The 441,054-nt window shown below is 41.7% G+C and overlaps 5 protein-coding genes and 1 long non-coding RNA gene across 12 annotated transcripts; 4 read left to right on the plus strand and 2 right to left on the minus strand.

The window, feature by feature from the left end:
• Positions 1-12,470: 12,470 nt before the first annotated feature.
• Positions 12,471-237,950, plus strand: MOB3B (MOB kinase activator 3B). 5 transcript variants are annotated; one of them, XM_059924630.1, is made up of 5 exons: positions 12,471-12,685; positions 93,362-93,978; positions 192,094-192,296; positions 234,814-234,882; positions 237,835-237,950. In XM_059924630.1, exons 2-5 carry the CDS (start codon positions 93,561-93,563, stop codon positions 237,931-237,933), a joined length of 789 nt encoding a protein of 262 aa, XP_059780613.1. In that variant the 5' UTR covers positions 12,471-12,685; positions 93,362-93,560; the 3' UTR covers positions 237,934-237,950. The 5 variants fall into 5 exon arrangements, with proteins under 5 accessions (XP_059780613.1, XP_059780616.1, XP_059780617.1 ...); XM_059924633.1 differs by lacking the exon at positions 237,835-237,950 and adding an exon at positions 235,279-235,314; XM_059924631.1 differs by lacking the exon at positions 12,471-12,685 and adding an exon at positions 74,003-74,135.
• On the minus strand, positions 17,745-18,371 carry IFNK (interferon kappa). Its single transcript, XM_059926362.1, has one exon. It carries the CDS (start codon positions 18,369-18,371, stop codon positions 17,745-17,747), a length of 627 nt encoding a protein of 208 aa, XP_059782345.1.
• A 9-nt stretch (positions 237,951-237,959) lies between the features above and the next one.
• EQTN (equatorin) lies at positions 237,960-264,835 on the plus strand. Its single transcript, XM_059924635.1, is given in 7 exon segments — positions 237,960-238,063; positions 251,542-251,667; positions 254,841-254,927; positions 258,606-258,656; positions 259,923-259,982; positions 263,101-263,254; positions 263,731-264,835. Coding segments are annotated over 6 exon segments (753 nt in total). The 5' UTR covers positions 237,960-238,063; positions 251,542-251,549; the 3' UTR covers positions 264,014-264,835.
• Positions 264,836-265,504: 669 nt separating this feature from the next.
• LOC132368055 (uncharacterized) lies at positions 265,505-294,493 on the plus strand. The gene is made up of 7 exons (XM_059926666.1): positions 265,505-265,700; positions 268,822-269,987; positions 270,422-270,511; positions 272,663-272,867; positions 273,334-273,452; positions 288,722-288,818; positions 294,279-294,493. The coding sequence occupies exons 1-7, from the start codon at positions 265,520-265,522 to the stop codon at positions 294,491-294,493; spliced, it is 2,073 nt and encodes a 690-aa protein (XP_059782649.1). The 5' UTR covers positions 265,505-265,519.
• Positions 294,494-296,971: 2,478 nt separating this feature from the next.
• Positions 296,972-320,439, plus strand: LOC132367026 (uncharacterized). Its single transcript, XR_009503642.1, has 6 exons — positions 296,972-297,241; positions 299,319-299,434; positions 301,760-301,903; positions 304,555-304,675; positions 306,998-307,170; positions 319,517-320,439. It is a non-coding gene; the product is annotated as an uncharacterized LOC132367026 (long non-coding RNA).
• On the minus strand, positions 308,590-410,302 carry TEK (TEK receptor tyrosine kinase). 3 transcript variants are annotated; one of them, XM_059924626.1, is made up of 23 exons: positions 409,894-410,302; positions 367,733-368,044; positions 361,377-361,487; positions 360,343-360,495; positions 356,505-356,636; positions 355,890-356,030; positions 352,725-352,853; positions 349,486-349,637; positions 347,361-347,505; positions 342,446-342,607; positions 340,503-340,637; positions 336,523-336,810; positions 334,419-334,718; positions 326,205-326,359; positions 324,459-324,669; positions 321,999-322,109; positions 319,565-319,755; positions 318,898-319,011; positions 314,161-314,231; positions 313,140-313,180; positions 312,147-312,243; positions 310,483-310,582; positions 308,590-309,633 (listed from the first exon to the last, which is right to left on the minus strand). In XM_059924626.1, the coding sequence occupies exons 1-23, from the start codon at positions 409,943-409,945 to the stop codon at positions 309,559-309,561; spliced, it is 3,378 nt and encodes a 1,125-aa protein (XP_059780609.1). In that variant the 5' UTR covers positions 409,946-410,302; the 3' UTR covers positions 308,590-309,558. The 3 variants fall into 3 exon arrangements, with proteins under 3 accessions (XP_059780609.1, XP_059780610.1, XP_059780612.1); XM_059924627.1 differs by lacking the exon at positions 340,503-340,637; XM_059924629.1 differs by lacking the exons at positions 340,503-340,637; positions 342,446-342,607.
• Between the last annotated feature and the right edge of the window lie 30,752 nt (positions 410,303-441,054).

Consider the following 441,054-nt stretch of genomic DNA (forward strand, 5'->3'; position numbering starts at 1 on the left):
TAAAAACCAGTTGTGAAATAAAATGTTTGCAAGGAATCAAAACTACAATGTGTGTACTACCTCACACCGATCAGAATGGCCACCTTTTTCTTTTCTTTTCTTTTCTTTTTTTTTTTAAGTATTTGTTTATTTATTTATTTATTATTATGGCTGTGTTGGGTCTTCGTTTCTGTGCGAGGGCTTTCTCTAGTTGCGGCGAGCGGGGGCCACTCTTCATCACGGTGCGCGGGCCTCTCACTATCGCGGCCTCTCTTGTTGCGGAGCACAGGCTGCAGACGCGCAGGCTCAGTAATTGCGGCTCACGGGCCCAGTCGCTCCGCGGCATGTGGGATCTTCCCAGACCAGGGCTCGAACCCGTGTCCCCTGCATTGGCAGGCAGATTCTCAACCACTGCACCACCAGGGAAGCCCTTTTCTTTTTTTAATTTATTATTTAGGCTCTGCCGGGTCTTAGTTGCAGCATGCGGACATAGTTGTGGCCTGCATGTGGGATCTAGTTCCCCGACCAGGGAATGAACCTGGGCCCCCTGCACTGGGAGCGCAGAGTCTTACCCACTAGACCACCAGGAAAGTCCCCAGAATGGGCATCTTTAAAAAGTCTACAAATAACAAATTCTGGAAAGAGTGTGGAGGAAAATGGAACTCTCCTACACTGTTGGTGGGAATGTAAATTGGTGCAGCCACTATGGAAAACGGTATGGAGTTTCCTCAAAAAACTAAGAATAGAGTTGCCATATGATCCAGCAATTCATCTCCTGGCCATATATCTGGACAATACTATAACTCTAAAAGATACATGCACCCGTATGTTCATAGCAGCACTATTCACAATAGCCCCAAGACATGGAAACAACTTAACCATGCATCAAAAGATGAATGGATAAAGAAGATGTGGTATATATACATATATATATATACACACACACATATGAATATTACTCAGCCATAAGTAAGAATGAAAATACCATTTGCAGCAACATGGACGGACCTAGAGATTACCATATTAAGTGAAGTAAGTCAGAAAGAGACAAATACCATATGATATCACTTATATGTGGAATCTAAAATATGACACAAATGAACTGATCTATGAAAGAGAAACAGACTCACAGATACAGAGAACAGACTTGTGGTTGCCAAGGGGGAGGGATGGATTGGGAGTTTGGGGTTAGCAGATGCAAACTCTTATATACAGGATGGATAAACAACGAGGTCCTACTGTATAGCATGGGGAACTATATTCAATATCCTGTGATAAACCATAATGAAAAAATATGAAAAAGAATGTGTGTATTTATATATTACTGAATCGCTTTGCTGTACAGCAGAAATTAACAGAACATTGTAAATCAACTATACTTCAATAAATTTTTTTTAAAAAAAGGAAAGAAGGAAAGAAAAAGCATGCACGCACAAAAGATGTTTCCAAGGTAGTCTGATGAATAAGCCCATGTGGCGCGAGGAGGTAGAGGGCTTGTGTCTCTACAGCCCCACCGCCTCGAGCAGTCTCCCTGCTGCTGGACGGTGGAGGCTCCACCCGGCTGCAGCAGCTGTTTCTTGCCACGTGGATATCCACCTGAAAGCCCCCTCCCACACACCTGTAGGAGCAGTTTGAGACTCATTTGCAGGACCTTCTCAGTTCTGGAAGCATCAAGGATTTCAGCCCCGGGACCAGCACCACTCAGTATTTCAACCTAGCATTCAGGGAGGAGAGGCTTTTCTGTTCAAAGCTGAGAACCTCCCTTGATTCACTTTGGCTAGACATTTTCTCTGGCTTCCATCAATAGACTCGGTATTTTTTTCTGGCCTAGACCCACACAAACAAGAGACTAGAGCTTCTCTAATAAGCTAAGGAAAAAGCACATTTTAAAAATAACTTGAGCAAATGAATTCATTCTGGTTAAAGCAACCCAGCTACATAACATAAACTAGGGTTTCGCAACAGCAGGTCCTAAAAATATAAACAACCCCAGAGTCCACGTGAGCCAAGCCATTTGCTGAACAGAAAGAGTCCCTGGTCCAAATTCTTCCAGAATAAAAAATACCTTATAAAAGTAGGAGTCGATGGCCATGATGTGAAAAAAAAGAGGGGGGGGGAGGTGGGAGGGGGGGGAAAATGAGAAAGTCTCATGACTAGATACCCAAAATGCCGGCTTTCCAAACCAAAAGCTAGAATGATGAAGGATTGGGGGGCGGGGGGTGAGTACAGCCTGTGCCTCAGGCCCTTGCTCAGACCCTACCAGGACCCTGCCTTCCCTAGGGAAAGTCAGAGGCTATTCACTCTCATGAAGTCAGAGGAAGACCCTGCAGGTTTTACCATGTGTTCTGTTGACAAGATAATGGTTCCACTGAAACTGTAATAACATACTGGCCAAAGAAGCCCATACTTTTTTTTTTTTTTTAGCCCATCCTTTTATAGTAACTTCATACCCAGCCTGAGTTTTTCGAGCATCATAATAATATGTTCTTTCTAATGAGACCCGTACTGTTCTAATGAACTTATGCAGAGTTTCATCTCTGTTCTAGAACAATACTTGCTATAAATAATAAATACAGTGATCATCATTTTATATTTGAATAGCTCCCCTTCCAAAAAGAAAAAAAAAGTACTTTCTCATTTCTTAGTAGTAGTGAGGTCCTTTCTATGCTGGGAGCACAGTGCTAGAATCCACACCTTAGAACAGACAGAACTTGGAGAAATTCAGAGAAAGGGCACAGGAATCATTTTTAAAGACCAGAAAATGCAATTTATGGAAAAGGGTTAAAGAACTTGCTATTATTTGCAGTAAAACTTAATACTATATTTCAGGTATACAAAGGATCATGGTCAAATAAGCCACATTTATTGAGTAATGGCTACGTGCCAATTTCTCATTTAACCCTCACAACGACCTTGGAGATAGAGTATCCCCAAGGTCCACCGCAAGGACACTGAAACTTAGGTTAAATGATTGTCCAAATGTGATAGACATTTCTCACAAGTATTCTGCTTTTTTTTCTCTCTCTCTCTTTTTTCTCACCGAGAAGTTGGATAGTACTTTCCCCTTCCGTGGAACTCAGGCATGACCATCCGAATGGCCAATGAAATTTGAGCCAGAGACGTGTGTCGATTTCAGATGGAAGGTAAGAAAACCACTGTGAGCTTTGCCTCCTTTTCACTCTGTCACAGTGACCATTAACGTTCTGGAAATTCTCGGTCCTGCAGTGGGAGCCACGGGGGCAGAGCCCCCTCACCCACCCCCATCCACCCAACATGAGCATGGTGCATGGGCAAGACATTAACCTTACAGTTTTAAGCCACTGAATTTGGAAGATTGTTTCTGCAGCAACACCTGTTAGACTTTGTCGCCCAGCTGACGAGAATTTGACCTGCCTCTATTGCCCACAACTTATTTTAACTAACATGCTGTGCTACCTTCCAGGTAGAGAATGATGGTTGTGTCTTCTACCTGGTGTGAGGAGCAGGAAAAGAAGGTCATTATCTCCAATGATGGGAATTGAGATTCCCCAGGGCGCAGTCAAGACTGACAGATAAAGAGAAGTGAGGATAATCGGGGGAACTTCTATTGAAGATGTACTCAGAAGAGAAAAACAGTTAATGTTTTGATGTATTGTCTCCCAGGCATGTTGAATGAACACGTTGCATAGATTTTCACAAAGGAAGCTCTACTTAAGGGAAATTTTCCTAATAGAATTTCTGGCTTGGAATTGTTTACTCTGCTTCACGGTCTCTCTCTGGTTTAGCCTATTTTCTTACAGACCTCACAACGATAACCTTCTCCCTTACTAATCAGCACACAAGATGGTCTTCATTTCCAGTCTACCAGGAACCCAAGGATCTTGGTTGGATCTCCCCCAGATCAGAGCCTGAGACAAGGACTCGAGGGCAGTCAGTTTATTTGGGAGGTGATTGCAAGAAGCAAGAATGAGAGAGCAGGCTGACTGAGAGAAGAAAGAGGAAAAGCCAACATAAAGCTGACTCATACCTACCATCCAAGGTCATTGTGAGGGTAAGAGGAGCTAATATAACTGAATATGCCCAACACAGCTCCTAGCACATAATAGGCACTCAATAAATGTGAATCCCCTGCCCTCCATCTCCTGTGAAAGTTCTGGAGCTGTACTAGACACTGAGGCAAACCAGCTCTAAGGTCCTTCCAACTCTTCACTTGTGCTTTCCTTTGGGTTTCTGGTGAGGACTGTACCCCCAATCTGAGTAGCAATGAGGAACCACTTCAAGTGAAAACCTGATTTAGCATCTGCTGACATAAACAGAAAAGAACGCAGGAAAGCAAAAAGCCAAGGAAAGGGAATGAAAGTGTAATTCAATTTTATAAAAAAGGAGATTTGTTCGTCTGGAACGTTGGGTGGAAATCTTGCTGAGTGACCTAGCTGCCATAAATCCTCTCTGGAACAAAGTAACAAAGGAAGGAAGGGAAAGAAAGAAAGGAGGAAGGGAAGAGGGAGGGATAAGGGGGAAGGAAGTAGGAAAGAATAAATAAAAGAAAGAAGGAAGGAAATTATCCAGCAGGGACTCTGCTGAGAATTAGACCATAAGACTCAGGGACAGTTTAAAATGAAACTTTCCGGAAAACCTTTCAGAGAGATGTGTTTCCTCAGAAGAGCATCATCAGGGCTGTTCAATGCCCAGGGCAAGTCTCTTTCATATAATTGGACATGAAAACGATCACATTGGAAGTTGGCTGGAGGCCATTCAGAAATTAAATAATTATTCAACCCAAGGGGCTTTCCAAATGTTGATGTAGCTCCTTAGGAGGAAATTAATATTGAACAGTGTATCATATCTAATTGGAATCTTGAGGAAATAGGGTCCTGAGTAGGTAAAACATCTGGGGGCTAACGTAGGGCAGGATGAGTGAGGCCCTCACTTTTGTGTTTTGCCTTAATTATGATGTAAAAAGGAAAATCTTGTTTATTTTTTATGCCAGGAGGGCAGGGGTTGGTTGGGAGAGGTTCCTCCATGCACCTTCAGTTTGGCAGTAGAAAGGTTACTTCTTTCATTTGTTTGCACAGATATGCAAGGAGAGCTGAATAGTCACAAACGGCTTCTTGGTTTGCCATACAGGGCAGTTGGGAGCTAATGACTGACTTATCAACCGTGGTAGTGGGTAGGCACTGAACACAAAGGTACAGTAGTGTTTTCCCCCCTTCAACAGAAAGTCTATTTGAGACCCTTGCTATGTTCCTGTTTGGAAGAGGGAAGGGGGGTGTGATCAAGTTCGAAGCATCCATGACACAGCAGCCTCTTCTCTATCTTCCTATGCCCTTTTGTATGAATTACTGTGAGAGCACAACTTCCCAAATCCACTGAGCACACAACAGTCTGATTTTCCCACTTGAGAAAGGTACTCAAATCTAACTCTTAAATTGACTTTGGGGATCCAGACTATGTACGGTGTCTTCAGATAAGTCAACGTTAGATGCTGGTGCTCCTGGCAACTCTCCCTCCTTGGATCATATCTAAGCTGACCTGTTTAATGGTGAGACAGTTCCTCTCAATTACTCAAAGTGCTGAGGCCAACCACAAATGTACCACACCTGGCTTGTGTCAGGCCAGAGCAAAAAACATCAAGCTTATCTCCTGAGAAGAGTCCCTCACTCAAGATACAAATGATTTAAAAAACCCCAAACCCACAGTCTATTAGGAAGATCTGAAAGAGTATTGGGTCACTGTGAAAAGTACAAACAGATCTTAAAACCAGAAAGAAAGATCACAGTCTCCTTTCAATAAAATTGATCTTAAAACGACTTGGGAAAGGATACGCACTCTTTTCATATAGAGTTGCAGGTAATTGTCCGTTATGATTCCAAACTGCATCATTGCTTCAGCTGCACTGATGTAACTCTGAACAGTATCATAGGTTCTTCCCAGTCCTCAAACTATGACCTTCCTATGCCTCAGTCCCACTCCTATAAAATGGGGTTGGTCTAATGTGGATTTCACAGAAAATGACTATAGACATCTAGTGTCATTATAAAGATAACATGTGTAACATGGATTCTTGCCATGGTTTGAAATTGCTTGAAATATTGGGTTGGCCAAAAAAATTTGTTTGGGTTTGTCCATAAGATAGTATGGAAAAATCCGAATGAACTTTTTGGCCAACCCAATATATACATTGTTTGAATTACCATTATTTCAGTGCTTAGGAGGAGCCATGCACATTTATTTCTAGGACTCAAAGTTCATTAACATAAATGCTAGTATTACAGATCCCACAAAGTTCTGAGACAATCCCTCCAACCTTGTGACTAGTCAGAATTTTGAAAACAAAATCAAAGTAGGTAAGCCGGAAGTGCTCCTTACTTTTGATTTGTTACATAGACACTTAGATTTGCAAACTGTCATTGCTTGGGATGAAAAGAAAGACTCTGAGAACATCTACTGTTTGTTAGTAAGCTGCCTGTAATAATCGCAGATGGTGGCACAATGACACTGGGTAATCAGACTCAGCCAAAATGAATAGAATTTTCACAAAATTTTACCTCTCACCAGATCTAACTGGAGTAGCCCTTGAACTCTGAGTACTGCTCTCCAGAGCAACATGATTATGCGTCTAAGTTCATCAGTGACTAGGCAAACATGCTTTCTCCATTTTTACTCTATTGCAATCTGACTGTTATGACGTTGCTATGGTGACACCTTACCGATATCCCTTTGCTCTTTTGGTACCCTCTCAGAGGAAGCTGTGACGAAGTGGTTTGGCAACAGAATCTTTCTGGGACTTTCCTCACACGCGATTGAAAACCAGCAGGGCTTTCCTCTTACCAGGAATGTCTAAAGTGTGAACTGAAAATGAAAAATAAGTTGCACTGACTTGAGCAAGGAATGTGAATGTTATTCACCCTGTATCAACCTAACCAGAAATATTCTCTTTTTGTTCCCAATTCCAGGAGATGTCATCCCAAGGGACAGGGAGTCTTTTGGATTCAGTGTGGAATATAACACATGCTGGGTGCTGGGATCTCTTACCCTCGTGGGGGAGGGGCTACATGAGGGTGATGTGAGAACGACATGCTGGAAAGAAAAGAAGGTAGTGTTTTCGAGCACTTATCTGTCAGCACTTACAGTGACAGGCACTCTGCCAAGTACATTACATGCAACCCTTCACTGAGTCCATACGATTACTTATATTACTTACCCCGTTTTACAAAATGAAGTAGCTGACTCAGAGAGATTAGACACAGCTAATATGGATCTTTCAGACTCTGAAGACTATTCTCTTAACTACCATGCACCTTGTCTCTCTATAATTCATCCTTCAGATGATCCTGGCTTCTCTCTTTTTCCAAGAAAAGCTTGGAAGTGAGATTCATGAGTAGTCCCATCCAAATTCCTCAGTCTTGTCCCATAGGAACCTGGGGAGGAATATCTGAAACAGCCGAAAAGCTGACAACGTCATCTGGGACAAATGCACCCTTGTGGCCTTTTCCACTTAGGTATCAGGACACACAGAACACTAATGGTCATGAGACACAGAATCAATGTCCCAATTTTACTAGTTGTGTAATCTTGGGTGAGTCACTTAATCCTTCTAGCCTTCGTTACTTTATCTGTGAAATGCAAGTGGTGAAAACCATACTTGTCCGGAGGTCAGGAATGGCCGGTTGCTCTCATTATCCATTTTTGCCCTCTTTTAGAACCTTTTGAGTCTCAGATATTTGAGGCTGTGCCCTGGACTCAGATTTATAGGTCCATGTTTGCCCTTTTATAAGGCAGCAAACAGAATTAACAGTCTAATGAAAACATTATGCTCAACGGGAAGTTCATTTTTCTCTTCTACTTGTTGCCTTTTGAGTTACAGCTTCAGACATTACTTTGGAAGCTCCTTGAGGTAATTTTTCTTCATTAAGAACTGTTAACAGATATCATTAAATCCCTTTGCTCTCTAGCCTAGCTTTCGGGATCCCAGCCCTTATCCTCTAACTGCATGAAAACTAGATGTATCTTGGTTTCCAGAGCACACCTAGCATTTTCTCCCTTCTTGTGTCCTTACTGCTGTGGCTCCCTCTATCTGAAACAGCCTTTGCATCTGACTGCAGCAAGGTCCACCATCATAAGTGCAGCTCAAATGCCACATCCTCCCTGAAGCTCCCTACAATCAGCTCCACCCAGAATGAATCTATCCCATCTCTATGCTCCACAAAATCGTGTTGGCCTGTTTTACACTACCCACCCCCCCATAGTCTTTTTTTAGTGCTATTGCTATTTGTGTTTCTCTAGTCACTTTTACTAGATTGTAAGCATCTCGAGGGCAATAGCCAGGGTTGCCCATTGTCATGTGATAGTGGCAAGAGAGCGTGAGGGTTACGGCCATGGGCTTCGGTCACACTGCCCAGTCTAAAACCTGCCTACAGGGCTTCCCTGGTGGCGCAGTGGTTGAGAATCTGCCTGCCAATGCAGGGGACACGGGTTCGAGCCCTGGTCTGGGAAGATCCCACATGCCGCGGAGCAACTAGGCCCGTGAGCCACAACTACTGAGCCTGCGTGTCTGGAGCCTGTGCTCCGCAACAAGAGAGGCCGCGACAGTGAGAGGCCCGCGCACCGCGATGAAGAGTGGCCCCCGCTCGCCGCAACTAGAGAAAGCCCTCGCACAGACACGAAGACCCAACACAGCCAAAAATAAAAATAATAAATAAATAATAAATAAATTAAAAAAAAAAAAAAGAAGATAATCCTGGATTACCTGGATGGGTTCAGTGTCATTTCCCCATAAGTAGAAGAAAGGAAGCAGAAAGACGAGAGTGATGCCATATGAGAAGGATTTGACCTGCCCGTGCTGGTTTTGAAGATGGAGAAGGGAGACTATGAGCCAAGGAATGCGGGTGGCCTCTAGAAGCTAGTAAAAACAAGGATACTGATTTTCCCCTATAGATTTAAAAGAGGATTGCAGCCCTGCTGTCACCTTGATTTTAGCCCAATGAGACCTAAGTTTGGACTTCTAAGTTCCAGAACTGTAAGATAAATTTGTATTATTTTAAGCCACCAAGTTTGCGGTAATTAGTTACAGCAGCCATAGAAAATGAAAACAGGCAGTGTATATATTGTACATCACATGGCGATAAATTCTATGGAGAAAATTCGAGCGGGGAATGTGGAGAGGGAGTGTTGGGGGTGGCAGTTGATTGTAATTTTAAATAGAGCAGAAAGGGGGGCCCTCTGGTGACTTCTGGTCAAGACCTGAAGGAAGTGAGGTAGTAAGCCGTGAAGTTTCTGAGTAACGAGTGTTCCTGGAAGAAGGCACAGCAAGTATAAAGGTAGGAGCTTACCTGGCATTTGTGGGAATCAAAGAGGGCAGTGTGGATGGAGTGGAATTTGTGATGGGGAAGGTAATGGGAGACAAAGTCAGAGATAAAGGAGTGCTTCTTTGTGCTGCTTTTACTCTGAGTAAGAAAGGAAGGCCCAGGAGGATTTTGAGTAGCAGAGTGACGAAATGCAACATACATTTTAAGGGAATTACACTGGTGGCTGTATTGAGAATAAAACAAACACAGGGCAGGGAGGAAGCACGGGGACCAGGTAGGAAGCTATTGCAGTGTTCCAGGCTGCTTGCATTTGTGGCTGGACCAGGGTGGTAACTGTGGAGGTGGTGGACGGAGGTCTGCTTCTGGATATCTTTTTTTTTTTTAATTATTTATTTATTTTTGGCTGTGTTGGGTCTTAGTTGCTGCGCGTGGTGAGCGCAGCAACTAAGAGTAGGGGCTACTCTAGTTGTGGCGAGTAGGGGCTACTCTTCATTGCGGTGCACGGGCTTCTCATTGAGGTGGCTTCTCTTATTGTGGAGCATGGGCTCTAGGCGCTCGGGCTTCAGTAGTTGTGGCACGTGGGCTCAGTAGTTGTGGCTCACGGGCTCTAGAGCGCAGGCTCAGTAGTTGTGGTGCACGGGCTTAGCTGCTCTGCGGCATGTGGGATCTTCCCGGACCAGGGCTTGAACACATGCCCCCTGAATTGGCAGGCGGATTCTTAATCACTGCGCCACCAGGGAAGCCCCTGGATATCTTTTGAAGATAAAACCAATGAGTTTTTCTGATAGATTAGAGGTGGAATAGAAAAGGAGAAAAGTCAAAGAAGATTCCGTGGGGCCTTAAGCAACTGAAAGGTTGGACTGGCCCTTCCCTGAGTTGGGGGAAGACAGCAGTGTGAGCAAATCTGACAGGGAGGATCCATTCAGTGAGGGTGAACTTTTGATATCTGAATCCTCCCCCTCCCCCATTCTTTTCCGTCAGAGTACTTTTCCAAACAAGCAAAGACAAATACACATAAGGAATAATAGCCAGTGGGAAACAATATCTACTTCAAATCATGATGGGGCCAGTTTGCTGTACAATACAGAGCTCTGATAAAAGCCAGATTGGAGAAGAGGTGTAGCCCAAGATGCTATAGATTGAATGTTTGTGTCCCCCCAAACACAATTCATATGTTGAATTCTAACCCGCAAGGTGATGGTATTGGGAGGTGGGGCCTTTGGGAGGTGATTAGGTCACAAGGGCAGAGCCTTTATGAATGGGATTAGTGCCCTTATAAAAGAGGCCTGGGAAAGCTTCCTTGCCCCTTTCTGCCATGTGAAAACCCAGAGAAAAGATGTCTATGAGGAGACGGCCCATCATCAAACATTGAATCTGCCAGTGCCCTGATCTTGGACTTCCTAGCCTCTAGAACTGTGAGAAGTAATTTCTACTTATAAGCCACCCAGCCTATGGCATTTTGTTTCAGTAGCCTGAATAGACTAAGAAACAGGACCAAAGAAGGCTTGAATTTAAAATGCTGGCCCTTCAGAGCAGATTCTGAAAGTTGAGCCATCTTCTTCCAGCCACCAGGTCACAGGCAGGGAAGCCAGATCAAGGGTGGGTGAGAGATAGGATGTGATTCGTTAGATTGACCCCACTCACTGGTGAAAGTTATCGAGGAAATAATGAAGGCTTCCTCCCAACCACCAGGTTCACCATTTCTCCCCAGTGAAGGGGCCACTAAGGGGATGAAGTGGGATGAAAGTTCTCTTTTCCCTACAGGCAAGGCTGAAACCCAAAGAGAGAGGCGGAGACCCTTCCATTAATGCTTACTGATTAGAATCCAATGCCTTCTTTGCCCTGCACATGCCCTGCTCATCTGCGCGCTGGAGCTTGAACCCTATCTTCGAGGGCAGAAGTTGGATCTCAATGTTCTACTTTAATTTCTGAGACAGGAAGCCTTATTTTTCCTCTCTTCTTGACAGAACAGAAAAGACCACGTAATGAGAATTCTTGGGCAGGCAACAGCCTCTTCCCAATGAGGGACAAGTGAGTAAGAGAGAAGGACTATTAAAGGTAAACTAGAGTAATTAAGAGACACTTCTACCCTAATTGTTATGGACTATGGGGCCCAAGGACAAAAGGAACTTGAAAGCAGTGAATGGGGTTTGAGACAATTTGGAAACGAGACTGCATGACTCAACAATGAACAGAAACATTGCTTAGTGGCTGGGTTTTTGTATCTGACCATTTTTTCTTCTCTTGTTTGAGTTTTATATTCACAATATTCATTATCTTTGCATTGCCAAATGACACAGAATTAAATCATTTAATCCAGGGTTGATATCATTAGACCATGACTATTTATTAAATATTTCTTATAATATCAGAATTGACTTGATATTGCAAAGGATGAGTGTGGTTTTAGAGGGTCTCACTTGGTAGTTGTGGAAACAACTTTTGGGGGAGGGATGTTTTCTCTGTGTATTCTAGTTTCCACTCAATATATTTCCATACTTCTTTAAAGTGTGTAGTAAGAACTGTAAAATGCAATACCTAGTCATTTGGTACTTCTCAATCAATGTGCACTAAGATGCTATCGTACGGGGAACTAAAAGATGTGGAAGACTCATTCTTTTCCTCAGGAAGCTTATATTTAATGACTACTACAATGAACTAGGAATAATTTCTATGTTTAGTTTACCCTTTACTACCACCCTGCAAGGTAGATACTACAAGGTAGAGGTCATAGACCAAGATCACACAAATAGAAAGTGGCAGGCTGTGGGTTGGGCTTCAAAGTCCATGCTCTTTCCATTACTCCCAGCTTGCTCTAGCAAATTTGCTAGAATCTCAAAGTATTTTCCAATGATTAATGCTCTCCTCAGTCGGGCAGTCCACAGCATTTTTCAACAAGTCAGAAAATCCTGGAGAAGGTGAGCAATTTCCCCCTCTCTAGGTGTCTTGGATGTGGCCATGGTGGACCCAGAACGCATCCTTTCTGATCTGATATCCAATTCCCCGCCCTGGCCACAGGGTCAATGTCTTTTCCGCAAGGCTGGGAGCCCTGCTCAGACTGTCCATTCCCCAGCTCTTTCCGGAGGGAAGCTGACCCAAAGGTGACCTGACGTTGCTTTCCGACGGAGCTGCCATTCCGCGGGCGGCCGCCAGGGGGTCCCCGCACGCGCCTCCGCATGGTAGACGCGCGCCGGGTGCCGGTGGGGGCCGCTTTGGAGCGGCGGCGTCTGCAGCTGGAGTCCCGCGCTCGCTCGCCCGCGCGCTCGTTGAGACCGCGCGCGCTGGCCCGGGAGCCCCTCGCTGGATCCGCGAGCGTCGCCCCTCCTGCCCCGAGCTCATCCTCTTCCTCTCGCGCCGCCTGCAGCTGCCCCGGCGCGGGGAGCCGACAGGGCCCCGGGGCTGAAGGTAGAAACCCCACGGTGAGTGAGAGCTCGCGTCAAGCGGGGGGAGGTGGCGCAGCCCGCGGCCGCTCGCGCCGGGTCGCGCTCAGGAGGGTAGAGGTGCGGGGCGCACCTGGGGGCGGGTGCAACAGGAGGGCGGGAGGCGGCGGACCCCGTTTCCCCGCCCGCCCTTCGCTGGCTTCCGGGGCTGGAATCCGCGTCAGACCCCTGCCCGCGTCTTGGCTTCTGGCCGGCTCCTCCCGCGCCCTTCCCGGGTGTGAACGAGAGTCCACCCCGGGCTCCGGGGCCTTGATTTTAAAAGGTCTGTCGAAAATATCGATCTTCCTTCGGGGTACAAGTGTGTCCCCGAATCCATCCCGGGTTGCAGATGACTGCAGGGTCCGTGCTGGGCAGTGGGTGGCGGGAAGACAAACTTTTACAAAAGTGCGCCTGGGCAGGGGGACCACGTTTAGGGCGTCTTGATATTGAAGGAAGAGGCTCGGCTCGGGGCTGCGAAGGGGAACTCCGCTCCGTCGGCGAGGTCGCCCCGGGGACTGTGGATGCTTCTTGGAGGGAGAGGGTGTGAAAAGGACGTACAAATCCTGCCGAACCCCTGGGCCAACAACTGTCAAATATCTGGAATCCCAGCCCCTCCCTTTCCCTGCACTGAGGAAGAAGGTGGAAACCCTTCAACTTTCCTTTAATTGCCCCCTCCCTGCCTTTGGACCCCTCTGGAAGGGTAAAGGGCCGACTCCCGGCGCCTGGCAAGTAAGTACCAGAGACCCCAAACTCCTCAAGATCCCCCTTCACCCACCTTCCTGACCCCCTCCCAGACGTCCTCCCCTCAGGGACCACGCGACAGAGCCGATTGAGATCGTGGCGAATAGCCTTTTGTTTCTCCGCGTTTCCCCTATTGTTTGCCTCTCTCACATCTGGCGGGGCTCGGGAGACAAGGAAGCCCCTCGGGTCCTCCTCCCCCGGCCTCCACACCAGCTACCCGGCCAGCTCGCTCCCGGGAGCCCGCCTGGGGAAGGAGAGGAGCCCGACCCCAGCGGGGCCGCCCCACCCGGGCCTTGCGGTTAGAGGGCGGAGGGAAAGTTGTTCCTTCCCCGCCTCCTCGGGTGCCTGTGGCCCCGGGCGCATTTCTCAGGTCTTATCCCCAGCGCGCCGAAGAGCGCAGGTCGAGATGGGTGCCTCTTTCGGCAGAGAGTGGAAGCGAGGTTCCGCCCCAATCCGGGGTGTCCTTTGGTGGGTTCCAGGGGATTCCGATCTCCGCCTAAAGGCGTGTGGCCTGCCCGCTGCCAGGCGGCGGGACGGGATCAGGGCATGTCTGGTAGGCAGACAGCTCTAAGGCTCTGAGGTCTGCGAGTTTCCAGGGGTTGGAGGGCAGGCGAGTCGCCTTAAAGAGAATGGAGATATGCAAATAACCTAGGAAGCCTCGAGACTTTTTCTAGAAACAGGAGTGAAGTGGCTCCCTCCAGAATGAACCTGGAGTTCTGTCTTCGCATAGGGCTCCAAGTGTAAAGTCCCGACCCCCTCTCGGCATTTAGGAAAAACGGACCCGGAGGACCCAGCGCAGACGCTGCCAGGGCCGAGTTCAGGATACCCAGGCCCTGTGAATAGGTGTCTGGGGACAGAGTTTCCCTGTGAGTGCGCCTGTGAGATTATAGTGGCCCTGTTTCTCTGCCTTTCCTATCAAGTTGTTTGCTTACACATGGTGCTTATTCTTAGTGACTGTGGATTATTAAAGAACTAGGACTTAACACCTGAAACTAATATAATATTGTAAATCAACTATACCTCGGGGGCGGGGGGGAGGCGGGGGGGGGCGGGGGAAGAACTAGGGCCGAAACACAGTAGCCACTCTGAGAGGGCAGGGCCCCCAGCTGGTGCCCCTAGAGTCGCTTAGACTGAGAGGAGACTGTCTGTACACCTGTTGGAATCTATACCTGCACATAGTCTTACATATACTGGGGTTGTCAGCTTTTTCTGTGTGACTGACACCCAATCAGTCCCCTTCCAAGGAGACTCAACTACACTCTTTTTTTATTTTTTTATTTTTTATTTTATTTTATTTTTTTTAAAGAAAACTGACCTTTTTTTTAAAAAAATTATTTATTTATTTAATTTATTTATGGCTGTGTTGGGTCTTCGTTTCTGCGCGAGGGCCTTCTCCAGTTGCGGCAAGTGGGGGCCACTCTTCATCGCGGTGCGCGGGCCTCTCACTGTCGCGGCCTCTCTTGTTGCGGAGCACAGGCTCCAGACGCGCAGGCTCAGCAATTGTGGCTCACGGGCCCAGTTACTCCGCGGCACGTGGGATCTTCCCGGACCGGGGCTCGAACCCGTGTGCCCTGCATTGGCAGGCAGACTCTGAACCACTGCGCCACCAGGGAAGCCCTACACTCTTTTTTTATCCTCCACAATTTGATCTCTGCCCCAAGACAGGGGAGGGAGGAAGCTTCCATCTGAACACTCGTGACCGATGTACCCACTCAAGCATTTTAAGTAGAAACTGTGCACTGGCCTCTGCCCAGTTCCAGAAGTTTTCCCTTTACTGGACTTAGAACTTTTGAGCTTCCATTTAATAAAGAAGAACAAAGGAGACTAAGTCAGGAGGGTGGACACATAGAGCACTTTCTCCAGTGATTTCTGAATATTACCAGTGGGACCAACAAAAGAAAGAAAGCAAAATCTTTGAAGCACCGGAAGGCACTTTACAAAGATTTCATTACGAAAATGATCCCCAAGGAAGGATTCCTTTGAAATTAGCAGCAGCAGCAGCAGGAGAAAAACAAGAAGGACCTGAGTTGCTCAAGAAGTGTCTAAAGGCATCATTAACGAAGTGAAAGGGCAGTGTCTGTCCCAGTCTACTCCAGTAAGGAAAACAGGGTAATTGCAGTGAAAGATAAGCTTGTACAGTTTCTTTAATTTTAGAATTAAAAGAAAACCCTTCCCAGCATTGTAGAAAAAAACAGAAAATACAGAGAGGTGAAAATTAAAACAGGAAGGAGGGATATTATAAACAAGGCTCCATTAAACAGTCTTATCCAGGTATTTCCTTGGAATAAATTTCTGGAGATAGGATAGCCAGGTCTAAGGAGTTAATGTACTTTTTAAGGATATTTAAAATGCCATATTGTCCCGTAGGAAACTTGTGCCAGTTTAGCCTCTCCCCATCGATACATAGGAGTTTTTTTTTCCCCTATACCCCACTGAGAGTCTATATTATCACTCTTTTTTATCTCTGCCAGACTGGTGGGAGGGGAGTATCTTATTGTCTTCTTTTGAATTTCTTTAATCATAAATGAGATTAAACATTTTTTCACATTGCCTGTTAGTATTTCTTTGTGATGGTGCCAGTTTGTGTCCTTACCTATTTTTCAGTGAGAGTGTTCTCCTTTTTCTGACTAGTGGTGCTCTTAATAAAAACATCCTGTTCTGACTTCTGCCCCTGCCAGTACAATCAGACAATCTTTATTGACTTGAAGCGTCAATTCTCTTCCTTCTTGCATTGCAAACATTTAGCAAGACTGCAACCATCACTTGCTGAAGTCACTGACACGGTCCCAGTAGAGTTACAAGGGAGACCATGCAAAGGCATTATTAGAGAAATTCATGGAAAATATTAAGTGTGTACTTTCTGCTCAGTAGCTTGCATGCCCTAACTCCTTTATAGCTTGTAATGCTTTTTTAAAATTTAGAACTACTACTGATGAGTTTTTTTCTAAATGGATTATACTAACTCATTTTATTGTCTGATCCTTCCACTGATAACCCGTATACCATGATCCACAGCTAGTTCTTGTGCTGTTAAACATTTCTTCTAACTTCTGGACTGAATTTGCCTCAATTTTATCACAAGACTTTCTCAGTTTGACTACATTGTCGGAGCCCTGTACTTGGATGAATCTTGAATCTAAACAGTTTAGCAGCGTGCTGTTAAAGTAATAGCAGGAGAAGCCTTCCAAGAGCTGAACCGGGTACATTTCACCCTCTTTGATGCATTTGGGTAGCCGCAATCTCTGTGAATTCTTGCTTGAAGGTAGATGGTTCTGAAATGGGGTAGGGGAGAGAGAGGAAGAGAAGATTCATTTCAGCTAGAAGGTGAATTAATACAGATGAAGGACCACACAAGAAAAGTTAAGTAAATAAGCTGGGTAATCTAGGTACAAAATAACTTTCAAAAAGATAAAGTCTATTAAAGTGTCATGTATTATTAAATTTATTTAACAAATAGAAAGTGGCTTTCTAATTGGGAAAATCCAGTCTGAAATTCTTCCATAGTCTGACTGTAGGCATTTCATTTCAGGCACAAAACAAACAAACAAAAAACAATGAAAGGCAGATATTAAACTTTTCTGCAGCATTTTCAATGCCTTTAGATGTAAAAATCACACAGTATGCATTAGGAATGAACAGTGCTCTCTGCATTAAATCATAGGCATCTAATTCAACCATCCAATATCACCATGGATCTTCACTCTCTTAAAGTAATAAAATACCAAGCCACAAACTTTGTATCATTTTAACCAAACCAAGTTGAGAAGCAAATGGGCCAGAAATTTCATTTTTTTTTTTTTTTTTTTTTTTTACAGTAGGGAGACAGGAAGGGTTTTAACTCTATGGGAGCGTGTATAAGCTCTTTTAAACATGCTGAACTTTCCTAGAATAAACAACCTTGGCAACAAGAGGATTAAGTCATTGAGGTGTAACATTTTGCAATATTCTCTGATCCGTGTCCTCTAGCCATTGTTTTGGTGGAGTTCAAAGGTGAGAGATAGAGCAAAGCACGTACGAAAGAGAAAAGGGAAAGAGGAACAGAAAGTAGAAGTTGGAGGGGGAATCCTCCTTTAAAACTGTCTTCAGGACTTCCTAACAAGACTCTTGGTCACCCAGGAGGTGGTTGGCATCACTTTTCTTTAGAGAGGTGCATGTGGCTGCCAAACTTCAGAAACGGTGAACATTACCTAAACCACCACCAATCCAACAGAGGGGAGCCTTGGCGTAGCACAGTAATCCTTAAAACAGAAGATGAAGGAGGAAGAGAGGGAAAAGGAGATTTGGGAGAGAAATGGAATTTGAATTCTAAGATTATACCTCATTTCCTCCTGAGTAGTGCTGTGAATTTATGGAAGAAGTAGAAGCATCTCCTGATTTCCACTCGGACGATCTCCCAGGCACAGTGACTGTATTTCTTATCTTTGAGGAACCTGTCTATCCTGTTGAAATATCTCCTCAGCTCTAGGTTGCTCAGCTGGGGGACCGGAGCTCCTGACTGTGTCCACTCATCCTCTGCCATCTCTCTCATGTCTTCGTTTTCCTCCTCCTCTTCTTCCAAGCATTGTTCCAGGTATTGCAGCTGTTGATCAAGTCCGATTTGGACTTGTCTCAGGTGTTTCTCTTCCCAAGTGGATTTGAACGTGTCTTGAATGAAGATGTGGAAGGCCTGTCTGGACATTTCATAGAAGGCCTCCTTGATGTCCCTCGTCAGAGGCTGGGTGTGTGAGAGGATCTCTTGGGGCAACTCAAAAGCCTTGCTTTCCCTTAGACACTCTATAGGAAACGACTTGCTCATCCTGCTCAGAAGGCTCAGGTTTTGCCAGGTGACTCTCCTCAGGTGAACATCCAGCAAGCTACAGTCCAGAGAGAGGATGCCAGTGACGAACAGACCCACGAGGCACACTGGCCACGTGCACTTTCGAATCACATCAGGCTCGGCGCTCATTTTTTTTCCTCGCCCCCTTAGCTGAAAAATCCACAAGACTCAAGGTTGACAGTGAGTGAGGTTTTAGGTCTTAAGTATTACTTCGTGTGCCTTTTATACACCTGGGTATCTTCAGTGGGGAGGAGTTTTCTCATTCGTCATTTTATGGTACTCACGGTTTCGGCCCCTTTGCCTCTGAGGCTTTTTTGACTTTGGCTGACTACATTGACTTTGGGAATGCAATCTTGGTTTTTTTTTTTTTTTTTTTCAGAGAAGTGAGCAAAGCATTACCACTGTGTTATCTTAGGTGCCTGGATGATCCATCCCAGTACTATGGACTCATCGGAACAAGGCTGATGCAGACTGTTTCAGAAAGCACTGAAAACTGGGACTCTATACACCTGCTCACCTAAAACTATTACACAAGAGAGAGCAATCCTCCAAGGAAATATTTGTACCTGACCCTGTAGCCGAACATCTTCTCTCATTGAGTTAATCATAGACGTTGACAAAATAACTCTGATTATTTGATTGCAAGACCACTAGAACATAAAATAGGTTAGATTGTTTCCAATCTTGATAAATTAAGCTTTTTAAAAAATAATTCATTAATTAATTTTTATTTTTGGCCGTGTTGGATCTTCGTTGCAGTGCCTGGGCTTCTCCTTGCGGTGGCTTCTCTTGTTGCGGGGCACAGACTCTAGGCGCCTGGGCTTCAGTAGTTGGGGCACGTGGGCTCAGTAGTTGTGGCTCACGGGCTCTAGAGCACAGGCTCAGTAGTTGTGGCGCATGGGCTTAGTTGCTCCGCAGCATGTGGGATCTTCCTGGACCAGGGCTCGAACCCCTGTCCCCTGCATTGGCAGGCGGATTCTTATCCCCTGCGCTACCAGGGAAGTCCTTAAATTAAGCTTCAATGTTTGGATATTTTCTCTTTTTATTTGATTTTTCTGGGCCTCAAAAAAGATGAAAAACAGAGTGGGTCGTTGAGCATGGCACTTATCACAGAACAGACTAGGCCAGCTTAGTTTTCTGTTGCCATTAGGAAATGTTGAAACTCTCCAACTATCCTTTCCTTTAGTTAAACCTGAACCAGTGCTTACCACCCCCGCATAGCATTTTGTATGATCTGATCTCTTTCTTAGAAGTCCTCCAGAGGGTTGTATATCAGGGAATATTTTTCTGCCTCATTAACTTCTCTCTTGTAGTATCATGCATTTTTTTTTTAACTTTTAGATATGGTTTAGACAGTATTTTAAAACTTTAACTTAGCTGTCTTTCCTTCTTGTTTAGAGGTTCTGTGTGCTGTAAAGTTTTTTTTGTTTGTTCCTGTTTGTTTTTGAGGAGGTATTATGAGTAGGTGATCACCCATTTTAGCCAAGCTAATTCACACCTGGATCAGTATTACTGTGGTAATAATGGCTGTCCACCACTTATGGTTTTCACCCTGTTTGACCAGATAACCTTCTTCTGGTTTTGGTCAAAGAAAATTTCTTTCTCCAGGAATGTGAAATGGGATGTCATTAAATAAGGCTAGCTTTAGTTACCACCTTAAAAAAAGAAATTCATTAATTTTCAATAAAATCATTTTAGAATGGTAAGCAACCACTGTTCCATAAATATGGCAGACTTGGACTGCAAAATTGCTTAAAATGTTTGTGTCTAAATTAGCTGGCTACACCAAAGGCTAATTGTAGACAAGTGAGACATCTTAAAATCCTGGCTTTTTGGACTGGTTTACTATGAGAAGAAAACCTACTACATAATGTTACTCTATGTGCTCTCTCTGTATAAATTCTGATTTCACAGAGATATTTTGTGGGATGACTAACTTAGAAAAATAATTAGGAAAATGGGCCCTTTTACACAGGAATATAAATTGACACAAACTTCCTGGAGAGCAAGGTGGTGCTATGTATCAAAAGCCTTAAAAATGTACATAATCTTTGACTCAGCAATTCTCCCTCTAGGAGTTGATCTCCAAGAAATAATGATGGATGTCTTTTAAGGACTTAGCTGTCAGGAAGTTCATCACAGCAAAAAACTGAAAACAATTGAAATGTTCAGCAGTAGGTACTTGGTTGAGTAAACCATCCGTAGAAAACGTCTGTGCAAGCATTAAAAATTATGTTGTGGGAATATATTTGGTTACTTGGATGGATACACTTTGTAGCTTAAAAACAAGCTTACGTGGTACTATACAGAGTCTGATTTGTTAAATATAAACATATGCATATATGTACAGAAGAAATCTAGAAGTATATATGCTACAAATATTGAGTCATTATCTCTGACTAGAAAAATAATGGGTGATTTTTAGTTTTGTATTTTTATTTACCTAGATTTTTTAAGTTTTCTATAGGCAGCAAGTATTTCTTATTTAATAAGGCAAACTATTTTTCAAACAAAATATATTGAAAGGGGCTTCCCTGGTGGCGCAGTGGTTGAGAATCTGCCTGCCAATGCAGGGGACACGGGTTCGAGCCCTGGTCTGGGAAGATCCCACATGCCACGGAGCAACTAGGCCCGTGAGCCACAATTGCTGAGCTTGCGCGTCTGGAGCCTGTGCTCCGCAACAAGAGAGGCCGCGATGGTGAGAGGCCCGCGCACTGCGATGAAGAGTGGTCCCCACTTGCCGCAACTAGAGAAAGCCCTCACACAGAAACGAAGACTCAACACAGTCATAAATAAATAAATAAAAGAACGTGAATAAAAAAAAAAAAAAATATATATATATATATATATTGAAAAAAAGAGATATTATACATCTGCAATAGGATCAATACTACTTTATTTATGCAAACATTTCTGTTCTAGGGTACTTTAAAAAGGAGATGTGAATTTTCTCTGAGATTCAGTTCTAATTCAGTTGATATGAATAATACAGACTATGTGGGAGTTCAGTGTAGTATTGTTACAGCTTTGCATATAAAAAATATAGGTTTATGTATATATATATATATAAAATACATATATTTATTATTGCACATACGTACACACACAGAGTTTATAAAATGCAAATCTCTTCTGAGGGCCAGACCTTCTTACATACCTCACTTAACTTCTTATACCTAAAGCTTTTTGAATTGTCGCAGTTAGAACTGCTTGTTCCTCTTTGGGCTTCTACAGTGCTTTGTCCTCCTTAATTCTGGCTTTGTAAAGTAAATAATTGTGTAAGTGTTGATCTCCCAATTTTGTGTGCCCCCCATCTCCACCCACCCAGGGTGCTTAGCATAGTTTGTGCTTGAGACAGTTCAAACGTACTAACCAAGCTAAGAGATTGTTCAGTTGACCTTCTGTGCTAAGAGGTTCTGCCCGTGGGTGATGGAGGTGGCTGGAGATTTGGCTGTTGTCAACCGTCTTGAAGGTCCCTGTATTTTCTGCCATGTACAGTTTTGTCATCTTATCCCCCTCACCCCATATTCCCTCCCTCTATTGTCATTCTGTATTGTATCCTCATTTATTCAAAACTGTAGTTTTAGCATCTACCACATGCCAATCCCTGGGCTAGGCCTTGAAGAAGGAGGGATAAGGTATAGTCCATGATCTCAAGGAGTCTGCGGTTGAAGAAGTAGGTATGTTCTGAGTGTTTCAGGTACAGGAGTAATTCATAGGTCCTCCCTATAGCGTGTACCTCATTCCTCATGTACAATATTCATGACAAAAAAGGAAAGATGATTGACAGGCCTGCTGTCCCCTCTTCCACCATTAGAATTGCTTGATGTAGCAAACAACCATATGGAAGACCCATGCAGTATTTGGAATGCACCTATACTAAAAATCATTAATTTTTTAATCTAAAATTCCAATTTAATGGGGTGTCCCGTATTTTATCTGGCAACCGTATCCACCATGCCAGCTCCCATTGAGCTCTTAGAGCAGAACTCAGACATGAAGGCCTCTGCAGGAAGCTTTTCCTCTGCTAGCTGTCCGCCTTATGCAGAGGGGCATTCGATTGTGTTTCTCTGTGCTGGTTTGACTTGTGCACACATCCCTAACAACTGTGCACAGTCCGAAGACGGTACCTGCCACACTAAGACAGAATAGCACACACACGCACTCTCACACATAATTGCTGTGATCAGAAGCATTATTGCATGATCAGTATTGGTCATGCCTCTGTTCTGTAAAAGCCATGCCATCTGACTCTATCTCAAAATATAATTAGAAAGGTGAAAAGAATGGCAGTGTAAGGAATCGTTTTTATTCCAGAATTTGTCTGTCACAACTGCCCAGTCTGAAACTGTGGGCTGTATTTTCACATGCTAACATTGTTCCATGGTACCTGCTCTCATTTCTCTCGATCATTTCTATGTGGTCAGACTTTCCTCAGGGGGAAAGCGGATTAGCAGGGGCTGCCCTGTTGTCAATGGAACTGTGTGAATTTGACATGTGGATGACCTGGTTAACAGTAATGGGCAAGACACAATTTGTTTGACAAAATGGAGATGAGACATTTCAGTCTAGACAAGATAGCCGTGACTCAGCTCACAGGCATTTGGCATCGTATGGCTAAGATTGATAGCTCTCCGTGAAAAGGCAAGTTTTGAACCCGGGTGAGAGTAACATGTTGATCATCCATGTGACTCAGTGCATGAAAGTCAGTCATTCTGTTTGTGGGGTCAGAAGATGATTGAGCCCAGTAAGGAGCTCAGAGATGGGAAGCCTTGTGTCCATACCTGTCAGTGCTTTCCATATGGCGTGCAGACAGCGGTCACCACAAAGTCATGTGCAGCTCATTTAGCCCAGACCAACCCTGAAGCTCTAATAACTGGGTGTTTCACTTATTCCCACTGCCTCCCATATTGGGGTCCCCTCTCCCCTGGTCCTCTAGTCCCTTTCTTGGTTGTTCTTCTCTTAATGACGTAACTGACATAGAAATTTATAGTGACTACACAAGTAATACGTGGATATGTGTCCATATGGTAAAAATTTAAACATTTCAGATAAAGTGAAAGCTTTGCTTGCCAGCTCTGCCTCCTGTCATGCCTCTTTCCTCCCCTGCGGTAACTACAGTTATCAGTTTGGTATGTCCTTACTTGGTATCTGTCTCCCCACTAAACACTAAGTTCCGTGAGCGCATGTCCAACAACTGGCTTGTTCGCTGCTCATTCTTGAATGCCCACAGGGCTCACAGAGATGCAGAGACACCTGGACCACTTCCATGGGTGATACATGGCATGGGAGTAGGGGGACTTGTATGTATTTTTTTAAAATTGCCGAAACAGGTTTATAAAAATTGTGATATGCTTTGAAGTTCAAGCCTGGAAGTGTATTCCTGTGACTGTATATATGATATCATTTGGATATCATTTTTAAAATCTATGTTATAAACCCTTTGTGAATGTGAAGCCCAGGATAAATGGCTCATCAGACCTGGATCAGACAGATCCAGGTGCCTTTCACAGCACCCTGCACATAGTAGGTGCTCAATAATTATTTGTCGGATGATCAAGGGAAGATAATGAAGCCATGTCTCAGTGACAGGGAAGTTATTTGGTGGTTTAGTTCTTCTGGTGTAGAGATACGGGGAGGACAAATTCAGGTGCTAGGGAGACTTGAGAAGTTCACAGAGTGGTAGATGGCAGCTCAAGCATTCGTTCAGTGTCCCCTCCTACTTCCATTGCTTTTGTCTTTGGGATTCCCCGAGGCTGGTTAGGTCATGAGCACCATCGTACCTCTACTTTGGTGGTATCACATAGTTCTAGTTGGTTTTTTAAAAATATTTATTTATTTATTTATTTTGACTGTGCTGGGTCTTAGTTGCGGCACGCGGGATCTTTGTTGCGGCATGTTTAGTTGCGGCATGAGGACTTCTTGGTTATGGCATGCGTGTGGGATATAGTTCGCTGACCAGGGATCGAACCTGGGCCCCCTGCACTGGGAGCGTGGAGTCTTACCCACTGGACCGCCAGGGAAGTCCCAGTTCTGTGTTGTTTGGTTAACTCATACATCCTCTCCTCTAGACAAGAAGTGTGTCTTACTCAGTTTTGTATGCTTGGCACCTCTTACATAAAGACATCAAATGTTTGTTGAATAAAAGACGGCCATGTGATTTTTTTTATGGTTCTCAAGTTTGGGTATTAACCTGTGCTGAAAAAACTGAGAGCTTCCAAAATCATCCCTTCCCCCCCCTCCTCTGAATATTGCCACTTCTCTGTATTAATTGCTCCTGGTAACTGTCATTTTATATCACCCTTTTGGAGACTCAGTGGACAGACTTACCCCTGGTTCGCTTTTATGGCCCAGCTTCAGATTATGCACATAGTAACTTCCTACACAGGAATAATTTTAGCTTTTAGAAAATGACCCCAGATAAAAAGAGATTTAACGTGGTGGAATAAGTATGTAAGTAAATAAATATGCACCACCAGTAAAACCTACCCTCAGTTTGGGGTTTATCAGAACAGCTTCCATCTGAATCCTGTTCCACTGTTGTTTCTCTTGGTCCGTTTGAACCCTAGTGGGGCTTTCACTTCTGAGTTGGTGGTAAGCATTTCAGATGAGAGAGGTCACCTACCAGAATAACCCTCCCTTTTACCCACTGAGTAGATGTGGATTTCTTCCCAGGCCATATCTGAGTGTGCCTGTAGTCCGGAAGAACGAGAGTGGAGTGAGTGATGGACAGAGATGTCCTCTTGTCTTGGATAAATATTTTAAAAGGAATTGCTGTGGCAGAGATGAGGACAGTGGCTTCTTTTAATAACTATCAGTTTGAATATGGTCATAAGGTTTCCTGACATTTATGAAGAACAAAGAAAGGTATTATTATGGAAAAATTTAAGTGGGCTTTTCTTTTCTTTTTTAAATTTTTATTATTTATTTGGTTGCGCCGGGGCTTAGTTGCGGCAGGTGGGCTCCTTAGTTGCAGCTCACCAGCTCCTTAGTTGCAGCATGTGGGCTCCTTAGTTGCGGCATGCATGTGGGATGTAGTTCCCTGAACAGGGATCAAACCCAGGCCCTGCACTGGGAGTGCGGAGTCTTATCCACTGCGCCACCTGGGAAGTGCCGAGTGGGCTTTGCTTTGACTGACAGAAGATTCACATGCCCCAAATTTTAGGGTCTTTTTTTTTTGGTCTGAGAAATGCCTGGGTTTGAGGATAGTGTCTGGAATAATCTACTAGGGCTATGGGCAGTGGAGAGGGGCCTCTTTTCTTCCTGACAACACCCTTGCCCCTAGGTAGCCTGTGAAGTGCAGACTCTATATCATAGAATGTAGGGTTGGAAGGAAAATGAGAGATAGACTCTTGAGGTCAGAGGGGTAAAGTGACTTGCCCAAGGTCAGAGTGGTACTTGGGGGCAAAGTCAGGCTGAGACCCAGGTCCTCTGGCCTCAAGGCCAACACTGCAAGTCTTTCATCAGTAAGCAGAGAGCTCCCTTCGCTCTGCTTCCACTGAGAGGAGATGCCTGCCGGCAGCCATAAGAAAGGGGATTCTGGAGGCTTTCTCTGCTTTGAAGTCAGACAAGGATGCTCTAGCTCAAGCTCCTTCTGGTACTTCACAAGGGCTTTTCGGCTCTGTGAGGGAGGCATTAGTTAGCAAAGCAGGAAACCCTGAGTTGTCCGACACCCCTAATATTTCTACAAAGTTCCTTAGAATTCTACAAATAAAGACTGTTAGGCTTCCCAGATTCCTAGGTCAGCTCAGGACTAAAGTGGTTGCCCTAGAGAAACCTGGAATGGGTTTCCTGAGAGGTTTCCCCATGTCTGAAATTTATTTCTGGACTCATTTACTTATTTTCTTTGTTTTCCATCATATCTCCAGTGCTTAGCACATAGCATATGCTTAATAAATATTTATTGAACAATTAAGTATGTGTGTCACTATTTTATCTTATGAGTATACTGTATGAGATCGGTTCAATAACTCTACCTCTTGGTAGAACTGTGTAACTTTGAGCAAGTCATTTAAACTTCCTGAACTTCATATGTAAATAGGGATAGTAAGGGTACCTACCCCAAAGGGTGGTTGTGGAGATGTAAATTGCTAATAACAGTGCCTGGTACATAGTAAGCGGTCAGTATGATAGTTAACATCATTATCATCATCATCATCATTATCTGTTGCCTAGAGTGTAAAGACAATGCTAAATTCCAGGAGTACAGGAGTAGAAAAGACATATATAGTCCCTGTCCTTGCAGAGACTCCTGGAGGCAGTGATATCCGAGCTGAGTCTTTTTTAAAACTTATTTTATTGAACTATAGTTGATTTACAATGTTGTGTTAATTTCTACTGTACAGCAAAGTGCTTCAATTATACATATATATATATAGGCATTCTTTGTCATATTCTTTTCCATTATGGTTTATAATAGGATATTGAATATAGTTCCCTGTGCTATACAGGAGGACCTTGCTGTTCTGAGCTGAGTCTTGAAGGGCAAAAGCTGGTGGGAGTTTGAATTAGCATGGTGATAGTTGGTATGGAGAAGAAGAGAATTATCTAGGAGGTAAGATTGGCAGGTCTTGGTGATTGATTTGGAGTGGGAGGGTGAGAAAGAGGAAATAGACCAGGGTGGAGCCCCATTTTTTTAGCTAGGTATACAGTGGTACCACCAACTAAGAGGTAGCATATGGGAGAAAGAGCAGGCTTGGGGGGGAACAACTGGTGGGTTCTGTTATAGATGGGTTACTTTGAGTTGTCTATGGGATAGCCAAGTGGAGATGTCCATTCGGCAGTTGGATATATGGGTCTGGATGAGGGCTGGAGACTGATCCAGGTGGGAGAGAGAGATTTGAAAGTATCACTAGAAGCTGTGGGTGATAATTAAGACCATAAGAATCAATGGGTCTGTCTGTTTAAAGAGGACATGAGTGCAAAAAGAAGTGTGAGCCAATTTCAGAACCCTAAGAATAGCCTGCATTTAAAGAGTGGGCAGTGGAAGGAGAAACTGAAGAGGATGGTCACAGAGGCATGAGGAGAATGAGGATGGAGTATTTTGACTCTTTATCTGCTTCTCTGCCTAGATAACTCCTCATAATCCTTCTCAACACAGCTCTCTAAGACAGCCATTCTCAACTCAACTCTATTTGCCATCATTAATCTAGACCTAACCCCATCTTACAGATGAGATACTTGAAGCTCAGAGAAGGGAATTAATTCATTTAGGCCTAAAATCAAAGCCTCTCCCTCCCCCTTTCCCTCCTTTGTTCTTTTCTAGCATATGCCCCCATGGAACATGCCAGGTGTGTATCTGTAAGTTCTTGGCAGATGTCAACTGGATTGAAAGTTGGCTTGGTAATTTCACTTCTGCCATTTGGGGCTACAGGAGTTGGAGAATGTATTAGTTTCCTAGGACTGCTGTAGTAAATTTCCATGAACAACGTGGCTGGGACTTCCCTGGCAGTCCAGTGGTTAAGACTCCGCACTTCCACTGCAAGGGGCACGGGTTGGATCCCTGGTCAGGGAACTAAGATCCCACGTGCTGCGCGGCGTGGCCAAAAAATCCCCCCAAAACAAACAAACGAAACAACAACGTGGCTTACAACAACAGAAATTTATTCTCTAATAGTTCTGGAGTCTAGATGTCCAAGATCAAAGTGTCATCAGGGCCGGGTTCCCTCAAAACATTCTAGGGACAAATCTTTGCCTGCTTCTTCTAGCTTCTGGTTATTGCTGGAAATCCTTGGTGTTCCATGTCTTGGAGACGCATCACTCCAGTCTCTGCCTCCATAGTCCCATGACATTCGCCGTGTTTTTATCTGTCCCTGTGTCTTCCAGACGTTGCCTTTAGGTATTCCTTGGTAACAGTCTGCATAGTTATTAATAATAATAAAGGAAACTATTTATGTAGCAGTTACTAAGTACCAACTCTTTATATAAATTATCTTTAATTCTCATAGCCACTACACAATGTAGGTGTTATTACCCTTATTTTAAAGAGGAGGAAATGGAAGCTTGGAAGTATTAGATGACTTGCCTGAGATCACATATCTAGAAATCTACAGAATTAGGTTTCAAACCCAGGCCTGTCTGAGGCCACATTGTATTTTTACAAGGTCTAGGGTTGTAAAAGTTTTGGTGTAAAATCCACTGTGTGTATGTATTTCATTCCCACAAGGATTTGAAGCAGCTTATAAATATATATAATACAAGAGAATAAAAATGGTTAAAGAAATTAGAGTTGAGAGAAAACAAGATGAAGTCAGGGGTACAGTCTGAACATAAGCATGCTTGTCTAGTGTCATTATGGCAGAGAGTTGCAAATCTGTCCCTGGGCTTTCTAGAAGCAAAGGGGAAAGAAGACCTGTTAAAGTAACCACAGTATCCAAAAGATAAAACAAACTAGCAAAAAAGCTAAATCCTCAGTAGAAGCAAAGCTTTTCTTGGCACTGAGTCCTGGGGGGAAGTTGTCCTGCAGGCCTTCTGGAAGAGAGTGCTGTGGGACATCCTGGGCAAAGACCCCAGCAACTTCCTTACAGGAGTGACCATCACCACCATCACCACCACGTGTATTGCAGGGCTGAGTCTTGTAACCTCCCTCCGTGTAGGCAGATGTCACATTGCTAGGGCACAGTCCTTGCAGGCTTTCTACAGGGGCTTGTTGACTTTCCTCATGTTGAGCTACAGAAGGAGTTCATTAGTTCTGGATTGGGACAGTGTTTCTTCATCAGGGCTCAAAGGGGGGAAAAGGGTAGTCACACATGTTGGCATTCTCAGGGTGTTCAGTGTGGAGAGACTGCCCTGACATTTCCAGAGTCCCTGCCCAGATCCAATCCTGCGTTTCCTATTATATGTACAGAGGAACTTTGGGGAAAACTATTTGCAGGCCTGACTCTCCTCCATTTAGTCAGAACTGGGAAAACAAGCTATTTTGTCAGATTGACCCAGTGCCATAAACAAAAGTGAAGTGTGTGCTGGACTTCCACATGGTCGTGGGCTTGATTTGCTGTACTCCTCTAAGGGCGGTCGTCCTGGATATGGGAATCCAAGGACGACCGCATTTTACTCTGCATTGCGGGGACTTTTTTCTCTCCTGAAAGAGCTTCTTCGTAAGTTGGATAGCTTAAAATTCAAAGTGAAGACAGCCTTGTGTCCCCAAATATTATAGATAATTAAATGTTAAGACATCTTCTTGGGACTATTAATTTTGCAAACTCAAGCATTTTTTATTTAAGAAAAGAACTCACATATGGGTGGCCTCCGAGTTAAAACTTTGTATTTCCAGGAGTGATGCAGTTAAGAGAGCAGAAATTGGCATTGCCCTATACCCATCCCCATTGGGAGAGTGCAGTAACACTCATTGCCAAATGTGATAAAACAGTTTCTCATGAATGGTCCATGGGACAAAGAATGCTGTAATTATCTATTGCCTATAATTTCATCCATCCATCCATTCATCCACCCATCCATCTATTCATCTTTGAGAATATGATGCCTGAAACAAGACAGTAAAAAAGAAAAAGAGGTGAAGCAGTTCATGTCCTCATGGAGTGTCCAGATTTTCAGACAATAAAGAATAAAATTTCAGGGTGTTATAAGTGTTATGAAGGAAATAAACAGGGCAAGAGGGTAACTGGGGAGGTGATGGCTGAATTGAGACTTGAAGGGTGAGGAAAAATCAACAATGTAAAGAGCTGGTGGGGAGAGCATTTCAGGCAGTGAAAACAGGAGGTTCAAAAGCTCTCATGGGGAAGAGCTTGGGCTATTCAAGGAATACAAAGGAGACTGGTTGTGTTGGAGTGAAGGGAGTGGGGAGGTTGGTCCTAGGATATGTTGGGATTGGGTAGGGCATGGCAGGTCATGATGTAGTTCCAATTTTATTCTAAGACTAGTGAAGACACATGTCAGAATTTTAAGCAAGAGAGTGGTGTCATATGACTTGTGCTTTAAAGAGATCACTTTGGGGCCTCCTTGTTGGGAACAGTTTGGAGAAGGGGCAAGAATGGAAGCAGGGAACCCAGGTGGAGGGTGGATATTTTAGCAGGCTGGGTGAGAGTTGTGGTGGCCTAATAAAGGTAGAAGCAGTGGAGATGGAGAGAAAAGATGATTTGAGAGAAGCTGCTTATGATGTATTTGGGTCCAGGCTAACATCTGTGATCACCAAAGGCCATTTTCCAGAAACGCCATTATAAGGTCTTTACTGAAATAACACGGTAGTTTTTTGATAACCCGTAAGTAATCTCATTTGGCATTACATCTTTAACTGGATGGCCTTAAACTAGGGTAAGTCCCTTATACTTCGGACAACAAAATAAATAATTTACTTAATTAGACCTGGGTTGGGATTGAAGCTTGATTTTCGCAGGTTTAGCTTGAGGCTTAAGTTTCTGAGTGTCCCTTGATACACAAAACAGATACATATCCCTGTACGTTTTAACATTTTTAGATAAAATCATGTGTTTCATGATCAAGTTAAATCATGGATTACTATCTATAGTCAAATCATAATGGAATATAATCAATATAATCATACAATTCTGAAGTTAAGAAAGAGATTCTAATCTGTTATTTACTAAATATAGATGAAAGCCTGTAGCTAACAACTCCAATTCTCTCCAATTTGGTTTCTCTAAAAAGTCTCAGAAATGTCTAATTGTCAGAAATGCCAGTCCATACTAATGCTCTGACACAGACTATATTCCCATGAAACACAGGTGTTTGATAGGCTGGGTCAAGATGTTCTCATCACTAAAGTCAAGCAATGACAGATTTTTCTTGTGTCACAGAAACATTTTTTTAAGATTTATTATTTATTTATTTTTGGCTGCATCGGGTCTTAGTCGCGGCAGGCAGGGTCTTCATTGCAGCACGCGGGATCTTCGTTGCGGCATGAAGGATCTTTTGTTGCGGTGCTCGGGCTTCTGCCTAGTTGTGGCGTGCGGGTTTTCTCTTCTCTAGTTGAGGCACGCAGGCTCCAGGGCACGTGGGCTCTGCAGTTTGCCGCACGCGGGCTCTAGTTGAGGCGTGCGGGCTCAGTAGTTGTGGTGCGAGGGCTTAGTTGCCATGTGGCATGCGGGATCTTAGTTCCCTGACCAGGGATCAAACCTGCGTCCCCTGAATTGTAAGGCAGATTCTTTACCACTGGACCACCAGGGAAGTCCCTTTCAAGGTTTTCAACAACATTTTTCTTAAACTTTTGGCACCTCTGATGGCTAACCTGGAGTAGAAGCTAGGCTACAATGTTATCTTAGTTCTAGATTATTTAGTTATTTTATGAGCTAGTGTCTGATTTGGCACATAAGGATTAGATTCATTGTTTTACAAATAATTTGTCAGTATTTCATAATATTGCAAAAAATCCTAGGACTTCCAGATGCTCCAGAGACCAGCTACTGTAATAAACACATCCAAAAACATAGAATGGCTCAAACATGGTAGGAGTATTTCTCACTCACGTAAAGTTTGGAACAGAGGTACTTGAGCTGTGGTTGGCTTTTTTCCAAGCAGTGATCAGGCACCAGACACCTTCCATCTTGTGGATCTGCCATCTTCCATGTGGCTTCCAAGGTTTCAGAGCTTATCTTCATCAAGCTGGAGCAAAATGGCAAGAGCTGGAAGGATATGCATGGGAGCGTTGTATGGGTTAGGCTTGGAGAGGCATACATCACTTCCAGTCACATCCCATTGGCAGGAACTTAGTCACAGCTAAGTGCAAGGGATACCGGGAAATTCAGTCTAGCCGTGTGCCCAGGAAGAAGAGGGACTACTTTGATGAACAGCTCTCCCGTCTCTGCCATGCTCTTGATCCATTTGGAGAAAGTCTAGCAATCAGAATGTGTTGGCACTGGTATGAGTTGGCTTGGGGATTGGGCTGGTATGATGGGACACATTGTAGAGACCCAGGAAAGATTTTTTAAAAACCCATTTGAAGAGAATTGGAACTGTCAGCCACAGGCAGCTTTCTAGTGAGACTATTTATTTATTTTCTGAAGAGTAGAAGAAGAAGCACTGTTGAAATAGAAGATTTTCATTTTTTCCCCTAAGGCTTATACAAAGAGGAAAAAAAATGATTAATTTGTGTCTTTAAAAAAAGCATGCTTTCCTTACAAGAAATCTATTTTGGTAGAAAGATACTGTCATTTGCTTTTTTTGAAAAAAAAAACAGGGCTTCCCTGGTAGTGAGGTGGTTAAGAATCTGCCTGCCAATGCAGGGGACATGGGTTCGAGCCCTGGTCCAGGAAGATCCCACATGCCGCGGAGCAACTAAGCCTGTGTGCCACAACTACCGAGCCTGCACACCTAGAGCCCATGCTCTGCAACAAGAGAAGCCACTGCAATGAGAAGCCCATGCACCACAACGAAGAGTAGCCCCCGCTTGCCTCAACTAGAGAAAGCCCGCACACAGCAACGAAGACCCAATGCAGCCAAAACTAAAAAATAAAATAAAAAAAAAAGCAGATGGAGATTATTTCCCATGGGGGCCAACATGTAGAAGACAATCCTTCAGTACTATCCACAGCTAACACTACACTGGGCATTAACCATTCATCAAGCATAGTATTACCGAGTTTGCATACATTATTTCATTTTAACACCAAAAGAATCCAGCAGGATCCCATTTTATAGTTTTGAGGAACCCAGGCTGCAAAAAGTTACATAATTGGCAAGGGCCACACAAAACTAAGGTCTGCCTGATTTTCTGTTAGACTGTATTCAAGTGAAAATAAGTGTCTTGAGTATATCATGTTTTTCTTTCTTTCTTTCTTTTTTTAAATAGAGAAGAAAATTTGTCATAGCCTTAACGTCTCAAAGGCTTCTTTGAGAAAAGACTTTGCAAGGCTCCTGGCTTCTGACAAAATAAGCCGAACACACTCAGGTCCCTTTTCCTGCCTGTGGAGGGCAAGACCGTTTCCCTCTCCACGTGGTCAGTTTAGATTCTGGATGCTGTTTATGAGTCCCTGCAGCTTGACTGGACGTGGGAGACCAGGCAAATATGATTCTAGGGTGTGGCTGGAATGCACTTCTGGCTTCTGTGGCAGAGGGAGGGAAAAGCGCTGCTGGCCCTGTGAGAAGGGGCGAGAGCTGGGGCCCGCCAGGGTCTCCGCAGAGAAGCAGACTATGAGGAGCATCCTGGGGCTACACCAAGCAAGCTTGGCTCCCACCTCAAATCAGTTGGGGGGATCCTGATGCAGAGACAGGCTCTGCGTAGGCCCAGAGCATCCTGCTGTTAGAAGAGGGGCTAGAGCAATCTCAACACAGCATCTTCAGGTGCAGAAAGTACTCAAATCTGTTTTCCCAAAGTTGGTTCCATGAAACACTAATTTTGCAAGAAGTTCTGTGAAAGAAGCTTTTTGTGGTTCAAGAAATTTAGGAAACTTTGTATGTTCAATGTAGACTCACAGTGTACATTAGCATATTAAAAGCCTCTAAAATCTTACAGCAAGACACCTGTTAAGCTTGTTTAACCCATGGTATAACAAACTTATTTGACCACGTACTTAAAAAAAAAATATCACACTTATTAATATCCTGAGCAGCCAGTGTTTAGGGGAATGTACGTTGTGATCTAAATGGGGCCTAAAAAGAAGATAATACTAGAAAATATGTAAATCTAATGCCCAAATTCCAGTGGAACATCGTATTTGTGGAGGATTATAAGATTACTCTTTTATTAGGCAACATAGGCAGTGACAATGATCGCATCGTAACCCCAGTGGTTTCTTTGGTTTTAAACAGAAGAGGAGTATGAAAAACTCATATCTTTTATATTGTAAAATGCCTTTTGCCCCTCTTTTTTTGTTTTCTTTTCCCTTTTCTTTTTCTATTACTACATAAACTTCTTGCTGTCATCAAGTAAGTCACTTGAAATTGTCATGTTTATTCTTTTCAGAAGATGTGTTAAAATCCCATTGAAGGGAGGATAAAGGTATTAATAAAGTACATATTGTCACTAAAAGGTGTTTCATAAATTTATTGGGCTGATAATTTTATTTGATGTTTCTTTAAATTGGAGGAACTTGAAATGTATCCTCCCTTCCTTCCTGTCTGCCTGTCTGTATCAAATATATATTGATATTAAGGCTTGGCATTAGAACTACAAAACTCAGTATCTCTTAGTGTGCGTGTATATGTATTTTTAATTGGATGAATAAATGTATCTTTTATGTGAATAATGAACATTAAGAAAACTAAAGGGCTTCCCTGGTGGCGCAGTGGTTGGGAATCCGCCTGCCAATGCAGGGGACACGGGTTCGAACCCTGGTCCAGGAAGATCCCACATGTCGCGGAGCAACTAAGCCCGTGCGCCACAACTACTGAGCCTGCGCTCTAGAGCCTGCGAGCCACAACTACTGAGCCCGCGTGCCACAACTACTGAAGCCTGCACACCTAGAGCCTGTGCTCCGCAACAAGAGAAGCCACCGCAATGAGAAGCCCGTGCACCACAATGAAGAGTAGCCCCCGCTCACTGCAACCAGAGAAAAGCCCGCACAGAGCAACGAAGACCCAACACAGCCAAAAATAAAATAAATAAAAATTAAAAAAAAAAAAAAGAAAACTAAAGACATTTGTATTAGTCACTCGAAAGTTTTGATTGTGTAGACTTAGATTTTTTTTTTAATTTTTTAACTTTATTTTTTTATACAGCAGGTTCTTATTAGTTATCCATTTTATACATATATGTATATATGTCAATCCCAGTCTCCCGATTCATCCCACCACCACCACCGCCCCCGCCACTTTCCCCACCTTGGTGTCCATACGTTTATTCTGTGTAGATTTAGATTGTGTGACATGGTATACTGGAGAGATGCAGATAAGTACCATATGTACCACCACTCTTGTCATGATGCCATGGGAGACATCACTAACAGATCACAGCACTCATTCTTGCTAAGTCCAGACCTGACTTTCTTCACGTAACAGAGAGGCAGGCACTACAGAGCAACTGGGACTGGAGCTGTTTGCTTTCCTTCGAGTGGTGGATGCGTTAGAGTTTTAGGAGACCTTGGTTCTGTTCTAATGAGTTGTTTGACCTTGAGAAACAGTCTTGGTGGGCCCCATTTTCAATGTCCCTCATATATTTAGACCAGGTGGTTTACTATATAGGTTTTTAAAAGTTTTTTTTATATACATATATTTAATTAATTAATTAATTAATTTATGGCTGTGTTGGGTCTTTGTTGCTGCGCATTGGCTTTCTCTAGTTGTGGTGAGCAGGGGCTACTCTTCATTGAGGTGCGCGGGCTTCTCATTGTGGCGGCTTCTCTTGTTGCGGAGCATGGGCTCTAGGCGTGTGGGCTTCAGTAGTTGCAGCACGCCAGCTCAGTAGTTGTGGCTCGCAGGCTCTAGAGCGCAGGCTCAGTAGTGGCACACGGGCTTAGTTGCTCCGCGGCATGTGGGATCTTCCCGGACTAGGGCTCGAACCTGTGTCCCCTGCATTGGCAGGTGGATTCTTAACCACTGTGCCATACTGTATGGTTTTAAGATTTATATTAGTATTATTCCTCTGCCTACAAAGAACTATCCTGCTGGCAAATTCAATTTAAACTCAGCACAGTTTTCTGCCTGCTCATCTGAGACTCCATTTGATATCTTCTATGCATTTGTTAGGAGTATCTAATGCCTTATCTCTCTATTGTTTTCTGTATGTGTCAATAGTTTAATATATCTTTATTATTTATTTATTTTTAGAAAAATGGCCTTCAAGATGAAATAATAGAAGTTTTGATTTCCTGCACTTAGTGATGCAGGCCCCCTCTATGAATTTACTTTTCTAGACGTGTCTAGGCCATATTCCCAGGGAACGTACCCCTTTAGTCTCCCCCACAGTCCTGCTAAGGCTTCTTGGTCAATCCCTACGCTTGGATTCCTTAGCTTAATAGATGAAAAGGCTCAGTTTCTTTACCTGTAAAAGAGGAACCATAACTTCTACTCCTAGATGCGATAATAAAAATGTAAAGTGCTTGGCATTTCAGTGTCTGAAATACGGAGAACACTCGGTAAATAATATCAGTAAATACAGACACCCAGTAGATAAGTTTGGTGTGTTTGTTTGTCTACAGAGTAGCAGTATTACATCGTAGGACGGTGGTCAAGATGCAGTAGGATGACCCGGCACAGTGCGTACCATGCTGTAGGCATGTGGTAAATGTCTCCTGTCATTATTATGGAAAATGTGATAGATGAGAGAAGGCATCTCAGGCACATGGAGGAGGCACATAGCCTGGTCTGGGCTTGGCGAGTTACTCAGTCCTTTTGGACAGAAGATTTATTCAAGTGAGTAATGGTTGAAAGGTAGATGCTGGTTGTAAAATGTGTGACTTTTAAAGGAAGAGTCTCTTAATTAGAGCTATTAAAGGAAGATTCCAGGTTTCTGGGAGAAAATCAAATGGGTGATCGCCAAGTTTCCTTCTGACTCTCCTTCTGTGGTTCCCCCAAAAGTTCCAGTGATTCCTGAGACAGACCGCAGTGACTCAAACGGCCCAGGCAGTAGAGCTCCAGAACTACAGCCTGAAGCACACCAATAACAAGGCAATGACTACCCTTTTGTCGGCTTTGATGATAACAACCCATTTGCCAAGAGGAGAAAACATTGTAGTTTTCATGTGGCAATCTGCCGAAGTCTTTGATTTGACAGGTAACAGAGGGAAGCAAAGCTCATGAGTGTATTTGGTGACACGTTATTTCCTGGTTATTTTTCTTCCCTTCAGTTTTGAGAGCCAAGTCAAGGAGAGGGAAAAGAGAGGAAGGGAAAAAAAAAACACAACAACTCAGCTCTCCAGGAAATGAGTCTTCAGGCAGAACTGAGACACCTGAAGAATGTGTCCCTTCACAAACTTTGTACATGTGAGTCAGTAGACAGGTTCTAGGTTTGCCAACAGGCACCTGAGGACTGGTGCAAGGGAAGAGCCTCTCCCTCGTAGCTGGAGGGCTTCAGTGTTAGGTTCCTAAGAGAAGCTGGAGGGACGTGCAGACTCCCTGCAGAGCTGTTTCCCTGGCATTGACCTGGGCCGGAGGACAATCTAGTGCGTCATTCCCAAAGTGTTCGTGCAATGCTATGTGAAAACCAAATTGATAAAACTCATGGTTAAGCAAGTTAAAATTGTTTTTTTTTACTGTCGGGCTTCTCAAGACCTTTGATTATGCCAGTGTGAATTGTGAGCATCCGAGGAGGGAGAATATAAATGCAGTACTTCCAAAACTCCCTGGAAAGTGGTACCTTTTACTGAACTCTAGGTATGGACAACGACGTGCCTGAGTCTCAGAAACATTGTGCGCAGTCAAAGCAGTGAGACACAAAGAAATACATACTACATGAATCCATTTATATGAAGTTCTGGAACAGGCAAAAGCAGTCTGTATTTATAGAAAGCAGATCGGTGGTTGTCTGGGGCTTGGCATGGGATTAACAAAGGAATTTTTTAGGGTGGTGGAAATGTTCTATATCTTTTTTGTTGTTCTTCTTCTACAACTTGCTTTTTTATTCAACATTGTGCTTTCTAACCCCTTTCCATATTGATATGAGTGGATCTAGATCTTTATTTTAACTCTGGTTTAGAATTCCATTGTATGAGATATACCATAGTTTATTTATCCATTTCTCTATCCTTGAACATTTTTGTTGTTTCTAATTTTTTTTTTAATACCAACAATACTCCAGTATTCATCTATGCACCTAGAAGTAGAATTGCCCATTCATATAATTCACCTTTTTTGTGTTTTTTAAAAAATTTTATTTTTTTATACTTATTTGAGGGAGTTATTTAAATTTCTTAAGACAGTCTGGTTTTTTTTAATTAATTGATATTGGAGTATAGTTGCTTTACAATGTTGTATTAGTTTCTGCTGTACAGCAAAGTGAATCAGCTATACATATACATATATCCCCACTTTTTTAGTTTCCCTTCCCATCTACATTACCACAGAGCACTGAGTAGAGTTCCCCGTGCTATACAGTAAGTTCTCATTAGTTATCTATTTTATATGTAGTAGTGTATATATATCAATTCCAATCTCCCAATCCATCCTACCTGCCCCCCTTCTCCCCTTGGTAACCATAAGTTTGTTTTCTACATCTGTGACTATTTCTGCTTTGCAAATAAGTTCATCTGTACCATTTTTCTAGATTCCACATATAAGTGATATTTGTCTTTCTCTTTCTGACTTACTTCACTCTGTATGACAGTCTCTAGGTCCATCCATGTTGCTGCAAATGGCATTATTTCATTCTTTTTTACAGCTAAGTAATATCCCACTGTATATATGTACCACATCTTCTTTATCCATTCCTCTGTCGATGGACATTTAGGTTGCTTCCATGTCCTGGCTGTTGTAAATAGTGCTGCAGTGAACGTCGGGGTGCATGCATCCTTTCGAATTATGGTTTTCTCTGGATATATGCCCAGGAGTGGGATTGCTGGATCATATAGTAGCTCTGTTTTTAGTTTTTTAAGGAACCTCCATACTGTTCTCCATAGTGGCTCCACCAATTTACATTCCCACCAACAGTGTAGGAGGGTTCCCTTTTCTCCACACCTTCTCTAGCATTTATTATTTGTAGATTTTGTTTGATAATGGCCGTTCTGACCAGTGTGAGGTGATACCTCATTGTAGTTTTGACTTGTATTGCTCTAATAATTAGTGATGTTGAGCATCTTTTCATGTATTTTTTGGCCATCTGTATGTCTTCTTTGGAGAAATGTCTCTTTAGATCTTCTGCCCATTTTTTGGTTGGGTTGTTTGTTTTTTTGATATTGAGCTGCATGAGCTGTTTGTTTATTTTGGAGATTAGCCCTTGTTGGTTGCTTCTTTTGCAAATATTTTCTCCCATTCTGAGGGTTGTCTTTTTGTTTTGTTTATGGTTTTCTTTGCTGTGCAAAAGTTTAATTAGGTCCCATTTGTTTATTTTTGTTTTTATTTTCATTACTCTAGGTGGTGGATCAAAAAAGATCTTGCTGCAATTTATATCAAAGAGTGTTCTGCCTATGTTTTCCTCAGAGAGTTTTATAGTGTCCAGCTTTACATTTAGGTCTTTAATCCATTTTGAGTTTATTTTTGTGTATGGTGTTAGGGAGTGTTCTAATTTCATTCTTCTACATGAAGCTGTCCAGTTTTACCAGCACCACTTATTGAAGAGACTGTCTTTTCTCCATTGTATATTCTTGCCTCCTTTGTCATAGATTAGGTGGCCATAAGTGTGTGGGTTTATCTCCGGGCTTTCTATCCTGTTCCATTGATCTATATTTCTGTTTTTGTGCCAGTACCATACTGTTTGGATTACTGTAGCTTTGTAGTATAGTCTGAAGTCAGGGAGCCCTGATTCCTCCAGCTCTATTCTTCTTTCTCAAGATTGCTTTGGCTATTTGGGGTCTTTTGTGTTTCCATACAAATTATAAAATGAAATGTTCTATATCTTGATGTGGAATGACTACATGGTATCTATAATTGTCCAAATACCCTTAACTATGCATTCTGAATGAGTATATTTTAAATAAATTATACCTCAGGGAAAAAAAAGGGGAACCTTTTAATGTAGAAGGTATCTAGGGACTAGTGGCTTGAGCAGGTCTTTGAGCAAAGCTGATTCAGGACCAAAATACCAGGCTAAATCATTTCATTTTTCTTGCCCTCTCCCAGGGGGTCCAGCTCTAGACACAGATGTTTGCAGGCAGCTTTGCCCTTCCAGGAGCCAAATGGGGGTCACTGTTCATGAGAGCACCCACCATTTGGAAAAGCCTGATGGAGTGTGGTAGGCCACATAATGGCCCCCTAAGGTCTTTCACATTCTAATCCCTAGAACTGGTGAATATGTTACCTTACATGTCAGAAGGGACTCTGCACATGTGGTTAAGTTAAAGATATTGAGAAAGGCCATTATCCTGGATTTATCAGGATGGGCCCAAGGTAGTTACAGGGGGATTTATAAGAGGGATGCAGGTGGGTGAGAGTCTGAGGAGATTCAAGGACAGAATCAGAGGTCAGGGTGATGTGGAGCAATGAGTCAGGGAATGTGGGCAGTCTCTAGAAACTGGAAAAGACAAGGAAATGGATTCTCCCCTGGAGCCTCCGGAAGGAACACAGCCTTGCCACCCATTTTAGATTTCTGACCTCCAAATTATAATATAATAAATTTGTGTTGTCTTAAGCAACTAGGTTTGTGGAGATTTGTTATAGCAACAATAGGAAACTAATACTTGGGATTTGATATTGGTCCCACCCTTCCTGTGCTTGAAGGTGGATGGATTAACATACTGCATTACCCTTCTCAGACCTTCAGGACACTAACACTCAAGGGAGAGGCCTGTAAATAGCCACCATCTGGCCAGGGGGCCCTGCTTTCTTGCTGTCCTTCCTCCACCTCCCCAGCCCCCTGGGGCCAAACATCACTCCAGCTCTTGCTTGTCCTACTTAGATGTCCAGTGACCAATCACCAACAAGCTTTGGATGAAGTGATGTGATTGCTCACTGGTCATGATGTGCACCTGTTATTTACATTGTGATTTGTGGATGGAAAAGCAAGCAGCCCTCTCTGTCCTTAATGCAATTACTGCTATAAGATACTGTGGTAACTGAAATCTGAACTGGGGTATTGTGGGACTGGTATTATTTAACCAAACCATAGTCATTGAAATGCATGCGTATCAGAACTGTGCAAAAATGAGGACTGCATTTGTTACTATTATGGCACAAATTCTGCAGTGTAGCTGTTACAGCTGGACTGGTGGGCAGCCTGGCCCTGCCTTCATTCATCCACTGAATGTGGCTGATACAGGGTTAGGGCTGTCAGTAAACAATGTATGCATTTAAATTGCAGCAGAGGCTAGTGAGGTACTTTTCGTACCTCATTTCTGATGACCACAGGTCAGTTCTCCAGTAAACAGATTCTGAGACCTGCGATTTGCATGTAGGGGATTTATGGGGAACTGCTTATGACAACAACGCCTGGCAGAGAAGTGAGAACAGCAGATCTGGGCAGAGGGAGAGGTTGACTGTGAGGCACGTGGGCTCTGGAACTGGGATGCACTCAGGCAGGGGGCCAGGCCTTATGTCCCTCCATCAGCTAGGCACTGGATGTGCTCTGCTCAGACCCTAGCCAGCAACTCCCTCCAGCGAGGTGGCTCTAAGTACCTGTAATTCCTGAAGAGGCTGAGAGCTGGCAGCCTCCAGCACTCCCTGCAACTGTGGGAAAAATGCTCCCGCCCTAAAGGCATCTGGGCAGCACATTATAGGGTCCACTAAATGATTAGCCTACGATTCTGGTGCCACCAGACAGCCAAACTCTAGAGGGGTCTGATCACTATTTTTAGCAATGCTCAAGTTGGAATCTGGGGCAAAGTAATCAGGAAGAAGGGACCGAAGCACGGGAGAGCTCTCAGGTTGCTGAGACAGGACCCTCCTTTTCCCAGAGTGAAGGACAGCAGCCTGCTGGGCCCAGTCTGCCTCTGCTTGCATTTTCGTTTATGGTAACTTGCCAATTTGAGAGAAGTTGAAGTCTTGTTCTAGTCTTGTTTTGGCCTTTTAGGGCACTTGGACTCTGAATTGGAGCAGGTGGAGAAAAATGACAAAAACATGAAATAAAAAGTTGCTAGGTCTGACATTTTGTGGTCAGTTTTCCCTCTAGTAAAATGTAGGTGCCTTGTAAAGAAAAGTGAAATTCGTTCAACTCCCTGTTCCTCCCCCGCCCTCCTTTTTTCTTTTGATTCTTAGGCCGCACACATACATCAGGTTCTCTCTCCAGTTTAGTCACCCCTAGCTCTTTAGTCATAAACAATTAGATGCCTGGACTCTGGCTCCCACTTCCCTGAATTGGGAAACAGTGGGGTCAGCACCTCTCATTCTCTGAAATAACTGATCAGTTCACACTTAGGGGCTTTGAGACGCCCCACCCCCTCCGGAAAAAAAAAAAAAGGGTCGGCAGATCTCTGAGGGAGGTTGCTAAGAAATCAGCAGAGAGATGAACAGGATAATAGAGGACTTTATCACAAAGGGCTGTCAGCATGTTTTATAGTTGCTGATCTCAATGCTTAGGCTTAAATACTAGATTAAAAAAAGAAAAAGGGGCTTCCCTGGTGGTGCAGTGGTTAAGAATCTGCCTGCCAATGCAGGGGACACGGGTTCGATTCCTGGTCTGGGAAGATCCCACGTGCCACGGAACAACCAAGTCCGTGAGCCACAACTACGGGCTCGCCTAGAGCCCGTGCTCCGCAACAAGAGAAGCCACCACAATGAGAAGCCTGCGCACCGCGGCAAAGAGTAGCCCCCGCTCGCCTCAACTAGAGAAAAGCCCAAGTGCAGCAACAAAGACCCAGTGCAGCCAAAAATAAAATAAATAAAATAAGTTTTAAAAAACCAACACCATTCACTTTTAAAAAAAGAGAGAGAAAAAAAAGAAAAAGATCTGTGCTTACTTCCTTGTGATGTTCTCCTTAAAAGACTGAAGATGTTCCTGGCTGTAATAAGGATTTAGTTTTTGCATCCTGGTGGACTGAGGGTTTGGAGGCCACCTGACAAAGGCTTTTCATCCAGAGAACCAAGTCTGACCCATCAGGAGCAGTGGCCTGGAGATGCAGAGTTAGGGAAGATTCTGAAAGAGCCTGTCTGATTGGCTGATGGCTGCCCTGGCTGTGCACCAGGGGAGGTGTGTTTGACCATCTCTGGACTAGAGTTTCCACCAACAGCCCTCAGTTGACTGAAGGGTGGTTTTTGTTTGTTTGTTTGTTTTTTGTTTTTAAAACATATTCAATAGTTACCTTTAATCCAGTGGGATGTACTGAGTTATTCAGAGGTGAAATGCTGAATGTAGCATGGTAAGTTAAAGAGGTAATTGTTTGTCTAGACCCTATACTTCAGGAGGAAAATGAAGGACAGTTAAATCTCCAAACAAGCATATTCTTGAATGGGGAAGAGATGGTGGAATTAGAATGTGTAAATATTCTTTGGTTTTGATATTGTATAGGAGACACAGACCAGTAACTCCACCAAGGTACGTCTAGGTCCTATATGGCTAGACCTGCTGATATAAAGGTTGTTTTGGGTTTGAAGTGGAGAATTCTCTCATTACCTCATTTGACCTGATGGCAGGCAGTGAAGTATGAAAGAAGAGCTTACAACAAAATGCTTAGCAAATGATTGGAAACCAGAGATCTACCGACTTGGTAGGGGAGGGATGGTGTGTGTTTGGAAGAAACGAGAGCCGAACTGGTGGCAGAGGAGTAGAAGACAAACAGGGTTAGATTCCAGTCTTTGTCCTTTTGGTTGAGGGTGTGCATTTCCTGAAAGAGCCTTGGGGGCTGAAGGTAAAACTTGAACTGCAATCTTACAATTTCCTTTTGTCTAGCAGCATCTCTTTTTGTAAAGCAAAAAATGAAAGGCTGCCCTAAAACAATCAATTCTCTGACACTTTCCCTTGCTGTAAGTACATTACTTTGCTCAGTGTGGAGTCCTCATCTCATAAATAGTGCCTTTTCTTTATAAAAATAAATTTATTTATTTATTTATTTTTGGCTGCATTGGGTCTTTGTTGCTACATGCGGGCTTTCTCTAGTTGCGGCGAGCGGGGGCTACTCTTTGTTGCAGTGCGTGGGCTTCTCATTGTGGTGGCTTTCTTGTTGCAGAGCAGGGGCTCTAGGCACGTGGGTTTCAGTAATTGTGGCATGTGGGCTTAGTAGTTGTGGCTCGCGGGCTCTAGAACGCAGGCTCAGTAGCTGTGGGGCAGGGGCTTAGTTGCTCCGCGGCATGTGGGATCTTCCTGGACCAGGGCTTGAATCTGTGTCCCCTGCACTGGCAGGCGGATTCTTAACCACTGTGCCACCAGGGAAGTCCCAATAGTGCCTTTTTAATAAAAAGGTCCTATTGCTGTAATTGGAGTTTTAAATGAGGACTCTTTCCATGTGTTCAGTAAGACACCTGTTTGTGCTTTCCGTTATTTGAATTGCATAATAAGGCAGCTTTGCAGAGAACTTGGCATTCCTCGCAAGATACCTTATAGGTAAAAAGTCACAGTTTTGTTCCCAGTACAGAGAATTTGAGACACAGAAAGCAAGAAACTAAAGAAGGTGAACCAGACTCAGTTAAAGGGAATTGGCAACTCAGTTCTGGATGTCTGGTTTCTGGTATACTCCCTTTAATGGTGATTTTTCAATCATTGGAAGTTCTCCACAATCCTGAGGTCAGGTCAAGTATGCCACAGCATTTCAGAACAAGATGAAGTTAAGTTAGGTGTAAATAAACAGAAATCTAACATGAGACTGTCTTAAAAGCTTGATTTTCGATGAAAAATTCATCAACATTCAGTGATAGCTGTATGTTATGAATCACTTCAACATCAAACTTAAGGGCAAAATTATAATTCTGTCCAATATAAGATGGTTCTGAAAGTTGCAAACAATATTTAGAAAAAAATGATGCCCCAATGTTGAGATCGTTCAGTATTAGAATACACGGTTTTCCTGTACTGACACCAACACACACACAAAAAGCCAATCGTTTCCTGCTTCGACTTGTCCCTCAGAAGGTGGGATAGTGGCCCAGTATGACTCATTTCCCTCACAGACCGGACGTCGCCTTTCTAATGAGAAATGGCATGAGTGGAAAGCAAATTTGTAAATAATAATGTGTCTGTCCTAGGAAACTGAGAATGTTTATTAAATTGGACAGTGTTTGAGTTACTCATCTTAATATACACTTTGGATTAGATGTGATGAATATTCCAGTATTAAAGACAGATAAAAATGTCTTAACCTGACACATTTCCTTTCCATGTGTTTTAAGTAAGGACCTGAGTTTGTCTTGCCAAGACAATTAGAATAGTACTTGGTTGACATGACGACTTGCTTCATGAACCTAGAGGGTTAATAGGCTTGCTTTCTTACTCATCCCTTTAGAGAAGGTTCTTTTTTTTTTTTTTTTTAATTTTACTTTCTTTTTTTTTTAAATTTATTTTATTTTTGTATTTTTGTCTGCGTTGGGTCTTCTTTGCTGCATGTGGGCTTTCTCTAGTTGTGGCAAGCGGGGGCTACTCTTGGTTACGGTGTGCAGGCTTCTCATTGCGGTGGCTTCTCTCGTTGTGGAGCACGGGCTCTAGGCGTGCGGGCTTCAGTAGTTGTGGCATGCGGGCTCAGTAGTTGTGGCTCGTGGGCTCTAGAGCGCAGACTCAGTAGTTGTGGTGCACGGGCTTAGTTGCTCCGCGGCATGTGGGATCTTCCTTGACCAGGGCTCGAACCAGTGTCCCCTGCATTGGCAGGCAGATTCTTAACCACTGCGCCACCAGGGAAGCCCTAGAGAAGGTTCTTCATTGTTGAATTGTGAGGAGACAGAACTCCAGTCTCATCCCTTGGCTTCTATGTGATTTTCCTTTTTTCCTCCGTTTTTTTTTTTTTTTTTTTTTTTAAATACCCAAAAGAAATAAGTCATTAGTAGCTCTGAGGTGTAAAAATAAATGCATTTGCTCTTGTAAGTTCTCGGGTAAAATATTTGAATTGTAAAACCTTAGTACGTTACTCCTATTTTAATAAAAGGAGGGAAACACACACCAGAGTAATTTAGGAACTTGATTAGGGTAAGTTGGTCAGGCAGTTTAGAATTTAAGTTCATGATTTTTTTTTTTTTTTTATTTTCTTTTTTGGGCCGCACTGCGCAGCATGTGGGAGCTTAGTTCCTGACCAGGGATCAAACCTGTGTCCCCTGCATTGGAAGCACAAAGTCTTAACCCCTGGACCACCAGGGAAGTTCCCTCATGATTCTTTTCTAGTCTGTTCATTGGATGGTCATTTATACATATACAGAGAAATTTAGTAATATGCACTTTAAAAATCCTATGTTAAGATCTTGTTCTTTGGAATCAGAAATTGCAAACTGGCAGTCCACAGGCCTATTTTGGTCCTCAGAGATGTTTTGTCTGTGCTTAGAAAGCATTGATTTTTCTTTTTAGTTGTCAACCTGTAAAAATACACAGATTTTCCATAAACATTTGAATTTCCAGTTACTCTTGGAAAATCAGAAGATCCAGCAATTCTAGGTCTTTATCCCCACATTAGCAACTGCTGCTGGTACTGAGTCCCTGACCCCTTTTAAGTGGCACATGCGCCCTGACACTATTTGTCCTTTATCTACCTGACGGCTAAAAGCATTTGAGTATGAGACCCTGCTCCTACAAATCAGAGTTTTCTCTGTTGGCTTAGATGAGAAAATTCTGGCATTGAGAATAAATAATTTAAGCATTATTAAGTGGTATTTGTATTCAAAGAGATTGGGTACCAGAACAAAAACTTAGGGTACTGCTGCCTTCAACATTTTTTAGTAAGAAGCGAATTCTCCTAACTTCCTACTTTCTCTTAAGTTTGTCCAAAGGTGCGTTTGCAAATGGTTTCCCAAGACCGTGGCCTAACTAGCCCTCTCCTCCCCAACACACACATCACACACATCACACACTTATTCCTACAACTCCTCTAATTAATGGTCTAGCACAGCTCATAAGATTCCCGAAGCTAATTAAACAGGGCTCACCCTTGTACCTCCCAGTAGGTTGGGGAGTAGCTTGGCAAATGCTGTGATTGATATGAAAAGTAGCAAGGTATTCTTAAGCACTTTTAGCACTGTTGTTACTCTCTGAAGCACAAGCTTTCAACACTGTGGCCTTTTATCCTCTGTGCTTTTGGAGTGTGAGAACGCCACAAAGGCTACAAGCACCGCAGCGTACTTGTGGGCTGAGAATTAAGGCTGGGAGGAAAGGGTGGGCAGCACGGGAGTGACAGGCGGGGAGAGGGAGCTGGCAGCTGTCATCTGAATAGCATTTCCCTCCTCCCATTATCCTGTTGTCAGAAAGCTCCGTCCATTCATATTCATGGTTTCCACCCCTCTCCCTTCTGCCAAGGCCAGCTTCCTTTGCACATTTTATTTCCTTGACTGTCTTGGATTTATGAAGAATCCTTGAACTGCTTCAGAAAAAGGATGAGCTGTGAGAAATTGGAACTAGTTGGTAGAGAAGCTGCAGGGAGAAATTTATTTAAACATAAGAAGCGATACGTGTCTCTTTTTGAATTATGGTTTTCTCAGGGTATATGCCCAGTAGTGGGATTGCTGGGTCGTATGGTAGTTCTGTTTTTAGTTTTTTTAGGAACCTCCATACTGTTCTCCATAGTGGCTGTATCAGTTTACGTTCCCACCAACAGTGCAAGAGGGTTCCCTTTTCTCCACACCCTCTCCAGCATTTATTCTTTGTAGATTTTTTTGATGATGGCCATTCTGACTGGTGTGAGGTGATACCTCATTGCAGTTTTGATTTGCATTTCTCTAATGATTAGTGATGTCGAGCATCCTTTCATGTGTTTGTTGGCAATGCAGCACTATTTACAATCACCAGGACATGGAAGCAACCTAAGTGTCCATCGACAGATGAATGGATAAAGAAGATGTGGCACATATATACAGTGGAATATTACTCAGCCATAAAAAGAAACGAAATTGAGTTATTTGTAGTGAGGTGGATGGACCTAGAGTCTGTCATACAGAGTGAAGTAAGTCAGAAAGAGAAAAACAAATACTGTATGCTAACACATATATATGGAATCTAAAAAAAAAAAAAAAGATTCTGAAGAACCTAGGGGCAGGACAGGAATAAAGACACCGATGTAGAGAATGGACTTGAGGACATGGGGAGGGGGAAGGGTAAGGTGGGAGAAAGTGAGAGAGTGGCATGGACATATATACACTACCAAATGTAAAACAGATAGCTAGTGGGAAGCAGCTGCATAGCACAGGGAGATCAGCTCGGTGCTTTGTGACCACCTAGAGGGGTGGGATAGGGAGGGTGGGAGGGAGACACAAGAGGGAAGAGATATGGGGATATATGTATATGTATAGCTGATTCACTTTGTTATAAAGCAGAAACTAACACACCATTGTAAAGCAATTATACTCCAATAAAGATGTTAAAAAAATAAATATAAGAAGCGAATGCCAGATCTATATAGTACATTAACTTCATTTCACTGACTTTTATTTATTCCCGTTTATTTCCTACTAATCTAGTGATTAATTTATTTCACATGTATGAAGGCTATAGTCATGCTGATAAGAGAACAAAATGAGGAAAACATTTTATATTTTAATTACAAAAGTATTATACAATAATACATATTTAGTGTAAATGTTAAACTACAAAAATTCATGAAAATACAAAGAAATTTAAAATCACCCTACCTTACTATTTAATTATTGTTAACTTTTGCATTTATTTCTTTTCAGTCATATACATATGTATATTTTTTAGGAAATTGAAATAATTCTAGATATGCTATTTCATTATCTACTTGTTTATGTGTAATACTAAATTGTACATATTTTCATATCATATATTACATTAAAGCTTTTTAAAAGTCTTTACAGAATTACACTGTATGGATACCCTATGACTGATCTATTTTGGGAAAGATAGGTTTTTCCAAATTTAAGTGATAAACAGTGTTGTGATACAGACATTCATAAGCTTTCACATCCAAGCTCTCTGCACACCTATGATTTTTTCTGTGGAAAAATACCCAAAAGTGACTTGTGAGTCAAAGGGTATCGCTGGGCTTATGGTGACCTTCAGAAAGGTTGTAGGAATTTAATCTCCCAATGGCATTTTATGGGAGCCCTAAATAGGGAGCTTTTCTAAGGATGTCTTATGGGGAGGTTGCTCTGAATATTCTTTGACTGCTTTTACCTAGATATTTCTACCCCATGAAGAAGAATAACCACTTAGGTTTCTCGGTTTACAGGAAAAGGAAAGTGGAATGCTGCCAACTGTGAAAATGTTTGGAAGAAGTCTGGGCCCTCTTAACCATCATCCTATTTAGCATTTGTTTTATATTGTGCATGGGAAACCAACTCTTCTGTAAGAAAACATAAATGTCTGCTGGGGAGCATGTATTTGCTTTGAGAACTCTCGGGACCAAGAAAATCAAATGCTTAATAACAACAGCATAATGAGGTCACAGGGGTGCTGAAAGCATTAATTAGAGAATGATTTAAAAGTTCTCCAGTAAGCTTAGGGAGAGTGTGTGCCGTAGGCTTCCCAGGAGAAAGATTCAGTTTAGAATAGATGGATTCCTGTACTGACAAAAACTAGTACGTCTGACAACCTGGGGTGAATTGATTACATCAGAGCTAAATTTTAAAGATGCACGTGGGCTTCCCTGGTGGCGCAGTGGTTGAGAATCTGCCTGCCAATGCAGGGAACACGGGTTCGAGCCCTGGTCTGGGAAGATCCCACATGCCGCGGAGCAACTAGGCCCGTGAGCCACAACTACTGAGCCTGCGCATCTGGAGCCTGTGCTCCGCAACAAGAGAGGCTGCAATAGTGAGAGGCCCGCGCACCGCAATGAAGAGGGGCCCCCGCTCACCGCAACTAGAGAAAGCCCTCGCACAGAAACGAAGACCCAACACAGCCAAAAATAAATAAATTAATTAAAAAAAATAAAAAAATAAAAAAAAATAAAGATGCACGTAATTACAGTTTTCCCTATTGTAAATGTAATGTACCATATTTATAGAAATCCTATTATTCTATTGAGAAGATGAATCACAGCTTACCACACCCAATTTTTTGAACATTTTGGCTGTAGAACTAAAATTTTAAACATATCTGGAGACGTTTAGAAGTAGATATTGTACCGACTGTACACACACACACACACAATGTCCCAATTTGCAACAAGAGCCAAAGGAAGACAGGCCTGTGATGACCAATTGAATTAGAACTTGAGGCTCTGATCAAAAAAACCAAAAATCATGTTATATAAATACATCAAATTTGGACAAGTGTTTCCTAGTGTTGTCTAACGAAACTTAAATTTTTAGTGGTCCTTCTGGTTTAATGAGGTTTCTAACTCCTAGCAAGAAAACCAGATTTTACTACAGTAGTTTCCTTGGCAAATCTAATCTCCAGTTATCTGTGCAGTAAGATAAACCATGTAAAGACTACATGACTTGATTGTACAAGCTGATACTGATGTGAAGCCCCAGTTGGAAAACTTGTTGTATTTTGTAATAAGAGCAATGCAGGGTTTTTGTTTGTTTTTAGTGATCCTTAATTACTTAGAAAACCTATAACCTGGAGTAGTAGAGGTATAAAGCTATTACATGCATTAAAAGAGAATCTAGGCTCATTATAATAATGTGTTACCAGCATGATGGTTTTGTAAGAGATGTTGTCCCGTTGAGGTACTTGGAATTGTAGTTACTATTCCCTGAGGACAGGAGACTTCCCTTGAGAGAGGGGAGTTCTTGGTTTTTCTTTTCTACCATAAAGGGAACTCTTTAAACTTTATATTTCTAGGGTGAATGCCCAGGATTAATCTTACCTGGTGGTTCTTTTGCCTGACTATCAAACTAGATAAAGTACTTAATCGCAACAACGTTAATTTTAAGTGAAGTTAGCCCAGCAGTTAAGAAGTATGAAGTTCAGACTCATACAGACTTTTATATATTAACCAACAGCAATTTCCTTGAATTTCATTCATTCACCACATTCATGGATCCGTTCACTTATTGATGCATAACTGGATTGAATATCTGAATTGAGTGCAGCAATACTTGAGTCCGTAAGGATGGATGCTCTCGACCCATAGAGCAGACAGGAGAATTCCAATACTGTGCTCAGTGTGACCGTGGAAGTGTGCTCAATGTGTACAGGCACATGGATAGAGTAGCTAATACTGCCTCAAAGTCTATCCCATCTCCCTCAGCTTAATTTATTTTGTTTTCGTTTATAACTGCTTCACCCTAGAGCCTTGCTACTCCAATTGTGGTACCCAGACCAGCAGCATTCTCATCACTAGCAGTTTGTTAGAAATGCAGCATCTCAGACCCCATCCAGACCTATTGAATAGTAGTGGGTTGGCCAAAAAGTTCATTTGGGTTTTTCCATAAGATGTTATGGAAACACATAACATCTTATGGAAATGTTCCATAACATCTTATGGAAAAACCCAAATGAACTTTTTGGCCAACCCAATATTTTGCATTTTAACAAGATCTCCAGGATCCAAATTTTGTCACATGATTTAAACTCGTATGTGAATGGGGAAGGGGAACCATCACAAATGTATATTCTTAAAAGTCTGAGCAGAGAGAGCACACTCTAGATCAGTGAGTGATGGAATAATTTAGTAATACAGCTCCCTTTCTTTTGTGTCTATGGCTTGCCAGTGTGACTGTTAAGTGACTTAAGTATACGATCTTACTCACTTCTCTCTACAACCCACAAGAAAGGAATACTTATCCCTATTTTGCACATTAGAAACAGAAGCTCATGACGTCAAGGGATGTGTCCAAGGCCACGAAGCAAGTAGTAACTGAGCAAGAATGCAAACCAAGGACTGCTTGGTTCCAAAGGCTTGCTCCTTCCCCGGCAGGACCCACACAGGCTCCCCAGTACTGTAGACACCTCCCTGAAAGCTTGGGTTACACGTAGTGTTTTTAATCTGTCAGTTCAGTTTCATAATAGAAATTTGGTACACTTAACCCAAACAGTCTAAAACTGGAGTTAATACTCTTCCACTCCAAATACAATTAATAATTACTCTAAACGTGCAGTTCCCAAATGCAGTTTGGGTCAGTGGTTGAACCCCACTTGTCTGCTTACTTACGGGGCCAGATAGTAGATGAACTCTTTCTCCAAAAATCTTCTGGTACGCTCCACCCTGGGGGTCATTTGGGTGGTATTTGGCTGGCAGATTACCTGTCAGATACCTGGGCCTTAAGAGACTATTTGTTTGCTGTGGGATACATTTTACTCAGGGAATGCTTATTGAATCAACTTTTTAAAGACTTTTAAAAAAATTCGTGGGCTCTGTTTTTCTTTCCAGTTTTTTTCTATTCAATTAAAAGAAAAGTATGACATTTTACAACCATTGTAACAAGTGTGAACATTATGAGGATACAAGAAGAAAAGTTAATAATCTCTCCTCTAATTTTCTTTCCCACTTCCTTCCTCCCATTTCCTCCATGGACTGGCCCGAATTGTTTCACACCTTTCTCCTTCCTCATGCAAACATACACAAACAGATATGTGCCCATGCAGTGTTTTCAGTTTTACAAAAAAATACTCTGCAATTTGCCTTTGATAGGTCATGGGCTTCCCTTCCTCCACTGTCAAATCTCATTTGCAAAGTTCTTTTTTCTTCGCTACAAGGATTCTCAATTTGAGTCGGGGTGGTGAGGGGCAGGGGGATGAGAAGACTATATTCAGTTTAGGTATCTCAGACTGGAGTTTAAGGAGGCATGCCTATAAAAGTGATGACGTGAAATAAAAGGTACTTATAAAATATAAAAATGCTTCTATTGATCTTTAAGGAATTACCTTTCTAATCTGGTGTATAGAAAAAGAATGGTTGATCCTGATGCATGTCTTTTCCCCTACTCTCCAAAATTAAGCAGGTTGATGGGCAGTGACCTTTTTTTTTTTTTTTAAATTTTATTTATTTATTTTTGGCTGTGTTGGGTCTTTGTTTCTGTGCGAGGGCTTTCTCTAGTTGCGGCAAGCAGGTGCCACTCTTCATCGCGGTGCACGGGCCTCTCACTATCGTGGCCTCTCTTGTTGGGGAGCACAGGCTCCAGACGCGCAGGCTCAGTAGTTGTGGCGCACGGGCTCAGTTGCTCCGCGGCATGTGGGATCCTCCCAGACCAGGGCTCGAACCCGTGTCCCCTGCATTGGCAGGCAGATTCTCAACCACTGCACCACCAGGGAAGCCCCAACAGTGACTATTTTTAGAAAGAAAAAGTGCCTTACTCTGGCAAAATTATAGTGGGACCTAAAATGTCCTAAAAAGATGCTGCAGTTATTTTTCTGAGCCTGTTGCTGTGCTCTCTTGCACAACTTCATCATTTGAGAGGAAAACATTCTCTTCCTTAATAAACAGCATAAATACACTTCTATTTTCTGTTTTCCTAACCTTCTGGTTTACTTGGAGTTGGTGCCAGATCGCTCAGCATAAAGGTATCCGTTTTGTATTTTCACAGCAGTGACAGCCTCAAATGAACAGTTATAAATAATATATCTAATATATCTTCTTTTTATATGGACCACATATTAATTTTGTTCATACTATATAATGAGCTTATTCTTGTGATGAAATAATACAAGTAAAAGAGGATTTTAAAAGCATAAAGTACAAGGAATATTTGTTGCAATTATTATCATTATTATTATCATCTTCCTCTGCCCAGGTATTCTTAATTTTCTAAATTAAAAAAATATGTCTGGGGACTTCCCTGGTGGTGCAGTGGTTAAGAATCTGCCTGCCAATGCAGGGGACATGGGTTCGGGCCCTGGTTTGGGAAGATCCCACATGCAGTGGAGCAACTAAGCTCGTGCACAACTACTGAGCCTGCACTCTAGAGCCTGTGCGCCACAACTACTGAGCCTGTGCTCTAGAGCCCGTGCACCATAACTACTGAGCCCACGTGCCACAACTACTGAAGCCTGTGCGCCTAGATCCCGTGCTCCACAAAAAAGAGAAGCAACGGCAATGAGAAGCGTGTGCACCTAGCCCCTGCTGACGCAAATAGAGAAAACCCACGCGGAGCAACGAAGACCCAACACAGCCAAAAATAAATAAATAAATTTATTAAAAAAAAAAAAAAAGGCTGTATGACGTGCTATTTGGGGCTTCGATAAATAATCTTTTTGTTCTGGTTGTCGTCATCGTTGTTATAATCCTCCTCCTATTTCACTTTCCGTGCTTCCATCTGGCCTCCCCTTGAGCTTCCCATGGTGCCCACAGCATCTGATGGTATTTATTAAATATGATCGTAGTTTCAGATGGCTACATTTCATGGGCAGTAAAGGCCTCAAGGTCCAGTGAAAAGACCCCTAGAAGGAGAGTCAAGAAACCAGGTTAGGCTTCCCTGGTGGCGCAGTGGTTGAGAATCCGCCTGCTAATGCAGGGGACACGGGTTCGAGCCCTGGTCTGGGAGGATCCCACATGCCGCGGAGCAACTGGGCCCGTGAGCCACAACTACTGAGCCTGTGCCCCTGGAGCCTGTGCCCCGGAACGGGAGAGGCCGCGATAGTGAAAGGCCCGAGCACCGCGATGAAGAGTGGCCCCCGCTTGCCGCAACTACAGAAAGCCCTTGCACGAAACGAAGACCCAACACGGCCAAAAATAAATAAATAAATAAAGTAGCTATTAATTAAAAAAAAAAAAAAAAAGAAACCAGGTTAGGTGGGCCTTGGAGCTATTTTACTATGAAACCTTAGGACCATAATGTAATCTCTGTAAACCTCCTCTCCCACTCCTTACTGCCATCCGTTAAGTCCACTAGCTTCTCCCCCAGCAGATCAAGTGCTTTCACACTATGTCTTTGTATATATGCTTTTCCTTCTGCCCTGAATGCCGTTTCTTGTCTCCTGCCAAACTCCTACTCATCTTTAAATGACCAAGTTCAAATCTCATCTCCTTTGGGAAGCTTTTCTTGAGTCCTCTTAAATACTCTTAGTTGCTTCTTCCTCTTTGAGCAAACTCATAATTCTGCAAACACACAAGAGAATACTTTCAATATGTCATTGTGATTGTGATTGTGCATGTGTGTGTATGTGTTTGTGTTTAGACCACCCTCACTAAACCATGAGCATCTTCAGGGCAGGGATTGTGTGTCTCATTCATCCTGTCTCCCCCGGGCCTAGAACTTCTCCTGACACATAGTAGGTCTTCTTTACCTGTTTATTCACTAAGACATGGGCCTCAGTTTCGACATCTGCAGTAGGGGGATTGGACCAGATGGTGTCAAAGCAATGCCATGGAATTCTATGTTGGTCAAAGACCTTAAATAAGAGGACCCAGGTCTGCAGAGGCCCAGCCAGGTGATAATTTTTATGTACAGCACAGAGGGAAAGTGTGTCTGTGGCATAAGTTTGGCTGCATTGCTGTTTCATAATGGTGAGCACAAGAGACACATTCCCTCTTTTGAGCTTTAGCTGTGCTGTTGGTCCTGATGTCTTGTTACATTACTGTAAAGAATTAATAGAGTAATCACTGGGAGGTTATTATTATAATAAATTTGTAAAATGTTATCTTATTCTTTGCCCCAATGTCTACCAGTTTTGAATAGCCTTTGCTTTGAATAATCTTGTGATAGCTTTTAATCTGGCCTGCTAGATTTAATTAACTAAAACGTGATCATTTTGAGAAATCAAAAAATGGTTGAAAGATTTTCACTAAGATTTTTATGTTTGTCAGAAAATGAACTGATTATTGGGCCCTTTGACACTGGGTTGCAAGTGACTAGGAAAGCTAATTAGTCCCATTTCTAGATCCATTCATTCATCCAGTCACTCCTGCACTCTCCCACTCACCAACAAATATTTACGGACGATTCCTGGGTGCCAGGCATTACGCCATGTGCGAGGCATACAGAGGACAGCAAAATACAGTCCCTGTTGACGTGGAGCTCTCTCTCTAGTGGGAAAAGAGACCGCCAGGCAGTTGGCTTCCATTGTGATAAGAGTTATGGTTTGGGAAGTACAGAATAAAGATACCTAATTCAGATTTGGGGAGGCAGGGGTAGCTTCCCAGAAGTGGGTCTAATCTCAGAACCGAAGAGTGGGTGAGAGGGAGCCAAGGGCAGGGGTCAGGGAGTGCCAAAGGAGGACAGTGCTCAAGGCAGACAGAGGATGCTGCATGCTCAAATGCCCAGAAATCAGAGAATGGTGCTCTGGGGGCACCTGAGAAGTATATTCTGACTGGGGTATTGAGTTCAAAGTAATGGATATGGTGGCATTGAGTTCAAGGAGGGATGAGCAGGGTCCAGATCAGAAGAGGTGCTCTAGGCTGTGGCGACATGCTTTGGAAGGCAATAGAGAGCCCTTGAGGACCCTGAGCATGGGGTCCTGATCAGATTTGGGCTTTAGAAAGAGCACTCTGGGTACTCTGTGTGCAGGAGGGCTCAGACCATTCCTAAATAATTTTTTTTAAATAGATCTTTACTGGAGTATAATTGCTTCACAATGCTGTGTTATTTTCTGTTGTACAATGATGTGAATCAGCCATATGCATACATATGTCCCCATATCCCCTCCCTCTTGAGCTTCCCTCCCATCCTCCCTATCCCACCCATCTAGGTCATTGCAAAGCACCGAGCTGATCTCCCTGTGCTATGCTGCTGCTTCCCACTAGCTAACTGTTTTACATTCGGTAGTGTATATAGGTGGATGCTACTCTCATTTCGCCCCAGCTTCCCCCTCCCACCCCGTGTCTTCAAGTCCATTCTCTATGTCTACATCTTTATTTCTGACCTGCAACTAGGTTCATCAGTACCATTTTTTTCCTTTTTTTTTTGGATTCCATATGCATTAGCATAGCATACGGTATTTGTTTTTCTCTTTCTGACTTACTTCACTCTGTATGACAGACTCTAGTTTGTTTGTTTTTATGGCTGAGTAATATTCCATTGTATATATGTGCCACATCTTCTTTATCCATTCATCTTTCGATGGACATTTAGGTTGCTTCCATGTCCTGGCTATTGTAAATAGTGCAGCAGTGAACATTGTGGTACATGTCTCTTTTTGAATTATGTTTCTCAGGGTATATGCCCAGTAGTGGGATTGCTGGGTCATATGGTAGTTCTATTTTCAGTTTTTTAAGGAACCTCCATACTGTTCTCCATAGTGGTTGTATCAATTTACATTCCCACCAACAGTGCAGGAGGGTTCCCTTTTCACCACACCCTTTCCAGCATTTATTGTTTCTAGATTTTTTGATAATGGCCATTCTGACCTGTGTGAGGTGATACCTCATTGTAGTTTTGATTTGCATTTCTCTAATAATTAGTGATGTTGAGCATCTTTTCATGTGCCTATTGGCCATCCGTATGTCTTCCTTGGTGAAATGTCTATTTAGGTCTTCTGCCCATTTTTTAATTGGGTTGTTTGTTTTTTTGATATTGAGCTCCATAAAATAGACTTTAAAATAAAGCCTGTTACAAGAGATAAGGAGGGACACTACATAGTGATCAAAGGATCAATCCAAGAAGAAGATATAACAATTATAAGTGTTTATGCACCCGACATAGGAGCACCTCACTACATAAGGCAAATGCTAACAACCATGAAAGGAGAAACTGACAGTAACACAATAATACTAGGGGACTTGAACACCCCACTTACACCAATGGACAGATCATCCAAGCAGAAAATAAATAAGGAAACACAAGCTTTAAATGACACAAGAGACCAGATAGATTTAATTGATATTTATAGGACATTCCATCCAAAAACAGCAAATTACACTTTCTTCTCAAGTGCACATGGAACATCTCCAGGATAGATCACATCTTGGGTCACAAATTAAGCCTCGGTAAATTTAAGAAAATTGAAATTGTATCAAGCATCTTTTCTGACCACAATGCTATGAGATTGGAAATCAATTACAGGAAAAAAACTGTAAAAAACACAAATACATGGAGGCTAAACAGTGTGCTACTATATAACCAAGAGATCACTGAAGAAATCAAAGAAGAAGTAAAAAAAATACATAGAAACAAATGACAATGAAAACAGGACAACCCAAAACCTATGGGATGCAGCAAAAGCAGTTCTAAGAGGGAAGTTTATAGCAATTCAGTCTCACCTCAAGAAACAAGAAAAATCTCAAATAAACAATCTAACCCTACACTTAAAACAACTAGAGAAAGAACAAAGAAAACCCAAAGTCAGTAGAAGGAAAGAAATCTTAAAGATCAGAGCAGAAGTAAATGAAATAGAAATGAAGAAAACAATAGCAAAGATCAATAAAACTAAAAGCTGGTTCTTTGAGAAGATAAACAAAATTGGTAAACCCTTAGCCAGACTCATCAAGAAAAGATGGGAGAGGATGCAAATCAATAAAATTAGAAATGAAAATGGAGAAATCACAACTGACACTGCAGAAACACAAAGGATTATAAGAGACTGCTACAAACAACTACATGCCAATAAAATGGACAACCATGAAGAAATGGACAAATTCTTGGAAAGGTACAATTTTCCAAGACTGAACCAGGAAGAATTAGAAAATATAAACAGACCTATCACAAGTAATGAAATTGAAACCGTAGTTAAAAATCTTCCAACAGACAAAAGTCCACAACCAGATGGCTTCACAGGTGAATTCTATCAAACATTTAGAGAAGAGCTAACACCGATCCTTCTCAAACTCTTCCAAACAATTGCAGAGGGAGAAACACTCCCAAATTCATTCTATGAAGCCACCATCACCCTGATACCAAAACCAAAAAAAGAATCACAAAAAAAGAAAATTATAGGCCAATATCACCGATGAACATAGATGCAAAAATCCTGAACAAAATACTAGCAAACAGAATCCAACAACACATTAAAAGGATCATACACCATGATCAAGTGGAATTTATCCCAAGTATGCAAGGATTCTTCAATATATGCAAATCAATCAATGTGATACACCACATTAATAAATTAAGGAATAAAAATCATGTGATCATCTCAATAGAGGCAGAAAAAGCTTTTGACAAAATTCAACACCCATTTATGATAAAAACGCTCCATTTGTTTATTTTTGTTTTTATTTCCGTTACTCTAGGAGGTGGGTCAGAAAAGATCTTGCTGTGATTTATGTCAAAGAGTGTTTTTCCTATATTTTCCTGTAAGAGTTTTATAGTATCTGGTCTTACATTTAAGTCTTTAATCCATTTGGAGTTTATTTTTGTGTATGGTGTTAGGTAGTGTTCTAATTTCATTCTTCTACATGTAGCTGTCCAGTTTTCCCAGCACCACTTACTAAAGAGGCTGTCTTTTCTCCGTTGTATGTTCTTGCCTCCTTTGTCTTAAATTAGGTGCCCATATGTGCGTGGGTTTATCTCTGGGCATTCTATCCTGTACCATTGATCTATATTTCTGTTTTTGTTCCAGTACCATACCATTTTGATTACTGTAGCTTTGTGGTATAGTTTGAAGTCAGGGAGCCTGATTCCTCCAACTTTGTTTTTCTTTCTCAAGATTGCTTTGGCTATTCGGGGTCTTTTGTGTTTCCATACGAATTGTAAAATTTTTTGTTCTAATTCTGTGAAGAATGCCATTGGTAGTCTGATAGGGATTGCATTGAATCTGTAGATCCTAAATAATTTTTGAAACACATGTGTGCCTATTTCTGTCTTTTGTTCTCTATTACATTTCAGTGAATGTGATTTCATAACTTTCTCTATCAATCTCATCTTCCAGGGCTTAAGGGGAGGTGTGTAATTTGGGGAATGCCACTGTACAATCCCCGTTTCTCATGTTTTAATTATTTATGTCATGAAGTATTTCAAACACACAGAAATATACAGAAAATAATATGGTACACACCTAAATGCACACGGCCTACATCTACAGACGTAAACAGTTTGCTGCAAAAGCTTAGATCTCTCTTTTTATTAAAGAAATGAACCATTACAGATACATCTAAAGCTGCACCCCCATTCTTTATTACTCCTCTCCAGAGTAGCAACTCTTGCACTTGGTAAACATTGATCCCCTGCATTTTTTTTTTATTTTTACTTTTGCTGTATATACGAATGAGTCCATAAACAACATAAAATCAAGTTTTATAGTTTTTTTTTTAAATTTTCATGATTGTTTTAGAGATACATCTGTGTTGATAGTGTAGAGAATCTAGTTTGTGTATTCTTTTACAGATGGACATTACTCTTATAGTATTGAGCCTTAATGCCTTCATGGACAAAGGGGAAATAGATTCTCGTCTGGTGTGGCGTTGTTCCCTCTCCAGGGCCTGTTCCCAGCTAGGGAAATGTGTGCTTTTACCTGCAGCTCTGGCACCCTGCAAAGAACCCTCTAACTCCCACCCCACCCACACGTGCAGTTTGCATTTATCTGCTGATTAGGGAAATCCATGCCACCTCCAACGTAAGCAGTGTTCTGTACCAGTAGCATAGTCTTTCTCTCCTCCCGTGGTGAGAGAAATGAGCTTAGTGTTTTTGGAAAATTTCGAGGCAAGAGTGGCTTGAGTTCAAGATGAGAGAGTTAACCTCCAGCACACTTGGTTTTGACGGAAGTCCATTTTACTGCTTTTAAAAAAGAGTGAGAGCCCAGGATTAGCAGCTGCTGGGTATAGGTCTAAGGTCCAACCGAAGCCTCTGCAGGGGCACCTGTTGCTTTCAGAACTGCCTGGGAGGGAGGGAATTCCCCCCACACGAAAGGCTTCTGTTGGGTTTCTGTGCATAGCTGAGAAAGCTTAAGTGACAAGGGAGGTAAATCACAAGTGAAAGAGGAGGACAGACCAGGAGGAGTAAAAGGGAATGCTGTTGACAAAAGGCTGTGCTAGGGCAAAAAGATACATGTGAGTATGAAACAGCAGAGAAAAACTGAAAAACAAGCCCAAGATGGCTGGAAAAAAAACCTGGTGGCAGCATCTAAATTTTCCAAAATGAAGATGGGAATCAAAATTATCTAAAATCCCCACCAGACGTTTGAAACATCATGGCTCACCCCTTTAGTCTGTGCAAGTTACCATTCTTTCCAGAATAAGTAGGAATGATTTTGAGCCCCTGCCATAGGATGGCTACAACCCTAGGCCAGTCCTCCTCCATAACCCTGGTGCGAGATAAGCGGGCACAGGCAGCCTTGAAATGTACATTCTGTAAGCTGGGCTTCCCACGGTGTGCCCACCACGATGTCATGCAGTTCTGCTGGGTATGCAAAAGAGCGCCCTGTGTGATTAAGTCAGTGCCACTCAGTGGGTGTATTATGAACTCTCTGTAGATGTGACACCAGTCTTGAATCTCTGTGTAAAAAATCATGTTTGCACGGTACCCTGACAACTGCTGGGCTGAATGTTGAGCCGAGTTAGGTGGGACGGTTAGAGTTCTGAATCACCCTATTCTTGCTGCTGTTACAACAGCTGCCACCCTGTAAGAGCTAAATTCAGGAAGATTTTGTCTTTATTCTACCTGATGCTCTCCCTCCTCTCCTCCCATGTTTACAACATAATAGGAGACCAGTTGGTAAGGGACTTTGGGAAAGTCATTTGCAGACTTCCAGCCCCAGGGGCGATACAGAGCAGAGTAAAGGAGGGCAGTTGTGAGGCTGAAAGACAACAGATAAATAATCATCACCTGACTCAAGGGGAGCCAGTTTGCATATTAACAGACCTATGGACTGGCCTGGCTTGAAAATCTCTGTCCCGTCAGAGACAGGTTGGTGCAATAGGTTATTTTCCTCAGAAATCTGATATTGGAAATAAAGATTATCAGACAGCAGTGAAAGCTGAAAGGATGCACCTAAAAGGCCATAAGCAACCCAAATTAGAGAAGACAGAAACCGTGATTTGGCAGAAACCATGTTATAAGGCAGAGAAAAGATACACAGCATTGAGGTGAGAAAGATGTACCTGGAGAACCTGTGGAAATAGTTGAGTCATTAATAGCAAACACAAGAGTGGAGATCTTCAAACTCGTGCTCATAAGGGTCAAGTGACCAAGCAGTCCCTAAGGAGCAGGCTAGAGAGGGGAGCTACTAGATCACGAGCATCTAGGTAGTTTACGACTCGTGGTCCCTCAGGCAGTGTGAACTTCCTGTTCACATGAGTTCCCCTTGCCCCTCAAGTCCCATGGGGGTGATGTGGATGTGGGCCCAGGTGGGTGCTGTGCACACAGGGGCCTGTTCCCCAGCTCAGCAGCACTGAACTTAGGAAACCCCCAATTTTATAGGGGGACCCACCCATCCTCCCCTCCAGAGACAGTGCCATTATCTTTATTACCCTGGAGTGTAGGCAGATCTTCTCTGGGCTGGGGTTGTTCCCTGTCTTTACTCTGCTGATCAGGAAACAAACGTGCCCTCTGATCTGGAGCGGGACACTGTCTCTAGCTTCCTAGGTTGTTTGCTAAGGGGAACATTCCAGAAGAGATAGTCTGGGGATCAGACTTGCAGAAGCAACATGGAGAATTGTCTCCCTACGCTGAGGACTCTCAAGCTGCCTTGGCTCTCATTCCAATTCAAACAGACCAAGTCCTGCATTTTCCTTATTGCTGTTATATTCTTAAAAGCACCACTCTCCTCTTCCACTAGCCCAGATGGCTTTCTGCTCCTCGCCTTTAGAACCGCAGAACTGGCACAAAGCTGGAAAACTAGGTTGTAGTCAGAATGTGGGACCTTGAATGCCAGGTGAAAGGTATAATCAAACATGAAACCCGGATGCTTGGGTGCCCTGGAACTACCATCAATTATGCTTGATCCAGTTATGCTTCCGTTCATTTGGGACGTGACTGCCCGTGATACAGGAAATTACTTCTCTTCATTGCTTCCAGGATGCTCAGTGGAGCATTGACTTGGAAACCAGAGTTCTGGGCCCAGCATCTAAACTAGCCCTTGCCCCACTGTACTCTCTTGTAACACTTGCTCTGTTATTCTTAGCACACAGCACAAGTTGTAATTATATATCGTGGTGTGTGTGTGTGTGTGTGTTTAATGGCTTTTCCCTCACCAGATTATAAGCTCCATTGAGATAAGAATTATGTTTGTTTTGTTCACCCCAGCAAACCCAGCCTGATCTAGCAGGTGCTCAAGAAATACTGATGGGACAAATTTAGTGTAGGTTTTGGACCCTTTTATTGTAAAGAGGCTTGAATAACAGCTCAGGCAGTTTGTACTTTTTTTTTTTTTTTAATGAAATTGTTCTTTTTTTTTTAATTTTTTTTTTTTTATTTTTGGCTGTGTTGGGTCTTCGTTTCTGTGCGAGGGCTTTCTCCAGTTGCAGCAAGCGGGGGCCATTCTTCATCGCGGTGCGCGGGCCTCTCACTATCGCGGCCTCTCTTGCTGTGGAGCACAGGCTCCAGATGCGCAGGCTCAGTAGTTGCGGCTCACGGGCCCAGCTGCTCCGCGGCATGTGGGATCCTCCCAGACCAAGGCTCGAACCCGTGTCCCCTGCATTGGCAGGCGGATTCTCAGCCTCTGTGCCACCAGGGAAGCCCGGGAGTTTGTACTTTTATGGTTAACAATAGTTAATAATATAGAGTAAGTGATATATAGGAGTATTGACTATGGTCCTTATGGTTATTGACATGTTACCAACATGTGGACTGGATACCAACGAGACGTCCCGCTGAAACTGTCCACCTGGCAATGGAAAATGCCAGTCTAGAGCTTGGAAGAGTGGTCTGTTCAAAAACAGCGGCAAGGTTGACTTTCCAGGGTGGTTCATGTGCTGTTAAAGGCTGAGTCAAGTTTTCATGAACTGAGGTGTATGGTCACTGTCAGCGTATGTCTCAGAGTCCCAGGCTAGCCCTTCCAAGGGGGGCACCTGGCCCTGGCTGTGTGGATGTATTGATAGTTTACTGGCTGGTCCCCTCGTGAGCCCAATACCTGGATATGAGTGCCTGCAGACAAAGCCCCAGGATGCATGGGATCCTGAGTTCTGAGAGGGCAAGAGAAGAAATGTGTGGAGGGGGCATAGGGGTTGATTTGTGCAGGCATCGAGCCCACAGGGCAGGTGCAGGGCTCAGGAGGTGGGCAGGCCTGAAATGCAGCAGGAACAACCTCTGGACCAAACAGAAGGGAATCCTCCTGGGACTGCTGCAGGGGAGCCTGTAGGGTGGCCCTTTAATGTGGATGGGTTAGAGTGACTTCGAAGTTGGAGGCTGACAGCCAATAGTTTCCAAGTTCTTTATGTTTTTTATGTAAAGTAAAAATAAGCTCACAATAATGGACTTTAGTCTACTCTGTTTTCTGCTTCCCACCCATCAGCTTTGCACAGGGAGAAACATGCACTTCCTATGGTTTCCTGCCCCACCCAGGTGTTTTGTTCCACTTTGGTTTTAATATTGGTCCATTCTAACTGGAAACATGAAGACCGCCTCCTCAGCCCGCACCTGGTAGGCAGCAGGCCTCCGTGGAAACCCTGGGAGACCTTGTTGGATCAAGGGCTTCTGTGCTGTCTAGTCCCTCCGCCCTCTCTCTTCATTAGCTTGACTCTCTGAAGGTGAGCCCTTATGAAGGACGCCTGATCACTTTTATTTCCAATCTGTCTTTGGCACCAGACAATCTTGACTTGTTGCACTTTTTCAGAAGAGCATCCATCATGAAATGCAGGTAACATGTCTCATTGGAGCACTCCTGCCCCTCAAAGGCTTAGGGAGAACTTGGCCTGAACCCCAGTTCCTGGTGCTGTGAGTTCAACATGGCCCTTCACCCCTGCTCTGGCCCCCCATTTCCTTCTCTGCCCCCCTCACCCCTGCTCTGGCCCCCCTTTTCCTTCTCTGCCCCCCTCACCCCTGCTCTGGCCCCCCTTTTCCTTCTCTGCCCCCCTCACCCCTGCTCTGGCCCCCCTTTTCCTTCTCTGCCCCTGCTGCTGAATCATGCAGCCTTCTCACTTTTACTCAGAATCCGACCTGGATTCTGAGCCTTATCCTTGTTCCATTTCTGCAAGAAATCCAATGGAAATCAGCATTTTCCTGGGCCTGTAGTTTTATTAATGATTTCATGAGAGGTGGGGGGCAGAGGACGGGGCTCACCCCAGCCATGACCAGCCCTCTGCCATGCCCCCTGCACTGCTTCACGTCCCATCAGCCCTCCGCGTCTCCTCCAGCTGTGCACGGGACCAGGTCTTCACGGCCTTCTTTCTGAGGCCCTGGGTCCTCTTCTGCCCACACACATGCCGAACATTTCAACGTTCGCCCACAGCCCACGTTAAATGTAGTTTCTGCTGCAAGAAATGAAAAGCGTGCTTATCATTTGGCTTTTGAAACTGACTATAGTTAACTCATTCAATTCATGATTGCTCTGATTTCTCAGGAGTTACGCATTCACGTGTTCTTAAAAAGTGAGACAACGTAATTTACCATATAGAATAAAGTATCTTTGAATATTAGATTTAAAAATTAACAAGTAAGCATCGTATATTTATAGACATTTACTTAAGCATTTGTTAATTTGTATGCTTTTCTCTTTGTATTCTCTCTTTTTTTTTATTTAGGTCTTGGTGAATTTCTGTCTATCTATCTATCGATTTATTTATTTATTTTTGGCTGCGTTGGGTCTTCATTGCTGCGCGTGGGCTTTCTCTAGTTGCAGCGAGCGGGGGCTACTCTTCTTTGCGGTGCGCAGGCTCAGTAGTTGTGGCGCACGGGCTTAGTTGCTCTGTGGCACGTGGGATCTTCCCGGACCAGGGATCGAACCCGTGTCCCCTGCATTAGCAGGTGGATTCTTAACCAGTGCGCCACCAGGGAAGTCCTGTATTCTCTTTTAAGCCTTAGAATATTTAGGTACAGCCCGTAGAGATTAGACCGTAGGCACTGTAGCTCTGCTTTCCAGTTGGTGAGACAGCTTCAGCAGGAGGCCCGTCCACAGGCAAGAACCTCTGGGAAAAGAGTCCAGTCCCAACCATAGCTGCACCCCTTGCTGGCAGCAGCCCCGTCAGGCCAATCCATTTACCCTCAGGCCTTCTGGCATTATGATGAACACAATTGTCTTTGTCTCGTTACACATATTTTTGCAGAGCCCAACTAAGTTTAAAAATAGCCACGAGATGTATTCCTCATACAGGGATTTCATCAGGCACCTTAAGCAACCTTTAGAGAATGCTTCACTTGGGAGTGGGTTTGGTCTGCAGTGTGGACGGGGAGACTACAGGAATCCTGGCAGGGGCAGCAGCTTGGGCAGAGGTGTGGAGACAGGGGCTGCAATAAGCCGGGTCTGAAAGGCCTTGGAAGCCACGCTGAACATTTGGGACCTTACCTCACAGGCCATGGGGAAGAACTGACATTCCAGGAACTGGCTCAGATAACAGACTCAGAGTCACATAAGGTGAACATCCTTGATTCTTCTTTTCCCTTCTCTGCTTCCTCCTCCATCCTTTCAGGTATCTTTTAACATCACTATTTTTATTAACAGGTAGATGAGCCCAGGTATCCAGTAAGCCCCAGAGGAGACTTGGTGTGAGCAGAACTGATGGAATAAACATCCAGACATTATTTGGAGTTTTCAGTCACCACTGGTGCTCCGTGTACTTTATGTTTGGATTATTCAGTGTTTTTCCCATCCTTTAATGTTAGGTCTCTTCAGCCAAATGATAAGGTTGAACAGGGTGGAAATTACAGGGTGTGGATCACAGTGGGTGTTTAGTAGAAGCCATCACTTCCATTTGTGCTGCAAAGGCTTCCAGAGGTGGCTCTTTTTTTCTTTTGTTTTATGTCTTTGTTTCTTCATTTTATTTATTGTGCTTTTTCTTTGCTTGGTTGCTTGTTTCATTTTATTTCCTTTTCTTCCATTCACTGAGTTAATAGCATATTCTTTTTTTCTTTTCAAGAATTGCTTCTTTAAAAAACTAATAGCCTATGTTTAAAAATCAGATTTCCCATAAAACTCAGAATTTCCAGCTTTGTTTGAAAGTTGACATACATAGCACTGGGCTATATTCCCACATGGCAGCAATCCATGAGAACAGTCTTCTTCAGACAGATATTCTCTCACCAGTTTACCCCAGGCCCCACTATACTCTGTTGTCTCCCCTGCCCTGAGGAAGTATCAGTTACCCTTTCATTTGAGCTGTCGCTTTCCTGTACCTGCTGTTTACTCATTTATGTGACTTCGCCTGCCCCAGGAGTTGTTCAAATTTACCATTTTTTTAACTGGAAAATGTAATGACCTTGCATTTGTCATCGTTACTGATATATTTTAATTCATGTCTGCCAGAGTCTTTTGTGCTTTCTATTTGTCCCCCAAGTTCTATGTTTCTTTTCTCTTGTCTTCTTTTGGCTTGACTGAGTTTGTTGTCTCACTCCACTTTTTTTTTCTGTACCACTCTGAAAATTATACCATCTGTTTTTTATCCTTTTAGTGGTTAACCTAGTAATTATAGCTTGTATCTTTTACTTACCAAAATCTAAAGTGATCAATATCTTTACTTTACTCTGAACAACACCTTTCCCATGTCTGCCCCCTCGTATGCTAGTCATTTTGTATATTTTAAGTCTATATATTTCTTTTCTTTTAAAAATCCCACAAGGTATTGCTTCTTTTATTCTTCTATAGAGTCAATGCTTGTATTGATTTGCCTATATATTTACCACTTTCTGTCCTCTTAATTTTCTTATAGCTTGGGATCTTATATCTTGTATCTTCTTGTATCTGCTCAGTTCCTTCTTCTAGCTTCTTTTATATGTCTTTCATCTGTGATCAATTTCCTTGGCTTGAACTACAGTCTTTAAATTTCCTTTAATGAGGATCTGCCCATGGCAAATTCTTTCTGATTTTATTTATCTGTACACATCTTATATGAGTGTTCTTTTTTTTCCTTTTCCTCCCCACTTTTACTTTGGAAGTTATACATTACATTTCTTCTTCCCCATCCCCACTTTCATTTCCCCTAAAATTATAATATGCATGCTTAGCTTTAAAAACTTTTATTCTTCAAAATTGCTATTCTTCTACCAAACAACACAAGGACCTTAAAATACTTTAAGGTAATCATACTTCCATATTATTGCTATCTAATATTTTAGTTCCAAGTTGTTTATAACTTCTCCCCTCCATTAATCTTAAAAAAATTTAAATAGTATGGGTGTTTATAAATTTATTATTTTTATTATCTTCTTTGCTCATTGTTTATCTTACTTTGTTCTTAGTTTAATTTACTTTAAATTGAAATGTACTATTATTATTTAATATTTTTTTTCAGGGAGCCTCTGTGAATTGGATATTCTTTTTTTTTTTAACATCTTTATTGGAGTATAATTGCTTTACAATGGTGTGTTAGTTTCTGCTTTATAACAAAGTGAATCAGTTATACATATACATATGTTCCCATATCTCTTCCCTCTTGTGTCTCCCTCCCACCCTCCCTATCCCACCCCTCTAGGTGGTCACAAAGCACCGAGCTGATCTCCCTGTGCTATGCGGTTGCTTCCCACTAGCTATCTATTTTACGTTTGGTAGTGTATATATGTCCATGCCACTCTCTTGGATATTCTTTTCTTTGTATAGATATGTCTTTATTTCACCCCCATTTTTGAGCAGGAATTTAGTTATAGAATATTAGTTTGGCATTTATTTTCTTTTACCACTTTGAGTATGTTATTCCAGTATCTTCTTGCTTCTGTGTCATTGATGAAAACTCCTGTGCTGATCTAATTGCCATTATTAGGTTGGTAACCTCTTTTTCTATCTGGTTGCTTTCATGACTTTCTCTTTGGTTCTGAGGTGTGTGTGTGTGTTTCTTTTGAATCCTACCTGGGACTTGTGATGGTTCCAATGAACATCGCAGGTATTACTTTAATTCTGTTAAATTCTCAGCCATTATCTTTTTAATATTGCCTATCCTACTTCTTCCTCCTGGAACTCCAACTAAAAGGATATTTTATTTTCTCAAATAAAATACTCTCCATGTCTTATACTCTCCATGTCTTATTACCTCTCTTTCACATTTTTCTATTTCTTTTTTTTTCCTCTCTCTACTACATTATGAGTACTTTCCTCAGACCCATCTTCCATGATACTGGTTCTCTTTTTAGCTGTAGCTAGTATTCAACCTAGCACTGTATTTTTCATTTTAAAATTTCTATTTAGTTCTTTTTTTTTTCCCAAAGCTGTCCTTTCTTTTTTCATAGAGGCTGGTTCTTTCATTATAGTTTTTATTCCTTCTTTTACTTTAAAAATACCTTTAAACATATTTAGTTTCTAGTTCCATCAGATTATTCTATTACCATCAGTTCTTGCGGTGCTAATCATTCTGCTTGTTATGTATGTGGCCTCTCCCTCTGACTGATTTGTTTCTTTGTCTGGTTTGTTCAGCAGGACTTGTTTATTCTGAAGGAATCTTATGAGTCCTGAGTTATGAAAACATTTCTACAGGGCAATTTGAGTTTGCTTCTGCAAAGGTTTCTCTGGTCCTGGGAACATTTTTATCGTAATTTATCAGCTCAGGATTCTTGCACAATTTAAACAGTGTATATTTGGGTATCACACTTGTACACGGCACACGCTTGATGTTTTGTGTTTTCATGAGATACGTTTTTTTCACCCTGAGACTAGGGCAGAATACACACTTACTGGCCTCTTTCCTGAGTTACTAGGGAGTGGTGGTAGTTTTTCTGGTCCTACTTTCATGTAGAGGCAGGTTTTCAAGAATTCTGACTGTACGCAGTTATGTCGGCTCCAGTCCCCTACCTTGCTTGGGCCCAGGCCACATTACCTGTCCTCACCTGAGCATTAAAATTCCGCCCCAGGCTCCTATGCAGCTGTATCCAGATTCAGCCCCGCTCTGGGTGAGTGCAGCATTTGCTCTCATGCCTCCTGCTTTGGCTTTGGATTCTCTCTTCATTTATGGCCTGTGTTTTTAAAAAGTTATATTTTATAGGTCTGTGAGGTACATTCTCAAGATGGTCACACTAGGTTATGTTTTATATATGTTTGGAACTGAAAGAAGATCTAGGTGATTTTTATATGATTTTTAAAATATAATTTATCACAAACTATTTTTGGCTACCTATTACGAGCCTGGCTTTGTTATAGGTGCTGGGGTACAACACTAAACAAAACAAGTCTTTGTGTGGTTTACATTCTCAAGGGGAAGACAAAACAAACAATAAATAAAAAGATACAGTAAAATCAGAGGGAGCTATGAAGAAAATAAAAGCAGGATAATGAGAGAGAAAGAGAGACTGGGTTGGGTGGAGTTTGCTATATTTAGGACAGCAAAGGAAGCCTCTCTGAGGAGGTGACGTTTGAGCAGAGGCTTACATGAAGTGGTAAAGAGTCATGCTGATATCTGGGGTGTCAGTCTGGGTCCTCCAAGAAGTAGACACTAACGCAGGATTAGCCGTGCAAGAGATTTATTAAAGCAACCCCTGTGAACAAGACCAGTGTCCAGTACAAAGTGCAAATGTGAGTCTCCTTTTTCAAAAAATAACTTATTAAGGATTTCAAGTCAGGTACAGCAAAGAATTCAGTCCAGTTCAGGGCCTTTCTGAGTACTCTGTTCAGACTAGGAGGGAAGATGGGGAGAGACCTGGTGAGAACCTGGGAGTGCTGTCAGATTATGATGCAAGTCTGAGACCAGGTGAAGAGGAGAGGGGAGGACAGAAGGTTGAGGGGAAGCCTCCTAGAGTTCTATGCTGTTCTGAGAGAGTTTGGCAAGGCTGGGGGAGAGCCCTTGAGCCAAAGTCCCCTATCAGGTGAATTTTTCATCTCCCAGGAATAGGCTTGCCTTGGCAATATTGCCCTGCTCAGTCACTGACCAGGAGTAGATTGTGGACAGTATGACTTTATCACAAATGCAGAGATGGATTTCAGAGCACAGTAGCCATGACTCCTGGTCAGTTATGCTCCTTGTAAGTTGGATGGCTGTGAAGCACGTCCTCATGGCAACCACACTGGGTAAAGAGCTTTCCAGGAAAAGGGAACAGCCATTGCAAAGGCTCTTTGTTATGGGTTGAATTATATGCCCCCAAAACTCATATGTAGAAGTTCTAAGCCCCAGCACCTCAGAATGTGACCTACTTTGGAAATAAAGTCATTGCTGATACTTTAGTTAAGATGAGGTCATACTGGACTAGGGTGGGCCCCTACTACTTCATTAAGACTGGTGTCCTCATAAAAAGAGGAAATTTGGAGACAGACACGCCCATGACAAGAACACCATGTGAAGGTGAAGGCAGAGATCGGAGTGATGGTGTCTGCAAGCCATGGACCACCAAAGATTGCCAGCAAACCACAGAAGAAAGGAGAGAGGCATAGATGAGATCCTTCCCTAGTGCCTTCAAAAGGAGCATGGCCCTGCCAATGTCTGGATTTCAGACTTCTAGCCTCCAAACCCATGAGACAATAAATTTCTGTTATTTAAGCCATCCAGCTTGTGGTACTCTGTTATGGCAGCCCTGGCAAACTAATACAGCCCTGAAATGATAATAAACTTGGTGTGTTGTAGAAACATCAAGGATGCCAGTGTGGACACAGCAGATAAGTGAGAGGGAGACGTGTAGAGGAAGGAGAAATATCCAGGGCCCAGATCTGTAGATCATGACTTTGTGAACCAACATAGCAACTCTGGTTTTTACTTTGACTGTGATAGAGAACTTTACAGGCTTTAGAGAGGGGAGTGGCCTAGTGTCATTCATATTTTTTTAGTATCACTCTGGCTATTGTCTGGAAATAGATTGCAGAAGAGCAAGGGCAACAAGTCAGGTCCATTGCAGCTGCCCGAGAAAGAGAGGATGGTGGCTTGGATGGGAGAAGTCACTGTGGAGGTGGTGGGAAGTGTGGGAGGGGTGGAAATTTGAAGGTAAACTGTGTAATTTACTGATGGATTAGATGAGCAGTTAGAGGGAAATAGAAGAGTCAAGAATGCTCTCTCCTTTCTTTTTTGCTTTTGTTTGTTTGCCTATAGCGACTAGATAACTACAGTTGTTATTTTCTGAGATGGGAACACTGCATGAGGAGCTTGTCTGGAGATTACAGGAATCAAAATCTAGATCTCTGCTATGATTTAGAAGTCCCACGTTGTTTTGCAACTTGCTTTTTCCTTTTCGTGGACTTCTTTCCATCTCAATACAGATATATTGCCTCATTACATTTTGAGGGCTGCCCAGTAGTATTTCTTGTATGGATGTATCATTCTTGATTGAACTAGCTCCCTCAGAATGGACTTTTGGGTTGTTTCCCTTTTTTGTGTGTGATTGTAAACGATGATGCTTAAAAGTCATATTATTTATCTCTTGCCGCGTAACAAGTCACCCCATAACTTGGTGGCTTAAAAACAACTACGTATATTATCTCCCAGTATCTCTGGGTCAGGAGTCAGAGCACAGCTTAGCTGAGCTCTCCAGTTCAAGATCTCTCTCAAGGCTGTAGGCAAGGTGTAGGCTGGGGCTAGTCATCTCAAGGATACACTGGGGAACGATCTGCTTCTGAGCTGACTCAGTGGTTGTGGGGAGGATTCAGTTCCTGATGGAATGTTGGCCTGAGGGCCTTCATTCCTCACTGGCTATTGACTGGAAGCCACCCTCAGTTCCTTGCCGTGTGGTCCTCTCCAAAGGAGAGCTCACAGCATGGCAGCTGGCTTCATCAAGGTAAGCATGCAGAAGAGAGTGGAAGAATTTGCAAGCAAGACGGAAGTCACAATCTTTTATAACCTAATCTCAGCAGCATTCTCCATCCCTTTTGCTGTATTCTATTCACTAGAAGTAAGTCAGTAGGTCCCTCACTCAGGCAAAGAGGATTATTCAAGTGCCATGGATACCAGGAGGATTACTTAGATCGTTGGGGGCCATCTTAGAAGTCTGCCTACCACAAGAGCCCCCATATTTGTCTTTTGAAAGATTGTTAAAGGTGGGTTTGCTGAATGAAGAAGTATGCACATTTTAAAATTCCAAGTATAGGGAGTTCCCTGGTGACCTAGTGGTTAGGATTCCAGGCTTCCACTGCCGTGGCTGGGGTCGATCCCTGGTCGGGTAATGAGATTCCTGCAAGCCGCATGGTGTGGCCAATAATAATAATAAAATAAAATAAAATAAAATTCCGAGTATAACACTATAAGATTTCTTTTCAAAAGTGTTACTCCAGATTTCAAAGTTCATTTTGATGGGACTATTTGCTATTGCCTGAGAGGGACAGATTGTAAATCCTCAAAGAGCCTTTGCCAGATTTTGTCAGGAGTCTCTCTTCCCTTCCTGTCTTCCTTTTTCTTGCCCCTCCAAAATTTCCCACAACAGGAAATAGCTGTGTGTCTTGTCACAGAATTGATAGGAAGGTTCTAACCAGCAGGTACATGCCATTCCCATCATCATGGCAACTAGTCTAGGGTATGCTGACCTGGGTATGCTGCCATTGAAAAACGTCATTGCCTTCACTTGTTTGCTGGCTTGTGTGAGGTTTTTTCAGCCAGCCTTGGTGAGAGAGATGAAAAAGTGATAGACAAGGGGAGGGTAGATGGGGCCAGTGAGGACTACGGAAACTCCACTTGAATCATTTCTTCTACATCCTCTGTCCTCAGGAGTTTCTGGTAGGCCATGGAATGATGAGGTGTACATTTATTTCTTCATTAGTCCGAAAGCACCTTTACTTAAAAGGACCCTCTTATGTTTACTTGGATAGGTTGGGGGGAAAGCCAATATCAGGAGAATTGCTTTATCTCCTTCCCACACAATTTTAGGTGGCTTTATAAAATTAAGTACATTCTAAACTGAGACTATTATAAAGCCCAAACAAAGGTGTTCCAAGTGTAGATGGCTGCCATCAGGGCGGGTGCCCCCGTGGAAAGCTTAGGCTCTCTTGGCAGCTTCCCAAATGCATGCGGAGGTGCCTTCCTCCTGTGAGCAAGGTGGGCTGGGATGCGGAGCCGGGGGAAGTACCAGACCTCTGATGGTGTTAGGGGACATCTTGATGGGGCCATCATTGACCTTCCCTGTTTGTGGCTAGCCCCTTGGCTGGAGAAGGGACTGGAATTCCCCACGCTCCGGCCTGACTTCCCACTTTCAGGTCCCCACGAGCCACGAGGCCCTCTTTGGATGTAGAACAGTTTAGGGACCTAGCTCTCAGGGCAGCAACTCCATCTCTGCTTGTGCCGCCCGCTTGGAAAGCTTCTCATACTGGACAAACTGAGAGCCAAGGCCCTGCCTCCTTCCTGTCTGGGCCCTCCTGCGAGCCCGGTGCTGCATGAGCGAAGCTTAACAAACTTGCAGTGATTCCCCGTGCTGGGGCAACACTGCCCTGCCCCTCTGCCCTCCCCCCAGGCGCCTGCGCAGGATGTGATCACGTTTCACAAGGTCACTCCGCTAGATGAGAAAAACGTGTGGTTGACTCGGCACCGCGAGCTCAGTCCTGTGGATTGCACTCCCTGCAGAAACGAGAACCCGAGTGGAGCGGCCTTTCAAACTGAAGTAGATCAGGGCTCCTTGGCCATCCTTGCCCTGCTCTGTCAGGTTTTGTCTTTTTCTAGAAACCCCGCTGGGTTCAGGCAAATTAGGGGAGAGGAAATTAGGCCCGGCTCATTGCATAATCACTCTCAATTTCTAGGGTCTGGGACCAGCCATTTTGTGATTTAAAATATAAATACTTGCAAACGGTTTCTATCTTGATCAGTTATGTAAAAATCTGCGTTTAAGATGTGCTGAAGTGGCTATCAGATGTGTTTCCTTTTTTAATGTGACAGTCTTCTTTTTGTGGAACTCTGTTTTTCAGTCTTTAACTATATTAAGACTTTTATATATGTATATATTTAACATCTTTATTAGAGTATAATTGCTTTACAATGGTGTGTTAGTTTCTGCTTTATAACAAAGTGAATCAGATATACATATACATATATCCCCATATCTCTTCCCTCTTGTGTCTCCCTCCCACCCTCCCTATCCCACCCCTCTAGGTGGTCACAGAGCACCGAGCTGATCTCCCTGTGCTATGCAGCTGCTTCCCACTAGCTATCTGTTTTACATTTGGTAGTGTATATATGTCAGTGTTACTCTCTCACTTCATCCCAGCTTACCCTTCCCCCTCCCCGTGTCCTCAAGTCCATTCTCTACGTCTGTGTCTTTATTCCTGTCTTGCCCCTAGGTTCATCAAAACCTTTTTTTTTTTTTTTAGATTCCAGATATATGTGTTAGCATACGGCATTTGTTTTTCTGTTTCTGACTTACTTCACTCTGTATGACAGACTCTAGGTCCATCCATCTCACTACAAATAACTCAATTTCGTTTCTTTTTATGGCTGAGTGATATTCCATTGTATATATGTGCCACATCTTCTTTATCCATTCATCTGTCGATGGACAGATAGGTTGCTTCCATGTCCTGGCTACTGTAAATAGGGCTGCAGTGAACATTGTGGTACATGACTCTTTTTGAATTATGGTTTTCTCAGGGTATATGCCCAGTAGTGGGATTGCTGGGTCATATGGTAGTTCTATTTTTCATTTTCTGAGGAACCTCCATACTGTTCGCCATAGTGGCTGTATTAATTTACATTCCTACCAACAGTGCAAGAGGGTTCCCTTTTCTCCACATCCTCTCCAGCATTTATTGTTTCTAGATTTTTTGATGATGGCCATTCTGACCGGTGTGAGATGATACCTCATTGTAGTTTTGATTTGCATTTCTCTAATGATTAATGATGTTGAGCATTCTTTCATGTGTTTGTTGGCAATCTGTATATCTTCTTTGGAGAAATGTCTATTTAGGTCTTCTGCCCATTTTTGGATTGGGTTGTTTGTTTTTTTGGTGTTGAGCTGCATGAGCTGCTTGTAAATTTTGGAGATGAATCCTTTGTCAGTTGCTTTATTTGCAAATATTTTCTCCCATTCTGAGGGCTGTCTTTTCGTCTTGTTTTTGGTTTCCTTTGCTGTGCAAAAGCTTTTAAGTTTCATTAGGTCCCATTTGTTTATATTTGTTTTTATTTCCATTTCTCTAGCAGGTGGGTCAAAAAGGATCTTGCTGTGATTTATGTCACAGGGTGTTCTGCCTATGTTTTCCTCGAAGAGTTTTATAGTGTCTGGCTTTACATTTAGGTCTTTAATCCATTTTGAGTTTATTTTTGTGTATGGTGTTAGGGAGTGTTCTAATTTCATTCTTTTACATGTAGCTGTCCAGTTTTCCCAGCACCACTTATTGAAGAGGCTGCAAGACTTACTCTATATTTTTTAATTGACTAAAATTAGTGAGAGAAATGTTTGTGGTTATGCTTATCAGGGTTTTTATAGATTGCTACATCACCTTCTTCCAAAAGGAATTTGAGTCATTTAGCCCTTATGTAAAATCAAAAACTCTTTAAACTCAGGGAGTTGCTTTTGGCTGTTTTTTTTTCCTTAAGTATAAAACGCAGTTTAAAGAAAATAAAATGCAGTCTAAGGCAATAGGATCAAACACCTGTTTTGGTCTCTTGCTGGGCGGTAGGCGGGTGCTGTTTTTCTAGGAGTGGTGGCTGTGTTTCTGTTTTTCCTCTTCTTTCTTTGAACAAATAGAGGAAATCTCTAATGGAGGATTTCTCAACGAGACATACTGGTGAATGTAGAATCTTAAATGAAAAAGGAGTCAGTGGATGTGGCTTCTTGGCCTCTGTGCTTGGACCAGAAATAAAGCAAGTCCTCACCGCAGGCATTTGGCTCAAGGCCTTTGTTTTCCGCCGTTGGCCTGAGCAGCACACGTCTCCGAGCAAAAGTTCCCCACGCCTTTGGAGGTTTTTAAGGGCCTTTTTTTTTTTCTTTAAACCTGTGCTTTCATTGTTTTTAAGAAGAGTGGTGTCACCCTCACTTGTCATTAAAGAATAGTGTGGGAAAAATAAACAAACCTACCCAAAAAATAAAACAGGAAGAAGAAAAACCACTCCCCTAAATGAATGAAAAAGTTTATACCCGTCACCCTTTTGTGGGGTAACTGTTTCCATGCAAGTTGGTTTAGAAACTTCAAGAAGATTTTTTTCTTTTGATTTCTTTTTGGGTTGTCTTCTATTTTTATATTGTTGGCAAGTCTACACATTGTGGTTACATAAGAAAGTCAGAATTAAGATATTTGGTATTGAAACAGCACCCCTGGACTCAGGATGAGTTTTTCTGGTACTGCCCTGAGAGAGTTCGAATTCGTATCATAATAGGCATAAATGTCCAATCAACACAGGCTTTCTGACCGCCTTCTCCATGTGGTCCCTGGAGAAGCCTCCTAAACGGGGCTCCTGCCCTCCTGAAAGGCTCCTGTGCCTAGTGACTGGAAGGTGTCAGAGCATCAGACCTGAGGAGAAAGTTCCTGCTGTTCCTCGTTTCCAGAACTGGTCAAGGCGGGTCAGCCTTTTCAATAGCCACTGCCATTACTGAGTGCCTACAGTGTGCTAGACCCACTGCAGACATCTTTTCACCTCCTGTCTTATTCCATTACCACCACGATCCTTCGAGGTGTAATCTAGTAAGAGTGTGTTTATAAGAAGAAGGAAGGTGGAAAGCCTATGGAGTTTGCTGTCCAGAAGTGGGGACGCATGTCTATATGAATAAGGTCAAGAAAGTGTTATGTTAATGATAAGAATTAAAAGCTAGTGCTTATTACAAACTTACCTTGTGCCTGGTGCTGGGTCAAATGCTTTCTTTGGATAATATCGTTTAGCTCTCATAACAACACTAAGAGATAGATAATTTTATGAAACTAAAGTTTAGCAATGTTATATAATAAGCTCAAGAGCCCAAAGCTCTGAAAATGGTAGCCCTGGTAGTCTGATCTCAGACTCACTGACTTCACCACCAGTCTGTACCATACGGGGGCCCACAGACACAGAGCACAGGAGGTGGTGAATCTAACCAGGCTCGCCATCAGTGGTGTAGCTGGTGGACCAGTCAGGGGGAGAGCCGCGCTCTCTACGCTCAGTGTGATTTCAGCTAGCCCTCCTTTCCCCTAAGGACTTTTTCTGTCGTTCTTATTGCTGGACCTTCAGTGCTTCAGGTGACCACATTTCTGTCCTACCCATTCTCCTCAATAAATGGCTGTTGACCCATGTGGACTCCATGGTAAGCCAGGCCTAGTGTGTGAAACTCCCCAGCTCAGGGAGTTCTCAGACACTGAAGTGCATCAGTCAGTACATGCAAAGTGAGGAGTGGGACCCGAGGGTCTGCATTTTAAACAAGCACCCAGGGTTATCTTGGTCTTCCTGTTCATTTCGGAGGGTGCCCAGGAGGCCCAGGGAGAACTGAATAGTCAGTGGACAGACGGTTCTGGGCAAGTAGAGGTCATATTTATTTTCTTCTTCAGCAGTCACCCACCTCTACCAGAGTCCCCAGGGCTCAAGAGGGGAAAAATGAAAGAGAAAAAGAACAAACGGGAGGCAGTGCAGGGGAACAGTGGAGAACACAAGAAAAGCCAGTCAAATCCATAAACATTTGTTGAGAATCAAGTGTTCAAAATGAGCGCAAGGAAGGGGGAGGGGCAATATAGGGGAAGGGGAGTAAGAGGTACAAACTATTAGGTATAAAATAAGCTATAAGGATATATTGTACCACATGGGGAATATAGCCAATATTTTATAATAACTCTAAATGGAGTATAACCCTTAAAAATTGTGAATCACTATATTATACATCTGTAACTTATGTAATACTGTACAGCAACTGTACTTCAATAAAAAATAAATACATAAATAAAGGGAAAAAAATTCCCACAGCAAAAAAAAAAGGATGAGCAGAAACAAAAGTGAGATCTGGGAAGGGTCAGGCGAGGAGGCAGAGGGGTGGGCTGAGCCTTCCCCGACGCGTCAGCTTGGGTTTGAAACTTGTCTTGATGAACCTGCAGGGGCTGCCAGATGGGTGGGTGGGCCCTCATGGTAGATGGGCGGGGAGGTGGGGGTGAGGTGTGAGAATAACGAATGGTCCATACTGTTTGGCACAGAGGAACAGTTACACATTCAAAGCTTTGGGAGCAAAGGGGTAACAAGAGTCAGTTCTAACAGTATAGTCAGGAGAGGCTGCTTCGGGGTGGGGGTGACAGATATCTGGGTCTTGCAGGCTGAAGACTGACTGCAGGTGGGCAAGCCTAGGAGAGGACTGGGGCAGAAATTTAGTCCCTGACAAGTGCGGTGGGCATTAGGGGTCAGGTGAGTCATCTGATTCGTAGAGCCACACCTGAAGGTCCTTCAGGGCCTGTTGAGGGTGGGTAGACTAAGAGTGAGGGCCCTTTTGCCTGCTTCAACTGCAGAAGAGAGAATTTTTCTCTATTTTTATATAATTGTGTCCTGCATAAGACTTCATGTGGGGAGAAAAGTCTATGTTGCTTAAAAAAAAAAAAAAAGACTTAATAACTACCAGGGGAATTAAAAAAAGCTATATATATAATATATACATACACATGTATATATTATATATACACACAGGTATATATACTATCTATACATAAAAACATATGTACGTGTGTGTATATATAATATGTGTGTGTGTGCGTATATATATATATATATATATAAATATATATGGTTTGTGTTGAAGTGTTGAAAGAGATAGTTTTTGTGAACTTGGGGGCAGTTTTGAAGGGCAGCTAGGTGTCAGGTCTGCATAAACATTTAAGAGATTCCTGCCTTAGTGGAAAGAACACCGGCACCGAAGTTGAGGCTTTGTTTCAGTTCCAGTCTGTCCTAGGTGTGGGCCTCTCCTCACTTTTCTGGGCATTAGGTGTGTTTGTTTCTGTTTTTGTGTTTAATACATTAAGAGGTTGAATTGAATTAAGTGATTTTCGAGGCTTCTTCCCGCTATGAAACCTCCCAGCAGTGATCTCGCTTGCAGGCCTCCCCAGCATATGCATGGGGTGGGTGGCAGGATCATGCTTGAGGAGCATGAGTTTAAGGTATCGTTCAGGATGATCTAAGGAGACAGTTTAGGGGCCAGGATGCCTGCTGCCACGTCCCGCGGAAAAGGGCAGCAAAGGGTGGATGCAGCAGAGGCAGAAGCTTGGGGATGGTCACCAAAGTCACAGAAGTAGAGTTGGCACTAAAGGAGGTGATGTGATACGTTTTCTTCTTATATTTAAAAAAAAAAAAAAATTCCCCAAGCTGCTTGCTCTCCTCTCTTCCCCATTATTTTTCTTTTGAGGTAGATTTTTTAAACTTAATTTTTAAACAAAGCACACAGGTAAAGACCTTTGCAGCACCATGTGAAGATGGTTACAGAGATCTACAATGAGTTTTGAAACATTCTTTTAAGGCTGGGCATCCTTCCAGAGGAGCTGACTTTTCGGTGGATGCTGGAAAATGAAAACGTGGGCACAGTTTAGATTGGCCTGGGGAACTGCACATCTTGTAGCTGCTATTGATCTTTGAATGAAGTATCTGTGTTCTGAAAAGGTTTCTCTTGTCGATCATCTTCTCATCATGATTCTGGGAGCGTGGCCCTCTCACCTGGAGAAGGAACTGTTGTATCTGTGCACCATTTGATTAGCAATAATCTAGACACACAGTTCAACCACACAGCTTACTGAGTTTCTGTCTGTGCCCCGTCCTGCGCTAGGTCCTCGTGCTGCGATGAAGTCTAGGGTGGGATCCTAGCCCTCCCAGACCGATGGAGGGTCCAGATGTGTGAGCACAGGGATGCAGTGTAATGTGCGGTTACCGTGTGAGTGTGAGAGAGAGGTGGGTGCAAGATGCGGAAGTCACAGGGCAGAGATGGTGAGCCGTCCCTCTCTTCCTTCCTCTCTACCTCTTTCCCTTCACTATACCAGCGGTTGAAGTTAACCCAGAGAGAAGCTTGAGGCCGTGAGGCTGGGCAAGGGAGAAGCCTTATCTGGGTGGAGGTGTTTAGATTCCCCGTGGAGAAGGCTGGCCATACACTGTTCCTGGATGGTAGCCACCTTCGACCTGGGGCTGTCACGCCCGGTACTCACTGACTGCTGGGGAATGTTGAGAAACACCTCACAGAGGAGAGAGGGTCCTCTGTTACCATTCTCACTGTCCCTGGCTGTGGCTGCACAGTATGTGGGAGAGATGCTGCCTGTGATGGGTGGTCTCTCTTGTCTGAGTCAACCCTTGAGGAGACTATGCAGGCCTGGTGTGCAGACACAGACCTTCTGCAGATAAATAAGTTATGTCTTAAACAGGGCCGGCCTTGCATTGATGTCGTAATGCAGCTCTACTAAAAAACAGCTACGTTGGGCTTCCCTGGTGGCGCAGTGGTTAAGAATCTGCCTGCCAATGCAGGGGACACGGGTTCGAGCCCTGGTCTGGGAAGATCCCACATGCCGCGGAGCGGCTAGGCCCGTGAGCCACGACTACTGAGCCTGCGCGTCTGGAGCCTGTGCTCCGCAACAAGAGAGGCCGCGATAGTGAGAGGCCCGCGCACTGCGATGAAGAGTGGCCCCCGCTCGCCGGAACTGGAGAAAGCCCTCGCACAGAAACGAAGACCCAACACAGCCATAAATAAATAAATAAATAAATTTATTAAAAAAAAAACAAAACAGCTACGTTTGCATAGGCAAGCCTGTGGGCACAACATGACGTTGGGATCTCCATAGGGCCCCCGAAACAATACTAGTCTTCTCTAAATGGCTTCTGCAGAAACTGATTGAAGCAACAACAGATCAGCCTTACTGCTTATAGGACGTAGCTGTAGGTCTGTTAGTGAAATTTGTTTGCTTACATCGAAACCCTAGATTTACCCCGCTTTTCCCATGCAGCTCTGGAGACAAGGGGCTTTGGGGAAGCAGCAAATAGCACACTCCCTGAGGGCAGGCATCTCTCAGGAGGGAAGGCTGAGCCAGCTGAGCATGTGCCCAGTTGATTCTTCTCAAATTCACCAGTTACATGACTTAGTACCTCCACTTCCCCCGGGGTAACGTTAGTACAAGGACAGAGAAAGGCCAGTTGTGTCCTTAGGGGAAATTCTTCCTGATAAAAACCAGGAATGGGGAAATGGAGCTCTCCTTCAAACTTTCCAAGATTTTGTACAGTTTTGAGGGTCACGTCTTATGGAGAAGATGTCAAAGAACAGCCCAGGTTATGCTTGGGACCCCTATTGATCATGAAGCCACTTGAAATCCGATACTATGAGAAATCTGGGTTAATAAATGTAACATTTGAAATTTGTCTATCTTTACTCACACTGTCTCACTTATCCCCCAAACACGCTGTGATATTGCGTTAGTACCCTCATTTAACCAAAGAAGAAACTGAAGCACAAAGAGGGAGGGTTTAGCCCAGGAGAGTAAGTCGTTAAGGGGCAGAGTCTGGACTCAAGCCCACGTCTTTCTGACTCTAAAGGTAGGGCTCTGTGCAGTCCTCCAGGTGGCCACGTCGTTTACAATTACTTGTTTGATTCAGTTTTATTTCAGTCCTCTTTTTTAGTTGTGGATGTGTTCAAGAACGTAGAGAGGATAGCATCATTTCTTATTTGTCTCAGTTTTATCTCAGCATTACCCTCCTGTCCATCTGTTTCCCCTCTCGAGTTGAAAAGCTCCCAGGCAGATGTTTGTCTTTTCTCTCTTGAGAATTTCTGGGGATGCAGCCTAAATCCTCCAGCCCGGATCACTGTTTGATAACAGGAGTAACGTTGTAATCAGTTGAGAAAGTTATTCTGTTAACCAACGCACAGAGATCATAGCTGGGTTAAAACCAAACGTATTGTATTAAATGTAAAGCATTTAAAAATTCTAAATGAGAAACTTTTATATTCCATTCAAAACAAGTGTTTGAGAGATTAATGGGAGGGCATGCTGCATGTAATTTGCCCTGGTATATCAAAATTCATGAAATAATATTGCACTAGATTTTATTACATGCAGAAATACTGGAACTTCTTCACAGTATTAAACTAAGTGTGTTATAAGTATTAGGGAATCTTTTTTTTAATGTTTTGTTTGTTTTATTTATGGCTGCGTTGGGTCTTCGTAGCTGTGCGCGGGCTTCCTTCTAGTTGCGGCGAGTGGGGGCTGCCCTTCATTGCGGTGCGCAGGCTTCTCATTTCAGTAGCTTTTCTTGTTGCACAGCTTGGGCTCTAGGCGCGCAGGCTCAGTAGTTGTGGTACACGGGCTTAGTTGCTCTGTGGCATGCGGGATCTTCCTGGACCAGGGCTCGAACCTGAGACCCCTGCATTGGCGGATTCTTAACCACTGTGCCACCAGGGAAGCGCAATTTTGGGGAATCTTGACTCATTATCAAATCACTTAGATTAATATTATTTCCTTTTTCCTGAGAATTAGAAGTCCATCCAAATCAAGCAAGAAGGAAGCATTTGATTTCTTTCATCATATGCAGGGCTCCCATTGCCACCCCTTCCCCTTACTCATAAACACACATTTGCATCGAACTGAATCATTTTCCATTACTCATATCATTTCTTGGTGTTACGTCAAAAGTCACCATGTCAGTAACGATATAATGGTTTTCTATTGATGAAGTGCTTCCACAGGAGATATCTCTTTTAATTCTCACAGTAACCTTGAGAGGTAAGCACCAGGTGCTTACTTTTATTTTTTTTAATTTATTTTATTTATTTACTTTTGGCTGCATTGGGTCTTCGTTGCTGCACACCGGCTTTCTTTAGTTGCCACGAGCGGGGACTTCTCTTGTTGCGGTGCACGGGCTCTAGACGTGCGGGCTTCAGTAGTTGCGGCGTGTGGGCTCAGTAGTTGTGGCTTGAGGGCTCTAGAGCTCAGGCTCAGTAGTTGTGGTGCATGGGCTTAGTTGCTCTGTGGCCTGTGGGATCTTCCCGGACCAGGGCTCGAACCCGTGTCCCCTGTATTGGCAGGCAGATTCTTAACCACTGCGCCACCAGGGAAGTCCTTACCTTTATTTTTAAAGAAAACAAAACTGAGGCTCATAAAGGGTGACTTTTCCAAAGATATAGCCAGTCAGAGTCATTGCCAGGACCTGACTCCAGACCACAAAAGTTCAAGAAATACATATCATTGGGGGGTGGCACATGACCGTGTACATAGGGCTAGGTCTGCGTTTCTCCCATCCTCTTCCCTAACCCCCTTAGGTGTGCCGTAGAAGTTCCTCTGGTCTTTTTTGTGAGCTACCTGTCTAGAGAGGCAGTCTAAATTAGGGTTGAGAGTTTTGGAGTCAGCTTGGCTACTTACTGTTTCTATGACCTGGGACAAGTTTTACTCTCACTGTATCTCAAGTTTCCCTGAGTATAAAATGGGGACAATAATACCTAACTCATAATTTGCTATTTAAATAAATGTTAGTTATTGTTACTATTATGTAATTAGGTTGAGTAGAATTTTAACCATTCTAACATTCTAATTGGCTGTTTGCTATCTCAAGAATCTGACTCTCTGTTAAAACTTGAGTCATAATATGATTCAAAGGATGATTACGATGATGGCAGCAACCACATTACTCAGTGCCTGCTGTGTTCCAAACGTTAACCAATATGCCCTCTGGAATTCCCTCAGCAACCCTGCAGATGCTATGTTCTTAGCTACTGGGCTATATTGCCTCCAAATTTTGCCTGCAGTTGGTGTTAGTTTTACCCGTCCCACCAAGCTTAAAATAGTATTCTTTTGAAAATTAGAAATGTATTTTCCAATTTCCAGTCTTCTAGCGCATTTTGTGTTCTCTAACCCCCTTCAAAGATCTCTTGCAGTGGTTCCAGATGTCATACATAAATTTCCATAGTGCCAGGGATAAAAATTTTCCAGACCCTGAGACTCAAATTCACTTAGAGTGCCTAAAAGTAAATAAGTCTGTTGATAGTTACAGGAACCAACTTCCTTGAATTTGAATGTTTTTCCTTTAAAGCAAGACTTTTCCAAGAAAGAATTGGCATATCCTGTCTCAAAGAGAAAGAAGGAAATGGTAATTGACAATGACCTTTATCCCAGTATCTGATGGAGGTTCTGAGTGACATCACACCAGCTGGTATGCACCTTTGCTTTAAAAAGTAAAAATACATTTTTTTATCTGCCTTATTTTTTTATTTCAGCAATTAAATTAGCTCTATCTGTAGTTACCTCCTCATCCTCCATTTCTCTGCTGCCACCTGCCTAAGTATTATGGTCTCAAGTCTTAAGATTTTTTTTCTAACCACAAAAATATTCTCTAGCTAGGCGAAAGATTTGGAAATAATAGAGAGCAAGTGGTTACTAACTTGGAGAAGTTTTTTCTTTTAAAAATTATTAAAATAATTAGGATGCCTTTCATAAATATTAAATGGGTCAACTGAGCATTTATCTTGCAATAATTTTGCTTTCACTATTTATTTTTAAAACTGTGGTAAGATTGAATCAACCCTATTCAAGGTAGAACCAATGATTTGCCATCTCCCTCATTACTGGGAATCTAAGCCAGTCTCTACTGGGCTCAGGAAGGACTTTATTTAAGAGACCTTTAGTCTCCTTTTTTTGGCTGTGTTGGGTCTTCGTTTCTGTGCGAGGGCTTTCTCTAGTTGAGGCAAGTGGGGGCCACTCTTCATCGCGGTGCGCGGGCCTCTCACTATCGTGGCCTCTCTTGTTGCGGAGCACAGGCTCCAGATGCACAGAGACCTTTATTCTCTTTAAGAAAATATATTTTTAAAAGTATGTCTTTTCTTCAGCACAGTGTGAGTATATGGTAAATTTAACCACACCAAGTAAATCCCACCCTTTTCTTCTCTTTCTTTTTTTTTTAAAATTGTGAACTAAGCAAATAGGTCTTTTTTTTCCTTTTTAGAAATTTATTTATTTTATTTATTTATTTATTTATTTATTTATTTATTTATTTATTTATTTATTTATTTATTTTTGGCTGCGTTGGGTCTTCATTGCTGTGCGCGGGCTTTCTCTAGTTGCAACGAGCGGAGACTACTCTTTGTTGCAGTGCGCGGGCTTCTCATTGCGGTGGCTTCTCCTGTTGCAGAGCACGGGCTCTAGGTGCACAGGCTTCAGTAGTTGGGGCGCACGGGCTCAGTAGTTGTGGCTCACGGGCTCTAGAGCGCAGGCTCAGTAGTTGTGGCGCACGGGTTTAGTTGCTCCTCAGCATGTGGGATCTTCCCGGACAAGGGCTCGAGCCCATGTCCCCTGCTTTGGCAGGCGAATTCTTAAGCACTGCGCCACCGGGGAAGTCCCTAAATCCCACCCTTTTCTATCCTTCCACTCTTTTTACTCTTTCTTACCACCAAGTGTCCTCTTCTGAATGGTGATGTTTTGAGTCTGTGAAATGAAGAATCCTTGTGGGTCTCTGCTGTAAACACCTGTGCATTGATCAATCACTGCTGTTGCTGCCACTGCAGTATACCAGCTTGCATGCAATATTTTCATCTTTGGAATATTTACTCCTGTTTTTAATGCTAGACTGTCCACACTGGTGACTAAAATATGCAAATGAAACAATGAGAATGCAACTTGAATGGATACTGAAGAGCTAGAAATTGATGGGGAGTGATGGTTATGCAACGGACTTCTGTAAGGCTGCACCTGTTTGTACTGATTCATCTGTGTTCAGAAATAACCTGGGTATTTTAAAGCTCTGAAATCATACATGCCTTTGAAGATTAAAATGAGGCAACACTGTCTCTCCCAACTAGTCTACAATGTAACAGTATGGCAGCTCAAAATTGAGGAGGTAGATTAGTTGGACCAAAAAAAAAGAAAAAGGCAAGATGGCTTCTCAGGCAGGAATCTCTCCAATTTTTGGATTGTTTTGTGAGCAAAGATAGTACCGAATGACTAAGCAGGAGTAAAACACTACATAAAGGTTGATAGAGTCACATTTTTAGGCACAATCCTTTTATTGGAGCCTGAGAAGGTTAGGTGATGTTGAATTTATTCACACACACACACACACACACACACACACTCACTCACTCTAAAATAAAAACCTAATCTACTTTTATTCAATATTTGGAGTGTGAGAGGAGGGTTCCATGGACTATTCTAGCCATAAAGAGAAAAAAATAGTGGGAAGATAATAAATCAGGTGAGTTATTCTTTAATTCTGAAGAGCTGGAATTTTAGGTAACACATGGGAAAGGACAGCCCATTTGAGAGAGAAGTTGGACAGATGTCTTGACTTTTTAGGACAGCCCAGCAGTTGGTAATATCTGACCTCAGTGTGTAGGCAGTGAACTTACAGGTTGAGGTAGAGTCCCCAAATAATGAAAGATAGGAGGTCCAATTTGGATTCACTTTTGTCGTTTCACTTTGATGCAAAGGGTTCTTCATTCACTGTCACTTATTCATTCATTCAGCAAACATTCGGTGAAGTCAGCTCTGTTCCAGGCACCATCCTAGCTCCTGGGACCCCAGCAATGAAGATGGCATGGACTCCCTCATGTGGGGTCCTTCTGGGGCCCCCATTTTCCTCATGGCCTTCCTGTAGTGAATTGCCCTGCCAGCTGGTCCTGCCAGGAGGAGTGCTTCATCCCACAGAGGAGACATTAAACCTCCTTTCCCCGACCAATATCTCTCTGGTCCCTCTACTTTCTGTCCTGCCTGCCCTTCTGTACCTCCAACGTCTCTAGAGGTGGTCACAGCTAAAGAGGACGCATCTCTCAGGAGTGGATGGGAGAGCTGTTTCATTTCTTCCTTAATCCTTGGTGAGGAGTCTTTGATTTTTCAACTGATAAGTCAGAAGACATCAGTAGGAAAAGAAAAATAAGAACTTTTCTTGCCAGTGTTGCTTAGTTACCTCGTCAACATTCCCTTGCAGCCCAGCTGAATGCTCTCTGCATATTTTTATAGTGCACATGTTTTATTGCTATAATTGATCTATTTAGCAGAAAATATGGAGAACACATGGAGCGCCTGTCAATTTTATGCTGTTTATTTGAAGAAATTTATGCTGTTTATTTGAAATTTAAGAGAATTTTTCTCTTCACTGTCTTTTTCATTCCTAACCTGAGTAATACTGTGAAGGAATCCCATCATGATCCATGTTGGGGCATTTAATGTTGTAGCTAAAAAAGCAAAAGCCAATGAACTGACCTCAAAACTAGACAGCAAGTTGTGGACTTTTCAAAGGCAGGGCTCAAGTTATTTTTTTTGTTTTTTTGTTTTTTTTTAAAATAAATTTATTTATTTATTTATTTATTTATTTATGGCTGTGTTGGGTCTTCGTTGCGGTGTGTGGGCTTCTCATTGCGATGGCGTCTCTTGTTGCGGAGCATGGGCTCTAGGCGCATGGGCTTCAGTAGTTGCAGCACACGGGCTCAGTAGTTGTGGCTCACGGGCTTAGTTGCTCCATGGCATGTGGGATCTTCCCGGACCAGGGCTCGAACCCGTGTCTTCTGCATTGGCAGGCGGATTCTTAACCACTGCGCCACCAGGGAAGCCCAGGGCTCAAGTTTTAATTAACTTTGTGTCCTTGGTGCCTAGCCCTTTAGTAAAGGTTTATTGGTTGAATGAGCAGTTAGCTTCAAACATTTCTTAAGAACCAGCATTGTAGTGGGTGTTATTCATAACATAGAATTTGCTATAGTTTTTAGCCGCAGGGCAAAGCTGGTGACTTGTTCTTTTCTTTCTGGAGACTGGACAAAGACAGAGAATAACGACAGTGTCGTTGCTAGTCCCACATTTTATTTAGCCAAAGCAGCTATTGTGCCTGAGGCTGCCATGGCCGTAGCAGCAGCCATAGTCCATGTGGCATTTATGACAAGGTCTTCGCTGGGAGCCTCCTGGGTTCTGGGGCTGTGCTATCCAAATCAATCCAGATCAAGAGACCTGCTCATTGTCACTATCTTTCAAGGCAGTTGTATTCAAAACACTGAGTCTCTCATTCTTTTTCTCACATACACACACGCACACTCAGCTGATAACTAGGTTTATGAAGCCAACTGTTGACAAAACAACAAATGGAAGTTTATTTAGTCATCCCCTTCCCCAGCCAGTAGGGCAGCTCACTAACCCAGTACTCCTCAAAGCATATACTTCTGAGATTTTGTTGAAATTCAGGCTCAGGTTTACTAGGTCTGGGGAGAGGCCTGAGAGTCTGCATTTCTAGCAAGCTCTCTTAGTTAGATCAGGCCTTGATACTTAAAGTGTCATCCGTGGGCCACTTGGGATTTGGCATCACTTGGGAACTTGTTAGACCTGCAGACTCTTAGGCGCCACCCCAGACCTACTGGACCAGAACCTGCATTTTAACAAGATCCCGTGTTCACATTTGAGAAGCACTGCTCTAACCGTGTAATAAGCCTACAGCGTCAATTATGGGCAAGGGTCCTGCTGGGGCTCTGGGTTGAAAGTAAGGTTAGATGGATTTCTTTTTTTTTCTTTTTTAAACATCTTTATTGGAATATAATTGCTTTACAATGTTGTGTTAGTTTCTGCTGTATGACAAAGTGAATCAGCTATATGTATACATATATCCCCCTATAGATGGATTTCTTGTTGCCTTTTTACTTCAAAACTCTTTTGGGTACCTGCCTCAGTAGAGCATCTGACACTCAGATAAAGACACGGCCAGATGCCTCTTTGTTCAGTCATTCAGTGGTGTGATGAATTTGTTTTTATCCATCCTGGAGTGCCATTGTCTTTAAACACGAGGGCCCACTGACCAACCTATCCCTGCTCCAGAAAACTTTATTCTAGACAGAAAAGTTTGACCGGGAGAGACATGTCTGAGCATGTTAGAATGATGAACACATTTGGAACAGCATTAGGAGATGGGAGTTTCTGTTTCCTCATCTGTAAGATGCAGATAATAATACCACCTGTTCTAGCTTCCTTTATAGGCTTGTGAGGAGCTTTGACATCTACATGTGAAGGGGCTTTGAAAACATAAGGATGTTCATGAGATTTTAAAGCAACTTTAGTGAGAAAAAAAATCATATATATTTCAGTACTGGAGAGGTCTGGATTCAAAATTTAGCCTTACCATCTACTAATTTTGTGATTTCTGCAAAATTATTTCATATGATTGAGCCTCAATTTCTTTTTATATAAAACGGTCATAAAATCATCCATCATGCAAGGTTGTAGTGAGGATTAAAATGTTAATAATATACGTAAAAATCTGGTGCATAGTAGAGTTCAATAAATGGTAGCCAAGAGCAGCACATTAAGGGACTTGGTTGAGAAATAATCTTACAAAGATTACTTTTCCCTCAGGTAAGCCTGTTACATTGGAGCAAAAAGGAAGAGTGACTTTAAAGCTGGTTAAAAGTGTGAATAAACAGCCATCCATTTCAAGAGATTGATATCTTGAAGTTTGTTTTCTAAGTATCTCTGGAAGAAAAATTCCCAAACCTCAAACAAGGTTTTTTTTAAATTTAAACATTAGTGAGTACCAGCCACTGGCGGGCTTTGTGATTAGGAGGATTTGCTATGATGATCTGTCTCATTCACACGCTCTCAACAGAGGTGCCAGAGGGACTTGGTAGTGTCCATGAGAGCCTGGCACTGGTACGGAGGAAGGTTTCCACACTGGTGTCTGTGCACCCAGACATGCCAGGCCCTGGGGAAACAGCAGAATTAGTGATAACGAGGGTCATGTAAGGTGATTAGATTGCTCTGAGGACCGTGGGAATTGATGGTACCCTCATTATCAGAATAACAGAACAGCAAGTCTTACTTACTGGAGACATGAGGGGGCAGCTGTTGGATTGTTGCTGCTTTACTGTCAGCAATTAAACATTTGCGATACAGAGGGACTTGTCTATTTTAAGAGAAAATAAACATCCTCGTCCTCCTTTCCCTATCTTCCCAACCTCTAGCTCATATTTTTATTTTGGAAATGCTCTTTGAAGGCCCTCAGCTTTCTTAAGTCTCTTTTCAGGCAGGCTAGGCCTTTGGGATGGTATTCTTTTTTTTTTTTTTAATAAATTTATTTATTTATTTTTGGCTGCACTGGGTCTTCGTTGCTGTGTGCGGGCTTCCTCTAGTTGCAGTGAGCGGTGGCTACTCTTCATTGCGGTGCACAGGCTTCTCATTGCAGTGGCTTCTCTTGTTGAGGAGCACGGGCTCTAGGCATGCAGGCTTCAGTAGTTGTGGCTCGAGGGCTCTAGAGCTCAGGCTCAGTAGTTGTGGCGCACAGGCTTAATTGCTCTGTGACATGTGGGATCTTCCCGGACCAGGGCTTGAACCCATGTCCCCTGCATTGGCAGGCGGATTCTTAACCACTGCACCACCAGGGAAGCCCGGGATGGTATTCTTTTGAAGAAGAGATTGCCCCCTTTCTCTCCCTACAGTGCGCAGAGTTTGTGTGGTGATAACCTTCCTGGTGATCTTCTGAAGTACTGTGAATGTGATTTCACAGACAGCCAAAGGCAGGGTGTCACATGACCCGCTTTTCCACACGGATCTCTTTGAGGGGGTGTGTACACTCGAGGCCAGGTGAGGAGGGACAAGAGCGCCTCACTGATAATATGACCTTGCAGTGAAAACCTACTAGGAAGAGGGTGGGGTTAAGAGGGAGGAAGTGAGCCCACCAAGGCTGCAGGGTGTGGCCAGAAGAGGCCTTCAGCGGAATAATCAGCAGTTCTGAGTGTAGAGCACAGCCTGTGAGAGGCAATCGGAACGTCTTAGCTGGTTTTTGGTTTTGTTTTGCCAGAATAACTTACGGTTGAATGCATCCCCGAGCCGTGTTTGAGTGTGGGTGGCTTAGCAGAGGAGGGGATCAGTGGATCCTGCTTCAAGTCCATTTTCACTGATGCCATGATGGACTCTTCTGACTCTGGCCACAGCTGTTGGCTCATTTTGCTAGGGTTTGACCCATGAACAGATCAGTGATCTCCTCTCTGTTTCCAGGCCACAGGCCATCGTCTTCACTTCCAGCCAGTCGATACTTGTGGTCTTTGGGGAATACGTGGGTGGAAGCTCTAGGTAAAGGGGCTTCATGAACCAGCAGGAGGGACAGGTTGAAGAGCATCACTTTTTAGAATGTAAGGCTGCGTGGAAAGAGCATTTGCTAGCAATCAAAAACTGAATTTCGATCCTAGCCATGTCCCTACTCACTATGGGACCTTGTTCAGCAAGTAATTTTATCTCTTGGAGACCCAGGGATAATGATACCTACTACACATCTACTACACCTATTCTAAATCTGCTATAGATCACACCAGAATTTTAAAAGGGTCAAATGAGGCGATGGAGAAGAGAGCACTGAAGACTTCGAAGCTGCCCTGTCCAGTATGGTAGCCACTAGCTGCGTGTGGCTTTTTGGATTATTAATTACTTAATTAAGTCAAGCAGTTATTTAATTAATTAGAATGAAATAAAATGAAAAATTCAGTTTCTCAGTCCCAGTAGCCACCTTTAAGTGCTCAGTAGCCACCTGTGGCTAGTGGGTACCACACTGGGCAAAAAAGATACAGAACATTTGCGTTATCACAGGAAGTTTTATCGGATGGTGCCTCAAAGCACCATTTAGGATGTAAAGGATGGCATGTTGTAAAGGTGATAAATGCTGTCATAGTTAGGGGTTCTTAGAAAGAAACAACCCACTCAAGTTAGCTGGAGTAAAACGAGATATTTGACTAATTCAAGAAAAATGTATGTATCCCAAGGGTTGGAAACACAACTAGGCTTCAAGAGGAAATGGAACCAGTTCCTAGAAGACTATCAAGAACAAAAGAAGCTACTCTCTCCCCACTGTCTCTCTTTCTCTTGTCTTCCTCTCCCTGTGGTCACTTGTGCCCTTGTCTCTGTTTCTCTGTCTGTGCATGGCTTCTTTCTTTCTCTCCTCTTCCTCCTTCACTTCTTCCTCCTCTTCTTCTCAACCCATCCCCCTTTCCTCCCTTCCCTTTCTGCAGACCAGCTTTCTCAACTGTACTACACATGGTCCAAATAGGGCTCAAGCAGACCCAATTTTTAAAAAAATATGTTTAAGTATCATTGATTTACAATGTTGTATTAGTTTCTGGTGTACAGCAAAGTGATTCAGTTATACATATATAATAGTTTGCATTTGTTAATCCCAAACTCCCAATCCCATCCCTCCTCCCCCTTGGCAACCACAAGTCTGCTGTCTATGTCTGTGAGTCTGTTTCTGTTTTGTTAATAAGTTCATTTGTGTCATATTTTAGATTCCACATATAAGTGATATCATATGGCATTTGTCTGACTTACTTCAGTTGGTACAATAAACTCCAGGTCCATCCATGTTGCTGCAAATGGCATTATTTCATTCTTTTTTTATGGCTGAGTAGTATTCCATTGTATATATATATATCACATTTTCTTTATCCATTCATCTGTCGATAGACATTTAGGTTGTTTCCATGTCTCCATGTCTTGGCTATTGTAAATAGCGTCAAGCAGACCTAATTTTCATCACTTCTCAGGGATAATGCCTAACAAAGGCTGGATCCTGATTCCAAGTTCCCGGGGAACCCTGCTGGGTGTGATAGCCACCTCTGCTCCAATCAGCTGTATCCAGGAGGATGGGGGTAGTGTCCTTATGCTTACTCAATAGGGGCAAGCGGGGGGGTGGGGCAGATGCTCTAAAAAGGAGCATATGGGGATGTGTCATTGACTAACATGATCATCCTTAACACCTGGAGCAGTCCATTGAAACTATGATCACACAGGGAAAAGTTCCCAGAGATTTGATCAAGGCCATGAAGAAAAAGGGTGTGATACTTTTCCTCCTTTGGCTATTTGGTTATACGATTTGATCACCAATCCAGATTCTCAGGGGTTTGGCTTAACTTCCATGTCCTTATACCTGGATGGAAGTGGGCACAGCCAGAAGTGAGATGCAAGTCAGGTCTAAGCCTTTGTCATTTCTTAAATGCAAACGGGACACTAATGAGACCCTTTTCTCTCCTGCATTTAGGAAGAAACATGAGGTTCCCCTGGAAATCATTCAAGAGGAAGATGGAAGGGGCTGTCTAAAAAGAGATTGAAAGCTGCAGACCGCAAGACTGGGGCCAGAGGGCTGGCAGTGGAAAACCCTGTTGGGTTGTGATCTCTCATTGAAAAGTCCCAGTTGCCTTTTTGCTTCCTGCAGGAGGAAGGAAGCGAAGGAGAAGACCATGTCCATAGCCTTGAAGCAGGTGTTCAACAAGGACAAGACCTTCCGGCCGAAGAGGAAATTTGAACCTGGCACGCAGAGGTTCGAACTCCACAAACGGGCTCAGGCATCCCTCAACTCAGGCGTGGACCTGAGGGCAGCTGTGCAGCTACCCAGCGGGGAGGACCAGAACGACTGGGTAGCGGTGCACGTGGTGGACTTCTTCAATCGGATCAACCTCATCTACGGTACCATCTGTGAGTTCTGCACTGAGCGGACTTGCCCTGTGATGTCGGGGGGCCCCAAATACGAGTATCGGTGGCAGGATGACCTCAAGTACAAGAAGCCGACTGCACTGCCAGCCCCCCAGTACATGAACCTTCTCATGGATTGGATTGAAGTCCAGATCAACAATGAGGACATATTTCCAACGTGTGTGGGTAAGTCCATGACCAGCTTCCTGGTTATTTTGTCACTTCCCACCCAGGCTTGGAAAGTTTGCAGAGGCTTCTTCTGGGACTGCCTTTGAATGCTGGATAGCACCTATATCAGTGTTTCCCTAAATTCCATCACTCACATGTCAGCAATTTCTTTTTCCGGATCTAAGGACCTTATTGAAAAAAAAATCATTTGTAGACCACTTAGAATTATTTTGTAGACCTAAATAGTGGGAAACACTGGCTTGATGAAAAGTTGGATATGATCTTATTGGCTTCCTTAGGATTAGACTCCAAACCCACCCAGAGCTCCTGGTAAAATTTTTAATTTGGAGCTAATTAACTAGTTAGTTACATTAACTCTGGTGCAATTATTGGTATTGTCTCTCAGGGTAAGAAATCCCAGTGTGAGAATCCGTGGATTTGTTTGGGAATCAAGCAAACAGGCAGTTGGCATTTTGAAGAAATAAGATCCTGGCATTCTCTTCTTCCCTCTCCTGATCATAGGTATTAATTTCAGTCTGTACTATTAACCCTGGACCCTTGTGTAGCTGCTAGACCAACCCGGACACCTGAAATGCAAATGCTTTTGTTTGCTTTGTGCTCTGAGCCATAAAAGTCTTTAAGGGGAGAGACCAGACCTTTCCTATCTCTTATATTTCTTTATGCTGCTGATCATTGAATCTGCATGCCTGGCAGGTTGAAATTCAGAATTTAGTTTTTAGGGCCTTAGGTTCAATAAGGATGAGCATTCTCTTCTTTCCACTGTTGTACCTGTGACACCTAGCATGGTGCCCTGGAGCCTTTTAGGCACTCAGGAACTATTTGTGGAATGGTTGAAAAAATACTTATGCTGCTGGAAAATATTATTGAAAAGCTATGAGATAGTTGGGGTATTAAAAAAAAAAAAAGCGTTTGAAACACATTGCTGAAATCACCTTTAGATGGGGCATGTGTGTCCCCATGTGGCATATGGAAAGTTGAAGTGGGGTGTATGGAAGTAATTACATTTATACCAGAAAAAAAATGTGTATAAATTGATTAGGGCAGTATGTCCATCTTGAAATATTCAGCACACAAACCAATCTGCTCAGAATCCTCGTGTTGCCTTGACTTGTGCAGTTTCCTCATGTACTTTCTGCTGTCCCTTGTTAGGGCAGGAAGTGGGGTGTATGGCAGCACAAGCCCCCTTGGTTGGCTCACCAGCATAGGAGGAAGAAGGCAGGTTTCAGAAACTCCCCTGGCTGTATAATTGGTGCCTTGGAGGAGTAGCAATTTCCTAGGTTCATGTCTTTTTGCACTTTCATTGACTGTCAGAGGCTTCTTTTGGAACTGGGAGGAATTTGTCGTTACCAAAAGCATTACAAGCAACTGCCAATGCTCTGTGCAGAACATACGACAGCAGTAAAGGTAAATAAATGTGGGCAAGGATCTCTCCTTGCTGCCCTTCCCCTTCTGTTTCTTTGATGCTTTGAACTCTGGGCACTTCTGTTCTCTCTGGCAGTTGTGGTTGCCACATAGAGTTGCTGACCAGAAATAACATCACAGAGCCTGGTGTGTTACTTAAGAGTGAGGAAGCTTCTGGCCGTCTCCCTGGAAAATAGAACATCATAGGTGATTTTAGACTTTGCTTGGAGGAAATCACTGGATTGCCGCCAGATCCCCCAGAGCAATTGACTTTGCTTTCTTTTTCTAGACGGTCTCCTTAGCCATTCAGTGTGCTTGGGGAACGCTCACCTTATCCGAATCCTCTATTTCAGCTCTTCCCAATCTGTGCCGCACAGTACAAAAGTGTTCTGGGAGCTCTTAATAGGTGCACTGTGATATTTTTTTTCTCCCATGGAAAAATAAGTTTGGGAAATGCGGAGTGAAATTGATTTCTTTACTGCAGGACTTTAAATATACTAATGTGCATTATACATCTCCAAGAAAAGAATACGTTAGTAAGTAGTGTATCCTAATTTGAACCTGGTACCTTTTTTTTTTTTTTTTAATGGAACACTATTAGCATCTTTGGGGCAATGTTCATCTGTATAGAGTTGTCAAACTTTTCTTTGTATCAGAATTACTTGGACCTTCTTCTCAAAATGCAAATTCCTTGGTCCTCCCCCTCAACAACTAAATCAGAATCTCTTAGGTGAGGCCTAAGAATCTGTACTTTTAGTAAGCCCCTCCCACTCCTCTTGTTTATTGTAACCACCCAGAATGCTTTTCATCCTCCCCAGAAACAGTTTGTTTCTTACCTCTCTGGTTTTATCCATGTCATTCTCTCCTTTGGAATCCCCTTCTAGTGAATTCTCATACATCCTTTATACCATCTCAGACTTCCCTGGTGGTCCAGTGGTTAAGACTCCTCCGTGCTTCCAGTGCAGGAGGCGCGAGTTCGATCCCTGGTTGGGGAACTAAGATCCCACATGCTGTGTGGCGTGACCAAAAATTTTTTTTAAAAAAAATGAACTTTATACCATCTCCTCTGTGAAGACTGTCATCTTTTAGAATATAAGCCCCTTTAAGTTATAGAATATGTCTTATGCATTTGAATATCCCAGCACTAAGTCCAGTCCTGGTGCCTTATAAGTTGTTGGATGGATGGATGGATGGATGGATGGAAAAATAATCTTTATAAAGTTCCAGCATGTGTATGGTGCTGGTGATCAAAGTGAAGTTAAACAAATGTCTCTGAATCTCTTTATCACCATTCCTGGCTATTTCCCGTACCTTGCCTTCCACAGGGTTTAATTTTGTCTGTTTAACTTTTCCAGGGTTAAAATGTTAGGGGTCAGTAAAAACCACCACCATCCACCATCACCCTGAGGGTCTTCATTAGTATCCTGCTCACCTCTGCTATTTGTCCTCAGACAATACTGTTGCTGTCTTGGCAAGAACTTGTCTTTTAGGAGCCGCTTTCTCTATGAGAATTCATTTCCTCCTCTTCTTCCTCCCCCTGATTCCAGCCTACTTTCCTTCTTTTTGATCTTGGTGCTGCCATGAGTCATTATCATGGAAATGATCAAGATGTCTGTCAGGATAAAGTAAAAGAGGAATTCCCAGCCAACAGCAGACCCTGGGTGGATGAGAAATTTGGGAGTTCTGCTTAACGTTAACGGCTTTGAATCCTGGGCATATTTCTGTCTTCTTGCCTGGGAATTGGGAGGGTTTGAAACTTCCCCTCCTCCCCACTGTGATCCGAGGAACTAGAACCGGAAAATACAGACAGATGTGAAGGCTTCACCCTTAGTTAGGTATTAAAGGATATAAACAGCTGTTGATCTCTACCATTGAAACATGGAGGAAAGAAAAGCTTTCATCTGTTTCTGGATTCTGGTTTAACTCGGATGCCCGGGCTATTTCAGAAGTCGAGCCTTCTCAGTTGGGAGAATACCAAACAGATGTGGCTCCCTCGTGAACCAGAGTCTCCTCCAGTCTCCCTTGATCCTCTCCAGCTTCCTTTGTTAAAAAGCCAACAGATGTTCCTGCAAAAGCTCCCAAGACAGCAGTAACTTCAGAAGCAAGGGCCACCTCCTCTTTGATTGTATCTCTTTAGCCACTTTTAGAGGTAACGTTTGAAAAATAGAAAGCACAGCCACCCACTTTTTAAAATTCCATTGCCTGTCTAATTACAATAATTTTTATGTTCTAGCCCCCAGTTTCCCTGTTTTTCTGTTATATAATAGGACTTAAATCTCAGATCTGACACTCAGAAAAAAAGGAGTGGAAAACTTAGCGCTCCTCCAACTCATGTTTTTAAAAAGGCTTTGAGCAGGAGGAATTTAAAAAATAATGACATGATCTCACCTACCTCTATGGTTTTAGAATAAATGGGTGTCAGGGAAGGGGAGAGCAAGGAAAGGAAGCAAAGGAAGGGAGAGAAGCCAGGAGGGAACTCACGTGTATTGAGTTTGCTAAGTGCCAGGCACTATACTTGCTACTGTTAATCTTTCTTAATTCTTATAATAACTGAATGAATTAAATATGCCGTTTTACCAGTTAGGAAGCTGACATTTAAACAAGCAAAAGGTTTCCCAAGGTTGCACAGATAATCAGTCATTTAGAAGTCAGGGTTTGAGCTCAAGAGTGGCCAAAAATCTATGCCCTTGTCACCCACTACCATTTATAGCATGAATTGTTATTCTGCAAATTTCCTTCACATGGTGAAAGACTTCTCAATCATGGTTTTAGGAGGTTGTGTAGGGTGGGAAAAAATTCAGAAAAGCTGATTTTTGGTATAAATTTTAAATAAATGATTCTTTTCTTTGTTTCTGTTTGTCCCTATTTTATTATTTTTTAAAAATAAGATTCTTTTTTTAAATATATTTATTTATTTATTTATTTTTGGCTATATTGGGTCTTTGTTGCTGTGTGCCGGCTTTCTCTAGTTGCGGTGAGCGGGGGCTACTCTTCATTGCAGTACACACGCTTCTCATTGCAGTGGCTTCTCTTGTTGTGGAGCACGGGCTGTAGGGGCACGGGCTTCAGTAGTTGTGGCTCGCGGGCTCTAGAGTGCAGGCTCAGTGGTTGTGGAGCACGGGCTTAGTTGCTCTGCAGCATGTGGGATCTTCCCGGACCAGGACTTGAACCCATGTCCCCTGCATTGGCAGGCGGATTCTTAACCACTGCGCCACCAGGGAAGCTCTGCCCCTGTTTTAAAAAATCACGCCTGAAATGCCTGAGGAATGTGTCCATGAGACTACAGCTGAGTTTCCTCCTCTCTCAAAATATTGTGGCAGGAAACATAAGGCTATAAAAATGTCCACAGGGATGAGATTTTCAGACATGGGATGTTGGGGAACTGAATTTATTATTAGCCTTTAAATTTTAACTTTTTTATTTTCTATTGTCTCCCTCCTGGTTTTTTATTTTTATATAAATCTATATAACACTCGTAAGACAGCATGTATGTCAACAAAATATATTTACAGTGTGGTAGGACTAGCCCTGGGCTTGTAGACAGAGACTAGCTCTGCTATTACAAGATGCTCTGTGACATTGGTAAACACATAACCTCTGGGCTTGCGTTTCTCTGTGTAAAGATTCTGATCTCACAGGACTGTTGTAAAGATTAAATGAGGCCGTGTGAGTAAAAACACCCAGCCCAGAGCCATAAGCCCCTATAAGAGGTGCTAAAAAACAAATGTGTGTCAGCTGCCTCTCTCTCTGCATACGTTTCTACTTAACTGTCAACCAAAACTCTTGGAGCCCACTAGATGATTTCTGAACGGTATCCCCAGAAAAAAAGCAAGACACATTGTAAGAGAATCAACGTGATTTTTAAATAATCGTTGCTGAATTGCTCTGTGATGGGAGTCATAAATACCTTCCAAGACTTTGGGAAATTTCAGTGTTTCTCTAGGAGCTAGACCAACTCCTGGTGTCAGGGATGAGTACTTAACTCTTTAGACAGAAAGCTACTAGGAAGGATGGTTTTGCTTGGTTTTCAGAAGACTGAGTACTGAACGTGCCCACGTCCAGTGTCAGTCTGGCAAACCTCAGCAGAGACCGGGTGCAGGTTAGCTGGGGAAGAGCGGAGATAGCTTACTAGTCACATCTGGCACAAGCCATTCATTAAAATCAGTGCTGGGTGAGCTGCCCTGGATTTGACCTTTCAGGAGGACAGGGAAAGAGTTCTCAGTGCCCAGGAATGAAGCCTCCAAGATAGCCTTGTGAACTGGCAAGTTTTTCTAAGACTCTGGAAACATGTTTTGCCTTTGGGATCTGATAAACTGTTTGGCTCCCTAAGAGTTTACTCGTTGGGAAGGCATCATAATAAAGCTACAATTTTCTGAATACATACTACCCTCCACACTTTACCTGCATCATATCGCTTTATCTGTAAAATAACCCCGTAAGGCGGGTATTATGAGGTCCATTTCGCAGATGAAAAAGATGAAGTAACTTGCCTAGGGTCACACAGGCAGAGCTAGGATTCAGACCCAAAGTAGCCCAACTCTACAGGCCGTGCTCTCAGCTACTCCAACGTCTCGTGTCTGTGATGTTCTTAGCCCAGAATCAACATTACCCTTGATTTACCCCTACCTGTTGCATCACATGTTAAATCCTCTTTAGGAAATGTCCTACGATAAACCCAGCATTCACAGGGAAGGATGTGAAAACAGACAGGGCGGTGCATCCGATGCAAATTGTACTGGGTCCTTACTGATGAGAACTCTTAAAAGTTCTGCTGGCGGTAAGAACTTGCCTTCTCTAGATTCTGATGCTACCCTAGTTTATTCAGTTGTCTATTCATGGAAACCATGCAGAAACAGCTGAATCCACTCTTCCTCACCCGCTGGCTGCCGGCGAATTGATGGGCTTTTGTGGAGGGATACAGTTCCCTACTTCCACCTTGTTAACCCAATACTGCAGTGACTTGGTGGCTGAGTTAATAAGAATGGTGGTAAATAACCACCCCCACTCAACAAATCCCAAGAGATACCTCTGGAAAATGGTGAGGGCCATCATTGTGCTAAGAAGCAGCAGGGAAAAGGAGTGGAGAGGGGAGCCCAGAGGGCCTAGAAACTGCCCTGTAAGTTAAGGCTAATTACCTGCTGTCCCCACCTGCACTGAGGTCTCCATTACTCGTGCTGTGTAATTTTAATGAGCCATATCTCAGATGACAAGTCGTTACATCTCAGCATCAGCTGGGAAGGGAACTGGGCTATATGATACTCAGTGGAAAACAGAGATGAAAAATAAAGGCTGTAATGGGGGTTGGGGGGTATATGCTGCTTTCTCTCGGTTGGTGCTTGTAGACATGGTGCCCTACCTTAGTCAACGAAGGCTGCCTTGTGAAGGTCAGTGCTGCACGGATAGGCAAGCCAGCTCAACACCAAGCCTTAGGGGATGTGGAAATAACATCGGGAAGTGCAATGGGATGGAGAAAAACGAGTTAACCAGAACTCTTGCCCAGAACAGACATGGAGTTGGAAGGAACAGTTGCATAAAACACTTGAAGTGGAGATGAGATCCCCAAGAGCACGCTGGATTATCACTGACCTGCCAGCTGACTTTTAAAGAGCACAGGTTTTTGTTTATCTGAGTAGGGCGTATCAGCAGGGCCCTGACACCAGAGGCCTTCTCTCTCTGCCCTCCCCACCAGTCTCTGCCTCCCCTCTAGATAGAGAAGTTACCCTTAAACAGTGTCATTTTGAAGAGAGGTTGAGTTTTTGTCCTGCCCTAGATCTCCATGTGTGGAGAGTGAGTCTCAAGCTTTTCTTTTAAAAGACCTTTGTAGGTTTCAGGACAAGTAGTATCTGTTAAGGCCTCTGCATATAAGAACTTTTTGGTGTTTCATCTTTAAAAAACTCATGCTAAATTCATCTTCTAAATGATAATTCTATCCATGTTTTCCTTCATGTAATCATGTGTTTCTCTTAAGTCTTCTGATGAAATGGATGCTGTGGGAAGATGAGCCAGTTTGGGAAGGTGGGGTGTTGGTAAAAAGGAACAAAAGCATTAGTCTCTGTTAGACCTGAGTTTGAATCCCAGTTATCAACTTTTAGTAGGAAATTTTCACTCTCTGGGCCTGTTTCCTCGTCTGTAAAATGCATATAAAAGGATCTACTTCATAGGACTGTTGAGATAATTAAATAACATGCTACGTTTAAAATACTTAGCACAGTGTTGAGACATAGACTAGGTATGCTTTCGATGTTGTCCCCTCAATATCACATGGTATCAGTGTGATGAATTAGACTTGGCAGGTGAATTAAGGTAAGATAGGAAAGAAGGTAGGATGAAAATCCATACTTCTTTCAAGTATTTGGCTGTGGAGTCGATCCACATTCCCTTCATCTTCTGCTATATCTTACGGAACCTTTAGAAGAAATAGTAAACATTCATGGGATGTTTAGCTTGGCCTTGACGGCTGGAACCAGGTGGGTCCCCGATGGAACTTGAGAAGATGTTCACATGAATAGCATATGAGGCCTGCACAAAGCCAATCCCACCTTCTTGTTTCTGCTACAGGGTGCAGCATCCAACATAACGCTCTGCATCAAGTAGACACATGGTGAACTAATTACTACTATGTAAGTGTAAATTGATTGATTCATGCTGTATAGTTCATATTATAGAACAGAAAATTCCTGAAAATTGTGAGGCAGTTGAATTTTTGTCATTTGGCTGATATTTTCATTTCTCAGAGAGAATTTTAAAGAAAGCTTGGCAAAGAATCCTTTTAGTGTGTGAATACCTCCTTAGTGATATGTCTAATTGATCTTTAGAGCAGGCCTTTGGAAGTTAAAATGTTTGTCTTCATGCAGAGACAAACTGGAGTTGTTAGTTCTCTCTCAGGGAAAGGAAACATTCTTCAAATTAAGCAATAGGTTTTCAGTGTTTCTATATCGTCTGGCCCGGGATCCTAGGACTGGAGAGCAGTGATGAGTTAAGGGAGACTCTCCAGCTGATAGTCAAGCGTTCATTCTGCTGTCACCCCCGGAATTCTGCCAGCAACAGCTGGCTCCTGCCTGGCTTCTGGGCCAGCTGAAGTGAGGGAGCCCTAATGCCTGGTGTAGCAGTGCAATGGAACCCCAACGTCTTAGGACCTCCAAGAATTACTTGTGGGTGACTTCCTTCAACATTTCTTGGTTGCCTGGCCCAGCCAGGGAATCCTACCATGGCCTCCAGGAACAGAGGGAAGAAAGTTGTTGGACATTGGGAATTTACCTGTTCCAGCCTTCAGATAAACCATTCATATTTCACCATCCCAAAGTGGGGGTGGGGTGGGGTGGGGTGGGGAAAGCCTACAGCTGAGGGCATCTGTCTTTCTGTGTCTTTGAAGAGAAATGTGAGCAAATATGTTAATGATATGTACCAAAGTCCCTGTGAGCAGTAACTGTCATAACACATGGATTGTGTTATGATGGCTTTATTTTGTTTTCCAAAAATAGTGTACAGGTAAGGTTTCATCATCAGCCTGGGTTCAAATCTGTTCCTCTCATGGCTTTGGGACCTTGGGAAGCCCTGACCCTCTCTGAGCCTGTCTCCTCATGTGGAAAGTAGGGGTATTAATAATTATACCCACTGTGTAAGGTTATGAGAATTAAGTGTCATAATGCACACAAGGCTCTTAGTGAGTTCCTGGTAGAGAATTAAGTGCTGAATACATTTGGGCTTTATTACTTTTCATGGTGATATGAAAAGGGAAGACCACTGATTTATTGCAGTTTGTAATGCTTAATGACATAGGAGAATTTCTTCTGCAGTATTCGCTGTAAATTTCTTTTCCAACTGGAATAAAAATTGAGAAAAGCTATTGATCATGTCATAATTACAGTAGTTATCTTGGAAAAAGAATAATCTTTCACATCCATTAGAATACCAGTTAATAATCAAGACTTGAATGCCTCACTGAAATCAATAGATTCCATATTTTATGTCAGGCAGTAATTCCAAAGTTTAAAGTACAGTAATAATAATAACATTAGCTAACATTTATTACCTATTCTGGGCCCAACAGCATGCCAGGTCCTTTATGTGTATTTTTTTTTTTTTTTTTGGCCGCACTGTGCAGCTTGCGGGATCTTAGTTCCCCGACCAGGGACTGAACCTGGGCCCTGGAAGTGAAAGCACCGATTCCTAACCACTGGACTCTGAGGGAATTCCCTGTGTGTATTTTATTTCTAATCCTCAAAGCAGCCCCAGTCGACATTATCATTTTCCCTATTTTCAAATGAAGAAACTGAGGTAAGTTTCTTTCCCGAAAGTGTGGGGAGAGCTGAAATGTCAAAGTGGGATGGTGAGGTACCAGTGTAATCACAAGAGCTGCAAGCTCCTACTCCCTAGGATTGGACAGACCAAGTGAGGGGAGGGGATGACTAGCCCCTGGGGGCTGGGGCTGTGCAGCAGGAGCCGGGAGCACGGCCTGTTCAGCAGAACTGGAACCAAGGAGAAGATGCAGCACCACTGGAGGCCAAGGTGGACCACGGGAGAAATACCTGGGTGTCTGCTTTCCTCCTCCGGTCTCCTGCCGGGGTAAAGGGGCCTGGGAAACCTATGTAGGGAATGGATCTGAGAGCAAATAAGTGAATGACTGGCATATGGAGAAAACAGATAAATAACAAATAAACGTATGAAATAATTTTAGGTAGTGATGAGTTCTGTAAAGACAACTTTGGGAAAGGGAATTGGGATGCTGTAAGATTTAAGTAAGATAGATGTAGAATAGTGGCCTCAAATATTTTTGGTCTTTGAACTCCTTCATACTCTTAAAAATTATTGAAAATCCTAAAGATCTTTTGTTTTATGTGGGTTATAGCTATCAATTGTTATCATATTAGAAATTGAAACTAGGGAAGTTTTAAAATATTTATTAATTCATTGAAAAAATAATAAATGCACCACGTATTAACATAAATAACATTTTAATGAGAAATAGCTGTTCCCCAAAACAAAAAAAAAATGAGTAAGAAGAGTAGCATTGTTTTACTTATTGCAAATCTCTTTATTTATTTATTTATTTAATTTGTTTTTTGGGCTGCGTTGGGTCTTCGTTGCTGCGTGCGGGCTTTCTCTAGTTGCGGTGAGCGGGGGCTGCTCTTCATTGCGGTGCGAGAGCTTCTCATCATGGTGGCTTCTCATTGCGGAGCACAGGCTCTAGGCACATGGGCTTCAGTAGTTGTGACACGTGGGCTCAGTAGTTGTGGCACACGGGCTTAGTTGCTCCGCGGCATGTGGGGTCTTCCCGGACCAGGGCTCGAACCCGTGTCCCCTGCACTGGCAGGTGGATTCTTAACCACTGCGCCACCAGGGAAGTCCCTGCAAATCTCTTTAATGTCTGAGTTCATAGAAAACAATTGGACTCTCTTATCTGCTTCTGCATTTCAATCTATGGTTCAAGTCCAGCTTTGCACAGATATGTAGCTGGGAAGGGGAGGACTTTGTGTACCTGTGAAAGGACCCCCAGGGATGCATACAATCCTTTGAGAACCACTGTTGTAGATAAAGCAATGAGGAGGCCAGTCCTTTGCACCTAGTAGGCATTTGATGATTTTGGTTGAATGAACACAAATTAAGATTGCATTGAAGGTTTCACAGTGTCCCTTGTAATAAATGGTATCATTGGTGATATTGTGATAGTATAAGACAGTTAGACAAGATGGTTCTTAGGGCGCATTGATCAGTAGGACACATGCTTTGTGGCATTTACCCAGCAGTACTGATGGCTTTTCACCTTAGTGTTCAGAGTCATGCAGGCGCCCTGTCACGGATTTTGTCGGACCACCAAAAGAAAGATGGTAATTAGTCTCTGAAAAAAACGCACCCTCTGATTTCCTTAACACTGTGTTCACACTAACCTAATGAGCTAGTTCAGACTAGACTAGACTTAACTGGTGGTCCTTGATGTGTACATAGGAAGTATTTTAAAATTTGAGTGGAATTGCTGTGATATAATTATTGTGCTATACAATACAAGGTGGTAGACCACCACCAGTTACCTTGCAAATTTTATGCAGTACTATTTAAGATAAGGAGAGCTTTCTTTCTGGGTGAGAGAGGTTATGAGTTTTTTTTCACCATCACCGGATACATATTCTTATAGAATGCTGACATTAGCCAAGATGTAAGTAATAATGCAAGGTAGCTGTTATGAAAAAGAAAGCAAATGAATGATTTAGACAGTAGTTGCTCTTTTGGATTATCTGTGATCCTGCTCTTTCCATCAGCGTGAATAATGGAATTCAGCATTAACTGAACTCCATGACAAGGGACACTGATGGAGGTGACCACCCGTCAGCTTTAGATGGACATGGCCACATTGCTTCAACCCCCAATGGATAGGTATAATTACCCTCTGTGGACAGACTAGTTTTTGAATGGGGTGTATACAACATCTTAGGCCAAATGAAATGTGTTTTTATTGCTGATTGTCAGAGGCAAATCTCATACCTGCCTTTCTGAGCAAATTATATCGTATCTTGCTTTGATATTATGCAGTTGATGTAATAATGATGTCTACCATTTACTGAGTATCTATAATATGTTAGGTGCATTACAACCACTTTAGAAAGGTGTTTTTTTACCTCTTTTCTAAATGAGGAAACTGAGTCTCAGAGAGGCCCAGGTCACATAGCTTATAAAGACTTGTAGCAAGTCTTTCTGACTCCTCTGTGTTTTTTCCCTACACCAGGGACCTCTGAGATATCACATTCTAGGCATGTGCATGCATGTCTTTGCATAAACACAAAGACAGAAACATATTCAAAGACTGAGTGAGAGAGGAGAAAAACGAAAGGATAAATTGGAAGAAGGAAAAAGTTTGACTTCTGTATGACACCAAGGCATGAGACTTTTGCAGAAGAAATCCTGCCTGGATGAAATAAGATATTTCAAGTCATGGCTTTGTTCCTTTCTCATTGTGCCTTAAATATGTGGATTTGACTCATGGTCTGCTGAAACTAGGGAGACTGCCACTGGGACAAACCCTCCCATTAATAAGGTGAGACAGGGACTTCCCTGGTGGCGCAGTGGTTAAGAATCCGCCTGCCAATGCAGGGGACATGGGTTTGAGCCCTAGTCCGGGAAGATCCCACATGCTGTGGAGTAACTAAGCCCATGCGCCACAACTACTGAGCCTGCGCTCTAGAGCCCGCGAGCCACAGCTACTGAGCCTGCATGCCACAACCACTAAAGCCTGCGCACCTAGAGCCCATGCTCTGCAACAAGAGAAGCCACCACAGTGAGAAGCCCGTGCACCGCAACAAAGAGTAGCCCCTGCTCGCCACAACTAGAGAAAGCCCATGTGTAGCCAAAAAAAACTGAAATAAGGTGAGAAGTGAGACAGATAAGGTGGTTCAATAATTTTCATGTGTGTAGTGAGGACTGATTTTGTGTGTGTGTGTGTGTGGTGTGTGTGTGTCCAAGGTGAAAATCTCACTGGTTAGGAAGAAAAGAAGGAAAAAATAAAAGAATATGAGGGTATGCCTGCTAGCTACCTATAATGCCCTACGGTTCCACATTGAGGAAATGAGCAGAGCAATATAATTGTCTTCAACTTTTACCTTTCAGTCCAGTGTGCAGTCCCTCTGACCCTTTTTACTGCCTTCCCTTTCCACTCCTTGGTCTGTTAACCCTATTTCTCTCCTGTAACACCACGAGACCTAGGTCATACGGTTGCTGAGAGGACTTGATAATACATGGGGCTCGGCATGTTGAAAACGTTTGATAAATATCAGCTAACATGATTGCTAACAATATTGTCAATACTGTATTTCCGCATAGTAGTTACTATGTTTTTCTCCCATATGAGAAGCTGCACATACCAGTAAGTGATTGAGGCTCCCAGAGATTAGGACCCTGGAGCTCCTGAGCCCTCGACAGGCAGGGTCAGAGGCAGGTTTCTGGACTTGCTGCAGGGGTGGACTTTTCAGCCGTGGTTTCTCTGCCATCCCTCGGACAGTTGACACTCTGGGGCCCATGAAAGTTTTTTAGCTGTAAAACATGTTGACTCTTAAAATAGTCATGGAATCTGGCTGCCCTTATCAGTCTGTGATGGCTCACAGGGTTGACTGGGTTCAATGTTGTTTCAGGTGCCACAGGTGTACATTTCACCTCTTCCCCGCAGTGTTCCCCAGCAGCTGGCCTTTGAGGAAGGCCCATGGGGCCCTGTCGGCTCACGAGAAATACGGCCAAATGTGGGGCTCAAGTCTTTCAGATCAAACGGTGTCACCTTTTCCAGGACAGTTTGAAAAGGGGATGTTACCAAAGTGAACCTTTTTAATGACCCAATAAATAGATCCATAAGGATGAGTTTCTTTTTTTTTTTTTTTTTTTTTAATTTTTCTTTGTTGTTGTTTTTTAATTTATTTTTGGCTGCGTTGGGTCTCCGTTTCTGCGCGAGGGCTTTCTCCAGTTCCGGCGAGCGGGGCCCACTCTTCATCGTGGTGCGCGGGCCTCTCACTATTGCGGCCTCTCTTGCTGCGGAGCACAGGCTCCAGACGCGCAGGCTCAGCAGCCGTGGCTCACGGGCCCAGTTGCTCCGCGGCATGTGGGATCTTCCCAGACCAGGGCTCGAACCCGTGTCCCCCGCATTGGCAGGCAGATTCTCAACCACTGCGCCACCAGGGAAGCCCAGGATGAGTTTCTTGAAAAAGCTACGTTTCAGAACTAAGTTCGGGGTTATAATTCAATAACTATTTATTAAGCATCTGCCTATTCCAAGTACTGTATTAAGGGGTGGGATACAAAGACTGGTCTGCCTGGTCCTTGTGCCTGCCCCCTGGGGGCTCCTCCACGCCCCTCAGAGTGCTCTGTTCCCACAGCTGGAGCATTTAACCCCGTCCACAGAGGCTGGGACCCACCAGAGGCTCTGACCTTCACAGGTTTTAGTGGCAAGATGGACTCTCCCACTATTATTTATTGGGCCAACCCCATACCCCAAATCCCAAGACTGGGAAGTGGATTCTTGCCTAGGGCTCTACCTGGTGTCCCAATCTTTGTAAACTGGTGTCCCCCCTTGTCGCCCAGTTGTGCCATATTAGAGTCTTACTTGTGGTGTCCAGAGCAGGAACAGGGTCCCCGCTGTTTGATCCTAGCCCCTTCCATGCAGACCATTTGCCAGCCCCTAATTCCTCTCGGTCCCCCTCTTGCCCCAGCACCCTGCCATCCCCCAGGGCTCCCTGGGGTGCCTCCTCCTGAGTTTGCCTCAAGCACCTGCCTCGTCTCCGTGGGTCTCTCAGTGGTCCTCAACCTCCTGCCACTGAAGAGGGCCTCCTCCCACCAACTCAGCAGCAGAAGTTCTGCAGCTGCAACCTCCGGCTGGGAGGCTTTTAGCAGGGAGCAAGTGAGGGCTCCCAGACTCCAGCACGAACAGGGCTTTGAATCACATTCCCTTCTAGCCGCTAATGCCCTGAACTTACTGCTTAGGTGTTTTCTAAGGTGAATGCTCTGCTCCTTTGCCCAAGCTGAAGCGGCATCAAAAGGCTGAGGGGCTAAGAGTTGGTGCAGCGCCTTCCTTAAAAGAATTTTCAGTGCTCTTGGCTATGTATAAGGTTACTGCTAACTGCTGTCTATGGATGTGGCTTCTAAAAGGTAAACTGACTTGCATCACAATGTCTTTAATGGTGTTGTAACTAAATAAGAAAAGGAGAATGCATCTGGCATATCTTTCATCTTATCAAGAGGCCCCTATTCATCTGGTCCAGCAGGCCATCTCCTTAATTTAAGAAATAGCCTTGTGACTTCTGTTCTTCCATAGCTTCTACGTGTGTTTTTATTTCCAGTAGGATTTAGCAAAGTCATTATCCCACGCTTTAAGAAGGCTCCAGACTAAAAATACCTCAATACATTTTTTTAAATGACATAAGAAAACAGAAGTCTTCTTCTTTCCTTGGAGAGAAGCAGTTTCAAATATAAGACTGGCAGATGTGTCCCTAAGGATGACTCTCACTTCTGTTGCATAGATCACTGCTCATAAATAATGAGTGTGACAAATGTCAGATGCATCGGTGAATTTCAGAAGGAAGGCTCTGGTGACAATGTTATGTACTTTGTAGCCCTTGAAGGGAGATGTTTATCAGAAATGAGCCTACTGGTTTTTTTTTCTTTTTAAGTGTCCATCAAACGGATCATATTCATCAGTGATCAGTAAATAAATAGATCTCATGTTAATAAATAAACAGACTTGATAAGAGTTATGGCCCCTTAACTGGCTAATGTCCAGTAAAATGAGAGACTTGTCCCCTTGCTGGAGGTGAGGACTTGAAACTCGCCAAAAAGGACTAAAGTCAACATATACCTTTTTAATTATGTAATAACCCCAAATGAAGTCAGATTTTTGAACAGCAAAACAATTTTATCTTTTCCTATAGTGGTCTTTGATCTTCTAAGAGGTCTTAATGCCAAGAGGGCCACAACTATTTAGCCTATTTTTCACATAGCAGAGGGTCATTTTCTTTTTTTTTTTTTTTAATTAATTAATTTATTTATTTATTTTTGGCTGTGTTGGGTCTTCGTTCCTGTGCAAGGGCTTTCTCCAGTTGCGGTGAGCGGGGGCCACTCTTCATCGCGGTGCGCGGGCCTCTCACTGTCGCGGCTTCTCCCGTTGCGGAGCACAGACTCCAGACGCGCAGGCTCAGTAGTTGTGGCTCACGGGCCTAGTTGCTCCGCGGCATGTGGGATCTTCCCGGACCGGGGCACGAACCCATGTCCCCTGCATTGGCAGGCGGATTCCTAACCACTGCGCCACCAGGGAAGCCCCAGGGTCATTTTCTTAAAAACCATAAATCAGATCATCTTTATTGTCTGCTTTAAAAACCCCGATATCTCCCCACTGAAACCACAAAAAAGTCCTAAATCGTTGCCTTGCCCTGCTGCCCGCTTTGTGAGCAGGCTTCTGGCCACCTCCTCTTGCACCATTTACCCTGCCCACTGGACTCCAGCCATCCTAGCTTTTCTTAACATTATTTTCATTCTGAAATAATTTGTCTTGTTCATTTATTCATTTATGTTGGTGAACAGGAATAAGAGAACCAATAATTCCTTACTAAAAATCAAATGATACAATGAAAACCATCATGATAAATCTGAAATATTACCTTTTTCTGTGGACATGATTGCTTGAATGAACTCGTCTAATTCAACATGTATTTGTTTACTGTGTGCCCAGTAGTATCTTCAGTAAGCCAATCGGACAGTTGGCTAATGTTTACTGAATAGTCACACGACAATGTGCTAGTGTGCTAAACACTGGAATGTAGCGGCCAGCAAAACAAGCATGACCTTCTCCTCGAGCAACTAAAAATCACATAGTGGAGGGAAATATTACAAAGGATGGAAGGTCCCTGAGTGCAGGAGTCTCTCCTTTCGATGCTGCAACCCCAGTGCCTACAACAGTGCCTGGCACAAGCAGGGACTCTGTGTAAGTTGATGAATGAACGAGTGAAATTAATCATTACAAGTGTGAAAGGTTGGCAGAGGGAAATGCAGTGTGCCAAATATACAAAATACAAAGGCATACAAATGCCCTCGAACACACATACAACATCTCTAACAGGGGGAGCTGATAGAGGGAGGGGGCATTTAAGATGGAACTGGAAAGGTGAGTGGGACTCAGCAAGGTGGAAAGGGCAGGGTAGGGAGGTGGTGTGGGCAGAAGGGGAGAGCAACACGTGCAAAGGCCCTGAGGTGAGAAAAGCCTGGCACCTCTGAAGAACTGAAAGAAGGGAAATGTGAGGGCTGCCCCGTGAGTGAGGCAGGAGTGACACGTGATGAGTTCACATAGGTAGTGGGGCCTTGGAGACCACGCAAGAAATCATGGAGGTCCTGAGAAGAACTCTGGACTTCATTTTACTGCTGTAGGAAGCCTCTGAGGTCAGCTGAGTGACGTGGTAAGACTCAAAAGTTCAAAGTAGTGAACGAGAGAGGGGCAGAATGGATGTAGAGAAACCTGGCCCGGAGCTCATTGCAGTGGTCCAGATAAGAGATGGTGAAAGCTTAAACGCAAGTGTGAGGTTATGTGGATTTGAGAGGTTTAGGAGGGAGAATACGTGATGGAAGATATGGAGGCAAAGCAGGGAACAGAAGCAATAGAGGGTAACTCCTAGGTTTCTGGCTTGAACAACTAAGTAGAGCCATTTTCTGAGTTGAGAATGTTGGACGAGGAGTTTTGAGGGGCTGGGAAGTTTGGCTGAGTTGATTCTGAGGTGCCTCTGAGACATCCAAGTAGGAATATGGACCGGGCAAGTTGGATGTACAGGTCTGGAACTTAGGAAAGAGGTGAAGCAGGTAAAGGGCACTGAAGCTGTAGGTGTGGCTGAGATCACTTAGGACGGGAGTCTAAAGTCTAAAGAGCAGAGGTCTAGGACAGTGCCCTGAGGGACCTCACGCTCAGTGGTGGGGCGTGTTGATAAAGGAGTGTGGGGAGAAGTCAGCGTTAGGAAGGAAATCCGGAGAGAGTGGTGTCACAGGAGCAGAGGGAAGAGAGTGCTGCAGAGAGTAGGGTGTTGAAAGGCCAAGTGAGTTGAGCACAGAAAAGACAAGCACTTCGTAGATCAACGTAGTGAGAGGCGCAGGCCACAGTCCAGGGGAGTCAGAAACACTAGTAAGGCAGCGTTGTTCTCCCACAGACATTCTGATCTACGTCCGGGGCCCACGGAGCCCAGCCAGCTCCCATGATTCCTAGTTCCCAAAGCAGAGAAGGTCGGTGTCAACAAAAATTTAATCAGTCGATCTAAGAAAGAAATAGAAAATTGTATTGGAGCCCAACTGGGGATTATAACCCAGGAACAGCTTCTCAGAAAGCCCCGAGAACTGTTCTGCCTGTTAGAGGTCAAAGCACAGCTAGCTATATAGGTTTTTGAGACAGAGGGCTGTGCATTAAATGACACAGATAGTTTGCACAATCCAGATCTATGTATACAAAGCGAGCAGTGAGTCTTGGGTCATTATGGCTCCTTACTAGATTACGAAAGGTTACCTCCTGAGGAGTTATCTTGGTGGTGCTGGGAGAATGTTGTTCTTTATGGCTTAGCAGGTATTTCTGCCAGTGGGGAGGTCTGGTCGATGCATAATGCAGACACACATGGCACAGTAGTGGGGAGAGAAGAGGCCAAAAGGCAGAGAAAAATTTTTATGTTTACATTTTCCTTGACTTGCCTTAGAATAGGAATTTTTATTTCATCATCCGTCTACAGAAGGAGAAGGAGCAAGCAGACGGGAAGCTACGTGCGTCTTCAGAGAGGGTGGATCAATCCTATGGGCCTTGGGCTTCCCTGGTGGTCCGGTGGTTAAGAATCCGCCTGCCAATGCAGGGGACACGAGTTCGGGCCCTGGACCGGGAAGATCCCACATGCCGCAGAGCAACTGAGTCTGTGCGCCACAACTACTGAGCCTGCTCTCTCGAGCCTGCGTGCCACAACTACTGAGCCCACGTGCCGCAACTACTGAAGCCCGCGTGCCTAGAGCCCGTGCTCTGCAACAAGAGAAGCCACCACAATGAGAAGCCGGTGCACCGCAACGAAGAGTAGCCCCCGCTGGCCGCAACTAGAGGAAGCCTGCGCGCAGCAACAAAGACCCAACGCAGCCAAAAGTAAATAAATAAATTTATTTAAAAAAGAGAATACTATGGGCCTTGACTTGCCAGTTCCATTGCCGTTCCCTCGTGATGCTGGATGACATTTCCTGCACTTGTTTCCTTCCATCAAATTGCCTGCATTAGTTTATGCTCATTCAAGTGGTTTTCTTTTGTGTGCAACGAAAAGAGCCTTGGGAAGCCAAGAACTCTTTGACTCGCAGAGAAAAGACTGCTTGACCTCTGGAGGCTCCATTAAAGGTCACCTTTGGCAGTGATTCAGTAGCGTAGTAGGTTTACTGCTGTAGTACAGCCTGCAACTCCTAAACCATAAATTAAGAATCCCGTGCACCTTCAACATGCACAGAACGGCTTCATTCTCCCCTGTAAATCACAGGAATTCTAAAGCCCTTGACAATTCATAGTGCAACCTCCCTTAGTTGTTCTGCTTCCAGGAATTTTTTCAGACTTGATTAACTGGAAGGGTGGAGATGGGGCTTTGCAGGCTTTTTTTGGTATCCTTGGCTGTATGATGAAGTGAGAGGAATGATTCTCTTTTTTTAAGGCAGAAGGCATAAGGTTGGTTTTTCTGAGAGACTTTTCGCATCTCTGATTTCTGTGACAGTCAGTGGGCTTTGCACCCCCATTCCCACTGAACAGCTGACAGAGATTTCACCGCTATGTGTCCAGATGTGTGGTTGTCTCTCAGTTTAAAATCATCTTGCAGCTCAAGACAGGTGAGGGGCACAGCGATGGGATAGACGTGGGTGGAAAATACAACTAGAGCTAGAAAAGAGGGGAGAGAGGAACTGGAACCATTTCTGATTTAAAATTTTGGAGAAGCCTGGTTGAAAAATCAGCAAATCTGATTTTTAAAAAAAATTTTATTTATCTATTTTTTTATTGAAGTGTAGTTGATTTACAATGCTGTGTTAGTTTCCGGTGTACAGCAAAGTGATTCAGTTATACATATATATATTTTTTTCAGATTCTTTTCCCTTATAGGTTATTACAAAATATTCAATGTAGTTCCCTGTGCTATACAGTAGGCCCTTATTGTTTATCTATTTTATATATAGTAGTGTATATATGTTAATCCCAAACCCTTTGGTAACCATCACTTTGTTTTCTATGTCTGTAGAGCAAATGTGACTTAGAAAAAAAATTCTGCAAGGAAAGGAAAGTGTTGATTTTTCTTAAAGGAAAGATAATATTCTCAGAGGAGAGAAAAGGATGTCCCTGGTCCTGTTCCCTAGCACCATTCTCTGTCTCCCAGATGAATTGAGCATTCGGTATAATCGGGAAATTCTTTTGCGTTTTGGGCACAGGTTGGAAACCAGCTTCCTTTCTCCTCTTCCTCCCTCATCTCCTTGAAGCCTTAATTGGAGATACCCCCTTTTCCTGCACAAAAGAGTATAAAGTCGAGAGGGCAGAGGAAGGTTACCCTCCAGGGACAACAGTTAATGCATAGCTTAGAATTGAATCCCACCCTTATTTAAAAGTGGGGAACTCTGCATTTTTCTCAATATTGTTAGGTAGAAAGGGATGAAACTAGATGGCTTCCAGGGTCCTCTCAAGTGCTGACATTCGATTATGGAAAAGGATTGCCAATGACAGTGCCTGCTCTGAGGGCATGACAAGGGTCAGGGGTGTGCAACCCTGGCTGGGATTCAGTTCATTTCAAAAGAGGCATTGAATGCCTACGATGGGCCGGGCCTGGGTGAGGCATTGCAGGGCACAGACAGAACTGCCCCAGGTGCTCCCTGCCCTTGAACTTAACCACCTCAAAGTGAAAATTAAAAGTAAAAGCTTTACCAATATGACAATACTAAATAGAACTCTTCGGTGTACAGGTTATTCTAGTACATCATGAAGCAACAATCCTGTTATGCAATTATTACTCCCTCTGCTTTATAGGGGAAGAAATTCAGTTCACAGAAAGAAAGAAATCTTATAGAATTGCAAAAGAAGGAGAGCCCCTATCTGGCTGGTTGATCAAAATAAGTTTTACAGAAATGACTGGGAGTAAAAGCTTGCTTCCACTGCTTTCTTCTGGGACCAGTTTTTTTTTTTTTTTTTTTTTGGGGGGGGACCAGTTTTTATGAATAGACTGCCTTCCTCCCTTAATTAATTTCTCTCTTAGCTGTGCAAGTCCCAGCATTATGTTTCTGTAAATGGCAGCTGATTGCCTGATGTCTTTTGCTTTTGTGAAGCACATTACCTAAAGGATGTTGGACTGTTCCTAATGTTACCTTTTCTTTCCAGTCTAGGGCTCATTGATTCCAGTCCTAAAAAATTGATTTAGCTCTGTTTTAAACTGCCCTACACTGTGATGCCCAAAGACTCAACTCATCTCTTCTGTGTGTGTGACACATAAGCCTGGTACCCTAGAGAGTTTGGGAGAATTTTGTGCATGTTTTGGGTCTCTTGGTACACGAAACTGTGTTTATCTCTCATGTTGATCGGTTGTGTACAGTTTTTAATGGGAAAAGCCTGACTTTACTGACCTTTTCTGAGCAAATAAATTGACTTCAGGCTGCTTGGTGTCATTTGGAAAAGAATGTTCTTTCTCTTCCTCTGGGGCTGCCTCGAGAGTTTTGCATTTCAAAATCACTACATTCCCAGCTTCACACCTCCCCCAGTCACCGCCACCAATGTCACCACTTTAAAAGCAGACTAGAAGGGGGCCTGAGAGAAGATGAGGGTGGGGAGGAGAGGCCCAGGGGCTATGTGGCTGTCAGTTATTGGTGTTGCGCTTTGGTTTGCAAGGAAGATTTACATCACGAGCCCTCGTGTTCTCCCCATAGGAGTCAGCTCCTGTTGCCACTTGAGGTCAAGCTTTCCTTCCCAAGGGAAGTCTTGTCTTTCTAGAAAGTACTGTCCTCTTTACGGGGTTGGACTCCCTCTGAATTCTGTGTAGACTGGGGAAGGAGCAGCCAGGAGGATTAATCTGTCCCCTTCCCTGTCTCCATGTTCTTTCTGGGATCTCTCTTCAAATATGGTGATTAAATCACTTAGATCTCTAAGGAGATCAGGAGTTTGATTTCACAACTGAAATAAAACCACAAATCTCTAGTTAAGTGAGGAAAATAATGTTGTTTGTTTAACTTTTGATTCTTTGGATGTGATTCCTGGCATTTGTTTGTTTATTTTCTCATTGTCGGGTGATCCAGCAAATCCTCCTTTGGGAATATAGAGAATGTCCTTTCCGGGGTGGAAAAATCATCTTAAAAAATGAAAATTACTCTCTTTAAAAAAAAAAAAAAGTTGAATTTTCCCCTTATCCCAGAAGTCAGTTTTGCTAGCCGTGCACAAAATCCCAGCCATTTTCAAGTGGAGGAACCTATTGAAGAAATGGCTGCTGAATTAGCAGTGGCCAAATTCTTGGGGCCTAAGAGTCTCAGGTGAAATCTGATCTTTGACTGGGAAATTTTTTTTTCTGGCAGGCAGGACGGCAGCTTAACAAACTGTGGGACAGAACCCATGTGGTTACTGTTCTGAAGTGGGGAGGGGTTCAGAAAGTTAACATTATCGTGGCAGGAACCAGGAGTCATTGTGCCTACTTTCACACAAAATACTTAAGAACAGCTACCACAAAACCCCTCACTTAATAGGCAAAATCATTGGCCCAGTGAGCTTTTGTATTTAGTGATGACCTCTTGTAGGAATTTTCCATCTCCTTCGAATTCCGCCTTGGACCCACTTTGCTTTTGTCTTGGCTTCAACCCTTTAGTTGTTTTAACTACAAAAAATATGGTGTGATGTTATTGATACAGATACACCGTTTTCTTGGTTTCAAGCCTTTTTATATTTTTCAAACCAACCAACCAACCAACCAACAAAAGGCCTTGAACCTTAAATAAGATGAGTAAAATTGGATCTGCATTGGCTGCCATGGTGGGTGAAAGGCTCAGAGTCTCACCCCCACTCCTTCAAGATGAAGTAGCTTCTTTCACTCATGAAGTGGAACCTTAAACTTCAAGACACATAGTTGGAAATGCTCCGTAAACACTTGCCACTTATAATTTCCCCTAGGGCCTGCTTTCCTTCTTGTTGTTTGGGAGTCAGGAAGGAGTCACAGACCAGGAGAGGCTGCTTGAGAAGGAAAGAAGAGGCCGGGGGGCTCAGATCCAGCCCTTCATGGTCTGTGGTCTCAACACGTTCTCCAAGCCTCGCCATCTACCCTGAGAAGGTGTGCCTGGCTGAAGACGAGGATGGTGAGAGTACCTAGTCAGGGAGTAAGTAGGGTTGTCTCCGTACATCCAGAAAGGTTGATCAGCTGGGGTAGTTAAGGAACAGCTCTGCAGAGCTCCTACAAGGCAAGTGGCACTCTTGGGGCCCCGCAGGGAATTCTGTTGCAGCGAAGGGGCTCCCGAGAGCTTTGTTGCCATCACTTCTAAGCTGCAAGCACTGATCTTGCTGGCTCAGCCGCTATCTTAGATCTTCTAACCCTCAACACACCCTGCTTCCCCCTGATAACCTGATTTGACAGTAACCATTAGAAGCCTCGTCCATGCTTTTTACCTGGAGATGGTGCTTCTTCCTCCAATGGTAACCTTGAAACACATGCTCATGAAACTTCAGACTCATGACCTTGAATAGTGACCTTGAAACTGGGTAGCCTTCCACCAGCACCACTGGTGAGCTGGCTTAAGCTTGAATCCATGAAACAGACACCACATCCATCTGAGTGCCCCTTTTCCCAGAGTCCTAACTCTCCAGAGCCAGCCCTCTCCTGCCCTTAACAAACTGCCACGGCAAACTGAGAAAATGAATCATCTTCTGGCTCCCAAGAGTATTTTTTCTGTTTATTTTCATTGTTTTAAGATATATTGTTCTCTTAACTGTTTCCCATTCTGAATTGCTCTGAGTGGGCTTAGAATATGACAGAAGAGTTTCCCCCCCTTATTTTCCTCTCCAATGACTTCAGAGACCAGGTTTCAGCTGATGTCTGCAGTGACCAGAATGACTACTGGTCATTCTGCATATACCACCTCCTCCCACGGGGGTATTTTCAAAGATCTCACATCTCATTGAGGGCCTATGCGGTTCATTGGTTTGTTGACCTCTGTGTCGAACTGGGCTTTCCAAGTGGTTCATTTTAGAACATTGTTCTGAAGTTGTGAACTCAACCAAGACCTGTTAGTTGAAGGGAGTGTAGCAGAGGTGTTCCTAGGGCTGGTGAGAAGCACTCTGAGTGTTACTCTGGGCCTTTCCTTTTGTGCCCTGGCATCCGTAGTGTGAACCTAAAGCCAGAGTGTCTCCTAACGGCGTATGGTGTCACCTACAGATTAAACCATTTTGAATTCCTTAAACTTCTGAAGTGTGTATGAACCAACAACACAAACTTGAGTGTGAATGGAGTATCCATGGAATGTCGTGTTTATTTTCCTTAATTTAATTATATCTGAGTACAGTCCCTGTTCTACCAGGTGGTGGGAAACCTAGCTGCAGATGTTCTTGAAACTTTCTATCCTTCCTCAGAGCTTGGCAAAGCTTCCAGGATTTGACTCAGTGCCAAAGCCAGCCCAGCCAGCCCTTTATCAACCCTGCTATGCCCATTGTCCCAGCACACATGGTGCCCTTGAGTATGCTGCCTATGTGACAATATTGGGGCGCAGGAATCTTTGGCAGGGCCGGGAGCCCTGGAGCCTACGACCCAGTCATTTTAGACATGCCCCGAAGCCATCACCTTTGATAGGTTGCATCTCCCCTGACAATAAGTCATATCGATAAATCATCTTGAAACACTTCCTTCTGTTCAGCCTTTGGGACTGCAGTGAATGGAAACTGAACATTTTTACTTTATCTTTTGCCTCTGCCACCCCTCATTTCCCCACACAGACCAAACCCATCTATTTCGGGCCAACTCCTATTCATCCTCTGAGTCTCAGCTGCAATATCACTGACCAAGTTACAGGTATCCATGTGGGCACCCCCTCTGCCTGCCCATTCACTTTCCTGTTACCTTGTATTCCAAGTATGATTTGCTTTGGGATCACGTGGGAAATCGTTAAAAACGCAGAATCTCAGACCCCATCCCATATCAAATTGCTAGAACAGAATCTTCATTTTCACAATATCCCCAGGTGGCTCATGGGCGCATCAAAGAGTGAGAGGCACAGACCTACTGGATCATGAGCTCCTTGATCACAAGGTCATTGTTTTTCCATCACGATGTCTCCTTTCACAGTGCCTACTCTACGGCCCCCTCAATAAATAGCTGCTGAATGCATAGATAGCCCTTAAGAAGGATGGAGACCAAACATTCAGTTTGCAGTGGCTGCTATTAAAGGATGGATTTTACCTAAAGTGTGACATGGAGCTACTAAACTGGAGGTGGGTTGGGGAGCGACTGTGGAGCCAGAAATGGTGGGCTGGGCTAAGGCTAGGTGGCCACGCCCACAGATGTAATAACCAACTTAATAGGCCACATGGGGCCAGGTGGAAAGCTGGAGAGCCTGACCCCAGGAGGGAGGGCAAAGACTGAACCAACGAAGCAGAAGAGTGGGTAGGGCAACCTCTGTGAGTGTTCCTGAAAGGCATGATGGGAAATAAGTTTGGACAGGTAGACTGAAATTCCAGTGGCATTCATTTCCCACCCAGTGTTGGAACATAGATTCCCAACTAGATCAAAGACAAGGCAAAAAATATGAACAGAATCTTTATTGTTCTCTGCATTCCTTTTATGCATTTGAACTTGAGGGCAGAGGGATAAGAGCCAACAAATGGATTAAATTCATCTCTCAAGTTAGTTAGAAAACCTGAGATTTTATTAGCGACTTTTTTTTTGGCTGTGTTGGGTCTTCGTTGCTGCACACGGCCTTTCTCTAGTTGTGGCTAGTGGGGGCTACTCTTTGTTGTGTTGCGCAAGCTTCTCATTGCGGTGGCTTCTCGTGGAGAAGCATGGGCTCCTGCCCTGTGAAGCGCAGGCTTCAGTAGCTGCAGCACGTGGGCTCAGTAGTTGTGGCCTGTGGACTCTAGAGTGCAGGCTCAGTAGTTGTGGTGCACGGGCTTAGTTGCTCTGCAGCATGTGGGATCTTCCCGGACCAGGGCTCAAACCCGTGTCCCCTGCATTGGCAGGTGGATTCTTAACCACTGCGCCACCAGGGAAGTCCCTATTAGCGACTTTTACACACCTAATTATGGAAGACATGACTCCTAGACTGACATTAAGGCACGATTTGAGGAGCTGGGGCAGAAAGGCAGCTGCCTGTGAAAAGGTCATGCGTGTCTGTGTAGACATCTCTCTTCAAATCAGTCACTCTGAGGGAATGTCTGACGTTGGCCACGTAGGAATTGTCTGGCAGGTGAGGTGTTCACTCTTACTGGCATTTTCTTTTACCTAGGAGATAACCAGGTGCTCTTTTGGGATGCTGACACATTGGTGCCTTATCAGTTACTGAAGTTTCTTCTTTTGTGGAACATGAAGTCTGTGGATTGTACCAAAGAGGCTTAGCTTTGGATCTAGGAGAAAAAAAAAAAAAAAGGAAGCAGCGGTGTCTCAGGGCTGCATCAAGTGACCTTGAACTCCACCACTCCTTGCCCTACCCACTCTTCCAGATGGGCAAGAAGTCAAACCTTGGAGGCTTTCTGCTCTCCTTGCCCTGGGATGCCCAGATGTGCTTTTAGGGGAGCATGTAGCACTCACTCTGCCCTTGCTTGTGGCAAACTTGGATGCTCCCCTGCTGAAATTGGCACCTAGGATAATCCAGTGTGTGCTTGCAAATTCTGTCTTGCCTACACAGGCGTGGGATTCTGCAAGAAAACTCAAGTGTCCCTGCCCATTCCCCTCCACCTCTCTGAGCTTGTAATGAACTTGGAGAGCTTGTTTCCAAAGCACTCTTGGGGGAGGGGAGACTATTCTGATTGAAGCCAGGCCTCCCTTCTAGGTGTGGGAGGCTGCAGAAAAGGAAATAGTGCACGCTGGGAAATGAATCTTAGGGATCCTGGAGCAGCTCATTTTCCCCTTGAATTCTGAGTTGGGAGCAGAAAGTGTCATGTATTATTCTGAGATCAGAATTCAGCTGAGCCTGGATTTCTTTTGAAGAAGCAGCAGCTGTTGCCTAGACATGAACTAGAGGTCCGTGACGGGCAATGGCATTGATGTTCTCAAGTCAGCTTCACAAACCCTGCAGGAGTGGAATTATGTGCCCAAATGAGAGATTCACTTCACAGCAGCCTGGTCACCTGCCTGGATCTCTGTGCACAAGTGCTGCCAGTATATGTGGTATCTCAACCAATGAGGGTTTGAAAAACTATTTCTCCATGAGATTCCTCCCCACCTATGAACACACACACACACACACACACACACACACACACACACACCCCTTCCTATCCTGTTCATACCAAGCAAAAATGAAAACAAAACAAAAACAACAACAACAAAGCATATGACCCTTCTTTCCTCCCTAAGCGATGCTTGTAACTGAGGAAACTGGATTTGAGTACCACTCAGTGTAGATGACTTTATTTACACAACATTAAACAGATGATGAGTGTGGGATCTGGGGTCCACCCAGTCTAGGTTGGAATCCCAGTTCTGCCATTTACAGGCAAGTTATTTAACCTTACTAAGTCACTGTGTCCTCACAGATCAAATGGGGTAATAATAACACCTACCCCCTAAAATTTACTGAACGGATGAAATGAGACTTTATATTTAAGGGCTTAACATGGTCCTTTGCTACGGTAAGCACTGAGTAAATATCAGACTTTTAAAAAATGTTCGTAAAGAAGCAGATCAGCCTCTTGTTCCTGCTGGATGCATCAGTGCTCTGCTGTCTAACGGACAAGTCAGTTTCCCATCAGTCTTCCTTACTTATTCTGTGCCTTTTCTAGTCCCACATTTTGAGCTGCAGTCTGATTGATGAACAGATGGTAAGATGTATGCTTGAAATCCATCGAGTTTGGGAATACCTTGGGGGGAGGAGGCTGAGGAAAGAGAAATGAAGTGAGGAGAGGGCTGATGAAAAAGCCCACAGGCTTTCTGATAGACACACTGAACCCTGTCTTCCTCTCCACCCTGACCGCTTCCAGGTTTGTAAAGCCCACTGTATTGGACTTCGGGTTATAAATATGGGTCTACAACCCATTATCAGCCATTCTGGAATCCAGAAAAGGTCTGAAAACCACAAGGGTTTTCATCTGGCATGAGGCTACTTATATTCTTTATTTAACTTAGTATGAACATTCTTATGTTTCACTGTGAAGATATTAACGTGTTTGATTCCAAGATGCTGTCCCTGGGCCTGCTGGAGGTGTTATGGAACAGGCAGTATAAGTACCATGTTGCCATTCTAAATTCTGAAAAATTTTGACTTCTAGAACCAAATCTGTCCCCAATGACTTTGAATAGGGATTTTTTTTTTTTTTTTTTGTAACAAGAAACACGATCCTGAAGCAGTTTAAGCCAACAAACAATAAATTGGAGGTGGTGGGGGAGAAACTTATTTCAAGGCTGGTAAGCAGAACCTCAGGGCAGAAATGCAGCTGTAGTGAGAAGCGGCCGGAAGCAGGCCTGGGAAGCCAAGGATGCCCTCTCTAGAATTCTGGTTCTTATGGGCATGAACATGGATGGCTGCCATGGATATAACAGTTATAACCCTGGAGGCCCAATCTGTGGCAAGTGGTAGGAACTTAACATGTACATATCAATTCACAGATTGGCTTTCCGGTCTGATATATGCCTTGCTTGGTGGCCAACCCAGATTGCATGTTCTTACTAAGCCCATAATCAGAATTTGACTTTTGTAGGTTTCCATATGATGATCTTCCAAGACTCTGCTGTGCTCCCAGGCTTCTGAGCTGCAGTCCTGGGTCCCAAGGCAGTTTGTGACCAATCCCTGGTGGTTCCTTCTATGGGTTTGGCAATGGCAGAAATCACTCGGAGTTCATCTTCCTAGAGTTGTGGGGTTTGATTCACGTAAGAATCTATGAGAAATGAAGCAGAATGGGAGAAAGATGGCAAAAAGCAATTTGAAAGAAGGACTCACTCAGGACTTAACATGTTCCTCAGTATTTTTTTTTGGACCTTCAGTTTAAGCTCACCCCACATTAACTATCTTTCCCTGGCCATCATGCCCTGGGACCTGGCTTGACATGGTCATGACTGTTTGGGATGAACCTCTAAATCAGCCTAATCATTTTCCTTTAGTCTTAGCGTCTTTGATAAGCCACAAAAACCTTTCTAAATGTTCTTTTGCCATTTTCCTTCTCTTATCTAAGAGGACATTCATACATAGACATAGGGAATGTCAAGAGGCTAAATCAATGTGGGTGATGATCAGCTGTCAGGAAGCTGGAGCTTTGAGACACATACACAGACAGTGTCCACAGACATTCACCCTGTATCAGTGCAGTGATTAAAGTGTACAGATTCTGGAACCAGCCTTCTAGGTTTGTGTCCTAGTTCTACCACTTACTAGCTATAGGACATTAGGAAAGTTACTTAACCTCTCTGGGTCCTCACTTCTTCACCTGTAAAGTGGCCATCCTGGCACCTACTTCATATATTTGTTGTAAGGATTAAATGAGTTAATATATACAAAAACACTTAGAAAGTAGGTGGCATGTAGTAAGTTCTAGATTAACGTTTGATACTTTCCTTTTATAAGCACAGAGTCTGAGTTAGAGTCTTATTCATTCATTCAACAAATATTTATTGTGTGTATTTTGTGTCTACCCTGTGAAGGCACTGTGTTTGAGCTGGTGAACAATTCACGTATCTTCTAGTCTCAGTGGTGAAGACAGACATTAAACACGATATTACACATGTGATGGGTATTATGACCCAAGCATTATGCTTTCTAAAAAGAAGAACAGAAATCAGTAATAATAAATTCAACTTTATTGTCTTTTCTCTCTAAGTATTGCATACTAAGTACTTCATATATTCTCCAAAGATCAGGGCATAAGTAGAGGTGAGAGTGTCTTCGAGCAATAGTCAGATCAATTGTTGCTTGCTTGGAACAAGAAATGATTTAAATCTATGATAAACTAAAAAGAAAAAAGAAAAGAAAAAAATTATTGTCCTTACTATCTTATGTGAGAGAGCCAAAGATATCTACAGAACAGGTGAAATTGTTGGATTTACTTGCAACAATAATAATAACAACAACAACAGCCAGAAGATTTGTCATGCTTAGCAGTTCATTCTTCACCCTTGATTCTCATCACCAAGATGTAAAGTCAGTAGAGCAGGATTTACGCCCAATTTACAGATGAGGAAACTGCCCAAAGCAGTAAAATGACTGACCCCAAGTCACAGGCAGGGTCAGTGCCTGACACGTGATTAGCTCCGGGAATATTTGTTGGACTGAATGGCATCCAGGCATTCTGACTCCCTGTGTCGTCTCTCTGGTTCTATGCAGAACACAAGCAAGACCTCAACTCTGTAGTATTTTCAGATTTCATGCTTATTTAGTAGTAGTAGGATTATTTATACTACTTCTTTGCAGATGGTAATTGAACAGCACTCTTTTCTTGACCCTGTCAACACCCAGCAGCAGTTTACCTCCATCTTTTTTCTATCTAGAGATTCAAGACATAGAAAACTAATTTTCAAGGTACATCTTTTAAAATTTTATAAGTACATTGAATAATTTTAAAAAAATCATGTACAGTGTTTCTTGACAAATTGTTTCTGTAACTGCAATTTACAGCAAAGTAGAATTAGTGGTATACAAAGTAGAATTAGTGAAGTCTTCGGTTGAATCCTAGGACTTCAACCGTCCTAGGATTATCTCTTCTAGGTCCAATCTTTTCAAAGCTATTAATATTCATCAGAGGCTGATCTCACAAGGATTGTCATACAAAAAGCTTAAGAAGTGCATCACTCCCCCTGAATTTTTTGGCAAAATATAAAACTACATATTGCAGAAGCGTGAAAACAAAAAGATAAAATCTGTCTTCGGCTGTCTTGATTAAATATGATGCCTTGGTTCTATTCCACCAATATCTTTAACTTCTCAGGGTGCCCAATTTTAACCTAGGTCAGACTACATCAGCAGAATTAGAGAAATGACACCAAGATAAGTGTGCAGCATATTTCACATTCACCAAATACCTCTGTTGTAAAAGTCTCTATAAGTAAGTAGTAGAGTTGGACCGAATTTAATTTATGCGTGAAATGGCGGGCACTTGATTTATTTTAATGCAGAAAAGATTAAATGAATGAACTCAGGAAATGTTGGGAAATGAAAGCTAAGTGTAAATCGCTCAGCCAGCCGTCTATTTGGAGAGCAGGCTCAGGCTTAGGTTTGTTAAGCTGAATTGAATATTCAGTCCCACCATTTTCCATTTGTAACTTACTGCCCTGAGGAGAGGTAGCGTTCATTCACTGATTTATGCATTTATTCATTCAGTCACTCAGCAGATATTGATTGAGCCCCTGTCAGGTTCCAGGCACTTTTTTGACTTTTACTGGGGATGTTACCGACCTGGGTTCTTGAACTCTTTAATCAATAGAAATTGATAAAAGGCCAAATGAGGAATTCAGGCAAGGCTTTACTGGGACTCATGCTGCAGCAGGAGGGAGTGAAAACAAGTAACAGGTTCCCTTGCTCACTCCCTGAGCTGGGGTGAGGGGGGTGCGGATCAATGGGTAAGACTGGAGGGGTGGCTTAGTGGTCTGCTCACCGCCCTGGTGGTGCTGTGTGCAGGGATCATGCGTGGTACCCGACTTTTGCTCCTGGCACCTCAGAAGTGGCAGTTGGGTCTTGGCCTTTTTGTATCTTGTTCATAATTTGGCCCAACTGTGCATGCGTGCAGTTATTTCTGCGCCCTTACAGTTTCCTTGTATTCTGTTGCTCGAGGGGACATTTGTCTAGGTGCAAGCACTGCAGTAAAGGGTCCCATGAGACTTCCCTGGTGGTCCTGTGGTTAAGACTCCGCGCTTCCCAATGCAAGAGGCCTGGGTTCGATCCCCGGTCAGAAAACTAGGTCTCGCATGTGACAAAGAACATCCCTCGTGCCGTAACTAAGACCCGGCGCAGCCAAATAAATAAATAAATAAATATTCAGAGAATAATAAAGACTAAGTTCTCACTCTCCTCGAGCTTATAGCTGAGTGGAAGAGAGAGGCACACTGTAATCACATTTGTAATATGTCAGCTGGTGATCAGTGCTGTGAAGAAAAGTAACTAGAGAGTGACAGAATGCTGCTTTATAATGGAAGAAGGGCCACTCCGAGAAAGGGATATTGGAACGACATCTGAAAGGCATGAGAGACAGAGTCCTTGGACATTGGGGAAAGCACGCTCCAAGCAGGGGGAAGAGCAAGTGCCCAGGCCCTGAGGTGGGACCATGCTTGGAAAGTTTGAGGAACAGCAAGAAGGTGTGGCTAGAGTGAGGACATGGGGAGAGTTGAAGGAAGTCAGATTATCTAAGGCCTCAGTAAGGTTTTCGAAGTTTATTCTAAGGGCGATGGGGAATCAGTGAAGGGTTTTAAGCAGAGATGTGAAGTAACCTCCCTTGATTTTTTTTTTAAGTATTTGTTTTTATTTATTTCTTTATGGCTGTGTTAGGTCTTCGTTTCTGTGCAAGGGCTTTCTCTAGTTGCGGCGAGCGGGGGCCACTCTTCATCGCGGTGCGCGGGCCTCTCACTATCGCGGCCTCTCTTGTTGCGGAGCACAGGCTCCAGACGCGCAGGCTCAGTAGTTGTGGCTCACGGGCCTAGTTGCTCCGCGGCATGTGGGATCTTCCCAGACCAGGGGTCGAACCCATGTCCCCTGCATTGGCAGGCAGATTCTCAACCACTGCGCCACCGGGGAAGCCCAATCTCCCTTGATTTTTAAAAGAACCACTCCAGCTGCTGCGTGGGGAACAAGCATGTTTTGAGAGGAGCAGTGGGTGTGAGCAAAGAGATTGGCGTGATTTCTGCCGCTCTCAACTAGCGCTTTGACGGCAATCTCAACTCCTCACCTGTAAAATGGGGCTGAGAATACCTCTAGTTCCTGTGAGGGGAAGATGGGTGCAAGGTTACCCCTCGTGTACGGTAAAGGCCTCCCAGAATAGATGAGATTATTATTGTCGTCAAGCTCTGGGTCAGTGATGTATGGTGTTGACCTTCCTATTTTCTCTCCCCAAAGGGTCTGTGTAAGGATCACAGGAGATCATATATGTGAAGTGGCTGGCTGGAGCTCAGTACACATGGCTCCCTTCACCATCTCTTTAATAGTCAAGAGGGTCCAAAGTACTGGCTTCTTCCTTCTCCCTGGGGACTCTGAGCAGGAGTTCAGAGGCTTAGAGGGTGTTCTGTAAATTCCCAGGGAAAAGAGCTCTTGGTTCCTGGAGCCTGGGGTAGAAGGCTTTGAGCAGAGGAGCTGCAGTCAGATCACTCAAACCTAACTTTATCATTTCATTTCAAAGAGGGTCTCTCTGTCTCTCTCCCTCCCTCCCTCCAACCTCCACCCACCCCTCCTTCCCTGCTTCACTCCTTCATTTCCTGCTTTTGTGTTTCAAAAGTAATATGTCCTGGTACTAATAATTTAACCAATGCCAGTGTCTGAAGTCCCAATAAAATTAAGCTTCTTTCTTTCTCTCCAACCCACCCCAATCCCAAACTCCAGATGTAACTAAAGACAGCAATTTAGTGTATATCTTTCTTCAGTTTTCCCTTGCCTATTCAGTCATAAACGCATTTACAGATTTATGGTGGTGCTTGTCTTTTGTTTTGTTTTGCAAAAATAAAGAAAAAATACTCCATGGGTTTCACAGACCCCTCCAAATTATATTTAAAGTGTTTAAGAATGCATTTTCTAGGTAGAATATCTATAGCTTTATCAGATTGTCAAAGAAGTCTAGTAACCTACCCCAACCCCAAGTTTTCAGCATCAGTCATTTAAACTTCCTAAAATCCCCAAACATGGAGATTAGACCAAATGTTCTCTGAGGTTCCTCTATTATTGCCATTTCACCAAATTTGCTTGTATTCAAGTCCAAGAAAAGCTTTTTTCTCTGATATGCCACTTACTGTATTTCTCTTATTAACTGATTCTTAAGCATACCTAGAATAAGTCTTGAGGTCCTTCAAGATCATGAAGGGAAATCTCAATGCTTAATAAAAATCCTTGATTTTTTTTCTGTGAGTACAGTTTATTAAATTGAATTATTCAGAATCCAATAATATTTGTATATGCTACATAATAGTTTTATCTATCAGAATAGTGCATTAACACAAAATACATTTTTGTCATATAATTAGAGGATAAAAACATATTGCAAGTCCAAATATCAACCAAGTTTAAATATAGATAACTCAGTGGTGACAGCATATGAAAAGTAAATCTGATCCTATATCTGCATCATTAGTTAGCTAAATAAATAAGTGCATAAAACGGAAGATTAAAATCTATACGAGTGATAGAATCCACTCATCTTGCGATTTAGAACCAGATGTGATGAAATTGTATTTTTCTCAGCAAGGCAGCACTTCAGCAAAGCAGACACACATCTGTTTGGTTTTCCCCAGAGGATGCAGTGGTTTTCAGATCTAAAGCCAAATCCATTTGAATCAGCCAGGACCTTTTCCATTGGAAAGTGAAAAATGAGGCTCTTTCTTACACAGTTAGCTGATGGTACTCTGCTGGCATGTTGGGTCAATTATTGCAAACTTTAGACTGACATAAAATGTATGTGCCCACCTCATTTATTTTTTCATGATCCCGTCCAAAGATGGTCATATATAAATATATATTTATCGATGGGTTAGAACACTTTTCGAGTAAGAAGTCATAGTTGGGAAAATTCAGAGACTACAGAACCCAGTTCTAATTTTTAAAATTTTATTTTCTAATTTGAAATTACTTTAGACTTACAGATAAGTTGCAAAAATAGTACATAGAGTTTCCATATACCATTCACCCAGCTTCTCCTAATGTTGACGTATTCATAACCTTAGAGCCATTTTCAAACCAAGGAAATTGACATTAATGAAGTCATAATTTTTAATAATTTTTCTGAAAGCAAATGGTAAAATTTCACTTTTTGCCGAGGTTTGAGAAAAAATTGGTATTTTGTCTTTACAGATTGTACATACACATAAAGCAGTCTTATAAAAATTCCTTCATTCTAAAGGACTTAAAAACCATACTTAGAGGACTGTTCAGCCAAGCTCTCTTGCAGTTTTTTTTTTTTTTTTTTTCCCCTCATTTTGGTTAAGAATTTTGGAGATCTGAACAGCAATTCCTACAAACAGGCCTACGTGCATTTGACTTATTGAGGAGGAAAAAACTTGTGGCTGGGTCAGCTCATGTTTATGTTGCTGATTTAAGTAGTGAGGCAGCACTTTGAAAAGCACACCATGTGTAACTGGTTCTTTATCACCAAATCCAAGGCCATAGGGAGTATAACTTCAGTAGCAGGAGCCAAGAAAAACTGCCCTTCGTTCAAGACTGACGATTTAAACCTAATTCCCATGTTAGCTTTGCTGAGGCTAGAGGTGGGTCTTGCCTCATGTGGGGAATCTTCAGGGTCATCCCACTGCCCAGTCCTAGATGAATGGAGGCCATGAGTGTCGGACTGGGCTCTCAGCAGCTGCAAATATCTGTAACAATGTGGTGTTAAGATGAATGAGCCCCACGGGTTCCCAGCTGCTTGCATCCACCAAGACCCTGTAGCTTTAGACAGATGTTTCTGCCCTGAACACTGGGAAATAAATGTACAGTTTCTCTGTCTGTTGCCAGGGATGATGGTTATTCCCAGTCATGCTCTGAGGTCCTCTGAAGCCATTAAATGGTACCTGTAGATGTTGGCCTCTGTCGACAAGCGTAAGCCAACATTTGATGCTTTGGAAAGCAAGGCCTTCCCTTGGGAAGCAGCAGTGAGAGAGATCATATGTATTTCTCCATCAGAACCCAGCCCAGATTTATAGAGCAAGGCAGGGTGCAGAGATGTCACAGGATACTTTGTGGCTCCCAAGCTAAATGAAAGCTTGACTCTAGCCAACACATATGTCAGTTTTAAAAATACATCTCAGGTTCCAGCATTGGCCTTCTGTTCATTGAGACACCTCAAAGAAACCAAAGCTCTTTGGAAGACTGTTCTAAAATAGCCTCAGCAACTTGCTAAAGTTTGGTTTTATTAGGGGGCTCCCCTCTCCTTCCTTTGCCAAACCTGCTTCTCCTGCAGGGTTCTCCAGCTCACAGTTCGGCCAAGATCTTCTCCCCAGTTGCTCAGAAACCTAGACAAATCCTTGATGCCTCCCTCTCCCTTGCCCCCACTTTGAATCTATCCTTTAATCCTACTGCTTGTACCTTCCGATGTGTGTCGGGTTTCTTTCTCTCTCTTTATTGCCATTTCTGTAATCATCTCTCAACCAGAATACTACAGTGCCCTCAAATTTTAAGTCTCCCAACTTCACTCTTGCCCCCTCTCCAATCCATTCCCTTCAAAATAGCCAAGAGTAAGTTTTTTAAAACAAACCAAAGCCATGTACATAACTGGTTCTCTAGTGGGTATAACTCATGCTATAACCCAAATGTGACTTTATTCTTTTTCACCCTTCAAAAAAATATATTCAGTATGATGGTCCTTCCATGGTTCCTGGATAAAATTCTTACAGGCCGTGGCTTTTCTAGTCTCTCTCAGATGATAAGAATCTTACATCAGTTTAGATCACACACAAAAAAGTCCCAATTCAGTAATGAGAATGAGTCCGGTCCAAGGTAATCATCACATTCAAAGATAAGACTTCTGCCCTAGCTTTGCCCCCACCTCTCTGCTGTGCTAAGATAGTTACAATTGAGCTGTTTGCCTCAGGGGAGTGGATCAATAGAAATAAGGCAGGATTCCACTCCTGTTCCAGCATTTCCTTCTTCTCCCACTACTGACTGCTATTTGGGACCCTGTCAGGGTCAAAGCACAGGGAGGGAACAGGAGACAGAAGATAGGAATGTTATAACTTAGTTAAAAGGCCAATAGGCTCTTGCTATTTGGCCCTACAAACGGATAAAGCTAACTCTTCAGAGTGACCCTTTCAAAGGAGAAACCATCTGAATGGATGGTCCATCTTGGTCCACTCATGGTTGTCGACCGAAAGGAAAACACACAGTATAAGAGTTGTGAGTTTCAGTTTTATTCAGAGTCCTTGCTGAGGACTATAGCCCAGGAAACAGCCTTTCAGTAGCTTCTGAGAGAATTGCTCCAAAGACGTAGGATGAGAAGCTAGTATATATATGATTTTTGGCCACAGAATACTTGCAGTCAAGCACACATTTCAATAAAAGATTACTGCTAGTCACAAGGAACAGATATCTCAATTAATGATTTTAGTCCTTTTCTATGTATGGGAAGATGTAAGGATCTGGGTTCATTAAAATTCTTCCTGGGACTTCCCTGGTGGCACAGTGGTTAAGAATCTGCCTGCCCAAAAATCTCCCAGAGATCTCCATCTCAACTCCAAGACCCAGCTGCACTCAAGGACCAGCAAGCTACTGTGCTGGACACCCTATGCCAAACAACTAGCAAGACAGGAACACAACCCCACCCATTAGCAGAGAGGCTGCCTAAAATCATAATAAGGCCACAGACACCCCAAAACACACCACCAGATGCAGACCTGCCCACCAGAAAGGCAAGATCCAGCCTCATCCATCAGAACACAGGCACTAGTCCCCTCCACCAGGAAGCCTACACAATCCACTGAATCAACCTTAGCCACTGAGGGCAGACACCAAAAACAACAGGAACTACGACCTGCAGCCTGCGAAAAGGAGATGCCAAACACAGTAAGTTAAGCAAACTGAGAAGACAGAGAAACACACAGCAGTTGAAAGAGCAAGGTAAAAACCCACCAGACCTAACAAATGAAGAGTAAATAGGCAGTCTACCTGAAAAAGAATTCAGAGTAATGTTAGTAAAGATGATCCAAAATCTTGGAAATAGAAAGAAGAAAATACAAGAAACATTTAACAAGGACCTAGAAGAACTAAAGAGCAAACAAACAATGATGAACAACACAATAAATGAAATTTAAAATTCTCTAAAAGGGATCAATAGCAGAATAACTGAGGCAGAAGAATGGATAAGTGACCTGGAAGATAAAATGGTGGAAATAACTATTGCAGAGCAGAATAAAGAAAAAAGAATGAAAAGAATTGAGGACAGTCTCAGAGACCTCTGGGACAACATTAAATGCACCAACACTCGAATTATAGGGGTCCCAGAAGAAGAAGAGAAAAAGAAAGGGACTGAGAAAATACTTGAAGAGATTATAGTTGAAAACTTCCCTAATTTGGGAAAGGAAATAGATAATCAAGTCCAGGAAGCACAGAGTCCCATACAGGATAAATCCAAGGAGAAACACTCCAAGACACATATTAATCAAACTATCAAAAATTAAATACAAAGAAAATATATTAAAAGCAGCAAGGGAAAAACAACAAATAACATACAAGGGAATCCCCATAAGGTTAACAGCTGATCTTTCAGCAGAAACTCTGCAAGCCAGAAGGGAGTGGCAAGACATATTTAAAGTGATGAAAGGGAGAAACGTACAACCAAGATTACTCTACGCAGCAAGGATCTCATTCATCTTTGATGGAGAAACTAAAACCTTTACAGACAAGCAAAAGCTAAGAGAATTCAACACCACCAAACCAGCTTTACAACAAATGCTAAAGGAACTTCTCTAGGCAGGAAACACAAGAGAAGGAAAAGACCTACAATAACAAACCCAAAACAATTAAGAAAATGGTAATAGGAACATACATATCGATAATTACCTTAAATGTAAATGGATTAAACGCTACCACCAAAAGACATAGACTGGCTGAATGGATACAAAAACAAGACCTGTATATATGCTGTCTACAAGAGACCCACTTCAGACCTAGGGACACATACAGACTGAAAGTGAGGGGATGGAAAAAGATATTCCATGCAAATGGAAATCAAAAGAAAGCTGGACTAGCAATTCTCATATCAGACAAAATAGACTTTAAAACAAAGACTATTACAAGAGACAAAGAAGGACGCTACATAATGATCAAAGGATCAATCCAAGAATAAGATATAACAATTGTAAATATTTATGCACCCAACATAGGAGCACCTCCATACATAAGGCAACTGATGACAGCCATAAAAGGGGAAATCGACAGTAACACCACCATAGTAGGGGACTTTAACACCCCACTTTCACCAATGGACAGATCATCCAAAATGAAAATAAATAGGAAACACAAGCTTTAAATGATACATTAAACAAGATGGACTTAATTGATATTTATAGGACAGTCCATCCAAAAATAACAGAATACACTTTCTTCTCAAATGCTCATGGAGCATTCTCCAGGATAGATCATATCTTTGGTCACAAATCAAGCCTTGGTAAATTTAAGAAAATTGAAATCGTATCAAGTATCTTTTCTGACCACAACGCTATGAGACTACATATGAATTACAGGGAAAAGTCTGTAAAAAATACAAACACATGGAGGCTAAACAATACACTACTTAATAACCAAGAGATCACTGAAGAATCAAAGAGGAAATCAAAAAATACCTAGAAACAAATGACAATGAAAACACGACGACCCAAAACCTATGGGATGCAGCAAAAACAGTTCTAAGAGGAAAGTTTATAGCAATACAATCCTACCTTAAGAAACAAGAAACATCTCAAATGAACAACCTAACCTTACACCTAAAGCAATTAGAGAAAGAAAAACAAAGAAACCCCAAAGTTAGCAGAAGGAAAGAAATCATAAAGATCAGATCAGAAATAAATGAAAAAGAAATGAACGAAACGATAGCAAAGATCAATAAAACTAAAAGCTGGTTCTTTGAGAAGATAAACAAAATTGATAAACCATTTGCCAGACTCCTCAAGAAAAAAAGGGAGAAGACTCAAATCAATAAAATTAGAAATGAAAAAGGAGAAGTAACCACTGACACTGCAGAAATACAAAGGATCATGAGAGATTACTACAAGCAACTATATGCCAATAAAATGGACAACCTGGAAGAAATGGACAAATTCTTAGAAATGCACAACCTTCTGAGACTGAACCAGGAAGAAACAGAAAATATAAACAGACCAATCACAAGCACTGAAATTGAGACTCTGATTAAAAATCTTCCAACAAACAAAAGCCCAGGACCAGATGGCTTCACAGGCGAATTCTATCAAACATTTAGAGAAGAGCTAACATGTATCCTTCTCAAACTCTTCCAAAGTATAGCAGAGGGAGGAACACTCCCAAACTCATTCTATGAGGCCACCATCACCCTGATACCAAAACCAGACAAAGATGTCACAAAGAAAGAAAACTACAGGCCAATATCACTGATGAACATAGATGCAAAAATCCTCAACCAAGTACTAGCAAACAGAATCCAACAGCACATTAAAAGGATCATACACCATAACCAAGTGGGGTTTATCCCAGGAATGCAAGGATTCTTCAATATACGCAAATCAATCAATGTGATACACCATATAAACAAACTGAAGGAGAAAAACCATATGATGATCTCAATAGATGCCGAGAAAGTTTTGACAAAATTCAACACCCATTTATGATAAAAAACCCTCCATAAAGTAGGCATAGAGGGAACTTACCTCAACATAATAAAGGCCATATATGACAAACCCACAGTCAACATCGTCCTCAATGCTGAAAACCTGAAACCATTTCCACTAAGGTCAAGAACAAGATAAGGTTGCCCACTCTCACCACTGTTATTCAATATAGTTTTGGAAGTTTTAGCCACAGCAATCAGAGAAGAGAAAGAATTAAAAGGAATCCAAATCGGAAAAGAAGAAGTAAAGCTGTCACTGTTTGCAGATGACATGATACTATACACAGAGAATCCTAAAGATGCTACCAGAAAACTCCTAGAGCTAATCAATGAATTTGGTAAAGTAGTAGGATACAAAATTAATGCACAGAAATCTCTTGCATGCCTATACACTAATGATGAAAAATCTGAAAGTGAAATTAAGAAAACACTCCCATTTACCATTGCAACAAAAAGAATAAAATACCTAGGAATAAACCTACCTAAGGAGACAAAAGACCTGTATGCAGAAAATTATAAGATACTGATGAAAGAAATTAAAGATGATACAAATAGATGGAGAGATATACCATATTCTTGGATTGGAAGAATCAACATTGTGAAAATGACTCTACTACCCAAAGCAATCTACAGATTCAATGCAATCCCTTTCAAACTACCACTGGCATTTTTCACAGAACTAGAACAAAAAATTGCACAATTTGTATGGAAACACAAAAGACCCCGAATAGCCAAAGCAATCTTGAGAACGAAAAACGGAGCTGGAGGAATCAGGCTCCCTGACTTCAGACTATACTACAAAGCTACAGTAATCAAGACAGTATGGCACTGGCACAGAATCAGAAATATAGATCAATGGAACAGGATAGAAAGCCCAGAGATAAACCCATGCACATATGGTCAACTTATCTTTGATAGAGAAGGCAAGAATATACAATGGAGAAAAGACAGCCTCTTCAATAAGTGGTGCTGGGAAAACTGGACAGCTACATGTAAAAGAATGAAATTAGAACACTCCCTAACACCATACACAAAAATAAACTCAAAATGGATTAAAGACCTAAATGTAAGGCCAGACACTATCAAACTCTTAGAGGAAAACATAAGCAGAACCCTGTATGACATAAATCACATCAAGATCCTTTTTGACCCACCTCCTAGAGAAATGGAAATAAAAACAAAAATAAACAAATGGGACCTAATGAAACTTAAAAGCTTTTGCACAGCAAAGGAAACCATAAACAAGACGAAAAGACAACCCTCAGAATGGGAGAAAATATTTGCAAATGAAGCAACTGACAAAGGATTAATCTCCAAAATTTACAAGCACCTCATGCAGCTCAATATCAAAAAAACAAACAACCCAATCCAAAAATGGTCAGTAGACCTAAATAGACATTTCTCTAAAGAAGATACACAGATTGCCAACAAACACGTGAAAGGATGCTCAACATCATTAATCATTAGAGAAATGCAAATCAAAACTACAATGAGGTATCATCTCACACCGGTCAGAATGGCCATCATCAAAAAATCTAGAAACAATAAATGCTGGAGAGGGTGTGGAGAAAAGGGAACCTTCTTGCACTGTTGTTGGGAATATAAATTGATACAGCCACTGTGGAGAATAGTATGGAGGTTTCCTCAAAAAACTAAAAATAGAACTACCATATGACCCAGCAATCCCACTACTGGGCATATACCCTGAGAAAACCATAATTCAAATAGAGTCATGTACCACAATGTTCATTGCAGCTCTATTTACAATAGCCAGGACATGGAAGCAACCTAAGTGTCCATGGACAGATGAATGGATAAAGAAGATGTGGCACATATATACAATGGAATATTACTCAGCCATAAAAGGAAACGAAATTGAGTTATTTGTAGTGAGGTGGATGGACCTAGAGTCTGTCATACAGAGTGATGTAAGTCAGAAAGAGAAAAACAAATACCGTATGCTAACACATATATATGGAATCTAAAAAAAAAAAAGGTCATAAAGAACCTAGGGGCAAGATGGGAATAAAGACGCAGACCTACTAGAGAATGGACTTGAGGACACGGGGAGGGCGAAGGGTAAGGTGGGAGAAAGTGAGAGAATGGCATGAACATATATATACTACCAAATGTAAAATAGATAGCTAGTGGGAAGCAGCCGCATAGCACAGGGAGATCAGCTCTGTGATTTGTGACCATCTAGATGGGTGGGATAGGGTGGGAGGGAGGGAGACACAAGAGGGAAGAGATATGGGGATATATGTATATGTATAACTGATACACTTTGTTATAAAGCAGAAACTAACACACCATTGTAAAGCAATTATACTCCAATAAAGATGTTAAATAAAAATAAAAAATAAAAATAAATAATAAAAAAGAATCTGCCTGCCAATGCAGGGAACACGGGTTCGAGCCCTGGACTGGGAAGATCCCACATGCTGCGGAACAGCTAACCTGGTGCACCACAACTACTGAGCCTGCGCTCTAGAGCCCGCAAGCCACAACTACTGAGCCCACTTGCCACAACTACTGAAGCCCGTGCGCCTAGAGCCCGTGCTCCGCAATAAGAGAAGCCACTGCAATGAGAAGCCTGTGCACCACAAAGAAGAGTAGCCCCCACTCACCGCAACTAGAGAAAGCCTGCATGCAGCGACAAAGACTCAACACAGCCAAAAATAGTAAATAAATAAATAAATAAATAATTTTTTTTAAAAAAGTCTAAAAATAGGTACGGTGTGTACTCTGATAATGACTGTCCTGCTCCTCCAGGCTCCCTTGCCCAATCAAGGCCTCACACTGGCTTCTGATCTCCACCCTTTAATCCCAAAGGGTCAGTTCAAATCTGCAAGCACTTTGCTAGAAAAATTAGAGGGCACTGATTTCACCACTTAACTGCTCCTTTCTAGAAACTTTGAACCTTCTTTGGGACCAAGGTAGAGCTGGATTTCTCCACTGCCGTAGTATCCCTCCCTCCAAGCCAGTAGGCTTTCTTTTAAAATGAAGCTATTATGTTTTTTTCCTGGTTACCAATTAGTGATGCTCACCTTAGAAAATTTGGAAGATTTGGAAACATCTGTGTGTTATTTCCAGATGTGCCTGGCCCAGAGACCAACCAGGCAACAATGGAGGTGCAAAGCTGGGGTCAGAGTGTTAACCCCTGAGTAGTCAGCTTGCCTGTATGTATTTCCAGAAAGATGCAAAATATGCGTTTATCACAAGAGCAAATGTGCTCTTAAAAAAGAAAGAATTTCCAGAAATTCAAAAATCCTCTTTTCTAAGCAGTTGCCTAGCCAGGGGCCTCTAAAAACTCTTTTGAACTGGATGACTCGAATTTGCCAGTTTCCAGTATTCCCTTGCTATCATCTTCATCAAACTGTATTTATTACATTTGCCCTATACTGCCTGTACATTTAGGGATAAATGGCCCCCACTGGATAAAGGATGAGGTGAGTGAGGCCTTGCGGGAAGCTGGCATCTTTTCTTTCCTACGTGTCTTGGGGTAGAAATGTTTGTTGACTTTGAATTCAAATGACAAAATGAATAGGCATGTGCTTCAGACCCTGAGAACCCCCAGTAATTGGCTGATGTCTTCTCGTTCTTAGGCTGATTTCTTTTATGATTAAAATTTTTTTAAAAATCTATTGACATTTCTTTTTTTTTTTTTTTTTTTAATTAATTTATTTTTGGCTGTGTTGGGTCCCCGCCTCCGCGCAAGGGCCCCCCCCAGTTGCGGCAAGCGGGGGCCACGCCTCATCGCGGCGCACGGGCCTCTCACCACCGCGGCCCCTCCTGCTGCGGAGCACAGGCTCCAGACGCACAGGCTCAGCAGTTGCGGCTCACGGGCCCAGCCGCTCCGCGGCATGTGGGATCCTCCCAGACCAGGGCCCGAACCCGCGCCCCCCGCATTGGCAGGCAGACCCGCAACCACCGCGCCACCAGGGAAGCCCTGACATTTCTTTTACTGTGGTAAAATACGCATAACATAAAAATTACCATTTTAACTATTTTTAATGTACAAATCAGTGCATTCACTATGTCATGCGTTTACAGTGTGGTTCAACAATCACCACTATCCACTTCCAGAACTTTTTATCACCCCAAACATAAACTCTGTACCCATTAAACATTAACTCCCCATTCCTCCCTCCCCTCAACCCCTGGTAACTTCTATTCTACTTTCTGTCTCTATGAATTGGCCAATTCTAGGTACCTCATATAAGTGGAATTATCTAATACTTGTTCCTTTGCATCTGGTGTATTTCACTTAGCCTAATGTTTTCAAGCTTCTTCCATGTTGTAGCATGTATCAGAATTTCATTCCTTTTTTAGGCTGAATAATATTCCCTTGCATATAAATACCACGTTTTGTTTATCCATTCATCTGTTGCTGGACATTTGGGTTATTTCCACCTTTGGGTTACTGCAAATAATGCTACTGTGAACATTTGTGTACAGGTATCTGGTGTGCAGGTATCTGTCCAAGTACCTGCTTTCAATTCTTTGAGGTTTATACCTAGAAGTGGAATTGCTGGACCATGTGATAATTCTGTCTAACTTTTTGAGGGACTGCTGAACTCTTTTCCACAATGGCTGCACCATTTTACATTTCCACCAAGAGTGCACAAGGGTTCCAATTTCCCTACATCGTTGCCAACACTTGTTATTTTCCATTTTTTTGATAATAGCCATCCTAGTGGGTGTGACGTGTTATCTCATTGTGGTTATGATCAAACCCTTTAAAGCAACTCTTTCTGTGTGGTTGTGACCACCTCTGAACTAGTGTCGTGTAATTTAACCCTAGCTTGACCCCAGCTCTGGGATCAAACAGCTTTGAGCTTAAACCCCAGCAGGAAATCAGCTCCATGAGGACCGGAATTTTAGACTGTTTTGTTCAATAATGTATCCCCGGTCCCTACAATGGTGACTGGCACATGATAAGAGCTTAATATTATCTGATGAATGGACGAATTCTACCTCCATCACTTACTAGCTATGTGACCCGACTGAAGTTAATAACCTAAATCTCTGTTTCCTCAACCATAATATGGGAAGAAAGATAGTGCCCTCTGCCAGGGTTATGTGAGGATTAAATGCAGCAATGCCTAGAGAGCACTTGCACACTGCCTGGCACATAGTAGGCACTCTGTAAATGGTAGTAAGATGCTTGTTATGACTAAGCAGGGGGCTTCATACATAGGCCAGTGCTGAGCACTGTCTGCAGCATGGTGATGAGTTTCAAGAGGCAGGAAGGGTGCCGTATCTTCAGGGATCTGGGCAGCTTTGGTGCTAAGCCAAAGCTTTGTAGCAGGAAGGAAGGGGAAGTGCTGCAAAAATCCATTAAGCCCAGAGCTCCCCAGAGCAAATGCGCACCCCGGCAATGATGCTGGGGTGCCAGACAGAGGGAGAAGAACCGGGAGGCATCCTCTCAATGGGCCCCTCCAGCAGGACCTTAAGCCAGAACAGGCACAGAGAGTTTACAGCAGGAGGAACACTCAGTGGAGATTAATGACCCGTGATGGACAGTGGGTCTTGTAGCTAGAGCTACCACATTCTTTCACGGTGCATAATAACACATTGGGAAAATGCAGCTTCATGTAACCAAATGCTAATGGAATCCTAACATCCCAGGTCCAGGAGTAAGCAGACTGAAGGAGGGGAAAGCTGGGCATTTCCCCCTTTGCTCAGGTGTTGATAGAAAATGCATCTCCATCTGGGGGCAGAAATGTAGATTCCTGGGAATTCAGGCAGGCTGAAGTCTACATCCTGTTTGTTCTGTTACATGTCTAGTGAATGGATGCTGGCTAGTGTCAAGCAGATTTCTCTTAGGAGGAGGAGAACTTTTGCTTTCCCCCTTGGCGTGGTTTGTCTGTCTTATCAACTTGGAGCCTGCTGGGATGTTTCAGAAGTGGTGCATGCATTATTCCAGCGGCTGAGTCACCTCTGTATTGATCTGTACAGCTGTCATGGGGTAGAAGGTTAACAAGTCCTACTCTGTGCTTACCACATTCTTTCAGAGGCTCAGACTCAAGCCTGCTGTGTAAACCCTGACCAGAGATCACCTGGACGCCCTGGGGCACTGGTCAGCTGCTGGCATTCCAGGCACCATGCTCAGTGCCCAGAAGCAGCCTCTAGAGATGGGGAGGCCTGTGAGCACTCAGCGAGGGTACCACTTAGGGCTGGCAGGAGCAGGGCTTGGGGCCCTGGAGCCAGGAGTAGGTATGACAGGTTGTCAAAGAATGTAGAGCTCACGTTTCAGGATCAGAGCCAAGAATGGGAGAAAAGACAAGGAAAGAAGTTGAGAGGAAGCAATATTGGGAGCAAATAAGCAACCCCGGGATCCCAGTGTCTTGCCAGAGATAGTCCCTGAGGCCTTTCCCCACATTCCCCTTGCCAAGTCAGTCCCCATTCCATGCATCTGAGCACTTCCGGTTTCATGCTCTGCAGGAGAGGTGAAAGTGACCGGTGCTCCTGGAGCTGAAGGAAGTCTGCCAGGGTGGGAGAGCAGCCGGGGGAGCACAAGACTTCCTTGCCTTCCCCACCCCCAGCGCTTCTCCAAGAAGAGGGAAAGGCAGGGTCGAACACTGGCCCTCCTGCCCTCCAGGAGCTCAAAGCTCTCCAGGCCTCCAGGGCCCCGCTTTGGCCTGCATCCATGGACCACTAGAATTCCAGCGAGCCGGGTGCGTGAGTCACTCCACACCTCTCAGGGAGTTGTTTCCTCTTCCTTTGATGGACGACTCAGACCCTCTTTATAACCAAACAAAACCCATCATTATAATCCTGTGGTAACGCTTCTGTTAACAGTAGCTTGAGCTGAAAAGACCAGCTCCCGAGTCATGAGAAACGGCAACAGTCCTCAACCTCGTCTGGGCAGGGTTCCCTGATGTTCTGCTCTAGGCTTTCTTCTAATCTCAGATGTGAAATGCCGGGCACTTCTGTCTTCCCCAGACCTGCCAGATGACACAAAGTGCGGGCCAGGCAGTAAGCGTGTCGGAGAACCTTCGAGATAACGTTGGTGTATTTGTCTTTGTGGACCTGGGCCGTTCTTTTCTTCTTGCCTTCTCCCCACGCTGGTGTATTTGTGGTTTCCTGAAGTTTAAATAATTGAAAGTGACTGATTTTCTTCCAAATGTAACTACATTCTACCTTTCATATGTTGTTCCTCCTTTATTTGTTGTCAAAACCAGGAAGAACATTCCTCTCTTCTAAAAGTGACTTCATTCTAAAATCCAGAGATATAACTTGACATTTTAAAGGTGGATGTATGGCTGGGTGAAGTCTTCTGTTTTCACTGTAACTAGTTTTCTTTTTTCTTTTCTTCTCTCTTCTTTTCCTTTTCCTTTCCTTCCCTTTTTTTCCTTTCCTTTCTTTTCTTTTCTTTTCCTTTTCCTCCCTTCCTTCCTTCCTTCCTTTCTTCTCAATCAATCCAGGCTCTTTCTTGCTCTCCTGGTTGTCACTAGGGCCACATACCAGATCTTTTTTTTCGTTTTTCTTCCCAGACTATTCTCCCTTCTAATCTGTTTTCCTCTAGAGAAGATTAAATGTTTGATGAGAGGTACAGGGAAGCAATTCTGTTTGTTTCTTCGGACAAAAAAACTGCCTTAAGTAGCATGAGCCACACAGAGTGCCTGGGCGGAGGGGCTGGGGGTCTTTCCTCTGTCTACAAAGGCTTATCACACAACTGCGAGCTGTTGGCTGTCTCTGGGCAGACTAAAGCCAGCAGGCTTCTGGAAGCTGCACACGACAGTCCTAAACTTTCCCGGCTTGTCAGGCTGCAGCTCAGCACTTTGCCTCTCTCGCTGCCTGGAGGCCCAGGGGGCCAAGTGAATGCTGATGGTGTCCACACAGCACCAAAGAGCCTGCTGGAAAGGTGGAAAGGAAGGCAAGGCACTTGGTATTTTGTGATGGCCACAACCAGCACCCTGCTTCCTAGCAGTTTTACTTGATTGATAGTCTCTTTGGACTTTCTCTATTTAGCCTTGAAATTCATTTGCTTGTTCGCCCATTCATTCCTTTAATAAACATTTATTGTGTCCCTGCTGTTTGCCAGGCAATGAAATAAAGAACTATATTGTCCCAGATAGAGGCAGTCTAGAAGCGGTATCTTCAGCATTGTCATCCTTACAATCGTCCTCAATATTCATTCATTCGAAAAATAGAGATGAAACACCTACTGTCTGGCAAGTGCTTATGTGGGAAGTGAGATGGGCAGAGTCTGTGCTCTCAAAGAGCTCGTAGTTTAACGAGCTAATGGTATGTTGGAAACATACCATTACACAATAATTATGAAAAATGACAAGTCCTCTGAGAGAGGAAGCATATAATATCAGTTTTATCTACCAAAATGTCAACTTCATATGATTCACCATAGTACTGTTTATTGATTGTTCCCTATATACCAAGCATAGGAAGATGTACTTTGTAAGTATCAACATTAACATTCAAAAGAACCCTGAAAAGTAGGTTTTATTATATCCATTTTATAGATTGGGATACTGACATAAAGAGGTTAGGTGATTTTCTCTTGGTCGCAGAGAGGTGGCAGAATTCAGTCTGTCTGACTCTAGTTTTTGTGCTGTATTCTCTATGGTATAGAAATACTGTATATTGTGTGCCAGGCCATTGGAGGGGGGCGGTAGAGCATAGTGCCCACCTGTTACGTGGAGGACAGATGGAATAAAGTTTAGCCCCCAGAATCATTGTGGTTGCCATGCTTCAAAATCTGCTATCAGATAGGAGATAGATTGCTAAATTCACCATGCGTTTTTAACTTTTGGCTTACCAGTATGTTTGTCTTTTGGTTTCCTTGTTTGATGTTCCTGTAATGGTTTTCATTCCTCGTTATTGTACTAAGAGGATTTAACTTTTGGCACCTAACTGTGCTCTGCCTGGCACTGTGGATGCTAGTAGACAGCAGGCTGGCAGAGGTGTCGAGGATGAGGGATGAGACAGAAAGGTGTAGGGCAAGAGGGCGCGGGGGATATATACCTTTGGAGATGGCTGTAATGCCTGTGACCCTTCTCAGATCCTCCACCCCTGCTCACAGCCCCAGATGAGAGGGCATCTGCCCATGTGACTCCCATCCCTCCTTGACACAGATGATTGCACCAGGATGGACACCTGACCTGAGCCAGGCCCACCAATAGGTTGGCCTGTGCTGTGTGACTTGTGTGCCACCCAAAAGGAGAGCCGGGCCAACTAGAGCCCCACTCTCACGACCTCATGCTGTTAAAAGATAAACTGAGGTATACTAAAAAATCATAAGAGTTTATTTGACCAAAAATCGATTCCAATCAGGGAGGGCAAAACTGAAAGTGGCTAAAAGCACTCCATCAACAGGAGCCGGGGGGAAAGAAGAGACAGAAGCAAAGCAAGGTAATTATTTGATTGGCTGTAGCTTAAGTGATTGCCTTATTTGGGAAACCTCGTTGGCTGTTTGTGACTGGTTGTCCTTAGGTTTGGATTCCTTAACCCTGAGGCATTTCAGGATTAGGTTTTGATTTGCTTACATAGGCTACTGAGGCATTAACGCCACCTCAGTCTAATGGCCTCTCGTTTAATTAATTTAACAGCACTGAAGCTCAGAGGAAAGGTGTTAGAGCCCTTGAGTTGAAAACTCATGCGGGGCCAGCCTAAGACTGCCGTTTGGGGCTCACGTGCATGTCAAATGAAGAAGGAGTCACGTCTCACCGGGAACTAGAAAGAAAATGACTCCAGGGACTAGAGTGAGGCAGAGAAGTGAGATCACATGGCCTGTGAGGTAAGAAGAGAAGCCAGTCCCCACCCTTCAGTTCCCTGGCCCGGTTCCATCCCTGCACTTCATCACCTGTTCTTGGGCTCCATGTTATAACACAGTAAGTCCCTCATTTACTTAAGTAGCTTGAATAGGTTTCTGTTCCTTGTAATGGACAGATCAAACCGCAAGTTCTCAAAGCAGGTAATTTGTATCACAGCTAAAGGGAACAGAGGAGCCCCACGAAGTCCTACTTCTAGGCCTCAGATACATCTGCCCGCTCCACGGAAGGCTAAGCTAGATATCTCATGTTATTCTATCCTTAAAGAAACACTGAAAGAGGGAATAGAAAGCATCCAAGAAGAGCTGCCCCCTTTAAGTAATTGTCTTTCTACAGTTGATGTACCACTAGAAGAACCATCATTATGCTCAGGCCACTGGCCATCCCTTTCACCCACCATTACATGGACCTTCTCAAACTCAGGCTCCGCGCCAGATCCTGGGCAGATGAAGATGAGCAGCACAGCACCTGTTCCTGGGGTGTTCACTGTACCGTGGAGAGAAGAGCAAACCAATACATCACCATAAAATGTGGGAGCTACTGTAGCAGAGACGTGAAAGTGTTCCTCTGAAAAGGGAATGAGTAATTTCACCTGAGGATTTTGGAGAAGGTTTCACCTCGGAGGTGATTTTTGAGCTGAGTCTTGAAAGGTGACTCACTATCTGCCCGGCATTTCAGGAAGAAAAGGGGGGAGGGAGGCAGGCACTCCAGGCTGAGGGAACAGAATGTGCAAAGTCACGGCGTTGAAAACTGGTCTGTTGAGTTCATGGAACTAGAAGTCAGTACAGTTGGGGAAGTGAATGTTTTGGGTGAGCGGCAGTTATAAGATTAGGTTGGGGCCAGATTTTGAACATCTGTGTCTACAATTAACAATGTAATTGATAATTATTATAAGTATTATTCATTATTCTCTACCAGAGACAAAGTCAGTCATCTATATGTATTATTCTCACTTAATTAAAAGCCAAGGGAACAGGAATTCCCTGGCGGTCCAGTGGTTAGGACTCTGCGTTTCCACTGCAGGGGGCATGGGTTCGACCCCTGGAACTAAGATCCCACATGCTGTGTGGAGCAGCCAAGAAAAAGAAAAAAAAGCCAAGGAAACGTGTTGTGGACAACGTCCAACCAATGTTAAGTTTTTAAGGCTCATTTTTGGGGACGAGGACTCGAGGCAGTTTGGAGGAGAGGCTGGTGTGAGGGAAGATGAAGAGGAGGGAGGGCGGGCCGGAGGCAGCCGCAGTTGTCCAGGTGAGCCATAAGTACCTGATGCAGGGTGGTGGCTCTGGGAGCCAGACGAGCGGCTGAGCCTAAGCCACGCTTGGGAGCAAAATTATTTAAATGTGTGGAGAGAATGAAAAAGAACCTGGAGCTCGATTTGAAAATTTTCCTCTTTAGAGGTGGAGTCAGTAGTGATAACACTGATCAAGATAGATGATACAGGAGCAGGAATGGGCAGGAGGGCATGATTTCACCTAGGGGCATATTCAATTTCAGATCCTGATACGAGATCAAGGTGAAGATCTGCGGGCAGTCAGGTAAGGGAGTGAGGCTTGGAAAAGGGATTAGGATGGATATACAGATTTGAATTTCTATCACTCTGTCCTTCTGACTGGTGGAAGAGTTCAGAAAGGTGCACAAGACAGTTCTCAAGGTTTGTATTACTGGAAGGGTCTCCAGACCACATCAGTCATGGTACCGTCGGCACATGCAGTACTCTCAAACAACCATCCGGTGACTTGCCTCCTTCAGCCAACTCCCTGGAGCTCTAATCCTACTTTCCAGCACTTTCTGCTCCTTAGTGGGCAGCCAGGTAGGGGTGAGCTGGAGGATGAGATGCTCACTAATCCCAAACCCATAATGGTCTGAACTGCATTTCTGCCTGCCGTTTTGTGCCCTGTGACCCCTTCCCTGGTCTACCCTAGGATGGCATACATATGCCATCTCTTTTATGTCATAGCCTAGTATTAGTTTCAGGTGAGTTCTCCCTTCTTCCTCTGATTAATTCAGAGCCCTGCTGATTTGGGATTTGGGATCAAGCACCTGCCTCTTTTGTTGGAGGGTCTTTTGAAAGCTCTGTAAATTAGCCTCTTGGGTTTATGAAAGAAAGATGAAAAATAGAATGTTCACCCGTAATGATAGTACACCTCACGTGGGCTTGGCTTCTTTGGAATTTTCCAAACGTAACCAAGAATGAGTTCTTTGACCTCCACTTGAGAGCCTAACATTTTAGGTATTTGAAATAGTCTGTTCCCCCGCTCCACAAATTTAGACTGATCCCTAAGAAAGTGCCATTTGGCAGATAAAAAATAGTCGAATATCAGCAATTTCCATGCGGTTCAACCTACTCGCGTCAGGGATGGGGATGGGGATGGCGAGGTGAAAATAAGAGAAATTTTATGTGAGATGTCTCTTTTCCTTAATTCAGATCGTACATGACTTTAAAAAGTCCTCGGAGCATTTAGTGACACGCAATTATTTATTTGTAGAAAGGCTTGGCAGTGTTACACAGTGAGTATTTCTGCTTCAAAGATGTCTTCTGCCTCTCAGACATGTTGAGCCTCCCCTGTTCATCCAAATCCGTGGAGGGGGGCACATGTGCACTTTCACCCAGCTCTTCTGGTCTCCATCGTGGCTTCCAAATGGGACCATGTGGTGGCCTTGGTTTGAGATTCCTCATGAATAGGGAATGAAAGACCTAGCTTTTGTTATGCACACCTATATACTAGATTCTGTGCTAAATGCTTTATGTACACTATTTTCTTCAATTCTGAGCAACAGCCTTGAGAACTAGGAATTACTATCTTCGTTTTTATGAACAGGAAAACTGAGGCTCTCAGAGCTGAGATAACTTGCCCCAAATTACCTAGGACTTGATTCCTGTTGTTAGTTCTTGCTCTGAACTGTTAAATCCTCTAGTGCAAATTTTGCCTCCCCCAGGAAAGAAGGCAATAGATGAGGTGATGATCCCTCTGCCCATACTGGGAGGGAGGATGGGAAGGGAATACACTTCAGGAGACACCTCATGTCCCTGTCTCACTGTATGACTTTGGATTCTGTTTCTCAACAATGAATTGAAGATAACACATGAACTCCTCCCAGGGATGCTGTGTGATTGAATGTAAAATTGCTTTGCTTTGTACTCAGATAATCCAGAAGGGTAATCTTTTGAATAAGGAGGAGGTATGCCATAAAATTTATCTTTGGATCATCTATCAAAAAACGGGAGAGGTTAGTAAGCAATAGATGAATACCCTAAAGCAGGAGTTCTCAACTGGGAGTGATTCTGCACCCCAGGGGACAGTTAGCAATGTCTAGAGACATTTTTTGGTTGTCACATCTGGGAGGCTGCTCTGGCATTTAGTGAGTAGATTCTGCTAAATGGTCCACACAATGCACAGGACTGCCTCTCGCTACAGTTATCCAGCCCCAAATGTGAATGGTGCTGAGTTTGAGAAACTCTGGTATAAAGTACACTTGCTGGGAAAACATTTAAACTGCTCTAAAAGAACAAGTTAATTTCATGAAATATCAAGTATTTCGGAAGCCCTTACCTGCACATAAAGAATTACTGTAAATTATAAATTACAAAATATCTGGTCATAAAAACAATTCTCAGCAGGAGGCTTCTATTATTATTATTATTATTTTCTTCTGAGGGTTCTATAAACTTTTTTAAAAGTGTATTTTAACAAGAAAAGGGATGTAGTCAAATTTTACACACTTATACTCATCAGAGCAAGGAGAGGAGGTAATCACTCAGAATTAGTGAAAATTCAGTATATTGAAGCGTTATTGGTTTATTCCCTTGTAATGTATTGCTTTACATAATAATCAGTGGAGACCCTATTGATTTTCATTTATTTGGTTATTGCTTTCTAATACATATATTAGCTCTAAATGTGCTGTGGTTCAATGCAAGAAAAGCCTTAAATTAAATGAGATTGTTAAGATATCAATCTTTACCTTTTGGGGTGGAGGAGACTGAGTAATCCTATAAGACTCATAATCATAGTGTCTCATCCTAGAACAGCCATGCGGGTTTTATTTCGAGGAGGATATGAAATTGGAGAGGTCAGGGACTATGTCTTGAACAGAGGAAAAGAAATCCATTTCTGAGCTGGAAAATGTAAAAAAAGATTACTCTCTCTTACTTGATGATATTTTTACTTCAGTTGTAGAGGTGGGGTTGGGTGAGATGTTATGGAAAGTGCTAGGGTAGATAATTGAAGTGTTTGGGGAGCCTCAGAGCCCAGCTGTATATTCTTGAGAATCAGAGGAAATGAATGGCCCAGGCATTCTGCACATTTTTAGAGCCATTTGTAACTGACGCATGTGGTTCTTCATTAAAAATTTAGTAAGTTCATAATTAATGAACTTACTAAATAACAGAACTATGGAAATTCCAGCTACTGAATAAGCAGGCATGAGTACCAGGGTAGTTTAATAGAGAAATGGTAGGTGGGATTCTTTGTGTTTCCCTGTTGGCTATGGCTGTTTGTTCTACTGTGTTGAGAAGATTCTGGGACTCTGGCTTAAGTGGAAATGAGCACTGTGGTCAGTTGGTGATGTCTACTTTGGAAGTGTGGTGGGAGCCTGGTGACATGTAAGCCATGTCTTTGACAGCCAGCCTGGTTTATGTGTTTAACAGTTAACCACAATCTCTCAAAGCCCTGAATTTAAAAGTTCTCTGAGTTAGATCCTATAACAAAAAAATTCAGAAAGCTGTATCTGCCCTACCTTTTGTCAATTACAGACATTTAATTTTGTGGTTGAAGTCAAGTGTACAGATCTAATTTCATTCATTTTTAGGCTAATTAATACACTAGATGCTATGATGACCTACACTTCTGTCTAGAAAATATTTGCAACAGAGCAGAGTTTTAGATCATAGAAATTTAAAGACACATATCATTTCCATGTGCCTTCAGTGATCACACTTGGGGATAATGACATTTCTACAGTGTTATCCAACAAAAAATTTGGAGAACTATGCATGCATTATGCGGAGCATTTCTAAAGCCTGTGTATATCCCTTCCCATTTCCTTCACTTGATCATTCAGGGAGTTTTAAGAGACTATGATTTTTTGTTCCTTGGGGATAAAAGAAAATTAAATATTTTTTGTATATGAATTTAAGATAAAGAACTCTTTTATTGGTTCATTGCTTTGGGTCAATTATCCAATGCTTACTTTTGTGTGTGCAGAGAACCCTCAAATTTAAAACAGCTCACTGCACATAAAAGTTCACTCTCTGCTGGCTGGCAGACAACTTGGAATGATTCCGTTTTGGAGGATCCTGCACCTCCCTGTAGAAGAAATAATATCAGGCATTTTTCCTTAACACCCCTCTCCCTTCTTCCTGCATTCCTTTCTTCCCTAACTGCTGTTTCTTTTGAACCATTCTTAGATGTCTTTATTATGAGACTGGTTTGTAGATGTTATTGTCCTGTGACAAAGGCCTTTTCTACTTCACAAAGAAAATTTATTTGGATTGGGTCCAAAATAGTATTTCCTTATAAGTTGCCCAATAGGATGACGACAGCACCTTACCAAGTATTGGGAGACTGCATTCTAATCTGTCCTCTCTCTGGCAGTTTGGCCTTGGACAAGTCGTTAAAAGGCTCTCCTCCTTTTCTGCCACTATAAAATGAATAGAGCACATGGCAGCTACTTCTCCTTGTGCATTACCATTTTAAGATGATAATAGTTAAGTCTTAGGGTGCTTAGGATGCCAACATTCACATCTTGTGCAGCAAAAAATCAGGTTTGCTTGAGGGTAACTGAATTTCGTGGAGCCACTGTGCTAGTTAAGAGGAAGGCTGAACTTATTAGAAGAGGGGTGATGTCGTCCTTATCACAGAATGGATGAAATGCTGCCATGTTCAGCACGGAAGGAGATTAAGTTTGTTGGTAGATGGTCAAGGAGACATGTGGGAAACCATCCATGAAGTAGAAAGGAAACCTGAGTAGAAAGGAAGGAACAACAAGATAGCTATCAGTTAGGGCCCTTCAGTTACAAGCCACAGAAACTGACTCTGATGAACCAGAGTAGGAAAAAGGATTTATTAGGAAACAGGTAACCTTAGTGCCAAATGATGATTCTGCGTATTTGTCAATTGGGGTGGGTAGGCATGGGGTTGGGGGATCACAGATTGACGGACTCACCAGAACCCCAGTAACTGAGGGGAGAGCAGTTCTCCCCGGGAGGAAAGCTATGAAAAGAGGAAGAGAGAAAGGAATGCTGCTTCTCAAAAATAATATAAGAAAGATAAATACTTCTAGAACAAGTAAAAAAAGAAGAGAATTGGACAGCCTCAACTAGCTGTCAACAATACAGCTGCTTGAATCAAGGGAAAATGTGGTTTACTATTTTGGAAAAGAAAAAAAAAAAAATAGGGAGACTATACCAGGAAATGAAAGGGAACTAAATCAAACCAAATTAACTCCTGCTTGAGCCTAAGTCCCCCACCTCCCACGCCCGCCTTGGGTGCCCAGGCACCTGGTGCTCAGGAACTGAAATAAGAGACGTGACCCCTGTCCTCAAAGAGCTCCCATTTCAGCCATGCAATGTGGTGAATCCCTCATTTATTGAATGCTCACTGGGTGCCAAGCTGCTTGCTGAGAGCTTTAAAAGCGTATCCCCTTTAATTGTCCACGTGCACTTTGAGGCTAGTCCTATTATTACCTCCACTGTGTAGGTGCCACTAAGAGACGCAGGAGAACCAGCCTAAAGTTAGGGAGCAGGTAGGGCAGAGCAGGAGTCAGCTCTGCTCAGTTTGGCTGCAGGGCCTGGAGTCCTGTTACTGGTCTATGTTACCTGTCTTAGCAAATAAAAGAGAGGAAAGAAAGCAGAGTAAGACAAATGGGAAGGATCAGCTCAGCCCTTTGGTATCTCCGGTTATTGACTAGTTCACTGAGCTGTTGTAATGTTTAGGAAATTGACTCACGTTCACTCCCTATTGAAACCTGTCATAAAATATTAAGGACAGCCGCGTACAGTCTGTGCACAAGAGCAGACTGGCCGCCACTCCAAAGCAGGACAGAACCTGCCCCTCACTCTGGGGCGACTAGCAAATCAACGGTCTTTTTGTGCTGAGCTTCTACAAGATGACATCCTGACTTACTGACTCCATGAATGACCTTTTTCCCCCAAACCAAGTTCAGATTTCAAGTCTAAAATTTCCTAAGCCAGGATAAAAATATTATTGTCTCTTCTGGGCCTGGCCCTGTTCATCAGCAGTAAATGGAATGCTTGATGAGGGTTAATATTTCTAGACTAGGAGAACCACTGACTCTTGGTCATCCCAGATGTCAAAGCGTGGCTCCCAAAACATAAAATGTGAAACTTTTAACATGACATGATTATTTCTCCTTTTTAATTTTTTTTTAGTATTTTCATTTAAAAGTATGTTTACTTTTATAATAGAAAAAAAGCATTTATTAAGAAAAATGCCTGATATGCTAGGGTTAATCTAAAATTTATCACTTTTCTGCCACTTACACCATTACTTGTAAAGGAGTCTATTGTAGGTGCCGGAAATGTAAGTAAATGTGACTGTTAGATGCCCCATGCACTGAATCTAAATAACCAAGAAAAGGAAAGTCCCCTCTTGCGAGATCAAGCCTGGGATGTCGTGCTTTCCTTCCTTGTCGTTATCCCCACCACCCTTTGCTGGCTTTGGAACCTTTTCATCGAGACACCTTCTGGGCAGAGTTTATTCAATGGCCGATGTAGCGTGGAGTTGTCGGCCTTTACGGTCCATTTGGGGCCACTTCTTTTGGCAGTTCTGTCTTTTGGAACTCTACGCCTCTGCCTCTGTTTTCTTTTCCTTTCAAAAGTCATTGAAGTCCGGAGTGTCGGCAGTGACCTTTGGAAATGTTTTTACAGCTTACAGAGACTTCCTGACATGTTTTATTAGCTCTTGGTGGTAGCTCATAAAGTGAGTCTTAGCAAAGCTGCATACCGTGACAGATTAGAGCCACTTCCACAAGGACCACGCACCAGTGTTGCCCTGGAGGACGCTTGACGACAGGATATTTGGCTACTGCCCTCTGTCCAGTTCAGCAGGGCAGGAGTGATTACTTCTTGAAGAAAGAGAGGTCATCCCTTTAGGAAATACAGTGACTAGCTTATTCTGAGAGAGCCTCAAGTACGAAAGACCCCTGCACGGAAAACAGAGACATCATTGCTCTGGGGATTGAGGAACAAGCTATTCCAAAAAGCTTTTGTTAGAATGATAATACCAGATGTAGACAAGAGCACAGAAAAATGGGTGCACTGTTGTCGGAAATATAAATTGGTACACTCTGTTATAATTATAGCTGACATGTGTTAAATGCTCACTAATTACCTAAAAAAAAAACAACCAAAAAGCTTTTGTTTTCTGTGTTCATGGAGGTAAACCATAAGCCAAAGCTGGCCAACTGCTATTTATTTATTTATGGCTGCGTTGGGTCTTCGTTGCTGCGCGCGGGCTTTCTCTAGATGCAGCGAGCAGGGGTTACTCTTCATTGCGGTGTGCGGGCTTCTCATTGTGGTGGCTTCTCTTGTTGTGGAGCACGGGCTCTAGGCGCGTGGGCTTCAGTAGTTGTGGCACGTGGGCTCAGGAGTTGTGGCTCGCGGGCTCTAAAGCGCAGGCTCAGTAGTTGTGGTGCACGGGCTTAGTTGCTCCGCGGCATGTGGGATCTTTCCGGCCCAGGGCTCGAACCTGTGTCCCCTGCATTGGCAGGCGGATTCTTAACCACTGCGCCACCAGGGAAGCCCTGGCCAACTGCTTTTTAAGAGGAAGGAAAGAAGAGAAAACAACCCTCCTTTCAGATTTGTAAGTTTTAAACAAGATCTCCGTTCTCTGTTTTCTCCTGCTTGGAGAGGTGGTTTAGCAAACTGGTATGGAGTTTAAGCTCTGGATTTCCACAGACATGGACTCCATTTCTTCCTCTGCCATTGACCAGCTAACTGGGTGATCGTAGGCAGGAGACCACTTAAGACTTGGTCTCCTCACAGAGAAAGTGGGGATCATAATCGTAGGGTTATCATGAGGGATAAAATGTGATAGTGCAGGTCAAGTGTTTATAGCACAGTGCTTGGTACGAAAGCACTCAAAAAGTGTTAGCTATGAAACTGTTTTACTAAATTCTTTGGAGGGCTGTGTTTGCGCTCTTGGTGGAAAAGTATTTATCTGTGTGTGTCCCCCTGCCTGGGGGGCGTCCATCATTTTTTACAGCCTCTTGGGACATGATTGACAATGGGACATCATTTATATGGGATACAGTGTGACTGGGGTCCTGGAGTCATGCAGCACATCAGCCCTCCTTCTCACCCTCCACTTCTCTCTCTCTCTCTCAGACACACACACACACACACACACACACACACACACACACACACCTCTGCACACTTTACAAATAGACACATAGACTGTATTTGCTTTGGGGAAATAATTTACTCATAAATAGGCATAACAGAAAAAAAGCAAAAAGACATTTCAAAGATGTTTGGCAGGGATTTACTTGCACCCCTTGCATTTTGTGACAAACCAAGCAGAGAACTGCAGTTTCAGATTGTTGGTAACAGTCAAGTAACAGAGGATCTGTCTGATGTGAAATTCCATCGTAATCGAAAGCAAGAGAAGCTAAAAAAGAAAAAAGGGACATAAAAGCTGGGAACAATTAATGAAGCAGCCCTTTTTCCTCCTTTTTATCTCAAGCAAGTCTTTATCTCAAGTCTTTTTATCTCACATCCAACAAGATTCTTGGTAGATTGCAAAGCCATAGGAAGAGAAAACCAAGGCAGGAGGGCAGCTTTGAGTCCCTTCCATCCCGTCCATGTGACAGCTGATTAATCCATGTTAGGTCAGTAATGGTCACAATGATGTTTATCCTTCTTTTATAGATTAACAAACAAAGACAAATTGGTCATGCACGTGATGCCCAAATCACACAGTTAGCAAGGGGCAGAGCTTAGAACTGATATTTGTCTTTGTGAAACCCTGGTCTCTCCGCTACCTGAGAGCTTCCCAAATGTCAGTGCCAGAGTCAGTGTTCTCTGTGACAAAATGAGAATGAAGAAAATAAGGACATCGCATCAAATGCCTCATACTTACTCCTAAATTTATTCTAGGTAAAGGACTGTCCTTTATTCTGAGATTACGTCTTTCCTGCTTATTTCTTTTTTGGTGTTAAAAACGCCTTTTCTTTTATGAAATTATAGAATTGGTGAGGCTTTTCAAATTGCTCTTGTTGATAAAATAAAGGAGACAATTTATGTTGATTTCCCCTTGCCCAGTTTTTTAAATTTTGCTGGATTTTGACACCCAGAAGTTTAGCTACACTGTTTTGCTTCCCTTAAAGTAAAACATGCACATATTTTAAATGCCCCTGTTTACACCCTGTTGTACTCTTCATAGTCTATGGGCCATTAGGCTGTATGTGATTATGGCCTATATTTCTCATCAAGCTGTAATGATGCTCCCATTACGTGCTCCCAGATATGATAAAGGAATATTTCCTGTTTCTTTGTTCAGATTCCACCAGAAATGGTTTCTATTAAGAATTCTTTGGGAAACATTAAAATTGCAGATTCCAGAGCCCTGCCCCGAAAGATTGACTCAGTAGTGCTGGATAGGACCCAAATTTGAGTTTTTAGCAGCCTTTGAGGGGATGCTGATTCTGTTCATCTGGGAATAATACTTTCAGGAACTCTCATATAAAGGCACTGGATCATATGAAATTATCTCTTCTCTGCACTGAGAATTCTTTGTTCTTTCCATAGAGACATGGCATCATGTCAAGCTCAATTTTGTGAATTATATGAGATTTCTACATCCATTTCTGATTACAGTGTTGGAAAAGAACCATCTGATTTGCTTCAAGCACTTCCTTCCAAAATCAATTTAAGTAAAATTAATCTTAAAAAAAAAAAGACTCATTTCCTAAATTTGAAATCACTTTTATGCTTAACTAAACATATGATACGTCCAAGCTGAATCCTGGGCCCATCAGGGAAGTCTCCATCCTGTATGTGACATCAGTCAGTTACCATGGAACTAAAAGGCTGTGCTATAAATTCTACTTCTATGCAGGTTTCCCTTCAGTGCAGATCAGCTGAGAAACTCTCTCTCTCTCTGTCTTTTTTTTTTTTTTTTTTTGGATCACACTCAGAGAGGATATTTAGTATAAACTGACTTTTATTAAAATACTTTAATAATTTATGGTTTCCAAACGTTTTCTTGCCATCCCATTTTTCATATGAACAGCATAGTTAACAATAACCTAGCTCATTACATGAAGGGATTACTGACCCAGGAGAGATGAATCAGATTAGCTGGGGCTCGAGTGTAGCTAAAAAAGCCCTGCCCCCTTCCCCAGGAGAATTTATAAGCACTGCCCACTGCACTCCAGTATGCGTGTGTACAAATAAACTTTCCAGAGAGCACATATCCTGTCAATAGTCAAAACGGATTATTGTTGAAGAATTGGCTGAGATGAGAGAGGATAGCCGCAGCAGCTCTGAATAAAGCATGCTCAGCCAAACGTCTTCCTGTGATCTGAGCACATTTCACCAGAGCCCTTCTCTTCCCAGCTCAGACTTCTTCTAGGACAGGAGTAAGTGTGAGTACAGGGTGAGTCTTTGCTTCCCTGCTTCTTTGTTTTCCACACCTTTGACTCACTCATGCCTCAGAAGTCCCCCTGGACTCCCTTTGACACCTTTACCTTAACCTGGGTGCAGTGCTTGCCCTCAGTCCTGTATGGTATATCATGCCCTGCACCATCTATTATGCTCACTGTAGTGAAAGGATTCAGCAATGAGTTCAGGTGTCACAATCAGACCGTCCTGTGTTTAAAGCCTCTCTTTACCACTTACTGTGGGAACTTGGACATGTGACATTATCTTACAACTCAGTTTTCTCATCTGTAAGTGGGAATAATAATTATTCTGTGTAGTGTTCATGTGACTTAAGATAGTGCTTGTGAAATGTTAGTGCAGTGTCTGGTACATAAATAATACTAGTAATTAAATTATTTGAAATACTGTTTAGAGATTTGATATACTTGTCTCTTCCATTTCTATTGAAAGTAACAACTTTGGTTTTTGTTTTTTTTTTTTTCTTAGTGGATGGTTAGAGTAAGGTGTCATAAAAAATTCTGAGGTCATATCCAGGTGTAAGAGGGAAAGACTCTGGAGACCAAATAGCCATGTCTGCCTCATTTAGATGGTGGAGTGAGGACAGATGCCACGTATTTTCTTTTCCTGTACTCTACTGGAAGGACCTTAAGGGTGGTAATGCATGAATTCAAGCCCTTAACGTATTGATCATCTACTATGTACCAAGCGCTGTAGTATCCATTGTGTATACGTTAACAAACAAAACAGACATGCCCTGTCCTCGTGGAGGTTACAGACTAGTGGAGGAGCCAGATAGAAACAAGTAAACCAGGGGACTTCCCTGGCGGTCCAGTGGTTAGGACTCCACACTTCCACTGCAGGGGACACAGGTTCGATCCCTGGTTGGGGAACTAAGATCCCACATGCCGTGGGGTGCAGCCAAAAACAAAAAACAACCAAAAAACAAAAGCAAGTAAACCAGAAAATAAAAATAGAAAACAACTAGTGATAGGGAGTACTGGGAAGAAAACCATTAGATCCGAGCCACAGAGAATTAAAGGTGGAAACAGAAATCTGCATTAGAAAGAGTGGTCAGAGGAAGTATCTGAGAAGGAGATATGAAAAGAGGGATGGGAAATGTGTTGCAGGCAGCAAGAGCAGGCTATGTAAGGACCTGAAGTAGAAAAGACCTTGGCACGGTCAAGGAATTGACAAGATGCCCATTTGACAGAGTGTAATCAGGAAGGAGGAAAGCGAACAAGATGAGGTGGGAGAGGTAGGCAGGAGCCGGATCATATAGAGCAGTGATTCTCAAACTCCAGCAGGCATCCCAGTCCCCCCAGAGAGCTTGTTAAAACCCCGACTGCTGGGCCCCACCCCCAGAGCTTCTGATCCAGTAGGTCTGGGGTGGCACCTGGGAATGTGCGTTTCTGAACAAGTTCCAGGTGCCGATGCTGCTGGTCTGGGGACCACTCTTTGAGAACCCCTCCTATAAGGCTTTTTCAGGCCATGGTCAGGGGTTTGAATTTTATTTGAAGCATTAGTGGTAAGCTATCAAAGGATGTCAAGAGTCATAGCCCTTAATTATTCTTTTTTCAATGATTACTCAGGCCACTGTATGGAGGATCAGTTAGAAATTGTCAAGGATGACAATGGGGAGGCCATGCAGGGAGTTATTCACAGTGGTCAGGCAAGGGCAGTGGCAGTCAAGAGGCGAGGAAGCATTCAAGATCTGTATCGAGGTGGCAGCAGTGGGGTCTGCCTGAAGATTGACTGGATGGGTGAGGGAAAGAGAAGTGAAGGATGTTGTTTGAGTTTCTGTTTTGAGAGGCAGGGAAGGTGGTCAAGGCATTTACGAAAATGGGGAAGATTGGGGCAGCAGCATGTTTGGGAGGGAGAGAAAAGGAATTAATCGGACATGCTTTAGACACGTTAAATTTGAAGAAGAACCATCTCTGAAGGCTCAGAACCTAGTACGTGCAGATGCTTCAGTGCTTGAACTAAAATTATTGAAGGCCACAGCCTCCTGGTCGGTGCTGAAATGAAAACTCTCTGGGTGCTTGGGAATGCAGCCCACTCCTCAGTCTTCTCTCTCCGGGAACCGGGAGTGCTCGGTCATAAATTTCTCCTGCATTATAGGAGCAGCGTCCCCTGTAAATCATTTTAAAGTAGGTCAGGTGCCTTTGGAAACTAGATTAGCTCTTGGGTAGCTGGAGGTTAACAGTATATCCAACCAAAGTGGAAGCTTCTGGGAGGCCAAGGTGCTTTTCGATCCAAGATCTGCCAAAGTTTAGGGTTTCTAAACTTTGGCACTATTGACATTTGGGTCGGATAACTTTTTGCTGGGGCTACGGGGCTGTCCTGAGCACTGTAGAGAATTAAGCAGCATCTCTGGCCTCCCCCTCCCAATTGTGACAACCAAAAATACCTCCAGACATTGCCAGATGTCACCCGGGGTGTAAAATCATCCCCAGTTGAGAAACACTCCCCTAAGAGGACCCTCCTTCAACATATTAACCACTTGGTGGTTCCTCTTGCCACAGGACAAACTGTATTCCTAATTGAATATGACTTTTTCTATCCCAGCCTCTCAGAACTCCCTGTCTTTCCAGGTGACTTTCAATCAATCTGAAATGTTAATACAGGTCATTGGTTAAGGAGCTGCTATAATGATCTTCTGGAGAGGACATCTCTGGCCTGAAAATGTTCCTGTAAATGTTGCTGATGTAGGGAACTTTAGGGCAGCCTGTAGGAGGAAGGATGGGAGAATCTGATGGAAATTATGATAATGATAAATATAATGGTAATAGCAGCTGCTAACATATATATAGAAATGTGCCATACACACAGATCTATATATTTTAAAAATATTAACTCACTTAATCCTCACAGCAACACTGTGACTTTGGCAGTATTATTATCATCCCCATTTTATAGATGAGGAAACTGAGGTGTAAAGATTTAGCCAAGATCACACAGATAGTTAAGTGACAGCTGGGTTCAGACCCAGGAACTCTAACCCCCACCCAAGTCCATCCTCATAACTTTACTGTTTTTCCAAAGGAATGGGGAGGGGAGATCTGATGGGAGAGAACACAGGGTCAGGTGGGTGTAAAATGATCTGCCTGCTAAGATGCATCACCTTTAATCTTTATTATTAATTATACTTCTAAATTTACAAAGTCTCTTTGGTAGAAAATTCCCATAGTTTAAAGTATTTGAGAAATTATAATTTCCACCGATGATAAATATCTCAAGTAAACAATCATTCATTTATTCATCCGTTTACCCCCTTTCATTCTGTTTAAAGGAGGCATCTAACTTCAGTTTTCTTAGCAAACACACTTTTAAGCCACAGATTTCATTAAGTCACAGGGATTCATTTTCACAGGCTTGTAACTTTATTTTTGGTACCCAGAAGCAACTCCTCCACTTTTTGCTATTTCCAAACTGCGTGGAGAGGCCAACACAAACACTTCTGTCACTTTAGCAACTGCAGGCAGCTGTTGCTGCTGAAATTACAGGTGTGCTGAGTTTTCGTGATGTAGTAGGGATGAATGCTCACACTCTTTCCCAAAACTCCTCCAGGAGCACGTCAGTAGCAGAGGGAAATGCACTTAGATGAAGGCTGTAACACGAGTCATGAGCTGATTCTTTTACTGCTGCCTTGGTCCCTGGAAAGATAAGCTCATGACATTTCCCTTCAAAACATGTTCTGAAATGCAATTCCTGTAGCTAATAAAACATCAGTGAAACTCTGGCTGACTGGGCCTTCAGGGCCATCAAGAATGTGATGACAGTTGATACCGGGTTAACACCTGACCCCATTTGTGCTACATTGATAGATTCTGAAATTCCTTGGGAAAGAACTTCCATCTGGTGAATTTCTCTAAGGAGAGAAGTTTCTTGCGTTTATGCATCTTATGATCAGAAAAAAAAAAAAATCTTCATGCTGTTCTTGAGGAGATAGAGAATTGCCATCAACACAGCAGTTGCTTCAATCTGCTTTCGTTTTCTTTTTTTTTTTTTAAAGTTTGCTAAATCCTACAGAAGTTGTAATGATGAAATGATTTTTTAAATTCTATCAAACATTTAGAGAAGAGCTAACATGTATCCTTCTCAAACTCTTCCAAAGTATAGCAGAGGGAGGAACACTCCCAAACTCATTCTATGAGGCCACCATCACCCTGATACCAAAACCAGACAAAGACACTACAAAAAAAGAAAATTACAGACCAATATCACTGATGAATATAGATGCAAAAATCCTCAACAAAATACTAGCAAACAGAATCCAACAACACATTAAAAGGATCATACACCACGATCAAGTGGGATTTATCCCAGGGATGCAAGGATTCTTCAATATACGCAAATCAATCAATGTGATACACCATATTAACAAATTGAAGAATAAAAACCATATGATCATCTCAATAGATGCAGAAAAAGCTTTTGACAAAATTCAACACCCATTTCTGATAAAAACTCTCCAGAAAGTGGGCATAGAGGGAACCTACCTCAACATAATAAAGGCCATATATGACAAACCCACAGCAAACATCATTCTCAATGGTGAAAAACTGAAAGCATTTCCTCTAAGATCAGGAACGAGACAAGGATGTCCACTCTCACCACTATTATTCAACATAGTTCTGGAAGTCCTAGCCACGGCAATCAGAGAAGAAAAAGAAATAAAAGGAATCCAAATTGGAAAAGAAGAAGTAAAACTGTCACTGTTTGCGGATGACATGATACTATACATAGAGAATCCTAAAACTGCCACCAGAAAACTGCTAGAGCTAATTAATGAATATGGTAAAGTTGCAGGATACAAAATTAATGCACAGAAATCTCTTGCATTCCTATACACTAATGATGAAAAATCTGAAAGAGAAATTATGGAAACACTCCCATTTACCATTGCAACAAAAAGAATAAAATACCTAGGAATAAACCTACCTAGGGAGACAAAAGACCTGTATGCAGAAAACTATAAGACACTGATGAAAGAAATTAAAGATGATACCAACAGATGGAGAGATATACCATGTTCTTGGATTGGAAGAATCAACATTGTGAAAATGAGTATACTACCCAAAGCAATCTACAGATTCAATGCAATCCCTATCAAATTACCAATGGCATTTTTTACTGAGCTAGAACAAATCATCTTAAAATTTGTATGGAGACACAAAAGACCCCGAATAGGCAAAGCAGTCTTGAGGCAAAAAAATGGAGCTGGAGGAATCAGACTCCCTGACTTCAGACTATACTACAAAGCTACAGTAATCAAGACAATATGGTACTGGCACAAAAACAGAAACATAGATCAATGGAACAAGATAGAAAGCCCAGACATTAACCCACGCACCTATGGTCAACTAATCTATGACAAAGGAGGCAAAGATATACAATGGAGAAAAGACAGTCTCTTCAATAAGTGGTGCTGGGAAAACTGGACAGCTACATGTAAAAGAATGAAATTAGAATACTCCCTAACACCATACACAAAAATAAACTCAAAATGGATTAGAGACCTAAATATAAGACTGGACACTATAAAACTCTTAGAGGAAAACATAGGAAGAACACTCTTTGACATAAATCACAGCAAGATCTTTTTTGATCCACCTCCTAGAGTAATGGAAATAAAAACAAAAATAAACAAGTGGGACCTAATGAAACTTCAAAGCTTTTGCACAGCAAAGGAAACCATAAACAAGACGAAAAGACAACCCTCAGAATGGGAGAAAATATTTGCAAATGAATCAACGGACAAAGGATTAATCTCCAAAATATATAAACAGCTCATTCAGCTCAATATCAAAGAAACAAACACCCCAATCCAAAAATGGGCAGAAGACCTAAATAGACATTTCTCCAAAGAAGACATACAGATGGCCACGAAGCACATGAAAAGATGCTCAACATCACTAATTATTAGAGAAATGCAAATCAAAACTACAATGAGGTATCACCTCACTCCTGTTAGAATGGGCATCATCAGAAAATCTACAAACAACAAATGCTGGAGAGGGTGTGGTGAAAAGGGAACCCTCTTGCACTGTTGGTGGGAATGTAAATTGATACAGCCACTATGGAGAACAATATGGAGGTTCCTTAAAAAACTAAAAATAGAATTACCATATGACCCAGCAATCCCACTACTGGGCATATACCCAGAGAAAACCGTAATTCAAAAAGACACATGCACCCGAATGTTCATTGCAGCACTATTTACAATAGCCAGGTCATGGAAGCAACCTAAATGCCCATCAACAGACGAATGGATAAAGAAGATGTGGTACATATATACAATGGAATATTACTCAGCCATAAAAAGGAACGAAATTGAGTCATTTGTTGAGACGTGGATGGATCTAGAGACTGTCATACAGAGTGAAGTAAGTCAGAAAGAGAAAAACAAATATCGTATGTTAATGCATGTATGCGGAACCTAGAAAAATGGTACAGATGAGCCAGTTTGCAGGGCAGAAGTTGAGACACAGATGTAGAGAATGGACATATGGACACCAAGGGGGGAAAACTGCGGTGGGGTGGGGATGGTGGTGTGCTGAATTGGGCGAATGGGATTGACATGTATACACTGATGTGTATAAAACTGATGCCTAATAAGAACCTGCAGTATAAAAAAACAAACAAAACAACTAATACTAAACTTTCATTGGGTTATTTGTATGGAAATATGTTAATATAAATGTTTCAGACATTACATGAAATTTCTAAAAATCTTATATTTGTATTTGTATGGAAATATGTATGGAAATATGTTAATATAAATGTTTCAGACATTACATGAAATTACTAAAAATCTTATATTTGTACTTGTATGGAAATATGTATGGAAATATGTTAATATAAATGTTTCAGACATTACATGAAAGTTCTAAAAATCTTATATGTTCTGGTATAATGTTATAAGTAATAATCCTAGTTATTACTTTAAAATGTATATCTCAGAAATAACTAATTTTCTTGTCAACTGCATTATTATGAACTGTCATCAAATCTTTAACCGTGGTCATTTTTAAGTCTTTTGTCATTTACAGACAGTTCTGGGTGTACTCTGATGATTTTGCAAATATGTTCCTATAAAAGGGTTTCATCTTCAAGAAATACATGGAAAAGACTCTGACAAGTACAGGTTTCTGGTAACGGACTGTACTGCTGAACTGAATGAATAAGCATTTTCAGAACTCTAATGAAAAACTGATGAACTCATAAAAGTGCTAACAAAAGATCAAGACGAAAAAAAAAATTAATTACATGGGACTGAGTGAACTGATGAGGATGAGTATAATTTTTGTGACTTTCTGTCTGAATTAAAAAAAAAAAAAATTCCACACGGACTCAGAGGCAAAGAATATACAAATCAATTTTCACTGCAAAGTAAAGGAGCTGTTACAGTGGAGGATTACTGGACTGAATGTCAATACTATGACATAGTATGAGTGTGTTTCATGTTTGGTAATTGCAATCATTGTTGCTTTTGTTGTGGTCATCCATGTACAATGCTTGGTGTCAGTCGATTTATCTCTTGTAAAAATAAAATACAGTGTGTGTGTGAAAAAAAAAAAAAAAAATTTTATTTATTTATTTATTTATTTATTTATTTATTTATTTATAGCTGTGTTGGGTCTTCTTTTCTGTGCAAGGGCTTTCTCTAGTTGTGGCAAGCGGGGGCCACTCTTCATCGCGGTGCGCGGGCCTCTCACTATCGTGGCCTCTCTTGTTGAGGAGCACAGGCTCCAGATGCGCAGGCTCAGCTATTGTGGCTCACGGACCCAGTTGCTCCGCGGAATGTGGGATCTTCCCAGACCAGGGCTCGAACCCGTGTCCCCTGCATTGGCAGGCAGATTCTCAACCACTGCGCCACCAGGGAAGCCCTCGTTTTCATTTTGACAAGCCTTGCTTCCAGATCCTGTCCATCAAATGGGCTATGGCTGTGAAGGGACATTTCCTTGGGCTTTGTTGGGCTATTCCTCTCAGATATGTCAATAATAATGATAATAATACTAAAAATGTCCAAGATGTATCAGGTACTTAGCTACTATGTTATCACTTTACATGGATAATCTGACACCTAGATCCCATGCGATGGGAACAATCACTGCCCCCTGATTTACGGTTGAGAAAATACAGGCTTAAAGAGAGAAGTCACCCACCCCAGGTCACAAGTGAGGCACTAACGGGGCCAGGACTTGAACTTCGCACACTTTGTTGGGCACCTAACGTCTGCTACGTGCTGTCTCCTGCCCATGACCATCACGTGCCTAAGGAAACGCAGCGTCAGGATGGACTGTCCATGTACTTCTTGTGCCTGTCTGTACAGCAATTAGGTGTCTGGAGCTTGCAAGGTTGAAAACCTTACTAGGCCCGAGGCACCCTTCATCAAATGGTTGATACCAGAAGCACCCAAACCTCCAAGTGCCCTGGGGCTTATCCCAACAGCTGCCACAGCAGACTGTCTAGGGGAGCAAGTAGGTGCTTAAGGCCGTGCCAGGCCTGGCCAGCCAGCACTTGAGCTTGCTCAGAGCTCCCAGCAAACCATGAACCATAAGTATGTTTCCTCTGCCAGAAACACCTTAGGGCAATCAATATTGGCATCTGTCTTTGCATGCTTAATAAGAGTCGGGTCCCAGACTGGTCCTGCAGGAAGGACCTACACATATTCCCAAGGGCTTGTAAACATCCGGAAATGAAGTCTCCCAACAGCTCTCCCTGCAAAGAAACATAGAGAACAGATCAAAGTAGGGCTACCTAATTTGGTGGGGAGAGGATGAATGAGGCAGAGGGCGGGTGAGCAGGAGAGGACCTGCTTCTCAGCATCTTACCACCCCACACCCCATTGCGGCCCCTCAGGCACCTTTGTAACACTTGCAGAATCCAGTTTCAAAACCTCGTCAGTCCTGTCCTACCTTCTTTATCTTATTGTCACTGTCTCACGGTCCTTAATGCAGAGCCTGACACTCTGGAAGTGGTGAGTACATTTTTTATTGAGTTAACATGAACTGGGAAAAAAATAGGCACTGTCCTTTTGTACATCTTACTTTGCTTTAAAAAAATGTTAACGTGAGGGACTTCCCTGGCGGTCCAGTGGTTAAGACTCCACGCCTCCAATGCAGGGGCATGGGTTCATTCCCTGGTCAGGGAACTAAGATCCCACGTGCCAAGTGGCACGGCCAAAAAATTTTTTTAAAAAAGTAAAAAATGGGGGCTTCCCTGGTGGCGCAGTGGTTGAGAATCTGCCTGCCAATGCAGGGGACACGGGTTCGAGCCCTGGTCTGGGAGGATCCCACATGCCGCGGAGCAACTGGGCCCGTGAGCCACAACTACTGAGCCTGCACGTCTGGAGCCTGTGCTCCGCAACAAGAGAGGCCGCGATAGTGAGAGGTCCGCGCACCGCGATGAAGAGTGGCCCCCGCTTGCCGCAACTAGAGAAAGCCCTCGTACAGAAGCGAAGACCCAACACAGCCAAAAATAAATAAATAAATTAATTAATTAAAAAAAAAAGTAAAAAATGTAATGTGAATGTAAGAATTCAGAGGAGTGTGGTAAACCCCATGGAGGAAACTCAGCTAGAAAACACCTTCAGGGAAACATATTCTACAGACTCTCCCTTTTCTCCCTTCTCCTCCCCTTCACTTCCTGCTTCCTGCCCTGTGGCAGGTCTGTGCAGCAGAAACTAAACAGTCTTGGCTTGATGCTAATTTCTAGGGCAAGATGCCTATCTCCATCCCTTAGCGGTCCACAGAAGCTCATCCCGCTTGCTCTTGACCGGGGCTGCCTGATCAACCTTCGTATCTTGTGAGACATCATCTGGCAGAGGGGCTGGAGGCGGGGGGCTGCCGGCTGAGGACCAGGCTCAGCTTCCCTCCTTCCCCAAAGCTCCCCTTCCTGGGCACAGCCTGTGCCGTGTGGCCAGAAGGACTCACCTCTGTTTCAGATGCTACTTCTGGGCAGAACTCTGGCGGGGGGCTCTGCTAGGAGGAACTTGGCAGGCCTGGGGGAGGCTTTCTGTCCCAGGCTCAGCTGTGCCAGGGAAATGCTGGAGGGAGGTGTTGATGGAGAGAGCGTTGCTGTGGGTGAGTTCCGGTGCTAAAGCGCGTTGGCTTCCACTGTTTTTTCCTATGGAAGAAGGCAGAACAATCGTTTTAATGAGGATGATTTTATTACCCAATGACCAGATTTTTTTTTTCATCAGTCCAGTGTGAACAGCTGGTTGCCAGGAAGAATGGACTGAGATCATCCGGGCTGCTGAACTCTGAAAGGACAGGATCTCCCAGTTCCATTCCTGGGACTAACCCCGAGTGCCAGCATGCCAGCTGCTGGTCCACATCTTAGCTCAGGCAGGGGTGCACTCAAACCATTCATGGCAATCGATGGCAGCTTGTTTCTATGTTTATAGATTTTTAAAAAGTTAGCAAATGTAGGCGTCGTCCCTTTTCCACTCCTAACCAGCTCTGTGGTTTTGGCCAAGTCACTTATTTCTAACATTTAGTTTTACCTAGAGACTTAAAAAATGAAAAGCAAAAGATATAATGTCTGGGATGGTGGCTTTTCCAGTGTGCTGTTTTGGAAATGTGAGTGTTCTTATTTTGGAGGCAAAGACTTGGGCTTCTATTGGTGGCTCTGCCAGCCACCACTGGATGAGTTTCTGTTTTCTTACCTGGAAAGTGGGAATAATTATCCCCTGCTTGCAGGGAAGTCAAAATTCAGTTGAGCAATTTCAGTATTCCCCAAAGCTTCTATTATCTAGGAAAGGGTTCTGTGGCCAAGTAGGTTTAGGAAACCCTGCATCAAAAAGAGCAGGTTTCTTTAGTGTTGAATTTCTCAGAGCCTTTATGGTGCTTATGTACACTGGAAAATTTCCTGGAAAGGGATAGAATACACAGCATTTCCTTTAACTTTGGTGTCCTTTAAATCAGCGGTCCCCAACCTTTCTGGCACCAGGGTCCGCTTTCGTGGAAGACAATTTTTCCATGGAGCGGCAGGGGTGACAGTGGGGGGAATGGTTCACGCGGTAATGTGAGTGATGGGGAGCGATGGGGAGCAGCTGTAAATACAGGTGAAGCTTCGCTCGCCTGCCCACCGCTCACTTCCTGCTGTGTGGCCCGGGGGTTGGGGACCCCTGCTTTAAATTATTTTTTTAAGGAGCATCTAACCACATGAGGACAAACTTTAAGGAATGCTGGGCAATACATGTAAATTTAAGCTCAGGCCAGCATAAGGTAACAAATATGGGTAATCATAACCATTTACTAGATGCCCACTATGTTTTGGGTAGAGTACAGTATAAATATTGGGTTGGCCGAAAAGTTCGTTCGGGTCTTTCTGTAATGCAAAAACCATTACGGAAAAACCCGAACGACCTTTTCGGCCAACCCAATAACAAATCAAGAATGTAGTCCGCCAGCACCTGAGCAAGAGAGGTATATAGGTACCTATTTCCCAGATACTCTTTAAAGGTACCAGCTTACTAGGTTTACAGAGATGCTCTGTCCTGATTAAAAAGGAAAATAATCTGCTTCCACGGTTAGGTGTCCTTCTACACCCACACCCACATATAAATGACCTGCTTGCCTTTTTGGACTTGACTCTGGAGCCTCCACGGCCCGTTGTGTCCACCCCTTTGACAGGCTGTCTCGCTTCTCTCACAAAATCCTCATCAATCACTGTTGTTTGTCTAAGTGACTTGGAATCATTGGAGCCCGAGTTTGAATTCTCAAACCTCCACTTACTGCCCCTGTGACCCTAGATACATTATTTGTGTTCCAGTTTCTCCAACTGTAAAATCTGGACCCCACCTGCCTCATGAAGATCAAAATGAGATGGAGAGATGAAACAAGAAAGCTTACCCGCCAGGCTCTGTAGTGAGAGCGCCAGCATATACGAATTTTTTTCATCCTCATGAAGTCCTGTGGGAGAGGTTCTTTTATTACCTCCGAAGCACCGAGAGGTCACATAACTCATCCAAGTGACCGTGTGCTGGGATGTGAATGTGGACAGGCTGGGTCCCAGATCCACACTCTTACTGCTTCACCTTCCCGCCTTTCCTGTAAAGCAGGGAGTCCCCAACCCCCAGGCCACGGACCGATACCAGTCCCGTGGCCTGTTAGGAACCAGCCTCACAGCAAGAGGTGAGTGGCAGGCAAGTGAGCGAAGCTTCATCTGTATTTACAGCTGCTCCCCATCACTTGCATTACCGCCTGAGCTCCGCCTCCTGTCAGATCAGCTGCAGCATTAGATTCTCATAGGAGCTCGAACCCTACTGTGTACTGCGCATGCGAGGGATCTAGTTTACGCGCTCCGTATGAGAATCTAATGCCTGATGATCTAAGGTGGAGCTGAGGAGAGCTGCTAGCACTGGGGAGTGGCTGCAAATACAGATTATCATCAGCAGAGAGGTTTGACTGCACAGAGACCATAATAAATCAATTGCTTGCAGACTCATATCAAAACCCTATCAGTGAGTGGCAAGTGAAAACAAGGGCTCCCACTGATTCTGCATTATGGTGAGTTGTATAATTATTTTATTATATATTACAATGTAATAATAATAGACATAAAGTGCACCATAAATGTGATGCCCATGAATCTTCCCGAAACCAACCCTCCCCTCGCCCACCCCCCCAACCCGGTTCCGTGGAAAAATTGTCTTCCACGAAACCGGTCCCTGGTGCCAGAAAAGGTTGAGGATCGCTGCTGTGAAGGGTCCGAATGGTTCCTGGCACGTGGTAGGTGAAATTGATGGACGTTTTCTTCTCCCTCCACATCTGTTCCATCTGCTCGACTGTTCTCTTATTATCTTATTCATCAATGTATTCTCCCCTCCCCCAGTACCTTCCTTAATAAAGTTGTACTCGTTTAATTGTATGTTTAACACATAAAGACCACACAGCGCCAAGTTCTAGAAGTCTATGATATTGTTTGGGGGCTTTGAATAGGATTGGGGGGCGATAGGGTTACTGGTCATGTTACATCCCTGGGGAACTGCAGGAAGCACCCTTCTTTCTGCCAGTTCTGCTCTGTAGTGAGTAACATTATAAGTGGTCCCTTCGTCTCTCATGGCACACTGGAGAACCACAGATCACTACAAGTTCTCATGTGTCAGGTTTTCATCACGTCCTGGGAGGGCGAGGTCCAGGGAATTCTCGGTCTTGTCTTTTCTCTGCCCAGGTAGGAGCCAAGGAGCTATGTGTGTGAATCAGCTTGGAGGAACTCATAATGGGCCTTGATTTATTAGGCAGTTGTCTCGCCCTAAGCCACGGGAGTGAGGGTGGGGGACTTGGGGGATGGTTGGCCTTGATCTTCTGAACAATACACACGCTTTCCAGCTTCTGGGTGCAAAGAGTGAATCAGGCCCCTGGGAATAGCTAGAAACATTTGAATCTGTGCCATGTGTTATGGGGAGCCTGGGACTTTAGGCAGAGAAGCCCACGTAGAAAGAGAATCGATTTGATACCTTAAGCAATGGGTATCCATCCACACAGCTGGGTAACTTTGAGCCCCTTAATTTTTTGGCTTATTTTATTATTCATCACATTTTAAGGCAGCCCAGGCATTGACCTGGTAAGAACATTTACAGTGCCAGACACTATGCCAAACTGTCTCATTGTCCGTTTGACCTATGAAAAAGCTGAGGTTCGGAAAGATGAAATCATGTGCTCAAGGCCACAGAGCTGGAATGAGGGGCATCAGAATTATGAACTCAGAGCTTTCTGACTCCAAGGCTTCAGACTAGAGAACATCCACTCTTATCAGGTTATGCCCAACCCTCACCAATTTCACATGACCTTCTCATGGGCTTGGAACATTCTGGGGCCATAGCTGAAATTTCGGAAAGCGTCTTTAATTCCATCACAAATCAGCCAGTGCCCTGAGGGGCCCGGCCTGGGGTATGCTGCTTGAAGTGGCTGTTCCACCCCGACCCCAGCTGTCTGCATCTGGCTAGGTTTTCATAGGCACTTGGCAGAATCCCAGGGACTTTGAGGGTCCCGTGTGATGCCAGGATGTGCAGAAAATGAGGCATCTTCCTAGTCACTTGGCAGGGACAGACTTATACCCCCAGGACTCCAGGGAAGAGGTGTCCACCCTTTAGCAGTCCTCAGATCAGCATGGGCTAGGGAGACAGCTGTCTATTTCAGTGGGAAATAGAGTCTCAGAACGATAGAATGTTAGGTCTGGAAGGGACCTTAAAAGTCACCCGATTTTGTCAAGTGAAATCCTACATAGAACTTGAACATCGACGTGGATGGATAGGTGGGAGAAGAGATCCCTTATTCCTTCCGCTAGCTCGGCAGCACCTCAGCGCCTGCAGTGAAGAGTTTGAGACACACTGATCTTGGCCACACCTCGTGGATGTCACCTGAGGAGCCTGAAACCTACCGAGGTTCATCAGGCCTCTCCAAAGTTCACCCCGATTGATCAGGAGCCTGGTGAGAGGTTGTGACCTGGTTTCCCAGGTGATTTCTGGGTCTAAAAAGGTGACCTTGGCTCTGCCTCTTCCCAGCCCCAGGTTAAATTGAGCTTCCTTAGGCAGAGGGGAAGGTCCCAGACGTCTCTTGACTGGTTGACTCCATTCAAACTGTTGCAACTCTTTCCAGTGAGGTTTTTTTTTTTTTTAATTGGTACTGTGGTTTGTTAAACTAGCCAAGGTTTTTTTTTTTTTTTTAATTTATTTTTATTTATTTATTTTTGGCCGTGTTGGGTCTTCGTTTCTGTGCGAGGGCTTTCTCTAGTTGCGGCAAGTGGGGGCCACTCTTCATTGCGGTGCGCGGGCCTCTCACTATCGCGGCCTCTCTTGTTGCGGACCACAGGCTCCAGACGCGCAGGCTCAGTAGTTGTGGCTCACGGGCCCAGTTGCTCCGCAGCATGTGGGATCTTCCCAGACCAGGGCTCGAACCCGTGTCCCGCGCATTGGCAGGCAGATTCTCAACCACTGCGCCACCACCGGGGAAGCCCTCCAGTGAGTTTTAACCTTTCTCACAAAGGGTTAGGAACTTTGAGAGAGAGGATCATTAAAAAGCAAGAATAGCTTAAGGACCTTAGGCTGGAAGCAAGAACAAGGGTAATTAGCCATGCTGCTGGGAGGGGAGCTTGGCAGTAAGAAGACCATCTCTGTTCCTCCCAAAGGTTTGCCCAGAGTCAACTTTAATGAGAGGGTTAGTTTAATAGGGCATGTAACCTGGAAAGTCCCCTGTAAGTTCAGCGCTCGGAGTATAGACATCACATCTCCTTTTTTTGCCCTTGACTCTCCCAAGACTGAGATGACCCTGAGGGAGGAAATAGAACATATTTGGTTGAGAAAGTCCCTGCACTAAAGTTGCACTCCTGGTGCTAAAGCTGGCCTCCAGGCCACGTGGTGGGTGAGGATTTGGCCAAGGTACAGCAGGTGACCCAGCTTTTCCCAGAAAGGCTTGGGCGGGCTCTGTTGAATTAGCACATCAGGAGTTTCACTAGGGTTAATGTTTTAACCGTGTCAATATACTTAATGTCATTTTGTTTGAACATTCCAGGACCCAATAAAACCATTTTTAAGGAGCACGTTTTGTTTTGTTTTTGAGTGAAGGAATAGCAGTAGGAATTACTGGGGTGCACTCGTGCTGTGTTGAAAAGTTTAAATTTTAAAAGTCGAATACAACACCAAAGACCAAAGAAATGCCTATAATGTATACCTTGAGAGCTTTGCGACACTTTCAGTTGTTATAGTCATTTCGTAGTCTGAGAGTCTGTTTCACTCTCTTGGTCATTTCTGTGCTGTGGAATTTTTGTGATTTGGGAGATTAGCCGCTGGTGGGTTTTACTCAGAACCTGCCTTGGATCAGGTCACATTTGGTGCCTTCTCCTCCTCTGATTAAGAGGAGAAGATCTAGAGCCAGCCTGCCTGAACTCACAGCCCAGCTCCTCCACCTCCTTGTGGTGTGACCTTGGGCAGGAAACTTAATCTTCCTTATCTGTGAAATGGGCATGACGGTAGTGCCTGCCTCGTGGGGTAGTTGTGAGTACTTAATGAAGTAATGCACCAGCCCTGGACCAGAGTAAACACTCAACACTTAGCTAGTATAGTTGTCGCTGTTAACACCAGCACTGGCCCTCTCTTAGACCACGGTCACTATGGTCATAGCATCTCAGAGTTGAAGGAGACCCCAACGATTCCCAAAAGCTGCGTTAGAATCCCCAAAGGTGCTTTTTAAAATTAGCTTTAACTGAGCTGCACCTGAGACCCAGGGGACTTGAAGGGGGACTGGGAATCTGGCCTATTAACAAACACAGGTGATTGTCATATGCAACCAGTAGTGGAAACCACCTTCTCTTACCTGGATCCCCTCTCTAACAACACTAGCAAGTGGCCTCTACTTGAACATCTCCCTGAGTGGGGAACTCACCACCACCCCAGGCAATGAATCCCACCTTTGGACACCTCTGGCAATACAACAGTGCATCTTCCCGTTGACCTTAAGAAGGAAGGGAAGAAGAAAGGGACTGCCTTCAGCCATAAAAAGAGACAGAATAGAGTCGTGGAAAGAGAACAGACTTTGAAGTCAGAAAGAAATGGGCTTGAATTCCTCTCCTGCACTTGTTAGCTTTGTGGCCCTGGGTGAGTGGCTTGCTGTTTTCTTCTCCCATTCATTTTCCAAATGACAGCCTTTCAGTGTTTGAACCTGATCTTTCCAGTTTTCTCCTGGCCTCCCGACATGATAAGACCTCAGTTTCCCGTATCACTTTATGACCAGGTTCCTTCCCTGCCCAATCATATAATCCCCAAAGATGCACATGGTTCCCCAGGTGTGGTTCTGGGTCAGAGAGTGAATCAGGAGTGGCAGGGGCTGGGAGAGTGGACCAGAAAACCGGAGAGTGAGCCAGCAGGGTGAGAGGGGAAGAGACTCTGGCACACCAGATCCCCAGCCCTCGTCCCCCTAGTCATTCACCTAAGCTGACCCGTGGTTCTGATGCTCCTGGAACTAAACCCTGGAAGTGTCCCTTTGGAGGTGGGACTGGGGACGGATGTTATCATCCTAGCCACATCCTTGAGGGTAGTGTGTGAGGAACTGGATGGGGTCAAGGCCACCTCTCCCTCCTGTTCAGTTTTCCAGAGGCTGAGACCAGAGCTGGCTGGAGGGCAGGTGAGTGGGAATCTAGGCTATGCACCCTTTATCCACATCCTGATGCTGAGTCCATTCCCATGACCTCAGCCCCACTCCAGCTCAGATCCAACAATGCCCGGTTCGTTCCCAACCGTGCACGTGGTTTTCAGCCTACAAGCAAGGACTCTTCTACCCATTGTGTGGGTCAGAAAGAGAAAAGCAAAGGTTTTTAGATCTGAGTTCTGAAAATCCTTAGTACTGTGTGTGTTCAGAACATTTAACCTCTCTCTCTTTTTTTTTTTTTTAATTAATTTATTTTTTAAATTTTTGGCTGCATCGGGTCTTCGCTGCTGCACGCGGGCTTTCTCTAGTTGCAGCGAGCGGGGGCTACTCTTCGTTGCAGTGCTCAGGCTTCTCACTGTGGTGGCTTCTCTTGTTGTGGAGCATGGGCTCTAGGTGCTCAGGCTTCAGTAGTTGCAGCATGCGGGCTCAGTAGTTGTGGCTCGCGGGCTCTAGAGCGCAGGTTCAGTAGTTGTGGCTCACGGGCTTAGTCGCTCCGCGGCATGTGGGATCTTCCCGGACCAGGGCTCGAAACTGTGTCCCCTGCATTGGCAGGTGGATTCTTAACCACTGTGCCACCGGGGAAGTTCAACATTTAACTTCTCTTGAGCTTCAGTTCCTCATCTGTAAAACTGGGATACAAGTAATACCTACCTCACAGGATTGGAGAAAGGACTCGATGACATGCGCATACAAACACTTAGTATATACTAAGTGATTAATATGTGTCGGCTTCTTGGGAGGAGGCGGTACAACTGAATGATTGATTTTTCACCCTACCACTGCCTACGAGAGCGGACCAAAGGCTGTGGGTGCCCATGCATCCACCTCTCCAAGCCCCTGCGAAGGACCCAGGGTTCAAATGAAAACGCGGCCATCAGCATGTCTGTAAAGTTGGCCAAGGCAAATCTAAATAGTACCTCAGGGGAGTTTAAATTTTACAGAGGAAATGTGAAAGTCTTGGAGAACATTTCTTCCTTTCTTAAACTTTTATAGCGCACAGTTCAGTGTTGCCTTCCACTTCCGTTAGGTTTCAATTTAGCTGTGAAGGTGAGGTCCGACCAGCTGCATGACCATCACCTGGAAACTTATTAGAAGCACGAAACCTCGGACTCCACTCCAAACACGCTGAAACTCTGGGGTGCAGCCCAGCAATCTGTGTTTTAACAAGCCCTCCAGATGCTTTTATGGCTCCCGTTTGAAAACATTGCTTAGGTGTTGGCGGAGTCCCCTTCCTATGCCCCTCCTCCCACCCCTGGCAGTTTTCAGGTCCACAAGTCCATGTCTCTAGCCATATATTTTTAGCACTTCCACAGTTTGAAGGACAGCTCCTGGGAGAATAATTTATTGTCTCATCTTGGGAGACTCATCTGTTCACACCAACAGCTGGTGTAATCTAAATCCAAGTCTGTACTAGAGAAAAGTTGGGAAATAAACATCTGTTTTGGATGGTCAACCTCCAGATCATTTGGCTTCCTCTACCTCCAAAGCTGCCTTCCTGACCTCCTGAAAACTATCATGGTATTTCTGATGGGTAATGATCATAGCAAATATTTATCAAGCTCTACCTATGTTGGAAAACACCTTTCTTTTTTTTTTTTTTTTTCCTGATTTAATCCTCACAACAACCTAATGAGGTAAGTACTGTTAATATTACCCTCCTGGCCTGCATGGTGAAACTGAGCCTCAGAGAGGCTAATTCACTTGCCCAAAATCACGTAGCTAGCAACTGGCAGGCGAGAGACTTAGACTCCATTCTGAAACCAGATTCTGTGAATCTTCAGCGAGCCTCCCTGTTTGGTTAAGCAGGCTGTGTATCCTTGAGCCAGGAATATGCACAAAGGAATATTCTAGGCTAGTGTTCTTTAAACATCGGCATGGATCAGGATTATCTGGATGGCATCTTAAAACACAGATGGCTGGGCCCTAGTCCCAAAAATTCAGATTTAGTGTCTCTAACTTGGGGTCTGGGAATGTGCATTTCTAACAAGTTCCCAGTTATTGCTGGCGCAGCTGGTCCAGGGGCCACAATTTAAGAATCATAATCTAAGCCACTGTTTCTCAAGTAGGGCTGAACGTGAGAATTATCTGGAAATTTTCAGATTGAATTGCTCTAGTGGGAAATAACAGCCATTCTTTTTTTTTTTTTTTTTTTAAATATGCTCCCCAGATAATTCTAATATGCAGGAAGGGTTGAGAACCACTGCTGTACTCAAAGGAAGACTGCTAATTGCTGTTTACAGCTTTAGTTCTTAAGTCCTATGTCAGTGCTTCTCCAACGAAGGCATTCACACTGCCAAGGAAGTCAATGGAGTGCCAGGGAATACCAACACTGGAGGATAAATAGAGCCCATTAATTTTATTTCAAGCTTTGGGAACATGCTCATATTCTGGAAGCAAACAAATTTCGTGTGGACTAAAGTACAAAATGTGCATGAATGATTAATATAAACTATGGGGTTAAACCCACTTTTAAGAATCTATCCAAGGAAAATTGTCAGAGACCAACTGCCAAAGATATGTTCAAGGAAAGCCATTCAAGCATTATTTTGTCTTGATAATTGTTAAATCTGTATCATGGGTATATGACAAGTCATTGTTCAAAAAATATGTAATGCTCATTATGTTAAGTGCAAAGAGGAGGACACAAACTAAATGTATAATTTGATTCTAATCTTCCTTTTTTTTTTTTTTTTTAATTTATTTATTTATGGCTGTGTTGGGTCTTCGTTTCTGTGCGAGGGCTTTCTCTAGTTGTGGCAAGCGGGGGCCACTCTTCATCGCGGTGCGCGGGCCTCTCACTATCGCGGCCTCTCTTGTTGCGGAGCACAGGCTCCAGACGCGCAGGCTCAGTAATTGTGGCTCACGGGCCTAGTTGCTCCGCGGCATGTGGGATCTTCCCGGACCAGGGCTCGAACCCGTGTCCCCTGCATCGGCAGGCAGACTCTCAACCACTGCACCACCAGGGAAGCCCTAATCTTACTTTTTAAAAACTATATATTATATATATGCAGAGACAAGAATGGAAGGTTACATACCAAATATTACCAGTGGTTATTTCTTGGTGGGATTATGGTTGATAATGGTATCTTTACTTGACAGGATTTTCTAAATTTTCTTAAACATTACTCATATGATTAGAGCAAAAGAAATGAGGCAGTCACCTACTTTTATAAATTTATGTTCCCAAATACCTGTCTGAAACACAAACCATAGGTTTATAAGTTAGGAGTTTTTTTCAGAGAACTCGAAAACATATAAGAATTGCTAATTACAGTCCCAAAGAGTGCTAATGCCTTTGGGGCCAGGACATGTGAGAACCTTCCTAGGAATCGGGGAGAGGTGCCGTTGGACAAGGGGACACTTGCTCTGCAAGGTTGTCATGGGAATGGGCAGCGGTGGTCAGGCGGGGGGGCTCCTAGGATCCTCTCAGGATGCATGGGGTGGGGCTTTTGTTCTCTCCTCCAGTGACAGCTAGCTGACAGTGTTTCTGTGTGACATCACCAAGGCACCACAGTAGGTAGTAAATGTAGAATAGACCAAATGCGCCATGCCAAGGGGGTTTAGCGGTGTCCATGTATTGTGTAAATATGCAGGCAGTAAGAAAGTCAAGCCTACATAACTTGAGGACCACCTAGGAAGGTTACCAAAGAAAAGATGTAGGGTTGCAAAACACCAAACCCATTTGCTTCCATCACCCCCAGGAGTCTGCCTATCAACGTGCCCAGTGGGGTTGCCTTCAGAAAGAAAGCAAATGGTACCTTCTGCACATTTGTGTCAAATGGAGCACTTTAGAAAGAGGACGGTCCCACTGCAGGGCTCAGAGGGGCCTGGAAGGAAGATGGAATCTGAAAGCATTACATACTCAGGGACGGTGTTCCTAGGGTAACGGTTTTCTAGTATAGCCAATAGATATTTTCTATGCAACCAAGCCTCACCTGGCCTCACAAAACAAAACAAAACAAAAAAGTGTATTAACTACCTGCTTCCACACAGAGAAAGACAATGTTTTCTTTAAAGGGTCTAGGCTGGCAAAGTAAATGAATGAAATGAATGGGGCTGCCCAGGTTAAGTATAGCATCTCTAGTTTACAGGGAGCAGACATCACTTAGTTATTGCCATGTGGGAATTTCAGCCCACTAGTGCCAGGTCTTTCGAGTTTTTCCAAGAGAAGCCAGACTTCTTAATATTTGTATCGTAGTTCCCAATTTCTAAATGTTGGCAGCATTTCAAAAATACTATGTAGTCCAAAGAAAACATGCCTTCTGGCTAAGGTTGGCCTGCAGCCGACAGTTTCTCACCTCTGCTTCAGAATCTCAAGTCCAAGAGAGGCAATTGCTTTAGTCACTTGCATCCTCTTCCCATCCACCTCCACCAAATTCCAAAAGACAAATGTCCTGAACTCTCAGACTTTTCTCCTCAAAAGTCATGTTTGATTAAGGACCTTAAAATTGGCTAATGGCCTTACAGTAATTTATTTCAGTTGAGGATTTGTAAAACTAACTATTCAGAGGTACGTTCTTGAAGGTGAGGTTAATTTTTTAAATAACTTTAAAGGAATTATGAAGGTAGAGGGTGTATTAGTTGTATTATTTGAGGGTGTGTTATATGCTTTGCAGTGGGACGGATCTGGGTTGAGATTCCAGCTCCATCACCTAGTACCGGTGTCACTTGGGCACAGGTGATTCCCATTTTCTCATCTGCAAAGTGCGGGAAATAACTCCTGAGTTTGGCGGGCTTGTTTGACTGGTAATTAATAATATTAATATATGTTAATATCTGGTGCCATTAGGTGCTCAGGAAATTAAGTTTCTCTCAGGAGCCAACGTAATTGAAACTTTTAATTGCAAATGTTATAAAATAACCTCATGAAGCTTTTCCATATTTTTATAATTTAAAAAATTCACTTTCGTCAGAAGTCCCATTATAGTAAATAGTGTTGCAGTTGAAACAGGAGAAAAGGAGAAATTAGAGAGAGTGAGGGGAAGAACCTCAAGGGTGTCCGATCAGTGCCAGGGTTCACTTACATTATAAGGGGACCTTATAATTTATCAGTCTAATTTAGCTCTTCTGATTATTGCTGAATTTCTAATATCTAGCACATCCTCAAATATATGTATTTGTTAATTTTTAAAATTAGTTAATGGACAAATAAAGGGTATGTGCTGGGAGTTTTATCTGGCAAGGGTAACTACTAGCTGGATAGCTCTGTTTGGACCATGCTGTGTATCAGAAACGGTTGGCTTCCCAGACATGGAACCTGTATGGTCACACAGGACCTGCCCTCAGAAGTGCCCCATGCTTGGTTTAATATTTGCTGTCGCCATCTTGAAATTCTTTATAATTTTTGAAAAAGGGCCTCCGCAAATTATGTAGCCAGTTCTGATCAGAGAGTGTCATCAGGAAACAGAGAATTGTCAGTGCATAAACCAAAGGGTACAAACTCATGGCCCCTGGGCCCTATTGAATATTTTTGGCCCACAGAGTGGGGTTTTTTTTTTAATATAAATAAACTTTTTATTTAGAAGAGTTTTATATTTGCAGAAAAATTGCAAAGATAAGACAGAGAGTTCCACATATAACTCATCCAGTTTCCCATGTTGGGAACATCTTATGTTACATTTATAAGACATTTGTCACAAATGAGGAACTAACATCGGTACATTTTCATTAACTAAACTCCACACAGTATTCAGATTTTAGAAGTTTTTCCTTAATGCCCTTTTCCTGTTCCTGGATTCCATCCAGGATACCACATTACATTTAGTTGTCAGGTCTCCTTACACTCTTCTGAGCTGACGTTTTCTCAAACTTTACTTGTTTTTGACGACTTCCACAATTTAAAGGAGTGCTGGTAAATGTTTTGTAGAATGTCCCTGAATTTGGGTTTGTCTAATATTTTTCTCATGGTTCCATTCGGGTTATGGGTTTTGGGTCAGAAGTCCATAGAGCCGAAGTGACATTTTCCTCACATCATATCAAAGGTATATGCCAAGAACATGACTAATCAGTGATGACATTGACCTTAGTTACCTGGCCAATGTTGTGTCTGCCAGGTTTCTCCATTTTAAAGTTACTCTTCCCACCTCCCTTTCCAACTGCACTCTTTGGAAGCAAGTCACCTGGCATACCCCACAGTCAAGGCTACGAAAAAGAGTTCCACCTTCTTCAGGGGAAAGTAACTACATAAATTATTTGGAATTCTGCTGCAATTTGTCTGTTCCCCACTTATTTATTCAATCATTTATTTCTATCAGTCTGGACTCGTGGGTATTTATTTTATACTTTTGGTTATAATCTAATACTACTCCATTTATTTTCTTGCTCAAATTCCAGCTTCGGCCTTGCAGGATTTCAGGTTGCCTCCAGGGTCCCTTGGACACACCTCCATTGTGTTTTTATCGAGGACTCCCTTTCGTTCTTTTTTTTTTTTTTAATTTATTTATTTTATTTATTATTTATTTTTGGCTGCGTTGGGTCTTCATTGCTGCGCACAGGCTTTCTCTAGTTGCGGTGAGCGGGGGCTACTCTTCGTTGCGGTGCGTGGGCTTCAGTAGTTGTGGCTCGCGGGCTCCAGAGCGCAGGCTCAGTAGTTGTGGCACGTGGGCTTAGTTGCTCCGTGGCATGTGGGATCTTCCCGGACCAGGGCTCGAACCCGTGTCCCCTGCATTGGCAGGCGGATTCTTAACCACTGCGCCACCAGGGAAGTCCGAGGACTCCCTTTCTTTCTGGAGCTACAAAGTGTTCTATTTCCTGCCCCAGCCCTAGAATCAGCTATTTCTCCAAGGAGCCCTGATTTCCCTTTTTGAAGAATGGTGTTAGACACTAAGATTTGGATGTTGCAGGTGCTCATTGCTACCAAGGTATTTTTTAATTTTTAAAATTTTAAAATTAAAAAAAAATTTAATGTAAATTAAAAATGTAATGTAAATTTTTTAAATTTTTTAAAGTAAAATTTAAAAATTAAGCTGTCGTAGAGAGTCAACTTTTCCAGGCTGAGTTAACTATGTAAAAATAAATTACATTAAAAATAAATTGTTTTTTAAAAAATTTTAATGTTTTTGAACTACCAACATTTAACTATGAAGAGATTTCACATTAGAATCTAGACTTCCGATTCTCTTGAAAGACCAGAAGTTCTGGCAATCCTGGACCCATATTCCTGCTCAACACAGCTAAGGCTGAGACAATTTTTCTTTCCTGCATAAAGCACTCTCCAAGTTGTCACAGTCTGTGCCATTCCCTATTGTATTACAGCCAGCCTACTTGACGGACGCTTTTATGTCCCTTTCTGACCCTTGAAGGCATTTGAATAAGTGGTTTCTGGTTAAGACCATATTCAAGTAAGTACTTTACAGATATACAGTTTAGTCCATGAATTTAGCTCTACTTTGACCCAGTGATCAGATTTTAAAGCTACATTTCTGGTTTCATCCCTAACCCACCATCTTACCTTCATTGGGTCTTACGTGCAAATGCAATGACTCACCAATTTTTCTCAGTCCCTGCCAGAACCCTTCCAGCTCAGATGGAAAGAGTCATCTGCATCCACTTGCATCCTCTTCAGCCTCATGCAGGGTGGGTCTTTGCATGCAGAGTCTGCTCTGAACTTCTTTGGCAAGTTTTCCTTTCTTAGACCCTTTCTGTCTGGAGAAGATCCCCCAACAGTTACACCCCTGCCTCAGATCAATTTCTTCCCTTTCCCTTTTGGCTCTGCAAAGCACCCCTCAAGTTGGGATCCAATCATTGTTCTTTCTGGATCCACGTTTCTCAAAAGAATGATTTACTTTGGCTATCTTTTCCCTCTCCCCTGCCTTCCCCAATCATGTATCCCAGGATTATTTGTTTCTCAATCAATCCTGGCTTATTTCAAACTTTAGTAACTCTGGAAAATGACCTACCTGATAGTTTTCTATTTATATGAAAATAAGTGCTTCGATATAAATATAAAATACAATTTGAGGAGGTGTCTTTCCCAGTATGGGTGAAAACTTAATACGAAGATGCATCTGAGATCTGGTAGGTGTGAAGAGTTAAATGGGTATTAATTTTCACTGCAGCCTTATGGCCTTGGACTTGACAAGGTTAAAGGTGGGCCAATAGCAGTTCCCTGGGGGATCTTTCCATAGCACAATGGTTTTCAGACTGTGACTCAAGGGCCATTGCCTGGGGACAGGAGAAGAAAGGGAACCCAAGCAGGCGAAGCTCTTCACCATCCCCACATTATATGGTCATTTGTTCACTTATTCACTCCACAAATACTTATTGAGAACCCCCGTATTCTGGTACGCGTTCGATGCCAGGGATATAACTGTGAACAGGAAAGTGACGTTCCTCGACGCTTCAAAATTTTTATTCTAATGGAGACCAAAAAAAAAAAAAAAAAAAAAATGACAAAACAATGGTAAGTGTGATCATGGGAGAAGTACAGGGTATTATGCTACACCTAACTAGACTAGGGGTGAGGTGGGCAAGGAGGACAACCCAGAGGAAGTGATAACTTAGTTGAGGCTCGAATAACAAATGGGAGTTAGCCACACAAAGAGGGGAAGCTGAAGAAGAGAGTTTTCAGCTACCAACTCTACAATATGCGGCAACGCCCAGAAGTGAGCTGATGGATCTTAGCTCTGGAGGGCTGGGGTATTATATGCAAGTTGGGAGGATCCAGAGGTAATAATGGAGATATGCACGCATATGAAACCAGAGAGGGTCTTGCCTGCTGTGTTAAATAGCTCTGATATTACCTCAAAGCAGTAGGAAGCTGCTTTAGAGTTTTGTGCAGAAAGAAGACATCCTAGTTAGAGCTGCATTTCAGGAAGATCCTCCATGTGCCTGGTAGATATTGAAGAAATCCAAGAGTAAAGGAAGGAAGCGCCACTAAGGGAGAGCCACAGCCAACCAGGCAGGAGGTGATGGTGGCTTGAGCTAGGGAAGTGGCAGTGGGGCTGGAGAGAAGTTTATAGATTAGAAACTATTTGGACAAGACTTGGTATTTTGTGTGTGTGTGTGTGTATTTTTTGTGTGTATATTTCTGTATTTTAAAAAAATTTAACTCTAGTTGATTTACAATACTGTGTTAGTTTCAGGTGTACAGCTTCAGATTCTTTTCCATTAAAGGTTATTAGAAGATATTGAATATAGCTCCCTGTGCTATATTCAATATAAATAAATAAATCCTTGTTGTAAATCCTTGTTGTTTGTCTATTATATATATAGTGGTGTGTATCTGTTAATCCCATACTCCTAATTTATCCCTCCCCCGCTTTCCCCTTTAGTAACCGTAAGTTTATTTCCTATGTCTGAGTCTATTTCTGTTTTGTAAGTAAGTTGATTTGTATTATTTTTTAGATTCCACATATAAGTGATGTCATATGATATTTGTCTTTGTCTGACTTACTTCACTTAGGATGATAATCTCTAGGTCCATCCACGTTGCTGCGAATGGCATTATTTCATTCTTTTTTATGGCTGAGTAATATTCCATTGTGTATATGTATGTGTATATACACATACATATATACATATACACCACATCTCAGACAAGACTGGGTTTTCATTGCCCTGCACATAATGGAAGAAAGATTCTGCTGATGAATAAAGAAAAGTTTTATTTGTGAAAATACTCACAACAGGTCATCCACGACCAGGAGGCTGAGTCATTTGCAAATTCTGACTGGGGCTCATGATCAAAGTACTGGTGCTTCTGTCTGACTTTCCAGTTCTAATGAGGTTCATTAGCACCGTGTTCTCAGCTCACTCTATCTCATTTGGGCCATTTGATTTTCAGCAAACTCGGCAGGTCTGAACTAGCTAGAGTTCACCTTTAATGGCTTTTATTGCCAATCCATAGTGAAGGAATGCCTTTCTCAGGTCTTCTTGGGTCTCTCTTGATGTACTTCCACCTCCACGCCAGGACAGAGCGAGGGAAGGCAGCCAGCCAACCTGGAGATGGGGATGCGGGTAAGAAGGAGCTTCCAGCAGCAGAGAAGTGGCGCTGGGGACAGAGAGGGGCAGGTGACAGGCAGGCTCCTTTGGCTGGCTGAAACAGCACTTCCTCTGCCTCGCAAATGGCACGTCTGAAAGAATTAACAATCTGTTTAGAACGTATCATCACTTGCTATTCTGTATTCCCTTCTTTTGGTCCAACCAGTGTGATAATGGGTCCGAGGGTTACTCGGGGTTGGGGTGAGGGGCAGCTGGGACCGGGCAGAGGGAGCTGGGGAAGAGAGTAGTAGCCAGTTTATTTCTAACCATTTGCAGCTGTCAGCTTGTTTGGGGACTTTTTTTTTTTTTTTTCAGGCAGAGGAACAAAGTCTTGCTACACAGGATTGTTTTCCTTGGCATGGTGTACAGACACTTTCTTGAGGAATGCACTGAGATAACACAAAACATCTGCTTAGAAGAATCGGTCCTCCAAAGCTGAATTTTCATCAGCAAGAGTGTGAGGGTTCTTTAGATAAATATATATATACGTTTTGCAGGAGGCAGGAGAATGTGGATGGAATGGGCAAGAGAATAAACTATCAGGAGAGGATTTTTAAGAAATAAGTCTATGTTGTTAAGGTTTCTTTTCTTTCTTTCTTTTATTTTCTTCATTGTGATCCAGTTGTGTTTTGTTTTGCAAGTATTCTGGAAATGGTATGTTCTCAGCTACGCTGCCAGAGGAGGCCTGTTTTCTTTTCCCACGTGTGTGGGATGTTGTTTTTATTCATGAGCTATTGAGAATGAGTGGTTTTTATGACTTGTAGAGGGATTTTCACATGCACACTCCTGGTACTGACCTCCAAAGACCAAAAGGACAGCACAGCTGCTCTCAGACAGGAGTGACAGTATGAAGGAGAAAGATGGGCCTTTCTGGTTGTTGTTACTGACATGCCATTGGGGTCCCCAAGGGATTAGATTAGCCAAGGCATTAGGCTTCATCTCGTGTTACGTGGAAGCTCCTCGGACAGTTCACACGGTGTTTCCCTATATGACCTTGGGTCCAAATCTGCTTTCCAGGAAGAGTTTGTCCTTTAGAGAAAAGGCAGCTCCATCTGTGCCCTTTCGTTTGCCCTCCCCCACCCTGGACTCTGGTGAGGAAGCGTCACCTTTTAGAGCAGTAATAACATCAGCGGCCTTTTGCCGAATGCCTCTGAGAGCCTGCTGGCCCTGGGCTCTGTGTTTAATCCTCCCAATCTCACCAAATACCAGGTATAATTATCCTCATTCCTCAGATAAGGAAACCGAGCCTTTTAGAAGTTAGCAAACTCACTCCCGGGCAAGTAGCAGGGCAAGTAGCAGGGCAGGGACGTTCCACAACTGGAATCTGAAACCAGTGATTGACACCAGAGCCAGTCGCTTAACCAGTGTCTTCAGCCACGAATGACACATGCCTTTGGGGAAGTAAGAGCCAATATGCCCTTGTCCACCTTCGTCTTTTAACAAATTTGGCTTCTCCAGTTCTGCCAATTGGATTGGCAAGAGATGAAACGAGCCGTAAGAATCCCATCCAGCTTCCTGGCAGAGTGGAAAGAGCATAGGCTCTGGAATCAGACAGACTTGAATTCAGACCCCTTTTCATCACAAACTAGCTCTAAACCCCGGGCCGGTCAGTCCCTGCCCCTTTCTGAGCTTTGATTTTGGTGTACCTCCGCTCTGGGCACTCAGCATCCTTCTGGGAGGAGCGTGGATGCACTCGCTGCCCCCAGGGAGCGTACAGTCTGGAGGGGGTGGCAGACCTGAGCCAGTACCCACACACATCAGTGTGCGATTACCGCCTGGGATCTGTGCTCAGGAGAGTTACAGGAGCACGTGCCAGGCAACCTGAGTCTGGGGATGATGGGGGGCTTTCAGCTGAGCTCTACAGAAGGAAGAGGCATTAGCTAGGTGAACGACGGGCTGGAACGTCTGCCAGCTGCTTGTGGAACCTGGGGTGTTCTGGGGCCAGTTCTCTGGTGTCCCTGTAGACAGCCTCTGAGCCCTTACTCTCCAGAGCTCCACAGCCCAGGTTCAACCCAGTGCCGTCAGAGACCAGGTTCTGAGCCCTAAGCATCTGGCTTTCTCTCCAGAAGAAAAGAGAGAAAAACCATGAAAACAAGAATGCGTAGCAGCTAGCTTGGAAACTGCCGCCTGGGTCTTGTTTGACTTTGGGACCTCCATCTCCCATCTGTGGCCCTGTCATAGCATCTCTGCATTCTCTGAGGGACTCTCTCCTTTTGCAGCTTCCATAAAAGGGTAAAAGAAAAAAACACAAGCCATTTAGACAACTTCTTGGGTTTTTTCCAGAGGTGCCTGAAAAGGAAGGATTGAATGGGACATTTGGGGGCTAAGTGAAAGGGAGGGGAGGGGAGGGGATGAGGAAGAAAGAAAATGGATTGAAGCTCAGAAATTACTGGAATTTTTATTCAGTTCTGTTTGGGAGAAAGGATGGTTACTGAGTCAGAGATGAAAGGCAAATCCGCATGGGGCCCCAGAGAAATTATTATTATATTCCATGCTCGATTTAGCTCTCGCACTCAATGTGGCTTGGAGATCAGAAAGTTTGTGGTTAGACACATTCATAAACTCAGCAGGGCTCTGTCAGACGCTGGTTCCCGGCCGAGTACCAGGTCCTCACCAGCAGCAGAAACAGAGCCGTGAAGCTGCCTGGTCAGGCCTTCAAGAGGGGCTCCAAGCCCCGCAGGCTCACTGCACCCTCCGCCTTCACCCCAACTCTCTGGCTGGCCTCCTCCTTGGCCCGATCACTTAGCAAACTCTAATCGTGCTTTGAGTCTAATTGTGGAGCAAATTCCTGCTGGAACCACATGTGAGTGATTGGTTTGGGATTCTGACCTCTGCCCAGGCATCTTGCCTGGGCTCATTCCAGAATCTGAGATCAGCCTGGTCCCGTTTTAGGCTCACGGATCCCATTTGCAGAGACCAAGCCACACGGCCTGCCCCGAGCCATCCAGATCTATCCTTGAGCACCTAGATGTCTATCACCTCTCTGTGAAGCTCATCTGAACACATCTTCTCATTTCGAGCCAGCTTCTTGGAGTCTGAAATTTCCCAGCTTGAACCTGAGAGTCAGGGGCTGTGGCTCAGGGTAGGGTAGAGGAAGGGGAGGCTCTGAGATCAATCGTGCTTGCAAATCATTTAGAGACCTTCTGTTCAAAGGTTGTTTTCTATAGGGATTTCCCTGGCGGTCCAGTGGTTAAGACTCCGCGCTTCCATGGAGGGGGCACGGGTTCGATCCCTAGTCTGGCAAGTTCCGCATGCTGCATGGCATGGCCAAAAAAAAAAAAAAAAGCCTCTCTAACCTATTCCAAAGGTTATTTTCTATATGATCAATACATATCTGTCTGAGAGTATTGTCGGAAGGTTTGTCTGGGTTATTATAAGACTAGTCAAAGTTTAACTCCAAATCCTTCAGATATGCAATCTATTTCAGTTATGACTGCTGGTTAATATTGTCTGGCAGTAACTTTCTAATTGAGTACAGTGACTGAAAATTAACTATCACCCCCTGCCCCGAAAAACTATATTGAAAGGTAAAGAAGGGAGGTTTTAATGATAAAAAAAGGAGTTTCAGATTCTTTCTTCCCATCCCCTAGGCTAGATGAAAATGTTCTTCATCTCAGAGCTCTCCTCCATAGAAGAGCATTGTGTAGCCTTCCATGCCAGGACCATATCAAGACTCTGGCAAAAAGCTATCGTTTCTGCTGTAGGCTTTTTTCCTCCCCCAGGTAGGCGATGATGGATTCACATCTTGACTAAATAAGATCACTGCTCTCTTATGATTCAACTTTGAATGATGAGTGTTCCCTACCTAGCCCTGTGCCAGGTGCTTTTAAAGATAGAATCAAAGTATAAAACAGTCCCTTTGTTCAGGGAACTTACAGTAATACAAGACATAAATATGAGAAATTTGTAGAAAATAATGCAAAGCCAAATATCATCCAGGGCTTAATTGAGTATCTACCACTCTAAATTCTTTGCAAGTTCAGGATTGATGGATTAATACCAAGACTGCCCTCCTGAAAATAAATATGCAGGAGGAATTTAATCCCAAAGTATGTTACAAAGAACATTTGGTCCATGAGATACTAAAACTAACAGTGCACGAGAGTGCTTCCTATCTGCAAAGTATTAGCAAAGCCTTTTACGTGTGTGTATTTAATCCTCATGACAACCCACTGAGCTACAGATAACATAAATATCCCTGTTTCTTTCGAGTTGGGGAAACTGCAGCTAAGCGATACTAAGCCATTTGCATATGGTTACCTTGTTAATAGGTAGCAGAGCCAGAAACGAAACCTGGGAAGTCTGATTACAGACTCTTTTAAACCAATAGCTATTACTGGAAAAAGGAGGTTCCAGAGTTAAATAGGACTTTTGGCTACAGGAATTCTCAGATCCTTTACTATGCTTAGGTATATTGCAAACATTTATAAAAGCAGCATTTTGACAAGTATACTTGACCTCGTGATCCTCTTTTTTCAGCCAAGGATCTCCCAGAATTAGTCATTTTTAACACAGACCTTGAGAAGTACAAAAGTGGAGGGTCCCCAGTATCATATGTATTCAAAGAAGCAGAAGGGACAAAAGGACGGGGTTGGATACAGTCCTGAGCTGGGTCATTGGTGCCCCGTGGAACACACAGGCTGCCCTCTGCCCAGAGCCTTGCGTGTTCTCCTCAGGTTCAGGCTGCCATGATAACAAGTCCAGTGTCCATTTGAGATGGTTCACTAGCCTTTCGTTCTTCCTACTGTTAGCCTGCATTTATCGAAAACAAACAAACATTTTTTGGAGCTTCTTCTGCAAGCCAGGTACTGAGCTCAGTGGAGGTCAAAAAATGGTCATCTTAACAGTGAGGTTCTCTGTGCCATGGAGCTGTAACTGCAGGACGCCAAAGAAAGGGCCTGAGTTGTCAGAGCCAAATCTCTACTCTACATCCTTTTATCTGTGGGGACAGGCAAACACTTTAGCTGAACTAAGCCGCAGTTACATTAAAAAAAAAAAAATTACTGAAATAATAATATCACTACTCAGGATTTCACTGGGAATAAATGACATCACACATACACATATCAGGCCTCTCTCAGGGTTCATTTTTCTGTGGCTATTTAATGGAGATTAGATACTTCCTACCGGTACCATGAAGACAAGAAACCCTCAGATAATTTAATTTTCATGAACTGGTCCCTCTGGAGCCTGTCAGGGAAAGGAGTAGATCAGCACTGAGTCTTACCCTGTCTTGCTGCCGTGAGGCCAGTTACACAGGATGAGAGTTCCAGGGTCCACCAAAGTGGTGGACATCCAGAGGGGTGATCTCTTCCACTTCCCACCTTCTGACGGTTTATTTAAAGTTTTCACGCACACACACATATCCGAACACTTAGAATGCAGAAGAGAAAGGGAGAAAAGGGCTAAGATAGTATACAAACTGTAGAATTGGACCCTGAACCATCAATAATATTGAATGAATTTCCCAAATGCCACACAGCTTTCTTATTCTTAACCCCACACTCTGTGAGCTGGGATTTTATCTCTGGCTTAGCAGAGAACCCACCAGGGTTCTTAGGCTCCCTGCGAATCCAGCCTAGGGCTTCTCAGCTTCCCAAGTTGGCCTGGGGGTGACTATGGTGCGTGCTGAGCATGTCCTGACTTGAACCATTTGCAATGTTCACTTTTGAAGAATGAATTACATGTAAGGAAGGGGATGGTGGAAGAGTCAGGGCCAACTTAGCAGCCAGAGCCAAGAGATCTGAGGCTGGGCTCCTTCCTACCCAAGGAGTTCAAGTGGGAAATAACAAAAGTAGGACTTCATCTCAAAGTTCCCACCAAGTGCCATGCGCATTACAGATACTATTATAAGAACCCTAGAAAGTAAATGATTTTCTCCATTTTGTAATGAAGTAGAGTGATGAAGTCACTTGCCTATACAGCTAGTAAGTTACAGGGCTAGGATTTTAATCTAGGTCTTCTAGACTCTAAAACCGGCTCTTCTCTATACTGTGAAGATCATTCCCAGCCATAGCCCAAATGCGAGAGGCAAGAGCAAACCAAGTTCAAGGCCAAAGGCAAGGCCAGAGACCAGGTGTGGAATGGAGGGCAGAGCCAAGAGCTCAAAGCTGATCAGACGTAGAGACTTGGGGGGTGTGGGGGGATGCAGATTGGGGACACTCTAGAGGGACCCAACAAGTGCCATGAACATCCTTGGTGTGTCCAAGATCTTGCGTTACCTTCAGTCAGTGTGTGGGGTGTGGGCACCGGCTTTAAAAGTCAAGCAGACGAACTGGCACAGCTGAAACCCCCCATCCCTGTGTCCCCTAGCAGCTGGTGACGTGAAAGGTGAGCGCCCCTGGGGGGATTCAGGCCACCCAGGAAGGAAGGGCTTGGGAGCTGGAAGTGTGTGCAGAGTCCCAGAGCAACATCTCCAGATTTCAGGGTAGTGGGTACTCATGGGCTTTGGAGTTAGACAATCCTGGGTCCAAACCCCTCCACTATTTGCCAGCTGCGTGACCCGGGGAAGCTACTTAATTTTCTGAGTCTGTTTCCTCATTTATGAGATGGAAACAATAATAGTACCTAGACTTGTTACGTGCTCAGTAAAGGTTGGCTTCACTCTTAGTCCCAGGTCCATGGTCTAAGGCACCAGCAGAGAAAACACATCTCTCCTTGGGGCCTCAGATTATTAGCTGACCTCTTAGTACCTCGGATCTGTGGCTCCCAAGGGTGTGGACTTTTTTCACCCTTCTCTCCTCACCCCCTTCCTTTTTTAAAATTATATTTCTGTGCCACCAAAGAGTAATCTTTAGATGCCTCATTGCATTCAGCAGTTAAGCTGTGCTTTTATCCTTGGCAGAGAGAGTCACACTCCAAACATAACCAGATCTGTTAGATTTTAGAATCAGGCTGACTTGGTCCAAATCCCAGCCCTGCCACTGTTTACCTAAGTGTCCTGGAGCAAGTTAATCTGTGTTTGGTGTTATTCATCTGTGATACAGGACTAGTAAAACCTACATCCCAGACAGGTTGTGAAAGTAACACATGCCAACCTCTGCTGTTGTCTCCGTGTGGTTCCAGGACTCCCCTTCTGATGGGAACATAATCAACACTTGAATATGGATAATGGGGGATTCCATCACCTCTGGATCTCAGGCTTCTTTGAAGCCTCTAGACCTTCTCCCCGCCTGGCAGCAGTGGTTTTCACTGCCCCCCCCCCCTTCAGCAGAGAAAACCACCCGTCCGCTCTCGGTGGGGGGCTGCCCTCCACCTTTGGCCAGCTTTACATCACCCCACCCCCAAACCCCAGCATCTGTTGCCCAGACAGTCAGCTGCCAAGCTGTGCCCAAGTCTCTCCCTGGGTTCATTTGATATGTTGCCACTTTGTTTTGGAAGAAAAGCCAATATCAGTGCCGGACCCTGGGGAGGCAGATTCCTGCCTCTGCCAGCTGCCAGCTGTGTTCTGTCGCTCATCCTGCCCTCGGTGTTCCAGGTGATCCCGTTACAGAGTGTCTCTACCAGACAGCTGCCACTGGGACCCTGTGGAGGCACGGACGGCAAAACTCCAGGCTTCCTGGGGACCCGGGACATGCCCTGAGCGCAGCTCTGCAATTCTGCCGAAAGGCTGGTGGTCATGTCTGCCTTTTCCTGATAAGGGTAATTACTTGCCTTATAACAACAGCTAGATGCTCCAGATCTACAAAGCAGAGAGCGGGGCGGGGGAGGTGTCATTCCCTTTAGCAAGCGCTTACTCTGTCCTGGGCGCTGTATGAGGGTTTTAGTCATGCTGACACTCCTGGCCATGCGAAAAAGGCCTTGTTTTGACTCCTCCTTAACTGACAAAAAAACAAAAGTCACAGGGGTGTCACTTCTAATCCTCAGGACAATTGGCAATTTTACCTGCATCCTACATATGGAGAAACTGAAGCTCAGAGAGGTTAAATAACTTGTCTGTGGTCCTATGGCTGGAAAAGGAGCAGAATAGGAATTCAAAGGCTATTTAACTTTGGAATCCATGACGTCACTACTTAAGAACAGTGTAAATGCCAAGAGTTTAAGCAGTGTCTGAGAGGCAGAAAGGAAGTGGGCTTGGGATTCTATTTGTTGCTCTGACCAAGCTGGGAGTAGTGGTCATCAGACAGGAAATCTGGGTGATTCCTCTGCCCCCTCACCCAGTCTGTGTTATGAAAAACAACCCCCAACTCTTACCTTCCTCAAGGAGATGAGGTGACAATAAGTGTAATGCGAAGTTTCCATGAAGTTTTGTTGCATTTGCCCACCTCAAAAACAGTGTATCTCAGAAAAAGTTGGGATCAGAATTTGCAAACTGGTAGTCTGCAGGCCGAGTTATCCTGGGAAGATGTTTTGTTTTGACCTGCGGTATTTTTTCTTTTTTAAATGTCAGGTTAATTGCTATCATTTTAAAAATAGAACTCCAGATAGTTCATATAGAACCCCAGATTTCTGAATCATCTTGCGAAACCAGATCTCGCAGCCCCGGGCCTCTGTCGCCATCTGACCACCACTGACTGAGTTGTGCAGCGGCTGCTTCCTTTGATGAGAAAGGGCTTTCTAATTTGCTGCAGTCCTCACCGCTCCCTATTACTCTGTGTCAAGGAGTGCCAGTCTCCCTGGATCATCGCCCTCCTTCTACCAGTTTTCTTATATTAGAGATAAGAGGAAAAGGAACTTTCTTGGGCTCTAAAAAGTGGGAAAAGTAAAAAAGCAAGAAGGGAGAGTGCCTGTTTCTATCTAAAAATAAATATTTCTGTGCGTTTATCTGCACCAAAAAAGATATAACCAAAGAAACAAACCTGGCCCTCTTTGTTCATGTTTTTGATCTTTTCGTGGTTGTTGGTGTTTGAATTTAACGCCGTTTTAGCCACTTTTTCAGACGATGTCCAATGCGGCTGCTCACACAGAGCCAGGCATCTGCAGGCTGGCCCAGAAGCCCGGGTCCAGGACTGCTCTCCAGCCTCACACGTGTGCTCGCGACCTGCCAGAGCTTCCCCATCATGGCTTTGTTCCCTTTTTCCCTTTCTCTAGGTGTTCCCTTCCCAAGGAACTTCCTGCAGATCTGCAAGAAGATCCTATGCCGCCTCTTCCGGGTCTTCGTCCACGTCTACATCCACCACTTCGACCGGGTCATTGTGATGGGCGCGGAGGCCCACGTTAACACCTGCTACAAACACTTCTATTACTTCGTCACTGAGATGAACCTCATAGACCGCAAGGAGCTGGAGCCCTTGGTAAGTGTCACTGTGCAGTGGCGGCACCCAGGTCCCCCCAGGAGCTCAGCCACTTGTCACAGAACACTGCCTCGCCCGTGCAAACTGATGGCCAGCTCCTAACCAGAGGATTGCGGAGTTGGACAGGAGTTAGAGGTCAGCTAAAGGGCAGGAGATGCCAAGATGTGCGCGGCCATCAAACAGAGGTCTTACATTTCTCCCTGGGATTGCCATGGTTTGGGCCAGAGGAAGTAGCTTTAATTCTCAGCTCCAAAACCAGTCACCTATTCACTTAACCCCTTAAATGGGCATCTTTGAGCTCTATGTCATCTCTTAGACTGTTTTCCAAAGAAGGTAAGAAACGTTTCTTCAATCAGTGAATAAATATTCAGCACCTACTTGGTGGCACCTGCTAGATACACAAAGTCAAGTTAAACTATTTTTGAGTAGCTTTTACTCCAGAGATATAGAGAGAGGTGAGCCCAAGATGAGAATACAGTATCATGGGGACTTTGCTTTTCATACTGAATCTCCTGCAATGCAGTTTTAATGGAATATATGAGAATCCAGAACACTTGGTTAAAAAAACTTTACTATTATTGTTTAAGTGAGTGGGGAGTCCTTTCATTTTCTTTATAGGCTGTCTTTACAGTAGGACTCAAACTGTGCTTTGGAAGTCAAGGGCCCCTAAAAACCCTACATCTTTTGTGACATATATCATACTATGGTACCCTCATCACAGCTATCCCTAGCAACTCTATCTAGTACCGTCTTATCCAGTATAATCAGTGCTTTATCGTAAAATCATGCTTTTTTCCTGAAACAGTTAAAAGTGGCAGTTTTGCTAAATATAAGTGACAGAGCGACTAAATTTCATCCAACTCCATTTGAACGATGGCCTGAGCACAGGGGCCAGACCGGTCTTTTGCTAGCCTGTCTTCCTTTCTCTTTATGTACATGTTTTTATTTTTTTATTTTTTTTTATTATTATTTTTTTTTATAATTGTGGCTCACGCAGGCTCAGTAATTGTGGCTCACGGGCCCAGCTGCTCCGCAGCATGTGGGATCTTCCCAGACCAGGGCTCGAACCCGTGTCCCCTGCTTTGGCAGGCAGATTCTCAACCACTGCGCCACCAGGGAAGCCCTACATGTTTTTAAATTATAGGTTTTTAAAATTATTTATGTATGGTGAGGCCAACAGATCAAGAGATGACTGCCAAAGCAGCTCTACTCCAATAAAAATGAATTAAAAAAAAAAAAAAAAAAGATGACTGCCATTGAAAAGATAGTTTGTTTTACTCACAGATCCCAAGAGAAGGGGGTATACCACAGCATGAGGACCGCACGGGGAAGGATGCAGACTGGTCAGGGAAAACACGGGCAGGAGCCTTTGTTGTGGTTTCCCTGGGAAGGAATGGGCGAGGCAGTGTAAGAAGGCTAAACATAGACTGATTTGAGTAATTTCAGCAGGTTCTGGGGCAGGGGGTCTGCCCCTAGCTGGTCACCTGGTGCTATGGTGATTAGGGCCAAGGGATTTTAGCCCTAAGAGTAAGAGGCCATAGCAGAGGTGGTTGGGGGAGTGGGCTCTGGTTTGGTTGGTTTGTATTGATTGGTGAGTAAACAGCTCAAGGACGAGTTGTCTACTATCTCTAGAAATTGGTCAGCCCTGGAAGGGGCGATCCCTCCATTTTCAGCAAGGCCCCAGATATTAAAGAATCAAAACACAAAAACCAAAAGACATGTTTAATACAGTAGAGTGCCTGTATCTGGCAAAGAAGATGTTGGGGAATTTTCTATATCACCTTCAGAATTTCTCAACTTGAAATCTATAATTACGCTTTGAGAATACACGGCAAAAAAACACATTTTTTCTGTGTGTCACTCAAGAGTTGTGGAACAAAGCAAGACTCGCTGGGTACAAGTGAGATATATCATTGGCTAAAGCATTTATTTTCTTCATTTTCTTTCACAACCACTTTCTAGGAAGCTCTTGGCAAGAACTAAGTTGTCTCTGAATTCAGTTGGACGAGTAGTGTGGAAAGAAACTAAAACATATCATGGTGAGGTTTTGCTCATTTGTCTTGTATAAAGGCTGTTGTGGGTAAACAGAAAAGGTTGTGCAAACAGCAAAAGGGAGTTAAAGGCCTGAAAGGAGTTGATAAAGCTAATTTCAGAAAATGTTAAGGACAGAGTGGATAGGGGCAGGTGAACAAAGATGGTGGAGAAAGCACTCTGATCTCCAGGAGAACATGGGTCCTGCTTCTGGGGAGTTTGGTCCAGTTGCTTTCAGTTGACATGTTCAGGTGGAGGGGAGACACCTTCCCTAAAGGTCCACTGGAAGGAAGAGGCTCTCCTCAGCACTCAAGTTTGGGTTTCTCTGAGTTAAAGGAGCAGAAACATCTGATGGAGAGAGCTGAATGTTAATTTCTTCTCTATGTACAGAAGCATGAAGGCCATTGTAGGACAAAGCCGAGTGTAAGTTAACAAGTAGAGAAAGCCTTCCTTTGCCGTCAGAGCACTCTCAGTTACAGCGGACCCTTGAACAACATGGGTTTGAACTGCACAGGTCCACTTATACGCTGTATACTGCATTACTGCACCATCCAAGGTTGGTTGAATCTGTGGATGCAGACCCGTAGATACGGAGGAAACTCAGTCATGGAGGGCCCAACTATAAATTATACTCAGATTGTCAATGGCATGGAGGGTCGGGGCCCCTTACCCCCACGTTGTTCAAGGGTCAACTGTATTTTCTACAACTGAAGAAGGGCCCCAGGGGTTCTAACACCTGGCAGTGCCGGGAACTGACCTGAAGTCTGAGTCACAGAAAGGGCTGGAACAACCCAGTTATTCTATCAGTAGATAAGAGCCTATTTCGGGGGATGGGGAACAAACTATGCTTGGATTAACCAGGAATTATTAACAGTAGGTGTGAGCAAGAAGGGATATCATTTTTTTTCCCAGAAGCTTATAGTTCTTTAAATTTTGCTTGAAACAGCCTACCTTTATGTTTTGTTAATTTTAATTACAGGGAGATTAATTTCAATGCTAGTACATATTAATAACAAGTGCTTTTAATGCTTGACTGTCTGAAATTATGTATTCATTTTACACAAATCGAAACCTATAAAGTAACAGAAAAAGATATTGAGAATGTTTCTGGAGACAGTCATTATCTTAGCACAGTTCAATGTCCACTAAGAATATTGCACTGGTGGATTGTTATTACTGAAACGAGCACTTTCAACATTGAAAGTGCTGGAATACCTAACTTCCAAGTCTACTATTGCAGTGCTGTAGTATTAAAATCAGTCATATTATATCAAATCAATACATATGTATTTGATTTGCATATATCAAGTACCCTATATATGCAAGGCAAGTTACTCAGATGTTCTAATTGTATGAGAAAGATAAGCTTTTGAGAATTGACGAATGCAGTCTAAAAAAATATAAAATAATGACTGTCACTCATCTTTGGTCCTTGAAGGATGATGAAGAACTTGGGCATTTGGCTTCCTGTTCTAGTACCTTCTTTAGAATCTAATGCAGCTAGGGGCCAGAAGGGCAGCACTTGTCAGGCCAGTTTCCTTTTGAGCATCAACAGCTCCAGAGTCGCCACACCTCCAGTGGGACATTCCCGATGTCATGCCTTGGGATTCCACAGTGTAGGATGCAGAAGCCCCACCTCACGTTTCTCTCCGCCATGTTCCCGCCACGCACAGCCATGCTCCTCAATCTGCCCTGTTACTTTTGTCTGATGTTGGCTGAGTGCCCAACACACTGGTTGTGTTGAGGGTACAGCACCCCACAAGGGCAGGAGACACAAGGCTCAGACTCTCTGGGTTCGAACCCTGGACCCTTCATTCACTAACTCGCGATTTCGAGCAAGGTTTTTCAAAGCCTCATTTTACTCATTTGTAGAATAGGTATAATAATAGAATTGTAAAAACTAAATGGGTTAGTCACACGATAGGTGCTTAAGAAATGTGGGCTGTTAAGTGAGATAATGAATGGACAGTGGCTGTCCTATAGTAAGCAGAGGTACCTTAATTCTCCCTTCCCCAGCTCCCATGGCCTTTTGCCATCTTGGGGATCCCCTAGGTAGCCTTGTAGCAGATATAGTTCATTGTATTTGTATTAGTGTCTCCCACAGGATTGTCAACTCTTTGAGGGCCGGGAGTAAACAGGACATATGCTTGTATTGCCTATGTTGCCAAGTACCTAATAAATGCTTAGTGTGTTTTTGAATCCGGAAGAGTACTTTGAGGATGATCCCCATTCAAAGGGATTACACACTAGTCATTCCTTCTTTGGTGCCACCCTCATCTCAGAACGTGCCTGCAGACCTCCACTTATCCACAGTTGGAAATAAAGCTTCATGCTATCGGATTAGCAGTAGAGATTAAAAGCAAAATAAGGTGCAGAGCAGTAAAGGGACGCATCCTCAGCCTCAGGCCTGACAGAGAAAGCTGGGACCCCGGCTCCGTCAGTTCCCTGATCCAGATTCCAACTATATCACCTAGGAGGATGTTGAATGCTCTCACACTGTCTGTGTGTCCTGGTGGGCCAGGTGTACAGTGACCAAGCCTCCCAGATTTAGCACAGAAGAATCCCATGTCTTGGGAAAACTCCGCTCCTGGCAAACGGGGACAGTTGGTCACCCTATCAGGCCTCTGAGGGGGGATACAGCTTGGAATTCAGAAGCTGGGAAGAGGTCACCCTGGCAGCCCAGTGAGGAAGGCCAGCACGTCCATCTGTCCACAGGGTTTGCCTCATGGCTCCCGTTGGGACCTGCTGGTCAGCAGCAGCCTGGGAACCCAGAGAAATACATGATTTCATTTGGTCTCCAACAGGGAGGGGGAGGCTGGAGCATTGACAGACACAGACGTGACAAATGATCTATTTTTCATGTAAATGCAACAGCTGAAGATGACTTGAACTCGAGCAAGTTCACAGTTGGAGAAAATGAGCCCAAATGATAATTAGCAAATGGGCCAGGCCCTGATTGAATAAGCAGGCTGTTGTTGGCCCTGGACAGCCTGGGAGTCAGCTGACAGAATGGAGCTAATCAGGATTATCATTAGCAAGCACAGAGAGCAGCAGTATTTTGTTAGCCTTTCACTAAAAACAAAAGCAGATTCAGAGGGCTGTTAGCGATACAGAAGCTGGCGAATAAAGAGCAGATGAGGGAGGAGGAGGAGGAGAGAGGTTGTCGAGGCAGAGGAGGAAAGACAGGAGAGTCCTTGTTCACCCTAAGGCACCTGCTGACCCCTGGGTGACCTTAGTCCATCAGTTTCACCTTCTCTCTCCAGGGATCCATTTCCTTATTTCTAACAATGAAAGTGATTATACCATCACCTAGCTTGTAGAGGTGCTGCCATGAAACCAAATGTTAGCACAGGGCTGTTCGGTTACCTTATAGCAGGGCACTTGGGCCACAGGAGCTTTTTAATTAAGTCAGTGTTTCTCATTAGGGGTCCACACACCAGCTGCATCAGAATGTCCTGGAAGTGGTATTTTAAAATGTGCGTACCCGGGCCTCACCCTGGATACACCAAATCAGAATTATTGAGGTTAGTGCCTAGTACCAAGCACCCTCGGTCTGCATCTCAAACTTCAGTGTGCATATGAACCACCTTGGCATCTCGCCAAACTGCAGCTTCTGATTCGGTACCCCTGATTGCAGTGCAATTCATTTTGCTCCCAGGTGATGTCAATGCTGCTGGTTCCCAGACCACTCTCTCAGGGGCACGACTCTACATGACAATTACTCTCAAATTTGAAAATTACTATTGTTAGCACATCATCCCTTCTTCTTCTCTAGGATGGGGGGGTCAGCTCAGTGAGGTGGGAAAGTAAAGCAAAGAAGAAAACTCTACGGATCAGCACCGGCCAAGAGTATTCCTCAAAATGTCAGTCCCGAGTAATCAGTGAAAACAGTTTTTCTTTTCCTGATCAAATGAGTTTTCGAAATGCTACATCATCTCCACCCCTGAAGACTCAACGATGGACAGTCATAGATCAAAGGCCTTGCGAAGTCATCCAGTGAAGAAACTGGTTCGGTTTTGTGTAGCGCCCCCTGCCCCCCATTTAGCTGTGTTTGGCTGCTGAAATCTTTTTTCTTTTGTCATCACTCACTGACATCTTATGGAGATTGTGATCTGTGGAACAAAGCGGGGACAGTACTGTTCAGCTCTGTGATGTGTTTCTGGATTTTGAGTTTTCCCTCCGTGCCTCCACCCCGGCCCCAGCCGTACACTCCCCACTGCTGCATGGGGTGAGGAAGAAAGAAGCCTTGGAGAGGGAGATGGGAAGGAAGCGAGACTCCTCATACGGGAGGGCTTCACGGAAAGAAAAGTAACTCAGCCTCATTCATCTTCGCTCCTCAACCCTCCCACTTCCCTGACACCCCATCACTGAGTTTTTACCGTGTGCCTGGCATGCACACATTTTCAAGAAATAAAGGATAGCTCCATTTCTTGAGTTCCAGGTGTTCCCTTACATTCTTCACGTAAATTGTTTCCTCTGTTGCCCACACTTATTACCTTTACCTCAAACAGGTGTGGTGGGCAGTTTCTCAACCTCCCTCGTTATTCTCGTTACTGACATCTTATCACGCCCAAGCTTCCCCTCCTCCCCCAGTTTGTAGGCAGTGCCTGCTGGCTAATGATTGAGGTTCATGCACCAAATGATTTTAGGCTTCAGCACCAAAACCACTGCTTGAAAACTGGGTACTTTAGGGCCAGATGGAAGAACAACAGTTTGCAGACCAAAGACTTGGAAAGCCTTGTCTCATAAAGACCCAGCACAGCCCATCTAAGCCCAGGCATATGATGACCTTGCATTCCTGTATGAGGTGGCCAGGTCATGCCCACGCTTCCCTTGGAGACGCTTGGGTGAGTGCAGTAGCCAGGATTGGCCAGATCAGGTCAGGACTGTGAAAAGAAGCAGAGCCTGTCACATGAGCCAGAGCTGCTCCCCCAAATAGCCAGCAATGAAGAGCCATTGTGGGGCTTTTGAAAGGATCTTTTCTTTTGAAACACCATCTGTGCAAAGGCCTCTGGGCTGCTTCTTGTCAGGCGGGTTCTTTCACTTCCAGCCAAATGGTTCCAACATGGACACAGGCATTGAAGAAGAAAGAGCTTCAGCCTGTGAGTCTGAAGCCTGGCAGTTTGGCCTTTACAAGGATGCTTCCACTATCATGCTACCACATTCGTTGTCTGATGCTGAGCAAGGCATTTAATATCTCTGGACCTCAGTCTTCCATATATGAACGAGATCATATCAAGAGTCCCCCCAGCTTGACTTACTGAGACTATGATCTTTGACATGGTGTGTCAACAGCCTTATTGTCTTTGGTCCAAGGTGACTTTCCTTTTTGCTTAGTGAGGCTTTCATGAATTAAAGCCCACCATGCCAGCAGAGTAGGTATACCTGGCACAGAGGGTCGCTGGAGTTGAGTTTGCATTCGTGGGACTTTGTCAAATTAGGTGGTGTGTGTGTGTCTGTCTGTCTGTCTCCAGCATGGCATCAGCTGTGGGTGGTTGTTCAGGACGACCGATACGCCCAGAGCTGAGTGGGAGAGCCTGCCAGAGACCATTTTGGGAGCTTTGGCAGACATATTTTAAAGTGTCAATTTGAAAAATGGCAAAGGAATGTGGGATTATTTTCAATGAACTGCATTGTGCTGCATTAGCGGGAATGGAGCAAAATCAGCTGCATGTCTTTGTGAGTTCCACTTATTCATCTTTTGCTGATGTCCAGTGAGCTTTTGCTTCTGGTTTGTACGATGGGAGATGGTTGGTTTTTGTTTTTTGGTTTTGTTTTGTTTTTTAACTGGGTCAGGGGTGAGATGTGGTCTGCTTTATTTCAGGGCCTAAAATATAATCAATTAGAGTTGAATACGATGCCCAGGGGAAAATCACAACACATAATATTAAGTAATAAAAACAAGATTCAAAACCGTATTGGAAAATCACTCTAATCATACGTCTGTCTATTAGTATGTCTACTAGAATCATCTAATCATAGATGAGAAAGGAAATATGGCAAAAAGAGTCAAGAGTAGTTCCCTCTTGGTGGAATTATGGGTGATACTTTTGTATATGTGTTTACTTGGACTTTTCAAGTTTTCTGTAACAAACATGCATCACTTTTATAATAATCAGAAAAATCAAACCTTATGCTTTAAAAGGCCTTACCAACAAAGACCAAAGCTAAACATGACAAGTGGCCTGTGTGCCCAGGACCAAGGGTTTTGAGTGAGCTCTTTCCTGTCTCTGGCCATGCCCTCTCCTCCCCTCTCTCAGAGCTGTGGTGACAGAGATGCTCAGAGGAGCAAGGTGGTCCGCAGGTGACAGAGATGCTCAGAGCAGCAAGGTGGTCCGCAGGTGTCAGAGATGCTCAGCGGAGCAAGGTGGTCCGCAGGTGACAGAGATGCTCAGCGGAGCAAGGTGGTCTGCAGGTGACAGAGATGCTCAGAGGAGCAAGGTGGTCCGCAGGTGACAGAGATGCTCAGAGGAGCAAGGTGGTCCGCAGGTGACAGAGATGCTCAGAGGAGCAAGGTGGTCCGCAGGTGACAGAGGTGCTCAGAGGAGCAAGGTGGTCCGCAGGTGACAGAGGTGCTCAGAGGAGCAAGGTGGTCCGCAGGTGACAGAGATGCTCAGAGGAGCAAGGTGGTCCGCAGGTGACAGAGGTGCTCAGAGGAGCAAGGTGGTCCGCAGGTGACAGAGATGCTCAGAGCAGCAAGGTGGTCCGCAGGTGACAGAGATGCTCAGAGGAGCAAGGTGGTCCGCAGGTGACAGAGGTGCTCAGAGGAGCAAGGTGGTCCGCAGGTGACAGAGATGCTCAGAGGAACAGGCTAGCGTTGGTGCATCCCTTTTGTGAATGTAGTTGGAGGCGGATGTGCACAATCACATGGGCTAAATAATTAAGCTTTCCCTGGATATGGGGTGATCGCTCCTGGAGTGGGGAGTTCAGCATCTTTGTAAACACTGAGGTGATGTTATCTGTATAACAGGTATACTTTTTTCATTTTGAAGCCTCTGTTTTCAGTGGGCAGATCTAAAGCACATGACGAAGTCTGTGGATCACTCACATGGAACGCATCCAGCCCTGCAGGGACAGGCTTTGTCTGGGCACCTCACTGCAGAGGGTACCATGATCTTGACTGACGGTTTTGGTTGGAGTTTCTCCCATCCAGATTCCTTTACCTAACTAGATCTGAAGAGATTCTTGTTTTTTTTCTAACTTCAAGTTTCAAAAGAGAATAGGAAGGATTTATTGAAAAGAGATTAACCCATACCATAGAATGGTCTATATACAGTGTTTTTTAAAAAATATTTATTTATTTATTTATTTATTTATTTTTGGCTGCATTGGGTCTTCGTTGCTGCGCACAGGCTTTCTCTAGTTGCAGCGAGCAGGGGCTACGCTTCGTTGCAGTGTGCAGGATTCTCATTGTGGTGGCTTCTCTTGTTGCGGAGCGCGGGCTCTAGGCACGCAGGCTTCAGTAGTTGCGGCACATGGGCTCAGTAGTTGTGGCTTATAGGCTGTAGAGCTCAGGGTCAGTAGTTGTGGCACACGGGCTTAGTTGCTCCGCGGCATGTGGGATCTTTGGACCAGGGCTTGAACCCGTGTCCCCTGCATTGGCAGGCAGATTCTTAACCACTGCGCCACCTGGGAAGCCCTATATATAATTTATTAAACTTAAGCGTAAGTGTATGTACAATAACTACAAATAATTTTTAGCTGAAACTATGGTGTGGGTCTAGAGTTAATTCCAGTCCCTGCTTAATAAGGCACTAGCAGAACTAAAGACCAGAAGTGACTAAGGAAAATGTTTCTGTCCTGGTCTCAGTCAGGTTCTTGTTTTATCATTTTTCTTCTCAGAGAGGACCATTCTCTTCTCCTATCCCCAGGGACCCATGCTTCATCCTCGTTTACCCCACCTGTATCTCTGGATTGGTCATTTCTTTGTATGGGGGTTGATATTCTAATCACAACAAATTCTCAGTGTTTAGCTGCTTGGCTTAAATTTTTAAAGTACAGAATCTTAAAATATTAGTATATTTCAATAACTCTTATTTTTTCTGTTTGCTATTACATGTAATAGTAAACAGAGCTATTACATGTAATTTGCTATTGCATACCTTTAATTCATACATGTCAGATTATCTTCTAGTTCGGCAGGTACCCAATACGGCAGCCTGAGAATACCTAGATTTGCCAGCTACACTCTGCCTTCTTTCTTTACCTTTGCTGAGTGGGAATGGTTTGTAGACTGCTTCTGATTTTGATTGGAAGTGAGACATTTCTAGACCATTCAATAAATATTTATTATCTGCTGACCATGTGCTAGAAATCGGGGACCCTACTTTTCAAGGAATTCATTGGAAGTCTTCCTCTTACCCTGTCATTATTTCAGCATCCTCCAAAGTATTTTTCCCGGAATCTACTAGTTCTAGGGGATGTCAAAGGTATTATGTGAAAAAGGGGTTCCATGGTCAAATGACTAGGGGAGACAGTGAGTTAATAAAGCTATTCCAGTTTCTTTAGTACCCTGTCATGCATCCTAATCCCCCAAGCAAGATATAGAACATACAGATATATTTGATCAGGGAGTTCTTTCTTTTTTTTTTTTTTTTTTTTTTTTTTTTGATAGCAGCTTTTTTATTGGTTACAAAACCTAAGCCCATATACAAAATTAGGAACACATTTAGATGCCTCTTTTGAAAGAATGTTTTAGTCTTTTTTAACTGAGTTAAAAAAAAATAAAAACAATGCAATTTTTCAACACTGTTTTGAAAACTTAAAAGTGCAGCAATATACTTAGTTTCCTTTACCTACGAAATTTTGCATTTCCATTTCCAAACTGATGTGAAGGGATAGGGAGTTCTTTCTTTCCAGAGCATTTTGTGGGTCTAAGCCTTTGAAACACCCTTTGGGAAATACTAACTAAACAGTCTTAAACAATCTACGTTCCGTATTATAAAGGCAGCCCTCTTCTAGCTTTCAAGAAAACTTGAGTTTAGAGTTAGGGTTAACTGAGGGTCTGTTAATAAGCATTTATTGAAAACCTACTATATGTCAGACGTGTGCTGAGTGTCAGTGTAAGATACATCTCCATTCTTCAAGAAGCTCATGGTTTTTAAGAATCCATGAAACCACATTAATTAGAGCTGCACTGTGCAATACAGTAGTCACCGGTTACCTGTGGCTATTTACATTTAAATTAATTAAAATTAAATAAAAACTAAAATTACTTTCTTAATCTTACTAGTCACATTTCAAGTGCTCAAAATCCACGTATGTCTAGTGGGTATTGTATTGGTTAGTGAGCCTCTCCATCATCATGCAATGTTCTGTTGGACACCACTGACTAAGAGGTTCTAGCCTCAAGTGTTACCTCCTACAATACTCTGTTAATACCCTGTCCCACCAATGGCTGCCAGATGTGTTCAGAATTGTCCCCCTGCTGCCTCAATGAGGCATTGCCATTTAGCTCTTTAAGCATCGATTATGGTCTGCTTCTCTTTGCTAGACCACTTCTCTCCCAGTTTACAGATGAAGAACAGATAAAACTCAAAACTGTATGCTCAATGTTTCTCCCTAGGTCTCATGTCAGAATCTCCATCTCAGGAGCTGCTCAGTTCCTCAGGAATGCTCGTAAATTACAAATCAATTACAAATCGTAATTACACTTTACTGTGTCTGCATTTTTGGAAATTGCTGCAGAATGTCAGTCACAGCAGGAATTAATTTATCTTCGTGAGCATTTGAATAAACGTGTGAACAGTCAGTATGGCTTGATGCCCATATATAAGCCTGCCAAATTTTGTCTGCTATGTGTGGTCTAGACTAGTTCAAATTTCCCGGCAGACAAGAGTAGGTTCTTTGTCAAACGAGTATTAGCTTGGGATTTGAATGCAGGAAGGTTTTACTTACTGAAATATAACAATATATCTTCTCTCACCACTCACCAGTCTTATCACAATAAAAGCATGAGGATAAGGTTATAGGCAGTCCTTATCCTAAGGACTTGTGTAGTCACTGTGTGGTCTTCAGGACACCTCTTACCATGAGATAATTTTGTGCATAAAGGTTAGCTATCCAGGCCACCAACAAGGCCAGTTAGGCCATAATGTCATACTAGAACACGGTACTAATCAGTATGAGTTTCATGAGGTTAGTGCTAGCAGGTTCCTACTGTGTTGTGAATCTGAGTGTAACTGGACCAGTAATTTAGAATAAATGCATACAGGTAAATCTGGATGAAGAGAGAGATGCAGATGACTTCAAAAGGGAGCTTCCTAGAGTTCCCTGAAAGAGCCATGTCCCTTCACCTCCAGGCTATAAGTACATGCCAGTCCCTCGGCCTCCACATCTCCTAAGTCCTGCTCGTCCTGCAAGCCTCCTCTCCCTCAGAGATGATGTCCCTTCACTATTTACCACGTTAGGTCCCTGCCGGCTGCTCCCAGAGCTCCCTGACCCTAAAGAGGGCAACCACAATGGAAGCTACAGTATCTCTAAGGCTTAGTGTCAGAAGTGACAAACCACCCTTCCACCACTTGCCATTCATCAGAAGTGAGTCACTAAGTCCAGCCCACACTGAAAGGGGAAGAAAATTAAGTTTTCTCTCTCTTGAAAAGAGGAATATCTAAGAATTTGTGGTACTTCCCTGGTGGCACAGTGGTTAAGAATCCACCTGCCAATGCAGGGAACACGGGTTCCAGCCCTGGTCCGGGAAGATCCCACATGCCACGGAGCAACTAAGCCTGTGCGCCACAACTACAGAGCCTGTGTTCTAGAGCCCGCGAGCCACAACTACTGAGCCTGCGCGCCTAGAGCGCATGCTCTGCAACACAAGAAGCCACCGCAATGAGAAGCCCGCGCACCGCAACAAAGAGTAGCCCCTGCTCGCCACAACTAGAGAAAGCCCGCGCGCAGCAACAAAGACCCAATGCAGCCAATAAATAAATAAATTTATTTATTTATTTAAAAAAGAAAAGAATTTGTGGGCATACTACTGTGTATAAAATAGATAACCAATGAGAACCTACTGTATAGCACAGGGAACTCTACTCAATTCTCTGTGGTGACGTAAATGGGAAGGAAATCTAAAAAACAGGGAAAATATATATATATATATATATATATATATGTGTGTGTATATATATATATATACACACACATATATATATACACACACATATATATATACATATATACATATAGCTGATTCACTTTGCTATGCAGCAGAGACTAACACAAGAGTGTAAAGCAACTATACTCCAATAAAAATTTTTTTAAAAATGGACATATTTTTAAACCACCACAGAGACCAACATTTTTTTAAACTGGTGATGTTTGTCTTTGACCCTTGAGTTTACATCCCTTTCTTCTCTCATTTCCCACATTCTGCAGCTCAGGTCTGCCACCTCCCTGACATGCTTCTTCCTCCAGAAGTCACCTGCCTAGGTGAAAACTCCCCTTACCTCAGTGTGGTCACTTCCTCCTCACCTTCCTGGCCAAGCTCCTTGAAGAAGGCGATCTATCCAATGGTCTTTACTTTCTTTTTTTTTTTAATTTTATTTTTTTTTATAAATTTATTTGTTTTATTTATCTTTGGCTGCATTGGGTCTTCATTGCTGCATGCGGGCTTCCTCTAGTTGCAGCGAGCGGGGGCTACTCTTTGTTGTGGTGCATGGGCTTCTCATTGTGGCGGCTTCTCTTGTTGCGGAGCACGGGCTCTAGGCGCGCAGGCTTCAGTAGTTGTGGCACGCGGGCTCAGTAGTTGTGGCTCGCAGGCTCTAGAGCACAGGCTCAGTAGTTGTGGCACACGGGCTTAGTTGCTCCGCGGCATGTGGGATCTTCCCAGACCAGGGCTCGAACCCGTGTCCCCTGCATTGGCAGGCGGATTCTTAACCACTGCGCCACCAGGGAAGCCCATGGTCTTTACTTTCTCACTTCCCTTTCAGTTTGTTCCGGAAACCTGCTCTTTCTCCGGAAGTAGTACCCAGAAGCCCTATGCACTTATTTTTGAAACAGAGAAGAAGCAATGAACAATTTAATTCACTAATAATTCATGTTATGGATGAATCTTAAAAACATTGTGCTGAGCAAAAGAAACCAGGCATAAAGTACATACTGTTTGATGCCATTTATATCAAATTCTAGAACAGTCTAAACTAATCCAGTGTTAGAAAGCAGATCAGTGGTTGCCTGGGCCAAGGGTGGGGTTGGGGGATTGACCACAAAGGAGTAAAGAGGGAATTTTCTCGGAGGTGGTAGAAATATTACGTATCTTAATTGAGGTGGTACCTGGAAGCATATATCTATCAAAACTCATCAAACTGTGCATTTAAATAAAGCATTTTATTAAAAACCAAATATACCTTGATAAACTTTAAAGTATGCTTGGTAAATGCATCCCCAACATATCTTAAAAGCAACTTCAGTATTTGCGAGAGCAACGTTTTGACAGGTCTTTGCTGAAAACTTTTGTCTTTCTGCTGCCTGGTTGGTTAAAGAGACAAACCGGGGCTTCCCTGATGGCGCAGTGGTTAAGAATCCGCCTGCCAATGCAGGAGACACGGGTTCGAGCCCTGGTCCGGGATGATCCCACATGCCGCGGAGCAACTAAGCCCGTGCGCCACAACTACCGAGCCTGCACTCTAGAGCCCACGAGCCACAACTACTGAGCCCACGCGCCACAACTACTGAAGCCTGTGCGCCTAGAGCACGTGCTCCGCAACAAAAGAAGCCACCGCAATGAGAAGCCTGCGCACCACAACGAAGAGTAGCCCCCGCTCGCCACAACTAGAGAAAGCCTGCGCGCAGCAAGGAAGACCCGACGCAGCCAATACATACATACATATATACATAAATAAATAAAATTTAAAAAAAAAAAAAAAAAAAAGAGACAAACCGAAGGAAAAAGTAGCAACTTATCTCTAAAGGCCAATTAGAATATCGGCAGTTTTCAGTTGGTTGTAATAACAGAAGTGATTCATGTCACAAAGACAGGAGGCTCTCCCTCCCCTCTGGCAGTCAGTTGTGAATGATTATAAACCACTCTGCCCTACAACCCTGGGGCAGGGTGGGGGGGAGGTGGATTTCAGAAAGCATCTCAATTCTCAGGCCCCACCTCAGACCTATTAAATCAGAATCTCCAAGGGTAGGGCCCAAGCAAAGTAAAGCTCTCCAGATGGCTCTCGGTGACACTGTGGGTGAGCCCCAGTGAGATGGAGTATGGTGCTTCCCCCCAATTTTTTTTTTTTTGCACAAGAACATCTGGGAAGCTCGTGGAGGATGTAAGTGCATGGATTCTACTACTGGAAATTCTGATTAATTCTTCTTGGGGGTCATGAATTTGCATTTTTAATAAGCTTCCGGGCAGTTCTGATGCAAGCGGTCCAGGGAGCACACTTTGAAACTAACATTATCTGTTCCCAGATTTCTGGGCACAATTGGAGTTCAACAAGATGCCTTGGCTGAAAAGTGGCTCCTTCATCTTGGGTTTTTTAGATGGCATCTAGCCTTACTACTTTTGTTTGCTTAAGTCAGGCTTACTTATCCCCACCCCATTCCTTCCCCCAGAATCAACCCCACACCCAGTACCCTGTCTAGACCATAATGGCATTTTTGTCACCCCGTACTGGCGGCAATCATCACCATACCCTAGAAGCCTATCCCTCCAGACTTCACCACTTCAGCCTGGCACCTCACCTGTGTTAGAGCCCCCATCACACAAGCCTGAGTGCTACTAGGGTCCTGTGCTCCAGGCACATGGCTAGGTGCTGGGGATACAGTCACAGGTCACTCTTGGTCTTTGACATAAATCTTCTTATCTAGGTAGAGATATGAATGGTCTTAATTTTCCACTGGTCAAATGAGAGGGCTTAGCCAAGGTCCGTGGTCCTTAGCAACAGGTTCTGAGAACATGCTGGGTGAAGCCAGAGCCCAGTTCTGGGGCCTCACCTCCTCTTCAACCAAAGCTGCCACACTGCTCTCATTAATGGCTTTGGTGTAAGACTGCATTCGAAGAAATGGTTTCTGCTGCTAAAATAAGTTGTAAATCCACTGGATTAGGGAAGGCTTAGCTTTCCTTCCAGTTCTGGCCCATTGTGGATCCAGAATGACATAGATTGTCACTGCCTTTCCCTTTACTTCATTTATTTCTAATAGTATAATTACTTTAAAACAGAGATTTATGGTAGTGATTTATGTCTATGTCTTATGAAAGTATTTCAGCATAGAAAAATGCTGTAAATAGTCTGTAATAACTATATACTTTTAAAATTTGGTATGTTCAGCTTCTGAAGGTATAATAATAGGGAAATATTTTGGGTAAAGCTATGACCGAGGTGCTGTAGGAGATATGTTTATATATTACCTCATTTAATCTGCACACAGTCCTATGAGATAAATACTGTTTTTATCTCCACTCAAGGGAGAAGGAACGTCAGGCAAGGAGGTGAAGCAACTTATCCAATGTCACACAGGTCTGGGGAGGCAGGGGTTGAACACATGCGGTCTGACTTCCAATCCCAGACACAGCCTCTGCTGAGGAAATCCATTCGAGGCGGCTTTTTGCTTAAGGAGGACTCACTAACTCAGATGGGTTCTGATGATCTACAGCAGCTGGATGATTCCCAGGCTTCTGTCCATCTTTCAGCAGCATCCAGCTGTGAGGCCAATGTCACGATACCTCAGCTCGCTGAGCCCGAGGAACACTCGCTTTGCTGAATGACTCAAATGAGATGACAGTGCATGAAGAGCTGGTGCTGAGTGTTGGCGCAGCTCAAAAGACACCACCCTTGCCTCAGGAAGTTTAATATCTCTAGATGACCCAAACCCAAAGCCTTCAGAGGCCGGGCAGGTAGCAAAGATGAGTTAACAAGCAGGTAGTGAGAAAAAGCAAGTTGTGGGAGGAGCCGCCATGCAACAGCCAGCTAATGGTTTCCCTGGAGGGTACAGGGTGTGTGGAGGGTAAAAAGCCAGTGTTTCCAAATCAAAAGAACCTGGTGAACTCTCCAGGATTTATATTTATATTTATATTTATATTTATATTTATATTTATTTATTTATTTATTTATTTATTTATTTATTTATTTATTTCTGGCTGCGTTGGGTCTTCGTTGCTGCACGAGGGCTTTCTCTAGTTGCGGCGAGCGGGGTCTACTCTTCATTGAGGTGCGCAGGCTTCTCATTGCGGTGGCTTCTCCTGTTGCGGAGCACGGGCTCTAGGCGCGCAGGCTCAGTAGTTGTGGCTCGCGGGCTCTAGAGCGCAGGCTCAGTAGTTTCGGCACGTGGGCTTAGTTGCTCCGCGGCATGTGGGATCTTCCCAGACCAGGGCTCGAACCCGTGTCCCCTGCATTGGCAGGCGGATTCTTAACCACTGCGCCACCAGGGAAGTCCCTCGCCAGGATTTTAAACGGTGGCAACTGATTCGAACAGTTCTTGTATTTTATTTTATTTATTTTTATATCTATAGACCTAACAAGTTCTTTCTAGGAGTGCCATCTGCCTAGGCGCCATCGTTTTGCATTCCTGCCTTATATAGATTCTGCAGTGGGCAGGAGGGGTCTGGCCCATTACAACCTGGCAACACATCGGCAGTATCTGCACTTACAGAGTTATTTTTAGAGTTTTCCCTTATCTTGAAAGCCCAGCACTTCCAAGCATAGGAAGTGAAGCATCAGTGCGTGGGTGGGTGGGTGGGTGTGCATGCGTGTGTGTGTGTGTGTGTGTGTGTTGGGGGGTGTACAGGGTTTGTCTGAAGCAGACGAGACAGTGGGCATTTGACTGAGTTGGTGTCAGCGTCACACCATGCTGCTCCAAGCTCCATCACCATGGCTGGTCTGCAGTAACTGCATTGCAGCAGGCACCAAGGACACAGAGCACATCTGTCCCTTTGTCGCGGGCTTCACTGGACATGACCAGTGTCATCTCCAGTTGGCATTTAGCTCATTGACTCCGTCACTGCCAGGCCCGGGCCGTAAGCAGCTATTGTTATAGTATGTACTTACTCCAAACAGCAGAGCCTTCAGAAACCCCGCCATACACCACCTCAGCTCAGGGAACTGGCAGAAAGTCCCACAGTACTCACAGCACACACTCAAAGGATTTTATCTTATTAACCTTTGAAAAACATTGGCAAATGGACAGTAGTCAAATACGAAGTTTGCCCACATCTAACATAGGCTGGTTTTAGTTTTACGACCTAATGATTGAAGAGGAAGACTTTTTTATTAAGGTTGGCACTCCTGCTCAGATCTCAATTCCATTTTTAGGATAAGGTTTCTATTGTGGTTTGCTGTTTTTTTTTGGAGCTCACTCTCTCCCTGGCGGGTACAACAGCCTTTGTACGTACACGACAGGGGAATCTTAATAGGTGTTCACTGGGTGTTGTTTCTTTCCTTTGGTGCCACTGGTGAAAGATGTTAGAGCTCTAAGTGGTTCCCAGACATAGTTACTCCTTATTTTGATTTCTGTTGCTGGTGCAAGGGTGCTTGGTATTTTGCATTAATAGATTGAGATTATTCTACATAGAAGGACTCTTGAAAACATTTTTATTTCCAATATTGATAGCTATAACAGAGGGAATATAATTAATTGGACATAAATGTTTTCTTTTTTTTAGTTTATTTTTTATTGAAGTATAGTTGATTTTCAATGTTGTATTAGTTTCTGGTGTACAGCAAAGTGATTCAGTTATATATATAATATATGTATATTATATATATTGATATATTCTTTTTCATATTCTTTTCCATTATGGTTTATTACAGGATATTAAATATAGTTCCCTGTGCTATACAGTAGGACCTTGTTGTTTATCTATTTTATATATAGTGGTTTGTATCTGCTAATCCCAAACTTCTAATTTATACCCCTCCCCCCCTTTCCCCTTGGGTAACCATAAGTTTGTTTTCTATATCTGCGCGTCTGTTTCTGTTTCGTAAATAAGTTCATTTGTGTCATATTTTAGATCCCACATATAAGTGATACATGGTATTTGTCTTTCTCTGTCCGGCTTACTTCACTTAGTATGATAATCTCTAGGTCCATCCATGCTGCTGCAAATGGCATTATTTCATTCTTTTTTTATGGCTGAGCAGTATTCCATTGTGTGTGTGTGTGTGTGTGTGTGTGTGTATACCACATCTTCTTTAGTCAGTGATCTGTTGATGAACACTTAGGTTGCTTCCACATCTTGGCTATCGTAAGTAGTGCTGCTATTAACACTGGGGTGCACGTATCCTTTCAAATTATAGTTTTCTCCACATATATGCCCAAGAGTTGGGTTGCTGGATATGGCAACTCTATTTTTAGTTTTTTGAGGAACCGTCATACTGTCTTCCATAGTGGCTGCACCAATTTATATTCCCACCAACAGTGTAGGAGGGTTCCCTTTTCTTCACACCCTCTGCAACATTTGTTATTTGTGGACTTTTTAATGATGGCCATTCTGACTGGTGTGAAGTGGTACCTCATTGTACTTTTGCTTTGCATTTCTCTAATAACTAATGATGTTGAGCATCTTTTGACATGAATGTTTTCTTGAAAGCACACACACACATGCATAAGTGCCCAAGCACACACACAAACACACACTAATGCTCATTTTTTCCTGAAAAAGCTTCAAATCTTTCAAAACCCCTTCCCTGGGGATTTTTTATTTTCCATTTTCTTAATGGAATTGTCTATAAAAATCTTCCTTGAAGCTTTTGAAATTGTTTTTTTCTAAAACTGATATCTGTGGGGTCTTTTTTGTTGTTGTTTGGTTGGTTTTACTTTAAATTATGGTAAAATACACATAATATAAAGTTTACCATCGTAACTGTCTTCGAGTGTATAGTTCATGGGCATTAAGTAACCCACTTTGTTGTGCGACCCTTACCACCATCCATCTCCAGAAATCTTCATCCTGATAGGTATGGTTTTTAATTTTTGTTTTATTTTATTTTGTTTTCACATATAAGCCAGGTCTTTAGGAGGTGCAATAGAGGCCAGAAAGGGGAACAAAAAGTATTCAAAGGAAGAAGATATCTGCTTTCATTTCTCCTCAGCTGAAGCAGTGCTACTACCTACCACCTTTCAATACATTGGGCGGCTTCCTCTTATACTGAGAACAAAATACATTGTGAGAACAATAGCACATCATGACCTCTGTTGCTAAAATGTCTAAAATTGCAGCTTCATAATCAAATATCAAGACCAAGTGAGGAAGGAACCCTAACATGTAAAAATTACTTAATTCCTATAAAGCACATTCCCTTTATGTAAAATGCATGTTGTTTTCATGGTTCATTAATTGGGAATCTGAGAATAAGAAAAAAGCCCTTTTCCTCCTCTCGTACGTTGAAAGCCATCGAAGTTTAGTTATCAGGGAGGCACGCACGTGCAGAGTTTACTCCATTCTTATTTCACGTGCGTTTTCTTTTTTTTTTTTAATTTTTATTGGAGTATAGTTGATTTACAATGTTGTGTTACTTTCTACTGTACAGCAAAGTGAATCAGTTATGCATATACGTATATACACTCTTTTTTAGATTCTTTTCCCATATAGGTCATTATGGAGTATTGAGAAGAGTTCCCTGTGTTATAGGGTAGGTCCTTATTAGTTATCTATTTTATATATAGTCTTACTGATGTACCATCACTGCTGTCCCAGGATAGGAGAGATATTGGACTATTTATGGCCAGGTCAATTTTGGAAAGGCAGCTGGGGGACCGTTTATAACCACATGGGCTTTAAAACGATAGAGTCCCCCTGCTCGAGGTACCCATGGGGTGCAGACCAGCGCTAGCAAACTTTTTCTGAAAAGATCCAGATATTGAGTGTTTTGGCTTGTGGGCCACATCTACTCAGCTCCGCCATTGACATGGGAACGCAGCCCTAGACAACACATAAACAGAGGGTGTCACTGGGTTCCAACTTCACCTTTACTGATGGGGATTGAAATTTAAATGTCATGTAATGTTCATGCGTCAGGAAGTATTACTCTTCTTTTGATTTTTTTTCAACTGTTTAAAAGTGTAAAAATCATTCTTAGCTTATGGGCCATACATAACAGGTGTGGACTGGATTTGGGCCAAGGACTGCAATTTCCAGGTCCCTGAAGTAGAGGAAAAACAGGATTCCAAGGCCCGTGGAGAAGATGCCAGTGACAGATACTGGTTTAAGTTCTCGCTCTGCCAAGTATTAACCATGTAACCTTGGGCAGGTCACTAACCTCTCCAAGTTTCAGTTTCTTCATAGGGGAAGCACAATGACCACCCCATAGAGATGAAAGTTACAAAGTGGGACACAAAATGGTGATCAGGCCCTAAAGCTCTGGAGAGGCTACATTTCTGTCTTTGGGAGCTTGAGAACATGTTTCAGTTGGTGGTAGTCAAACTCCTAGCAATAGGCCTTGTTTTATTCAAATGAAAATTCAGTTTGTTTCATGTTTATTTACCCCATCAACATAATACTTTGTTTATACCAAAAGAATGAGATTGCTAAGAAACTACAAATTTCCTAAATCACAGGCTGACTGAGGAAGAAAAATCTCCATATGTTTTCATCAGACACACAGTAGAGGTCTTATTAAGTGATGGCAAGCTCTGTCCTGTGGTGAATTCAGCCAGGCTGACCCTCTTCTATGGAATCCTTTGTTTTCCCCAGGGGAGGTCAATTCTTCCTCCAGGGACTCATGCCCTTGAACTTCAGGTCACACCCAAAATGACAAATGATGCTTCGTCAGGGTGTTTTGAATGTCATCAAGAGCTGGACCCATTAAGCTTCTCTCAGGATAACTAAAAGTCTGTGCCTGCAGCCTAACCTAGATTGGGAATGCTTTCCCAGACTGTGCTCTTCCTTCCCCACCCCTGACCCCCATGAAAAGGCCAAGTGACAGAAGCAAATGGGGGAGAGTTCCTTACCTGCCTTCCCACAAACAGTCCTCAAAGAGCCGGGCAACCCGAGAGGTGGGCACTGGGCCATGTTGAAATCTGTTCCATCCCTCCAAAGGGCGTGTGTGCCTTGAGTTACCCGTGGCTCATCCCAAAACAAGGGGCTTAAGGAGCACCTACCAGAAACCAGTCCAGCTGTGCTGACAAATGCAGGGTATGGGAGGCAGGGAGTCAGACCCCTTATGGCTGTGTGGACCCCAAGCCAGGCTGTGGAGGAGGTGGGCAGGCAGAGATGGAAAGGAGGAGGGAGAAGCAACGGACCACGAGAGAGGACCAATACTGTGTCTTGTTGGGTTAGAGGTAGCATCGCTTTGAGCAGAAATCAGGCTGGATCCATGCACTGTCATGGTCAAGTGCTAACGAACACGGCACCAGTGAGAGGGATGGGATGGGATGGGATGGGATGGGATGGGGGAAGACATGGTTGGTAGATCTGCAGAGAAATCAGGATGTTAAAAAGCATGGAGTGGCAGATCGGGGGCTGGCAGCAGTCTGCTGAGTAGATCTTGAGAAATGCAGTGATGACGAAATGTTTTCAATTCATTCTCTTGCTTTCATGATACGCCGTGAGGCAGCCCGCCGTGCGTCCGTATCCCATCTCCTGTGGTGAAAGGACAGAGCTTCAAAAATGTGCAGCTCTGCCCTTGTAAGAACAAGTGTAAATCAAGAGACTGAATGTGTTTACATAATGTGACTTATTTTTAATGTTTGCAGGATTTGGGAAAAGAAGAGCAGTTTGATTCTTGCATGAGTACGAATAAATATTCTCTGTGGGTGGCAGGTCTTTGTGTTTATCTATCCATACATGTGTATACATGTACTTGGGGGTGTGCATATGTGTGCACGCATTCACACATACACACACATGCACACACACACATACACACACCCGCGTGGGGACCGCCCTCTGTGGCAGTGATGTGGGCTGCTGTTTAGGAACAGAATTAATCAAATAAATATTTTTCTTTCCTGTGTAGGGTGGTCTGGCCTGCCATGCTTCTATTTTTATTTCTTTTGGCTTATTTGCCACCCACATTCCTAAAAGAATGCAGAAAGAACATTTTTAATTTCTGTGTGATGGTTGGATCACGTGTATACTTAAATTTGGGAGAATTTTTTTAAATGTTTGTAGTCTGGCTGCCCTGCCTGCCTTAAAGGACTTCAGACTTGGGGATGCCAGCAAGGAAAGTCAGCAGCCCTGGCTGTGGGCCTCCCGTGGATGGCTCCACCAGTCATGGCCCTGTCCCGTCCACACTGCCCTCCCCAACCCCGGCGGCCAGGGCTGGCTTTGTATGGCTGCCAGCTCAAAGACTCAGCTGAAAGCACATGCAGATATGAGTGAAGATCTGTTCAGAGCGATGCCTTGGGCTATAGTAGACCGGCTAGGAAGACAGGTTTTCAAGTTTCAACCTTGGCTACCCTAATGAACTATGTGACTTTGACTAAGGTACTTAACCCCAGTTCTGTCGTCTGTAAAATGAGGATGGTACCACTCACCCCATAAGACTGCTGTAAGGACTGAATGAAGTCATGAGTATAAAGCATTGAGCACAGTTTGGGACATAGAATGAAGGGCCGGAAGTGTAGCTACTGCTCTGTTAGCAACAAAATACACTTTTGTCGATTCGTTAAGGCTGGGGTACTACTGCCCCATCTTGCTCACTGCATCTTTTGTGACCTGGCACTGCTTCATTTATTCATTCATCAAGTTATTAATATGTATAAAGCGTGGTTCCAAAAATCATTTAAGGTGGCTGGTGTCAGTCTCCCCCTGGAATTCCTTCTCCATCTAACAGACACAACGACGTTAAGAAAAATAGTTTTTCAAAAATGTTCAGGCCAGGTGCGCGATTCTCGCCCAAGGCACCTGCTCTTCACTCCGTGGTCTGTCTGTTCTTTGGAACAGAAGCTTCCGGGCCCAGAAGCCCCGCCCACAGGATCACTGGGGAGTAGCCGCATCCTCAGGGCTTCGAGGCCCTGAGGGCAGAAGGAAGTGCTCTGCACCCAGGGCACAGGGCCCCAGAGACTCCAGGGCGGCTCGCAAGTGAAGACCTCCAGCGATCTCCATCTCTGGAACCAGCTCTGAATGGTCCAGTTCACCCGAGGAGATTGCGCTGGGCTCGCGTTTTTGGGGAGCGTATTGGGTGGCCCTGCTGTAGGCGAAGGCCCGGTCATCCTCACTGGTTCTGCGCTGTGGGCAGAACCGAGGGCTCCTTACAAAGTCCTGCCCTGGGAGGCCCCACCCATGGAATCACCTGCTCTTCCCCCTCCCCCCCCCCCGCCCCCGCAATTGTCAAGGCACTTGGGAAAAGGTCAGTGTCATTTCCTCCGATAGGTGCAGCTTCGTGGATTCTAGAAAGCGCGAGGAGAAACACTGCAGCAGGGGAGAGCTGGCCTCCCCTGGGTGGGTGAGACGCATGGCCGCCCTGTACCCGAGGGTGGCAGGAGCTGCCCCCCCCGCCCCCCACCCCGTTTCTACCTCCTGAAGACTAGCTGCCCCACAGGGATTGGGCAGGAGAGTGGCTGGGCATGTTTTGTACTTGCGTCTTTGCTTTTCTTTTCTCCTCCTCTCTCTTGTTCCAGGGATTTCCCTGCAGCAAACAGCCTGATATTTTACTGGGCTCCCCCTTGAAGTGAAATACTGCCCTTCAGAGCTGAGGGAGACGCTGTCTGAGGGAGAGCTAACCGCCAGGCCACGTTCTTAGCACCCAGCCCTGGGGCCCTCCGGGATCCTCTTTCTCTCCTTCCTTTTCCCCTGAGGCCTGTTCCCTTTCCCTGAGTGCTCTGTCTCCCGTCCGGAGACACTTACACAGGGCGTGAAAGGATGAACAGGTGTGTTCTGGGCAGGCTCAGGAAACGGGGCTCTCCGTGCAGAAACAAACAGAAGCAAGGTGTGTGCAGGGCTGGAGGGGGGCAGGTCCCAGAGTCCTGCAGTCACTTGAACTTGCTGAGACTTTTTCTGGTAGGAGCTGGAGGGAAGTGGAAACAAGTTTCCTGCGTTTTTGGATCTTCAGCAGCAGCTCTCCAGCCTGCGCTGCTGCTGATACCAGCAGAGATTAGAGAGCGTAGGCCTTTGGCCTTGTCTACGCGTTGGAATCACAAGGCAGCATGGTATCATGGGAAATTCTGAGTCCTCCAAACTGGATGATTCGAAGACAACAGCTGATTTTGATCCTCGTAATCAAATACCTAGCACAACACCACTTCCTCCCTAAAACCACCCATGCCGCTTCCTGGAGTCCTTCTGACACCGGTGTGGCCCTGCTTCTCACAGCGTCACGATGCTAGAAGAGTCCTCCTTGAACCCTTGTCCCTGCGGGCACTCAGGAATCACCCCACGTTGCCCCGTGCGGCTCAGCTGACCATCATAACGTCCTTGCTGATGCCAACTCGCTTTTCTTTTGGTTCTCATCCTCCTTGCTCCTCCGGGAGAACTGCCGTTTCCAGAGGGACTTGCTTTGCTACCCGTGGGTTAGATCCCGAGATAAGGAAATAGCAAAGTATCTGCTTGACCTCTGGTGTAGAAAGATGGCCAGAGGGAAATGAGTATTGTCAGGAGCTGAGGACCCCAGGCCTGGGTAGGTGGGTTAGGGGTAGTTCTGGTGAAATCCTAGCACAGGCCATCAGCAGTACTTTGTTTGGAATGGGGTGGTGGGGAGAGCAGACCCTTGAGAAATGGAATTTTCGAGATGGTCAACATTTTCAATCCACACACTTGTTAGGGGAGGGGAAAATAGCCAATAGCAAAAGAAACAAATGGATAATATGGATACAACTTGGAGGTTTTAAAGCCTTTAAGAAATGGAATTTGTAGGATGCAAGGCTGCGCAGAAAGTCATTTTTCTGACCTGGCTGCCAACCCCCCGGGGGCCTAACCATGTTGTCGGGAATGAAGAAGTCTTCTCAGTTACAGGGTTTACTCATATCGCATCCCCCCCGGCCCAGCCAGAAATGTGGTCCCTGTAATTCACGCTGCAGTTCAAACCCACTTTCCCAAATCTGTCTTCATCTGAGAGGAGGCTGAGGAGAGGTGAGGTGTGGCCGTGCTCCAGCTTAGGGAGCTGCCGGGAACTGGGGGGCCCTAAGGCTGTGCTGCTGAGTGGTCGCAAAGAAGCACATTAGAAAAGGAGCACCCCTCCCCCTCCCCCACACCTTGGCCCTTTTTGGTGGACTCACCGTTTTCCTTTGTCTTTTTGGCAACTATCACCTTAACATAGCGCCTTTAAAATGTGTTGGTGAAGCTCCGTTACTGGAGAAGGAAAGTGTGTGTGTGTGTGTGTGTGTGTGTGTGTGTGTGTGTGTACCTATGCTCTGTTAGATGAGAGGCAGTTGATTGAATACTTCCCTCTTTGTGCCCGATCTAACGATATGCTGTGTGTTTCAAGCTACCCTGTTTTCATGGTGGCTGGTGGTGGGAGGGGCCCGCTTACACAAAGGTCATTTTCACGAAGCGCTGGGCCCAGTGTTCTCGTTCTTACCACACTGCTGCGCCTTCTATACCCACCTTCCTTTCATCTCTTTGTGTCCTGTTCTTCCTAAATCATTGCTTTATTTCCAATATTTCTTCCTCCCCTTTCTCCTTCTTGTTTCTCAGAATTAGCAGAAAGTTGGTGAATTAAAAACAAGAAATTGGCTTTAAAATGCTGTTGCTGTAGCACTACTATGCCCAATATATGTTAAAGCACTAGAAAAACAAAGAACCTCAGTCCTTCTCTTTTATTTCTCCTCCCAGTGGAGTAATAGAAACAGGATGTGTTTTGTCTGCTTACTTGTTTTTGTTTTTGAGGCAACCAAATCTGACCCTTATCCTTCCACTTGCTAGCTGCGTGAACTTGGGCAAGTTACTTCAGTTCTCTGAGCCTCTGTTTCCTCATCTGTAAATTAGAAGGAGCAATGCCTACTTCACAGAGTTTTGAGCAAGAAGTACACACAATAAATATAAGTGCCTCCACCATAGTAGGTATTCAGTTTGTATTTTCCTCTACCTCTCGTTTTACTGGGTCTTTAAGACCTAATAATCGTTCATCTTCATTGGATTTTCGTCTAATTAGCAGATATTTTTACAGCCCCTTGTATGTGGCAGGCCTTGTGCACCAGGGTCCAAACAGAAACAAGATATGGTTCATCTCTTCCAGAGCAATCTCTTGCTGGAACCAGGAATTAATAAAGTGTCATAGAACAACGTGAGAGGTACTGTGGGCACAAAGGGAAACCAGAAGAGGAGCACCTGAGACTTCTTGGGGACGGGGTGGGGAGGGTAGGAGATGGTGTTCCTGAGGGGGGAAAATGGTCAGGGGTCTCAAAGGATGCTGGAGTTGGGAGAAAGGTGTTTTGGGAAGAGAGGAGCAAAGGAAAGCATATATAGGGGCATTGCTATGGGTTCAACGGTAGAGAAGGAGAGTTGGGGAGTGACGGCTGAGTGACTGAGGAGTCCACACCAATGCTAGATGCTAGAGTTGGGATTTAGTTTGAAAGCTGTGGAGAGCCATTTAGGTTTTAGGTTTATGTGGAGGAGAGCCAGTAATGCAAGAGGGATTTTCCTGAAGCACACTGAGGTGACTCTAAGAAATCCTTGTGTACACAAGTTGCCTCTCTGAAATCAACATGGAGTGCAGAGTCCACAGGTCAGGAGTCCTGGCGCTGCCATTTATCAGTGGTCCCACCTTCGGCCAGTCGCTTCCTCCCTCACGGCCGGGTCTTCACATCTCTGGAATGAAGGTGTTGGACTAGATCACATCCAGATGTCCTCCCAGCTTGAACAGTAGTCTGTGATCCTGTGATTTTGTCACTCCTTTTTGGAGCTCGTTTGATAATTCCTAATGCTAACTTATTCATATGGTTATTCTAGCATGATGACTGACACCTAGCAGACATCACATTTCTATCTTTATTCCATGTGAAAATTCGATTACTGGAACGTGTGATGGTATGGTGTAGTAAGCTAAGTCAGTTGGTTTCTTTGTAGTCTTGGTCGGGTCAGAAATTATTTGCGTGACCTGGAATAAATCATTTTACTTCTCTGGACAGTTTATTCTCTCCGTGGCCAGTTCTCAAAATGGCTACACTGAGAGATAAGAGTAAGATTTGACTCATAGAATTCACACAAGTTTGTTCCATGTATATTCAAACAAACAAACAAACAAAACTTTCAAATGCTAGCAAAGATCTCTATTTTAATTTTAAATGTTTTAGATTAGAAGTGGCTGAGTATCTTACGCAGAAGATATGCTGATTTCATCCACCACCACCATTCCCCACAAAGACTAGGCAAAATCATTTTAACTTCATTTCCAAAACTAACTATGATTTCAATGTGGAGATTTGGTCTATTTCTCTTTTTGTTTTTTAAATGTCTGAAGCTTATTTTTTTAGGAAAAATTACATGTATATTAAAAATATCTAAAAAGCTAGAGAAAAGGCAAATAAAAGGCAAATATAAATAATAAAAGGCAAATATCAGAAATAGAAAACATATATTATTCCATTCACCCAGAGGTAAACTTATCATGCTGGACTCATACTTTATATTTTTTCCTAATATAATTGGATCAAACCATACATACTGTTATGTGACTTTACCAAAATATCCCTCATCATATATTAATATATAACAAAGTTTTAAGGGTCTGTTCAGATTCAGGCAATTTGAAATGGTGAGTTCCAGTGCTGGTAGAAAGCAGTGTGATGCAGGTGTGTGCAAAGTGATGGAGGAACCCGGGAAGGGAGCTAATTAACCCTTTCTGATCTTGAAGGATATCAAAGTTTGCCAGGCATAGAAGGGCAGAAAGCATTTGCCAGATAGAAGAAACAGCCGATGAGAAGCTACTAGAAACGTTACAGACCAGGGCTGTTGGAGAACAGGGAGGAGTCTAGTTTGCCTGATGGGTGTGGTGAGTGGGCTGGGCTTCAACAGGAGGTGAGCAGGGTGGGTGGATCCAGTTAAGAACAGCTTTTTTTGCCAGGCTGCAGAGTGTGGACTTTGTTCTGCTGAGAGTCGGGAATCAGGGACTTTGCAGAATCAAGTTCTGCCTCACATTAAAGCAATGGTACTGACTGAGCACAACCAAAACCTGACTTTACTCTTTTCTTAAGAATGGATTTTTAAAAATCTGGGTGCTTGCAAAGTCTTCATGTACAAACTAAATACAGCCTTTAGGAACATTTCTCAGAAAATTCACACCACCTCTGCAGAAACCTCTTAAGCACCTGTTGGAGTTCTTTAGTGGACTTAATACATGGTGGGTTCAGATAACTCCTGCAATGGCAAATTCATCCCTAGAGAGCAAACTGCATAGGAGTCGTTTAAGCCACTCTCCCCGATAGGAAGGAACGTGTTTGGCCCTGCTGGATGCCTGCAGGAGGGCTCTGATGAAGAGGAAAGCCATGGAACCCAATATTGTCTGTCTTTTTTTTTTTGGTTTGGGGTTTTTTTTCTCAGAACCAGTTGGTTTTTAGCCAGCCCATTGGCGCCACCCAGTGGGAAATCGCTAGAATACAGCTGTGAAGGCTTGTAGGCTTTCGCAGGGCGGATCCAACTGAGACGTCCTTCCTCAAGTTTCAGATCTATCTCAACCATTCGTTCCCTGTAAGAATGTTAAGAGGCCTCATAGTAAACAGTTTTTCTCCTGCATTTGAGGCTGCACGGTGTGGTGAGGAAAGCACTGGTCCTGGCTTTTCACAGACTAACTCAGTGGCTTTGCTGAAGTCCCATATCCTCTCTCAAACTTTTCCCTCTTCTGCTTTCCTTAAAAAAAATAAATAAATAAATAAAGTCTTCCATATTTCTAGTGTCTATAGTCTTTTTTTTTTTTTTGAATTTATTTATTTATTTTTGGGTGTGTTGGGTCTTCGTTTCTGTGCGAGGGCCCTCTCTAGTTGCGGCAAGCGGGGGCCCCTCTTCATCATGGTGCGCGGACCTCTCACCATCGCGGCCTCTCCCGTTGCGGAGCACAGGCTCCAGACGCGCAGGCTCAGCAGGTGTGGCTCACGGGCCTAGTTGCTCCGTGGCATGTGGGATCCTCCCAGACCAGGGCTCGAACCCATGTCCCCTGCATTGGCAGGCAGATTCTCAACCACTGCGCTACCAGGGAAGCCCTCTATAGTCTTTTAGTGGCATAATTGTTTTGGTATTTACCGATTGCACTTGTAACTCAAAGTGGCATCAGTCTGGATAAAGAAAAACTGTCTCTTTGGCATTTTGAAAATTCAGGAACGATTGCAATTAATTGTTAATTAATATAAGTCAATATCACTCAAATGCATATTCATAAGAATGTCTCAGAGGCTTTAAACCATGGTCATGTGGTGTAGTGGAAAGAGCTGGGCTTTGCATCCAGATAGACCTGAGTTTAGATCTCTACTTCTGCCACTTTCTGTGTGACTTTGATAAGTTATTCTCTGTCTCTGTGCCTGTTTCCTCATCAGACCAATGGGGATGGCAAAGCTTACTTCACAGGATCAGGGTAAGGGTTACATGAAGTGATATCTGTAGAGCCGTGAGGGACACTGAGACTAAACAACGGCAAACCTTTGTTTGATGGAAGCAACTGTTACCATTTAAGCTCGGCAGCTTACCGTTCACCGTACCTGTTCACCTTGAGCACATCACTTCTGCTCTGAGACCTGGATTCCTCTTCTGTCAAAGTTTTACAGAGGCAATGATATTAATATAACCACCCGAAGCACCTGCAACTCGTAGGGGCTTAACAAATGCTAGTTCCTTTCTTTCTGTAATCCTGACCCATTGCAAATAATTGAGAATTAGTTATAAAGGCAAAGCTGTCTTCATCCCATGATCTCTCCTTCACTCTCGTGCTCTCACTCTTTCAAACACACCCGCACACACCCACACACACACACGCGCGCACACACACACATACACACACACACACTTTGTATTCCCACCTAATTTTTCCCATCTCTGTCACAAAAAGTTAACCAAAAACACAAGAACCTTTGGAAGCTTAACAGAGGAACAGCGAATTCCTTTTCAGGTTGTCATCATCTATTTCCATCCCCCCACACCAGGTGCCTGGGTCCTTATTCAAATAGGTGTGCGCTTACCTGTCTCCCCGCCCCTGCGTCCCCATCCTGCCCTGGCCCCTCTGCTCCAGCCACAGCAGCATCAGATCCCTGGCGGGCTCCACCTCGACTGTGCTTCCCTCCAGCCACAGCCCCTCTTCTCCCGTCCCCCTTCTCCCACCCTCACCTGTCAGACTCCTCCTCCTCTAGGTTGTGGAGTCCATCTCCGTGGGTACGTTATCAGAGAAGTCCTCTCAAGACTCTGCCTTCCCAGCACAAAGCTGCTGCCATGTTTGTGCTTCTGGAGAGATCAGGAAAGGGAATGAATGCGTACTCTGTCCATGAATACTTTTTAACCTTCCCACTCACCTCAAGTAGGCCTCACTGGTCTGCTTCACAGATGAGGACACTGGGAGCCCATTCATTGCTGGATTACACAAACATTTTATCCACCATCACTTACTGGGCACTGGGGACACAGCACAGACCGCAGACACAGCCCTTTTCTCTGTGGGTCTTACAGGATCTTACAAGGCATGAATCCAGGAGGCAGGAATGAAACAGAAAGACTATCCTGGTTGTGAAGAAGGGTGCTATGAGAGAGCAGAAGAGGAGGTGATGCCCTCTCTTGGAGGTTCGGAAGGGTATCCCTAGAAAGGGGCCACTTCAGCTAAGACCCAAAGGCTCAGGGAGGTCACACAGGGTGGTAGTCAGGGCAGAGTGGGATGGGTGGATTGGGTTCTACCACGCGTCATCTCCTCCTCTAAATATTAACATTTATGTCATTGTATTCTATGTCGTTTTCTCCCTGATAGACTGTAGTTCCTTGAGAACATTGACCTGATCTCCCAGGCACCTGGTCTGTAGCACAAGTACTGAGCATAAGTAAATGGTCACTTAATTTTTCAATATATGTATCTCTACATAATTGCCTTACTTAATATTATAAGGGTGCAAAAGTACCTAGATTCTGTTCTGTATATTTGGTTATTTTTTTAACCAGCACATTGGTGTGGTTTTCTAACAGAGTCTCTGAGCAGCTGGCACGCCTCTTCTCAAGCTCCTCTTACTCAGATGTTTCCTGTTGGATGGGGGGCGCTGGAGGGTGAGCGGGGGTCAGCATGCAAGAGAGGTAGCAGCTGGCGTCAGCTCTGCAGCAGGTGGACCTCAGAAGCAGCTCATTCATCTCACTAAAATATATGAAACGTGTCCTCCTAAATGCCACAAGGCACAAGTCTTCTTCCCCAGCCTGCGATCCAGGACATTCCTGGGGATGAAAGAGGAGTTGCTGCCCCGTGCCAGGCACTGTGCCAGCGGTGGGGAATTCAGCGAGGGTTTCTTCTTCCTGACACCTTGGAGCTCACAAGTAGAGCCAACACACATGCCCATCGCCCATGTGCGTGCATGCGCGCACGCACACACACAGGTGTACAAACTGGCTCCTGGCACGCAGGCCTCCAGGTGGGCACAGGTGGAGGGCATGGCTGATCCACAGTGGGAGGGGCGGGAGTGCCTGAAGCCCTCCCAGGCAGATCAGAATCATGTTGCTGGAGTTGGGAAAATGAATGGCAATTAGCCAAGTAAAGAGAGCAGGGCGTGGTAGGAGCAGGCCACGGGCAAGAGCCTCGCCTGTGCAGAGACCCAGAGAAGGAGAACAGATGGCACATTTGGGATCTATAAATGCCCACAAGAGCATTTATAGAAAGGCCAGCTGGTTGTGGTTGACTGTCAGACACGTTGGGATAGTCTTCATTTCTATTAAGAAATGTCCTTCCTCCCACTTTTCTTGACTTGTACCTATCCTTCATTTTTTTCATCTTTGATTGAAACTTAGGTAAAGAGAAATTGTGCTCTACTCTAAGAAAAACAGCCGTCTAAATCCAATTATCATATCAATTTGTAAGTGATACTCGACTCCTGATGGGGAGACAGCTGGGAGTGGTGGAGACTGGGGCAAACTGGAGAGTGTATTCTCCATCTGAAGAGGACAGCAATTCTCAACTCAGCTGCCCAGTGGCTCCAGATCTTGCAATTTTTCCAAAACACAGAGCAACCTGGATTTTTGGCAAGTTAGCTGAGGTTTTTAAACAGTGCTTTGATTTAAAAAAAAAAAAAAAAGCCTGCAGCCAGTGGAACACATCTGTATGCTGAGCCTTATTCCTGGGCCATGCTTGCAACCTCTTGTTTAAAGGCTCCAGAGGTTGCCAGGGTATTTTCAGAATCCTTCAACAAGTCATTGCTCTGCTTATAGTTACTCCTAACCATCCTTCTCCCCCTGCTTTCCAGAAAGAGATGACGAGCAGGATGTGTCACTAACGCCCCATCTTACCCTACGGAAGGAAGAGGAAAAGCTGTTTCCTCCTGGAGTCCCGGGCCGGCGGGAGGGAGACCTCCCTGGCTGAAAAGGCGCACCTACTTCCAGGAGCAGGCAAGCTGGAGACCAGCGGTGACTCCTGAGAGATGTTCCCCGCTCACTTCGTGTGCTCTTAACCCTCTGAGTGCTGCTAGCCGTGACCTGTGGACCTGGCCAGGAGAGAAGGACGGCCCCTCACCCATCCTGGAGGAAGGAAGCCTCTGCACTTACATGCGTGTCGCAGTTCTGCCTGTGACCTGCCACCTAAGCTTTACTGGAATTCAGGTTTTGAGACTGAGATACTTAACTTGTACTTTTCCACTTACCCGTCTCATCAGCCGGCTGCCTTTTCTGTAACGTGTTTTCTAAGTACCCAGTGAATTTTGGAACTCTGGATGCACAGCCAGTTTTTCTCTAACAAGCCTTCCTGTGTGGTCCCTGCAGGCTCTGGCCCTGATGCCGTGGTCTTGTCTGGGAGGTCTGAGGCCCGTCCCACAGCATCAGTGCAATTTCCCCCATAAGCAGTTTTACCTGGGACCACTCCATGGGGTGGCTTGTCTTGCCCCAGATAGGGTCTGCACACTTTCATTGCAGGGAAGAGACTGGTCTCTAGCCTAAGGCTAACTAGTTACCAGTTCACCCTCAACAGAATGTGTTTTTTATAACCACACCATTCCTTGTCTCTTCCATTCAAGATATTTTTTTTTCCCTGTTTCCCCGAAGAGAGAAATAAAAGGAAGTTATAAATGACCAAGAATGATCAGCAGATGCCCTGAGCCAAATTAGTGCAGTGTTTGTTCATTATTAAAGGGTGTGGTGGCTGTCTTCACACAATACTGAAATTTCAGTGAAAAAAAAAAAACCCAACAAAAGTACAATGGGTAATTTGGTGCCTGTAGCTGAAATGCCCAGCCCATTGATTCGTAATCTTCCCAGCCGGCCCTCTGAGCTTCTAGATCCAGCCGATGTTTTCTTCCTCTTCCTCTACGCTCTCCCTTCCTCTGCCCTATGATATTATGGCACAAAGTTAATTTCTGCCCGGATGATGCTTGTGCCACAGTTGCCAAGGTAACAGTGGAGCTGGAGCCAACTCTCTTCTCCCATCCTTCCCAGTGTTTCTATCCCAGTAGACAGAATCATTCTGTGCTACATCCTGCCTTTTGAAAGCTAAGTGACTTTTAGCTGAAGCAGTGTTGCCTTCTCTGATTCATTCGCAAAACCGTGGTGGTCCTGAGAGCCTGTGACTAGGGCGTGATGATACTTCCAGGGAGCGTTTGAATTCGACAAAATAGCAGTTGGTGGAGGGATGTAGATAAGAATGTATTAGGGCATTTCAATGTAATACTGATTAAAGAATAACTCAACAACTCTGATTTTGTTTCATTGCATGTAATGTGTTAAAGCCATTTGGAGCTGCCGCGAGAGCGTAGAAAGGCATGAAGTCTTTCTTGGTCCAAAGTGAGAAAGGGTCAACTGTCTGGGCACCATGGCATTCTGTGTTGACCTAACCCGGCAAACCAACCCTTGCTTTGTATCTCGTTAAAGTTGTCTCATGGAATCCAAGTGCTGCTACCTCTCTCCGTATTATTGTGCTCTGATCAACAACAAACATACCTTTTTTGTTTTTTGTTTTTCTACTTCCTAAGTAACTTTGAGAGGACAAGATAGGCAAAGATTTTTCTCAGCGTCATTTTTGGCTGAAAGGATATCTGACTGTCCTAAGGATCCAGAGATCAGACAAATGAGCCCATCTTCCCGACCTATGCACGACGCAGTTAGTGCCACATGGGAGTGTTGAGCAGTGAGACAGAGAAATGACAGCATGGAGCCCAGGACCTGGGAGGAACTCTGAAGCTCTGCACGATGGAAAACACAGGAGTTTTGCATTAAAAAGTTCCTGCATTTCAATAATGCCTGATTAAGTAGGATGCTGGACTCTGAAGACTTTTGTTATGAAGTCTTTTGAAGGTTATTTTCTGTTAACTGTTCATGCATATTCAATTTCCACTCGATTAAAAAAAAATACAGATTTTTTTTAAACTTCTTGGAACAATTTTCTCCTGGTTATATTGCTTGCTGCACTAATCGGCACTTCTAGAGTAAGTGTTGGCAAACCACTCTTACGTTTTAATTACAGACTGTTCCTATTCCCTCAGAACTTTGTTTGGCAAATTCTGAAGAAAATCATTACAGACGATCTTTTATCTCTTTGGCCTGACTACATCCTAAGTACCTCTCCTGGCACATGGAGATCTGAGCTCCTGGCAGCCCTTCAGGCATCTCCTACTCTCTGGGTCTGAGATTGACATCTTGCTTCTTCCTCCTAACCTGGCTCGCTCTCCCTCTTTTCCCACTATTTTTTTTTAGTTGAGTAATACGTGTATCCATGATTTTCTTTTTTTTTTGAGAAATGTCAAAGTGGAAATTTCAAAAAGGAAAGATTACAGTGACATCCATATACCCTTAGTTGTCATTCTCTTTAGTTAATGGATTAGAGTCCTTCTTTTATGTATGTGTGAGGTGTGTGTGTGTATGTGTGTGTGTGTCTGTGCGCATGTGTATGTGGGTCTTTCATGACACTGACATTAGTAAAGAGTTCTGGCTGGTTTGTTTGTAGGATGTTCCACAATCTGGCATTTTTTTCTGATTGTTTCCTCATTATTAGATTCAGGTTAAACATTTTTTAGCAAGAATACTATGTAAGTGATGTTGTTTCTTTCCTTTTGCATCGTATCAGGAAGCATATAATGTCTAGTTGTCTCTTTTTATGATAAATATTAAGCTTGATCAGTGGGTTGAGGTGTTATCTGCCTGATCCATTCACTATTAAGTTCCGTAATTCATTATAAAGATCTGAAATTCAGTATGCATACATTTTATAGAGTGTGAGACTGTACATATGTGCTTTCCTTTCCTAATATTCACAAAGAGGTCCAGGATCTCCAAAAGATTACAGCCATTGCAGTTAGATGATATAGCAGTGACAGAGAATTCATCTTTTCCCATTTAACAGAAAGAAGAGGACACAAAAAGTTTCCCTCTGCAGGTAAAGCATGAGTATGCTGACAAATGAGAATTTGTGTAGTCCCTGAAGCCAGAGTTAAAATATATATAACTTTTTTTTCTCCCATCCTCAGTGACCTCCCATTCAGACCGATGGTTTATTTTAGAGAGCGTGCATTTTCATTGATGGTGATTGCCCAAGGGTGCAAAAATTGATTTGAGTGGGGAGGAAATCTTATATATTACACTGGGTCATGGCCTGACCATAGTACATATACAGATATGAAGTATATATGTAGTATTAAAATTCTGTAGGGATAGGGAGATGATTAGGAATAAAATGTCTAAAAAGGCTCTTTAGGAGGATGATAATTTTTAAAAATTGCGAAATACTCCTCTGGAGTCAGTTTCTACTTCTGAGATTTCTCATTTTCTCTTCCTGGGGTGTTTGCTCATTTCTGAGGGCCAGGATGAATGGAAGCAACTTCGAGAGATTTCTTAAGCTATTCCTTCTACCCTCCCAGACCACATCAGTAACATTCCAGGTGAAAAACCAATTCTCCTCTCCATGATCTTCAGGCACAGAAATTCTGCAGCAACCTCTGGTATAACCCACAGACCAGATTCCATCTGAAATCCTTCCATTCAACTTGAGCTAAACTATTATCTTTGCATTTCAGCTCACCTTTTCTAGTATCCTACGTTAAGATCCAAAGACTGTATAAGTAAAAACATACTAAGTGAGAGCTTTATTTGCACGTCCACTAAATATTTGAAGACTGTTACCAGATGTCTTTCAGCCTTCCTCCATTTATCATCTCCCAATGGCGGAATTCTCTTGGAAATCTTGTTGCCCCACTGCTAACATTTCTATACTTCAGCCTGAAACCTTCCCAAAGCTCTCCATGTCACTGTGCATTATGGATGTAACTAGCAGTGAACATTAAGAAATTACTGCATGCTTTCTCCAAAGTATGTTGTGTCTTTGCTAACTCTTGACTTGATTTTATACACTTATAAATTTTCTTTTCTATTGTATTTGCCCACACTAAATCCTTATCTATATTCTGTTCCACCATTTTGCTTTATCTTCTTGAGCTTCCTTCCTTCCTACCTTTAGCATTCCCTGTAAGATCACACTGAGTTATTTTGTTTTACTCCCCTCTTTAATTGGCAAAGCATTAGGGGACGTGGATAGAATTTCTCTTATCTGTTTGTGGTGATTATGTTATTCTGGTCATTAATGGAAGCACATCACTTCCTATGGTCTCTAAACTTACACCACTTCCACACCCTATGGGTATCACACTGTGAGAAAAAGAAATATCATAGGAAAAGTACAGCCACCAAGGAATGTGTACAAAGGCAAAATCACTGAAAGGAGTCTGATGTGTCACTTGGATAATACTGTTGTCCTTTGTGCTTTGATCATTTTAGTTCTTAATGAAATAGGTGATTCTCCCCTAGAGTTAGTGAAACAAAGCGTGTTTTGGAACTAATGGTTTTTTTTCCCCTGCTTTTAAAAATATATCAACAAAAAAACTTATAACAGGTTGTTTCCCTCTGGGCAGTTATTAATTCTGGGTAAGCATTTTTCAATGAATAAATAAGGAGTTTTGTAACTTTTAGAGGGAAGAGTCCATTTCTAATCTGACAGTTAAGCTGTTTTACTAGCTTTTAATGTTCTAATTTCTAAGTTTTTCAGTATCTTTTCTAATTGCATCAGAAAAAAGATTTAGCATATTTTTAGTTCCATTTGTGATTAAATTAAGGGTTTGGTTATAAGAACAGACTAACAATTAAGAAAAATTAAAATGCAAGATAAAACTAAAGGATATTTATGAAATCAGTTTTATGTGAGCTTAGGAATTCAAATGTTACAAATAAAAGACACATAACCATCTTCTATTTTGTCTTTTTTATGTGTTTGCTTTATTTCTTTAACAAGCATATTCTTCATCCTGCAACAAATAAATGAAAAGAAAGGTTAACTCTACAAAAAACTACTTCAAAATTTATTTTAGACCACATGCACATCTTTGTATTTTAGCAGAAGTTCCTTTATTCTATTACAAATTTTCCCGGGAGGGTGTCATGCATATTGTGTAGCTTCTCAACAGATTAATGTTGTACATCTTTTTTCTTGCAGTAGGGTTCAGTATTAAGTTTGGTTAACAACCTGGCATATAAAGGTAATAAGTCTAGATTATAGAAAAAGCTCATCAACCAGAGTAAACAAACCTGAAGTTTAATCTCAGGTTTGCCACTACCTTATTTGTATGACCTTGGGTAGTATATTTAATTGTTCTGTGCCTCAGATTTCTGAACTGCAACTGGGGTCCTAGATTTGTTCCTATGTAGCTTATAATTATTTTTGGACACTGATGTAAGATTAAAATATTAACATATTTGGAAAAGCAGAAATATGTAAATTCTATATACTTGTATATTATTGATATTAGTACATTTACAGTCACTATGTAATAATTGTAAATGACTCCAAAAGTAGCCCCTGTTCCTAATAGCAACAATAGAATACTATGTCTGACAAAAGCTGTTTGTGACGAGGTGATTTCTACACACAGGGCGGTGAGGAATGAGACTTCTAGAACTCAATCACACATATAAGGGTTTCTCAGTTCCACTGTCTGAAATGTATACCAAGAAGTGACAAAGAGGCGGGCTATGGACTGAATTTGTCCTGCAGGCATGTTTTGTTGGACCTACGTAGATTGTAGTTGTTGTTGTTTAACTAGCTACTGACATTTAAAAATTGGAAAATTTGACACATGAAAATCAGAATTTCTGGCTTCTCTTAGAAAATCAGAAGATCTGGCCACACAAGGCTGTTGTTTCCAGGAATTGGCTGAGAAGTGGCTGACCCATTTTGATGGAGTTGTCTCTCTAATGTACCACTGTCCTCACCACTCCCTGTTGCCGCACAGACATATGGCTGGTTGTCAGTTACCACTGTCCTCTTACACTGGGATGCTTCACTCATGTACGTTTCTTGCCACTCCCCTAATGCATTTCAGGTCACAGCCCCTGCTTTACCATGTCTAGAGAGTCCCCTGAGGAAACCACTATTTTAATTTTCAAATGTATCCCCATACACATTGAATACCTGCTGTATTATTATATTCTCCCTAGTAACCTACATTGTATTAATGATAATTAATGGAAAACTGTCTTAGAAGACAATAAATTCAAACCAGATGCCTTCAATCCTTCCACCCAACAACAGCAAAAATTGATACTCCCATAAGAAGCTTGCTTCCCATGGAAGCTAAGCCGATCATTAAATCTATGCAATCTTTCAATATCCTAAATTCTTAAATTTCAACTTTGCTTCCAAGCAGACTTCATTGCTACATTGACCAAAATGATAAAGAACTGTCATTGGGAAGCAATCGTAGTGTCATTTATAACAATTACATATTTTATCTGATTTTTCTATTTCATTGTGAAGTAGATTTTAACAGAACATGTTATTTTAACGGAAACTTCTTGTTTTAATGCAGGATTCATCATCTAACTGAGTTTTCATGAAGACAAAAAAACGAACAAAAATTTCCAGTACTTAATAAATTAAAACCCCAATGAGGACATCCAATTCAAGCTAATTAAACTTTGATTGAGCTTATAAATATTACTGCATACTAGATTAAGTTGAATAACTGCTCCAGAGGAAATCGTATCATATAACTGAGATGTGACCTCACCTATAACCAAATCAGCAAAGGATAAGAGTGTAAGCATTTTCAAGAAATATATAGAACATAGAGGCACAAAGGTATCAACAGAATCCTATGTTTATTAACCCAGAAACAATATTTTGGATAACTGTTTCTCCATAACTGTGCATATAATGTCTCTACAATGATGTATTTAGTATTGCTAAAAACTACATGCTGACATCCATCCGTAAGAGGCAGCAGCATTTAGAAAAATCGTACATGGTGACTTGTTTATTTATCTAAAGGCTAATTATTTCACTTAGGGCAGAGATGCTGAGGTCTTTTAGACAGGATGAAGTTTGGTGGGAGAAGTTAACGTTGGCGGGACATGAGGAACTGGGCCGCCCACCCCTGCCCGGTCTGTGGATGAGAATATAGTCCCTTCTTTGCTCCAAACCTCAGATTAAAAGCCTCAGTTCCCCTCTCTCCCTCCACTCCTTGCTGGCGTCACACGTGCTGGTCACATTCACACTTACGGCCTCTGCGCTGGCCATTCCCCTGCCTGCGTGCTCCACCCCCAAATACCCTCATGTCTAATTCCTTCTCCCCTCAAGTCTTTGCTTGAATGTCACCTTCTCACTGGGGCCTCTGCTGGTCACACCTGCCCACCAAGACTCACAGGCCCCCATTCTCTGGTCAAATTTTCTTTTTCCCATAGCGTCTATGTTGTGTAATTTATTTAGTAGGTGTATTGTGTATTGTCTGTCTCCCCCAACTAGACTATAAATTCCATGTCATCAGGGATCTCTATTTTGTTGATTGATGTATACCTAGCACCTAGAAGAGAGTGTCTGGCACATAGTAGATGCTCAATAGACCTTTGATGAATGAATGAATGAATGAATGAATTCACATGGCAGACAAGTGCCTAATTAAGATCTGCTATCAGAGAGAGATTAATTAACAGCAATGTATAATAATGATAATATTAGATGCTACTAACACCAAAAGTATACATTTGAGTGCATACTCTTAGCACACGCTAAGCGTTTTACTTGGATAATCTCATTTAATGGTCATGGTGACCCCATGAGGTGGGTTATCTATGTTTATCCCCATTTTAAAGTCAGAGTTACCTAAGTAATTTGCCTGAGGTCACAAGCAAGAAAGTGATGACACACGGGGGTGCTCCAGAGCCCACACTCTGCACTAAAGGAATCACCCCCCCCCCACCCCACCCCACCGCCATGAGGCATCAGGCTCTTCTCACATTGTCTTCCTCTCTGGAGATACCGGGGCCATGTCATGTAGCAGTTCAGCCTTTAGTTTCTTTCCTGGCCATTTGTTAACGTGATTGCAGCAGTGCTTCTGTGACCAGTCCAGCTGTGGTCAGAAAGCATTTCTATTCACAAGATGTTCATTCACAAATACAGAGTGGACCCTTAGTCAGAGATTAGGCGGGACAACAGATCTAACGGGGACACCAAGGAGGTCAGAATAACTGGTCCACAGAGTGTTGAGTGGTGTGAGGCCAAGACCAGAGGCCACAGTGAGGTCCCTGAGTGGGCAGGGGACACAAGTCCAGGAGGAATCACCCAGGTTGGGAGCAGGGTGTTCCTATGATCAATTGAAATGTTACCTAAGAAACTTCTAGGTCTTGCTCCCTGCTGTGAAATGGGAAGAATAAAAGCATGCATTTCACTCCTCCTTAGAGGAAAACAAAAAGACTTTTAAGAATTAATAAACAGGACTTCCCTGGTGGCGCCGTGGTTGGGAATCCGCCTGCCAGTGCAGGGGATGCCGGTTCGAGCCCTGGTCCAGGAAGATCCCACGTGCCACAGGGCAACTGGGCCCGTGCGCCATAACTACTGAAGTCTGCGCGCCTAGAGCCGGTGCTCCACAACAAGAAAAGCCACCGCAATGAGAAGCCCACACACCGCAACAAAGAGTAGCCCCTGCTCGCCGCAACTAGAGAAAGCCTGCGCACAGCAACGAAGACCCAACACAGCCAAAAATAAATAAATTTTAAAAAAGAATTAATAAACAGAAACACCCAAAGCAGAAGATTAGCTTTGATTATAAGAAATTTGAGAAACTGAAATTTGAGAAACTATCACAGTTAATTTTTGCTGATTTTTCTTCTCTATGAAAAAAATTAATGCATTAATTCTTCAGCCATAATGTAAAATATGTGGTTACATGAACTATTAGAAATATACAGCCGAGAGGCTAGAGCAACGAGCGGCTGAGGGATTTATTTATGCATGTATTCCATGGGCTAATTTAGAAATGAATAGGAAACACACTGAATTTGAAAAGCAGCCTCCATTCCATCCACCTGACTTATGCAGCTTCCTTTGAGGTCACCAGGAGTCGTGCAGAGCGTAAATGTTCACAAGTTCCTGGTTCTACTGGGAGATCTTTAATATGTCAGGACATAATGCTGGCCTATGTTTTAAGGCTGGATGAAATTAGTATGCTACGATGAGATGAATGACTTTTACCTTCCTGTTCCTAGGGCTCCGTGGATATTATCCGTGAAATGATTCAACCGTCAAACATAGAGGCAGCATTTGTCAAAAGAGGAGTGAGTAGTGGAAGTATTTTTTTAATAGTAAATCATTAGATTCAGCAACTATTGAACCAAGTTAAAGAAAATTCATTCAAAAGGTGAGCCCCATTTCACACTCCCAGGAAGAATTTTTAACACATTTCCAACCTTAGCATGGGCTTCCTGAGGTTGTACAGATCACACCAGGTGTAGCTTTGGTATTAAGTACTAACAGGGCGTTATCTAGACATTGAATTCAGTAAAACCCTGTGAGCACATGGATTTGAAATAAAAGAAATAAACAATTGCAAGTCTAGAAAGTTCCTAAGAGCTGTAAGCTATAAGTTATTGCCATGTTAGCATTCAGGAACAAAGATTGTGCTGCCCTTGGGTTCATGGCATTGCATTGAAATTTGCGTTCTCTCTCCTAAGTGACTGAAAAAGGACTTCTGTGCGACTCAAATAGAGAAACATGAAAGGAAGGTACCCAAGCCCGTCACTCACTGCCAAGAAGAAGAGAAAATAAATGAGGGAATTTTTACATGAACATTCTCTGGTGCTCATAGATTCCTGTTACCGTGTGGGAAAGGACTAGAAACAGAACACATGGGTGTGCTGAGTGCTTTCAAGGGAGTTAGGAGGACATTTTTGGGGGAAGAAGGGCTAGGCATTAATTTACTGAGAATCTACTTTGTGTCAAGCACTGTGTTTGGTACTTGACCTATCTCCTCCCATCCCCTTCTCACAACTGTTCCCTGAGGGAAGTATTGGTGACAGCAGCCATCCGTAATCTGTTGCAGATGTGGTGACCGAGTGCAGTGGCTGGGGGGCTGGGATGAGCTCACCCAGGGACAGGCCTTGCTCTCATCCAGTGCTAGGCATCGTGCCAAGCATTTTACTCTGATTATCTGAATTAATCCTCACTCCAGTCCTTGGGGTAGATACTATTGTTATTATTCCCATTTTACAGATGAGGAAACTGAGGTTGAGGAGCAAGAATCTTTTTCAAGGTCATGCAGCTGGTTAGTGGTGGAGCTGGGATTTGAACCCAGGCAGTCTGTCTCCAGACCCCCTGCTCTTCATCACTAGGTTACATCGCTCCAACACACACACTTCAGCTATTAAAAAGTTATTCCTCCTTTTACCTTGTTCACTTGCTACCCTGGTGACAAAGCTTCTTTCACCATGAGGGTCAAAAAATTAGTCTCCCCTGAAAAGCCCAAAGGAATCTGGGGAAGCAGCGATGAGGAAGTTACACAGGTGAGAGGAATGCCTCTTGCACAGAACAGAAAGGGTGAATCTGATGGAAATGCCCCTGAAAGTTAAGATCGTCAAACTGTTGGGTCAAAGGGAGGAAACAAGTGGGCTTAATGCCCACGCGGCTGACGATGCTCAGCCAGCTGCTGCCTGGGGGAGAAAACCTGGCTTCCAGTCTCTGCCAGCTTCAGAAGAGCAGCCCCGGGTACAGTCGCCCCTCTGATTCAGAGGGGTTCACACCTTCCAATTGTCCCCCAAACAGTTTCCTTTCTGATCAGACTTGGTCTTGCAGGGATGACTAGTACATACCAAGGAACAGGCAAGACTGGAAAATGGGAAATTGAGCCCAAGTCATCAGACGAGCCCCTCCCTGCTAGTGCTGAGCGCTCTCAAGGGCCCTTCGTCAACATAGTAACTGACTCACAGATGCTGTCACCTTGCAGATTTCACTGTGGCGGGAGAACGGAAGCCTCAGCTCCTTTGCTTTGGGCTGGGTGCCCTCATCTGTCTTTGCTTTTTCCCATCCCTGGGTTCAGAAGCCCTTAGAGAAGAAATAATTTTCCCCATTTATGTGCAATCCTTCAGCATCCATCCTTGTACCAATCGTGTCTGATAACTACTAAGATGTGATTTGCCTTAAGGCCAGCTGGGGGAGATCTATGGACACGAAGGAGACATCTGATAACTACTAGAGTTCAAATACAGCCGATCCGTGAATACGGAGTGGAGAAAGCAGCTATTTCCAATGGAAAGCTTGCCAAAACGGACTATGTAGTCTGGCTAGCAGAAAAGGAAAGCTTTTATTCAGAAAAATTGGAAAACCAACTGTGCCCTTTTCTCTACCACTCTTAGATTGTCCTGAAGGGGAGATTTATTTCAATGAGATTATGCAAAGACAAAATAGCAGATAAGATTCAGCAACTTAGGGGAAAGATTTGACCAAACTCTTATTAGAAAATTAGGGACTTCCCTGGCTGTCCAGTGGTTGAGAATCCGTGCTTCCACTGCAGGGGGCGCGGGTTTGATCGCTGGTCAGGGAACTAAGATCTCGCATGCCACGCAGCACAGCCTAAATTAATTAATTAATTAATCAATTAATTAAAAAAAGAAGAAAATTAGCCTCAGAGTCACAGAGGCCCCTCTTCCTCCGCTGGCACAGCCTCTGCCTGTCCTTAGGCTCCCCTTCCTCGTGCCCCAAACTCTACAAAAGCCAGGAGACACTCTCCTTGCCTCCAAATCCCCTCTCCCCTCCCACTCTTCACAAACTGAAGCCAGCCTGCTCTTTCTAAATCCCACACCTGTGCCCCTTCCCCCCACCCCTCAGTGCTCTTCCCTGGCAGCCCACCGCCACCAGCAGGAACCAGACTCTTTAGCGAGGCCCCAAGGCAGGCTTCTCACAGGTTAGAAAGAATGGCCAACAGCCCTTGCACTCATCCTCCGTTTTTTGGATTTCGTGGCCTAGGAAGTTTAAAATGCAACAACAGAGTGATTTAGGGATGCTCTCCTCACCATCTCTCCTCACCCTTATTTCATAGAAGAAAGGACATTTCAACGCCAAAAGAGGAGAAAGGGTAGATCTCGGAATAAAAGCCCATCCTTCAGGTTTCCCTAGCGTAGTGAAAGCGTCTGCACCTGCAGCGGCCCGCTGGCTGATGCGCTGGGGTTGTAACGCAGGTGTTTTAAATAGCCACGTGCTGTTTTTGTGAGTCTGTTTGGTGCTGACGGTGGCAGGTTTTCCTGGCGAGACCTGAATGCCTAGAGGCACTTGACTGCTTGGGTAGCACAACCTTTCAATGCCTGGCCACTCTGCCTGTGATCCTGCCGGCCTGACCGTCTGTAAGAAGGAGTACGGGGAGCCTGCTTTCCAGGACAGCCTGGGGACAAGCACCCAGCCCGCCCTACCTGCTACCACTGCCTCCACGTGACCTGAAGGACAGAACTGCTGTGGCCGCCCCTAGAGGTGAGAAATGGCTCCCTTTACCTGAGGCCCTCAAGATTACTGAGATATCCTCACCCTCCCTTCCCTGCCACTAGCCCACCCCTGCCTAGAGGACCAAGAACTAGAATCAAGCCTCCTCTTTGGCTAAGGAGCCTCCCCACGCTCCAGCCACACCCCTAGGTGATCTCAGGTAGGAGACAGGCAGCAATAAAGATAGTTTGGGGGCTTCCCTGGTGGCGCAGTGGTTAAGAATCCACCTGCCAATGCAGGGGACACGGGTTCGAGCCCTGATCCGGGAAGATCCCACATGCCGCAGAGCAACTAAGCCCGTGCACCACAACTACTGAGCCTGCGCTCTAGAGCCCGCGTGCCACAACTACTGAGCCCACGTGCCGCAACTACTGAAGCCTGTGCACCTAGAGCCTGTGCTCCGCAACAAGAGAAGCCACCACAATGAGAAGCCCGCGCACCACAACGAAGAGTAGCCCCCGCTCACCGCAAGTAGAGAAAGCCCGCGTGCAGCAACAAAGACCCAATGCAGTCAAAAACAAATAAATAAATAAGTTTATTTTAAAAAAAAAGGATAGTTTGCGTGCTAGCCAGAGTCTGGGTCTGGGTTTCTCTCTAAATGTTTCCAGAGGAACAATTATTTGCTCCATCCCTGGAACTGAATCCTTAATCAGAATAAAACTCATAGGATCTAAGCTGGATATTGAAGAAGCTGAGAGAGTAGAGGGCTGCCAGATACGGAGGAAGCAGAGGGGGCAGGAAATGGGAGAGTCCCATTGGGTGGAAGAACAAGGAGGGCAGGAGCATTTGAATTAGAGCGTGGCCAGGAGAAAAGGTTGTGCTCAGAGAGTGATCTATTTGAATTTTTTTTTTTAATTTATTTTTGACTGTATTGGGTCTTCGTTTCTGTGCGAGGGCTTTCTCTAGTTGCGGCAAGTGGGGGCCACTCTTCATCGCGGTGCGCGGGCCTCTCACCATCGCGGCCTCTCTTGTTGCGGAGCACAGGCTCCAGACGCGCAGGCTCAGTAGTTGTGGCTCACGGGCCTAGCCGCTCCGCGGCATGTGGAATCTTCCCGGACCGGGGCACGAACCCATGTCCCCTGCATTGGCAGGCTGACTCTCAACCACTGCGCCACCAGGGAAGCCCCGATCTGTTTGAATTTAAGGTTCCAATTTTATTTATTGCTGAATAACTAAATACACCAACACTTAAGTGATTTAAAAGCAACACCTCTCTTATCCTGTCTCATGATTTTGTGGGTCATAGATTCAGGCAGGGCTCAGCTGGGCAATTCTGCTCCACGTGATGGCAGTCACTTGTTGAGGTTCAGCTGGTGGCTGGGCTGATGGGTGGAGCCAAGATGGTGTCACTCAGGTGCCTGATGCTTTGCAGGGACGGCCAGAAGACTGGGCTCAGCTGGGCCCCTCTCCTTCTCCATGTAGTCTCAGGTCCTCACCATGGGTTGTCTCCAGTAAGGTACCCCTTACGTGGCAGCTCAGGGCTTCAAAGCTAATATTCCAAGAGACAGGAGTGAAACTGCCAGCCCCTTAAAGCCTGGGCCAAATTTTCATATTAGTTCTAATACTTAGTAGACTCTTAAATTTTCTGAGTAAACCATCATGCCATCTGTGAATAATGACAGTTTTGTTTCTTCCTTTCCAATCCTTACATTTTCTATCTTGTTTTCTTGCCTTATTGCACTAAATAGCACCTCTGGTACAGGTTTAGTAAAAGCACCTGCATATTTACAGTTTGGTCTTTACAGAATATTTACCAATCTATGCTTTAGACCACAGGTTTAAGTGTGAAAAAAAAAATCATGAAAGAACTAGGACAAAAAGGTTTATTTTTAAAATAACCTCAGAGTGGGGAGGGATAAACTAATTTAAATAAGAAATGGCATGGTACTGCTTACAAAAAAAAATAAATAGATATGAATTGAGGGGAGGGAGGGAAGATGGAAGGGGAAATAAACTAAAGAGTGGAGGAAGGTTGATTGGATAGAGCTTGTGGGATGACAAAGAAGAGAGTTATTTTAGGAGACACTAAAGGAGTGTTGGGGAGAAATTTGGATAAAGATTTTAAGGAAGTTTTACACTGTATTATATTATGTAGTATTTTGTATTCCCTTTCCGTGGCCTCTTTATGAGACTTCACTCAAGGCACATCTTACTTTACAAACTTCTAATAAGACATTAGACTTTACAACTAAGCTTTGTTTACTGTGTGCCAGTCACTGTGCCAAGTGGTTTACATGCCATATCTCATTCAATGATTATAACAACTCCAGGAGGTGAGTGCCATAATTTCCCCCACTTTACCGATGTAAAAACTGAGTCTCAAAGAGATGAAATATTTTGCTCAAGCTCAAACTGATAGTGAAGGAGCAGAGATGTGAACCCAGATCACCAGACTCAATGCCAGGACTCTTAACCACTATATATTTCTCCTGGTACTGGCCTTTTCATGGTACCAGAGAAAGGATATAGCAGCTTGTGAGTAGCTAGATGCTCATTCTGAGCTCCTGGAATGGAACCAGGTCAAGGTAAGTGTTGGCCAGGCTTTCCTGGAGGCAGCTGGCACACTATTCTGCAGTATTCATCTGGAGTAAGGGAATGCATTAATGTTAGTAGGAGTTTATAAAGTAAATTAATTCAGAGACATGAGTGTTTGTCATCAGGACACAGAAGAAAAGAACAGGAGACTGCAGAATATTGACCTCCTTGCAACCACACAAGTGAGGTGAGCCAAGAGCAGGCAGGAATCCAAGTAAGAGTAGAGCCTGAACTGAGCAAGTGCTCCCCTTGGTTGCCCTGACAATGGGACCTCCTTCCATTAAAATGTTATCATGTGGAAAGGCACATGCATACAAAGTAAACAATAATTCAGTGCAGAGCAGAAGTGTCAGGGAGGAGTTTGGGAGGAGTCTGTGTAACAGAAAGGGGATCAGACCTTAAGGGAAAGAATTTCACTTACGTATTAAAAAGTTGATGTTCTCAGTATGTCTTGGGTTCTGCAGACCTATTGTGCAGGATGCTGTCCATGTAAACAATAAGCTGTACACCTGCAGTTTTATGTTGCCTCACCTCTCCTGCCTGATGCCCTCACTGTACGGAAGGACAACCCTAGGAAGCAGAGTGGGCAGGTCTATAAGAGCCATGCACCAGGGTCCATTTCCAGGCTCTCTTTGTTCCATTGGACAAAGGACAGGGCAGCACAATCCTACCGGGCCTGTAGCATGTTCTCCATGAGTTTTTATTAGGATGGCCTTTTGCCAATATCCCCAACTTAGTCTCCAAATCACTCAGGCCTTCAGCTTATAAAATGGGTTGTTATAAGAAACAGTCCTATGAAATTCATTAATGAGCCTCACAGAAGTTTTTTTTCAGCATTTAGCACCTACTATGTGCAAGGGTCTGGGGATACATCAGTAAATAAGATACACTGAGTCTCACAGAGCTTATATTCTAACAAGGGGAGACTATCAGGAAACATTATTTGCATACAAATAACTCCTTATGATCAGGATGAATCCTCCAAGGGTAAGCTCAAGGCACTATATAAGAACAGGAGAACCTGGATTTGGTTCAAGATGGTGGAGTAGAAGCACGTGTGCTCACTCCCTCTTGTGAGAGAACCGGAATCACAACTAACTGCTGAACAATCATCGACAGGAAGACACTGGAACTCACCAAAAAAGATACCCCACATCCAAAGACAAAGGAGAAGCCACAAAGGAGAAGGTTGTCCTTCCGTACAGTGAAGCCACAATGAGACAGTAGGAGGGGCGCAGTCACAATAAAATCAAATCCCATAACTGCTGGGTGAATGACTCACAAACTGGAGAACAATTATACCACAGAAGTCCACCCACTGGAGTGAAGGTTCTGAGCCCCACGTCAGGCTTCCCAAACTGGGGTCCAGCAACGGGAGGAGGAATCCCCAGAGAATCAGACTTTGAAGGCTAGTGGGATTTGATTGCAGGACTTTGACAGGACTGGGGGAAACAGAGACTCCACTCTTGGAGGGCACACACAGAGTAGTGTGCACATCAGGACCCAGGGGGAAGGAGCAGTGACCCCATAGGAGACTGAACTAGACCTACCAGCTAGTGTTGGAGGGTCTCCTGCAGAGGCAGGGGGTGTCTGTGGCTCGCCATGGGGACAAAGACACTGGCAGCAGAAGTTTTGGGAAGTACTCCTTGGCATGAGCCCTCCTGGAGTCCACCATTAGCCCCACCAAGGAGCCTTTAGCCTCCAGTGCTGAGTCGCCTCAGGCCAAACAACCCACAGGGAGGGAACTCAGCCCCACCCATCAGCAGACAAGTGGATTAAAGTTTTACTGAGCTCTGCCCGCCAGAGCAACACCCAGCTCTACCCACCACCAGTCCCTCCCATCAGGAAGCTTGCACAAGCTTCTTAGATAGCCTCATCCACCAGAGGGCAGACAGCAGAAGCAAGAAGAACTACAATCCTGTAGTCTGTGGAATGAAAACCACATTCACAGAAAGATAGACAAAATGAAAAGGCAGAGGACTATGTACCAGATGAAGGGACAATATAAAACCCCAGAAAAAAAACTAAATGAAGTGGAGATAGGCAACCTTCCAGAAAAAGAATTCAGAATAATGATAGTGAAGATGATCCAGGACCTCGGAAGAAGAATGGAGGCAAAGATTGAAAAGATGCAAGAAATGTTTAACAAAGACCTAGAAGAATTACAGAACAAACACAGAGAGATGAACAATACAATAACTGAAATGAAAAATACACTAGAAGGAATCAATAGCAGAATAACTGAGGCAGAAGAACGGATAAGTGACTTGGAAGACAGAATGGTGGAATTCACTGCCATGGAACAGAATAAAGAAAAAAGAATGAAAAGAAATGAAGACAGCCTAAGAGACCTCTGGGACAGCATTAAATGCACCAACATTTGCATTATGGGGGTCCCAGAAGGAGAAGAGAGAGAGAAAGGACCTGAGAAAATATTTGAAGAGATTATAGTCAAAAACTTTCCTAACATGAGAAAGGAAATAGCCACCCAAGTCCAGGAAGCACAGAAAGTCTCAAACAGGATAAACCCAAGGAGAAATACACCAAGACACATAGTAATCAAACTGGCAAAAATTAAAGACAAAGAAAAATTATTAAAAGCAACAAGGGAAAAATGACAAATAAGATAAAGAGGAATTCCCATAAGGTTAACAGCTCTATGCCCACTTTCTGGAGAGTTTTTATCATAAATGTCGTTGTATGGAGACACAAAAGACCCCGAATAGCCAAAACAATCTTGAGAAAGAAAAATGGAGCTGGAGGAATCAGGTTCCCTGACTTCAGACTATACTACAAAGCTACAGTAATCAAGACAGTATGTTACTGGCACAAAAACAGAAATTAGGTCAATGGAACAGGATAGAAACCCCAGAAATAAACCCACGTACATATGGTCACCTTATCTTTGATAAAGGAGGCAAGGATATACAATGGAGAAAAGACAATCTCTTCAATAAGTGGTGCTGGGAAAACTGGACAGCTACATGTAAAAGAATGAAATTAGAACACTCCCTAACACCATACACAAAAATAAACTCAAAATGGATTAAAGACCTTAATGTTAGACCAGACACTACAAAACTCTTAGAGGAAAATATAGGAAGAACACTCTTTGACATAAATCACAGCAAGATCTTTTTTGGCCCACCTCCTTGAGTAATGGAAATAAAAACAAAAATAAGCAAATGGGACCTAATGAAACATAAAAGCTTTTGAACAGCAAAGGAAACTATAAACAAGACAAAAAGACAACCCTCAGAATGGGAGAAAATATTTTCAAACGAATCAACCGACAAAGGCTTATCTGGAGCCAGCCAAGCAAATAGAAAGAAAAGAGCCCTCCAAGCAAAAGGGCCAGATGGAGAAAGACCCTCGAGCAAGAACAGGTTCTTTGAAGCACTGAAGGAACACTAGGGTGCCTGGGGCCCCGGGAGGGAGGTGGTGGGTGGCACAGACACAGCCGGAGAGGTAAGCAGGGGCCAGATCACACAGAAAATGAGCCTGTCTGATTCCAACACCAAGAATAGGGGTCCACCCTCTGAGAAATAGTTTCTTATTTCTCTCAACACCATGGGTCGTAAAATTGACAAGATTCTCTTTTTTGTATTATCTCTTTCTATGAAGGATAGACCCAATTCTATGCCAACCTTGAACATGGTCCTAGGACTTTACCTTTTAAAGTTGCCTTTTAAAGCTGATTCCTGCTTAACTGAGTCCCTGAACTTGCTTTTCAATCTCCGCCACCCCATATTTTATTATTTTTATGTTATGCCATTATTTTCTGTATCTCTTATAAACTTCCTAAAATCCTTTCTGGGATAAGATGCGCTAAAGTTCACATAAAGTAAGTGTAAATATCATGGTAACTTGTTCATTGAGTCAGGCTTGGTCACTGCTCAAATTCCCGTTGCATTTGAAAGTGAACTTCACATTCTCACTTTTGTGGAGGGCAAATCATTTAACTTCAGTGTATGTTTAGAGGCCTCCAAGTTTTCATTCATTCTGGTGTCTTTATTTATTTATTTATTTATTTTTGGCTCTGTTGGGTCTTCGTTGTGGTGTGCGCGCTTCTCACTGCGGTGGTTTCTCTTGTTGCGGAGCACGGGCTCTAGGCACATGGCTTCCATAGTTGTGGCTCACGGGCTTCAGTAGTTGTGGCTCATGAGCTTAGTTGCTCCGCGGCATGTGGGATCTTCCTGGACAAGGGCTCGAACCCGTGTTCCCTGCATTGGCAGGTGGGTTCTCAACCACTGCGCCACCAGGGAAACCCTATTCTGGTGTCTTTAATCTTTTTACTGTGTAAATTTCCCTTTAGAAGATGTGAACATGGATCGTCACTTCAAGTTGAATGAGAAGATATAAGATTATATCTTATCTCTTATATAAGAAAGGAATTAGAGCAGGATTTGGGGCGAGGGTGACCATTGAGAAGAAAGAAAAAGACAACAGTGTTCAGAAGTTCTGAATGTTTCTGAGTCAACTAAATTTGAAAGTAGCTACATTGTCACTTCCCCCTTCATCTTCCTGAAAATTCCTACCCCAAAGCCTTAAGTAGGGTCCCTCACAGTAGGATATGTGCCAGAGTGGGGTGGAGGGAGCCATGTGGCCCAGAATGGGGTGTCAAAGCTCAGGCAGGATGAGAAGGGCATCTGAGTAGGAGGAGGGATGCTCGGTTTGGAATATTGGAACCGAATCAGGATCAGGAGGGAATCCATGCAGGGGTGAGGTGGAAGAGGGGTAGCCTGGCATGGTGTATTGGAGCCCAGGTGAAATGAGGCGGGCATCTGTGTAGGAGGGCTGCCTACCATGAGGTGGCAGAGGCCAGTGGGGTGAGGAGGTCATCTATCTGGGAGAGCAGCCTGGCAGAGGGTGTCAGAGCCTGAGTGGGTTGTGAAGGACATCTAGGCAGCGGGAGGGAGGTAGCAGCAATGGAAGGTTGATTCTTTACCATGGGGAGGAGGGGGAAGTTAATCAAACAAGTAAATATACTCCATTAAGTATAATGGAAGCCAGGTTTCTCACCATCAAAGAAGGGGGTTATAAATATGTAAACAGGTGTTGCTCTGAAATTAAAGGTAACTGTTTGAACCCATGTTTTTGTTATAGATAGATATAGAAATAAATATAGATGTAAATATGTGTATGTATGTATATGCGTATATTACATACACATATACACTTGTACATACACTGTATTTCTGTCTCTGTCCACTGAGAGGACCTGACCACAGTGGTGTTCTGATTCAATGAACACATCTAGTGTCCAGATCTTGGCATGTGGATACTATTGTCCCCTGAAAGGAACCAGGAATTCTTAGAGATGACGGTTGGTTCCACGGCTGGGGCTGGGAAAATCCAAGATGAGTGTGGAACAGTGAGTATCAAGCACCTGGAAATGTTCATATGCTTTAAGGTAGAAATTCCTCATTTAGGAAACTATCTAAATGAAATCATTATAAATGCTGAAAAAATTTTAGCCATAAATATGCTCATTACTTTACTGTGTGTAATAAGGAAAATTGGAAACAACCTAACCAACAATAAGGTAAATGACCCAAAAATGTAATAAATATTCACTGAATTGGATGTTATAGAGATATTAAAATTAAGTGTGTCAGAATGCTTATAATGTTAAATTATAAATACAACATCTAGATTCAGTATGAGGACAACTTCTCACCGAGATCTGGCTCTTCCCTGCAGCCTTCTAGAACCCCTTCTCCTATATCTCATGTACCCCAGTGTATATCAGTGCCTTGAGGTGTGGTTGGCATTCTTGCTCTTCAATATCTTGACTTTTGTGCTCTCAAAAACCACCTATCCTCCCAGGTTTACGCCATTTAACAATACCACTTTCTACCACCCTACCCACCACCATCATCTTTTGTCATTCTCTACACCAGCCTCATTCACGGAAGACCAAGGTACCACTCTCCCACAGTTCCTCTCATTTCCAAGTCTTACACGTCCTAGGGAGCTTCATTGGTCCCAGACAACACATCATGGTCTCTCATTTTACTTAATTTACATCCCAATGCGAGTGTTCTTCTTCCCTTCTAATCTAATTTAGCAATCTGAAGCCAGGTCCTTTGGACCTCGTTATGACACAGCACTGTGTGCAGCTTTGAAGTGTTAAACTTCCAGACCCCACTGTAAATCAGTTTTTCCACTCTTTACTTAGCAGCCTCAATGTTCTTGTCCCTCTGTCCTAATGCATCCACCCTGTTATCCTGAATCTTTGGATAGCTGTTAATTAGCAACCTCCTTAAGACTTAGGTTAAGTGGCAGTTTTTAAATAGCAACCTAATTAAACAACTTCAGCCTGGCCACATTCCATGCAGTCTTCCCTTGCCTCTTCTATTAAGTTGTGAATGAAAGATCTGGTTTTAAACCCAACGTTTTAATATCAACAGATATTTCTCTTTTACTACATGAGTCACCATGTTAGTAAAATACCCTTACTTCAATATTTCTATTTATCTAGAAGCTAAAAAAAGCTTTACCTTAATAAAAAAATAAAATAATATAAATAAAAAGGATCTGGACCTGGGCAAAAAAAGCTTAGATACTCAAAATGATACACAAAAGTACACATTGATAATCAAGGTTCTCACTTAACCCAGAGGGCGCTATAAATTCTTGACAGTCCCACAAAGAGAGAAAAGAGATTACATTCTGTTCAAAAGAACTTTCTTATATTTTATTGAAAGATTCTAGTTCTTTGAAAATTAGCAATCCTGAATGAAATGGTAACTTCTGTTTAGTTTGAGAGAGTCCGTTAAAGAGAACCTCAGTTCCCTAACCATTCTGATGAAGCGGAGTTCATTGTTCTTGGTTTTACAAAATTACAATGATATAACCAATCATTTATTTTATGTCATGTGTAAACTTACTATTTAGATTTTAGGAAAGTAATATTCAACTTAATATTTTAAACAAGGTTTGAGGCTTATGTTCATGGATTGCAACAACTAATGTACGCTTTGTGGAACTATCTGCGTTTAATGGATTCTCTCGAAGATTAGGGTGACTCAACTGACAGTCTTTAAAATACGTTTGGGGTCATTTTACAACATGATCTCATTTCTTAATGTTTGTGTGTCTTCTACTGCATCACTTTTTCTACTTATATTTACTTTCCTAGTAGGGTACTGGTGTGTTATGCCTCTTAAAAAGCTGTGTATATGAAAATCTCACCAGCGCAAATCCTTTTAGGCATGAAAAAAAAATTTTCTGTATAGAAAGTAAATAAATTCTTTATGAAGTAAATAAATTCAGGAAATAAATTCAACCCAGTAAATGCCTTGAATATCTACTTGATATGATATCTAATTTACTTATTTTCCAGATGAGGAAATTCAGGGTTAGAGAGATGATTTGCTCATGATCACATAGGTAGTAAGTGATGGAGCTAAGACCCAAATATATTCCTTCTTACTCCTGGCCCAGTGCTCTTGTTGGAGAAGACACCGAAATGGAAGGGGCTTATAATTCATACATGGTCAAGAAACAAGAAATAAAATAAAATCATAGATTAGAAAGTATATCTAATGACATCCTTGGTATTAGCAATGGATCCTTCTTAGGGCATTCTTCAAAGACATAAAATATAGTTTAATATATAGAAAGTAAATATACACTTTTTTTAAAGATAAGCTTTTACTCTATTGAGTAATAGAATATTTACATTCATGGAAATGATAACTACAGACTAAAATGATGATATCCAGTGAGGACACATTCAATTTTAGTTTCCATAATCTCTTCCCAAGAACCCAAAGAGTTTATCTAGTGTTTGTTTGCTAGGGCTGCCATAATGAAGTACCACAAACTGAGTGGCTTAAACAACAGAAATTTGCTGACTCACAGTTCTGGAGTCTAGACATCTGAGACCAATGTGTTAGTAGGGTTGGTTCCTTCTGAGGGCTGTAAGGGAGAATCTGTCCTGTGCCTCTCTTCTAGCTTTTGGTAGTTTCTTGGCAGTCTTCAGTGTTCCTTGATTTTTGCTGCATCATCCCCATCTCTGCCTTCATCTTCACATGGCATTCTCCCTGTGTGTGTGTGTGTGTGTGTGTGTGTGTGTGTGTCTGTCTGTCTGTCTGTCTGTCTATGTTCAACTTTCCCCTTTTTATAAGAATAGCAGTCATGTTGTATTAGGGGCCCACCCTACTATAGTATGACTTCATCTTAACTAATTACATCTGCAGTGACCCCATCTCAAACAGGGTCACGTTCTGAGGTACTAGAGGGTTAGGACTTCAACATATGAACTTGGGGGTGGGGAGACACAGTTCAACCCATAACACTAGTGATATACTCTAGAAAGAGTACTGGTCATGGGACAAAGGAAAATTAGAATCAATTTTTAAACAAACTTAGTTTCATAAAATCGAATGTTTAAAAAAAAAAAATCTACCAATTCACTCTACCAGTTCCATTACACGTAGAGAGGGTTTGTCACATCTGAAAATAAGCATAACTATTCTGCAGAGAGAACAACTGGTAATTCCACTGGCTGCCACCTCCTCCCCAACCCTGGAACTTCTGTCTTCTGCTAAGTTTCATCATGGCTGAGCTCCATCTGCCAAAGCTGTGCAGTGGTTCAGGGCAACCAGGGGCATGCTTGCTCCAAGTACCTCCCCTTTTCTATGTTGCACACTGTTAGGGAGATGCCAAAGTAAAGGGCTCCAGAAGCCTGCTAGCTCTTTACTCACATCTCTTCTCCACTTCCCAGCACCCACGGAAGAATGGGCTGGAGGGCCTAAAAGAAAAACAGTACCATACACAGGACCACCTCCCTTTGGTTGACCGAGGCTGTGATCCTGACCATCTTTTCCTTTAGTGTAAGTCCTCTCTGCTTCCTCTCACCCTCTTAAGCAATTAGACTCCTGCCGAGTTTACTCTTTAGTACCTCAGGTATGCCCAGTCAATACCACACTGGCTGGACTTCATTTGTGAGCCTTCATTATACTGAAAAAACATTCAAGTCTTTTTAAACTCGTGCGCTTTTTCTCCTGATGCTTGTGTCATTTTAATTATGAATATTGTCTAGAGCTGAGAGACTCCATCAATAATAATTACAATTGAGGGAGGGGATGTTAGGTGATCCTTTAATATGAAGAGCAATATTGGCGGTATTGTCCATTTGATTTCTTGCCTTTATTGCTTATTATATGAGTTATTATATGAAAAAAATATATGGATAATATTATCCAGGCCTAAGTCCTCTTCTGACTGTTAGATAATTTTCTCAATCTGTATGATGTGAGGTAAAAGATGGGTTTCACTGATAAAATGTTTTTAGCAAAACAAATATTTTATATTCTATACAGGATATAGGTCTTAAACCCCCCCAAAAGGATGTTTCAAAAAACTTTCCCCTAAAGAATTACAGTTAAGATAGCCCATGAACCAGAATTTGCAGGGCATTTGGATTGAATTTTGGTATCTGATTAGTTTTTTAGGAGATACTTTGTAGTTATCCAAAAGAACATATGGTATTGTAAATGCTTTGAAAACCAAAAAGGTCTGTTCTCATCTTTCTATCAGCAATATTAATTGTTCTTTAAAATCCAGGGACCAATAATTTACATTACTTCATGAAAACATACCTCTTAATTTTCGAAGAAAATCTTATAGTGGTTTATTAAAAAAAAAAAAAAAAAAAACCTAAAAACTATTGTAGGACCAAAGATAAAGACATCAGACTGAGTCACAAAGCTTTTGGAAATTCCTCCCCAGAATTCTGATCTCCATTTGGCAGTGACATCATAATGTCCCTGCTAGTTATAGGAACTGCTGGGCAACAGAAAGGAAACTCTGAGACACAGCAGATCACTGGATAAATCACGTCATTTTCCCAATGAATTTTATATTGTTTATTTTTTTATGTGGGGTTTTTCACCCAGAGATTAGTGGTACAGATCCCACCGATGAAGGTGAGCATTTAAAACTTTCATCGAAATAGCTGATAAGAAACATGATCCATTATCCTAGAAAATTGGTCTGAGGCAATTTTAAAAAAATTTTTATTGAAGTATAATTGATTTACAATGTGGTGTTAATTTCTGCTGTATAGCAAAGTGACTCAGTTATACACATATATATTCTTTTTCATATTCTTTTCCATTATGGTTTATCATAGGATATTGAATATAGTTCCCTGTGCTATACAGTAGGACCTTGTTGTTTATCCATCCTATATACACTAGTTTGCATCTGCTAATCCCAAACTCCCAATCTTTCCCTCCCCACCCCCTTGGCAACCACAGTCTGTTCTCTATGTCTGTGAGTCTGTTTCTGTTTCGTAGATATGTTCATTTGTGGCATATTTTAGATTCCACATGTAAGTGATATCATGTGATACTTGTCTTTCTCTGTCTGACTTACTTCACTTAGTATGATAATCTCTAGGTCCATCCATGTTGCTGCAAATGGCATTATTTCATGCTTTTTTATGGCTGAGTAATATTCCATTGTGTATATATACCACATCTTCTTTATCCATTCATATGTCAGTGGACATTTAGGTTGTTTCCATGTCTTGGCTATTGTAAATAGTGCTGCTGTGAACATAGGGGTGCATTCATCTTTTTGAATTATAGTTTTGTCTTGGTATATGCCCAGGAGTGGGATTGCTGGATCATATGGCAACTCTATTTTTAGTTTTTTGAGGAACTTCCTTACTGTTCTCCATAGTGGTTTCACCAGTTTACATTCCCACTAACAGGGTAGGAGGGTTCCCTTTTCTCCACATCCTCTCCAACAATCCGTGGCAATTTCCTATAGGATGATATAAAGTTTATTGTTGGAAATATGGTATAACTTAGATTTTAAATCTCTGACTCAAATCCTTTGTGAGAAAATGCAGTTAGAAAAAGAAAGTAGTCAAAGAAATCAACATATTTCTGATCTCTGGTCATACTTTTTTTCAGGGCCTGAGATGACGCCCTTACCTGAGCAGCCTGTGGCTGAACAACCACATAAAGTGGAAGAAGAAAATAAGGAGAATACTCCTGCTAATGAGGAAACTGGCAATTATTATAAAGATACAAAACAATGTAAGCTTTTCAAGTTAATAGCAATACATATACAAAAGCTGATTAGACTGGTTTGATTTATTTTAACTCTAAAACTCCTATAATCATTTTATTTCCTACTTAAATTTTAACTTATCTTATAGACATTTCAGTGTATGAGATGAAATCCTTATTTCCTACAACTTTTTCCATGAGGTGTTATGAAGTCTAATAAGATTCTCTTGGTAATTGTCTATAATTAACATAGGGTTTATCATAATAGTATGGTTATTTATTCACATTAGTAAAAATTGACCTAATTTTATGGTGAGTTAACCAAAATTTATTTGGAAGTGTGTGTCAGCTTTCTAGGGCTTCTTGAAACCAAGTACCACAAACTGGGGCTCAAAGCAAAAGAAATTTATTCTCTCACAGTTCTCACAGAAGCCAGAAATGCAAAATCAAAGTTTTGGCCATGCCAGCCTCTCTCCAAAGCCTCTAGGAGACTATCTTCCCTTGCATCTTCCAGCTTCTGGTAGCCCCAGGAGTTCCTTGGCTTGTAGCAGCAGAATTCCAATCGCTGCATCTGTCTTCACAAGTTCCTTCTGTGTTTCCATGTCCAAATTTCCCTCTTCTCAGTAAGGACACAGTTTTGGATTAGGAGCCCACCTACTCACATGTGACTTTGTCTTAACTAATTAAATCTTCAATGACTTACTTAACTTCCAAATTAGGTCACATTCTGAGGTACTGAAGGTTAAGACTTCAACATAGCTTTTTGGGGCAAACAAAATTCAACCCATAACACGATGACTTTGAGATGTTTGGAAGGTCCACTGAACTTCAATTTATTCACCATTCATCGTATGGGCTTTCTTTCCATGTCCTTACAAGGTCCACCATTCTAAAATGTGAAAAATTCATAAGAAACTCTTGTTAAAAATTAAATATACTTGAGATTAAATCTAATTATCCTGGAATCTTTAGTAATATTAATCAAAGAAGAAAACAGAAATACAATTAAGATATACACATATACATACACTCAAGTACTTTGAAAACTATAATACATAAGTTGTATTTCTGTATGTTCTTTGATGAATCACTGTCCTCTTTTGTAGGTTAAAAAAATCCCTGATGCTCAGAGAAGTCAATTGCCAGGTTTCATAGCTACGAAGAAGCAGAGTCAGGAGTGGTGTCCAGTCTGTTCACCACAGGCTGCCTCTACTGTACACAAAATGATGCAGTTATTTCCTTTTCAGGATGTACCTCTATTTTGAATTACCAGAGGGTAAATAAATCAAGAGCCTGATGATTACTTTGATTAAAGAAAAAAAATCTTTCTTACACACACACATATATATAAAACATAAATGGGATTATACTAAAGGATTGTATTATGACTTGCTTTTTTCATTTAACAACTCCAGAGCTCTTTTCATATCTACCTCATTATTTTTAATGGATATATACTATTCCATAAAATGATATGTTCCATAATTTATCCACTATCTTATTAAAGAATTAGATTATGTGCAGTTTTTTCCCTTGTACATTCTTCTCATGCACACTTGGGTGTATCTCTCTTTGGATAGATCCCTAATACTGGAATTGTTGAATCAAGGATAAATCTTTTAAACTATTGATAGATACCACAAATTGTACTCCAAAACTTATCTACCAATTTACATCCCCCAAGAATGTGCCACAATATCACATCACATACAATGAATATTGTTAATCATATTTTGTGAATAAGTGAGAATTTTTCGTTACTGTTTTAATTTGCACTCTGATTACTTGTGAAGCTGAGAATTTTTCTCTGTATTTATTGGGCATTTTTATTTCTACTTCTGTGATTTACCTGTTCATATCCTTAGCCCATTTTTCTATTAGGTTGTATTTTCATTTGTTTGTAGGGGTTCTTTTTATATTTAGTATATTAATCTTTTCTCTATGGTAAAAGTAACAAGTATTTTCTCCCAAGCTGTTGCTTATCTTTAAACTTATATAGGTATCTTAATCACAGAGAAAATTTTAAATTTTATGAGATCAATTCTTGATTAATTTCTTCTTCATTTTGTATCTTATTTAGGTAGGCCTTATCCAATCCAAGATTTTAAATTATTTTCCAATTTTTGGATAATTTTATATTTTTGTTAAAACTCTTAGGTCTTAAATCCAATTATTTTTGTATATGGCATAAAATATGCATAAAACTTTACATTTTTCAAGGAGGATTGCCAGTTGTCTAACACTAGTTCCCTACTGATATGAAACTCACATTTAATATAATCTAAATTCCATTTGAAATTGGTCAGTTGCTACCTTTTTATTGTTTCTTTGATCTGTCTTTCCCTACAAAAATACCACAGGGTGTTCATTTTTATACTTTCATAACTCATAACATGAATATTGAGCTGTATTTTCCTTTTATTTCTCCATAGATCTAGCCCAGAAATTCCTCGAAATTAATGGCAGTGTGTGTGTGCGTGTGTGTGTATGTGTGTGTGTGTGTTGGGGAAATGAATATATATATTTATATACTAAACACACATATACATTCATGTGTGTAAAATTTTCTGTCATTTCATGAGATTTTGGAAAGAGGAGACATGCATATGAATGTTCAGTCTGGCATCTTGATCCAATTTACTTTGACTCTGTTTGGATGGGTGTGTCCATTAGTATTGAATTACAACCAGCCTCACTGACAACTCTTAAGAGCAGGATTCTTTATGTGCATATGTAAATGTGAATGTATTGGGGAGATCTTGATTGTTATTGAAGTATGTGCTTTTTAAGCTGAACTATTACAGTCTAACAGAAGGTTCAAGGGCAAGTGAATGCTTCTTACTTGGCTAAAATTTGACAATGTTAATACAAACAGTGATAATATTACACGTCTACAAATCCTTTGGCACCTATTATGCACCTATATATGCTTTTTTGTAATTTCCTTAATAATTTCTTTTCAGAAAGGGTCAGTTAGCATAAGGATACTAGTTTGACATTGTTCCCCATGAATTTTATTTTTGACCCTTGCCCCACTTGTTATTTTGTAGCTGAAGAATGTTTCAAATACTTTATTATTCTTTTCTTGGAATTAGTTAGTGCATATGTTTTAAGAAAAAAAAAATCTGGTGAGGAAAAATGTAAAAGGAACAAGAAGTGACTTAGCTAGCTGCTGAAAACTTTTGATCTTATGTTTTTAGATGTGTTTACAACGCAAAATCCAAATGGCACACAGTCTGAAATATCTGTGAGAGCAACAACTGACCTGAAGTTTTCTCTAAGAAACTGTAAGTACTGAAAGGCACCATTGCAAATATGAAGAACCCTTAAAGCAAGATTTCAAAATAGCACTACAGAGTATTGGGTAGGAAAAAGGTCTTGGTGGAGCTAATGTCATAAGGGAGTCTTAGTTCCTAAAATAGGGAGACTCCACCATAGCCATTGCACTGATAAATTCAGAAGGCAAGGACGTTCTTATATTTCTTAGCCTCATATTTTTGGTTTGTGTGGAAAGAAAAATGAAATAACTAAATTTAAGACTCTAGAAAATTGTTTTTTCTTGAACCCACATTTTTACTTCTTTCTGCTTTGTACTTTCAGCTTCAAATGTTATTTTGTTTTTGCATCTTTCCACCAAGTGTAACTATTGATAGATAAAACTGTTGCCAGCATGTGACTCTGGAGGCCATTAAAAGTCTCTAAAGTACATATACCACATCTTTCACCTTGAAGTGTCAATAGCTCATATCTATGAAAGACAAGAAGACAAGGAAAAGGGGATGAAAATAAATAAGGCAAGAGAGCATATTTCTGGCTATGACAATATTCAATATTGGGAAAAGCCAGACTCAGCAATGCCTAATTATTAATAAAGCTACTTGACAATAACAAAATATTTTGAGCAATTCCAAAATTTGGGGCATAAATGGATAGGGACATTTCAAGGGTATACATTAATTAGACAAACCTCTCATAGGAATTTTGCTTGCACACAGCAGACAACATCTTGAGCTGTTTGGGATAAGACACACAGAGCCAATTCTTAAACAGACCAGGTACCTCAAATTCCCTTAGGAAACGGATTATTGAAGACCACAGGACCCATGGAAGAGATTCCAAAACCCTAACTTCTCTTCCTACAATTCAGGTCCCCAAAGGATTGTCAAAGTTGTATTGGGATAAGAAATTTTTGCCATTTTTAAAGGGGCCCTAACAGAGGGAGTCATGTGGACATGGTGGGGACATTCTGGAGGAGCAAGCTCCCCAAGGAGATGGAAATCTCCAGAAAAATTTTGACTAACAATTCTTTTAGTCCCTAAAACGATGAGAGCAAGGCAGTCGTGAGACAATCCAGACATTTTTCTCCAAAATCAAGTCTGAGGGTTGCATAGCAGAGTTAAAGGATTACTTACCAATTGTTCCAGCCCTGCCTGAATCTGTGTCAACTCTGGTAACGGATTCTTTTTTCCATCCTTCCTTGCCAACAAGATACCTGTGCTGTTTGTAGGCTCAGTAGAAATCTTCCTAGAAGTGGGGTTGCCTGTACTTCATATGGAACTTTATTGACTCCTGTATGAAGCAATTTAACTGAAATTGCCAACTTCGTGGGGAGAACAATGGTCCCTCAGTCACAATTGTTCCCAAATACACTCTTGCTGACATACCTCCAGATGGACACATTGTAGACTGAGATATATACTAAATCAGGCCTGAAAATCCTTGATTTGTAGCCCCAAATCCTTAGGGCCAAAATTCTGTTTTGAGTAGTTAACATGCATGTGTTTCCAGTTTGCAAGGACACTGATGTTACAACTCTTTCATGTCACCACCCTGACCAGCAACCAACTTGTCCTGAAGTGACAGTATCACTTCAAGGCTTGTTCAGGGAACCATGTGAAGCCAATGTCCCTCATCCAATAGATCTTCCGTACTGTCAAAGGAAGCCTGTGGCCCCACGCTCCCAGTTTTTCCTCACTCTTGCAAATTATAGGCATATTAATCCCACCTCAGGCAAGCCATTATCACACAAACATCATTCTTCAAAGCCTTCTTCTTTCCCCTCCTTTAAGATATCTCAGGAAAATGTCAACATCTTTCTCTTTGTTTTTTTTTGTTTCAATATTTTTTGTCTCCTTTTCGTCTACATTTTTAGCTTAAAAAAATGCCTAATCACAAATGTTGAGTCAATATTTTTATATGCTGATAATCCATTATGCCTTTTCGTAGATAAACTCGTCAACGAAACAACGACATTACCACCTCCTGAAACAGTCAGCAATGAAGAAGAAAGTAAAGAACCTATTGAAAAAACTATTAACAGTATTAAAGTTACAACACTGTAGTCAGACCTGGAACATATTATTATATGATTTAAAAATTTAACTTTCATTAATCTGAGTATTTCATAAAGTAATAACATGCTTAAAGAATTTGTACTACTACAATTTAAAGTCACTCTAAAATCTTTTTTTTTTTTTTTTTTTTTTAAATTTATTTATTTATTTATTTATGGCTGTGTTGGGTCTTCGTTTCTGTGCGAGGGCCTTCTCTAGTTGCGGCAAGCGGGGGCCACTCTTCATCGCGGTGCGCGGGCCTCCCATTATCGCGGCCTCTCTCGTTGCGGAGCACAGGCTCCAGACGCGCAGGCTCAGTAGTTGTGGCTCACGGGCCCAGCCGCTCCGCGGCACGTGGGATCTTCCCAGACCAGGGCTTGAACCCGTGTCCCCTGCATTGGCAGGCAGATTCTCAACCACTGCGCCACCAGGGAAGCCCTAAAATCTTTTAAATGGTAAAAAAATCTAAGACTCAATTTTCAGATTTACTTGACAAGTGATAGGAAGTGAGCTCTTTTTAAAATACAACTTTATTTTAGTAAAATGTATTACATTTATATTTATATTAAATATATATTTATCTAAAATATCATGTGTGTATAAATATATATTTATATAAATATAATTAATACATTTTAATATAATTTTAAAATAATGATGTAACAATCACATGCTTGAGAAATAAACTTGCCTCTGCTTAGAGTCAATTGTTGGTGTTTCCTAAGATTATTAATGGGGGAAAGTTCAGAGTGAGAGTTTACAAAATCAAAATTATCATTTTACTTTTTCTGACAAGAATATTGTTCCTTATAAAATACTTGTGAAAACATAACAACCCAGGATGGCTCTCCTCTAAGGTCTTGAAAGAGGAGTGGTCTAATTGAAGACAGTGGACTGTCATTACATGAAACCCTATGTTCTCCAGTTCACGCAATCCAAGTATGTTTCTCATATGATTACTCTAATATTATTCACTTTCTTGATATATTTAAATATAGAAATCTGATCATCCTGGTTGGCCCCTTCTTAAATACCTTCAGTAATTTTATACTAGGTTTGGGGTCATATTCTAAGTTCTTAACCAGGCATTCAAGTCTGAAATGATCTGACCATTGAAGAACTTGCCAGTCTCATCTCTGGTCACATTCCTCACCCACATTCTCCACTCCAGACTACCTGAAACTCTCAGAGCTTACCGAACCTGCTTATGACACCTGAGTTTGTTCACAGTGGAATGACCTCTCTCTTACATAGTTTGTCTGGCAAACAATTTCTAGTCCTCTGAGCCTATACGGGAGCATCGGCTCCCTCTCAAAGTGTTTCTGGCTTTTGTAAGTTGAATTAGATCCCTCTGTGCATACCACCTGTGCATTGCTATGAAAGCCCTCATTACCCTGCAACATAATTAATAGGATTCTTGTCTGCCTCCCAAATTGAGAGTGTGTTCCTTGAGCATAAGACCTTGTTCATTTCTGTAACTTTAATGCCAACCACAGGGTCTGGCACATGATAGGAACTCAAGGTATAATTTTTAGATGACAAAAGTAACAAACGAATGAATGTTCTATCAAAAATTTACTGAAGCCAAATTACCTTATTTTGTTATCATGTTCTATTTTGTTTTTTAAACAGAACCAACCCAGAGTCCAAATGAGCCTGCATTTTGGACAATGTTAGCTAAAGGTAAACTCATAGTAGTTAGGTAACTGGGAACATGTTTTGGTTTTCTAAAGTCTTCTGTAAGAAAGCCAAGATCAGTGTAAATTGTTCTAATACTAAGAATTAATGTCAACATTTTGCTGCCATCATCACATGTAATAGCAAATGCAAAACAAACCCAGAAAGCTGATCAGTGTCACACATTTTCTGATTCTCTCCCCAAAACTCTTATTTTCCTACAAATGTTGCAATCTAGTCATTTAATTTATGATTAAAAATGTTAAATAAGGCTCTTGCTCAATATAATCCCTCTTTGTATTTGGAGCAGTATGCACATGGAGAGGCATGAATGAATGCAAAGTATATATCAAAATATATGCATGCATAAAAGTAATATATAAATCATAAATGTACAATCATGCATGTATAAATGTAACATGCATAGCATTTGTATGTATGCATGTATAAATGTAACATGCATATCATCTATATATGCATACATGTATAAATATAATTCATGTATCACACACATATATGCATGTGTTATAAATGTGAAACACATACCATATTCAATGGATCCTAACTTGCAGATTCTGTATTTGTGAATTTACCTGTATCTAAAATTTATTTGGAACCCTCCACTTGCAGAACTTTCACAGTCATTTGTGGACACACACAGAGTAGCAAAAAAAATTTAATTGCCTGATGCTCTTGTTCCCAGCTGAGGTAGAACAAAGGACTTCTTTTTTCAGCTCTCATGCTTTAAACAAGTTCCTTTTTTTGTGGTCTACTTAGTGCTAGATGTTTCGCATTTTTGTGCTTTCCGTTGGCGATGTTGCTATTTTAAATGCCCCCCAAGTATAGTAGTACAATGCTGTTTAATGTTCCTAAACACAAGAAGGCTGTGATGTACCTTAGGAGAAAAATGTGTGTATTATATAAGCTTCATGTAGGTGTGAGTTATAATGCTGTTGATTGTGAGTTCAATGTTAATGAATCAGCAGTATATACTAAATAAAGTGTCTCTAAACAGAAACACACACATAAAACAAGGTTAGATATTGATTGGTTGATGAAAATGTAGTGACCAGAGGCTCACAGGAACCTAACCCTGTATTTCCCTTAGGAACAATGATGGTTCAGTATTTACTAATTCAGTGTTCACATAGCTTAACTACCATGACTACCATGAACAATGAGAATAAACTGTATACACACACACATATACACACACAATAATTTTAGTAAGTGAATTTTGTTTACCGTAACACCAATTTATTGTTTTAACAGCTATAAATGCAACCACCAGTGAGGACAACCAACGAGATCAATTTTTTCACCCAATTCCAAGTAAGGACAAAATACTTCAATTAAAGGGATACATAAATACTTTCACACATTTTAGTGTCTACACGGTGATACTGTTTTCCTCAGTAAGGTATAGAATATGTAAGAAGGTAGCATGGTGGCCGACATCATATCAGAGAGGACATTTACAGTTTTAGGAAAGTTATGGCTCCTAAACAGTGTTCTTCAATGACCACATTGCAGATGACTATTTCCATCTCCCTGTTTTGTAACTTATATTCCTGAAACAGTAAACCAAATGGAGGAGTAGGCAAGTGAACAATATTTAGGATGCAATTGTTTTAAATTGACAGACTTTTTTAGAGCAGTTTTAGGCTTATAGAAAAATTGAGTAGAAAGTACAGAGTTCTCATATATTCCCCCTGCTCAGTTTCCCCTGTTATTAATATCTTCCATTGGTGTGGTGCATTTTTTTTTACAATTTATGAGCCAATATTGATACATTGCTATTAACTAAACCATAGTTTACATTAGGGTCCACTCTTTGTGTTGTACAATTCTACAGGATTTTGACAAAGGCATAATGTCTTGTGTCCACCATTACAATCATACCGAGTAGCTTCATTGACCTAAAAATCCCCTATGATCTACCTAGCCATCCCTCCCTTCCCCAACCCTTGGCAACTACTGATCTTTTCTTTTCACTGTCTCTATAGTTTTGCCTTTTCCAGAAGGTCAAATCATTGGAAACATACAGTATGTATCCTTTTCAGATTGGCTTCTTTTGCTTAGTAATATGCATTTAAGATTCCTCCATGTCTTTTTGTGCCTTGATGGTTCACTTCTTTTCGTCACTGAATAATATTCCATCGTATGGATGTACCAGTTTGTTTATCCATTCACCTATTGAAGGACATCTTGACTGTTTCCAAATTTTGGCAATAATGAATAAAGCTGCTAGAAACATTCACGTGTAGGTTTTTGTGTAGTCATAAGTTTTCAACGCATTCGGGTAAATACCAAGGATCGTGATTGCTGAATCATGTGGTAAGACTATGTTTAGATTTGTAAGAAACTACCAAACTGTCTTCCAAAGTGGCTATACCATTTTGTATTCCCACCAGCAAGGAATGAAAGAATTCCTGCTACTGAATGTAGTTTTTCATTAATGGATTAATTTTATTCATATGAGTAAAAGAACTCCTGACTCGATGGAAAATTTCATAACAAGGCAATATATTAATTTCCACCGAACCTCTGTCCTACAAAAAGACATTGAAAAAGAAATAGCATCTGATAATACATCTAAGGCCTGTCACCTCAATTCTATACTGGATTATTTGACAAGTACAGCCACCTGCCTTTCAGTGCGTCAAGAAAACAGAATCAGTCTTCTTTGTTTAGAAAAGTGATATACAGTAATGACAAATGCTTTAGAAATATTTTGTCTTTTCAAGTAATTAAAATGAGCATCACTGATTTTCTATTACATATTGAGCACATACTACACTATACATACATTATTATGTCAGCACTCACAGCAGCTCCATGAAAGTTGGTATTATCTCCATTTTACAGGTGAGGAAACTGAGGCTTAGAGAAAAAAAAAAGCTGTCCAAACTTATAATTAGCTTTTCTATAATTTCCAGTGGTTAGGAATTTCAAACCCTTCTCTAGTTTTGACCACCACCTTGATAAACAAAATGTACTATAAGCACACCTATTTACAAACACCCTTTTAAGGAGTAGCAAATCAATTCAGGAGCACAGTCCATTTTAACATAATTTGTTTATTCCCAAAATAATCTGTCTCAAAGTCAAGATATCAGTCATTGACAACTGTGCACATTTCACTCCCCTTGGCCTAGGATTGCACTTGGACAATTACAAGTTTTTTAAATATCAGAGAGTTAGACATGGGAGCTTGTCATTGCTTATTACCAAAATATCATTACCTAGAAAATCATGAAAACCCTTGGAAATTTTGGGTGGGAGGAGGTTGGGGGAAAGGGGAGAAATAGCAACATGGTTATTTAAAGTCACCATTAAATGCCTACTAAGTCAGACATATATTCAGGAAGATATAAAATTTGGCAGTATAGATATATTTTCATTACTTTAGTAAAAAGACTTTTGATGTTTCTGGATCCAGACATGATTTTTATTATATAATGTATTTTAGAAAGTTAACTAAATTTCCATTTCTTTAACATCAAGTACACTAGATTTGATCACAGTAATAAAATGGCATATTCAGTTCTTTTTTTATATAAATTTATTTATTTTTGGCTGTGTTGGGTCTTCGTTGCTGCACACGGGCTTTCTCTAGTTGTGGTGAGCGGGGGTTACTCTTCATTGTGGTGTGCTGGCTTCTCATTGCGGTGGCTTCTGTTGTGGAGCACGGGCTCTAGGCATGTGGGCTTCAGTAGCTGTGGCATGCAGGCTCAGTAGTTGTGGCTCGTGGACTCTAGAGCTCAGGCTCAGTAGTTGTGGTGCACAGGCTTAGTTGCTCCATGGCATGTGGGATCTTCCAGGACCAGGGCTCGAACCCATGTCCCCTGCATTGGCAGGCAGATTCTTAACCACTGCACCACCAGGGAAGCCTGCAAATTCAGTTCTTAAGACTTGTGGAGAAAGCATTGTAGTACATCATCCTTTTAGCTTAAAAGAAAGTCAATGCATGTCCCAACAGTAGAATTGCATCTTTCTCTCTTGAAGGACTAATCCCTTGTGTGTAATTTCATCACATTTTTAATAGTAATCTCTTCAGAGTCTTGAATTGATTTTTTTTTATTATTCAGGGAGGAAGTCTGATACATATTTTAACATCTGGTAACCTGGGTTTGATACAAAATTTTGCCACTTACTAGTTATGTACCAAGGGCAAATCCATAAACTTCTGTGATCCTGGAAAATGGAGCAAAGGACAGCTCCCCCAAGATTGCTGTGAAGGGGAAAGGTAAAAAAGTTAAGAGTACTTGGCCATAGGGAGTGGTCTATAGCCTTCTCCTTTGCATTGCATGAGGGTAGCAAGGAGAACTTGGTGAAGACTCCGGGTGGTGAAGGCTTCTCTTCAGTTGCTTTGTGATCCTTATTCCTCCAGGAAAACGTGCTGAACAGAGTCACTCTTTCCCATTGCATTTTCTTTCTTTCCTCTCAGACTCTGATCTGAATGCTACAGATGAAGACAGCCTGGCAGAACTACAGGAAGCCAAATTAAAGTTAATGCTGGGCATCTTGTTGATGACCCTCTTCCTTTTTGTCATCCTCTTGGCAATCTGTAGTGCCGTGCTGTACAAAATGAAGACAATGAAGTAAGTCTACAGACCTCTGGAGTCTTTAAAACACATGAGAGGAAACACCCACCCTCCTCTCTTTAGTAGAGTGCTAGGCAAACTTGACTCCCAAGTTTATAAGGTATTCATTTTGGCTCCATTTCCCCCATTTGGAAAGGATCATGGGGCTCTCTCTCAGGGAATATCCCACTTGAACTTTTTCCCAGTAATTTAAATAGTCATCTAGAGATAGAAACAACCCTAGTCAATTGGAAAGGATATAGAGAATCTAGAAATGCATTATTTTTTAATAGCCTTGAAACAAAAGGGCTATGAACTCTGTTCTAAATAGCACATCTGTGTAGGGTCTAACATTTTTCATTCATTTATATAGTGTTATAATAAATAGCTAATACATTAGACAGAATTCATATATCACTTTAAGATGCTTTTCTAAGCCAAGCTGCAAACGTACACAATTAAAAACAATTTTTGATGTATGTTTTTTTTTTCAGATATAAAAAAGCTTGTCAGAGTGGTGAATACTCTGTCAACCCAGAGCTGGCAACTGGTTCTTACTTTCATCCATCAGAAGGCGTATCAGTTACATCTTTTTCTAAGATTGCTGAGAGCAGCACATTTTGGGGCACCACTTCTTCAGAAATAAGGAAATCAGACACAAGGTCAAAATCTAGGACAACGGACATGGTTTCCACAGGCTCAGATGAGACAGGCATGAATGATGAGTCAGACTTAATTCAGAGTGAGGAACAGAGAGAGGAACCCACTGATGAATAGACAACTTTAATTTTTTTGTCATAAAAATTATCTTGGTGACACTCATGTTATGATTTGGAAACTCTGCTGAGACCTTCAAATTTTCTGGTGTTTTAAAAGGAGGGCATAATCAATAAAAAATCTCTCAGCTATAAAAACTATTTAATGGAAAAAAATAGAAGGAAATAACTTAAGGTGTGGAAAACTTCATCAGGTAAAAATGATCCTGGAAAGTGACTTAAGGAAAGTATTCATTCGAGGCTGGTTCTTTTTAAAATGAGAACATTTAGTTTTTTACCTTACTTGGGGGCATTTTGAGGACTTTCAGGGTAATCACTACTAACTACGCCCCTCCCCACCACCAAAGCAAAAAACAACACACCTGTTCATGTTTTACTGGCAAAACAGGTGTGCCGTATCAAGAGACAAAACTAGCACTAGAGACTCTTAGCATTCTTCAATTGTTTCCAAGTCATCAGGGTCCTCTCATAGGACAGTAAGATTTAGGACCTTCTAAAGTATCCATAACCATTTGAGATAACATTGTTTTTCAGAAGAAAAGAAAAGAAGGAGGGATCCCAGCATGTAATTTCCTAGAGGGGGATCCACGGACCCTGAATATTTTAGAGCTGGAGGACCCTTTCTTCTCTCTTCCCCCAAGCACCCAGGCTCAGTATGTGCTATTGGAAGAAAAGCAAACATCTCAAAGACTAACTGAAGTTATCAGTGACTTATGAGCCTATCTATCCTAGGAGTATTTCAGTTTACAAAGAAAAACAATGGAATAGGGAACTGTTTCCCTTTTAGGAATCAGTTTCAACTGGAAGGATTTTAGGGACATATACCAGGTCCTTTGTGGATATGTGTTGATGATGGGAAGGGGAAGAACTTGTCCTCCTAAATTCTCACCTACTTTATGCTAGGCACTTTGGTACATTACAGCACACTGAATTCTACTACCCTATGAAAGGCAAGTTTATTTTACAGATCAAGAAAGGAGAACTCGGGTAAATCAGATACCTTGACTAAGATCACCTGCTAGAGAGAGGCAAAGTTTAGATATGCTTCACAGCTGAGATTCTCTCCATGATCCATGAAGGTTAATAGCCAAACTTATAATAAGTCAAAGGATGTTGTTTAGAGGCAAGGTAGGCATCCACAAGGCAGGAGATTCCTTAATCCAAGGGTCCTTTCAGCTCTTGGGAAATTGTTCTCCCTACCTGTACGTTAGGTCTTTATGAACCTTCTTCCCCATGGAGGATAGACATACACTACACTCACCTGACGCGGCCCTACCATCCGTTCTCTGGGTCATTCCCTCCCTCGTTATTTTCTCCCCTGACGCCAGCCCCGACCTCCCCATTGGCTGGGAAAGCTATGAAGCTCCGCCTTCGAGTAGCAACGGACTATATAAGGCGGTACCCTGGCTGGAGAAGAGGTAGTAGGGTGTGTGTTAAGCTTTGCTTGCTTTTGCCAACAGTGCACACGATTTTCGGAGCCAGAGGAGGTGGCCTTGAGCAGTAGCCCATGCTGCCCTCCGCGGGTTACTTTTGCCATTTTCCATGCCCTTTTGACAGCCCCGGGGGTCGGTGCCAGCGTTTGTGCTGCCACTTCAGGCACCGGGAAGTGCGGTGGGAACTGAGCGAGGCAGCTCGTTGCAGCAGCTTGGAGGTGCTCGGAGTGCAGCGGAGACATGTTGAATCCATGGGTGAGAAGAGGCTTGTGGGAAGAATGTCAGGTGGGCTTGGGGAGGGGTTGGCTACCAACCGTTCCCACCTTTTTACTCCACCCACCCTTGGAAGGGACCACGAATTTTCTTGATTGGAAAGAGGTGTAAGGGTTGCTTTTGTCTCCAGTACTAACGTACTGTACCTTGAGAAAGTTACTCAGTGTGGCTTTACTATGCCTAAAATGGCCAAAAGAGATGTTAACTATATATATATATTTTTTAATTGGTTTCTCATCCTCAGTTGGCATAACTTGCAGATACCATTGTAGGTATCGTTGTAAAGTGCAGTCATGGTATTGGGGGCGGGGCATGAAGAAGGTCAGGTAGTCCTTACTGAAGTTCACCTTCTTCTACCCCCTACCCTAGTCTAGAAGTGAGGAGAGGGTCATACAGCCCAGGCTGGTGTGTATGTGTGTTGGGAGGGGGAGTGTCTTTTCATTTGTCCTCTGCTGACCCTCCATGCCATTACTAAACCTGGATTTCCTAAACAGGTTGTCTGGACCTCTGATGTGTTTGTTTCCTCTTAAAGGACAAAATAAAACCAGTTCCTTTTTTTTTTTTTTTTTTTTAATTTATTTATTTACTTATTTATTTTTGGCTGTGTTGGGTCTTCGTTTCTGTGTGAGGGCTTTCTTTGGTTGTGGCCAGCGGGGGCAGCTCTTCATCGCGGTCGCGGGCCTCTCACTGTCGCGGCCTCTCTTGTTGTGGAGCACAGGCTCCAGACGCGCAGGCCCAGTAGTTGTGGCTCACGGGCCCAGCTGCTCCGCGGCATGTGGGATCCTCCCAGACCAGGGCTCGAACCCGTGTCCCCTGCATTGGCAGGCAGACTCTCAACCACTGCGCCACCAGGGAAGCCCAAAACCAGTTCCTTTTTAACTTGTTTCCCCCCATTCCGAAACACCCTTGCATTTCCTTTCTCTGATGCCCATAATCTGTCTCTTCCCCAGCCCTCAAAAAGAGCTGTTTACTCCCACCTACCTATTTAAGGGCAATTCCTATAGAGTGGCTATTATGGGCAAGAGGAAAACAAGCACTTGCCTTCGAACGAGGAACCAAGTTGTTAAGAGTTCCCAAGAGTAAATCTTCCCAGCATCGCACACCCAGGTTCAGGAGCCTTAAGGGCTAGTCCTTAGTCCCTCTTACTTCGCCCCTCCCACGTCAAGTGTGTTCGACATATACCAAGCAGTGAGGGTGCTATGCAAGATCCTGTTTGAGGACGTTCTCCGAGAGCCTTTTGGGTGGTCGCACAGTTCCTGAAACCGTGGAGGGGGGGCGTCCCAGGGCCATTTGGGAAGATGGTTGGCTTAGGCTGGTCATCCGCAGAGAATCTCCGCCCCAGTAACAGGGAGCTCAGCTTCCAGGCCCGGCTCTACGTGGGTAGCCACCCCGCCCCCAAGGCTCCGGAGGGGGGGAGCAGGGCGGGGCCAAAGTCACGTGGCCAGGGAGGCAGGGGGAGGAGCGTGCTGTGGACCGGCGTGGCGTGTGCGGACCGGTGATGCCAGCTCCTGGGAACGCGGGATCCTAGAAAGGCTTGCGCAGCAAGATGCACGTGCGTGGTCTTGTGTGGTTTTATCCTCGCTTCCTGTCACCCATCCCCAGTATGGAATTACTCTAAGGAGCTTTCTGTGCTCTGGGGAAAGGTGATGGGTGGGGTGGGACCCCAGCTGCGGCGAAGAGGATTTACAAATCAGAAGGAGCTGTTTCCAGTCACCTGTAGCCTGAGCGAAGGTTATAAGTGTGCCTCAGACTTCAAAGTTTGCCCTCCAAATCCAGCTTCTGATGGAGCAAAAAAATTTTAAACTTCTGACATGGAGGGAAAGTACAGTTTTTGTTTGTTTGTTTTGTTTTTTCAATAGCATCCCAACACACTGCTTAAATAGCCTTTCCTGAATCATGGCAACCAGATAAAACCCAGCTTATGCCAAAATGCAGTTCTAGCTGGTTACCCAGAGTTTACTCCCCTTTCCAAGTTTATTTAAAAAGAAATTAGATCCATTTGTTTATGTTTGGAACATAGGGTAGTTCTCATTCTTGTGCCTGCTCTTCGCCTTTTTCCTTCTCCCTCAAAATGTCCTACACCTGTGTTACACACGTTGTTTTGGATTTCAATAGAGTTGATTTCTTAATAGAAAACAAATGATAAATTGAAAAGCTAGTGAGCCAGGAGAAAGCTCATTGTGTAAAGAGGAAGCACATGTGTGTTATCAAAACATGTAGGTTATCTAAAATAAATTCAGAGTTTTAATGAGTATAATTTGGACGACATCTCATATCTGAAATTTCTTGTTTGGGAGAAGAGAGAAGTATGTAAATTATCCCATAATTGACAGAGGAAAGTATATCTTGGAAAGAGGGAAGAGGTGGGGATTTCCTTAGTAAAAAGTCAGGAAGGAGCTGCCAGGTATTGTGAAGAGCCATGACTGCCAGCCTGACCTCTTGTTGCTGTCCTGGGTTTCCTCAGGAGTGTGGATCCAACAGGTCTGGAGTTTTATTTTTTTGATTTTTTTTTTAAGGTTTTTTTAATGGTTGCTTGTGGAAGGGTGTGTTTTGCTTAATTTGGTGTTTGAGGCATTCTGTAGACTATCAGGGACCTTAGTGAGACTGTCAAGAACCACTAAATTAAGAAAAGACTAATGTTTTAAAAAAACTTTCTTATGACAGAGGAGATGTATTGGTGTGTGAGACTATGTACAGTTCTGTGTAAGAGGCATTCGACTATTTGAACTATTACCAAATTGTCACTGCTTGGTAAATAATAAGGTGAATAGTGTATATCCAAACCGTGTCATGTCTGACACAGTTTAATATGTATACACGTGGCCTATCCCACAGATGTATAGTTACTCTAGTAATAAGACACGAATGTACTTTAATCAGTCATGGGAATGAGCTAGACATTTGAAAGACTTAATCAGTGATAGCCATTGACATTCTCATTCCAGGAACTGACCTGTTAGTCAACAATTCCCTGCGTCTAAGGCTGGGTTTGGAAAAGTTAATGTCCTTGTGATAGGAAACTCATTGTCCAGGATATTCTGGAGTCCACATTTCATCTTAAGTGATGTTTAAAGATAAACTCATCTTCCATTAACAACACTAGGCACGACTACGGAAGAATTGGAAAGAATCAACAAAGAAATCGAGTCAGTCAAGGCTGAGGTTGCAGAAAAGCAGAAGAGGCTCTCCAGGTTTACTTTAGCACTTGAAGAGCTATCGCAAAGCCCCGTGGCCTCCTTGAGTGACACAAATGTGAGACAAGGTTTTCCTGAAAATAGCCTGCTCCCAAAAGAACAGTGGAATGAACCGTCAAAGAGCAAAGAGAGTCAGCCTAGAAAGTACGTGATGGACCACAGATGTCCAGCAACTGACCTTGAATATGATCCCTTGCTCAATTATTCTGCAGGGCTGCTTGGGGCATCTAAAGCAAAGCAGGGTGAGACTGACAGGCAGCACTTCTGGAAAAAATCTGTGGGTGGAAATTGCCACAAGTCCCTGGAGAGCCAAAGACCTTATGTTTCACCAATACGAAATAAAATAAATCTTCAAGATTCTGATGAAGATGACCTTGTAATGGATGTACCTCCAATCATTCCTACTTCTAAGAAATCTAAACCATTTAGAGGCTTTAAATATCAGAATATGGATGAAAAGATACAAGTATTGCCCCCAGAGGACAGAAATCTTCAGATCAGTGGTATAGAAGAGGAAAAGATAGATGAAACCCAACTAACCACACAAACAGATGATGACAGTAACAAGTTAGAACCACCAAAATCACACATGAACACCTCACTAGATACCAAAACTAACATAAACTTCTGTGGTGTTAAAAACCACATTTCTAAGATGGAAAGCTTCGATGGTGAGGAAGAGCATGTCTGTATTTCAGGAGAAAGTATAACTTGTGCGCCTCTCAGTGACAAAGAAATACAGAAGGAAAGTCATAATGAAAGTTACCCAAAGAGCAGAAGACATGTAAAAACAATTGATGATACTCAAAAAGAAGAAACTGAATGGCGATATTCACCAAGCCAACTCCAGTTCTCTTATTCAGACGATCATGTGAAAGACAAAGTTCTGAGAGTACAAGACGACAGTCAAGACTTCACTACTTTTGAAGACAACAGATTAGTTGAATTTGATTTTGATAAGGAATGTACTGAAGATGACACTCCCTCTGATTCTGATGACACTGTGAAGGAATGTCTTCGAATTTTCAATAAGTTCACACGAAGCAAAGCTCATAAGGGAGAGACTGCTAAGCAGGTTGGTCACTTTTTAAAAAATCCTTTTCCTAAATCTAAAGGAGTTTCCCTTAAGTATATATTTTCTATATTCTAAACTCTATAGAATATATATAACATCTATTATATGTATTTCTAATACTTATGATTAATAATGTATTAAAATAAGGCAAAACCTTGGTAATTGGCCAGCCATCATGTCTTGCAGACCTGACATTTTCCAGAGACCCTGGTATTATGTACAGTAACTTATAGTTGATTTCCCAAATTAGAGGTATCTTTTATAGGAACCTATGCATGTCAGATTATCCAAATTAAATTATTTTTTCTGAATTATTTTTTAATAATTTGCCTAGTATTTTGTAGCTTGGATTCCTGTGGATTCCTGTGGCTCAGGAAACATAAGTTTGCTTTTACTACACTGAAATTGGATAAGTCTTATCTTTTTCCCATTAGCCTTCAGGAAAGCAAATGGAATTAGATATGCAATATTACCAAAACATTTCTGGACCAAAAAGGAGAATTGCACACACTGCCAAGTTTGATGTGAGTCATTTTGTTTCTCTTTCTCTCCCACTTCCCACCCTCCTTGTCTCTCTCAGCAGTTTATGAAGTACCTACCTTGTCGTTTCAAGCTTTAAGTATATTGCAGTACTTATTATCCTATTATCCACTAGGGGGCACAAGTGGGCAGTCAATAAATTTATTGCCTACTTGTAAGCATTTTCTGAAACCTTCATTTTTCTCCCCCGTTATCTAACGTTTTCATTAAAAGAAGGTATGTTGTTTTTGTATAACCTTTTAACTATAAATTAATATGGTCAATCCTTATTATTTTCAGATTCTGTATTTGCAAATTTGCCTCTTCAGTAAAATTAATTTGTAACTTTAAAATCAAGACTCATGCTTTTGTGGTCCTCTGTACACAGGCGCAGTGGCAAAAAAAAAAAAAAAAAATTGAATTGAATAGCCTGACATGCACGTTCCCAACTAAGGTTGAACAAGGCAACACTGCCTTCTGTCATACTGTTAACCAAGGTCCTTACCTGAGTCTGTCTGGTGCCATGTTTTCTGCATTTTTGTGTGTTTTGTTGGTGATTTTGTTATTTAAAATGGTCCCCAAGTATATGCTGTCTAGTGTTCCTTGGTGCAAGAAGGCTGCGCTGTGCCTTACAGAGAAAATGTGTGTTAAACAACTTTGTTGAGGCACGAGTTATTAGTGCTGTTGACCACAAATTCAATGTTGATGAATCAGCAGTATATACTAAATGAAGTATCTTTAAACAGAAACACGCATATAACAAGGTTATTTATTCATTGGTTGATGAAACTGCTGTGACCAGATACTCACCTGAACCTAGGAGCAATGCTTCAGTATTTGCTAATTCATTGTTTGCGGGACTCTATAGAATTTAACTAGCGTGAGTAAGGGGAATTGACTGTAGTTTTTCAAAGCAATTTGAACCTCTTGTAAATTTATATTATAAATGCTGAATTTCTTTTATGACATGTAAAGAAACTGTACAAACACTGCAGCAAGTATTATTCCTTTAACACTTTTGTGTTAAAAAGTGCTGTTTAACACAAACTTTATTTCTCTGCTCTAGTCTCTGTATTATTTTTACTTGGTACATACCGACAGCAGAATCTTCTGCCTGGCATAAAAAGACTTTATGTTTCCAAGTCGCAAATAAGACCCTGAATTCCAGTTCTTAACAGAATAGTTGAACGTCCTTGAGCAAATTATTTAATTTCTCTGTTTCATTTTCCATATCCGTGAAATGGAGATAGTGAATACCTGCGCATCCTGGGGTCCGATATTATATTTACTAAACTAGTTTCTCTCCCCTTCTCTCTTATGAAAAAAGTTTTTAGGAGACTAACCTTGTTTCTCTTTAATTCCAAGTGGTGTGGTGTTTAGTTTTCACATTACTGTGCTATATAACTTCCCCCCAAATTCTTATATTTAAATGATTGTCGGTTTCATCAGCCATTTTTTAAAAATACATTCTCACAAATAGAAGTAACTGGACAAAAGAAGATAAAGATTTTTCTGATTTTAAAAATATGTTACCATATTGCCTTCTAGAAGGGTTGTGACAATTTACAGTCCTACACAGTGTTCCAGGGTTCTCTTCCCACAAACCTTACAAAAAATGGGTATTATCATTTTTTAAACCTGTAAATCTGAGTGAAATTTTATTTCCTTATTTTATATTACATTTCTTTGGTTACTAGTGAAGCTGAACATTTTTTCGTATGTTCCCTTCTTTTCTCATAATGAACGTTGCTGTGGAGAAGTCTGATGCTAGCCTGCTACTTCTCCCTGTATGGGTCACCTGATACGTCTGCCAGGTTACCTAATGGATTCTTTTCTTAACTTTGAATTTCAATAACTTCAGTAGGATATGTCTTATTACCACTTCTACCTGCATACAAAGTGTCATTTTCTTATAAGATTTAATTTTCTTTCTTATTTCAAGAAAAAGATGTCTTAAATTATATGCTTAAATAGTTGTTCAGTTTTACTATTTCAGTTTATTTCTGGGAATATTCCAATTATGTGTGTATTGGACTACAGGTAGTATTGTGAATGTAGTCAATTCCAAAGAGCTTTTGTGCAAAAGGAAAGTGAAATTATCCATCTTATCCATTTTTTAAATCAGGATTTTTTTGTTTTATGTTGATGCTCTATAGGTTCCAACCAGGAAAGAGATCACTAGCCCATTCAGGGGACCAGTCCCATTAATTAGTCACACTGGAATCCTTCAGGCCCAGCAACAGGCAGTGCAGATAATGGCTGCCATTAAGTGTGGGCAGGCTTTTGTTGCTGCCACTTCAGAACAGAAAAAAAATACATTTGCATGTCCAGCCTCTCAGACCCAAAGGAAAGCCTCAGGAGGTATGAGAAAAACTTCTTTTTTTTTAGTCACTTATTTAATAAATGGGGTTTTACCTTATTTTAAAAATGTTTCTTATGAAGTCCATATACTCCCAATTATAGTTAAGTCAATCACCTAGAGCTTTACATGAAATAATACGATTAGCATATCTAAATCATTTATATTGTTTATCTCTATATGCTAGGCAATAAATGGTAGTATTTTGCATGCATTCTTACATGGAGCAAGTTGCTTTATAAATTATTTAAATTTGTTCTAGGTTATACTGGAGTTGGTTATTGGGACCCTTTTGTGTTTGCATTTTGTTTTCTTCAGGAAAAAAAATATATGTATATATATAGATCAAGCCTATAAATGAAGCGTTGTGAAATTTTGAGTTGATGATTGAAATAAACTCATCATCTGAGACTAATGACATTAAAATTTACCTTTTCCTTTTTCTCTCGTTCATTTTAAACTTCTTAGAAAATTCATGTACATCAGACAGCCTTCATGTGGATGTAGTTCTTTCAAAGGAAAATCCAACTGCAAAGCCAAACAGATCACACATTCCTGTGAAAAGTATTGCTTCTTTTCCTGTAAAGGTACTATAAACTAAGTCTGAAGATAAGAATTTTATTTCTAATTACCATCATATCCTACCCATATATAGAGCCCCTTGGAGAGTGGGTATATTCTTCTCTCTGAAGACCCCTAATTCAGATAAATGCCAAACCTATTGAAGAGAAATTTCAACCTTTTTTGGTTACCCTTAGATATAGTTATTTTCATATTACCATGGGATGTGTGCCTGTGTGTCACTTTTGGTTAATTTGGTTTTCCTATCCTTGGAAACATTAGGCATTTTTTCAGACCTAAAATATCTGTAGCTATGATTAATTTAAGCTGCCTCAGATTTTTTCAGAGAAAAGTTTTACATTGGAATATGCCTTTCAAGCCACATTCAGTGAGGGGTGTATATGTGTATATATGTGAGAGAGACAGGGAGACAGAGAGACAGACCTTTAGAAAATAATGCCCACTAGTAATATGATAGTACAGCCTTACCTCTTTAGTCAATTTTCCCCTACTTGTGGCAATGATTTTTTTTTTTCTTTTTACCAAATATTCTTTAGCAGAAAACTACTGGTCAGTTTTAAGGCTTTGTCCCTCCCTAAAAGTGAGGTAGATTAACTCATCCTAGAATTCTTAGTCTTTTTAAGTCCGTCAAAAGGAATGCTCACCTTGTTTCTAGCTGGGATCGTTTTAATATTGAATATGCAAAGATTGTCATAAATTTAAGTCCAAACATTTTTCTAAATGAAAAGGTAACTGAAAGGCATTGGGACATATATTTGTTTTAAGAATAGTAAACTGGGACTTCCCTGGTGGTGCAATGGTTAAGAATCCGCCTGCCAATGCAGGGGACACGGGTTCGAGCCCTGGTCCGGGAAGATCCCACATGCCGCGGAGCAACTAAGCCCGCGCGCCACAACTACTGAAGCCCGTGTGCCTAGACCCCGTGCTCTGCAACAAGAGAAGCCACCACAATCAGACGCCTGCACACTGCAACAAAGAGTAGCCCCGCTCGCCGCAACTAGAGAAAGCCCGTGCGCAGCAACGAAGACCCAGTGCGGCCAAAAATAAATAAATAAATAAATTTATTTAAAAAAAAAAAGAACAGTAAACTACACAGCTTCCTATACGCTGATCAGAGGACCAAATCATGGTTCTAAGAATCTGGATGTGGAAACAGCAAAGGGATTAGATGAGTAATCAGATCAGCCTTAATAATGGTGGACATACAGGCAGCTGTCCCACTTCTCCCTTTCGTGAGTGTAGATAATTTATGGCTTGCATTTATTCTACTTCTGATGAATTTAAAACTTGAAATTATTTTTAAATTTAATTTTGGATATAAAACTTACCTAAGATAGTTGTACTTTCATACACATAGTAGGAATGTTAAACAGAACACACATGTGTTCTTCTTTTCTCTAATCAATTTTATATTTAACAAGATGTTGAATCATAAAGTGGCTCATCGGAAGAGGGCTGTAGGAGCATCAGAATCCTCGTCCAAAGTACCTGATGAAGTAAGACAACGCTCTGTCAACCTCTTTTTTTGAGAAGTATTTGAGAGTTTATAAAACAGAGGATGAGGCTTTTAACAAGGTCAGTACTAAATAATGTAATTTATCTGAAAACACAGACACACACACACACACTCTTAGTAACTATTACTGTGACTAAAGAACTCATGGGGCACAAGTAGCAAACAATTTTATTCAGTTTCTTTCCACTACTTTTTTGAAACCAGGCTGTGGACCTAGTTTTTTCCTCCCTCTTGAATGACTTTTCTGGTCTTGGTAATTTGTAAAAAGCACTCTGGTTACTTTTTTTTTTTTTTTTAAATAATTAAATCAAACTGTTTTTTTTTTTTTTTTTTTAAAGAGCTCCTGACTTATTTATTTATTTATTTATTTTGCTGTGTTGGGTCTTCGTTTCTATGCGAGGGCTTTCTCTAGTTGTGGCAAGCAGGGGCCACTCTTCATCGCGGTGCGCGGGCCTCTTCACTGTCGCAGCCTCTCTTGTTGCGGGGCACAGGCTCCAGACGGGCAGGCTCAGTAGTTGTGGCTCACGGGCCTAGTTGCTCCACGGCATGTGGGATCTTCCCAGACCAGGGCTTGAACCCGTGTCCCCTGCATTGGCAGGCAGATTCTCAACCACTGCGCCACCAGGGAAGCCCTCAAACTCTTTATGTTGGAGATTCATCAGTTTTTTTAAAAAATTAATTTATTATTTATTTTTGGTTGTATTGGGTCTTTGTTGCTGCATGAGGGCTTTCTCTAGTTGCAGCGAGCGGGGGCTACTCTTTGTTGCGGTGCACAGGCTTCTCATTGTGGTGGCTTCTCTTGTTGTGGAGCACGGGCTCTAGGTGCACAGGCTTCAGTAGTTGTGGCACGTGGGCTCAGTAGTTGTGGCTCACGGACTCTAGAGCACAGGTTCAGTAGTTGTGGCGCACAGGCTTAGTTGCTCCGCGGCATGTGGGATCTTCCCAGCCCAGAGATCGAACCCATGTCCCCTGCATTGGCAGGTGGATTCTTAACCACTGTGCCACCAGGGAAGCCCCTGGTTACTTTTAGTGGTAAAACGGTCTTAGTCAGTCCTGCGATTTCATATCAAAGCAAGTAGTTTATTAATCTGAGTTGTGTCTCCCCCTTTATGTACTGTCTAAGTGAGCCACAGTCCCCACCACTCCCTATTCGGCACACCTGCTACACTCATTTATAAGCCATGCCTGGTTTCTTGGCAGCACCTGTATTTGCAGTTCCTACTCAAAACCTTTTTCCCAAATTGAAACCTTTCAAATCAGTGGCAATAGCTGTAGCTCTCACCCCATGCATATTTTCAAAATCCAATGTGGAGTGGTGAGGATGGTGGCTTACTAGGTAGAATAAGTTCCATCTAAAGGTGGGTACATACCTCTCGCCTCCATCTGATTATTGCAGTTTGGAAATTCAAGTTCAAAATGTACAGATTTCTAATCTTCCAATAATTTTTATCTTAAAATCTCTACTTAAAACACTGTTAGACAAACACATGTCTGAGCACTAGGTTTGGGCTTTGTGCTGCCCTTCCTCTGATTGAGGTGAATTCAGATGGCTCTGGAGGTTATTTTAAAAGACCATGGATGGATGAAACAAGAGGCAGATTTCAGATCAACATGAAAAAGACCTTTGTTACTGATATGCTGTCCATAAAACAGACTCACAAAACAGTGAGCTGCCAGTTGCTAAAAGTGTTTGGGATATAAGCTAAATTGTCATCACTACAGGAGATTCATGCATTAGGAGTGAGGAAGGATCAGTTTAAGAATTCTTTTTATTAACAGCTTTATTGAGATATGATTCACATACCCTACAGTTCATCCATTTAACATATATAGTTCAGTAACTTTAGTATATTCACAGGGTTGTGCGATCACTGCCACAATTAATTTAAATACATTTCCATTGCCCCCAAAGGACACCCTTTACCCTTCATCTGCCATTCCCCCACTCCTCCATATCTCCCAGCCCTAGGAAACTACTAATTTACTCTCTATTTCTATTGATTTGCCTATTCTAGACATTTCATGAAAATGGAATCATACAATATGTGGTTCTTTTGTGACTGGCGTAATGTTTTCCCTTAGCATAATGTTGTCAAGTGTCATCCACGTTATAGCATGTGTCATTGCTGAGTAATATTCTGTTTTATGGATATACACATTTTATTTCTCCATTCGTTAGTTGATGGACATTTGGATTATTTCCATTTGGGGCTATTATGAATAACAAACATTTGTACAGAATGTTTATTTGTATTTGTGTACAAGTTTTTGTGTGGACAAATAGTTACATTACCCTTAAGCATATTTCTAGGAGTAAGATTACTGGGTTATATGCTAGCTCTACATTTAGCTTTTTGTGGAACTAACAAACTGTTTCCCAAAGTGACTATACCACTACATTCCCACCACCAACATACAGGGGTTCTGCTTTCTCCACATCCTTGTCAACACTTGTTATTGTCTGTCTTCTTTCTAGCCATCCTAGTGGGTATGAAGTGGTAGCTCATTTGTAGTTTTGATTTGCATTTCCCTACCAACTAACGATGTTGAACATACTTTCATGTGCCTGTTGGCCATTTGTATATCTTCTTGAAGAAATGTCTATTCAAATCCTTTGCCCATATTTTGGGTTATTTGTCTTCTTACTGTTGAGTTATAAGAGTTGTTTATGTATTCTGGATACAAGTCTCTTAGATAAAACATTGGCAAATATTTTTTCTTTTCTGTGGGTTGTCTTCTCACTTTCTTGATGGTACCAGTTGCAGCACAAAGTTTTTCACCGTGCTGTATTCCAATTTATTTTTCTTCTGTTGCTTGTGCTTTTGGTATCATATGTAAGAAAACTAGGTCACAAAGAGTTATTTCTTTTTTTTCCCTAAGAGATTGAAAGTTTTAGTTTTTACACTTAGGTGTATGATCTGTTTTGAGTTGAGTTTTGCATAATGTGTGAGGTAGGGGGTCCAACTTCATTCTTTTGAATGTGGATATCCAGTTATACCACCATTTGTTGAAAAGACTATTTTTCCTTATTTAATTTTTGTGTCACTTTTGTCAGAAATCAGTTGTAAATATAAGAGTAACTGACCATAAATTCTGAGCTCTGGTTCTCTTGCTTTGATCTCTATTTCTGTCCTCATGCCAGTACTACACAGTCTTAATTACTGTAGCTTTGTAGTAAGTATTGAAATTAGAAGTGTGAGTTCTTAAAATTTGTTGTTCTTTTTCAAGAACGTTTTGGTCCCTGGCATATCCATATAACTTTTAGGATCAGCTTGTATTTTCTGCAAAAATATCGAGTTAGGATTTTGATAGAGACTGTTCTGAATCAGTAGATCAATTTGTGGAGTATTACCATTTAACAATATTAAGTCTTGTGAGCCTTGAACATGAGATGTCTTTACATTTATTTAGATCTTTAAATCCTTTCAACAGTTCTTGTAGTTTTTCAGAGTACAAGTCTTGAACTGCTTTTGTTAAACTTATTCCTAAGTATTTTAATCTTTTCAATGCTATTGTAAATGGAATTGTTTTTGTAATTTTATTTTCAAATTATTCATTACAAGTGTGTGAAAATACAATTGATTTCTGATCTTGTATCTTGCAAATTTGCTGTACTTGTTTATTCTAATCATTTTTATTGAGTTCCTTGGAAGTTTCTTTATAAAAGATTATATCTTCTATAAATAGAGAGAGTTTTATATTTTCCTTTCCAATGTGGGTACTTTTATTTCATTTTCTTGCCTAATTTCTCTAGGCATAAACTCCAGTATGATATTGAAAAGAAGTGATAAGAGGGGCCATGCTTATCTCTTTCCTCATTCTAGGAGATAAAACTTTCAGTCTTTCTTAAGTACAATAGTAACTGTGGGTTTTTTGTACGTGTCCCTTCTGTTTCATCTAAATTTTCTAATTTATTGGCATATAGTTGTTCATAGTATTCCTTTATAATTCTTTTTATTTCTGCAAGTTCTATAATGATTTCTTCTTTCATTATTGATTTTATTGTTTATTTTTGGCTGCATTGGGTCTTCGTTGCTGTGAGTGGTCTTCCTCTAGATGCAGTGAGCAGGGCCTACTTTTCGTTGTGGTGCACAGGCTTGTCATTGAGGTGACATCTCTTGTTGCAGAGCACAGGCTCTAGGGCATGCGGGCTTCAGTAGTTGTGGCACATGGGGTTAGTTGCTCTGCAGCATGTGTGATCTTCCCGGACCAGGGCTCGAGACCATGTCTCCTGCATTGGCAGGTGGATTCTTAACCACTGCACCACCAGGAAAGCCCTCATTTATTTTAATAATTTGAGCCTTCTCTCTTTTTTCTTGGTCAATCTAGCTAAAGTTTTATCTATTTGGTTGATCTTTTCAAAGAATGAACTTTTAGTTTAGTTTTTTTTTTAATTAATTAATTTATATTTATTTTTGGCTGTGTTGGGTCTTCGTTTCTGCGCGAGGGCTTTCTCCAGCTGCGGCGAGCGGGGGCCACTCTTCATCGTGGTGCGCAGACCTCTCACTGTTGTGGCCTCTCCCATTGCGGAACACAGGCTCCAGATGCTCAGGCTCAGTAGTTGTGGCTCACGGGCCCAGTTGCTCCGCGGCATGTGGGATCTTCCCAGACCATGGCTCGAACCCATGTCCCCTGTATTGGCAGGCAGATTCTCAACCACTAGCGCCACCAAGGAAACCCCTCCATTTCTTTTTCATTTATTTCTGATCCGATCTTTATGATTTCTTTCCTTCTGCTAACTTTGGGGTTTTTTTGGTTCTTTAATTGCTTTAGGTTTAAGGTTAGGTTGTTTATTTGAGATTTTTCTTGTTTCTTGAGGTAGGATTGTATTGCTATACATTTCCCTCTTCGAACTGCTTTTGCTGCATCCCGTAGGTTTTGGGTCATCATGTTTTCATTGTCATATATTTCTAGGTATTTTTTTATTTCCTCTTTGATGTTGTCAGTGATCTCTTGGTTATTTAGTAACATATTGTTTAGCCTCCATGTGTTTGTGTTTTTTACGGGGTTTTTTTCCCTGTAGTTTCTAATCTCATAGCGTTGTGGTCAGAAAAGATGCTTGATATGATTTCAGTTTTCTTAAATTTACTGGGGCTTGATTTGTGACCCAAGATGTGAACTATCCTGGAGAATGTTCCATGTGCACTTGAGAAGAAAGTGTAATCTGCTGTTTTTGGATGGAATGTCCTATAAATATCAATTAAATCTATCTGGTCTCTTGTGTCATTTAAAGCTTGTGTTTCCTTATTAATTTTCTGTTTGGATGATCTCTCCATTGGTGTAAGTGAGGTGTTAAAGTTCCCCACTATTATTATGTTACTGTCGATTTCCTCTTTTATAGCTGTTAGCAGTTGCCTTATGTATTGAGGTGCTCCTATGTTGGGTGCATATATATTTATAATTGTTATATCTTCTCCTTGGATTGATCCCTTGATCATTATGTAGTGTCCTTCCTTTTCTCTTGTTACATTCTTTATTTTACAGTCTATTTTATCTGATATGAGTATTGCTCCTCCAGCTTTCTTTTGATTTCCATTTGCGTGGAATATCTTTTTCCATCAACTCACTTTCAGTCTGTATGTGTCCCTAGGTCTGAAGTGGGTCTCTTGTGAACAGCATATATACGGGTCTTGTTTTTGTATCCATTCAGTGAGCCTGTGTCTTTTGGTTGGAGCATTTAATCCATTCACATTTAAGGTAATTATCGATGTGTATGTTCCTCTGACCATTTTCTTAATTGTTTTGGGTTTGTTTTTGTAGGTCCTTTTCTTCTCTTGTGCTTCCCACTTAGAGAAGTTCCTTTAGCATTTGTTGTAGAGCTGGTTTGCTGGGGCTGAATTCTCTTAGCTTTTGCTTGTCTGTAAAGCTTTTGATTTCTCCTTTGAATCTGAAGGAGATTGCTGGATAGAGTAATCTTGGTTGTAGTTTCTTACCTTTCATCACTTTAAGTATATCATGCCACTCCCTTCTTACTTGCAGAGTTTCTGCTGAAAAATCAGCTGATAGCCTTAGGGGGATTCCCTTGTATGTTATTTGTTGCTTTTCCCTTGCTGCTTTTAATATTTTTTCTTTGTATTTAATTTTTGATAGTTTGATTAATATGTGTCTCAGTGTGTTTCTCCTTGGGTTTATCCTGTATGGGACTCTCTGCACTTCCTGGACTTGATTGACTATTTCCTTTCCCATGTTAGGGAAGTTTTCAACTCTAATCTCTTCAAATATTTTCTCAGACCCCTTCTTTTTCTCTTCTTTTTCTGGGACCTCTACAATTGGAATGTTGGTGTGTTTACTGTTGTCCCAGAGGTCTCTGAGACTTTACTCAATTCTTTTCATTCTTTTTTCTTTATTCTGCTCTGCAGCAGTTATTTCCACCATTCTATCTTCCAGGTCATTTATCCGTTCTTCTGCCTCAGTTATTCTGCTATTGATTCCTTCTAGAGTATTTTTAATTTCAGTTATTGTGTTGTTCATCCCTGCTTGTTTGTTCTTTAGTTCTTCTACGTCCTTGTTAAATAAATCTTGTATTTTCTCCATTCTATTTCTGAGATTTGGGATCATCTTTACTATCATTACTCTGAATTCTTTTTCTGGTTGACTGCCTATCTCCTCTTCATTTGTTTGGTCTTGTGGGTTTTTACCTTGCTTCTTCATCTGCTGCATATTTCTGTGTCTTCTCATTTTGTTTAACTTACTGTGTTTGGGGTCTCCTTTCTGCAGGTTGCAGAGTCATACTTCCTCTTACTTCTGTTGTCTCTGCCTAGTGGGTGAGTTTGGTTCAGTGGCTTGTGTAGGCTCGCTGGTTGGGGGGACTGGAGCCTATGTTCTGGCGGGTGAAGCTGGATCTTGTCCCTCTGATGGGCAGGGCCGCATCTGGTGGTGTGTTTTGCGGTGTCTTTGAGCTTAGTATGACTTTAGGTTGTCTGTCTGCTAATGGGTGGGGTTGTGTTCCTCTTTTGCTAGTTGTTTGCTGTGAGGCGTCCCGCACTGGAGCTTGCTGGCCGTTGGGTGGAGCTGGGTCTTTGTGTTGAGACGGAGACCTCTGGGAGAGCACTCACTGATTAACATTCCATGGGTCTGGGAGTTCTCTGGTGGTCTGACATCCTGGACTCGGCTCTCCCACCCCGAAGGCTCTGGCCTGATCCCCGGCCGGACCACCAAGACCCTGCAAGCCACACAGTGTGGAAGAAAAGGAAGAAGAAAAACAAAATCATAAAGAAAAAACAAAAAAGAACCCAAACAAACAGACAAAATCCCAAGACAAATGGTAAAAGCAAAGCTAAACAGACAAAATCACACGAAGAAACATACACACAGGCACTCACAAAAAGAAAAAGAGAAGAAGAAAAAGAGAAAACACAGAAGAGAGCAACCAAACCAATAATCAAATCCAAAACCAAAACAAACACTAAAAACTAACAAAAACATAAAACCAGAAACAAATCAAATGCAGAAAGCAAACTAAAAAAAGGCACTGAGGGCTTCCCCGGTGGCGCAGTGGTTGAGAATCTGCCTGCTAATGCAGGGAACACGGGTTCGAGCCCTGGTCTGGGAAGATCCCACATGCCGCAGTGCAACTAGGCCCGTGAGCCACAACTACTGAGCCTGCGCGTCTGGAGCCTGTGCTCCGCAACGAAAGGCCACGATAGTGAGGCCTGCGCACCGCGATGAAGAGTGGCCCCCACTTGCCGCAGCTAGAGGAAGCCCTCGCACAGAAACGAAGACCCAACACAGCCAAAAATAAATAAATAAATAAATAAATAATAATTTAAAAAAAAAAGAAAAAAAAAGGCACTGAAAGCATAAAACAAACACAAAAACGATAAAAAAAAAAAGTAAAGACGAAAGATGAAAACAAAAGGAAAAAGTACGGAATGACAAAGTAGTAAAGTAAAAATAGAAAAATATAAGATACAGTTAAAAAGAAAACAAAGAAGAAAGGAAAAAAACAAACACAAGGAAAAAACACAATATAATATAAAAGTACAGTAGAATTAGGTAAAAAAAGATAAAATTATATTTTAAAAATAAAAGCATAAAAAGAAAAGTAAATTAAAAAGTAAAATTTAGAAAATAATAATAAAAAAAGAACAACAGAACCAAAAAGAAAAAAGTAGTGATATTTTCCTGTGGCCTTAGTTGTCAGTGTCCTTGGCCGCACCGTGAGCCACAGCCAATCCCTGCCTCCCCAGGAAGCCCTCCGGTACCTCTAGGTGGGTCTCTTGACCTGCTGTGGGCACCGTGGGGCCGCCTCAGACTCTGACCTGGCCTTAGTCCTGTGTGTACTTGTCCCCAAAGTCCACAGCCTCAGTTGTGGGAACACTCATTGTCTATTCAGGTATTCCACAGATGCAGGGTTTACCCAGCTGACTGCGGGGATTTGATGTGTTGCTCCTGCAGCTGCATGGGGATACTTCCCTTTCTCTTCTTTGGTCGCACTGCCCCTGGGGTTCAACTTTGGTTTTGGCCCCGCCTCTGCATGTAGCTGCCCTCAGGCATCTGTTCCCCGCCCAGGCAAGAGGGGGCGAAAGCAGCAGCTGATTAGGGCTCACTTGCTTGCTCAGGCTGGGGGGGAGAGGGATATGGCAGTCATAATTGGGATGTGCGGGGAGTGCCTGTGGTGGCAGAGGCCAGCGTGAAGTTGCAAGAGCCTAAGGAGGCACGCCATGCATTCTCCTGGGGAAGTTGGCCCTGGTTCGCGGGAACCTCAGCCGTGGTGGGCTGCACAGGCTGCCGGGAAGTTGTGGGCAGGTACCTGCCTTGCACACAGGACCCTTGGTGGCAGCGGCAGCAGCCTCTGGGGTCCAAGATAACAGCCACGTCTCGCGCTCGTGCCTGTGTAGGCATTGCCCTACCATCTGTGAGCACACAGAGAGAAGCTCTTATGGCAGGGCTGCCCCTCTCCTCACGCACCCCACAACAAAGGTCTCTTGCCTCTCTGGCAGGCCCAGGTTTTTTCCCAGACTCCCTCCCAGCTAGCTGTGGTGCACTAGCCCCCCAAGGCTGTCCTCATGCAGCCAACCCCAGTCCTCTCCCAGGGGTCTGACCTCCGAAGCCCAAGCCTCAGCACCCAGCTCCCACCTTCCCCTGCAAGTGAGCTGACAAGTGTCTCAGGCTGGTGAGTGCCGGTCAGCACTGATCCTCCATGTGGTAATCTGTCTGCTCGGCACTCCACACCTCTGTTGCTGCGCTCTCCTCCGAGTCTCTGAAGCTCCCCCGTCCCGTCCCCACCAGTGAGGGGGCTTCCTAGTGTGTGGAAACTTTTCATCCTTCACAGCTCCCTTCCAGAGGGGCAGGTTCTGTCCCAATTTCATTGTCTCTTTTTTTCTTTTTTCTTTTGCCCTACCCAGTTACATGAGGATTTTCTCACCTTTTTGGAAGTCTAAGGCCCCCTACCACCATTCAGTAGTTGTTCTGTAGGCACTCTTCCACATGTAGATGTATTTTTGATGAATTTGTGGGGAGGAAGGTGATCTCCATGTCTTACTCCTCCGCCATCTTGCAGGTCTCTCCCCTAAGTTTCCCTTTTATTCCTTCTTTGACCTGTTCATTATTTAGGAATGTGTAATTCAATTTTCACATATTAATGAATTTCCAAAATATCCTGCTGTTGATTTATAATATAGTACCATTGTGGTCAGAGAACATACTTTGTATGATTTCAGCCCTTTTAAATTTATTGAGGATTGTTTTATGACCTAACGTGGGATCTGCCCTAGAAAATGTTCCATGTGTACTTGAAAAGTATATGTATTCTGTTCTTGTTGTGTGACGTGTTCAATAGATGTTTATTAGGTATAATCACTTCATAGTGTTGTTGAAGTATTCCATTTTTTTCTTGATATTCTGACTTGTATCCATTATTGAAAGTGTGGTATTGAAGTTTCTGATTGTTGAATTGTTGTTTTTCCAATTCTATCAGTTTTTGCTTTGTGTATTTTGGTGCTCTGGTATAGGATGCATATTTGTTTATAGTCATTATGTCTTTCTGATAGATTAACACTCTTATCATTATAAAATGTCTTTCTTTGTCTCTGGTGACAACTTCTGTTTTAAAGATTATACTGTCTGATGTTAGTGCAGCCACTCCAACTATCTTTAATTAGTGCTTACAAAGTATTTCTCTTCCTTTTGCTTTCAACCTATTTGGTCTTTGAATTTAGTGTGTGTCTTGTAGACGGCATACAGTTGACCCATATTTTCCCCCATTCTTCCAAATGTAAATGGAGTGTTTAATCCATTTACATTTAATGCAGTGACTAATAACTAATAAAGTAGGATTTATTGATACATCATCCATTTTGCAATGTGATTTTTATGTCTTGTGTCTTCTTATTTCCGCTACAATTATTGCTTTGTTTTGGGTTAAATATTTTCTAGTATACCATTTAAATGCCCATGTCATTTCTTTGACTATATCTTTTGAATTATTTTCTTAATGTTTATAGTAAGGATTACAATTACCATCTTAATTTGTGACAATCTGGTTCAAACTAAAACTAACTTAATTTCAATAGTATTCAAAAATTTACTCCAGTATATTTCTTTCTACCCCTCCTTTATACCATTACTGTCATATAAATTACATCATTATATATTATAAAACCTGTAATTCAATTTTATAATTCTTGCTTTATGTTATTGTCTCAGATAGAAGAAGAAATAGATTACAAACAAATACATATTTATTCTCTTATATGTTTTCCTGTGAAGTTACATTTACCAGTGTTCTTTATTTCTTCATGTGGATTCAAATTACCATCTAGTGTCCTTCTCAGACTGAAGGAATCCCTTTAGCAATTCTTGCAGGATAGATCTGCTAATGACAAATTCCCTCAGAGTTTATCTGGGAATGTCTTCATTTCTCCTCCATTGTAAGGAAGAGTTTAGTTGAGTATAGAATTCTTGGTTAACAGTCTTTTTCTTTCAACACTTTGAGATGTCATTCCACTGTTTCCATGGTTTCTGATGAGAAATCAGCTTTTAATCTTATTAAAGATCCTTTGTACATAATGTCATTTTTCTCTTACTATTGATATTTTCAAGATTTTCTTTTTGTCTTTGACTTTCATCAGTTTGACTGTGACATGTCTAAGTGTGGCTCTCTGTGAATAAATTCTACTTGGAGTTTGTTGAGCTTCATGGATGTATGGGTTAATATTTTACATAATATTTGGGAAGTTTTTGGCAATTATTTCTTCAATATTTTTTCTGCTCCTTTCTCTTTCTCCTTTTCCTGTGAAACTCACATTATGTGTATGTAGGTATGTTTGATGGTGTCCCACAGGCATCTGAGGCTTTGTTCATTTTATCTTGCTCTTTTTTCTTCTCCTGAAGCTGAATAATCTCTATTGATCTATCTTTAGGTTCACTGATTATTTCTTCTGCTAGCTCGTATCTGTGGTTGAGCCCCTACGGTGAATTGTTTATGTAATTTTTGTACTTTTTAACTCCAGAACTTCAATTTTTTTTTTCTATTTTTATTTCTCTTTATTGGTACTATCTATTTGATGAAACATCATTTTCACACTTTAATTCTCTAGACATCATTCCATTAATTTTTTAAACGTATTTTACAATAGCTGATTTAAAGTCTGTGTCTACTAAGTCCCAAATCTGGGCTTTCTCAGGAGCATTTTCTCTTGGCTGCTTTTTTTTTTCCTGTTAGTGGTATACTTTACTGTTTCTTTACATATCTCATGACTTTTTGTAGAAAACTATACAGTTAAATAATGTATCATAATAACTCTAGGGTCAGGTAGGTATTTATTTTGTTGCTAGGTTTTTGTAATTGCTTTTCTTATAGCTACTTACTTGCTTACTGATTTTTCTGAACTAATTCTCTAGATTCTGTATTGCTTCCAGTGTATGGACACTAAGTCCTCTGGTGGCATTTTTTTTTTTAAGTTCTTTTATTATTTATTTTAGGAGTCATCCTGTGTCAGTACAATTTAGTGGTCAGCCAATGACTGGTTAGAAAAGTTTCTTAAATGCCTTTTCTGTATGTCTTCCACCCTTTTTATCCCTTCCCACAAGAGGATCTATGTGAGAAGGCATGCCTTCAAACTTGTTGCAGTTTATACGACAGCCTTAGCTTTTACTTCTGTTTGTGCCGGGTTTCAAGGTCAGCCACTAGTGAGTTATTGGGAGCTTCTCTTTTCCCAGGTCTTTCTTGGGTCACCTCTTACGCCCTAAGAATATGTCAGAGCTTTTCAAAGTTTCAAAATCTAGTTCTCCAAGATTTCCTTTTAAATTCCTAGCTGGGTTCTTGTTTACCCACCTGAAATCATAGCCTTAGGTAGCTGCCATATTGTCACCCATTTACTATTGTTTTGATAGTACTCCGGGGATAGGTTTTTTTTTTTTTCCTCCCATGAGCTGAACTCTGAGTCCAATCAAATACCCACGGCACTCTGGGAATAGAGATTTTTCCAGGAAGCTGCTTGTTCGGACAAAATACTGACTGTGCTCTGGGGATGATGCCTTTAATGTAGCTCTAAAAGAGTTCTGTCCTTTCTGTTGGCTATCAGGCTGCCAATTTTTTGCAGCTATGGTGCTGCTAAGCTGGGGAGAAAGGCGGGTAGGAATAGCCTCAAGCTAAAATGTTAGAGACACTACTGTCTTACCGAGGTTCAGTAGTTTCTCTTAGACAATTTTCAGTTTTTTTTCTGTGGCTTTGGCTAATTTTCCAAGTTTTGAAATGGTTGGTTTTAGTTGTTTTGCCAGTATTTGTATTGTTTTTGTGGGACAGTTTGTGGAGGTTCTTGTCCTACCATTCCGGAAGTCTGTCTCCTCTAGGATTCTGTATAAGTTAAAGAATAATGGCAAAGCAAAGAAACAAAAAAAGAGCCTCTTAAAGAGAAATGTTACCCTTTTTCTTCCAGCTTTGTCTTTTTCTGTATCCCTGTCTTGTCTTCTGTACTGTCTTCCAACCTCCCTATGGCATTCTCTCTGTGATGGTTTAGTGTAGTGAGGAGAGTCTTGGCTTCGGAACTTGGGCACACCTGGATTCCATTTCTAGCTCTGCAACAGTAAGCAAGATACTGACTTTCCTTCAGTCTCAGTTTCCTCATATAAATTGGTGATCCTCATAGTATCACAATAAAGATTAAATGAGAAAACTTTTAATGAGCTTATTCCAGACCTGTACATACTAGGTGCACAATAAATTATTAATATAATATACAATTTATTATTCTTTATTTGGTTCTCTCGTTTCATCCCTTTTTACTGACCTATCTTAATAAGTTTTGGTGTAAAAATAGTAATTAATGGGTTTAGGAAAGTAACTTACAGAAGAAAGATAATGAAAAGAGAATCATGTCTTTCCTTTGCTGTGTGATCTTAAGAAAATTATTTAGCCACTTTGAGCCTTAGCGTCCTCACCTTTTAAATGAGAATACTAGTATGTGCCTCTGATATGTTAGGGCCTTGCTTTGAGGATCAAATGAGTTCATGACACTCTAGGTTTGTGGAGGCTTTGCACCATGCACTGTCTGCAAACGTACAGTGGTCTCTAGTTTGTGAAGATAAGTGTCTGGTTCTTGGATTAGATTCATGGGATTAAGTTTGCTTTTTTTTTCTTCTCAAAAAACATAAACATAGAATGTAAAGTTGCTTATTATTTGTGGCACCATTTCCCCCCATCCTTTGAGTTAGATAAGTATTTTGCCATATTTGTCCATTATGTAGCAAATGACATTTATTGTTCATAGACTTTGGATTTAATATTTTCATTTAATTATTCACTTTGTGATTTAGGCTAAAATAGAAGAAAAGGCCGTTTATGAATGCTGTAGCAGTCGAAATATGTATGTGAACATAGCAAGAAATACTCTGAAGAAGCTGAGAGACCAAGGTAATGTCTTTTCAATTAAGTGATAAGATAAAAAGTTGTGATTAACACCTGACACTGAATGTGTTTTCTTCATTAGCAGGGTTGTTTTTAGATATTCAATGAAATGTATGTTTTAAATATTCTGTTGAGTCGAACGTGCAGGTGGCATTTTTTGGTTGAAAGTAACAAGTTAGACTTGAACTTAGACATAAATATAACCTCACTGAGAGAGGTTATCACTGATATATGTAAATTTGATTTCTGGTTATAAAAGTAATTCACCTCCACGTGGAATAGTATCAGTACTTCTCAACTTTTTAAAAATCACTATTGTCCCCCTAATAAACCTATTTTTTTCTACCTCCTTTACTCCCAGTAAAATGAAGTACTGAGGGATAATATTTTATCAGTTAAATTGGGTTTTGTAGAGCCACATACTATTGTAATATCTAAGATTTTTTTCATTCCTCAAGAGCCAATTTTACTCCTCTGGGGGTAGTACCACCCCCGTTGAGAATACATGGCATGAGTTCAAATAATACAGAAAAACATCTTTTAAAAAAAGTCAAAGACAACTGTCTTGCAGATCTCTTATATAGACCCTCCTTTACATGACTACAGAGATATATATAATATTCATGAATACAATCATTTTCTATACAGTGTGTCTAACTTTTTTTACTCAGTAAGGTATCGTAGAAATCTTTTGTCAGTTAACCTGGAATCCATGTTCATATCTAGATCTGTATTATACTTTTTAAAGACTGCATGAAACTCTATTGTATAGAACCTATACTATAAATATTCCATTCTGTGGAATCTATAATATAGATGAACTAAATGCCTTTGAGTATTTAGATTGCTTACATTTTTTTTGAGTATAAATTCTGTGATAAATATGTGTGAGCATGTTAACACATTAACATTTACTTAAACCTGAGCATATGTATCTTTAGCATAAATTCCTGTACATAGAGAAGCTAGCAGAAAGGGTCTGCATGTTTAAAATTGGTAAATATTGTTTTTTTAAAAATTTTTATTTATTTATTTATTTTTGGCTGCGTTGGGTCTTCATTGCTGCGCAAGGGCTTTTCTCTAGTTGTGGCAAGCGGGGGCTACTCTTCGTTGCAGTGCATGGGCTTCTTATTGCGGTGGCTTCTCTTGTTGCAGAGCACAGGCCCTAGGCGCATGGGCTTCAGTAGGTGTGGCACGCGGGCTCAATAGTTGTGGCTCATGGGCTCTAGAGCACAGGCTCAGTAGTTGTGGCGCACGGGCTTAGTTGCCCTGCGGCATGTGGGATCTTCCCAGACCAGGGCTCAAACCCGTGTCCCCTGCATTGGCAGGCGGGTTCTTAACCACTGCACCACCAGGGAAGCCCTGGTAAATGTTGTTAACTACCCCAGAAAGGGTTTGTCCATTTACATCGCCCACTAATGGTGGAGTATGTGGTTTTCCTCACACCCTGCCAAACTTTCTTATTTATCCTATTTCTGAGTGTGAAGGTATATTAAAAAAAAAAAGTTATTTTAATATCTTTTATTACTACGAAGTTGAAGATGTTTATTTCTCTCTCTTTTTAAATTTGCTCTTTGTATCCTTCTGCCCCCCCCCCCCTTTATAAATTGTCCTATTCAGTTGGGACAGCCTTTTACATATTCTCTTTTAATATATTGCAGGTATTTTCTTCAGTTTGTCACTTGCGTGTCAGCCTTGTTTATACTTTTTTTTTTTTTTTATAATATAGAGGTTATTTTCAAAGTGTAATCAATCTCTTTTTTATTGGCTTCTGGGTTTTGTGTCATGCTTTGAAAGTCTGTTCCATTCTCAAGAATATAAAAACTGTTCATCTGTGATTCCTTTATGGCATTTTTTTAATGTACAACACTTTAAGTAGACTTAAATACATGTATTAAAATATCTTTTAGATTAGTATTTTCATGGCATTCTAGCTTCCCCCCCTCTTTTTCTCATATTAAATATAGCACATAGAAATAGAGCATGCAGGTCTAAGTACATATTTTAAGTATTCCCAATGAAAATAGAAATGGTTTGCAAGCTGTTACAGTTGTGGTAAATGATGGTATAAAACTCAGTGACTCAAATTTAGACATGCTCTATCCAGTAGTCAAAATGTATTAGTTTTAGCAAATGGGAAATCCTGATCTTTTTAGTAGTTGAGTAGATATAACTTTTTCCCATTTTGGAATTGGTTATGAAGATGTTTGCCCTCACAGGTTGGGTGGATGTTTTAAAATAAAAAGAAATATTTTATTATACTGTAGACCTTTTTATGTTCTGTATGTTTTTATGAAGTAGATAAAAATACTTCATCTCAGGAGAAAAGTTCTCATATGTTTTAGATGTGTCTGAAAGCAGTAACAGCAATAAGACAACTGGATTGAAAAAGAATGAAAAGAAAAACGGTAAGCTTACTGTGATAACAATAGGCCCTTGCAATTGTGACCTTAAAGGGGAAGTAAATTTGGCAGACTGCAGCTATTAAACTGTTGTGTTTGTGAAGGATCAGCTGCATACTTTGTACATGTGCTATCCTTTTTAAAAACTTGTATAAATTGGAGATGAACAAATGGACTTTGATTTAAGTAATATTTGGGTAGAATTCTCAACTTTTTCTTTTCTTTTGGTAGTTAACGTACGTCTAGTCAGCAAGAGTAGTTCTGCTCAAATTTTCAAACTCTACATGCATTGGAATTACCTGGAAATCTTGTTAAGAATGCAGATTCTGATTCAGTAGGTCTGGGTACAGCCTCAAAGTCTGAATTTATAACAAGGAAGAAGGTAGAGAAAATAATTTGGTTGTATTTTGAATAAAACCAGATGGTTGTGCTTCTCTTTAAAAAAAAAAAAAAAAAAAGCCTCATGTAAGAATTGAAACAACGTAGATGCTTTTAGAATCTCTTAATACTCCTCATAACAAACAGTTTTTCGTTTTACAAAAGAGTTTGCTAAAGCATGTCTAGTAAGTTCTGCTAAAGTTGTTAATAATAAATTAGAGAAACTTTCTCGAGAGCTCATTAGAGTGAGGGGATCTGGGACTGGGTTACTGGTGTTGGGAAGAGATCCTTGAGCTATTTTGCCCTTGGGAGAGTCATCAGGGTTCCCATTGTCTCCTGCTTGTAAGCTTTTGTACTTTTCTTATCTGAGTGAGTATTAAGAACTCTTATGCAAGATTTGGAACCAGAAGTCCTGGGTTTGTGTATCGACTGTGCTGTGTGACTTTGGTCATGTGTCCTTACTTTTCTGAGCCTCATCTAACTCATCTGTAAAAATGAAGTCAGTTCACTTGCCGTTCTGGCTTAATGTAAAGTTTAAATCAACATGCTTAGAACAGGTTTCGGCCTGCTTAATATGCACCAGCCATTACTGATATAATTCTTACTTTCCCATCTCTCACCCAAAGCTTAGGACATCACGTGGTCCAGGGAACAATATTGATTTCTTGTGGCTGTTATTGAAGGACACGAGGACTTGGATTCTTTTAGACTACTGTCTTACTTAATGTTAATCAGAATCCTAGCATTTCATATCTAAAAGGGTTAGTAAACTCTAACCTTACCACTACTTAAAAAGGAAAAAAAAGCAATTAAAATTTTATTGAACAGCTTTGCTTTTTCTTTTAGTGCTCACAGGAATTATTCTCTACAGACATCTTAAAGACTACCTTCTAACTGAAGAACAGTTCTGTGAAAATAACTACCCCAAACCCAACCCTGACAAACCAGGAAATATTCTTTTAAACCCAGGCATGACAAAAACTCTTGTAAATGATCGAAAGTATGTGGGTCCAGAAATTATCCTTTCTACACGCTAAGACTGGAGCCCTAAAAGTCCCAGTGTTCTGGGACTTCCCTGGTGGTCCAATGGCTAAGACTCCATGCTCCCAATGCAGGGGGGCCCAGGTTTGATCCCTGGTCAGGGAACTAGAGCCCACATTCAGCAACTAGGTCCCATGCAACTGAAGATCCTGCATGCGACAATGAAGATCCCACGTGCCACAACTAAGACCCAGCGCAGCCAAATAAATAAATATGAAAAATAAATAAAAATAAAAGTCCCAGTGTTCTGACATTTTCTAATGGAAACAAGATTTGTGGCCAGCCATGGCCACAAATGATGGCCAGCATCATTAGGCTACAGGTAAAAGCATTGTTGCATTTCATTTTCTTTCCCTTTCCATTTCATTTTATTCCCAGTATCTAAGTGCTTTATTTATGTAATCAGTTTTATTAAATCTTCTTAGCAGCCATTTCAGGTAAGTACTGTTACCACCTGCATTTATACAAATGAAGAAACTAAGGTTCAGAGAGGTCGAATAATTTATCAAAGGTCACTCAGAAAATAAGTGGTAGAGCCAGGATTTGAACCCAAGGAGTCTGACTCTGGAGCTTCTGCTTTTACCCCTAGACATATGTAGGCAGTGCTGTGTTCTGTATACTTCATACCCTTTCACTAGGAATTCTTATAAAAAGACTTACAATTAGTCTTATTATTTTGCATTTTCTCCAGATTCTGGGCATAGTTAGTTAATATATTTATCCCACTCCCTCTCCCCCCAGAAAAGAGATAGCAAGAGAATATTTAACATTAACACAACTGTCAAATGTTAGGTCCATCAGAGTTTGAAATGCAGTTATAGAAATATTTTTCATTGGCTAGAAGATATTTAGCTTCATCTCTTGCATCTTTAGAATTTCTCTCTTGGGATTATTTTCACCATTTCCTTTACCTTTCTTTAAATCCTCTCATTGGAAGGCAGTACACTTAACATTTAAGAACCGGGGCTCTGAAGGAGAAAGGCAAATCTGGATTGGGGTGCTGGGTAAGTCATGAATCACTCTCCCAGTGTCGGCTTCCCCACTCTGAATAATGAGATGGTGGCAGCTGCCCCATTAGTAGCTATGAGAATCCGTTAAAATAGTGCATCTGAAGTGCTTGGTGCAGTGCCTGCCTCATCATCGCAGAACAGACACCCAAATAAAAGAGCTGCTGTCATCATCGTCATCAGAGCCAGTCTGAGGGTCATTAATAAAAACAAGTATTCATAAACGGGTCTAGTGAAAAGCCCAGATACACTCTCAGTGACAATAAACAAACAGATCACTGTGTGTCTAAAAGGAAGACATGGGTCCTAATTCAGGAGTTACTATGTACTAGAGTAGATGACAGATCAAGTCGGTGACAGTCAACTTGTGGTGCTAAAACCACAATTACCTGGCATTGGGCTGACTCTGGCAGCAGGTGGGAGAACGCCTGTTTGAGCAGTGGCAGTCCTGATGCAGGAAGCAGCTCACCTGCACGTACTCCTTTGCATAATTCTGTTCCTTTTCCTGTTACTTCGAGATCACACTGAGTCTGTGCTCACGACAGGATCAGGAATGCAAAGGCAAGTCCCTGCATTCAGGTCCTCATTTCCACCCCCGCATCTATTCATGAATAACTCTACTTCATGTTCTGTCTTAGCTTCTAGGAAGATGTGCTGTCGATGTGGGAAGATCTATGGCGTGATGCCTGCAGGCAAACACAGCAGCATAGAGGAATGTCACTACCACTTTGGCCAACTGGTGAGTCATAAAGGCAAGTATCTGGTCATTCCATTTCATTTACTTCACGAGCCGGTGCCAAAGCGATGGGGAGAAAAGTGGAATAAAGTGTTCAGTTCAATGTGTATTTGTTAAACACAGTCCAGTAAAGAGAAACTGTATTGATTCAAAAGTTTCCATTACAAACACTTACTCCCGACCATCACTTCTTAACTTTGGAGCTCGCTGGCTCAAGAAGTATGGCTGTGATGACTTTTCCGCCTTTTTAAGACCTCAAGTCAATCAGCTACCTCCTGACTTCACCTGCTTTTCACAGGCCAGCATTAGAATGATTGCTTATGGCTTCAGTTCCTTGGCCCCTGCCCTGCACTGAGTGAGGATGAACACCTGCTTCCTCACCCCCAGCCCAGCCCCCATTTCTTCTCCAGCACAGTAAATTCCCTACAGTCCACTCAGATGGTTTTTCCCTACTCAGAGCAAAAAACCTGGGTGCAATCATCACTGTCTCCCCTCGGTGCACCCTCCCCCCCCATTCAAGGTCTTTGTTTTGTTTTGTTTTTTCTTTTTTTCTGCCTATGCCAGCGCCCTTAGTTCCCCCACCAGGGATTGAATCCGGGCCACGGCACTGAGGCCACCGAGTCCTAACCACTGGACCGCCAGGCAACTCCCTGGTGCGCCCTTTCATCTCAGCCCACGTCTCAGTGTCCACGTCCCATTTGTTCTGTTACCTCCAAAGTGTCTCTTCTCCGCCTCTGCTGCCCCCCACCAGGGCCACAAGACCCTCATCCCCTTCCCAAGCTACTGCAGCACCCTCCCAGCCTTACACTCCCCCGCCCCAAGCTGCTCCTCACCCAACAGCCCCCTGAATAATTTTTAAATCACAGTTCTGTTTACATCACTCCCCTGCTTTAATGAAAATTCTTCAATAACTTTGTCAACCCTGCCGAATTTGGCCTCTGCTCCCTATCTTGTACCCTTTCCGCAGTTTCCTTCCTATCACACTGGCCAACTTTCTGGAGCCTTCTAACCTGCTGTCTCCTCTCCTTTTCACGCGGCTGGTTCCTTCTCATCCTTTAGGTCTCTGCTTAAATGTGACCTCCTCAAGGTTCTTTCGCGACCCTGTGATCTAAAATAGGTCCTCCCTCTTCTATCACAACCTTTGAGGGCCTTTGACTGTCACTGCCTTTGACAGCACCTAACTGCATTTTGTAATGATTTAGTGATTTATCCGCCATCTTCAAAAGACTGCAAGCTCTTGGAGGGACCGTCCATCTTTTTTTCTCCCGAATGTCTCCCCGGCACTTAGCATGGTACCTAATGCATACAGGCTGTCAATATCTATTTGGATAGATGGGTGAACAGATGAATTATTTATGTAGATATGGAAATGAATATGAATGCTATTATAATAAATGTTATGAAGAAAATAAAGCAGGGCAGAGGACGTAGAGAGGAACAGTGGATGTGATTGAATTATAGAATAAATATAAGTATAATGGATCAATAGTAAAGTAAATCAGACAAGTTTGACTTAAGTGTTTAGGGCTTAGTTTTAGTGGGTGGGGAGACTGTAAATTCCAAAAGGGAAGAAAAATAGGAAGACACTGAAGGAGAATAAAAGTAGCAGATTAACTACTCTGTGGCATAACTAGACAACACAGCATAATGAACAGAATGGGACTTTGGAGCCGGCGGACCTGAGATTTTGGGCTGTTTCACCACTTACTTTCTCTGAGACCTTGAGCAGGTTTCTGAAGCTCTCTGAGCTTTTGTTTCCACATTCATGGAATGAGCTTTGTGTGGCAGTTTAGTGAGCTGACGTGTCCAATTCCTGGCTTATAACAGATGCTCTGTCAATACTGGTTCTCAGCCTCCCTTTCTCATCACAGGAGAAGGTAAGATAAAGCCGTGAGATGTCAAGATTGGATGAGTAATATAAGGTTGGTTAAGCAAGAGTCTTCAGCCAGCCTGAGAAATCTGCATTTGATCAGCAATGTACAAGTGAAGCACCTCAGGAAAGTAATGTAATGAAAAATGTGCTTGAGGAAGATTAATCTGACCACATTTTATAGGAAAACTGGTGCAGAACCTACTGTAGGCAGAGGGGTTTATAGGGAACAGTTGGGAGAACATTACCTTGGGCCAGAGGGAAGAAGGGCTTGGGGTAGGTAAGGGTACAGGTGAGATGGAAGATGTGAGAGATAAAAGAGAGATGAAGGCTTAGGCTTGTTGCTGTGAAAATGTGCAAAGTGTCTGGCCAAGGAAGTGGAAGAAGAGGGTGTCGGGATTTCAGAGGTCCAGCCAAAGTGGGAGACAACATCTTTGTTACGGTCTCAGTCTGCGTAACTGGGTGATGTTGCTTGGGTCAGATGTAGGAAGGGAGAGGGTGGTAGCGGGAGCCCATCATCCAGGGGCTTCAGCAAAGAGGGAAGGTCAGGGAGGAGAATATTTTGAAAGGATGGTTGAGGTAGAGTTAAAGCAGGATAAAGAAGTGACACCAGGAGAGGAGCTGAGGGTCCCGGCCACGTTATGGGGAAGCAAAGGGAGGAAGGGGAGAAAGGCATTCAAGACACCGGTAATTATAATTCACCTTCAAAGTGCAGCCTCTGAGAACTCGGCTTCTAGGAGTCAGTGTTTCCTGTTTGTTACATAATAGCTAGAAAAGCAACATGCAGAGTTTTAGACTTTACATCAGATGGCTTGCATGGTGCAGTCTTAAAGATCCTTGTGGGTGAGACGCTCTGAGAATTAGCCACTCCGCCTTGTCAAGCTTGCTTGTTTTGATTTTTACTTTTCGTGTGGTTTGCAGTTCTTGGTGGCTCAGAAAGGCGGTACAGCTGTTGTGAAGGTGTCCTTGGATGCCCCGGGTGTCAGGTCACCAAGGTAGGACTTGTTCCCCAGAATGCTGCTTGTTTCAGAACCAGAGTTGCTGCCTCCTGCGCAGACCTTGGGGATCCATAAGCATTTGGTATAATCCACTAATTTTCAGTTGATGAAATTTTTTTTTTAATTAATTTATTTATTTTTGGCTGTGTTGGGTCTTTGTCTCTGTGCGAGGGCTTTCTCCAGTTGCGGCAAGCGGGGGCCACTCCTCATTGCGGTGCGCGGGCCTCTCACTATTGCGGCCTCTCTTGTTGCGGAGCACAGGCTCCAGACGCGCAGGCTCAGTAGTTGTGGCTCACGGGCCCAGTTGCTCCGCGGCATGTGGAATCTTCCCAGACCAGGGCTCGAACCCGTGTCCCCTGCAATGGCAGGCAGATTCTCAACCACTGCGCCACCAGGGAAGCCCCAGTTGATGAAATTTTTATGAGCTTAGTTGCTCTTGCCAAAACAAACAGTAACTTATTTGGCAGTGTTTGTTTCAGCTTCACGTTCATGACCAAAAAGAAAACCTAGAAAGCTTTGTGAAGACTTTTGTCAAGTTCCCACCCCACAGCGGGAATCACGGTGTATTTGCCGTGAATTGTGAGGTGGTACATTGGTGGTATGTTTTGCCTTATTTATGCATGTGTAAGGAACGTTCCCAAGCTCTCTCTCTCAATCCCACACAGCGCTGCGATGTTGTTCACACATTTTCAGATGAAGCAACTGAAGCTGAAAAGAGTTAAGTGACTTGGTGGGATACCTGCACTTGGTGATGGAGCCAGGAGTTGGCCCATGATCCTCTTTCTATTACTTATTAATTTTTCTTTATATATAATCACTGCTTGTCCTACTCATTACACTGCTGAAATTACATGGGTGGAAAATGTTATGAATACTACTGTTATCCCCCAAATCAGCATAAAAGCTTTAATTTTTAAAAAACTATTGTTTTTATAGAGACAGTAAAATATTTATAAGGAGTTATCTTCTTTCATATGAGAATCAATACTAAACAGTAGGGGAAAAACAGAACTTGGAATCATGAGACCTCAGAAGCTCCACTGCTTATCAGGCAAGTCTCCCGGATGCTCCAATCTGTAAATTATGAGGTTAATAATAACCCGACAGTGATGGTGAGAATCAGATACACTAATATATGGCAAAGTGCTTAGTATGTGTCAAACACCATGTGAACAGTCATCTTTAACAAAACAGAAAATTAAATTTTTGTTCCCTGTGGCATATTTGGAAAGCAGATTTGTGGAGTTGAATTTTAATAAATATAGAAGGGAAGTGTTCAGTTTTTAAGCTTAGATTTTTAATTGCAGACAATGAAAGCTGCTTCTGGCTTAGAAATCAAATATCATTACCATGTTGTCCTCTACTGTGCCATGTTTATATAAGCATAATATGGATTTTTTTTTTCATTCAACAAGGTTTATAACTGCATTGTCCAATATGGTATCCACTAGCAAACAAACATGTCGGTATAGAGAACAGAGTAGCAGTTACCAGAGAGGAAGCAGGGGAGGCCAAAATGGGTAAAGGGGGTCAACTGTATGGTGATGAATGAAAACAAAATTTTTGGTGGTGCAGCGTGCTGTAGTGTTTATAGAAGTCAAAATATAATGTTGTACACATTAAACTTATATAATGTTATAAAACAATGTTACCTCAATAAAATATTAAATTAAATTAAAAATTTAGTTCCTCAGTCATACTAGCCATATTTCAAATACTCAGTCCCCACTTGTGGCTGGTGGCTACCATATTGGACAGGACAGAAATAGAACATTTCATCTTCACAGAAGGTTCTTTTGGATAGCACTGACCTATAATGAAAATAATTGTAAAGCCTAAGCCAAGAAAATGAAATTATTTTTATTAGCAGAAATATCACCAACATTAAGGAAAAAATTAAAGCTTGGAACATCTTTTACATGACCGTCAGATCCACTCACTGGCTTTTGTTAGCAAAACTGAATGATAGGGTTCGATTGTATATTTCAGTTAGAAATATTCCTTTAAGATATCTAAGATGTTAAAATATGTTTGCCCAATATGATGTTTAAATTTAATATTTCTGTCTTTATAGTGCTATACAGCCAAAGGTTTGGAACTTACTCAAGTGACAGTGGTTGATCCCAACCCCCAGGTGGTCTATGATACATTTGTGAAACCAGATGAAGAAGTCATTGACTATAACACTAGGTATGCATTATACACAGGGGTTTGTTTTTGAAATTATAGAACATCCAACATGTCCTTTGAGTTTTAGCCTAGGTACTTTTATTGGATTCAACTTTAGAGCACGAGTTAACACTGTTTTCTTTTAATTAATTTGTTTATTCAAAAATATTCATGTTCTGTTGAGTACCTTGCTAAAATTATGCAGACACTGTATTAGGCCCTGGGTAACAACCCTAAATGAGAGATACGGCCTCAGCACTCATGGTGTTTACATGTTGGAGTGGTAGGTAGGAGGCTAGAGAGACAGACAAAAATATTGAACAAGTTATTTTATTCATTCATTTATTCATTCAATCATTAATCAGTTTCTTCTGAAAATACCATACTATTCCCATTAGATGAAAATTTCTATAATCCTGTAGACATGTCGCTGAGTATATGTAGCTTTGATACGGCATACGGAACACTGGTTCAGTGCAAATTCTATTTTATTATTATTATTAAAGTAGGACATGTTTCTGATCCAAATTCAATGCTAACTTGAGATAGTATGATACAGATGTGCCTTTAATTTTTAAAAACCTCATATAAAACACCCAATAATATCACTGATAAATTGAGTTGGATTTCCTAAAGGCATATAAGGCATATGACATGACATATTTATATATTTATTTAAATATATCTATTTAAATATAAAATAGAAGACATTGATCTTATTCTACAATGAATATTTAGAAGTGTTAATTACTGGTATGATTGTATTTATTCAATTTTCTTTAAATAACAAATTCTCCAATGGTACTTAAATATGATGTATGTGTGTGTGTGTATACATGCACACATATATACATACATTTGTATATATGAACAAATATGACTTGATACACATATACACGTGTATATTATATGCACTATATACTATAGTACATAGTTTATAGTATTATAGTATATATAGTATACATAATATATATTATATATGTGTATGTCCATAATTTTGGAGCACAGTAAGGCAAGGTGGTCAAGTGAATTAAAAGTTGTTGTGATAAATTTTGAGAATAATTATAAAGAATTCTGCTAACAAGCATTTTTTAACCTAAATTTCCTCATGGTTCATAAAAATGGTTGTATACATAAAAACTCAGTAAAAGTTGCTGTTATCAGAAAATGCATTTTGTTACTAATCTCTCTCCTGACCTCATTTGATTTTTTTTTCCTACTCATTTTGGCCATATCCTAATGGCCCCATCTATTTTATATTTTACTCTTTTTTTTTTTGGTTTATTGAGCTGTAATTGACAAATAAAATTGTACTATATTTAAAGTTACTGTACTCTTATTGGTTCTTGTTCTTCCATGGGTTTAGCGGAATCTTTTCTAACTCCTTTTTGGAACAAGTCAGGAAATGCTTTGCTGATTACTGATACTCATAGTTGCAAAATGAGAACTGAAGGTCTTGCTTTAAAGATAAAAACTTGAATCTTAAAAGAAAAAGTCAAAAGGATTCAATGCATTGCATTCTTTTAAAATGGCTTTAAAATGAACCCAAGTACTCCATCCATGATCCTCTTAATTCAAATATTTGATTATGCGTCACGTTCCTTAACTAAGCCAGATGATGGAGCCAGGTATCTTTTGTTTCTTACAGGAGACAATAATATCAACATACAGCTTACGTTGAAAATACCTTTGCAGTATTTTTATCTCTTTTCTCCTAATTTGCAGTAAAGCACAGCAGTAGCCACGTTTCTGAACACTTATTTTTAGTATGTGCTTCATGAAAACCACTAGGATAGTCAGTTTTCTGCATGTATTTTCACTGTTTGCACGTATTTTCATTGGGTCCTTATAAGCCATTAAGATTGGTAATTGACCCTACTTTACAGATGAGAAGACTGAAAGCAGAAGGCTAAGTAACTTGTTGAAAATCAAATATAATAAGTAAATGGCAGAGTCATAGCATAGCTCAAACTCAGGTTGTCTAGACTCTGCTTAGGGCTCCGTCTGCTTTTCCATGCTCCTCACATTTCATCTTTAGCTTTGCCTTAATGGGAGATAGACTACTTAACTGTAATTGACAAAACTCAGATTATACAAAGATGAGAGTTCACAAAAGAACTTTATGAACTTGTAATAATGTCTCCCCCTGCCTTACACGATTGATCCAAATTATAAATTTTACTAGGTTATATCAATATAACCTAATAAAGGGATAGTTGGCAGTCATACAATAAGATCTTTGTTCTGTTCATCAAATGCTTGTCACATTGAGTCAGTAATGTGTTCTAACTATAACTGATGAAATCTACTTAGTTGTACTCTTACATGCACTTTGTCTCTTATTAGGATAGGTTTTCTGGTGCGGTTGAAGATGACTTGAAGGACACGAAAACCTCAATCCGTGATGTGCACACCACCTTGTTGAACCTGTTCAGTGCTGACACTGTACTAATTGGACATAGCTTTGAACATAGTCTCTATGCACTTAAGGTAGAGAGTTAGAGGCTCATATTCTTACAAAACTCTACGTGTTAATGTGGTAGTCGTTATCATTGTGTTATCACTGATGCTTGATTTGCCCTTTTAGACAAAACAAGATAAGAATCACTGTGCTGATGACTTTGTCCAACTCTTGTAAACCAGAAGCAGTATAAGATGCCCAAGTCATTTGGCTAAACAAGATCAGAAAGAAAGTCCATTATCAACTGTGGTAAAACCAAAATCATTGTTTTGACATGGTCTTAGATCATTGTCTTTAATATTCAAGTGGGTAAAACTACGTTTATCTAATAGGTTATTGTAGTCATGCCCTGGAAGATACTTTTTCATATTAAGTCAGGTAGACTTATAAAGCCTACCTATAAGGTAGGCTCAAAATCACATGGCATGTTCATTTTTCTTGGCATGATAGACTCGAAAATCTCCCCCTTAATACTCCAGGTTAAAATGGTCTGTTCTTTGCTCCATGTTCTGGAACAGGTGTCAGCACACTATGGTCCATGTTAGCCACCTGTTTTTGCAAATATTTTTATTGGAACAGGGCCACCACACCCACTCATTGATGTATTTTCTATCACTGCTTTCATACTACAGTGGCATTGTTGAGTAGTTATAACAGAAGTGGTATGGCCTGCAAGCCTAAACTATTTATAACTCGGAAGAGAGAGTTTGGTGGCCACCCCCGATCTAGAACAGTGCTCTGCAACAGAACTCTCCGTTCTATATGTTCACTATCCAATATGGTAGACACTAGCCACATGTGGCTAGTGAGCACTTAAAATGTGTCTAATGTGACTGAGAAAACGATTTTTTCATTTTGTTTACTTAATTTCAGTAGTTACATGTGGCTGGCGGCTACCACATTGCACAGCGCAACTCTAGAACTCTGGGGACCTTGACTATTTGTTTCAGCCACCGCTAGGACTTACCTTCTTGCCGAGAAGGGCTAGTTCTTCTTTAGTGTGAGAATGTAAGTAAGGCCATTTGATTTTCCTAAGTGAGTATCCACCTCTTTCCCTGCAAAGCTGGTACCATGGTATAGATAGTTGTTTCACACAGCACTGTTGTCTCTGCATGTGACAGATGAGACTGGAATGTGCTTCCTCCAGACCCCCACCAAAATGTGAGCAAAGAGAGCTGGGGATGTAAACTTTCTGGAAGAAAGCTCTTCACAGGGATGTCCTTCTGTCACCTCAGCAACAGCTTGTCTCAAACTCAGTTTCTCACTGTGACTTTCCTGTCTCTCATTTTCCAGGAACCGTTCTATTTCACCTGTCTTCCAGACCAGAAAATTTGAAACCACTGTGTTTTTTAATTCCTTGTCATCAGTCTGTTTCTTTCACCCAGATTACTCATAGATTTCTCTATTTCCCCCACCACCTTCTTTTATGTGCTCAGTATTCTGCAGCCAGGAACCAGTGTCTAGGAGGTGGCTGACACATTAAAAGTGAGAATTTAAGGCGTTTATGGATGGGGCGTAGTAGGTGCTAAACATTAAACTTCCAACCCCTTTCTTCTATTTTTTTTTTAATAAATTTATTTTTTATTCATTTATTTAATTTTTGGCTGCATTGGGTCTTCGTTGCTGTGCACGGGCTTTCTCTAGTTGCTGAGAGCGGGGGCTACTCTTCGTTGCGGTGCATGGACTTCTTATTGCGGTGGCTTCTCCCGTTGTGGAGCACGGGCTCTAGGCATGCGGGCTTCAGTAGTTGTGGCATGTGGACTCAGTAGTTGTGGCTTGCGGGCTCCAGAGCTCAGGCTCAGTAGTTGTGGCGCACGGGTCCAGTTGCTTGGCGGCATGTGGGATCTTCCCAGACCAGGGCTCGAACCCGTGTCCCCTGCATTGGCAGGCAGGCTCCCAACCAGAGTGCCACCAGGGAAGCCCCAACCCCTCTCTTCTTGATCAGTCTTTAAATTGCTCTTGTCCTGAGGCTAATCTTCTTCAACGCTTTTTCAAAGTACAGCTCTTCTAACAAGGAATCCAAACTGGTACCTGACAGTCTAGGCTCTCAGTTATCTGACCCCTCTCTTATTGTATCACTATTTCCTACTTTATTAAATCTCAGGAAAAATTTATTCACCTTCTTCCATGTGTAAGCAGAGGGGATTTGGACCTAGATGGGACTAATCTTTGTCCACGCTCCCTCCCCAGGGACAGACAAACCACTGAAATGGGACTTGCACTAGAGTGAGGTGTGCCCGCACCTCCGCTGAGTCACAAGGTGGGAGGAGCCTGGCTCACCCTTTACCGCCCCCAACCCCGCCAGTAATTATTGGAACCGCTCTGAGCTCATGCTGCCCCCTGGTGGTGCTCTCTTGGTAGGAAAGTGGACTTGGACGTCAGGCTGCTGAGATTGGATTTCCTTCTACCCTGCTGACTCAGCTTAGGCAACTTTCTTAACCTCTCAAAGCCTCAGTTTCCTTGGCTGTAAAAAGGGACAATAAAATACCTACCTTGCTAGGTTACTCTGCAGGTTGTAGTGAGATAATCCACGTGAAGCGCTTAGCGACTGGCCTGTTGTAACTGCGCATGTTACTTGCTTTTGTAGCATAGTTACTGCTGCTACAGTTACTGTTGCTGCCATCAGTTTCCTTATTCTTTGGGAAGAACGTCTAAAGAATTTTTCTCTTTCATTTGACAGTTAATTCATACTTCAGTTGTGGACACGACAGTTATGTTTCCTCATCGGCTAGGCTTGCCTCACGGAAGATCCCTTAAAAGTCTAGTGGCTGACTACCTATGGAGAATCATTCAGGATGATGGTAAGAGCCTGCTTGTTCGTGATAAATATCGGGATCCTAAGTCTGACTTGAGTAAATCATGAGGTTCATGGTAAAGGTCTACTGTTTGAAATGCTGCCCTCTGGGTTCTCTTCTTGGGTAGAGAATCCTAAAGCTTCTGCTTAAGTTGTTCCGTGCTCACTGCCTGGTATAGTCCTAGATGTTCCACAGGCATCAAAACAGCAATTCAACTGAGACTGGTGACCACATCATGGTTCAGCAAGTTGCCTGACCTTGGAATTCATGCATAAAACTTTTGTTGGTGTAGAGATCTAATTCCATTCTAAATTTTGCTGTGTACCTCCTTTCAGATGTGATTTTCGTGAAGCCTAAAGAGATTCTAAAATTGATTGGGTCCAAGTTATCTCACCCAGGGTAAATAGTGTGTGTTGCGTAAGAAGAAGTATAGCTCAAATTCAATAGATTCATGCGTGCACTTGCTCTGTAGTGGATTGGTACAGAGGTTTTGCTGTCAGAACTTCTTTTCTTTTTGGTTTTTCTGCTGAAAAATACCCAACATTAAACAAGTTAATCAAATACAACAAGTACACCCACCAACTATCCTGTTAGTGGCATTGTGATATGCACGAGATACATGTCTGGCTTGGAATGGAGGTTAGTTACTCTGTACATTTCATGTATACCCATATAGGCCCCACTTTTGCACAAGAGGGAGAAGAAAGTTAATTTTGAGTATGTTAAAATTATGTTATAATGCTGTATGTTTCTACAGATGCTCCTCTGATCATGTCATTTATTGTACAAAATACAGATTTTACTTTATGGTCTTTACTCTTTCATTCTCTGTCTATTAGACACTAACCAATACCATCTTGCAGAGAATCTTTAATTTACATTATCTGCTTTGTTAAAAATATTCATATCTCAAATTCCCAGAAAATGCTCTTATAAAATTTGTAATGTGTTCTACTGAAAACAATCTGGAACCGTGGACACAAAAATATTTCACCTAACAACAAAAAATACGCTATGTAAAACAAAATCTTCTAAAAGTTATATAATACCACAGTTCTCTCAGAATAACACAAACAATAATATACCATTTTAGAAGTGTGGTCCATATGATTTTTCTCATTTAATCTCGGACGTCATTTATTATTTTCACCAGAACTGTAGGCTTGATATTTTGGGTAGATTTCATCTACTTTTTAAAACCATGTCATTTTGAATCTAAGGTCACTCTTTGTCTAGAGAGGTGTACTTTTTCTAGCATCCCTTATTTCTGGCTTCTTGTCAGATCTCTGTCGTTCAGTGGTACCTGTCACTTTGTTGTTGTATCTCCCTGGAAATGAGGTTCATGGAGAAGGTACTGGTGTGCTATCCAGTCATAGCAATGTAGTGACCACATGACTGAGGACAGGTTACATAGAAAAAGGGAGATGCTTGTTCATCTGGATTTATGTAAAACATTTCTAAAGCAACCAGTAGGGGTTGTTCTAGGTATGAAATAATGAAATATTGATAAGTGGCCAGTGGTAATTTTGTTTCAAACTCAAGACTTCGTTTTGAGACCATCCGTGGGTAACATCACAGAGTTGTCTATGTCTAATGTGTTATTTTATATTCTATACTATTTGGAGGTCACGATTCAAGTGAAAATGCAATTGCCTGCATGGAACTGGTACTCTGGAAGGTAAAAGACGACCTGAAAGGAAAGAAGTAACCACTTTGCCCAAGAATATCTTAAACCTCTGCATTGCTTCCGTGACTCCTTGGCCTCCACTGCGGGCAGTAGAGTTTGGTCTATAATTACATGAGGTTTCTCCACACTTTCAAAGAGAAGAGGTGAAGGAAAAGCACTGTTGAGGTCTATTTATTACATTTTAAAGGTTGAATTTCCACAGTGATTTCTAAAGTTGTGACTGAGGAAGAGCGGGGGAAGGAATTAGGTTTTTTTGGAATTTGACTCATCTTCGTAGGCCGTGTACAGATAACAGTGGAAGATGGTTTGAAGTTGAAGTAATGGGTCCAGGACTTTCACAAAGGTCGTTTTTCAGGTTACTTAAATTTCTTTTACTCTCTAAATACTTAGAACCATTATACTGCTTGGAGATAGAAACATCTTTACCTAACAAAATTGTAAGTTTTCTTTAGATCATCTATATAGAAATAGAAGTGGAGATTTTCCTCACAAAATATATGGAACTAAATGTAAACTTTTCAGTGTACTATTAACATAAAAGTTCTGGTCATTTGGCTATTGTGTAATGTGTTTTTAATCTAACTGGTGTATTCTTACTTGATTTTGATATCAACAACTCACTGATTTTTTTCTTTTTTAAGGCAGTGTCCTATGGCTCTTCTAAACACACTGAAATCTAATCTATATACCCAGTACTGGAATCGTCTAATTCCTTTAAGGGGTTGGTTCTCTCCTTCTTAACTGCTTTTTGATAATGTGGAAACTGGCCCGTGGAAATGACATGACTTTATTCAACTTGACTATTGACCTTTGAGTAAGTATGAATCTTTATTATTAATGCTGTTAACATGCTACAAAACTACAAAGGTTTCTCTGCCAATGGTAGGGATGAGACCCAGAGCTGTCAATCGTATGGTCTCTGTGTCAGGAGTAAATTCAAGTTGATGGTGATGATGTGCCCTCAGTAAGAACACCTCAGGTTTGCTGCTTTGGTACTTTGAATTTACAAGTAAATCTTAAGTATCACTGAATTCCTTTTTCTTTTTTTAAAAAAATTATTTATTTTTGGCTGCATTGGGTCTTTGTTGCTGTGCGCGGGTTTTCTTTAGTTGCAGTAAGCAGGGACTACTCTTCGTTGCTTGCAGTGTGCAGGCTTCTCATTGCGGTGGCTTCTCTTGTTGCGGAGCATGGGCTCTAGGCGCGCAGGCTCAGCAGTTGTGGCGCACGGGCTTAGTTGCTCCACAGCCTGTGGGATCTTCCCAGACCAGGGCTTGAACCTGTGTCCCCTGCATTGGCAGGCGGATTCTATCCACTGTGCCACCAGGGAAGTCCAGTTCCTTTTTCTTGATACCATAAGTACTTCCTTAGTCATCTCTTATACTTGACATGAAGTAAATTTGTAATGATGTAAATTTTAAGTATTTTAAATATATGTAATCGAGAAGGTCAGGCTGTTATAGAAAAAGCAGCTGTTATTGAGTATTCCAAAGCCACATGCAAAATTTGAAGACATTATCTACATTTTTCAGATCATTCTTGTTCTTGTTCAGTTCCATGTACATGCAAACCAAGAGTTGTCAGGAGTATCTCCATGACATTTGGGTAAAAAGCAAAAAGGAACTATTTGTATGTATATATATATATATATATATATATATAAATAGTATATATATATATGTGTATATGTGTATATATATATATATATATATATATATATATATATGTATATGTATATATATATTTGGACCTACTTTCAATGGCTCTTCATTCGAGCCCCTAGTTGATGAAATAAATGCTGCGACAGCAGTCTTGCTTTTGTTGTGTCTCCACTGCATATGCTGTTGTGGATGAAGAGCGTTTGGGACAAATACAGTTTCCTGGTCATTGTTTCTGATGCATAAAGTTGAGCAGATGGCAGGAATATGGAACATTATGCAGTATGGTGAACTATTAACACTGCAGCACAATTAAAAGCGATTCTAGTTCTAAGCCCTCAGTTCACATTGGAATACTACCTGAGGTGCAAGAAAACAGATTAGACAGTAGGATACTTCTGGAAGACATTTCTAATCTTGTGAGCTTGAGATATGTCTGGTGGCATATACCCACCAACTGCTCTCTGCATATTACCAGCAAGGTAGAGGATGATAATTTAAGGTGTTTAAGGTGTTTTTCTCAAAAGTATAATACAGACGTTTGGCAATACCTATGAGACACATTCCTGGACAAAATGTGGGTAGGCAAGACATTTATTCACTTACTATATGATCTCAGTGTAGCATGTGCCTACAATATAAACGGTAAACTCACAAATGATCAAAACTAAAACTTTTTACAATGTGCAATACAGGTAGGGATGTTAATCTGATATGATGTCACATGTCTCCCAAATATAACTAACTCCAAGCTTCCTATTTTAATTTCTTAATAAACACATCAATGTTATCAAACTAAAACTAAATCCTATTAATTTATCAAACTTATACTTCTCTCAAAGTTCTTAGGCTTCTAAGGAACGAGATTTAAATCTGTTTTTCAGTGTTAGCATTCTGGACCAACTTGTGGACTCTGGAAACACATGACAAAGTTGTCAAATTATGAAATGAAATTGGGGTGGCTTCTACAGGTGAGGGGGAAAATTTAGAGATAGAAGAAGCTCTTTTATATCGCTTAGGTACAGACTTAAATCCATGTCCTGTAAGAACTCATACATTTCCCCTATTTTTCTCACCTGTGCTATCAGGATCAGGTTTACAGTATTTTCTTCTACACAGCAAAACATAACATCCAATATATAGGTAAATATCAAAAATATCAAAAATATCTGGGACAATAATGAGTTACGCACAATTAATGAATAATGTACAATTACAATACAGTAATTGTACTCTCACACCTTCCTGTAAAGTCCATGTTTTTAGAAAAATATATTATTGCATATGAAACCACAAACAGGCATTCTGATTCCAGCACATTCTTACTCAAAACAGTATATACAGTCCTAATAGAGTCAGAGGGTACTATAGATTCACACACAGGGGTCTTACGGTGAATGTCCCAGACAGACAGACAGCAATCTATATACACGTCCATATTCTATGTCACCTCTCTTGACACAGGCTTGCTTGCTTGGCATCAAGCTCTCAAGGGTCTCTCATGCCGGTGAAGAGGAAACAGAATATACAGCTGAAGATGGTCTGTCCTAGGCTGCTTCTTCGGCAGAACAGTCGATTCCCGCGTAGGTAAATTTCTCATAAAGTGTGGTATTCACGTAGGTCTAGAAGAACAGGAGTGGTTCAGGGACACAAACTGGCTCAGTCCTGCCTCCGCCAGGGGCAGTTACAGTAATACCCCGGTTTCCTGGCCTTGTTTCAACTCAAATGGAGATACTTGGGGGGTATTTTTCTATCCTCATTCCCTCTGTTGTGTTTAACAACTTTCTTCCTGAAAAGCATCCCTTGACTTCTGCAAGTAAGATTGCTTCCTCTCACTTGTTTCAGTCTCCAGCTTCTCTTTCTCATGGTCTCTCACTGGTCCCTCCTGACGTGCCCCACATCCTCTCAGGCCCCTTCCTCTGTCTGCTTCTCATCTCCTGCTGTGTGACCTCACCCACATCTCTGGTTTAATTACCAACTGGGTTTTGATGATGTTCAACATCTACTTCCCTAACCTAGATTTGTCTTTCGAACCTCAGATCTGTATAGTCAACTACTTTCTAGAAATTTTGATAGAATTCCTGACCCTCCCCATAGTAACCTGTAGCCCACGCTCTGTTGTCTACCTGCTGTTTATCCTTGGGCAAGTCACTTTTCACCCTTCTAAGTCTGTTTCTTCCTCTATAAAATTAAAGGGTCAGGCTGTATGACTGATGAGATTTAAGATTCCTTCTAGCTCGAATAAGCCAGTTCTATATGTTGTTCTAGTGTGTGTGACTGTATCTTATATAGAAATCTTATTTCCTCCAAAATTGTAACTTCCTCAAAGTTGGGTCCACATCTTTTATGTCCCTATAGCACCTAAGGTCATGCTCAGGAGAACCTGTTGACTTGTATCAACTTTTTATTAACCACAATGGACACATGAGGAATTGCAATTAAAGAACCCCTGGTTTTATCTCCATACTCACCTTTCGTTCTTCTAACATCCTGTTTAAGGACACCAGGATCTGGGCAAATGAGGGCCTTTCATAAGGCTTCTCCCGCCAGCATTGTCTCATGAGATCATACCTTTGAAAACAGAGTGAAAGGGTTAAGTCTACAACTGTGCTTCAGGCCTGGGTACAGCCAGGTGTAGGGTACAGCAAAAAAAGAGAATGTAGCCACCCAACGCATGGTCATCATGCTTAGCCAGCAAAAGACAAAAGTACGGCACCTAGGAAGGTTCTGTTAGGCCTCCCATCTCCCCATCCAAGTCCCCTTTCTTCTCCCAGTAGATCTAGTGCCTGCTTTAGGTACCATTCCCACGGGATCTTGGTCTCAGCTATTCTGATCATCTGGAAAGAACTGAGTTACATGTCTAGGGCAGCGTATCCCTTGGAATACCACACCTCTCAAAATGTCAGTGTTTTATTTTTTTAAAATGGCCCCGTGCTCAAATAAATTTGCAAAATGCCACCCATCGCATCTTCCTCTTAGGGATCGACCCAGGAAAATCTTGAGAAGAAGTCATTCCATTAAAAACAAACAACCTTTTTGACCAGGTTTAACCTAGAAGCTTCCCAGACATAACTGAGCACAGAACTCTTGTGTCATTTATTTACGTCTCACACTTTCCACATAGTTTAGGAAGTGCTGGTCTAAGTCAGTACTTTCTCAAATGTGGCCAGAACTACTTGTATTGTTAAAATGCAGATTCCTGCGACCCACCCTAGATGTACAGAATCATGTCTGGGAATGGGGCTCAAGATTTCACATGCTGACCAAGTGACTCAGGGGAACTGTAGCGCACAGAGGGCTCTCAACCATCATCCTGGGGTGTTAGAGATTCTATCAATAGAACAGTTTGTACTTTAACAGAAGTTTCATAAGGGCTGAAAATATCACTCCTTATGGAATGAATCTCAGAAGGTGGAATTTTAGGGACTTTGTCCAATGATGGTTCAAGTACATCCAGGTTTTCCCAGGATGGTCTAGTTTTATATCTCTTGTAACATAACAATAATAGCACCCTATTTCACCCTTAGAAGTGGCTTGGTTTGGATGATAAGTTACTTGCTCAGCCTAGAGCCTTGCGCTCTTCAAATCATGCCAGTTAGGCAGCAACTTACATTGGTTAGTTCTGGGAATGGCAACATCACTAAACATAATCATTATTCCCCTGAGAGGAATACTTATTCCTGGAAAGTAATCCTCATAGAGGTAAGATTTTATGAAGAAAAATCTGTCTTCCTTAATATAACAGCTCTGAAATCTCTATCCCCAACGTTAGTCTCAAGGTTTCATACATTTATTCATGGATAATTTCATGAATTTATTTCAGATGTTTTCTGCATTTGTTGCCCTTTCTCATTTCAACCTTAAGATTCAACCAAGAATCATCACCTTAAATTCCTCCTGGATTTCTATGCCTAGAAAGCTGTTATTCCCTGCCCACTGCATCACAGTCTTAGTTTCAAGAACCCCCTTGTTTCTGACTATCTGGGGTGTGCGTGTGTGCGTGTGTGTGCGTGTGTGTGTGTACATATAGGTGAACATATGTGTATGTATCAGATAGCTCCTTCATTAGAGTCAGTCCAAGAAAGGTACAGGGGGAAAGTTAGGATAAAATGGCCCCGGGTGAGGCCTGACTTACACCTCATCATCACAGTTTAGGGGCTTCTCCAATCTGTAGCCCTGGGGCAGCTTCTCGTAGAGTTCTGCACACGTCATCCCACAGTAAGGGGTGCCACCTGGAAGACAGGAAACGGTGCGCCCTAAGCCCCCTCGGATGCAGAAGGCAGCATCTCCTGCCCTGAGGCTATAGAGCCAAGGGCCTGGGAGAAAGACGGGGTGTGTCAAGCGATGCTGAGCCCCGGCGTGATCTTCCTCCGGAGCAAGCCTACCACACGTCACAGCGGGACTTCGGCTACAGACCGTGCTCCCGTGCGGCCGCTCCCTAGTGCAGAGATGCACCATGGTCTCCTTCCTTCCGGTGCTATTCCTCTTCCCCAAGTCTGTCTACACACAGCACATCTATTGTGCCAATGACATGGATCTTTTTCCTAACTGGAAGTCTGTATTTATGTTACGCAATTCCTATTTTATCTATCAATGTTAATTAGAAAAGCAATACATGTTTATTGTGGAAAATACAAAAAATAATGCAGAAAAAAACTACTTTTTTTTAATCCTTCTGTGTAGTCCTCCCAGTTTTTTTCATGTGTAATATTTATAAAACTGGGATTATGGGAAATTTTTCCGGTTTTTGGCATGCACATTTTCACATGGTGTTAAATGGCCTTAGAAAATGTGACTTTTCATAGCAGCATAGTATACTGTCTTCAAGCTGTAGAAGTAAACTTATGACAGCCCTGTGACATCTGTGTACAAGCAGAGACAACTCAGAATGAAGTTCTTGGCCACCAGGTTATTAGTATTAAATATGACCTTAGACACAGGGCTTTCATAAAGAGAACCATGGGAATAAACACACTCAAACATGGAAACCCGTAAGGTTCTTTTCCCAAGTGGCATCTGTTGGCACCGAGTACAAATGTTACCCATGAAAGTAAACGGTAAAGGAGTCCGGGAGGGGCCCACTCCCTTTGCCTAGAGCCTCACCTGGTAGGTAGACATGGATACTCACCTAAGCTAACAATCTCCCATAGTAACACGCCATAGGACCATCTGCAGAGGGACAAAAGAGAAACCAATAATCAGCACGCATGTTGCCCAGTCAACTTTCTGCCCAGAAAGCCAGGGCGACTGAGCCTAGGTCAGAAAAGGAAAAGTTATAGGTCTGTTTCCTAGGCTAGGGCCTTGCACACAGCATGCATTTATCTCCTCTCCCGCCAATGGAAGTCTTATAACAGGGAAACAGTGTTAGTTCTGCCAGAGCTCCCACTCGCTTTAGGTAGAGCATGCAAGGTGGAAAGCTGGAAAGCAGGAGATTCTAAGCCAGACAGACCTGTGTCAAATCCCATCTCTGCCACCTGATATTCGTGTGACCTGGAACAAGTGACTAGAACTCCCGAGGCCTCTTAGTGTATTCTTCCAAAAGTGGGGACACCAATTTCTTACTCAAAGTTATGCAGAGATGATGTGAGAGAACATATAAAGGCACACACTGAAGACAGAGTAACACTCTGGGCCTCCGTTCTTCCTCCTGAAAAGAGGGAACCTGGGCAAGAGGGCTCAGGCCTCAATCCCAACCCTTCCATCCCCCGCCAGCCTGAGACTTGTGACGCAGGCTGCAAGCAGAGATGGTTCCCACTGTGTCTGTCTGCCTTCCATCCCTGCCACCTCTGACCCCCAGCAGCTACTGTGGGCCACCTCCTCTGATCTAGGTCCTCGTGCTGAGGTCAGTCTGGGGAGTGGAGCCATGGGAAGGCTGGGATGTCCCTTGCTCCTCTGGAGATGAGGAAGTCACCACTTGAGGTCACTCCTCGACAGAAAGAAACCCAAAGCCTGCCACCAGGGAAAACTGTCCCCTCTGGGGCTTCATTTAGTCTGTGATTTCCTGGGATTAGTGATTAGCTTTATTCCCCAGAGGGATACGATATTCCTGCTTCTCTTTAAAACCTCTTGTCAAATGGATATTTTTCTGGGACAAAAAAAAAAAAAAAAAAAAAAAAAAAAATCCCTCAGCAGTGAGAGGCTTTACTTACACGTCACTGTTGGTTGTATACACGCTGTAATTTAGTGACTCGATCGCCATCCAGCGCACGGGGAGCCGTCCCTGGAGAGAACGAGGTGAGATGCCGCTTAGGCTGGACAGGGCCCCTTCCCAAGGCTCGCCGCTGGCCTGAAGCTGGGTCTCACCCAAGTCCACGGCGGGGGGGGGTCCCCAGACAGAAGGCGTGGCAGACTCAGGAACTGTTTTGCGCATGTCCCACCCACAAGTGTGCTTTTAAATTCAAAGACCTGCAAATTGTGTGAGTGTCCCACTTACCTCAAGGGGCCCCTACCACAGTTTCATATAAAGAAAAACAACGATGTGTGCACACGTGTGTGTGTGGATGTGTGTGTCCTTTCACTGGTCACTCAGTTATTCCCTTTGTGGCTGTCAGAGGCACTCAGAGGTCTGAAAGGAGAGACAGGCCTAGGAACTGAGAAGTAAGCTGTAATGCAGGAAAGGCTACAGTGATGAGAGGAGACCGCGTGTGCCTGGAGGGGATTGTGCAGGAGTTTCCAGAGGGGGAGACACATGAGTTCGGTTCTGTAAGATGTGTAGGCACCGTCAGGTAGATGGGGGAGGAAAGAGCGTTTCAGGCCAAAGGGAAGAGTGTGCCTGTGACTCACAGAGGAGGTGATGACTTCTAGCCAGTGCCACGTGCATTGGGTTTGGAGACAGGATGACAGACACTTGCCCACCCTTTGGGTGCCTGGCCCCAACTCCCTCCAGGTTTGCCCCATTTCTTGGCTTATTGAGTCCAGGCTGGGGAAAATGAGATGTGGACTGGAAAATGTGAAGTTTGTCTTCTTTTTTTCCTAGTTTCCTCAAATTTGCTATGAATTTGGGTTGGGTTCCTTTCCTCTCAACCCACCCCAGGAATACATGAACCCTACTGACAGATGGATCCCTCCTTCCCAGAGATCTGTCCAAGCTCTAACAGTGGCATTTCAGCTTACATTAGCCAGCGGGTGGGGCAAAATCAGTAGTATTTAGGGGATCTTTCTCAGCCCCCCTCAAAACTAGAGCAGGCATTCTCCCAGACTCCCCTTCCATGAGACCAGCCCTGACCTGGATCCCAAGAATTCTTCCTGAATGTGAAATTCTCTCCCAGTTCTTTATTTACTGGCACTACTTTGAAGCTCTTTCTGACCATAAATCCCAAATGGTTGTCCTGTACTTTAAGGTTTAAATATAAAAATATCCTTTCTCAAAAAAGATCCATGGTTGCTAGGGGTGGGGTCGGGTTTGGGGTCTGAATAGGCAGAAAACAGGATTTTTAGGGCAGTGAAAATCTGTAAGATACCATAATGAAGGACATATGTCCTTATAAATTTCTCCAAACCCATAGAATGTACAACACCGGGAATGAGCTTTGATGTAAACTATAAACTTTGGGTGATTATGGCATGTCAGTGCAGGTCCATTGGCTGTAACAAAGGTACCACTGTGGCAGAGGATGTTGATGATGGGGGAGGGTATGCATGTGTGGGGGAGGGAGTATATGGGAAATCGCTGTACCTTCCTCTCCATTTTGTTGTGAACCTAAAACTGCTCTAAAAAAATAGTTTTTTTTTAAAAAAGGATCCTTTCTCACATCTACATCTTCAGTGTTCTCCTCAACATCCACGCCTCCCTTCTCTCTATGTCCACCCTACCCCATCTGTCACCTGTTTTTCTCTCTTCCCCTTCACAGCTATGGAATGGAAAGAGTTGTCTACATTTCCTGTTTGGTCTTTGCTCTCATTTACTCCCAACCTGCTGACCTCTGACCTCGTACCTCCTAATGACAGATTTCCATGCGCACTTCTTCCTTGTTTTTTATTTGACTGCTTTTGGATCTGCCCACATGTGTCTGTCCCTACTGCTATCACCTTGGTGCAGGCCACCATCATATCCTGCCTGATGACAACCACCTCTCCACGGATCTCCCAGCCTCTAGTTTCACTCCCTAATGACCTGTTCTCCACATCACAATCACTCTAAATGGCAAGTACAACCATGTGGTTCCTTTCCTTAAAGTTCCTTAATGTCCCTATTGTCACAAGATCCCCAATGTTTAGGTGAGTCCCCAAATCCTTAGCTGGCATCCAAAGCTCTTCAGGACCTTATCCCCACTTGCGTTTTAACTCCAACCTTGCCTTTTATTTTTTACTTATTGCCTTCCACAAGCATACTCTCTTTTCCATAGTTCCAATCACAGTGAACCTAACCATTTTGGAACTTTCCACTCCCTTGGAAAGTTACAACCTTGCATTTTAACTCTCCCTCTTTTCTGCATCACACTCCAGCCATATTGAATTACTTAATCCCCAAAGGTTCCATGCTTTCCTTTGCCTCTCGATTTTTATATATACCACATCCTCCAGGTCATCCACTTCATTCTTACATCTCCAATATCTATTTGACATTTACTGTAAAGCTGCAGTGTGCTTCCTCTGAGCTCCCATGGCACCTGTACTTTCTTCATCCTCAGCCTCATCCACTGTTACGATTGTTCATTATGTGTCTCTGAGTTCTTTGAAGGAGAACACTGTGTCTGAATTATATTATCCCCAAACCTAGCACAAGCATGAAACATTATAGTAATAAATAAATCCATGCTGACAGGATCGATATATTAATCAATGATAGTAAAACCCCAAATCACTTAAGTACGTTACTTTGCAACGTTTCCAGTATTAGAATCGCCTGGGGGGATTAAAAAAAAAAAACTGATGCAGGATGCCCTCCCCAGAATAACTGAATCAGAATACCTAAGCCGTAGGACTCAGCATCTGTATTTTTCAAAATTTCCCCAGACGACTCTAGGTGCAATAGGAATTGAAAATCTCTGACTTAAATGATAGGCCAGAGAAAGTGGCTCCTCTGCCCTCTGGTGGTGTCTTGCTATACTGCACCCTTCTTGCAGGGAGCTTGGTCCTCTCCAACCCCTTCTCTTTTCTCCCCCTACCCTCACCCTGTCCTTTTCCTCCCCAGACCCCATGCTGCCACTGCACACTTTGCCCTTCCACTGGGAGACAGACTTGAGCCCTACCAGTGCTCTGCCCCTCTAAGCACTCCTCCTAAGCTCCCCAAGATACAGAAATCCCTACCCTTTATGAAATGCCGAGCAAACCAACCTTAGCTTTGGGGGACTAAGGAAAGCAACCAAATAAGATGCGTGGATTACGGGGCTAAACTGTGTTAACCTCTCTTTCCCCTCATCTGGGGCAAACCCCCGCCCCACCCACGCCAGAGTGAAGGAAGGAGAGGGATTCTGTGATGGAGATAAGGGGATTCTAAGGAGGATGCTTCCAGAAGGAGTGGGGAGAGCCGGAGTAGATGCATGAGTGGTGGTAGGTCCTGCTTCTTTAAGACCAGCCCAGCTCCTTCCCAGAGAAAAGTCTGCTTTGAATGGGGCAAATCTGAAGAGTTTAGGGAAAAAAAAAAAATATTGCCTGGAAACCAGCCCTCAGGGAGGCACCTCTGGCTTCCAAAAAGTGCTGATGTTAATAAGTATCCAGGACCAGGGGCATGGTGGTCTCTAAGAATCAAAGGAGACTAACTTCGAAACCGCATCCAAGAAGGGAGTGGAAAGTTCCAAAGTGGTTAGGTTCGCTGTGATTGTAACTATGGAAAAGAATGTATGCCTGTGGAAGGCAATAAGTAAAGAATAAAATAAATTCATCGTGTCCAGGTTGTGAACTGTGGACCATTTCCTCTTGAAAGCATTCTTGAGTATTATTTCTGTGCTATCTTGTCAGTAACTAAAATAAGTATATTGAAGAGAAAGGAAACCTGAGCTTGAGGATAAACACAGAAGCCTGAGCCTTGCTAGGAGGCAATTTGGTACCCACAAAAGTAAAAGGACCCTCTATATGTTATAAGAACTGGAGTCATCCCAAGAAGGCTGAGCCCAGGTAATGCTGGGAGAGCCAGGCCAGTGGAGTGGACCTACCCAACACGTGCAAAGACTACAGGGTGTGTCACCCCCAATGCCCTGCATTGCCCACCCGCTCAGGGAAAGCAGAGGGTGGTGGCATGTTGTCGGCACAGCACTAATGTCCAGGAATGTGGCACGTCCAGGGCTTTATGATTCTAGGGTGGACAAAAGTAGCAGAATGAGTCCAGCTTCTCTCTTCTAACACTGTGGTGAGGTTCTCCCGGGAGCTTGTATTTGAAGATAAAATGTGACTGTTTAGGAGACTAGGTATCATTAGGTGAAAGTGGATTTCATTGGGACTTGAAGAGTGAGCAGAGAACTTTTGGCAAAGAGGGAAATCTTATATGAGCATTTAGAAGTTATGAGTTTCTCTCTAGAGCATCCTTGTGATTTAGGAACCTCATTAATTGATTTCCTTGATGTTTTAGAAAGTATATTAAGTGTCTTTTTCCCCCTCCTATGTTTGCTGTGCAAAAGGGGACTGTGGGAGCTCTCCAGAGGTTTCTGAGTGAGACCAGACCTCAGGGTCTGGGCTGGATGTAGACCTGAGTCCCTGCAGCACGAGGCTTGCACGTTCAATTACTTGGCCACATGTGACAGGGCCTTCTTCATTGGTAAATGTGGACCCTCCAGTCATTTTAGGAATCAAAAATGAGAAAGGATGTTTGCTGGGCCAGGGCATTATCCAATGGGGAAAATGGTCAGAGGCCTCAGTTGTCACAGAAAGATGGTATTCTAAGAGAAACGACATCAGGAGAGAGAGGGGTGCCCCGGAAAGGATCTCATCAGCGTCTGTTCTGAACTTACCATCGTCTTTTTCACGTACACTTCTTGACCTCGGGACAATCCAAAATCAGCTATTTTGGCTACATAGTTTTCACCAACTAAAATGTTCCTGGCAGCCAGGTCCCTGTGAATAAACTGAAATTAAAAAAAAAAAAATCATGTATTTTCAGCATCGCATTTGCTTGTTCACTCCATTTTGTTTCTTGCCTAGGGGCAAGAGCTTTGGGAAACAGAGAGGTCAGTGTGAAAAGGGGTTTTCAAAAGTCACCAGAATCCAGTTCCCTTAAAGTTCCTCTCCTAAAGGCTCAGTGAGTGGATTCTGCCGAATGACCCACATGTCTCTGGAGGAGCAACCTGGAAGCAAAACCAGGTCATGAAATCTTCCAGTTGCCATGAATGGCCTCTGCTACTGTGCATTATTTAGAGCCATACCAAGCTAAGATCGGTGAAGGCACCTCACCGAATGTACATGATGAGAGTCACTAGATAAACATACCGTCAGTGTTGGGCATTAACTTCTATATAAAGAGATGGAACATTAGCAAAGATATGAAAGTTAGAAGATTGTAAGAAGGAATTAAGGAAGAGAGAGGGACCAAAAAAAAAAAAATGTACAAACTTATCTAAACTCTGATTCCAGAGAGAATTTCAGAGGAAAGATGTCCAAAGCAAGGTCCTCAGGACGAACCTGTTTTTGGCTCAAGTAGTCCATTCCCCGGGCCACATCTGCTGCAAAGTGGAGGAGCTGCTGGGAGGACAGCGTGGAGGCGGTGCTGTTAGCGATGGCGAACGCGGGGTCCGTCTCCAGCACGCGGCTCTTGCGCAGGAAGTCAAGGAGGTTGCCGTGGGGGGCATACTCGATGGCCAGGTACAGGTAGCCTGTGCGGGAAGGGAGAGAGCACCACTTTATCAGTAGCCCTAAGCTGCCGTGATATTTCTGAGATGTGCTATGATTCTCGGGAACCGCTTATAAACCTCTGTTTTATCGTAAAGTTACACATCTAGTGGTACCAACCTCGGTAATGCTGGGGCCAGGAGGAAGACAGGTGACATCATTCCTGCAATACTTAAAGTGCTTGCTCTCAGGGTTCCCCTCCCCACCCCTACCAAACATAGAGGGCTTCCTGTCACCTACTCGGTGACACTAGTAGAATGAAATCAAAGCATTTGCTTCCAGACGATCTAAGACAGCTAATCCACATCACTTTTCATTTTTTTATTCAATCAATATTGAATATCAAGAACCTAATATGAGCCAGGCATGTTATTCCAGTAGGAATCTAGCTTTTCCTGAGGTTATTTTTTTTTAATCAAAAAACAACAATTAAATATCTATAGCAGAAGGACCCACACCAGGTAACTTTCTCTCTCTCCTGCCTTCTGCTTCTCCCTAAAATCTGGAGTAAGTCAGTGTATTGCTGAGTAGGTCACTAGTCAGCAGAGTCTAGGGTCAGGGATTGCATTTTTGCTTACAGAAACCAGAAAAGTCAACCTTTTAGGAAAAAAAATAAAACAAAATAGTTCCTAGAGGAAACTATGGTGCAGTGTCTTAGTTTTATTCCAAATGGCTTTCTCCTTTTTCTTTTTTAATAAAATGTAATCTGCTTTGATAAAAACATTGATCTTTGGAGACAATGAAAAGTAAAGTGGTTTTACTGTCTTTTAAAGGTGAATTATTTGGGTTTTTTTTTTAATGTCGAATGAATTTAAACTTCAAAGATATTCTAAGAAAGTGAAATTCTCAAAAAAAAAAAATCTTCTAGCACTGAATCCTGTTGTACTATAAGGAAAGATATACTTCAATTCTGGTATGAATGTGCTTTCTCACTTCTTTACTGAATTATAAATTTTAAGATAGAGGGAAGAGAAATGGGAACGTATTGTATGTGTATAACTGATTCACTTTGTTATAAAGCAGAAGCTAACACACCATTGTAAGGCAATTATACTTCAATAAAGATGTTTAAAAAAAAAAAAATTTTAAGAGCCAACCAATAATGTGACGATAGAGCAAAATTTTAAAAGATATATATTCTTCTGTTGTTGTCAGTTTCTTTCTTTTTTTTTTTTTTTAACTTTCATTTACTGCTGTCCCATGCTGATTACTGTTCTCAGGAAATAGCTCAAAAATAAATGTCATTACTTCATTATTTAACCTAAGAGACATGATCTGGCTTTCAGAATTACACCCTTATTGGGTCACAGAATGATATACTGTTTGAAGTACCAGTATTTTTAGTTTAATAAATTGAGGAAAAGGAAGTAGTCTCTTTTCCATTGTTGGTATTTGTGCTGCAAAGTCAACAAGAGGTTGTCAAGTTTGTAAATAATTACTGTGTGGAGCTTTTTTGTTGGAGCAAATTTTTCCACGAGAAATTAAGATTAAGCATAGAGTTAGACCTACAAACCCAGGTAGCATGCAGAGGTAAAGCCATGAAAGATTTCTTGTTACCTACTCATTCACAGCTAGTTACACACATTACAATAGGAAATACTCAATAAATACCTGAATTAATAATATAAGTTGAACTTAAGAGTATGTGTGACATAGGATAGTTGTAAAACTTCAGTGTTATTGTACAGGGCATTGTTTTGGATAAAAAAAAAGTATTGATACTATTAGATATAAGCTTATTATTATTATTTTAACCTAAGCATCACCAGTGCTTTCACATTACAGTAGATTAATGGCATTCACAGATTTAACATTCAGAATATAAGTTCCTTGGGTTTGGAGGGAAAATGAAAAGGTAGGCAACTAACAAGAACCAATCTACTTCACTCTTCCTGGTGCTGAGGGCTGCCTCAATCCACTTAGTAATAGCTGAGAAAACCTCTGGATTAGCAAAGGTGAAGGCATGTCGGAGCCGTGGATATTTTTGGGCAGTAATAGCTGAACCACGTCAGAGGCCAAAAGATTCAGCCTTGGGATCTACCTTCAAAAAGATACTAAATCTCAGCACGATCTATTAATGGGACCAGACATTCAGACTGAAACTTCAACTTAAAAAAAAATAGATAACAATCTTAGATGACTGTGTTTCCTAATTTCAATATGGAATGTGCCTGTTTTTAAAAAAAAAAAAAAATCTGGCAGGAAAGCCAGGAAAAGAGCATCTTACCACGATGTTCACACGCTCCCAAGAGATTGATGATGTTTGGGTGGTGTCCAAGTTTACAAAGCACCTCCAGTTCCCCAGCGAAGTCCCTGTGGTCATCTTTGGAAGCATATTCTGGGAAGAAAGTAAAGAGTAGTGATCCCTTTCTGTTACACCTCTTCAGAAACAACTGTCCCCCCTCTGCTCCCCAGAACCTTCAGGTACACTCAGCCACCATTAGGTCTGGAAAACTGTAGAAATCAGAGATGACTATAATGCAGAAGCTTCTTTACTATTGGGGGCTGTCCTGTATGAAGTAGGATGTTTAGCTGCACCTCTGACCTGACCCACTAGATAAAAGTAGCCCAACTGAAAATGTATCCAGAAATCACCAGATGTCCCCCCTGGGGGCAAAATCACCCCTGCTTGAGAACCACTGCTTTGAAGTTTTCCTGTTGAAGCTCTCAAATACCCAGGGAAATGATTTGGTCGAGATGGAGCTGCGTCCATTCTTAGACTCTGGCTCTCCCAGCTAACTCTACCGTCCAGAGACAAATATGCTCAGGAATAAAAACAAAGTTGTAGTGAAACATCACCAGTAGTGTACACACCTTGCTTTATTATAATAACTTTACTTTTTGCCTAAACCAGTCCTACTGAAAAAACTCAAATCTCAATGACATTTTCATAGAAGTTGCTTGGTAGTCAGGAAACAGTTGCATTTCTTTCTGTTCCTTTCATTCCATCTGTCCGCTAGCCCTTTGATCAGAGGGAGAACCACCAATCAGGCTGAAGAGAAAGCTCTTTGGCTGACCCACAACTGGCTGATCAGCCTTGAGTCGGTGACAGTATGCTATTATGGCTTTTTGAAGAAATAACATTGGGGGAAGGGGTGAGAAGGGAGCTGGTAGCCATGTGCATGCTTGAACATGCTTGGAAATTATGGGAATGTTTCATATGGGCTAAGGGTACCCATAAGGCTGACAAGTAGGCAATTCCAAGTCGAGGACCCTGTTTATACCACAGGGACCTGAGGGTCAATACCTTGGGAGCATTTAAAAAACAAAGCACTTTATAATAAGGTTGTCAGTAGCTGCCCTCTTTGCATGCATGACTTTTCCTGCAAAAACTGTCTGCCCTGGTGCCCTGTTAAGCTATTCTACCTCTTCACATGGGCATGAGATAGACAATCAGCTCAGGTCAGATGCCAATAAAAACTGATGCTACAAAGTTCTACACCCTCTCTCCTCTCACTATTTTTACTGCTTCCTAAAGCTCCCTGTAACTAAAGTAGCAAAATGAAAAAGGGATTTCTGGATGCTAAGCAAGGGGGGTGTGTGTGTGTGTGTGTGTGGTTTGAAACATTACTGTCTCTAAGCATAAATAATACTGTGTTTATTTTGTTTGGTTCATTTTCTGACATAGTGTTTTCTAGCAATGTGGAAAACAGCGATGATTTAAAAAGATTTAGGGTTAATTGTCATCTTAGGCTTAATATTGCAGTCAAAAAGAAGGAAGACCCATCAGCAACCTCAGAGAGTCCTTATTATGGAGCTGCCCAATGAAAGTAGTAATTACATTGCTGGCTCTAATACGCCACTTTCCAAGTCTGTGTGCTGTAAAAGCAACAGTGCAGCTTCGCAATCAAGTCGTTTCTAAACTGCCATTTCACCCGGAAGAGAAGACAGCTAGTATTGCCAGGGAACAAGTCATTCTGCTTTCTCAGAAGATCTGATTAAATGGATAGGCCCCATGCAGTCTTTTTTTTGTTTATTTTCTTTCCCCAAGCAGTCTTGAACACAACTGGAAAAGATCTAGTTCCTGTGACCATAGATCAAGGGTTTTCAAACTTGAGTGTACAGAAGAGCCACTGAGCAAGCTTAAAAACACAGATTTTTAACGCGCCATCCCAGAAATTAGAATATAGTAGAACCATGAGGGGGAGAAACCCAAGTAGATGCATTTCTAACAATATTTCTAGGAATGTTGATGCAGATAATCCATGAAGATAGTGGTTTGCCAAGTGTGGTCTCCCAAGCCTCAGAATCAGCATCACATGGGAACTAATTAGAAATCCAAGTTCTCTGGCCCTGCGCCAGACTTACTGTATCAGAAACTGTGGGGTGGAGCTGAAGAATCTGGTTTTTTTAACAAGGCTTCCAGGTGATTCGGATGCATCCTCAATTTTGAGAACCACTGGATTAAGAAAAAGAATGCTCCCCCAAAGTCAGCAGGGTATGACAGAGAATCTGTATTCTCACATCCCAAGGAATCAGGACAGTGATACCTAAATAGCTTATGCCTTCATGTCTACATCCTGACCCTCAAAGGAAACATCACGTTCAGTTGCACATAACAGCTCTCTCTGACACCACGCCAATTTTTTGTTTGAAGAGTGTAAGACCTTAGAGGAAAGATTCAACAGGAAGTCAAGCTGTCCCCCCACCCTAGTAAAATGCTGACTCGAGCAGTCCAAGCACTGACCTTTCATTCTCTTGATGGCAGCGTCCATCCGTAACCCATCCTTCTTGATGCGAGCTTTCAGAACCTGGCCAAAATTACCCTCCCCAATCACATCTTGAAATTTGATGTCATTCCAGTCAAGCACTGGATAAATTGTAGGATCTGGGTTGTTTTTGGCCTTCCTGTTCAGGGCCAGAGTTCCTGAGTTGAATTGCACAGCTGGTTCTTCCCGCTAGAAGAATAATGGTTTTGTGTCAGGGTTTTTCATAATTTTAAGGTACATAATACCTCCTAATTTGTACCCACACTGGGTGAAAAAAGAAATACTGTATCCAATTCTAGAATGAAAACGGAAATAGGGTTCGTTGAACGGGCCCACTCAGATGAAGTGGCTGCCTATAGAGCTGCATGGGCACGATCACAGGCCTCAGTGGCAAAGCATGCCGCAATCAATTAGTTATGTCTGCAGAGGTGAGGGAGGGGAGGATAACAGCATGTATGCCACGAAATAGCATATCCCTGAGTTAGTCACACTTGAGTTTCTACTCTGCTGTGGAATGAGCAGGTGTTGAGTTCTGGTCTGGAAAAGAACTCAGAGATCTATCTGGGTCAGTCACAGGACACACCTCTGTGAGAGCTTTGTTTCCTAGCATCATCTTGGTCTATTCTTGGCTCTTACTCACTCTCTCCCACATGTCCTAAAGCTCAGAATCTCTCAAGCCCACTCTGGCACTTGACAGTGGCCCCAAGATGACTGATTCTTAGAGCAAAACCCAACAGGGTGTCTCCTTTTCTCCTGAGTTTCAATGGCCGCTGATGGTATCAGGACAAAGCATCAGTACCATGATGCGCTCTAGCACTCTCTACCCCCTTGCTGGTCCTTCCTCTACAGGGACAGCCTGAGTTGAGCCAGCTCTGGCAAGGAGTCAGATTACAGAGCTTCCCTTGTTCTGTACTGAAGGGAATCTCAGGGACTCATGTACAGGAAGGTATACCTCATTTGGAGTATGTAATTGTACTCAATGTTTCATATACAGAATCAATAAAGTTGGGTACAGATTAATTTTACAGAGCTTGAAACCACAAACTAGAGAAATGTTCAGGCTGTCGTATATCAAAGGACTCAAATGGGGTGCCTATAGGTAAAGTATGATTTTCTAAACTTTTTACTGGTCAAAATTCCTAGATGAAAGAAAGAGGCCTTGCCAAGCACCATGAAATATGGCCGCAGACTGAAGGGTGCACAGGAATGGAGATACACACGTATATGTAATCCATACATATAGGAGGGATAATAGAATTGAAAGAGATATTAGAAGTACAAAATGGAAACTGGAAACAGGGAAATGTGGAGAAAACTGGTCTAGTGCAAATCTTCATTACCTATCACTCTGAGGTCTGGTTACCATATGCCCTTCATTACCAAAAATCTTCAGTTCTTTATATTACAAGATTACCCTCGCTGGTGACTTATTACTAGTATGACTGTATTCTCTTTCTGATGGGGCAGTAGTCCTGCTTTAGGCTTGGTTTCCTGCATACTTATTAAGAGCAACTTTTTCTCTCTTAGAATTGTTCTGATTTGGACCAGAAATTATATAGTCATACTATTTATCTCCCATTTCATAATGGAAGACAAAGAAAAGATGAAACTTGCCTAAGGGAAATACTTGCTTTACAGGTAAAATTTTTGACCCACATCCTTAAAATGAAGGTTCTGCATATATGTGGACTTGCACTTATTACTATTAGGAAGATGAGACATACCACGTTTTGGAAGGCTTGGGCCATTCTTCTTTGGACGTTTGCCCTCTTCAATTGCAACATGATCAGAAAGGCCAACAGCACCGTCAGGCAGGTCATTCCCGCTGAGCCAAGGATGGCGATCAGCAGCATCTTCCCGCCTCCGAGGTCTGCTGGGGCTGTGCCGGAGAACACAGGAGAAGGAGCAGGTTAGTCTAGGTAGAGAGAGAGGCCAAAACCATCTGCAGGAGAAGTCACAGTGTAATGGGAGTGTAATGGGAAAGTAATGGCAACCTGAGCCCAGCCTGAGCCCTGCTAGGTGACCTTGGGCTACTCATTTATTTTCTGGAACTCAATGGAGATGAGTCCGACTCACAGGGCTGTTATAAGTTCAAAGAAATGTGCAAAAGTCCTTTTTAAATGGCAACATGCTAATCACTAATTGTTGTCCTTTGTTCAACGTTCACTTCCAAGTACAGGCCCAAGCAGATGAATATTATCGAGTAATAGTGAGAATGACTAACTAGATCTATGACTTTGGGTAAGTGACTAAACCTCCCTGCACAATTTCACCACCTAGAAAAGCTTTAAAGCTCTGCAACGCTAAAGAGCATAGCGTCTGTAAGATATTTTGCTTTGGCTTTTTTCTTGTTTTAAAAAGCTGATGGAGGTTTTCTCACTAGGCATTCTGATCTGAAGTGCCAGATGCAAGGCCTCTGCATGAAGCACCCTGTGAACAACTGAAACTAGACGAAGCACAAAGGAAAACAAACAAAAAAAACAAGCTGCAAAACCTCTGAATGAAAAGCCTCTGCACCTCTAGCTCTTGTGGAGGTTGGCATCTTCAGTGGAGGCTCCTATGGCAGGAGGACCTTCAAGATGGTGGAGGAGTAAGACATAGAGATCACTTTCCTCCCCACAAATACATCAAAAATACATCTACATGTGGAACAACTCCTACAGAACACCTACTGAACGTTGGCAGAAGACCTCAGACTTCCCAAAAGGCAAGAAAATCCCCCCCATACCTGGCCACCTGGCTGACAGGGTCTTGGTGCTCTGGCCTGGTGTCAAACCTGAGCCTCTGAGGTGGGAGAGCCGAGTTCAGGACACTGGACCACCAGAGACCTCCTGGCCCCATGTAATATCAATTGGCAAGAGCTCTCCTAGAGATCTCCATCTCAACACTAAGACCCAGCTCCACCCAACAGCCAACAAGCTCCAGTGCTGGATGCCCCATGCCAAACAACTAGCAAGACAGGAACACAACACAACCCATTAGCAGAGAGGCTGCCTAAAGTCATACTAAGTTCACAGACACCACAAAACACACTGCTGGACGTGGCCCTGCCCAACAGAAAGACAAGGTCCAGCCTCATCCACCAGAGCACAGGCACCAGTCCCCTACACCAGGAAGCCTACACAAGCCATTGACCCAACCTCACCCACTGGGGGCAGACACCAAAAACAACGGGAACTACGAACCTGCAGCCTGTGAAAAGGAGACCCCAAATACAGTAAGTTAAGCAAAATGAGAAGACAGAGAAATATGCAACAAATGAAGGAGCAAGGTAAAAACCCACCATACCAAACAAATGAAGAGGAAATAGGCAGTCTACCTGAAAAAGAAGTCAGAGTAATGATAGTAAAGATGATCCAAAATCTTGGAAATAGAATGGAGAAAATACAAGAAACGTTTAACAAGGACCTAGAAGAACTAAAGGGCAAACAAACAATGATGAACAACACAATAAATGAAATTAAAAATACTCTAGAAGGAATCAATAGCACAATAACTGAGGCAGAAGAATGGATAAGTGACCTGGAAGATAAAATAGGGGAAATAACTACCACAGAGCAGAATAAAGAAAAAAGAATGAAAAGAATTGAGTGAAGTCTCAGAGACCTCTGAGACAACATTAAATGCACCAACATTCGAATTATAGGGGTCCCAGAAGAAGAAGAGAAAAAGAAAGGGTCTGAGAAAATATTTGAAAAGATTACAGTTGAAAACTTCCCTAACATGGGAAAGGAAATAGTCAATCAAGTCCAGGAAGAGCAGAGAGCCCCATACAGGATAAATCCAAGGAGAAACACGCCAAGACACATATTAAACAAACTATCAAAAATCAAATACAAAGAAAAATTATTAAAAGCAGCAAGGGAAAAGCAACAAATAACATATGAGGGAATCCCCATAAGGTTAACAGCTGATCTTTCAGCAGAAACTCTGCAGGCCAGAAGAGAGTGGCAAGACATATTTAAGTGATGAAAGTGAAAAACCTACAACCAAGATTACTCTACCCAGCAAGGATCTCATTCAGATTCGACGGAGAAATTAAAACCTTTACAGACAAGCTAAAGCTAAGAGAATTCAGCACCAGGAAACCAGCTTTGCAACAAATGCTAAAGGAACTTCTCTAGGCAGGAAACACAAGAGAAGGAAAGACCTACAAAAACAAACTCAAAACAATTAAGAAAATGGTAATAGGAACATACATATCGATAATTAACTTAAATGTAAATGGATTAAATGCTCCAACCAAAAGACATAGACTGGCTGAATGGATACAAAAACAAGACCCATATATATGCTGTCTACAAGAGACCCACTTCAGACCTAGGGACACATACAGACTGAAAGTGAGGGGATGGAAAAAGATATTCCATGCAAATGGAAATCAAAAGAAAGCTGGAGTAGAAGTTCTCATATCAGACAAAATAGACTTTAAAGACTATTACAAGAGACAAAGAAGGACACTACATAATGATCAAGGGATCAATCCAAGAAGAAGATATAACAATTGTAAATATTTATGCATCCAACATAGGAGCACCTCAATACATAAGGCAAATGCTAACAGCCATAAAAGGGGAAATGGACAGTCACACAATAATAGTAGGGAACTTTAACACCCCACTTTCACCAATGGACAGATCATCCAAAACGAAAACAAATAAGGAAACACAAGCTTTAAATGACACATTAGACAAGATGCACTTAATTGATATTTATAAGAGAGTCCATCCAAATAAAACAGAATACACTTTCTTTTCAAGGGCTCATGGAACATTCTCCAGGATAGATTATATCTTGGGTCACAAGTCAAGCCTTGGTAAATTTAAGAAAATTGAAATCGTATCAAGTATCTTTTCTGACCACAATGCTATAAGACTAGATATCAATTACAGGGAAAAAACTGTAAAAAATACAAACATATGGAGGCTAAACAATACGCTACTAAATAACCAAGACATCACTGAAGAAATCAAAGAGGAAATCAAAATAAACCTAGAAACAAATGACAATGAAAACACAATGACCCAAAACCTATGGGATGCAGCAAAAGCAGTTCTAAGAAGGAAGTTTATAGCAATAAAATCCTACCTTAAGAAACAAGAAACATCTCAAATAAACAACCTAATATTACAACTAAAGCCATTAGGGAAAGAAGAACAAAAAAAACCTCAAAGTTAACAGAGGGAAAAAAATCATAAAAATCAAATCAGAAATAAATGAAAAAGAAATGAAGAAAATGATAGCAAAGATCAATAAAACTAAAAGCTGGGTCTTTGAGAAGATAAACAAAATTGATAAATCATTAGCCAGACTCATCAAGAAAAAAAGGGAGAAGACTCAAATCAACAGAATTAGAAATGAAAAAGAAGTAACAACTGACACTACAGAAATACAAAGGATCATGAGAGATTACTACAAGCAACTATGCGAATAAAATGGACAACCTGGAAGAAATGGACAAATTCTTAGAAAAGCACAATCTTCCGAGACTGAACCAGGAAGAAATAGAAAATATAAACAGACCAATCACAAGCACTGAAATTGAAACTGTGATTAAAAATCTTCCAACAAACAAAAGCCCAGGACCAGATGGCTTCACAGGCGAATTCTATCAAACATTTAGAGAAGAGCTAACACCTATCCTTCTCAAACTCTTCCAAAATATAGCAGAGGGAGGAACACTCCCAAACTCATTCTACGAGGCCACCATCACCCTGATACCAAAGCCAGACAAAGATGTCACAAAAAAAAGAAAACTACAGGCCAATATCACTGATGAACATAGATGCAAAAATCCTCAACAAAATACTAGCAAACAGAATCCAACAACACATTAAAAGGATCATACACCATAATCAAGTGGGGTTTATCCCAGGAATGCAAGGATTCTTCAATATATGCAAATCAATCAATGTGATACACCATATTAACAAATTGAAGGAGAAAAACCATATGATCATCTCAATAGATGCAGAGAAAGCTTTTGACAAAATTCAACACCCATTTATGATAAAAACTCTCCATAAAGTAGGCATAGAGGGAACTTACCTCAACATAATAAAAGCCATATATGACAAACCCACAGCCAACATCATTCTCAATTCTGAAAAACTGCAACCATTTCCTCTAAGATCAGGAACAAGACAAGGTTGCCCACTCTCACCACTATTATTCAACATTGTTTTGGAAGTTTTAGCCACAGCAATCAGAGAAGAAAAAGAAATAAAAGGAATCCAAATCAGAAAACAAGAAGTAAAGCTGTCACTGTTTGCAGATGACATGATACTATACATAGAGAATCCTAAAGATGCTCCCAGAAAACTACTAGAGCTGACCAATGAATTTGGTAAAGTTGAAGGATACAAAATTAATGCACAGAAATCTCTTGCATTTCTATACACTAATGATGAAAAATCTGAAAGGGAAATTCAGGAAACACTTCCATTTACCATTGCAACAAAAAGAATAAAATAAATAGGAATAAACCTACCTAAGAAGACAAAAGACCTGTATGCAGAAAACAATAAGACACTGATGAAAGAAATTAAAGATGATACAAACAGATGGAGAGATGTACCATGTTCTTTCATTGGAAGAATCAACATTGTGAAAATGACTATACTACCCAAAGCAATCTACAGATTCAGTGGAATCCCTATCAAACTACCAATGGCATTTTTCACAGAACTAGAACAAAAAATTTCACAATTTGTATGTAAACACAAAAGACCCCGAATAGCCAAAGCAATCTTGAGAAAGGAAAAAAGGAGCTGGAGCAATCAGGCTCCCTGACTTCAGACTATACTACAAAGCTACAGTAATCAAGACAGGATGGTACTGGCACAAAAACAGAAATATAGATCAATGGAACAGGATAGAAAGCCCAGAGATTAACCCATGCACATACGGTCACCTTATGTTTAATAAAGGAAGCAAGAGTATAAAATGGAGAAAAGACAGCCTCTTCAATAAGTGGCACTGGGAAAACTGGACAGGTACACGTAAAAGAATGAAATTAGAACACTCCCTAACACCATACACAAAAATAAACTCAAAATGGATTAAAGACCTAAATGTAAGGCCAGACACTATAAAACTCTTAGAGGAAAACATAGGTAGAACACTGTAAGACATAAATCACAGCAAGATTCTTTTTGACCCACCTCCTCAAGAAATGGAAATACAAACAAAAATAAACAAATGCGACCTAATGAAACTTAAAAGCTTTTGCACAGCAAAGGAAACCATAAACAAGACAAAAAGACAACCCTCAGAATGGGAGCAAATATTTGCCAATGAAGCAACTGACAAAGGATTCATCTCCAAAATATACAAGCAGCTCATGCAGCTCAATATCAAAAAAACAAACAACCCATTCCAAAAATGGGCAGAAGACCTAAGTAGACATTTCTACGAAGAAGATATACAGATTGCCAATAAATACATGAAAGGATGCTCAACATCACTAATCATTAGAGAAATGCAAAACAAAACTGCAGTGAGGTATCACCTCACACTGGTCAGAATAACCATCATCAAAAAATCTAGAAACAATAAATGCTGGAGAGGGTGTGGAGAAAAGGGAACCCTCTTGCACTGTTGGTGGGAATGTAAATTGATACAGCCACTATGGAGAACAGTATGGAGGTTCCTTTAAAAACTAAAAATAGATCTACCATATGACCCAGGAATATCACTACTGGGCATATACCCTGAGAAAACCATAATTCAAAAAGAGACATGTGCCACAATGTTCACTGAAGCACTATTTACAATAGCCAGGACATGGAAGCAACTTAAGTGTCCATCAACAGATGAATAGATAAAGAAGATGTGGCACATATATACAATGGAATATTACTCAGCCATAAAAACAAACAAATTAGAGGCTGTCATACAGAGTGAAGTAAGTCAGAAAGAGAAAAACAAATACCATATGCTAACACATATATATGGAATCTAAAAAAAAAAAAAATTGTTTTGATGAACCTAGGAGCAGGACAGGAATAAAGACGCAGACGTAGAGAATGGATTTGAGGACACGGGGAGGGGGAAGGGTAAGCTGGGGCGAAGTGAGAGAGTAGCCTTGACATATATATACTACCCAATGTAAAATAGATAGCTAGTGGGAAGCAGCTGCATAGCACAGGGAGATCAGCTTGTTTGTGACCACCTAGAGGGGTGGGGTAGGGAGGGTGGGAGGCGGATGCAAGAGGGAGGAGATATGGGGATATATATATACATATAGCTGATTCACTTCGTTATACAGCAGAAACTAACACAACATTGTAAAGCAATTATACTACAATAAAGATGTTAAAAAAAAAAAAAGAGCTGATGGAGAAAACCTGAGGATACCAATGGGACAAGGAAAGAAGGAAGGAAAGAAGAAAGAGAGAGAAAAACCATTAAATTTTGGGCTCAGGTCAACATAAACTATTAAAGACTATGGTATAACCCCTCCACTTCTCTCCCTTATTTAAATTCAAATAAAGATAAATTCAATGTATTTTTATGAGAAACAGCATGTAGAGCATGATGCTATCTTTTAACAATTATTCTTTTGTGATTAGCTACCTTTCTTCCTACCTCCGTTTTATATGTGCATAAAGAGATGTCTGAAATGGGATGATGAGGGTTTTTTAGTTTTGTTACATCTTGTCTTTAAATTTTTCTCTCTGTATTTTATTTATAGCTTGGATTTAGGGCCTGTAGATGTTTTACCAAAACAAAAGTAACTATAGGAATTATGCATTTATTAAGAGTGTCATGTGAAAACTATTGAATACAATTCTCTATAATTGGCAGACCCATCATTCCTTGCATATTTCAAACATGTTCCAAAGAATCAGCACTGAGAACAGGGCTTGCTTGATTTTATTTCTTAAGCCCTAGGTAGGCCTCAAGAGAACCAAGAAGTTTTTAGTGCTATAACATTTTCTGTAAAAATACTCTGGTCTGAATTATAAATTTGTAAAAATCACCATTTCCCTATAATGTCCCTCTAGCTACATTCCCTTGCACAAGCTGTAGAGTGCAGAGGGTGAGGAAGTGCAATTTCAGACAGACCTCAGAGGGAAGGCTCTCCAGGAGCTGCAGTTCTTCCCACCCCCGGGGTCCTTGTTCACTAATTACATTCAACAGGTTTTACCAATCACAAACACTGGAGAGGATTAAGAGGTACAACCCTCCAGTTATGAAATAAATAAGCCACGGGGATGTAATATACAGCATATGGAATATAGTCAATAATATTGTAATCACTTAATATGGAGACAAATGATTACTAGCCTTATTGTGGTGATCATTTCATAATATATGCAAATGTCAAATCACTATGTAGTGCTCTTGAAACTAACATAATATTGTACATTACATCAGCTATATTTCAATTTCAAAAAAATCTCAAACACTGGGCCTCGTGTGCTTGGAACTCTGAGGGATCTCTATCTCAAAGGGCTTATTCTCTCTGGAGTGGGGGTTAGCGTTGGACGTGGAGACATCATAACCTGGATCTGAAAAGTAAAAGAAAACTCGGACTGGCATAGTGTCATCCAAGCTAAAAGAGGGTTCGTTCTGAGAAAGAGTGGAGTGTGGTTCCTGGAGCGCCCACTGAAGCACCACGCAGGGCTGTCTCCACTAAGCTGGGTCCTCTGTCTTCCTTCTGCATGGAATCACATTCATGTCCCTCAGAGCTTCGATTGCTGGATGGGGAGTGCTGATGGGCTAAGTTCACCTAAGTTTTCATGATAGATAACAGATCAACGGGTTATCCTTCCAAGGGGCATTTGCATTCCAAGGACCTCTTTAGAGATGGTGACACCTACCAGCCCATTATGTCACATGATGCGAATATGGGGTAAATATCGTAAGACAGTGGGGCTTTTCTGATACTCTGCAGAAATAATTCTATGTAAATACCTGTCCACTCTACCAACCTTGAGATTCAGAAAGAGTCATCAGTTCATGAGAAAAGGTTGGATTGCTTGACCCTATGTTGTTCTCTGCAAAGATGTCCACCTGGTAAGCTGTCTGGGGCTCTAGACCCTTGAGCTGATACTGGGTGATGGTGGCATTCTTGATCTTCACATCAATGTGCTGGTCTTCATTCTTGCCCTGAACCTTGTAACGGATGATGATAGAAGAAATAGAATAGCCATCCAGGATTGTCCAAGAGATCACAGCTGAGGAGTCTGTGATGTTGGAAATCTTGATGTTTTCTGGTTGAGGAGGGAGAACTAGAAATTTAAAACAAACAAACAATATTTTACTTAAGATATATTACCATCTCTTTGATTATTATGCTTTTGAGAGAGAGTTAATGTATTTTACTTAAGATATAGTACCATCTCTTTGATTATTATGCTTTTGAGAGAGAGTTAATGTCAGCTCATAAACCATGAATGGCTAGTAAGTGTTATCTCAGAGGGTAACTCCAATCAGTTGGTAGTGGACCCGACGCAGACTTGACAAGGGGCTGCAGACAGGAAAATGGCAACACACACACACCACATATTTGCCATCCTTACACTAAATTAAGACCTCGGAAATTCTGTTACTCCACAAACTGCTATTACACTGTTTTTGATACTGAGGAAAACAGAAAAATTATGAGAGCTGACACTTATATAGGCCCTTCCATATAGTAACTCATTGACTCCTCATAACAATCTTACTGTAAGTATTGAGGCTCAGAGAGATTAAGTGACTTGGCTGAGGTCACACAGCTTTTAAGAAATAGATTCAAGTAGAAGAAATAAGATTCCTATTAGTCTGTAGTTAGCCACTGGCCCATAGGGCCTATCCTTATTAAGCACTTGTTAGAAAATATGTTAAGCACTTAGCAGACATATTCAAAAAGCAAGATGGAGAATATATATGCATATGCACACTTATGGATGTACTTAATGTATTAAAATTATACAACATTGAATGGAAAGATACATAATAAACTCAAAATTTTGGTTGTCTCTGGGGAGAGGGGGAGAGAATTAGATTGGGGATGATGGTTAAAGAGGATTTTGATATATCTGTATTGTGGACTTCCACAAAAAGGCTGAAAGCAAATATGACAAAATGTTAAGAGTGGTTAATTCTATGTGGTAGAAATGTAGGTTTTTGTTGTATTATTCTCTGCATTGTCCTATAACTTCTAAATGTCGGAATTTTTTAAAGATGAAGAAGACATCCCTAAACACAGACAAAACCGTTGAGATTTCCACGTTATTGATACAAGAAGAGAGTGCCTGGAAAAACAAAAGCCAGTTTACACACCTATTACTGGGGAGGTGGCAACTCAGCTGCAGAAAAGAACCTCAGACTTTGGGAGTTGACAAGAGACCACAGGATCCTAGCATAAGTGACGGTTGGTGTGACCCAGAAACACCTAGTCTTTCCAAGGACTCCAAAATGCACAGACAGTTCTAATGCAGTGAATCAAAATAGAGCTCTCTGGTTCATGACGAAAAAGCTTTCAATTCTACAAAGAAACCCTAGAAGTTCCAACTAATTTTTAATGACCAATATGAGATTGAGAGAAGCCTGAACTGAAGAATATTTTGAAAGAAAATTTGTTTTATTACTCTCAAATATATACTGTAATGCCAAGAATTGTCTGTTTTGAAGATTTTTCAAGCAGAGTTCTTTGGCTTTTAAGATTAGATGAATTAGATGAATCATCATCTGTGTGCATATAGATACACAACAATCCTAAAAACTGTCATATAACAGATTCAACAAGCCCTAGAAAACCTTATTCATGTTATTAATTTACTTAATAAATAACTCTATAGAAAGGAAAGGTAAAATTTAGCACAGTCCTGCCTGAATTATCACAAATCCAAATACATGGAGCGTTCGTATATATTGCAGGTTGCTAAAATGATTTGATGTGTTGGGGGGGGGGGGCACTAATGGGCCTCCATTCACAACTAACTACCTTTTATGGTTTCTAAGAAGCAGACTTGAAGTGACAGGAGCCAAGTCTAAATGGCAGCAGCCAAGTGTCATTCAGGCAAGGCTGGGGCATCATGAGGTACTTACTGTCGCTAAGGGTCCAAGCGATGAGATCTTCGCTCCATTCCCCCTGGGCCTTGGTGTTGACTCTGGCTCGGACTATGTACTGCTCCCTGGGCTGTAAATTGTTAAGGAGCACTGAAGTCAAGTTGCCTGGCACTTTAATATTCTGCTGGTCACTATTCATTAGCACAGACCTCCTCTCAACTTCAACATAAAAGTCATCTTCTGAGCTTGGAAATATTGGTTGCCAGGTCAAATTTAGAGTGGTCTGACTTTTTGGTAGGAGACTGAGACCTCTTGGAGGAGGAAGACCTAGGAGAAACCAGAATAATCATTGTTTTTATATAGGGTGAAGGTAACAACAGCCCCAAAGGACAGCTTTATAGGATAACCTTGGCTCCTAGAATAATATACAGTTTCACAAGCTATCAAAGAAACACACGCTAGCAGCCATGTAATACTTTTTTTTTTTCCCTACCAGAATAGCAAAGCTTTAAAATATTCTAGTATGTAGCTTGAGTAATTGTAAGACAGGAATACAACCCCTTTGAAGGACAACTTGGGAATATTTTTCAAGAGCTCTAGAAATGATCATATACTTTGGGAGTATAGTCTGACTACCAAGGATTTATCCTGAAGAAATAACTCAAAGGAAGCGAAAAGCTACATGCATGAAGATGTCCATTACGACATTATTTATAATAACAAACAATCATAAGAAACCAAAATGCACAAAATAGGAAAATGCTTTAATAAATTATGATATAGCCATCCAAGGGATTAAAAGTTTATTGGAAAAAATACAGAAGCCCCTCCAAAACTTATAACACACGAGAAAAAACTCTGCTTACCACTTGGTAAAAGTCATGTCTACAATTGGTGAAAAAGGAAGGAAACTGATAAAAATGGAAACACTGGATTTGCCAAGGTTCTGGGGTTGTAGGTTCAGTGTTTCTGTTCCCATTTTGAGTAATATATTTTAAAGCAATTTCAGGGTTACTTCCCCGTAGCAAGGACAATTTCAGATATGACAACACTGTGATGGCCGGGCCAGGCCTCGCACTGCTCTGATCACATCAAGGTTTGGCTCTGACCACACGCCGTGTGGCCATAATTACCCCCAAGAACCTGGGCTACCAGAGAGGTAACTGAATGGAAACAATATGGGTTTTGAAATCAAAGAGGCAGGAGCATGCCCCTTTAGTTTTGTGACCTTGGGAAAATTCATAACCTCTCTGAGTTCACATGTAGCATGAAATGAAAATACTCATCTTCCAGACTCAGGAGGAGAAATGAGATAGTGAAGGTGAAAATGCTTGGAAGGTGTTAGGGGCTCTATCAACATTTTCTCTCTCTCTTCCTTCCTTCCTTCATAAAATACATCGGGCCAATGGACAGTGGAGGAATCTGTAAAATTTCAGCTAATAGTAGTATATTGATATTTTAAACTTCAGATATGAAGTGTTTTCAAAACATAGAATAGTGATCCTCTACTCATGCATTCTTGGTGGGGACATTATTGCCCCTAAGGGGGCAAAAATTGGTTCTTGGGGTATGAGAAAATTTTAGATAATGACAATTGTTTATGAAGGGCCACAATATATAAACAGATCTGTGGTATTACAATTCATGGCAGAAGAGACAGAGATTTTGTCTTAAGGACAAAACGATCTAAGAAGCTCTTTAGAGGGTGATAATTACAAAAATTAAAATAAGGTAAAGAATCTGAAAAAGAATGAATATACGTATAACAATCACTTTGCTGTGCACCTGAAACTAACACAACATTGTATATCAACTATATTCCAATAAAATGAAAAAAAAGTTTAAAAAAATAAAATAAAAAGGACGAGAAACTTGGTTAGATGTGAGAGGAAGGGTCTGTTTCCACCCAATGGGAGAAGGACTCTCACTGGCCAGTTCTGACCACCTTAGATGAGGGAGAACCAGCAATCAGGTCCTGCCACCTGCTGGACATTACGCTACAGGTCTTATTGGTCTTTTCTCCAAAACCTTTGCAAATTGAGAGAGGTGATGTCACCTCCTTTTGCTCTTCTCTAAAGTTTAAGTTCCAAAATAAGCCACCTGGAGTGGGTAGGTAGGCTTACAATGACAGCAGACCGAGGGAGGACTGATGGTGTGCAGCAAACATGTAAACCTTCTAAGCCTGTGCCTGGTCCAGAGGAGCAACCGCATAAATGGTCATTTCCTTCCCTTTGGGAGCATGACTTACCCTTCACCCCTCCCAAGCTGCCCTCTCTCTGCCGTGTGTTCAGAGTATGTTCTCTCCCCTCCCCTCCTGGCCTTCCCGGCCTTTATCACTCAACCAACACACTTATAAATAGTGCAGCTGCCAAATGAATTTAAAAACAAACATCAGCAAAATTCAAATGCTGGGAAAAGATGAACCTTCAAGAATTCCCTTCCCGCCCACCCCTGAGAACTACTTTGAAATATATTCCAAGACATCTCTAAATACATCCTGGCTGGAACATATTCTGAGAGCTGAAGACAGCACAGTATGGGTCTGTGAAGTGTTTTATGTTCTGTTCCATAAATACTTTCCATCTGAGTCAGATCATGGCCTTCCCCTTTTGATTCATCAGCACCGCTCTAAGAGAGAATTAACTACCATTTGCCTTTTAGCAGCAACCTGATGACATATTAGGGGGCCCCGTGGATCACAGTCATGGAGATTCCTTTATCCTCTAAGTCATATGTAGTCTCCAGTGTTATTTTTGGTATTTACTACCTGGTGGGTTCCCAGGAAGCCATTCCTTACTTGTGCAATGCTTCTACAAGCATCAGAGTAGCTACTGAGTTTCATTTGGTTCTTTAAGGATGCTGCTGGTCAGATGAACACTAGGTGGGGAGTGTGGAGGGGAGAGTCTCTGTTACGGATGCACAGCCCCTGCAGAAGAGCCTGATGCTCTTCCTAGCTTCTCACGAAATCATTCCATACCCTTCTGCTTTTAGTAAATGGACTAAAAATAGGAAAACTCATCAACTGTGATAAGGACATCGTGCCTTTGGGCTCCCAGGTAAAAAATACCTGGATATTTTGTTTCTCCCAGGAGAAACAAAAAGATATCAAGTCTGAAGATCTAGTATGGCAATGTACCCAATACACTACCATGGGCAAGTTATTAACCACTCTGGGACTCTACTTTCTCCAGTTGCGGCGAGGGGGGGCTACTCTTCATTGCGGTGTGTGGGCTTCTTATTGCGGTGGCTTTTCTTGTTGCGGAACGCGGGCTCTAGGCGTGCGGGCTTCAGTAGTTGTGGCACGTGGGCTCAGGAGTTGTGGCACACGGGCTTCAGTAGTTGTGGGTTGCAGGCTCTAGAACACAGGCTCAGTAGTTGTGGTGCACGGGCTTAGTTGCTCCACGGCATATGGGATCTTCCAGGACCAGGGCTCAAAGCTGTGTCCCCTGCATTGGCAGGCGGATTCTTAACCACTGCGCCATCAGGGAAGCCCAGAACTGCTGTTCTATAGGTAAAAGCCTTTCATTCTATTTAATGTTCTCACTATGTACGTGAATGACTTCGAAAAACTAGAAATTACTTTTTAAAGTAAATACACTGGGATTTCTGGAGTACGTATGCGGCAAGAGCCTGTCTTGGGCCCTTAAGATGGAAACAGGAAGCTGGTGGTAAAATTCGGGAGCCAAGACGGAGCACAGTTGCTGCTAAGTAAATCCCAACTCCCAAGGGATGTCCCTGCCTTCCTGAAGGGTCATCTGCTTCCTTCTCTGTCCCGGTGGATTGCTGCCGACACCCTCCCCCAGGGAGACAGACCAGGAGTGCAGCCCAAGTAAAGGACTGGTTTGGCTCCAAGTTGCTAGCCTTCCTGTCACTTTCCCACCCATTCAAAAGCAAACCCCTTCCACCACCATCCCACCCACCCACCCACCCACCACCGCCCTTCCTGGTCTTCCTTCCTCTTTCCCCTTCCTCCCACACCCACCCAGCTCCTAAATAAATGCCTGTTTGCTTCAACTGACCGATAGAAGCTGTTGTGAACCGCCTCACGGGTCCAGGATGCCCTTCCCCGCCCTCTCCACGCCGGACCAGCTGCACGCAGAGCTCGTATTCTGTCCGAGGTTCCAAATAGTTGAGGGTAACAATCTCATTTGTCACTGAGAAGAGGGAAAGTTCAGGAAACTTAAGTTGGCAATCTTTTACATTCTTTAAACTGGAATGTTGTTATTGTGAGGTGAACTAATGTTTGGTTTTTAAAAATACAATGTCTGAGTAGAACAGAGAGGCAATCCCATCTTCAGGGCCTCAGTGTTCCTAATATAAGGAAAATAAGGCTTTTTCATGTAAGTATCTCTGTGCCACTTACACATTTCTGCTGTAGTGTTTTTGTCTTTTCATTTGTAGAGTAAAACCACGCAAATCTTCAACTATATGGAATACCAATCAGATTTAGGGGAAAAACTGAATTAGAATAATATAAAATAACTTCTGTTTTCAAGTACATACAGTGATGGCAATCAAGCTATCAAGAGAAGAGACTCTTTGAGGGTATGCTTACAATGACTAGACAGTGAATTTGTGATGGTCATGTCATAACAAATGAAGCGTTCTGAAGTACTTGAAAATAGATCCCATAAGCAAATGACATATGCTTCTTTTCTCCTTAGCTATTCTATTTTGCCACTCTGTTTCTCCGTGGATATTGCAAAGGTAGATTTTTGCCTTACCATATGATAAATTCCTAGTCGGTAAGAAAACATATTGGACTGTGTTTAAGGGTTTTTAGAAGACCACTTCGTAGATGTCCACAAAGAGATGATGGTTTATTAACACCATGTTTTTTTTAAAAAGCTGCTTTTTAAAAAGACCTAGCCATCGACAACAGAAACAGCAATCCAGCAAATCAGTCTTATGTTGCTGGGATTCTGAATTTTGGCTGAATCTTCAAAAGAATGTGAAGAGCTCAGTAATGATACCAAGACATTATTCAATATACCCAAATCAGCTAGTATTATTAAACCAAAAACCCTCTTTTTCTTCTCCTTTATTGTAACTTTGATTATCGACATCTCATGGGTAGAGGGCGCTTTTTAGGAAATCACAGGCATAGTGAGACTAAAGTGTTGGTGGAGGGATGCACATTCCCTACAAGCAGGACAGCGACAGGTCTCGCTATAAGATGGTGCAATTAAGCAGCTGGCTCAATAGGTGATGCGCAGCTTTCTTTTTTAAAAAAATGTGACTTTTACATCATCATGTAACAAACAGAACTGTCATTTGTGTTTCAAAATAAATTTAACTTACAAATAAATAAATTTAACTGTTTTCATGAACTGTTGACATTTTATTACGTTTTGGTTTTTTTCTTTCAAAAAGTTGGGGGAGGGGCATGTACCTCTCTTTGCCCACATCCCCTCCTCTTCCTGCCACAGCCCAAACTTTCTGGTCCAAATTCCTCTCAAAACCTCTGTGAGTTAGGAGCCTGCAGGCAGGGCAAGACTCAAATACGAAAAAGAATAAACAACTTGATACAGCAGCAACAATCACCCCTCAGATGTAAGCAAATTAACTCTCTGCCTTTCCAGCAGGCCCTGGACTTTCCTGTTACCATATTCATGGCATAAACTTGTATCTTTCACCATGACCAAGCAAGATAGAGTCAAAAAGGGATTAGAGATCCAGAGAAGCCTGGAAAGGAAATATTGATGCAGACAGTAACTCCTGACACAGGCGAGTTCTGTGTCCCATTTTACATCATGACTTCCAAAAAGATAGCCGCAGAACTCAGAGGACCACCCCGCGCCCCGCAACTCCTCCTTGAATACTCTGAAATGGAATCCACTGCTCCAGCCCCTACCTTGGGGTAGAGGGTTGAGACTGGGAGAGAGGATTTCTATATTTGGGGAAAAATTTTTTTTTCCTGGTGCCCCATCTCCAGCTGAAGCCTTTCCTTTCCAAACCTTACCTTGAATATGCCGCCAAGCCTCATAATGATTAACAGGTTTGTAGAGAAGCTTCTTGGATTTGATTGGTCCATCCCCAAAGTAAGGCTCAGAGCTGATGTTGATGACAGCAAAGTTATGTCCGGTGTCAATCACGTTTGGGGCATTCAAGGGCTTTGGAAGAACTAAATAAAGTGTCAAGAATCAGATCAGTCCTTACACTTTGGGGTTTTACTGCTGTTCTGAGATGGGGGTAGAGGATGAGTGCCTTTACACTCCCAACAAAGCCCTCTTAGAGTTCTCTGCTCAGATTCCGTGCAGTTACCGTCTCTGTGATCTCCTGGTTTGCTCTTGCCCCTCCAACTCACTACCCACAAAGTGCTTTCTTAAAATACGAGCACTCCTCTGCTCAAGACCTTTCAATGGGTTCCCACTACATTTGAATAAAATCTAAAATTCATACCATGACCTGCCAGGGACGATAGAGCCCCTGCCTCCTCTTCAGCTTCCTCAGTTCCCTCACCTAATACCCTCCAGTCCCAGTGACCTTTCAGTTCATTCAACTAACAATGCACCAGGCTCCTTTCTGTCTCCGGTTCTTTGTTGAGGCTGTTCTCCTGCAAGGAATGCTGTAGACCTCCCACGATTCTGCAGTTAACTCTTACTCATCATTCATCTCTCAGCTCTCATGTGACTTCCTCACAGGGGCTATCCCAGAACCTTGGTTAGGCTCACGTGTCATACCCTTCCACAGAACTTTTTCCTTCACTGCAATTTATTATTCTTAGTGATTTGGTGTGATTATTGAATACCAGTCTTCCTACTAGACCACCAGACTAAGTCTGTCTTTCTGTCTGTCTGTCTGTCTCACTCTGCTTAGAACAACATGAATTTATTCTCTTACAGCTCCGGAGGTCAGAAGTCAGACATGGGTCTCACTGGGCTAAGATTAAGGTGTTAACAAGGGCTGTGTTCCTTTCTGGAGGTCCTAAGGGAGAATTTGTTTCCTTCTTTTCAGCTTCTAAAAAACATCTGTATTCCTTGAGTCATGGTCCCTTCCTCCATCTTCAAAGACAACAAAGTCATGTGTCTCTGACCCTTCTTCCATTGTGATATCTCTTTCTGACAGTCTTTAAAGACTCCTGTGATTAGAGTGGGTTCACCCAGATAATCCAGAATAATCTCCCCATCTCAAAGACCATGTATTCCCAATGGGACTGAAAGAGCACTCCCGACAAGGTGAAAATTGGTTCTTGGGGAAAGAAAAATTCTTGGATATTACAATGGTTTGTGGCCTTCCTAAGGACCACAGTATATAAATAGATTCATAGTATGTCCACAATATTAAGCAAGTTCTGGTTTGAAAAGGAAAGGCCGTCTCGTCAGGCTGTCAGTACCCTCATTTATTCAATTGTAGAAGTAGCCCAACTAACTTTGTACTTGCTTTGAGTCTTATTGAACTCCCATGAATCAGAGGTCCACCAGAATCCTGTGCCCTGGGTCATCGAGAACACTTATGGGAAAGGGGTGGCCAAGAAAGAAGACAGATAGTGAGTCTATCTCTTCTGCTCAGGTGCACACTCCATTGTGTCACTGGACTTCACTTACGAAATTCAAAGATAAAATTTCAAGTTGAAGACAATAGAACATTAAACCAAGTTCAGGACCCTGTGTGGACAGGTCATAAGCCCATGAAGCCAGCCCTGCACATCACTCTTCCTGTATGAGAGGAGAGTTGCTGGGCCCAGCTCACATGCAAGGGGAAGGGATTACACAAGGTCATGAATTCCACAAGGCACGGGTCATTAAGGGACATGTTAGATACTTTCTACCTCACCCAATATCATTTTTCTCTTTTGACTTGTTCCTTTCTCCCTTGCACTCTATAAACAGTACGTGTATTTGGAGATAGGGTCTTTAAAGAGGAAATTAAGTTACAATGAGGTCTACAGTCATTCCTAATCCAATATGACTGTTGTCCTTATAAGAAGATTAAATTAGAACACACACACAGAAGGAAGACCATGAGAGGATACAGGGAGAAGACAGCTGTCTACAAGCCAAGGAGCAAGGTCTCAGAAGAAACTAACTCTGCCAACACTCTGATCTCAGATCAAGGTGAGATTACCTTGATCATCTAGCCTCCAGAACATCGAGAAAATTAATTTCTGTTGTTTGAGACACTCAGTCTAGGGTACTTTGCTACAGCAGCCCTAGCAAACTATTACATATGAATATAACACAATTTACTTATCCTTTCTAACATTGATGGATATTTGGGCTATTAGGAATAAAACTCCTCAGAACATTACTGAAGATTATTTGTTTTTAACATATGCACTCATTTCTTTTGAGCATAAACCTAGGTCTAGAATTATCAGGTCACAGGGTAGGTGTATGCTTAGCTTTAATATATATTGCCAGTTTTCCAAAGTGGTTGCTCCAGTATGTACTCTGGTAGTAAAGTCTAGTACAGTCAGCCTTCTGTATGCAGGTTCTGCATCTGCAGATTCAACCAAGAGCAGATCAACATTCAGGGGGAAGATTTAAAAAAACTCCAGAAAGTTATAAAAAGCAAAACTTGAAATTTGCCATGTGCCAGCAACTATTTACAAAGTATTTACATTATAGTTACTATTTACATAGTATTTACATTGTATGAGGTGTTACAATAGTCCCCCTTATCTTCAGGTGATACATTCAAAGACCCCAGTGGATGCCTGAAACTGCAGACAGTACTAAACCCTATATACACTATGCTTTTTCCTATACATACATACCTATGGTAAAATTTAACTTATAAATTAGGCACAGTAAGGGAATATTCAAATTGCCAGCATCACATTATTAAGTTAAATAAAGGTTACTGGAACGTAAGCACTGTGATACCATGACAGAGGATATGGTAACTTAGACATCTTCTAAGTGACTAATGGGTGGCATGCATGAGACAAAGGGAGGAATCACATCCCCGGCAGGATGGAGTGGAACAGTGTAAGATTTCATCATGCTACTCAGAACAGTACACAATTTAAAACTTATGAATTGTTTATTTCTGGAATTTTCCATTTAATTTTTTGGGCTGCAGTTGACCGTGGGTAACTTAAACCATGGAAAGTGAAACCACAGATAAGGGGGGGCGGGACTATTGTTTAAGTAATCTAGAGATGATTCAAAGTATACAGGAGGATATGCGTAGGTTGAACGCAAATACTATGCCGTTTTATATAAGGGACTTGAGCATCAATGGAGTTTGGTATCCAAGGAGGTCCTAGAACCAATCCCCTACAGATACTGAAGGGCAACTGTATCTCTGTATCTATTTTTTTTTTAATACTATGATTAAAGACACTGCTTAATTTACCTAATGGCTATTTCCATTTTATATCAGTCAATATGACAGTGAAGAGGCATCAGTGACTTAGAACTAGAGAGGTTTCTGTGCACTGATGTTGCGTGCTGTGTCTTTTATTTAAAAAATAAAAATTAGAATCAGTAAACTCTTCTGAATCTTAGCAACATGGTTTTTTACTTACTATTATTTACTTTCCATGGGCAGCAAACATTTCAAGAAGCTTAAAAATAGCATAATTTGTCTTGTCTGTATATCATTTCCTTTCTTCCAAGAACATGTATGATGTAAGAAATTATTTTGATCGTGTTAATGTTCTACTGAATAAAATAGATCCAGGATTTTCCAGTAATCCAAAAAAAATATTAAAGATTCTGAGGTGTTTTATATGGGTTCTCAGGGCAGAGAATCCAACTCTATGAGGCTGTATTTATGCTACTACTGTTCTTGACCTTTTTTAAAAAAAATTATGTTCTGGGTGATTACATTCAGTTCATTTACAGAAATTACCTCTGGGATCACCCAAAGATTCCTAATCAGGTAGTGAAGTAGGTTGCATACTAATCAGCTTCTGTTATCTTGCTTCCTTATCTGTAACACAAGAGTCTCAGAAAGCAAAATGATCTACAAAAGATGATGCAGGGTTTGGAGTCAAGGCCAGGTTCAAAACTAACACTGGCTGTTTGCCAGATGTGTTATCTTAGACAAGTTACCTAAACCTTCTGAACCTGTTTCTTGAATGATAAAGTGGGGATAACAATACTACTGTACATAGTACTCATAAAAATTAAATAAGATGAATGAGCACTTAGCCCAGTGCCTTTCTAGAATATATACCACAGAGTTGTTAGGTGTTTTTGTCTAAATGGATTAAAAAGTAACTTCCAAATTTAAAATTCCTTGTTGTATCTCTGTACACCAACCAAGCTAACTTGGATTTACTTCCACTTTATTTCTTCCCTGCAAGCCTCAAAGGTACACACATCCACTTAGTATAACTCTGAATTTTGAAATACTAATTCATAGTAGGAAGAATATTCAGAACTCTGAATATGGGAGAAAATCATTCTTGTTAATTGTATAGCATAGCCTGGGCTTCATATTAAGTGAGTAGTCCTCAAAATGAAGATTCTCCAAATTATTCTCTACAGTGAACAGGAAGTCACGACAATGATAAAGTTAAACTTTTTACAAAATAAAATCAGTACCAGACACTTTATGCCAGACACAATTCCACTATTTAACAAATCTTCGCAATAACCCTGAGTGGTAGATAAACTAAGCTGTGTTTACAAATAAAGAAAGGCTCAGAGAGGTCAAATTCATTTGCTCAGGGCCACACACAAGTTTACTAGCTGTTAGCATGAAAATCAAACCCAGGGCTATGTAACTCCAAAGGTCATAAACCTAATCCCTCCTTTCCATTTTAATGCACATAATTTTTTTTTTAAGGCTTAGTATCCTGGAGAACATCCAAAAGGCATTTTAGTGGTCAGAGAGCATTTCTATTTAGAAGCAGCACCCAGTGATACATAAACACAGCACCATCAAGGCTACAAGCTCTTTCCCTGGAAAATGGACCTTACCTTTAACAGAAACGTTGAAAGGCTTTTCCACCATCCCAGCCACCGTGTTCACACTGCAAACCCAGACTCCTGAGTCAGGGGGCAGGATCCGGTGGATTGTGAAGGTGGCCACTGAGAGATGACCCGTGTGGTTAAAGTCTTTTGGCTGGAAAGGTCAAAAAAAAGCTTCTAGATAGGTATAAACACAAAGGTTCTTAACACTGACCCCATCGCATTGTTAAATAAAGAGTTTTCTAGGGGAGATTAAGAAGATCATTGCAATGCTTGTATAAGCATTGGCTTATTTCCAAAGCTATTGTAGTAGCCCTGAAAGTTTATGTTGGATTGATGCCCTCGCAGATCCTGCTGTTGTATTTGTGTGTTTGGGAGTGTGGGGCAAACACTTCCAAGCAAAAAGTCTAAGTCCTTCTAAACTGCTTCTGGTAATATTTGTTCCTTTCTGGTCCAATACAGAGATGGCTGGGTGAGAAGACAAAATGGCTTCCTAAAGTGTTTGAGGGGCTGCCAAGTATGGTATTGTGGAAAAGGTCAGGGCTCCAAAGACACATGGACCTGAGTTCATATCCCAGCTCTGCCACTTTTGACCAATTCCTTAGTTACTTAACTTCACGCAGTCAGTTTCCACTTCTGCATAAAGGGGACAGGTAATGTAAAGTAAAATTTGTATAGTATGGTCAGCCCTCACTAGGTGGTAGCTGTGACTTCCACTAACTCATGGATACGCCAACAAGATTTTGGAAGCTGTCAGTTGGCTTCTACTACCTAATGGATTGTTTGAGTGGAATCAGGGACATCTGATGTGTGAACATTCTACATATCCTGCCCCCAAGAGGTCATTTGGATCTGCCTTCTGGTCAAGTTGATTTTCAGTCATCTCTGAGAGAAAAATAAGATAACTATTTCAAAATCTTAGATAAGAAAATACATCAATTTCCTGAAGATCACTTGTGACACAGAGAAGTTTGAGGTAGTTCCTGTCTCTGCTGCATTTGGGATTGTTGGGACAGGGAAGGGAAACATATCGGAAAAGTAGCTTTTTCCTTTCCAGCAAAGAAGAACGCTGTGGTAGCACCCTAGCCAGTGGTAGACACCAACAGTGAGGACAAAGTGCAGAGGCAGAGACCCAAGGTATGTATTCAGACCTAAGGGATTCTGTGGATCATAGTTTCTGGATTGGAGGTGTGGGATCAGGTCTATCTAGAGTCAAATGGATTATGCTGAATTCTCCTCTGCTTTTTGTCAAAGCTAACAGCACCCTAGCTTAGGAGGATGCAAGCCATGAATGGAATCCAGCCTTTAGCAGGGTGAGTGCTACACTGAAAATATCTAGTAGTATAAGGAGGTCAGATTAAGAATACAGCCACTATGAAGAACAGTAGGGAGGTTCCTTAGAAAACTAAAAATAGAGCTCCTGTATGATCCTGCAATCTCACTCCTGGGCATATATCTGGAGAAAACTACAATTCGAAAAGATACATGCACCCCAATGTTCATTGCAGCACTATTTACAGTAGCCAAGACATGGAGGCAACCTAAATGTCCACTGACAGATGAATGGGTAAAGAAGATGTGGTATATTTATACAATGGAATATTACTCAGCCATAAAAATAAATGAAATAATGCCATTCGCAGCAATATGGATGGACCTAGAGATTATCATACTAAGTGAAGTGAATCAGACAGAGAAATACAAATGTCATATGATATCCCTTATATGTGGAATCTAAAATATGACACAAATGAACTTATGTATGAAGCAGAAACAGACTCACAGACATAGAAAACACACTTATGGTTTAGAAAACAAACTTATGGTTACCAAAGCGAAAAGGGGGAAGGGGAGGGATAAATAAGGAGTTTGGGACTAGCAGATACAAACTACTATATATGAAATAGATAAACAACAAGGATTTACTGTATAACACAGGGAACTACATTCAATATCTTGTAATAACTTATAATGGAAAAGAATCTGAAAGAAATATATATGTATAACTGAATTACTTTGCTGTATACCTGAAACTAACACAACATTGTAAAATCAACTATACTTCAATTTTTAAAAAGGCTATAATTTGTTCTACAAAAAAAAACAAAAGAAAAAGAAAAAGAATAACTCTTACATGGAGCACTGTCCCATCTGGCTTCACCAGGGTCATTTCTTCATTAGCAGGTAGTGGCCAGCCAGATGCTTTGCAGATGGGGTTAAATTTACCACTGTTTACTTCTATGTGATCTGGCAAATCCTCTATCTTTGGGGTCATCCTTGGCATGCCTGAATGAAGGAAAGAGCACTGTGAAATCTAATCTTTAACACAGCAGAAATAGAAATAATAAAAGTAGCTACCGTTTAGTAAGTCATGCACTGGGCAAGAACTTGGCAAATATTATATTGTTTTATCATCACGTAATAAACTTGTGGGGTGGGTGCTATTGTGGTTCCCATTTTAAAGATGAGGAGACTGAGGGTCTGAGTTCAGGTTCAAGCTCAGATCTTTATGACTCCAGAATTCACACTCTTTGGCCATAATGATGTACTTTCTCAGTGGACCTAGGAGATACAGTCTCAATATTGAAAAAATCATCAGCACCACATCTCTGCAGATCTTACTGTCCACTCCCTCTCTTGCTTTTTAAGGGAATTTTTTTTACAAAAACAAAAACTAGTTCTTCTTTCACTCTGCAAGCCCCCAATACTGCCGATCAACAATATATCAAGTTTTGACATCTGAGAGATGTCTCATTAATTGGGAAGTCTGCAAGTGGCCAATGATTAATTATATTCACATTTACATCAAAGAAGTAAACTGGAATAAAACTCCCCCAAATCAATTTCCCATCAATAGCCAAATAAAAAATACTGCTGCCAATATGGAAAGGAAAAAATGTCTGTGGTATCAACAAAGGTATCAGGAGCCCTTGCTTATTATCTGCAGAGTAGAGAATGAATAACCCTGAAATATAACAATTTTATTCTGAACTGTAAGGTCTTAGAGAATTTTGGACCGTGTGTAACTAAATGTAAGACATGACTGAAAACAGTCCAACACTTAGTAAAGAATGTAGGAGACGGAGATGCACTTAAAGCAAATAAGGGAAACATTGGAAAAGTGGCTTAGTCCTTTCCAGCAAAAAAGAACAACAGTCACCTACATGCTGTTCCATATCTGCGGTGGGTCAAGGTAAACACATCAATATTGATATTTTATATTGATATCCTATTTCTCAGGCCTAGAAGGAAACAGGTAAAGTGTATGGAGCAGGAGGGAAAAAGATCTAAAAGCCACAAAGGTAATTCCTTGATATATCTGCAGACTCGGAGAGATTGTGATTAGAATATTTGCCAGACTGTTCAGGCTACATAATTATTGCCATCGGAATTCTTCAAAGTGCTTTGACATTTTCAAACCATGTCTTTCCTTCACTATCCCCTTGCAGTTTCTGCAGCTGGATGGGGGTGGAGGAACAGCTAGAGGGAGGAAGAGGGTGTGAGGGAAAGGGAGCTGCTCCCCAAAAGCCCGGAACCTGGTTCTAAGTTTGAGATTCTCACACTTTTTGTAACATCAGCCTTAGAACAGAAAGGAGGAAGTGGAGCAGAAAATTCGAATCATTAAGCTTGTTCATTGCCCACTTTCAATCCGTGTTCTGGCCCACAGCCTTTCCTTCCCTTCCTAGACCCTCCCAGATTCCCACCCTGTAACAAAGTCCAAATGCTGGGGAAGAGGAGAAAGTATAAAGCTGACAAGCTAAAGCCTTTGAGAAAACAGTTGGTGTTTCCCCACATATTTGTTCTGATTTTTAAAACTCACAGGCAGAAGACCATAAATGTCTTATTACTCTGAGTGTAGATTTCACTGGACATATGTTATTTATATTTGACTGAAAAAGTAATATATGTTTATTATTTTTAAATTTTGAAAATATGCTTCTTTGGATTTTAAAAAGTATATTCTAGGGTAAGCGTTAGTTAGCAAACCTTCTTGAAAGGACTAGATAAATACTTTCAGCTTTGCAAGCCATATGTTCTCTGTGGTAACTCCTCAACCCTGCTGTGTAAGAGCAACGTTACATGATATATTGTAAACAAATGGCACGGCTGTGTTCCAATAAATTTTTTTTTATGAGAACAGATAGATGGTGGGGCAATAAAAAGGAATGAGATACATACTGACATGTGCTACAATACAGATAAACCTCAAAAAAAGTATGGTAAGTGAGAAAAGCCAGCCACAAAAGACTATGTATTGTATGATGCCATTTATAGAATAGAAAATGTCAAGAATAAGTAAATCTGTACAGGCAGAGAATAAATTAATGGTTGCCAGGTGCTGGGAGGAGGAAGGAATGGGAGTTACTGCTAATAGGTACACACTTTCTTTTGGTAAAATGAAAACATTCTAGATTATGGTGATGGTTGCACAACTGTGTAAAAGCGTTCAATTTTACGTTTTAAAGGGATGAACTTCATGGTATAAAAATTATACCTCAATAAAACTGTTTTAAAAAACAGTACACAAGGGACTTCCCTGGTGGCACAGTGGTTAAGAAACTGCCTGCCAATTCAGAGGACATGGGTTCGAGCCCTGGTCCGGAAGATCCCACGTGCTGCGGAGCAACTAAGCTCATGCGCCACAACTACTGAGCCTGAGCTCTAGAGCCCAGCAGCCACAACTACTGAGCCCGCGTGCCACAACTACTGAAGCCCACGTGCCTAGAGCCCGTGCTCTGCAACCAGAGAAGCCACTGAAATGAGAAGCCCACGCACCGCAACGAAGAGTAGCCCCCGTTCGCTGCCCGTGCGCAGCAACAAAGACCCAACACAGCCAAAAATAAATAAATAAAATAAATAAATTTATTTAAAAAAAAATAGTACACCAGATTTGGTCTGTGGGTCAGAGTTTGCTGACCTCTGCTCTATGGTAATTCTGAACTAGAATTATTTAAAACTTCATTTTGAGGAAAATATTTTTCACTTTTTTTCCTTTCATTATACCTTTCTTTTTAAAAATATCTTTTATCCAACTCCCTTCCACGTAATTCTTCCCCTGTTGTGGATATCCAGGGAAAAGGCTGGTCCTAGAGAAGAGAGCAAAAGAGGTAGGCAGAGTTCTCAGCTGGCCAGTTATCACTTAATGTGCTACAAAGAACACATGGTTTATTCCTTACTGGAAAGGCCAGTGTGACAGTCCATAGAAAAGATTCAGAAAGCTGTCCTTTAGAACATGGGATATATTCTTCCCTACTTCAGGATGGAAACAGAAGGAGTTTAAGAATCTTGGGCTAGTGGGGCAAGAATTATGCCAGAAAAGCTTGGTTCAGACACGCTGAACCTGGCCCTGACTACAGTGTTACCTTGCTTTACCTTCTTTCTCACACTGGAGCCCTTGGTGTCCCGGAGAGCAGAGGCATCCTTGGAACCGATCACACATCTCCCCATTGGTGCAACTGCACCTAAGCTTACAGTCTGGTCCATAATAACCAGGCTGGCATGCTGTAAACAAAGACATCAAAAACTAGCGTTAAGATAGGGAAGGAGGAAAACTCAGGCTATAGGTGGCTAGTTTTACTTTTTTTCTCCAAGCTACCAAGTAGTATTATTTTTCTGAATTACCAAGAAGTTAAAGGGTTGAGGAATTCTGCTTCCAGGAGAGTTGAATAAGCTCCTACCAGGTCACCCTTCTCAAAAATAACAACTCTAGGGGCTTCCCTGGTGGCGCAGTGGTTGAGAGTCTGCCTGCCAATGCAGGGGACACGGGTTCGAGCCCTGGTCTGGGAGGATCCCACGTGCCGCGGAGTGACTGGGCCCGTGGGCCACAATTGCTGGGCCTGCGCGTCTGGAGCCTGTGCTCCGCAACAAGAGAGGCCGCGATGGTGAGAGGCCCGCGCACCGCGATGAGGAGTGGCCCCCGCTTGCCGCAGCTGGAGAAAGCCCTCGCACAGAAACGAGGACCCAACACAGCCATAAATAAATAAATAAATAAATAAATAAATAAATAAAATATTAAAAAATAAAAAATAACAACTCTATTTTAAAAACAACTACCTGAAAGCACTGAAGAGTGATGGGAGGAGGGACAGAGGAGACCAGGCAGGTTCTGAGGGGAACTGAAATTTGGAAGATGGGAATGGTGTGCTCCCCATTTTTCAGCTTTTAGTCTAATGGTTGGTACAGTTGACATTATGTGGGGAAGCTAGAACTCCAAAGAAAACCTGTAGTCTTACTGACAGAGGAATCTTAGAGGACAGAGTCAAAGCAACTCCAGCCTCTGGAAAGTGAGAGGGAAAATCTAGAAAGGAAGAGCCAGAGGGAGGAAGTCCCCAAATCTTTGGCTGACCCCAGAACCACACATGTTAAGTGCAGACTTGAAGCAACCCAGCTAAGGCTAAAAGGAATGAACTGAGTTTAAGTTGATGCCTGAGAGTCAGAGTTTGCAGTTTGAGTCATACCAAGCTGATTGCCTGATAGGACATAATGAAACAAAATCAACATTCTTCAGAGAAATGTATCATATTCCAAGTCTCCTCAATGTAACATTCACAATGTCCAAAATACAATCAACATAAGAAGAAATGGAAAATTCTGACCCATTCTCAAGGGAAAAGAAAATCAACAGAGACCAACCTGGATGACCCAGATGTTGGAAATAGCAACTACAATAACTATGCTCAGTGAAGTAAAGGAAAATATGCTCACAACAAATGAAACAATTAGAAATCTCGGCAGAGAAATATAAACTATAAAACATAACCAAAAAGGCATTCTAGAACTGAAAAACATAATATTTGAAATAAAGATTTCACTGTATGGATGTAGCAACAGAATGGAGATGACAGAAGAGTCAATGAACTTAAAGCTAGATCAATAGGTATTCAGTCTGAAGAATACAGATAGGGGAAAAGTTAGAAAAAAGTGATTGGAGCCTCAGAGACCTAAGGGACAATATCAAAAGGTCTAACATACATGTAATTGTAGGTCCAAGGAAGGAGTCTGGGAGAACACTAAAATATCTCAGTTCATAAAATCTTAGTGATTTCTTGAGCCAGATGTGGGCTGGAATGTTAATAAAGGTACTCCTATAAATCTGGGTCTAGAGACATATTCACCATGAAGTTAATGCAGCTTACGTTCTAGACTCCACACATGCATGTATCCCTTCTGGGCTCTAGCAAAGTTTTCATATATGCACATGTTTTTAAAAATTTGTGTATGATTTTTTAATAGTCTTTAAGGAGGAACTGGATCTACCCCTACTCAGAGGTACATTTTACTTTAAGGTGTACATTTCTGAGACCGTGTGGGATTCCTCTACGGCTAAGGCTCCCTCAATGTTCCACGGGGGACAGATATAGCACTTAGAGGGAACTGAGTGAGGTTTTGCAGGTAATTGAAGCTTACTTTTGTGTAACTCTCCTCTTTGTCCTCTTACTCTAAGCCCCTAGAGCTATGCTGTCCAGTAGGGTAGCTGCTAGCCATGGATGGCTATTGAGCACTTAAAATATGGCTAATCCAAATTGAGATTTCAAAGACTCAGGACGAAAAGAGGAATGTAAAACATCTCATTAATATTTTTTCTATTGATTACATGTTGCTATGGTAATATTTTTGATATATTGGGTTAACTGAAATATTACAATTATTTCAACTGAAATATTACAATTATTTCACCTGTTTCTCTTACTTTTTTAATGTGGATACTAGAATAATTTAAATTACATATGTGGTTTGTTTATATTTCTACTGAACTGCTCTGTCCTAGAGCATTGTTATCAAGTGGCTGGAGACCCCATCACGGCTCCCAGCAATGCCAGATGTGGAAGAAGCTGAATTTGTGAGGCAAATACTGAAACACCCTTGAGCTCTGCCTAATTCACCAGATTAGCATTCATTAGGGAAGGTCTAGCATATTTGGCCACAGGTTCATGTTAAGTTACTGTGTGATACTTCATGTGAAAAGCTTATTGGAAAGTAGATGGGAAACATATACCTCTGAGCTTCACCAAATGGGAAAATATATATTAGAAAGGGTAGAAGGAATCTTCGAGTAGGTGAAGTTAGTATTGCTTGTGTAAGGTCCACGGAAGATAAGACCTTAACTTCCTCGATTTTCCAATCCCAAATCCTACCTGGATCTGACCTAAAAGCAATGATATTTATGATGCACTGAAGATAACAAATCTTCTATGGGTTTCCAACTCAAAGTGTGGTCTGAAAACCAAGAGCGTCACCATGGAGCTTGTCAGAAATGCAGACCCTCACGCCCCAGTCCAGACCTATGAAATCAGAATCTGTTTTAATAAGATCCCCAGGTGATGTGTATGAGAAGCACTTTCTATCAGGTCCAGAATCTTAACGGGAAAGCATAATTAACTTTGGATGAAGATATCTTTGATTCAAAACCCTGTAATTCAGCAATAGACAGTTGAGTGAGCAGTCCAGGTATGTCCTACACGATGATTTCCAGCAAGCTGGATCTCCTTGATATACCTGCTAGAACCTTTTCTCTTTAGGGGTGTGACTGGTGCCTACCTTCATTGCACTGCAGACCCTTCCAGCCTGTGGCACAGGAACACCCATAGGGGTCTGGGAGACAGAACACGTAGGACTTGCATCCCTCTGGTCCACTACACCTTTCTTTACAAGTTCTGCCAAATGTGTGCAGTTCACAAGCTGTGGGTGAGAAAAAGATGATTCAGAGGCAAATATGCAGCCCTTTGAAATGCAGGATTCTTCTTTTTAAGGGTCTCTCCTAGACCAGTGAACATGGAAAATAATCCAATGTAAGCTGTGGAATTGTCAGTGTAAACACACCCTTATGGCCCATTTTATAGATAATGAAACTGCCTCACAGAGAGGACACTGCAGGCACAACCCCAGTAGTGCAGTTTGCAGACTGCACAAACCTAGGGAGTGGCGTTCACATCATAGATGTTGTAGATTTGTACACTTATTACAACTTTTCAGGGGATGACAATAAAGAGCCTTTAAGAAAGGGCACCTTTTTTGCATTTACACAAAGGTACCATATGGGCTCACAGAGGCCATTTAGCTTCCATTCCCAACTGGGTCCAGATCTAAAATTCTAGATCCAGCAACAATGGCTTTTTAAATCCACAGGTTACTCATCAAGCACTTTTGACTTACCCTTCTCACATGTTCTCCCCATGAACCCAGGAGGGCAAATGCATTCTCCGGTATCTTCGTGGCAGATCCCATTGTTCATACAAGCAGTGCAGACACGGTTACATTCAGGTCCCCACTTCTGAGCTTCACATCCTTTTTTTAAGGAAAACAAGACTATGGTGAGTGGAGCACCTTCATTCCCCAAAGCTTTATTGAGCACCTGATACATGTTAGTCACGTGAGTGGGCACTGGTGAACGAAGATAAATAAAACACAATCTCTGCTCTCTAAAAGCTAAGAGTCCAATGTGGGAAACAGACATGTGATAGAAAATAATGATAACGACAAAGACAGAAGTACCTAATTCTGCCTTAGGGTTGGAATAGGGCATAAAGCAGGGCTTCTCAGAGGAGGTGGTATGTGAGTTGAATCTGCAGGACCCCCTAAGTGGCAAAGAAGATAAGGCTGGAGAGCGTGTTCTGGGCAAAGGCTAGGTCAGGAGGAAAACGTAGTATGTTTGGAGAGCTGCAGTTACGGTTAGAGACAAGAGCAGTGGTTTTCCAAGTGTGACCCCTGACGAGTAGCATCACTATTACCTGGGAATCTGTTGGAAATGCACATCCCAGACTCCCATCAATGACCTACTTAACTGGATGAGAAACTCTGGAGGTAGCCTAGCAACCTATGCTTCACAAGTGTTTCAGATAATTTTGAGGCATGCCAGAGTTTGGGAACCTCCAGTCTAAAGAATGTGGAGAATAACCCAAATGGGAAAAGAATTTGAAAAAGAATACATCCATGTATATATGTAACTGAATCACTTTGCTGTACACTTGAAACTAACACAACATTGTAAATAGTTCAATATAAAATAAAGATTAAAAAAAAAATAAAGAATGTGGAGACAGAAGACGGCTAAAAGGGGAAGCAGGAGCTAGTAGCCCCCAAATATTTTTCAGGTAGGAAACATATAAGAAATGAAGCAAGATACAAAATTGAAAGTACAAGAATGGTAAAATGCTTCTAGATTCGTGTTTCCTGGCTCTTTCTCTCCAGCACTTGGTGATTTCAGATTGTTATTTAGGATACCTTCTGATAAGGAAAGCTCAGGGGGAGTGGGGTAGGGTGACCGTTTGTGGTCGGGAATTTAGTTTAATTTTTCTTCTGAAAGGAACTAACGTCTTTGTCCCTGAATATTAGTCTCACGGTGGTAAACTTGGACCTGTGCCTACAGCTTATAATATTTTTGGCAAGAACTCCTAGCTATCAGTATTTTCTCTAAAATAATCAGGAAGACTGTCAACACAGACCCAGCCTTACAGGCAACCACTTAATAGATAAAGCTACAGAATGTCTCAAAGCTAATATTTACATGCCTTAATATATAAAGGGAAAAATACTTCTGCACAATTAGTGATTTCTTGAGAGCCAGACCACAGATTATCTTCACATGATGAAAACTAATGATGGCAGACACTGGAGATGAAAGGGGTTCTCCTGTTACATTAAAGTATGTCTCTAACCCTGCACCGATCTGCAGACCTGTCCCAGCTTCACTCCTAATCCTGGGAAAGAGGAAGGGATTAAGCTCAAGGAAATACTTAAGGTGATCTCTTAGGGATGCAGAAGGCAGGAAAAGAGTTCCTTGATAAGCAACAAGTATGCAGTTAGGCTTCTGTTATTTTCTTCAAAAGCCTCATGGTTTTGTATTTTAGGAAACCATAGATCCGTGGCATACAGAGAGAAATCTTTTTTTTTTTTTAATGAAAGCTTCTTTCTTTCTTTCTTTCTTCCTTCCTTCCTTCCTTCCTTCCTTCCTTCCTTCCTTCCTTCCTTCCTTCCTTTCTTTCTTTCTTTCTTTCTTTCTTTCTTTCTTTCTTTCTTTCTTTCTTTCTTTCTTTCTTTCTTTCTGTTGGGTCTTCGTTTCTGTGCGAGGGCTTTCTCTAGTTGCGGCGAGCGGGGGCCCCTCTTCATCGCGGTGTGCGGGCCTCTCACTGTCGCGGCCTCTCTTGTTGCGGAGCACAAGCTCCAGAAGCGCAGGCTCAGTAGTTGTGGCTCACGGGCCTAGCTGCTCCGCGGCATGTGGGATCTTCCCAGACCAGGGCTCGGACCCGTGTCCCCTGCATTGGCAGGCAGATTCTCAACCACTGCGCCACGAGGGAAGCCCCAGAGAAAAATCTTATAAACTTAATGTTTTTGAGAAATCTTTTGCCATGGAGAGAGAATTTACGCCAAAAAGAAATCCTACACATATAACCAGTTTGATTTTTAATACACATCTTTAAGCACTGACTATTCCTAGGGTTCAAATCTACCTGGAGAGATACCTTACAGTTATGAGAAATGGACAAATGCCTTCAACTGTACCTCATTTGTTAGTAAACATCAAAGAGGTCAAATGGAAGGAAGTACTTTTAAATAGGATGGTTGTGGCCCAACTCAAACTTTCTTAGAATGATTTTAGATATTAGCAGTGCTTCTCAGACAGTTTTATTGAAATAAGAGCCAAAGAGAATAAATGTGCTTCTGGCCATCTGAAAAGGAGACAACTTGGAGATCAAAATGTGTTTGAAGTCTTTTGCTTTATCTTAAAACTTCAGGGAAATTTAAAATTCTAATCTATGATAAGTCATGTATGTTTTGTCATTAAAAAAAAAAAAAGCTTTAAACCTTTTACCGTATATCAACATTTGATGTTTCTGATATTGCTGGAAAATCTGCCAATTTACCCGAGACTCTGAGTGCCCCTGGTACATGGTGCTATATCACACTGGAGAGACCATCTTAATGAAATGAATGCAAATTGTGTCCTTGCCATTCAGGTTCTCCAAGAGTAGAGAGGAACGAAAGGGGATTTCACCTGCCCAAATTAGATGAACCACACTTTTCATATGTCTATTGTCATATCGCAGTATCTATTTATCTATTTATGTATGTACCTGCTCTACTTGGGAATTACCCAAGGGACGGTGATTCATCTTATTATCCTTGTATTCTCAACACCAACACAATGCCTGGCAGAGACTTATAATCAACACAGATTTGTTGCATGAATGAATGAATGCATAAACATAATGCAAAGCAAAATAAGTACGCTTCACAAGTTAGCGAAGCTAGTCATTAGAGGAATGACAGGGCATCCCTAGTACTTAGACCTGAAAGCCTGAACATTTAATATCATGAATACCTAACATAACCGGAGAAAATTCAGGGCAAATTTTTTGCTTTCTATAGATCATTTTTTGTAAAAACCACTGGTCACAGTTACTACCCACTTTGATAGCTATCATGGGGGAGAAGTTTTCACCAGTTCTAACTCTTGCATTTTTCAAACCTGAAAACAGAAATCACATTTGAGAGTTAAATGATCTGGAAAGTTGGGATTTACAGGAGACTTAATGTTTAACTAGATATTAGGCCAACTCAGAAGGCCCAACTCATCTCCCTGTAGCAGACACTTTTGGGGAGACTGTCCGGCTCACAGGGATTACCATTCTGTATGTAGTATGTGGCTCCACCCTTGTCTATAACTCACTGGTCTAGGCGAGTAGACACCTGACACATGGCAGGTCAATCTGATTGTTCATCCTGAGAGTTCAACATTTAGAAGTAAAAGAAACATCACTGAAGCTAAGTTAGGGTAATGGTAGCATCCTAGAGAGAAAGTCCACCCTCCCTCCCCAGTGCTGAGCCCAGGATCTTCCCTGGAAGATCTTTTCTGGAATTTGCTTATCAGCTTTTCCATCAATTTTTTTAAGTCTTCAGTATACTTCCAACTAATCCCTGGTTTTTGCTTAAGTAGCCAGAGTCAGTTTCTGCTACTTCCAACAAAAAATCCTAACACCACACCATCACTTACTCCGGACTATTAGCCTGGTGAAGGCCGAGGTGAAGAGGTTTCCTCCTATGTACCTGGCCGAGTACACTCCAGCATCCTGGGGCTGAGCATGAGGCAGATGCACTTCTAAAATATCAGGTACTTCATGCCGGGGCACTGAATGGATGAAGGAACCTGTAAGGGAGAAAAGTGGAGAACAATGGGTCACACTCAAACACTCCTGTTTCCTTGTCTGCCCCCTCCACTTGATCAGCTTTCTCTGGCCTGATATAGAAAATGTGCTCTAGCATATTAGATGGGGGGAGAAGAATGAAAAGGCTGAGCTAACGAATGCTCTCCCCAAAGTTGAGAAAAGTATGGTGTTGGAGCAGATAGGTTAGTCTTTAGGATCTACCACCAAACACATGAAGGTGAGGGTAGCCTAAATTTCTCATCTTCTGCAGGGAGAGGCAAACTGACAAAGCTGGGGAAAATGTCAGGTAACCTTGCTGACTAATCAATTAAGAGATAACTAGAATCACTACTCCAACCTGTAAGTCATTCATCCACAGAACTCAGAAGAGTCCCCATCAATATTTCAGCGGCATCAGGCAACTGCCACCAGGTGGTGCCAAACCGTAGTCAGACCCAGACAGATTTGGGTTGCGCACTTGGACCCCCAGAACCACTGCCAATTGGCTTTCCAGGCTCACTCTGGTCATTTGCTTAGCCTTGCAATCAAACAGCATCCCATTTTACATGGCAGAATTTGAGACCCCACGTATTACATCATGATGGGATTTTATTGTACGTTCATAGTTCATATTGTATATTTGTAAATGTACAATGTAGGTAGGTGCATTCATATATGTATAAACACCTCCACTTTAATTTACTTAAGTAACCAAACACGTGACCTAAGACAGCTTCTACCATAGAATCTGATTAGCTTGCATCATAGTAGCTTTACTTCAAACATCTGCCCCCAAGACTGCAATAAGATAATGACCCAGTATGTTTTATGCTATCTGATGTCTCACACAACAGTGTTGGAATGACACAAAACCCATACTCACCGTTTTTGTAAATCACTGCATCTTCTTCTTTAATCAATACCTTTTTGAAAGATATGTTCACATTATCTCCTCTGTCCACAGTCATAGTTAAAGTAGCTGGTAGGAAGGAAGCTTTTAAAAGAGAGAGAAAAAACAAATGAGAAAATGAGGTTATATATCTTTTGAATCAGAAGATGAGGCCTATTACTTGGCAGGAGTCAGCTGGTTTTCATGAGAGCTTAGAGAGCTACCCTGTGAAGGCAGAAGATGCCTCTGAACCAGGCTCGGAAGGACCTGAGCTTTAGGTACATCTGCTTGTTTTCCTCAGCGCCTGCTGACCTGGGCACAGGGTCCTGGAAGACTCCCACACAGATACCGTGGTGCAGATAGTGACGTGGGGCGGACCCAGAGGGAGAGTGGTGGAGATCAAAAAACACCGTGAGCCCTGGAATTAGACAGTCCTGGGCTTAAGGCCACCCTCTGCCACTTACTGAACTTCTTTGACCCAGTTACTTCACCTCTGAAAATCTCAGCTTCCTCATCTGTAATTTAGGAGTAAAAGTACTTACCTTAAACGGTTGTTAGGAATAGTAAATGATGTATGCCAAACCCCTGGGTGCTTAGAAGAGGTCAGGATCCTTCCCAAACATAAACAAAGGCCACGCTGCTGTGGTGACACGTTCAGTGTGGCCATGAACGGCAGGGAAGGCAGGCGGGGGACCGCAGGGGCCACTGGCCGGGGCTCCCTCTCACCTGAGGAGGCGCTTCATTTAGCAATCTAACTGCTCTCTGCGACATGCCCTTAGGCTCCTGTGAGAACTAATTGACCATTTCAGGCTGTTGTTCCTTTCTCTGTGGTTTGTTTATATTTTCTGCTCCTTTGTGTGAAGATTGTTTAGCTGACCGTGGGACTTCTCGCTCAGCATTGTATTCTGAAAAGGAACCGAGATTCTCCACTCGGCTCAACTCCGGTGTGGCTTTACTTTTTCCCCATTCTGTGGTTTTTTATTATTTCAGACTTTGCACCTCTTAAGCTCCCTGTTTTGGGCGTCGGAACACAGTCACACCAGAGTTCCCCTGCCGCCCAACCGGCCACCTCCCGCATTCATGGCTCTAGGTGGATTGTTCTCTGCTGAGGACTAACAAAGGGCATCCACAAGCCAGCCTTGCACCTTGGGCTTCCTGATGACACAGGAGTCTGACTTGTACACACTACGCATAGACTGATAATCATGTGACTCGACTGGATCATGAAAACAATAAGCCCCTATTGATCAGGCATTGTTCTAAGCACTTCACACATATTTAATTTTTGTAATATCTCTAGGAGATAGGTAATTTTTGTAATATCTCTAGGATATAGGTACTACAATTATCCTACTTTTACAAATGAGGAAATCAAGGTCCAGAGAAGTCAAGTAACCTGTTCAAGATTACACAGCAAGTTCACAGGAGAGCCAGGATTTGAAGCAGGTAGCTCAGCTCCAGAGGCCTTTCATAGGTGATATAACACCTTATTTTATAAATGAGATTGCCGAGGCCTAGGTTAGAAGATGACTTGCTTGAGATCATTTGGATTGATTAATTAACTCACAGACCTTAACTATGAACACAATTCACTTATTCCTTAAGCGGTGGAGAAGAAAGTAGAAGGTAGTAAAAGTTATAAACAAAGATGCTTCTCATGGATGAAAAATAATTGAGCTAAATTTCAGTTGTCTCCTTTAATTTAATGATAAATAAAAACTGAGAGTAATAATGTCATTTTATGTCCGTTGTTATTTTGTATAATTTCATAACAGCCCTGTGAAGACCAGATATCCACAGTCTGTCAGTGTGGGAGATGGAGTTAAGGGTGACCAAGTCCCTTCCCAAGGCCTCCTAACAGTAAGTGTGAAAGTTGAGACACAAACTCAAGAGCTCCACACTTGTTCCAGACATCGGCCCTCCAGACTCATCCTGCTCCAGGCCTGGCATCCTTACCTCTCACTTCCAGCCATTCTGAACTGTACTCAGTCCCTCGAACAGATCACGTGATCACTCATGTCCAAGTCATGAACTTTCTCCCTTCTCTTCTGTTCCTTCCTTTCCCCTGTGTCTCACCAAGTCCTACTCATTCATCGGTCTCCATTTAGATGTCACTTTCTCCAGGGGCCTTACACAATCCTGGAATCCAGGTTAAGTGCCGTCATACTGCCCTCCGTATACCCTGCCCTTCCCCATTACAGCCCCATTCATACTAGGCTGAGCATTCCAGGAGGGTAGGCTCATGGCGGTTTTGAAAGGCAGCTCAGGGATCAGACCCAAGTTTACCTTCCCAGGTCCAACACGGGAAACCACGTATATGAATGCTTCTAGTTACAATAGTTATAAGACTTACCTATTAATATGAAATCATAATAGTCCTCATCAGATATGCATTTGGTAATGATTAAATTACATAGCAATGTACAGAAAGTTGCTAGGGAGATGTCAGGCACATAATAAGTATTCAGGAAATGTTAACTTCATTGTGTTTCCCATGTGTGGCACAAATAGAGGTTTAAGAATACTTGTGGAATGAAAGAATAAATGAATGAATCTGATTTCAAATTTTCCTATTTTCCTCATACATTTAACATGCTCATTTGAGTTATTTAGATACAAATGGCTCCTCTCGGTCAACTTCACAAATCATGTTTGGGAAATTGGATGTTCTTAAAGCAAAACCATTTCTCAAACTAAAAGAGGAAGAAAAATAACCTAGGTTTCTTCTGATGGAACACTCTGTAATAGATCTTTGGATGTGAAAACGTTCCAAACTTCATTTATACCTCCCTGCCCCCAGATGCAATGTGCAGGGAGGTTTGAAAAAACTGCTTTTGACTTTTTTGGATGATGCCATTGATAAAAATCCCTTTGGCCATTTGGAGTATGTGAGCCAATTTAAGCTGTGTTTTGGCACGTCTCAAATGGATTTTCCACTTCCTCCCCAGATGCACGAGTCAGCAGCAAGCAGGGATATAGTGATGTTTATCCTATCCTGCTGTGTCCCTAGGCAGGCACTCCTGAGTTCCCGTGGTTTTACCAGGGAATTAAGAGTGTCATGAAGACACAGTGTTGGAGATTTTCTTGACTCACCATAAAGGATATCACTTTCCTTGCACCATATTTCAGCCGTTGGATGGTCAACAAAAGAAAATCAGTTCAACAGCTTGAGTTGATGTTGTTATTCAAATACAGGAGAGAAAATACTTCCTATTTTTCTATTTTGTCTAAACCTCCACAATTATGTTAAAAGATGTTATTAACATTTTCCACAGTTGAGTAGTAAAATTAATAGTCCCGCTAAATTACTGCTCATTCCAAGGCACTAAATAATGACAATTACTGAACATTTACTGTGAGCCAGATAATGTTGGTGATTTCATTTGATTCTCAGATGTACGTGGTAAAGTCTCTATCCCCATTTATTTTTTCAAATGAGCCAACTATGATTTCAGGGAAGTAATTTGCGCTGGGTTATACCAGCGGTTGCAGAGCTAGGCTCAAACCCATGTCTGACTAACCTCCACTCCCGTATCTCTGTGCTCTAGGTTGCTTTTTGGGGTTTCAACTAGAGTTGTTGTACTTGATAAAACAAGTGCTCAGAATTGGGGTGGGTGGTTGAAGTAAGTGAGAGCGATATAGAGAGGGTAGTGCAATAAATACAGACTCTGAAGCCAGACCGCTTGGCATTAAATCCTATTCCCACCATTTACAAACTGCTATTGTTATTATTATGTAAATTGTTCTGCAATGTCTCACTTTACAGCGAGCTTTCAGGAACCTATCTACTGTGTCAATCAAATCTTACACTCATGGGAGCTGGCTTCTTGCGTATACCATCTTACTCTTATTTAAAACCTAAGATGCTTTTGAAGATATTATTATACCCATTTCACAGATGATGAAAAATGAGACCAATAGAAGTTGAATAACTTGCTTAAGGCCATACAGCTGGTAAGTGGTAGAGAAAGAATTAAACTAAGGTGAATGTGAGTCTAAAAGCCATCCTCTCTTCACTGTTCCTAACTATCCATGCCTATCTTCGCCTCATTTAACTGAACTTAAACTATGCTATACCTGTACTGACCTGGACTCTCACGTTGGAGGGATCATTACGGTTGGTTTTTGACTCCCAATATTCTGTTTTAATTTGCTCTACGGATTCTTATTTATACATTTTCAGGACAGCCCAGAAAGGGCACTTCTCATGTCAATCCTGTGAGACCACTGGGGCACAAATCTCAGATCATCTTCATTCAGAATGTGGGCATATCAGCAGAAGGACATAACTCTTTACACAAGTCAGATCCCAAATGACACATGTGAAAAATAACAGAGCCGACTTTTCAGCCACGATAGCTTTGGCACACCTCACATCCCTTTGTTCAACCTCTCTTCCCTCACCAGAGAGCTGCATTCCTGGGAATTTCTGTTGTGCACTTTTCCCACTCGCCTGATGCCATTTAAAGGTGAATGTTATAGTTTTGCTAAGAGGGCCTTTTCCCTCATTTGTGATGAATAATGATTTTATCACTTTGATCTTAAAATGAGCTTGCTGCCTTCAAATTTTTAAATTACCGCCATTAGCAAATTCAAAGAAATATTTTCAGGTAGACCCCAGCTAAGGGCTGACTCTAACCCCTTGCTACTCAAAGTATGGTCCTCAGCCCAGGAACATCTTATCCCCTGGAACCTTGTTAGAAATGCAGAATCTCAGGACTCTCCCCAAGGATCTACTGACTCAGAGTCTGCATTTTAACAAGACCCTTAGGGTGATTTTATAAGCATTTTTAACCTTGAGAAGCAGTAATCTAAAAAACCTACAGACTCCTATATAAAAAGCTGACAATCAGAAATGTGCAGAGGTGCATTATTTATCTGGATCAGTTTTACAATTAAAAATCAAATCCTAAAGAGCTCCCAATGTCATTGTCTCATGAAATGACACATCCTCAGTCCACAGTCTCGTGTGGTTATGATGATGTTAATTTGGTGAGGACCCCTTCATTTTAGTTATAACCAACCCAGAGAACGGGACTGAGGGTGAGGGGCCAGATCATTTCCATCAGAACAAGGAGAGGTCATTTCTGTACCTTCTTCCCAGTAGACAGCATCAAGAGCACCAGAAGTCTACCTGCCTGTCCAAACTTGGGAGCCTTAGGGCAGAACAGAGTCATTAAATAATGTTTACAATGACATCTCCTCCAACTGCCATGAGTTTGGTGGACTGGCCTAAAGATACAGCTTAGGACCCACTTCTCTTTTGGGAGAAAGGTTCCATCACATCACTGCTTTGTGAGGCATAGAAAGGAGTAGTACTCTTCCTTTGCAGAAGGCTCTCAAGGTCCTCCTTCAAAAGTTCTGGTGTTCTGTGAGCTGGGCCTGGGTACTCAACTTCTAAAATTAAATCATGTAGCCTTAAAAAAAGGGCCCCAATTCTTCATCCCTCCCTGTATCCATACTCTTGGCCATGTAATTGTGTAATACCCTCCCATTCTGACTTTAGGCTCAGCTTTTTGGCTTGTTTTGGGCGATAAAAGTGAGGCAGAAGTGAGGGTATACAGTACTAAGGCTAGGTTTCAAGAAGCCTCGTGTGCTTCCGCTTGCTCTCTTGCACCCCTGCTGTCTCCATGAGAACATATCTATATTAGCCTGCTAACAGATAACAGTCACGTGGAACAGAGCCAAGGTAGCCCAACCAAGGCCAGCCTAATAAGCCTATAGCAAGCCAATATCCATACACATGAGAAAGCTGCCCAGTCAAGATCAGTAAAGCCACCTCATCAACCCAGCTGATTTAGACTCACAAGCTATGAATGCTTATCATTGTATGCCACCGTGGTTTTGGTTGTGTGTTACACAACATTACTATGTCAATAGATAACCACGATACCAAGTAACTAATTAAATTGAGTTATTGAGAGATGTTCCCTTAATTTTTTATTTCCACCATATTTTTCCTCTGAAAACATTAACTTCTGTTAAGAATACTCAGAGGCAAAGAAAACAAAGAATCAAATGAAAAATCAATGAGAAAACTCAAAATAGCCCATAGTTTGGCGGTGGGCACTTGTCTTCATTGCTGTGAATCATATTACATACACGTAACATGTTCATATCTCCATCAGGACCATGGAGCCCTTAGTAGAACATGTGATATATTTCATTTCATCTCATGAACTAGGCACAAGGTCTAGTGAAAGGATTGTATGTGAGGGAGTTGGACTAGATGATCTCTTATCTCTAATGCTCTCAGGCAGCTCATACCCAGCCTGAGTGAGCAGCTGCCAAGAAGAGGCAGGTGTGTGTCTCAGTGGACCTCACCTGCCCACAACCAAGGGGCATGTTACCTTGTTGGCGCATCTTCATGGTCCGTATCCTTATTGCCTCTCCTCGAACTCGCCCTTCACAGAAATAAGCACCATTGATTTTACTAGCCTTTTCTCTCTTCCAAACAACTTTTTTAGCCCATTCTCTGGTTGCATCTTGAGTAACTTCCAGTGGATCCTGGTGCTGGTTCATTAAGGCTTCAAAGTCCCTTCCTATGATGATGGGCTCATGGGGGCGCCATCCAGAGGCGATGCAGGTGAGGGATGTCTCAGCGTCAGACACGAGAGGTAGGGAATTGATCAAGATCAGGTCCATGGCACCGTCCACTGTTGCTAAAAGGAAAAGAGGGAACATAATATATGAGGAAGGTTATTAACATGGCCCCACAGGATAAGCTAGTGTTTACAAAGCCTTGTCTAAAAATAACTGTGTGAGCAGTCTTTCTAAAATGCTACTCTGATCATGTGCCTATATCTCATTGGACAAAATCCAAAGCTCTTTACCATGGCATCAAGACTCTTCATCACCTAGACCCTGCTAACCACTCCTGCCCCATTGCACGCCCTATCTGTAATGGACTATCAGTTATTCGCCATTCCCAAAACAAGATGTGCACTAGGTGTCTTTACGCATTACAGTGCCTGAGACATAGTTAAGTATTCAGTAAGTGTTTGCTGAATTGAGACAAATTCATGATAATGGCATTATTATCATTATCATGAACTGAATAAATATCATTATTTATCATTAATTATTGATCAATTAATGATAATGTGGTTCTACCCCAATAATAAAGTACTCTAAAGAAATATGTCAATGACATACACCATATGCTAACTTTATAGACTCTCATCATTATCAAAGTATTGCCTGATTCCACACTAAATTCCGCAAGGTAAGGGAGGGACTGAGTGAAGTCTACATTTCCCTCTGACCCTCATCTTTGAAATGAGCCTAGTAAGACCTGTCTTGCAGAATTCTTGTAAAGATTAAATGAGATAAACTACATAACCTGCCAAGCACTGTGTCTGCAATATACAGGGTACTCAATGACCATTATTTCATTTCTCTTTATTCTGTTTTCTGAACACCTAGCCCCAAATCTCAAATCTTCCCAAATGTAAAAACAAAATCCTACCTGACTTTTAAGATTTATTTCCGAAGTCATAAAGCACATTTACAAAAAGAAAACCCTCTCATTTCACTCTTCCTCTCTCTCCCTCTCCCTCTTTCCCTTTCTCTTCTCATTTCCAAAGTTTCAAAGATAAGCAAATGGAATCTGTGCCTATTCTCTCCTCTTGGTGAATGTGGAAATACCAGGGATGGAGGTTGTTTCCTGGTTCCAGTGATGGTTGATTCTCAAGTCTACGTAAAATGATCAGGAGACTGGGAAGGTCAAGCACAGCGGGTGACGAGGGCTACTGGAGTCTCAGGGACCTTTATGTAGATGTAAAGTGATTCAAGTAGGTTCCATGTTATCTCATTTAATATTCATCAAATTCTCTCCTGGGAGTATGCGCCATTATCTCATTTTTAAATATAAAGAAATTAGGGCTCATAAGATTGAGTAGCTTATTCTATCTTCCACAGCTATTGAAGTCAGAGCTGGAATTCAAATTCTCACTGGTCTTTCAGTTCCTTAGCTATACCATGCCCTTTCCTACCTCAAAACCTTTGGACATGCTGATACTTGTGCCTGGAATGCTCTTTTCCACTCTTTGCGTGGCTAATTTCTCTCATCCTTTGGGGTCTTAGCTTAAATGCCTGTCTCATGGAGGTCTTCTTTACCTATCTTATCTACAATATCTACACACTCTCATCCCACCACCCTCCATTCAGCCTCCTATTTGTTTCCTTCATAAAGATTACCACAACCTGTGATTATTTTATTTGATCTCTCTCCTCCTAGGTGATACATTCCATTAGGATGAGAATTGAAGCTGTTTTATTTGCATTGATTTACATAGGAATATTCTGCCTATTCTCAGCATATAGAGGACTCAATAAATATTTGTTGGCTAGATGGATGCATGGATGGACAGATGGACAAATTTTATACCAGATCTAATTCAATTTCACCAATTCACTTGGCTCCCACTTGTTGAAAAATGAGGTTAAAAATGAAAGTTCTCTTCTATTTACAATAGCCAAGACATGGAAACAACCTAAATGTCCATTGACAGATGAATGGATAAAGAAGATGTGATATATATATACACATACCCCATGGAATATTGCTCAGCCATAGAAAATGAAATAATGCCATTTGCAGCAACATGGATAGACCTAGAGATTATCATATTAAGTGAAGTAAGTGAGAAAGAGACAAATACCATATGATATCACTTATATGTGGAATCTGAAATATGACCCAAATGAACCAGTCTATGAAACAGAAACAGACTTGTGGTTGCCAAGGGGGAGGGGCGGTGGGGAAGGGAAGGATTGGGAGTTTGGGGTTAGCAGCTGCAAACTATTATGTACAGGATGGATAAACAACTGTATAGCACAGGGGACTATATTCAATATCTTGTGATAAACCATAATGGAAAAGAATATGAAAAAGAATATATGTATGTATAACCGAATCACTTCGCTGTACAGCAGAAATTAACACAACATTGTAAACCAACTATACTTCAATAAAATTTTTTTTAAAATGAAAGTGCTCTTCTGAGTCTAAACTGACCCCTTTGCCCATATTTACAAGACTGTTTTGATAATTACTGAGTTTATTGGGGGGGGGAGCAAATGTTATGCTTTTACAAAATGCTATAGAAGGGTGATCAGTGGTTGCTGAGGGTTTGGAGCTGACTGGTATTCATTTACCAGACCTACTTATGCCAAGCACTGTGCCTGCCATGAAGTCCTCATACAATTTGTTTTCGATGGCATTTGCCAATGTTTGATGTATACAGTGATGTTTTGAGGATGACCCTATTAGGAGCTACATTTTTATCTGATTCACTAGGAAGAATTTCAAAGTCAAGTCTTAATGTAAGTAGGAGTTGGTGTTGCAATATTTTTCTTGTAATATTAACTCAGTACGCTGAGGGAAGAAATCTTGAGTAGAATGGGTTCCCAAGCCTGACCCTCAAACATCTATCTTGCTTCTAGCCTCATTGGTTTAACTTTAGGATTTCAAGAGAGGGAACAGAGGTTAGGATAAGAAAAGCATCACAAGAGAGAATGAGCTAGGAAACCTAGCCGTGGAATTACAGCCTCCAAAAATAACACCAGAGCACAGCTACCCATACACGCACACACACACATCCAGCCCTGCCTCTGAGTAAGCACCACCTCATCTCCCACACTCACTCCTTCCAGGCATGTTCCCAGAGAGAGTCATCAAGAGGAAGGAAACACTGTAATTCTTTCAGCTCCAGTGGGATCCACCCCCATTTCTAGGGCCAGCTGAGTGATTTGCCAAAACCAAGGGCTCTGCTCTGAACTCACCGAACTGCATTAGCACTGGCCGTGGTTTATTTAATGACTTTAGGAAATAATAGAAAAAGCAGTTGATTTGAAAAGACAACCACACTGCATCTGTAAATTATTTCTAGGTATGGGTCTAGTTTCTTTTTCCTTTTGTTCCTCCCAGCTCTCTCCCTTTACTTTCAGGGATAGAAAGGGAAACTGTATACTCTGAGAATCTGGATTTGACTACACTTTGCTACCCTTATTCAGCAGGTCAGTTACAGGAAGCACTCTTCCACCCGTGAGTTCTCTGTCCTTTGTACTGCCACTTACAATAAAATATCAGAAGAATTTTGTACATGAGTTTTAGATACAGGAAGAAATACTTACCACGTTCCTGGAATGAATTTTAAAAATCATCTGTTTAGCTTTCCTAAAACAAGAATCAGTATTTGTTCTTGTTTGCATATGCCCCAGGGAATTTCTGGAAGGTGATACAGGAAGCTAAGAACAAGGGTGACCCATTAGGGGAGGATGAGGTCACTGGGGTGACGATGACGGGAGGAACACTTTTCACTGTATACGTAATGTATACAATGCTCTTGAACCACTGGAATATTATCTACACATAAAAATTAAATGTAAAAAAGTAAATGTTAACTGCTCTTCCCTTAAAAAGGTGCACTTGTAAGGGAATCTAGAGCCAGAGAAATATATATGTCTCTCATCATTTATCCCTACACTCACTCCAAATCTTTTTGGATCACATCCATATAACGCATTTTCTTTTTCTCTCAACTTTGGACTAGTAATAGGAAATGTGACATCACTCCACAATGCTGAAAAAAAAATTGATTAAAATAAAATATAAGAAAAGGGAGGAGGAGAGTGGCCAAACTTCACCTTTCAAAGAGAAGAGAGAAGCAGAGGCCCTCCTGCCACAGGTACAATTGTAGCCTGTGGCTTCTCGAAAGGGTTCTTCTACTGGCACAGTGACAGGTGTAAATGCTACTGCGACTGATGCTACCCAGGAATCTGCTATGGGTGACATTTTCCTGAGAACAAATGCCAAGAGACAGAGCCCACCTGGGCTTGCACAGCTACCCGTCCCCAAACCAGCACCTTTTCTTCCACTACAAAACTACCCTCTCCAAGTCCTGTCGCAGACAGGTTTTGAGTTGTTTCACTACAACCACAGCCTGAAGAGCTTGGATCAAATTCATTAATCAGTTCAATTCACACTTCTAACATCAAGACTAAGAGTCTGCTGTAAGTAAGATGCATATGGAATTTCATACCTCTTAACGTGTTTTGGGGATTGATATTATTTTTCCTCAGCAAAGATCTCACACAAACACTTTTCAATATTTGCATAAAAGTGTGTCTTGTTTGTAAGGAGATACTGGCCAATGTAGCACGGCATGCATCGGGTTAACAAATGACTGTTCATCACAGTTGAAGCATAACAATATCCTACAACATTGTTCTGCTCATTATGTTTTCTGTGTGCTGTACGGAACAGCATCTAACATTTCGCAGGAACATTTTCTCACTAAATCTCATTGTGGTGAACACAAAATGCTGCTTAAATCTTCTTTTTGTGTATAGATTTTCTTTTTTTTTAATTTTAGTAATTTTTTTTCTTTTTTTTTGCCTTCATTGGGTCTTAGTTGTGGCACGCGGGATCTTCATGGAGGCGCGCAGACTTCTCTCTAGTTGGGGTGCGCAGGCTTCTCTTTAGTTGTGGTGTGTGGGTTTTCTCTCTCTCATTGAGGGGCGCCAGCTCAGTAGTTGCGGTGCGTGGACTTAGTTGCCCTGCGGCATGTGGGATCTTTTAGTTCCCTAACCAGGGATCGAACCCACGTTCCCTGCATTGGAAGGTGAATTCTTTACCACTGGAGCACCAGGGAAGTCCCTGCATATAGATTTTCTTATACTCACTATTGCTTCTGTAAAAATATAATAACACCCCCTGAGGAAACGTAAAAATAAGAGAAATCCCCTAAGAAAGAACATAGAAAATGGACCAGGTGTGGTTGACAGGGACCAAAAATAAAACGGAGTCAGGCAGTCACGACAGACCTGGGACTGAGTCACGTAACTCTTTCTTAGAAAAACCACAAAAAAAACCCTATAAGGACTTCTGATTCTGCTAAAGTCCTACCTGGAAAAGCCCCTAATGAGAAGCTTGGATGACAGCCGATCATCTAAAACTTGTGGTCAGGCTTCAAGGGCCTTCCAGTTCCCTTATGACTCTCCCAACCATGGCTTCTGCAGCGTCCCTGGTTTGCAAACCTTGAGGACAACAAAACCGTCCTTTTGCTTCAAGATAACCCTGATTCTTTCCTGGGATTGATTTCTAATTTAGGATGACACTTTGAATAATGACCCATCATCTAAGACATGGAAATATCTTTCTTTAAAAACAGTCATAGAAAGGACTGTGGACCTAAATCTACACCCGTGTAGTAGAACCAAACTGAATTAGAAATGAGAGACACAGTCATGCTTTTCAAACTGTGTTTCAAGGAGCTGTTATTTCTCATTTTCTAAAAAAGGTATTCCAGAACTTTCTGAGAGCGGCGGAGGTGAAATTAACAGAGCGCATTCCAGATGTCCCCACACACATACACACTCTCACTGAGCAGCTTAACTTTCATCTGTTTGTTTTGTATTTCGGCTCCACATAAATTTTCATTTGGGAGAAAGGAATTTGCTTAAATAAAACATAAAAGCTCAAAGGTCATCACTTTTAACAATTTTACTTTTACAGATGAAGAAAATGAAAGGTTAAATGAATAACTATCAATGAAAATACATGTCCCTGCCTCACAAGGTGCTGACTCCAATTAGTCTGCTGTGCCCCTCCATCCACATTCAAGTTCAGCACAGCTGCAGAGGCAAGTTCTGATTAACACAGCTCCCCAACCTTTGAAGCACTTGCCAGCTAAGAGGAAAAAGCAGGTTAAATTACTGCAAAGTGGGGCTATTCCCTTGTGCTTCTTATTACCTCAGAATTGTGGTGTTGGGTGGAGTTTCACTAATACGTGTTTGGAATAAGGTATCACATCTTCGGAACGACTGTCTGTATGATTTCTTGGAAGCTTGGTATTGACTATGTATCAAATTTTTCCAAAGTGTCCTTGGTTGTCTCACCTTCGTAACAGCAGCAGATTATCTTAGAGTTCTAAATATGTAAAATGACAATGAGCACTACCTTGGCCAAAAGTATTTTTGAAATCAGGGGATTGGCAATGAACTGATAAGGTCTTGGCCAAAAGCATTTCTGAAATCAAGGCCCTGACAATGAGCAAAGAAGCAAAGACATCCCCAAAACTATCCAAGATTATTTGGTGGAACTGTTTGGATTTTAGTTTAGTTATTTTTTATGGTGTCCAGAAAAGGAGAATTCTCTTCAGTTTAAAAAAAAAAAAAAAAACTCATTAAATTATTTATATGTCTACTCATCCATTAACAAATTTATTGAGCACCTCCCATGTGCTAAAGTACTGTATTTGACCCTGGAGACACAACAATGAATAAAACAGATCTGATCTCAACCCGTATGTAACTTACAGGCAAATGTGGAAGACAGACATGGCAAACCAATCACATAAATAAATATAACACTGGAACCATGATAGGTACCATGAGAGAGAATTATAAGGTGCTATGGGATAGCATAACAGTGAACTTAATCAAACTTGGCTGGTGTGGAGAAACGGTTTATGAATCAGGTAAGGCTCCCTGAGGAAGCGACATTTGGCCTGAAGGAGAGTTGGAATTACCAGGACAAAGCGAAAGGGATATGAGAAGAGAGTCAGGAAAGTTTTCCCCCAAAGGGTAACTACTGAGCAGGATTTTGAAGAATGAGTAAGTGTTTAATAGGACTCACCACTAGAATGTTCTCTCTTGGTTAATGTCAACATCCTAAAGTTGACACTAATTTCTTTTTATTGGATTCTAAGAACTACTGGCACCATTTCTATGTGTCAACTCTATGTGAAAGTATTTTTCACGTCTCCTCTCCCTTCTTGTGTCCCCAGAAGAAATCCTGTTCCCAGGCATGTTTCCAATATTTTAATCTTTTGTTTGTTTGTTTGTTTGTTTCCAGGATACTTTTATGTATGTAATAAGTCTCTGAGCAATAATTTCATCCTCAAATTTCCTTCCAAGAAGATAGTGGGCAATTAACGAGAAGATACCAACATGCACAAGCCTGGAAATAACCAAAGGAAGTTGCTAACTTTTTACATGCACGGTTGGGAGTTAGACAAGGACACCCTTGATATGACTAGGCTGGGTCTCTCTAACAACAAACTGCTCTCACTCAGAAGTTGCGCCAAGCCTGTCTGCCCCAAGGGCATGCCCATTTCCCATCCCCGCCTCCCTGACAAACAGGACCCTCGTCCGCCTCCTGGAGGAGACAGCATCCCACCCCACCCGCTCCGTGAACGCCAGAAATTTTCCATCCAGGATAAATACCGCATGTTCTAGTTAGAACATCAGAATTGCCACCAGTCAGTTAGCAAGCAAGTTTTTATTTTATACGGGAGTAGACATGGCATCCACAGAGTAAGACTTCACTAAACGCCCAGCACATACGCACACTCACATGCAAAACTCCATTTCTGTAAGGTGGGCCTGGAGGAGGCATGGCACCATCAAATCAAGGATTGTTTAAACTGGAAAAGACTTTAGAGATTGCCTGGTGCAAGCCTCACACTTTATAAAGGGCAAACTGAGGCCCATGGAAAAGAGACTGGCCAGTGGTCACACAAAGGCTAATGGCAAAGCAGGCCCTCAAGTGTGAATTTCTCCCCAGGGCCTTTTCTGTCACCCCAGGGTAGCAGGGTAAATGGACAAACCTTTAACGTGAGGGAATTTGGAATGTTCATCATTTTGACAGGATGGTACCTGAAGGATTCTGGAGCTTGGCAGAAACTGGGCCAAGAGAGAAAAGACATTGAGGAGAGGCAGCCAAAAAGCTGGGAAGGGTACAGGACAGAGAGAGTGGGAATTCCCAGAAATGAGGTTTGCCCACCTCATAAATCCCCCCAAGCCTTACAATGCTGCCTTATAATCTTTCCTATCATTTCGCCCCGAGAGAGGGATGCTCTCTAATTCAATCGTATTCGTCCATTGCCAGCAAATTTATCTGGTGTGAGAGGAATCCATCTTTGGAGCCAGACCACCTTCTCCTTCTGGGTTCTTCTGCTTCAATCACTTGCCAAGTTCCCTTTTCCCTTCTGCTGCCAAAAGATGTGCACAGACGTACACACTCACTCCCACAACCAAATATCTCTATCGTCCAAGACAGAATTCAACAAGCTCTTTAACTCCTAAGTTCCCTGTTCTCCAGATCCCAATAAGGAAGGCAATTTGGGTTGATTTGCTTGCACGAAAAAAGAGAATAAGAATAGCTTAAAGTGACAACTCTGAGAACTGTCAGAAGAGCAAACCAAAGAAGTGAGTCTGTAGTGGGAGAAGTTCAGGACCATGATCGTTTCTAAGAAGAGAATGACAAAGAAAGAGGGCTAGCGTTCTCAGCAGGCTTCAGATTATACCACGTCGGGAAGAAAGCTAACATTGTTTATTATAGACTATGTAATAGGTACTATGCAAGGTGTTTTACAAACTTTGTGCGCTTGAATTCTTTGTGCCCTTGAAGGAAGGGATTTATATTCCATTTTATAGGTTAAAAAAAGAAACTCACAGATGTTCTGTAATATGCCCAGCGACAGACAAATAGAATTTGAACCCATGTCTCACTAGGTTCCATTACCAGTCACAATGCTTCACTCTAAACACCACAAGAGAATTCTGTTTTGCCCTTTGTCCACTATTGTATCTCTAACAATTAGCACAGTGCCTGGCATATAACAGCTATTCAATAAGCGCTGATGAAGGAATAAATAAATAAATGGTTAAATAAATAAATATGCAAGCAAGCAAGCCTGGCCTTCGATGAGTGAATTTATTTAATAAGCACTTACTTAATAAGTACTATGAGCTGGGCCCTATGCTGCCTTCTGTGGATGAAGAAAAGAATAAAATATGGTTTCTGCCTTCAAGAAGCTTACAGTCTGGTCATCCAAAGGCATGAATATACACAAATCCATAAAGGAAAACATTCACAGATTGCACTATAGAAAACACCAAAATCTTTTATAAAATAAATAGCTAACTGCAGTAGATTGAAATATAATGGTCACAATAATTTGCATTTCCTTCCATTGAGAAGTGAAATCTACTTCTTTACCCCTTGAATCTAGGCTTGGCCATGAGACTATCCTTGATCAATGAAACATTAGCAAATGTGACAAAATCAGAGGCTTTAAAAGTGCTCTTCCCCTGGGCCTGCCCCCTCCTACTGCTCTATGGGACCCTGAGACCACCATGAGGAAAAGCCCAGACTAATCCACTGGAGGATGAGAGACCACATGATACAGACATGAACCATTCCAGCTGAGGCCCAATAGACCAACTGCCAGATATGTGCATTAACCATCCTAGACCATCCAGCCCCAGCCAAGCCATCAGCTGACTACAGAGATGAGCCAATCCAGCCTAGATCAAAGAACTTTGCAGCTGACCCACAGAATCTAAGATATAATAAATGTTTGCTGTTTCACCATTACGTTTTCAGATGACTTGTTACTCAACAAAAATTAACTGATACAATAATTACAATATGAAATGATAATTAACTTGACTACAAATCCAAAACACAAACTAAAAGGACATCTCATCATTTGTCTATCAAATTAACTAACGATAGAGAGGGTCATAATATCCAGTGCTAGCAGATAAACAGGAAGGTCTACACCGTTGGTGTAATTGATAAAAAGGCCAAATGGGAAAAATATTGTTATAGATAAAACTTAAAGAGTTAATATGTATAATACATAAGTAAATTCTATAAATTAATAAATCAGTAGTAATTCACAGAGGAAGATACACAAATAGGCAACTGTAGTAAATTGGAAAAAATAGTCACGATATTTCCAATATTCCTTGGAAATGCATTTCTGGGACATGCTTGCAAATCTACAGTTGTAAAGTTACATAAACGCTAACCCTAATTCATCACTTATTATATGTCAGGTACTTTTCCATGTGTGTAACATGTAATAACTTAATCCTCGTACAACCTTATAGAATAGGCACTATGATTATCTTCATTTTACAGAAAAGGAGACTAAGACAAAAAGAGGTTAAATACTTGGTCATTGTCATACAAGTAATTAGTGGTAGAACTGAGATTCATATTTAGGCAGACTGATTTCAAAACCCACTCTTTTAATGATTAAACTATACACATATTACACCGGTTCATATCAAAAATATATCTTCTAATAATTCAGTGAAGAAAGTTTAGTCTTTTCAACAATAGTGTCAGAACTGGACATCCATATGCCAAAAAAAAAAAGAACCCTAAACTAAAACCTCCCACCTTGTACAAAAATTAAATGAAAATGGATCATGTAAAATGTAAAAATATAAAACTTTTGGGATATGGGAGAAAAATCTCCATGATGTTGGAGTTAGGCAGCGAGTTGTTAGCTATGACACCAAAAGTGTGATCTGTAAAGAAAAACGTTGATAAATTGGATTTTATCAAGATTTCAAACTTTGATCTATGAAAGACACTGTTAAAATCAAAATATAAACTACAGACTGGGAGAAAACATAGCTGACAAACAACTTACATCCAGAATATATCTTAAAACTCTCAAAACTTAACAGTAAGAAAACAAACAATTCAAATTTTTTAATGGGCAAAAGATTGGAGACACTTCACCAAAGAAGATATATGGATGGCAAATAAGTACACAGAAAGATGGTCAGTATCATTATCCACTAGGAAAATGCTAATTAACACCATGTGAGATACCATTGCACACGTATTAGAAAGACTCAGAAAAACCCTGACAATACCAAGTGCTAGCTAGAATGTGTAGCAACTGTAGCTCAATCACTGCTGGTGGTATGTAAAATGGATGGTCCAGTCACTGTGGAAAATGGTTTAATCTTTTTTTATAAAGTTAAATATACATTTATCACATCACCCGGCAATCCCACTCCTATGTATTTACCCTACAGAAGTGAAAATTTATGTTCATACAGTGAATGTTTATAGCAGCTCCATTTATTCATAATCACCCCAAACTGGAGAAACCCAAATGTTCTTCAATAGACAAATGCATAAACAGCCGTTGTACATCCAGACAATGGAATACTACTCAGAAATAAAAAGGGGTAGACTATTAATACTTGCAACAATATGGCATTATGCTGAGTAAAAGAACCAATATAAAAAGGATACATACCGTATGAATGCATTTATATAACATTCTGGAAAAGGTAAGCCTATAAGGACGAAGAACAGATGAGTGGTTGCCAGGGATTAGGAGTAGGAGAGATTTGACTAAAAAGGGCAGCACAAAAAAGATTTTAGGGGGTGATGGAATTGTTCTCTATTCTAACGTGGTGGCAGTTGCATTAAAACTCATAAAGCTGTACACACAACATAACTTAACTGTATATTCATTTTTAAAATTATAGTAAAAAGGTATCTTCCATAATTACCAATAAAAATATGCAAAGATATGGCAAGAATATTCACTGCAGCCTACAGCCTCAACTGGAAATAACACAAAGTTCACAAATGGGAGCATGGCTAAATAAATGATGGTTCATACATTTAATTGAATATTATGTTTGCATGGAATTATACCTTTGATATATTAAGTGAAGAAAAGATGCAGAACAGTATGTTTGATCTCATTTTTGTCAAAATATTGAGAAAAGCCTAGAAGTCACACACCAGTAGTGGTACTTCTGGCTAATGAAATTGCCAGGCTTAGGGATCAGGGGTGGGGTGAGGGGGAAGGCAGATGTTCACTTATTGTTTTACATATTTAGTATTGTCTATCTTTTGTAATATTAAAATGAAGACTTTTATTTATTATTAAAACACATGCAACTAATCAATCTAATGGCAGTTTTTTGCTTAATTATTGACACATCTGTCTCCTTCCTTAGACAGTGAGCCCCCTGAAGAAAAGACCTCTATTTTGTTCATCTCTAGCTCCTAGCACCAAGCACTGTGTTTGACAGACTGTGCATATTTTTAATATATTTAAGATGAATTTGAAGAATTCAACAGTAATTGAAAGTAGAACATCTTTTTTTTTCTTTATGGAATTTTAATTATAAGACCAAGAATGCTCCTTTGACTACATTTTGATATAAATTTTCTTGAAAAGATCTTTGTTTACTGACTCTTTTTTTTAATTAATTTTTATTGGAGTATAGTTGATTTACAATGTTGTGTTAGTTTCAGGTGTACAGCAAAGTGAATCAGTTATACATATACATATATCCACTCTTTTTTGGATTATTTTCCTATATTGGTCATTACAGAGTATTGAGTAGAGTTCCCTGTGCTATACAGTAGGTTCTTATTAATTATCTATTTTATATATAGTGAAAATAGTACATCTTAAACCCAGGTGATGATTCTGTGAATTGTTATTTGCCTGGCACCATCAACAGGATAGTGGAGTATTTAAGAGCTTTGGTCTTGACGTTCTATCTCATTTTCCTCATCTGTAAAGTGGGAGAATGACCTCTAAATCATTGACTTTTTAAAAAATTTATTTATTTATTTTGGGCTGTGTTGGGTCTTCGTTGCTGCACGCGGGCTTTCTCTAGTTGCGGCAAGCGGGGGCTACTCTTTGGTGCGGTGCGCAGGCTTCTCACTGTGGTGGCTTCTCTTGTTGCAGAGCACGGGCTCTAGACACGTGAGCTTCAGTAGTTGTGGCACGCGGGTTCAGTAGTTGTGTCTCACAGGCTCTAGAGCACAGGCTCATCAGTTGTGGCACATGGGCTTAGTTGCTCCGCGGCGTGTGGGATCTTCCCGGGCCAGGGATCAAACCCGTGTCCTCTCCATTGGCAGGCAGATTCTTAACCACTGCACCACCAGGGAAGCCCTAAATCATTGACATTTGTGTAAAGGGCTATTTGTATTAGCATGACATGAAGCCAGTTTGATCAAGTGAATCTGTATGAAAATATGGTCTGTGTTAGCCCCAGAGGAAGGGTTTTTATTTTATTTTGTTTAATTTTTAAGTCATCTTGGAGCTAAGGCACCCACAGAAGGAAGAACCTCTAATGGCTTTGTGTCCTGCTGTGTGACCACCCTCCCACACACTTCAAACCCACATGAGCAGGAAACAGGCTGATCATGAGCTAAGGAAGATTCCCTGTGTTTCCTTCTAAAATCCTTTGATTGTTGCCCCCTTTCTTACAGGACTGACCTTAACAGGAAACCAAATCTCTGCACATGCTAGTGATTCTGGAAAAGCAGTTTCAGGGGGCTACTGAGAGATGGACATAAGCCGTCACTCCATGGGCCTCTGCCAACTAACCCTCGGGAAGACCACTGACCTGGCCCAAAGGCCTCCTGCTGTGTCCCTGGACCAGAGAACCTTCCTTACATTTTCTTCCTCATCTTTAAAAGTGAGAACTAGGGACTTCCCTGGTGGTGCAGTGGTTAAGAATCCGCCTGCCAATGCAGGGGACATGGGTCCGAGCCCTGGTCCGGAAAGATGCCGCAGAGCAACTAAGCCCGTGCGCCACAACTACTGAGCCTGCGCTCTAGAGCCTGCAAGCCACAACTACTGAGCCCGCGTGCCACAACTACTGAAGCCCGCGTGCCTAGAGCCCGTGCTCCACAACAAGAGAAGCCCCCACGATGAGAAGCCCGTGCGCTGCAACGAAGAGTAGCCCGCGCGCTGCAACGAAGAGTAGCCCCTGCTCGCCGCAACTAGAGAAAGCCTGAGCCCAGCCAAAAATAAATTAAACACAGCCAAAAATAAATTAAATGAATAAATAAATACATTAAAAAAAAATCAAAGCGAGAACTATACTCCAATAAAAATTTTTTTTAAAAAGTGACTCTCTGCACAGTCTATAGTTCTTACACTTTGCTTCACTTTACTCTTAGAGCAGGACAGTAGCTCTGCATTCTGAAGCATCACCCCCACCACTGACTAACCAATGGGGTCACGATCTTAACTCAGTAGTGAAAGAGGGCTCAGGGACCCTCTAGCCTCATTTCATTAAGTTTAGGAATTCCTTTATTACAATTCTGGAATCTGTTGTCCTCTGGGCATTACCTGAATTATTTCTGTGATTGGAACTCTCCTATTTGGGAAGCAGCTTGTGTGGTCATATTTCTTCCCCTCCATCCAAAAAAAAGAAAAAAAGAAAAAAAGAAAAAAATTCTTGCATACTTCCAAACTACAGATGCATTTGCCAGGTAGAATTCCAACTATAAAATTTATGTCAGTTTTTCCCCTATGGAACTGCAGGCCTGAATGTCTCAAGAGGTGCTAATCTATGTATCTTTGTTAAGAGAAGCTTCTTGAGAAACCCTGAGTATCATACTTAGTGTCATCTCCTTGGGCCGCAGTGGCAATGACATCATTTCAAATGTGTTGGGAGCTCTCCTCAAGGAATCATCCTTGGAATCTGCACAAGCCATACTCCTTATCTGCATTGCATGAGCCCTCCTCCAATGCTTCTTTTATTTCCACGTCAACTGGCGAACACTTGCTTAGCCTCCAAGGCTTGGCTCATGCTCTCACACACCCTAGGGAGCCTCCCAGATGCCACAGGGCAGAGGCTGTTGTCTTACAGACTGCACAGATATCCAGTAGGCATGGCAGTGTGACAGGCCACGATACTACATACAGCAGCTGCCTGGGAGTTTATCACTCATGGCTCAGGAAAACAGCTTCTTCTTTATCTTCCCAAGTAGACAATCTAAGATCGACTGAGACTTTTCTGGCAGCAAGGAGACAGAGCCTGTCTGTGCAGTCACTTGAGGGAAAACAGTCCAAAAACATGAAAGCCAAGAGGGAATTTCATTACATGTTTGAGTCAGATACTCTTGGCATGGGCTGGGTCCATTTTCAAGTCAAAGTTAGTATAAAGTGTAAACGTCATCGAGTAAGAGTCTTGCTTTCTAAGCCCAAGACACGCTCCATTTCTTCTCTTCATTGTGACAAGGGGTGCCCTTGGCCAGCTGCTCTCCAACCTCCTCCACCCAGCTCTGGGGCCATGGAGGTTACCTGTGACCCACTGGGTTCAGCTACAAGGGGGCTCCAGATGGAGACAAGAGGGTGGTAGGCGAGTGTGATCAGGGTGTTTATTCTCCCAGGTCTCCACCGCCCCACTGAGCCATCTACAGAAGCCACAACCTGGTGGGGAGTCTTCTCATGCCACTGCTCTATCAGGGTTTGAGAACCACTCCTTCCCCTTGTACCTTCAGGTCTACACTCGCTTCAAGAATCGCTCATGTTTCAGTCGTTCCCTTTATGTAAATGAACTTTTGTGTTGACGTCTGAGAATTAACCAGATAAAACCATGCTTCCTGTGTCTTGGCAGGGAGACAGGAGCCCAGCTTGGTACCTGCTCCCCCGACCCTTGACACAGCTCCTCAGGCACCTCCCTAGACAGGCTATTCCTTTAAGAAGCACAGTTCACAAATCACTGCTATCAAGTATTTGCTAGTCCTGCTTTTCAATAGCAGTGTGTCAGTTACACATAAATAATTCCTAAAATTATTAGTCGTAATATAAGAGCTATAAATTATTAAGTACCTACCACCTTGTGGATACTTTAAATACATTGTTGTACCTCATTTTCACAATGACCATATGAATTAGTCATTTATATCTCATATCACAGATGAGGAAACCAACTTAGACAAAATAAGCAACAGTGATGACTAAATGAGATCTTAAATGTAAAACATCCGGAACAGTGTTAGAACTCATGTCTTCCTTTTCCTTGATAGAGAGCTTGACACAGTAGGTTCTTCATATGTATGTACTGTTTGACTGAGTATACATTTGCCTTAGTACCTTGATCATCCCAGTAGAAAAGTGTAAGCCTATGAATCTTAAATAGCAGTTTTCCTTTGGATCTAATTTCCCATTCATCCTCCTTGCCAAGACTCAGCAAGTGACCATGGCCTTAGCCCAGAGATTATAGCTTGACCAGCACTATGGAAGACTCCATTTCCGTTTTCACAGTGATCTCACCAACTCCCAAGACTTCAGTTATCACCTGTTCCAAGTCTTGGTCTCTAGTTCCAACCTCTTCCCAGCTATAAAACACGTTATAAACAGAACTCCTGCTCACCTAGGTAGGCGTCTCAACTGCGATATGTCTAGAATGAACTTGGCATCTTCCCCTCTCTTCACCTTCTCTCTCTCCTGATCTCTTAAGTCTCCACCTTTCTAACCACAGATGCTTGAAAACTCTGAGTTATTTTCAACAACTATCTCTCCCTCACTGTTTACATCCAATCACCATATTCTGCCCATTCTAGCTCAGTACTATCTCTCACATTCAACTCCTTTTCACACCCTCATTCTCTCTCACTTGAACTCCTGCAAAATTTTGGTGCCATTGTCTCTTTAGCCCCAAACGCTCTACAGGCTTTCCTTTCCTAGCCGTTGATGACATTGTTCCTACTGCCGAGGATGACCTTCCCTACATATATTTATCTGTTCAAGTCCAATCTCTTCCAAGATTCAATTCAAATTTCAATGGTAATAGGAATTTATGTTCTATTATTTTGCACAGTTCAAAAAATAAAGTTCAAATTGGCAGACTGTTGTAACTGAAAATTCAAACCCACTACACCTGTTTTTTGCATTGAACAAAATTAAAGAAAACAAAGGAGTTTAAGATACACCAAATGTGAGGTGATATTTAATTAACTACATCGTGAAATGGAAATGTATATCTTAATAATGAAGTCTGGATCTCAGCTTTAAAATGACATCTGACTAGCACCTTTGATGTAGCCTTTCTCAACTTTCCCCTAAAGACATGGGGAAAAAAAAAAGAGAGAGAGAATTGCAAATACCTACAGTGCTAACCAAGATTGTCAATCTACCTATTGTCAGCACCTAGTAACCACAAAGACCAATAGGATTAGATAGGGAAAATGAATTTTCATTGTTAAAATATTTTTAATGTCAGAAATTCCTCTTAAAATTAAAAATATATGCTGTAGGGCTTCCCTGGTGGCGCAGTGGTTGAGAATCTGCCTGCCAATGCAGGGGACACTGGTTCAAGCCCTGGTCTGGGAAGATCCCACATGCCACGGAGCAACTAGGCCTGTGAGCCACAATTACTGAGCCTGCGCGTCTGGAGCCTGTGCTCCGCAACAAGAGAGGCCACGATAATGAGAGGCCCGCGCACCGCGATGAAGAGTGGCCCTCACTTGCCACAACTAGAGAAAACCCTTGCACAGAAACGAAGACCCAACACAGCCATAAATAAATAAATAAATAAATAAACCCAAAGTTTAAAATATATATATATATATATATATATATATATATGCTGTAAAAAGTAACTTGGATCTTAAATTCCAGATTAAGGTAGCAAAAAATTTGAAGGGAAAAGGAAGGAGGAGAGAAAGTTAACATGTACTGAGTTCCTCACTGATACACTGATGTTCAAAGTATGGTTTTACTATTTACTGTTATAAACAGAGAAGTATAAGTTAAAGAGTGTTTTTGAAAAACATAAGGATAAACCACTAATAAAATAAAAAACAGGATGCATACGTCAAAAATGACTAGAGAAGATAAATGTAAACAAAATGTAGACCAAGTAAGCAAACGACAGGAAAAAATAAAAGACTAAAAGGAAACAGCAGGAAAGTATAAAAAAATCAAAGTACAAAACCAATGTCAGAAGTTAAGATTAAACATATTATCTGTGATTTAAAGATATTTAAAATCACCTATAGAAAGACAAATACTCTCAGAAAAAAATGAAACCTTCCAAGATGATGTTTAAAACAAAACCTTGAAAACAAAGATATGGGCAAAGAACTTATCAAGAAATGAAAAGAAAAAAAAATGATGAAAGAGAAGAAAACAAAGGTAACAATATTAGTTTCAGACAAGTGGATAGAAGGCATGGAATGGGATAAAACCTATGACATACACTGATAAAAAGTAAAGTCCATAATGAAAACATAGTAGTTATGCATCATTGTGCTATAAATCATATAGAATCAAATACAGAAAAAAACTGGTAAAAGCAAAAAGAATGTGAGGAAAGCACAATAGTTCTGTGCTTTATACCTCTCTCAAATTTTGACTAATGAAGTTGACTAAAAATCAAACTACAATTTAGCAATAATTAGACATATGTGTAGTTACATATGTATCTTTCAGATATATATAACCCTATACATTAAAATACAGAATTCGCCTTTTTTTCCCCAATCACTCCTGCAGTACTTATCAAAATTGAGTATATCCAATGGAGCAACATATTTAATAGGAGTGAGAGCTCTAAAGATCAGTGGCAAAGGTAAAAATTGTGTATACATGGCACTACTCTTGACAATCCTTTAAATCGGTCATGAAGGATAATGTGGAAGTATATCTTCTGTGCACAAATATAACAGCTAGGTTTTCCTCCAGCCCTGGGACAGATCACTGTTGCTTTGGATAAGAACCAGATAAAGCAGTTGGCTGGTATTCAGGAACCAGGAAGCACAAAAAGTATTTACCTCCAAACATGGGGGTCACAACTGGAGCATGAGAAGCCCCAGAACAGGGACCAAGCTGTCTATGAAGTGAAAGGGCAACTGAAATCACATGCACTATTTTATATTTGTAGATCTTTTAGACCAAACAGGTATAGTTGAACCTGCTTAACTTAAGCTTGGCATGGCTCAGAGGTGATATTCAAAATATTTAGCAACCTGTGCCCATGAACACCGGTCTGGGTAGCAGAAAAGGTTCTGAAAGACCCTGATGGGCCAGACATTAACACTTTAGTTGCTGAATTGTGAAGAGGTCCAGAGGTCCTGAGGGAGTGACCTAGGCAGCCAAAGTCGCAGGTCAAGGGGAACTTAGGAGACCCAAGCAGCAGTTATTTACCAGATGGCACAGAATTATTTCACTCTTCTAACAGCTGGTACAGATGAACCAGTACAACACAGTGCAATATCAGCCCTGCTGTAACTCATGCTATCCTAGACACACACACACACACACACACACACACACACACACACACAACTCAGTGAAGTCCAACAAAGGGAAACTGTCTTTGCAATAATCCCAAATCACAACAAAACAATCCCACGCCACACACAATAAATCAAGTTTAACAACATATCATTGAACAACAACAACAAAAAAGAAAATCAACCCGCTAAAAATCATAAAGCAGTATTCTAAATAATCATTAATTCTCAAAAAAAAAAAAAACTAAAAAGCACATGATTTGTTAAGAACCCTACTTTCAAAACTGCTACAATGAGTCCAAAACTACTTTTGGAGACAAATTTATAGCTTTAAATACTTTTCTTGTTAATGAGTATTTAAAAAACCAAGAAATGTACTCAGGAAACGTTTGTGAAAGAACTAACAAGACTTAAGAAAGTCAGCGAGAAAGAAAAAATAAAGTTAAATAAGAATATTAATAAACTTAAAAATAGAAAAATGAGAATTCCGAGAGCTGGTCCTTGGTGTGGGTAAAATTTACAACAGCAAACCTCTGAAATCTATTTAGAAACTAAAACTGAGAGTAAAATGAGAAGTAAAATAGCTCTTGTGGAAAAGATGCTTTAAATCATAAGAAAATCTCATGTATAATTCTCAGCCAATAAATTTGAAAAAATATATATATAATGATTAGTAAACATAAATTCTTAAACTCAAAATTATGAAGCCTGAATTATCTCATCAAAAATTCACAGGGCCAGCTGGTTTTGCTGATGAGTTTATGTAATATAAAAAAAATTTTTTTAATAGAAAGCTACCAATTCTTTTAAGCTAGTAAAATCCTATTACCTAACATAAAATAAATAGCTGAGAAAAGAAAACTACTCCTTATCTCACTTGTGAAAAAGCAAAAAATCCCAAATAAAATATTAGCAAATCAGTTCAGCAGTTTATTAAATGAATCTTCTATAGATACTGTGGGTTTATCCTCAGAAGGCAAGAATGGTTTAGTGTATCACAATTGCCTTAGGATATCACTTATTACTTAACAGCCCAACGTGAAATGTATAGGACTTATATGAAAATATCTATGAAATTTTACCAAAGATAAAAAAGATTTAAAGACATGGAGAGATGTTCTGTATCCTTCAGTGGAAAAGCACAATCTTGGAAAGATGATAATTCTTCCTAAATTAATTCATAAATTTAACATAAACCCAATGAGTGACACAAAGGGAAAGAGAAGAAGGAAGGATAAAGGTCAAGCAGTATGATGGGCAGCTGAAGGGCTTTAATAAATAGGCTAGTGTGATATTCGTGGTGGAGTTTGGATTGTCACAGTGCAAACCTCATGTTTTTCTCAACTCAGGAGTTAAGTGCGTTATACTCACAATGCTTTATCTGTCTGCATGTCTCTGTGTTTGTGATTGTGTCCGTCTGTACCTGTGTGTCTGTCTGCATGCAGAAAAAATTGTTGCCATTTTTATTTTTAATTGAAGTAAAAGGCTGAGCTACATGTCGAGGCTGACACCAAGTTCAACGGAGACCACACGTGTAGAAGTGAGCAAGGGAGTGCATGCGTTTACTTAAATCAAAACTGAAGCCAGAGCTCAGTGTAGGAGGTAACCATGGGAATGTAAGTGCACTGGGAATTCCAGGGGAAACCTGGAGGAGGGCATTTGAATTCCCCAGGGAGAGATATAAAATTCAATCTTATCTAGAAAATGTTAACGGTGGCTATCTCTGGATGGTGGTGTATTGTATACAGAAAGTTAAAAGATAAACATTTAAAAAATTGAATTCTTTGAAAGGAAAGCAAGTGATTTGCGCTCTACACACTAAGCCTTGGATTTACAGTAGTGTCTTTCATCATACTGAGGTGTCAAAACTGCCTTCTGTGTGTCCATGTGCCCTGCACAGGGTTATATTTATCTCAGAACAGATCACATTGCAGTGGAGCGCCGGGAAGCTTAGCATGGTTGAGCAGCAGAGAGATGCAGTGTGTGGTCAGAGGCTAGGGAATCAATCACCTTGGGTGTGAACCCCAGATCTGCCACGTATTACTTGTATAATACAGGACCATATGAAATTACGTAGCCTTCTGTGCCTCAGGTTGGTCATCTGTAAAATGGAGGTGATAATACTTATTACCTCTAAGCACTTCACTGAGGATGAATAAATGTATAGCTCTACACACTGAAAAAATCTTTTGTAAATTTTATGAATGATGTGTGTGGCAAATAGTGGAACAGTCAATAAACAGTGATGATAATGATGATGATTTATGATTCTCTAAAGTTGTGGGACTAATGAAGAGAAATGGGGTTTGCTCCTCTGCAAAGCAGTCACAACTGTATCCTCCTGAGGTGTGACCCTGCCTGCAGAGCTAATCACAGGGAAAAGCTAACATTTTTAGTATTATTTTCATCTTATATCCAAAGGAAACGAGGTCCTGAGAGTGAGCTAATGAATACTACCCAGCACAATAATGGTGGAGTAGGACAAGTATCCTTTTTAAAATTTATTTCACATCCTTTTTTCCATGTAGTAACACACCAGAGAAGCAACACAAACATGGGCAAGAAATGAACTCAGTTAGCCTGATTGGTCTCTGGACGCTGGGAACTACATTCCATCTAAGTCCTGGCATTCTGGGCTGCACTGCTAAAGCTTCCATCCTCTTAATTTGTTAGCTCTTCAAATGGACTTGACTTCTAGTAGAAGCCATAAAATTTTAATCTGTGGTTTCTTTAATGATGAAATCTGACTCCATCTAAAAATGACACACATTTATAGTCTAAAGTCATCAGTGGGAAACAAGATTTACCACGTGTTCTACAAACTGAAGTCCAAAATCCCTGGATTCAGAATTTTAAAATGTGACTAATCTGCTAAAGTCCTAGGTTTCACATAGAATTTTTGATTCTCCTAATTTGGGCTCCTAGAGAAGTCAAAAATTGGATTAAACTGACTTTAGTTCTTAGACTGTAGAATGTACAATGTGTTCAAAGGAAGCCAGAATGTTTGCTCTATTGTGTGTAGTTGAAATTAAAACTTGATTGCTGAGGCTAGTGTGGTTAATTTCAAAATTTTAACATTTGAAAGGGAGAAACACTCCAATGGTCAACTTAAAAAGAAATAACCACACATTCAATAGTCTCCCCCAAGCGTCTTCAGGTTTTTCTTTTCTTTTTTTTCTTGGCCCTGCCACAAGGCTTGCGGGATCTTAGTACTCTGACCAGAGATCGAACCCGGACCCCCTGCAGTGGAAGCACCCTAACCACTGGACCTCCAAGGGATTTCCCAAACTTCAGGTTTATAGGCAGTAAATCTCACAGAGTAAATGAGATGGTGTTAACTCTCTAATTCAAGTATACATAATATTAATATCCATGCAATAACAGTTCATCCGCCCAAAACTCTGCTCTCTAGCAAACAAACGTCAACATAACACTGACAAAAACCAATGTTATAAAGTTCATGACTTAAGATGCATCCCTTTTACTCCTAGAAGAGTCTCAAACCTCCATTCAACACCTTACCAGCCTTTACATAGGCATGATTATCCTGTTTCCAGTCTACAGCAAATAGAAGAAACAAACTAGCTTGCCACGGCTCATACTTCAGTTTCAAAAACTGTACTTTGAGCCACTACTGATTTAGCCAATAATTCCTCATACAGGATACCCGTCTATCACTCCCAGCTCTGGGCTGTTTTGTCAGAGCAAATCCTACAACTTATGCCAGCGGTTCCCTAAAGTGCTTTTGTTTAAGCAAAGACATACTTTTAACGAATGTCATATCATAGAGAAGATAATATGTGAACCAAATAGAGTAGAGTTACTCTGGGTGAAGTTGGGGCAAAGTAGAGGCGTAGGGCCCAGAGACGGACAGGCATAGTCTGTACCCTCACCAGCTACGGCAGCCGCATGGCACGTCCTTGGAACACCCAGAGCTCTATAACACAAGTGTGGAAGCCACTGGCCTACAGTCTAGTGGGAGATTTGTAGAAAATCAGACATACTCAGGTAATTAGTTTTGATATAAATACCAAAGAGCAGCAATAAGCTGAGAACACTGGCTCTCGGCTTTGGACATGTCACATGGCCACTAAAATTACAAAGGAAGCCATGGTGGAAGATTGTGGAGAGCAGTGGCGGGCTGCATCCCTCAGCTTACTCAATCTCAGTTGACTGTGGCTCCCAAGGTTGATAAGGAAGATGGTGACGGGAGAGCTAAAGACAGAGCCAGAAGTCACACCACGTTGAAAGATGCCCTTTGACACCAGGCATTCTTGGACATTCCCAACTGTTTCATGACCCTAAAAACAAGCCATGACTCTTTTCTCTATTAACAAATAATAGCTTTTCTTTACTAACAAAGAGTGTGTGTATGACACTCAAATCCCACTTCTGATACTTAAACCCTCATCCCTCACACTTCCCTGAATCCTCACTCCATCTCTCAGGGTTAAGTCAAGGAATGAGAAGAGGTCCAGGGATAAGAGGAAAGTATTTGTTTCAGACATTACTTGATTGTAATGTGGCAGCATCAGAAGACTTGGATTAGCTCTGTGACTTCACTTTCCATGGGGTCTCTTCTGGCTTATAGTCAATGATCCCGTGGTTGAGACCTTTATTTTTCTCTTTCAGTTCCCATGACAAAAGGGAACTTGCACAACTGGGTTTATGTTTAAAGACGATAATTAACAGATGTTAAAACCAAACAATCAAATCTGTCTCTCTGTCTCTCTCTGTGTATATATACAAACACACATATATACATACATATATACATATACACAGAGAGAGAGAGAGATATGATATATATCTTATATCATTAAGAAGTGTGTTGAGTTAACTATAGTGGCTGGATTTTTTAAATGTTTTTCTGTGTACCCAAATTTTTCTACATGAACATGAATTATTTTTGTGATCAGAAAAATATGCATCTTTAAGGAAGCTAGAGCAAATGCCATAATTTGGAATAACTACCCAGAGTTTTAATCTGTATAGTAGTTTTTATTCCCAAACTTTAAAAATCAACTGAATACTGTGAAAGAAACATTTCTCATCGTCTTTCCTGGCCTTATTTCAATAAGCCATCTGCATGTCCCAATAAAAATGTCCAAGGAAGAGATTTTTTTCTGGAATCCCTTTTCTGTAATAACTCGGCATTAATTAACATCTTTACAGTCATAAACATTTTATGACTCAAAATAGATTTCAGTCTTGATAAATATGGGTCCTTTTATATTTATTTTTATCCTGTTAGGTGATAACAATTTAATAATAAAAATCAACAGAGTATCTCTAAAACCACAAAAATAATATATTTAATGGTCCTTTAGACCATTCAGAATATAAATTACTTTAAAATATATCTCCTTATTATGAAATCCTTCTTAAAATACCAGATCAGGGCTATCCAAACATAGTGAGAAAGGAGAAATGGTTAGAAAGGAACATTGTTACTCTTGTTAACATTTTGATATATATCCTTTCTTTTTTTCCCAGAACATATATAAAGAGAAATTGCAGAAAGCAACATATATAATTTTTTTGTATGGTAAAAACCAAATACAATTTCTTACCTTGAATTTTTACTTAATCTGATGATAATATTTTAGATCTTATTACAACATTTTGCTTTACAGTGCCACATTTCTATCTAAAAAGCTACAGTGTATGAGAGTGAACATTTAACCAACCCCAGCCATGTATTATTAAGTATTCTCTTTTGTTTTTTAAACTTTGCTAAGTTGATATACAAAAATAGTATCTTACTTTGATTTTATTTTAATTTAGAGGGTGAACTTTTTCACATGCTTATTAGCCATTTGCATTTCCTCCTTTTGTGAATTATTTGTTCCTCTCTTTTTTCTATTGATGTTTTGATATTTTTCTATCAATTCCAATAAGCTTCTTTTATGGAAATATTTTCATCTCTTATACACCATATTTGTTGCAAGTATTTTTCTTTTGTTCTTTGCCTTTTAATTTTGCTTATTGTTGGATTAACAGTTTACATATTTATGAAGCTATATGTATTGATTTCTATTTTTGTGGTTTCTTCCATTGTTTTTAAACTTAAAAAAGCCTTTCTCATATGAAAAGTCAATAAATATTCACTTCCATCTTCTTCTTTTGATGGCTTGATTTTTTTTATTTACTCTTTAATCCATTTGGAATTTGGTATACGGTAGCAGATGGGTTTTTTAAACAATTCTTTTTTTCCAAACAGAAAACTAATTTTCCCAGAGCTATTATTCCTTTCCCCACTGATTTGTGTCCTTTATAGGATATTAAAATTTTATATAGGGCTTCCCTGGTGGCTCAGTGGTTAAGAATCCACCTGCCAATGCAGGGGATACGGGTTCGAGCCCTGGTCCAGGAAGATCCCACATGCCGCGGAGCAACTAAGCCCGCAAGCCACAACTACTGAGCCTGCGCTCTAGAGCCCGCGAGCCACAACTACTGAAGCCCGCGTGCCTAGAGCCCGTGCTCCACAACAAGAGAAGTCACCACAGTGAGAAGCCTGCGCACCACAACCAAGAGTAGCCACTGCTCGCCGCAACTAGAGAAAGCCTGCGTGCGCAGCCAAACATAAATAAATAAAAATAAATAAATTTATTTAAAAAAATTTATATAAACTCAGATTTGGTACTGGCCTATCCAGACTGTTGATTTGTGTGCTTATACCCTTGGACTGTACCCCACTGTTATTACACTATTATACTCTGCCTTAAGATCTAGTAGAGCTATTCCCAAGACATTATTCTCTTTTTTTCCCCAGAACTTTCTCAACTATTCCTCCTGTTCATTCTTCATGATAAAATTCATAATTATTTTGTTAAGTTTTGAAAACAATCTTTTTTTTTTTTAATGCTACCTTATGTTTATTGTATGTATCATTTACAGGCATCTTCACAAATAGTTCCATTTGGCCCTCAAACTCAGGGTAGACCAGTATACGGTAACCCCATTTTTTAAAAAAAAATTTTATTGGAGTATAGTTGATTTAAAATGTTGTGTTAGTTTCTGCTGTACAGCAAAGTGAATCAGTTATACATATACACATATCCACTCTTTTGTAGGTTCTAGAAAACAGTATCTTTTGATGAGAATTATTAGGAAGAAATGTTTAGAACTTAATGTGATGAACATTGCAAAACCTTGCTGTGAAATATATAAGAAAACTATAGTAATTAACATACATATCAGTTTTGTGGAAGAAAACATGACAGAAATGTATCTTTTCCCCAAATCATCAGATTAGCAGAAATCTATTCATTTATTGAATACCTACTGTGGCTACAACCTGGAGTAGGCTCTTTAAAAACTGCAGAAACCATGAATCATCCGTCCACATCGAGAAAATCCGTATTCTGTCAGGAATGACCGGCAGGGGCAGTGTTAGGGAGTGGTAACTCATCTGGGACCTTGTACTTCTTTATTGCTTGTGCCAAAATATGGAGGAAATATTTTACTGGATGAACACTTGGATAATCCCCTTGGAGTAGGGAATGGAGGGTAGTAAAAACTCCCGAAAGCCAGGCTTGAGTAACAATACAGGGCCTCTGCTAAGATTCCAGAAGAGAAGGGGCGGGACGGCTAGCTGGCCGTGGTTTTGCAGTGGTGTATGCAAACGGCAGTGAAAGTGGAATTGCCTGGAAGAGTAGAGGCAGAAGGAGGCAGGGAGGAGAAACGAGGAGGCTGGGAGCTGGAGAGGAATTTAGCCGGAGGACCAGAGAGTCATCTGCTCGTGAATTTACTATTCTGCACACTAGACAACACAAATCATCTTCTCCTTTGACCCACCAAAAGCTCTTTGTTACTTGCTGATCGACCAAGTTGGATCGTTTCAGGACCTTGTTTGGCGTCTCAGAGTGCTGAGTCTTGCTTCTAAACGGATGCGGGTGAGAGAAGGCTTGAGGCCATCCAGTCAAATCTGGGCTACACAGTACAGTGCTGGAGGGGCAGAAATCCTGCCACCCACGAGCCGGTCTGGCTGAGCTGGCTGCACCCAGCTGCACGGTTCCATCCCGTCACGCCTCCGCCTCTACTGCCTGCTGTCAGAAACGCCCTCCTGCGTTTGAAAGTCTGATTCCAGTCAGAGGACCCTGATTGCCCCAGACTGAATCTGTGCTTGCTTTCTCTCCTGTGCTTCCCCTGTACTTCCATGGAAATGTTATTGCAGTTTGAGCCATTTAGGCATTTGTATCAACCGTGGATCCTCATCATTTGTTGATTCCACATCTGTGAATTTGCCTATAATTTATTTACAACCTCGAAATCGATACTCTCGGTGCCCTCCCAGTCACTTGAACACACGTGCAGAGCAGGGAAAACCCTGAGCCCTCAGATACATCTGTTCCAGACTGAGGTGAAACCATGCATCGCTCTCCTGGGCTCTCATACTGTAAACCAGTGTCCTTTGGATGGTATATTTGGTGCCACTTTTTCACATTTTTGTGCTTTTTTTAGCAAAAGAAACAAACGCAAAACTGGGTTATGTATTGATCAGGTGACAAAAATGTTGTAACTAGTAGAAATCTAACCCAGTTTTGGTGGTTTACAGAATACAACTACTACGAATAACGAGAATCTACTATATGTCTATCTGCAACCCACATCCCAACAGGAACCTCCATAGGAGCACGGACTTTATATTTGCTGACCTAGTGTTGGGCAAAGAGTAGGAGCTCAAAAAATATTAAAGACTAGAATGGGTTAGGAAGAAATGAGATAGGTTGAAATGGGATGGAATGGAACATAGTAATGTTTATACAGCATCTTGGAGACAGGATGCGCCTAGGAGCAATAGCTAGTGGCATAGGGATACAGAAGAAATAACGGTAGCTAATATTCATTGAGCGTTTTTTATGAACCTGCACTTGGCTAAGCATTTGACCTACTTGTATCATGTAATCCTCACAACTTTTTAGTGCGGTAACATTATTATCCCCCTTCCACAGGAAGGTGAAAATGACTTGCCTGAGGTCACATAGCTATCACATTGCTGAATGGGGCTCCAGCCCAGATTCATCTGCCCCCAGAGTCGGTGCTCAAAACACCACCTGGTCAAGATGAAAGATGTGCTTGGTGAGAGTTCTAAACCATGAGTTCCATCAGATAGTGACCTCTAGGAGAGGAAGAGGGCCTCTAGCAGAAGTTAGCCTGAGTCACTGGCTCTCCCAGCCTTCCTGGGAAGACAGTGATGCAATTAATGGTGATTTTTTTTCCTCCAGCTGGCAAAAACACTGTTTTTTGTTTGATTCCAGAAGCAGCTGGCAGAATTCATGTATTACTCACGATGGAATTACACTCTGCGGATGGTTTATGTACTCTAGAGTCAGGCAGTGGTCAGGGCTGTGTCTAGGACTGTTGTGAGATTACTACAGGCCTCTGAATATGGCTGAGCTTCTGCAGCTGTTGTGTGTTTCTGGCTCCAGTTCCACACCTCTTGGCAGATGGTTTGTGTGAAAAGGCCTGCTGACTCTGGGTGTGAGATACACAGGGTGAAGGGGGCTGGGAGAACCAAGCAGCACAAAACCAGCCCACGCTGCCTTTTAAGCACTTATAAGCAAAAGAAAGGAATTTATAGATGAGTGATTTGGAGGATCTTCAGAAAGTCACTCCTTTGAGCCCTTCTGCTAGTGGAGAATGGCTGATGCTGAGCCAGTTTATCAAGTCAACCCTAACCCTTCCATAGCTGCTGCGGTGGCAAACACCCTAAATGTCCTCCATCACCCATGGATGGTGATGGGTGGATGGATAAAATTAGTAACAATCTTAATATTTACCTAGTGTTTAAGTATTGTTCTAAATGGTTTACATGAACTAATTCATTTAATCCCCACCCCCTCCCGAAAAAATCCCAAGAGGTAAGTGCTATTATGATGCTGATTTTACAGGTGAAGTCAAGTAACTTGCACCACAGCACAAAGCTAGTAGTGGCTGTAGTAGATCGAATTGTTGGCCCCAACTCTTCAGCCCTCCTGGTATTGAACCCTTGCTTTGACCTCATCGTGGGCAGAGTGTAGTTCCCGGACCTTGACTTTGGGAATGACAGTGTGTTGGTTCACAGCCTAGACCTTAAGAAGACACTTGCTGTTTTGTTTCTAATGGTGATGTGTTTCTAACATCACCATTAGAACAACATCCCCTGGGCTGATCCAAGAAGGCTGAGATACATGTGAGCAGAGTCACCCAGACAACCCACATACCCACAGCAAGAAGCAGAGCTGGACCAGCTGTTGCAATCTGAAGCAGAACCTCAGAGCTGTGCTCAGCACAGATGAGGCGAGCTGCGAATCACACAAAGACTTATGAGGGATAATAAATGTTGGTTGAGCCACTAGGTTTTGGGAGTAGTTTGTTACACAGCAATAGCTAACCAATTCAATGATAAAACTGGAATGCAAGCCCAGGCAGTCTGACCAAACAGTACATGCATTAAGCTCTAATTTATATTGCCTTCCACACGCTCTGTTAAAGTGAAGAGACAGCCTCTAATGAGCTGAGTGAGCTTGAGCAAAGCGCTGAACTCCCTGGGCCTCAGTGTTGGCATCTATAAAATGAGCAGGTTGAATCAAACCAGCATTTCTTAAGGTATCAAACATTAGCTCCATGTGATACTCAAAAAAAAGGGTGGGGGGAATTCAGCGATTCTCCTGGAATTAGTATTATGCGAAGACAACTCAATAATACTGAACTAGATCATCTTTTGAGTCTTTGACCATTCTAATATTCCTCATTCCAGGTAACAGTGTGTGGCACCTCCATGTACCTCCATTACCATGTATTTGTGAAATTAAAATAATTATCTAATTCAGGCAACTTGGGGACAACATCCATGGGAAGGAGAGAATGTCTGTGATGGAAGAGGTTTTTCTCTACTTCCTTCAAACCTCGGCATATTTTCCCAGCACCCTGAACCAACAATGGCAGAGAAGACCTCACCCCTTCTCCTACCAAATCACCCTAGAATCAGGCTTACAGAAAAGCACATGGAAACAGGAAGCTGCCGTGACATGGGACATCTCTCAGAAAGGAATCTATGCTTATTTACTCCACTTCCTCACCTCGCCCTTACTCTTCAACCCAAGCCCTGCCCATCCACTGAAAATGCCTTGCAACAATACCTAATTGCCAAATTCTCTAGTCTCTCTCCTTACCCTGGCTCCTGCCTCTGTAAATTTTTACGTAGTTGAAACTCCCTCGTCCTTTGGTTTATCTCTTTGAACGTCTTCAGTTTCCTCTTCCTCCACCCGCATCACCCCTTGACAGAGGTGTTCCCAGAACCACCCTCTCTCCTCTTCTTGGGCAATGTCATTCCCTCACACAGCTTCATCCTATATCCTGACAACTCTCATAACTGACTCTGGCCCTGCCCACTCAGCCAACCTCAAACCAAGTTACCTTCTTCCCAGCCCACCTCCCTAGCTTTATTCCTTGTACCCTAGAGGGTAGCCACATAGAACCACTGCACAAACATTTCTTAAACTTTTTATTCCTCATTTTTCATGCTTTTTCCTCTGCCCAGAATACCTTTCCTCCTCACTTCCGCTCCTGCTTTTCCACAAAGCGTAATTCTGCTCATCCTTCTCAAACGTCACCCTCTTAGTGAGACCCCTGTTCTCTTCCAGAATGACTCCCTCCAGCCTCGATGCTTCCAACATGCACCGTCTGCCTCTAACAGAGCAGAGCTTCTTACCCACCAGACTAAAAGCCACCTGAAGTCAGAGCCCTCTCTTAACCATGCTTGTAACTCTAATGCCCAGCAGATTCCCAGAATATGCAAAGAGCTCAGTAAATGTTAGCTTGAATGAATGCACATAACTGACCTATCCATTCCTCTACTTTGGGCATGGCCTACTATTTTGCTGGCTGACTACTGGGCCTTTTTTGAGGAACACTCAGTATGCCCAATGTGTAAACTAGGTCTTGTCTGTAATTTATTAATAAATGTCCACTTTCCAGGTTTCCTGAGAAGAGCAATATTAGAGTCCAAGACGGTCTTTTGAGACAGGTTGATCATCAAGAGACTCTCTTCCACTTAGTCCATGTCACTAGGATCGTATTAATTATGTGCCCAAATTACTTTTCTATTTTTTATTTGAACACACACACACACACAAAACAGAGTTCTAAAAAGGATTGGCTCTCTCATTCAGTTAGAGCAGTGTCTCTTAAACTGCACTGATGAATACATCATTTTCATGATTCTTGCTGAGTCTACAGGAGACTTGTACGATTATTCTATTAACCATTCTCTTTAAATTAACTCATCTTTTTTTTCCTTAGCCTCAAATAATGCCAAAATACTCATTAAATTACATGATTGATATGATACATACACACATACATCTATATATACAAATAAGTTTTATAATTAAAAATGTTCTTCCAAGCACCATATTAAATCATCTTTCAGGCCAGCAGTAGTATATGTAGCACACTTAGGAAAGCACTAGGTCAGAACATTTAATCCAATGCAAAACTATTTATTAAAGCATTTCTCTTACTGATATGTCAAACACAGACCATAGCTTAGTGGGCAAACCATCAAGTAAACTGTAAATTGTAATTTAATATTCTAAGTACTATGGCAGAGACAAGCACAAGGGTGCATGTATCCAACACCTCTTGGGCACCGATGCAAATCTTCCCCATTCCAGGTCTTGCTTCAGCTGCTTCTGCAGCCTCAGTTGAGCAGGCCTCCACAAGCTTTGAGCAGGTGTAATATCAAAGTAGCTCACACAGAGCCCATGGGAGGATATCTCACTTCCTCCCTTGGGACTTTCTCTGGCACAACAACATAGGACCCCAGCAGTAGCTTATCAGCTTCTTGCATCTATATGACCCTTGAATAAAGGGGAGGAGAGCAATGTATGAATGCCCTTCAGTCTCATTTCATAAGGCTCCTCAAAAGGTCTGGAGCACCAGGCATTTGAGGCAGTGGCCAACGTGATAACACATGCTTGTACACTTCCATTCCCCTAGTCCCTCACTCTTGCTCCCTGGGATCACTTCCCAATAATCTACCTGCACATATGCCTTTGCCTCAGTCCACGGGGTTTTGTTTGTTTGCTTGTTTGTTTTGGTGGAATTCAGGCTAAGGCAGGGACCTAATCCATGAAAGAAGGTTAGGGAAGACTTCTTAGAAGAAATGACACTTGATATAAATCTCAAAGCATGAATAAATCAGGTGAAGAAAAGAAAGTGAAGAGGATATTCTGGGCAGAAGGGACAGTGTACACAAAGGCCTGGATGCATGAAGGTGTAGTTTTAGAAACTGCAAAGATCCTGGAATGACTGGAATATACCCCCAGTGTAGCCTGAGGGGTTAAGGATCACTAGAGCCTGGTGAGGTAGGCAAGACTGGCTCCTGAAAAGTTGCTGACCACAACCAACTACCACCGCTACCCTGCTCTTTGATTCTGGAGTGGTAGCAATGAATAGCAAAATAGGTGGGTATTTAAATCAACTCTGGAAGATTAGAAAGTACTTTCCAGATTCAAGAGGTGCTGGACACAAAGAGGAATTGAGACTAAGAGGAGGAGGAATTAAAGGCAAGATGGTGGTGAAATACAGGCAGAGCTATGATCACACACACATGCACATACACACATGCACTCCAGGATGGGTCCAAAACTTCAATAATGGGCTTGGTCTGAAGTGAACCATACTGCACTGGGAATTGACAATGCCACAGAAAATTTTCAAGAACTAGGAATTAATAGGTTTGGAATAAATGAGGTGGGAACAATCTAGGGCAAAGTATCCTAGAGCCTCTGTTTAGTCAAGACCTGAGAAAACAGGAAATTGGGGGCTGGCAGGAGAAAAGTCGGGAGCACCATCCTGCCAGCTGGTAGGGCCATGAGAAGGAATTCCCTCACCTGCACTCCAGATTTTTAGCAAAAACCCAAGAATGCACAGCTCTAAGTTTTTCTCTCTTTGTTCCTGAGACAAGGCCAGGCTTAGGGTACCAATGCTGAGTTATCCCAAGGGAAGCCAGGGAGCTCCATCTGGCATAGAATACGAGTTACCTGCCCTCATGGATGGAGACGTGTTTTGAAAAGACTGGCATAAAGTGACATAAGATCCTCCAGCTTTGTTTAGAAGTAAACAATTTAAGAACATCTGATTTTTATTGAGTGCTCATCATGTACCCACACCCTACTAAGTAATTTTAAGTAGTATCTTTTAAAATCTTCCCCTAAAACTACACAAATAAGTACTGTTAGCAGTCTTATTTTCTGGAAACCAGCCTGAGATGACCATGAAACACTAGTTGGAACACAGTGAAGTGTTTGAAAGAGCCCAGGATTTGGGTTCAGGTCATTCTCAGTTTAACTCTTTTTTTTTTTAATTAATAAATTAATTAACTTATTTTTGGCTGCATTTGGTCTTTGTTGCTGTGCGTGGGCTTTCTCTAGTTGCGGCGAGCAGGGGCTACTCTTCGTTGTGGTGCACAGCCTTCTCACTGCGGTGGCTTCTCTTGTTGCGGAGCTTGGGCTCTAGGCGCACAGGCTTCAGTAGTTATGGCTTGCAGGCTCTAGAGCACAGGCTCAGTAGTTGTGTCACACAGGCTTAGTTGCTCCGCGGCATGTGGGATCTTCCCAGACCAGGGCTCAAACCCGTGTCTCCTGCACTGGCAGGTGGATTCTTAATCGCTGTGCCACCAGGGAAGCCCTCAGTTTAATTCTTGCCACCGTCATTCCTACTGTGATCATGTGGTCACTCAGGACTATTCATTTTCAAGAGACAGAAAACAACTCAAAATAGCACAAGCAAATAAAGGCAACTGGCTCCCATAACTCGAAGGGGCAGGGATGGGTCTCCAATCTAAAAACATTGGATCCAGGGCTCAGATAACTTCAGAGTGCCTGTCTGGGTTCTGTTCTCTCTGTCTCTGTCATCATTCTCTCCTATCAAAGACTAGCTTCAGGGACCAAGGGAAGCTGGCGGCTCCAGGTAAACAGTGTCCTCACTGAAGAAAGAGAACACCTTGCTCATAAATTCCCAGAGAAGAGTCTATCTGGCCCTACTGGGTCATGCACCCTCCATCTGAACCAACCGCTGTCTTCAGATGGACAGTACACTCTGATCAGTGATTGGCAGTCCCATCAATGGAGGGAAAGCATGGTGGCTTTTGAAAAATAGGAATGTTAGGCAGTCCCAAATAATGAATGTCCACAACAGTTTAACCTTAGTCAAGTCACAACCTTTGTGAGCCTCAGTTTCACCATCTATTTTTAAAACAAAACAAATAATAATACCTATTGTGTGAGATTGTTGTGAGGTATTAAAAATCATATTAGAACTTCCCTGGCAGTCCAGTGGTCAAGGCTCCATGCTTCCACTGCAGGGGGCACAGGTTTGATCCCTGGTTGGGGAACTAAGATCTCGCACGCTGTGCGGCCAAAAATAATAATAACAAAAATAAAAATAAAATAAAAATGAAGAATTTTGAAAAATCATATTAAACAGTTGGCACATAGCGACATTCGGCCGTTGGCAGCCATTTTTGTTATTCCTGGTACTATTATTGTTTTGCGGTTGTTTTTGACACAGGGATCAGAATTCGAAGCCCATCCCAGATTCCCAGATGTCTAAAGCACTCCTGTCCCCAGGGTGGAGTCCCCTTTGGCTCTGGAGCCAGACGCCTTGCAAAACCCAGGCCCTGTGTGCCAAGGTTAAGTTGGTTCACCATCTGACGGCCGCGGAGCAGCGAGTGCCTTCCCAGCCCCAGCAATGTCAATACTGCCTTCCTGACTCCGCCTATTGTATCTGGAGGAAAGTGGCCGAGCATTGTCTTCCAGCGCTCCCCCCAGGAAGCATGATATCACCCTCTAACAAAAGCGGGAAAGCTGACAGATCTGCTGAGATGGGTGTGACCACCACACACACCTCACTGGTCAAGCCCTGGGCAGGCAGAGCAAACAGCAGCCGCCCCCATGCCCCTCAGCTGGCTGCCTAATGGGCTCCTTCTGCTCATCTTTAGGTTTCCTCCCTCTCTTTGTTCCGTGCGTGCGTACCATGTTAGACATGGCACCACTAGGCAGTGGGAACGCACCCCCTCTAATCAACAGATGTGTTGAAAAGAGTCAGGACTCTGTCCATCCGGCAGATCCATGTCTCCACACCTGCCCCTGCAGCCTTCGGGAAGAAACACAGGGAGAAGGATGGTCCTGAAGGGACAAAAGGAGGCGGTGGGGGAAGGATGTAGAGGAAAGCAGACAAGGCTCAATCTAAAAAACATTCTGCACGTGTGATGCGAGTTGAGGAATAGTCTGGCTAGACCGGTGGGAATTGGGTTATCACTTTAAAATTCCAGAAATAAGGGAGGCAACTTTAGACATTCCCTTTCTTGAAGGCTGGGAGTGATGCTAGCTGATCTTCTGACATCCTTCCAGCTCTGGCACGGTAATGCTGTCAGTGCAGCTGGCTCTCTGTAAAATAACACACCTGCAGTCTGGTGCCCCCATGCCAAGCCCAGAGGCTGTCACTCTGCTATCCCCATCTTACTGCCCCCTTCTTTAAACTTTCTCCTTCCTTAGCTACCACAACACCAATTCTCTGAAATCCCAGGGAAGGAATCTGATTGGGTTTGCCTCTCCTGGCAACTCCCTGACTGCTTCTTCATAGAACCCTTGGCTATCTGCTCTTTCTTTTCCTTTCACATAAGTCTTGGTATACAACCCATGCCTTCGTTTACCATAAACAAAGATTTCTATGTTTCAATCCCTTGCCCGACCCTCTTCTTCTGAGCTTCAGACCCAGACAGCCAAATTTTGCTAAATATCCACCTTTAACATGGAAATTCAAAATCAACATGTACAAAATAATTATTTGCTTCATGCCAGCCTGTCACCAAGCAGTTCCTTCTGCCATGTTTCCCAACACAGAGAATGGCAGCACCATTACCCAAACCAGAAGCCGGGAGCAATGCTTATGCACCCCACTTCCCACAACCTCCAATATATAACCAATTACCAGTCCCTACAGTTTCACCTCCTAAACACTTTCAAATCCCTTCTTCATCTAAGCCTCCCTGCCTGGAGTGTTGGGAAGCCAAATTGGTCCAGGCCTAAGTCTCTGCCATGTCAATACATGCTTCACACTATTAACAGAGTGAATTTTCCAAGACATAAATCAGATATGATAGAACAAACACCATACTAAATTTCCACGTGTACAGAAAGAGGTACAAATGACTTAAAATGGCCTATGAGGCCCTTCCTGATCTGAACCCAACCTTAATTCACTACCTCCTCCCTACATTCCAGACTTAACTTCCCTGAGCTTGCCCAGCTATTTCACACCACCTGCTCCCTCTGATGGGAAGTTCTTTCTTCTCTTTTCCTTTTTATCTACTTCGTCTTAAAATCATTTGGCTATGAGTAACTCATAACTACACTAGCCATAATTTTTGGCAATATTCATTATTATTTAGGAGTTCTTGCAAAGTGAGGAAAATCTATCCTACAGATTATTTTTGATATGAAATTTAGCAATTAATGAAGTTGACATTATATGTTTTTAGCCATTTATGTTTAATTTGGATTTTAAAGTTGCTTTTATTATTGAAGCCAATAAACATTTTTATAGCTCTTGAAAAGCTAGATTTTGATATACCCCTACTACATTATTTATCATAGCATCTTACAATTTATATGCCTATAGTCATCCTTCCTACTAAGATGTGAGTTTAGCAAGGGGAAAAAATAATTCATCCTTTTTTGCATTCCTGGTATCCAGTACAGTACTTGGTGCAAAGTAAGTCCTCAGTATGTCTTCATTGATTGAAATGATAGTTAAGTGAATGAATGAATGAATGAATGAAAGGTGGGCAATAACTCAATAAATGTCTATTGAATAAAACTGTGTGTCTTTAAAGTAATATTCAACAATCATACAATACTTAATATTATGTAAAATCTTGTTAAACCCACTTTCGTGAGTATATCTTTTATGTTTCACACCTAAGGGAAAAAAGGGATTTTCTTTTGACCTTATTTACATCAAATATTTAACATAAGCCAACCTTTTAAGATATGAGTGAATACTACTTGTAATATATATGAACTTGATTATTATTGTTATCCTTTCAATGCTTAAAAGCCCTTTGTACAACTACAAACAATTTCCCTCTTTTTTTCAGGTCTGCCATGGTATACCAAAAGTTTCTTACTATGGCATATTAAACTCCATGCACTACAGAGAATAAGAAGTAAATAATATCTGTTGTCAACAATGTTAGAGGTTAACTGGGCTAAATCTATGTGTCTAAAGCCCAAAGGCACAGCCTGTGTGGGAAGGGAACTCAGAATTGGGGGAAGAACACGAGGAAGAGTTGGCCTAGGCAAAATGAGTTTAATTTTGTTTGCAGAGTGAACATGGTGGATGTCATTTCCAAATGGATAGAACAGCATGAACGAGAGCCAAGGGGAAAGTATGCATAGATGGTGGAGATGGGCCTGGTTGAAGTAGAAGAGCCATGAGCAGGGATAGGTGAGGGAAAGCACTGGAGAGTAGGCCAAGTGTTCTGGCTTGTCAAGTGGGGAGAGATCAGCACAAAATTTGAGAAACTGGCTTATGTTGAAGTCTTTTAGGAGAATGCTTCTATGAGTAGTAAGTGACTCCCTACACCTGGAAAAGATTAGACTGGTCTTGAATGAGCCCAGTGGTCCTCATAGCAACACTCCTCTTTTGATTACACTAGCTTCACTTACTTAGAGAGTTCTTACTGGCTGAGTACTTTACATGCATTATCACACTTGATGCTTATAACAACTCTGGGAAAAAAGTATTCTCAAATGTAAAAGATGAGAAAACTGTGCTTTAGAACAATCAAATAACTGGCCCATGGTCATCCAATTTGAGCTTAATCCCAGGTGTGTGACTTCACAATCCATACTCTTAACTCCTTCTCCTGCCTTCTTGATGAGATCCACCTCAGCCTCATAGAGCAGTGTCTTCAAAAGTGAGTCATAATAGCACAAGTGCATGTGGTTTTTCTTCTCCTAAGGCATGTTAACTGAGTTACAATTCAGCATAAAGTGACCATATCTGGGTCCACATTCAGAAAACAAACTCAGTTTGATTTCAGTGGGCAAAGATCTTGGTGGCTCTTCTGAACCTTTGTCTACCTGCTAAGTGGTCAGTGAGGAGCCACAGGTAGTGAAATGAAAAGGATTTTCTTTTCACATTCCCAAAGACTATCGATCACCCAACCCATGCCCGAATGCTCTCCAGTGTGCGAACTCACTCCCCAGGGGGATAGTGATCCAGTTTTTAGAAGGTTTCCATCAACAAAGCCAAACTCTGTCTTTTGTGCAACTCCCTCCACCCGTGGATCCCAGACCTGACAAAATACAGTGTCAATCTATGGTGTCTGCTATGTGGAAACCCATGAAAATGCTGCTCCTTCATCTCTTCTCTCCTGACTAAATGTTCCCACATGACAAAGTTTCTAAAGCACTTACCTTCCCATTTGCCTACTATGTTTGCTGTCAAATTGTTCAGTGTCTTCAGTGTTTAATGGATGTGCTTTGAGCAGCAGATTGAAATGATTACCATCTCTAATTCTGACCTTATATTTTTACTATGCAAACGGTTACAGCTTATGTATTACGTTTTTAGCAAGTAAAGCATGTGTTGGCGCCTATAAATTGGCTCCCTGCAATTCAACAAATTTTGTGTATCACCAAAACTTGGATGTCATTCACTAGAACTCTCAGCAAACCAGGTCTCTCTCACATTGAACATACGTCATCTATTTATTGAATCCAAATGCATAACTTGACATTTATCTCTTTTGACATTTATCTATCTTTTGGGTTTGGTTCACCCTTCCAGCCTAGACAAATCTATTTGAATCCTGATTCTGTGCTCTTACCAATAAGCCATCTACAGGGAATAAGCTGGTGACAAAATCACACACATATCTTTTTAGGAATAGAGCTCCAGGAGATGAATTGATAATGTCAGAAAAAACTGGACCCCACCCATCTGAATCCCCCAGAGGATATAGCATAATCTTTTGAGATGAACTTAGAAGAGTTCTTCCCTCCTGAAGAGATGTCTTAGAAGGACTAGACTCTTGAAGGAAGCTCTTCCAGGGTAAGGCTGAAAGGGAAATGCTGAGCGCTCCCAACAAAAACAATGTTTAGGAGGGAGCATCTGTGAAGAGAGCAAAACTCCTCCTTCTGAGAATAATTCCCAGGTGTGTCTCTGTTCCCAGCTTCTACGCCTCCACCCTTGATTACTCAGACTTGATAACTAGCCTTCTAAGACCAACCCTAACCAGGAGGTTCCATCTGGGACCACTTCCCTGACCTTATAACTGAATTTCCTCTACCACTCCAGACAAGATACTCACTATCTCTGAACCCAGGTTGTTACTTAAAATGTCAAATGAGACATGAAAGAGGCATGAAGGCATGCTACTAGAGGCTTCCCATTGGATCATTGTTGATCACAAAGGACATATTATGATAAAGCAGAAAGAGTGATTAGTTTTATTTTGTTTTTCTCTTTGGGAGAGCAGCCTGGTTTGGTGAGAATGGGAGAGTAGGGAAAATCTAGTATGTTTCTTAGAACTTGTTTCTAAGCTGGTATTGGCCATGATCTGCTATTGGGAGGGGAATCTACCAGAATCTAGGTGGATTTGAGGGAAGCCTTCTAAAAACTACATACCTCCTCCAACCCTTTTATGGGTTAGAATCTACCACCCAGAGTCACCTTCATTGAGGCAAATGTGATATTTTTTTCAGTTTTATTTGTTCAGAAAAAAGGAATGACGAACAACCCACTAGACTAGAGAGACAAATCCATAAGTCATGAGCCCCTTGCTCCATTACTGTAGTCTACCAGTGGAGTTTGGTTTGAAGAATGGGATCCTATGCCTGTAGACATAATCATGCTGGATTCTTGTTGTTGCAATTATCAGGCCTTCAATTTTCATATTCATGGAGGCTTAGATGGAAAATCTAAGTTGGGATTTAGCACAACAGACCTACTCCAGAAACCAACCTTGCTGGTGTTACCCTTCCTTTCAACAAGAGCACGAAACCCCTCTCTTTGGGCTTCACCCTGCTTAAGTTAGTGCTGTGCTTTTGGTTTAGACCCAGAGTAACTATTTTGCCACATAACTTTTTTGTTTGATTTTATGACATCTTTTCTAAGCCTATATTGCAAAGTGCCATAACACGGTCACTATGGGGAAAAAAGATGAATTAAAACAGAGTGCGTGTGTATATTATTTAACCTAAAAAGTATCTCAGAGCAGCTGTGGACCCCTGGGCTTTGCATGACTATAATCCCTGATGTAGAAGCAGTTCCAGATTTCATGTTACTAATAAATGTCACACAGAAAAAAAGCAAACCGAAAATGGAATTATGATAACTATTTGGCTTAAAGATGCATATTGTTGGAGAAATCAACATTATTTCTACATGAATATAAAAAATTTCTACATAAATACTGAAACTATCTCAGATAATCTTTCATTTTCAGCAGTTTACACATTCTTAGTCTTAAAATATTATTAAATCCTCAATATAATTGATCACTGAAAACAAACTGAAGAGCTATAAACAAACATGCAATTCTGTTATCTTATTGGATTAATTTTTTGAATATTTAATAATATAATATTGCAAACATATGAAAAATATAAAATAATTAGCAGATACTTATGTATACTTGGATCAAATTCTACTAATATTATATAGCCCACACCATTAAGTTCAGTAAATTTTCCCAAATTCATTTCCTATATCAATTCTATTTTCATTACAATAATTCAAATGCTTTCAAACTGAAGGGGAGAGATTGATGGCCATTATAGTTGTTATTGTATTTCGTGATTTGATACCACTTTCATAGATATCCCATAGGGTGAGTGAACTATAAGCCACGCCGCCATCTAGAGAATCTGAACAACAGACAACCTAAATCTAAAAACATTCAAGCCAACCATTCCTTAAACCCACAATAGGTTTTGTTACTCTCCTGTGCCCAGTGATCTGGGTAATTGCCTAAACTTTCATTTCATTGGGCCAATAAAAACTTTACAAATTACTATGTGCCAAATATTTTTTAAATAAAACAAAAATTATATAGCCCTAATCTCCCTGACCCCAACTATAAGATAAAAACCAAAAAGCCTAGCGTTTGACTGCTTTGATTAAAATAGGATACAAATATGAAATCTTTATAGAAAAGTATTTTTGTTCTCATTTAAAAATGACAATCTGTACAATGCCTTATGTGGGTCCGAATCATTCTCAGCATGAATTTGATTTTTTTTTAATGACTGAAGATTTTCTTTGAAGCAGGTAAAGCCAGGTCTCTTTTTCTACAGAGTAAGGAAACAATCTAGAATGAGGAACAGTAAAATAATGCACTATGGTAAGTGTGTCTCTTCAAATAAAGTGACCTAATCAGTCCTCACAGAGTCTGTGGTAACACAGCGGGCAATAATCCAGAAGAGAAACTCTAGAAAAATCAGTTCATGCCACAAGGACTTTCCACGTCAATCCTTACATATATTAAACGGAGACTCATGGAGAAACAGTCCCTGTGCCACAGCTGCCCCTTGTTAACCAGCACTAAGCGTTGGTGAGAGAGCCCAGAATCACTAACTCTGTTAAAAATATTTTTTTAAAGATAATAAAGCCAAACCTTACCAGAAAGGAGCAAGCTGACTCCACAGAGAACTAAGCCGGCTAAAGAATCCATGCTTCCCCAAATCTCTCCATCCAGTTTCCACAGATGTGCATGAGGTCCCAAGGATCCTTTCAAACACCCAGAGGTTTGTGACTTTCCATTCGCATGTCCTACTAGGTCTTGTTTACAACTCAGAGGCAAGAAGGAACAGCACAGAAGCGGGCTGTAACAGTCTCATTTCTGTCTGAGCACAGGGAGTTTTAAGTTCCTTTTTCCTGTTTCCTTTGTAGATTAGGATGGGAAAAGCTGTATCTTAAAGGCATTTGGTATCAGCAAGGCTGGGGGCACTGTAAGCCCTATCCATCTTGCAATTCATCAAAACACTTATCTATTGCAGTGGCTTCTGCTGCTGCTTTTGCTGCTCTTGGAGGGATAGAGGAATTTTAGTTGGAAGTGTGGGTCCTGGTCAGCACTTTCAGAAACAATAGGGGTATCCTCTCCTAGGCGGGAAACTGAGAATAACAAGCCCTCCACCTATGTATGGTATGCGCTGATGACTGGCCCTTCTCAGCCCTCTAACAGCTCTCCCGAGTCTACTTGGGAGCCCTGACAGAAGGGGCTTTTGGGTGTGGGGAGTAGTTTTGGCTTTTGTTTTCTTGTTTTAACCCACATGGTTTGAATTGGGAAGAGAAGTTTTCGTGATGAGAGAACACAACCCCTAAAAACAATTAATTTGGGTAATTAACAGTGAGGTCAATGCTCACTGTGGCCACAGAGACCAGAGTCCAAAATTGTTAGCCTGTTTTCTTACACACAGATGGCTTATCTTTTGGCCAAGAGCCCAAAGATATCCATGCTACTGGCCATCGTGTTAATTTTTTATTAACAATTCATCTGAAGATGATCTAATTTCTTAAAGAATTGGTAGAGAAGGGTTTTAGTAATACTAAGAGGGATTTCGTGGTTACTGGCCAACTTACTTTCAGAAGAAAATTGTATCCAAAATTTTAAAAATAACCTGTATAAAAACCAAATACTATAAGTGATTAGATTGGGATAAAAATATTATTCCTAAGAGCAGAGAGAGTACATAGGCCAAAAGGAAAATAACCATTGGGGTAACCATGCCTACAATGAGATCAGAGACCCTAAATTTATCCAGATGACAATTTCACCAAAATACGAATTCTGACTTTAACATAGAAAGCCGATACCTCAGTCATCGCCTCGCCTTCATGCCGGAGGAAAGAGTTGTCTGATCCTTTTCCCTACTCACCACAGGAAAAGGCAGATGCTGCTAGCCTTCCCTGATTTCTGTCCCAGGTTTTATTTATCACATCAGCGATGATCTCAAGAACCAATTGATGTTTCCAGGCAGCTGGGGTAGAAAAGCTCAGGCTGTGTTTTCAAGCAGACCTGGGTTCAAATACTGGCTCAGCCATGTGTGGTCTGAGACAAGTTACTGAAACTGTGAGTCTCAGTTTCAACAGTTATAAAATGACGATAATCTCTCCATCAAGGGCATTTTTGAGAGGATTAAATGAGGTTTAAAAATCCGTAAAAACGTCTGGCACTGTGTCTAATTCATAGAAGGCTTTCATTAATTGTGTTAACATATTCACTTCCTTTCGTCTTTCCATTCTGTCTCTGATTTCAGTCCTAAAAGCCTCCTCCAGAATGCCATTCTCTATTCCTATGAGATGGCTTCAAGTCTGGCATCGTAAAGAACCAGACTAGGAGTCAGGGATTCTGGGTTCTAGTTCTAGTTCTTCCATGATCTGCCTGTGAGGCTTTGGACCATTCACTTCCCATCTCTAGGCCACTGTTTCCTCAACTGTAAAGTGAAGGATTTAGACTGGATATGACTAATTTCCCTTCTGATTGTAACACCTCATAGCCTAAATGACTAAGCTGTCCGACTCTCAGCATCTCCAGGTTGATTCCTAGGACCTTTCATCTGGGCAGTTCAAAGAAGATGCTAGCTTTATATCTCCGTCACTGTGAAAGCCTGAGGGGGTCACCAAAGTGCTCTACTTAAGCACATTGTATCAGGGACTTTGTGAGGTCCACCGGCCCCCGGCCATGCGGAGCAGCAGTGGAAGACCTTGGAAACAAACCAACCCCAGGGCACCTGCCTTCCCAGGCACAGCTTCTCCTGTTTGTGCTTGATGGGCACACAAGGAAGCCGTCATTGCTCTCACTCCCTCCTGTTTGCTGGTTCTTGTGGGCTGAATGTGTTGCTACCTTGCGTCCTTTCCTGCGCTGCCTGCCTCTGTTATCCACAAAAGCAGTCCAGCTTCATCCTTCCGTGTCATCCAGAATGATCTCCTCTTACCCAGAACTGTGAGTCAGGTTCTTCCTCCCTCCATTATCCAGGTTGAGTGACTCAATGTCACTTTTCTCTCTGTAATCCAGAAATATTGCTCAGTTTATTTCTTCATTATCCCAAAGATCTATGTAGCTTAACTTCATCTTCCAGGATCCAGAAATATTATTCCATGTAATCCTTTTCACTGTTATCCAGAATATTGACGCCATATAATAAGTACTGCTGGATTTCCTGAGCCTATGATTATACAGCTAGTCAAAAGGCTAAGCAACTTTCCTGTGGGAGGTCTGAATCTTTGGCATGTAAGTTCCAGGTGTAAAGTGAAGATAACTTGTGGACAAAAGTGTCCAGACATGCTCTGCTCCAGCTTTCTGCCCTATGGATCTTAGAACATGGAGAACCTATTGAGGAACAACAATATGAGCTTCACTACCAAGTGCAGGGCCAATAGGTCAGCAGAGCTGATTGGCAACAGGTTGGGAAGTTGCACAACTGGATGGCATGCCAGGATTTCCAAGGGAAGGGAGAGGCCATTTCCATGTCTGGACAGGACTTTCCCCAATACATAATGTATTAAGGAAATACCACACACTTGGACATGGCCACAACCCTTCTCTACAAAGCTGGTTGTGGCCATCATCAGGGCATCTTCATCCCCTGAAGAGCCTTGTTGGGGACCATCTGGATCAGCTCTCTATCCTCAGCAGCTCCATCCACCCAGAAATATTGAAAGGCTCTTCCCATTCTTGCCTGATTAACACCTAGTTATCTTCTGGGTCTCAGTTTCAGAAAGGTCTTCCCTGACCTATTCAATCCAAATCAGGTCTTCCCTGTTATTCCATCCCAACACCCTGTCCTTTTTTTTCACAGTACTAATCACAATTGGTAATCATATATTTGTGTTTTCATCTTTTTAATGTCTCTTTTCCCCCAGCTGACTGATACCTTCATGAGGCAGGAAACATATCTAATTTATTCACCACTGAATTCCCAGGTCTGACCACAGTGCCTGGAAGGTCATAGTATGTCTTGAATAGATACTTAATGAATTAAGAAATGAATGAACAGACTCTCATCGTTACTTATATACTCATACCTTGAAAAGGCTTTGGAGTCAGGCAAACCTAGATTACATGTTATAGCTGTAATTTACTCTCTGTATGACCTGGGCAATTTAATTCACATCTCTGAACCTCAGATTCCCCATCTTTAAAATGGAAGACAATAATGCCTAATTCATGAGATAATATATACGTAGTATCTGGCACAAGTACATATTTAATAAGGCTTTCTATGGGTTTCTTCCCCATCTACAACCACCACACTACACCTGGATTGTTATATAGAGCTATTTGCAATGAGGAAACAAGGTCCCACACAGGCTAAGTAACTTGCTCAGCTGTGGGTAGCAGAGGGCGTATCAAAATCCTGGTCTCTTGGCCTCCAATTTTTGCAAATTGGTTATTTTTTTCATAGTTCATCTTTAGACCACAATGTGCAAAAAAGTAGATAAAGAGAAATGTAGCAAACATCACAAACACCAACAGGGTATGCCCAGACCTTAGGAAAGTATTTGAAATGAAACTTTGAGAGATAATGGAAAAGTTTGATGACACTGATAAATGCAGACATTTATCATTGTGCTTCCGAAATAGTGGTAATAATATCAGGATCTCTGGGCACCCCACTGCCATGCTCCAGGGAAGTAAAAGGGGCTTCCTCGTTAGTCAAGCTTACTCAGCTTACTTTAATTTGATTTTTCCAGACACACTTATAGCAGCACAAAAAAGAAAACCAAACCAATACACAAGCAAACAAAATATGCAAAGAAACAGGGCACTTGGCTGATATTTCATTTTCTAGTCTCTGCCTTTTGTACTTAATATGTAAAAAAAAAATCTATAGAAAACATTGAAAGTCTTTGAGATGGATTAATCAAAATAGCAATGGATAAATTAAAAATGTGAACAGGTGTGGAAAATAACTTATACAATGTCTCTATAAGCTGGTATCACATGTCTAGTGGTCACTATCACAAATATGTCACAAGTCTTAGATGCATATCCTTTGGCCCGGAAAATCCACTTTTATGATATAACCCAAGCCCAAATAAAAGATGTGCCCAACATTTATGTATGAGGGCATTACAGAAGTATTGTTGATAATAATCAAAACCTGGAAACAATCTAAATAGCCAACAAAAATGGATTATTAATATAAATCATGGTACACAGTGAAATCCCAGACAAATGTCAAAATGTTGTGATGGAAGCATACTGACATGGAAAGATGTAAGGATGTTTATGCTGTATTATTGATTGGGAAAAACAACAGTTTGGACATCATGAAATTTATACACATGCATACATTCTCTCTCTCTCTCTCTATATATATATGTATATTTATATATTATATACTTATATATGTATAAAATATACAACAAAATGTTAAAAGTTACTATTTCTGGGTTATTGAAAAACTGATCATTTTTATTTTCTTTATAATTTCTATAATTTCAACATTATGGAAATGAATATATATGTACAAATGAAGATGATTAGGGGGAAATCCTTGAGACAGTGGACCCAGGGGAGTAGGATGTACCTTAAAACACCCATTGGCAAATACGAAACAGAATGCAGGTGAACCACAGCCTCCAGGAGGTGAGCAAACAGGGTGGGGTGTTGACTTCTGGCAGTGCAGCACTGGCGTTCTGCCTTTTGCAGGGCTGTGGGCACTGAAGCTCCAGAGTCATCACATCTGTCTTCTTAAGGACTTTCGTGAACTTTTTTCGTGAAACCACTGCACCTAACAGTGGCTAGCAGAAAAGGAAGGGTCATCAACAATTAAGTCCTGGTCTTCAGCCAGAACACCACAGTTAAAGTGGCAACACCCACTCTGGTCTGGAGCGGAGTTGATGGCCATGGAAAATACCTGACCCTCTCTGAACCCCATTTACTCTAAACCATTTTTTTTAGCATTGAAGTGGCAAGCACTGTACTAATTGTTGTAGGAAGAGACACATAGAGATGTGGTCTCTGCTCTTGAAGCTCACAATTATACAATCCCAGCCATAGTGACAATGCATCAAAACAGGAAAAGTTAAATAACAAAATCAGACACTGTGTGGTTAGATACCAAAGGGTGGTACTGGCAGTAAAAGTTGTAGTAGTCTTTGCTTTGGGATCCTTTAGGCCATGAGGCACCAATTCTCACGGCTTTTTTTTTCTTTTTTTTCTTCTCCTGATCTTTCCTTGGCACATATGGCATCTTTCCAGATAGACTATAAGCCCCTTAGGCAGGGACTCAGGTCTTTTAAATTTGTTTAGGTTTGTTTTATGGCCCAGAATATGGTGTATTTGGTGAGTGTTCCATGTGCACTTGAAAAGAATATGTATTCTACTCTTGGTGGTTGAATTATTCCAAAAATTAGAGTTAGGTCCATTTGGTTCATAGCGTTGTTTAGGTCCTCTATATCCCTACTGATTTCTTTTCTACCTGTTATGTCAGTTTCTGAAAGCAGAATGTTAAAGGTTCCAACTATAATTATGGATTTGTATTTATGCTTTAAATTCCATCAATTTTTCTTCACGTATTTTAAAGGTTGTTAGGTTCATTCATATTTAGGATTGCATGTGTCTTTGTAAATTGACTCACTTATCTTTATTTAATTAATATCTATCTCTATCTCTGATAATATTGTTCTGAAGTCTGCTTTGATATTGTGGTAATTTTTGAAATTTATCAGAGTAGACTTATTCTCTGTTCTTCACAGTTACTTCATTATTCATAGCTCTGCCCTAAAAGGGCCATACAGAAGAAGGAAATCTTGAGCTAGGTACTGAAAGCTAAGGTGTTTACCAGGTGAATCATGACAATGGCATGGAGGAGGGCAGGACAGGCATTTCTGACAAATGGACCAGTAGTCTGAGCCAAAACATGAAGGTATAAAATACTATACCATGTTAGGGGAAATGTAATGTTGAGCAAGGCTGAAATAAGGCTGAGAAAGGGCTTAGCCTGAGACAAGGTGCATTAAACAAACTGGGTCCAGGTTTGATATACCCTACTAAGGTCTATAACAAAGGGAAATAGAAGGTTTTAAATCAAGGAGTGCTATGACTAAATTTTCATTTTAGGACGATCACTCTGAGAGCAATACACATGTTACATTTGCAGAGATTAAAGCCAGGAAAACTCATGATAGATGACTATTGCAGAGTGGTATTTAAAGGTCATAAGTCTGAATTAAGGCTATAATCGCATCAGAAGTAGAAAGAAGGACAAGTGTTAAAGTGATAGAAATATTAATTTTAATGACTGTTTGGGGTTGACCCAGAGGGAGGAGACTAGGGTAAGTCCAAGGTTACTGTTTTGTATAACAATATGAACCTGGTAGTACTCACTGTGAAAGGGCCACAGGACATGAAGCTCTTTTGTGGGGAAATACAAAAAATTCCATATAGAATTCTATTATAGATACATGGGCTTGGATTGGGTATGGGATAGCCAAGTCCAGATAGATGCGTAGTTTGCAGTGGATACATTGGTATGAAACTCATGAGAGAAATCTGAGCATTGCCATGGGGATTAATGAGCTCACCCAGATGGCATGCAGAGCAGCCTGGACCACAAGGAGTAGATGGAGAAAGGAGAGTGAGCAGAGGAGTGTGAAAGGCAGGAAGGACCCTGAGAGGCAGCAAGGGAGTTTTTTGCAATGACTCTAGCAAAGTCTTGTCGATCTGCCTTACAATTCCTTGTTTCCCTTCTAGGCTAAGAGTTCTTCAGAGGCAAGGACCATGTCTTAGTCATCTTTGTGTCTCCAGTATTAAGCACAGTGCTTCACTCACAGATACTTAATGAAGTTTTGGTAAATGAATACAGAAGGGCCCATGTTTCAGAGAACAGTCTGACCATTCAAAACAAAACCAGTGCAAATGTCCTTAGAGGGTTGGTGGTAAAGTAGTTACCAAATTGTCTCTGATTCAATCCAGATACACATCATAGAAACCAATTTTTAAGGAGTTGGTAGAAAAGCGGGAAGTATGGGGCTTTAGAATCGCCAACCTAGGACTCAACACAGACCCCACACACTAGCTGTTTCACCTTGGGCTAACTCAGTTCTCTGAAGTTTAGTTTCCTCATCTGCTAAATGGGGGAAGGTAGGGGAGGGGCCTCTCTTTGGAAATAACATTTAATTTGTGTAAAGCATCTAGCGTAATGCCTGAAAATGATGATAGGTATCATCATCATCATCAGATATAACCCACACTTTTTACAGGTTTAAAAACATCAACAACCACATGTGACAACTGTAGAAAAAGCTGAATTGGCCTCTACTGGGAAATAAATCTACCATGCTTCATTGTAGAAAACTGTCTGCCCATCTTTCTCTTATACTAGACTTTGGGCTCCCTGAGAACAGGAATCACGTCATATGCATCTCCAGCAGCTATTTTTACAAAGGTTTATAGAGTTGAAACATGAAATACAAAGCCTTTAAACTCTATTCAGGAGACATTCCAGTTTGGAGAAATTTATTTTGATACCTTTATTTGAAAACCAAATAAAGGTAGTTTAACTAGTTCCTACATAAGCAGAAGTTTGTTCAGTTCAGTGCCATTAGCACTGATGGGTTAAATGTCCAGGAAAAGGTCTCTGAAAAGTCTGTTTTTTGCATATAAGATTTATAATGTCCACATATGTGTGTCCATAGATGAAACTGAAGTTATCCACACCAGGCCAGTCAGGAATACAGGCATCTCACTGTAAAATAACTAAATGGTAATTCTTTGACTTCTAAAACTGCCTGCAAAATTGCTAGACACTCAGGCCCAAATCTCTCCCTCTGCTTCCTTGGGGATAAAGTAGTGGGGTCATGAGGTACTCTCTGATGCCTGGCATTGCCCCATGGAAGGCCCCTGCCCTTTGTGACTCATGACTACTCATCAGTTCTGTATTGTGAACTCTTGGCGTGGCCTGCCGTACCCTGCAGGAGCCATCCTGCCAACCTCTCCGGCTTTATAGGAGCCGCCCTCCCCTTGCCCTCTGCACTTGGGCACAATGGCCTCCTCACTGTTCCTGGAACATTCTAAACTCATAGCCCCACAAGCCATTCCCCCCTTGGGGCCTTTATAATAAGTTTTCCCTTTGTCTTGAAAGCTCTTTCTCTTAATCACTTCAGTGAAATGGGAAAGAGATGGAGAAAGCTAACAAAATTAGCCTTACATTGTGTATCATCTCTTCGGTCACACCCACCCACTGAGATAGCCATCATAGTCCTTGTCAGATAGAGACACAAACAAAAAAAAATTGTAATGAGGAATTTAACAAAACAACTCAAAATAGAAACTAATTTTTTTCTTTTTTTAAGTAAGGGGGTCTTTTTCTCCCTGCATTTGGCAAAATACTCTTTAAGTCAGGGACATAAGAGTCTGTCTGTGCTATAAATTTCTTGACACCGGAAAGCCCATATTTGAAATGACTTCTGAAACTGGCATTCCAACATCACATTAAGTTAATAATATTAATTGATGATAATTGTCTATACTTGAACCTGGCTTAAAGGACAGAAAATCCAAAGCAGGAAAAAGTCCTGTTTAATCAAAAACTTATTTAATCATGTATATATGCTTAATTTAAAATGTAGATACATATTAATAATACCTACAGACTCACGCACAATTCATGCTATGGCAGATTTAACCAACCTAGACTGTCTGTAAGTTGAACAGGCGAGGTTCTCCCCAGTACAGCACAGCATATTGTTAAGAGGGCAAGGCTCAAGATCAGAAAAACAAGCATAAAGGACTAAGCTTACCATTTCCTAGTATGTTACACTAGATATTTAAGCCTCTGCTTCCTTATCTGTAACAGCAGTTTGAAAGTACTCCCCTTATGAGGTTGTTATAAAGATTGTATGAGATAATGTATATACAATGCTTAGCACAGTGCCTGGGATAGAGTACATACAAAATAAATATTACTATTAATATTCTTAAAGCTTTAAAAAGGAAGTTAATAGCCATCATTTATATGAAGCTTGAAATAATGTATCTCAGTGATTGATTTTAAAGATGAAACAATTAATATAAGTAATTGTGCATATAATTTTTAAGTGATCACAAGAGAAAAGAACCATCATAAATAAGTCAAGTATACTTCTGTTTTCATTTATTCCCAAACGTAATGTTTTACTCAAGTGTGGCTTATGCCTTGATTGCCTCTTTTAGAAACAAGAAATGTTTGTTAAACCTCATTCTCCTCAAAACATCAAACAAAAAACTTCAATAGGCAAATAGAATTGAAAATGAACTTCCAGTTTAGAGATGGTGAACTAATCATATGCAGAACTACTCCTCCCTCTCAAAATCATTAAAATAGAGTAAATGAATTCTTCAAGGATATAAAGCCAACCAGCCAAAGAAAATGGGAGAGAAGGCAGAAACCACAAAATTTCAGAAGCTGGAAAACTGTTGAGCCAGAGTTACCTGATATAACAAGCACAGAAATGTTACTGCTTAGCGATTGGTGGTGGGGAAAGCAATATACACTGCAGAACCTCTAAAAGATGGTAAGTTAGTGACTACCTATACCTCTGGAAGTGGGGATAAGGTGGAATTAAGGACTAGTTGAATGTATATTTAAAATTCAGTTAGACAAAATGAGATCCCACTTCACACACACTAGAGTGGCTATAATGGAAAAGTCAGATAATAACAAGTATTGTCTAGAATGTGGAGAATCGGAACACTTGTACATTGCTGGTGATTATGTAAATGGTGCAGCCACTTTGGAAAACAGGCAAACAGTTCTTTAAAGGGTTAACTGCAGCGTTACCATGTGACCCAGCAATTCTACTCCTAGGTATATACCCAAGAGAAATAAAAACATGTCCATATAAAAACTTGTACATGATTATTCATAGCAGCATTATCTATAATAGCCAAAAAGTAGAAACAACCCCAAACCATGAACTGACAAACGAATAAATGAAATATGATATATCCATACAATGGAATTTTCTGGCAAAAAAAAAAAAATGAAGTACTGATACATGCTACAACATGCATAGACCTTGAAAACATTATGCTGAATGAAAGAATTGAGTCACAAAATACCACATATTGTATGAATCCATTTATATGAAGTGTCCAGACTGGGCAGATCCATAGAAAAATAAAGTAGATTAGTGGTTGTCTAGGTCTGGGGTAGTGGGGGCAGTGGAGGATGAGAGGAATGGCGGGGCAGGTGACTGCTAAGGACTCAGGCTTGTTTATGAGTTGATGAAAACATTCTAAAATTGATGTGGTGCAATGGAATATTACTCAGCCATGAAAATGAAATGATGCCATTTGCAGCAACATGGATGAACCTAGAGATTATCATACTAAGTGAAGTAAGTCAGAAAGATAAAGACGAATACCATATGATATCACTTATATGTGGAATCTAAAATATGACACAAATGAATTTATTTATGAAAGATGCACAGACATAGAAAGCAAACTTATGGTTACCAAAGGGGAAAGGGGGTGGGGGAGGGATAAAGTAGGAGTTTGGGATTAGCAGATACAAACTATTATATATAAAATAGATAAATAACAAGGTCCTACTGTATAGTATAGGGAACTATATTCAATGTCCTGTAATAAACCATAATGGAAAAGAATATGAAAAAATATATATATGTAACTGAATCACTTTGCTATACACCAGAAACTAACACAACATTGTAAATCAACTATACTTCAAATAAATAAATAAATGAAATGAAATTGATGTGGTGATGGTTGCACAACTCTGCGAATATAATAAAGACTATTGAATCATACACTTTAAATAGCTGAATTGTACAGTACATAGATATCTCAATAAAGCTGTTCCAAAAAACCCCCCCAAAACCCACACAACAGTTAGATCCTTGACGCATTTCTTCTTGCTGTCCACACAGTGGAGTAAACATACCTTTTCCACCACATAGAAGACTGGGGCAGGGGTGTCAAAGAGGTCTTTTTCTCTGGAGGAGGTATAAAAGAGAGGTACTCTGGACCATACAGTTGTAGACAGCAGGTAGGATTAAGCTAAAGTTTTGAACTGAATTTAGACCTTGGGCTTTCTTCGCCCATTGTCTCACAGAAGGCTGGCAAAAGTTTATTCTCCACACAGGAGTTCAGCAGATCTCTGGGAATTCTGACCAGCCCTAGTGAATAAGTCTGAAGATGTTGATATTTCTCCAACAGATATATCAGTAGGGCACCTCCAACAAAACCATTCCGCTAGTTTTGCTGCACAGAGGCGCAACACACTGAACTCATGCTCAGAGCTTCCAGTCAGTTTTTTGATGTCCCACTCTTAAACAGACAGCCAGGACAAACAGATATTTGCAGAAAGCCTTTAATGTAAAAGTACAGGCCTACAGAAAGGCCAGAAGAAAAGCAACTTGGCAGAAACAGAGACTACTAAGGAAGAAAGAAATGGCAAAATTTTTTAAAGGATTATATTAATATCAGAAATATATATGGATAAAGAAGATGTGTTTTACATATATATATATATATATATATATATATATATATATATATATATATATATATATATATATATAGGAATACTACTCAGCCATAAAAAAGAAAGAAATTTTGCCACTTGCAACAACATGGGTGGACTTGGCGGGTATTATGCTAAGTGAAATAAGTCAGACAGACAAAGGCAAATACTGTATAATATTACTTTTATGTGGAATCTAAAAAATACAACAAACTAGTGAATATAACAAAAAAGAAGCAGATTCACAGATATATAGAACAAACTAGTGGTTACCAGTGGGGAGAAGGGTCGGGGGGGAAATACAGGAGTAGGGAATTAAGAGATACAAACTACTATGTATAAAATAAGCTGTATGGATATATTGTACAACATGGAGAACATAACCAAGATTTTATAATAACTATAAACGGAGTATAACCTTTAAAAATTGTGAATCACTATATTGTACACCTGTAACATTATATTGTACATCAACTATATTTCAATAAAAAAGAAATATATGAAAAGATATTGCATGCATGAAGCAAGAGCAGGATGCTATTTTTTAAACATTCAGATACATCCATACAGTGGAATACTATTAAGTGATAAAAAGGAGGAGCTCTCAAGCCACAAGCCACATAAAGATATGGACGAATCTTAAATGCATAATTACTAAATTAAAAAGCCAGTCTTTTTTTTTTTTTTTAAGGTACAATTACATTTATTTTTCTTACACAGTCTATGTCTGAGTCAGTCATCATGAAAGGTTACTGGAAAGTATACCTTCTATGGGGACTAGTTTAGTGATCAGAAAATTATGTGTTTCTTGCCAAATAGGCTTGCTCCTTCCTCCCTCCCTCCATCCCTCCCTCCTTTCCTTCCTTCCTACCTTTCTTCCTTCCTTTTGTTTCTTTCTTTATCAAAGCAATTCCCTCAAATATTTCATAGTTTTCTAGACTGTGGACCTTTGCTCAGTACCAATTTCTATACCCCTAGTTCTTTTCATGGGTCTTTAGCCTGAAAAAGCCAGTCTTAAAAGGCTATATACTATATGATTACAATCATATGACATTCTGGAAAGGGCAAAACTGTAGAGATAGTTAAAAGATCAGTGGTTTCCAGGGGTTTGGAGAGAGTGATGAATATGTGTAGCACAGGGGATTTTTAGGGCAGTGAAACTATCCCATATGATATAGTAATGGTAGATATATGACATTGTGCATTTGTCAAACCCATAGAACTTTACTGAACCAAGAGTGAACCTTACTGTATGCAAATTTTAAAAAATTGTTTAGAAGGCCAGGGGATCTCAGAATGTATAAAGAATGTAACAAAAGAATCCAACTGCATTACCAATTGTAATGAAACAACCTCACATAAGGAAGTGGGGAAAAAGGAGTCTCCTTACTATTTTTGTCCCAGTATTCCAGACATTTGATCATGGAATTCTATTAATGTATAAAGTTAGAACACTTTTTCAAGTGACATCTCCAAGTAGATACCGAAATACTCTAATAAAAATGACAGGGGTAGTTACAATATGCTTCCTTTGACAAAGAAAGAAACCTGCTTTCTTCATAGGGTATCCTTAATTTCTGAGAACAAGTTAAGAAGTCCATTTTTTAAAAATTTTCATAAAATAGCTGTTGACAAAAAAGAAAGAAAAAAGACATTTAAACCATAACACAGGCCAGGCACTTACATATATGTTATCTTATTCAATTTTCCACAACCTTAAGAAATAGGAATTTCCATTCCCATTTTACAAAGAAACATTACATAAAGTCCTAGATCTCAGAGTATATAGTAGACTTTCAATGAGTTTACAGGAAGTAAATAAGAGAACGAATAATTTAAGCACAAGTCATGCATGGAAAACAAATAGTTTATTATACATTGCTAAGGGTGGAAATACATAATGAATTTAAGTATTGTTATTACAGAAATTTCAATTATTGTTTAATTTTCACTGAAATATTCAGATACGGTTTCAGTGAGAGGATAAGACTTGAGTTGGGCTTTGAAGTGTGGCTAGAAAATACATAACGGACATGGGGAGGAGGACATTTCAGGTGGAGGCAGCTAGAGGCAGCCAGGAACATGGTTGTGGAGAGAGTCAAGTGGATCGAAGCACTTTCCTAGGAGCCTTTCAACTCTAATTTTTAAAAAAAAAAACTACAATATATACAAGCTATGCAATCTATGTCTACTAATTTTATGGCTCTCTTAAAGCTAACATTTAACTTTCTTCAATATGTCAACAAACATGGAAACATTATCAGATAAATCATTAAGTCAAAAAATGTAAAAACAAGGAGACTGATGCAGATAAGTTGCTAAAATTTTCCAAGACAACACACATGGTAAGTGGCAGAGTTGGGGTATGAACAGATGTTTCTGGTTTCTGAGTTCTATATTCTTTTGACCTACATGGCTTGATTCCTCATGTACAAATGAGAAACTGAAGTCTGGAGAGGTTATATTACATAAAATTTCTTAGAGTTAATTCAGTGAGGTTTTCCTGTTCTGATTTCTCTAAAAATACAGGTAGAATAACAGAATACAAAATATAAGTAGAACCCAGTTAATAGGCTCTGTCATACAGAAAAGGAGTCAAAAGCAGAGGAGCAGGTTAGGAAGATAGTTTGTTTGATTTGTGTTGAATTTGAGTTGTTACTAGATAAGCTTTGGATGTCTAGGCACCCTTCTTAAAAAATCGTCCAAATTATGGGAAGAACCACTTGGAGTTTTGTCAGATCTTGTACAACTGTTTGTATATATGTTTGTTTATTCTAATCCCAAAGATTCTTTTTCTCCTCCAGTTATGCAACCAAGCTGTGAATCGCCCCTTTGACAGTTAGGTATTAGGTGTGTGCATTTCCTTGGCTTGATAGTTTAAACTACCCTCTAATCATTACCCTCTTTGAAGATTTAGACTTAAAAGAAGAGATATGGTACTTCTTAGCCACTCCCACTCTGTGAGATATGCCTGGTTGTACCTTCACTCCTTTCTCTTCAGTTCAGTGGAAACCTGATGAAGACCAGGCCTAGAGCTTATCCAAACCTAGAGCTGACGAAGAAAGACAATCCTAACAGTACTGCAAAAGAATATTATATATCCTGCCCCTGACTTTTTGCAGGAACAGACTAAGAATCTCTCCCCTTTTTCATGAACATATTACCCACTTAATTTGAGTTGTTATATTTTTTAAAAACTGTAAAATTGAGTCTGTTTAGTCCTTTAAAAAGTTGACAAATTTCTCAGTAAAATATACATAAATATTTTCCAGAACGCTCTCATCTTAAGTACAACAATAATGCAAGAAGCAAGAAAACGAAAGTGATAAGAAATTAAGGTAGTATTCTCGTTACCTAAGTTTCTCAATGTGTTGAGAAAGCAAGCTAAGAATACTTCGACAAAATTATATTGAAAACTATATTTTCATGTTTAATGAAACATATTTGTAGGAGTGTTTGATTTATTCTTGAAATAATTTAAATTTTATATCTCCTTTGTTTCAAATTTCATCTTCATGCTATCCTTTGTCATTAGCTCACTTGACCATGAATTAATCAGGCTCTTTTCCTGTTGATATGTAGGAAAGAGGTTTTACAGTTGTAAGTTTTTACCATTTTGACCTTTTTAGCCAATTTTCATCTTTCTATCATATTTTTAAAGTAAATGTGCAAATTAAGTATATAAATATTTCTTACTTATTATATATCTACTGTGCACAGAACTCACATTTCCTCATGGAAATTACTAAAGGAGAAATTTTCAAAATGCTAACTAGCGTCTATTAGTGTTCTTCCCATTAACAGGAACAGTTTGATAAATTTATCAAGATGTTTTTCATTCCAATAAGTAAATGATGGTATTTTATTCTACTCCCTACAAAGATGCACTATAAATTTAGTGAACTGAACAATTAACTTTGAACTTCTTGAGGGACTTGATAGCATCATCTAAACTTTCACAAGATAGACTATCTTCTTACCAGAGGAAATTAGTGAAAAATGTTTAAGTGTTATATTTCAGCATTCTGTACACCACAAAACATTTAGCCAAAAGAATACGAAGCCACTGAACTTGCAAGAAAAAGTGTGTAACAGCCATACGACCGTGTATTACCAGGATGCTCAGACATCCTGTTTTAGGACAGCACACTTATGGAGGGGAAAGTCACCTATTGATGAAAGTAAACTTGGAAGGATTTCTATTTCAGTATCTTTTCTTCTTCAAGTCTCCTGCTCCCTGCCCCCATCCCCTACCCAACTCTACTTCCCAATTACAGTAATTAAAAAAGGAGGACATATCCCAATGGAATGCTTCTTTTGTTTGAAACTTCCTTACCAGAAGTTTGTTCTTTTTTTTAAAAAAAGATGTCACATTTATTGCTACAAAACTACTATGTACAAGTGCCATTTTCTGTAAAAGTGACACAAAATGTTTTTACATTTCTTACTGTTGGTAGAAAAGATTTGTCAATATCTATTAAAATTAAAAATAAACATGTCCTCCAACCTAGCAATCCTTCTCCTGGGAATCTGTCCCAAAGAAATAAACACATCAGTAGATAAAGACATATAAATATGTTTATTGTAGCATAATTTGTAGTGCCAGAAATGGAAACAAAATGAATGCTCAGAAGTTGGGGGATTGCTGAATACATAATGTTATATCTAAATCATAGAATATTGTGTTGCCATTAAAATATGAGTTCACATTATACCCAAGTGAATTGTTCCTCTGGGTATTGCTGGGTGAGAAAAGCAACATGCTTGAGAATATGGTCTCATTTTTAAAATTAATAATCAAAAAACCCTGTATTTGCATAGGTATATAAGTATATTATGAATAGTTTGCACAGAATTGGATAAATCAAGAGAAAAAAATCGATGGATACATATTAGGCTATTAACACGGGCTACTATGGGAATGGGGTGTAAAGCGGCTCAAGAGGGGGGAGAGAGATATTTAAAAAAAAACTTCACTATGAAAACATGTATATGATCACATTTATGCATTATCTAAAATGTTATGTATATTTATATAAATGTATCAGTAAAGTAATGAACTTTTAAAAATAAAAAGCTTAGTCAATATTGCTTGAAATTTGCACAAATCTATAATAATTCATCAATGAAAACTAGAAGTCAAGACAAGAAGTAAATCATCTAAGGCAATTTGTTCTTACAGTGAAAAAGTATTCCTTAGTACATTATAACCAGACTGTAGTCTTAAAATGCCATTAAAAGTTAAAATCTCTGTATTTACATTATATAACATCTGGGAATATATAATAACTTCCATTTAATAATATTAACTGTTACTATTTATTGAGCACTTTGGTGGCAGGCACTGTACAGATGCTTTACTGTATCAGTTCATTTCATCTATATGCTATAAAGACGACACTGTTTTCCTTATTTTGCAGTTGCTAAAACTGAGAAAATTAGAGAAGGTAGGTGGTCCTGGGTTACCCTAACAAGTGGCAGACCCAGGATTAAAACCCGGATTTGACTACCTCCAGAACCCATGCTCTTAACCACTATTCTATATGTGTTCCCCATTGTTCTGAAACCAGATTTCCTCTGTATTGTAACCCTTTCTTCTCCTGGAAAGGCTGTTGTAGTCATACCCCAATCTTCTTAGCTGATACAAGTCTGGTTGTAGGGCTTCTATGATATGCAGTATATCTGGAAAGAAGGAAGCCCCATCAAGAAAAATGCTATGATGAATGCTGCTTACCTAGTTTTGTTCACTATGCAACACTTTTTTTTTTTACTATCTAACACTGAGCATAAGTTTCTTAATTCAGAATTTTATGATAATGACAAAAACAACCAACCATTTATCAAACAATATCTGTTGAGAATCTACCATATACAAAGCATTATTCTAAGCATTATTGAGAATGGGTCCACATTCTATTATATACCAATATATACTACAAACTGTACAGAATTATGGTAAGGTCATTGTTTCATTTTGTTAATAAAAACCTAAGTGTGCACTAGCATTGTTCAAGGCACTGGTGGGTACCACAGTAAAAAAGACAAAGTCCTGTCTGTTATGAAGCTCAAATTCTAGTTGGGTTGGAGTCGGGTAGCGGGGGGTGGGGGGAATTAATCAAACACTGAAGAACATACCATGAAGAGATAAAAACATACGTGCCGGGAAGAGAATTAAACAGGATGAGGTAAATAGAGTGTTGCCGGGCGGGAGGGGGGGGGGTGTGTTCGACTGGGTGATCAGAAAAGGCTTCCCCAAGATCATGAAGAACAGATTTGTGGGTCAAGGCAAAATGTTTAGCAGTGGGAGGTCACTGGAGGTTTTAAGCAGGGGAAGACTGTGATCTAACTTGTGTTTTAAAAATATTACTTTAGGGGCTTCCCTGGTGGCGCAGTGGTTAAGAGTCCGCCTGCTAATGCAGGGGACACAGGTTCGAGCCCTGGTCTGGGAAGATCCCGCATGCCGCAGAGCAACCAAGCCCGTGCGCCACAACTACTGAGCCCGTGTGCCACAACTACTGAAGCCCATGCGCCTAGAGCCTGTGCTCTGCAACAAGAGAAGCCACCGCAGTGAGAAGCCCGTGCACCACAAAGAAGAGGAGCCCCCACTCGCCACAACTAGAGAAAGCCCATGCGCAGCAACGAAGACCCAACACGGCCAAAAACAGAAAAATATAAAGCAACCTAAACATCAACCAGTAGCAAAACTGAAGAGTAGGTTGTATTTTATTCATACAGTGGAATACAATACACAGCAATTAAAATGAATAAACAAGATTTGTAAGAATCAACATGGATAGCTTTCAACAAAGTAATGTTCAGTCGAAAAAAAGAAGGTGCAGAATGATAGCTTTTATATAGATGTTTTAAGCATACAAACAATTCTATATTTTGTTTATAAACACATATATCGAGTAAAGGTATAAAAACAGCCTTGAAGGACAAACACCAAATTTAAGGTGGTGATTAGTTCTGGGCTATGGGGCTGAAGAAAGAAACAAAGATGACATCACAATACATGTAATACTTATTTTTATCATATTTGTAATGTCATTCATATGTAAAGACAAAATATTAATAACTTACTAATTCCAGGTGGTGAGTACACTAGCATTTGTTGTAAAATTCTTTGTATTTACTGAGTTTTAAATTTTTTTCAATAAAATCAAAAGTATTATCATGGCTGCTCTTAAAGAATGGATTGTAGAGAGGCAAGGGACCTTAACTTTTGCTTAGACCTTAACTGAACAAAGTTAAGGTCTAACTAAAACATGATGGTGGCTTGAACTGGGATTATAATAAAAGAAATGAAAATAAATAGAATAAACAGGTGATATTTTGGAGATAAAGTTTTAGAAGCTGCTGTTAAATTGAATATAAAGGTTAAGGGAAAGAAAGGAATGAAGGATGTCTCCTTTTTAAAAAAAAAAAAAAATTATTTATTTGGCTGCGCTGGGTCTTAGGTGCGGCATGTGGGATCTAGTTTCCTGACCAGGGCTCGAACCCGGGCCCCCTGCATTGGGAGCGTGGTGTCTTAACCGCTGGACCACCATGGAAGTCCCTGAAGGATGTCTCTTAATTTTAAATCTGTTTTTGCATGTAGACTTACTTCCTACTTGGAGTTTAATTTTGTTGGGCAAAAACACAGATAGTATGAAACTACCTGTGCAGTTCCATTAAATATCACTTATAGTCACTTGAGATAGTTACTGGTTAATTATTTCAGGCATAAAGGTAAGAAAAGTATACTTCCACATTCTGTTGGGAGGTGCTCTACTCCCAAGTAATGCAAAGGCAGCACATTAACAAAACTTGGTTGGTACGTGCCATATGTCTAGCTAACTGTGCTTTTTGATTCCCTTGAGCTCAACCTTCCCTTCATTTGGACCAGAACTTCTCCCAAGTTGCCCTAGGCAGTGACTAGATCTTCTTCAGCTCTCTAGTTACCTGTGTTGTAGTGGCAGTACCAAAGAGTAGCTTAGGGGAAGCTTTTGAATTTCACCCCCAATCTATATCACTATTTCCCAAATAAACAGTGTGCTTGCTAGTCAAATACAGCTTTAAGACAAGTCTCCTAGTCACACTTGCAATGAAATTACAATCCTTAAGGCCCTCTCATACAGACATTCTGGAGCCAATGTGAGACTAAACAGTCCTGGGTTATTCTGGGATGTTGGTCAGAACACGGCATTTAGGCTAGAGATGGATCCTAGGGACAGAAGCTGTGATATTCACTTATGCCTTTAATCACTTTAGAAATTGATTATCCATAAAGTTTGAGAAAGTTGATATGAAATAGATGAGATGTCTTGAAGAACCCCTGGAGGTTTTACTTGAATGCCTCAGGAAAAACATATTTTGTGGTAGTAAAGGGTTCATGAACTTGGCAGTTGGGTTTACAAAGAGACACTTACTTTAATTTTCCAGTATCAGCCAGTATTGACATTTACCAGGAAAAGTTATCATCACATGAACTTGCATTGTTTGTTTATTCCTCCATTAGGATGTAAGTTCCATCTGGGCAGAAATTTTGTTGGTCTTGTTCACTTCTTTATTCAATAAGCATTAGTTGAATGAATTTGATAAATGAAAACAGGCAGCCTTACTTGCTGGTATGGTTGGCTTTATATATACAGATATGTTTTGCCTTCCTCATATGATGGACTTCACACCATTAGAAGTTCCTGCTATTGGCAATGAAATTATGACAAATAAGTATGAGGATGGAAACTATAATTGGTGAAAAAGTAATTGCAGAGGGTTGTGGCATATGTTGTATAAATCACGGCTGTAGTGAATTACCACAAGCTTAATGGCCTACAGCAACACAAATTTATTATCTTACAGTTCTGGAAGTCAGAAGTCTGAGACGTCTTAGGTTTAAATCCTTCTAGAGGCCCTGGGGAGATTCTGTTTCCTTTCTTTCCCCAGCTTCCAGAGGCTGCCTGCATTTCTTGGCTCATAGATCCTTCCTCCACCTTCAAAGTACATCATTCCAACATTTGCTTCTAACCCTCATGTTTTATTTCTCTGGCTTTGACCTTCTTGCCTCCCTTTTAAAGGGAGGTTTGTGATTTCACTGGGTCCACCCAGATAATCCAGAATAATCTTCCCATCTCAATCCTTAATTACACTTGCAATGTCTCTTTTGCCATGTAAGGTAACATATTCACAGGTTCTGGGGATTAGGATATCAAAATCTTAATTCTGTGTACCACAGCTACTTAGAAATCTTACTTGCATTGAAGTTTTCACTCTTTGCTCATTCACTGTGTTGTTGCTTCCGTGTAAAAAACTGAAAAATTTTGAAAAGTTTAGAGGCACACAGCAGAGTTTTACCCTGAATAAACAAAATTGGAAATTTATTTCCATCTCAACCAAGAAGGCCTGATTATTTTTTATGATAGATGGGAGCAGGGGGAACACTACTTCTTTTATCAATTATTTCAATAGATCGTAATATGACAATGATTTTCAAACAGTAAGACTAATCCTCACCTCACCCCCATTCCTCACCTTCCAAACGTACTGAAATCTGCTTTGCCGTTAAATTCAGATGTGTGTTGAGCTTCAAAGCAGCAAACTTGGTAGGGCAGGCTCCTAGCTGAAGGATGTTGCCTTTAAACATTTTTATAGCTTTTTTTTTTTTTGGAATTGTCTTTAAAGACAGTTCACCAGACACACAGGAAAATGTGGCTCGTTATTTTAAGGTCACAAGGTACTTCGCCTACTCTGTCTTCTTCCCTTCCCCATTGTTTTAATCCACTTGCCTTCATCCTCAGTCTTTCCTCTGCTGATACTAGTGCCAGAAATCTGTGAGGTTGAGAGGAAGGCCTGGGGAGCCAGAGTGTGGCTGGGAAGGGGGCAGGGAGAGCTTCATGCAGAGCTCAAGAGGTAGCAGACTGCAATGTAAGTTTATTTGTGTAACCCAGCCGATTTCACACACTATTAAATAACAATATTTGATAATTTGCTAAGCGTCAAAAAAATCATGTTGTTAAAATAAATCCCTATTGAGAACTGTCTATAACTTCATCTAAACTTTCTTTTTGTTCCCAACGTAAATATTATTTTAAATAAAAGGTATACTTAGTCAAACAGACTTTTAGATATACTATTTTTTGATGGGGGAAGTTGGGGCATTGGAGGAGAAACTAGAAGAAGTTTCCCCTGTACTGATTTTTTTTTCCAAAGAAGGTCTCAGTTTAGAGGCTTTCTTAGAATAGCTCTGTAATTCAAAGCTTTTCAACTCTGGCAATTAAAGTTTCCTATTTAGGTACATGGATAAATGAAGAAAATATTATTGATATTGGCATGATATAAAATATTTATACCATAGAATATAGGTTGCAAAGTGTTTTTGAATACTGGGGTTATTAAACGTAAGTACAGTTCACAAACTCTCTGCTCTTTTCAATTACTGAAGTTACAGAAGATCTGGCCTGTCAGATTCTTTCAGAGGTTCCATTCAGAAGAAAATAATTAAATATTTCTAACTACTACATATATTTTTTTCTTCATTTGACCAATTAAGGTTACTTTTCAATGAAATATGTCTGTAAGAGTAATTTAAGAGTCATCAAAGGAAATGCAAAAAGTCCGACTTTAGATTATAATCTGACATAGGAAAGTTTTTTTTTTTTCCTTATGGGACAGTCTTCCTCTATTTAACAAGACTGCCATTTGGCTTCCTCCTATGGTTCATCCCCTTGCTATAATCAGAATAAAAAGTTCTAAATTCTAAATCTATGCTGTCCGGTTTGTAGCCACTATCCACATGCTGCTATTGAGCACTTGAAAGGTGGCCAGTCTGAATTGAGATTGGCTGTAAGTGTAAAACACACATCGAATCTTAAAGACTTAGAATGAAAAACAATATATAAAGTATCTCAATAATTTCAAATTTATTAGATGTTGAAATAATATTTTGGATATATTAAGTTAATGAAATATATTAAAACAAATTTCACCTGTTTCTTTTTACATTTTTAATTTAGGTATTAGAAAATTAAAAATTTGCATATTTGGCTCACATTTGTAGCTCATGTTATATTTCTATCGGACAGCACTGTTCTAAATCATCAGGGCAGTATTTCCTCTTACAGGGTCCAAGATCAAAGAGCTTCATTCCTAAATAGACATGTTTGAATGAGTTACAGTATATTTATGCATTAAAATATCTTTAATTCAAAACATTTTTAAAGCACTATCTATTTAATCACTAGCTCTCTCTGGAAGAGTAGATAGATAGATATGTCCCCCATTTTCCAAGTGCATCTCCACAGAGCTTAAAATGACTGACAATTGTACCAGCTGTACAGGTGCTCTAAGTCTGTACCAGACTCAGTTACCCTTTCACTTTTACTTTTTTTTGGGATACATTCTTAGAGAAGCAATGGTCATTTTATTTTAAAAAATTCTGCCTAGAAGTAAACAAATCATTGACCCTAGAAAAAAGGCTAGCAAATGGGAGCCTAGATGATGAGTCTCAACAGATGTTCCCTCAACCACAGTAAAAGAGAAGACAGAATCAATTGCTGAGATGTCAAAAGTATGATAACAGAAAAGCTATCAAAATTCTTACGAATTCCAAAGATCCACAAAAAAGAACTCTTTGAATTACATTTACAGAAGGGCAAGTTTTGTACTTGTTTGTTTTTTTCCCAAGTGGTGTAACCATCTATCTATCTATCTATCTATCCATCCATCCATCATCAAAATATCCCAAGAGGAACAGAAACCTGGCCTGTCTTTGAATAAGCTTCAAAAAGCTGTCCTTGGATTACAATAGTGGTGCTAAGGAGGAGGAACATAATTTTTGACATTTCTGCTTCTCAACAGAAATCCAAGAGAATGTTCAAAGGGCTCTTGAGTAACGAGAGTTGTCCCACAACTACTATGCCCCCTCATTTAAAACAAAATAATAATGAGTAATTTTATTGAGTCACTTCCACATTAACCAAAGACTTTTAGTCTAGATTTATATATGGTTCCCTTTTATTAGTGTTCTTTTTTTTAAAGTAAGATATAATTAACATATCATAAAATCCATTTAAAGTGTACAATTATATGATTTTTTAAAATATTCAGAGTTGTGCAAACATCCCTTCAATCAATTTTACGTTTTCATCAGCCGCAAATAATCACTGTACCTTTAGTTATCACCCATTCAACTCTCTCCCATCCCATCCCTAGGCAACTAATAATCTACTTTCTGTCTCTATGGATTTATCTATTCTGAATATTTCATATAAATAGAATCATAAAATATGTAGCCTTTTTGAATGGTTTCTTTCACTCAGCATGTTTTCAAGATTTATCCATATTGTTGCATATATTAGTACTACACTTTTTTTTTTTTTAAAGCTTACTAAGTGCCAGGCCATTTTATTTATTTATTTATTTTAATTTATTTTATTTATGGCTGCATTGGGTCTTCATTGCTGTGTGTGGGCTTTCTCTAGTTGCGGTGAGTAGCCACTCTTCGTTGCAGTGCGTGGGCTTCTCATTGTGGTGGCTTCTCTTGTTGCGGAGCACGGGCTCTAGGTGCATGGGCTTCAGTAGTTGTGGCACACGGGCTCTAGGTGCATGGGCTTCAGTAGTTGTGGCACACGGGCTCAGTAGTTGTGGCTCAGGGGCTCTAGAGTGCAGGCTCAGTAGTTGTGGTGCACGGGCTTAGTTGCTCCGTGGCACGTGGGATCTTCCCGGACCAGTGATCGAACCCGAGTCCCCTGCACTGGCAGGCGGCTTCTTAACCACTGCACCACCAGGGAAGCCCCTACATTTCTTTTTATGGCTGAATAATGTTCCATTGTGTATATTTATACACCACATTTTATTCATCCATTCATCAGTTGATGGATATTTGGGTTGTATCCACTTTTAGACTGTTACGAATAATGCTGCTAAGAACATTTGTATACAAGTTTTTGTGTGAATGTATGTTTTCAACTCTCCCGGGTACATATACCTAGGAGTGGAACTGTTCAGTCACATGGTAACTCTATGTTTACCATTTTAAGATACTTTCAAACTGCTTTCCAAAGCAACTCTCATGCCTTCTCAATTTGGCTTAGTGTAACCCACCCAAACTAATTCAATTCAATAAGCATTCACTGTGAGCTTATGTGCCAAGTGGTCCACTTGGCAGAGAGGATGCAGATGACTAAGACATCATCCCTGTCTGCAGGGAGCTCACAGCCTGGTGAAAGACCTCATAGTTTAGTAGAAATGAGTGAGAAGTTCTTCCTACCACCTGGTGCCTACCTTAAAGAGAGAAGAAAATACTTGTGGCCCAATAGTACCAGATGAGGATAAGATGCTCAAATGACTGCAATACTTTACAATAACAATAGCATTCAGGGAATGTTTAATAATGGGATTTTTGTTGTTTTCATTGCTGCTACTGTGGCTTTTTTTACCTTTAGATGAGGCCACAACTGAACTCATTAGTTGTACTAAAATTTATCTACATCTAGTGACACTTTAGAAGTCTATGGGAAATAAGTAGTCATGATCCAATTTTCATTATATAGTTATCTTAATTACAAAATCATTATCAAAGTATGAAATCAGCCTGACACATAGGACTCTTTTTGAGATAATTCCAATAGCCAAGAAGAAAGAATTCAATTTGGCAAGCTAAAATTCTCTAAGCCTCTTGTAGAAGCAGAAGAGATGCCTGGGGAAAAGAATGAAGAGTAGACAAAAAGGTAGAAGAATTAAGTGAAAATGATGTCACAAAATGCAAAGGAAGACAAAGTTTCAAGAAGGTAGTGGTTACTAATTTTAAACCCTACACAGAACTTTTACTGGAATAAAACCTAAGAGTCCACTAACTTTAGTAATTAAGATAGCAATCCCACTACTGGGCATATAACCTGAGAAAACCATAATTCAAAAAGAGTCATGTACCACAATGTTCATTGCAGCACTACTTACAATAGCCAGGACATGGAAGCAACCTAAGTGTCCATCCACAGATGAATGGATAAAGAAGATGTGGCACATATATACAATGGAATATTACTCAGCCATAAAGAGAAACGAAATTGAGTTATTTGTAGTGAGGTGGATGGACCTAGAGTCGGTCATACAGAGTGAAGTAAGTCAGAAAGAGAAAAACAAATACCGTATTCTAACACATATATATGGAATCTAAAAAAAAAAAAAATGGTTCTGAAGAACCTAGGGGCAGGACAGGAATAAATACGCAGATGTAGAGAATGGACTTGAGGACATGGGGAGGGGGAAGGGTAAGCTGGGACGAAGTGAGAGAGTGGCATGGACATATATACACTACCAAATGTAAAATAGATAGCTAGTGGGAAGCAGCCACATAGCACAGGGAGATCAGCTTGGTGCTTTGTGTCCACCTAGAGGGGTGGGATAGGGAGGGTGGGAGGGAGACACAAGAGGGAAGAGATATGGGAATGTATGTATACATATAGCTGATTCACTTTGTTATACAGCAAAAACTAACACAACATTGTAAAGCAATTATACTCCAATAAAGATGTTAAAAAAAAAAAGATAGCATTGGTTACATTAATAAAAGCAATTTCAGTGGAGTAGAGGGAGTAGTGTTTGGAAAAAAGCTTGGGGTATGAAGTAAACTAGTCTTTTAAGAACTTCAAATGTGAAAATAATGGAAGATGAATGTGTTTCTGCATTGAGAGGATGAAATCAATGGAGGAAAGGCTAAAGCCATAGGAGGAAGGGGATGAAAGATAGAAAATAAAGGAAGATTCATAAGGAATCTGGACTGGATATGATGAGCACCAGTGTAGGAACTAGTCTTGAACAGAGAGGGGCCTTCTAGAAAGACTTAGAAACTATGCTTCTAAGACATGCTTCTGAGGAGGGGCAATTATGCTTCTGAGAGGGAAGGATGGGTACTGATGCAGATGTTTGCATGCAGGTAGTGGTACAAGTGAAAGGAATATAGTAACTACTACTTTATTTATATAGTATTTTATACACTAACGTAATTTCACACATATTAGATGCATGTGAGTCTCATAATAACCCTGGAAATAGGCTCAGGGAGACTGAATGAGTTGCCCAAAATCCTTCAGCTAGTGAGCTGCATGGGTGCTTCTGCAAACTCCAAGTCCCATGCCTTTTCCATTATGCTGCCTTCCTCAATAATTATGTACAAGCAGAAGAGAAAGGTGGTGAAGGAAAGATCCACAGGAAGTGTATGACTAGCTTGGGTTATATGAAGGGGTATTATTTCTTCTAGTAAGTGAGGAAGATCTTTGCAGACAGCTGCTTCAGTGAGGAAAGTTAAAGAAATGACTAATTATACTTATATGGTGGATGCTTTTAGCACCATGGATGAAACAGGGATAAAGTCAGATGACAGGACAAAGGGTCTGACCCGTGTGGCAGTCAAAATTCCAGCGATTTTTCCTTACTGAGGTGCGATGTGTTAGTGCTAAATCTCCTCTCCAGTCTGCATTTGGAAATGTCCTTTCTGTTTACATTTCTGAGGCTGTGACCACATAATGTCAAAACATTAGCTTGGTATGGAATTTCAGACAATCAATCCAATATACTCTTTAAAAAATTCTTTTCATCAGGTCATACCTTAATACTTAGTGAGAAGATAATTAAGAGATATGGCTTGTTGAGGTTATTGTTTAGGCAGGGGGATAGCAGTGCACAGTGAGGTCATGAAATTTCTTAGGAATCAAAAGTCTGACAAATCAGAGTATGTGATAAGGAAAACCTGTCCTGGAAATCTAATCTGTGCTCAATAAAAAGATACTGGATCACAGAAACTTTGAATGTTTATTTTATGGAGGCCTTCTATCATTTTTTTTGGCTGACGTGGGGGCACGTTAGAGATAATACAGTGGTGAGTGGTTTTGTAAGAAGCTTGCTTATCTATTACCTGACACTTCTTTCAATTAGCTGTTTCTTAGGGTCTCTTATGGATACCTCTTATGGTCTAACTGGCTACCTCAAGTGTGCCACAGGAAAAGGAAACAAGGCAACTGGACTTTTACAGCTTCACCAGCCCCCCTTCTCTGACTTTGATATTTCTGGCAGAAAAAGGAACTGAGCCAAGGAACACCTTCAAGGCTAGAGGCCCCCAGGAAGGTAGGGCCAATTGGTAGTAAATGTCCATGTGGCCTTCTGATAACCACCATGAACAAGGGACAGAGCTTATGTGGCTTATAAAGGCAAGAGCTCTAGTACACTGCAGGGATTTAGGTTTCATCCATCCATCTACTGTTTGGCACTTTTGTTATTTCCTCCCAAGGGATGCTTGCTTTTCTCTGTAGGCTACATGGGAAGTTAGAGAGGCTGGAAAAGCAATTTTCTCTTCCTCTCCTTCTTAACCATTTCCCCTAATCCTGAGACACAAGGTCCCTGCTTTGTCCTTGGCTGGGGCGTGGATGGAGTGGTAATGGTTGGCCTCTACGGTGGCCCTCCCTCACTCCAGTAAACTGAGGGAAAGTTCATTTTAACAAGAAGCTGTTTAAAGATTGAGAGAGGCTTTTAAAAATGAACTATGGTTTCCTTTGATAAAAAAAAAAATTCAGGTTGAGCTTATGGACTGTATCAAATATTTTCACCTTCAGCGTTGGTGGTATAGTGATGAGCATAGCTGCCTTCCAAATATTTTCACCGTCATGTCAGTCAAGACTTCCTCTAATAGGGTGAGTTTATCTGTTGAAAGTGACAACACAGAAATAATATTTCAGTTTGGCTAGTAGCAGTTCTTTCTTGACCCTATGCCAAATACAATTCTAATCAATTAAGTTTGCTTTCTTCCATGGTATTACTATGTTGTTATCATGGTAAGAATACCGTTTTACAAAAAGATTTTGAAATAAAACAAGTTAATTTTGAAAATCTCATTTTAGTTTTTATATTTTTCTTGTGAAATGCTCATCTAGTGTGTCTAAGCCTCTTTTAGGTAGGAGACAACTCAAATCCTTCTGACTCATGCTTCCTCCAAACTCTCTTCTGCACTGGACTCTCCAATGGGTGTTATTTTCCCTCCCATGACACAGCTTCTCCTTATGTGTAATCACTCTGACCTAGAGGAGGATAAAGTGACCAGGCAGAACAGCCTTGTTTACTGACTAGGTTATTTACACACAGGTTATTCCTATGCCCCTTAAGGTTATACAGTCAGGTTTCAGAGCAGCAATTCATTACAATATGTTATGAGAGAAGATATTGAGGCAGCAAAGTATAATCCATTATTTTCTAAATATAAGCAGTAAGCATTAAGCTTTTGTTATTACAAAGTTATAATGAATAAATATTTTTAATGGAGTTTTTAAAATCATATTTTGTTTTCTCTTTTTTAGTATGAAAACACATTCTGCATTGTGCTTTCTTGATTAAAACACAAGGTTTCTAGTTGTAGTAATGGAGGCAGTTTGGTTTACTTTAAAAAACTAAAACAAATGAGGTAGTGCAACGTCAACCTGGATAATGCAGGTGGTGGTGAGAGTGAGGAAAACAAGCACTCTTGCACACTGCTAAGCACGCCACCTTTCTGAGAGCCTTTTGTGTCAAAAGCCTTGGACCCTGCATACTCTTTGACTCAATCCTATGAGTTAAGCACTACTAACTACTTCATTATATAGATGAAGAAACTGAAATTCAGAGACTAAGTAACTTCCCAAGGTCACATGACAAGTTAGTAGTGGAGCTGTGATTCAAACTCAGTTACCTTAGTCAAAGCTTACACTTAACCCCACCCCTCAAACTTCATTCAATAACATGGCGTTTGTTTTCAGAAAGTATTCCTATAATAAAATAGTACGCAGCAATTTAACATGTTGTTGTACATGAATATATAATGACACGAACAAATGCTTGCAAAACTATAAATAGCAAAAGTAAGTTTAAGAACAGTATGATATTAATTTTATTAAAAATACGTAAGTATATAATGAAAAATAGATAATGAGTGACAAGACATATAGATGCACATCTAGAGACTAGTGTGATCAGAGGTAATTTATTTTCTTCATTTTGTTTATCTGTCTTTCCTAACTTTTCTACCTTTGTATTAAAACTGGTCTTTTTAAAGATGTTTAATCTCAGTTCTCAAACTATGAATCTGCAATTTAAAGACACAACCTGCTTTTATTTAAAAAGGTACTCTCTAGTAGTCCATCTTGATTTCTTCTTACTTCAAGCCTAAACATTCTAATTTATTAAGGTTGTTTATGCTGGAATCATATAGCTAAAGGAAAGAACAACAGAGAAATTGGGCAGGGGGACAGCAAGAACCCCTGGAGCTTCTATTATCTTCTATCTTCTTTCATCTCCAGTGTGAACAGCACTACTCCATGCTCTAATCCTCTCACCCTGCCTGAATTCTACACATTAACAAGAAACCAGAATATGGTCCAAATCAGGGACTCCCATTAGTGAAAAAGAGTATAAAGAACTCATGTTTATTTACTGATAAAGATAAGGACGGGAAAAACAAAGACTTGCTAACTTTCCCATGTTGATCTTCATTAGTAAGACTATTCAGCATGTTTGTTCAGTCTGCAGCTTCTTTCCACATGACTTACAAGGTGTTATTTTAACAGGAATGAAACTCACTGAGCAATGTGACTGACTGAGGAAGAGCCGGTTCATGCAGATAGTAGCCTCCAGGTCTATCCTAGCAGAGAGAATATTCTTGTCGGATTTGTTGAAAAGCTCTGAGAGGAAGGAAGAGACATTAGTCAAGAATTTCCCTCAGATAACACGTTTTAGTTTAAAGAAATCCTGCTCAATTATGTTCCCCAAATATCATATATGAGTAATTTAGAATGGAAGTTGAGAACCTTGCTTTTTTCAAGAAATTTTCAAATTTTTTTTCTGCCGAACTTCTCATTGTTATAATGCAAATGCATATATTTAATGAATAGGCAATTTTCCTCCTACTTCCTTTCTGGGTAAAGACTGGTTCAGTTCTAGTTCAATGACTACAGAGTTGTCTTAACTATCATATGTCCTTTCTACAAGTTAAAGTACTAATTGTATATATGACTTTATTCAAATATTTATTGCATGTCTAAGTATTATATGTACATCACAGATAATTTTGAGAACATATCAGAAAGTTCAACGAAGATTAAAAGATCCACAATCCCACTACTCAGAAAAAAAGACTCTAATATTAATAGTATATACTCTTCTTGAACTTACTGCACATTAGCACATTAAGGGTTCTGAGCAGTCAAGAAGAAAGAAAACAATTTACCTTTGTTTCAAATAATGTTTCCCAAATTCCTTTCACTATGAATCCTTTGGTGGTATAACACTTATTAAAAATCTG

The sequence above is a fragment of the Balaenoptera ricei genome, chromosome 6 (genome assembly GCF_028023285.1).
Source record: "Balaenoptera ricei isolate mBalRic1 chromosome 6, mBalRic1.hap2, whole genome shotgun sequence".
NCBI classification, from domain to species: Eukaryota; Metazoa; Chordata; class Mammalia; order Artiodactyla; family Balaenopteridae; genus Balaenoptera; species Balaenoptera ricei.

What these genes read in the sequence shown, in the direction of transcription:
- IFNK (XM_059926362.1), bottom strand. Translation starts at nt 18,371, where the DNA reads ATGAGCGCCGAGCCTGATGTGATTCGAAAGTGCACGTGGCCAGTGTGC.
- TEK (XM_059924626.1), bottom strand. Translation starts at nt 409,945, where the DNA reads ATGGATTCTTTAGCCGGCTTAGTTCTCTGTGGAGTCAGCTTGCTCCTT. An exon ending in TGCAGTGATTTACAAAAACG is followed by an intron (nt 360,496 to 361,376) that starts GTGAGTATGGGT and finishes TCTCCCTTACAG; the next exon opens with GTTCCTTCATCCATTCAGTG. An exon ending in GGATGTTAGAAGAACGAAAG is followed by an intron (nt 309,634 to 310,482) that starts GTGAGTATGGAG and finishes CTGTTCTTCTAG; the next exon opens with ACCTACGTGAATACCACACT.
- MOB3B (XM_059924630.1), top strand. Translation starts at nt 93,561, where the DNA reads ATGTCCATAGCCTTGAAGCAGGTGTTCAACAAGGACAAGACCTTCCGG. An exon ending in GCAAGGAGCTGGAGCCCTTG is followed by an intron (nt 192,297 to 234,813) that starts GTAAGTGTCACT and finishes TCCTGTTCCTAG; the next exon opens with GGCTCCGTGGATATTATCCG. An exon ending in CAGCATTTGTCAAAAGAGGA is followed by an intron (nt 234,883 to 237,834) that starts GTGAGTAGTGGA and finishes TGACGGTGGCAG; the next exon opens with GTTTTCCTGGCGAGACCTGA.
- LOC132368055 (XM_059926666.1), top strand. Translation starts at nt 265,520, where the DNA reads ATGCTGCCCTCCGCGGGTTACTTTTGCCATTTTCCATGCCCTTTTGAC. An exon ending in AGGGAGAGACTGCTAAGCAG is followed by an intron (nt 269,988 to 270,421) that starts GTTGGTCACTTT and finishes TTTTCCCATTAG; the next exon opens with CCTTCAGGAAAGCAAATGGA. An exon ending in GAAGAAGCTGAGAGACCAAG is followed by an intron (nt 288,819 to 294,278) that starts GTAATGTCTTTT and finishes GTTCTGTCTTAG; the next exon opens with CTTCTAGGAAGATGTGCTGT.